This window comes from Zalophus californianus, chromosome 10 (genome assembly GCF_009762305.2).
Source record: "Zalophus californianus isolate mZalCal1 chromosome 10, mZalCal1.pri.v2, whole genome shotgun sequence".
In the NCBI taxonomy this organism is placed as follows: domain Eukaryota; kingdom Metazoa; phylum Chordata; class Mammalia; order Carnivora; family Otariidae; genus Zalophus; species Zalophus californianus.
In genome coordinates, this window is record NC_045604.1 from 91,142,313 (window position 1) to 91,719,028 (window position 576,716).

The 576,716-nt window shown below is 39.0% G+C and overlaps 5 protein-coding genes, 1 long non-coding RNA gene and 2 pseudogenes across 13 annotated transcripts; 2 read left to right on the forward strand and 6 right to left on the reverse strand.

Moving 5' to 3' along the window:
• Positions 1 to 5,817: 5,817 nt before the first annotated feature.
• Positions 5,818 to 6,208, reverse strand: LOC113933130 (60S ribosomal protein L35a-like). The gene has a single exon (XM_035722438.1). It carries the CDS (start codon positions 6,191 to 6,193, stop codon positions 5,861 to 5,863), a length of 333 nt encoding a protein of 110 aa, XP_035578331.1. The 5' UTR covers positions 6,194 to 6,208; the 3' UTR covers positions 5,818 to 5,860.
• A 7,576-nt stretch (positions 6,209 to 13,784) lies between these two features.
• LOC113932540 (ATP-binding cassette sub-family A member 3-like) lies at positions 13,785 to 270,324 on the reverse strand. The gene is given in 29 exon segments (XM_035722222.1): positions 13,785 to 13,925; positions 14,299 to 14,372; positions 45,263 to 45,453; positions 45,854 to 46,024; positions 46,530 to 46,717; positions 81,360 to 81,554; positions 81,803 to 81,928; positions 89,029 to 89,216; positions 106,266 to 106,430; positions 123,441 to 123,660; positions 124,786 to 124,990; positions 125,135 to 125,381; positions 135,184 to 135,478; positions 136,202 to 136,373; positions 159,524 to 159,622; positions 180,766 to 180,923; positions 208,476 to 208,587; positions 208,589 to 208,620; positions 216,639 to 216,773; positions 220,804 to 220,985; positions 223,247 to 223,420; positions 234,135 to 234,252; positions 235,366 to 235,476; positions 238,061 to 238,320; positions 242,372 to 242,513; positions 250,482 to 250,609; positions 255,524 to 255,776; positions 256,136 to 256,198; positions 270,204 to 270,324. Coding segments are annotated over 28 exon segments (4,542 nt in total). The 5' UTR covers positions 256,196 to 256,198; positions 270,204 to 270,324.
• On the reverse strand, positions 98,746 to 99,063 carry LOC113932696 (gamma-aminobutyric acid receptor-associated protein-like). The gene has a single exon (XM_035722330.1). The coding sequence runs from the start codon at positions 99,061 to 99,063 to the stop codon at positions 98,746 to 98,748; it is 318 nt and encodes a 105-aa protein (XP_035578223.1).
• LOC113932695 lies at positions 152,997 to 153,334 on the forward strand (annotated as a pseudogene).
• LOC113932694 lies at positions 191,924 to 192,795 on the reverse strand (annotated as a pseudogene).
• Positions 270,325 to 271,592: 1,268 nt separating the features above from the next.
• LOC113932549 (ATP-binding cassette sub-family A member 3-like) lies at positions 271,593 to 444,260 on the reverse strand. Of its 8 annotated transcripts, none has more exons than XM_035722352.1 (32): positions 444,136 to 444,260; positions 435,069 to 435,137; positions 434,450 to 434,711; positions 430,067 to 430,194; positions 428,180 to 428,327; positions 424,744 to 425,003; positions 409,682 to 409,798; positions 409,220 to 409,337; positions 404,904 to 405,077; positions 404,022 to 404,062; positions 403,095 to 403,229; positions 392,904 to 393,033; positions 381,666 to 381,820; positions 381,271 to 381,426; positions 380,711 to 380,921; positions 371,262 to 371,412; positions 363,969 to 364,067; positions 362,913 to 363,069; positions 361,623 to 361,923; positions 348,357 to 348,606; positions 347,096 to 347,300; positions 330,251 to 330,467; positions 326,128 to 326,298; positions 321,687 to 321,865; positions 299,452 to 299,577; positions 299,031 to 299,225; positions 280,260 to 280,447; positions 279,035 to 279,205; positions 278,462 to 278,652; positions 273,036 to 273,109; positions 272,519 to 272,633; positions 271,593 to 271,846 (listed from the first exon to the last, which is right to left on the reverse strand). In XM_035722352.1, the coding sequence occupies exons 2-32, from the start codon at positions 435,126 to 435,128 to the stop codon at positions 271,827 to 271,829; spliced, it is 4,905 nt and encodes a 1,634-aa protein (XP_035578245.1). In that variant the 5' UTR covers positions 435,129 to 435,137; positions 444,136 to 444,260; the 3' UTR covers positions 271,593 to 271,826. The 8 variants fall into 8 exon arrangements, with proteins under 8 accessions (XP_035578245.1, XP_035578247.1, XP_035578244.1 ...); XM_035722354.1 differs by lacking the exon at positions 361,623 to 361,923 and adding an exon at positions 349,073 to 349,106 and having other exon boundaries at positions 404,022 to 404,200; XM_035722351.1 differs by having other exon boundaries at positions 404,022 to 404,200.
• A 1,263-nt stretch (positions 444,261 to 445,523) lies between these two features.
• On the reverse strand, positions 445,524 to 447,049 carry LOC113931860. Its single transcript, XR_003522896.1, has 3 exons — positions 446,969 to 447,049; positions 446,452 to 446,566; positions 445,524 to 445,777 (listed from the first exon to the last, which is right to left on the reverse strand). It is a non-coding gene; the product is annotated as an uncharacterized LOC113931860 (long non-coding RNA).
• Positions 447,050 to 461,433: 14,384 nt separating this feature from the next.
• LOC113932537 (thyroid receptor-interacting protein 11-like) lies at positions 461,434 to 465,570 on the forward strand. Its single transcript, XM_035722223.1, is given in 3 exon segments — positions 461,434 to 464,215; positions 464,218 to 464,570; positions 464,572 to 465,570. Coding segments are annotated over 3 exon segments (4,134 nt in total).
• Positions 465,571 to 576,716: the final 111,146 nt, after the last annotated feature.

Here is a 576,716-nt window from a genome sequence, read left to right on the forward strand (position 1 = left end):
ACGGGGTTCAACAGAAGCTTAATTGAGAGCGTCATGCTTAACCTTTAGTACCTGGAAAGGTTGTTTCAATGAGTATCTTCAGCTTTTGCACCTCTTTTGCCTGCTTATCCATCTTGATTTTGGCCTGTAGAATGTATGCACTTCCACACTTATTCTTTGGATCCTTGCCTGGATTGCCAAGGCATTTGCACTTCCCATTTATTATAATGGCCAGTCTTGAACACAGAGCCTCACATTCTTCTATCCTGGAAAAATAAGGAACCACTGGGAGGTAGAGCTGGAGAGGCTCACCATGGCATGAAGGCTAGAATCCTCAAAGAATCAGGGAAGTTCTTGGTAAGACTGGTGTTTAGGACCCATGTAAGATTTGGGGGACCTCTATTGACTACATTCTCTTATAGTTGAAATAAAAATGGAAACCAAGAGGCAGATGCTTAAACCTGCAGTAAGGGCTCCAATTTGTTTCTACTTTTTCATTTTTTGGATAGAATGTTCCAAAGAGTTCATCTAAGAACTGTAGGGTATTTCTTCTGGCAGGAATCACAGACTGTAATTCTTCCAAGGACATTAATAGGCCCTGGCAAGGTCATTACTGACCTATGTTCTTAGACACAATCACATGCCCATGGCACCAAGTGTAACTCCCCTCTTCCCCATCCCTCAATCAAGATACAAGCCACACCTATGGGTGATTATGACAATGATCTTGCCAGACTCACGGGTCCATGAGACTGTGTCCCAGAGGAAGTGTTGGGCCACAGGATCCATGCCAGAAGATGGCTTATCGAGGAAGATGATGTCAGGCCCTCCTAACAGGGCAATAACTGTACTTAGCTTATGCTTGGTGCCATCACTACATAGGGAAGGGTTTAAGGAGGAAAGGAAGCAAGGAAGAGAGAAGGTTATAAATTATGGTAATTCCTACTTACACCCAAGATTCAGAAAAGCATATAAATACAGTTAAAAATGGGGTGCCTGGGTGGCTCAGTCATTAAGTGTCTGCCTTCGGCTCAGGTCATGATCCCAGGGTCCTGGGATCGAGTCTCACATTGGGCTCCCCACTCCGCGGGAAGCCTGCTTCTCCTTCTCCCACTCCTGCTGCTTGTGTTCCTGCTCTCACTGTCTCTCTCTCTCTCTGTCAAATAAATAAATAAAATCTTTTTAAAAAAATACAGTGAAATGTCCCCTATCCTAGGCCCCAACACATACACACACGTATGTGTATATATATTTAACATGTAGACAAGCAATCTCGTGTGTCTCTATTGTTGACAAACGAGTAAATGAGTCCTGGAAGCATCTTAGTGTGTTACATTTTTTATCCATTCTGCATGAGAATTTGACCTTTGGTTGACTCTTTTTATGTTATCCTGGCAACCAGATAAAGACATTACCTGTGTTACTAGGCAATACTGCTTATGGTAAAAATGATCCCCGACGGACAAATTACACCCGGACAAGGAGAACTATAAACACCTGACAAAGAAACTAGACTTTGGGCTTTTTTGAGGGCAGTGATCCTTATCACTTATAATTGGGCCTCTTGTGGGGATTCTGGAAGCTCTGCCTTTGGAATTGCTCCTATGGAGCTTCTAAGCCAGGGAGGTTCCCACACCTATGCGATGTGGGTTTTGTCCTCTTGCATCTGAGTTGCTGCAAGGACTCACACAAGAGCAGTACCTTGTGCTGCCCTGCTGCCATTTCCTGTCCCACTGAATAGACTGGTACCAAGCATGGCTTATGATAATCCTGTGAGTTGAATATTCATTGACCCTAAGGCCAAGCCGGTGGGCTTGCAGAGGATCTCAGAGCTATAGAAAAATACAAATGGGTGATGGTTATAGAAGGGACAGGTCAGGTTGGGGTAGTTCTCATAGATGGGAATCTGGTTTGAATGGACAACCAGGGCCTCTTTTGCTGAGAAACATTCTCCTTGCTTGGAACAAGCTTTCCTTCAAATAAGAATGGTTGAGGGAGAAGCTGCACTGGCAAGGCAGTCCTACCTGAAGTTCCCCATACTTATCCTATACTGAGATTCTTGAATATATAAATTGTTTTTCATCAAATTTGCAAAGTTTTAACCCATTATTTCTTTGAATATTTGTTCTGTCCTTTTCTCTCTCTCTTTTCCTGGAACTCCCATTACATGTGTGCTGGTGTGCTGAATGGTATCTTACAGGGCTCTGAAGCTCTGTTCATTTTTCTTCATTCTTTTTGTTTTCTGTTTTTTCTTTAAATTTTTACTTAAATTCTAGTTAGTAAACATATAGTGTAATATTGGTTTCAGGAGTAGAATTTAGTGATTCATCACTTACATATAAAATCCAGTGCTCATCACAAGTGCCCTCCTTAATACGCATCACCAATTTAGCCTGTCCCCCACCCACCTCCCTCCATCAACCCTGTTCTCTATTGTTAGAAGTCTCTTATGGTTTGCTCCCTCTCTCCGCCCCCTTACTATACCTTCATCTGTTTTGTTTTTTAAATTCCACATATGAGGGAAATCATATGGTATTTGTCTTTCTCCGACTTATTTTGCTTAGCATAATACACTCTAGTTCCATCCATGTTGTTGCAAATGGGAAGACTTCATTCTTTTTGATGGCTGAGAGTCCATTGTATATATATGGTATGCCACATTTTCTTTATGCATTCATCAGTTGATGGATATTAGGACTCTCTCCATAGTTTGGCTATTGTTGATAATGCTGCTATAAACTTCAGGGTGCATGTACCCTTTTGAATCTGTATTTTTGTATCCTTTGGGTAAATACCTAGTAGTGCAATTGCTGGATCATAAGGTAGTTCTATTTTTAGCTTTTTGAGGAATCTCCATACTGTTTTCCAAAGTGGCTGCACCAGTTCACACTCCCACCAACAGTGCAAGGGGGTTCCCCTTTCTCCACATCCTCACCAACATCTGTTTTTTCCTATGCTGTTAATTTTAGCCATTCTGACAGGTGTGAGGTGGTATCTCATTGCGGTTTTCCCTGACGATAAGTGATCTTGAGCACTTTTTCATGTGTCTGTTAGCCATCTGGATGTCTTCTTTGGAAAAGTGTCTTTTCATGTCTTCTGCCCATTTCTTAACTGGATTATGTTTTTTTTTGGGTGTCGAGTTTGATAAGTTCTCTATAGATTTTAGATACTAGACCTTTATCAGATATGCCATTTGCAAATATCATCTCCCATTCTGTAGGCTGGCTTTTAGTTTTGTTGCTTGTTTCCTTTGCTGTGCAGAAACTTTTTATCTTGATAAGGTCCCAGTAGTTCACTTTTGCTCCAATCAGCTCTTCCCCTTAAGATGCTTTCTGTTGACCAAAAAGGAACTATTTGGAAACAACTTTATAGTGGCAGAAGGTTGTTCATTATCAAACTTTCTGGTGGTGGTATGTTGTGTCTGTTCTTTAGCCCATTTTGCCCAGCTATTCCAATTTCTGTGGAAGCTGGATCCTGTCTCATTAGACTTCTCTTTGGTTTGCATTCTCATTCAGTATTTGTGTCCTCCTGAAACCCATATGCCTGTCACATGTGATCAAATGTTCACCTCGACTTCCTCTTATCAGTGATATTCTTACTTCCTCTTCTGACCTTTAACCAATGTAGATTTCTGGACTTCCAAATATATATGCCAATCATCCGCCTTCTTAAGGAACATACTGACAGCTCCCTAACTCTAGCGTGTAATTGATTTTTGATGTTCCAAATGCTCATTCTGAATCTATGATCCTGGAATAGAGAGTATCAGTTACCATAACATATTTACTCATTGGGCATTAGCTCCCCCCTTATTTTTTCAGATGAATACACTCACTTTTAAAGCAAAATTCTTCCAAAGAAGAAGTGTAATCTGCCTAAACACCACTACCATTCTTCTATTTAAGAGGCGATTCACCACTGGTAAAGACTAAAGAGGAGAAATACAGAATATTCAACGAAATGTTACCTGGGATCAAATATCAGAAATCCCATACTATTTTTATATCACTCTTTTGTACACATATTACTTCATGCATATATAAATATATATATAGAATATAGATGATATATATTTATCCATAGAATATAGATAACATGTATTTATATATATTCATATATAATAGAATATATATAAAAAAATAAAAATAGTTTAAAAAGTTCACTGTGTCATTGTTTCTCATTCCCCATCTCCAAGAGTAGAAAAATATCTGGCACACGGTTTATTGAATAATTCTCCTGCCTGAAAACAGCCACCACCACCACCACCACCAAACCCTCTTTTTATATTCATACCTCTGGGTATCTTTCTTATAAAACCTGTACAACAAAATCTGATCTATTCTTATGAAAAGCAGCATCATAAGAAATGGCCATCTTCACAAATATTACAGGAAATTAACTGGGTATGCACTAAAGAGAAATTAGAAAATTTCCAGTGATTCTATGGGCTTGAGTTATAATCCTAGTTAATCCTATAAACTAGTTACCAGGGACTATTTACCTCTGCAACAGAAGCTACAAATATTTTGAGGGATGGTATGTTTGCAGTGCCTATGGTAGGACCACCTCAAACTTGGATCTGCTTTAGAGTCCAAGACTGGCCTAATCTTAGTTACTTCCTCTTATCACCTTATTTCTTTTATGGCATTTATCAATCTCTAAGTATCTTGTTTATTACCTTTGTGACTAAAATGTAAGCCAGGAAAGGGACACTTCTTCTGTGGAGTTCTTTACTCCGTGTTCAGTGTTTAGTAGTACCTGGCAGAGAGTATGTGCTCAGTATTTTGAAAAAAATGAGTGAATGAATCCCTTTCTGACACACATGTCCACATCATTTTTTCTGCTATGGGCTTTGCAATGTTGGTATCTTTTCTATCTATTTGTGCTTTTTCTCAGTTATGGGAAGTAGACTGTAAACTTTAGGCAGGGAGGAAATGTCTTTTTTTAATTTTTTAATTTTAATTTTAATTTTTTAAAGATTTTATTTATTTATTAGAGAGTGAGAGAGAGAGAAACGGCATGCGAGGGGAGAGGGCCAGAGGGAGAAGCAGGCTCCCTGCTGAGCCGGGAGCCCGATGTGGGACTCAATCCCAGGACTCCGGGATCATGACCTGAGCCGAAGGCAGTCGCTTAACCAACTGAGGCACCCAGGCACCCTGATCTGTCTTTTTTTTAAGTCTCAGTATATCTAACATCAAGAAAAGTACCCAAAGAGGGTGCTTACTCAATAAAACTTTGTTGGGTTGGCTAAGGTAAAGATTTGATCATACCCACCATTCAGACTGGTTCTGGTGATGGTGGAAGGGTAGCACCCTGTGTAGCTGCAGTGACTTCTGTAGCCTGGATTCCCCAGGGTAGCCCTGGTCTCTGTAGCTCTTGCTTTGACATTTAACAATGTAGTTGGACTGACATTTAGAGGCTTACTAACAAAACCATGGGCCATGAAAAAGCTGTAAAGGCACAAGATTTTGCTGATAAATCTTTCCAAATTCACTTTCCTTAACTTCCTTAACTCTCTTAATGGTTCAAATTCAGATCCATGTGGCTGTTCTTTAATCATTTATTCCCCACAGACTGCCACTAGGTTGTTGTTTTTTTTTTTTTAAAGATTTTATTTATTTGGCAAAGAGAGACAGCGAGAGCACAAGCAGGGGAGCAGCAGGCAGAGGGAGAAGCAGGCTTCCCGCTGAGCGGGGAGCCCGACGCGGGGCTCAATACCAGGACCCTGGGATCATGACCTGAGCCGAAGGCAGACGCTTAACCGACTGAGCCACCCAGGCGCCCCATGACTGCCACTAGGTTTTGCCACTTGTTCTTCTTTTTTTTTTTTAACAAAAATACAAGAGAACAAATCTACACCTTTATTTACTTTTCATTAAATTTAAATCCTTGAGGGGTACAGCATCACACGGATTCTGTGGCCAATGGCTTTAGCAGGAAGGTTGCTTCGGAATTTGGCACGAACCACGCCACTGTTTCCATGAGCACGAGTTACTTTTCCCCAGATTACTCTGGTTTTGTTTGGTTTGCCACCAGGAGTCACTGTGTTGTTCTTTGCTTTGTACACATAAGCACATCTCTTGCCTAGATAGAATTCCGTTTCATCTCGAGCATAAACACCTTCGATTTTAAGAAGAGCTGTGTGCTCCCTCTGGTTCCGGAGACCCCGCTTATAGCCAGCAAAAAGGGCCTTGGACCACAGCCTTCCAGACATTATTTGGCGTTACAGGAGTCCTGTTCCCAGCAGGCGGGCAAAGTGCATCTATTACTCCGCTAAGGCCCACGAAGCAACCGATTATGGGAGCGCCGGTTCTCCGGGCGTGCGGGGATCAGCACAATCAGTCCCACATCTCCTCAATCCTGTCCTCCCTGTTGCTGGAACATAGAAATCACTGGCTGGCAGAGCCTCCCAGCCGCACCAGTGCCCTGCCAAGGTATACGGTTGAGCTCACCGCACTTATTTGCACCTAAATTCCTCCACTTGTTCTTTAAAAATGATTTCTTACATTTATGCTACCCTCTCCATTACTACTATTTCACCTTCATGTATAACGATATCCTGAAAATATTATGTGTGCAATTATACAATGGTTACATAATAGGCTGTGCTAGATATAGTCTTCCAAAATATATTTTATTCTTGACAATCATTATTTTTCCCTGGGAAAGTTTTTCAAATATGTGGGTTTTTTTTTTTTTGATACCACACACCACCATATCGTACCTTTCTCTTAATTTTTTAGTGAAAGACTCTGAGTACTGCATGCAGGTTGTGTAAAATCCTATTCTTTCATTCCCCTTCTTGGCTCTTCATCCAGGCATATTTTAACCTCTCTCCACTTTTTAATGTTTCACCATGACCTGTCTACAAAAACAGATACAAAACCCCAGCAAACTTCTCTCCTGGCAAGGGAGTTAAATTTCACATAAGGGCTGGGATAACAATGATCCGACTGAACTAACTTATGGATGGCTTAACCTTTCCAAATTGTGTTTCTAAAAAAGATGACTTAACTTAATGAATCTCTAGTAAAGTAAAAACACCAAAAGATAACCTTAGGAACTAATAAAAAGCTACCCAATTATGCTGCTGGAGAACCATAATTTGGGAAGTATCCAGGCATCTTCTTAAAAGAGTGCCAGTTTTTACACAGTTTCATTCTGTCTTCATAGTTGCTGGGGGTCTCTAAAGGAAGGAGTAAGTAGGTAGAGGATCAAGCTGCTTTGTACAAAAGAGTGGTTGTAAGTTACCTATGCTTATTTAACTAACTTGGGAGGAAGGCAGAAGGAAGCCAGAAAACTAATGGACAAACTGTGTCATCAGAACACTGGTTTTAAGTAGAAGAGAGGTTGGAAGAATCAATTACTTTTGTTTTAATTTAAAATTCTCCTACAGATGAAAATGTGTATATTTTAATATACACAAAATATATTTAATATAATATACACATCCTCCCCACCTTGCACATCATCTGACCCTCCTGAGAATTGCTTCAGTAGTGAGATGGGAAAAAAGGGGTAAACATTTCAGTGAAAGCTTGTGTAACTTTAGAACACTCCACAGGAAATTCAAATACCCACCAGGATAACGAAGATCAACATCTGGAATTTTTTTTTTAAGATTTTATTTATTTATTTGACAGAGAGAGAGAGAGAGAGAGCACAAGCAGGCAGGCAGGCAGGCAGAGGCAGAGGGAGAAGCAGGCTCCCCGCCGAGCAGGGAGCCCGATGTGGGGCTCGATCCCAGGACCCTGGGATCATGACCCGAGCCGAAGGTAGACGCCCAACCGACTGAGCCACCCAGGCGCCCCTGGAATTTTTTTTTTTAAAGATTTTATTTATTTATTTGAGAGAGAGAGAATGAGAGACAGAGAGCATGAGAGCGAAGAGGGTCAGAGGGAGAAGCAGACTCCCTGCTGAGCAGGGAGCCCGATGCGGGACTCGATCCAGGGACTCCAGGATCATGACCTGAGCTGAAGGCAGTCGCTTAACCAACTGAGCCACCCAGGTACCCCAACATCTGGAATGTTAAAAAAAAAAAAGGCACCTGGTCATCTCAAAGCCCTTTTTCCCTTATGACTGGTTTTCTCAATCTGGACACTACTGGAATTTGGGCCAGATAATTCTTCGCTGTGATGGGCTATATGTATATTGCAGAATGTTCAGCAGCATCCCTGGCATCTATCCTTTAGATGCCAGTGACACCCACATTCCCAGCTGTGACAACCAAAAATGTCTCTAGGTATTGCCAAATATCTTCGCAGGACAGAACTGGACCTGGTTGAGAACTACAGCCTTACTGGAACAGCAATTCCTTTATTTTGAGAAGCAGTATGCCATTAATTCCTACAAGAATTAAAGAGACTAGCTCTGAAGCCAAATAAATTGACTTTAAATCCCAGTACACCACTTTTTTAATCTGAGTAATTGTGGATAAGTTACATAACCTATCTGCCTCTGTTTTGTCGTCTGTAAAATGGGTATACACAATACCTATTTAACTCGTTATTAACTGAGTTTATACTCATATAGTGCTTAGTACAGTGCTTACATTTTAAGTGCTCAATATTAATGAGTATTATTAGGGAATTATGGTTCTGCCGGTGTATATGACACATGCAAATTAGAAAAAAGGCACTCCATGCCACATTTATTTATGTGGTGGCCCTTGGAGAACTGATCTTCTTTCACTTTAGACATGAGATCTAAATGGAAGTTGAGATCTTTTTTTGTGCGTCAGAATGATTGGTATACGTAATCTCAGTAAGCTCAATCGGAATCCTTCTGCTCATTTTCTAATTTGAGTGGGGTAAAGCTTTCTCTGATGGTAAAATGTAATGAGGTAAGTCTGTAAACCAGAAGCAGCAACATCCCACTCTGGGAGTAAAGACTAATATAGTAGAGGAAATTAAACTAACATGCAGAGAGAAAGAATGGCCATGATTTAGTGCACAAAATCCTCACAGCTAGCCTAGTTCTTGAAGCTTGGTTGTACAATTCTGGTGGTACATCCTTGAGATCCGTTTCTTTGAGATGGATCCTTTATTTGGCTGTGCATAAAAATCACCTGGCTGGTTAAAATACAGATTCTGAAATCCCACTGCAGATCTCATGAAAGAGAAGCTCTTCCGGTGGGATTCGGTCAGGTGTATTCAAAGATAACCGTCTAGGCAAGCCTGTCTACTAAAGGTTCTAGAGATAATTTATTTTTATTTTTTTAAAGATTTTATTTATTTATTTGAGAGGGAGAGAGAATGAGAGATAGAAAGCACGAGAGGGAAGAGGGTCAGAGGGAGAAACAGACTCCCTGCTGATCAGGAAGCCCGATGCGGGGACTCCAGGATCATGACCTGAGCCGAAGGCAGTCGCTTAACCAACTGAGCCACCCAGGCGCCCCGAGATAATTTTTTTTTAAAGATTTTATTTATTTATTGAGAGAGAGCGAGAGAGAAACAGCATGAGAGGGGGAGAGGGTCACAGGGAGAAGCAGGCTCCCTGCCGAGCCAGGAGCCCGATGTGGGACCTGATCCCAGGAGTCCGGGATCATGACCTGAGCCGAAGGCAGTCGCCCAACCAACTGAGCCACTCCAGGTTCTAAAGATGTGTGAAGATCATATAGTGGGCATAATGGGTTTAAATGGCTTTATATAACATGTCTGTCCATTTAAAAATAGCATTCCCCCATTCTGCAAATATTTGTTAAATGTCTACAATGTGCCAGACACAATGCTAGGTCCTAGAGGTACAATGAGGTCTCTCAGATAGATGTTTTATTCTCTAGTTCACAGTTAAGAAGATGTTCTGTTCAGAAACTATTAAAACTTTATGTCCCCAAACACAAAATTATGTCATCTGTCAAAACTGTTGGTTTTCAAAAACCATCTAAAAAAACTAGAAAAAACTAAAGGCTGCCAGATTCCTTAAAGTCTTAAAGCATTTTAAAATTCCGTTTTAAATACAAGTTTTTAGAAATAAATTTACTTATTTTCTAGTTACTGCACGCACACACTGTATTTTAACACTGAAAATACATACAGAGGACAATTTCAAGTAGAAATCAAATTAGATGACACGGAGTGACTGCAGTCCTGTACCCGGTAAAAGGGAAAAAAGTCATTTTAAATTTTCCTCGGCATTTCAGGAATCAACCTAAATTTTCCAGAACTTTAACAAAGCTAGGGCACACTTTTGCACACCACTCTGGCCTTCGGGCCTTCAGCAAGGTAAAAGGACGGGATGGACAGGTGGGAAGGAGCTACAGGCAAGGAGCCTGCGGGCACTCACCCAACAGCTCCAAAACCCCGCGGCGGCGACCACCAATGCGGCCTCACCCCGAGAACTGGGCGAGACGCTCGCTCCTCCCTTGGTCCCACAGCCGTCACCACCTCCACCCCGGAGCGGCACGCTACGCTCTCGGCCCCCAGCGCCCCAGACACCACGCTCCCTCCTCGGCTCCGGCCACTCAAAACTGAGCGCACGTCTCGGTTTCCCCAACTGGCTATGCTTCGGACGTACCCAGTGACGCCCCTGCGCGTGCGCCCAACTCCCTCAGCCCCAGCGTGGGTGTCCCACTCCCTCGGCCCCGGCGCGTGCGCCCCGCTCCCCAGCCCCGTCGCGGGTATCCCAGTCCCTAGCCCCTCTGAGCGTGCGCCCTGCTCTCTCAGCCCCAGCGCAGGTATCCCAGTCCCTAGCCCGCCTGAGCCTGCGCCCTGCTCTCTCAGCCCCAGCGCAGGTATCCCATTCCTTTGCCCCCCTGCGCGTGCGCCCCGCTCCCCAGCCCCAGCGCGGGTATCCCACGCCCTAGCCCCTCTGCGCGTGCGCCCTGCTCCCTCAGCCCCAGAGCGTGCACTCCACCCCCTGATCCGCCGGCGCTTGCGGCCCGCCTCTTCAGGCCGCGGTGGTGGCGTCCGGTCCCCTTCACCTTCCCGCAGTGCGCCCCGCCCCCCTCAGCCCCTGCCGGAGCCCCCGGACTTCTCAGCCTTTATCCAACATACCCCCACCTCCTTCCGCTTTCCCTTAGCAAGTCCTATCCCTGCCCATGCACCCTACACCTTTGGTCTCCCACCGTTTTTGTCCGCCTTTCTGCTTACCTGTTCTCTATATCCTGCAACAGGTCCTCTTCTTGTGAGGCCCTGCTGCGCCATGCCCTCTTTATCCATTTACACCGGTTAACACTACCCATCCTTGATTAATGTATTGTCTACGTATGCTTCGGAGATTGAATTCGTTTGTGTGTGTGTGTATTTTCTTCTTCAGTTTAAATTTTTAGTTTTTTTTTTATTTTCTTAAGATTTTATTTATTTGAGAGCGAGAATGAGAGAGAGAGAGTACATGAGAGGGGGGAAGGTCAGAGGGAGAAGCAGACTCCCTGCCGAGCAGGGAGCCCGATGTGGGACTCGATCCCGGGACTCCAGGATCACGACCCGAGCCGAAGGCAGTCGCTTAACCAACTGAGCCACCCAGGCGCCCTAAATTTTTAGTTTTTAGATGCTGGAGGACATGGTGTTTCTCTTCCCTAAAATGAATGGAATGAAAATAAACCTCTAACAAAAGAGAAAAAAGGCAAGGGTCATGAGTGGATTAATAATATGAAAGATTTGAAGTTGTAAACACAACGGAAGTGTGTTGACAAATGAAAACAAGAGAAATCAGGGGCACCTGAGTGGCTCAGTCGTTAGGCATCTGCCTTAGGCTCAGGTCATGATCCCAGAGTCCTGGGATCGAGCCCCGCATCGGGCTCCCTGCTCGGTGGGAAGCCTGCTTCTCCCTCTCCCACTCCCCTGCTTGTGTTCCCTCTCTCAATGTGTCTCTCTCTGTCAAATAAATAAAATCTTAAAAAAAAAGAAAGAAAAGAAAACAAGAGAAATCAACTGTCACCATGCAAGTAAGAGGGGATACACTAGATCTGGGTGCAGATTTTCTCAGTGGAGTCCTGGAGAGGCCCAGGGCTTGGAGTTGGCATGTGATTTGGAGATCTTAAAAATATAGGGGGGGGGGAATATATTAATTATATATATAAAATACATATGTGTATATATATAAATACATACATATATGTAATTTAAAAGTATCTAGAATAGTTGTGCCAGTCAGGTAGGGTACAGTACCCAGATGACTCCAAGTGTAGAATCCTCAGACATTAGAAAAGCCTGCAATGCTTAAAGCCAGAGGATGCTTTTTTAAAAAGGAGCCATTAGTGGGGCAAGAACACTTTGAAATGAAAAATACCATTTCTTAAAAGAAACAGTTAAGGGCTGGAAGACAATATGGAGGCACTATCTAAGAATATAGAAAAAATAAAAAAATATGGGAGAAAACAAATTACTAATGTAGGAGATCTCACATTTGAATAATAGTAAATACAGGAGAGAACAGGAGAATATAGAGGGGAGCAGTTATTAAACAAATAATTGGGTTGGGTAACAGGATGAATACAAGTCTTACACCAAGACTCCTCCTCATGAAATGTATGAACCCCACGCATATAAAAGGAAAAATTCTTGAGGGGAGGAGAGAGCTGGGTGTGTTCATGTTTGGAGTGGAAACTACCTACAAAGGAATGCTAATCAGCAACGCTGGATGTTAGGAGACAGTGGAATAATACACTATTTAGAGTGGAATTCTATAGGCAGACAGTCCCTTCAGTGTGAAGTAAAAAGAAACACTTTGAGCCAAGAATTACTCAGAAACTTTACTCCCCCACTCTTGCCTAGAAAGTTGGTTTCACTCTAGCAAAAAGAGGACAACAACCAAGAAATAGGAAGATACAGTATACCAGAAAAAGTAGAACACAGGCATGTCATAAAATGAAATATCAGGATTATGTTGTACAGAATATTTAGAAAGCTATCTGCCCAAATCTATGTTTATAGAATGAAAACAGTTTTCTTGAATTATGCTTATCCAGTGTTGGTATCAAGTTTATACGATTGTTTATATGATTGTTAGTATCAAGGTTATATGATCTCATAAAATGAGTTTGACAAATTTTGTAGTTTTTGTATTTTCAGGAAAAATTTATAAAATACAGATTCCTTGAAAGTAGTTAAAACTCATCTAGGACTTTTTTTTTGTAGCATCAGATGGGATGAGTTTTGATTAACATTACCATTTAAAAATAGTTATTAATCGTAGGTCTCTTGCATTTTTGCATGACTTGCAAACAGAAGCACTAACTGCCTTTTTGTTTTGGACTATTTTTACAAGGCTGATTGTAGAGCAAACAGCCTCGAAGAGCGATCATATCTCCCTCTGGACCAAAGGAAACATTTACTTCATTTTTAGTGTAATGAGAATGTTTCCTTCCAGAGCAAAGGTAGGGCTGGTTTATTTATGGCCCATTATAAGAGATTTGGCTTCCATAAACCCAGGGTTTCTCTCCTGTAACACAGTCCACTGAATGTACAGGAATTACCTGGCTCCCTTTGTGTTGCCTTGTGAGAATTAGGGATTAAAGGACTGGCACAAATATAATCTCTGACTACTGCTATTGCTGTAACAAATTCCTGTGACTTTGACCCAGGATTCCAGGGTCTTCTGCCAGTACTCGTGAAACTGTGGTAGGGCCAACTTGATAACTTTCAAGTAGGGTAAAATCTCAGATCCTTTACAGTTCAGTTCTTCACAACAGGTCATTTATCTTAATCTCCAAAGATTACAAATTTTCTTCTTTGGGGGTTCAATTTGTATATACACATGTGCACACACACAGAAAAATACAGAGGGAGAGGGAGAAGTCCCTCTGTGTATCTAATTGCAGGCAGCAATCTAGACAAGACATAATGGTCACTGGTTGGAACTGAATCTCATAGCACTTTTATTTCTTGAATATTTTCTGTTTTATCAATATTAACAATGGTCAGGAAGACTTGCTCCAGTGTTATCTGACTGACAGAATAGTCTTCTAGATTGAATAGCACTTTAGCTTCCTCCAAAATACTAAACACCTTTAACAGAAAAAAAAAAAAGATGGTATTACCATTGTAATTTCCCCAGTGTTCTTTTCCCCCACCCAGTCATTCCCCAACTCCTGCCAGGCGTATGCTTAGGGACAGAAAGACACAGAAGGGGGAAGCTAGAAAGTAGAAGGAAAAGATGGCTGAAAATAGAGAGGAGGCAGTTTGCCATCCTCATTCTTTTGATAGTATGGAATAATAGAATTTAGGGTCATAAGTCTCAAACTATAGGGGCCTTTGGAAAATAACAAAGGTTCTCCTCTTCCAATGTCAGGCTTCCATTCCATATGCTTGAATCTCAATGCCTCCTTCTATCAGTCTTCTATTACACATAATGCTAGAAGAGTCTGATTTCTAAAATCACCTTTCCCCAGCAGATTTCCTTTTTGGGAATGTAGTAGCTAATAATTCCTTGATGTTCCTGGTGTATGATGTTACCTAAGAAAGGAAAGTAACAGAAAGGGCCCTGTATGTGATAAGAGTTTTACAAAATTCCCAAATAAATACCATTCCAATTGTCCATACTTATGGAAGGGAGAATATATGTTAATACCCTGTATTAACAGGGACAACGTAATCCCAAAGTCCATTCTCTTTTAGTATATTGTCACTTTGTTAAATATTTCAATAGATTTACTTCCACATGAAGTATGGTCTTTTTTTTTTTTTAAATGAAGTATGGTCTTAATACCTATAGTTTGTAAAAATTACAGAGGGTCAGATAATCACAGCAAGCTCATACACTTACTTTGCCAAACCTGACTTATATGAATCCTAATGTTCCATTGTCCTGAAACTGCTCATAAAATTTGGGTGTGGTTTCTTTCTCCAGGTGTGTGTGCATGGGTGTGGGGGTGTGTGTGTGTGTGTGTGTGTGTGTGTGTTTAGGGTAGGATGTCTATACTATTCTTATGACTAGGCAGTCTTCATCCTAAAGGAAAGAAAAAAATCATAAAAATAAAACACAAATGTGAAGGTATTCACCAGGGAAATGGGATATTACAGCTTCTGAAAATACAGTAGTAATACTGTAGCCATTCCTAATTGACAGGATGCATTTATATGTATTATCACACAATTGAAGATAACTGCAAATGGAATTAATTGGAATTAAAATATTTTTTTTAAAGTACATATCAATAATACTGATTTTATCTTGTCATAAGTCCCTAAATATCTTCCATGGAGGTAAAATGTAAAACTTTTCAAATTGGGAAATACATCAAACATAAACTATGTAATATGTATGGAGGAACATAAGTGTACAGCTCAGTGAATTATAATAAAGTTAACAAACATGTAACTGAAACCCAGCATTCAAGAAGTCAGCTATATGCCACTAGCGACTCACTTCCTCTCTATGGTAAGCATTTATTTTCCTGTTCTTTATGGTCTTATTACCTAAGTATGGAATCCTAAATACTATAATTTGATTTTGCCTTTTTTGTACTTCATATGAGTGCAACAATACAGTCTGTATTATTTTTATCTGGCTTCTGTCACTCAGTATATTTTTAAGATTCATCGGTGTTCCTGTGTATAACTGTACTTCATTTGTGTTCATTGCTATATAGTTGCCAGTGTATGACTACACCTCTGTTGGTGGATATATGGTATGGTATCCAGCCTCCTAAATGGCCCCAAATGATCCCTACCTCCTAGTTATCACAAAATTATCTAGTCCTGGGAGGAAGGAAAGATGGTGGAGGAGTAGGGGACCCTATTTCAACTGGTCCCCGGAATTGAGCTGGATATCTACCAGACCACTCTGAGCACCCACAAAACCAGCCTGAGATGTAAGAAGATCTGGATCTCTACAAACAGAATATCGCAGGCGGTTGGTTTCGAGGTACGAAGCGGGGAGCCATGATTCTGGGGCAGATATTGGAGGATAAACGGCAGTGAGAGGGAGCCTGGCCGTGGGGATCCTACACTGCCGGTGAGTGACAGCCTCGCGGGCTGAGGAGGGGGCAAAGACTCACAGACCAGTAGCGTTGGGGAAAGGACTTTAGGGCAGCCCCGGGGCGGAAACCCAGATTGGCGGGGTTGCCCGTGCGAACTGGGAGTGGCTGGCGGTTTTAGAAGCACAAAGGGCAGAGACGTGCCCTGACCTGGAGGCAGGACTGGGGGCATTGCGGAGGGGCACACAACCCAGGATGCTGCAGTTTATAGCAGCCCAGACAGAAACAGAGATGGTGTGGCCTGGAGAGCTCACTGAAGAGCAGACTGTGGTCTCTCTGCTCTGAGGCAGAGGGTTGGAACCGGTCTCTTCTGCTCTGACTCATGGAAGAGATGCAGAAAGCCGCCAGGGAAAGCCGCCAGAGAACAAAAGCCCCCAAAACTGATTCCCGCTGAGCCCATCCCCCGCCACAGGGGGGCAGGGCAACTCCACCCAAATGGGGTTGCATGAGTAACAGTGCAGCAAGCCCCTCCCCCAGAAGACAGGCTGGGAAAACAAGAGGCCAGCAACCCTAAGGTCCCAAGAAAACAGGTGCATCTTGCTTGGGTTCTGGTCAATAATTTGGACTCTATGCATTCCCTCAAACACCCATCAACAGCATGACTAGGAGAGGAGCCCCCAAAATAGAAAAGACTCCGAGATTATGACTTATGCCACAGATTTGCAAATAGATGCAGATATAACCAAGATGTCGGAGATGGAATTCAGGCTAGCAATTGCGAAGACAATGGCTAGAATGGAGAAATCAATTAATGGCAACATAGAGTCTCTAAGGGCAGAAATGAAAGCTGAATTGGCAGAACTTAAAAATGCTATCACTGAGATCCAATCCAATCTAGATAATCTAACAGCTAGGGTAACTGAGGCAGAAGAACAAATAAGTGACCTGGAAGACAATATAATAGATAAAAAGGAAAAAGAGGAGGCCAGGGAAAAACAACTCAGAATCCATGAAAATAGAATCAGAAAAATAAGTGACATCATGAAGCGTTCCAATGTCAGAATAATTGGAATCCCAGAAGGAGTGGAGAGAGAGAGAGGACTAGAAGATGTATTTGAGTAAATCATAGGTGAGAACTTCCCTAATCTGGGGAATGAAACAAACATTCGCATCCTAGAGGCAGAGAGGACCCCTCCCTAGATCAAGGAAAACAGGCCAACACCCTGGCTTGTAATAGTAAAACCTGCAAATCTTAGAACCAAGGAAACCATCTTAGGGGCAGTTAGGGGAAAGAGATTCCTTACGTACAGAGGGAGGAACATCAGAATAATGTCAGACCTATCCACAGTGAGCTGGCAAGCCAGAAAGGCCTGGCAAGACATATTCAGGGTACTAAACGAGAAGACCATGCAGCCAAGAATACTTTATCTGGCAAGGCTGTCATTTAGAATGGATGGAGAGATGCAGAGCTTCCACGACTGGCAGAAACTGAAAGAATATGTGACCACTAAGCTGGCCCTGCAAGAAATATTAAGGGGGGTTCTATAAAAGGAGAAAGATCCCAAGAGTGATATACAACAGAAATTTACAGGGACAATCTATAAAAACAACGTCTTGGGGCACCTGGGTGGCTCAGTTGGTTAAGCGACTGCCTTCGGCTCAGGTCATGATCCTGAGTCCCGGGATCGAGTCCCACATCGGGCTCCCTGCTCAGCGGGGAGTCTGCTTCTCCCTCTGACCCTTTTCCCTCTCATGCTCACTATCTCTCATTCTCTCTCTCTCTCGAATAAATAAATAAAATCTTAAAAAAAAGTCTTCACAGGCAACATGATGACAATAAATTCATATCTTTCAATAATCACTCTCAACGTGAACAGCCTAAATGCTCCCATAAAACAGCACAGTGTGGCAGATTGGATAAAAAGACAGGACCCAACCATATGCTGTCTACAAGAGACTCATTTTGAACCTAAAGATACATCCAGACTGAAAGTGAAGGGATAGAGATCCATCTTCCATGCCAGCGGACCTCAAAAGAAAGCTGGGGTAGCAATTCTTATATCAGACAAATTAGATTTTAAACTAAAGTCTGTAATTAGAGACACAGAAGGACATTATATAATTCTTAAAGGATCTATCCAACAAGAAGATGTAACAATTATAAATATCTATGCCCCCAACATGGGAGCAGCCATCTACATAAGCCAACTGTTAACCAAAATAAAGAGTCATATTGATAACAATATGCTAATTGTAGGAGACCTCAATACTCCACTCTGAGCAATGGACAGATCATCTAAGCAGAAAATCAACAAGGAAACAAGAGCTTTGAATGATACACTTCACCAGATGGACCTCATAGATATTTACAGAACATTCCACCGTAAAACAACAGAATACTCATTCTTCTCGAGCGCTCATGGAACTTTCTCCAGAATAGACCACATACTGGGTCACAAATCAGGTCTCAACAGATACCAAAAGATTGAGATTATTCCCTGCATATTCTCAGACCACAATGTTTTAAAGCTGGAACTCATTCACAAGAAAAAATTTGGCAGAAATTCAAACACTTGGAAGCTAAAGACCACTCAGCTCAAGAATGTTTGGGTCAACCAGGAAATCAAAGAAGAACTTAAACAATTCATGGAAATCGATGAGAACAAAAACACATTGGTCCAAAACCTATGGGATACTGCAAAGGCGGTCCTAAGGGGGAAATACATAGCCATCCAAGCCTCACTCAAAAAAATAGAAAAATCCCAAATTCACCAACTCTGCACCTTAAAGAACTAGAGAAAAAGCAACAAATGATGCCTAAGCCACACATTAGAAGAGAAATAATTAAAATTAAAGCAGAGAACAATGAATTAGAAACCAGAAACACAGTAGATCAGATCAACGAAACTAGAAGTTGGTTCTTTGAATGAATTAATAAGATCAATAAACCACTGGCCAGACTTATCCAAAAGAAAAGAGAAAGGACCCAAATTAATAAAATTATGAATGAAAGGGGAGAGATCATAACTAACACCAAGGAAATAGAAACAATTATTAGAAATTATTATCAACAGCTATATGCCAATAAACTGAGCAATCTGGATGAAGTGGAGGCCTTCCTGGAAATCTATTAGCTGCCAAGACTGAAACAGGAAGAAATTGACAACCTGAATAGGCCAATAACCAGGAACAAGATAGAAGCACTGATCAAAAACCTCCCAAAAAACAAGAGTCCAGGGCCTGATGGATTCCCTGGGGAATTCTACCAAACATTCAGACAAGAAATAATACTTATTCTACTGAAGCTGTTTCAAAACATAGAAACAGAAGGAAAACTTCCAAACTCATTCTATGAGGCCAGCATTACCTTCATCCCCAAAACAGGCAAAGACCCCATCAAAAAGGAGAATTTCAGACCGATATCCCTGATGAATATGGATTCCAAAATCTTCAACAAAATCCTAGCTAATAGGATCCAACAATACATTAAAAGGATCATCCACCATGACCAAGTGGGATTTATCTCCGGGATGCAAGGGTGGTTCAACATTCGCAAATCAATCAGTGTGATAGAACACATTAATAAGAGGAGGGAGAAGGACCATATGGTCCTCTCAATTGATGCAGAAAAAAGCATTTGACAAAATACAACATCCTTTCCTGATTAAAACTCTTCAGAGTATAGGGATAGAGGGAACATTCCTCAAGTTCATAAAATCCGTCTATGAAAAACCCACAGTGAATATCATCCTCAATGGGGAAAAGCTGAGAGCCTTTCCCTTAAGATCAGGAACACATCAAGGATGCCCACTCTCCCCACTATTGTTCAACATAGTACTAGAAGTCTTAGCAACAGCAATCAGACAACAAAAAGAAATACATGTATTCAAATTGGCAAAGAAGAAGTCAAACTCTCTCTTTTTGCAGACGACATGGTACTTTATGTGGAAAACCCAAAAGACTCCACCCCCAAATTACTAGAGCCCATACAGCAATTCAGTAATGTGGCAGGATACAAAATCAATGCACAGAAATCAGTTGCTTTCTTATACACTAACAACGCAACTGTAGAAAGAGATTAGAGAAACGATTCCATTTAAAATAGCACCAAAAACCATAAGATACCTCGGAATAAACCTAACGAAAGAGGTAAAGGATCTATACTCTAGGAACTACAGAACACTCATGAACGAAATTGAAGAAGACACAAAAAGATGGAAAAATATTCCATGCTCATGGATCGGAAGAATAAACATTGTTAAAATGTCTATGCTACCCAGAGCAAACTATACCTTCAATGCCATCCCAATCAAAATTCCAATGACATTTTTCAAAGTGCTGGGACAAACAATCCTAAAATTTGTATGGAATCAGAAAAGACCCTGAATCGCCAAGGAAATGTTGAAAAAGAAAAACAAAGCTGGGGGCATCACGTTGTCCAATTTCAAGCTATATTACAAAGCTGTGATAACCAAGACAGCATGGTACTGGCACAAAAACCGACATATAGACCCATGGAACAGAATAGAGAGCCCAGATATGGACCCTCAACTCTATGGTCAAATAATCTTTCACAAAGCAGGAAAAACTATGCAATGGAAAAAAGACAGTCTCTTCAATAAATGATGCCGGGCAAACTGGACAGCTACATGTAGAAGAATGAAACTCGACCATTCTCTAACACCATTCACAAAAATAAACTCAAAGTGGATGAAAAACCTCAATGTGAGACAGGAATCCATCAAAATCCTAGAGGAGAAAATAGGCAGTAACTTCTTGGACATCGGCCACAGCAACTTCTTTCAAGATACATCTCCAAAAGCTAGTGAAACAAAAGCAAAAATGAACTTTGGGGACTTCATCAAGATAAAAAGCTTCTGCACAGCAAAGGAAACAGTCAACAAAACAAAGAGGTAACCCACAGAATGGGAGAAGATATTTGCAAATGACACTACAGATAAAGGGCTGGTATCCAAGATCTATAAAGAACTTCTCAAACTCAACACCCAAAAACAAATAATCAAGTCAAAAAGTGGGTAGAAGATATGAACAGACACTTCTCTGAAGAAGACAAACAAATGGCTAACAGATGCATGAAAAAATGTTCATCATCATTAGCCATCAGGGAAATTCAAACCAAAACCACATTGAGATACCACCTTACAACCAGTTAGAATGGCAAAAATGGACAGGGAAAGAAACAACAAATGTTGGAGAGGTTGTGGAGAAAGGGGAACCCTCTTACACTGTTGGTGGGAATGCAGGTTGGTACAGCCACTTTGGAAAACAGTGTGGAGGTGCCTCAAAAATTTAAAAATAGAGCTACCCTATGACCCAGCAATTGCACTCCTGGGCATTTACCCCAAAGACACAGATGTAGTGAAAAAAGGGCCATATGCACCCCAATGTTCATCGCAGGAATGTCCACAATAGCCAAACTGTGGAAAGAGCCGAGATGCCCTTCAACAGATGAATGGATAAAGAAGATGTGGTCCATATATACAATGGAATATTACTCAGCCATCAGAAAGGATGAATACCCAACTTTTACATCAACATGGATGGGACTGGAGGAGATGATGTTAAGTGAAATAAGTCAAGCAGAGAAAGTCAATTATGATATGGTTTCACTTATTTGTGGCACATAAGGAATAGCATGGAGGATATTAGGAGAAGGAAGGGAAAAAATGAGTGGGGGGAATTGGAGGGAGAGATGAACCATGAGAGACTATGGACTCTGGGAAACAAACAGGGTTGGGGGGGGAAAGGGGAGATTGGTTAGCCCGGTGGTGGGTATTAAGGAGGGCACGTATTGCATGGTGCACTGGGTGTTATACGAAAACAATGGATCGTGGATCACCACAGCAAAAACTAATGATATATTGTATGGTGACTAACATAATAAAATTAAAAAAAAATGGTCTAGTCCCCTTCCCAATGAATAGGGCTGACCGATTAACTACAGAAATAAGAGTGTGACTTCTGAGGCTAATTCATAAAAGACATTGTGGTTTCTATCTTGCTCTCTCTCTCTCTTTTTTCTATCTTGCTCTCTTTTGGATCATTTGATGTAGGGGAAGCCAGACACTATGTTGTAAGGAGGACATTCAAGAAGTCCTGTGGAGAGAAGCATGTGATGAGGAACTGTCAACAGCCATATGATTGAGTCATCTTAGAAGATCCTCCAGGGGCCCCTGGGTAGGTCAGTCGTTAAGCATCTGCCTTTGGCTCAGGTCATGATCCCAGGGTCCTGGGATCAAGCCCCGCATTGGGGGGGGGGGGTCCCTGCTCAGCGGGAGGCCTTCTTCTACCTCTCCCACTCCCCTTGCTTGTGTTCCCACTCTTGCTGTGTCTCTCTCTGTCAAATAAATAAGTAAAATCTTAAAGAAAAAAAGAAGAAGATCCTCTAGCTCCAGTGAGCTTTCAGATGACTGAAACAGTTAACAGCTTTACTCCAATTTCATGAAAGACCCTGAGCCAGAACTACCCAGCTAAGCCTCTCCTAAATTTCTAACTCACAGAAACTCTGGGTATGTGTTTATTTTTGTTTTGGACCACAAGTTTTTTGTTAATTTGTTATACAGCAAGATATAACTAATATAGCTTAGAGTTTGAGTCTATTACATACAATTAAAAAAATTACTCTCTACCTACCTCTTGGTGCTTATATGAAATCATTTTCCTAGGAATGGAACTGTTGGGGCAGAGGTTTGAGATTCACTAATATTAGTAGATACTACCAAAATTTTTCAAGTATTTTTTTTATTCCAACTAGCCATGTATGAAAGTCCTCTTTATCCACATCTGTACCAACTCCTGATATGGTCAATTTTTAAATTTTAGCCATTCTTATGGGTGTTCAATGGTATCTCATTGCAAGTTTAAATTTGTATTTTCCGGATGACTAATGATGCTGAGCACCTTTCTGTATGTTTGCTGTCTGTTTTGGTTATTTTTTTGAAATAGAAAATTGCTCTCCAAACCCAGCAGATCTCAGGAAACAAACTGAGGGTTGCTGGAATGTTGGGGGGGTGGGAGGGATGGGGTGGCTGGGTGATAGACATTGGGGAGGGTATGTGCTATGGTGAGCGCTGTGAATTGTGCAAGACTGTTGAATCACAGATCTGTACCTCTGAAACAAATAATACAATATATGTTAAGAAAAAAAAAGAGGAAGAAGATAGCAGGAGGGGAAGAATGAAGGGGAATAAATTGGAGGGGGAGACGAACCATGAGAGACGATGGACTCTGAAAAACAAACTGAGGGTTCTAGAGGGGAGGGGGGTGGGGGGATGGGTTACCCTGGTGATGGGTATTGAAGAGGGCACGTTCTGCATGGAGTACTGGGTGTTATGCACAAACAATGAATCGTGGAACACTACATCAAAAACTAATGATGTAATGTATTACATTAACATAACAATACAAAATTTAAAGAAAAAAAAAGAAAATTGCTCTCTCCAAAACTTAACAATTTCTAGAGTCCCTAGCTGTTGAGAATATCAAAACTACGCTTTCTCTTCCCTTCACTATGTCCAGCATAACTGCCAATTTTATATGAGTCTTGTTGCTGTGGTTTTGGCCTACCTGTTTGTATTTCAGGGTTCTTGGGAGATACTGCATCACCTAATTTTTGTTATAGGTATTTACCATGGATTTTCACTTTTGCCATTCTATTTGTTCCATTCTAATTAATGCTGTGTGTGTGTGTGTGTGTGTGTGTCTAAATATATATTTACAGTAGCCAAGATATAGAAGGAACTTAAGTGTCTACTGGTAGATTAATGGATAAAGAAGATGAGATAGACATATATCTCTGTCTATACACACAATGGAATATTACACAGCCATAAAAATGATGAGATCTTGCCATTTGCAACAACGTGGCTAAACCTAGAGGGTATTATGATAAGTGAAATAAGGCAGACAGAGAAAGACAAATACCATATGATTTCACTTAAATGTGTAATCTAAAAAACAAAACAAATGAACAAGCAAACAAAAAGCAGACTCAGACGTATAAATATGGAAAACAAACTGATGGCTGCCAGAGGGAAGGGGGTGGTGGGGTGCGCAAAATGGGTAAAGGGGAGTGGTAGATACAGGCTTCCAGTTACGGAATGAATAAGTCACAGGGATAAAGTGTACAGCATAGGGACTATAGTCAATGATATTGTAAGAGCACAGTATGATGACAATGGTAGCTATGCTTGTAGTAAGGTACAGCGATGCTGAATCACTATGTTGTACACCTAATATTAATGTAACATTGTGTGTAAAATGTACTCAAGTAAGAAAATTAGACACCCATGCAGGAAAGTGAATAATGATGAAAATACTGCACATAAAAACTTTTGGAATGCAGCTAAAACTATCTAAGAGGAAACTTTATGCTTTATATTATAAAAGAGGAAAGGTTAAAAATAAGTAAGTTAATTATTTAATTAAGAAGTTAGAAAGGGAATAATAGAATAAATCCAAATAAGGGTTCTAGAGGGGAGGAGGGTAGGGGGATGGGTTAGCCTGGTGATGGGTATTAAAGAGGGCACATTCTGCATGGAGCACTGGGTGTTATGCACAAACAATGAATCATGGAACACTACATCAAAACCTAATGATGTAATATATGGTGATTAACATAACAATAAAAATTAAAAAAAGAATAAATCCAAATAAAATAGAAGGAAGGAAATAATAAAGTTAAGAGGAGTTAAAAACACTAATATCAACGAATAATAGTGCTTTTTAATAAACAACCTTGTACATATTTTTTGTGAACATATGTACTCATTCCTACTATGTATCTCAGGAATAGAGTACACTTCACAATTCATTTTATAGGACCCGCATAACTTTGATCCTAAAATTAGACACTATAAATTATAAGGGAAAATTACAGAATTATATATCTTATGAGCATAGGTGAAAATATATTTGTTAAGGAGCACCTGGGTGGTTCAGTCATTTAAGTGTCTGCCTTTGGCTCAGGTCATGATCCCGGGGTCCTGGGATCGAGGCCCTTGTTGGGGCCCCTGCTCAGTGGGGAGTCTGCTTCTCCCTCTCCCTCTGTGTGCTATCTAAAATAAATAAAATCTTTTTTAAAAAAGAAAATATATTTATCAAATACTAGCATATTAAATCTAGCAGTATATAAAAAGGAGAATACATTAGAACTAAGTGAGATTTATTCTGGGAATACAAGGTTGGCATACATCAAAAAATACAAAGAAAAACCTCAATAGTTAGAAGGCAAATAACCCAACTAAAAATGGGCAAAAGATTTATTTACTTATTTTAGATTTTATTTATTTGAGGGGGGGGGAGAGAGAGAGCATAAGCCAGGGGGAGTGGCAGAGAAAGAAGGAGAAGCAGGCTCCCTGCTGAGCAAGGAGCCTGATGTGGGGCTTGATTCCAGGACCCTGGGATCATGACCTGGGCTGAAGGCAGACAGTTAACTGACTGAGCCACCCAGGTGCTCCAAATGGGCAAAAGATTTAAACAGATACCTCACCAAAAAAATATGTACAGATGACAAATAAGCCTATGAAAGATGCTCAAAATCATTTGTCATTAGGGAATTAAATTAAACAATTAAAATAACAATGAGACATCACTACACACCCATTAGAATAGCTAAAATCCAAAACACTGATAACAAGAATACTGGCAAGGATGTGGACCAACGGGAACTCTCATTCGTTATGATGGGAATGCAAAATTGTACAGCTATTTTATTTTTTATTAATATTAGTTTTCATTTTTTTAAAAAAAGTTTTAATTTTAATTCCATGAACAGCCATTTCAAAAGACATTATGGCAGTTCCTTCCTTCCTTCCTTCCTTCCTTCCTTCCTTCCTTCCTTCCTTCCTTCCTTCCTTCCTTTTTAAAGATTTTATTTATTTATTTGACAGAGAGACACAGCACAGGCAGGGGGAGCAGCAGAGGCAGAGGGAGAAGCAGGCTCCCCGCCAAGCAGGGAGAACGATATGGGGCCTGATCCCAGGACCCTGAGATCATGACCTGAGCTGAAGGCAGACGTTCAACCAAATGAGCCACCCAGGCGCCCCTCTTTCTTTTTCTCTTTCTTTCTCTCTCTCTCTTTCTTCTTTCTTTCTTTCTTTCTTTCTTTCTTTCTTTCTTTCTTTCTTTCTTTCTTTCTTTCTTTCTTTCTTTCTTTCTTTCTTACTTTCTTCTTTCTTTCTTTTCTTCTTTCTTTCTTTTCTCTTTTCTTCTTTCTTTTTTTCTTTCTTCTTTCTTTTCTTTTTCTTTCTTTCTTCTTTCTTTCTTTCTTTCTTTCTTTCTTTCTTTCTTTCTTTCTTTCTTTCTTTCTTTCTTTCTTTCTTTCTTTCTTTCTTTCCTTCCTTCCTTCCTTTCCTTCCTTCTTTCTTTTCTTTCTTTCTTTTTCTTTCTTTCTTCTTCCTTCCTTTCTTTCTTTTCCTTCTTTCCTTCTTTTTTTTTCCCTTCCTTTCTTCTTTCTTTCTTTCTTATTTCTTTCTTTCCTTTCCTTCCTTCCTTCTTTCTTTTCTTTCTCTCTCTTTTTTAAAGATTTTACTTCTTTATTTGAGAGAGAGAAAAGCAAGAGTCGGGGGAGGGGCAGAGAGTGAGAGGGAGAAGCAGACTTTCCACTGAGCAGGGAGCCTGCCACAGGGCTCCATCCCATATTTTGTCCCTTTTCTTGGTAGGAGCTTTATAGCTTTATAGTTTTACATTTAGGTCAGTAATACATTTTGAGTTAATTTTTGTGAAGGGTGTTGGATATGTGTCTAGGTTCATTTTTTTGCATGCGGATATCCAGTTCTAGTATCATTTGTTGAAGAGACTATCTTTGCTCCATTGAATAGCTTTTACTCCTTTTTCAAAGATCACTTGGCTTTATATTTCTGTACTCTTTATTCTGTTCTATTAATCTGCCTATTCTTTTCCCCAAAACTACACTGCCTTGATTGAATTTCCTTTGTATTAAGTATTGAAGTCAGGTACTGTCAGTCTTACAACTTCTTCTTTTTCAATATCATCTTGGCTATTTTGGAACTTTTGTCTCTATCATATAAACTTTAGAATCAGCTTATTGATATCCACAAAATTACTTATCCTATCTATGAATATCTCTACATTTATTTAGTTCTTCATCAATTTTCTTCATCAGAGTTTTGTAGTTTTCCTTATATAGATCTTCTATATGTTTTGTTAGATTTACACCTATGTATATCATTTTGGGAGGGGTGCTAATGTATATGGTACTGTATTTTCAAATTAAAACTCTACTTGTTCATTGGTGGTATATAGGAAAGTCATTGACTTTTATATATTAAGCTTGTATTCTGCAGCCTTGCTTTAACTACTTATTAATTCCCAGAGTTTTTGGTCCATTGTTTCAGATTTTCTAATGTGTCAGTCTTGTCATCAGTGGAAAGAAAACACATTCCTTCCTTCTTAATCTGTATGTCTTTTATTCCTTTTCTTGTCTTATTGCATTAGCTGAGTTCTCAAGTACAATGTTGAAGAGCAGTGGTTAGATGGGCATCCTTGCCTTATTCCTGACCCTAGTAGAAAAGCTTCAAGTTTCTCACACTTAAGTATGTTGATAGCTGTAGGTTTTTGTAGACATTCTTTATCACATTAAGGACATTCCTTTCTGTTACTAGTATACGGCAATTTTTTAAAAAACCATAAGTGGGTGTTGGAAAATGCTTTTTCTACATCTATTGATATAATCATGTAATTTTTCTTCTTTAGCCTATTGATGTATTGGATTTTATTAGTTCTCTTTCGAATGCTAAATCAGCCTTTTATCTATGGGATAAATCACACTTGAGTGTGACATATTTGTCTTTTTTTTCTTTCTTCCTTTTTTTTTTTTTTTTTTAAGTAGGCTCCCCAGAGTGGAGCTCAAAGCTGGGCTTGAACTCTTGACCCCAAGATCAAGACCTCAGCTGAGATCAATTTGGCTGCTTAACTGACTGAGCCACCCAGGCACCCCTCTCTGGTTTTGGTATTAAGAAATGCTGAGGGGTGCTGGGTGGCTCAGTTGGTTAAGTGTTTGCCTTCAGCTTAGGTTATGATCTTGGGATCCTGGGATTGAGCCCTGTATTGGGCTCCCTGCTCAGTGGGTAGTCTGCTTCTCCCTCTCTCTTTGCCCTCACACCACTTGTGCACTCTCTCTTTCTCAAATAAATAAATAAAATCTTAAAAAGAGACAATGCTGAAAAATTTAGGACATATTCCCTTACCTTGTATACATTGAAGGTTACTGTAGACAATTGGTATAATTTTTCCCTTAAATGTTTGGTAGAATTCACCAGTAAATCCATCTGGGCCTGGTGCTTTCTATTTGGGAAGTTCAATTGTTGAGACAATTTCTTTAATAGATAAAGTCCTATTCAGATTATTTCTTTTTGTGTGAGTTTTGGCATATTGTGTCTTTCAAGGAATTGGTCCATTTCATTTAGATTATCAAATTTGTGGACAAAGAATAGTCCATAGTATTCCTTGATTATCCTTTTAAAGTCTATGGCATCTGTAGTGAAATACCCCATTTCATTTCTGATATCAGTAATTCGTGTCTTTTCTCTTTCTTTGTTATCCTGGCTAGACATTTATGGACTTTATTTGTATTTTCAAAGAATCAGTTGTTGCAAACAGAGAAAATTTTTCTTCTTACTTTCTAATTTGGATGACTTTTATTTCTTTTTCTTGCCTAATTTATCTAATTTTTAAAAAAGATTTTATTATTTATTTATTTATTTATTTATTTATTTATTTATTTATTTGCCAGAGAGAGACAGAGTGCACAAAGCTGGGGGAGTGGGAGAAGGAGAAGCAGGCTCCCCACTGAGCAGGGGGCCCAATGTGGGACTCGATCACAGGACCCTGGGATTATGACCTGAGTCGAACGCAGACGCTTAACCGAATGAGCCACCCAGGCGTCCCATTGCCTAATTTATCTAGCTAGGACTTCTGGTATTATGTTGAATGGGAGTGATGGGAGTGGACATCCTTGTCTTAATCATGATCATAAAGGAAAAGCTTTGACCTTTCATTGTTGAGTATGATATTAGTTTTGAGGTTATTACATATGGCCTTTATTATGTGAGGTACATTCTTACTACATTCAATTTGTTGAATGTTTTTGTCATAAATGGATGTTGAATTTTGTCATGTCTTCTTTTTTTGGGCATTGATTGAGATGATCCTATGATCTTATATTTCATTCTATGAATATGGTCCATATGCTATCCTTACATCCCAGGAGTAAGTCCCACTTGATCATGATGTATGCTCCTTTTGATATGCTGTTTAATTCTGTTTGCTAGTATATATTTTTGTTTTTCTTTAAATTCCAGTTAGTTAACATACAGTGTAATATTATTTTCAGGTACACAATATAGTGATTCAACACTTCCATAGAACACCCAGTGCTCATCACAAGTGTACTCCTTAATCTTCATCATCTATTTAACCCAGCTCCCCACTTACCTCCCTTCTGGTAATCATCAATTTGTTCTCTATAGTTGGGAATCTTTCTCTTGGTTTGCCTTTTTTTTTTCTCCTTTGCTCATTTGTTTTGTTTCTTAAATTCTTCATCTGAGTGAAATCATACGGCATTTGTCTTTCTCTGACTGACTTATTTTGCTTACCATAATACTCTCTAGCTCCATCCATGTTGCAAATGACAAGATTTCATTCTTTTTTATGGCTGAGTAATATTCATATATAATATATATATATTCTTTTATATATATATAAAAGAATAGCCAAACTATGGAAACAGCCCAAGTGTCCATCAAATGGTGAATGGATAAAGAAGATGTGGAATATATATATTCCACATATGTTTATATATATATATATAAAATCTTGATATATATATATATGGCATTTCATTCTTTTTTAACCCCTTTGACAATGGCCATGGAAATCTCTTTCTAGATAAGTCTCCTGAGGCAAGGGAAACAAAAGCAAAAACAAACTACTGGGACTTCACCAAAATAAAAAGCTTCTGCACAGCAAAGGAAACAATCAACAAAACTAAAAGGCAACCTATGGAATGGGAGAATGTTATTTGTAAATGACATATCTGATAAAGGCTTAGTATCCAAACTATATAAAGAATTTATCAAACTCAACACCCCCCAAGACGAATAATCCAATAAAAAAATAGATGCGAATAGACATTTTCCCAAAGAAGATACAGATGGCCAACAGACACATGAAAAGGTGCTCAATATCAATTATCATCAGGGAAATACAAATCAAAAGTATAATGAGATATCACCTCACACCTGTCAGAATGGATAAAATCAACAACCCAAGAAACAATAGGTGTTGGTGAGGATATGGAAAAAGGGAACCCTCTTGCACTGTTGGTGGAAATGCAAACTGGTGCAGCCACTCTGGATAACAGCATGGAGGCTCTCCAAAAAGTTAAAAATAGAACTACCCTATGATCCAGCAATTGCACTACTAGGTATTTGCCCAAAGGGTACATAAATACAAATGAAAAGAGACACATGCACCTCAATGTTTGCTGGTATTTTGTTGAGAATTTTTGCATCCATATTCATCAAAGGTATTGGCCTGTAATTTTCTTTTCTTGTAGTGTCCTTCGTTAGCTTTAGTATCAGGATAATGCTGGCCTTGTAAAATGAATTTGGGAGTGTTCCTTCCTCTTTAAATTTTTGTGGAAGTTTGAGAAGGATTGGGGTTAATTCTTTTTTTTAATAGTTATGTTAATCACCATACATTACATCATTAGTTTTGGATGTAGTGTTCCATGATTCATTGTTTGTGCATAACACCCAGTGCTCCATGCAGAACGTGCCCTCTTTAATACCCATCACCAGGTTAACCCATCCGCCCACCTCCCTCCCCTCTAGAACCTTCAGTTTGTTTTTCAGAGTCCATCGTCTCTCATGGTTGGTCTCCCCCTCTGATTTCCCCCTCTTCATTCTTCCCCTCCTGCTATCTTCTTCTTCTTCTTCTTCTTTTTTTAAATTTTTTATTGTTATGTTAATCACCATATATTACATCATTTGTTTTGGTGTAGTGTTCCATGATTCATTGTTTGTTCATAACACCCAGTGCTCCACGCAGAATGTGCCCTCTTTAAAACCCATCACCAGGCTAACCCATCCCCCTACCCACCTCCCCTCTAGAAACCTCAGTTTGTTTTTCAGAGTCCATCGTCTCTCCTGGTTCGTCTCCCCCTCTGACTTACTCCCCTTCATTCTTCCTCTCCTGCTATCTTCTTCTTTTTCTTTTTTCTTAAAATATGTTGCGTTATTTGTTTCAGAAGTACAGGTCTGTGATTCAACAGTCTTACACAATTCACAGCACTCGCCACAGCACATACCCTCCCCAATGTCTATCATCCAGCCACCCCATCCCTCCCACCCCCCACCAATCCAGCAACCCTCAGTTTGTTTCCTGAGATTAGGAATTCCTCATATCAGTGAGGTCATATGATACATGTCTTTCTCTGATTGACTTATTTCACTCAGCCTAACACCCTCCAGTTCCAACCACGTCATTGCAAATGGCAAGATCTCATTCCTTTTGATGGCTGCATAATATTCCATTGTGTATATATACCACTTCTTCTTTATCCATTCATCTGTCGATGGACATCTTGGCGCTTTCCACAGTTTGGCTATTGTGGACATTGCTGCTATAAACATCGGGGTGCACGTACCCCTTCGGATCCCTACATTTGTATCTTTGGGGTAAATACCCAGTAGTGCAATGGCTGGATTGTATGGTAGCTCTATTTTCTACAGTTTGAGGAACCTCCATACTGTTTTCCAGAGTGGTTGCACCAACTTGCATTCCCAGTGGCAGTGTAGGAGGGTTCCCCTTTCTCTGCATCCCCGCCAACATCTCTCGTTTCCTGACTTGTTAATTTTAGCCATTCTGACTGGTGTGAGGTGGTATCTCATGGAGGTTTTGATTTGGATTTCCCTGATGCCGAGCGATGTTGAGCACTTTTTCATGTGTCTCTTGGCCATTTGGATGTCTTCTTTGGAAAAATGTCTGTTCATGTCTTCTGCCCATTTCTTGATTGGATTATGTGTTCTTTGGGTGTTGAGTTTGATAAGTTCTTTATAGATTTTGGATACTAGCCCTTTATCTGATATGTCATTTGCAAATATTTTCTCCCATTCTGTCAGTTGTCTTTTGGTTTTGTGGACTGTTTCTTTTGCTGTGCAAAAGCTTTTTATCTTGATGAAATCCCAATAGTTCATTTTTGCCCTGGCTTCCCTTGCCTTTGGCGATGTTTCTAGGAAGAAGTTGCTGCGGCTGAGGTCGAAGAGGTTGCTGCCTGTGTTCTCCTTGAGGATTTCGATGGACTCCTGTCTCACGTTTAGGTCTTTCAACCATTTGGAGTCTATTTTTGTGTGTGGTGTAAGGAAATGGTCCAGTTTCATTCTTCTGCATGTGGCTGTCCAATTTTCCCAACACCATTTGTTGAAGAGACTGTCTTTTTGCCATTGGACATTCTTTCCTGCTTTGTCAAAGATGAGTTGACCATAGAGTTGAGGGTCCATTTCTGGGCTCTCGATTCTGTTCCACTGATCTATGTGTCTGTTTTTGTGCCAGTACCATACTGTCTTGATGATGACAGCTTTGTAATAGAGCTGGAAGTCCGGAATTGTGATGCCACCAGCTTTGCTTTTCTTTTTCAACATTCCTCTGGCTATTCTGGGTCTCTTCTGGTTCCATACAAATTTTAGGATTATTTGTTCCATTTCTTTGAAAAAAGTGGATGGTATTTTGATGGGGATTGCATTGAATGTGTAGATTGCTCTAGGTAGCATTGACATCTTCACAATCTTTGTTCTTCAAATCCACGAGCATGGAATGTTTTTCCATTTCTGTGTGTCTTCCTCAATTTCTTTCATGAGTATTTTATAGTTTTCTGAGTACAGATCCTTTGCCTCTTTGGTTAGATTTATTCCTCGGTATCTTATGGTTTTGGGTGCAATTGTAAATGGGATCGACTCTTTAATTTGTCTCTCTTCTGTCTTGTTGTTGGTGTATAGGAATGCCAATGATTTCTGTGCATTGATTTTATAGCCTGCTACTTGACTGAATTCCTGTATGAGTTCTAGCAGTTTTGGGGTGGAGTCTTTGTGTTTTCCATATAAAGTATCATATCATCTGCAAAGAGTGAGAGTTTGACTTCCTCTTTGCTGATTTGGATGCCTTTTATTTATTTATTTATTTATTTTTTGTTGTCTGATTGCTGTGGCTAGGACTTCTAATACTATGTTGAATAGCAGTGGTGAGAGGGGACAACCCTGCCGCGTTCCTGACCTTAGGGGAAAAGCTCTCAGCTTTTCCCCATTGAGAATGATATTCGCATGTAGGTTTTTCATAGATGGCTTTTGTGATATTGAGGTAGGTACCCTCTATCCCTATACTCTGAAGAGTTTTGATCAAGAAAGGATGCTGTACTTTGTCAAATGCTTTCTCTGCATCTATCGGGAGGATCATATGATTCTTGTTCTTTCTTTTGTTAATATATTATATCACGTTGATTGATTTGTGGATGTTGAACCAACCTTGCAGCCCAGGGATAAATCCCACTTGGTCGTGGTGAATAATCCTTTTAATGTACTGTTGGAGCCTATTGGCTAGTATTTTGGTGAGAATTTTTGCATCCATGTTCATCAAGGATATTGGTCTGTAATTCTCCTTTTTGATGGGGTCTTTGTCTGGTTTGGGGATCAAGGTCATGGTGGCCTGATAAAATAAGTTTGGAACTTTTCCTTCCATTTCTATTTTCTGGAACAGTTTCAGGCGAATAGGTATTAATTCTTCTTTAAATGTTTGGGAGAATTCCCCTGGGAAGCCATCTGGCCCTGGGCTTTTGTTTCTGGGGAGATTTTTGATGACTGCTTCAATTTCCTTAGTGGTTATAGGTCTGTTCAGGTTTTCTATTTCTCCGTGGTTCAATTTTGGTAGTTGATACATCTCTAGGAATGCACCCATTTCTTCCAGGTTATCTAATTTGGTGGCATAGAGTTGCTCATAATATGTTCTTATACTTGTTTGTATTTCTTTGGTGTTGGTTGTGATCTCTCCTCTTTCATTCATGATTTTGTTGATTTGGGTCATTTCTCTTTTCTTTTTGATCAGTCTGGCCAGGGGTTTATCAATCTTGTTAATTCTTTCAAAGAACCAGCTCCTAGTTTCGTTGATCTGTTCTACTGTTCTTTTGGTTTCTAGTTCATTGATTTCTGCTCTGATCTTTATGATTTCTCTTCTCCTGCTGGGTTTAGGCTTTCTTTGCTGTTCTTTCTCCGGCTCCTTTAGGTGTAGGGTTAGGTTATGTATTTGAGACCTTTCTTGTTTCTTGAGAAAGGCTTGTATTGCTATCTACTTTCCTCTCAGGACTGCCTTTGCTGTATCCCAAAGATTTTGAACAGTTGTGTTTTCATTTTCATTGGTTTCCATGAATTTTTTAAATTCTTCTTTAATATCCTGGTTGACCCATTCATTCTTTAGTAGGATGCTCTTTAGCCTCCATGTATTTGAGTTCTTTCTGACTTTCCTCTTGTGATTGAGTTCTAGTTTCAAAGCATTGTGGCCTGAAAATATGCAGGGAATAATCCCAATCTTTTGGTACCGGTTGAGACGTGATTTGTGACCTAGGATGTGATCAATTCTGGAGAATGTTCCATGGGCACTAGAGAAGAATGTGTATTCCGTTGCTTTGGGATGGAATGTTCTGAATATATCTGTGAAGTCCATTTGGTCCAGTGTGTCATTTAATGTCTTTATTTCCTTGTTGATCTGTCCATTTCAGTTAGGGGGGTGTTAAAGTCCCCCACTATTATTGTATTGTTGTCAATGTGTTTCTTTGCTTTTGTTATTAATTGCCTTATATAATTGGCTGCTCCCATGTTAAGGGCATAGCTATTTACAATTGTTAGATCTTCTTGGTGTATAGACCCTTTACGTAGGATATAGTGGCCTTCCTCATCTCTTATTACAGTCTTTGTGTTAAAATCTAATTTGTCTGACATAAGGATTGCCACCCCAGCTTTCTTTTGGTGTCCATTAGCATGGTAAATGGTTTTCCACCCCCTCACTTTCAATCTGAGGGTGTCTTTGAGTCTAAAATGAGTCTCTTGCAGACAGCATATTGATGGGTCTTGTTTTTTATTCCATTCTGATAGCCTGTGTCTTTTGATTGGGGCATTCAGCCCATTTACATTCAGGGTAACTATTGAAAGGTATGAATTTAGTGCTATTGTATTGCTTGTAAGGTGACTGTTACTGTATATCGTCTGTGTTCCTTTCTGGTCTATGCTGCTTTTAGGCTCTCTGCTTAGAGGATCCCTTTCAATATTTCTTGGAGGGCTGGTTTCGTGTTTGCAAATTCCTTTATTTTTTGTTTATCCTGGAAGGTTTTTATCTCTCCTTCAATTTTCAATGACAGCCTAGCAGGATATAGTATTCTTGGCTGCATATTTTTCTCGTGTAGTGCTCTGAAGATATCATGCCAGTCCTTTCTGGCTTGCCAGGTCTCTGTGGATAGGTCTGTTGCCAATCTAATGTTTCTACCATTGTAGGTTACAGATCTTTTCTCCCGAGCTGCTTTCAAGATTTTCTCTTTGTCTCTGAGACTCGTAAATTTTACTATTAGATGTCGGGGTGTTGACCTATTTTTATTGATTTTGAGAGGGGTTCTCTGTGCCTCCTGGATTTTGATGCCTGTTTCCTTCCCCCCATTAGGGAAGTTCTCTGCTATAATTTGCTCCAATATTCCTTCTGCCCCTCTCTCTCTTTCTTCTTCTTCTGGGATCCCAATTATTCTAATGTTGTTTCATCTTATCGTATCACTTATCTCTCGAAATCTGCCTTCGTGATCCAGTAGTTGTTTCTCTCTCTTTTTCTCAGCTTCTTTATTTTCCATCATTTGGTCTTCTATATCGCTGATTCTCTCTTCTGCCTCATTTATCCTAGCAGTTAGTACCCCCATTTTTGATTGCACTTCATTAATAGCCTTTTTGATTTTGAGTTGGTTAGATTTTAGTTCTTTTATTTCTCCAGAAAGGGTTTCTCTAATAACTTCCATGCTTTTTTCAAGCCCAGCTAGTGTCTTTAAAGTCATGATTCTGAACTCTAGGTCTGACATCGTACTAATGTCCGTATTGAGTAGGTCCCTGGCAGACGGTACTACCTCTTGTTCTTTTTGCTGAGGTGATTTTTTTTCGTCTTTTCATTTTGTCCAGAGGAGAACAGATGAATGAGAGAACAAAATGCCCCCAGGTTAACAACGTCTCCAGCAAATATACTCTAAAGAAATCAGAAAAGACCTGAAACCAGGGGAAAAGAAAGGGAAAGAAAGAAAGAGAAAAAAAAAGAAAAAGATAAAATAAAACAAAAACAGAACAAAACAAAACAAAAGACAGAATATGATCAAATATGATCAGGCTAGTGCATAGATCAGTGCCACACAGTAGATTTTGGATGTATTTTGGTCTGTTAGAAGAAAATGCCTCATACATTTTAAAGAAAGACTTATATATGTACAATATAAGGGTTGATACAATGAAGGCATGGAAGATGACTGTAAAGATGAAAATTATAAAAGATTTTATAAAAGGATTTGATAAGAAGTTGTTTGAAAAAAGAAAGATTTTTTAAAAAAAAAAAGATAAAAAAAGGGGGAGAATGTGATCAGGGAGGAGACTAGAACAAAGCCATACACTAGTGATTTAGGGTATATTTTGATCTGTTAGACGAAACTGTATCTCAAAATTTTAAGGAGAGAGCAACTTATATATATATGCCAAAAATAAGGGTATCTACTATGAAGGGATAGAATATGACCCTAAAAATGAAAAATAAAAAAAAATTTTTTTCAAAAAGGGATTGATAAGATCTTGGTTGAAAAAGGGAAAAAGAAAAATTAAAAGAAAAAGTTAAAAAAATTAACTTTGAAAAACTAATGAATAATGGTAAAAAAGCCATGAATTCTATGTGCAGTATTCCCCCAGCGCTGGAGTTCTCCCGTTCTCCTTGATCAGTAAACTTGGTCTTGGCTGGCTGTTCATGCTGAGCTTCTTGGAGAGGGGCCTGTTACTGTGATTCCCAAATGTCTTTGCTGGAGGCGGAATTGCCCCACCCTTGCTGGTCCGGGATAAGCAATCTGCTTGGGTTTGCTCTCGGGAGCTTTTGTTCCCTGCAAGCTTTCCGTACAGCTTTGGAGGACAAGAGTGAAAATGGTGGCCTCCCAATCTCCGCCCGGAGGAGCCATGAACTTGGGGCCCCACTCCTCAGTGCGCCCCCAGAGAAAAGCAGTCACTCCCGTGTTCCCAGTCTCCGGCTGCACTCTGTGCTCACCCGGCCTGTGACCGAGCGTTTCTATCTCTGGCACCCAACCCCGTGTGGAGTCTCCAAACCCAGAAGATCCCTGTGGTGCGCTTCGCCGCCGCTCCTCCTGGGGGAGGAAGGGGAGTCTCCCCGGATCTGCCACTTGTTGGGTCCCTGCTGGAGGAGCAGTGGCCCGATTGGGCCGCGGATCACAGTTTATGGCAACCCCGAGCTGAGAGCCCGCACCTTGGCTCCGTCTCTACAGCCGGCTTCCCCGCTCCGATACCTGGGAGCTGTGCTGCACTCAGGCACCCCCGGTCTTTCTGTGACCCCCGAGGGTCCTGAGACCACACTGTCCCACGAGGGTTCCACCCCCCGCTTAGCCACTGGAGCGACGTCCCTCAGCGGAGCTGACTTCTAAAAGTTCCGATTTTGTGCTCCGGCTCTAGCATTTGCCAGAAGCAGCCGATGGACGCCCCCTCCCCCGCCATCTATCCTCCCGAATATCGCCTTGGATCCACTTCTCCACACGTCCTACCTTCCAGAAAGTGGTCGCTTTTCTGTTCAGAGAGTTGTTGCTATTCTTCTCTTGGATCTCCTGTTGAGTTCGTAGGTGTTCAGAATGGTTTGATCCCTATTCAGCTGAATTCCTGAGACCAGATGAAATCCAGGTTTCCTACTCCTCCGCCATCTTGCTCCGCCTATCGGATTGGGGTTAATTCTTTAAAGAAGTGGTACAATTCATGTGTGAAACCATCTGGAGCTGGGCTTTTCTTTGTTGGGAGGGTTTTTATTTCTGCTTCATTCTCCTTACTCATTTTTGGTTTGTTCAGGTTTTCTGTTTCTGTTTTTGTTTTTTTTGTTGATTCAGTCTTTGTAGGCTGTATGTTTCTAAGGATGTATCCATCTAGTTTTTTATTTATTAAATTTTATTTTATTATGTTATGTTAATCACACATACATATCTTTGTGTATGGTGTTAGAGAATGGTAGAATTTCATTCTTCTGCTTGTGGCTGTCCAATTTTCCCAGCACCATTTATTGAAGAGACTGTCTTTTTTCCATTGCATGTTTTTTCCTGCTTTGTCAAAGATGATTTGACCATAGAGTTGAGGGTCCATATCTGGGTTCTCTATTCTGTTCCATGGGTCTATATGTCTGTTTTTGTGCCAATACCATGCTGTCTTGGTGATCACTGCTTTGTAATATAGCTTGAAATCAGGCAACGTGATGCCCCCAGCTTTTTCTTTTTCAACATTTCCTTGGTGATTCGGGGTCTTTTCTGATTCTGTACAAATTTTAGGATTGTTTGTTCCAGCACTTTGAAATTGTCATTGGAATTTTGATCAGGATGGCTTTGAAGGTATAGATTGCTCTGGGTAGCATAGATATTTTAACAATGCTTATTCTTATTACCCATGAGCATGAAATGTTCTTCCATCTTTTTGTGTCTTCTTCAATTTCTTTCATGAGTGTTCTGTAGTAGCTCCCAGTCCTCGCCTCCAGGTTGGGGCACGTCTCTGCCCTTTGTGCTTCTAAAACCGCCACCTGCCCCCAGTTTGCATGCGTGGCTCCACTGCTCCAGGTTTCTGTCTGGGGGGCTGCCCTAAAGTCCTTTCCCCGCCACTACCGGTCTGCGAGTCTGTGCCCGGTCCCCAGTGTGGGAGGCTATCCCTCACCTGCGGTGTAGGATCCCCATGGCCAGGCTCCCTCCCACTGCCATTTATCCTCTGATATCTGCCCACAGAATCATGGTTCCCCACTTTGTACCTCGAAACCACCCACCTCTGATATTCTGTTTGTGGAGATCCAGATCTATCTTCTTACATCTCAGGCTGATTTTGTGGGTGTTCAGAGTGGTCTGGTAGATATCCAGCTTAATTCCCGGGACTGGTTGGAATAGGGTCCCCTATACCTCCGTCATCTTTTCCCCAACCCTGTTTTTTTTTTTTTAAAGATTTTATTTATTTATTTGACACAGAGAGAGACAGCAAGAGAGGGAACACAAGCGGGGGGAGTGGGAGAGGGAGAAGCAGGTCTCCTCCTGAGCAGAGAGCCTGATGCAGGGCTCGATTCCAGGACCCTAGGATCATGACCTGAGCTGAAGGCAGATGCTTAATGACTGAGCCACCCAGACGCCCCATGTATCCATCTAATTATCCAATTTGTTCACATATAATTGTTTCTAGTAGTCATGATCCTTCATGTTTCTGTGGTATCAGTTGTAATGTTTCCTCTCCTCTTTCATTTCTGATTTTTGAGTCTTTTCTCTCTTTTTTTAGTCTACGTACATGCTTTTCAATTTTGTTTATTTTTTCAAAAAAGCAGATCTTAGTTTCATGCATCTTTCTGCTGTGTTTCTGGTTTCCATAATTTGTTTCTTCTCTGATCTTTGTTATTTCCCTCCTTCTGGTAATTTTGTGTTTACCTTTTTCTTCTTTTTCTAGTTCCTTGAAATGTAAAGTTAGGTTGTTCATTTGAAGTTTTAATTTTTTTCTTAATGTAGGCATTTTTAGCTGTATACTTCCCTCTTAGAGCTGTTTTGCTGAATCCTGTAAGTTTTGATATGCTCTGTTTCAATTTTCATTTGGTGCCAGATATTTTTAAGTTTCCCTTTTTATTTCTCCTTTGACCCACTGGTTGTTCAGGAGTGTATTATTTAATTTCTGCATATTTGTAAATTTTCCACTATTTCTCATGTTATTGATTTCCTGTTTCATACCATTGTTGTTGCTAAGGCTTGTTTGAGACCTCATAGAAGATATAGCCTAGAGAATGTTCCATGTGTGTTTGAGAAGAATGTGTGTTAGGTTGTTTTAGGTTTGTTTGGTCTATTGTGTCATTCAAGTCTGCTGTTTTCTTATTGATTTTATGTCTGGATGATCTATCCATTGTTCATAGTATGGTATTGAAGTCTCTTACTATTATATTGTTGCCTATTTCTCCCTGCAGATTTGTTAGTATTTGCTTAATATATTTAAGTACCCTGATGTTGGGTGTGTATATATTTATAATTGTTATATCATCTTGATAAAATTGACTCCTTTGTCATTATATAAACTTCTTTGTCATTTGATACAGTTTTTGACTTAAAATTGATATGAATATAGCAATCCTGATCTCTTTTGGTTCTATTTGCATGGAGTATCTTTATTCATCCCTTCACTTTGAGCCTGAGTCTTTACATCTGAAGTAGCAGTCACCTCCTCCAGTCTTTTCTGACTGCTTTCAGGAAGAAAATACCTTTTTTCAACCAGTTAGGGATTCTGAGGCTTTCTCAGACCCTTTCAATGGGTATGCTTGCTTCATACTACTTGTTCCCTCTTGGAAGTGAATTATTAAGACTTTGACTTCTGTCAATCCTGCTATGCTAGGCTAGGTGATGAGAGTATACTATTTGCTTTCCATAGCGTGATGCTGAATGCTCAAATTTGTGTACCTTCTTCCAATCCCATAGATTTGGACCAGCTTTCTCTGTGTGCACACAAGTCATCTGCAAAGGCTCACTCTTGACACCCTTGGAGTTGCACATAGGGAGCCAGCCACAGGATATGGATTTTGTGTGGGTGACTTGCATGGAGTATCATTGGTGTTTGTGGACCAGTTAGGGGGAACTATAGTCAAGGTGTTAACAGCAGCTCATTGGCAGGCTTTTTGATGGGATCTTCAAAGTGATTTGTAGGATCTGCATCCCTTTGATGACCTCTGAGAGTCTTGGCTGCTGCTGTTCCCCTAGCTTGTTCCTGCCCCAGTCATGCAATGCATCTCAGTATTCTGGATGGAGCAAGAAAAAAGTGGATCTCTTTGCCAGTGTCCCTCACAACTTGGGAAGCCAGATACTTACTCATTCACTCTTAATTTCCCTGATGGGGGAATTATAGGCAAAGAAGATTTCTCTAGGCACTGAGATGTGCCACGTTGTGGTCAGGGTGACACTGGTAAAATGAAATTGTTTCTCTTACCCTCATCAGTATGACCAATCTTGGATTTTCTGCTTACCGATGTGCTGGAACTTCTCTACTTGACTCTCTAACTTCCACAAAGGGGCTTTTGCATGTGGGTGACTGTCAAAATTGATGTTCTTTGTGGAGAAGACAGTAGAAAACTCCTATTTGGTCTTTTTGATTACATCACTCTATTATTGCTTTGAACAAATTTTTATCTTTTAGGTCAAATAAGAATTAGAAAAATTAAAGTTTTCATTTTTATCTTCACTTATTCCTTCTCTGATGCTCTTCCTTTGTTTTTGTAGATCTGAGTTTCTGACCTGTATCATTTTCCTTCTCCCTAAAGAACTTCTTTTAACATATCTTGCAAGGCCGGTCCACTGGCAAAAAATTCTCTCAATTTTTTTTCTTTTCTTATCTGGCAAAGTCTTTATTTCTCCTTCACAACAAAGGGTAATTTCTCTAGGTACAGAATTCTATGTTGGTAGTTTTATTTCTCTCAACACTTTAAATATTTCACTTCACTCTTTGTTTGCATTTTTTTAAACGATTTTATTTGAGAGAGAGAGAGAGAGAGAGAGAGTGCATCAATGGGGAAGGGGCAAAGGGAGAGGGAGAAGCAGACTCCTCACTCCTAGGACCCTGAGATAATGACCTGAGCCAAAGGTAGACGCTTAACTGACTGAGCTACCCAGGCTCCCCTGCTTGCATGGTTTTTGAGGAGAAGTTGGATGTGACTGTTATCTTTGTTCCTCTATAGATAAGGTGTCTTTCTCCTCTGGTTTCTTTCAAGATTTTTTCTGTTTCTGTGATTTTCTGTAGTTGAAAAATGATATGCCTGGGTGTGATTTTTTTGTTTGTTTTGCACTTATCCTGTTGATGTTCTCTGAGCTTCCTTGATCTGTGGTTTGGGGTTGACATTAATTTGGGGGAGATTCTCAGTCATTATGGTTTCAAATATTTTTTCTGTTTCTCTTTTTCTTCTGGTATTCACATTATACATATGTTACACATTTTGTAGTTGTCCTACAGTCTGCATATTTTGTTCTGTTTTTTTTTGTTTTCATTTTGTTTGTTTGTTTGTTTTTGTTTCTTTTGCTTTTTGTTTTTTCGTGATTCTATTGACACACCCTTCAGCTCAGAGATTCTTTCCTCAGCCAGGTCCAGTCTACTAATAAGTCCATCAAATGCATTCTTCATTTCTATTATAGTGTTTTTGATCTCCAGCATTACTTTTTCGTTCTTTCTCAGGATTCCCATCTATCTGCTTATATTGCCCATCTGTTCTTACATGCTGTCTACTGTACCCATTATAGCCCTGGGCATATTAATCATAGTCGTTTTCAGTTACTGGTCTGATAATTCCAACACCCCTGCCGTGTCTGGTTCTAATGCTTGTTCTGTCTCTTCAAATTGTGTTTTTTGCCTTTTTGTATGCTTTGTAATTTTTTCTTGATAGCCAGACTTCTTGGGAAAAAGGAAATGCTGTAGTTAGGTCATTAGTAATCTGGTGGTGTGGTGTTCTGGAGGGGAAGTGTTCTTTTTTTTTTTTTTATTGTTATGTTAATCCCCATATATTACATCATTAGTTTTTGGTGCAGTGTTCCATGATTCATTGTTTGTTCATAACACCCAGTGCTCCATGCAGAACGTGCCCTCCTCAATACCCATCACCAGGCTAACCCATCCCCCTACCCCCCTCCCCTCTAGAACCCTCAGTTTGTTTTTCAGAGTCCATCATCTCTCATGGTTCGTCTCCCCCTCCTGGAGGGGAAGTGTTCTATAGCCTATGTAACTCTCACTCTTTTATGGAGCCTATGCCTCCGGATTGTAAGAGTTTCCCAGCTTTTTTCTCCTCCCTTATGTGGAAAAAGATGGCTGAAGTTGGGTATTTACCTTCTTCAAGGTCAGTTAGGCTCTGATAATACTCCATCCAGTTGGGTTAAGTTTAACTAGTTTCCTCCTGAGGGCAGGCCTTGTTACAAAGAAAAGAGCTGTCTGGTATATTTCAAAATGATTCCTCTTCCCTTCTCCCTATGAGAAGTATGCAGGGTTTTTCTCTGATACTTACTGTGGTAATCTGGTTGTAGAAATCCCCCATGATTGCCTTCCCTGGAGTTTTTACCTCTCAGAATTATCCACACAGCACACCTAGCAATTCAGTTATAGGTCAGGGTTTCCTATCCTGGTCTGGTTACCACTGTGGTTTCTGCTTGTAAGTCTCCACTCTGGTAAGCCAGGACTCCCTGTATTTGCCTTTCTCTTTGATCTTGGCTGCAGCGGTTTGCCCTGTTTCATCATCTCTCTTTTAGATTCTAGAAGAGTTTGTTGATTTTCCAGTTTGTTCAGCTTTTTAGTTGTTAGGACAGAGTGGCAATTTCCAAACTTCTTACATGCTGGGCTGGAAACCAGAGCATCTGTTCATTTTTGAAAGTCCTTGCTTATTATGGGAATCCTAGGTTAAGCTGCCCAATATTGCTGTGAGTCCAAAGTTTCACCTCCTATCTCAGTACTCGTATTGGAATTTGCTTCAGGCAAATCTACTTTTGCATTTTAAAATTTTTACTATCAAGTTTCAACTTGATGATTTTTTTCTGTTCTGTTTTGTTTTTTTGAATTGTTCTCATTTTCTTTATGAGTCTAAGCAAATCATTAAAAAGCAATTTTACTTTATGTTTCCTGTATGTATTTTTATTTAATAGAAGAAACTTTCTGAGAGTATAATCTGCCATGCTATAGAAAGAGCAACTATTTTCTTTCTTTTCTCCTTTTCTGGATAATGTACATAAATCCAGAAAAGGAGAAAAGAAATAAATACAACATTTGAAAGACAGCATATATGATACTGTGTGGTTAATTCAATAACTTCAGCACTGCATGCAATACACTCCATAAATCTTTATCATATGAATGAATGACTAAATGAATATTCAGCTGCCCAAGAGACATATTTATCTGGATATCTAGGTATAATTGATATAGTTAATACCGAATTAATGATATTTCCCACATAGTGGTTCTTTCCCTTTGAGCATGCACACGTGTGTATGTGTATCCATTTCCTGTCATATCCTCCTCTCTATTCTTACTATGATTTCCTTGGTGCAGTCCAATACCATTTACTGCTTTATCATTGTTATAGCCTTCATGTATTTAATCTTGTATCCTGACCATCTGGGCACCACACTATTGATAGAGTGATCACTCAAGCTGGAGACTAAGGAAGTAAAAATTCTTAAAAATCTTAACATGTCTCTGCTTAATGATTCGAATAAAGTAGTGGGAATGGAAGTAAATAGAGCTGGCTGTAAGTGACTCTGTACCATGACCACAGAGAAGCACTTACTGAATTTAGCCACAAAAGCAGAATGATTGTTACACATTATGTGTTACACATCCAGATTATCTCCTTGAAAGGAGTAAAGGAAGTTTATTGTTCTAGTTTGCATTTCATAACCATTGCTTGTCTCAGGGACCAAGGAAAGGCAGAAGATACATGGTCAAGAGGAAACCTTAAAGAATTATCAAGGGAGGGCACCTGAATGGCTCAGTTGGTTAAGTGTTTGCATTTGGCTCAGGTCACAGTCCCAGGGTCTTGGGACTGAGTCCTGCATCAGGATCCCTGCTTGGCAGGGAGTTTGCTTCTCCCTCTCCCTCTATCACTGCCCCCTGCTCGTGCTCTCTCTCTCTCTTTCATGCTCTTTCTCTCAAATAAATAATAAATAAATCAAACAATCAATAAATAAAGCCTTAAAAAAAGAATTATCAAGGGTAAAAAAAGGCTTAATCTCAATAATTTAATTCTGGAGGAATACATATGAACAGGTTTGTCGTACTCGTTGATTCCCATAATAGATTGGTGAGAGCCTCTACTATTTTGAGAAAGTATACACTAAGAAATCATGGAGATCATTGGAGAAATGGAGATATCTCCATGGAGATCACGGAGAAATCATAGAGAAATTATTTCAAAAGCTCAGTATATATATATTATATATATATATTTAACATATATATATTTGCCAAATGCAAATATATATATATACTCAAAAGTCAGTAAAAAATAACTTACAGGAAAGGTTAATTATTGAGGTTATGAAGCAGAACAATGTAAAAGCTTAACACAGTCATCACAAGGAAGCCCTGCCTACATTACCTGGGAAAGTTGCTGCCATGAATTCTTTGAACTCCTCTAGTTTATCTTCATTGTTTCCAAACTTAATCTTTCCTGTCAGAGTGTATGCATTACCAAACTTGTTCTTGAGGTGCTGAGGGCTGCCCAGGCACTTGAACCTCCCCTTTACCATAATGGCCAGTCTGGTACAGAAGGCCTCGCATTCTTCCATGCTAGGGACACAAAGGAGATACGGTTGAAGAGATGGCCTTTCAGCAGGCAAATTCCATATCTCCAAGCAGAGCTAAGATTATAAAGTAACAGTTGCAGTAGGAAAGCTTGGTAATGCAGATAATCACCACTGAGACCATATTTGGGAAGAGAAGATCTAAAGATTCAAAGCAGTTGATTCCTATATAACAATAGGAACAGTTCCTTAACTTCCTATTTTCTGTCATTTCTGCACTACTGAATTCAACTGAGAATTCTTGGCATCAGTCAAGAATCAGCTTCTACCTACAGTCCATCCTATGTAGCTCATATACTTAAGCATTCACTGCCTTTATTTCTGGCTCCACCTAATGCCCTCCTATACTTTTTTAACTTTCAACCAAGCTTCCCAAAGGGTCATACCTGTGAGAAGTTATAACGATAGCTTTGTCTCTTCTACACATCCATGTAATTGTGTCCCACAGCAGACGCCTGGCTACTGGGTCTAAGCCAGTAGATGGCTCATCCAGGAAGACAACTGAGGACTTTCCCATTAGGGCAATAGCAGTATTTAGTCTACATCTGTTTCCTTCACTTTATTGTCAAAGGAGAAAGTAGAGGAGAAAGAAGATAAGGGTACACATGTCATTAATCCATAGGAATTAGCTCATGTATACAGAATGCTGATTTGATATGACTCACAAACCCAGTCCCACCAGCAGTGCACAGGGACTCAGCAAGCCCAAGTCCAGACGTGTATATCAATTCATTTTCACTGAAATGACTTTTTCCTTGGTAATTTATTTCAGCATCATTATTGGTAAAATAATTTTGTTTTGGGGAAAGAAAAAACAATAAAGAGGTAAGGATGAAGGTACTTTTTTATGAAATGCAAAGTCTACAGCTCATGTCTGCAAAAGGTTAAATTCATATAAATGGGATCCGCCTCATTCCTGACATCTGAATCCTGACAGGACATTAGGCTATTTCACAGTCATGGCCCCTGTGTGACAGATAGATCAGGTTAAATTTGCAGGCATTCATTCTAAACAGTAGAAACACAAGTAGGTAGCTTAATTGCAAAAGCATTATGTCTGACCTGTATATGTGGACAAACTCATCAGCATTTGTTTCCAGGTGCATTGCATACAAAAAGTTTTCCACATACTTGCAAATGTCTGGCTCAGGGACCCCTCGAAGCCTGGCATACATCATCAGCATTTCCTGACCTGTCATGTGGTGGAGCATGGGGTCATCTTGAGGACAGTAGCCAATTCTTGACCTAATCTGAATCAAGAGAGTAATCATAAGAGTAGACCCAAGTCAATTATTCCACTGAGCATATAGTTAAATGGATGAGATAGAAAACCTGGTTTTCTAGCCCATGTTGCTAAGAAGGTTTGATACCCAAAGAGCTCCCAACAAGGATTATTTCTTTTCTAGATGGAACCCACTGTAGTAAGATGGAATACTAACATCTCTAACTGGAATTTTCAACACATATCCAGTGTGCACCCCTATGTACCCAAGACAGAATTTTGTTAGAGGAAGTTGCCTATTTAGATATCATTAGGAAAGAACTCTTCTATTAAATCAATTAAAATAATATATAGGATTTTATTTCCAGTAATGGCCAAGTAATTTCCATTAGGCCAACACTCTCATGGATAAGAATTATATGATATATATCATACATGTGTCTTTATATACATAAAAAATACAAAAATAAACAAGTCAGACAACATCAAACTAAAAAGCTTCTGAACAGCAATGGAAACCATGAATAAAATGAAAGGGTAATCTACTGAATGGGAAAAAATATTTGCAAATGATATATCTGATAAGGGGTTAATATCCAAAATACATAAAAAACTTATACAACTCAATAGCAAACAATCTGATTAAAAAATGGATCTGAACAGATATTTTTTTAAGAAGACATCCAGATGACCAACAGGTACAGGAAAAGGTGCTCAGTATCACTAAAAATGAGTGAAATACAAACACCTCACACCTATTAGAATGGCTATTATAAAAAAGACAAGAGATAAAAAGTGTTGGTGAGGATGTGGAGAAAAGGGAAACCTGTGCACTGCTGGTGGGACTGTATATTGGTACAGCCAGTAGGGAAAACAGTTTGGGGGTTCCTCAAAAGATTAAACATAGAACTACCATATGATCCACTAATTCCATTTCTGGGTATTTATCTGAAGGAAACACAAACACTAACTCAAAAAGATATCTGCACTAACTAAAAAAGGTATCTGCTGTTCATTGCAGCATTATTTACAATAGCCAAGACATGGAAACATGAGTCCGATGATGATTGAATGGATAAAGAAAATATGGTATATCTATATAATGAAATATTATTCAGCCATAAAAAATATAGAAATTCTGACATTTGTGACAACATGGATGGACCTTAAGGGCATTATGCTACATGAAATAAGTCAGACAGAGAAAGACACAGTATGATCTCACTTATATGTAAACTTTATTTTTAAGTATATTTTTATTTTATTTTGTTCAGTTTTAATTTTTCTAGGATCTGAACATTTAAATAGCATTGTTCTTATCTGCTCTTTATTTTTTAAAAAAGATTTTATTTATTTATTTGAAAGAGAGCAAGAGCACAAGCAGGGGGAGGGGCAGAGGGAGAGAGAGAAGCAGGCTCTCCCCGGAGCAGGGAGCCCAATGAGGGACTCGATCCCAGGACCCTGGGATCATGACCTGAGCTGAAGGCAGACACTTAACCAACTGAGCCACCCAGGGTTATCTGCTCTTTTAAAAGCTTATGGAACACCCTCTATGAAGCCATCTGGGACTTTTCTTATTTCATCGAAGAGTGAATCTTTGACAAGTTTATTTCTATAAAAATTGTGAAAGTTTCAGTTTTCTATTTTCTATTTCTTCTGACATCAGTTTTAATATTTTTTTTGTAGTTAGAAAGTTATGAGTTCCATTAAAAATTTAAGTATTTTGGGGGCACCTGGGTGGCTCAGTTGGTTGAGTGTCTGATTCTTGGCTTTGGTTTGGGTCATGATCTTAGGGTCACGGGGTCAAGCCCCACATCAGGCTCTATGCTCATTGTGGAGTCTATTTGTTCCTCTCCCTCTGCTCCTCCACATGCTCTCTCTCTCTCAAATAAAAATTAAATAAAATCTTATAAAAATTTAAATTTTATTTGCATGGAATTCAAGTGCTTTTTCTTTTTTTTATACTTTGTGTTTCTTATTTATTTTTTAAAAAGTTTTTATTTAAATTCCAGTTAGCAGGGTGCCTAGGTGGCTCAGTCATTAAGCATCTGCCTTTGGCTCAGGTCATGGTCCTAGGGTCCTGGGATCAAGCCTTGCATCGGGCACCCTGCTCAGCAGAAAGCCTGCTTCTCCCTCTCCCACTCCCCCTGCTTGTGTTTCTCACTGTGTCTCTCTCTGTCAAATAAATAAAATCTTAAAAAAAATAAATTCCAGTTAGTTAACATACAGTGTAATATTAGTTTCAAGTATACAATATAATGATTCAACACTTCCATATAATAACCAGTCCTCATCACAACAGTACACTCCTTAATCCCCATCACCCATTCTCCCACCCACCTCTCCTCTGGTAACCATCAATTTGTTCTCTATAAGTAAGAGTCTGTCTCTTGGTTTGCCTCTCTCTTTTTTTCCCCTTTGTTCATTTGTTTTGTTTCTTAAAATCCACATACGAGTGAAATTGTATGGTATTTGTCTTTCTCTGACTGATTTGTTTTGGTTAGCATAATATGCTCTAGCTCCATCCATGTTGTTGCAAATGGCAAGATTTCATTTTTTATGGCTGAGTAATATTCCATTGTGCACGCTCACACACACACACACACACACACACACACACACACACCTTTATCCATTCACCATTTGATGGACACTTGGGCTGTTTCCATAATTTGGCAATTGTAGATAATGTTGCTATGACATCACTGATCCTCAGAGAAATACAAATCAAAACTACAATGAGATATCACCTCACACCTGTCTGAATGGCTAAAATCAACAACACAGGAAACAACAGGTGTTGGTGAAGATGTAGAGAAAGGGGGACCCTTGCACTTCTGGTGGGAATACAAACAGGCGCAGCAACTCTGGAAAACAGTACAGAAGTTGCTCAAAAATTTAAAAATATGGTCCAGCAATTGTGCTACTAGGTATTTACCAAAAGAAAGGAAAATACTATTTCAGAGGGATACATGCACTCCAATGTTTATAGCAGCATTAACTTATCATTTCTTTGAATGTATTTATATCTCCTTTTTTTGCGGGGCAGGTTTACCCATTTCTTTATTTTTATGAAGTTCTAGTTGTCTTGACTTAATTGTTGGTTAGCTGGCTTTATATTTTTAGTTATTAATTTATGTACTTGTGTACATTTTTATATATTTTCCTTCCATTAATTTTTTTAATGAGTCATGTGTTTCAGTTGTTTCTTTTTCTTTTTTTTTTTAAGATTTCATTTATTTATATGATAGAGAGAAAGAGCACAAGCAGGCGGACAGAGAGGGAGAAGCAGGCTCCCTGCCAAGCAGGAAGCCCAACTCTGGGCTCAATCTCAGGATGCTGAGTTCATGACCTGAGCCAAAGGCAGATGCTTAACTGACTGAGACAACCAGGCACCCCTTTTTTTTCTTTCTTACTGAAATGAGTGTATAATGTATATACACATTATTCTCCCAGTAGTTGTTTATTGCATCTCATAGTTTCTGATATATAATATTTTCATTATTTTCTAGAAAATTTGTAATTCTTGATTGAAAGCAAGTATCACCTAAAATGATTTTTTAAATTTCAAAAGGGGTAGGGGGTGCCTGGCTGGCTCAGTTGGTGGCGTGTGACTCTTGATCTCAGGGTAGTGAGTTTAAGACCCATGTTGGGTGTAGAGATTAATTATAAAGAAAAAAATAATCTTTAAGAAATTTCAAAAGGGAGGGTATTTTCATATTCTGATTTTGTTTTTTCTTGTTTTGTTCAGTTACAACCAGAGAATATATATGTATTTTTAAATGTATGCAAAAATGGTCATATTCATAAATGAATTATTTTTGAAGGATATAGAATTAGACAGATATTGATCATGTTCACCAAATTGACTTTATCACTTAGGTATTCTTTGTCCATATTTATTCTCTACTGACATAATCTATCTTGGACTAAAAGAAAAGAATTAAACATCTCATGTATTATATGGTTTTTTTCCCTCATATCTCCTATAATTTATGCCTTACAGAGGTTGTCTGTCATTTAGTACAAAAATATTCATAACTTTTCTATCTTGATTATAAATATTACATTTTAGTATTAATGCCTTTTTTTGGGTAACTTTTGATGCTCTTAGGTTTGAATTCCACTTTGTTTTATATTAAGGCTGAGACTCCTAATTTCATACCCTTCCCATTTTATTTTCAATATTTCTGAATCATTGCATAAGGAGTGTCTTGAGGTTAGCATGAATTTGGCTTTTATTTGGAATTGCAATTTTAAAATCTTTTTTTTACAATGGGTGGTTTAGATCTACTTATATTTATTGATATGACTGGGGTTTATTCCCTTTTTTTCCTTACAGTATTTACAAAGGTTTGTATTGTTCTAATGGTATCTTTTATAAATAACAATTTATATATCTTTTTATATCTTTGAAATTTATTGAGACTTGCCTTAACATATGATCAGTTCTTCTAAATAAATATTCCTGTGCATATGAAAGAATAGCATCATTCTTTAGTTGTTGGGTATACAATACTTTGTATATTTCTTTAGATTTAGTCTACTAATTGTTTTATTCAAACATTTTACAGGTTTAATGATTTTTAATGTCCTTTTTCTATCACAATGAGAGAGAAATATGTTAAAATTATCTACTGTGACCATGAATGTCTATTTCTTGAATTCCTTCTCCTTTTTATGCTTCATATATTTTGAGACTATATTCTTAGACACCTAATATTTTTAACTGGCTTTTTGATAAAAATTATGTAGTTACACTTTTCTAATGCTAGTAATGATTTCTGCTATAAAATTTTACCCTATATTAATATAGCTATCCCTGCTCTTTTGATTAGTATGAGCACAGCATATCTTTTTCTCTTCATTTACTTTCAAACTTTCCTTATGTTTTAAAATATGCCCATTGTGATAGTCAAACTGTGGAAAGAGCCAAGATGTCCATCGACAGATGAATGGATAAAGAAGAGGTGGTATATATACACAATGGAATACTATGCAGCCATCAAAAGGAATGAGATCTTGCCATTTGCAACGACATGGATGGAACTGGAGGGTGTTAATGCTGAGTGAAATAACTCAGTCAGAGAAAGACATGTATCATATGACATCACTGATATGAGCAATTCTTAATCTCAGGAAACAAACTGAGGGTTGCTGGAGTGGTGAGGGGTGGGAGGGATGGGGTGGCTGGGTGATAGACATTGGGGAGGGTATGTGCTATGGTGAGCGCTGTGAATTGTGCAAGACTGTTGAATCACAGATCTGTACTTCTGAAACAAATAATGCAACATATGTTAAGAAAAAAGAAAAAGAAGAAGATAGCAGGAGGGGAAGAATGAAGGGGAGTAAGTCGGAGGGGGAGATGAACCATGAGAGACGATGGACTCTGAAAAACAAACTGAGGGTTCTAGAGGGGAGGAGGGTAGGGGAATGGGTTAGCCTGGTGATGGGTATTAAAGAGGGCACATTCTGCATGGAGCACTGGGTGTTATGAACAAACAATGAATCATGGAACACTACATCAAAAACTAATGATGTAATATATGGTGATTAACATAACAATAAAAAATTAAAAAAAATAAAAAAAATATGCCCATTGTGAGACGGGAGTGACTGCTTTTCTCTGGGGGCACACTGAGGAGCGGGGCCCCGAGTTCTCAGCTCCTCCGGGCGGAGATTGGGAGGCCACCATTTTCACCCTGGTCCTCCAAACCTATACCGAGAGCTTGCAGGGAACAAAATCTCCTGAGAGCAAACCGGAGCAGCCTGCTTAGCCTGGACTCACAAGGGCAGGGCAATTCCGCCTCCGGCAAAGACATTTGGGAACCATGGCAACAGGCCCCTCCGCCAGAAGATCAGCACGAACAGCCAGCAAGCCAAGACCAAGTTTACCGATCAAGGAGAACGGGAGAACTGCAGCACTAGGGGAATACTGCACATAGAATTCATGGCTTTTTTACCATAATTCATTAGTTTTTCAAAGTTAATTTTTTTAACTTTTTTTTTGAATTTTTCTTTTTCCCTTTTTCAACCAACATCTTATCAATCCCTTTTTTTAAAAAAAACCATTTTTTATTTTTCATTTTCAGAGTCATATTTTTATCCCTTCAGAGTAGATACCCTTATTTTTGGCATATATATATAAGTTGTTCTCTCTTTAAAATTTTGCGATACAATTTGTTCTAACAGATCAAAATATACCCTAAATCACTAGTGTATGGCTTTGTTCTAGTCTCCTGCCTGATCACATTCTCTCCTTTTTTTTCTTTTTTCTTTTTCTTTTTAAATCTTCTTCTTTCTTTTTAAAAACAACTTCTTATCTTATCAATTCCTTTTATAAAATCTTTTATAATTTTCATTTTTACAGTCATCTGCCATCCAATCATTGTATCAACCCTTATTTTGTACATATATAAGTCCTTCTTCCTTTAAAATTTTAGCAGGCACTTTCTTCTAACAGACCAAAATATGCCCAAAAGCTAGTGTGTGGCACTGATCTATGCACTAGCCTGATCATATTTGATCATATTCTGTTTCTTTTGTTCTGTTTTTGTTTGTTTTTATCTTTTTCTTTTTCCTTTTTTTCTCTCCTTTTTTTCCCTTTCTTGTCCCCTGGTTTCAGGTCTTTTCTGATTTCTTTAGAGTATATTTGCTGGAGACGTTGTTAACCTGTTAGCATTCTGTTCCCTCATTCCTCTGTTCTCCTCTGGACAAAATGACAGGACGAAAAAAAATCACCTCAGCAAAAAGAACAAGAGGTAGTACCGTCTGCCAGGGACCTACTCAATACTGACATTAGTACGATGTCGGACTTAGAGTTCAGAATCATGACTTTAAAGATACTAGCTGGGGTTGAAAAAAGTGTGGAAGTTATTATAGAAACCCTTTCTGGAGAAATAAAAGAACTAAAATCTAACCAAGTCAAAATCAAAAAGGCTATTGATGAGGTGCAATCAAAAATGGGGGCACTAACTGCTAGGATAAATGAGGCAGAAGAGAGAATCAGCTATATAGAAGACCAAATGATGGAAAATAAAGAGGCTGAGAAAAAGAGAGAGAAACAACTACAGGATCACGAGGACAGAATTCGAGAGATAAACGATACGATAAGACGAAACAACATTAGAATAATTGGGATCCCAGATGGAGAAGAAAGAGAGAGAGGGGCAGAAGGAATATTGGAGCAAATTATAGCAGAGAACTTCCCTAATGTGGGGAAGGAAACAGGCATCAAAATCCAGGAGGCACAGAGAACCCCTCTCAAAATCAATAAAAATAGGTCAACACCCCTACATCTAATAGTAAAACTTATGAGTCTCAGAGACAAAGAGAAAATCTTGAAAGCAGCTCAGGAGAAGAGATATGTAACCTACAATGGTAGAAACATTAGATTGGCAACAGACCTATCCACAGAGACCTGGCAGGCCAGAAAGGACTGGCATGATATCTTCAGAGCACTACACGAGAAAAATATGCAGCCAAGAATACTATATCCAGCTAGGCTGTCATTGAAAATAGAAGGAGAGATAAAAAGCTTCCAGAACAAACAAAAACTAAAGGAATTTGCAAACACGAAACCAGCCCTCCAAGAAATATTGAAAGGGGTCCTCTAAGCAAAAAGAGAGCCTAAAAGCAGCATAGATCAGAAAGGAACACAGACAATATACAGTAACAGTCACCTTACAGGCAATACAATGGCACTAAATTCATACCTTTCAATAGTTACCCTGAATGTAAATGGGCTAAATGCCCCAATCAAGGACATAGGCTATCAGATTGGATTAAAAAACAAGACCCATCAATATGCTGTCAGCAGAAGACTCATTTTAGACCCAAAGACACCCCCAGATTGAAAGTGAGGGGGTGGTAAACCATTTACCATGCTAATGGACACCAAAAGAAAGCTGGGGTGGCAATCCTTATATCATACAAATTAGATTTTAAAACAAAGACTGTAATAAGAGATGAAAAAGGACACTATATCCTACTTAAAGGCTCTATCCAACAAGAAGATCTAACAATTGTAAATATCTATGCCCCTAACGTGGGAGCAGCCAATTATATAAGGCAATTAATAACAAAAGCAAAGAAACACATTGACAACAATACAATAATAGTGGGGGACTTTAACACCCCCCTAACTGAAATGGACAGATCATCTAAGCAAAAGATCAACAAGGAAATAAAGACTTTAAATGAAACACTGGACCAAATGGACTTTACAGACATATTCAGAACATTCCATCCCAAAGCAACGGAATACACATTCTTCTCTAGTGCCCATGGAACATTCTCCAGAATTGATCACATCCTAGGTCACAAATCACGTCTCAACCGGTACCAAAAGATTGGGATTATTCCCTGCATATTTTCAGACGCTAATGCTTTGAAACTAGATCTCAGTCACAAGAGGAAAGTCAGAAAGAACTCAAATACATGGAGGCTAAAGAGCATCCTACTAAAGAATGAATGGGTCAACCAGGAAATTAAAGAAGAATTTAAAAAATTCATGGAAACCAATGAAAATGAAAACACAACTGTTCAAAATCTTTGGGATACAGCAAAGGCAGTCCTGAGAGTAAAGTATGTGGCAATACAAGCCTTTCTCAAGAAACAAGAAAGGTCTCAAATACACAACCTAACCCTACACCTAAAGGAGCTGGAGAAAGAACAGCAAAGAAAGCCTAAACCCAGCAGGAGAAGAGAAATCATAAAGATCAGAGCAGAAATCAATGAACTAGAAACCAAAAGAACAGTAGAACAGATCAACGAAACTAGGAGCTGGTTCTTGGAAAGAATTAACAAGACTGATAAACCCCTGGCCAGACTGATCAAAAAGAAAAGAGAAATGACCCAAATCAACAAAATCATGAATGAAAGAGGAGAGATCACAACCAACACCAAAGAAAAACAAACAAATATAAGAACATATTATGAGCAACTCTATGCCAGCAAATTAGATAACCTGGAAGAAATGGGTGCATTCCTAGAGATGTATCAACTACCAAAATTGAACCAGGAAGAAATAGAAAACCTGAACAGACCTATAACCACGAAGGAAAATGAAGCAGTCATCAAAAATCTCCCAAGAAACAAAAGCCCAGGGCCAGATGGCTTCCCAGGGGAATTCTATCAGACATTTAAAGAAGAATTAATACCTATTCGCCTGAAACTGTTCCAAAAAATAGAAATGGAAGGAAAAGTTCCAAACACATTTTATGAGGCCACCATGACCTTGATCCCCAAACCAGACAAAGACCCCATCAAAAAGGAGAATTACAGACCAATATCCTTGATGAACATGGATGCAAAGATTCTCACCAAAATACTAGCCAATAAGATCCAACAGTACATTAAAAGAATTATTCACCATGACCAAGTGGGATTTATCCCTGGGCTTCAAGGCTGGTTCAACACCTGCAAATCAATCAACGTGATACAATACATTAACAAAAGAAAGAAGAAGAATCATATGATCCTCCCAATAGATGCAAAAAAAGCATTTGACAACGTACAGCATCCTTTCTTGATCAAAACTCTTCAGACAATAGGGATAGAGGGTACATACCTCAATATCACCAAAGCCATCTATGAAAAACCTACAGCGAATATCATTCTCAATGGGGAAAAGCTGAGAGCTTTTCCCCTAAGGTCAGGAACGCGGCAGGGATGTCCACTCTCACCACTGCTATTCAACATAGTATTAGAAGTCCTAGCCACAGCAATCAGACAACAAAAAGAAATCAAAGGCATCCAAATCGGCAAAGAGGAAGTCAAACTCTCACTCTTTGCAGATGATATGATACTGTATGTGGAAAACCCAAAAGACTCCACCCCAAAACTGCTAGAACTCATTCAGGAATTCAGGAAAGTAGCAGGCTATAAAATCAATGCACAGAAATCAGTGGCATTCCTATACACCAACAACAAGACAGAAGAGAGACAAATCAAGGAGTCGATCCCATTTACAATTGCACCCAAAACCATAAGATACCTAGGAATAAATTTAATCAAAGAGGCAAAAGATCTGTACTCAGAAAACTATAAAATACTCATGAAAGAAATTGAGGAAGACACAAAGAAATGGAAAAACGTTCCATGCTCATGGATTGGAAGAACAAACATTGTGAAGATATCAGTGATACCTAGAGCAATCTACACATTCAATGCAATCCCCATCAAAATACCATCCACCTTTTTCAAAGAAATGGAACAAATAATCCTAAAATTTGTATGGAACCAGAAGAGACCCCGAATAGCCAGAAGAATATTGAAAAAGAAAAGCAAAGCTGGCGGCATCACAATTCCGGACTTCCAGCTCTATTACAAAGCTGTCATCATCAAGACAGTATGGCACTGGCACAAAAACAGACACATAGATCGATGGAACAGAATTGAGAGCCCAGAAATGGACCCTCAACTCTATGGTCAACTCATCTTTGACAAAGCAGGAAAGAATGTCCAATGGCAAAAAGACAGTCTCTTCAACAAATGGTGTTGGAAAAATTGGACAGCCACATGCAGAAGAATGAAACTGGACCATTTCCTTACACCACACACAAAAATAGACTCCAAATGGTTGAAAGACCTAAACGTGAGACAGGAGTCCATCAAAATCCTAAAGGAGAACACAGGCAGCAACCTCTTCGACCTCAGCCGCAGCAACTTCTTCCTAGAAACATCGCCAAAGGCAAGGGAAGCCAGGGCAAAAATGAACTATTGGGATTTCATCAAGATAAAAAGCTTTTGCACAGCAAAAGAAACAGTCCACAAAACCAAAAGACAACTGACAGAATGGGAGAAAATATTTGCAAATGACATATCAGATAAAGGGCTAGTATCCAAAATCTATAAAGAACTTATCAAACTCAACACCCAAAGAACACATAATCCAATCAAGAAATGGGCAGATGACATGAACAGACATTTTTCCAAAGAAGACATCCAAATGGCCAAGAGACACATGAAAAGTGCTCAACATCGCTCGGCATCAGGGAAATCCAAATCAAAACCTCCATGAGATACCACCTCACATCCGTCAGAATGGCTAAAATTAACAAGTCAGGAAACGACAGATGTTGGCGGGGATATGGAGAAAGGGAACCCTCCTAAACTGTTGGTGGGAATGCACGCTGGTGCCACCACTCTGGAAAACAGTATGGAGGTTCCTCAAACAGTTGAAAATAGAGCTACCATACGATCCAGCCATTGCACTACTGGGTATTTACGCCAAAGATACAAATGTAGGGATCTGAAGGGATACGTGCACCCCCATGTTTATAGCAGCAATGTCCACAATAGCCAAACTGTGGAAAGAGCCAAGATGTCCCTCGACAGAGGAATGGATAAAGAAGAAGTGGTATATATACACAATGGAATATTATGCAGCCATCAAAAGGAATGAGATCTTGCCATTTGCAACGACATGGATGGAACTGGAGGGTGTTAATGCTGAGTGAAATAACTCAGTCAGAGAAAGACATGTATCATATGACATCACTGATATGAGCAATTCTTAATCTCAGGAAACAAACTGAGGGTTGCTGGAGTGGTGAGGGGTGGGAGGGATGGGGTGGCTGGGTGATAGACATTGGGGAGGGTATGTGCTATGGTGAGCGCTGTGAATTGTGCAAGACTGTTGAATCACAGATCTGTACTTCTGAAACAAATAATGCAACATATGTTAAGAAAAAAGAAAAAGAAGAAGATAGCAGGAGGGGAAGAATGAAGGGGAGTAAGTCGGAGGGGGAGATGAACCATGAGAGACGATGGACTCTGAAAAACAAACTGAGGGTTCTAGAGGGGAGGAGGGTAGGGGGATGGGTTAGCCTGGTGATGGGTATTAAAGAGGGCACATTCTGCATGGAGCACTGGGTGTTATGAACAAACAATGAATCATGGAACACTACATCAAAAACTAATGATGTAATATATGGTGATTAACATAACAATAAAAAATTAAAAAAAATAAAAAAAATATGCCCATTGTGAGACGGGAGTGACTGCTTTTCTCTGGGGGCACACTGAGGAGCGGGGCCCCGAGTTCTCAGCTCCTCCGGGCGGAGATTGGGAGGCCACCATTTTCACCCTGGTCCTCCAAACCTATACCGAGAGCTTGCAGGGAACAAAATCTCCTGAGAGCAAACCGGAGCAGCCTGCTTAGCCTGGACTCACAAGGGCAGGGCAATTCCGCCTCCGGCAAAGACATTTGGGAACCATGGCAACAGGCCCCTCCGCCAGAAGATCAGCACGAACAGCCAGCAAGCCAAGACCAAGTTTACCGATCAAGGAGAACGGGAGAACTGCAGCACTAGGGGAATACTGCACATAGAATTCATGGCTTTTTTACCATAATTCATTAGTTTTTCAAAGTTAATTTTTTTAACTTTTTTTTTGAATTTTTCTTTTTCCCTTTTTCAACCAACATCTTATCAATCCCTTTTTTTAAAAAAAACCATTTTTTATTTTTCATTTTCAGAGTCATATTTTTATCCCTTCAGAGTAGATACCCTTATTTTTGGCATATATATATAAGTTGTTCTCTCTTTAAAATTTTGCGATACAATTTGTTCTAACAGATCAAAATATACCCTAAATCACTAGTGTATGGCTTTGTTCTAGTCTCCTGCCTGATCACATTCTCTCCTTTTTTTTCTTTTTTCTTTCTCTTTTTAAATCTTCTTCTTTCTTTTTAAAAACAACTTCTTATCTTATCAATTCCTTTTATAAAATCTTTTATAATTTTCATTTTTACAGTCATCTGCCATCCAATCATTGTATCAACCCTTATTTTGTACATATATAAGTCTTTCTTCCTTTAAAATTTTAGCAGGCACTTTCTTCTTTTTTTTTTTTTTTTTTTTAATTTTTTTATTGTTATGTTAATCACCATATATTACATCATTAGTTTTTGGTGCAGTGTTCCATGATTCATTGTTTGTTCATAACACCCAGTGCTCCATGCAGAACGTGCCCTCCTCAATGCCCATCACCAGGCTAACCCATCCCCCTACCCCCCTCCCCTCTAGAACCCTCAGTTTGTTTTTCAGAGTCCATCATCTCTCATGGTTCGTCTCCCCCTCTGACATACTCCCCTTTTCTTCCTCTCCTGTTATCTTCTTCTTTTTCTTTTTTCTCAAAATATGTTGCATTATTTGTTTCAGAAGTACAGATCTGTGATTCAACAGTCTTGCACAATTCACAGCGCTCACCGTAGCACATACCCTCCCCAATATCTATCACCCAGCCACCCCATCCCTCCCACCCCCAACCACTCCAGTAACACTCAGTTTCTTTCCTGAAATTAAGAATTCCTCATATCAGTGAGGTCATGTGATACATGTCTTTCTCTGATTGACTTATTTCACTCAGCATAACACCCTCCAGTTCCATCCACGTCGTTGCAAATGGCAAGATCTCATTCCTTTTGATGGCTGCATAATATTCCCTTGTGTATATATACCACATCTTCTTTATCCATTCGTCTGTCGATGGGCATCTTGGCTCTTTCCACAGTTTGGCTATTGTGGCCATTGCTGCTATAAACATTGGGGTACACGTACCCCTTCGGGTCCCTACATTTGTATCTTTGTGGTAAATACCCAGTTGTGCAATTGCTGGATCGAACGGTAGCTCTAATTTCAACTGTTTGAGGAACCTCCATACTGTTTTCCAGAGGGGTTGCACCAGCTTGCATTCCCACCAACAGTGGAGGAGGGTTCCCCTTTCTCCACATCCCCGCCAACATCTGTCGTTCCCTGACTTGTTAATTTTAGCCATTCTGACGGGTGTGAGGTGGTATCTCATTGAGGTTTTGATTTGGATTTCCCTGATGCCAAGCGATGTTGAGCACTTTTTCATGTGCCTGTTGGCCATTTGGATATCTTCCTTGGAGAAATGTCTGTTCATGTCTTCTGCCCATTTCTTGATTGGATTATTTGTTCTTTGGGTGTTGAGTTTGATAAGTTCTTTATAGATTTTGGATACTAGCCCTTTATCTGATATGTCATTTGCAAATATTTTCTCCCATTCTGTCGGTTGTCTTTTGGTTTTGTGGACTGTTTCTTTTGCTGTGCAGAAGCTTTTTATCTTGATGAAATCCCAATAGTTCATTTTTGCCCTGGCTTCCCGTGCCTTTGGCGATGTTTCTAGGAAGAAGTTGCTGCGGCTAAGGTCGAAAAGGTTGCTACCTGTGTTCTCCTTTAGGATTTGGATGGACTCCTGTCTCACGTTTAGGTCTTTCAACCATTTGGAGTCTATTTTTGTGTGTGGTGTAAGGAAATGGTCCAGTTTCATTCTTCTGCATGTGGCTGTCCAATTTTCCCAACACCATTTGTTGAAGAGACTGTCTTTTTGCCATTGGACATTCTTTCCTGCTTTGTCAAAAATAAGTTGACCATAGAGTTGAGGGTCCATTTCTGGGCTCTCAATTCTGTTCCATTGATCTATGTGTCTGTTTTTGTGCCAGTACCATACTGTCTTGATGATGACAGCTTTGTAATAGAGCTGGAAGTCCGGAATTGTGATGCCGCCAGCTTTGCTTTTCTTTTTCAGTATTCCTCTGGCTATTCTGGGTCTCTTCTGGTTCCATACAAATTTTAGGATTATTTGTTCCATTTCTTTGAAAAAAGTGGATGGTATTTTGATGGGGATTGCATTGAATGTGTAGATTGCTCTAGGTAGCATTGACATCTTCACAATGTTGATTCTCCCAATCCATGAGCATGGAACGTTTTTCCATTTCTTTGTGTCTTCTTCAATTTCTTTCCTGAGTATTTTATAGTTTTCTGAGTACAGATCCTTTGCCTCTTTGGTTAGATTTATTCCTAGGTATCTAATGGTTTTGGGTGCAATTGTAAATGGGATCGACTCCTTGATTTGTCTCTCTTCTGTCTTGTTGTTGGTGTATAGGAATGCCACTGATTTCTGTGCATTGATTTTATATCCTGCTACTTTACTGAATTCCTGTATGAGTTCTAGCAGTTTTGGGGTGGAGTCTTTTGGGTTTTCCACATACAGTATCATATCATCTGCAAAGAGTGAGAGTTTGACTTCCTCTTTGCCGATTTGGATGCCTTTGATTTCTTTTTGTTGTCTGATTGCTGTGGCTAGGACTTCTAATACTATGTTGAATAGCAGTGGTGAGAGTGGACATCCCTGCCGCGTTCCTGACCTTAGGGGAATAGCTCTCAGCCTTTCCCCATTGAGAATGATATTCGCTGTAGGTTTTTCGTAGATGGCTTTTATGATATTGAGGTATGTACCCTCTATCCCTATACTCTGAAGAGTTTTGATCAAGAAAGGATGTTGTACTTTGTCAAATGCTTTTTCTGCATCTATTGAGAGGATCATATGATTCTTGTTCTTTCTTTTGTTAATGTATTGTATCACGTTGATTGATTTGCGGATGTTGAACCAGCCTTGAAGCCCAGGGATAAATCCCACTTGGTCGTGGTGAATAATCCTTTTAATGTACTGTTGGATCCTATTGGCTAGTATTTTGGTGAGAATTTTTGCATCCATGTTCATCAAGGATATTGGTCTGTAATTCTCTTTTTTGATGGGGTCTTTGTCTGGTTTTGGGATCAAGGTAATGCTGGCCTCATAAAATGAGTTTGGAAGTTTCCCTTCCATTTCTATTTTTTGGAACAGTTTCAGGAGAATAGGTATTAATTCTTCTTGAAATGTCTGATAGAATTCCCCTGGGAAGCCATCTGGCCCTGGGCTTTTGTTTCTTGGGAGATTTTTGATGACTGTTTCAATTTCCTTAGTGGTTATAGGTCTGTTCAGGTTTTCTATTTCTTCCTGGTTCAATTTTGGTAGTTGATACATCTCTAGGAATGCACCCATTTCTTCCAGGTTATCTAATTTGCTGGCATAGAGTTGCTCATAATATGTTCTTATAATTGTTTGTATTTCTTTGGTGTTGGTTGTGATCTCTCCTCTTTCATTCATGATTTTGTTGATTTGGGTCATTTCTCTTTTCTTTTTGATCAGTCTGGCCAGGGGTTTATCAATCTTGTTAATTCTTTCAAAGAACCAGCTCCTAGTTTCGTTGATCTGTTCTACTGTTCTTTTGGTTTCTAGTTCGTTGATTTCTGCTCTGATCTTTATGATTTCTCTTCTCCTGCTGGGTTTAGGCTTTCTTTGCTGTTCTTTCTCCAGCTCCTTTAGGTGTAGGGTTAGGTTGTGTATTTGAGACCTTTCTTGTTTCTTGAGAAAGGCTTGTATTGCTATATACTTTCCTCTCAGGACAGCAGGCACTTTCTTCTAACAGACCAAAATATGCCCAAAAGCTAGTGTGTGGCACTGATCTATGCACTAGCCTGATCATATTTGATCATATTCTGTTTCTTTTGTTCTGTTTTTGTTTGTTTTTATCTTTTTCTTTTTCCTTTTTTTCTCTCCTTTTTTTCCCTTTCTTGTCCCCTGGTTTCAGGTCTTTTCTGATTTCTTTAGAGTATATTTGCTGGAGACGTTGTTAACCTGTTAGCATTCTGTTCCCTCATTCCTCTGTTCTCCTCTGGACAAAATGACAGGACGAAAAAAAATCACCTCAGCAAAAAGAACAAGAGGTAGTACCGTCTGCCAGGGACCTACTCAATACTGACATTAGTACGATGTCGGACTTAGAGTTCAGAATCATGACTTTAAAGATACTAGCTGGGGTTGAAAAAAGTGTGGAAGTTATTATAGAAACCCTTTCTGGAGAAATAAAAGAACTAAAATCTAACCAAGTCAAAATCAAAAAGGCTATTGATGAGGTGCAATCAAAAATGGGGGCACTAACTGCTAGGATAAATGAGGCAGAAGAGAGAATCAGCTATATAGAAGACCAAATGATGGAAAATAAAGAGGCTGAGAAAAAGAGAGAGAAACAACTACAGGATCACGAGGACAGAATTCGAGAGATAAACGATACGATAAGACGAAACAACATTAGAATAATTGGGATCCCAGATGGAGAAGAAAGAGAGAGAGGGGCAGAAGGAATATTGGAGCAAATTATAGCAGAGAACTTCCCTAATGTGGGGAAGGAAACAGGCATCAAAATCCAGGAGGCACAGAGAACCCCTCTCAAAATCAATAAAAATAGGTCAACACCCCTACATCTAATAGTAAAACTTATGAGTCTCAGAGACAAAGAGAAAATCTTGAAAGCAGCTCAGGAGAAGAGATATGTAACCTACAATGGTAGAAACATTAGATTGGCAACAGACCTATCCACAGAGACCTGGCAGGCCAGAAAGGACTGGCATGATATCTTCAGAGCACTACACGAGAAAAATATGCAGCCAAGAATACTATATCCAGCTAGGCTGTCATTGAAAATAGAAGGAGAGATAAAAAGCTTCCAGAACAAACAAAAACTAAAGGAATTTGCAAACACGAAACCAGCCCTCCAAGAAATATTGAAAGGGGTCCTCTAAGCAAAAAGAGAGCCTAAAAGCAGCATAGATCAGAAAGGAACACAGACAATATACAGTAACAGTCACCTTACAGGCAATACAATGGCACTAAATTCATACCTTTCAATAGTTACCCTGAATGTAAATGGGCTAAATGCCCCAATCAAGGACATAGGCTATCAGATTGGATTAAAAAACAAGACCCATCAATATGCTGTCAGCAGAAGACTCATTTTAGACCCAAAGACACCCCCAGATTGAAAGTGAGGGGGTGGTAAACCATTTACCATGCTAATGGACACCAAAAGAAAGCTGGGGTGGCAATCCTTATATCATACAAATTAGATTTTAAAACAAAGACTGTAATAAGAGATGAAAAAGGACACTATATCCTACTTAAAGGGTCTATCCAACAAGAAGATCTAACAATTGTAAATATCTATGCCCCTAACGTGGGAGCAGCCAATTATATAAGGCAATTAATAACAAAAGCAAAGAAACACATTGACAACAATACAATAATAGTGGGGGACTTTAACACCCCCCTAACTGAAATGGACAGATCATCTAAGCAAAAGATCAACAAGGAAATAAAGACTTTAAATGAAACACTGGACCAAATGGACTTTACAGACATATTCAGAACATTCCATCCCAAAGCAACGGAATACACATTCTTCTCTAGTGCCCATGGAACATTCTCCAGAATTGATCACATCCTAGGTCACAAATCACGTCTCAACCGGTACCAAAAGATTGGGATTATTCCCTGCATATTTTCAGACGCTAATGCTTTGAAACTAGATCTCAGTCACAAGAGGAAAGTCAGAAAGAACTCAAATACATGGAGGCTAAAGAGCATCCTACTAAAGAATGAATGGGTCAACCAGGAAATTAAAGAAGAATTTAAAAAATTCATGGAAACCAATGAAAATGAAAACACAACTGTTCAAAATCTTTGGGATACAGCAAAGGCAGTCCTGAGAGTAAAGTATGTGGCAATACAAGCCTTTCTCAAGAAACAAGAAAGGTCTCAAATACACAACCTAACCCTACACCTAAAGGAGCTGGAGAAAGAACAGCAAAGAAAGCCTAAACCCAGCAGGAGAAGAGAAATCATAAAGATCAGAGCAGAAATCAATGAACTAGAAACCAAAAGAACAGTAGAACAGATCAACGAAACTAGGAGCTGGTTCTTGGAAAGAATTAACAAGACTGATAAACCCCTGGCCAGACTGATCAAAAAGAAAAGAGAAATGACCCAAATCAACAAAATCATGAATGAAAGAGGAGAGATCACAACCAACACCAAAGAAAAACAAACAAATATAAGAACATATTATGAGCAACTCTATGCCAGCAAATTAGATAACCTGGAAGAAATGGGTGCATTCCTAGAGATGTATCAACTACCAAAATTGAACCAGGAAGAAATAGAAAACCTGAACAGACCTATAACCACGAAGGAAAATGAAGCAGTCATCAAAAATCTCCCAAGAAACAAAAGCCCAGGGCCAGATGGCTTCCCAGGGGAATTCTATCAGACATTTAAAGAAGAATTAATACCTATTCGCCTGAAACTGTTCCAAAAAATAGAAATGGAAGGAAAAGTTCCAAACACATTTTATGAGGCCACCATGACCTTGATCCCCAAACCAGACAAAGACCCCATCAAAAAGGAGAATTACAGACCAATATCCTTGATGAACATGGATGCAAAGATTCTCACCAAAATACTAGCCAATAAGATCCAACAGTACATTAAAAGAATTATTCACCATGACCAAGTGGGATTTATCCCTGGGCTTCAAGGCTGGTTCAACACCTGCAAATCAATCAACGTGATACAATACATTAACAAAAGAAAGAAGAAGAATCATATGATCCTCCCAATAGATGCAAAAAAAGCATTTGACAACGTACAGCATCCTTTCTTGATCAAAACTCTTCAGACAATAGGGATAGAGGGTACATACCTCAATATCACCAAAGCCATCTATGAAAAACCTACAGCGAATATCATTCTCAATGGGGAAAAGCTGAGAGCTTTTCCCCTAAGGTCAGGAACGCGGCAGGGATGTCCACTCTCACCACTGCTATTCAACATAGTATTAGAAGTCCTAGCCACAGCAATCAGACAACAAAAAGAAATCAAAGGCATCCAAATCGGCAAAGAGGAAGTCAAACTCTCACTCTTTGCAGATGATATGATACTGTATGTGGAAAACCCAAAAGACTCCACCCCAAAACTGCTAGAACTCATTCAGGAATTCAGGAAAGTAGCAGGCTATAAAATCAATGCACAGAAATCAGTGGCATTCCTATACACCAACAACAAGACAGAAGAGAGACAAATCAAGGAGTCGATCCCATTTACAATTGCACCCAAAACCATAAGATACCTAGGAATAAATTTAATCAAAGAGGCAAAAGATCTGTACTCAGAAAACTATAAAATACTCATGAAAGAAATTGAGGAAGACACAAAGAAATGGAAAAACGTTCCATGCTCATGGATTGGAAGAACAAACATTGTGAAGATATCAGTGATACCTAGAGCAATCTACACATTCAATGCAATCCCCATCAAAATACCATCCACCTTTTTCAAAGAAATGGAACAAATAATCCTAAAATTTGTATGGAACCAGAAGAGACCCCGAATAGCCAGAAGAATATTGAAAAAGAAAAGCAAAGCTGGCGGCATCACAATTCCGGACTTCCAGCTCTATTACAAAGCTGTCATCATCAAGACAGTATGGTACTGGCACAAAAACAGACACATAGATCGATGGAACAGAATTGAGAGCCCAGAAATGGACCCTCAACTCTATGGTCAACTCATCTTTGACAAAGCAGGAAAGAATGTCCAATGGCAAAAAGACAGTCTCTTCAACAAATGGTGTTGGAAAAATTGGACAGCCACATGCAGAGGAATGAAACTGGACCATTTCCTTACACCACACACAAAAATAGACTCCAAATGGTTGAAAGACCTAAACGTGAGACAGGAGTCCATCAAAATCCTAAAGGAGAACACAGGCAGCAACCTCTTCGACCTCAGCCGCAGCAACTTCTTCCTAGAAACATCGCCAAAGGCAAGGGAAGCCAGGGCAAAAATGAACTATTGGGATTTCATCAAGATAAAAAGCTTTTGCACAGCAAAAGAAACAGTCCACAAAACCAAAAGACAACTGACAGAATGGGAGAAAATATTTGCAAATGACATATCAGATAAAGGGCTAGTATCCAAAATCTATAAAGAACTTATCAAACTCAACACCCAAAGAACACATAATCCAATCAAGAAATGGGCAGATGACATGAACAGACATTTTTCCAAAGAAGACATCCAAATGGCCAAGAGACACATGAAAAGTGCTCAACATCGCTCGGCATCAGGGAAATCCAAATCAAAACCTCCATGAGATACCACCTCACATCCGTCAGAATGGCTAAAATTAACAAGCCAGGAAACGACAGATGTTGGCGGGGATATGGAGAAAGGGAACCCTCCTAAACTGTTGGTGGGAATGCACGCTGGTGCCACCACTCTGGAAAACAGTATGGAGGTTCCTCAAACAGTTGAAAATAGAGCTACCATACGATCCAGCCATTGCACTACTGGGTATTTACGCCAAAGATACAAATGTAGGGATCTGAAGGGATACGTGCACCCCCATGTTTATAGCAGCAATGTCCACAATAGCCAAACTGTGGAAAGAGCCAAGATGTCCCTCGACAGAGGAATGGATAAAGAAGAAGTGGTATATATACACAATGGAATATTATGCAGCCATCAAAAGGAATGAGATCTTGCCATTTGCAACAACGTGGATGGAACTGGAGGGTGTTATGCTGAGCAAAATAAGTCAATCAGAGAAAGACATGTATCATATGACATCACTGATATGAGCAATTCTTAATCTCAGGAAACAAACTGAGGGTTGCTGGAGTGGTTGGGGGTGGGAGGGATGGGGTGGCTGGGTGATAGACATTGGGGAGGGTATGTGCTATGGTGAGCACTGTGAATTGTACAGGACTGATGAATCACGGATCTGTACTTCTGAAACAAATAATGCAATATATGTTAAGAAAAAAAAGAAGAAGAAGATCGCAGGAGGGGAAGAATGAAGGGGAATAAGTCGGAGGGGGAGACGAACCATGAGAGACGATGGACTCTGAAAAACAAACTGAGGGTTCTAGAGGGGAGGGGGTGGGGGGATGGGCTAGCCTGGTGTTGGGTATTAAAGAGGGCACATTCTGCGTGGAGCACTGGATGTTATGCACAAACAATGAATCATAGAACACTACATCAAAAACTAATGATGTAATGTATGGTGATTAAAATAACAATAAAAAATTATTAAAAAAATAAATAAAATATGCCCATTGTAAGGAGGATATAGTTTAACTTTTCTTTCTTTACTTTTATCCCACTGTCCATCTTTGCCCTTTTACTATAACATTGAATTCTCTTATTCTGAAAATCATCACTTTTATATGTGAATTTATTTATTTATTTATTTATTTATTTAGTGTGTGAATTTATTTTTTCTTTTTATTTTAGGAGAGGGAGAGAAAGAGGATTCGAAGCAGGCTTCATGCTCAGTGCAGAGCCCAACATGGGGCTCAATCTCACGACCCTAAGATCATGACCTGAGCTGAAATCAAGAGTTGGACCAAATGACTGAGCCACCCAGTTCCCCCAAAACTACCTTTACTTTTAAAGGATAGTTTTGCTGGATATAAAAGTCTGATCTCACTTCTGAATACTGATGTAAACTCCTAAAAAAATAACTATAGAAATTCAGCAGCCTCCTGAAACATAATGTCTTAGGAACAACTGGAATTTATTTCAGGGTGCAATGATGGATTAATATCACAAAATATACATAAGTTTATCCTATTAACAGATACAAGGAAAAAATAGTATAACTTTCTTCGTAGATGGTGAAAATGTATTTGACATAATTTAATACTCAAAAGCACTGAAAAATGAAAATAAATGGTTACTTTCTTAACATGATTCATCTAACAGGAAATCTATCTTGGACACATATGGTATCCTAGGCAAGACATAAACAATTCTTATAGATGAGGAACCATAATTAAACAAGGCACCTCCTTAACTGTGGTGGAACAAGATTGAAATATGACCACTCCATTACTTTGTCTGGAATGAGACAGAAACAAGGATATTCTCCAATCACAAAAATAACTAAGCAACTCTCTCCTCTAACATACGTGATTGCTGCTTTTATTTTTCTAATGACATCTCTAACCTTGCTTTAATCTTTCTGCCTCTGGCTGGAAATACCAATAATCACTAAATTTCCCATACTTCTTGACAGCTTCCAATCTCTGATTCTTTCTAATTCCCAGCACAAAACCAAATCCTCTTACTGAGACCCCTCTGGTTCCTCTGTTATTCATTTCCCTTTGCTGCAGTTAGGTAAATAAACAATATTTTTGACTACAGGTAAGTTTTTTTTTTAATTTTTTATTGTTATGTTAATCACCATATATTACATAATTTGTTTTGGTGTACTGTTCCATGATTCATTGTTTGTTCATAACACCCAGTGCTCCACGCAGAATGTGCCCTCCTCAATACCCATCACCAGGCTAACCCATCCCCCCACCCTCCTCCCCTCCAGAAACCTCAGTTTGTTTTTCAGAGTCCATCATCTCTCCTGGTTCGTCTCCCCCTCTGACTTACTCCCCTTCATTCTTCCTCTCCTGTTATCTTCTTCTTTTTCTTTTTTCTTAAAATATGTTGCGTTATTTGTTTCAGAAGTACAGATCTGTGATTCAACAGTCACAGGTAAGTTTTTTTTTAAGATTTTATTTATTTGAGAGAGCAAGAGAGTGAGCATGAGCAGGGGGAGAGGCTGAGGGAGAGAGAAAGGGAGAAACAGACCCCCTACTGAGCAGGGAGCCCAACTTGGGGCTCTACCCCAGGACCCTGGGATCATGACCTGAGCCGAAGGCAGATGCTTAACCGACTGAGCCACCCAGGTGCCCTTACAGGTGTGTTTCTAGTGATCTTTGGCTAATGAGTTTTACTCCAACAATGACTTGGAATCAAGTGGCTATAAGAGAGAAAGAGTGATATATTTACTTAACTAAACATTTTTGCAGGACAAAAACAGTATGAGCCAAGTCAAGAAGCAATCACAAAATATATTTGAAACTCATATTGCAGACAATGATAATATATGAAGAACTCAAAGAAATAAAGAAAAATGTCAATAATTTAAAGATGTATAAAGGATGTAAATAGACTATTCATAGGAAAGGAAATGCAAAAGACTTTTAAACATATAAGAAGCTGGGATGATGTCAACAAGATGGTGGAACAGGAAGCTCCTCACTTTCCCTCTCCATGGATGCACCAAATAAACAGATGCAGATGGTTCAAATACTTCTGAGAGAAATACAGAAAAAAATTAAGACACTCCTACATATTGGGTGACAGAAAATACCCACATCAAAATGGGTAGGGAAAACTGAGACACACTCGTTCCATAAATCCTACAGTTAGGAGGGAATCCCAACTTCTAGCTTCTCCCTGAGGAGTGAAAGCTTTGGGTCACACATCTTTTTTTTTTTTTTAACTAAAACCTGAAGAATGGAGGGAAGTTAGCCAACTAAGACAGAGGGGAAGTCATTGTGACCTTAGTAAGTGCGGTTGCTAAGTTGGAAGTCACCCTATAAGAAGTAAACATTTTTGTTTGTTTTAAGTTTACTTTTGGGTAATCTGTCCACCCAATGTGGGGCTTAAACTCACAACTTAGAGAGAAGAGTCACACGCTCCACCACCTGAGCTAGGTAGGCGCCCAGGGCCACGTATCTAATTCCTCAACTTCTATGCCTGCCACCTAAGGGACTGGATCCCAAATTACCCAGCTCTGAGAGCTGGCATGGCTTGACATTTATTTGTCTCCAGGACCACAGAAAGCAGAGATGTTTTTTATCTTATTTTTAAAATTTATTTTATTTTAGTTTTTATTTTAATTCCAGTTAAAATACAGTGTTATATTAGTTTCAGGTGTACAGTATAGTAATTCAATAGTTCCATATATCACCCGGTGCTCATCAGGACAAGGGTACACCTTAATCTCCATCACCTATTTGAACCACTTCCCCACCCCCAACTCCCCTTTGGTAACCATCAGATTGTTCTCTATAATTAAGAGTCAAGGAGGTGATTTTAAATAAGCATGTAATCATTTGCTGTGGCTATACACTCAGGCTCAGTGCAGAGGGAAAGGGGAAAAACACCCTGTTCCCATAGTCTCCCTCTAATGGGTTAGACTGAAAATTTCCCAACTGCTGCCTGAGAGTTGTGCCTCCACTTAGTCTGCATTTGGGAGCTTGGAGGACAGGTAATTAGTAGTCTTTCAGGAGCCTGAATGAGCATGCAGGCATTTCCTGTGCCTTCTCTCTATGGCTTCCTCTAATGATAAAATCAAGTTTCTAGCTTCTCTGTGAAAGGAGTTTGTCCACATATCTAGCACCCCAACTTTTACAGCTGCCACCTGCAGAACTGGCTTCTAAGTCGCCTAGCTCTGGGAGCATTTGCTAGTCCCCCAGGACCACAGAGAACAAAGAGGTGGCTTTAAATAGGCACACAAGCACTCCCAGCAGCTATTCCCCCTGGCTAGGGACAGAGAGAGCAGGCAAAAGCACCCAGTTATTTGTTTCTCCCTAAAAGGAGCTAGACTGTGTATCTAACATTCCAACTTTCCCAGTTGCTGCCTGAAGGTTAGGATTCTAATTATCTTGCATCGAGGAGCGGATGGGGCAGGCACTTTGTAGTACTCCAAAAGCCTGAATAGGGGTGTGCACCTTTCCCCTGCCTTCAGAGCACTGATGACACTTGGCATAACCTAATCTCCCAGGAGCCACTAAGAACAAAGACGGCAGTTTGGACAAGGACAAAGGTTGGAAAGGCACCCATATCTCTAGCTGGCCTGATTGGCAAGGGTTATCTCCTACTAGCTTCCACAAGCCCAGTCTGTTGAGACTAGGAGAGATAACTGTTTTATGTAATGTGTAGAAAACAATTCAAAGAGCCAAGGAAAATGAAGAACAAGAAATAAAAGGACAAAAAAGGAACAAGATAAATCTCCAGAAACTGACCATACTGGGATGGAGATAAATGATTTACCTGACAGAGAATTCAAAATAATGGTCATAAAGATGCTCACTGAGGTCAGGAGAGCAGTACATGAACAAAGTGAGAATTTCAACAAAGAGATAAAATATTAAAAATATAAACATAAACCACAGAGGTGAAGAATCTGATAACTGAACTGAAAATTCAACAGCAGGGATCAACATCAGACCAAATGATGTACAAGAAAGGATCAGTGAACTCAAAGACAAGCCAGTGGGAATCATCCAGAGAAGAAAAAAGAATGAAAAAGAGGGATGATAATTTAAGGGATTTATTAGATACCACCAAGTGTACCAATATTTGCACTATGGGAGTCCCAGAAAACAGAGAGAGACAGAGAAGGGGCAGAAAGTATATTCAAAGAAATAATGGCCAGCTTTTCCATGCAAGCCAGAGAGGAGATACTGTCATAATTTAAAGGAAAACTTATATCATATAGGAAAACATATATCATAATGTCTGGAGCCCTTGATGTCCTGCAAATGAAGAAGGAGGATGTGGCACCAACTTTGACTTCTAAATGGAGCAGAACATCTACAAAAGGAAAAGTGATAGCATCTATATCATAAATCTTAAGAGAACCTGAGAAGTTCCTGCTGACAGCTCTGCCAATGCTACCACTGAAAACCTGGCTGATGTCAGTGTCTTACCCTCTAGGAATACTGGCCAGCAAGCTGTGCTGAAGTTTGTTCCTGCCACTGAGAAATTTTCCCCTAAGGTCAGGAACACAGGGCGCCTGGGTGGCTCAGTTGGTTAAGCGACTGCCTTCGGCTCAGGTCATGATCCTGGAGTCCCGGGATCGAGTCCCACATCGGGCTCCCTGCTCGGCAGGGAGTCTGCTTCTCCCTCTGACCCTCTTCCCTCTTGTGCTCTCTATCTCTCATTCTCTCTCTCTCAAATAAATAAATAAAATCTTTAAAAAAAAAAAAAGGTCAGGAACACAACAGGGATGTCCACTCTCACCACTTTTGTTTAACATAGTACTAGAAGTCCTAGCCTCATCAACCAGAGAACAAAAAGCTATCAAAGGCATCCAAATTGGCAAAGAAGAAGGCAAACTCTCACTCTTCGATGAAGGCATGATACTCCATGTGGAAGACCCAAAAGACTCCACTCAAAAATTGCTAGATCTCATACAGGAATTCACAGTGTGTCAGGATACAAAATCAATGCACAGAAATTAGGTGCATGTCTATACACTAACAACATAACTGAAGAAAGAGAAATTAAGGAATTGATCCCATTTACAATAGCACCAAAACCATAAGATACCTAGGAATAAACCTAACCAAAGAAGTAAAGGATCTGTACTCTGAAAACTATAGAACACTTATGAAAGAAATTGAGGAAAACACAAAGAAAAGGAAAGACATTCCACGCTCATGGATTGGAAGAACAAATATTGTGAAAATGTCTATGTTGCCCAAAGCAATCTATACATTCAACGCAATTTCTATCAAAATACCATCAACATTTTTCACAGAGCTGGAACAAACAACCCTAAAATTCATATGGAGGCAGAAAAGACCCAGAATAGCCAAAGGAATGTTGAAAAAGAAAACCAAAGCTGGAGGCATTACAATTTTGGACTTCAAGCGTTATTACAAAGCTGTAATCATCAAGACAGTATGGTAATGGCATAAAAACAGACACACAGATCAATGGAACAGAATAGAGAACCCAGAAATGGACCCTCAGCTCTCTGGTTAACTAATCTTTGACAAAGCAGGAAAAAATATCCAATGGAAAAAAGACAGCCTCTTCAATAAATGTTGCTGGGAAAATTGGACAGCCACATGTAGAAGAATGAAACTGGACCACTTTCTTATACATACACTAAAATAAACTCAAAATGGATGAAAGACCTCAATGTGAGACAGGAATCCATCAAAATCCTAGAGGAAGAACACAGGCAGCAACCTCTTTGACCTCAGCCACAGCAAGTTCTTGCTAGACACGTCTTCAAAGGCAAGGGAAACAAAAGCAAAAATGAACTATTTGCACCTCATCAAGATATAAAGCTTTTGCACAGCAAAAGAAACAATCAACAAAACTAAAAGGCAACCTACAGAATGGGAGAAGGTATTTTCAAATGTCTTATCAGATAAAGGGCTAGTACCCAAAATCTATAAAGAACTTATCAAACTCAACACCCCAAAACCCAAAAAATCCAGTCAAGAAATGAGCAGAAGTCACGAATAGACATTTTTCCAAAGAAAACATACAAATGGCCAACAGACAGATGAAAAAATGCTCCACATCACAACAGGGAAATACAAATCAAAACTACAATGAAATACCACCTCACACCAGTCAGGATGGCTAAAATTAACAAGTCAGGAAACAACAGATGTTGGCAAAGATGTGGAAAAAGGGGAACTGTCTTACATGGTTGGTGGAAATGAGGCTGGTGCAGCCAGTCTGGAAAACAGAATGGAGCTTCCTCAAAAAAGTTAAAAAAAAGAGCTACCCTATGACCCAGCAATTGCACTACTAGGTATTTATCTAAAGGATACAAACATAGTGATTTGAAGGGGCACATGTACCCCAATGTTTATAGCAGCATTGTCCACAATAACTATGATGGAAAGAGCCCAGATGTCCATTGACAGATGAATGGATAAAGAAGATACACACATACATACAATGGAATATTACTCAGCCATCAAAGAGAACGAACTCTTGTCATTTGCAATGACGTGGATGGAACTAGAGGGTATTATGCTAAGTGAAATAAGTCAGTCAGAGAAAGACAAATATGATATGATTTCACTCATATGTGGACTTTAAGAAACAAAATGGATGAACATAGGGGAAGGGAAGGAAAAATAAAAAAGATGAAAGTAGAGAGGGAGACAAAACATAAGAGGCTCTTAACTATAGGAAACGGTTGCTGGAGGGGGTGGGTGGGGAGATGGGGTAACTGGGTGATAGGCATTAAGCAGGACACTTGATGGAATGAGCAAGTGATGAATCACTAAATTTTATGTCTCAAACTAATAGTACACTATATGTTAATTAAACTGAATTTAAATAAGAAAAAGAGTTAATAGTTCTTTTTTAAAAAGATTTATTTATTTATGTGTGTGTGTGTGAGACAGAGAGATATGGAGAGAATGTGGGGGGGAGGGTCAGAGGGAGAGAATCTCCAAGCATACTCCCCGTTGACTGGGGAGCCACACACAGGACTCCATCTCATAATCCATGAGATCATGACCCATGCTGAAACCAAGAATTAGATGCTCAACTGACTGAACCACCCAGGCACCCTGAAATTTAAGAGTTCTTGTGCAATTTGTCACAAGGTATTATAAGCTTAAAATAAACATAAGATATTTTATGTAAACCCCTTGGTAAACACAAAGAAAATAGCAATAGAAGTTATACACATAAAGAGAAAGGAAACCTATCAATACAAAACAACAACAACAACAAAACATAAGGGAAAACAGCAAGAGAGAAAAAGAGGGACAAAATAACTACAAAACTGACAGATAAGTTTACAAAGTGGCAATAGTAAATCCTCTATCAATAATCATTTTAAATGTAAATGGACTAAGTCCCCAATAAAAAGACACAGAGTAGCTGAATGCATAAATAACCAGAATCCAACTGTTGTTATCCACAATAAACTCATATCAGATTCAAAGACACACATAGGCTGGATGTGAAGGGATGGAAAGAGATATTCCATGCAAATGGTAACCAAAATATAGCAGGAAGGGTAATACTAATCAGACAAAGTAAACTCTAAAGCTAAAGCACTGGGTGTTATATGCAACTAATGAATTATTGAACACTACATCAAAAACTAATGATGTACTATATGTTGGCTAACTGAATATGATAAAAAAAGAGAATAGTTTCAGGAAAAAATACAAAATCTTTAAAAAAATAAAGCAAAAATTATCTCTAGAGACATGGAAGGTCATTACATAATGGTAAAAGCGTCAAATCAACAGGAATATGTAACATTTGTAAATATATATGCACCCAACATCAGAATACCTAAGTATATAAAGCTAATATTAACAGTTCCAAAGGAGGAATTAACAGCAATAGAATAATAGTAAGAGATTTCAATACCCCACCTTTAATATTGGATAGAACTTCTATATAGCAAATCAACAAAAAACAGTAGACTTGAACAACACTATAGACCAAATGGACCTAACAGACACATACAGAACTTTCCACCCAACAGCAGAAGAACATACATTCTTGTCATGTGCACAGAGAACATTCTCCAGGATAGATCCACATATTAGGTCACCAAAAAAGTCTTAATAAATTTGAGAACATTGAAATCATACCATGTATCTTTTCTGACCATAGTGGAATGAAACTAGAAATCTGTAACAACAACAAAACAGGAAAATTCACAAATATGTGGAAACTAAAAAACACACTCTTGAATAATCACTGGGTGAAAGATAAAATGAAAAGGGAATTTAAAATATATCTTTTTTTTAAAAAAAGATTTTATTTATTTGACACAGAGAGACATAGCGAGAGAGGGAACACAAGCAGGGGGAGTGGGAGAGGGAGAAGCAGGCTTCCCGCGGAGCAGGGAGCCCGATGCGGGGCTCGATCCCAGGGCGCTGGGATCATGACCCGAGCCGAAGGCAGACGCTTAACGACTGAGCCACCCAGGCACCCCAGGAATTTAAGATATATCTTGAGACTAAGGAAAATTAAAAACAACTCACCAAAACTTATAGGATACAGCAAAGCAATACTAAGAAAAACATTTAAGTAATGAACACATGTATTTAAAAAGAAAAGAGATCTCAAATAAACACCCTAACTTTATACTCCAAGGAACCAGAAGAAGTGAAATCTAAGTTTAGCAGAAGTAAAAATAATAAAGATCTGGAGAAATGAAAAAGAATAGAAAAAAATCAATGAAACTAAAAGTTACTTTTGAAACAAACAAAATTAGTAAGACTAAGAAAAAAGAGAAAAGACATAAATAAAATCAGAAATGAAAGCAGAGATATTACAAAGGGTATTTCAGATATAACAATGATTATAAAGGACTATCAGGACCAAATATATATGAACATATTGTATAACCTAGAAAAATAGATAAATTCCTAGAAAAATACACTTGCCAAGACTGAATTAAGAAGAAATTGAAAGCCCAAAGAGACCTAATAAATAAGGAGATTAAAATAGTAATCAAAATCTTCCCAATGAAGAAAAGCCCAGGACCAGATGGCTTCATGGCTGAATTCTACCAAACATTCGAAGAGTTAGTAATAATCATTCCTAAATTTCTCTAAAAAATTCAAGAGGAAGGAACACTTCCAAACTCATTTTATGAGGCCAGCCTCACCCTGAGACCAAAGCCACAAAAAGACACTAAAAGAAAAACAAAACAAACAAACAAAAAAACTATAGGCCAATCAAAAGGAATGAGATCTTACCATTTGCAACGACGTGGATGGAACTGGAGGGTGTTATGCTGAGTGAAATAAGTCAATCAGAGAAAGACATGTATCATATGACCTCACTGATATGAGGAATTCTTAATCTCAGGAACAAACTGAGGGTTGCTGGAGTGGTCGGGGGTGGGAGGGATGGGGTGGCTGGGTGATAGACATTGGGGAAGATATGTGCTACGGTGAGGGCTGTGAATTGTGTAAGACTGTTGAATCACAGATCTGTACTTCTGAAACAAATAACGCAACATATTTTAAGAAAAAAGAAAAAGAAGAAGATAGCAGGAGAGGAAGAATGAAGGGGAGTAAGTCAGAGGGGGAGATGAACCAGGAGAGATGATGGACTCTGGAAAACAAACTGAGGTTTCTAGAGGGGAGGAGGGTAGGGGGATGGGTTAGCCTGGTGATGGGTATTAAAGAGGGCACATTCTGCATGGAGCACTGGGTGTTATGAACAAACAATGAATCATGGAACACTACACCAAAACAAATTATGTAATATATGGTGATTAACATAACAATAAAAAAAGTTAAAAAAAAACTATAGGCCAATATCTCTGATGAACATAGATGCAAAATCCTCAATAAAATACTAGCAAACCAAGTTGAACAACACATCAAAAAGATGATATATTTTGAGCAAATGAGATTTATTGCTGGTATGCAAAGTTGATTAATTTTTTATTTTTTAAAAACATTTTTAAAATTTAAATTCAATTAATTAAAATATAATGTATTAGTTTCAGAGGTACAGGTCCATGATTCATCAGTCTTATATAATACCCAATGCTCATTACATCACATGTCCTCCTTAATGTCCATCACCCAGTTACCCCATCCCTTCATCCCCCTCCCCTCCAGCAACCCTCAGTGTGTTTCCTATGATTAAGAGTCTCTGTCAAATAAATAGATAAAATCTTTAAAAAAAATTAAAAAAGAGTCTCTTATGGTTTTTCTCCCTCTCTTCCCCTATGGTCCTCTGTTTTGTTCCTTAAATTCCACATATCAGTGAGATCATTTGATAACTGTCTTTCTTTGATTGACTAATTTCTCTTAGCATAATACCCTCTAGTTCCAACCACGTTGTTGCAAATGGCAAGATTTAATTTTTTTGGATAGCTGTGTAATATTTCATTGTATATATTTATATATACCACATCTTCTTTATCCATTCATTTGCTAGGAGAGTAGCTTTCAGGTACTGTCATTACATTAAAAAAAAAAGTTAGGTGAGGAGAAGACGTGTTGATTAGCTTGTCTAAAGTAACTATTATATATATATATGCCATCATGATGTACACCTTTATTATATAAAATTTTTCTTTAAAATGTTATGCAGGGGCCCCTGGGTGGCTCAGTCATTAAGCGTCTGCCTTCGGCTCAGGTCAGGATCCCAGGGCCCTGGGATCAAGCCCCGCATAGGGCTCCCTGCTCAGCTGGAAGCCTGCTTCTTCTTCTCCCACTCCCCCTGCTTGTGTTCCCTCTCTCACTCTCTCTCTCTCTCTCTGTCAAATAAATAAAATAAATAAAAATCTTAAAAAAATAAAAAGTTATGCAACCTCACTTATAATAAGAGAAAAATTAAAACTATAGCAAAGATGAAAAAAATCTACCAGACTGGCAAAAATCCAAGAGTTGATCATATACTCTGTTGTGGTTGGTTTATGGAAATAGGCATTTGCAAAAATTGCTTGTATAAACATATATGGATTTGTATAATTTGTATAAACATATATGGAAAGCACTTCAGCAAGATCCAGAAGATTGTGTGTAATATGTTCCATTTTGTGTAGTAAAATGGAAGATAGATCATTATATTTTATTGAGTATGCATAAAGTATATGTACTGCGATAAAAGTTGTTTTTTTTTTTCCTGTGGGAAAGGATGAGGGAAAGGTGGGTAGGAGAGGAAATTAGACTCACTTGTATACCTTTTTATATTGTTTTGATTTATGGTTCATTTGAATGAATACCCTCTTTTCTCAGAGAGCTCCTGTTGCTATATATTTTAAACTTCTTATTGCTTCCCACCCATTTATATAAACATGACCTAGTTACTAGTTATTAGAAATTATGATTCTGTCTTTGTTATTTCCTAAAACTCTGGGTGTCACTCTTTTTCCTCTTTTGTTTGACAGCTGCCTTTCTTCTATGTTTTGTCCACATTCATTATTTCCCCATCCTCACCTGTCTGTATGTCAACCCACTGCTTCAGGTTTCAGTGATGTCCAGTGTACACTACTCAGGTCTATCTTGCCTGACATTTCTGTTTCATTTCCTTTTTGACATTTTCTCTTCAAGTGAATTGTGCAATAAAACTTTATCCAGATTTTCCTCCTATCTCACTAATCCTCCCCATTTTTTTGTCAGTTATTCTCTCTGTCTTAGAAATGTTGATAGTCCTCAGGATTCAGCCCCTATCTCTCTTCTCATTATTATACATACTCTCAATAGATTATCTTATCTATCCAGTTTAAATTTCACTTGTACTTTGATGAATCCCAAATTTATATCTCTAAATCAATTCATGGATTCCAACTGCCTGTTGGCTGTTCTCCCATTTGGATGTGTCACAGGTATCTTACACTCAACATATCCTCTTTCAAACACACTCATCCCTGTGTTACTATATTGGTAAGTGGAACTTTCACCTATTCACTGGCTCATGATAGAAATCTGGACCATATCTTAAGATCATCTGTTTTCCTTATAAGCCACACCCAAATGGACTCCAAACCCTGTCAATTCAACTTTCTTTCTTTTTTTTTTTGCTCTTCACTTTCTTATTTATTTATTTATTTATTTTTATGTTATGTTAATCACCATACATTACATCATTAGTTTTTGATGTAGTGTTCCATGATTCATTATTTGCATATAACACCCAGTGCTCCATGCAGAACGTGCCCTCCTAATACCCATAACCAGGCCAACACATCCTCCCACCCCCTCCCCTTTAGAACCTTTAGTTTGTTTTTCAGAGTCCATTGTCTCTCATGGTTCATCTCCCCCTCCAATTTCCCCCCTTCATTCTTCCCCTCCTGCTATCATCATCATCATCATCATCTTCTTCTTCTTAACATATAACGTATTATTTGTTTCAGAGGTACAGATCTGTGATTCAACAGTCTTGCACAATTCACAGCGCTCACCGTAGCACATACCCTCCCCAATGTCCTATCACCCCAGCTGCCCATCCCTCCCACCCCCACCACTCCAGCAACCCTCAGTTTGTTTCCTGAGATTAAGAATTCCTCATATCAATGAGGTCATACAATACATGTCTTTCTCTTCAATTTGACTTTCTTAATATCATTCACAACTACTTTCTCTAATAATTGTTTCATACCAAACTCTTAACTGTGTCATAGCAGTTTAAGTGAAATAACTGCTCTTCCTGTTTCTAGTTTGGCCCATTAAAGATACTCAGACTTTGTTTCAAACAGAAAGAATATTTGCCTTTTCCCAAACTCAATATGTTATCATGACTATTGCTGTCCCTGGATTCTGTTACTTTTGAGGAAAGAATATATATATTAGTGCTTCCAGCTTCCCTTTCATGTCCCCCACCCACTTGCCCAGTTGCCTTCTCCTTTAGGGTACCAACTCAGTGATTAGTAAGAGAAATACCTTTCTGATATTTTTGGTAATGTTAAAGCCATCAATCAACACAGCTCCTGATGTTGTGGTATCCTCTCCAGTCAATATTTTGAATGTAGTGGTTTTCCCAGCTCCATTTAATCCAAGTAATCCAAAGCACTCAGATTTCTGGACTACAAGGGAGATATGTCTTACAGCCTTTACAACTGGACACTTATAATAAACCTGAGGAAATAAGAAAAAAAAAACCGCACAGTGTACTGGAGCACTGATTATGGGCCAACTACAACCATAACCTGAAACTCCTGTAGACTGGTACCTGTGACTGTTTCACCCTTCCACTCTCAGCCTTCTATTTTACCAGATATACACAGGTCCCATAGAACTCCAATAGTTAGTTGTACTACCAATAAATTCTTGCCAGGAATTGTGGGCTACAGTTCAGGGCAATGTTGATTATTGAATGATGTTACCTTTGTAAGTTCTTTCAGAACAAGTGGGGTATTCCTTAACTTGGGAGGCAGTGTCAGGGCTCTATTTTCTTCATTTTTTATATCTTCATCCTCATAATCCTTGACGGTTTGACAGGACACTGTAGACTATTTTTAAGACAAGAATCACAAGTAAGAATATACTTTAGATATCTGGTTTAAACTGAGTGACCTTCTGAATGCTGACCCAAGGAAGTAATATCAAAGATGTCAGAAAATGTTTGCATGATTTCCAAGAGCCTTCCTACTAATTTCCTGAACTCTCATGCACAAGTTTATTCTTGACTTGCTTAGATTTGGAAATCATAGTCAAGAGCAAGTTTTTCCACAGCTGTGAGTAAGCAGTATGTTCTTGCCAATAACATGGGCACTTCATGGAAAACAAAAGCCACACTGGTACTATTAATTGCTGTCTAGTGTGATTTGTTACAAATAAAATATGTTGAAGGCACCATGAGATCCAAGTTAAAAAGAAAGAATGAATTCTTTCTTTTTTTGAAGGAAATACCCTTGATAGGCAAAGTCAGAGCTTGAAGAATAAATAAGGATTTATTGAAAGAGTGAAGGTAGGGTGGGGAAGGAAGAAAGCTGCCATCAGCAGTGGGAGCTGATTGAGAGATAAGTAGGAATGAACCAACAGGACATGTTTTGTGAATAGTAATTTGTAGTGTTTGAGCACAACTTTGTTATTTTGAATTGTCTATTTTTGCAACAAGTACTCATTTAACAGTACTTCATTAAGGAGGAATGGAGCAGGAGAATATATTTAGCTCAGTAAACATGCTAGTCAGAAGAGTGAGAAGAGAGCTGCTTTAAGTGTTTTTTTCTTTTCCAGTCTAAATAAATTGGATGTATAGTAAGAGTGAACATCCTTGCCCTGCTTTCGATCTTAGGGGGAAAACATTCACTCTTTCATCATTATGTTTGCTGTAGACTATATAAGTGGATGCCACTTATCAGGTTGAAGTGTTTCCTTTCTTTTCTTGGTTAGCAGTTTTTTGAAAAAATCACAAATGGATGTTGAATGCTGTCAAGTGCTTTTTCTGCAATAATTGGTATGAACATGTGGTTTTTCTTCTTGATATTATTAACATTGTGGGTAATATTAATTTTCAAATATTAAACTAGCTTTACATTCATGGAATAAACCCCACTTGTTCATGGTGTATTATTCCTCCCATATATTCTTGGGTTCTATTATGAATATTTTGTTAAGAATTTGTGTGTCTGTGTTCTTGAGGGGTATTGGTTTCTTATAAATTTCTCCATTTTTGTATTAGGGTAATGATGGTTTCACAAAATGAATTGGAAAATTTTCTCACTTCTACTTTCTGGAAGAAATAATGCAGAATTGATGCTATTTCTTCTTTAATTTTCTGGTAGAATTCATAAATGAAATTATACAGGCTTAGCATTTTCTTTTTTGGAGGTTTTATACTATGCATATGATGTCTTTAATTGAAATAAAACTATTTAGTTTATTCTTGAGTGAGTTTTGGTAGTTTGTGTCTTTCTAGGAATTGTTCTATTTCATCTAAGGTTATAAACTTGTGAGATAGATTGGATTTTAATTTCTGTGGTATCCATACTGATAATCCTTCATTTGTCCTCATATTGGTGATATGTTTCTATTTCATGATTACTCTGGCTATAGGCTTATCAATTATAATCTTTTTTTAAAATTAGTTTTTGGTTGCATTCATTTTTCTCAACTGCTTTTCTGTTTTCAATTTTATTTCCTTTATTTTTATTTACTTCTGCCTGCTCTGAGTGTATTTTGCTTCTTTTCCTTATCGAGGTGGAAGTTTCAATTATTAACCTGGGACTTTTTCTTTTTCTTTTTTTTTAGTTTCAGAGGTAGAATTTAGTGATTCATCAGTTGCATATAATACCTGGTGCTCATTACATCTAGTGCCCTCCTTAATGCCCATCACCCAATTATCCCTTCCCCCCCAACCACCTCCCCTCCAGCAATCCTCAGTTTACTTCCTAGAGTTCAGCATCTCTTACGGTTTGCCTCCCTCTCAGAATGGCTAAAATTAACAACTCAGGAAACAACAGATGTTGGCAAGGATGCGGAGAAAGGGGAACACTCTTACACTTTTGGGGGGAATGCAAACTGTTGCAGCCAGTCTGGAAGACAGTATGGAGGTTCCTCCAAAACTTAAAAATAGAGCTATCCTATGAGCCAGCAATTGCACTACTAGGTATTTATCCAAAGGATACAAACAGTGATTTGAAGGGGCAATCGCACTCCAATGTTTATAGCAACAATGTCCACAATAGCCAAAATATGAAAGGAGACCATATGTCCATCAACAGAAGAATGGATAAAGATGTGGCATATATATATACAATGAAATATCACTCAGCCATCAAAAAGAATGAAATCTTGCCATTTGCGACGATGTAGATGGAACTAGAGGGTATTATGCTAAGTGAAATAAGTCAGTCAGGAAGACAAATACCATATGATTTCATTTGTATGTGGAATTTAAGAAACAAAACAGATGAACATAGGGGAACGGAAGGAAAAATAAAATAAGATGGGACCTTTTTTCATTAATAATATAAGCATTTAATACTTTAAATTTCCGTTAAAACATCGCTTTAGTCACATCCCACAAATTTTGATATGTTGTTTCATTTTCATTCATTCAAATATTTCCTAATTTCCTCTGCAATTTTCTCTTTGATGAATGGGTTCCAGAGATGTGTGTAGCTTAATTTCCCAATGTCTACAGAGGTTTTCCCATTATATTTCTGTTATTCATTCATAGTCGAATTTCATGATGATCAGAAAACACTGCATTATTTCAATTCTTTTAAAATTGTGAATGGTGTATTTTGGGTGACGGTTCCATGTGCACTATTCTTATTATGGGGAGTGTTCTATAAATAACTAGATCTAGTTGGTAGATAGTGTCTTACAGTTCTTCAATGATTTTCTGTCTTTGTGTTCTACTGATTAGTGAGGGAGTATTTGGTAGATTATGAAAGCTGTGAATGAGCACATGCTGTTTGCAGGGGATGGGACCTCTATATTTTCTTCACCTTCACCTTCACCTTCACAAGCGAAGGGAGTGTGGATTCTTTATAGAGAGGAGTGTGCCACTTCTTTAGACTCTGAGGGTTCAGGGGAATCTGGGAATTTAAGATTTTTGGGTCATTAACTCAGATGTCCCTATTCCATGTATCGGAGTCCCATTCTTTTCTAATAAGAGCTGTGATCTTGGCATAGCAGATCTGCCCTGGTTGAGAATTTGACCTTCCTGGAGCTCATAAAATCTGAAAATTGGACCTTGCTCCAGTACTCACTTTTCTCAGCCCTTCACTGAAGGAAACAAGAGCCTCCATTATATGGGACCAAGGAAGTCCTTTCACTTTCACACTTGGCTTTCAGTCTCCTGCTAATAACTCTTGGCCTTTTATTTTATAAAGCAATGAGCTTAGCAACAGTTTCACAATTCCATTGTTCTAATGGGTGCTATTTTCCCCATATTTCCTGATTCTTTGATATACCCATCAATCAGTGCAGTCTCTTGATATATCATCCCAATTCAGCACTGGTGAAAATTTTACAACTAGACTACTGCTTTGTGTCAGAGGAAATATGTGTTTCCTTTGCTACCAGTAACATGGACCTCGTTGACAGCTGAGTGGGGAATGATCTAGTCCTAAAACCCCATCTTATTATATACTTTCTTAGACTCTCTTGGAACTAACTTGCACGTAGAGTTCCCTTGGGACCAAAACCTGTGTAAAGGAGAGGAGGAATCAGGAGTAGGCAGAGGGAGAAGTTAAGCTGTGATGAAGGTCAAATGATATCTTCATTCGACCCCATGGGGCCTTGAAGTTGTTTGAGAGGCATTGAGAACACCAAACATTTTACTCTTGTATCTGTAAGTGATTGGATGCTGGCCATCTGGTAAGAAGTGTCACCTTGGGAGACAAGAATTTTTGTAGATGAAGCAATCCATAAAGATAATGACAACCAAAGGTTGTCTGAAGATAGTACTCCCAAAAGCTAGAGGCAACAACTTCTTCATTGCAGGGGTATCTGGGCTAAGAACCATATGATCATTTCACTAGATTCAGAAAAAGCACTGACAAAGTACAACATTCATTCATAATAAAAACTCTCAACAAAGTAGAGTTATAGGGAACATACCTCAACACAATAAAGGTCATCTATGAAAAACCCACAGGTAATATCATCCTCAATGGGGGTAAAACTGAGAGCTTTCCCTGTATGGTCAAGAACAAGACAGGGATGTCCACTCTCATCACTGTTATTTAATATAGTACTGGAAGTCCTAGCTATGGCAATCAGACGACAACAACAACAACAACAACAAAAATAAGAGGTATCCAAATCAGCAAGGAAGAAGTCAAACTTCATTTCAGACAACATGATCCTCAATATAGAAAACAATGTAGAAAGACTCCACCAAAAAAAAAATTACTAGAATTGATACATGAATTTATTAAAGTTGCAGGATACAAAGTCAACATACAGAAATCTGTTATATTTTTATACACTAATAATGAAGCAGTAGAAAGAGAAATTAAGGAATCAATTTCATACAATTGCACAAAAAAACCAAGATGTTTAGGAATAAACCTAACCAAAGAAGTAAAAGATCTGTACTCTGAAAACTATAAAACACTGATGAAAGAAATTGAAGATGACATAAAGAAATGGAAAGACATTCCATGCTTATGGATTAGAAGAACAAATATTGTTAAAATGTCCATTATTACCCAAAGCAAGATACACATTCAGTGTAATCCCTAGCTAAATGCTAACAGCATTTTTTGCAGAGCTAAAATTTGTATGGAACCACAAAAGACCCTGAATAGCCAAAGCAGCCTTGAAAAAGCAAAGCAAAGCTGGAGGCATCAAAATGCCATACTTCAAGTTATATTACAAAGCTGTAGTGATCCAAACAGTATGGTACTAGCACAAAAATAGATAGATCAATGGAACAGAATAGAAAATCCAGAAATGAACCCACAACTATATAGTAGTTAATGTTTGACAAAGCAGGAAGGAATATCCAATGGGGAAAAGACAGTCTCTTCAACAAATGGTGTTGGGAAAACTGGACAGCAACATGCAAAAGAATGAAACTGGACCACTTTCTTACACAACACACAAAAATAAATTCAAAATGGATCAAAGGTCTAAATGTGAGACATTTAGAAATGTCTAGGAAACCATAAAAATCCTAGGGGAGAATACAGGCAGTAATCTCCTTGACACTGGCTGTAGCAACTTCCTTCTAGATATGTCTCCTGAGGCAAGGAAAACAAAAGCAAAAACAAACTATTAGGACCTCATCAGAATAAAAAGTTTCTGCACAGTGAAGGAAACAATCAACAAAACTAAAAGGCAACCTATGGAATGGGAGAAGATATGAAATGAAATTAAAATGACATTTTTTTAAAGAGAGAGTGTGTGTGAGGAGGGGAGGGGCAGAGAGAGAGAGAGAATCTTTTAAATTTTATTTACTTATTTTAGAGAGAGAGTGTGAGCAGGGAGAGGAATAAAGGGGAAGGGAGAGGGAGGGGGAAGGAATCCCAAGCTGACTCCACACTGAGTGCGAGCCCAATGCAGGGCTTGATTCCCATGACCTGAGATCATGCCCCAAGCCAAAACCAAGAGTCAGACATTCAACCAACTGAGCCATCCAAATACCCCTGGAGAGAGAGAACCTTAAGCAATCTCCATGCTGTGCATGGAGCCCGACACAGGGCTTGATCTCAGACCTTGAGCCCAAATCAAGAGTTGGATGCTTAACTGACTGAGCCACCCAGGTGCCCCAGAAATGACATATCTGATAAGGGGTTAGTATCCCAAATATATAAGGAACTTAGAAAACTCAACACCCAAAAAATGAATGATCCAATTAAAAAAATGGACAGAAAACATGAATAGACATTTTTCCAAAGAAGATATCTGGATGGCCAACAGACACGTGAAAGGATGCTCAATATCACTGATTATCAGGGAAACACAAATCAAAACTACAATGAGATGTTATCACACGTCAGAATGGCTAAAATCAACAACACAAGAAACAACAGGTGTTGGCGAGGATGTGGAGAAAGGTGAACCCTCTTGCACTGTTGGTGGGAATGCAAACTGGTGCAGCCACTTTGGAAAACAGTATCTTTTAATTCTCATAGATAATTGTGACTTTTTCTCATCCTAATCAAAATTCCAGGTAGTGGAAGAGGCCATATGGTCTCAAAATATTCTTCTTTGTGAAATAGTAAAGATCTGCAGGCTCAGAGAAACTTATGGCCAAGATCTAGAGCCACCCCAGAATAGCACCCAGGGACAGAATTGGGATGAATGAAACTACAAAGAGAAAGTTATAGTGGTTTCCTGCCTCAAGAAGTTCAAGTACAGACTGGAAGGGAATTCAGTAACTGAATGGAGATGTACCATTAAAATAATTTTTAAAATCCTAAGCAAAACTCTGAGATTATGTGAAATCCTGAGAGTTAACTAAAGCAATAATTAATAATCTGACTGGTAGAAGCCATGAGGCCCTACAATACTACATTATTTTTTGTTTGTTTTCTTTTTAAATATTTATTTGAGGGAGAGAGAGCAAGTGGGGAAGGGGCAGAGGGAGAGGAGAGAGAGAGAATCTCAAGCAGACTCCCTGCTGAGTGTGGAGCCTGACGTGGGGCTCGATTCCACAACCATGAGATCATGACCTGAGCTGAAATCAAGCCAGAAACTTAACCAGCCTAGCCACCGAGGCACTCCACTACATAGTTCTTATTTTTAGTTATGTATTTTTATTTTTCATTACATTCAGTTAGCCATCATATAGTATATTGTAAGTTTTTGTTGTAGTGTTCAATGATTCATTAGTTGCATATATCAACCAGTGCTCATCCCAACACATGCCCTCCTTAATACCCATCACTACATAGTTTTTAAAAAGTCAATTCCATAATTACAACCAGATACATCTCAAAGACAGTATGTGCATAAGGCAGTGCTTTCTATCATAGTCAATCCAACTAAAATGAGACTTATGATACAAATTAGTTTCAGTTAGATCTTGACATAATTGTGTGGTATTTTCTTTATAAAGTAATAGAGGTAGGAATATGTAGATTCATACATTTTGGCCTAATAGTGAGCTTTCTTTGAGTTGTATCTAAAGTCTATGTTAGTTACTTACCTTCCTGCCTTTTATGAGTAGGTTGTGGACATTAGATAAAATTTTATGAGAGAGAAAGTTCTGCAGGCTCCAGGATGTAGTCTCCAGACACAAAAGGAAAAGGAGATAAAATAAGCCCAAGACAGCCAATGCAATAAAAAATTTTGCAATCCCATGTGTTCCAAAATTATAGACACTGTTCTCAACAGCTGAGGATGATAAAAGAGAGATAGCCTTACTTTAAAAACTGATACATAGTCTAAGATGACACCAAGGTAAGAAACACAGGGTCAAATGAATTTTAAATTAGATTTTACAAAGTATAGAATATGGAAAATAATTATCTTAATATTTTATTAATTTATTTTATCTTTTTATAAAAGTTCTTCTGCCAGTGATTTTTTCCTCTAGTTTTTCCTCCAGTTTTTCCCAGGACAATATTACCACATACTCAATGAATTTTAAAGGCTGAGCCTCCATGACACAATGTTTAGTAATTCAAGAAAGCAAACAAAATGAAGGTATTTGTGGCATTATCTAACCATTATCGTAGGCCATGTCAAATAATTGAAGTCCTTTAAAGTGAGAAAAACCTTTAATCTATAAATAGGTAAAAGTTTTAAGTAGGAGAAGAATAAATGACAATAATCTTAAGGAAGAAAACAACAAATAGTTTAAATGTAAATGGACAATAGCTTATAGTTTTTGGCCTTACTACAGAGAAAATTAGCTAATACAAACAGCTAAATTCTAGATATGCAAATAGCAGACATCTCTGAGATGTGAGATAAATCACTCTCTTTTTATTCTGATAAAATAGAATTGTGTTTTCTGATTTGTGCCAATATGCAGAAATGCAGTTTGTTTTATTGTAACAAAATGCACATAAAATTTACCTTTTTAAAGTGTACAATTCAATGACACTTAATACATTCACAATGTTGTGCAACAATTACCACTACCTAGATCCATAACATTTTCATTACCCCAAGAGAAAACCCAGTATCTATGAACCAGTTATTATTAAGCCCCTCCCCCTAGCCACTGGTAACCACTAATCTATGGTCTCTATGGATTTGCCTATTTTGGACATTTTATATAAATGGAATCATACAGTAAGTGGTCTTTTGTGTCTGGCTCCTTTCACTTAGCATAATGTTTTGAAGGCTCATCCGTGTTGTGACATGTGTCTGTAATTCATTTCTCTTTATTGTTGAGTATTATTCCATTGTATGGATATACCAATTTTGTTATCCACTTATCAGAGGATGAACATCTGGATTGCTTCCACTTTTTATGGGAAAAAACTATGATGAATAATGCTGCTATGAGCATTTGTGTGCAAGTTTTTGTTTAAATATTTATTTTCGGGAGGAGTAGGAGACCTAGATTTCGTCTGGTCTCAGGAATTCAGCTGAATAGGGATCAAACCATTCTGAACACCTATGAACTCAACAGGAGATTGAAGAGGAGAGTAGCAACAACTCTCTGAACAGAGAAGCGACCACTTTCTGGAAGGTAGGGCGTGCGGAGAAGTGAATCCGAGACGATATTCGGGAGGATAGACGGTGGGGGAGGGGCCTCCGCCGGCCGCTTCTGGCAAGTGATAGAGCTGCCGAGCACAAAATCGGAACTGTTAGAAGTCGGCTCCGCTGAGGGACGTCGCTGCAGTGGCTAAGCAGGGGGTGCAATCCTCCCGGGACAGTGTGGTCTCAGGACCCTTGGGGTCACAGAAAGACGGGGGGTGCCTGAGTGTGCCAGAGCTCCCAGGTATCGGAGCGGGGAAGCCGGCTGCAGAGATGGAGCGGAGGCGCGGGCTCTCAGCTTGGGGTTGCCATAAACTGTGATCTGTGCCCCAGTCGGGCCACTGCTCCTCCAACAGGGACCCAACAAGCGGCAGAGCCGGGGAGACTCCCCTCCCTCCCCTGGGAGGAGCTGCGCGGGAGCACACCGCAGGGATCTGCTGGGTTTGGAGACTCCACCCAGGGTTGGGTGCCAGAGATAGCAACTGCTCGGTCACAGGCCGGGTGAGCGCGGAGTGTGGACGGAGACCGGGGACAAGGGAGTGGCTGCTTTTCTCTGTGGGCGCACTGAGGAGTGGGGCCCCGAGTTCTCAGCTCCTCCGGGTGGAGATTGAGAGGCCACCATTTTTGCCCTGGTCCTCCAAGTCTGTACCGAGAGCTTGCAGGGAACAGAAGCTCCTGAGATCAAACCCGAGCAGCTTGCTTAGCCCAGACCTACAAGTGCGGGGCAATTCAGCCTCCGGCAAAGACATTTGGAAACCACAGCAACAGGCCCCTCCCCCAGAAGATCAGCACGAACAGCCAGCAAGCCAAGACCAAGTTTACCGATCAAGGAGAACGGGAGAACTCCAGCGCTAGGGGAATACTGCACATAGAATTCATGGCTTTTTTTTGCCATGATTCATTAGTTCATCAAAGTTAATTTTTGTTAACTGTTTTCTTTATTTTTCTTTTTCCCTTTTTCAACCAACATCTTATCAATCTTTTTAAAAAAAAAACATTTTTTATTTTTCATTTTTAGAGTCATATTTTATCCCTTCATAGTAGTTACCCTTATTTTTGGCATATATATATAAGTTGTTTTCTCTTTAAAATTTTGAGATACAGTTTCTTCTAACAGATCAAAATATACCCTAAATCACTAGTGTATGGCTCTGTTCTAGTCTCCTGCCTGATCACATTCTCTCCCTTTTTTCTTTTTTTTCTTAAATCTTCTTCTTTCTTTTTTCAAACAACTTCTTATCTTATCAAGTCCTTTTATAAAATCTTTATAATTTTCATCTTTACAGTCATCTTCCATCCCTTCATTGTATCAACCCTTATTTTGTACATATATGTCTTTCTTCCTTTAAAATTTTAGGAGGCACTTTTTTCTAACAGACCAAAATATGCCCAAAATCCAGTATGTGGCACTGATCTATGCACTAGCCTGATGATATTTGATCATATTCTGCTTTTTTGTATTGTTCTGTTTTGATTTTATCTTTTTTTTCTTTTTTTTTCTCTTTATTTTTCTTTCTTTCCCTTTCTTTTCCTCTGGTTTCAGGTCTTTTCTGATTTGTATACAGTATATTTGCTGGGGACATTGTAAACCTGTTAGCATTCTGTTCTCTCATTCATCTATTCTCCTCTGGACAAAATGACAAGACGAAAGAAATCACCTCAGCAAAAAGAACAAGAGGTAGTACCGTCAGCCAGGGACCTACTCAATACGGACATTAGTACGATGTCGGACCTAGAGTTCAGAATCATGACTTTAAAGATACTAGCTGGGCTTGAAAAAAGCGTGGCAGTTATTAGAGAAACCCTTTCTGGAGAAATAAAAGAACTAAAATCTAAACAAGTCGAAATCAAAAAGGCTATTGATGAGGTGCAATCAAAAATGGGGGCACTAATTGCTAGGATAAATGAGGCAGAAGAGAGAATCAGTGATATAGAAGACCAAATGATGGAAAATAAAGAGGCTGAGAAAAAGAGAGAGAAACAACTACAGGATCACGAGGGCAGAATTTGAGAGATAAGCGATATGATAAGACGAAACAACATTAGAATAATTGGGATCCCAGAAGAAGAAGAAAGAGAGAGAGGGGCAGAAGGTATATTGGAGCAAATTATAGCAGAGAACTTCCCTAATGTGAGGAAGGAAACAGGCATCAAAATCCAGCAGGCACAGAGAACCCCTCTCAAAATCAATAAAAATAGGTCAACACCCCGACATCTAAAAGTAAAACTTACGAGTCTCAGAGACAAAGAGAAAATCCTGAAAGCAGCTCAGGAGAAGAGATATGTAACCTACAATGGTAGAAACATTAGATTGGCAACAGACCTATCCACAGAGACCTGGCAGGCCAGAAAGGATTGGGAAGATATCGTCAGAGCACTACACGAGAAAAATATGCAGCCAAGAATACTATATCCAGCTAGGCTGTCATTGAAAATAGAAGGAGAGATAAAAAGCTTCCAGAACAAACAAAAACTAAAGGAATTTGCAAACACGAAACCAGCTCTCCAAGAAATATTGAAAGGGGTCCTCTAAGCAAAGAGAGAACCTAAAAGCAGCAAAGATCAGAAAGGAACACAGACAACACACAGTAACAGTCACCTTACAGATAATTCAATGGCACTAAATTCATAACTTTCAATAGTTACCCTGAATGTAAATGGGCTAAATGCCCCAATCAAAAGACACAGGCTATCAGATTGGATTAAAAAACAAGACCCATCCATATGCTGTCTGCAAGAGACTCATTTTACACCCAAAGACACCCCCAGATTGAAAGTGAGGGGGTGGAAAACAATTTACCATGCTAATGGACACCAAAAGAAAGCTGGGTGGCAAGCCTTATATCAGACAAACTAGATTTTAAAACAAAGACTGTAATAAAGAGAGGAAGGACACTATATCCTACTTAAAGGGTCTATCCAACAAGAAGATCTAACAATTGTAAATATCTATGCCCTGAACATGGGAGCAGCCAATTATATAAGGCAATTAATAACAAAAGCAAAGAAACACATTGGCAACAATACAATAATAGTGGGGGACGTTAACACCCCCCTGACTGAAATGGACAGATCATCTAAGCAAAAGATCAACAAGGAAATAAAGACTTTCAATGACACACTGGACCAAATGGACTTCACAGACATATTCAGAACATTCCATCCCAAAGCAACGGAATACACATTCTTCTCTAGTGCCCATGGAACATTCTCCAGAATTGATCACATCCTAGGTCACAAATCACATCTCAACTGGTACCAAAAGATTGGGATCATTCCCTGCATATTTTCAGACCACAATGCTTTGAAACTAGTTCTCAAACACAAGAAGAAAATCGGAAAGAACTCAAATACATGGAGGCTAAGGAGCATCCTACTAAAGAATGAATGGGTCAACCAGGAAATTAAAGAAGAATTAAAAAAATTCATGGAAACCAATGAAAATGAAAACACAACTGTCCAAAATCTCTGGGATACAGCAAAGGCAGTCCTGAGAGGAAAGTATATAGCAATACAAGCCTTTCTCAAGAAACAAGAAAGGTCTCAAATACACAACCTAACCCTACACCTAAAGGAGCTGGAGAAAGAACAGCAAAGAAAGCCTAAACCCAGCAGGAGAAGAGAAATCATAAAGATCAGAGCAGAAATCAATGAACTAGAAACCAAAAGAACAGTAGAACAGATCAACGAAACTAGGAGCTGGTTCTTTGAAAGAATTAACAAGACTGATAAACCCCTGGCCAGACTGATCAAAAAGAAAAGAGAAATGACCCAAATCAATAAAATCATGAACGAAAGAGGAGAGATCACAACCAACACCAAAGAAAAACAAACAAGTATAAGAACATATTATGAGCAACTCTATGCCAGCAAATTAGATAACCTGGAAGAAATGGGTGCATTCCTAGAGATGTATCAACTACCAAAATTGAACCAGGAAGAAAACCTGAACAGACCTATAACCACGAAGGAAAATGAAGCAGTCATCAAAAATCTCCCAAGAAACAAAAGCCCAGGGCCAGATGGCTTCCCAGGGGAATTCTATCAGACATTTAAAGAAGAATTAATACCTATTCTCCTGAAACTGTTCCAAAAAATAGAAATGGAAGGAAAACTTCCAAACTCCTTTTATGAGGCTACCATGACCTTGATCCCCAAACCAGACAAAGACCCCATCAAAAAGGAGAATTACAGACCAATATCCTTGATGAACATGGATGCAAAAATTCTCACCAAAATACTAGCCAATAGGATCCAACAGTACATTAAAAGGATTATTCACCACGACCAAGTGGGATTTATCCCTGGGCTGTAAGCCTGCTTCAACATCTGCAAATCAATCAACGTGATACAATACATTAACAAAAGAAAGAACAAGAATCATATGATCCTCTCAATAGATGCAGAGAAAGCATTTGACAAAGTACAGCATCCTTTCTTGATCAAAACTCTTCAGACAATAGGGATAGAGGGTACATACCTCAATATCATAAAAGCCATCTATGAAAAACCTACAGCGAATATCATTCTCAATGGGGAAAAGTTTTTCCCCTAAGGTCAGGAACGCGGCAGGGATGTCCACTCTCACCACTGCTATTCAACATAGTATTAGAAGTCCTAGCCACAGCAATCAGACAACAAAAAGAAATCAAAGGCATCCAAATCGGCAAAGAGGAAGTCAAACTCTCACTCTTTGCAGATGATATGATACTGTATGTGGAAAACCCAAAAGACTCCACCCCAAAACTGCTAGAACTCATTCAGGAATTCAGGAAAGTAGCAGGCTATAAAATCAATGCACAGAAACCAGTGGCATTCCTATACACCAACAACAAGACAGAAGAGAGACAAATCAAGGAGTCGATCCCATTTACAATTGCACCCAAAACCATAAGATACCTAGGAATAAATTTAATCAAAGAGGCAAAAGATCTGTACTCAGAAAACTATAAATACTCATGAAAGAAATTGAGGAAGACACAAAGAAATGGAAAAACGTTCCATGCTCATGGATTGGAAGAACAAACATTGTGAAGATATCAGTGATACCTAGAGCAATCTACACATTCAATGCAATCCCCATCAAAATACCATCCACCTTTTTCAAAGAAATGGAACAAATAATCCTAAAATTTGTATGGAACCAGAAGAGACCCCGAATAGCCAGAAGAATATTGAAAAAGAAAAGCAAAGCTGGCGGCATCACAATTCCGGACTTCCAGCTCTATTACAAAGCTGTCATCATCAAGACAGTATGGCACTGGCACAAAAACAGACACATAGATCGATGGAACAGAATCGAGAGCCCAGAAATGGACCCTCAACTCTATGGTCAACTTATCTTTGACAAAGCAGGAAAGAATATCCAATGGCAAAAAGACAGTCTCTTCAACAAATGGTGTTGGGAAAATTGGACAGCCACATGCAGAAGAATGAAACTGTACCATTTCCTTACACCACACACAAAAATAGATTCCAAATGGTTGAAAGACCTAAACGTGAAACAGGAGTCCATCAAAATCCTAAAGGAGAATGCAGGTAGCAACCTCTTCAACCTCAGCCGCAGCAACTTCTTCATAGACACATCGCCAAAGGCACGGGAAGCCAGGGCAAAAATGAACTATTGGTATTTCATCAAGATAAAAAGCTTTTGCACAGCAAAAGAAACAGTCCACAAAACCAAAAGACAACCGACAGAATGGGAGAAAATATTTGCAAATGACATATCAGATAAAGGGCTAGTATCCAAAATCTATAAAGAACTCATCAAACTCAACACCCAAAGAACAAATAATCCAATCAAGAAATGGGCAGAAGACATGAACAGACATTTTTCCAAAGAAGACATCCAAATGGCCAACAGGCACATGAAAAAGTGCTCAACATCTCTCGGCATCAGGGAAATCCAAATCAAAACCTCAATGAGATACCACCTCACATCCGTCAGAATGGCTAAAATTAACAAGTCAGGGAACGACAGATGTTGGTGGGGATGTGGAGAAAGGGGAACCCTCCTACACTTTTGGCGGGAATGCAAGCTGGTGCAACCCCTCTGGAAAGCAGTATGGAGGTTCCTCAAACAGTTGAAATTAGAGCTACCGTTCGATCCAGTAATTGCACTACTGGGTATTTACCCCAAAGATACAAATGTAGGGACCCGCAGGGGTACGTGCACCCCCATGTTTATAGCAGCAATGTCCACAATAGCCAAACTGTGGAAAGAGCCAAGATGTCCATCAACAGAGAATGGATAAAGAAGAAGTGGTATATATACACAATGGAATATTATGCAGCCATGAAAAGGAATGAGATCTTGACATTTGCAACGACGTGGATGGAACTGGAGGGTGTTATGCTGAGTGAAATAAGTCAATCAGAGAAAGACATGTATCATATGACCTCACTGATATGAGGAATTCTTAATCTCAGGAACAAACTGAGGTTTACTGGAGTGGTTGGGGTGGGAGGGATGGGGTGGCTGGGTGATAGACATTTGGAGGGTATGTCCTACGGTGAGCGCTGTGAATTGTGCAAGACTGTTGAATCACAGATCTGTAGTTCTGAAACAAATAATTGAACATATTTTAAGAAAAAAAAGAAAAAGAAGAAGATAGCAGGAGAGGAAGAATGAAGGGGAGTAAGTCAGAGGGGGAGATGAACCATGAGAGATGATGGACTCTGAAAAACAAACTGAGGGTTCTAGAGGGGGGGTGGTTAGTGGGATGGGTTAGCCTGGTGATGGGTATTGAGGAGGGCACGTTCTGCATGGAGCACTGGGTGTTATGAACAAACAATGAATCATGGAACACTACATCAAAACAAATGATGTAATATATGGTGATTAACATAACAATAAAAAATTAAAAAAAATAAAATTTATTTTCAATTCTTTTGGATATATATTCAGGAATGGAATTGTTGTGTCATGTGGTAATTCTATGTTTAACTTTCTGTGGAACCACCAAAGTGTTTTCCACAGCAGCTGCAACATTTTACATTCATACCAGCAATATACGAGAGTAAGAATTTCTCCACATTCTCACCAAATCTTTGATACTTTTCATTTTCTGATTATTGCCATCAAAGTGGGTATGAAGTGATGTCTCATTGTGCATTTCTTATTGAATATATTTGACATGTAACATTGTGTAAGTTTAAGGTGTATAGCATGTTACTTTAAAAAATTTATATATTGCAATGTGATTGCTGATGTAGTGATATTGATCACATTACATAATTATAGTACAATATTATTATCTGTATTCATTATATTGTACATTAGAGCTCTATGGCTTATTTAGTATTCATTACAAGTTTGTAACCTTAAACACCATTCCTCTTAGCAACTGTTCTCCATTCCCAGGTAACCAACATTTTACCCTGTGTTTTTTACAGGTTTAAGTTTTTTAGATTCTACATATAAGTGATACCATAAAGTACTTGTTTCGGTCTGACTAATCTTGCTTAGCATAATGTGCTTGTTTCACTCATGTTGTCTCAAATGGAAGAATATCTTCTGTTTCCATGGCTGAATAACATTCCATTGTGTTTATGTACTGTATCTTTTTCTACCCCTTCATTCACTGATGGGCATTTGGGTTGTTTTCATATCTTGGCTATTGTGAATAATGCTGGATATATGCATGGAAGTGGATATATCTTGTCAAAATCCTGATTTCATTTCCTTTGGGCATCTACCTAGAATTGGAATTGCTAGATCATATGGTAGATCTATTTTTAGCTTTTTTTTTCTTCAGCTTGGTGGTTTCCTCTTTATTGATGTGCCTCCTACCTTCCCCCCACAATTTCAGTCCCTTCCATCTACCCCCAAAAAGAAGGTAGTGAAAGGAAGGGAATGTTGGGGTTCTGAGCCCCTTGGGCAGTTAGAAAGGGAACAGAAACCAAAACAATCACCGGATGTGACAGACCGACACTTGAGAAGTCAAAAGCAGGGTGGGAAACGTGGTAAGAGAAAGGGGCGAAAGGAGAGGTCCAAGAGGTCACCTCCCCCATGAGCCCTCCTGCTAAGAGGGGCTGGAAGAGAGCCTCAAACATTAGGAAGTGCAGGTCCTGAAGAAGGGAGGTGGTGGTTGAGCCCGGAGGAGGAGTAGGTCAAGGAAGGGGGGGCCACCTCTCTCTTTGTAGAACGGGACCCCCTACCTCAGGGGGAGCAGCTTCACAGACCGTAGACATTTTCATCACTGTAGGCGATTTATAGAAAGAAGTCTTCTTCATGGTGTTCCTGGTATAGCTGACCCATTGTGGCACTGGTGGGTGGAATGACATTGTTGACAAAGAAAAACAAGGCATCCTCAGCTCGGAGATGAATTTGCTTCTGGATCAAGAAGTAGAACTGATCAACTGTGAGATCAGAAGGCACCAGATATTTCTTTTTGTCCAGGTCTCCTATCCAAGCTTTGGGATCCTTTTCTACTACCACCGGAACCCGGTCCGGGTATTTCTTTCGGATCTTCTTGCCCTCAGAGGGGCGTTTCTTGAAGGGATGCTCCTCTTTATACACGAACTTCATCCTCCCAGGAACCGGGCTGGACCTGGCTGGGCTGAGGGAACCGGGGAGGGGAGCCCGGGAGACGGCGGCGGCGCGCGGGGCTCTATTTTCAGCTTTTTGAGGAACCTCCATATTGTTTTCCATAGTGGTTGGGCTGATTTAAATTTCCACCAACAAGGTATAAATGTTCTCTTTTCACCACATCCTCATCAGCACCTGTCTTCGCCTGTCTTCTTGATAACAGCCATTCTAATAGGTATTAGATATCTAGATATGTATCAGATATTCTAATAGGTATAGATATATTTTTTAAAGATTTTATTTATTTATTTGACAGGGAGAGACACAGCGAGAGCAGGAACACAAACAGGGGAAGTGGGAGAGGGAGAAGCAGGCTTCCCGCTGAGCAGGGAGCCCGATGCGGGACTTATCCCAGGACCCTGGGATCATGACCTGAACCCAAGGCAGACGCTTAACGACTGAGCCACCCAGGCGCCCCTAGGTATAGATATCTAATAGGAAGTGATATCTCATTGTGATTTTGATTTGCATTTCTCTGATGATTACTGATGTTGAGCAACTACTCATGTGCCTGTTGGCCATTTTGATGTCCTTTTTACAAAGATGTCTACTTAGTTCTTCTGCCCATTTTTATTTTTTATTAGTTTTTCTTTTTTTATTATGTTCAATTAGCCAACATATAGTACATCATTAGTTTTTGATGTAGTGTTCAGCGATTCATTAGCTGTGCACAACACCCAGTGCTCATCACAACACGTGCCCTCCTTAATACCCAACACTTAATTACCCCCCCAACCCTCAGTTTGTTTCCCAGAGTACAGAGTCTCTCATAGTTTGTTTTCTTCTCTGATTTCTTCCCATTCAGTTTTCCCTTCCTCCCCCTATGGTTCTCTGCCTATTTTTAAATTGGATCATTTTTATTAAGTTGACTGAATTCCTTATATATTTTGAATATTGACCTCTTATCTGATATATGGTTTGGGAACATTTTCTCCCATTTTCTGGGTTGTCTTTTCATTTTGTAATGTAGTTTTATAGTATAACTGCCAAATACTGTGGCCATATGCAATAACACTAAGTAAAGCAAAGGCAGGAGGAAATTATACAAAGAATATCTGAAATGAACAAAAGAGAAATTTTAAAACTTAAACTAAAATGTTAAATTACATATAAAGAACCAATAGATGTATACCTTTGTCAAGACTTTATTCTAAAAAGAAAAAGGAGAGGTAAATATTCGCTTAGAAATTTGAAAGAGGACAAGAAAGTTAAAAATGCTGCAATTAACAAAATAGAAATTTAAAAAGAGTTAAAAGGAAGAATAAAAACAAAGGCTGATTCCTGAAAATGATGTATATTATATAAGCCTTTGGTAAGCAAGAGTAAGAAAAAATAAGGGAACCCCTCCCCCCCAAGTATACTATATTAGGAAGGAGAAAGTAGATAGGATAAAATAACTATATTAGCTTTATGTCAGTGACTGGAAATCAGAATATTTTTTTTCAAAATTATATTTCATAGCAACTTTTTAAAAAGAAAATATAGGTTAAAAAATTCCAGTTAGTTATCATGTAATATCAGTGTAATATTAGTTTCAGGTCTACAATATAGTGATTCAACACTTCCATACAACACCCGGTGTTCATCACAACTGCACTCCTTAATCTCCAGCACCTATTTCACCCATTTCCCCATCACCTCCCCTCTGGTAATGATCACTTTGTCTTCTATAGTTAATAGTCTGTTTCTTCATTTGCCTCCGTCTTTTTTCCCCCCATGCTCTTTCGTTTCTTAAATTCCACATATGTGTGAAATCATGTGGTATTTGCCTTTCTCTGGCTGACTTATTTTGCTTACATTAATACTCTTTAGCTCCATCCATGTCACTGCAAATGGCAAGATTTCATTCTTTTTGAAATATATATATATAACTCAGCCAAATATATATATACCATGTCTTCTTTATCCACTCATCAGTTGATGGACATTTGGGCTCTTTCCATAGTTTGGCTATTGTAGATAATGCTGCTATAAACACTGGGATGCATGTATCCCATCAAATCAGCATTTTCGTATTCTTTGGGTAAATATATAGTAGTGCCATTGCTGGATCATAAGGTAGTTCCATTTAACTTTTTGAAGAACCTCCATACTGTTCTCAAGAGTGGCTGCACCAGTTTGCATTCCCACCAACAGCGCAAGAGGGTTCCCCTTTCTCCACATCCTTGCCAACACCTGTTGATTCTTGTGTGGTTGATTTTAGCCATTCTGACAGGTGTGAGGTGATATCTCACTGTGATTTTGATTTGTGTTTCCCTGATAATCAGTGATGTTGAGTATCTTTTCATGTCTGTGGGCCATATGGATGTCCTCTTTGGAAAAATGTCTATTCATGTTTCTGTTCATTTTTTAACTGGATCATTTGGTTTTTTGGGTGTTGAGTTTTATAAATTCTTTATATATTTGGGATACTAACACTTTATCAGATTTGTCATTTGCAACTGTCTTCTCCCACTCCGTAAGTTGCCTTTTAGTTTTGTTGATTGTTTCCTTCACTATGCAGAAGCTTTTTCTCTCTCTTTTTAAAAACAGTAGGTTTAAATGTAGGGCTTGCACTTATGACCCTGAGATCAGGATCTGAGCTAAGATCAAAGTTGGATGCTTAACTGACATAGCCACCCAGGTACCCCTGTGCAGAAGTTTTTATTTTAATGAAGTCCCAATAGTTTATTTTTGCTTTTGTTTCCCTTGCTTAGAGGAGAACATAGGCAGTAACCTCTTCAACATTGGCCACAGCAACTTCTTTCAAGACACATCTCCAAAGGTAAGGGAAACAAAACAAAAATGAACTATTTGGACATCATCAAGATAAAAAGCATCTGCAAAGCAAAGGAAACAGTCAACAAAACTAAGAGGTAACTCACGGAATGGGAGAAGATATTTGCAAATGACATTACAGATAAAGGGCTGGTATCCAAGATCTGTAAAGACCTTCTCAAACTCAACACCAAAAAAACAATCCAGTCAAAAAATGGACAGAAGACATGAACAGACATTTCTTCAAAGACATACAAATGGCTAACAGGCACATGAAAAATGTTCAACATCATTAGCCATCAGGGAAATACAAATCAAAACCACAATGAGATACCACCTTACACCAGTTAGAATGGCAAAAATTAACAAGGCAGGAAACAACAAATGTTGGAGCGGGTGTGGAGAAAGGGGAACCCTCTTACACTGTCGGTGGGAATATAAGCTGGTACAGCCACTTTGGAAAACAGTATGGAGGTTCCTCAAGAAGTTAAAAATAGAGCTACCCTATAACCCAGCAATTGCACTACTGGGTATTTACCCCAAAGATACAGCTGTAGTGAAAAAAAGGGGCATATGCACCCCAATGTTCATAACAACAATGTCCACAATAGCCAAACTGTGGAAGGAGCTGAGATGCCCTTCTACAGATGAATGGATAAAGAAGATGTGGTACATATATACAATGGAATATTACTCAGCCATCAGAAAGGATGAATACCCACCATTTGCATCGACATGGATGGAACTGGAGGGGATTATGCTAATTAAAATAAGTCAAGCAGAGAAAGACAATCATCATATGGCTTCATTTATATGTGGAACATAAGGAATAGCATGGAGGATATTCGGAGAAGGGAGGGAAAACTGAAGGGGGAGAAATCAGAGGGGGCGAAAACCATGAGAGCCTGTGGACTCCGGGAAACAATCTGAGGTTTCAGAGGGGAGGGGAGTGGGGGAATGGGGCAGCCTGGTGATGGGTATTAAGGAGGGCATGTGTTATAATGAGCACTGGGTGTTATACATAAATAGTGAATCATGGAACACTACATCAAAAACTAATGATGTAATATATGGTGATTAACATAACAATAAAAAACCTAATGATGTACTTTATGGCGACTAATATAACATAATAAAAAAATAAAGGAAATCTTGATTTTGGAAGGAAGAAGTAAGGGTATTCACAAACAACATAATCCTCCATATGGAAAAATCTTAAGGAATCCACAAGAAACTACTAGAACTAGTAAGTGAGTTAATTCACTATACAGGATATAAGACCAAAAAGTCATAGTATTTTAAGTATATACAAAAATCATTTGGATTTCCATATACTAGCAGTGAGTAGCACAAAATAAAATTGAGCAAACAATGTCAAGGTTGCTTTGGCTATTTGGGATCTTCTGTGGTTCCATACAAATTTTAGGATTATTTGTTCTAGTTTTGTGAAACCTGCTGGTGGTATTTTGATAGGGATTGCATTAAATTTGGAGATTGCTTTGGTAGTATGGACATTTAAACAATATTTGTTCTTATAGTCCATGAGTATGGAATGTCTTTCTGTTTCTTTGTGTCATCTTCAATTTCTTTAATCAGTGTTTTACAGCTTTCAGAGTACAGGTCTTTCACTTCTTTTATTAGGTTTATTCCTAGGTATCTTACTGTTTTTTGTGCAATTATAAATGGGACTGATTCCTTAATTTCTCTTTCTGCTACTTCATTATTGGTCTATAGAAATGCAACAGATTTCTGTACATTGATTTTGTATCCTGCAACTTTTCTGAATTCATGTATCAGTTCTAGCAGTTTTTTGGTGGAGTTTTTTGATTTTCTATATACAGTGCCATGTCATCTGCAAATAGTGAAAGCCTGACTTCTTCCTTGCCAATTTGGAAGCCTTTTATTTCTTTTTGTTGTCTGATTGCTGTGGCTAGGACTTCCAGTACTATGTTGAATAAGAGTGGACATCCTTTATAAAAATACTGATTCAAAGGGGCACATGCAACCAAAAGTTTATAGCAGCACTATCAACAATAGCCAAATTATGGAAAGAGCTTAAATGTCCATCAATTTGTGAATGGATAAAGAAGATGTGGTATATATAGAGAATGGAATATTACTCAGTCATCATAAAGAATGAAATCTTGCCATTTGCAACAACATGAATGGAACCAGTGTATTATGCTAAATGAAATAAGCCAGCCAGAGAAAGACAAATACCACATGATTTCACTCATATATGGAATGTAAGAAAAAACAGATGAACATAGGGAAAGGGAAAGAAAAATAAAAAAAAAACAAAGAGGCAGGCAAACAGAGACTCTTAATTAGAGAACAAACTGAGAGTTGCTGGAGCAGAAGTGTGTGGGAGCATGAGCTAAATGAGTGATGGGCATTAAGGAAGGCACATGTTGTGATGAGCACTGGATATTATACGTAAGTGATGAATCACTAAATTCTACTCCTGAAACAAATACTACACTATTTAAATAAAATCTTGGAAGGAAAAAAAAAGAGTGGAATTCTTGTCTTCTTCCTAACCATAGAGGAAACGTTCTCAGTTTTTCCTCATTGAGGATGATATTACCTGTGGGTTTTTCATATATGACCTTTGTTATGTTGAGGTATGTTCCCTGTACCTTACTTTGTTAAGGGTTTTTATCAAGAATGGATGTTGTATTTTGTTAAATGCTTTTTCTGCATCTAGTGAAATGATCATATGGTTCTTTTCCTTTCTTTTATTAACATAGTGTATCACATTGATTTGCAAATATTGAACCACCCTTGCAACCCAGGAATAAATCCCACTTGATTGTGGTGAATGATTCCCCCCCCCCCAGTTTTGTTTAAATTTAAATTTAGTTAACATAGAGTGCAATTGTACTACTAGGTATTTACCCAAAGGAAACAAAAATAGTGATTCAAAGGGATACATGCACCTGATGTACTTATACATGTAACTGATTCTATTTATATGAAATATACAGAAATATCAAACCTACAGAGGCAGAGGATGTCTGGGCTGGATGTGGTGATGAAAATTAACTGTAAACAGGCCCGAGGGATATTTTTCAGATGATGGAAATATTCTAACATTGGTTTGTGGTAATGGTTGTCCTAAAAATGTGTTATAGGAGTCCTAAAATAATATGTAAAATTAATTAAAACTGGTGACTGTGGTTTGTAAATAATAACTGAACAGAGCTATTTTTAAAAAGCAGAGAGAGGAATTTACGGTCAAAATATGATGCAAACTAAAATGTGATACAGTTTTTCTTATTCAGGGATTGCAAGAGAATATAATCCATTTTTAAAAAGATTTTATTTTTTAGCTGAGAGAGATATAGCAAGAGAGAGAGCATGAGCAGGGGGAGAAGGAAAAGCAGACTTCTCGCTGAGCAGGGAGCCCAATGTGGGGCTCAATCCTAGGACCCTGGGATCATGACCTGAGTCAAAGCAGATGCTTAACTGACTGAGGCACCCAGGCACCCTGAAAATATAATCCATTTGATATTTCCATATTATTTAAAAATTTTTTTATTATGTTATGTTAATCACCATACATTACATCATTAGTTTTTGATGTAGTGTTCCATGATTCATTGTTTGTGTATAGCACTCAGTGCTCCATGCAGAACGTGCCCTCCTTAATACCATCACCAGGCTAAACCCATCCCCCTACCCCGCTCCTCTCTAGAACTTATATATTGTACTTATTTAGGCAAACATGATTATATTTTTCTTTCTGTGGCAACATATAAATTATTTGGTTCCAGAATGAATCACACACACACAGACACACACACACACACACACACACACACACACAGTAAATATGCTTGCTATTTCTCAATTTAAAAAATCAATTTGAAGTATGAAATATGGAAAATTTAATAGAATGCCTTTATTTTTTTTCCTGACTTTGATATGGCTGTGAATTTACCTTTCTTTGTCTGTGTGACACTTAAAGCTTAGTGGACCAGAGAACTCATTTAATGTTCAGTTTAGTAAGAAGTTCAGTTTCCTCATTTATAAAACTGAGATAATAATGGCTAGCTTGTAGAGTGTTGTAAGGGCTTTAAAATAATGTATGTAAAGCTATTTTCACATAGTATGTGAGGTACTAGTAGTAACTTATCCTAAATCTGGTGGTGACTTCATGAAATTTATCTTAGATTTTATTTTGAGGCTTCCTTTTTGCCCCACAGTCTGTGAAAATAATTGTGGTAAAGAAAAACTTTGGTACAGAAAAGCACTCAAAACAGCAAGCCTGACTATCTCCACTGGAGGAAGGACAGGTTTATCTTCCACAATATAATGTTAAATGTGAACACCTGGAAAGGAATAGATTATTTTTAAGGACCTACAGAGCCCAAGATACTCACATGTTTTATTGCAGTTCACAGATATACTTGGAAATTGTCTGGCACACAGCTTTTTCACCTCATAGTTTTCAGAGAATTTGCTGATACACATTGCAAAGTTGTAACTAGGAAGCATCACTAAGATACTATCTATAAGGGTTCTGGTGTAGTGAGGAAAATCAAGGCCTGTGATTAAAAAGATGATAGATTAACTTTAATTATAGGAAAATAATGAACTTCCCATAACAACAAACTTCCCCAAGATGACTAAACCTTTCATCTGGCAAACCAGATAGTTACCAATCTAACAGATTATCCTTGAGAAAACACTAGTTGTTAAGTCACTAAACTTGTTCACCTTCACAGCTTGTGGCCTGGTTTTGTCAATTACAGAGTTAAAGAGGAGATTTTGCTAATGGTGTTTTCCTAGGATCTGTTTTCTTTCCTCTTTATGTGTGGGTCTGCTATTAAAATCCCCACCTCTTGGCTCTAGGTCTTTCTACTCTTCTCTGTTCCCCATACAGGCTACAAAATGGAAAATCATGGGATTCTGAATTCCACTTTATTGCTATCCTCTGCATTCTGAAATTTCTTGCTAGATGAATGAAGTATTTGAAATGTTTAAATAATTTTTAATCCCCAATGTTTATAGCAGCATTATCAACAATAGCCAAATTATAGAAAGAGCTCAAATGTCCATCAGCTGATGATGGATAAAGAAGATATGATAATATTCCATATATACATTCCATATATATGTATGTGGTAATATGGATATTGCCACAAAAAAGAATGAAATCTTTTTTAAAAATTTTTTATTGTTATGTTAATCACCATATATTACATCATTAGTTTTTGATGTAGTGTTCCATGAAAAAGAATGAAATCTTAACATTTGCAACAACTTGGATGGAGCTACAGAGTATTATGTTAAGCGATGCTTAGCATATGCTAAGCATATGCTATGCTATGCTATGCTAAGTCAGAGAAAGACAAATACCATGTGATTTTACTCATGTGGAATTTAAGAAATGAGACAGATGAACATAGCGGGAAAAAGAGAGAGGCAAACCATAAAACAGACTCTTAACTATATATATAGAACAAACTGAGAGTTGCTGGAGGGGAGGTGGGCAGGGGGATGGGCTAAATGGGTGATGGGTATTAAGGAGGGCACTGGGTGTTGTATGAAAGTGATGAATCACTAAATTCTACAACTAAAACAAACAAAAAGATAGAAATTTTTGCCAAAAAACCCCCCAAAACTCAATTTTTAATCCAATGTATATTGTTGTTTTAAGTGGGAGGGCAATTCACAATTTTCATTCCTTCATCCTTCTGAACATGGAAGTCTACACTGAATTTCTCATTGCCAAATCCAATAGCCTCTGTGTCAAATTTCTTCTATTTGTCCCTTCAAACCAATACTCCACCCTTCTCCATTACATTTCCTGCCCTGGGAAGATTATCTATGTAAACTGAGTCAAGGGACTTCTTTGCTCCCTGGCTTCTGGTTGGTCTAGAACCATGGGAAACCATGGCTGGGAAGAGGGATGTTTCACTACTATGCTCACTCTGTGAAAATTTTTCAGGTTGTGCATTTATGGTCTCTGCACTTTACTTTATGCAAGTTATACTTCAGTAAAAGGTAAAAATAAATATTCTTGAAGAGCTCTGTGTTGATTGTCTTCTGTAGGGTGAAGACGATGGTAAGGTATGTTGCAATGGAATTTGGTTCCTTGATATCAGTGGGAATAATGGGATCCTAGAAAAGGAGAAGCCAGGTGGCAGAACTTAACTATTAGAAACAAGATAGGAAACATTACCACAATAAACAACAAGGATAGAATGGTAATCAGATTTTTTTTCCAACTACAGGAATGGAATTGATTTTCTAAACTCAGTATCTCTTGCAGACAGCTTTTATTTTATTTTATTTTATTTTTTTAAATTTTTTATTGTTATGTTAATCACCATATATTACATCATTAGTTTTTGGTGCAGTATTCCATGATTCATTGTTTGTTCATAACACCCAGTGCTCCATGCAGAACGTGCCCTCCACAATACCCATCACCAGGCTAACCCATCCCCCTACCCCCTCCCCTCTAGAACCCTCAGTTTGTTTTTCAGAGTCCATCATCTCTCATGATTCGTCTCCTGCTCTGACATACTCCCCTTTTCTTCCTCTCCTGTTATCTTCTTCTTTTTCTTTTTCCTTAAAATATGTTGCGTTATTTGTTTCAGAACTACAGATCTGTGATTCAACAGTCTTGCACAATTCACAGCGCTCACCGTAGCACATACCCTCCCCAATGTCTATCACCCAGCCACCCCATCCCTCCCACCCCCAACCTCTCCAGTAACACTCAGTTTGTTTCCTGAGATTAAGAATTCCTCATATCAGTGAGGTCATGTGATACATGTCTTTCTCTGATTGACTTATTTCACTCAGCATAACACCCTCCAGTTCCATCCATGTCCTTGCAAATGGCAAGATCTCATTCCTTTTGATGGCTGCATAATATTCCATTGTGTATATATACCACCTCTTCTTTATCCATTCATCTGTTGATGGGCATCTTGGCTCTTTCCACAGTTTGGCTATTGTGAACATTGCTGCTATAAACATTGGGGTACACGTGCCCCTTCGGGTCCCTACATTTGTATCTTTGTGGTAAATACCCAGTAGTGCAATTGCTGGATCAAACGGTAGCTCTAATTTCAACTGTTTGAGGAACCTCCATACTGTTTTCCAGAGGGGTTGCACCAGCTTGCATTCCCACCAACAGTGTAGGAGGGTTCCCCTTTCTCCACATCCCCGCCAACATCTGTCGTTCCCTGACTTGTTAATTTTAGCCATTCTGACGGATGTGAGGTGGTATCTCATTGAGGTTTTGATTTGGATTTCCCTGATGCCGAGCGATGTTGAGCACTTTTTCATGTGCCTGTTGGCCATTTGGATGTCTTCTTTGGAGAAATGTCTGTTCATGTCTTCTGCCCATTTCTTGATTGGATTATTTGTTCTTTGGGTGTTGAGTTGGATAAGTTCTTTATAGATTTTGGATACTAGCCCTTTATCTGATATGTCGTTTGCAAATATTTTCTCCCATTCTGTCGGTTGTCTTTTGGTTTTGTGGACTGTTTCTTTTGCTGTGCAGAAGCTTTTTATCTTGATGAAATCCCAATAGTTCATTTTTGCCCTGGCTTCCAGTGCCTTTGGCGATGTTTCTAGGAAGAAGTTGCTGTGGCTAAGGTCGAAAAGGTTGCTACCTGTGTTCTCCTTTAGGATTTGGATGGACTCCTGTCTCACGTTTAGGTCTTTCAACCATTTGGAGTCTATTTTTGTGTGTGGTGTAAGGAAATGGTCCAGTTTCATTCTTCTGCATGTGGCTGTCCAATTTTCCCAACACCATTTGTTGAAGAGACTGTCTTTTTGCCATTGGACATTCTTTCCTGCTTTGTCAAAAATAAGTTGACCATAGAGTTGAGGGTCCATTTCTGGGCTCTCGATTCTGTTCCATCGATCTATGTGTCTGTTTTTGTGCCAGTACCATACTGTCTTGATGATGACAGCTTTGTAATAGAGCTGGAAATCCGGAATTGTGATGCCGCCAGCTTTGCTTTTCTTTTTCAGTATTCCTCTGGCTATTCTGGGTCTCTTCTGGTTCCATACAAATTTTAGGATTATTTGTTCCATTTCTTTGAAAAAAGTAGATGGTATTTTGATGGGGATTGCATTGAATGTGTAGATTGCTCTAGGTAGCATTGACATCTTCACAATGTTGATTCTCCCAATCCATGAGCATGGAACGTTTTTCCATTTCTTTGTGTCTTCTTCAATTTCTTTCATGAGTATTTTATAGTTTTCTGAGTACAGATCCGTTGCCTCTTTGGTTAGATTTATTCCTAGGTATCTAATGGTTTTGGGTGCAATTGTAAATGGGATAGACTCCTTGATTTGTCTCTCTTCTGTCTTGTTGTTGGTGTATAGGAATGCCACTGGTTTCTGTGCATTGATTTTATAGCCTGCTACTTTCCTGAATTCCTGAATGAGTTCTAGCAGTTTTGGGGTGGAGTCTTTTGGGTTTTCCACATACAGTATCATATCATCTGCAAAGAGTGAGAGTTTGACTTCCTCTTTGCCGATTTGGATGCCTTTGATTTCTTTTTGTTGTCTGATTGCTGTGGCTAGGACTTCTAATACTATGTTGAATAGCAGTGGTGAGAGTGGACATCCCTGCCGCGTTCCTGACCTTAGGGGAAAAGCTCTCAGCCTTTCCCCATTGAGAATGATATTCGCTGTAGGTTTTTCATAGATGGCTTTTATGATATTGAGGTATGTACCCTCTATCCCTATACTCTGAAGAGTTTTGATCAAGAAAGGATGTTGTACTTTGTCAAATGCTTTTTCTGCATCTATTGAGAGGATCCTATGATTCTTGCTCTTTCTTTTGTTAATGTATTGTATCACGTTGATTGATTTGCGGATGTTGAACCAGCCTTGCAGCCCAGGAATAAATCCCACTTGGTCCTGGTGAATAATCCTTTTAATGTACTGTTGGATCCTATTGGCTAGTATTTTGGTGAGAATTTTTGCATCCATGTTCATCAAGGATATTAGTCTGTAATTCTCTTTTTTGATGGGGTCTTTGTCTGGTTTTGGGATCAAGGTAATGGTGGCCTCATAAAATGAGTTTGGAAGTTTCCCTTCCATTTCTATTTTTTGGAACAGTTTCAGGAGAATAGGTATTAATTCTTCTTGAAATGTCTGATAGAATTCCCCTGGGAAGCCATCTGGCCCTGGGCTTTTGTTTCTGGGGAGATTTTTGATGATAGATATTTAGTATCTTTAGTACATAGTATATATTATATACTATACTATATTATACTATATACTATACTATATACATAGTATATATAGTATATATATATATAGTATATATATATTTAGTATATTTAGTACATAGATATTTACAATTGTTAGATCTTCTTGTTTGATAGACCATTTAAGTAGGATATAGTGTCCTTCCTCATCTCTTATTACAGTCTTTGTTTTAAAATCTAGTTTGTCTGATATAAGGATTGCCACCCCAGCTTTCTTTTGGTTTCCATTAGCATGGTAAATGGTTTTCCACCCCCTCACTTTCAATCTGGGGGTGTCTTTGGGTCTAAAATGAGTCTCTTGCAGACAGCATATTGATGGGTCTTGTTTTTTAATCCAATCTGATAGCCTGTGTCTTTTAATTGGGGCATTTAGCCCATTTACATTCAGGGTAACTATTGAAAGGTATGAATTTAGTGCCATTGTATTACCTGTAAGGTGACTGTTAACTGTCTGTTGTCTGTATTTGTTTCTGCTCTTTGCTGCTTTTAGGTTCTCTCTTTGCTTAGAGGACCCCTTTCAATATTTCTTGGAGAGCTGGTTTCGTGTTTGCAAATTCCTTTAGTTTTTGTTTGTTCTGGAAGCTTTTTATCTCTCCTTCTATTTTCAGTGATAGCCTGGCTGGATATAGTATTCTTGGCTGCATATTTTTCTCGTTTAGTGCTCTGAAGATATCTTGCCAGTCCTTTCTGGCCTGTCAGGTCTCTGTGGATAGGTCTGTTGCCAATCTAATGTTTTTACCATGGTAGGTTACATATCTCTTCTCCCGAGCTGCTTTCAGGATTTTCTCTTTGTCTCTGAGACTCGTAAGTTTTACTATTAGATGTCGGGGTGTTGACCTATTATTATTGATTTTGAGAGGGGTTCTCTGTGCCTCCTGGATTTTAATGCCTGTTTCCTTCCCCACATTAGGGAAGTTCTCTGCTATAATTTGCTCCAATATACCTTCTGCCCCTCTCTCTCTCTCTTCTTCTTCTGGGATCCCAATTATTCTAATGTTTCATCTTATCATATCACTTATCTCTCGAATTCTGTCCTCGTGATCCTGTAGTTGTTTCTCTCTCTTTTTCTCAGCCTCTTTATTTTCCATCATTTGGTCTTCTATATCGCTGATTCTCTCTTCTGCCTCATTTATCCTAGCATTTAGTGCCCCCATTTTTGATTGCACCTCATCAATAGCCTTTTTGATTTCGATTTGGTTAGATTTTAGTTCTTTTATTTCTCCAGAAAGAGTTTCTCTAATAACTTCCACGCTTTTTTCAAGCCCAGCTAGTATCTTTAAAGTCATGATTCTGAACTCTAGGTCCGACATCGTACTAATGTCCGTATTGAGTAGGTCCCTGGCTGACGGTACTACCTCTTGTTCTTTTTGCTGAGGTGATTTCTTTCGTCTTGTCATTTTGTCCAGAGGAGAATAGATGAATGAGAGAACAAAATGTTAACAGGTTTACAACGTCCCCAGCAAATATACTCTATACAAATCAGAAAAGACCTGAAACCAGGGGAAAAGAAAGGGAAAGAAAGGAAAAAGAAAGAGAAAAAAAAAAAAGAAAAACAAAAGAAAAACAAAAACAAAACAATACAAAAAAAGCAGAATATGATCAAATATGATCAGGCTAGTGCATAAATCAGTGCCACACACTAGATTTTGGGCGTATTTTGGTCTGTTAGAAAAAAGTGCCTCCTAAAGTTTTAAAGGAAGAAAGACATATATGTACAAAATAAGGGTTGATACAATGAAGGGATGGAAGATGACTGTAAAGATGAAAATTATAAAAGATTTTATAAAAGGACTTGGTAAGATAAGTTGTTTGAAAAAAGAAAGAAGATTTAAGAAAAGAGAAAAAAAAAAAGGAAAAAGGGAGAGAATGTGATCAGGCAGGAGACTAGAACAAAGCCATACACTAGTGATTTAGGGTATATTTTGATCTGTTAGAAGAAACTGTACCTCAAAATTTTAAAGAGAGAACAACTTATATATATATGCCAAAAATAAGGGTAACTACTATGAAGGGATAAAATATGACTCTAAAAATGAAAAATAAAAAATGTTTTTTTTTTTTAAAAAGGGATTGATAAGATGTTGGTTGAAAAAGGGAAAAATAAAAATAAAAAAAAACAGTCAACAAAAATTAACTTTGATGAAATAATGAATCATGGTAAAAAAAAAAAAAAAAAGCCATGAATCTATGTGCAGTATTCCCCTAGCGCTGGAGTTCTCCCATTCTCCTTGATCGATCAACTTGGTCTTGGCTTGCTGGCTGTTTGTGCTGATCTTCTGGGGGAGGGGCCTGTTGCTGTGGTTTCCAAACGTCTTTGCCGGAGGCGGAATTGCCCCGCCCTTGTCGGTCCGGGCTAAGGAAGCTGCTCCGGTTTGCTCTCAGGAGCTTTTGTTCCCTGCAAGCTCTCGGTACAGCTTTGGAGGACCAGGGTGAAAATGGTGGCCTCCCAATCTCCACCTGGAGGAGCTGAGATCTCGGGGCCCCACTCCTCAGTGCGCCCCCAGAGAAAAGCAGTCACTCCCTTGTCCCTGGTCTCCCGCCGCACTCCGTGCTCACCCGGGCTGTGACCGAGCGTTTGTATCTGTGGCACCCGACCCCGTGTGGAGTCTCCAAACCCAGCAGATCCCTGCAGTGCGTTCCCGCACCGCTCCTCCCCGGGAAGGAAGGGGCGTCTCCCCGGATCTGCTGCTTGTTGGGTCCCTGCTGGGGGAGCCGTGCCCCGACTGGGCCGCAGATCACAGTTTATGGCAACCCCGAGCTGAGAGCCCGCGACTCTGCTCCGTATCTGCAGCCGGCTTCCCCGCTCCGATACCTGGGAGCTCTGGCGCACTCAGGCACCCCCGGTCTCTCTGTGACCCCAAGGGTCCTGAGACCACACTGTCCCGGGAGGATTCCACCCCCCGCTTAGCCACTGCAGCGACGTCCCTCTGCCGAGCCAACTTCTAAAAGGTCCGATTTTGTGCTCCGGGGCTCTATCACTTGCCAGAAGCGGCCGGCGGAGGCCCCTCCCCCGCCGTCTATCCTCCCGAATATCGCCTCGGATTCACTTCTCCGCACGCCCTACCTTGCAGTAAGTGGTCGCTTCTCTGTTCAGAGAGTTGTTGCTACTCTCCTCTTCGATCTCCTGTTGAGTTCGTAGGTGTTCAGAATGGTTTGATCCCTATTCAGCTGAATTCCTGAGAACAGACGAAATCTAGGTCTCCTACTCCTCCGCCATCTTGCTCCGCCCCCCCATTTTATTTTTTTTAAAGATTTTGTTTTTAGGGGGAGGCAAAATGGCAGAAGTATAGGGGACCTCATTTCATCTGGTCCCTTGAATTGAACAGCATAACTACTAAACCATTCTGAACACCCATGAATCCAGCCTGAGATATAAGAAAATATACCTGCAACTCTACAAGTAGAAAAGTGACTGCTTTTTGCAAGGTAGGAGGTGCAGATACATGAATCTGAGGGGAGATATTAGAAGATAAACGGAGGGGGGAAGGAGCCTCTGTAAGCTGGCTACCAGAAAGTGATACAGCCCCAGAAGGCAAAATAAGAACCCTTAGAAATCTGCTCCAGTGAGAGACAACCCTGACTGAAAGGGCCTCAGGAGATGAAAAGGGCAGAATTCTAGGTGGGTCCGTGTGGTCTCAGGATTCCAGGAGTCACAGAACTAATGGGGGAGCCTGAGCTGATAGAGTGCCCAAGCAGTGGAGTGGGGAAACTGGTTATGGTCAGTGAGCAAGGAGGGGACTCTCAGCTTGGGTCGCCATAAATCATGAGCTCAGGCTCTCTGCCTGAGCACCATGAAAATGATTGGTATGCACAGACCATCTGCCATCCCCTGGGAGGGGCAAACATGTACACTCACGACTGGGCAACAGCTCTCAGGGCGGTGGCCCTGTAAAGGACAGTAGGGCGACACTCAGCCATTCCCAGGGAGCTGTGGAGCAGGTATGCGCAGGAGCCCACAACCGCTCTCAGCCCCAGGGCACACAAAGGGCAGCAACGTGGGTCCCTCGGGTTCCCCCCAGGAGGACTGCTGTGGACATGCACCGCAGGAGTCTGTGGAGTTTGGCACACACAAAAGTGAAGACTGTTTGTCCCAGAGGGTTTACTCAAGAGTGGGGACCATGATCTTTCAGCTCTGGGGCTGGAGATTGGGGCATGGCCATTTTTATTCTGATCCTCTAAAGAGGCACAGAAAGCTTTCATGGGACAAAAGCCACACAGAGGATCAGCTTACACTGAGCCCAGCCCCCTGGCAAGGGGTGGTACAACTCCACCCAGGCAAAGACCCCTGAGAAGGAGCACAGCAGGTCCCTCCCCAAGAAGACGAGCTGGAAGAGCAGGTGCACAACTATTTTATGGATCCCACAAGACTGTAAAACTCCAGCGCTTTGGGAAAAAAGTATATAGAACTCGAGGTTTTTTTCTCATGATTCATTCATCTTTCAGTCTAAAATTTTCCATTTCTTTTTTTTCTTTTTTCCCGTTTAAACTAGTTTCTTATTTTATCAACTCTTTGTTTTTAAGTCGCTTTTCAACTTTCATTTTTTACATTTACATCTACCTATTTTATAGGTATATGCTTCATTTTTGGCCTTTTCCTACTCTATTCAATTTTATTTTTGTAAATATATAAGTTTTGCTTTCTTTGCAATTTTGGGATTTAGTGTCTTCTAACACACAGACCAAAATTCACTCAGGAACAAGTGGATCACCCTGCTTTGTCCACCTTGTGAAATTATATTCTCTCTCCTCCCTCCCTTTTTTCTCTTTTTTGTTTTGTTTGCTTTTCTGTTTTGGTTTCTGACCACTTTGGATTTGTCTAGTGTGTATTTTGCTTGGGTCGTGGTTGATATTTTTGATTCTGCTCATTTGCTAACCCATTGTTCTCCGGGCAAAATGACTAGAAGGAGGAATTTACAACAAAAGAAAGAACCAGAGGTAATGTTCTCTGCTACAGATCTAATTGATATGGATATAAGTAAAATGTCAGAGATGGAATTCAGAATAACAATTATGAAGTCAATAGCCGGGCTTGAAAAAAAGCATAAAAGACAGTAGAGAATCTCTTAGTGCAGAAATGAGATCTAATCAGGCCAAACTTAAAAATGCTATAACTGAGATGCAGTCTAAATTGGATGCTCCAACAGCTAGGGTGAATGAGGCAGAGGAGAGAGTAAGTGATCTAGAAGACAGACTGATCGAAAGGAAGGAAGTAGAGGGAAAGAGAAAAACAACTAATAGGCCATGAGCTTTGAGAAATTAATGAAATGTATCAATGTCAGAATTATTGGGGTGCCTGGGGGGGGCAAAAGGTATATTTGAGCAAATCATAGCTGAGATCTTCCCTAATCTGGGGAAGGAAACAGGCATTCATATCCAAGAAGTGGAGAGGACCCCTCCCAAAATCAATAAAAATGATCAACACCCTGACATATAATAGTAAAGCTTACAAATTTTAGAGAAAAAGAGAGAATCCTGAGAGCAGCTCAAGACAAGAGTCTCCTTACCTACAGAGGGAGGAACATCAGACTAACATCAGACCTATCCACAGAAACCTGGCAGGCCAGAAAGGGCTGGCATGATATATATTCAGGGTATTAAAAGAGAAGAAAATGCAGCCAAGAATACTTTATCCAGCAAGGCTGTCATTCAGAATGGAAGAAGAGATAAAGAGCTTCCAAGACAGACAGAAACTGAAAGAATATGTGACCACCAAGCCAGCCCTGCAAGAAATATTAAGGGGGATCCTGTAAGTGAAGAGAGACCCAAAGAGTAACATAGACCAGAAAGAAACAGAGACAATCTCCAGAAACAAGGACTTTACAGACAATACAATGGCACTAATCTTTCAATAGTTACTCTGAATGTGAATGGACTAAATGCTCCAATCAAAAGACTCATGGTATCAGATTGGATAAAAAAGTAAGACCCATCAATATGCTCTCTGCAAGAGACTCATTTTAGGCCTGAAGACATCTCCAGACTGAAAGTGAGGGGGTGGAGAACAACGCACCACACTAATGGACCTCAAAAGAAAGCTGGGGTAGCAATCCTCATATCAGACAAATTAGATTTTAAACCAAAGACTGTAATAAGAGATGAAGAGGGACAATATGTCACACTTAAAGGGTCTATCCAACAAGAAGACCTAACAATTGTAAGTATTTTTGCTCCCAACATGGGAGCAGCCAAGTATATAAACCAATTAATAACCAAAGTAAAGAAACACATTGATAATAATACATTAATAGTAGGGGACTTCAACACCCCACTCATGGCAATGGACAGATCATCTAAGCAGAAGATCAAGAAGCAAACAAGGGCTTTGAATGACACTCTGGACCAGATGGACTTCACGGATATATACAGAACATTCCATCCTAAAAAAACACAATACTCATTCTTTTCGCGTGCACATGGAACTTTCTTCAGAATACATCACATATTGGGTCACAAATCAGTTTTTTTTTAAGATTTTATTTTATTTAATTGACAGAGAGAGAGACACACAATGAGAGAGGGAACACAAGCAGGAGGAGTGGGAGAGGGAGAAGCAGGCTTCGCGCTGAGCAGGGAGCCCAGATGTGGGGCTTGATCCCAGGACCCTGGGATCCTGACCTGAGCCAAAGGCAGATGCTTAATGACTGAACCACCCAGGTGCCCCCACAAATCAGGTTTTAACTGATACCAAAAGAATGGGATTATTACCTGAGTATTTTCAGACCACAATGCTTTGAAACTGGAACTCATTCACAAGAGGAAATTTGGAAAGAACTCAAATACATGGAGGCTAAAGAGCATCCTACTAAAGAATGAATGGGTCAACCCAGAAATTAAAGAAGAATTTAAAAAATTCATGGAAACTAATGACAATGAAAATACATCTGTTCAAAACCTTTTGGATACAGCAAAGGCAGTCCTAAGAGGGAAGTACATTGCAATACAAGCCCCTCAAAAATTAGAAAAATCCCAAATACACAAGCTAACCTTACACCTAAAGTAGCTGGAGAAAGAACAACAAATAAGACCTAAACCAAGCAGGAGAAGAGAAATAATAAAGATTGGAGCAGAAACCAATGAACTAGAAACCAGAAGAACAGAACAGATAAACGAAACTAGAAGCTGGTCCTTTGAAAGAATTAATAAGATTGATACACCTCTAGCCAGATTTATCCAAAAGAAAAGAGAAAAGACCCAAATTAATAAAATTATGAATGAAAGGGGAGAGATCATGACTAACACCAAGGAAATGCAGACAATTTTAATTACATATCATGAGCAAGTTATGCCAACAAATTAGGTAATCTGGAAGAAATGGATGCATTTCTGGAGATTTATAAACTACCAAAACTGAAACAGGAAGAAATAGAAAATCTGAACAGACCAATAACCAGCAAGGAAATTGAATCAGTAATCAAAAACCTCCCAAAAAACGAGTCCAGGGCCAGATTGCTTCCCAGGGGATTTCTACCAAACATTTGAAGGAGAAATAATACCTATTCTACTGAAACTGTTTCAAAAAATAGAAATGGAAGGAAAACTTCCAAACTCTTTCTATGAGGCCAGCATTATCTTGATCTCAAAACAAGACAAAGACCCCATCAAAAAGGAAAATTGCAGGGGTGCCTGGGTGGTTCAGTCAGTTAAGCATCTGCCTTTGGCTCAGGCCATGAACCCAGGATCCTGGGATCGAGCCCTGCATCGAGCTCCCTGCTCAGCGGGGGGCTCGCTTCTCCCTCTCCCTCTGCCTGTCTGTCTGCCTGCTTGTGATCTCTCTCTGTCAAATAAATAAATAAATAAATAAATAAATAAATAATCTTTTAAAAAAATAAAAAAAGGAAAACTACAGACTAATATCCCTGATGAACATGGATGCCAAAATTCGCACCAAGATACTAGCCAATAGAATCCAATGCTACATTAAAAGGATTATTTTTAAAAAATAGTTAAAAAATAATAAAAAGATTATTCACCATGGCCAAGTGGCGTTTATTCCTGGGATGCAAGGGTGGTTCAACATTCTCAAATCAATGAACCTGATAGATCACATTAATAAAAGAAAAGACAAGAACCATATGATCCTTTCAACAGATGCAGAAAAAGCATTTGACAAAATACAGCATTCTTTCTTGATTAAAACTCTTCAGAGTGTAGGGATAGAGGGAACATTCCTCAATATCATAAAAACCATCTATGAAAAGCCTACAACGAATATCATTCTCAGTGGGGAAAAACTGAGAGCTTTTCCTTTAAGGTCAGGAACATGACAGGGATACCCACTCTTACCACTGCTGTTCAACATAATACCAGAAGTCCTAGCATCAGTAATCAGACAACAAAAAGAAAGAAAAGGCACTCAAATTAGTAAAGAAGAAGGCAAACTCTCTTCGCAGATGACATGATACCCCATGTGGAAAACCCAAAAGGCTCCACCCCCAAATTACTAGAATTCATATAGCAATTCAACAAGGTGGCAGGATACAAAATCAAAGCACAGAAATCAGTTGGTTTTCTATACACTAACAATGTGACTGTAGAAAGGGAAATGAAGGAATCAATTCCATTTACAATAGCACCAAAATCCATAAGATACCTAGGAATAAACCTAATCAAAGAGGTAAAGGATCTATATTCTAGAAACTACAGAACACTTGTGAAAGAAATGGAGGAAGACACAAAGAGATGGAATATTAGAGATGGAAAAACATTCCATTCTCATGGATTGGAAGAATAAACATTGTAAAAATGTCTATGCTGCCCAGAGCAATCTAAACTTTCAATGCCATCCTTATCAAAATACCACTGGCATTTTTCACAGAGCTGGAACAAACAATCCTAAAATTTGTAGGGAACCAGAAAAGATACCAAATAGCCAGGGGAATGTTGAAAAAGACAAAGAAAGCTCGGGGCATCACAGGACACCTGGGTGGCTCAGCGGTTAAGTGTCTGCCTTTGGCTCAGGTCATGATCCCAGGGTCTTGGGATCGAGTGCCGCATCAGGCTCCTTGCTCAGCGGGAAGCCTGCTTCTCCCTCTCCCACTCCCCCTGCTTGTGTTCCCTCTCTCGCTGTCTGTCTCTCTGTCAAATAAATAAATAAATAAAATCTTAAAAAAACAAACAAAAAAACAAAGCTGGGGCTATCACAATGCCTGACTTCATGCTATATTACAAAGTTGTGATCACCAAGACAGCATGGTATTGACACAAAAACAGACATACAGACCAATGGAACAGAATAGAGAGCCCAGATATGGTCAACTCAATGGTCAACTTATCTTCGACAAATCAGGAAGAAATATCCAATGGAAAAAAGACCGTCTCTTCAATAAATGGTGCTGGGAAAATTGGACAGCAACATACAGAAGAATGAAACTGGACCATTCTCTTACACCATACACAAAGATAAATTCAAAATGGATGAAAGACCTCAATGTGAGACAGGAACCCATCAAAATCCTAGAGGAGAACATAGGCAGTAACCTCTTTGACATTGGCCACAACAACTTCTTTCAGGACACGTCTCCAAAGGCAAGGGAAACAAAAGCAAAAATGAACTATTTGGACTTCATCAAGATAAAAAGCTTCTGCACAGCAAAGGAAACAGTCAACAAAGCTAAAAGGCAACCTATGGAATGGGAGAAGATATTTGCAAATGACATAACAGATAAAGGGCTGGTATCCAAGACCTACAAAGACCTTCTCAAACTCAACACCCAAAAGACCAATAATCCAGTCAAAAAAGGGCAGAAGACAGGAGCAGACACTTCTCCAAAGAAGACATACAAATGGGTAACAGACACATGAAAAAATGCTCCACATCATTTGTCATCAGGGAAATACAAATCAAAACCACAACGAGATACCACATTAGGCCAGTTAGAATGGCTGAAATTAATAACACAGAGAACAACAAATGTTGGTGAGGATATGGAGAAAGGGGAATGCTCTTACACTGTTGGTGGGAATGCAAGCTGGTACAGCCACTCTGGAAAACAATATGGAGGTTCCTTAAGAAGTTAAAATAGAGCTACCCTATGACCCAGCAATTGTATTCCTGGGTATTTACCCCAAAGATATAGATGAAGTGAAAAGAAGGGGCACATGCACCCCAATGTTCATAGCAGCAATGTCCACAATAGCCAAACTGTGGAAGGAGTCAAGATGTCCTTCAAGAGATGAATGGATAAAGAAGATGTGGCTTATATATACAATGGAATATTACTCAGCCATCAGAGAGGATGAATACCTAACATTTACTTCAACATGGATGGAACTGGAGGGTGTTATGCTAAATGAAAGAAGTCAATCAGAGAATGACAATTATCATATGGTTTCACTCATATGTGGAACATAAGAAATAGGGCAGAGGATCATAGGAGAAGGGAGGGAAAAGTGAATGGGAAGAAATCAGAGAGGGAGATAAACCATGAGAGACTCTCAACTCTGGGAAACAAACAGGGTTTGTGGAAGGGGCGGTGGATGGGGGGTGGGGTTATTTGGGTGATGGGCATTAAGGAGAGCACAAGATGTGATGAGCACTGGGTGTTATACACACTACATCTGAAACTAATGATGTACTATATTTGGCTAATTGAATTTAAATTAAAAAAATAAAAAATTTAAAAAGTAAAAAAAGTTATTTTTATTTCATTATTTGAGGGGGAGAGAAAGAGAGAGAGAGCACGCGAGTGTGAACACGAGCTGGGGGAGAGACAGAGGGACAAGCAGATTCTAGGCTGAGCTGGGAGCCTGATACAGGGCTTGATCCCAGGACTCTGGGATCATGACCTGAACTGAAGGCATAGGCTTAACCAACTGAGCCACCCAGACACCCTGACAAATTTTATTTTAATCCAAGAAGTAAACCAACATGTCCATGAAAGCACACTTGAAGAGAAGAGTCTTCATAATTAGATACTGGAATTCAGAAAACCCATAGTATCTGGGTTTTAGATAAAGCAAAATCAGTACCTCTTGTGCTCCAGGTGGTAGGAAATACTGATTATTCTGAATTAAGATACTACACTATGGCCAGACAATAAAGTCTCAGAAATGAATATAATGATGAAGATTAACATTACTACTCCACTCTTACTTTCTGTTAGGAAAATCTGAGGATTTATAGTCTGGCAGTCTATAGGGAAGAGGATTCACTGAGGGAGAAGGGATGGACAACCTGCTATGAGAAACGACCTTCGGTTCCACCTGGTGTCAGGGCAAATAAGTCAATGTTGTGCAAGAGTCCAAAGGTTTAAGTTACTAGTAGAGGAAAAAATTAGAAAAGAAATACATGCAAGACAGAATGGGTAACAGGTCAATTAATAGGGCAGACCACTGGAAGAACCTATAGGTAGAATAAAAGTGATTGACAATAGTATCATTTCAGAGAATGAGCATGAATGTATAACTTCTACTTGAGTTTTAGCCTACGATTCAGGGGCTCAAGGCTTCCCTACGTGGCATAATACTACTCTTTGGAGAGGTGTGCAAAAGAATAAAAAAGTTATTTCTGGTTCACAAACTAAATTTCATTTTGTGGAAGTCCAAGGCATAAAGGTAGGGAATGAGTCTGGAAGCCTCTTTTGGTGGGGTTCTGCCAGTTAAGGCAGAGTTGACTAGATGAATACAGTTCAAAATTCATGTTTACAAGAAATTAAAAACGGAATGTTCTAAAAACAAACAAATTCTATTTGTGATAATCACCAGCAGGGTCCACCTTTCTTTAAATTTCATAATCAGAGAAGGAAGATGGGGAAAACCTACTCCTGGAATCCTGCTGAAACCAGGCCTGAAAGGCATAAAATGGTTAATGATGACTACATTTGTTGCATATTTTATTATTTTCTTCTGAAGAAAATTCTCCTTAGGAAGTTCAAGATTATGTGCTTCATTAAATTAGGGAAGAGTCATACCAGAAGACCTTCCACTCTCCGGTCTCCCCACCTTGGTCCAAAGTGCTAAAGATGGTAAAAACTGAAGAATCATGTCTCAAGGTGGAGGTGGGGGGGATCTGCATACTCATAATCTCTTACTCTTCTAACTCTTTCTTTCATGAGGCTAGAGTGATACGGAGTCCAGATCCTTTAAATGACTTAAATTCTTTTTCTTTCTTCCTTTCTCTTCTCTATTTCCTCCCTCCCTTCTCTCATTCAAACTCTATCTCTCACATACCCACTTGATAAATATTTGCTGATTTCCAAAAAGCACAGGAAAGTAAGTACTTAGCAATTAATATTTTTATCCTCAAGCTCTTTCATCCTCATTTATTCAATGTATTTCCTTGAGAAAGGGAAAATTGTATGAAGTCCTTACCATACTGTTGTCTTATGATGTAAATGCTGATACTGAAAATAGTTGAAAAGTAATTAAAGAGGGTGAGCTTGATGTAGGCAGCAGTACTACTAGAAAACAGGAAGCTTCCAAGATACATGAGAGGTACAGCAGACCAACCATACAGCATAAAGATCATCATTGTGTCCAGAAAGTTGTAATCTGCAACAAATGCATCCAATCTGCAGTATTGGAACACTCCCTGAGACACAGAGTGCTGAGGTAAGTGCAAGGTGAAGGACACTGTGCAATAAGAAGTCAAGCCAGAATACTTAGAAAACAGCAAGCCCTGCCTTCATTAGAAGATAGAACTATTCATTACTTCAATCACTTTACCCATTAAAAAAAAGAAAAGCCTTAGCTTATGAGCCTAAACTATTTCTTCCCCAGTACCTCTTGTACAGAAAGAAATTTTACCTGTTTTTTTTTTAAAGTGTTATTTGTTTGAGAGAGAAAGAGAGTGCACACACAAATGGGGGTGTGGGTGTGGAGGGGCAGTGGGAGAGGGAGAAGTAGGCTCCCCACTGAGCAGGGAGCCCAATGCGGGGCTCCATCCCAGGACCTGGGATCATGACCTGAGCTGAAGGCAGATGTTTAACTGACTGAGCTACCCAGGCGCCCCAGAACTTTACCTCTTTTATCCATGTGCTCACCCCTTGAAACTATATAGCTTTACCTCTCCCTCACCCTCAAATATGCATCTAAAACAAAAGAAGTTGCAAAGTTCACCAATGAGCAAAATCATTACATTCAAAGATGTTATACCATCCTTGCTTGCTCTTTATAGCACATCCTCAGTGTCTAGAATTGGCTGTCCAAGTAAAAACTAGTTCTGTTTTGCAGACCCAGCCAACTTGGATTTGGGGTATGAACGTGGTGGAATGGGAGTGGGGTTTGTGTGTGCTGGTGGTGAATAGTAACAGGAAATCTGACTTAAGACACAATTCTAAACTCTGTGCTGCTGTCCAATTTACCAGAGGGCTCAGCATTGGGAATTAGTGAGCAGTGGCTTATCTATATGAGTAGTGAGGGAAAAGTGACAAGTGATAGTCCTTATTTCTTTAGTTTTTGGGACAAGGCATAATGCTGAGCAATTACATGGGAAGACAACTAAAAAGAGACTTTTCAAAGAAATATGTTTTCTCCAATTGAAAAATATGAGGAAGAACATTTCCATAATGAGGTTTCCACAATATATTCTCTGGCATAATAAGCCAAAGTAATTTCAAATTTCTTTACAAGTTTTATTTTAGGATACAAATTACTGAATAGGAATTTCCTGTGGTTGACATAGAATAAGCCTTCATGCAGCGTCAGTAACACTCACCAGTAGTAAGCAGCAGAGAATGGAGAAGTAGATGAGATCCCACAGAAAAGCAGACAGCCAGTAAGTAAGTACAGAGACCCCACTCACAAACTGGATGTGCTTTGTCCTAGTGGTTCTCTCAGTCACTGTCTGAAGGCAAAAGCTACCGACCACAACAGCCATGCCAAAAGCCAAATTTACTACTATTTGTAATCCATTTGTAGGCCTACAGAGGATGAAATAAATGATGAAAGAAATTATGAAATATAAGTAGAAAATGATGATTTAATAGCTATTTTTAAATGCATATGGCCAGATAGCAAGGGATATATTTAGGATCAATTCCAGTAAAGTGGAAAATCATACATACATTATGTTATGATCATAAAGAGGGAGAGGTTGAGGCTTGTTGGAGACTTTGATGGAAGCATTGGGGCCAGAAAGTGACATAAAAAGAACGTTGTCTAACACTGCCAGTGATGTTGCCGCTGAATGGTATGCCTCATTATTGAACAAAACAGTAAATACTGTTTTGTTATTCTCAACCTCAATGGAGAGTGCAGTAATGGAGAAGTCATGAAACTCTTTGTTTTCCATTATATGTTTTGTTACCTTACCTAGGATAAAGAAAGAAATTGATCAGTGAGTCAACGTGTAATAAATCACCTATTACTTAAGTTGGAGAGGAAAGAAAAATATTTTTCTTTTTGTCTCTTCCCTTTCCAGCTTCCCACAATGGCTATTTCAAATCTTTGTTTCTCCTCAAGAATTCCACTCCATCACTAATCCCTACAATAATCTCACCACATAGTCTTTAACTTTGAAAAAACAAATTATTAAGAATGTCTTGCGCTATTCTTGTCTAAAACAAACATGGCTTATTTTCTCAAAGTTATTTTGGTTATTCTAGGTCATTTGCATTTTCATATACATTTTAAAATTGGCTTGCCATTTCTGCAAAAATTCTTCTGGTATTTTGATAAGAATTGCATTGAATCTATAGGATCACTTTGGAGAGAACTGCTATCCTAACAATATTCAGTCTTATTATTATTATTTTTTAATATTTTATTTATTTGAGAGAGAGAGAGAAAGAGAGAATGAGTGGGGGGGAGGGGCAGAGGAGGAAGGAGAGTCAGAGGGAGAAGGAGAAGCAGGCTCCCTGCTGAACAAGGAGCCCGACAATGGTCCCAATCCCAGAACCCCGGGTCATGACCTGAGCCGAAGGCAGATGCTTAACCAACTGAGCCACCCAGGAGCTCCCAGTCTTACTCTTTTTGATGCTATTATGATTTGTGGTAACTTGTGTTTTTCCCCCATAGGATTGTGTCCATTTCACCTAAGTTGGATTTAAAAAATTCCAGTTTAAAAAGTTCTGCCTTTTTATTGGAGTGTTTACTCCATTTACATTTAATGTAATTACTGATATGCTAAGATTTATATCTGCCATTTTGCTATTTCTTTTGTTTTTTTGCACTTTATTTATTTTTATTTTTATTATGTTTAATTAGCCAATATATTGCTATTTATCTTCTATGTCCTATCTCCTTTTTGTTCCTATTTTCCTACTACTGTAATTTTATGTTAAACATATTTTGTACTGTACCAGTTAAGTTCCTTTGTTGTTGTTGTTTTACTTTTTTTTTTAAGTTTATTTTCTCAGTGGTTGCTCTGGGGATTACAATATAAACCCTAACTTAAGTAGCTCAGATAGACACCAATGTACTTCTGATACTGTACAGAAATTTTGCTCCAATACAGTTCCCTTCCCTCCTCCCTCCTTTGTGCTATTATCATAATATAAATTACACTTTTATATATTATAAGCCCATTAACACAGTTTCTTAACTACTATTTTATGCAATTGTCTTTTTTTTTAAAGATATTATTTATTTATTTGACAGAGACAGCGAGAGAGGGAACACAAGCAGGGGAGTGGGAGAGGAAAGCAGGCTTCCCGCCAAGTAGGGAGCCTGATGTGGGGCTTGATCCCAGGACCCTGGGATCATGACCTGAGCTGAAGGCAGACACTTAACGACTGAGCCACCCAGGCACCCCTATGCAATTGTCTTTTAAAGAATTTAGAAAAAAGTAGTTAATATATATGTCTATACTTCTTTCATATTTATCTATGTAATTATCTTTGCCAGTGCTCTTATTTCTTTGTATGGGTTGAAGTTACTGTCTAGTGTCATTTTATTTCAGTCTTAAGAAATCCCTTTAGTATTTCTTAGAGGGAAGGTCTAACGGTGATTAATTCTCTTGGTCTTTGTTTATCTGGGAATGTCCATATTTCTTCATTTTGAGGGAGAAATGTGCTGGATATAATATTCTTGGCTGACAATTCTTTCTTTCAGCACTTTTTTGTCATCCCACTGTCTTCTGGCCTTCTGGCCATCCCACTGATTTCTGACAAAAAGTCAGCCGTTAATATTATTGATAATTCCCTAATAAATCATCTCTCTTCTGCTTTTAAGATTTTCTCTTTCTTTCATTTTCACTACTTTGATTATAATGTGTCTAAGTGTAGATATCTTTGAGTTCATCATACTTAGAACTTATTGAGCTTCTTGTATGTAAAGATTAACGTTTTTTCTCAAATTTGAGAAGTTTTCAGCCATTTTTTCCTTAAATTATTATTATTACTTTTTGCCCCTTTATCATTCTCCTCGCCTTCTGGCACTCCCATTATGTATATATTGGCATGCTTGCTATTGTTCCATATTTCCCCTCCCCCACTTTTTTCTTCTTTCTGTTCCACAGAAAGATAATCTTTACTGACCTTTACTGACCTACCTTCAATATAGCTGGTTCATTTTTTGACAATTCAAGTCTGTTGTTGAACCCCTCTGGTGAACTTTTAATTTCAGTCATGCTTTTCTTTTTGTTTTTCTAATTGTTTTTCTTTTTAAGAGTTTTTATTTTTAACTCCAGTTAGTTAGCATACAGTGTAATATTAGTTTCAAATGTACAAATAGTAATTCAACACTTCCATACCCCACCCAGTGCTCATCATGTTAAGTGGATTCCTTAATCACCATCACCTATTTAACCTATCCCCCATACCCCACCCCTCTTGGGTGAACGAACAATTTGTTCTCTGTAATTAAGAGTCTGTTTCTTGATTTCTTTCTTATTTTTTTCCCTTTGCTTGTTTGTTTTGTTTCTTAAATTCCACATATGAGTGAAATCATATGGTATTTTTCTTTTATTTCTTTTCATTGTTTGACTGCTGAGGCTAGGACTTCCAGTACTATGTTGCATAAAAATGGTGAGAGTGGACATCTTTGTTCCTGATCTTAGGAGAAAAGCTCTCAGTTTTGCCCCACTGAGCATGATGTTAGATGTGCATTTTTCATATATGGCCTTTATTTATGTTGAGGTAATTTCCCTCTAAACTTAGTTTCTTGAGGTTTTTATCATGAATGGATGCTGTACTTTGTCAAATGCTTTTCCTGCATGTATTGAAATGATCATATGGTTCTTATCTTTTCTCCTATTGATGTGATGTATCACATTAATTGATTTGTGAATGTTAAACCACCCTTGCAACCCAGGAACAGATCCCACTTTATTGTGGTGAATGATTTTTTTTTTTTACTGTATTGTTGGATTCAGTTTGCTAGTACTTTGTTGAGGATTTTTGCATCTGTGTTAATCAGTGATATTGGCCTGTACTCTTTTTTAGTGGTGCCTTTAGTGGTTTTGGTATCAGGGTAATGCTGGAGTCATATAATGAATTGGAAGTTTTCCTTCTTTTTCTACTTATTAACTCTTTGTGTGTGTGTGTGTGTGTGTGTGTGTGTGTGTGTATTGCTGTGGGACTTTTACTGGGAAAGATAAAAGTACTTAGAAAGGTGGGCCAAACAATTGGGCCAAACATCCCTCCTTCCCAAACATGTTTGTTGTCCAAAAATTAAAATAATGACCTATGGAGAGAAGAGTTGAGATAATGATTGAATGTTATAGGGAGGAAACACAGAACATGTGTCAGTGAATAGACTAGGCCTGCACTGAGAGGGCCACGAAAACAGTGGTTGCACAAAGAATGTGAGAACACATCTCTGAATTGTCCATGGATGAATGTGTATACATATATACATTTAAATTTTTTCTCTTTTTCATCTCTCCCTTTTTCCTCCATTCTGCTCACCATAGTCCCACTTCCTTTTTCCATAGGAGGGGAAAGAAAAGGGAGCTAAACAAACCATCACCAAATTGTAACCAGACTCACATTTATCAGGTTTTCAATTTTCTGAGCTAATAAATGATCCTTTTAAGTGTTCACTGAGTGCCTAGGAGAATTCTCCATTTGTTTTAAGATGTACCATATGACTGGGTTATTCTTTACACTTCAGGTCAACTATGTTCTTTCACTTCACAGCCTTAAGTCTGTCATGTCAATTAAATCAGATCATCATATGGCAATGATAACCACCTGCTACTTTAACAAATCTGGAGCCTTCTGTTAGACATCACTGGTTTTTGTGTTATCCCTCATGAAAACTTCTAGGTCAGCTGCTTTCAAAGTATAATCCTTGGTGAGGTTTGTTCTAGCTGGATATATTTCTCCTAGACCTTGAACTCCCAGCTGTACACTTTCTATGTGGTTGTTGTAGAGTTTGAGTTTGCCATTCTGTAGATGCCATCTGGCTACTTTTGCAATAAGCCTTGCATGGTTTGGACATAGTTCCTTTTCTGAAAACATTCATTGTCTTTGTTCTTCTTTTCCAAAAGGAGGTGTTTATATAGGCCAACTGATTTACTCCTTCCAGAGTTTATCTGACTCTTGACAGTTCTTGGGTACAGTTGGGGTTTAGTGATTTAGGTGACCAGAAACCTTTTAATTTTCTATGTTCAGCAAACTTAATGCATAGTATTTTGCCAACAATCCAGGTATCCAGTGACAGCTGTCAATTGTTGACTAGACTTGAGAAGTTTACAGCTGAAGATTTCTCTCACTGAACAGATGATTGCCTCATAAGTTCAAGGTCATACAAGGCTTATTTGATTTTTTAAAGTTTTATTTAAGTTGCAGTTAATTAACATACAGTGTAATACTAGTTTTAGGTGTATAATTTAGTGATTTAACACTTGATACAATAGTTGGTGCTCATCACAACAAGAGCACTCAATTTCCAACACCTATTTAGACCATAGCCCTATCCACATCCCCTCTGATAACCACCAGTTTGTTTTCTATAGTTAAGAGTCTGCTTCTTAGAGAAAGTCAATTATCATATGGTTTCACTTATTTGTGGAACATAAGGAATAGCATGGAGGACATTAGGAGAAGGAAGGAAAAAATGAAAGGGGGGAATCAGAAGGGGAGATGAACCATGAGAGACTATGGACTCTGAGAAACAAACTGAGGGTTTTAGTGTGGAGGGGGGTGGGGGGATGGGTTAGCCCAGTGATGGGTATTAAGGAGGGCACGTACTGCATGGAGCACTGGGTGTTATACGAAAACAATGAACCGTGGATCACTACATCAGAAACTAATGATGTATTGTGTGGTGACTAACATAATAACAATAATAATTATAAAAAAAGAGTCTGCTTCTTGAGAGCCCAGATGTCCATCGACAGATGAAAGGATAAAGAAGATGTGGAATATTACTTAGCCATCAAAAGAATGAAATCTTGCCATTTACAACAAAGTGGATGGAACTAGAGGGTATTATGCTAAATGAAATAAGGCGGTCAGAGAAAGACAAATATATGATTGCACTCATATGTAGAACTTAAGAAACAAAATGGATCAACACAGGATAAGGGAGGGAAAAATAAGACAAAAACAGAGAGTGAGACAAACCCTAGGAGATTCCAACTATAGGAAACAAACTGAGGGTTGCTGGAGGGGAGGAGAGTAGAGGTATAGGGTAACTGGGTGATGGGCATTAAGGACGGCACTTGATGGAATGAGCACTGGGTGTTATATGCAACTGATGAATCACTAAATTCTATCTCTGAAACTAATGGTATACTATATGTTAATTAAATTGAATTTTTAAAAAAGAGTCTGTTTCTTGGTTTGCCTCTTTTTCCCTAAGCTCATTCGTTTTCTTAAATTCCATATATGAGTGAAATCACATGGTATTTGTTTTCCTCTGAATTATTTCACTTAGCATTATACACTAGCTTCATCCATGTTATTGCAAATGTCAAGATTTCATTATATTCTATTCCACTCTTTTCTCAAGTCCAGTGAGTATCTTTATGATCATTGCTTTAAATTCTCTATGAGGCATGATATGTATGTTTGTTTTGCTTATATATCTGTCTGTGGCCTTGTCCTGTTCTTTCATTTGGGATAAATTTCTCTATCTCTTCATTTTGTCTGCTTCTGTCTCTTTCTTTGTGTTAAGAAAGTCAGCTGTATCTTCTGCTCCTGAGAATAGTCACTTTATGAAGAAGCAGTCCTGGAGTGCCTTGCAGTGCAGTGTCCTCTGTTCGCCAGAAACTAGCACTTCAAAAGAGTATCTATGTATGTTGCTTAGACCCTATTGTTGTGTTTGAGTCACTTTTCCTTTCAGTGTAGTCATCTGCACTGACTCTCTGTCTGCTATGGGCTGTACTTATTCTCTGGGGTGTTAGTGGGATCCAAGGAGGCTGGCTCTGAGGGGGGTGTGCCAGCTGGGGAATTGGGAGAAAAGTGACAGTATTTGGAAAATTTGTGCTGGGCCACTAGTCCTATGCTGGATCTCCTGAAGCACTGTGGCAGCTGGGGGCTGCATACCAGGGCTGCTGGGGCTGAGGCTGGGCTAGACTGGGCCTGGCCGTGCTGGCAGCTGCATGTGGCATGTGTCTGTGGCTGGAGGCACATGGCTGGGCACTGTTACACATGTGTGTGGCATGCTGCAACAGCAGTGTACCCAGCAGCTGGTCGGAGTGCACACATGGTTTTAATACAATTTGCCTTGACCCCAGAGCCTAGGCTAGGAAGTCTTCAGGAGAACTCAGGGTGTGGTGCACTGCTAGCCCGTAAGGTAGCAAATGTCTGTGCAGCCCCCTGACTCTCTCAGGTGGCTCTTTGTTCATGCTGGGGGGCAAGGGAGAAAACAGAGCCTGTCAGTTCCCTCATTTTTGAAGTTCTCCAACACACTCCAAAATCAGTATGAACAGATCTGTCTCCTGTTTGCCCCCAGTGCTGTGTAAACTGACATTTTTATGTTGCCCCTCTGTGTAGGTTGCTGTCTCTTTAAGGGTGACGACCAAGGTATGACTCATCCTTCTAGCTCACCCAGTGTTTAGTCAACAGACTTTTAAAGTACCACTGCAAGTACCACTGTTTTCATAAACTCATGGAATTCAGCCCCTCTGGTTTTTAAAGCCAAATGTTATGGGAGTAGTCTTCCCCATGTGAGTACCCCGGTGTGAGGGTTCTGTGCCCTCTCTGCCCTTACAGTTCCCTCCCTGTTGCAGGCAGCCTTCCTCTGCCTTTCTGACCTTTCTAACCCTTCAGTTGTAGCTTCTCTATATTTAGTTGTGCAGTTTGTTCTGCCAGTCTTTGGATCACTCTCTGGTTTGTTGACTTGGATGTGGACAATATCTAGCTAAAAATGTGGGATGGCATCCTCCTACTCCACCATCTTTCTTCCACTTTTTTTTTCCTCTCAGTCATGCTTTTCAACTACAAAATCTGTTTATTTTTTAAAAAAATTATTTGTTTATTCATATTCTCTTTGTGGAGACATAGTTAATATACTTTCCTTTAATTCTTTAAACATATTTCCTTTGGTATTTTAAAAGTATTTGTAGTAGCTGATTTAAAGTCTTTGTCTATTAAGTTCAACATCTGGCCTCCCTCAAGGACATCTACTGGCTTCAGTCCCCAGCCCCCCTCATGTTTGGGTCATATGGTTTTCTTTCTGTAGTTTTCTTTCTTTCTTTTTTTTTTTTTTAAAGATTTTATTTATTTATTTGAGAGAGAGAGAGAATGATAGATAGAGAGCATGAGAGGGAAGAGGGTCAGAGGGAGAAGCAGACTCCCTGCCGAGCAGGGAGCCCGATGTGGGACTCGATACCGGGGCTCCAGGATCATGACCTGAGCCAAAGGCAGTCGCCCAACCAACTGAGCCACCCAGGCACTCCTTTCTGTAGTTTTCTGGGACTGGCATAAGAAAGTACCACAGAATGAGTGGCATAAATAACAGAAATTTATTTGCCCTGAGTTCTAGAGGCTAGAAGTTCAAGTCAAGGTGTCAGCAAGGTTGGTTTCTTCTGAAGGCCTTTCTCCTTGGTTTGTAGATGGCTGTCTTCTCCTATGTCTTCACATGGTCTTTCTTCTGAGTATGCATGTCTTTGTCCTAATCTCCTTTCGTTAAAAGGATACCAGTCATATTGGATTAGGGCCCACCCTAGTGACCTAAGTAAGTCTTATACTTAATTACTTTTGACAGAAACTATATCCAAATATAGTCACATTCTAAGGTACTGGGGGGTAGGACTTCATTTTATGAATTTTGAGGGGACAGAATTCAGCCCATAATTCTTTCCTTTCTCTGTTATTGTTGTTGTGGAAACTAGACATTTAAGATAAGTAGTTTAACAACTTTGGTATCTGAACTCCCCTCCCCATCTCTCTCTCTCTCTCTCTTTTTAAAGATTTTATTTATTTATTTGAGAGAGAGAATGAGAGACAGAGAGCACAAGAGGGAAGAGGGTCAGAGGGAGAAGCAGATGCCCTGCTGAGCAGGGAGCCTGATGTGGGACTTGATCCCGGGACCCCAGGATCATAACCTGAGCTGAAGGCAGTCGCTTAAACAACTGAGCCACCCAGGCACCCTCCCCTCCCCATCTCTTGTTTCCTGTTACTGCCTTTTCATTTTTTTTCAACTTGTTGCTGCTCATTTGGTTAGTGACTTATGTGGACTAATTCTGTAGATTCTGCATCCTCTACAGTGTGCAGCCCCTTATTTCTCTGACAGGCTTAAAAAATTCTGGCTTTTATTTTTTTAAAACCAGTTCCTAGGAGTCATCCCTGGGTCAGTATAATTTAGTAATCAGCTAAAAGATTTCTTTAAATACCTAGAACCAGTAAGTCTTCCATTATTTGCCAAGGGAATCTGTGTTCAGCTTCAACTTTTACTTCTTGTTTGACCAGGTCTCAACATCAACTAGAGCTTTCTGACTGGTGTCTTCTTTCCTAGGTCATTTCTGGTCATACACACTACCATTCTGAGCCTTCTATATCCTCAGGAACATCAGAACTTTTCAAAGTTCATTTTGGTTATCTAGCTCTCCAGGTATGCCTTCAAAATTAATTTGTGGCCAGGCTCTTGTTTGGCTCAACTGAAATCACAGCCTTAGCCAACTGTGATGATGTTACCAGCAGATTGCTACTGTTTTGATTAATGCCCTGTTGATAGAGCTTTTTCCGAAAAAGCTGAGCCCTGATTCAAATCCAATAGGAACAATCCCCTGGGAATGGAGTTTTTCAAGGACCTATTATTTTAGTTAAATTATTGACAGTGCTCTAGAGATGGGGCTTTTAACACAGCTCTAAATAGATCAGTTCTTTCAATCAACTTCAAGGCTTTTCATGGCTACCATTTCACTGAGCTGAGGAGGGAGAGTGATAGGAATAGTTCTAAGTTAAAATGCCACAGACATTACTCTTTTTATAGAGGTTTGGTAGTTTGGAATAGACACCTGTTAGTTTGTTCTGTACTTTTGGTTAATTTCCAGTGTTCTTAATTGGCTGATTCATAAAACTGTTTTCCAAGTATCTTTGCTGCTTTTGTGAGAGAAGGAGTTCATTCCATCATACCAAAAAATTCAAATTTTCCATTCACTAGGTTTTAGGGTAATTTGCTACAAAGGAATAGATAACAAATAAGCTACATAAAAGGGTTGCTTTTATCATTAAGAAAGATAATGCAGAGGAAGTGTTTAGTATGGTTTTTACCAAAGGTAAGCATTGAACAAATTAAATATAACTATTAATACTACTTTCTAAAAATTAGTTCTGAGGAGTCAATCTATTAAGTCTTCTGCCACTTGTTTTTTAAAAGATGAACATAGAAGACTGAAGGGCAAACTTCAGCTCTTGGAATCAACATTTCACCTTGAGAGCTAGAGAAACATTTCTGTATCTTGATCAGAATAAAAATTTTGTGCTAAATTTCACAGCAATATAGTATTTGGGCTCTTTAACTCATCCTCCAAAAGGTGATGTGATTAGCTGAAAGACAACTTACAGCCAAATGTCTCCATTAGTTATTAACTTTTGTGGCCAGTTGTCTTGAAGTATACTTTTTGTTTTTTGCCTCTGATTTAGCTGTCTCTAAGATACTGGTAATTAGTAGGAAAAGAAAGAAATGGGTAGCTAAATAGCATAATTAAGTCCCTTCTTTTTAAGTAATACAAATGGGTCTTCATATAGCAGCAGTCTCTTTTATTCCTTATGGGTCTTACCTTGCACTTCCCAAAGTTCTTGATTCTTACGTTTTAGAAAAATCTTAAGATTATTTATGAAATTCAGAGCCAAATCAGAATTCCCTGAAATTGAGTAAGGCACAATTGTTTGACCATATTGACTCAAGTCCAGTTCTCTCATGGGTAGGTCAAGATGTGAGTGTGCAGTTCTTAAAAGATACAAAGTGAAAACCAAAATTACTGATATCTGTAGCAACATCAACTTCCAATTGCGCCAAGTGAATAGTGCTCTCTTTATAAACATGGAATGAAATTGCTGGCAGTAGAGTGAAAACTAAAAAGAGGAGAGAAACACAGCATTACAATGGGTGGTGACCCAAGTAGGAAATTCATAGTGAAACCCGTTAATATAAATGCTCCAAATTTCTATCACACTAGATATACACATGCAATACAAATATATCCTTGAGGCCAAGAAAATAAGTAGGATGGAATAAAATTTTATTTGTGTAAGGTATTAAGGGAAAGGATTAATATCTATTTCTGATCTAACTACATTGAAAATCTTATCAAGATTATTTTATTCATTAATATACTTGTAGTCTTTCTGATCAGAAAAACAAAATTATATTTATTTCTTTTATTTAATACTAAACCATAATCTATTTGTCAATTTTGAAGGGAACTATCCCCATAAAATTTGTATATAATTATTATGGTTTGTTAAGTTTTGATATACAAACTATGGTTCATCATGAGAAAATGCCCCTAATCTGGTCAGCCAATATCTTCTAACAGTCATAATTTTGGGTCTTGTCATATAAGAAAATAAATGAGAACTTTTCAAAGTGATTCTGAGAATTAATGGCGAAAGCAGCAGCTGTGATCTTTATCCAGAACCCATTTCTCCTGCATCAGGAAATTAATGGGGTCCATATCTGGCTGGCTCTTCTATGTCTAAACTCCAAACATCTTTTAAGTTAAAATATTAAACAAAGTATACATATTGTATCCAAGCCAAAGATACTAGGTTTATATTCTTAGTGAATTTGCTCACCCCAGTATTAAATTTAATAGTAGCAATTTCATTCAATCTAGAAAAAACAGCTCTCTCATGATATCTGGGCACATTCATATTCCACCTCATGTCTCGTCTTATTTTTTGGCCCTTCAAGGAAAGAGAGTGGGTATCCTGAATATCCATTTGGGAATCTGCCAGGTTATTGACCCTACAAACACACATAAACAACAAAAAGCACAACACATTTCATTTTGACTATAGACTCTATTTTATTTAGGGAAAGTCAAACAAGGTTCCAAATTTGGAAGACTCCTTGATCTTTCTCATTGATTGTAAGCTGTACTATATAGAGGCAGCATGATAATAGTGCTCCCAATAAACCAGAGGGCTGCTGAAAATCCATAGCAAAGTTTATACCATTCTGAGACATCATGAGAAAAGCAATTACAATATATTGTATGTTACATAAGCTGAACTTATTTAACTTAAAACTTACCTCTAGCCAAAGATAATTACTCTCCTTTGGGGGTTAAAATGTTCTTTGTTTTGTGAAATGATGCGGATATTTATATAATAGTTTTTTTTTTTTTAAGTCCTAACATTTCCTACTACTGCCTATGTCTAAAACTGGCTCTTTGTGTGTGGATACTTGAAAGAGGAGAAGAGATATAGAGGGATAATTATAATCTAAGGAAAAAAATTATAAGAAAAGTGGGAGAAACCATATATCCCAGTATATTGAGAAATAAGAAAAATTAATTACATTGGTCAAAGTGGTAAAACCCTTAGTAGAAAATATATGATTTGAAAGGTGTATTTTTTCTTTTCTTTTTTTTTAAAAGATTTTTATTTACTTATTTGTGAGAGAGACAGAGAGACAGTGTGAATGCGCAAGCAGGGGGAGGGGCAGAGGGAGAAGCAGGCTCCCGGCCGAGCAAGGATCCTGATGTGGGACTCGATCCCAGGACCGCAGGATCATGATCTGAGCTGAAGGCAGACGCTTAACTGACTGAGCCACCCAGGTGCTCCAGGTGTATTTTTTCTACACCACAGAATTATCAAAATCTTCTTAATACCTTCCTGTTAGCATTTGCATGAAAAAGAATATTGATAAATTCTGAACTATGACAATCAAAAGCAATGAGTAGATTGATAAGACTTCTCTACCTTAAAAAACCCATACATTAAATACATTAAAAAATCTGCCTTAAGATATTCTTGTGCATGTTTTTTGTTTGATACTAAAAGTCTGAGGACTATTGTGCTTTTAAAATATAATCAAATATTTTTCTCTTTCATTTTTCTTAAGTTCTTTTTTATCTTCATATTTTGTTTATTGGTAATAAATTTCCATTAGGAAAACATTAGAGAATATAAATAAGTACAAGGCAAAATATTCCTACTACCTAGAGATAGTACTGATATTTTCCACATACCTTTATAAAAAGGCACAAACATACATACACTCTCTTAAAAGTGTCAAAGGAATTATATTGTCCATTTGTTTTCCTTTTATCTTCTTATTTTCCAGCTTCCCCCCAGCTTTTTGAAATATGATTGACAAAAATTATATGTTTAAGGTATAGAACATGATGTTTTGATATATGTATATATTATAAAATGATTACCAAAATCAAGCAAATTAACATATCCATCACTTCACATACTTTTTTGTGATAAGAACACTTGAGATTTACTCTCTTGTCAGATTTCAAATTTACAATATATTATTAAATATAGTCACCATGCAGTATTTGTGGCGACCAGTAGGTCTCCAAAACTTACTTATAACTGAAAGTTTGTACTCTTTGACCAACATTTCTCACTTTTCCCACCTCCTTGCACCTGGTAACCACCATTCTATTCTTTGGTACTATGAGTTCAACTTTTTAAAGACTCTACATAAAAGTGAGATCATGCAGTTTTCATCTTTCTCTGTCTGGTTTATTTCACTTAGCATAATGTCCTCCAGAGAGCCCAGAAATAAAAACACACTTATCTGGTTAATTAACCCACAATAAAGGAGGCAGGGATATACAATATATTCTGTCTTTTCAATAAACGGTGTTGGGAAATCCGGACAGCTACATACAAAAGAATGCAACTGGACCACTTTCTTATGCCATACACAAAAATAAACTAAAAATGGATTAAAGACGTAAATTTGAGACGTGAAACCATAAAATTCCTAAAATAAAACAGGAGTCATCACTCAGACATTGGTCTTAGCAACACATTTGTGGATATATCTCCTGAGGCCAGGAAAACAAAAGCGAAAATAAATTATTGGGACTAAACCAAAATAAAAAGCTTCTGCACAGCAATACAACAAAAAGACAAATTAGTGAATGGGAGAGGATATTTGCAAATGACAAATCGAATTAAGTGTTTAATATTGAAAATACATAAAGAACTTACATAACTCAACATGTGCACACACATGCAACACACACACAATCAGATTAAAAAATAAACAGATGAGAGAAGAGGCAAGATGGTGGAAGAGTAGGGGACTTTGTTTCAATTGGTCCCCTGAATTTAGCTGGCTATCTACCAAACCATTCTGAACACCCATGAAATCAGCCTGAGAAGTAAGAATATATATTTGGATCTTTACAAGCAGAAAAACACCACCTGTCTTGAGGTAGGAAGGGGTGAGTCATGAATCTGCAGAGAGATATTGGAAGATAAACAGAAGGGGGATGGAGCCTCCATAAGTTGGCACCTGAAAAGTGATATAACACTGGAGAGCAAAAGCGTCCTGTGCCTGGAATGGGCAAAAACTCACAGAGCGGTAGTGTCAGGGAAAAGGCTTTAGAGCAGCCCCCAGACAGGATCCAGGACCTGTGGGTGCACACTTGCAAGCCCCTGTGAGCCTGCAACTACTCACAGTTTTAGAAGCACAAAAGGCAGGGACACACACCAGTCCCTGGGTCGACCTGTGAGAGAGTCCCTGTAGGCATGCACTGTGGGTGGCTGTGGTTTTCAGAGGCTCATACGGAAACAGAGATTGTGTTCTGGAGGGTTTAGTGAAGAGAACAGACTGTGATTTCTCTGCTCTGGGACAGAGATCTGGGGGTGGCCATTTTTGCTTTGACCCTCGGAAGAGGCACGGAAAGCTGCCAGAAAACAAAAGCTCAAAAAACCGGTTTCTAAGGAGCCGAGCCCCCAGACAGGGTGCAGGGCAACTCTGCCCAGGCAAGATTGCCTGAGAAACAGTGCAGCAGGGCCCTCCTGCTTCCTCTATGTTTTTTCTTTGTACCTTTTTCTCATTTCAACTAGATGTTTAATGTATTTCATAGTAGCTTTTTAACTTGTACTTTTTCACACCTATTTTTTTTATAGATATATGCTTCAATGCAGTCCTTCTTTCCTTATTCAATATTACCTTTACAAGTTTTACTTTCCCTGTAATTTTGGGAAGTAGTGTCATCTAACAAACAGAACAAAATACACCCAGGAACAACTGAAACACTCTATTTTCTCCACACTGAGAGACTGTAGCCCTGCTTCCCCTCACCCCACTCTTTTTTCCCCCAAAGATTATATTTATTTACTTGACAGAGAAAGAGAGAGAGAGCACAAGTAGGCAGAGCCTCAGGCAGAGGGAGAGGGAGAAACAGGCTCTCCTCTGAGCAGGGAGCCCGATGTGGGGCTCCATCCCAGGACGCTGGGATCATGACCTGAGCTGAAGGCAGATGCTTAACCGACTGAGGCACCCAGGCGCCCCTCACCCCACCCTTAAAAATTTTTTTCTAATGTAATGTATGGTGATTAACATAACAATAAAAAATAAAAAATTTTTTTCCAAATTTTAAAAAAATTCTATAAATTTTATTCTTGTGTTTCATTTTGGCTTTATCTTTTCAGCGGTGCCTTCCAACTGCTCTGGATTTTCCTATGGTGCATCTTGCTTGGGTCATGGTATTTTGGATTCAGTACATTCCCTCAACCATCCCTCAACAGAATGACTAGGAGGAGGAACTCCCAACAAAGGAAAGAACCAGAGAAAATGGCCTCTGCCACAGACCTAATGGATATGGATATAAGCAAGATGTCAGAGAAAGACTTCAGGGTAGCAATTATGAAGTCAGTAGCTAGGCTTGAGAAAACCATTAGTGACAATATAGAATCTCTGAGGCAGAAATGAGATCTAATCAGGCCAAACTTAAAATGCTATGAATGAGATACAGTCCAAATTGGATACTCTTACAGCCGGGGTAAATGAGGCAGAAGAATGAATTAGTGATCTAGAAGATAAGCTGACAGAAAGGAAGGAAGCTGAGGAGGATACGGATAAATAGCTACAAGCCCATGAGATCAGACTTAGAGATCAAGGGCACCATGAAATGTTCCAATATCAGAGTTATTGGGATCCCTGAAGGGGTGGAGAGAGAGGACTAGAAGGCATATTTGAGCAAATCATAGCTGAGAACTTCCCTTATCTGGGGAAGGAAACAAGCATTCGTGTCTAAGAGGCAGAGAGGACCCCTCTCAAGATCAATGAGAACAGACCAATGCCCCAGCATATAGTAGTAAAACCTGCAGATCTTAGAACCAAGGAAGCCATCCCGAGAGCAGCTAGGGGGAAGAGATTTCTTATGTATGGAGGGAGGAACATCAGAATAACGTCACACCTATCCACAGAGACCTGGCAAGCCAGAAAGGGCTGGCAAGACATATTCAGGGTACTAAATGAGAATAACATGCAGCCAAGGATCCTTTATCCAGCAAGGTGGTCAATCAGAATGGATGGAGAGACAAAGAGCTTCCAGGACCAGCAGAAATTGAAAGAATATGTGATCATCAAATCAGCCCTGCAAGAAATTTTAAGGGGGTTCTATAAAAGAAGAAAGACCTCAAGAGTAACATAAACCAGAAATTTACAGAGAAAACCTATAGAACAGGGACTTACAGGCAATATGGTGGCACTAAATTCATATCTTTCAATAGTTACCCTCAATGTGAATGGCCTAAATGCTCCCATGAAATGGCACAGGGTTACAGATTGATAAAAAGACATGGCCCATCCATATGCTGTTTACAAGAGACTCATTTTGAACCTAAAGATACCTCTAGATTGAGAGTGAGGGGATGGAGAATCATTTATCATGCCAATGGACCTCAAAAGAAAGTGGAGGTAGCAATTCTCATATCAAATTAGATTTTAAACCAAAGACTGTAGTAAGAGATGTAGAGGGACACTATATCATACTTAAAGGGTCTATCCAATAAGAAAACCTTTCAGTTGTAAATATCTATGCCACCAACATGGGAGCAGCCAACTACATAAGCCAACTGCTAACCAAAATAAAGAATCATATTGATAATAACACATTAATACTAGGAGACCTCAATATGCCACTCTCAACAATGGACAGATCATCTAACCAGAAGATCAACAAAGAAACAAGAACTTTGAAGGACACATTAGACCATATGGACTTCATAGATATATACAGAACATTCCACCCTAAAACAACAGAATACCCATTCTTCTCGAGTGCACATGAAACTTTCTCCAGAATAGATCACATCCTGGGTCACAAATCAGGTCTCAACCAATACCAAAAGATTGAGATTATTCCCTGCTTGTTATCAGACCACAATGCTTCGAACTGGAACTCAATCACAAGAGAAAATTTGGAAGGAATTCAAACACTTGGAAGTTAAAGAGCATCCTGCTAAAGAATGATTGGGTCAACTAGAAAATTAAAGAAGAATTTAAACAATCCATGGAAACCAATGATAATGAAAACACATTGGTCCAAAACTTATGGGATACTGCAAAGGCAATTGTAAGGGGGGAAATACATAGCCATCCAAGCCTCTCTCAAAAAAGTAGAAAAATCCTAAATGCACAAGCTAACCTTACACCTAAAGGAGCTGGAGAAAGAGCAGCAAATAAAACCTAAAACAAGCAGGAGAAGAGAAATAATAAAGAGCAGAGATCAATGAAATAGAAAAACCAGAAAAACAGTAGAGCAGACCATCGAAACTAGAAGCTGGTTCTTTGAAAGAATTAATAAGATCAATAAACCTCTGGCCAGACTTATCCAAAAGAAATGAGAAAGCACCCAAATTAATAAAATCATGAATGAAAGGGGATAGATCATTACTAACACCAAAGAAATAGAAACAATCATTAGAAATTATTAATAGCAACTTTATGCCAACAAACTAAGCAACCTGGATGAAGTGGTTGCCTTCCTGGAAACTTACAAACTACCAAGACTGGAACAGGAAGATAGACAATCTGAGTAGACCAATAAGCAGTAAGGAAATTGAAGCAGTAATCAAAAACCTCCCAAAAAACAAAAGTCCAGGGCCAGATGGCTTCCCAGGGGAATTCTAACAAACATTTAAAGAAGAAATAATACCTATTCTACTGAAGCTGTTTCAAAAAGATAGAAACAGAAGGAAAACTTCTAAACTCTTTCTATGAGGCCAGCATTACCTCGATCCCAAAACCAGACAAAGACCCCAACAAAAAGGAGAATTACAGACCAATATCTTTGATGAACATGGATGCCAAAATACTCAATAAGATCCTAGCCAATAGGATACAACAGTACATTAAAAGCATTATCCATCACAACCAGGTAGGATTTATTCCTGGGATGCAAGGGTGGTTCAACTTTTGTAAACCAATGAACGTGATCGAGCACATTAATAAAAGAAAAAGACAAGAACCATATGATCCTTTCAACAGATGCAGAAAAACGTTTGACAAAATACAGCATCCTTTCTTGATTAAAACTCTTCAGAGTGTAGGGATAGAGGGAATGTTCCTCAATATCATAAAAGCCCACAGCGAATATCATTCTCAATGGGGAAAAACAGAGCTTTCCCTTAAGGTCAGGAACATGACAGGGATGCCCACTCTCACCACTGCTGTTCAACATAGTACTAGAACTCCTAGCATCAGTAATCAGACAACAAAAAGAAAGAAAAGGCATTCAAATTGGCAAAGAAGAAGGCAAACTCTCACTCTTCGCAGATGACATGATACTCCATGTGGAAAACCCAAAGATTCCACTCAAAAATTGGTAGAACAGCAAGGTGGCAGGATACAAAATCAATGCACAGAAATCAGTTGGTTTTCTATACACTAACAATGTGACTGTAGAAAGGGAAATGAAGGAATCGATTCCATTTACAATAGCACCAAAACCCATAAGGTACCTAGGAATAAACCTAACCAAAGAGGTAAAGGATCTATACTCTAGAAACTACAGAACGCTTACAAAAGAAATGGAGGAAGACACAAAGAGATGGAAAAACATTCCATGTTCATGGATTGGAAGAATAAACATTGTGAAAATGTCTATGCTGCCCAGAGCAATCTACACTTTCAACGTCATCCTTATCAAAATACCATTGGCATTTTTCACAGAGCAGGAACAAACAATCCTAAAATTTGTAGGGAACCAGAAGAGATACCAAATAGCCAGGGGAATGCTGAAAAAGACAAACAAAGCTGGGGGCATCACAATGCCTGATTTCATGCTATATTACAAAGCTGTGGTCACCAAGACACCATGGTATTGACACAAAAACAGACACAGAGATCAATGGAACAGAAAAGAGATCTCAGTTATGGACCCTCAACTCTATGGTCAACTAATCTTCAACAAATCAGGAAGAAATATCCAATGGAAAAGACAGTCTCTTCAATAAATGGTGCTGGGAAAATTGGACAGCCACATGCAGAAGAATGAAACTGGACCATTTCCTTACACCACACACAAAAATAGACTCAAAATGGTTGAAAGACCTAGATGTGAGACAGGAGTCCATCAACATCCTAAAGGAGAACACAGGTAGCAACCTCTTCGACCTCAGCCGCAGCAACTTCTTCCTAGAAATATCGCCAAAGGCACGGGAAGCCAGGGCAAAAATGAACTATTGGGATTTCATCAAGATAAAAAGCTTTTGCAAAGCAAAAGAAACAGTCCACAAAACCGAAAGACAACCGACAGAATGGGAGAAAATATTTGCAAATGACATATCAGATAAAGGGCTAGTATCCAAAATCTATAAAGAACTCATCAAACTCAACACCCAAAGAACAAATAATCCAATCAAGAAATGGGCAGAAGACATGAACAGACATTTTTCCAAAGAAGACATCCAAATGGCCAACAGGCACATGAAAAAGTGCTCAACATCGCTCGCATCAGGGAAATCCAAATCAAAACCTCAATGAGATACCACCTCACACCCGTCAGAATGGCTAAAATTAACAAGTCAGGGAACGACAGATGTTGGCGGGGATGTGGAGAAAGGGGAACCCTCCTACACTGTTGGTGGGAATGCAAGTTGGTGCAACCACTCTGGAAAAAGGTATGGAAGTTCCCCAGACAGTTGAAATTAGAGCTTCCATTCGATCCAGCAATTGCACTACTGGGTAATTACCCCAAAGATACAAATGTAGGGACCTGAAGGGGTACGTGCACCCCAATGTTTATAGCAGCAATGTCCACAATAGCGAAACTGTGGAAAGAGCCAAGATGTCCATCGACAGATGAATGGATAAAGAAGAAGTGGTATATATACACAATGGAATATTATGCAGCCATCAAAAGGAATGAGATCTTGCCATTTGCAATGACGTGGATGGAACTGGAGGGCGTTATGTTGAGTGAAATAAGTCAATCAGAGAAAGACATGTGTCGCATGACCTCACTGATATGAGGAATTCTTAATCTCAGGAAAGAAACTGAGTGTTACTAGAGTGGTTGGGGGTGGGAGGGATGGGGTGACCGGGTGATAGACATTGGGGAGGGTATATGCTACGGTTTGCGCTGTGAATTGTGCAAGACTGTTGAATCACAGATCTGTATTTCTGAAACAAATAATGCAACATATTTTAAGAAAAAAGAAAAAGAAGAAGATAGCAGGAAAGGAAGGACGAAGGGGAGTAAGTCAGAGGGGGAGACGAACCATGAGAGATGATGGACTCTGAAAAACAAACTGAGGGTTCTAGAGGGGAGGCGGGTAGGGGGATCGGTTAGCCTGGTGATGGGTATTGAGGAGGGCACGTTCTGCATGGAGCACTGGGTGTTATGAACAAACAATCAATCATGGAACACTGCATCAAAAACCAATGATGTAATATATGGTGATTAACATAACAATAAAAAATTAAAAAAAGATGTTATATATGAATGTAATGGCAATGGTGACTACAAATCAAAAACCTATAATAGATACACAAAAAATAAAGAGAGTGGCATCCAAACATAATGCTAAAGAAAGCCATGAAACCATAAGGGTAGAGAACAAGAGGAAAGAAGAGAACTACAAAAACAACTAAAAAAACAATGAATAAAATGGCAATAAATACATACTTATCAGCAATTACTTTAAATGGACTAAATGCTCCAATCAAAAGACAAAGGGAGAGGGGAGGAGCAAGATGGCAGAGGAGTAGGAGACCTAAATTTCATCTGGTCCTAGAAATTCAGCTAGATAGGGATTAAACCATTCCAAACACCTACAAACTCAACAGGAGATCGGAGAATAGCAGCAACTCTCTGAACAGAAAATGACTACTTTCTGGAAGTTAGGACATGCAGAGAAGTGAATCCGAGGTGATATTCGGAAGATAGATGGTGGGGGAGGGGGCCTCCATCAGCGGCTACCAAAAAGTGATAGAGCAGTGGAGCACAAAATCGGAAATTTTATAAGTTGGCTCTGCTGAGGGACGTCGCTCTAGTGGCTAACTGGGACAGTGTCGTCTGAGGACCTTCGGGGTCACAGAAAGACCAGGGATGCCTGAGGGCGGCAGAGCTCCCAGGTATCGGAGCAGGGAAGCCAGCTGCAGAGATGGAGCCGAGGGCAGGCTCTCAGCTTGGGGTTGCCCTAAGCTGTGATCCACGGCACAGTCGGGCCATTGCTCTTCCAGCAGGGATCCAACAAGTGGCAGATCCGGGGAGACTCCCCTTCCTCCCCCGGGGGGAGGAGCGGCGCGGGAGTGCATTGCAGGGATCTGCTGGGCTTGGAGACTCCAAACAGGGCCATGTGCCAGAGATAGAAATGCTCAGTCACAGGCCGGGTGAGCACAGAGTGCAGCTGGAGACTGGGGAGACGGGAGTGAGTGACTGCTTTTCTCTGGGGGCACACTGAGGAGCAGGGCCCTGAGTTCTCAGCTCCTCCGGGGCGGAGATTGGGAGGCTGCCATTTTCACTCTCATCCTCCAAAGCTGCACGGAAAGCTTGCAGGGAACAAAATCTCCTGAGAGCAAAGCCGAGCAGATTCCTTACCTCAGACCCGGGAAGGGCGAGGCAATTCCGCCTCTGGCAAAGACATCTGAGAACCACTGCAACAGGCCCCTCCCCCAGAAGATCATCAAGAACAGTCAGTGAAGACCAAGTTTACCAATCATGGAGAACGGCAGAACTCTAGCACTAGGGGAATACTGCACATAGAATTCATGGCTTTTTCCCCATGATTCGTTAGTTTTTTAAGTTAATTTTTAAAATTTTCTTTTTTCTGTTTTTTGAATTTTTCTTTTTCCCTTTTTCAACCAACATCTTATCAATCCCCTTTTTAAAAAAATCTTTTTTATTTTTCATTTTTAGAGTCATATTCTATCCCTTCATAGTAGTTAACCATATATATATTGTTCTCTCTTTAAAATTTTGGGATACAGTTTCTTCTAACAGACCAAAATATACCCTAAATCTGTAGTGTATGGCTTTATTCTAGTCTCCTGCCTGATCACATTCTCTCCCCCGCTTTTTTAATCCTCTTCTTTCTTTTTTCAACCAACTTCTTATCTTATCTTTTATAAAATCTTTTATAATTTTCACCTTACAGTCATATTCCATTCCTTCATTGTATTTACCCTTATTTTTGTCCATATATAAGCTTTTCTTTCTTTAAAATTTTGGGAGGCACTCTCTTCTAACAGACCAAAATAAGCCCAAAATCTAGTGTGTGGCACTGATCTATGCACCAGCATGATCATATTTGATCATATTCTGTTTTTTTTTTTTTTTCCTTTTCTTTCCTCCCGGTTTCAGGTCTCTTCTGATTTGTTTAGTGTATATTTTTCTGGGGTCATTGTTACCCTGTTAGCATTTTGTTCTCTCATTCCTCTATTCTCCTCTGGACAAAATGACAAGACAGAAAAAAATCACCTCAAAAAAAAAAAAAAAGAAAAAGAGGCGGTACCAACTGCCAGGGACCTAATCAATATGGACATTAGTAAGATGTTGGAACTAGAGTTCAGAATGACAATTTTAAGGATACTAGCTGGGCTTGAAAAAAGCATGGAAGATATCAGAGAAACCCTTTCTGGAGAAATAAAAGAACTAAAATCTAACTAAGTCGAAATCAAAAAGGCTATTAATGAGGTGCAATAAAAAATGGAGGCTCTCACTGCTAGGATAAATGAGGCAGAAGAGCAAATTAATGATATAGAAGACCAAATGATGGAAAATAAAGAAGCTGAGAAAAAGAGAGATAAAGAACTACTGATCATGAAGGCAGAATTCGAGAGATAAGTGATACCATAAGAGAAAACAATATTAGAATAATTGGGATCCCAGAAGAAGAAGAAAGAGAAAGAGGGGCAGAAGGTATATTGGAGCAAATTATAGCAGAGAACTTCCCTAATTTGGGGAAGGAAACAGGCATCAAAATCCAGGAGGTACAGAAAACTCCCCTAAAAATAGGTCAACACCCTCACATCTAATAGTAAAACTTACGAGTCTCAGAGACAAAGAGAAAATCCCGAAAGCACCTTGGGATAAGAGATCTGTAACCTACAATGGTAGAAACATTAGATTGGCAACAGACCTATCCGCAGAGGCCTGGCAGGCCAGAAAGGACTGGCATGATATATTCAGAGCGCTAAAAGAGAAAAATATGCAGCCAAGAATACTCTATCCAGCTAGGCTGTCATTGAAAATAGAAGGAGAGATAAAAAGCTTCCAGGACAAACAAAAACTAAAGGAATTTGCAAACACTAAATCAGCCCTACAACAAATATTGAAAGGGGTCCTCTAAGCAAAGACAGAGCCTAAAAGTAACATACACCAGAAAGGAACACAGACAATATATAGTAACAGTCACCTTACAGGCAATACAATGGCACTAAATTCATATCTTTCAATAGTTACCCTGAATGTAAATGCCTAAATGCCCCAAAGGACACAGGCTCTCAGATTGGATAAAAAAACAAGACCCATCGATATGCTGTCTGCAAGAGACTCATTTTAGACCCAAAGACACCCCCAGATTGAAAGTGAGGGGGTGGAAAAAATTTACCATGCTAATGGACACCAAAAGAAAGCTGGGGTGGCAATCCTTATATTATACAAATTAGATTTTAAAACAAACACTATAATAAGAGATGAGGAAGGACACTATATACTACTTAAAGGGTCTATCCAACAAGAAGATCTAACAATGGTAAATATCTATGCCTCTAACATGGGAGCAGCCAATTATATAAGTCAATTAATAACAAAAGCAAAGAAACACATTGACAACAATACAATAATAGTGGGGGATTTTAACACCCCCCTGACTGAAATGGACAGATCATCTAAGCAAAAGATCAACAAGGAAATAAAGACTTTCAATGACACACTGGACCAGATGTACTTCACAGATATATTCAGAACATTCCATCCCAAAGCAATGGAATACATATTCTTCTCTAGTGTACATGGAACATTCTCCAGAATAGATCACATCCTAGGTCACAAATCAGGTCTCAACCGGTACCAAAAGATTGGGATCATTCCCTGCATATTTTCAGACGACATTGCTTTTTTTTTAAGACCTTATTTATTTATTCATGAGAGACAAAGAGAGAGAGAGGCAGAGGGAGAAGCAGGCTCCCAAGAAGCAGGGATCCTGATGCGGGACTGGATCCCAGGACCCCAGGATCATGACCTGAGCCAAAGGCAGACGCTTAACCATCTGAGCCACCCAGGCGCCCCAGACCACAATGCGTTGAAACAAGAACTTAATCACAAGAGGAAAGTCAGAAAGAACTCAATTACATGGAGGCTAAAGAGCAACATAGTAAAGAATGAATGGGTCAACCAGGAAATTAAAGAAGAATTAAAAAAATTCATGGAAACCAATGAAAATGAAAACACAACTGTTCAAAATCTTTGGGATACAGCAAAGGCAGTCCTAAGAGGAAAGTATATAGCAATACAAGCCTTTCTCAAGAAACAAGAAAGGTCTCAAATACACAACCTAACCCTACACCTAAAGGAGCTGGAGAAAGAACAGCAAAGAAAGCCTAAACCCAGCAGGAGAAGAGAAATCATAAAGATCAGAGCAGAAATCAATGAACTAGAAACCAAAAGAACAGTAGAACAGATCAATGAAACTAGGAGCTGGTTCTTTGAAAGAATTAACAAGATTGATAAACCCCTGGCCAGACTTATCAAAAGGAAAAGAGAAATGACCCAGATAAAATCATGAATGAAAGAGATCACAACCAACACCAAAGAAATACAAACAATTATAAGAACATATTATGAGCAACTCTATGCCAGCAAATTAGATAATCTGGAAGAAATGGAAGCATTCCTAGAGAAGTAAAAACTACCAAAACTGAACCAGGAAGAAATAGAAAACCTGAACAGACTTATAAAGGAAATATAAAGGAAATTGACCTATAAAGGAAATATAAAGGAAATTGAAGCAGTCATCAAAAATCTCCCAACAAACAAAAGCCCAGGGCCAGATGGCTTCCCAGGGGAATTCTACCAAACATTTAAAGAAGAATTAATACCTATTCTTCTGAAACTGTTCCAAAAAATAAAAGTGGAAGGAAAACTTCCAAAATCCTTTTATGAGGCCACCATGACCTTGATCCCCAAACCAGACAAAGACCCCATCAAAAAGGAGAATTACAGACCAATATCCTTGATGCACATGGATGCAAAAATTCTCACCAAAATACTAGCCAATAGGATCCAACAGTACATTAAAATATTATTCACCATGAACAAGTGGGATTTATCCCTGGGCTGCAAGGTTGGTTCAACATCTGCCAATCAATCAATGTGATAGAATACATTAATAAAAGAAAGAACAAGAACCATACGATCTTCTCAATAGATGCAGAGAAAGCGTTTGACAAAGTACAGCATTCTTTCTTGATCAAAACTGTTCAGAGTACAGGGACAGAGGGCACATACCTCAATATCATAAAAGCCATCTATGAAAAACCTACAGCGAATATAATGGGGAAAAACTGAGAGCTTTTCCCCTAAGGTCAGGAACACAGCAGGGATGTTCACTCTCACCACTGCTATTCAACATAGTATTAGAAGTCCTAGCCACAGCAATCAGACAACAAAAAGAAATCAAAGGCATCTAAATCAGCAAAGAAGAAGTCAAACTTTGCAGATGATATGATACTTTATGTGGAAAATCCAAAAGACTCCACCCTAAAACTGCTAGAACTCATACAGGAATTCAGTAATGTAGCAGGATATAAAATCAATGCACAGAAATCAGTGGCATTCCTATACACCAACAACAAGACAGAAGAAAGAGAAATTAAGGAGTCGATCCCATTTACAATTGCACCCAAAACCATGAAATACCTAGGAATAAATGTAACCAAAGAGGCAAAGAATCTGTACTCAGAAAACTATAAAATACTCATGAAAGAAATTGAGGAAGACACAAAGAAATGGAAAAACATTCCATGCTCATGGATTGGAAGAACAAACATTGTGAAGATGTCAATGTTACCTAGAGCAATCTGCACATTTAATGCAATCCCTATCAAAATACCATCCACTTTATTCAAAGAAATGGAAAAAATAATCCTAAAATTTGTATGGAACCAGAATAGACCCCGAATAGCCAGAGGAATGTTGAAAAAGAAAAGCAAAGCTGGCAGCATCACAATTCCGGACTTCCAGCTCTACTACAAAGCTGTCATCATCAAGACAGTATGGTACTGGCACAAAAACAGACACATAGATCAGTGGAAGAGAATACAGAGCCCAGAAATGGACCCTCAACTGTATGGTCAACTTATCTTTGACAAAGCAGGAAAGAATGTCCAATGGAAAAAAGACAGTCTCTTCAACAAATGGTGTTGGGAAAATTGGACAGCCACATGCAGAAGAATGAAACTGGACCATTTCCTTACACCACAGAAAAAATTGGCTCAAAATGGTTGAAAGTCCTAAATGTGAGACAGGAGTCCATCAAAATCCTAAAGGAGATCAAGGGAGCAACCTCTTCGAACTCAGCTGCAAAAACTTCCTAGAAACATCACCAAAGGCAAGGGAAGCAAGGGTAAAAATGAACTATTGGGACTTCATCAAGATAAAATCTTTTGCACAGCAAAGGAAACAGTCAACAAAACCAAAAGACAATCGACAGAATGGGAGAAGATATTTGCAAATGACATATCAGATAAAGGGCTAGTATCCAAAATCTATAAAGAACTTCTTAAAACTCAACACCCTAAGAACAAATGATCCAATCAAGAAATGGGCAGAAGAAATGAACAGAGATTTTTCCAAAGAAGACATCCAAATTGCCAACAGACACTTGAAAAACTGCCCAACATCGCTTGGCATCAGGGAATTCCAAATCAAAACCTCAATGAGATACCACCTCACACCAGTCAGAATGGCTAAAATTAACAAGTCAGGAAACAACAGATGTTGGCGGGGATGCGGAGAAAGGGGAATCCTCCTACACTGTTGGTGGGAATGCAAGCTGGAGCAGCCACTCTGGAAAATAGTATGGAGGTTCCTCAAAAATTGGAAAATAGAGCTACCTTATCATCCAGCAATTGCACTACTGGGTATTTACCCCAAAGATATGAATGTAGTGATCCAAAGGGGTACGTGCACCCCAATGTTTAGAGCAGCAATGTCCACAGTAGCCAAACTATGGAAAGAGCCAAGATGTCCATCGACAGATGAACGGATAAAGAAGAAGTGGTATATATATACAATGGAATATTATGCAGCCATCAAAATGAATGAGATCTTGCCATTTGCAATGACGTGGATGGAATTGGAGGGTATTATGTTGAGTGAAATAAGTTAATCAGAGAAAGACATGTATCATATGATCTTACTGATATGAGGACTTCTTAATCTCAGGAAACAAACTGAGGGTTGCTGGACTGGTGGGAGGGATGCGGTAGCTGTGTGATAGACTTTGGGGAGGGTATGTGCTATGGTGAGAATTGTGAATTGTGTAAGACCGTTGAATCACGGACCTGTACCTCTGAAACAAATAATACATTATATGTTAAAAAAAAAAAAGAAGATAGCAGGAAAGGAAAAATGAAGGACGGGGGAATTGGAGGGGTAAACGAATCATGAGACACTATGGACTCTGAGAAACAAACTGAGGGTTCTAGAGGGGTGGGGGGTGGGGGGATGAGTTAGCCTCGTGATGGGTAGTAAAGAGGGCATGTACTGAATGGAGCACTGGGTGTTATACACAAACAATGAATCATGGAACACTACATCAAAAACTAATGATGTAATGTATGGTGATTAACATAACATAAAAAAAGACAAAGGGTGATTGAATAGATAAATAAACCTAAACCCATCTATATGCTGCCACAAGAGACTCTCTTCAGACCTAAAGACATGTAGAGACTGAAAGTGAAGGCCTAGAAAAACATATAGCATGCAAGTAGAAGAAAAAATAAACCAGAATGGCAGTACTTATATCAGACATCATCGATTTTGAAACAGACTGTAGCAAAAGACAAAGAAGAGGACTACATGATGACAAAGGGAAGCATCTGACAAGAGAATATAACAATTATAAATGTTTATGCACCCAGCAGTGTCGGGTCAAAATGGTGAGCAGACCTGCTGTAGTGGCATCAAGCTGGTGGCTAGAGGGTATTAAAAAATGGTATTAGAATGCTGCATGGTTCAATAAACTGGGGTTAATGTAAGATGATACAATACATGAGAATGATGATGTGAAAGAGGCCTTAAGAAGGCTTCCTGAGAACCTTTATAATGACAGGATGTTTCACATTAAGAGAGTACTGGACCTGACCATGAAGCAGCAGATCTTGCCTAAAGAGCAGTGGAAAAAAAATATGAAGAGGATACAGTCTACCTTGACCCATATCTGAAAGAAGTTGTTTGGGAAAGAAAAGAGAGAGAAGAATGGGCAAAGAAATAATCATGGAGTTGAAATCTGCAGTTGCAGCTGTCCTCAAATATTTTTAATAAGTTGGATAAACCTGAAATGCACAATTTGGAACTCTTTGAGCTACAAATGTATTACTTTAAATAAATGTCTATTGTGATTAAAAATATTTACACACCCATCATAGAAGCACCTAAATACATAAAGCAATTATTAATAGATATAAAGGGAGAAATCGACAGTAATACATAATACTAGAGAACTTTAATATCCCACTCACATCAATGGATAGATAGATCATCTAGGCAGAAAATTAGCAAGGAAATGGTGGCTTTGAATGACACATTAGATCAGATGCACCTAACAGATATATACAGAATATTCCATCCCCAAACAGTAGAATACACATTCTCTTTAAATTCACATGGAATAGTCTCCAGAACAGATCACACATTAGGCCATAAATCAAGTCTCAAAAAATTTAAGAAATTGAAATCATATCAATGTAATGGCATGTAATTAGAAATCAATCTGGAAAGAACACAAATAAAAGGAAGCTAAACAGCATGCTACTAAATGATGAATCAGCCAACCAGGAAATCAAAGAGAAAATTTAAACAAATATGGAGACAAACAAAAATTAAAACACAACAGTTCAAAATCTTTGGTACAGAGCAAAAGCAGTTCTAAGAAGGAAGTTTATAGCATTACACGTCTACCTAAAGAAAGAAGAAAATCTCAAATAAACTACCTACTGTTGTACCTAAGAAAGCTATAAAAATAAGATTAAAGTGCAAAGCTAAAGAGCAGAATAAGTGAAATAGAGACTAAAAGAAGTGGAAAAGATTAATGAAACCAGGAGCTGATTCTTTGAAAAGCAATAAACCTTTACCTAGACTCATTGAGATAAAAATGAATGAAATCAGAAACAAAGTAAGAGAAATAACAACCATAGAAATACAAAGGACATGAGAATACCATGAAAACTGTATGCCAATAAACTGTACAACCTAGAAGAATTTCTAGATAAATTCCTAAAAACATATAATCTTCTAACACTGAATCAGGAAGAAATAAAAATTCGAACTGAGAGATTACTAGTAATGAAATTGAATCAGTTATCAAAAAACTCTCAATAAGCAAAAGTCCAGGGACAGATGGCTTTACAGGAGAATTATGCCAGTCCTGCTGAGCCCTGCTGGTGTATCACCACTAGGGCAAATCCACCAGAGAATTGGAGCAGCAGGCCCCTCTCCAAGAAGTCTAGCACAAACCTTTTGCATGCAACAAGTCTATTGATCATAGAGTGCAGCAAAACTTCAGTTTTGTGGGAAACAGGATCTAGCTTCTTTTGGGTTTTTTTGTTTTCTGTTTTTTTTGGGGGGGAATACAGAAAAAGTAATTTTTAAATTTTATTTTATTGTATTATTGTATTATTTTTAAAATTTTTTTTTCTTTTTTCTCTCAAGATTGTTTAAACAAGCAGACCAAAACATACCTAGCTTTTTTCATTTATTCTTTTAATTGAAAAAAATTTTCTTTTTCTTTTCTTTCTTCTGACCTCCAAAATTACAAGATGGAGGAATTCACCCCTAAAGAAAGACCAGGAAGAAATGATGGCTAGAGAATTAATCAATACAGATATAAGTAAGATGTCTTAAATAGAATTTAAAACAACAGTTATAAGGATATTAGCTGGACTTTCAAAAAGCATAGAAGACACCAGAGGATCCCTTTCTCCAGAGATAAAAGAGCTAAAAGCTAGTCAAGTGTAAATTAAAATTACAAACCCAAATGGACGCCATAACAACAAGGATGGATGAATTAGAGGAATGAAGAAGTCATTTAAAAGATAAACTGAAAAAGTATAGCTGAAAAGAAGTGGGAAACAAAGGTAATGTATCATGAGGGTAGACTTAAGGAACTTAGTGACTTATTAAAATGGAATAACATTTATATCATAGGTGTCTCAGAAGATGAAAAGAGAAAAAAGGGGCAGAAGGTTAATTTGAGAAAATTATAGCTGAAAACTTCCCTAATCTGGGGAAGGACACAGACATCAAAATCCAAGAAGCACAGAGAACTCCCATTCAATTCAACAAAAGATGGCCATCACCAAGGCATATCATAGTCAAATTCACAAATACACAGACAAGGAAAGAATCCTGAAAGCAGCAAGGGAAAAAAAGTCCTTGACCTATAAAGGAAGACAGATCAGGTTTGCAGCAGGGCTGGTTCAATATTCGCAAATCAATCAACCTGATACAACACAATAATAAAAGAAAGGATAAGAACCAAATGATCTTCTCAATAGATGCAGAAAAAGCATTTGACAAAATACAGTATCCATTCTTTTTTTTAGATATTTAATTTGTTTGATAGAAAGAGACATAGTAAGAGAGGGAACACAAGCAGGAGGAGTGGGAGAGGGAGAAGCAGGCTTCCCGCTGAGCAGGGAGCCCAATGCAGGACTCAATTCCAGGACACTGGGACCATGACCTGAGCCAAGGCAGACTCTTAACGACTGAGCCACCCATGCACCTTACATTATCCATTCTTGATAAAATCCCTCAACAAAGTAGGGATAGAAAGAACGTACCACAACATCATACAGGCCATATATGGAAGACCCACAGCTAATGTCATTGTAATGTCATCCTCAATGGGAAAAAATTGAGAGGCTTTTCTCTATGGTCAGGAACAAGACAAGGAGGTCCACTCTCACCATTATTATTTAACATACTACTGGAAGTCTTAGCCTCAGCAATTAGACAACAAAAAGAAATAAAAGGCATGCAAATTGGCAAGGAAGAAGTCAAACTTTCACCATTTGCAGATGGCATGATACTTTACGTAGAAAACCTGAAAGACTCCACCAAAAAATTGCTAGAGCTAATACACGAATTCAGCAAAGTCGCAGGATATAAAGTCAACATATGGAAATCTTTTGCATTTCTATACACCAATAATGAGGCAGCAAAAAAGAAATCAAGGAATCGATCCTGTTTACAATTGCACCAAAATGAATAAGATACCTAGGAATAAGCCTAGCCAAAGAAGTAAAAGATCTATACTCTGAAAACTATAGCACACTTATGAAAGAAACTGAAGAGGACACAAAGAATTGGAAAAGCATTCCATACTCATGGACTGAAAGAACAAACACTGTTAAAACATCTATACTACCCAAAGCAATCTACACATTTAAAACAATCCCTATCAAAATACCACCAGCATTTCTCACAAAGCTAGGACAAACAATCCTGAAATTTGTATGGAAACAGAAAAGAGCCTGAATAGCTAAAGTGATTGTGGGAAAAGAAAAACAAAACTGGAGGCATCATGATTCCAGAATTCAAGCTATATTACAAAGCTGTAGTCATCAACACAGTATGATATTGGCACAAAAACAGACACACGGACCAATGGAACAGAACAGAAAAGCCAGAAATGGACCAGAACTATATGGTCAACCAATCTTTGACAAAGTTGGAAAGAATATCCAGTGGAAAAAAGACAGTCTCTTCAACAAATGGTAATGGGAAAACTGGACAGCCATATGCATAAGTAAACTGGACCATTTTCTTACACCACACACAAAAACAAGTTCAAAATGGATGAAAGACCTAAATGTGAGACAGGAAACCATCAAAATACTAGAGGAGAACATAGGCAGCAACCTCTTTGACCTTGGCTGTAGCTGAGAAACGGAAACAAAAGCAAAAGTGAACTACTGGGACTTCATCAAGGTAAAAAGCTTCTTTACAGCAAAGGAAACAATCAACAAAACTAATAGGCAGCCTACAGAATGGGAGAAGATATTTGCAAATGACATATCTGATAAAGGTTTAGTATCCAAAATATATAAAGAACATACCAAACTCACCACCCCAGAAACAAATAATCCATTTAAGAAATGGGCAGAAAACATGAATAGACACTTTTCCAAAAAAGACATCCAGATGGCTGACACATGAAAAAATGCTCAATATCACTCATCATCAGGAAAATACAAATCAAAGTCATGATGAGATACCACCTCACTCCTGTTGGAATGGCTAAAATTAACAACACAGGAAACAATAGATGTTGGTGAGGTTGTGGAGAAACAGGAACTCTCTTGCTCTGTAGGTGGGAATGAAAATTGGTGCGGCCACTCTGGACAACAGTATGGATGTTCCTTAAAAAATTAAAAACGGAACTACTCTATGATCCAGCTATTGCGCTACTAGGTATTTACCCCAAAGATACAAAAATACAGATTCAGAGGGGCACATGAACCCCAATGTTTATAGCAGCATTATCAACAATAGCCAAACTATGGAAAGAGCCCAAATGTCCATCGGTTGATGAATGGATAAAGAAGATGTGGTATATATATACAATGGGATATTACTCAGCCATCAAAAAGAATGAAACCTTGCCATTTGCAACAACGTGGTTGGAGCTACAGTGTATTATGCTAAGCAAAGTCAGTCAGTCAGAGAAAGACAAATACCATATGATTTCCTTCATATGTGGAATTTAAGAAACAAAACAGATGAACATATGGGAGGGGGAAGGGAAAGGAAAAAGAGAGAGGGAAACAAACCATAAGAGATTCTTAAGGATAGAGAACAAACTGGAACTGATAGAGGGAGGTGGGTGGGGGACGGACTAGATGGGTGATGGGTTTTATTTTTTATTTTTTTGAAAAATATTTTATTTGACAGAGAAAGACAAAGCAAGAGAGGGAACACAAGCAGGGGGAGTGGGAAAGGGAGAAGCAGGCTCCCCGCCAAGCAGGGAGCCCGATGCAGAGCTCGATTCCAGGACCCTGGGATCATGACCTGAGCCAAAGGTAGACTCTTAATGACTGAGACACACAGGCGCCCCAGGGTGATGGATTTTAAAGAGGGCACTTGTCATAAGCACTTGGGTGTTATGTAAGTGATGAACAACTGAATTCTATTCCAGAAACTAATATTGCAGTGTATGTTAACTAACTAAAATTTAAATACAGATTTGAAAGAAAAAAGGGTAGAGGCCCTGAATGGAAAGACAACCCAGATACCATCGTGTTGGTCTAAGGTTTTATTTTTTTTAAGATTTTATTTATTTATTTGATAGAGACAGAGAGAGTGAGAGCAGGAACACAAGCAGCGGGAGTGGGAGAGGGAGAAGCAGGCCTCCCGCTGAGCAGGGAGCCCAATGTGGGACTCAATCCCAGGACCCTGGGATCATGACCTGAGCTGAAGGCAGACACTTAGATGACTGAGCCACCCAGGCACCCTAAGGTTTTAAACTATAATTCCCAATGGCAGGTAAAGCAACTATTGTGCAGATAATGGCTTTAAATAGTATCCATTCATTTATTCATCTGAGAACTTTTTTGAGTATCTATTATGTGACACTGTCTGTGGCCCCAAGTATAGTCAGTGAACAAAACAGATTTGGTCTCTGCCCTTACAGAGCTTGTTCTAGTTGTATTCACAAAGGAAGTTTCTCATTATAATTTTACTCCCTATGTAGCTTGCCTAGAGACAGACAAAAGAACATTTGATTGAATAGCCAAGAAGCAATTTCTTATTATAAATTATGCTTATTATAATTTATTCATCATAAATTAAGTGGCATTTTAATTTATATATATATGTCTTCTGCAAACCTAATTCATGTGAATAATTACACCAAGTCAACTATGTGACACTGATAATATTAAAACACTGAGTCTGAGAGAATGAAGTTTAGATCTAGTTCTGTCATAACCTTACCAGAAAAAGGACATTTTGTGAAATCTTTTGAAAGAGAATCAGCTTATTTTGCCTAGTGACAGCCTGAATTCCCTGGACATTTTCATTTTGAACTTTTTTACAGTGCAAGAAACAAAACAAACCATGCATCAATTAAACAAATTATGAAAACATGGTTAGGTTAAAAATTTTAAGTAATTTCTAGTATAGACTTCAAGTTAGAACTAGAACTTTTCCTGATAACATAGATATTAATTCTTTCTTTTTCTTGACTAACAAACTACAAAGACACATGTATCAAGGCCCACACCCAAAATCTTTACAACTCTCAGCTGAATATATGGAAATGCATTAGCATAAAATATTAACATATTTGAAAAAAACTCCATAACTGTGATTACTTCATTCCAATACAAAGAGGGTGGGGTTTGCTCTCCAATTGACATTTTAGGGGTGGAAGTTTTTTTTTTTTTAAGTCATTATTACTCACTTAATGAAGACTTCTTCCATGGTGGTGATTGAAACACCAAAGCTGGCAATGCCCAGCTCTTTTTGTTTATTTTCCAGGTCATTAATCAGAGGTTCAAACCTGAAAGGAGAGGAAGAGGAGAAGAATGAACTAACACTAGTCTAGATGCATTTTCTTTTTTGTTGTTGTTCATTTTATTTTCTAGTAAATTGAATTTTTAAAATATGTGAACACTTTCATTTAATACTTAATTTTATTTCCAATTGTATTCTTACCTATTGTTTTCTTAAAAACTTTTTTATTGTGGTAAAATATAAGAAACATTACATTTATTATTTCATCAATTCAAGCAGCATTAAGCACATTCACAACCATCACCACCATCCATTTCCAGACTATCTTAAGATCCTAAACTAAATTTCTGCACCTATTAAACAGTAATTCTCTATTCCTTCCTTATTTTAGCTTCACTTTTACTTTCTGTCAATATGAGTTTTCCTACTGTATGTGCCTCGTATAAAATGGAATCCTTTTGTGTCTGGCTTATTTCACTTAGCATGATTCTTTCTAGATTCAACCATGTTTTAGCATGTATAAGAATTCATTCCTTTTTAAGGCTGAATAAAGTCACTGTATGGATAACGCAACATGTGGCTTCCATTTATCTGTGGGACATTTGGGTTGTTTTTATCTTTTGGATTTTGTGAATAATGCTGTTATGAGCATTGGTGTAACAAACACCTGTTTGAGTTCCTACTTTCAACTATTGTGGGTATATACCTAGAAGTGGAATTGCTGAATCCTATGGTAATCTATGTTTAACTTTTTTTAAAAAAAATTTTTACTGTTATGTTAATCACCATACATCATTAGTTTTTGATGTAGTGTTCCATGATTCATTGTTTGTGCATAACATCCAGTGCTCCACGCAGAACGTGCCCTCCCCAATACCCATCACCAGGCTAACCCATCCCCCCACCCCCCTCCCCTCTAGAACCCTCAGTTTGTTTTTCAGAGTCCATCGTCTCTCATGGTTCATCACCCCTCCGATTTCCCCCCCTTCATTCTTCCACTCCTGCTATCTTCTTTTTTTTTCTTAACATATATTGCATTATTTGTTTCAGAGGTACAGATCTGTGATTCAACAGTCTTGCACAATTCACAGCGCTCACCATAGCACATACCCTCCCCAGTGTCTATCACCCAGCCACCCCATCTCCCCCCACTCCAGCAACCCTGTTTGTTTCCTGAGATTAAGAATTCCTCATATCAGTGAGGTCATATGGTACATGTCTTTCTCTGATTGACTTATTTCGCTCAGCATAACACCCTCCAGTTCCATCCACATCATTGCAAATGGCAAGATCTCATTCCTTTTGATGGCTGCATAATATTCCTGTGTGTGTGTGTGTGTGTGTGTGTGTGTGTGTGTGTATACCACTTCTTCTTTATCCATTCATCTGTCGATGGACATCTTGGCTCTTTCCACAGTTTGGCTATTGTGGACATTGCTGCTATAAACATCTGGGTGCACGTACCCCTTCGGATCCCTACATTTGTATCTTTGGGGTAAATACCCAGTAGTGCAATTGCTGGATCGTACGGTAGCTCTATTTTCAACTTTTTGAGGAACTTCCATACTGTTTTCCAGAGTGGTTGCACCAGCTTGCATTCCCACCAGCAGTGTAAGAGTGCTCCCCTTTCTCCGCATCCCCATCAACATCTGTCATTTCCTGACTTGTTAATTTTAGCCATTCTGACGGGTGTGAGGTGTTATCTCATTGAGGTTTTGATTTGGATTTCCCTGATGCCGAGTGATGTTGAACACTTTTTCATGTGTCTGTTGGCCATTTGGATGTCTTCTTTGGAAAAATGTCTGTTCATGTCTTCTGCCCTTTTCTTGATTGGATTATTTGTTGGGTGTTGAGTTTGATAAGTTCTTTATAGATTTTGGATACTAGCCCTTTATCTGATGTCATTTGCAAATATTTTCTCCCATTCTGTCGGTTGTCTTTTGGTTTTGTGGACTGTTTCTTTTGCTGGGCAAAAGCTTTTTATCTTGATGAAGTCCCAATAGTTCATTTTTGCCCTTGCTTCCCTTGCCCTTGGTGATGTTTCTAGGAAGAAGTTGCTGGGCTGAGGTCGAAGAGGTTGCTACCTGTGTTCTCCTTTAGGATATTGATGGACTCCTGTCTCACATCTAGGTCTTTCAACCATTTTGAGTCTATTTTTGTGTGTGGTGTAAGGAAATGGTCCAGTTTCATTCTTCTGCATGAGGTTGTCCAATTGTCCCAACACCATTTGTTGAAGAGACTGTCTTTTTTCCATTGGACATTCTTTCCTGCTTTGTCAAGGATAAGTTGACCATAGAGTTGAGGGTCCATTTCTGGGCTCTCGATTCTGTTCCATTGATCTATGTGTCTGTTTTTATGCCAGTAGCATACTGTCTTGATGATGACAGTTTTGTAATAGAGCTGGAAGTCCAGAATTGTGATGCCGCCAGCTTTGCTTTTCTTTTTCAACATTCCTCTGGCTATTCGGGGTCTATTCTGGTTCCATACAAATTTTAGGATTATTTGTTTCATTTCTTTGAAAAAGGTGGATGGTATTTTGATGGGGATTGCATTGAATGTGTAGATTGCTCTAGGTAGCATTGACATCTTCACAATATTTGTTCTTGCAATCCATGAGCATGGAACATTTTTCCATCTCTTTGTGTCTTCCTCAATTTCTTTCATGAGTATTTTATAGTTTTCTGAGTACAGATTCTTTGCCTCTTTGGTTAGATTTATTCCTAGGTATCTCATGGTTTTGGGTGCAATTGTAAATGGGATAGACTCCTTAATTTCTCTTTCTTCTGTCTTGTTGGTGTATAGGAATGCCACTGATTTCTGTGCATTTGTTTAACTTTTTAAAAAAGATTTATTGAGAGAGAGAGAAGAGTGGGGTTGAAGGGGCAAAGGGAGAGGGAGAGAAGCAGACTCCCTGCTAACCCGGGAGCCCTATGCAGGGCTCATCCCAGGACCCTGTGATCATGACTTGAGCTGAAATGAAGAGTCAGCCACTTATCCAACTGAGCCACAAAGGCGTCCCTGTATGTTTAACTTTTTAAGGAACTGTCATAGTGTTTTCCATAGCAGATGCCTCATTTTACATTCCTAAGAGTGGTGTACAGTGTTGCAATTTCTTCACATTCTTTCCAGCATTTGTTAATTCTTGTGCTTTTTATTTGGATTTTCCTAATGACTAGGGATGTTGAGCATCTTTTCATGTGCTTGTTGGCTATTTGTACATCTTCTTTGGTGAAATATCTATTCAACTCCTTTGTCCATTTTTGAATTAGGTTGTTTGGGATTTTTGTTAGATATATTTTTTTAATACTGTTGGTTCCATAATAACTCTGGTTAGTCATGGGAAAAATGTTTAGTAGATCATTCTTCACTGTAATATGTATAGTGAAACAAACAGAAATAAGAAGAGATATTTACTTTAGCAAATTTGTCCCCACTGTAACTTGATCTTTGATATACAGTCTTTTGTCCAAGAAAAATACCAATTTACTTTTTGCAAGTATTAAGGACTATTGTTAGTTGATAAAAGTTAATTTGTTCACATATTCCTATATCAAATGGAAAATTCCTATATCAAGTTATAGTAGTTATAAGTCACAAAATAACAAAAAATGGCTTTAGTGAAGTAAAAAGCTGGACACTGAGAAAGGTTTACCAGCTAGGGAGTTTTACAAAGTTTTGCTAATTGTGGTGTAATTACATCATGGATTCTAACAAATACTTTTAGAAGGATGAATTAATATTGTTTTAGGTTCCAAAGATCTCCAAAAACCCATTTATTTCTTTAAAAAACTTCTATAATTCACAATGAGGACTATCAAAAGCCTATGTGTGATTACCCTCAGAGATGGTAAACTCAAAACTCTCCATCTTCCAAATTTTCTCCATATTTTAGGCTGAATCCATTCCAATGGAATTCTAACTTTACCTAATGTTGATTGTTTCTTCTACTTTTACCAATCAGTTCAATCTGACCCCTTTTCCTATGACAACTCTTCCCATACTTTAAGGTCATTTTCACTCTCCTTTTTGAATGTTCTCAATATGATCCCTTGTGTTAAAAATTATTGTATAATAAGATTATTTTTATGTATTTGACTGATTTTGGTAATAGGGTAATACTGGTCTTATAAAACAAATTGGGGAATATTTCTTTTTCTCATATTTTCCAAAAAAAGTTTGTGTAGAATCGGTACTCCCCCCACCCCAACTAAACATTAGGCAGAATTAATCAGTGAAGCCATCTGGCCCTGGATTTTTCTCTGTAGGAATGTTTTAAAGTACAAATTCAACTTCTTTAATAAAGACCTTTTCACGTCATATATTCCTTCTTTTCTCTAATTTATTTACTTATTTTTAAAGATTTTATTTATTTGACAGAGAGATAGCAAGAGCAGGAACACAAGCAGGGGGCGTTGGAGAGGGAGAAGCAGGTTTCCCGCTGAACAGGGAGCCCAATACAGGGCTCGATCCCAGGACCCTGGGATCATGACCCGAGCTGAAGGCAGACAATGATTGAGCCACCCAGGCACTCCTCTAATTTATTTTTTAAAATACAACGATAATTAACATACAGTTTTATATTAGTTTCAGGTGTGCCATATAATGATTCAACAATTCTATACATGACTCAGTGCTCATCAGGATAAGTGTGTTCTAATCCCTTTACCTATTTCACCCATCCCTCTACCCATTTCCCCTCCATCAACCCTCAGTTTCTTCTCTATCATTAAGAGTCTCTTATGGTTTTTTCCCTCCTTCCCCACTCCCCGCTTCCCATATGTTCATCTGTTTTCTTTCTTAAATTCCACATGAGTGAAATCATATGGTATTTGTCTTTCTCTATTTCACTTAGCATTATACCTTCAAGGTTCATCTATGTTGTTGCAAATCTGTCTTCTAACTGTGCTGAATTAATGTTCATATAATGAATGTACAGTTGTAGTTTCTTTCATTTCCTTTACTCTCCCTCATGACTAGTTAGCATGACTAACTGTTCCATGCTCCTGCTTCTCAAGAAGGTTCAGATTTACTTTCTGAATAAATATAGCTCCCACAGAGCATTTCCTCTTTCATTCCTGTTCTGGGATACAATTGTTTATTTTTGTGTCTTTTCATTAATTAGAATCTGGGTTGCCTGAAGCCTTGTGTTTTAATTCCTTCATTCTACCCAAGAGCTCTACATCAGATGGGAATGTAGAACAATGTCCTATAAGCTGTCATCTCTCTTGTGAAGAGCAGCCACCCTGCATATATGGAAGATTTAGGTTGTAATAACTTCAGACAAAAAGATGAAAATGGCACACTCCGTCAAGGTCACTGATGAGTAATCTTAGTTTCCATTTCTCTTACCTGGGATGGGAATCCCAGGTAGAATTATCATCTCTGTGTTTCCCTTCTATAATTAATTTGGCTAATTATTGAGATCAAACTCCCTGATTTCTGTGTCTTTTTCACCCTTTTTCCAAGAGTTGCTGTTTAAGCTACTTTTAGCTTTCACCATCTTAATATTTCTCTGGACCTTACTTACCATGCCATGGCCACTAGATTGTACAACTCCCTCAAAAAAAAAAAAAATCAGGAGCAGGAAGATGGTAATGGAGTAGGATGCTTGGCTTGCCTCACCCCATGAATACAACTAGATAACAATTGAATCATTCTAAATACCCCAGAAATTTACCTGAAGACTGACAGAATAAATACCACAACTAAAGGTAGAGAAGAGGCCACATTGAAGAAGGCAGGATGTTCAGAAACATGGTTTAGGGGAAAAAGGGATTGTGGCTGCTGCAAAAGGGAGGGAGCTGTGGTGACAGAGAAGGGTGAGAGAGAGAGGAGCACATGGTAATGCACAAGGAGAATGTTTCCTCAAAGCCATTGGCTTGGAAAATGAAAGGGGCTGAATTTTGTGAGTCCTTGCAACTAGTGGAACTTAAAGCCTGGAGTTTTAAAGGACAGTGGGCTTGCCTGGGATAGAGCTCGAAGGGCACTCTACTGCTCCTGGAGTGAAGGCAGGCAAACAACCTGGGGGCATATATTGTGGAAACAGTGATCTGAAGAGTGCCTGGGGCACATGGTGAGGAGATTTTTTGCTCCTCTTGGAGTGTGTCCTTGAGAGGAAACATTTATAGAGACATCTCTCTGGGGACAAAGGAGCTGGCTGGCGCCATTTCCTTCCCCCCATTCCTCAGCATAAAATCAGAGCAACCTATGGGAAGCAGCGCAGCATGGACACTGGCTGCCACAAATGTGCTTACACCAACCCCCCCTCCCCATGCTTTGGTGGAAATGCCCTTCTCAGTCACACTTGCCTCAGTCCTACTCCGTGGGCCCCTCCCCAGAAGATCAGAACAAACCCCTGCCCACACCACATCTCCTGACCAGAGAGTTCTGCAGCGTCTCAGTTCTGGTAGAGGTGATGACAGGCCTCCTTTCACAAGCAGGCAAGGGCACACCTAGTTAAAACTCAATACATTCAGGCCAGCAACCAAACACTGCCCACAGCAGGCAAGGAGAGCCTCTGCAGATGACTGGCCTGAAGGATAGAGAAGATAGAGCAGCCAGAATATCACAACAGAGTGCATGCAGCACACACTAGAGACACTCCCTGAAGTACCAGACCCTGGGAACTACATGACCTCTTCTTCATAAGGCCAAGTAGGAGACATAAGTGGCTTTTCTAACACACAGGAAAAGGCAGAGACTTAAAGGCAAAGACAGAAAAATTGATCCCAAATGAAAGAACAAGATAAGGCCACAGCCAGAGATCCAAGCAAAAACAGATATGAATAACATGCTTGATGGAGAATTTAAAGCAACAATCATAAGGATACACACTGGGCTTGAGAAAATAATAGAAGACATAAGTGAGACCACAGAATCTCTTACCACAGAGATAAATGAGTTAAAAAAGAATCAATCAGAGACGAAGAGTGCAATCCACAAGATTAGAAACACACTTGATGCAATGAACAGCAGGCTGGAAGAAGCTGAGGAATGAATTATTGACCTAGAGGACAAAGTAATGGAAAGCAATGAAGCTGAACAAAGGAGAGAAATAAGAATTATGTAAAATAAGAATAGACTTAAGTAATTCAGTGACTGCATCAAATGTAATAGCATCCACATTATAGGAGTCCCAAAAGAAACAGAGAGAGAAAAGGGGGCAGAAAATTTATTTCAAGAAATAATAGCTGAGGGGTGCCTGGGAGGCTCAGATGGTTAAGTGACTGCCTTCAGCTCAGGTCATGATCCTGGAATCCTGGGACTGAGCCCCACATTCAGGCTCCCTGCTCAGCAGGGAGTCTGCTTCTCCCCCTGCCGCTCACCCCACTCTCATGATCTCTCTCTCTCTCTCTCAAATAAATAAAATCTTAAAAAAAAGATATAATTGCCAAAAACTTCCCTAATCTGGGGATGGAAACAGACATCCAGATCCAGGAGGCATAGAGAACTCCCTTTAAAATCAACAAAAGGAGGCCAACACCAAAACATACTGTAATTAAATTTACAAAATATAAAGAAAAAAAATCTTAAAAGCAGCAAGACAAAAGAAGCCATTAACTTACAAGGAAAAACCCATAAAGCCAGCTGGAGATTTCTCAACAGAAACATGATATATTCAAAGTGCTGAATGGGAAAAATCTGCAGCCAAGGATACTCTATCCAGCAAGGCTATCATTCAGAATAGGAGAGATAAAGAGTTTCACAAACAAAAACTAAAGGAGTTTGTGATCACTAAACCAGCCCTGCAAGAAATATTCAAGGTGACTCTGAGTGAAAAGGGGAGACCAAAAGTGACAAACCAGGAACTGGTTCAATGAAAAAATTAATAAAACTGATATACCTCTAGCCACACTTAACAAAAATAAAAAAGAAAGGACTCAAATGAATAAAATCACAAATGAGAGAGGAGAAATAACCATCAATACCACAAAAATACAATATTTTTTTCATTAATCTATACATTTTGTTCATTCTTCAAATTCTTATTTATATTCCACTTAGTTAACATACAGTGTAACATTAGTTTAATGTGTAGGATTTAGTGATTCATCACTTACATACAACACCTAGTATTCATCACAAGTACACTCCTTAAATCACCAATTTAACCCATCCTCCCACCCACCTCTCCTCCAGTAATCCTCAGTTTGTTCTCTATAGCTGAGTGTGTTTCTTGGTTTACCCCTTTTTTGTTTTCCCCCTATGTTCATCTGTTTTGTTTCTTAAAATTCACAAATGAGTGAAATCATATGGTATTTGTCTTTCCCTGACTTATTTTGCTTAGCATAATAACCTCTAGTTCCATCCTCCTCATTGGAAATGGCAAGATTTCATCCTTTTTGATGGTTGAGTAGTATTCCATTACACACACACCCCCCCCCCGACAAACACACACACACCACACACACACCTCTTCTTTTTTTAAATAATTTTTTATTGTTATGTTAATCACCATACATTACATCATTAGTTTTTGAGGTAGTGTTCCATGATTCATTGTTTGTGCATAACATCCAGTGCTCCACGCAGAATGTGCCCTCTTTAATACCCATCACCAGGCTAACCCATCCCCCCCTTCCCTCTAGAACCCTCAGTTTGTTTTTCAGAGTCCATCGTCTCTAATGGTTCGTCTCCCCCTCCGACTTACTCCCCTTCATTCTTCCCCTCCTGCTATCTTCTTCTTCTTCTTTTTTCTTAACATATATTGCATTATTTGTTTCAGAAGTACAGATCCGTGATTAATCAGTATTGTACAATTCACAGTGCTCACCATAGCACATACCCTCCCCAATGTCTAACACCCAGCCACCCAATCCCTCGCACCCCCCACCACTCCAGCAACCCTCAGTTTGTTTCCTGAGATTAAGAATTCCGCATATCAGTGAGGTCATATGATACATGTCTTTCTCTGATTGACTTATTTCACTCAGCATAACACCCTCCAGTTCTATCCACGTCGTTGCAAATGGCAAGATCTCATTCCTTTTGATGGCTGCATAATATTCCATTGTGTATATATACCACCTCTTCTTTATCCATTCATCTGTCGATGGACATCTTGGCTCTTTCCACAGTTTGGCTATTGTGGACATTGCTGCTATAAACATTGGGGTGCACGTACCCCTTCGGGTCCCTACATTTGTATCTTTGGGGTAAATACCCAGTAGTGCAATTGCTGGATCGAACGGTAGCTCTAATTTCAACTGTTTGAGGAACCTCCATACTGTTTTCCAGAGTGGCTGCACCAGCTTGCATTCCCACCAACAGTGTAGGAGGGTTCCCCTTTCTCCACATCCCCGCCAACATCTGTCGTTCCCTGACTTGTAAATTTTAGCCATTCTGACTGGTGTGAGGTGGTATCTCATTGAGGTTTTGATTTGGATTTCCCTGATGCCGAGCGATGTTGAGCACTTTTTCATGTGCCTGTTGGCCATTTGGATGTCTTCTTTGGAAAAATGTCTGTTCATGTCTTCTGCCCATTTCTTGATTGGATTATTTGTTCTTTGGGTGTTGAGTTTGATAAGTTCTTTATAGATTTTGGATACTAGCCCTTTATCTGATATGTCATTTGCAAATATTTTCTCCCATTCTGTCGGTTGTCTTTTGGTTTTGTGGACTGTTTCTTTTGCTGTGCAAAAGCTTTTTATCTTGATGAAATCCCAGTAGTTCATTTTTGCCCTGGCTTCCTATGCCTTTGGTGATGTTTCTAGGAAGAAGTTGCTGCGGCTGAGGTCGAAGAGGTTGCTACCTGTGTTCTCCTTTAGGATTTGGAAGGACTCCTGTCTCACGTTTAGGTCTTTCAACCATTTGGAGTCTATTTTTGTGTGTGGTGTAAGGAAATGGTCCAGTTTCATTCTTCTGCATGTGGCTGTCCAATTTTCCCAACACCATTTGTTGAAGAGACTGTCTTTTTGCCATTGGACATTCTTTCCTGCTTTGTCAAAAATAAGTTGACCATAGAGTTGAGTGTCCATTTCTGGGCTCTCGATTCTGTTCCATTGATCTATGTGTCTGTTTTTGTGCCATCAAGACATAGTGTCTTGATGATGACAGCTTTGTAATAGAGCTGGAAGTCCGGAATTGTGATGCCGCCAGCTTTGCTTTTCTTTTTCAACATTCCTCTGGCTATTCGGGGTCTCTTCTGGTTCCATACAAATTTTAGGATTATTTGTTCCATTTCTTTGAAAAAAGTGGATGGTATTTTGATGGGGATTGCATTGAATGTGTAGATTGCTCTAGGTAGCATTGACATCTTCACAATGTTTGTTCTTCCAATCCATGAGCATGGAACGTTTTTCCATTTCTTTGTGTCTTCTTCAATTTCTTTCCTGAGTATTTTATAGTTTTCTGAGTACAGATCCTTTGCCTCTTTGGTTAAATTTATTCCTAGGTATCTTATGGTTTTGGGTGCAATTGTGAATGGGATCGACTCCTTGATTTGTCTCTCTTCTGTCTTGTTGTTGGTGTATAGGAATGCCACTGATTTCTGTGCATTGATTTTATAGCCTGCTACTTTACTGAATTCCTGTATGAGTTCTAGCGGTTTTGGGGTGGAGTCTTTTGGGTTTTCCACATACAGTATCCTATCATCTGCAAAGACTGAGAGTTTGACTTCCTCTTTGCCGATTTGGATGCCTTTGATTTCTTTTTGTTGTCTGATTGCTGTGGCTAGGACTTCTAATACTATGTTGAATAGCAGTGGTGAGAGTGGACATCCCTGCCGCGTTCCTGACCTTAGGGGAAAAGCTCTCAGCTTTTCCCCATTGAGAATGATATTCGCTGTAGGTTTTTCGTAGATGGCTTTTATGATATTGAGGTATGTACCCTCTATCCCTATACTCTGAAGAGTTTTGATCAAGAAAGGATGCTGTACTTTGTCAAATGCTTTTCTGCATCTATTGAGAGGATCATATGATTCTTGTTCTTTCTTTTGTTAATGTATTGTATCACGTTGATTGACTTGCGGATGTTGAACCAGCCTTGCAGCCCAGGGATAAATCCCACTTGGTCGTGGTGAATAATCCTTTTAATGTACTGTTGGATCCTATTGGCTAGTATTTTGGTGAGAATTTTTGCATCCATGTTCATCAAGGATATTGGTCTGTAATTCTCCTTTTTGATGGGATCTTTTTCTGCTTTTGGGATCAAGGTAATGGTGGCCTCATAAAATGAATTTGGAAGTTTTCCTTCCATTTTTATTTTTTGGAACAGTTTCAGGAGAATAGGTATTAATTCTTCTTTAAATGTCTGATAGAATTCCCCTGGGAAGCCATCTGGCCCTGGGCTTTTGTTTCTGGGGAGATTTTTGATGACTGTTTCAATTTCCTTAGTGGTTATAGGTCTGTTCAGGTTTTCTATTTCTTCCTGGTTCAGTTTTGGTAGTTGATACATCTCTAGGAATGCACCCATTTCTTCCAGGTTATCTAATTTGCTGGCATAGAGTTGCTCATAATATGTTCTTATCATTGTTTGTATTTCTTTGGTGTTGGTTGTGATCTTTCCTCTTTCATTCATGATTTTGTTGATTTGGGTCATTTCTCTTTTTTTTTTGATCAGTCTGGCCAGGGGTTTATCAATCTTGTTAATTCTTTCAAAGAACCACCTCCTAGTTTCGTTGATCTGTTCTACTGTTCTTTTGGTTTCTATTTCATTGATTTCTGCTCTGATCTTTATGATTTCTCTTCTCCTGCTGGGTTTAGGCTTTCTTTGCTGTTCTTTCTCCAGCTTCTTTAGGTGTAGGGTTAGATAGTGTATTTGAGACCTTTCTTGTTTCTTGAGAAAGGCTTGTATTGCTATATACTTTCCTCTCAGGACTGCCTTTGCTGCATCCCAAAGATTTTGAACAGTTGTATTTTCATTTTCATTGGTTTCCATGAATTTTTTTAATTCTTCTTTAATTTCCTGGTTGACCCATTCATTCTTTAGTAGGATGCTCTTTAGCCTCCATGTATTTGAGTTCTTTCTGACTTTCTTCTTGTGATTGAGTTCTAGTTTCAAAGCATTGTGGTCTGAAAATATGCAGGGAATGATCCCAATCTTTTGGTACCGGTTGAGACCTGATTTGTGACCTAGGATGTGATCAATTCTGGAGAATGTTCCATGGGCACTAGAGAAGAATGTGTATTCCGTTACTTTGGGATGGAATGTTCTGAATATGTCTGTGAAGTCCATTTGGTCCAGTGTGTCATTTAAAGTCTTTATTTCCTTGTTGATCTTTTGCTTAGATGATCTGTCCATTTCAGTCAGGGGGTGTTAAAGTCCCCCACTATTATTGTATTGTTGTCAATGTGTTTCTTTGCTTTTATTATTAATTGCCTTATATAATTGGCTGCTCCCATGTTCGGGGCATAGATATTTACAATTGTTAGATCTTCTTGTTGGATAGACCCTTTAAGTAGGATATAGTGTCCTTCCTCATCTCTTATTACAGTCTTTGTTTTAAAATCTAGTTTGTCTGATATAAGGATTGCCACCCCAGCTTTCTTTTGGTGTCCATTAGCATGGTAAATGGTTTTCCACCCCTCACTTTCAATCTGGGGGTGTCTTTGGGTCTAAAACGAGTCTCTTGCAGACAGCATATGGATGGGTCTTGTTTTTTAATCCAATCTGATAGCCTGTGTCTTTTGATTGGGGCATTTAGCCCATTTACATTCAGGGTAACTATTGAAAGGTATGAATTTAGTGCCATTGTATTGCCTGTAAGGTGACTGTTACTGTATGTTGTCTGTGTTCCTTTCTGATCTTTGCTGCTTTTAGGCTCTCTCTTTGCTTAGAGGGCCCCTTTCAATATTTCTTGGAGGGCTGGTTTCATGTTTGCAAATTCCTTTAGTTTTTGTTTGTTCTGGAAGCTTTTTATCTCTCCTTCTATTTTCAATGACAGCCTAGCTGGATATAGTATTCTTGGCTGCATATTTTTCTCGTTTAGTGCTCTGAAGATATCTTGCCAGTCCTTTCTGGCCTGCCAGGTCCCTGTGGATAGGTCTGTTGCCAATCTAATATTTTTACCATTGTAGGTTACATATCTCTTCTCCCGAGCTGCTTTCAGGATTTTCTCTTTGTCTCTGAGACTCGTAAGTTTTACTATTAGATGTCGGGGTGTTGACCTATTTTTATTGATTTTGAGAGGGGTTCTCTGTGCCTCCTGGATTTTGATGTCTGTTTCCTTCCTCACATTAGGGAAGTTCTCTGCTATTATTTGCTCCAATATACCTTCTGCCCCTCTCTCTCTTTCTTCTTCTTCTGGGATCCCAATTATTCTAATGTTGTTTCGTCTTATCGTATCGCTTATCTCTCGAATTCTGCCCTCGTGATCCTGTAGTTGTTTCTCTCTCTTTTTCTCAGCCTCTTTATTTTCCATCATTTGGTCTTCTATATCACTGATTCTCTCTTCTGCCTCATTTATCCTAGCATTTAGTGCCCCCATTTTTGATTGCACCTCATCAATAGCCTTTTTGATTTTGACTTGTTTAGATTTTAGTTCTTTTATTTCTCCAGAAAGGGTTTCTCTAATAACTGCCATGCTTTTTTCAAGCCCAGCTAGTATCTTTAAAGTCATGATTCTGAACTCTAGGTTCGACATCGTACTAATGTCCGTATTGAGTAGGTCCCTGGCTGACGGTACTACCTCTTGTTCTTTTTGCTGAGGTGATTTTTTTCGTCTTGTCATTTTGTCCAGAGGAGAATAGATGAATGAGAGAACAAAATGCTAACAGGTTTATAACGTCCCCAGCAAATATACTGTATACAAATCAGAAAAGACCTGAAACCAGGGGAAAAGAAAGGGAAAGAAAGAAAAAGAAAGAGAAAAAAAAGAAAAAAAAGATAAGAACAAAAACAGAACAATACAAAAAAAGCAGAATATGATCAAATATGATCAGGGTAGTGCATAGATCAGCGCCACACACTAGATTTTGGGCGTATTTTGGTCTGTTAGAAAAAAGTGCCTCCTAAAATTTTAAAGGAAGAAAGACATATATGTACAAAATAAGGGTTGATACAATGAAGGGATGGAAGATGACTGTAGGGATGAAAATTATAAAAGATTTTATAAAAGGACTTGATAAGATAAGAAGTTGTTTGAAAAAAGAAAGAAGAAGATTTAAGAAAAAAAAAAGGAAAAAGGGAGAGAATGTGATCAGGCAGTAGACTAGAACAGAGCCATACACTAGTGATTTAGGGTATATTTTGATCTATTAGAAGAAACTGTATCTCAAAATTTTAAAGAGAGAACAACTTATATATATATGCCAAAAATAAGGGTAACTACTATGAAGGGATAAAATATGACTCTAAAAATGAAAAATAAAAAATGTGTTTTTTTTTTAAAAAGAGATTGATAAGATGTTGGTTGAAAAAGGGAAAAGGAAAAATAAAAAGAAACAGTTAACAAAAATTAACTTTGATGAACTAATGAATCATGGTAAAAAAAAGCCATGAATTCTATGTGCAGTATTCCCCTAGCACTGGAGTTCTCCCGTTCTCCTTGATCGGTAAACTTGGTCTTGGTTTGCTGGCTGTTCATGCTGATGTTCTGGGGGAGGGGCCTGTTGCCGTGGTTTCCAAATGTCTTTGCTGGAGGCTGAATTGCCCCACCCTTGTCGGTCCGGGCTAAGCAAGCTGCTTGGGTTTGCTCTCAGGAGCTTTTGTTCCCTGTAAGCTCTCGGTACAGCCTTGGACGACCAGGGCAAAAATGGTGGCCTCCCAATCTCCACCCAGGGGAGCTCAGAACTCGGGGCCCCGCTCCTCAGTGCGCCCCCAGAGAAAAGCAGTCACTCCCATGTCCCCGGTCTCTGGCCGCACTCCGTGCTCACCCGGCCTGTGACCTAGTGTTGCTATCTCTGGCACCCGACCCTGTGTGGAGTCTCCAAACCCAGCAGATCCCTGCGGTGTGTTCCCGCGCCACTCCTCCCCGGGAAGGAAGGGGAGTCTCTCCGGCTCTCCGCTTGTTGGGTCCCTGCTGGAGGAGCAGTGGCCCGACTGGGCCGCGGATCACAGTTTATGGCAACCCCGAGCTGAGAGCCCACGCCTCGGCTCTGTCTCTGCAGCCGGCTTTCCCGCTCCGATACCTGGGAGCTCTGGCGCACTCAGGCACCCCCGGTCTTTCTGTGACCCCAAGGGTCCTGAGACCACACTGTCCCGGGAGGATACCACTCCCTGCTTAGCCACTGCAGTGACGTCCCTCAGCGGAGCCGACTTCTAAAAGGTCCGATTTTGTGCTCCGCGGCTCTATCACTTGCCAGAAGCGGCCAGCGGAGGCCCCTCCCCCGCCGTCTATCCTCCCGAATATCGCCTCGGATTCACTTCTCCGCACATCCTACCTTCCAGTAAGTGGTCGCTTCTCTGTTCAGAGAGTTGTTGCTACTCTCCTCTTTGATCTCCTGTTGAGTTCGTAGGTGTTCAGAATGGTTTGATTCCTATTCAGCTGAATTCCTGAGACCAGATGAAATCTAGGTCTCTTACTCCTCTGCCATCTTGCTCCGCCCCCCCAAACCATCCACTTTTTAAAAAATTTTTTATTGTTATGTTAATCACCATATATTACATAATTTGTTTTGGAAAACATCCACTTTTTAAAAACAAAAATAATTTGGCACACAAAGAGTCACAAAAATCTCAATTCACTTAGGAAAAGGCAATCAGATATCAATGTTAGGATGGCACAGATGCTGGAATTAAAGTAGGGAGTACATCAAAATAAAGAAAAAGAAATTAATGGAAATCTTAAAACTAAAAAATTCAATAACCAAAATAAAAGGCTCATTAGATATACTCAATAGTAGTAGAATAAAAATTATAAAGAGTCAGTGAACTTGAAAGTAGGTCAATAAAAATTATCCAATATGAAGAGAGAAATAAATGATTTAAAAAAATGAACAGCTATATGAAAGTGTTGAATCACTAAATTGTACACCTGAAACTAATATGATATTGTATGTTAACTAACTGGAATTTAAATAAAATCTTAAAAAAAACAATGCCCAAGGGACATTTGGGACAATAACAAAATGTCTAATATTCATGTCACTGAAGTTCCAGAAGGAGAGAAGGAAGAATATATGACTAAAATAATATTTGAAGAAATAATGACTGAAAACTTCCTAGGTTTGGAAAAAAACAGAAACCTACAGATTGAAGAAGGTGGCTAAACTCCATCAGATAAACTCAAAGAAATCTGCACCAAACAAATCCTAACCAAATTGCTGAAAGACAAAAAAATTTTGAGAGCACCCGGAGAAAAATGACATATTATCTATAGGAGAATAATTCAGATGACTTTGTATGTCTCATCAGAAACCATGGTGTCCAGAAAGCAGTGGAGCAACATTTTTAAAAAAATTTTTTATTGTTATGTTAATCACCATACATTACATCATTAGTTTTTGATGTAGGGTTCCATGATTCATTGTTTGTGCATAACACCCAGTGCTCCACGCAGAATGTGCCCTCTTTAATACCTATCACCTGGCTAACCCATCCCCCCACGCTCCTCCCCTCTAGAACCCTCAGTTTGTTTTTCAGAGTCCATCGTCTTTCATGGTTCATCTCCCCCTCGGACTTACTCCCCTTCAGTGGAGCAACATTTTTAACTGCTGAAGGAAAAGAACTGTTAACCTGGATTTCTATGTCAAGCAAAAATATTCTTGAAAAATGGTAATATATTAAAGGTACTTTCAAATGAAGGAAAACTAAGAGAAACAGTAACCAGGAGTACTGGTCTAAAAGAACTGATAAAGAGTATTTTTCAAACTGAAAAGAAATAATATATAAAACCCAAAACATTATGAATCATAAAGAAACAGTAAGTAAAATAACTATTATTTTCTTATGATTCTTTAAACATACTAGGTAGTTTTAAATGAAAAATATAGCATTGTCTGATGTTTTCAATATTTATATATGTAATATCTGACAACTATAGCATAAAAGGAGGAGGATAAAGAACCTACAAGTAAGTGGTAAGGTTTCTACATTCCAAACAAAGTCAGAAAATATTGATTCTAAATAACTGTGAAAAGCTTAAGGCTGTATTTTGCAATGTCTGCAGCAAACACTGTAAGTGTATACAAGAGATATAGTAAAAATCACAATTGACAAATTGAAACGGAATACTAAAAAAACAATAAATAACCCAAAATAAAACTGGAAAGGACCAAGAAAAAAAGTGAGAATAATAAAGGGATAGATTTAAATATAAATTTACTAGTAGTTACATTAAAACTAAATTATCTAAACAGATCAATTAAAAGACATTTTCAGATTGTATAGAAAACATGACTTTTTAATATAATGTCTGCAAGAAGCTCACTTAAATTTAGTGATATAGGTTAGTTTAAAGTAAAGTGTTTAAAGAAGATATACCATGAGAACACAGAATATTGGGTGTTATAGCAACTAATGAATCATTGAACACTACATCAAAAATTAGTTATGTACTATATGTTGGCTAATTGAACTTAATAAAAAAACACAAATCAAAAGAAAGCTGGAATGGTTATACTAATATCAGATAAAGTTGACTTCAGAACAACAACAACAAAAATTACCAGAGACAAAAGAGGGACATCACATGTTGATAAGAGAATAATGAGACATAATAATCTTTTTATTTTTTATTGTTATGTTAATCACCATATATTACATAATTTGTTTTGGTGTAGTGTTCCATGATTCATTGTTTGTTCATAACACCCAGTGCTCCATGCAGAATGTGCCCTCTTTAATACCCATCACCAGGCTAACCCATCCCCCTACCCTCCTCCCCTCTAGAAACCTCAGTTTGTTTTTCAGAGTCCATCATCTCTCCTGGTTCATCTCCCCCTCTGACTTACTCCCCTTCATTCTTCCTCTCTTGCTATCTTCTTCTTTTTCTTTTTTCTTAAAATATGTTGCGTTATTTGTTTCAGAAGTACAGATCTGTGATTCAACAGAGACATAATAATCTTAAACGTGCATACATCTAACAATAGAAGTTAAAACACAGGAAACAAAGAAGAATAGAATGGAAATGAAGAATAGAAAAATACATGACTATAATAGGATATTTCAGAAATACTCCTCACTAAGTAACAGAACAACTACCCAGAAATCAGCAAATATACAGGAGAACTAAACAAGATCAAGTTACTGAATCTAATTGATGTTTACAGAAAATTCCAACCAAACAGCAGAAAACATATTCTTCTCAAGTGCATATGGAATAGTTACCAAGATAGACCATATCCTCAGTCATAAAACCCTAGCAATTTTAAAACACTTAAAATTACACAATATGATCTCTGACCAAAATAGAATTAAACTAAGCTTAACAGAAAGAAAGCAGGGCAACTTTCCATCACTTGTACATTAAAGATCATACTTGTAAATGATGAGTCACAGAATAAGTCTCAAGGAATGTAGAAAATATTTTGAACTGTATAAAAATGAAAATATAAAAAATTGTATCAAAATTTATGGGGTGCAACAAAGGAGTGCTTAAGAGGAAAAATCATAGCAATAAATGCTTACATTAGAAAGAGAATGCAGATCATATTACAAGCCACATGAGCAGGGCATTAAATAATATTGAATGACATAAAGATCACACACACGTACACACACACACACACTGGAATATTACTCAGCAATAAAAAAGAATGGACTCTTGCCATTTGCAAAACCATGGATGGATCTAGAGGGTATAATGCCAAGTGAAATAAATCAGTCAGAGAAAGACAAATATGAAATGATTTCATTCATATGTGGAATTTAAGAAATGAAACAAATGACCAAAGAAAAAAGAGACAAACCAAAAAACAGACTCTTAAATAACTATAGAGAACAAACAGATGGTTACTAGAGTGGGGGTGGGTGGGCGGGGGATGGCTGAAACAGGTGAAGGAGATTAAGAGTACATTTATTGTGATGAGCACTACCTTAATATACAGAATTGTTGAATCACTATGTTGTACACCTGAAACTAATACAACACTGTATGTTAACTACACTAGAATTAAAATAAAGTTAAAAAAAAAAAACAAGGAAAGGAACTTCCTCACAGTGATAAAGGGTATCTGCAAAAAAATTTTTAATGGTGAAAAACATAATGCTATCCCCGGATATCAGAAACAAGTCAAGGATGCCCACAACGTTATGCTGTTCCTAGCCGGCGTGGCATGCAAAAAAAGAAATAAAAGGCAAACATATTGGCACAAAGAAACTATCCCTATTCTCCAATGATATGATTGTCTATGCACAAAACCAAGGAATCTACCAAAAACAAAAAAACAAAAACCCCTCCTAAACCCATTAAGTGAGCTTAGTAAGGTCAAAGAACAATAGGTTAACATAAAATATCAACCATTTTTCTATGTACAAGAAATGAACAACTGGAAATCAAAAACTTTTTAAGGCTCCAAATAATGAAAAGAATATATAGGACTTGTATAGTGAAAACTAAAAATGGTGATGATATCAAAGACTTAAGTTAATAGAGTTACCATGATCAAGGATTTGAAATCTCAACATGGTAACAATGTTAACTTTCTCCAAAGTGATATACAGGTTTAATGTAATACCAATCAAAATCACAGAATTTTTGTAGACACATAGGAGATAATACACAAATTTATCTAGAAGAGCCAAACAGCTATAATAGGTAAAACACTTTTGAAAAAGAATATAGTTGGATGTATAGCATCATCCCATATTAAGAATTACTATAAAGCTATACAAATCAGGGCAGTGTGGATCAATAACACATGAAAGAGAGTTGATAAGTAAGTCCACAGAAATATGACCATTTGATTTTTGACAATGCAAAAAGCAATTCAAAGATGAAAGAACAGTATTTTTGAAAAATGGTCTTAGAACTATTGATCAATATGCAAAACAATGAAACTAGATCTACATTTTACACCTTTAAGCAAAGACTAACCCAAAAATGGACCACAGATCTAAGTGTAATGTAAAAATAAAAAGATTTAGAAGAAAATACAGAATAAATCTTCATGTCTTGGGGTTAGGCACAGAGTTCTAGAAAAGACAACAAAGGTAGGATCCTTTAAGAAAAATGTGATAAATTGGATTTCAGTATTAAAAACTTTTGCTCTGTAAAAAGCATTGCCAAGAAAATGAAAAGAAAAACTACAGAAATAGGGAAAATATTTGCAAAGCATATTATCCAACAAAGGACATATATCCAGAATAAAGAACTCTCAAAAATTTAATAACAAAATGAACAACCCAGATTTTAAAAGTGGACAAAAGTTATGAACAAATATTTCATCAAAGAGGGTATAAAAATGGGAAATAAGCCCAAAAAGATAATCAACACCATTAGCCATTCATGAAATGCAAATTAAAACCAGGATGATATACACTACACATCTATTAGAATGGTTAAAATGTTAAGAAGTATAGGGGTGCCCTGGTGGCTCAGCTGGTTAAACATCTGACTCTTGATTTCAGCTCAGATCATGATCTCAGGGTCATGAGATTGAGCCCCACGTTGAGCTCTGCACTGAGTGTGGAGTCTGCATGAGATTCTCTCTCTCCCTCTCCTTCTGCCCCCCACTGCCACTTGTGCTCTCTCTCCCTTTCAAAAAAAATATGTTAAAAAATATTACAATACCAAATTCTGGAAAGGATATGGAGCAAATGGAATTTTCCTACACTGATAGTGGGGGTGCAAAATGGTATAGTCACTCTAGGAAGCAGTTTGGCAATTTCTTATAAAGTTAAAAATGTATAATATGATCTGGTAATCTCGTTCTGGGAGAAATGAAAAATTATGTTTACACACAAAAAACTTTATACATGAAATTCAGAACAGCTTTGTTCATACTCAAACTAAACAACCTAAATGTCCTTTAATTGGTGTACAGTATTACATCTAAACATGAAATACTACCCAGCAATTAAAAGAAACACACCAATGATCATACAAGTGTGGATGGATCTCGAAGGCATTATGCTCTAAGTAGCTAATCTTTTAAGGTTACATACTATATAATTCCATTTATATGGTATTCTCAATGAGACAAGACATTAGTGATTAAGGATCGACCAGTGATTACCAGGGTGGGATAGGGGTGACTACAAAGGAATAGCATAAGGGAGTGTTTTGGGATGAGGAAAATATTCTGTGGTGCTAGCTGAATGTGTTAAACTTTACATGTCTATATATCAAAAGAAAAAAGATAAATTTACTGTATAATTTTAAAACATTTCTGACTCACCACAGAGTAGAAAAAAAGGTGTTCTGAAAGTGTCAAGTCATTAAACAACATGTCATGTTGTGGGCAGAAGCCCAAGTTTTTTCGAATCTCAATTACGTTCTTTGAGATGTCAAATCCATGAATATAAACCTCTCCTCTGGTAGGAGGGTAACAACCTATGAGTAAGCAGAAGACATAAAAGAAGCTGAGCTTTGGTGAGAGAGCATTATAAGATATTTAAATTAGTATCTTAAATTCAGCCTGCTTGTGGATTACTCAAAAGAATTAGCACTATCTCCTACAGAATAGTTTAGGAAAATATCAATAATTAAATCTAGGTAGTAGGATTAGCTATCTTTTAATTTTTGTTCTTTTCTGCTTTTGTATACAAATTTTCTACAATGGGTATGGATTATATTGGTAATAAAAACATATAAATAATTTGCTATATTCTAATACATTCACATTACAATCAGACTGTTACTTTATTTGTGAGCCAGATTAGGTACTGTGTAGATGTTTTGAAAAACATAAGATTGGGGCGTCTGGGTGGCTCAGTCAGTTGAGCCTCTGAGTCTTGATTTTGGCTCAGGTCATGATCCTGGGGTCCTGAGCTTGCACTCATGTTGTTGGGCTCCCCACTCAGCAGGAAGTCTGCTTGCCTTGTCTCCCTTCTCCCCTCCCCCTGCATGTGTACTCTCTAAAATAAATAAATACATCTTTTTAAAAAAAAAAGATTAGGAATATTTAACTTTTGTCCTCAATAAATTTAAATACTAGTAACAAACAGTCCAGATTTGTGGGCAACTATTTGGTAACATGTAAAAAACAAACTATAAGACCATTTAAATCCTATAAATCATTTATCTTATTTAAAAATATATATTCTTTTTAAAACTTGAAATAGAGTTGACATAAAACATATTAGTTTCAGATGTATAACCTAATGGTTTGATATTTGCATATATCACAAATGATCACCACAATGTCTAGTTAGCATCTATCACCATACATAATTACAATATTTTTCTTGTGAAGACTTTTATGATCTACTCTTAGCAACTTTCAAATATATTAAACAGTAAAATTAATGATAGTCATCAGGCTGTACATTACATCCCATAACTTATTCATCTTATAAATGGAAATATGTACCTTTTGATTGCCTTCACTCATTTAGCCCAGTCCCCATCCATTGACTCCGGCAACCACCAATCTGTTCTTTATATCTATGAATTTGGGTTTATTTTTTGTAAATTCTACATATAAGTGAGACTATACAGTATTTGTCTTTCTTCAACTTATTTCACTTAGCATAATGCACTTAAGGTCCATCCATGTTTTCACAAACAAAAGTTCCTTCGTTCTTATGGCTGAATAATAGTCCCTTGTATATATACACATCTTCTTTATCTATTCATTAGTTGATGAGAACTTGCATTTCTAACACATTCCCAGGTGATGCTGATGCTGCTGCTAGTCAGAGGGCCAGACCTTGAGGACCACTGAGTTAGGGTAAAGGCTAACCTGTTATTATTAAAGAGGCCACAGAGAAGCTTTAAAAAGGCAGAAATTTCACATTCACATGATAATCCCAAGGCAAACAATCCAGATTGGTGGAAAGATCAACTCCACATTTGTTTTAAATCCATTAGTCCACCAAAGGACACTTAGGTTTCTTCCGTGCCAATGGATATATTCCGTGGATATATCTTTTTGAGTTTGTGTTTTCATTTCCTTTAAGTAAATACCCAGAAGTGAAACTGTGGAATCATATGGTAGTTTTAATTTTTTGAGAAACTTTAATACTGTTCTCCACAGTGGCTGCACCAATTTAATTTCCACAAACAGTGCACAAGTGTTCCCTCTTCTCCACATCCTCACCAACACTTGTTATTTCTTGGCATTTTGACAATAGTCATTCTAACAGGTGTGAGGTGATATCTCATTCTGGTTCTGATTTATATTTCCCTCATAAGTGATGTTGAGCCTCTTTTCATGTACTTGTTAGCCATCTATCTGCTGCTCTTGAAAAAATATTCAAATCCTTTGCTCATTTTTTAAATTGGATTTTTTTGCTATTGAGTTACATGAGTTCTTTATATATTTTGGATATTAACACCTTATCAGACATGATTTGCAAATATTTTCTCCTATTCAGCAGGTTACTTTTCATTTTGTTTATTGTTTCCTTTGCTGTGAAGCTTTTGTTTGATGTAGCCCCACCTATCTATCATTGCTTTTTGTTGACTTTGTTTTTGGTGTCAAATCCCCAAAATCATCTCCAAGATTGAGGTCAAGGAGCTTACTGCCTATATTTTCATCCAGGAGTTTTGTGGTTTCAGGTCTTATATATTCACGTCTTTAATCCATTTTGAGTTAATTTTAGTATACGGTGTAAGATAGTAATCCAGTTTTCCCAGCACTATTTATTGAAGGGACTATCCTTTCTCTATTGTGTATTCTCCTTTATTGTAAATTAACTGACCATATATGCATGGGTTTATTTTTAGGCTCTCTATACTGCTCCATTGATCTGTGTCTGTTTTTATGCCAATACCATACTGTTTTGGTGACTAGCTTTGTAACATAGTTTGAAATAAGGAAGCTTGATACCTACACCTTCTCAAGATTACTTTGGCTATTCAGGGACTACTGCAGTTCCATACAAATTTTAGGATTGTTTGTTCTATTTCTGTGAAAAATGCCATAGGAATTTTGATGGGAATTGCACTGAACTTGTGGTTTGCTTTGGGTAGTATGGACATTTTAACAATATTAATTCTTCCAGTCCACAGTATGGAATATTTTCCACTTATTTGTGTCTTATTCACTCCTTTTCATGAATGTCATATAGTTTTCAGTGTACAGGTGCTTCACCTCCTTGGTTAAATTTACTCCTAGGTATTTTATTCTTTTTGATGTAATTGTAAATGGTGTTTTCCTCTTAATTTCACTATTTTTTTTTTGAGAGAGACTACAAGCAGAGAGGGAGGGGCAGAGGGAGAGAGAGAATCTCCAAAAGACTCCATGCTCAGCATCAGCCCAATGCAGTGCTCAATATCATGATCCTGAGATCATGACCTGAGCTGAAATCAAGAGTCAGATGCTTAACTGATTGAGCCACCCAGGCACACCTTTTTCTGATAGTTTATTAGTGTATAGAAACACAACGATGTTGTAAATTGATTTTGTGTCCTGCAACTTTACTGAATTTATTAGTTCTAACAGTTTTTTAGGGGAGTCTTTATAGTTTTTTTTAATATATGTCATCTGTAAATATTGTTTTCTTTTTTCCTTTTTGATTTTGATGCTTTTTATTTCCTTTTCTTACCTAATTAATAATTGTGTTAAATAAAAGTGGCAAGAGTGGGCATCCTTGTATTATTCCTGACCTTAGAGGAAAAGCTTTTAGCTTTTTACTATTGAATATGATGTTAGCTGTGGGCTTGTCATATATGGCCTTTGTTATGTTAAAGTATGTTCCCTCTATGCCCAGTTTGTTGAGAGTCTTTATTATAAGTGGATGTTGAATTTTATCAAATGCTTTTCTGCATCTATTGAGATGATTAAAAAATGTATGGTCTTAAAATATATTTTTGAATATTATATTTAAAAACATATTCCATTTTTTTTACCATGATTCATTATTTCATCAAAGTTAATTTTTGTTGACTTTTTTTATTTCTCTTTTTCCCTTTTTCAACCAACATCTTATAAATCCCTTTTTTAAAAAAAAAAAAACATTTTTTATTTTTTTTCCATTTTTAGAGTCATATTTTATCCCTTCATAGTAGTTATCCTTGTTTTTGGCATATATATATAAGTTGTTCTCTCTTTAAAATTTTGAGGTACAGTTTCTTCTAACAGATCAAAATATACCCTAAACCACTAGTGTATGGCTTTGTTCTAGTCTCCTGCCTGATCACATTCTCTCCCTTTTTCCTTTTTTTTTTTTTCCTTAAATCTTCTTTCTTTTTTCAAACAACTTATCTTACCAAGTCCTTTTATAAAATCTTTTATAATTTTCATCTTTACAGTCATCTTCCATCCCTTCATTGTATCAACCCTTATTTTGTACATATATGTCTTTCTTCCTTTAAAATTTTAGGAGGCACTTTTTCTAACAGACCAAAATACGCCCAAAATCTAGTGTGTGGCACTGATCTATGCACTAGCCTGATCATATTTGATCATATTCTGCCTTTTTTGAATTGTTTTGTTTTTGTTTTTATCTTTTTTTCTTTTTTTTTTTCTTTTTCTCTTTCTTTTTTCTTTCTTTCCCTTTCTTTTCCCCTGGTTTCAGGTCTTTTCTAATTTGTATACAGTATATTTGCTGGGGACGTTGTAAAACTGTTAGCCTTTTGTTCTCTCATTCATCTATTCTCCTCTGGACAAAATGACAAGACGAAAGAAATCACCTCAGCAAAAAGAACAAGAGGTAGTACCGTCAGCCAGGGACCTACTCAATACGGACATTAGTACGATGTCGGACCTAGAGTTCAGAATCATGACTTTAAAGATACTAGCTGGGCTTGAAAAAAGCGTGGAAGTTATTAGAGAAACCCTTTCTGGAGAAATAAAAGAACTAAAATCTAACCAAATCGAAATCAAAAAGGCTATTGATGAGGTGCAATCAAAAATGGGGGCACTAAATGCTAGGATAAATGAGGCAGAAGAGAGAATCAGCGATATAGAAGACCAAATGATGGAAAATAAAGAGGCTGAGAAAAAGAGAGAGAAACAACTACAGGATCACGAGGGCAGAATTCGAGAGATAAGTGATACGATAAGACGAAACAACATTAGAATAATTGGGATCCCAGAAGAAGAAGAGAGAGAAAGAGGGGCAGAAGGTATATTGGAGCAAATTATAGCAGAGAACTTCCCTAATGTGAGGAAGGAAACAGGCATTGAAATCCAGGAGGCACAGAGAACCCCTCTCAAAATCAATAAAAATAGGTCAACACCCCGACATCTAATAGTAAAACTTACGAGTCTCAGAGACAAAGAGAAAATCCTGAAAGCAGCTCGGGAGAAGAGATATGTAACCTACAATGGTAGAAACATTAGATTGGCAACAGACCTATCCACAGAGACCTGGCAGGCCAGAAAGGACTGGCAAGATATCTTCAGAGCACTAAACGAGAAAAATATGCAGCCAAGAATACTATATCCAGCTAGGCTATCATTGAAAATAGAAGGAGAGATAAAAAGCTTCCAGAACAAACAAAAACTAAAGGAATTTGCAAACACGAAACCAGCCCTCCAAGAAATATTGAGAGGGGTCCTCTAAGCAAAGAGAGAACCTAAAAGCAGCAAAGAGCAGAAACGAACACAGACAACAGACAGTTAACAGTCACCTTACAGGTAATACAATGGCACTAAATTCATACCTTTCAATAGTTATCCTGAATGTAAATGGGCTAAATGCCCCAATCAAAAGACACAGGCTATCAGATTGGATTAAAAAACAAGACCCATCCATATGCTGTCTGCAAGAGACTCATTTTACACCCAAAGACACCCCCAGATTGAAAGTGAGGGGGTGGAAAACCATTTACCATGCTAATGGACACCAAAAGAAAGCTGGGGTGGCAATCCTTATATCAGACAAACTAGATTTTAAAACAAAGACTGTAATAAGAGATGAGGAAGGACACTATATCCTACTGAAAGGGTCTATCCAACAAGAAGATCTAACAATTGTAAATATCTATGCCCCGAACATGGGAGCAGCCAATTATATAAGGCAATTAATAACAAAAGCAAAGAAACACATTGACAACAATACAATAATAGTGGGGGACTTTAACACCCCCCTGACTGAAATGGACAGATCATCTAAGCAAAAGATCAACAAGGAAATAAAGACTTTAAATGACACACTGGACCAAATGGACTTCACAGACATATTCAGAACATTCCATCCCAAAGCAACGGAATACACATTCTTCTCTAGTGCCCATGGAACATTCTCCAGAATTGATCACATCCTAGGTCACAAATCAGGTCTCAATCGGTACCAAAAGATTGGGATCATTCCCTGCATATTTTCAGACCACAATGCTTTGAAACTAGAACTCAACCACAAGAGGAAAGTCGGAAAGAACTCAAATACATGGAGGCTAAAGAGCATCCTACTAAAGAATGAATGGGTCAACCAAGAAATTAAAGAAGAATTAAAAAAATTCATGGAAACCAATGAAAATGAAAACACAACTGTTCAAAATCTTTGGGATACAGCAAAGGCAGTCCTGAGAGGAAAGTATATAGCAATACAAGCCTTTCTCAAGAAACAAGAAAGGTCTCAAATACACAACCTAACCCTACACCTAAAGGAGCTGGAGAAAGAACAGCAAAGAAAGCCTAAACCCAGCAGGAGAAGAGAAATCATAAAGATCAGAGCAGAAATCAATGAACTAGAAACCAAAAGAACAGTAGAACAGATCAACGAAACTAGGAGCTGGTTCTTTGAAAGAATTAACAAGATTGATAAACCCCTGGCCAGACTGATCAAAAAGAAAAGAGAAACGACCCAAATCAACAAAATCATGAATGAAAGAGGAGAGATCACAAGCAACACCAAAGAAATACAAACAATTATAAGAACATATTATGAGCAACTCTATGCCAGCAAATTAGATAACCTGGAAGAAATGGGTGCATTCCTAGAGATGTATCAACTACCAAAATTGAACCAGGAAGAAATAGAAAACCTGAACAGACCTATAACCACTAAGGAAATTGAAACAGTCATCAAAAATCTCCCAAGAAACAAAAGCCCAGGGCCAGATGGCTTCCCAGGGGAATTCTATCAGACATTTCAAGAAGAATTAATACCTATTCTCCTGAAACTGTTCCAAAAAATAGAAATGGAAGGGAAACTTCCAAACTCATTTTATGAGGCCAGCATTACCTTGATCCCAAAACCAGACAAAGACCCCATCAAAAAAGAGAATTACAGACCAATATCCTTGATGAACATGGATGCAAAAATTCTCACCAAAATACTAGCCAATAGGATCCAACAGTACATTAAAAGGATTATTCACCACGACCAAGTGGGATTTATTCCTGGGCTGCAAGGCTGGTTCAACATCCGCAAATCAATCAACGTGATACAATACATTAACAAAAGAAAGAACAAGAATCATATGATCCTCTCAATAGATGCAGAAAAAGCATTTGACAAAGTACAACATCCTTTCTTGATCAAAACTCTTCAGAGTATAGGGATAGAGGGTACATACCTCAATATCATAAAAGCCATCTATGAAAAACCTACAGCGAATATCATTCTCAATGGGGAAAGGCTGAGAGCTTTTCCCCTAAGGTCAGGAATGCGGCAGGGATGTCCACTCTCACCACTGCTATTCAACATAGTATTAGAAGTCCTAGCCACAGCAATCAGACAACAAAAAGAAATCAAAGGCATCCAAATCGGCAAAGAGGAAGTCAAACTCTCACTCTTTGCAGATGATATGATACTGTATGTGGAAAACCCAAAAGACTCCACCCCAAAACCGCTAGAACTCATACAGGAATTCAGTAAAGTAGCAGGCTATAAAATCAATGCACAGAAATCAGTGGCATTCCTATACACCAACAACAAGACAGAAGAGAGACAAATCAAGGAGTCGATCCCATTTACAATTGCACCCAAAACCATTAGATACCTAGGAATAAATCTAACCAAAGAGGCAAAGGATCTGTACACAGAAAACTATAAAATACTCAGGAAAGAAATTGAAGAAGACACAAAGAAATGGAAAAACGTTCCATGCTCATGGATTGGGAGAATCAACATTGTGAAGATGTCAATGCTACCTAGAGCAATCTACACATTCAATGCAATCCCCATCAAAATACCATCCACTTTTTTCAAAGAAATGGAACAAATAATCCTAAAATTTGTATGGAACCAGAAGAGACCCAGAATAGCCAGAGGAATACTGAAAAAGAAAAGCAAAGCTGGCGGCATCACAATTCCGGACCTCAAGCTCTATTACAAAGCTGTCATCATCAAGACAGTATGGTACTGGCACAAAAACAGACACATAGATCAATGGAACAGAATCGAGAGCCCAGAAATGGATCCTCAACTCTATGGTCAACTTATTTTTGACAAAGCAGGAAAGAATGTCCAATGGCAGAAAGACAGTCTCTTCAACAAATGGTGTTGGGAAAATTGGACAGCCACATGCAGAAGAATGAAACTGGACCATTTCCTTACACCACACACAAAAATAGACTCCAAATGGTTGAAAGACCTAAACGTGAGACAGGAGTCCATCCAAATCCTAAAGGAGAACACAGGTAGCAACCTTTTCGACCTTAGCCGCAGCAACTTCTTCCTAGAAACATCGCCAAAGGCACGGGAAGCCAGGGCAAAAATGAACTATTGGGATTTCATCAAGATAAAAAGCTTCTGCACAGCAAAAGAAACAGTCCACAAAACCAAAAGACAACCGACAGAATGGGAGAAAATATTCGCAAATGACATATCAGATAAAGGGCTAATATCCAAAATCTATAAAGAACTTATCAAACTCAACACCCAAAGAACAAATAATCCAATCAAGAAATGGGCAGAAGACATGAACAGACATTTCTCCAAAGAAGACATCCAAATGGCCAACAGGCACATGAAAAAGTGCTCAACATCGCTTGGCATCAGGGAAATCCAAATCAAAACCTCAATGAGATACCACCTCACACCCGTCAGAATGGCTAAAATTAACAAGTCAGGGAACGACAGATGTTGGCGGGGATGTGGAGAAAGGGGAACCCTCCTACACTGTTGGTGGGAATGCAAGCTGGTGCAACCCCTCTGGAAAACAGTATGGAGGTTCCTCAAACAGTTGAAATTAGAGCTACCGTTCGATCCAGCAATTGCACTACTGGGTATTTACCACAAAGATACAAATGTAGGGACCCGAAGGGGTACGTGTACCCCAATGTTTATAGCAGCAATGTCCACCATAGCCAAACTGTGGAAAGAGCCAAGATGCCCATCGACAGATGAATGGATAAAGAAGAAGTGGTATATATACACAATGGAATATTATGCAGCCATCAAAAGGAATGAGATCTTGCCATTTGCAACGACGTGGATGGAACTGGAGGGTGTTATGCTGAGTGAAATAAGTCAATCAGAGAAAGACATGTATCATATGACCTCACTGATATGAGGAATTCTTAATCTCAGGAAAGAAACTGAGTGTTACTGGAGTGGTTGGGGGTGGGAGGGATGGGGTGGCTGGGTGATAGACATTGGGGAGGGTATGTGCTACGGTGAGCGCTGTGAATTGTGCAACACTGTTGAATCACAGATCTGTACTTCTGAAACAAATAACGCAACATATTTTAAGAAAAAAGAAAAAGAAGATAACAGGAGAGGAAGAAAAGGGGAGTATGTCAGAGGGGGAGACGAACCATGAGAGATGATGGACTCTGAAAAACAAACTGAGGGTTCTAGAGGGGAGGGGGGTAGGGGGATGGGTTAGCCTGGTGATGGGTATTGAGGAGGGCACGTTCTGCATGGAGCACTGGGTGTTATGAACAAACAATGAATCATGGAACACTGCACCAAAAACTAATGATGTAATATATGGTGATTAACATAACAATAAAAAAATTAATAATAAAAAAAAATAAAAACATATTCCAAAGTGGAAAAGTGTTTCAAAGACATCTAAATAGGGTTACTTATTTAGCATTGAAGGTAAATGCTAAAAAAAAATTAAAAAGAAAATGACAAGTTAACTACAGCATATTAATTTAAAACACTACTATATGGCTATTAAAAAGAATACTATGTAACTACTAGAAATACCATGTGGCCTTGGAAATAATATATATATAGACTATATCCACATAAGGAAATTTCAATATAAAATTATGTTCTTTAAAAGCTGAACATGAAATATCATGTTATATAGTAATAACATTAATAAAATATTTTATAAACAATTAGAAAAGACTTATTGAAAATGTGTGAATTCAGAATTTTACTTTCATTAGATTCCTTCCTTCTCATATCATTACTCAAATTCTTTCATTTTAAGATGTTTTAAATGACAGTAATAGTGGAAGATCAGGGAAGTCAAAGCACTTGTTTTTCTACAGGAAGACCAAAAAAAAAAAGGCAAAAACTACCAGAATCAACTTGTTAAACTCAGAAAAATATTCAAATATTCAAAGGTTTACAGTAACTCAATACTTAAATTTTATATTTATTTATTTATTTATTTATTTATTTATTTATTATTTGACAGAGAGAGAGACACACAGCAAGAGAGGGAACACAAGCAGGGGGAGTGGGAGAGGGAGAAGCAGGCCTCCTGTGGAGCAGGGAGCTTGATGCGGAGCTCGATCCCAGGACCCTGGGATCATGACCTGAGCCGAAGGCAGACACTTAACAACTGAGCCACCCAGGCTCCCCAACCCAATACCTAATCAAGAAAAAGATGATGAGTACATTTACCTTGATGAGCACTGAGTAATATATGAAACTGTTGAGCCACTATATTGTACAGTCCAAACTAATATAACACTGTATGTTAACTACACTGGAATTAAGATTAAAAAACAGAGTACACTTATTGTGATGAACACTGAGTGATGTAGAGAATTGTTGAATCATTATTACCTAGCAAAACCGTCTTTCAAAAATGAAGAAGCAATTAAGACTTTACCAGACAAACAAAAGTTGAGAGTTCATTACTAGGAGAACTCCATGTTAGAGTTATTCAAGATGAAACATAAGGATGCTAAATGGTAATATGAAAGCATATTAAAATATAAAACTCATTGGTAAAGGTAAATATATAGACAAATACAGAATACTATAATACTATGGTGAGTATATAATACACATACTAATGGTGAGTAAATCACTCTTATTTTTAGTATAAAAGTTAAAAGACAAAAAATATTTAAATATTATACAAATAAAAATGTTGATCAACATACAACATAAAAAGATGTAAATTGTGACATTAACATAAAGCATATTTATGTGGAAGAAATAAAATTACTGAGTTCTGTTTGTGATTAAAGGTCAGTTGTTATTAGTTTAAATAGATAACTATAATAACTATAAAATATATATATATATTTTTAACAAGTTTTAGTTCACTTCATTTTTCTTGTATAAAACTAGGTGGTGGCCACAGCTGGAGCCTGGGTCCTCTGCACGGAGACTCTGGTGTGGGTCTTCACAAGATGGTCAGTGAATTCCTGATATGGAGACTTGGTGAACACCGTCTCCTTCCAGAGGTCAGGGGTGAGAAAGCTGTAAGTCTTGGAGATGGCATCAAAAGTAGCCTTAGCGAAGTTCCCCAGGGTGGCAGTGCAGCCTCTGGTCGAGGTGTAGCAGTCGTTGATACAGACCATCATCAGTAGCTCTTGGGCACAGGGGCTGAAACAATGCCAGTGCCTCTGGGGGCGGGGATGAGACACACCAGCACAGAGCCACAGCGGCCAGTCACCTTGCATGGGACAGTGTGGGGCTTGCCGATCTTGTTCCCCCAGTAGCCTCGCCTCATGGGGACGATGGAAACCTTGGCTAGGATGATGGCCCCACGATGGCAGTGGTGACCTCCTTGGAGCATTTGACACCCAGGCTGACGTGTCCGTTGTAATCTCCCATGGCAACAAACGCCTTGAACCGGGTCCGCTGGCCAGCACAGGTCTGCTTTTGCACAGGCATGATCTTCAGAACCTCGTCCTTGAGGGATGCTCCCAGGAAGAAATCAATGATCTCAGATTCCTTGATAGGCAGAGAGAAGAGATAGATCTCCTCTAGGGACTTGATCTTCATGTCCTTGACCAGGCGGCCCAGCTTGGTGATGGGGATCCACTCCTTGTCCTTGGCCTTGCCTCCGCGAGCTCCGTGGCCTTGACCCCGGGCCCGACCGTGACCGCGACCATGGGGATGCCGCTGCCGAAGCCTCTGTGGAAGCCGCCGCGGCCTCCCATTCCGAGGCCCTACTGCAGCACCGGCGTCATCCGCCATTTGGTGTTCTCTCGGAGAAGAAGCTAATAACTATAAAATATTTTATATAAGTTCCAATGTAACCATAAAGGATATACTTACAAATAAACACAAAAGACAAACAGAAATGAATCAAAGTCTGTAATATATATATGTATATATATAAAAATTAAAATAAAAATATATATATTTATGAAAGAAAAAAGTAGAGGGCAAAAGAACTGTAGGAAAGACAGACAGTTTTAAAAAGGGCAACGGTGAGCCCTTCCCCATCAATAATTACTTTAAGTTTAAATGAAAAGACCCAAAAAGATATAGAGTGCCTGAATGGATAAACTAACAATACCTAACTATACGCTCTCTACAAGGAACTTTTATTTTTTATTTATTTTATTTAAATTCAATTAGCCAAGGTATAGCACATCATTAGTTTTTGATATAACGTTCAATGATTCATTAGTTGAGTATATCACCCAGTGCTCATCAATCATATCACCGGCCCTCTTTAATGCTCATCACCCAGTTACCCCACCCCTCCACCCACCTCCCTTTCCCCAACCTTCAATTTGTTTCCTGGAGTCAAGAGTCTCATATGGTTTGTCTCCCTCTCTGATTTCTTCCCAGTTTCCCCTCCCCCACCCCTTTTGTCCTCTGCACTATTCTTTATGTTCCACATACGAGTGAAACCATATGATAACTGTCTTTCTCTGATTGACTTATTTTACTTAGTATAATCCCCTCCAGTTCCATCCATGTTGATGCAAGTGGTAGATATTCATCTTTTCTGACGTCTGAGTAATATTCCACTGTATATATGAACCACATCTTCTTTATCCATTCATCTGCTGAAGGGCACCTCGGCTCCTTCCACAGTTTGGCTATTGTGGACATTGCTGCTATGAGCCTTGGGGTGCATGTGCCCCTTTTCACTATCTGTATCTTTGGGGGTAAATACCCACTAGTGCAATTGCTGGGGCTTAGGGTAGCTCTACTTTTAACTTTTTGAGGAACCTCTATTCTGTTTCCCAGAGTGGCTGTACCAACTTGCATTCCCACCAACAGTGTAAGAGGGTTCCCCTTTCTCAACATCCTCACCCATACTTGTTATTCTACAAGGAACTTTAGATTTAAGGACACGTACAGGCAGAAAGTGAAGGCATGAAAAAAGACATTCAATGTAAATGGTAACCAAAGAGAGCAGGGGTGGCTATACTTCTATCAGACAAAATAGACTTTAAGCAAAATATGTCACGAGAGAGAGAACAGTATAATAGTTATATCATATAATAAAAAATTAAAGTTACAGAAAGATATAACAATTATAAATATGTGCCCAACATTAAAGCACTTACATATATAAAGCAAACATTGGCAGAACTACAGGGAAGAATACATAGCAATATTATATTACATGGAGACTTTAATATCACACTTTCAATAATGGATAAAACATCTAGACAGATGATCAACAACGAAACAGCAGAAGTGAACAACACTAAAGACCAAATGGACCTAATAAGCATTCCACCTAACAGCAGAAAATATACATTCTTTTCAAATGCACATAAAACATTCTCCAGGATATATCATATATTAGGTCACAAAGTAAGTCATATACAATTTTAAGTCATAACAAATTTAAGACTGAAGTCATACCAAGTATCTTTCAAACCACAATGGGACTAAACTAGGAAGCAAAAGAATAAAAACTGAAAAATTTGTAAGTGTGGAAATTAAACATCACATTCCTGAAAAATCAATGGTTCAAAGAAGGAAGAAAAAGGGAAGTTAGAAAATATTTTGAGACAAATAAAAATGAAAATACAAAATATTAAAACCCACGGAATGCACCAAAAGCAGCACTAAAAAAAAAAATACTGATAAATGCCCACATCAAAAAAAAAAGATAAAAAATATACAATCTAACTTTACACCTCAAAACACTAGAAAAATAACAAACTAATTGCAAAGTTTGCAGAACGAAGGAAATAACAAAGGTTACAGAAAAAACGACCAAAGTAGAGACAAGAAAAAGAATAGGAAAAAAAAATCATTGAAAGTAAGGTTGGTTTTTGGAAAGATAAACATAATTGACAAACCTACTAGACTAAAAAAAAGCGAGAAGACTCAAAATCAGAAAAGACATTACAACTGACATCACAAAAATAAAAAAGTTCATAAGAAATTACTCTGAACAATTACATGCTAACAAACTGGATAACCTAGAAGAAATGGATAAATTCCTAGAAACATAAAATTTACCAAGAATTAATCATGAAGAAACAGAAAATCTAAACAGAACTATAATAAGTAATGAGATTGAAACAGTAATCAAAAACCTCCTGACAAAGGCCCAGAGACAGATGGCTTCACTGGTGAATTCTATCAAACTTTTAAAGAAGAATTAACGCCAGTCCTTCTCAAACTCTTCCAAAAACTGAAAATGAGGGTATACTTCCAAATTCATTTTACGAGGCAAGCATTACCCTAACACCAAAGCCAGAAAGACACTATAAGACAAATAACTCTGATAAAAATAGATGCAAAAGTTCTCAACAAAATACTAGCAAACTGAATTGAACAACACACTAAAAGGATCATACACCATGTCCAAGTGGGATTTATCCATGAGATGTAAGGATGACTCAATATTCAAAAATCAATTGATGTGATACACCATATTAACAGAATGATGGATTTAAAAAATCACATGATCATCTCGATAGACACAGAGAAAACATGTGGCAAAATTGAACTCTCTTTCATGCTAATGTATAAGACATTTTTCTCAACAAATTAGAAATAGAAGCAAGTTTCCTCAACATAAAAAGGCCATATATGAAAAGCCCACAGCTAACATAATTATGGTGAAAAACTAAAAGCTTTTCCCATAAGACTGGAAACAAAGTAAGGGTTCCTCCTGTCACCACTTCTATTCATAGTAATGGAGGGCCTAGCCAAAGCAATTAGGTAAGAAATAAAAGATATCCAAGCTGGATAAGAAGTAAAATTACCTGTGTTTGCAATGACATGATCTTACATGTATAAAAGCTTAACAACTCCACACACATGTGCTTTGTGATAGAATATATAAATTCAGTAAAGTTGCTATATACAAAATCAACATTCAAAAAATCAATTTCTGCATCATTGATATGATCATGTGGCTTTTGTCCTCGATTCTGTTCATGATGTATTACATTGATTTTGCATGTCGAACCATCCTTACATTCCAGGAATACATCCCACTTAGTCATGGTATATGACCCATTTATGTATTGTTGAATTTAGCTTTGCAGGTTTTTTTTTTTTTTTGAGTTTTATATCTATGTTGATCAGGGACATCGGTCTATAGTTTTCTCATCTTGTAGTGTCCTAGTCTGACTTTGGTATCAGGGTGATATAGGCCTTATAGAATGATGTAATAAGTGTACCCTCCTCTTCAATCTTTTCAAAGAATTTGAAGAGGACTGGTGTTAATGTTTCTTTAAATGTTTGGTAGAACTCTCCAGTGAAATCATCTGGTCCTGAGCTTTTCTTTTGAGAGGTTTTTCATTACTGTTCAATTTCCTTAGTAGTTGTAGGTGTGTTCAGATTTTCTATTTCTTTATGATTCAGTCTTGGTAGGTTGCATGTTTCTAGGAATTTATCCATTTCTTCTAGGTTATGAAGTTTTCTAATATACAGTTATTCATAATGTTTTCTTATGATCCATTTTATTTCTGTGGCATAGGCTGTAATATCCCACATCTCATTTTTATTTTAGTTATTTGAATTTTTTCAATTTTGTTGATTTTTTTAAAAAACAATTTTTTAAAAAGCTTTTGTTTATTTATTTGACAGAGAGAGACACAGCAAGAGAGGGAACACAAACAGGGGGAGTGGGAGAGGGAGAAGCAGGCTTCCCGTGGAGCAGGGAGCCTGATGCGGGACTCCATCCCAGGACCCTGGGATCATGACCTGAGCCGAAGGCAGATGCTTAATGACTGAGCCACCCAGGCGCCCCAAAACACCAATTCTTAAGTTTTATTTTTCCTATTATTTTCCCATTCTTTATCTCCACAGTGATCTTTATTATATTCTTCCTTCTACTATCTTTGGGTTTAGTTTGTTATGCTTTTTCTAGTTCCTTAAAGTAAGCAATTAGGTTGTTAATATCAGATTTTTCTTTTTTTAATATAAGGGTTCACAATGATAGAATTCCATTTTTGCACTGTTTTTGATGCATTCTGTAACTTTTGTATGTTGTGTTTTCGTTTTAAATTTTCTCAAGATACTTTCTACTTTGCAATTCCTCCTTTGATCCATTAGTTGTTGGATTTTCCAATTTTCCTTCTCCTAATGATTTGTAGTTTCATTCTATTGTGATTGGAAAAGATACTTTGTATAATTTATTTTAAAATTTGTTAAGATTTGTTTTGTAAATAAACACGTGATCTCTGCTGGAGAATGTACCATGTCTTATTGAGAATAGTGTATATTCTGCTGCTGTTGGGTTGAGTGTTTAGTACAGGACTGTTGGGTCTATAGAGTTTTTGTTAAGTTGTATACATTATTGAAAGTGGAGTATTAAGGTCTCCTACTATTATTGTGCTACTGTCTATTTCTCTCTTTATTTCTCCAATATTTGCTTCATTTTTTAAGAACTCTGATGTTTGGTAAATATATAATTGTTATATTTTCCTGTTGAGTTGATACCTTTTTTCCCCTTTGCAATGGTGTTTGATTTGGTATCATCACCTCTACTCTGATCATTTGCATATATTTTTCATCTATTTCCTTGATTATGTGTGTCCTTAAGATTTCAAGTGATTCTCTTGAAGATAGCATATATTTGTATCCTTTAAAAAATCTAGTCAATCTATATCCTTTGATTGGTTTTTATTTATTTATTTTTTTTAAAATTTTTTTATTGTTATGTTAATCACCATATATTACATCATTAGTTTTTGGTGCAGTGTTCCATGATTCATTGTTTGTTCATAACACCCAGTGCTCCATGCAGAACGTGCCCTCCTCAATACCCATCACCAGGCTAACCCATCCCCCTACCCCCCTCCCCTCTAGAACCCTCAGTTTGTTTTTCAGAGTCCATCATCTCTCATGGTTCGTCTCCCCCTCTGACATACTCCCCTTTTCTTCCTCTCCTGTTATCTTCTTCTTTTTCTTTTTTCTTAAAATATGTTGCATTATTTGTTTCAGAAGTACAGATCTGTGATTCAACAGTTTTGCACAATTCACAGCGCTCACTGCAGCACATACCCTCCCCAATATCTATCACCCAGCCACCCCATCCCTCCCACCCCCAACCACTCCAGTAACACTCAGTTTCTTTCCTGAGATTAAGAATTCCTCATATCAGTGAGGTCATGTGATACATGTCTTTCTCTGATTGACTTATTTCACTCAGCATAACACCCTCCAGTTCCATCCACGTCGTTGCAAATGGCAAGATCTCATTCCTTTTGATGGCTGCATAATATTCCATTGTGTATATATGCCACATCTTCTTTATCCATTCATCTGTCGATGGGCATCTTGGCTCTTTCCACAGTTTGGCTATGGTGGACATTGCTGCTATAAACATTGGGGTACACGTACCCCTTCGGGTCCCTACATTTGTATCTTTGTGGTAAATACCCAGTAGTGCAATTGCTGGATCGAACGGTAGCTCTAATTTCAACTGTTTGAGGAACCTCCATACTGTTTTCCAGAGGGGTTGCACCAGCTTGCATTCCCACCAACAGTGTAGGAGGGTTCCCCTTTCTCCACATCCCCGCCAACATCTGTCGTTCCCTGACTTGTTAATTTTAGCCATTCTGACGGGTGTGAGGTGGTATCTCATTGAGGTTTTGATTTGGATTTCCCTGATGCCAAGCGATGGTGAGCACTTTTTCATGTGCCTGTTGGCCATTTGGATGTCTTCTTTGGAGAAATGTCTGTTCATGTCTTCTGCCCATTTCTTGATTGGATTATTTGTTCTTTGGGTGTTGAGTTTGATAAGTTCTTTATAGATTTTGGATACTAGCCCTTTATCTGATATGTCATTTGCAAATATTTTCTCCCATTCTGTCGGTTGTCTTTTGGTTTTGTGGACTGTTTCTTTTGCTGTGCAGAAGCTTTTTATCTTGATGAAATCCCAATAGTTCATTTTTGCCCTGGCTTCCCGTGCCTTTGGCGATGTTTCTAGGAAGAAGTTGCTGCGGCTAAGGTCGAAAAGGTTGCTACCTGTGTTCTCCTTTAGGATTTGGATGGACTCCTGTCTCACGTTTAGGTCTTTCAACCATTTGGAGTCTATTTTTGTGTGTGGTGTAAGGAAATGGTCCAGTTTCATTCTTCTGCATGTGGCTGTACAATTTTCCCAACACCATTTGTTGAAGAGACTGTCTTTTTGCCATTGGACATTCTTTCCTGCTTTGTCAAAAATAAGTTGACCATAGAGTTGAGGATCCATTTCTGGGCTCTCAATTCTGTTCCATTGATCTATGTGTCTGTTTTTGTGCCAGTACCATACTGTCTTGATGATGACAGCTTTGTAATAGAGCTGGAAGTCCGGAATTGTGATGCCGCCAGCTTTGCTTTTCTTTTTCAGTATTCCTCTGGCTATTCTGGGTCTCTTCTGGTTCCATACAAATTTTAGGATTATTTGTTCCATTTCTTTGAAAAAAGTGGATGGTATTTTGATGGGGATTGCATTGAATGTGTAGATTGCTCTAGGTAGCATTGACATCTTCACAATGTTGATTCTCCCAATCCATGAGCATGGAACGTTTTTTCCATTTCTTTGTGTCTTCTTCAATTTCTTTCCTGAGTATTTTATAGTTTTCTGAGTACAGATCCTTTGCCTCTTTGGTTAGATTTATTCCTAGGTATCTAATGGTTTTGGGTGCAATTGTAAATGGGATCGACTCCTTGATTTGTCTCTCTTCTGTCTTGTTGTTGGTGTATAGGAATGCCACTGATTTCTGTGCATTGATTTTATAGCCTGCTACTTTACTGAATTCCTGTATGAGTTCTAGCAGTTTTGGGGTGGAGTCTTTTGGGTTTTCCACATACAGTATCATATCATCTGCAAAGAGTGAGAGTTTGACTTCCTCTTTGCTGATTTGGATGCCTTTGATTTCTTTTTGTTGTCTGATTGCTGTGGCTAGGACTTCTAATACTATGTTGAATAGCAGTGGTGAGAGTGGACATCCCTGCCGTGTTCCTGACCTTAGGGGAAAAGCTCTCAGCCTTTCCCCATTGAGAATGATATTCGCTGTAGGTTTTTCATAGATGGCTTTTATGATATTGAGGTATGTACCCTCTATCCCTATACTCTGAAGAGTTTTGATCAAGAAAGGATGTTGTACTTTGTCAAATGCTTTTTCTGCATCTATTGAGAGGATCATATGATTCTTGTTCTTTCTTTTGTTAATGTATTGTATCACGTTGATTGATTTGCGGATGTTGAACCAGCCTTGCAGTCCAGGAATAAATCCCACTTGGTCGTGGTGAATAATCCTTTTAATGTACTGTTGGAGCCTATTGGCTAGTATTTTGGTGAGAATTTTTGCATCCATGTTCATCAAGGATATTGGTCTGTAATTCTCTTTTTTGATGGGGTCTTTGTCTGGTTTTGGGATCAAGGTAATGCTGGCCTCATAAAATGAGTTTGGAAGTTTCCCTTCCATTTCTATTTTTTGGAACAGTTTCAGGAGAATAGGTATTAATTCTTCTTGAAATGTCTGATAGAATTCCCCTGGGAAGCCATCTGGCCCTGGGCTTTTGTTTCTTGGGAGATTTTTGATGACTGTTTCAATTTCCTTAGTGGTTATAGGTCTGTTCAGGTTTTCTATTTCTTCCTGGTTCAATTTTGGTAGTTGATACATCTCTAGGAATGCACCCATTTCTTCCAGGTTATCTAATTTGCTGGCATAGAGTTGCTCATAATATGTTCTTATACTTGTTTGTATTTCTTTGGTGTTGGTTGTGATCTCTCCTCTTTCATTCATGATTTTGTTGATTTGGGTCATTTCTCTTTTCTTTTTGATCAGTCTGGCCAGGGGTTTATCAATCTTGTGAATTCTTTCAAAGAACCAGCTCCTAGTTTCGTTGATCTGTTCTACTGTTCTTTTGGTTTCTAGTTCATTGATTTCTGCTCTGATCTTTATGATTTCTCTTCTCCTGCTGGGTTTAGGCTTTCTTTGCTGTTCTTTCTCCAGCTCCTTTAGGTGTAGGGTTAGGTTGTGTATTTGAGACCTTTCTTGTTTCTTGAGAAAGGCTTGTATTGCTATATACTTTCCTCTCAGGACTGCCTTTGCTGTATCCCAAAGATTTTGAACAGTTGTGTTTTCATTTTCATTGGTTTCCATGAATTTTTTTAATTCTTCTTTAATTTCTTGGTTGACCCATTCATTCTTTAGTAGGATGCTCTTTAGCCTCCATGTATTTGAGTTCTTTCCGACTTTCCTCTTGTGGTTGAGTTCTAGTTTCAAAGCATTGTGGTCTGAAAATATGCAGGGAATGATCCCAATCTTTTGGTACCGATTGAGACCTGATTTGTGACCTAGGATGTGATCAATTCTGGAGAATGTTCCATGGGCACTAGAGAAGAATGTGTATTCCGTTGCTTTGGGATGGAATGTTCTGAATATGTCTGTGAAGTCCATTTGGTCCAGTGTGTCATTTAAAGTCTTTATTTCCTTGTTGATCTTTTGCTTAGATGATCTGTCCATTTCAGTCAGGGGGGTGTTAAAGTCCCCCACTATTATTGTATTGTTGTCAATGTGTTTCTTTGCTTTTGTTATTAATTGCCTTATATAATTGGCTGCTCCCATGTTCGGGGCATAGATATTTACAATTGTTAGATCTTCTTGTTGGATAGACCCTTTAAGTAGGATATAGTGTCCTTCCTCATCTCTTATTACAGTCTTTGTTTTAAAATCTAGTTTGTCTGATATAAGGATTGCCACCCCAGCTTTCTTTTGGTGTCCATTAGCATGGTAAATGGTTTTCCACCCCCTCACTTTCAATCTGGGGGTGTCTTTGGGTGTAAAATGAGTCTCTTGCAGACAGCATATTGATGGGTCTTGTTTTTTAATCCAATCTGATAGCCTGTGTCTTTTGATTGGGGCATTTAGCCCATTTACATTCAGGGTAACTATTGAAAGGTATGAATTTAGTGCCATTGTATTACCTGTAAGGTGACTGTTAACTGTCTGTTGTCTGTGTTCGTTTCTGCTCTTTGCTGCTTTTAGGTTCTCTCTTTGCTTAGAGGACCCCTCTCAATATTTCTTGGAGGGCTGGTTTCGTGTTTGCAAATTCCTTTAGTTTTTGTTTGTTCTGGAAGCTTTTTATCTCTCCTTCTATTTTCAATGATAGCCTAGCTGGATATAGTATTCTTGGCTGCATATTTTTCTCGTTTAGTGCTCTGAAGATATCTTGCCAGTCCTTTCTGGCCTGCCAGGTCTCTGTGGATAGGTCTGTTGCCAATCTAATGTTTCTACCATTGTAGGTTACATATCTCTTCTCCCGAGCTGCTTTCAGGATTTTCTCTTTGTCTCTGAGACTCGTAAGTTTTACTATTAGATGTCGGGGTGTTGACCTATTTTTATTGATTTTGAGAGGGGTTCTCTGTGCCTCCTGGATTTTAATGCCTGTTTCCTTCCTCACATTAGGGAAGTTCTCTGCTATAATTTGCTCCAATATACCTTCTGCCCCCCTCTCTCTCTCTTCTTCTTCTGGGATCCCAATTATTCTAATGTTGTTTCGTCTTATCGTATCACTTATCTCTCGAATTCTGCCCTCGTGATCCTGTAGTTGTTTCTCTCTCTTTTTCTCAGCCTCTTTATTTTCCATCATTTGGTCTTCTATATCGCTGATTCTCTCTTCTGCCTCATTTATCCTAGCAATTAGTGCCCCCATTTTTGATTGCACCTCATCAATAGCCTTTTTGATTTCGATTTGGTTAGATTTTAGTTCTTTTATTTCTCCAGAAAGGGTTTCTCTAATAACTTCCACGCTTTTTTCAAGCCCAGCTAGTATCTTTAAAGTCATGATTCTGAACTCTAGGTCCGACATCGTACTAATGTCCGTATTGAGTAGGTCCCTGGCTGACGGTACTACCTCTTGTTCTTTTTGCTGAGGTGATTTCTTTCGTCTTGTCATTTTGTCCAGAGGAGAATAGATGAATGAGAGAACAAAAGGCTAACAGGTTTACAACGTCCCCAGCAAATATACTCTATACAAATCAGAAAAGACCTGAAACCAGGGGAAAAGAAAGGGAAAGAAAGAAAAAAGAAAGAGAAAAAGAAAGAGAAAAAGAAAAAAAAAAAAGAAAAAAAAAGATAAAAACAAAAACAAAACAATTCAAAAAAGGCAGAATATGATCAAATATGATCAGGCTAGTGCATAGATCAGTGCCACACACTAGATTTTGGGCGTATTTTGGTCTGTTAGAAAAAAGTGCCTCCTAAAATTTTAAAGGAAGAAAGACATATATGTACAAAATAAGGGTTGATACAATGAAGGGATGGAAGATGACTGTAAAGATGAAAATTATAAAAGATTTTATAACAGGACTTGGTAAGATAAGTTGTTTGAAAAAAGAAAGAAGATTTAGGAAAAAAAAAAAAAGGAAAAAGGGAGAGAATGTGATCAGGCAGGAGACTAGAACAAAGCCATACACTAGTGTTTTAGGGTATATTTTGATCTGTTAGAAGAAACTGTACCTCAAAATTTTAAAGAGAGAACAACTTATATATATATGCCAAAAACAAGGATAACTACTATGAAGGGATAAAATATGACTCTAAAAATGAAAAAAAAATAAAAAATGTTTTTTTTTTTTTTAAAAAGGGATTTATAAGATGTTGGTTGAAAAAGGGAAAAAGAAAAATAAAAAAAAGTCAACAAAAATTAACTTTGATGAAATAATGAATCATGGTAAAAAAAAAAAAAAAAAGAAGCCATGAATCTATGTGCAGTATTCCCCTAGCGCTGGAGTTCTCCTATTCTCCTTGATCGATCAACTTGGTCTTGGCTTGCTGGCTGTTTGTGTTGATCTTCTGGGGGAGGGGCCTGTTGCTGTGGTTTCCAAATGTCTTTGCCGGAGGCGGAATTGCCCCGCCCTTGTCGGTCCGGGCTAAGGAAGCTGCTGCAGTTTGCTCTCAGGAGCTTTTGTTCCCTGCAAGCTCTCGGTACAGCTTTGGAGGACCAGGGCGAAAATGGCGGCCTCCCAGTCTCCGCCCGGAGGAGCCGAGAACTCGGGGCCCCACTCCTCAGTGCGCCCCCAGAGAAAAGCAGTCACTCCCGTGTCCCCGGTCTCCGGCCGCACTCCGTGCTCACCCGGCCTGTGATCGAGCGTTGCTATCTCTGGCACCCGACCCCGCTCGGAGTCTCCAAACCCAGCAGATCCCTGCAGTGCGTTCCCGCACCGCTCCTCCCCGGGAAGGAAGGGGAGTCTCCCCGGATCTGCTGCTTGTTGGGTCCTTGCTGGAGGAGCCGTGCCCCGTCTGGGCCGCAGATCACAGTTTATGGCAACCCCGAGCTGAGAGCCCGCGACTCTGCTCCGTATCTGCAGCCGGCTTCCCCGCCCCGACACCTGGGAGCTCTACCGCACTCAGGCACCCCCGGTCTCTCTGTGACCCCAAGGGTCCTGAGACCACACTGTCCCGGGAGGATTCCACCCCCCGCTTAGCCACTGCAGCGGCGTCCCTCTGCTGAGCCAACTTTTAAAAGGTCCGATTTTGTGCTCCGCGGCTCTAGCACTTGCCAGAAGCGGCCGGCGGAGGCCCCTCCCCCGCCGTCTATCCTCCCGAATATCGCCTCGGATTCACTTCTCCGGACGTCCTACCTTCCAGTAAGTGGTCGCTTCTCTGTTCAGAGAGTTGTTGCTACTCTCCCGTTCGATCTCCTGTTGAGTTCGTAGGTGTTCAGAATGGTTTGATCCCTATTCAGCTGAATTCCTGAGACCAGACAAAATCTAGGTCTCCTACTCCTCCGCCATCTTGCTCCGCCCCCCCGGTTTTTATTTATTTATTGTCAAAGATTTTATTTATTTGAGAGAGAGAGTGCAAGAGAGCACAAGCAGGGAGAGGGGCAGAGGGAGAGGAAAAAGCAGGCTCCCCGCTGAACCGGGAGGCTGATGTGGGGCTCAATCCCAGGACTCTGGAATCATGACCTGAGACAAAGGTAGATGCTTAACCAACTGAGCCACCCAGGTGCCCCTGATTGGGTAATTTAATCCATTTACTTTAAAAGTAATTACTGATAGGGAAGGACTTACTATTGCCATTTTATTAATTACTTTCTGTCTGTAGCATTTTGCTTCTCACTATTGCTTTTACTGCCTTCGTGTTTCATTTTTTTAAAAAATACTGCCATGCTTTGATTCCTTCCCTGTTTCCTTTCTATAGATATTCTTTGTGGCTACCATAGGGATTAATGTAAATATCTTAAAATTATAAGGATCAATTTAAACTGACAATAACTTTATTCATAGGCTTGCCCTTCCACTTTATGTTTCTGATGTCACAAATTACATCTTTATATACTATGTACTCATTAACATAGATTTATAATTATTTTTGTGCTTTTAAGTTCTATATGAGTTAAAAGTGAATTTATGCACCAAAATGTAATTACAAAATTACAATTTATGCACCAAAATTACAAATTATATTTGTTCACATATTTACCTTTATTAGAGAAGTTTATATTTTTATATGGTTTTGTATCTGTCTAGTGTCCTGAATTTCAACTTGAATGCTTCTCTTTATAATTTCTTATAGGAGAGGTCTGATGGTAATTCTTTCAGCTTTTACTTAACTAGGAAAATCTGAATTTTCCCTTCACTTTTCAAAGTTTTGACAGATATAGTTTTCTTGGTTGTAGGTGTTTTTTCTTTCAGCACTTTGAATATAACATCCTACTACTTTCTGACCTTCGAGGTTTCCACTGAAAAATCTTCTGAAAATCTTGAAGAACATCAACTGCAATTGAAGAGCCACTTTTCTCTTGCTTCTTTCAGAATTTTCGTTCCTTGAATTTTTAGTTTGATTATAATGTGTCTCATTTATGGGTTTCTTTCACAGTTTATTCTACTTGTAAATTGCTGACCTTCTGGAATTTGTATGTCCATTTTTTCCCCTCAAATTTGGCAAGTTTTCAGTCATTATTTTTTCAAATAAATACTCTGTCCCTTTCTCTTGTTTATTTTCTGGGACTTTCATAGCACATAGAGTGGCCCACTTGATGATATCCCATAAGTCATTTAGGCTCTCTTCACTTTTCTTCATTCTTTTTTCTTTTCACTCCTCTGACTTGATAATTGCAAATAACCTATCTTCAAGTTTGCTAATTAATTTTCCTGTCTCATCAACTCTGCTGTTGAAACCCTCTAATAAAAAGTTATTATATTTTTCATATCCAGGATTTGTTTAGGTTTTTAAAAAATTACTTCTACCCTTGTTAGTATTTTAATTGTTCACGCATCATTTTCCTCATTTTTGTTGTCTGTGTTCTTTTAGATCATTGAACATCTTAAAATGACTTTTTGCCAGGTAATTCAGAGATTTGTGTTTCTTAAGGGTTATGTTCTGTGGCTTTATTTTTTTACTTTGGGGCAGGTTTCCTTGTTTTTTGTTTTGTTTTGTTTTTGGTATGCCTTATGTTTTGTTGAGATTTGAACACTTAAAAAACAGACATCTCTCACAGTCTTTATGGACTGGCTTCAGGCATGGGAAGTCCTTCACCCATCATCCCAGCTAGAGGTTTTAGGACCTTAAAACATTTTCTGGGGATGGGTCTTTGGGGTCGTGCATATGCTTTCATTCTACTATATATGGCTGCTTCAAACTGTCTTAATTTCCTTAAGCAGCTTGGAGATTATGTTTCTTTTGTAGTTCTCTGCCTGTATTCTGTTGCTTCCTTGGCACCTGAATGGGGAATTGCAGATTTCCTGCTGCTTTAAAATACTTTAAAGTGCTGCAGCATTTGCCTCTGTTTTTCTGTGACTTCCAACATTGCCACTCCCATTAGTTCTCCATTAGGCAAGACAGAAACCAGTCCCTTGGGCAGCACCTAGACAAGCCAGTACATTGGATACAAGTTCTAGTTTTTTCTTTCTGTCCCAAGGGAGGAGCCTGGAATTGGAACATTTCCTCCTGATTGTGCCATGCCATACTGGAGGGGTTGGGGTGAGAGAATGCCATAAACTTCCTGCCCTTTTTGGTATTGGCCACGCATACATTTGCATGCTGCAGCATCCAAACTGGTTTCTGGAGTTTTTAAAAGATATGTTTGTCTGTATATTGCTGTTAACTTAGTGTCTCTATGGGGATGAGGGCCTGGAGCTTCCCAGTTCACCATATTTCTGATGTCACTCTCATCTCCTGCTTCCAAGTTGCCTCTATCTTCATTTAGTCTTGTTAAATTGCTGTAAGTCTTTGCCTATTTTCAGAGTTCTGGCAAAATTAGTTCTAACATTTTGTGCTTGTTTATCTATCTTGTCTATGAAGGGACTAGAACCTGGAGCTACCATCTCTGACAATTTGCTCCCAATGGTTGCTTCTGAACTCCATCTTGGTGTATGAATAGGATTTCAATAGGTGAACAGGTGGTTCAGACACTCCCATTGAGAGAAAGGGCATGAGCACATACAAATGGAAAAGTGCATTTTATGTGTTCTGAGATTACATGTAGGACATGGAGTGTATTCCAAGATAACTTATGTAAAGCATATCAACTATATAAAATGCATATATTATCATGAAGTTAATGATAATTCAAATCAACCTTGTAATACTACCTAGGTAGTCATGGTGTTAAGAAGAGGTTTAACTGAGACTTAGAGGAAATCAGTTCAAATATATAAAATAGCAGAGAATGTAGGTAGTGTCCGCCCTACCTGAGCTAGTTTTGGCATCATTTTAGTTTCAAAAGAGAGGCTATTATATCTCAACTACTAGGCTCAGCCCCATTCCAGCCTCCGGAACTTATGCTAACCTCACGCACAACATGGGATTCACGATTCTAATTGTCCCTAGTATTTCTTATCCATTCTTCCTTTCTGGTGAATGTAGTGCATCTAACATATAAAATATGTTATAAAATATATATAAAATATATATAAAATATTTATATAAAATATTCTTCCATGGCTTCTCACTGCGGTCAGCATAAATTCAAATCTTCTCCCAAACCTTTCACGATTTGACCCTAGCTTTATCTTTTGCTATTATTCAAATTCTATCTCTGATTTAGTCAGTTTCCTGCTTTCAAGTCTCCTAATCTTTGCTTATGTCTATAATATTCTTTGGTTCCATTTGCAGAGCTTTATACATCCTATTTGTCTCAGATTTGATGACACTTCCCTTTTTCTCACCCCCCAAACAGGTAATGTGTCATTCTATTAGATGAACAACAACCCACATATAACATCTCCTTTCATACTTATGATGTTAAGTTTCAAGTTTCTTTCCTATATTTCCACCAGTGTACAAAATTGAGTGTAACAACCCTGTAATCACCACTGTATTACCAATTCCTATGAAAATAATAGGCATATAAATATTTTCACTGAATAAATGAACTTATTACATTACCAAAAGCATCTTGGTTGTAAATAATTAAAGTGTAATAAAAACTGCAACACTGAAATGACAATATACTCAATACTACAAGCTCTGATTGGTTTGAAGCCTTAGAAGGAGCCTGACTTCTGCTCTAAACAGAGCTGAATACATACCTATGAGAAGAGACAAGGCTGTAGTTTTTCCTGCCCCATTTTGTCCTAGAAGAATAGTGATTTGCCCCTTATATAAATTCAGACATGTTGTTTACTACTACTTTGTCACCAAATTCCTGTGAGATAAAAGAAAGGATAACGTTATCTGCCACTATCACTTATGATAAAAGACAAAACACTATACTCTATCCTTAGAAGAAACAACATTATAAAACAGGTGAAGGTAGGAGGTACAGTTTCCAGTTATGCAATAACAAGTCACGGGCATAAAAGGTACAGCACACAGAATATGGTCAATGGTACTATAATAGCATTGTAGGGTGACAGATGGTAGCTATGTGGGTGCTGAGCACAGCATAACATACAGACTTGTCAAATAACTATATTGTCCACCTGAAACTAATGTAACACTATGTGTCAACTATACTTCAACAAAGAAAAAAAAAGAGAGAAGCAATATTATACTATCAAACTTGTGAAAAAAAGATAATGTGAACAATGAACATTTGTAGGTGCACTGAGTTTGTATATTAGGCAAAATAGATGTGAAGGCATATCCACATTTGGTAAGGAAAATGGAGGCCTCTCTATATTCTATGTATAATATAGTGTACTATAGTAATTATGGGCTTATTCAATTGTAGTAAGAGCTAGAAAACTTCATAGAAGTTGCCACTAATGAGAAAAACATGCCATGATTTCAGCCAGAAGTTTGGTGATTCACAAGAGCATTCTCCTTTTTGTTGGGGTCTTTGGTTTTGGGATCAAGGTGATGCTGGCCTCATAAAATGAGTTTGGAAGTTTTCCTTCCATTTCTATTTTTTGGAACAGTTTCAGGAGAATAGGTATTAATTCTTCTTTAAATGTTTGGGAGAATTCCCCTGGGAAGCCATCTGGCCCTGGGCTTTTGTTTCTGGGGAGATTTTTGATGACTGCTTCAATTTCCTTAGTGGTTATAGGTCCAGTCAGGTTTTCTATTTCTTCCTGGTTCAATTTTGGTTGAATACATCTCTAGGAATGCATCCATTTCTTCCAGGTTATCTAATTTGCTGGCATAGAGTTGCTCATAATATGTTCTTATACTTGTTTGTATTTCTTTGGTGTTGGTTGTAATCTCTCCTCTTTCATTCATGATTTTGTTGATTTGGGTCATTTCTCTTTTCTTTTTCATCAGTCTGGCCAGGGGTTTATCAATCATATTAATTCTTTCAAAGAATCAGCTCCTAGTTTCATTAACCTGTTCTACTGATCTTTTGGTTTCTATTTCATTGATTTCTGCTCTGATTGTTATTATTTCTCATCTCCTCTTTATTTCCTCCAGTTCCTTTAGGTGTAGGATTAGGTTGTCTATTTGAGACCTTTCTTGTTTCTTGAGAAAGGCTTGTATTGCTATTTATTTTCCTCTTAGGACTGCCTTTGCTGCATCCCAAAGATTTTGAACAGTTGTGTTTTCATTTTCATTTGTTTCCATGAATTTTTTTTTAATTCTGCTTTAATTTCCTGGTTGACCCATTCATTCTTTAGTAGGATGCTCTTTAGCCTCCAGGTATTTGAGTTCTTTCCAACTTTCCTCTTGTGATTGAGTTCTAGTTTCAAAGCACTGTGGTCTGAAAATATGCAGGGAATGATCCCAATGTTTTGGTACCAGTTGAGACCTGATTTGTGTCCCAGGATGTGATCTATTCTGGAGAATGTTCCATGTACACTAGAGAAGAATGTGTATTCTGTTGCTTTGGGATGGAATGTTCTGAATATATCTGTGAAGTCCATCTGGTCTAGTGTGTCATTTAAAGCCTTTATTTCTCTGTTGATCTTTTTCTTAGATGATCTGTCCATTTCAGTGAGGGGGGTGTTAAAATCCCCTACTATTATTGTATTGTTGTCAATGTGTTTCTTTGCTTTTGTTATTAATTGGCTTATATAAGTGGCTGCTCCCATGTTAGGGGCATAGATATTTAAAATTGTTAGATGTTCTTGTAGGATAGACCCTTTAAGTATGATATAGTGTCCTTCCTCATCTCTTATTATTGTCCTTGGTTTAAAACCTAATTTGTCTTATGTAAGGATTGCCACCCCAGCTTTTTTTGATGTCCATTAGCATGGTAAATGGTTTTCCATCCCCTTACTTTAAATCTGGAAGTGTCTTTGGGTCTAAAATGAGACTCTTGCAGACAGCATATCGATGGGTCTTGTTTTTTTATCCATTCTGATACCCTGTGTCTTTTGTTTGGGGCATTTAGCCCACTTACATTCAGGGTAACTATTGAAAGATATGAATTTAGTGCCATTGTATTGCCTGTAAAGTAACTGTTACTATATATTGTCTCTGTTCCTTTCTGGTCTATGTTACTTTTAGGCTCTTTCTTTGCTTAGAGGACCCCTTTCAATATTTCTTGTAGGACTGGTTTGGTGTTTGAAAATACTTTTAGTTTTTGTTTGTCCTGGAAGCTTTTTATCTCTCCTCTATTTTCAATGACAGCCTAGCTGGACTGGCTGCATATTTTTCTCGTTTAGTGCTCTGAATATATCATGCCAGTCCTTTCTGGTTTGCCAGGTCTCTGTGGATATGTCTGTTGCCAATCTAATGTTTCTACCATTGTAGGTTACAGACCACCTTTCCCAAGCTGCTTTTAGGATTTTCTCTTTGTCTCTGAGACTCGTAAGTTTTACTATTAGATGTTGGGGTGTTGACCTATTTTTATTGATTTTTGAGGGGTTTTCTCTGTGACTCCTGCATTTTGATGCCCGTTTCCCTCCCCAAATTAGGGAAGTTCTCCACTATAATTTGCTCCAATATACTTTCTGCTCCTCCCTTTCTTTCTTCTCCTTCTGAGATCCCAATTATTCTAATATTGTTTCGTCTTATGGTATCACTTATCTCTCAAATTCTGCCCTCGTGATCCAGTAGTTGTTTCTCTTTTTCTCAGCTTCTTTATTCTCCATCATTTGGTCTTCTATATCATTAATTCTCTCTTCTGCCTCATTTATCCTAGCAGTTAGAGCCTCCATTTTTTATTGTACCTCATTAATAGCCTTTTTCATTTCGACTTGGCTAGATTTTAGTTCTTTTATTTCTCCAGAAAGGAATTCTCTAGTATCTTCTATGCTTTTTTCAAGCCTAGCTAGTATCTTTATAATCATCATTCTGAACGCTAGGTCTGACATCTTACTAATGTCCATATTGATTAGGTCCCTGGCAGTTGGTACTGCCTCTTGTTTTTTTTTTTTTCCCCCTGAGGTTAGTTTTTCCATTTTGTAATTTTGTCTAGAGAAGAATAGATGAGAGAAAAAAATGCCAAAAGGATAACAACAACCCCAGGAAAAAATACACTAAACAAATCAGAAGAGACCTGAAACTGGGGGAAAAGAAAGGAAAAAAAAAAAAAAGAATATATTCAGGCTGGTGAATAGAACAGAGGCACACATTAGATTTTGGATGTATTTTGGTCCGTTAGAAGAAACTGCCTTTCAAAATTTTAAAGAAAGAAAAAAATATGTATATATACACACAAAAATAAGGGTAAATACAATGAGGGGATGGAATATGACTGTAAAGATGAAATTTAAAAAGATTTAAAAAAAGAATTGATAAGTTGGTTGGAAAAAGAAAGAAAAAAATTAAAAAAAAATAGAGGAGAGAATGTGATCAGGCAGGAGACTAGAATAAAGCCATACATTAGATTTAGGGTATATTTTGGTCTGTTAGAAGAAACTGTATCCCAAAATTTTAAAGAAAGAAAAACTTATTTATATACAAAAAATAAGAAGTACAATGAAGGGGTAGAATATGACTATAAAAATGAAAATCAAAAAAGATTTTAAAAAAGGAATTGCTAAGATGTTGGTGGAAAAAGGAAAGAAGAAAAATTAAAATAGAAAAAAAAAAATAAAGTTAAAAAAATTAACTTTGAAAGACTAAAGAATCATGGGGAAAAAGCCATGAATTCTCTGTGCTGTATTCCCCTAGTGCTGGAATTTTGAAATTCTCATTGATCAGTAAACTTGGTCTTGGCTGGATGTTCTTGCTGGTCTCCTAGGGGAGGGGCCTGTTGCAGTGATTCTCAGGTGTCTTTACCCAAGGTGGAACTGCACCGCCCTTGCCAGCAGCCAGGCTAAGTAATCTGCTTGGGTTTGCTCTCAGTAGCTTTTGTTCCCCGAATGCTTTCTGTACAGCTTTGGAGGACAAGAATGAAAATGGCGGCCTCCCAATCTCTGGTCCCGAGGAGCCAAGAACTTGGGGCCCCATTCCTCAATGAGCCCTCAGAGCAAAGCAGTCAATCACTCCTGTCTCCCTGGTCTCTGGCTGCACTCTGTGCTCACCCGGCCTGTGATCAAGAATTTCCGTTTCTGGTACATGACCCCATTTGGAGTCTCCAAACCTAGCAGATTCTGGTGGTACGCTCCCGTGCCGCTCCTACTGAGGGAGGAAGGGGAGTCCCTGGATCTGCCGCTTGTTGGGTCCCTGCTCGAAGAACAGTGGCCTGACTGTGCCACGGATCACAGTTTATGGCAACCCCGAGCTGAGAGCCTGAAGTTTGGAATTGTGTAATCTCTGATATTTGAGTTATTGTGTATCATGGTGTGGACCTTCTTGAGTTCATCTTGTTTGGAATTCTCTGTTTCCTGAACTTGGATGTATGTTTTCTTCCCCTGGTTAGGAAAGTTTTCAGTTATTATCTCTTCAAGTAACTTTTCTGTCTCTTTGTTTCTCTCTTCTCCTTCTGGAATGCCTGCGATGTTGAATGTTTGTTCACTTGATATTGTCCAAGAGATAACTTAACCTATCTTCATTTTTTAAAAAAATCCTTTTTGCTGTTTAGCTTGGGTGCTTTCCATTACCCTGTCTTCCCAATCACTGATTCATTCTTCTGCGTGTGTTAATCTACTGTTGATTCTCTCTAGCGTAGTTTTCATTGCAGTTATTCTAGTCTCCAACCCTGAGTGGCTCTTTTTTACATTTTCTATCTCAGCTACTTCTCCTAAACTTAAAGGAGTGGTGTTTATCTTGTTTGTCATTCTCTATGTGTTCTCCCTTTTGTTTGCAGAAGCTGTTCAGTCAGTCTTCAGTTCTTCTTCAGGAGGAAATGCTGCATAAATAGGCATAGATTTGTTGTGTTTGTGGAGAAGATGAATTCAGGGTCTTCCTACGTCACCATCTTGGACTGGAACTCAGCATTTTGTATGCTAATCAAACTTCAATAGAGTAGTTTAAAAAACATGCATATTGCCTAGTTGATACTGCTTTTTTCAAATATGATAAACTATGGAAACATCCAGAAAAATGTTTGAATTTACTATTTGCATTGGAATAAAACTGATACCTTAAAAGTCTTAATGTTTTACATTAAAATAGAATTCAATAACAAGAAAAAAGATAAGTGGTGTGGCCATAGCAACATTAGACAAAGTACATTTAAGAGAATACTGCCAAGGATAAAGTGTATCATTTTATAATGATAAAGGGATCAACTTTTCAAGAAGACATAATTCTCCTAAACGTTTATGCACCCAATAACAGATTCAAAAATATGTTGCCAAAAGCTAGAGAGAAAAATAGAAAAAAATGCAGTTATTTTTAAAGACTTCAATATTTTTCTCTCAATAATTGTTAGAATATTTAGAATCATTAAGGATATAGAATATTTGATAAACCACCAACTAACTTAATTAACATTTATGTATCACACCAGGAACCAACAGCAGATTACACATTATTTTCAAGTCTGCATGTAACATGTAGTTAGACAGATGACTGATTGAGCCATAAAACAAGAATCAATAAATTTAAAAGGATTTGTCATACAAAGTATCTTCTCTTACCAGAATCAGAATTAAATTAGAAATTAGTAACAAAAAGATCTCTGGAAAATCCCCAAATAATTGCAAACTAAATAATACAAATTATACAAAAGCTCTTCTGGAAAAGTAAAGAGGAAATACTTCCCAACTCACTCTACGAGGCTAGTATTATCCTGATACCAGAACTAGAAACATGACTTACAAAAAAATGAAAGCAACAGACCAATATCCATCATTAACCTAAGTAAAAAATTCTAAACCAAATTTAAGAAAAGTCATTACATAAAAATGGATGATACAGAGTTTCACTTCTGGGAAATCAGCATGAAAAGTGGGTCCACAGACCTACTTCCCAGTGAAACAAGAAAAGCTGTGAAAATTAAAAAACAAAACAACAAAAAATCACGTATAATCTTCAGGAATTGTCCTAAGAGAATACAGCAAATGAAGAAACATTTATTCAAGGAAATCTACTACAACTTGGTAAATAACAGACTTGCTGTTTTTAACATCCTAGTCTAGTTTGTCATTCTAGGAATTATTCTAGTTTACTCCTCTTCCTTCAATGTCCACCCATCCCCAGTATTCTCAGTTCTGTTGGAAATCTCTTGGATCTGTCCATTTCTCTTTATATATACTTCCACAACCCTTATCCAATTCTTATTTCTTAAAAAAGTTCCATCCAGGGTGTTATGCTGAGTGAAATAAGTCAATCAGAGAAAGACATGTATCATGGTGAGTGCTGTGAATTGTGCAAGACTGTTGAATCACAGATCTGTACTTACTCTCAGGAAACAAACTGAGGGTTGCTGGAGTGGCTGGGGGTGGGAGGGATGGGGTGGCTGGGTGATAGACATTGGGGAAGGTATGTGCTATGGTGAGTGCTGTGAATTGTGCAAGACTGTTGAATCACAGATCTGTACTTCTGAAACAAATAAATGCAACATATGTTAAGAAAAAAGAAAAAGAAGACAGCAGGAGGGGAAGAATGAAGGGGAGTAAGTCGGAGGGGGAGATGAACCATGAAAGACGATGGACTCTGAAAAACAAACTGAGGGTTCTAGAGGGGAGGAGAGTGGGGGGATGGGTTAGTCTGGTGATGGGTATTAAAGAGGGCACATTCTGCGTGGAGCACTGGGTGTTATGCACAAACAATGAATCATGGAACACTACATCAAGAACTAATGATGTAATGTATGGTGATTAACATAACAATGAAAAAATAAAAAAAAAAGTACCATCTAGTCTTCTTTTTCCCACTCTTCTCCTTCTCAACTCCCCACCCTCCAATACCTTGTTTTCCATACTGTAGCCAAAATGATCTTTTTTTTTAAAGATTTTATTTATTTATTCATGAAAGACAGAGAGAGAGAGAGAGAGAGAGAGGCAGAGGGAGAAGCAGGCTCCCAAGGAGCAGGGAGCCCGACGCGGGACTCGATCCCAGGACCCTGGGACCATGACCTGAGCCTAAGGTAGACGCTCAACCATCTGAGCCACCCAGGCGCCCAGCAAAAATGATCTTAAAACACATATATTATATTCCTCTAGTGCTTTGAACCAATCAATGGCTTCCCAATGAAGCCATTTACTATCATTCTTTTGCCTCCAAATATACTGGTCTTTTTGTTCCTCAAACACATGAAGATCTTTCTCACCTCAGGTTCGTTGAATTTGCTATTTGCCTACTGTGGGTATTCTTCTCTTACTCAGCTTTTCAAAAAATTAGCTCTACTCATTCTTCAGATCTCAGCTCAAAGATCATCTCCTCAGAGAGATTTCCCTTTAACTACATTTAGTGTCATCCTCTCCACTTACACTCAGATGTTACTACTGTATCATTTATTTTCTTCACAGAATTTATTATAAAATTCAAATATCACTTGTTGCCAAGCCTATCAGAGGAGATTAGAAGCATAATGAATGAAGTATATACTATATTGTAAAGATATATCTATACATTTTTTGAATGTCACTTAAATTAGAATTATACTGATTATGACACATTCATTATTAAGCATCTTATTTGTTTTCTAAAAAATGGCCAGTTACATGGGGCGCCTGGGTGGCTCAGTTGGTTAAGCGACTGCCTTTGGCTCGGGTCATGATCCTGGAGTCCTGGGATCGAGTCCCGCATCAGGCTCCCTGCTCAGGAGGGAGTCTGCTTCTCCCTCTGACCCTCCCCCCTTTCATGTGCTCTCTCTCTCCATCTCTCATTCTCACTCTCTCAAATAAATAAATAAATAAAATCTTTAAAAAAAAATGGCCAGTTACAAACCCAGGGCACAGTATATGGCTTTCAGTCTTTGCAGGAAAAAGAGACCTTTGAAACAAATACCTTGTGCAAATGTTTGATCTGGATATCTGCCACCAAACTAGTAGGTTCAGCCTCAAAATACTTGTTTAGAGTTTCCCCACAGCTTTTCATTTCTTCTTTTTCCCTAATTTTTGGTTCACCAAACCAGTATGAGTGCTACAAAGAAAGCCAAAATGTAATTACCAAGATGAGCTTTCAGAAATGAAGCATTCCATCTGAACAGATCTAAAATGAATAAAGTGACTGACTTAGTAATCAAAACCTGCCTACAAAGAAAAGTGCAGGACGAGGTATCTTCACTGGTACCAAACATTTAAACAAGAATTAACAAAAATTGTTCTCCAAGCCTTCCAAAAAGTCTAAGAGAAAGGAACACTTCCTAACTCATTCTATGAGCTCAGCATTATTTGAAAGGCAAATGCCAAAGTCAAAGACATCACAAGGAAAATAAACTACAGACCAATATCCTTTACTAATATATATTTAAAAATCTTCAAAAAATACTTGTAAACTAAATCTAATAGCATATCAAAAGGAATATTCATCATGGCAAAGTGGGATTTATCCTAGGAATGCAGGGTGGTTTAACCTACAAAAACCAATCAATGAAATATATTACATTAATAGAACAAATGGGACATGATCATTTCAACTGACGCAAATAAAGCCTCTGACAAGGTGTTTCATGATAAAAACACTTGGAAAACTAGGAACAGTTTCTTGAAATTCATTAGGGAATTTTTTTAAAAGATTTTATTTATTTATTTGACAGAGAGAGACACAGCGAGAGAGGGAACACAAGCAGGGGGAGTGGGAGAGGGAGAAGCAGGCTTCCCGCCGAGCAGGGAGCTCGATGCAGGGCTTGATTCCAGGACCCCGGGATCATGACCTGAGCCAAAGGCAGATGCTTAATGACTGAGCCACCTAGGCACCCCGAAATTCATTAGGGAATTTATGAAAAAACCCACAGCTAACATCATACTCAATAGTGAAAGACTTAAGCTTTTCCTCTAATCAGGAATAAGACAAGGATACCTGCCTTCATCCTTGCTATTCCCAGAAATAAAAGATATCCAAACTGGAAAGAAAGAAGTAAAACTATATTTGAAGATAACATGATTCTACATATTGAAGTGCCTAGAGAACCCTCCCCTACATATACTACTAGAGCTAATAAACACATTCAGCAAAGATGCAGGGTACAAGATCAACATGTATACAACAGTTGTGTTTGTATATACCAGCTATGAACAATACAAAAAGAAAATTCAATTCTAACAATTCTATTTACAATAGCATCCAAAAGAGTAAAGTACTTAGGAACAAAGTTAACCAGAGAGGTGAATGACTCACACGCTGAAACTATAAAACCTCAATGAAAGAATTTAGACTATATAAATAGAAAGTTAAAAAAGAAAAATAAAGTTCATGGACTGAAAGACATTTTTTTTTGGGGGGGGATGATTCTGAGATCATCACTGTGTGCTCTGCTTTGATTCCCAGAGTTCCCTGCATCACTGGGCTCCAGGGGCCCACAGTGCTGACATGCTCTTTTCTGGCTGCTTTCCTTTCCTGCCTCATTTTCCCTCTCTCTGACCCTTCCAAATAAATTCCAAACCCTGTGAAAGACAATATTTTTAATACAGCAATACTACTTAAAGCAATCAACAGATTCATTGTAATTCCTGTAAATATTCTAATGGTTACTTTTACAGATATAGAAAAGCTGATTCTCAAGTTCTTATGGAACTTCCAGGACCCCCTAATAGCCAAAAAAATCTTGAAAAAGAAGAGAAAAAGCTGGATGACTCACACTTTCAGATTTCAAAACTTACTATAAAACTATAGCAATCAAACAGTGTGGTATTGGCATAAGAATAGACATATAGGCCAATGGAGTAAAACTGAGGATCCAAAGATGAAACCATATGTTTATGTCCAACTGATTTTCAACAAGGGTGCTAAGACCATTCAATGGGGAAAGAATAGTCTTTTCAAAGAATGGTATTGGGACAAAAGATATCCACATCCAAAAGAGTGAAGTTGAATCCCTACCTCATATAAAATCAACTATATAAACCTATATACTATACTATATAGTATATATACTATATACTATACTATACTATTACTATAAAACCTATATAAAAATCAACTCAAAATTGATCAGTGATCTAAATTTAACAGATAAAACCATCAAATTCTTTTTTAAAAATCATCAAATTCTTAGAAGAAAACACAGGGGTAAATTTTGATGACTTTGGATTTGACAATAACTTCTTAGATATGACATAAAATTCACAACCAACAAAAATTTTTTTAATTGGTTTTAATCAAAGTTAAAAATTATTGTGCATGAAAGAGTACTATGAAGAGGATGAAAAGATAGCCCAGAGAATGGGATAAAATATTTGTAAATCATGTATCTGATAAGGCTCTACTGTCCAGAATATATATATTAAAAAAAAGTCACAGAGCTTGAATAGACATTCCTGTACAATGGCCAACAAACAAGCTCATGAAAATATCTCAACATGATTAGTCATTAGGGAAATGCATATCAAAACCATGAGACCACTTTATACCCATGAGGATGGCTATAATAAAGGGAAAAGAATAACAAGGGTTTCGAGGCTGTGGAGAAACTGGAACCCTGGTACATTGCTTGTGGGGATGTACAAATGGTGCAGTCACTGCAGAAAACAGTAGAGTGGTTCCTGAAAACATGAAACAGAACTATCCTAAGTACTAGCAATTCTACTCCTAGGTATATTCCCAAACGAATTGAAACAGGTACTCAAGCAAATACTTATAAACAAATATTCATAGGAACACTATTCAAACAGCCCAAAGATGTCCCACATTTCTAACTACAGGTTGATAAAGAATTGTCCTATATACATACAATGGAATATTATTCAGTAATCAAAAGAATGAAGTGCTGATACATATTAATGGATAAACTTTAAAAACATTATGTTAAGTGAAAGAAGCCATATAGTCACATATTTTATGATTCTATTTATATGAAACATCCAGAATAGTAAGTCCATAAAAAAAGAAAGCTGATTAGTGGTTGCTAGGGGCTTGGGATAGGGAAAAATGGGATGTGACTTCTTAATGGGTATAAGGTTTTATTTTTGGGTAATAAATATTTTGGAACTAGATATGTGCAAGTACATTGTAAATGTATTAAATTCCACTTTTCCCCCCACTTCAAATGGTTAATTTTAACATGAATTTCATTGGAATTAAAAATTTTAATCTGAAAATAGAAATGAAGTACTATAAGAACCTGAAAACACTTTGGCTTGGTTTACTCTGTGGCTATTGCATACTTTAAGGGATTGAACTTTGCAGCAAAATTATGTATCATTTATATCTCTAGGATTTAGAAGCAAAAATCATTTTGAAATGTTAGTGTTCAGGAAGTAGGGACAAAACGGAATTACTCAACAATGAAGTCACAGCCAATGCATTTTATCACACTCAGAATACTTTCTTTTTTTTTAAATTTTTTTATTGTTATGTTAATCACCATATATTACATCATTAGTTTTTGGTGCAGTGTTCCATGATTCATTGTTTGTTCATAACACCCAGTGCTCCATGCAGAACGTGCCCTCCTCAATACCCATCACCAGGCTAACCCATCCCCCTACCCCCCTCCCCTCTAGAACCCTCAGTTTGTTTTTCAGAGTCCATCATCTCTCATGGTTCGTCTCAGAATACTTTCTTTGTACTATATAGCAGAAGCTCTTCCACTCTAAGTAAACTGGTCTAGTCCTTGAAAGTAAACAGGTGGTGAGAACAGAGATATGGGAAATACCCAATCCTCTACTCACTAGGATCTAAGAAATCATCACATATTATTGAGCTGGGAACAACTTCTGCAGACTTTCAAGTTTATCCTCTAATCTAATCCACTATGTACCATGTGGCTGAAGAAGAGTTCTATTACGCACAGTTTTTAAATGTATGGGGTTTCAGTGTCTTATCCACAGATATTGTGCATTTGTGTATATGGAAGGCTTTAAGAGATCAAGAAATGGCTAGTATTTTCATATGGCTGGTATGCACAGGAAAATGATTCTGCATCTGACCTTTTGATTTGAATATAAATATTATATGAAATAGGCTCATAAGGACTATGGCTTTTTGCAATAACAGCAGCATTAGTACTCACCATAAGAAAAAAGTACCATGGTTGGGGCACGCCATACCGCCCTGGAAAGACAGTTTCTATATACCAGGTCACAAGGCCATACAAGAAAGCATCAAGTAAAAGCATTAACAGAATATAGCCAAACATGAGATTATCCTCAAGGTTGACTGGTGTCCAAATGTTATCCCATTTAATACCAATTTCTGAAATAAAAAGAAGATACCTTAGATGACAGCTCTGTGAAACAGCAAGGAAAAAAGATTTGATACTCTAAATCCTGTCGCTGTGAATTATCTATATGTTAATACCCTTATTATTTAAGTCATCTAAGAAAATGATGGAATATGTATCTGACCTCCCTTCAGAATCTACAAAAATAAATAGGAATGACTGAGACAAGGTCAATGAATGAAAAATAACAAAAAAGGCAAGAAAAAAGCAAGCTTAGTAGATCCATTTTTCTCTCCCTTCATACTAAATTCACATTTAAACTACCATCATGGTACAGAAATCTGGAAAAATATTCAACAGCACTAGAGATGGATGCTGACTATAGAGCAGAAGAAAAAGAGGTCTTGCTTAAATGTAGTTCTGGGGCACCTGAGTAGCTCAGTTGGTTAAGTGTCAAACTCTTGATTTTGGCTCAGGTCTCAGGGTCATGAGATCGAGCCCCGCATTGGCCTCCGTGCTGGGTGTGGAGCCTGCTTGAGATTCTCTCTCTCCCTCTCCCTCTGCTCTTCTTCCCCTGCTCACACACATGCATGCACACACACACACACAGACACTCTCTCTCTCAAATAAATAAATAAATAAATAAATAAAATAACTAAAGTACTGATAGAAAGGAAAAAGAAAGTCATCCATGATAAGTTATCCTTTGTTCTATTTCTTCTATTTCTGGACAGAGTGTAACACAACTGAAAAAGCATGGGGGCTTGCGGTGAACTCATAATTCAAAGAAGACATTTTGCGAATATGGGTAATGAAACTTGCCCTTTCTTCAGCTTCAGCCTCCCTTTCCTATAGATGAGCACCATGAGAATATTTATCAACACTGTGACTTTGAAAAAGCTATAAAAAAGTGAAGTTTAAGAAAAAGTCTTTAGAATTAAAAATTATCAAAATGAAAGCCATTTTGAGAGGCAGTGAACAGCAAATTAGAAACAAAAACAACAACAATAAAGGTAGAATGCAAATTTTAGGAAGTCTGCTGTATCTTGAGAAATCCTCCCACCCAGAACACAACAGGAGTTCATGAAAGAGAAAATAATATGGAAAACAATAACTAAATAAAATAAACTAACCCAATAAAAAATAATTCAATTAGAAAACCAAAAATTATACATCCTGTTGCAGACTAAGCCAATGAAAATCCCACATCTAGATAAATTCCAGTGAATTTTAATGTTTCATGTATAAAGAAAGAACAATGTAAGTATTCATACAGAAATCATATGTATATTCTTCTGACTGGCTATTCATTAGGAGTAGGTTTTTGTTCACCTTAATCATCTTCATTAATGAATAAATGTAATGAAAGTCCCACTAAATCCTGTAAGATTTTTCACAGATTTTGATAAAGTGATCCTAAAGTTCTAGTGGAAAGCAAAGTGACAAGAATAAAGAACAAGTTCTGGGGATAAGAGTAACATATTAAGACTTGTTATAAAGCTATGAGCAAAATCATTGTAGTACTGAAACAAAAATAGAATAAAAGAGATCAAAAGAATGGAAAAAATCACCAAAAACAGATGAATGCATATATGGAAACTTGACATAAAACAAAGGTAGAATTTGAAATCAGTAGAGATCAACAAACTATCCAATAAATGATAGTGAAAGCTTGATTTTCATATGGAAAATAAATAAAATTAGGTTCTTAGCTCAAAACCAACAGAAGTATCTACTCTGTGCTTACTGAGTTATCACAATAGCAATAGCAATCAAAACTAAGCTATGAATATCTTTTAAGATAGTATTTTTATATTGAAAAAATCATTTACATTAGTATGCATACTGTTTGAGCAAATATATGTGTACTATTATGGTGATAGCAAAAAATTGGAAACCACTTAAATATACATTGCTAGAGAACTAATGAATTATAGTACCTCTTCAAAATGGAATATTAAACAACTGTGTAAATAATTAGCATTTCTCTATGTGAGAAGAGGTCTAACAAATTATTAAGTAAATAAAGCAAGTAGTAGAATAGGTTTAAAACTACTTTATTTGAGAGTATAACTGTAAGCTTATTGTGAAGCAATGGGGAACTTTTAATTTTTCACAACTCAGATTTTTTTTAGTTCACATAACTGCCTTTACAATAAATAAACAAATCTAGGGATAAATAATTTGTATGAGATTTTCTTACTTCCTTACCCACTGTTCCACCCACGCTGTCTCAATTCCACCTTTCAAGGAATCAAACAGCAAAGGCAAAATTTGCAGGGCAAACACTTACGTCTTAATTCCAACTTGAGCAGACGTCTAATTCCCAGTGCCAATGCAACATTTGAGCTGAGACAGGCAGCCACCTTCTTGGTGAGGGTCATCTGCCCGTAGAATTGAGTAATGGTATTAAATGGAAAGAAACTGGCAAAATATAGGAGACTTCCAGCAGAAGCAGCTAAATGGGCTGAAAATAAGGAAATTATAAGGTCACTCACTCTAAAGCAATATGCAAAATAATGAAAAACTTTTTCTACTACAGTATAGGGTATAGAATGTAAGCTCTATGAGGGAAGAGTATGTGTCTTTCTTTTTCATCGTTGTATCACCAATGTCTGGCACACAGTATGTGCTCCCTGAATATGTGTTAAATAAATGAATTAATTAACAGTTAATGTATAGGATATTTACAATCATTTAAACAAAGATTTATTCATGAGCACTTGGCTTGAGAAATTATAAATGCACACCATCATTATTAAAATTATTAATAATTATTAGGGTTTCTAGAGTTTGAAGCATTGGGTAGAATAAAAACTCTTTATGAGGTTTTATTTATTTTTTTTTAATTTTTTTTTTTAATTTTTATTGTTATGTTAATCACCATATATTACATCATTAGTTTTTGGTGCAGTGTTCCATGATTCATTGTTTGTTCATAACACCCAGTGCTCCATGCAGAACGTGCCCTCCTCAATACCCATCACCAGGCTAACCCATCCCCCTACCCCCCTCCCCTCTAGAACCCTCAGTTTCTTTTTCAGAGTCCATCATCTCTCATGGTTCGTCTCCCCCTCTGACATACTCCCCTTTTCTTCCTCTTCTGTTATCTTCTTCTTTTTCTTTTTTTTTTAAATATGTTGCGTTATTTGTTTCAGAAGTACAGATCTGTGATTCAACAGTCTTGCACAATTCACAGCGCTCACCGTAGCACATACCCTCCCCAATATCTATCACCCAGCCACCCCATCCCTCCCACCCCCGACCACTCCAGTAACACTCAGTTTGTTTCCTGAGATTAAGAATTCCTCATATCAGTGAGGTCATGTGATACATGTCTTTCTCTGATTGACTTATTTCACTCAGCATAACACCCTCCAGTTCCATCCACGTCGTTGCAAATGGCAAGATCTCATTCCTTTTGATGGCTGCATAATATTCCATTGTGTATATATACCACATCTTCTTTATCCATTCATCTGTCGATGGGCATCTTGGCTCTTTCCACAGTTTGGCTATGGTGGACATTGCTGCTATAAACATTGGGGTACACGTACCCCTTCGGGTCCCTACATTTGTATCTTTGTGGTAAATACCCAGTAGTGCTATTGCTGGATCGAACGGTAGCTCTAATTTCAACTGTTTGAGGAACCTCCATACTGTTTTCCAGAGGGGTCGCACCAGCTTGCATTCCCACCAACAGTGTAGGAGGGTTCCCCTTTCTCCACATCCCCGCCAACATCTGTCGTTCCCTGACTTGTTAATTTTAGCCATTCTGACGGGTGTGAGGTGGTATCTCATGGAGGTTTTGATTTGGATTTCCCTGATGCCAAGCGATGGTGAGCACTTTTTCATGTGCCTGTTGGCCATTTGGATGTCTTCTTTGGAGAAATGTCTGTTCATGTCTTCTGCCCATTTCTTGATTGGATTATTTGTTCTTTGGGTGTTGAGTTTGATAAGTTCTTTATAGATTTTGGATACTAGCCCTTTATCTGATATGTCATTTGCAAATATTTTCTCCCATTCTGTCGGTTGTCTTTTGGTTTTGTGGACTGTTTCTTTTGCTGTGCAGAAGCTTTTTATCTTGATGAAATCCCAATAGTTCATTTTTGCCCTGGCTTCCCGTGCCTTTGGCGATGTTTCTAGGAAGAAGTTGCTGCGGCTAAGGTCGAAAAGGTTGCTACCTGTGTTCTCCTTTAGGATTTGGATGGACTCCTGTCTCACGTTTAGGTCTTTCAACCATTTGGAGTCTATTTTTGTGTGTGGTGTAAGGAAATGGTCCAGTTTCATTCTTCTGCATGTGGCTGTCCAATTTTCCCAACACCATTTGTTGAAGAGACTGTCTTTTTGCCATTGGACATTCTTTCCTGCTTTGTCAAAAATAAGTTGACCATAGAGTTGAGGGTCCATTTCTGGGCTCTCAATTCTGTTCCATTGATCTATGTGTCTGTTTTTGTGCCAGTACCATACTGTCTTGATGATGACAGCTTTGTAATAGAGCTGGAAGTCCGGAATTGTGATGCCGCCAGCTTTGCTTTTCTTTTTCAGTATTCCTCTGGCTATTCTGGGTCTCTTCTGGTTCCATACAAATTTTAGGATTATTTGTTCCATTTCTTTGAAAAAAGTGGATGGTATTTTGATGGGGATTGCATTGAATGTGTAGATTGCTCTAGGTAGCATTGACATCTTCACAATGTTGATTCTCCCAATCCATGAGCATGGAACGTTTTTCCATTTCTTTGTGTCTTCTTCAATTTCTTTCCTGAGTATTTTATAGTTTTCTGAGTACAGATCCTTTGCCTCTTTGGTTAGATTTATTCCTAGGTATCTAATGGTTTTGGGTGCAATTGTAAATGGGATCGACTCCTTGATTTGTCTCTCTTCTGTCTTGTTGTTGGTGTATAGGAATGCCACTGATTTCTGTGCATTGATTTTATATCCTGCTACTTTACTGAATTCCTGTATGAGTTCTAGCAGTTTTGGGGTGGAGTCTTTTGGGTTTTCCACATACAGTATCATATCATCTGCAAAGAGTGAGAGTTTGACTTCCTCTTTGCCGATTTGGATGCCTTTGATTTCTTTTTGTTGTCTGATTGCTGTGGCTAGGACTTCTAATACTATGTTGAATAGCAGTGGTGAGAGTGGACATCCCTGCCGCGTTCCTGACCTTAGGGGAAAAGCTCTCAGCCTTTCCCCATTGAGAATGATATTCGCTGTAGGTTTTTCGTAGATGGCTTTTATGATATTGAGGTATGTACCCTCTATCCCTATACTCTGAAGAGTTTTGATCAAGAAAGGATGTTGTACTTTGTCAAATGCTTTTTCTGCATCTATTGAGAGGATCATATGATTCTTGTTCTTTCTTTTGTTAATGTATTGTATCACGTTGATTGATTTGCGGATGTTGAACCAGCCTTGCAGCCCAGGGATAAATCCCACTTGGTCGTGGTGAATAATCCTTTTAATGTACTGTTGGATCCTATTGGCTAGTATTTTGGTGAGAATTTTTGCATCCATGTTCATCAAGGATATTGGTCTGTAATTCTCTTTTTTGATGGGGTCTTTGTCTGGTTTTGGGATCAAGGTAATGCTGGCCTCATAAAATGAGTTTGGAAGTTTCCCTTCCATTTCTATTTTTTGGAACAGTTTCAGGAGAATAGGTATTAATTCTTCTTGAAATGTCTGATAGAATTCCCCTGGGAAGCCATCTGGCCCTGGGCTTTTGTTTCTTGGGAGATTTTTGATGACTGTTTCAATTTCCTTAGTGGTTATAGGTCTGTTCAGGTTTTCTATTTCTTCCTGGTTCAATTTTGGTAGTTGATACATCTCTAGGAATGCACCCATTTCTTCCAGGTTATCTAATTTGCTGGCATAGAGTTGCTCATAATATGTTCTTATAATTGTTTGTATTTCTTTGGTGTTGCTTGTGATCTCTCCTCTTTCATTCATGATTTTGTTGATTTGGGTCATTTCTCTTTTCTTTTTGATCAGTCTGGCCAGGGGTTTATCAATCTTGTTAATTCTTTCAAAGAACCAGCTCCTAGTTTCGTTGATCTGTTCTACTGTTCTTTTGGTTTCTAGTTCATTGATTTCTGCTCTGATCTTTATGATTTCTCTTCTCCTGCTGGGTTTAGGCTTTCTTTGTTGTTCTTTCTCCAGCTCCTTTAGGTGTAGGGTTAGGTTGTGTATTTGAGACCTTTCTTGTTTCTTGAGAAAGGCTTGTATTGCTACATACTTTCCTCTCAGGACTGCCTTTGCTGTATCCCAAAGATTTTGAACAGTTGTGTTTTCATTTTCATTGGTTTCCATGAATTTTTTTAATTCTTCTTTAATTTCTTGGTTGACCCATTCATTCTTTAGTAGGATGCTCTTTAGCCTCCATGTATTTGAGTTCTTTCCGACTTTCCTCTTGTGGTTGAGTTCTAGTTTCAAAGCATTGTGGTCTGAAAATATGCAGGGAATGATCCCAATCTTTTGGTACCGATTGAGACCTGATTTGTGACCTAGGATGTGATCAATTCTGGAGAATGTTCCATGGGCACTAGAGAAGAATGTGTATTCCGTTGCTTTGGGATGGAATGTTCTGAATATGTCTGTGAAGTCCATTTGGTCCAGTGTGTCATTTAAAGTCTTTATTTCCTTGTTGATCTTTTGCTTAGATGATCTGTCCATTTCAGTCAGGGGGGTGTTAAAGTCCCCCACTATTATTGTATTGTTGTCAATGTGTTTCTTTGCTTTTGTTATTAATTGCCTTATATAATTGGCTGCTCCCATGTTAGGGGCATAGATATTTACAATTGTTAGATCTTCTTGTTGGATAGACCCTTTCAGTAGGATATAGTGTCCTTCCTCATCTCTTATTACAGTCTTTGTTTTAAAATCTAGTTTGTCTGATATAAGGATTGCCACCCCAGCTTTCTTTTGGTGTCCATTAGCATGGTAAATGGTTTTCCACCCCCTCACTTTCAATCTGGGGGTGTCTTTGGGTGTAAAATGAGTCTCTTGCAGACAGCATATGGATGGGTCTTGTTTTTTAATCCAATCTGATAGCCTGTGTCTTTTGATTGGGGCATTGAGCCCATTTACATTCAGGGTAACTATTGAAAGGTATGAATTTAGTGCCATTGTATTACCTGTAAGGTGACTGTTAACTGTCTGTTGTCTGTGTTCGTTTCTGCTCTTTGCTGCTTTTAGGTTCTCTCTTTGCTTAGAGGACCCCTCTCAATATTTCTTGGAGGGCTGGTTTCGTGTTTGCAAATTCCTTTAGTTTTTGTTTGTTCTGGAAGCTTTTGATCTCTCCTTCTATTTTCAATGATAGCCTAGCTGGATATAGTATTCTTGGCTGCATATTTTTCTCGTTTAGTGCTCTGTAGATATCTTGCCAGTCCTTTCTGGCCTGCCAGGTCTCTGTGGATAGGTCTGTTGCCAATCTAATGTTTCTACCATTGTAGGTTACATATCTCTTCTCCCGAGCTGCTTTCAGGATTTTCTCTTTGTCTCTGAGACTCGTAAGTTTTACTATTAGATGTCGGGGTGTTGACCTATTTTTATTGATTTTGAGAGGGGTTCTCTGTGCCTCCTGGATTTTGATGCCTGTTTCCTTCCCCACATTAGGGAAGTTCTCTGCTATAATTTGCTCCAATATACCTTCTGCCCCTCTCTCTCTCTCTTCTTCTTCTGGGATCCCAATTATTCTAATGTTGTTTCGTCTTATCGTATCACTTATCTCTCGAATTCTGCCCTCGTGATCCTGTAGTTGTTTCTCTCTCTTTTTCTCAGCCTCTTTATTTTCCATCATTTGGTCTTCTATATCGCTGATTCTCTCTTCTGCCTCATTTATCCTAGCATTCAGTGCCCCCATTTTTGATTGCACCTCATCAATAGCCTTTTTGATTTCGATTTGGTTAGATTTTAGTTCTTTTATTTCTCCAGAAAGGGTTTCTCTAATAACTTCCACGCTTTTTTCAAGCCCAGCTAGTATCTTTAAAGTCATGATTCTGAACTCTAGGTCTGACATCGTACTAATGTCCGTATTGAGTAGGTCCCTGGCAGACGGTACTACCTCTTGTTCTTTTTGCTGAGGTGATTTCTTTCGTCTTGTCATTTTGTCCAGAGGAGAATAGATGAATGAGAGAACAAAAGGCTAACAGGTTTACAACGTCCCCAGCAAATATACTGTATACAAATCAGAAAAGACCTGAAACCAGGGGAAAGGAAAGGGAAAGAAAGAAAAAAGAAAGAGAAAAAGAAAAAAAAAGAAAAAAAGATAAAAACAAAAACAAAACAATTCAAAAAAGGCAGAATATGATCAAATATGATCAGGCTAGTGCATAGATCAGTGCCACACACTAGATTTTGGGCGTATTTTGGTCTGTTAGAAAAAAGTGCCTCCTAAAATTTTAAAGGAAGAAAGACATATATGTACAAAATAAGGGTTGATACAATGAAGGGATGGAAGATGACTGTAAAGATGAAAATTATAAAAGATTTTATAAAAGGACTTGGTAAGATAAGTTGTTTGAAAAAAGAAAGAAGATTTAAGGAAAAGAAAAAAAAGGAAAAAGGGAGAGAATGTGATCAGGCAGGAGACTAGAACAAAGCCATACACTAGTGGTTTAGGGTATATTTTGATCTGTTAGAAGAAACTGTACCTCAAAATTTTAAAGAGAGAACAACTTATATATATATGCCAAAAACAAGGATAACTACTATGAAGGGATAAAATATGACTCTAAAAATGAAAAAAAAATAAAAAATGTTTTTTTTTTTTTAAAAAAAGGGATTTATAAGATGTTGGTTGAAAAAGGGAAAAAGAAAAATAAAAAAAGTCAACAAAAATTAACTTTGATGAAATAATGAATCATGGTAAAAAAAAAAAAAAAAAAAAAAAGAAGCCATGAACCTATGTGCAGTATTCCCCTAGCGCTGGAGTTCTCCTATTCTCCTTGATCGATCAACTTGGTCTTGGCTTGCTGGCTGTTTGTGCTGATCTTCTGGGGGAGGGGCCTGTTGCTGTGGTTTCCAAATGTCTTTGCCGGAGGCGGAATTGCCCCGCCCTTGTCGGTCCGGGCTAAGGAAGCTGCTCCAGTTTGCTCTCAGGAGCTTTTGTTCCCTGCAAGCTCTCGGTACAGCTTTGGAGGACCAGGGCGAAAATGGCGGCCTCCCAGTCTCCGCCCGGAGGAGCCGAGAACTCGGGGCCCCACTCCTCAGTGCGCCCCCAGAGAAAAGCAGTCACTCCCGTGTCCCCGGTCTCTGGCCGCACTCCGTGCTCACCCGGCCTGTGATCAAGCGTTGCTATCTCTGGCACCCGACCACGCTCGGAGTCTCCAAACCCAGCAGATCCCTGCAGTGCGTTCCCGCACCGCTCCTCCCCGGGAAGGAAGGGGAGTCTCCCCGGATCTGCTGCTTGTTGGGTCCCTGCTGGGGGAGCCGTGCCCCGACTGGGCCGCAGATCACAGTTTGTGGCAACCCAGAGCTGAGAGCCCGCGACTCTGCTCCGTCTCTGCAGCTGGCTTCCCCGCTCCGATACCTGGGAGCTCTGCCGCACTCAGGCACCCCCGGTCTCTCTGTGACCCCAAGGGTCCTGAGACCACACTGTCCCGGGAGGATTCCACCCCCCGCTTAGCCACTGCAGCGACGTCCCTCCGCCGAGCCAACTTTTAAAAGGTCCGATTTTGTGCTCCGCGGCTCTAGCACTTGCCAGAAGCGGCCGGCGGAGGCCCCTCCCCCGCCGTCTATCCTCCCGAATATCGCCTCGGATTCACTTCTCCGCACGCCCTACCTTCCAGTAAGTGGTCGCTTCTCTGTTCAGAGAGTTGTTGCTACTCTCCTGTTCGATCTCCTGTTGAGTTCGTAGATGTTCAGAATGGTTTGATCCCTATTCAGCTGAATTCCTGAGACTAGACAAAATCTAGGTCTCCTACTCCTCCGCCATCTTGCTCCGCCTCTTTATGAGGTTTTAAACATATGCTTCCAATCTAAATCATGATGCCCAAAATAAAGAACAGTTGAATAAATTGCTAACTACTGAGAGTTGGATGTGGTTAGGTCCATAGGCATGGGATTCTATAGGCTAGAAAAAGAATTCTTGTTAAGATTATCACTGAGATGACATAAAATCAGCATTGATGAAGAAAGTAAAAACACTCAAATCATGGTCAACTAATCTACGACAAAGCAGGAAAGACTATCCAATGGAAAAGAGACACTCTCTTCAACAAATGGTGTTGGGAAAACTGGACAGCCACATGCAGAAGAATGAAACTGGACCACTTTCTCAAACCATATACAAAAATAAATTCAAAATGGATGAAAGACCTCAATGTGAGACAGGAAACCATTGAAATCCTAGAGGAGAACGCAGGCAGTAACCTCTCTGACCTGGGCCACAGCAACTTCTTGCTAGACAATTCGCCGGAGACAAGGGAAACAAAAGCAAAAATGAACCATTAGGACTTCATCAAGATAAAAGGCTTCTGCATGTTGAAGGAAACAAAACTAAAAGGCAACCTATGGAATGGGAGAAGATATTTGTAAACAACATATCTGATAAAGGATTAGTATCTAAAATCTATAAAGAACTTACCAAATTCAACATCCAAAAAACAAATAATCCAGTTAAGAAATGGGCAGAAGACATGAATAGACATTTTTACAAAGAAGATATCCAGATGGCTAACAGACACATGAAAAGATGCTCAACATCACTCAGCATCAGGGAAATACAAATCAAAACCATGATGAGAAACCACCTCACACCTGTCAGAATGGTTAAAATTAATGGCACAGCAAACAACAACAGATGTTGGCAAGGATATGGAGAAAGGGAAACCCTCTCACACTGTCTATGGGAATGAAAACTGGTGCAGTCTCTCCAGACAACAGTATGGAGGTTCCTCAAAAAGTTAAAAATAGAACTATCCTACAACCCAGCAATTGTACTATTAGGTATTTACCCAAAGGATACAAAAATACAGATTCAGAGAAATACATGAACTTTTCATAGCTGCATTATCAACAATAGGCAAACTATGGAAAGAGCCCAAATATCTACTGACTGATGAATGGATAAAGAAGATGTGGTGTGTACACACACACACACACACAAACACACAAACAGTGGCATATTACTTATTAATCAAAAAGAATGAAATCTTGGGGCGCCTGCGTGGCTCAGTCGTTGAGTGTCTGCCTTCGGCTCAGGTCATGATCCTGGGGTCCTGGGATCGAGCTCCATGTTGGGCTCCCTGCTCGGTGGGGGGCCTGCTTCTCCCTCTCCCACTCCCCCTGCTTATGTTTCCACTCTCACTGTGTCTCTCTCCGTCAAATAGATAAAATCTTTAGAAAAAAAAAGAATGAAATCTTGCCCTATGCAATGATGTGGATGGAACTACTAAATGAAACAAGTCAGAGAAAGCCAATACCATATGACTTCACTCATATGTGGACTTAAGAAACAAAACATGAACACAGGGGAAGGGGGAAAGAAAAAGAGAGGGAGGCAAACCATCATAAGAGACTCAACTATAGAGAACAAACTGAGGGTTGATGGAGGGAGGTGGGTTGTGGATGGGCTAAATGGGTGATCGGTATTAAGAAGGGCACTTGCTGTGATGAGCAGGGGCTGTTACACGTAAGTGATGAATCACCAAATTCTACTTCTGAAACCAATATTACACTATATGTTAACTAACTAGAATTTAAAAACTTGAAACAAAAAAATAAAGTTAATAAGGCAAACATAAAAAACACTCAAATTACAATGATATAAACTGTCTTTTTCTTTCTTTAAATCACTTTATTGAGGTATAACTGACATACAAAGAGCTGTACATACTTGATGAGTCTTGAGGTAGGTGTATACCTCTGAATACTTGTGAATACCTCAATCTATGCTATAAACATATCTATCACCTCCCAAAGTTTCCCTCTGCCCTGTTTTTTTCCCCGTCTGCCCTCTTTACTTATTATTACTTTTTTGGTGATATGAATACTTAACATAAAATGTACCTCTTGGCAAGTTTTTTAAGTGTACAGTATAGTACTGTTAACTATAGGCACTATGTTGTATAGTAGATCTCTAAGATACTTCTTCATCTTGCATAATGAAACTCTGTACCCTTTGACTAATACCTCCCTGCTTCCCTTTCCCTCAATTCCCTGGCAACCACCATTCTATACCGTCTATAAAGTATGACTACTTTAGATTCCTTATATAAATGGCATCATGTAGTATTTGTTTTTCTGTCTTCCTTGTTGCACAACATAATGTCCTCTAGGGTCTCTGGTTTTACAAATGGAAGAATTTCCTTCATTTATAAGGCAGAAAAATATCCTTTTGAATGTATATACTGCATTTTCTTTAGCCATTCACCCACTGAAGGACATTTAGGTTGCTTTCATGGTTTGGCTATTGTGAATAATGCTATAATGAATATGGCAGTGCATATATTTCACTTATTTTTTATATTTTTATCTTTTTAATTTATTTTTTTATTTTGTTTTTTTCCCATCACAATATATGTATTCCTTAATCCCAATCTCCTATTTCTCCTATCCCCCTATTCACATCCCCTTTGGTAACCATCGGTCTGTTCTTCATAATCAAGAGTCTGTTTCTTGGTTTATCTTTCTCTTTTTTCCCTTTGCTCATTTGTTTTGTTTCTTAAATTCACATATGAGTGAAATTATATGGCATGTGTCTTTCTCTGACTCACTTTGCTTAGCATTATACTCTCTAGCTCCATCCATGTTATTGCAAATGGCAAGACTTCATTTTTTATGGCTGACTAATATTCCACTGTATATATATATACCACATCTTCTTTATTCGTTCATCAACTGATGGACACCTGGGCTGCTTCCACATCTTGGCTATTGTAAATAATGCTGCTAGACATAGGGGTGCGTGTATCCATTTGAATCAGTGTTTTTGTATTTTAGGATAGATACCCTGTAGTGTGATTACTGAATCATAGGGTAGTTTTATTTTTAACTTTTGAAGGGATGGGTGAAACAGGTGAAGGGGATTAAGAGCACACTTATCATGATATGCACTGAGTAATGTACATAATTATTGAATTACTATATTGTATATCTGAAACCAATATAACACTGTACATTATAGTGGAATTTAATACAAATACCCCCCAAATCTGTTATAGAATGAGTCTTAGGCTTACCTTTATTGAAGAATGTGCTAACCATAAAGGCAAAGAATATTGAAGCAATGGCATAACACATAAGAAAGACGAAGATGAAACTACCGTCATTGAAGCGGAAGATTGGCTCACTAAAAATCTACAAAAAAACAATTATGACGTCATGTAAGGTACACCATAAATACTGTCGCATAAACACAAGAGGGAGAAAATGATAGTGCTAATGAGGTAGATCACTGCTCAGTGACTGAAACTCAATGAGATGAAAGTTAAGTAACTTATTTCTTACAGAAGGGTTTATGTTTTTCTCAGAGATACAGCAGCCTCTGGGTTTCCACAGCAGAAATAAATAAAATCTATATTTCATCCTCCTGGCACCTGAGACCAACCTGTTCACACTATAATTACCTTCTGCCTCCCAAAGGATAGCTAGGGCAGGTTGTAATCAACTAGAACTAAGATGTCTAACACAGAAGCCATTAAACACATGTAGCTAATGAGCACTTAAAATGTAGCTAGTGTGACTGAGGAAATAGATTTTTATTTTCATTTAATTTTAGTTATCTTTATTTAAATTGAAAAATGAAGGCAGTGTCTAATATAGATCAAATATTTTCGATGAAAATATAGCATATGAATTCAGATGTGCTGTAAATATAAAACACACACAGGAGTAGGAAGATGGTACAAAAAAATTTAGGGGCGCCTGTGTGGCTCAGTCTTTAAGTGTCTGCCTTCGGCTCAGGTCATGATCCTGGGGTCCTGGGATCGAGCCCCACATCGGGCTCCCTGCTCAGCGGGAAGCCTGCTTCTCCCTCTCCCACTCCCCCTGCTTGTGTTCCTGCTCTTGCTATCTCTCTCTGCCAAATAAATAAAACCTTAAAAAAAAAAAAAGAATCTGCCTTCAGCTCAGGTCATGATCCCGGGGTCTTGGGATACAGCCCCGCGTCAGCCTCCCTGCTCAGTGGTGAGTCTCCCTCTGCCCTGCCCCACGCTCATGTTCTCTTTCTCTCGCTCTCTCAAATAAATAAAATGTAAAAAAAAGAATGTAAAAAAAACTCTTAAATTTTAAATTGGTTGCATATTCAAATAATATTTTGTACATATTAGGTTAAATTTAAAATATCATTAACATAATTTCACCTGTTCTTTATGGTTTTAAAAATTTCTACTGGCTACTGAAAAACCAGTATTACATATGTTACTCATGGTATTTCTACTGGATAGCATGAAATTAGACACTTGCCTTGGCAGAGAATAAAACACATATCATAGAGATAATAATGATATAAAAAAAGAAGAATGTGAAGAAATAGGCAGCCCAGATGATCCAGTTTTTAAGTCCAATTATAAGCTGGTACTCCTGTAGGAAAGTCAACACAAGTCAAATATTACATGTATCAGCAATTCATACCATTTACATACATTTTTCTATTTAAATTTCCACAAAAAACTATGTAAATGGTTAATATCATCTCCATGTTATGAATAAGAAAAATCAAGCCTCAGAAAGTGTGCTGTTCAAAATTATGCAGTCAGTTAGGGCAGTGCTGGCATTAAAATATACGTCTCCTGAGTTCAGAGATCTTTCTTCATTACTACACTTAGTAATGGACAGAAAGGGAAAAATCTAAAATTAAACTTTGAAATATTAAGCTCTCTTTTCTATTATACTCTACTTCCTGGAGTATAAGAGAAATGCATTTTTTTTTTTTTTTAAATCCAGTTGTATGTTAGAGCTTGTTCCTTGCAGGCAATGTGTCTTCATCCCCACTTTGATTGCTTTCAAGATTTTCTTTTTGGTCTTTAATTTTCAACAGTTTGAATGTACTCTGTGTGTGTGTTTGTGTGTGCATGGTATTTTTCCAGCTTTGTGTTCTCTGAGCTTATTAGACCTGTGATTTGATGTCTATCTTAATTTTGGAAAATTCTCTGCCATTATTTCTTTGGCTCTATTCTGTTATCTCCTTTTTTGGGATTTGAATTATGTATATGTTATATCATTTATATTGTCCTACACTTTTTGAATGCTTTATTCTGGGATTTTACATTTTGTATTGTCTTTGCATTTCAGTTTGTATACTTTCAACTGTCATATGCAAGTCTATGATTCTTTCCTCAAGTCTAGTGATGAGTCCATCAAAAGCATTCTTCATTTTTGTTAGCATGTTTTTTATGTCTAGAAATTCTATTTGACTCCTTATAGTCTTATTCTGTCTGATAACATTACCTATCTGATCTTGCATGTTACCTACTGGGCAGAAAAGAGTTAACAAAGGAGGCCCGAGACTACTATTCCTAGAAAGGCATGTAATGAGCACTGGGTGTTATATGCAACTGATGAATCACTAAACTCTACCTCTGAAACTAATAATACACTACATGGGGGCGCCTGGGTGGCTCAGTCGTTAAGTGTCTGCCTTCGGCTCTGGTCATGATCCCAGGGTCCTGGGATCGAGCCCCACATCAGGCTCCCTGCTAGGCGGGAAGCCTGCTTCTCCCCCTCCCACTCCCCCTGCTTGTGTTCCTGCTCTCGTTATCTCTCTGTCAAATAAATAAATAAAATCTTTAAAAAAATAATACCCTGTATGTTAATTAATTGAATTTAAATAAAAAATAAATTAATCAAAAAAGGCATATCTATAAGTTGGCACTTGGCTGGTATATGGGAACTTGGCTGGTAAACTGTTCCCTACATTGATACAAAACTTACCCTAAATGATAAGGGTAGGTGACTGTGCCAAAACTGTTGGTACAAACACTATGGTTTATGCTGAATACCTGCTTTCTAGGACTGTGGAATTTTGGTACATGCTAGGCAAGGGTGTCTATATGACCAGCCCCCATCAAAACCTTGGATGCTAAATCTCTAGTGGACTTCCCTGGACACAAACATCAAAAACATACTGCTGGATTTTCATTGCTGAGCAAGAGTGTGCTCTGTGTGACCTCTTGTGGGGTTAACTGAAGAACCCTGCAGGTGAATTCCTCCAAGCTTTGCCTGTGTCATATCCTCTTCTGAGCCAGCTATGTTTACTTACTACACCACTATAATAATTCCTGGCTGTTAGCATTAACTATATGCCGAGTCCCACTAGTCCTTCTAGAAAATTTCAGAAATTAGAAGGCCTTCTTGAGGATCCTGGACATATCTACCTTTCCCTTAGAGCCTTTAAATTATTATAGTAATTTAAAATTCCTTGTCTGATATTTCCAACATCTGTGTTTTCTCTGTGTCTGGTTCTGATGACTGATTTGCCTCTTTGGACTATATTTTTTTTCTTAATTTTTGCTGTGCCTAATGATTTTTTTGTTGAGAACCAGCCATATTATCTAGGGTAATAGATATCAAGGTGAAGGCCTAAGATGTGGGGTTTTATGTTAATTTAGCCAGGAGCTGTTCACTGTTACTTTAGTTATTAGAGATTTTAAATTCCTCCAGTGATCCTTTTTGTCTCCCTGCATGCCTTCAGGTTTTCTCTTCCTGTTGCTCCCAAGAGACAAGTTTCTCTCTGCAATTGTGCCAGCTTGAAAAACCCATAAGTGGCATCAGTATTCACTTTTCTTGTTTTATATTTCCTGCTACTGTGATGTAACAACTACCCACCAATGATAAATATGTAAAAACAATCCAACTCTCCATACAAAAGAGCCCTAGAGGCCTAAAAACATTTTTACAGAAACAGATGAACATAGAGGTGAAAAAAGAGAGGCAAACCATAAAACAGACTCTTAACTATAGAGGATAAACTGAGGGCTGCTGGAGGGGAGGTGGGTGGGGGGAAGGGTTAAATGGGTGATGGGGATTAAAGAAGGCACTTGTGATGAGCACCAGGTGTTGTACATAATTGATGAATCTCTAAATTCTACTCCTGAAGCTAATATTACATTATATGTTAACTAACTGGAATTTAAATAAAAATTTGAAACAAAGAAATTGGGATTACCTTCAATCTTTTTTCCCTTTCCCAGACAATGGATCGCATGATGGAAAGTACAGTTGGAGAGAACATGAGTATGAACATCAAAGGGAGGAAGGAACTAGTGATCCAAATTAATCCATCATGAGAATAAGCTGGGTATGGAAATCTCTGTGTAAAGATACTGATACCATCGAACAGTTTCTGCCTAGCACTGCTCTCATGATATAGCATGATGGCCTTATCTAAGGCATGCTGTACAGCCAGGAACCCTTCTCTGATGTACCCTGCATGATAAAACAAACACTGTCAAATAAAACAGACTAAGGAACTGCTCAGACACATAAATAACATGGCAATTCAAGTAAGTCATGTCACCTACAGAACCCAAATTTACAGCTGTATCAAGGCTAAATGCTCATAATTACCCTGAGAACATATCATAGTTTTGACATAGAAGTAAGGGGTCCTTCTTCAGCTGAATCTAATTCACATCTTCCCAAAATTAAATGTACTTAATGACAGTGGTAGGCTTGCTAATGTAACCTATATTTACAAAAGAATGCAGATTTAATTAAATATTAGATGAAGACTTGGAAATGTAAATACAGAAATGAGGCTCAGAATCACAGATAAATTCTACAGAGTAATGCGGAATGGCCTTCAAGAAAAATTGTTCCACTGAAACCAAGTCAACCATACAACTAAAAGGAAACTTAGGGTTTAATCTGTTTTTATTGATTTTTCAAAATTGGAACGCTGATCATTAATTTTGTACTTCTCCATTTTTCTAATATGAACATTTAAAAGTACAAGCTTCTTTCTAAGCATGGCTTTAGCTATATTCCTCCGGTTTTGCTCCCAAATCTTAACATGTCAGGTTTTCTTATTATTTAATTTAAAATATTTTCTGATTTGTGACTTGACTCATGGATTATTCAGAAATGGTTGTTTAATGTCCAAATATTTTTCTACTTATCTAATGTTTCCAATTATCTCATTGTTATTGGCCCCTAATTCCATTGTCATCAGAGAACACACTCTATATGATTTCAGTCTTTTTAATTTCAACGAGATTTATTTTACAACTCAACATAAGAGTTATCCTGGTGAAAATGCCATGTGCACTTAAAAAAATGTGTATTCTCCTACTGTTGAGTAATTGCTCTGCGAATGTCAATCAATTCAGGGAAACTGAAGAAGTTCTTCATATCATCTACCTCTTTACAATTTTCTTTTTTTAAAAAAAGACTTATTTATTTATTTATTTGACAGAGAGACAGCAAGAGACAGAACACAAGCAGAGGGAGTGGGAGAGGGAGAAGCAGACTTTCCGCCGAGCAGGGAGCCCGATGTGGGGCTCGATCCCAGGACCCTGGGACCATGACCTGAGCCAAAGGCAGACATTTAATGACTGAGCCACCCAGGCGCCCCTACAATTTTTTTTGTTTAGATGTTCTGTCAACAGCTGAGAGAAGGATAGTATCTCCATCGACAACTGTGGTATTGCCCAATTCTCCCTTTAATTCTGTCACTTTTCGCTTCATGTATTTTGAAGCTGTTATTAGATGCATACATATTTATAATTGTTATATCCTCCTGACCAATTGATCCTTTGTCTTGAAATCTGTTTTATCAGATATGTGTATATCTGCTCCAGCCACTTAATGGTTATTGTCTTTAATCACATTTAAGACTCTTAAAGCGATTTTTGTACACAATCTTTTTCTGCTCTCTTCTCTTTTACCCATCAGGGACTCTAATTACACATATGTTAGAACTTTTGGTATTGCTCCACATTTCAATGAAACTCAATTTTTTTGTTTTTCAAACTGAATACATTTTATTGTTCCAAGTTCATTTACTCTTTCTTCTGTTATCTTCACTATTAAATCTGTCTTGTATTTTCCAATTCTAGACTTTGTGTTTTATTCCTTTTTTATGGTTTCTAATTCTCTGATGAGACTTATCACTTCTTTCATTGTGCAATTATTTTAATTCAGTGACTGAGAATAATTATACTAGCCACCTTACAACAAGTTCTTATCTGCTAGTTCCATAATCTGAGTTTTTTTGGAGTCTCGGTTGATATTAAGATGCAGTACACAAAACCACTATAAGAGTAGAAAGATTAGGGGCACCTGGGTGGCTTAGTTGGTTAAGCGTCTGCCTTTGGCTCAGGTCACAATCCCAGGGTTCTGGAATCAAGCCCTACATTGGGCTCCCTGCTTGGTGGGGAGTCTGCTTTTCCTTCTCCTCCCTGCTTGTGCTCTCTCTCGCTATCTCTGTTGCGGTCTATCTCTCTCAAATAAATAAAAAACTAAAAAAAATAGACTAGTAGGAAAAAAAAGAATTTTAGAATACTATTTTAAGCAGTTTTGGGAAAACTGTTTTCCTCTCTGTGGTAAAAAAACAATACTGAATCCCTAACCCAAACTACATATGAATGTGAATTCCTTCCTCATGGATTAACAACCAAATCATAGAAGGAAAAACCATAAAGAGGAAATAGAAGAAATTTTTGAACTTAGAAGTAGGATGGACTTCTTAAACAAAAGCCCAGAAGAATACCATGTGGCCAAAAAATGCTAAATTACACCAAATTAAAGATTTCTGCTATTTCAATAAAGGACAGCATAGATAAAATCAAAAGCTGGAAAAAGATACTCTCAAAATTTGGCACCAACAACATATCTGAAAATACATGGAACTCCTGAATAAATATAAATCTTTAAATAGATATTTAAATAAAACGTGTGTTACATTACTTGAAACTATTTTCTGTGGAGGGATTATTGTTTCAAGTTTTAAAATATCACAAAGGTCATTTGTGGTACTATAACTGAAAAATTAAGCAAGTTTTCCATTCCTCCCTTGATTCATGTAATAGATTATCTTAATTTTCTACTCATTTCCCTGCCAATCCTTCTTAGTCTTTGTACATTTGTCCTCCATGGTTTACCTAGCATTCAGTCCTTCATCCTTCCTTCTCTAACATTTCCCCCCAAATAGCATGATATTAATGAAATCTAAGGGTATATATTGCTTGTTCTCACATAATGTGCTACTTGAAGTTGAGAAGTGAAATGACAAAATAAAATCCCAGCATCTGAAAAAAGTCATTCTCTGAAATATCTTGATCACTTATATTATTATATAAATTGTGAAACATAAGCTACAGTCTTATTTGTTCAGCAAGAGTATACAACAAAAATCAAAGATAAACTATGAGTGTTATCACTTGGGAGATATGTATCCACTACCACATGAAATCATTTTTCCTATTCATGCTAAATATTGCTATGGCCTGTGTCTCTCATAACTTCCAGGAGAAATTTCATACTCCTTCACCTACACGCCAGGTATTTAATGACCTTTTTGCCTCCTAGCCTCATTTCTAACAGCCTTACATGCACCCTCTATTCTAGCTATATAAATAAAGAAAGTAAACAAACAAAAGGCCATGTAGTTCCCTGAACATGGCATCCTGTCCTGTATGTGTTCATGATTTTACTTCCACTACCTGGAATAATCCCCACACATCTCCAACTAACTAATCAAATACATGTAGGTATAGATTCTGCTTAATCCTTAAGCTTAAATTCCTTCTTAGTAGACTTTGTAAAGATTATTTTTAATGACTGTCCAATAGGTTCATCTATTCTTTTACTGCTTTTATGTTGTTTCCAACTTTTGTTCCTTCTGCTAGAATGTGCATAGCTTTTTACTTTTTTTTATTTTTAAAAAAGATTTTATTTATTTATTTGAGAGAGAAAGACAGAGCTAGTGAAAGAGAGCACAAGCAGAGAGGGAGAAGCAGGCTCCCTGTTGAGCAGGGAGCCCAACGCGGGGCTTGATCCCAGGACCCTGGGATCATGACCCGAGCTGAAGGCAGACGCTTAACCAACTGAGCCACCCAGGTGCCCCTGGGTTTTTTCTTCTATTAAATATTTGCTAAAGATAAAAATCTCAAGATAGTTGGTAAATCCAAATCCCACATTAAGGGTTTTTCATGTAAGATAATTTTCAAAATAAAAATATGAATTAAAAATTACCATCACAATTTTAAAACTTCTAGATTAAATCAATAAAATTATATATAGACACAAATAGGCAAGCGATGCCAACAAATGAAGGTGTTTGTATTTGGAAAGCAAAACACTAAACCACAACTAATGTGTAGTATTGAAAGTGGTTTTGATAAAATAGAAATTCAATTTAAAAAATTACAAGAACATATATACAAGTATATACATGTATAAAACATACATCTAACCATATGTATAGGTTAATATGCAACTGAGATAATAAAATAAGGATGTGTAACGATTTGCTCACCAGGACTTCCTCCATCATTAAAATCTGTGTTCCTGGGTCCTACAGAGGGATAAATAGGAAAGAGTAAGGATGTCATCCAGCCCAGACTGTCTGGCCACATCAAAGATCTCTGTATCTTAACAAAACGCAGATGATATTTTACCTAGAAGTAGCAATAGGAAAGAAATCATGCTTAAAACATATAAAACGGAAATGCACATATTAAAAAAAAAGAAAAGTTAAGTCCAAATGGGAAAACACACAGTTTGAAAGATGAGACTAATCTGATGTCACAGTGATTCTGAACACTTGGAAAGGACAGTGACTGAAAGTACAACAATAAGTCCTCCAATCATAAGAACATCTAAAGTCCTTTCAGAATATAGACAGTTCACAAAAAGACACACAAATGGCCCATAAATATATGAAAAGCTTCTCAATGTCATACAATGAAATAAGTACAAATTAAAATTACAGAGATATGTCTTATGCATCACACTGGAAAAATCAAAAGCTTAACAACATGCTCCATCAGTGAAGCTGTAGACAAACAGGCACTTTAATACGTTGTGGGATGCAAAATGGCACAACTATAATGGAGAATCTGGCAATGTTTAATAAAACTACACATGCATTTATGGTTTGATTCAGCAATCGTACTTTCAGGAACAGACTTGGAATATACACCTCCAACAGCATAAAGGAAACATGCACAAGTTTGTTGTAACATTATTTGTGGTAGAAATATATGGGAATCAACCTAATTGCTCAAAGGAGATGGCACAAAAGGTGGAACCTGTACACAACAGACAGCTATGTATCTGTTCAAGCTACAGTCAGAAAACAGAAATCATATTGATACTAGATAACCTGAAAAGGTAAATGCTTTTTCTACACCTTCTGAGGATCATATGGTTCTTATTCTTTCATTTAATGTGGTATATCATGTTCATTGATTTGTAAGTACTGAACCATCCCTGCAGCCCAGGAATAAATCCCACTTGATCGTGGTGAATAATTCTTTTAATGGACGGTTGGATCCTATTGGCTAGTATCTTGGTGAGAATTTTGGCATCCATGTTCACCAGAGATATTGGCTTGTAATTTTCCTTTTTAGTGTGGTCTTTGGTTTTGCAATCAAGGTAATGGTGGCTTTGTAGAATGAGTTTACAAATTTTCCTTCCATTTCTATTTTTTGGAAGTTTGAGGAAAATAGGTATTAACTCTTCTTTAAATGTCTGGTAGAATTCCCCTGGGAGCCCATCTGGCCCTGGACTTTGGTTTCTTGGGAGATATCTGATGACTGATTCAATTTCTTTGCCGGTTATGGGTCTGTTCAAATTTTCTATTTCTTCCTGTTTCAGTTTTGGTTGTTTGTAGGTTTCTAGGAATTTGTCTATTTCTTCCAGGTTGCCCAGTTTGATGGCATATAATTTTTCATAGTAGTCTCTGATAATTCTTTGTATTTCTCTGGTTTTGGTTGTGATCTTTCATTCATGATTTTATCTATTTGGGTCCTTTCTCTCTTTTTTTTTTAAGATTTGAGAGAGAGAGAGAGAGAGCACAAGCAGGCAGAGCAGGAGGCAGAGGGAGAGAGAGAAGCAGGCTCCCTGCTGAGCAGGGACTCAATCCCAGGACCCTGGGATCATGACCTGAGCTGAAGGCAGACACTTAACTGACTGAGCCACCCAGGCGCCCCATCTCTTTTCTTCTTGGTAAGTCTGGCTAGGGGTTTATCAATTTTATTAATTCTTTTGAAGCAGAAGCTAATTAGTTTCATTAATCCACTGTTTTGTGGTTGTTGTTGTTTGTATATCATTTGTTTCTGCTCTAATCTTTACTATTTTCATTCTTCTGCTGACTTTAGGCTTTATTTGCTATTCCTTTTCTAGCTCTTTTAGGTGTAAGGTTAGGTTGTGTATTTCAGACTTTTCTTGCTTCTTGAGGTAGACCTGTATTGCAATATACTTCCTTCTTAGAACTGCCTTTGCTGCATCCCAAAGGTTTTGAACTGCTGTGTTTTCATTTTCATTTGCTTCCATGTATTTTTGAAATTCTTAATTTCCTGGGTAACCCATTCCTTCTTTAGTAGGATGTTCTTTAGCCTCCATGTATGTGTGGTCTTTCCAAATTTTTCTGTTGTTGACTTCCAGTTTCATAGTGCTGTGGTCTCCATCTTTTTGTACCAGTTGAGGGCTGAACTGTGACCCAGTATGTGATCTATTCTGTAGAATGTTCCATGTGCACTTGAAAAGAAGTGTATTCTGCTGCTTTAGGATGAAATGTTCTGAGTATATCTGTTAAGTCCATCTGGTCCAGTGTGTCATTCAAAGCCATTGTTTCCTTGTTGATTTTCTGCTTTGATGATCTGTCCATTGCTGTGAGTGGGGTGTTAAAGTCCCCTACAATTATTGTATTATAAATGAGTTTTTTATGTTTATTATTAAGACATATATTTGGATGCTCCCAAGTTGGGGGCATATTTACAATTGTTAGATCTTCCTGATGAATAGACCCTTTAATTATGATATAATGCCCTTCTTCATGTCTTCTTACAATCTTTGGTTTAAAATCTAGTTTTTCTGATATAAGTATGGCTATTCTTGCTTTCTTTTGACATCCATTAGTATGATAGATGGTTTTCCATCCCCTCACTTTCAATATGCAGGTGTCTTTAGGTCTAAAATGAGTCTCTTGTATGCAGCATATAGATGTATCTTGTTTTTAAATCCATTTTGATACCCCATGCCTTTTGATTGGATCATTTAGTCCATCTACATTCAGAGTGATTATTGAAAGATATGAACGTAGTGCCATTGTGTTACCTGTAGAGTTGGTGTTTCTGGTGATGTTCTCTAATCCTTTCTAGTCTTTGTTGCTTTTGTTCTTTTTTTTTTCCTTCACTCAAAGAGTCCCCCTTAAAATTTCTTACAGGGTTGGTTTAGTGGTCATGAACTCCTTTAGTTTTTGTTTAGTAAACTCTTTCTTTCTCCTTCTGTTCTGAATGACAGCCTTGATGGATAAAGTATTCCTGGCTGCAGGTTTTTCCCATTCAGTATGTTGAATATTTCTACTCTTTTCTGGCCTGCCAAGTTTCTGTGGACAGATCTGCTGTGAACCTAATATGCCTTCCCTTGTTGGTTAAGGGCTTTTTTTCCCCTTGCTCCTTTCAGGATCCTTTTCTTGTCTGTGTATTTTGTGAATTTGAATATGATATGCTTTGGCAATGGTTAGCTTTTGTTGAATTGAATGGGAGGTCTCTGTGCTTCCTGGATTTGATGTCTGTGTCCTTCCCCAGATTAGAAAAGTTTTCAGCTATAACTTGTTTAAATAAACCTTCTGTCCCCCTTTCTCTCTCTTCATCCTCTGGGACTACTATGATACGAATCTTACTACATTTTAAGAAGTCAATGAGTTCCCTAAGTCTACCTTTGTGGTCCATTACCTTTCTTTTCCTCTTCTTTTCAGCTTCATTTTTTTTTTCTATAATTATATCTTCCATATCACTGATTCACTTCTCTACTTCATCTATCCTCATTTTTATGGTCTCCACTTGGGATTGCATCTTGTTTGTAGCATTTTTAATTTTGACCTGAATAGATTTTAGTTCTTTTATCTCTGCAGTAAGGGATTCCCTAGTGTCTTCTATGCTTTTTTTTTTTCAAGCCGAGCTAATATATTATACTTGTTTTAAATTCTAGTTCAGACATCTTACTTATATCTGTAGTGATTAAATTCCTGGCTGTGAGTACTACCTCCTGTTCTTTCTTTTGGGGTGAATTTCTCTGTCTCATCATTTTGCCCAGAAAATAAAAGAAGAAAAAGAAAACAAACAAACAACAACAACAAAAAACTAGATCCTGGGCATGTGTTCATTCTTCTTGTTATAAGACTCTAGATTCTAAAATAAGAAAGTAAAATAAAATATGATGAAAGTAAACAAAAAATAAAAATACATATATAAAAATAAAAATAGAAAAAAACTTGAAAAAAATGAGAAAATAAATGAAATAATAATAAAAAAGAATAGAAGTACAAAGGAGGCTAGATACTATTTTCCCCTAGAGCTGAAGCTTTGCAGCCCTCTCTGCAGTGAACTTTGTGTGAGCTAATTGTTTGTGCTGGTCTTCTGGGGGAGGGGCCCGTTGCACTGATGCTCAGGTGGACTTACCCTAGCAGAAATGTGCCTCCAGGGCACAGGGCAGCAGGGGTTGGTGTAAGTGGGTTTGGACTCCACTAGGTGGTGCTGTTTTTCTCCCTGGAGGCTTTCCGCACTCATGAGTGGGATAAATATGGCAGAGGCGCCCCCCTAGCCCCAGAGTTGGAAGTTTGCACCCTCCACTCTTCAGTGAGCCCTCAGAGAAGAGTAACCAATCACTCTTATCTCCCTAGTTTGTGTCAGAACCCTGCCTTCACCCTGCCTGTGTCCCAGCTTTTTTATTTCAGGTGTGTGACTGAGTTTCAAACACCAAATTTTAGGGACTCCTGTGGCGTGGATCCATAATGTTCCTCCTAGGGAGAACTCACCACACTTCTGCCATTTGCTGGCCTGTCCCAGGAAAGTGGTCGCAGGACCACAACTGCACAGTGGTTCACAGTTTATGGCAACACAGAGCAGAAAGCTGGCACCTAGATTCACTGTTATACTGGGAAGAGTATAGCACTTAGTTGCCACCCATTCTTGTGACCCACGGGATCCTCAGACCAGGGTGTCACACCTGGAATTCCACCCTGCTTCACCACCTGAGCACCTTTAAGCTAGGCACATCCCCCCTCTGATTTTGCATTTCACTACGTAAGCAGGCTCCTTCCCCACCACTGTATCCACACCTCTCTCTCCCCAAATTCAAGTATCTGTACCTCCTTCCTACCAAAAGGTGGTGGCTTTTCTACTTGTAGACTTGTAGTTTTTGTTCTCCCAGATCTCCGATTGATTTCTTGGGTGTTCAGAGTGATTTGATAACTAACTAGCTGTATTCAAGGGACAAGCTGAGGGTGCCCCTAATTCTCCATCATCTTAACTCCACCCCCCACAAAGATTTATACATGTGCACTTCTGAGAGTTTTGTTTTTAGCTCCTATGTTTAGATCATTAGTCCATTTTGAGTTGATTTTTGTATATAGTGTGAAGTAGAGGTCCACTCTTAGTCTTTTGTATGTGGAAAATCAGTTGTCCTAGCATCATTTGTTAAAGAAATTGTTCTTTCCCAATGAATGGACTTCTCACCATTTTCACAAATTGACTGGCTATAAATATGTGGGCTTATTTCTGGACTCTCAATTTTATATCATTGGTCTATTCCTGTTCTTATGCCAGTGCCACACTGTTTTGATTATGGTAGCATTGTAGTAAGTTTGCAATTGGGTAATATGAATCCTCTGACTTTGCTCTTTTTTAAAACTGTTTTTACTAGTTGGGTCTCCTGCAATTCTATATGAATTTGAAAATTTGAAGACTGGCTTTTCTCTTTCTGCATAAAAAGCTGTTGGAATTTTGATAGCGACTGTGATGGATCAGTAGGTTAACTATGGGTAGTACTGACATCTTTGTTTTTTAAGTAGGCTCCATGCCCAGTGTGGAGCCCAATGCAGGGCTCGAACTCACAACCCTGAGATCAAGACCTGAGCTGAGATCAAGAGTCAGACACTTACCTGACTGAGCCACCATGTGCCCCCAAAGACATCTTAATAATATTAGGTCTTCCTACCCAGGAACTTGGGCTGTCTTCACATTTATTTAAGTCTTCTTTAATTTCTTTCAACAGTGCATTGTAGTTTTCAGTGCATACCCCTTGAACCTTTTTGGCTAAATTTATTCTTCAGTATTATATCCTCTGCTCTGTCCATTCTACTATTAAGCCATTCAGCTAGTTTTTTATATGTCATTGTATTTTTAAGTTTATAAATTGTTTATAATTTCTGTGTCTTTGCTAAGATTTCCTATTTTTCATTTCAAGACAATTTTAATTTGTTGTTTAAACATTTTTTATGGTGTCTGCTTTGAAATCTTTGTTAGATAATTCCAATCTCTGATTCATCTCTGTGTTTGTGTCAGTTGATTGTTTTTACTCATTCAAATTGTAGTTTTCTTCAAAACAAACAAGGAAAGGGAAAAATTAAGAGACAGAGAGAGAAATCAAGAAACAGAGTCTTAATTATAGAGAACAAATTTATGTTACCAGAGGGGAGGTGGGGAGGAGAATGAATGAAATAGGTGATGAGGATTAAAGAGTGCACTTGTTGTGAAGAGCACTGAGTAATGTATAGAATTACTGAATCACTATATTGTACACCTGATAGTAATATAGCATTGTATGTTAACTAATTGGAATTAAAACAAAACCTTTTAAAAAAGAATATAGAAAAAGAATTTTAGTATATGTGCTGCCGAAGCGAGCACGAATATAGAAAAAGAATTAAAGACCTGGCTCCTTTAAAATATAATAATCTAATCATCAAAAGAAAATCTGATCATGACAAAAAAACTGAAAGAAAAGCCACAAACTGGAAAAACATACTTGTAATATACATGAGAGACAAGGGATCCCTATGTAGGATAGACAAAGAAATTGGTCAATTAATATGTAAAATGGATTTTTCCATAGAAAATTGGGGGAAAAGACCAAATATATACCTCACTAAAGAATAATTCATCACTTAAAACATGGACATATGTAAATCTCATTAGGAACCAAGGAAATGGAAATTAAAGCCAAAGTTGCATACCACTTCACACCTATGGAATTAGCTAATTCATATCTGTGGAATTAGTGAATGTAAACATCTGAAAATATTAAGTTTAATAATGAGAACTTTCAGACACTGTTGCTGGGAGTCTGAATTGGTATCATCACTTCAGAAAACAATTTGGCATTATGTAATAAATTTTAAGATGTGACCATGCCCCAGAAATTCTACGTCCAGGCATATATCCAGAGTATCTAATGTTCACAGTAGCACTGTTTCACTAGCAAAAAAGAAAAAAAAAAGCTGTAAACATCCCAAGTGTCCGGTAGCAGAATTGATAAGTAAATTGTGATCTCTTTATATAATGTAATATTATTCTGTAAATAAATGAATCAGAACCCCCCCAAAATTGTGGTTTTCTTGGATCTTTGTGTGATAATTTTCTATTTTATCCTGTTCATTTTGTCAATTATGTTGGGAGACAGATCCTATTTAAATCTTTCATTACATCAAGCAGTGAGCCTATTTCAGTTTAGCAGACAGGTAGTGGCTGGAATTTAGTACAAATATTTGAGGGCACAAGCACAGTCAATTAGTAATTATAACAAAACTTGAAATGGCACTTAACACACTTTGAGCCAATGCATACTGTTGAGCCTAAATCCATTATCAGCATATGGATAATTCTGACTTAGTAAATGGAAGGAAGTTGGTACAGAAGCATGGAGTCATGGAAGGATGGGACATACAGAAAGAATATATATTATCCTACCAGGGGTCTTATTAATTTTGCCTTCTGCTAACATGCGTCTGCATTATAAACATAGAACTTGGCTCCATGTCTAGATATTATAGATTGATCATTTATTTCTATCACCACCAGGATAGAATGCCTAAAAAGATCTGCTAAGGAGACACCAAGTTCAAGGCACTGTCTTTCTTTCTCCTTCCCATGGGCTGTGCTATAATCAGATCCTTTCTCAGTGCTTATGGATGTCCTCATTCTGAATCAATGTGGCTGAGCCCTAGAGTTTTTTCTAGTCATTTATGAAAGGACTTAAATTCTGTGTTTCATTCAAAGAAGAAGGATTTTTTTTTACATACTTGGTTCCTTGTTAGTGAAAATGCATCTCCTCTGTAGCTTGTTTCTCCTGTCTTTGTAGAACTAGAAGCAATGCCTGAGTAGTCAAAGTTTCCTATGGGTCTAAGGCCTTGTGTGTGCAGTTCTTTCCTTATCATAATGCAACAATTAACAGCACAGTAATTACTCAGATCTGGATTTACATTCTTGCTCTATTGTATACTAGTAGTTTGATTTTGGGAAAATTGGTTGCCTCATCCATAAAATTGGGTTTGTAATAGCAAATCATTAAAATCCTAGAAACTGGAAGTGCAACTACTAGAAAACTATGTATTTAGAAAACTCCAAATAAAACATTCTCACCTGAAGTGGCAGAGGGTCACTGCTGCTTTTGAAGTTACAGTCAAAAATGATGGCAGCCAGTACTTTACGCGATCCATAGTCATACTTAATGTACGTCTCAAGCTCCATTTCTGAAGCAAACCCTCGAACTGTAGAGAGGATAAATTGTTCACTATAATGGGAATATCTGATAATTCCTCCTGAGGGGAGATACATGGATAAAAGCTTATCCCAATATTGTAAACTTAAAAACACTGTTTTTCAAATATTGGTATCACAACTACTTAATGGATATTGGGGGTTCAAAACAATTTTAGGCATAAAACTTTACTCCAATTTTAAATAACAATCATTATAAAATATACATAAAGACAAGTCATTAGTCATAAGGGAAATGCAAATCAAAATCACAATGAGATACCAATTCACAACCACTGAGATAGTTATAATCAAAAAGAGAGATGATAACAAGTGCTTGTGAGAATACGGAAAAACTGGAACCTTCATACAATGCTGATCAGAGTATAAAATAGTAAAACAACTTTAGATAGCAACTTTTGGTAGCCCCTCAAAAAGTTAAACATAGTTACAACATGACATATTCATTCCACTCTTAGGTATATACCCAAAAGAAATGAAAACATATGTCTACATAAAACTTAGAGATGAATGTTCATAGCATTTGGTTTATAACAGCTAAAGGTGGAAACAACCCAAATGTCCATCAACTGATGAAGGATATACCAAGTGAATGCAGGAAATCCATACAATGCGCTATTACCTGACTATGAAAAGGAATGAAGTATTGATACAAACTACAACATAGATGAACCTTGAAAACATTATGCTAAGTGAAAAAAGCCAGTCACAAAAGACCACATCTTCCATGCATATAAAATTTAAACGACAGGTTTATATATAAGCCATCTACATAAAAGATAGGCAAATCTATAGAGACAGATAGTAGTTTAGTGTTTTCCTAATCTTGGTGGGACTGGAAATTATAGAGTCATGGCTAAGGGTTACAGGGTTTATTTTTGGTGATGAAAATGCCCTAAAATTGATTATGGTAATGGATACACAACTCTGTGAATATACTAAAAGCCACTGAATTGTATGCTTTAAATGGGTGAATATACGGTATGTGCCTTAGATCTCAAAAAGCTGTTTTATAGTTTTTTACAGTTTTTTTTTTCAAGCAGGCCCAATATGGGGCTTGAACTCACAACCCTGAGAGCAAGAGTCACAGGCTCTACCAACTGAGCCAGACAGGCGCCCACAAAAAGCTGTCTCAAAACAAGATAAATCAGGAGGTAGAGATCACTTCAAACTGTACTTTTAAGAAAACCAACACATCTGATGGCTCAATAGCTGTATAGAGATAACAGAGGAAGGAGTCAGTGAAGACAGATTAGTAGACATTACCTAATCTGAACAAGAGAGGGAAAAAATGGGAAAAAAACTCAAATAGATCCTTAATGACTTACGGGACAATACAACTTTGAGAAATAATGGTTAAAAACTCCTCAATTTGGTGAAAGATAGAAACTTACAGATTCAAAATGCTCAGTAAACCCCTAACAGAATAAACCAAAGGAAATCCACACTAGGACATAACATAATCATAATTTTGACAAGAACAGAAAATATCTTGAAAGCAGCTAGAGAGAAATGATGCAATACCTATAAAGAAAACAAGGATTCTTTTCAAACACCAAAGAGGTCAGAAGAAACTGACAAATAGTCTTTAAATGTAGAGAAGACTGTCAACCCAAAATTTTACACCAAATGAAAATAATCGACAGGAATGAAGATGAATTAAAGACATTCTTAGATGAAGGAAAACAAAGAGAACTCATTGCCAGTAGACCTGCTCTAAAAAATTGTTAAAGTTCTTCAGAGAGAAGGAAAATTTCTCTTTCTACAGTTGCATCATTATTATATAAGAAAGCAACTGATTTCTGTGCATTGATTTTTGTATCCTGCCACATTACTGAATTGCTGGATGAGTTCCAGTAATTTGGGGGTGGAGCCTTTTGGGTTTTCCACATAAAGTATCAACTGTAGAAAGAGAAATTAGAGAAATGATTCCACTTACAATAGCACCAAAAACCATAAGATACCTCGGAATGAACCTAACCAAAGAGGTAAAGGATCTATAGGAACTACAGAACACTCATGAAAGAAATTGAAGAAGACACAAAAAGATGGAAAAATATTCCATGCTCATGGGTCGGAAGAATAAACATTGTTAAAATGTCTATGCTACCCAGAGCAATCTATACCTTCAATGCCATCCCAATCAAAATTCCAATGATATTTTTCAAAGTGCTGGAACAAACAATTCTAAAATTTGTATGGAATCAGAAAAGACCCCAAATTGCCAAGAAAATGTTGAAAAAGGAAAACAAAGCTGGGGGCATCATGTTGCCCGATTTCAAGCTATATTACAAAGCAGTGATCACCAAGACAGCATGGTACTGGCACAAAAACAGACATATAGACCCATGGAACAGAACAGAGAGCCGAGATATGGACCCTCAACTCTATGGTCAACTAATCTTCGACAAAGCAGGAAAAAATATCCAATGGAAATAGTGTCTTCAATAAATGGTGCTGGGAAAATTGGACAGCTACATACAGAAGAATGAAACTGAACCATTTTCTTACACCACACATAAAGATAAACTCAAAATGGATGAAAGACCTCAATGTGAGACAGGAATCCATCAAAATCCTAGAGGAGAACATAGGTGGTAACCTCTTTGACATTGGCCACAGCAACTTCTTTCAAGACATGTCTCTAAAGGCAAGGGAAGCAAAAGCAAAAATGAACTTTTGGGACTTCATCAAGATAAAAAGCTTCTGCACAGCAAAGGAAACAGTCAACAAAACTAAGAGGCAACCCATGGAATGGGAGAAGATATTTGCAAATGACACTACAGATAAAGGGCTGGTATCCAAGACCTAGAAAGAACTTCTCAAACTCAACACCCAAAAAACCAATAATCAAGTCAAAAAATGGGCAGAAGACATGAACAGACACGTCTCAAAAGAGGACATACAAATGGCTAACAGACACATGAAAAAATGTTCAACATCACTAGCCATCAGGGAAATTTAAATCAAAACCACACTGAGATACCACCTTACACCAATTAGAATGGCAAAAATTAACAAGACAGGAAACAACAAGTGTTGGCAAGGATGTGGAGAAAACGGAACCCTCTTACACTGTTGGTGGGAATGCAAGTTGGTACAGCCACTTTGGAAAACAGTATGGAGGTTCCTCAAGACATTAAAAATAGAACTACCCTATGACCTAGCAATTGCACTACTGGGTATTTACCCCAAAGACACAGATGTAGTGAAAAGAAGGGGCACATGCATCCCAATGTTCATAGCAGCAATGTCCACAAAAGTCAAACTGTGCAAAGAGCCAAGATGCCCATCGACAGATGAATGGATAAAGAAGATGTGGTTCATATATACAATGGAATATTACTCAGCCATCAGAAAGGATGAATACCGACCATTTGCACTGATATGGCTGGAACTGGAGGGGATTATGCTAAGTGAAATAAGTCAAGCAGAGAAAGACAATTATCACATGGTTTCACTCATATGTGGGACATAAGGAATAGCACGGAGGACTACAGGGGAAGGGAGGGAAAACTGAAGGGGGAGAAATCAGAGAGGGTGTCAAACCATGAGAGACTATGGACTCTGGGAAACAAACTGAGGGTTGCAGAGGGAAAGGGGTTGAGGGATGGGGTGGCGGGGTGATGGGTATTAAGGAGGGCACGTGTTGTAATGAGCACTGGGTGTTATATGCAACTGATGAATCACTGAACACCACATCAAAAACTAATGATGTAGTATATGGTGGCTAAAAAAAAAAAGAATGAAGTTACAAGCCAGAGCTATGGTAAATATCTGAATAGTTTTCTTAAGTTCTTTAAAATATGTGCATAAATTATAACACTTTCTGGTATAGTTTTCAACTTATGTAGATGTGAAAATAAAGTAGTAAAATGTTCTAAGTTGATTGTAAAAAATTATGCACGCATATTTTAACCCCAAGAGCAAACAATAATAAATATTATATATCAGGAGTCCAATTTTTCATTTTTTTCTTTCATGAATGGTATCTAAGAATTCTTTAACTCTTTATAAAGTTACAAAGATTTTCTTCTATGTTCTCTCCTAAATGTTTTATCATTTTACTTTTAGATCCATGATCCATTTTGATGTATTTTTTTCTGCCTAAGATGTGATGTTTCATTGTTTTGGCTACTGACGTCCAATTGTTTAGCACTATTTTTTGAAAAGCTTATCCTTCCACTATTGTAAATAATATTTTGGCATATTTGTATAGTTCTATCTCTCTATTCTCCACAGGTATAATTTGTTTTATTGCACTTTGCAGATACTGTGTTTTTTAAAAATTGAAGGTTTTTGGCAAGCCTGAGTCAAGTAAGTCTACTGATAACATTTTTCCAACAGCACTTGCTCATTTCATCTATATGCCACATTTTGGTAATTCTTGCAATATTTCAAACCTTTTCCTCATTATTATATTTGTATGGTGCTATGTGATCAGTGATTATGACTCGCTGAAAGCTCAGATGATGGTTAGCATTTTTTAGCAATAAAGTATTTTTAGGTATGAATTGCTAAATATGAAATTAAGGTATGAATTGCTTTTTTAGACATAATGCTACTGCATACTTAACAGACTACAGTATAGTGTAAACATAACTTTTATATGCACTGGGAAACGAAAAAATTCATCTGACTAGCTTTACTGTGATATTTGTTTTACTGCAGTGGTCTGAAACTGAACCTGCAATATCTCCCTGTGGTATGCCTGTATTGTTTCTCTGATCTATGTGTCTATCCCTCTACCAATACCACACTGTCTTAAGAGTTACATTGCAAGTTTAAAAATTGGGAAATTAAAATTTAAAATTGTGACTCCTTTAATTTTGTTCTTTTTTAAAACACTGCTTTACCTCCATTGAAAAGCATTGCAAGTGTTACAGAAAACCTTAATTTCTAACCTTTTACATTGATGTTCAGATACCTCTTCACATTCTCAGTGATCTCCTGTACCACATCAATGTCAGAAGGCACATAAATCAATTCCTACTCTTCAGGATTTTTGATGAAAGAAGGCAAACTATTGACGGGCTGAGAAGTATAATTGTAAGGTCCAACAACCTTTATAGCAATATGTGTACAGAATAGCAAAATCATCACCGGAAACACCAGTGCTGTTAAGACTTCCAATGTTAAAGTAAAGAACTGCCTCCTCTAGAAGAGAAACAAAAAGATGGTGTTAATTAATTTAAGGACATACATTCAATGCAAATGGGTAGTTCTATGATGTTAAACTTCTGCATTTTTACTCTGGAACAGCTAAGTGCTTCCCAGACTGTCTTGTTCCAGCTTTTCACCCACCCCTCCCAACTTTCTTATAGGTCATACTATTCTACTGATTAACTCAGTTTTATACATTTGGAAGAGCTACCTACAGGTCTGGAATTGACTTTTTCAAAAGTATGTACACACACACACACACACACACACACACACACACACACACACACACATAACCCTGAACTGCAACAAATGGCCATTTATGAACATTTTACATGTATGCCTTTACCCACCTTTAAGGTAAAATTTTTCCAGAGGAGCACTGCAAATTGGTTGAATGTCAACAAATCCATTCTCTAGGGGTAGAGGAAAGGTTTTATAATATTACGTTACCCAATAATGTGAACATCAAATAACAGAATTACTTCTTTCTCCTAATTTTCTTCTTAATCAGCCTCAAATATCGATAGCAAGAATGATTACATATTTTAAATAAAGAAAATCATATTGTTTCCATTTTTATATTAGTTTACCTAATATCTAATGAGGTTCTAATATGTTTAACATATAAGTAAGATGTGGTTCCATTTCTCCAAATGGTTATATGCCTATGGGTATGAGGGCTGAATCCCAATTCTTTCACAGAATCATGGTGAGAATGGTTTCACAATGATTTAGCCAAGTAAAACACATATGTATATGCAATAAGGAAAATATCCATGAATACACTTACAGTAACTATTTGTAATACAAAAAACCTAAAAACAACCCAAAAGTCAACAATGTAATGGAAACTGCAGTGTATTCATACAACAGAATATTGAAAATCAATGATAGGGATGAACTACAATTACACACAGTGTAAATAAACATCCCAATATAGTATTGACCAATGAAAGTCAAGTCCAAGAAGAATATGTTCATTAAGTTCTCATTTAGCTAAAGTTCAAAAGGTAAAACTTCAGCACATAGTGATTAAGAATACATTTACAGGTGGCACCTTGGTGGCTCAATCAGTTGAGCGTCTAACTCTTGGTTTCGGCTCAGGTCATGATCTCAGGATCTTGGGATTGAGCCCTGAATTGGGCCCCATGCTCAGCGGGGAGTCTGCCTGAGATCCTCTCTCTCCCTCTCCCTCTGCCCCTCCCCTCGTTCATTTGCTCTAATAAATAAATCAATCTTAAAATAAAAGAATATATTCATAGGAAGTACACTGGAACAAGGAAAGGATTACCCTAAATATCAGAATACCTATAGACTGGAGAGAGGCTTGTAAGTGGCTTTAAATCTGGAAATGGGAGGAAGAAAAGATGGCGGAGTAGGGAACCCTATTTCAACTGGTCCCCGGAATTGAGCTAGATATCTACCAGACCTCTCTGAGCACCCACGAAATCAGCCTGAGATGTAAGAAGATCTGGATCTCTACAAACAGAACATCACGGGTGGTTGGTTTCGAGGTAAGAAACAGGGAGCCATGATTCTGTGGGCAGATATTGAGGATAAATGGCCTCAATGAGGCCTCAATATCCTCAATGAGGATAAATTGAGGAGGGAGCCTGGCCCTGGGGATCCTACACTGTCGGTGAACAACAGCCTCGCTCCCTGGGGATGGGGCACAGACTCGCAGACCAGTAGCGGCCGGGAAAGGACTTTAGGGCAGCCCCCGGGGCGGAAACATGGAGCAGTGGGGTCACGCGTGGGAACTGGGAGCGGCTGGCGGTTTTAGAAGCACAAAGGGCAGAGACATGCTCCAACCTGGAGGCAGGACTGGGAGCGACGCATAGGGGCGCACAACCCAGGACTCTGCAGTTTATAGCAGCACGGACAGAAACCAAGACAGTGTGGCCTGGAGAGCTCACTGAAGAACAGACTGCGATCTCTCTGCTCTGAGGCAGAGGTTGGAAATGGTCTCTTCTGCTCTCTCGGAAGAGACGCGGAAAGCCACCAGGGAAAGCCTCCAGAGAACAAAAGCCCCTAAAACTGATTCCCACTGAGCCCATCCTCCGCCACAGGGGGGGGCATGGCAACTCCACCCAAACAGGGTTGCCTGAGTAACAGCACGGCAGGCCACCCCCCAGAAGACAGGCTGGGAAAACAAGAGCCCAGCAACCCTAAGGTCCCTAGAAAACAGGTGCATCTTGCTTGGGTCTGGTCAATAATTTGGACTCTATACATTCCCTCAACCACCCATCAATGGAATGACTAGGAGAAGTAGCCCCCAAAATAGAAAAGACTCAGAGATTATGACTTATGCCACAGATTTACAAATGGATGCAGATATAACCAAGATGTCGGAGATGGAATTCAGGCTAGCAATTGTGAAGACAATGGCTAGAATGGAGAAATCAATTACTGGCAACACAGAGTCTCTAAGGGCAGAAATGAAAGCTGAATTGGCAGAACTTAAAAATGCTATCAGTGAGATCCAATCTAAACTAGATAATCTAACAGCTAGGGTAAGTGAGGCAGAAGAACGAATAAGTGACCTGGAAAACAATTTAATAGATAAAAAGGGAAAAGAGGAGGCCAGGGAAAAACAACTCAGAATCCATAAAAATAGAATCAGAGAAATAAGTGACACCATGAAGCATTCCAATGTCAGAATAATTGGAATCCCAGAGGGAGTGGAGTGAGAGAGAGGACTAGAAGATGTATTTGATCAAATCGTAGCTGAGAACTTCCCTAATCTGGGGAATGAAACAAACATTCATGTCCTAGAGGCAGAGAGGACCCAAGATCAAGGAAAACAGGCCAACACCCCAGCATGTAATAGTAAAACTCACAAATCTTAGAACCAAGGAAATCTTAAGGGCAGTTAGGGGGAAGAGATTCTTTATGTACAGAGGGGAGGAACATCAGAATAATGTCAGACCTATCCACAGAGAGCTGGCAAGCCAGAAAGGCCTGGCAAGACATATTCAGGGTACTAAACGAGAAGACCATGCAGCCAAGAATACTTTATCCAGTGAAGCTGTCATTTAGAATGGATGGAGAGATGCAGAGCTTCCAAGACCGGCAGAAACTGAAAGAAAACGTGACCATGAAGCTGGCCCTGCAAGAAATATTAAGGGGGGTTCTATAAAAGGAGAAAGACCCCAAGAGTGATATACAACAGAAATTTACAGGAACAATCTATAAAAACAACGTCTTCACAGGCAACATGATGACAATTCATATCTTTCAATAATCACTCTCAACGTGAACAGCCTAAATGCTCCCATAAAACAGCACAGGGTGGCAGATTGGATAAAAAGACAGGACCCAACCATATGCTGTCTACAAGAGACTCATTTTGAACCTAAAGATACATCCAGACTGAAAGTGAAGGGATGGAGATCCATCTTCCATGCCAGCAGACCTCAAAAGAAAGCTGGGGTAGCAATTCTTATATCAGACAAATTAGATTTTAAACTAAAGTCTGTAGTTAGAGATGCAGAAGAACACTATATCATTCTTAAAGGGTCTATCCAACAAGAAGATGTAACAATTGTAAATATCTATGCCCCCAACATGGGAGCAGCCATCTACATAAGCCAACTGTTAACCAAAATAAAGAGTCATATTGATAACAATATGTTAATTGTAGGAGACCTCAATACTCCACTCTCAGCAATGGACAGATCATTTAAGCAGAAAATCAACAAGGAAACAAGAGCTTTGAATGATACACTGCACCAGATGGACCTCATAGATATTTACAGAACATTCCACCGTAAAACAACAGAATACTCATTCTTCTTGAGCGCTCATGGAACTTTCTCCAGAATAGACCACATACTGGGTCACAAATCAGGTCTCAACTGATACCAAAAGACTGAGATTATTCCCTGCATATTCTCAGACCACAATGCTTTAAAACTGGAACCCAGCACGCTTAGGTGGCTCAGTTGGTTAAGCGACTGCCTTTGGCTCGGGCCATGATCCTGGAGTCCTGCGATTGAGTCCCGCATCGGGCTCCCTGCTCAGCAGGGAGTCTGCTTCTCCCTCTGACCCTCCCCCCCTCATGTGCTCTCTCTCTCTCAAATAAATAAATAAATAAATCTTTAAAAAAAAACTGGAATTCAATCGTAAGAAAAAATTTGGCAGAAATTCAAACACTTGGAAGCTAAAGACCACTCTGCTCAAGAATGTTTGGGTCAACCAGGAAATAAAAGAAGAACTTAAACAATCCATGGAAATCAATGAGAAAGAAAACACATCCGTCCAAAACCTATGGGATACTGCAAAGGTGGTCCTAAGGGGGCAATACATAGCGAGCCAAGCCTCACTCAAAAAAATAGAAAAAAATGAATTCACCAACTAACTCTACACCTTAAAGAACTAGAGCAAAAGCAACAAACGATGCCAAAGCCATGCATTAGAAGAGAAATAATTAAGATTAGAGCAAAGATCAATGAATTAGAAACCAGAAACACAGCAGATCAGATCAACGAAACTAGAAGTTGGTTCTTTGAGAGGATTAATAAGATCGATAAACCACTGGCCAGACTTATCCAAAAGAAAAGAGAAAAGGACCCAAATTAATAAAACTATGAATGAAAGGGGAGAGATCACGGCTAACACCGAGGAAATAGAAACAATTATTAGAAATTATTATCAACAACTATATGCCAATAAACTGAGCAATATGGATGAAATGGAGGCCTTCCTGGAAACCTATTAGCTGCCAAGACTGAAACAGGAAAAAATTGACAACCTGAATAGGCCAATAACCAGTAATGAGATTGAAGCAGTGATCAAAACCCCCCTCAAAAAACAAGAGTCCAGGGCCTGATGGATTCCCTGGGGAATTCTACCAACCATTCAAACAAGAAATAATACTTATTCCACTGAAGCTGTTTCAAAAAATAGAAACAGAAGGAAAACTTCCAAACTCATTCTATGAGGCCAGCATTACCTTAATCCCCAAACCAGGCAAAGACCCCATCAAAAAGGAGAATTCCAGACCGATATCCATGATGAATATGGATTCCAAAATCCTCATCAAAATCCTAGGTAATAGGATCCAACAATACATTAAAAGGATCATGACCAAGTGGGATTTATTCCCGGGATGCAAGGGGTGGTTCAACATTCGCAAATCAATCAATGTGATAGAACACATTAATAAGAGGAGGGAGAAGAACCACATAGTCCTCTCAATTGATGCAGAAAAAGCATTTGACAAAATACAGTATCTTTCCTGATTAAAACTCTTCAGAGTATAGGGATAGAGGGAACATTCCTCAAGTTCATAAAATCCATCTACGAAAAACCCACAGTGAATATCATCCTCAATGGGGAAAAGCTGAGAGCCTTTCCCTTAAGATCAGGAACATGTCAAGGATGCCCACTCTCGCCACTATTGTTCAACATAGTACTAGGAGTCCTAGCAATAGCAATCAGACAACAAAAAGAAATAAAAGGTATTCAAATTGGCAAAGAAGAAGTCAAACTCTCTCTTTTTGCAGATGACATGATACTTTATGGGGAAAACCCAAAAGACTCCACCCCCAAATTACTAGAACTCATACAGCAATTCAGTAATGTGGCAGGATACAAAATCAATGCACAGAAATCAGTTGCTTTCTTATACACTAACAACGCAACCATAGAAAGAGAAATTAGAGAAACGATTCCATTTACAATAGCACCAAAAACCATAAGATACCTCGGAATAAACCTAACCAAAGAGGTGAAGGATCTGTACTCTAGGAACTACAGAACACTCATGAACGAAATTGAAGAAGACACAAAAAGATGGAAAAATATTCCATGCTCATGGATCGGAAGAATAAACATTGTTAAAATGTCTGTGCTGCCCAGAGCAATCTATACCTTCAATGTCATCCCGATCAAAATTCCAATGACATTTTTCAAAGTGCTGGAACAAACTCTGGACTGGCTAACTGGTGAAGGGCTTTGCCTGACAAAGCCAGTCTGTAAAGACTGGAAGATGTACCTACTTCTTGAAGTGCCAGACACAGACACAAGGCCACAAGGATTATGAATAATCAAGGAAACATGACACCACCAAAGGAAAAAAAAAATCTCCAATGACTAACCCTAAAAAAAGGAGGTGTACGAAGTGTCTGACAAAGAATTCAAAATTACGCTGTTAAAGAAATTCAGTGAACCACAAGAAACACACATATACAACTAAATAAAATTAGGAAAATAATACATGAACAAAATGAGAAGTTACATAAAAAAGTAAAAACCCACTACCCCACATCCCACCTCCAAAATCCCAGAGTTGAAGAATATAATGACTGAACTCAAGAATTCAATAGTAAACTTCAACAGCAGACTGAATCAAAAAGAAGGAAGAGTTAGTGTAGAAGAAGTCAGGTCACCGGACTGTCAGAACAGAGAAGGCCCAAGATGACAGTGTAGGAAGATTCTGAATTCACCTCCTTCCACAGACATACCAATCTATAGCTATATATGGATAATTTCTCTCCGAAAAAACCCTGGAAACTAGATGAACTGCTTTTCACAACAGGATGAAAGGACCACATTGAAAGGGGTAAAAGAGGCAGAGATAAGGACTCACAAAAAAAAACCTCCACTCTGGCATGGCAATATACACTGGGGAAGGATCTCACCAGACAGGCTCTTCTCTCAGAGGAACAAGGGCTTTGTACCCCATGTTGGGCACCCTGGCCTCTGGGATCTGCACTGAAGAGATGAGCTCTCAGGATGTCTGGCTTGGAAAACCAAGGGACTGACATCCAGGGGTCCCAAAGTGCTGTAAGAAACAGATTCCCTCTGGAGGACTTGTATATGGTCTCACTGGCCCTGAGACCCAGTGAAAGAATAGCAGTATGAAAAATACCTCGACTACATATGGAGATTCATTTGTATATCAAGGGGCATCAGCTGGAGGGGCAGGGGAGAGTTGAGATGCACCCCAGAGATAGAGGCATTGGCAGATGCCATTGCTGCACTCTCCACATAGCCTGCTAACACAGGCAGGTGAGCTTGGACACAGCACTCCCAACCACCCTGCTGGGACAGGTGCGCATGAGCAGTCACGGCACTTGCCGAGGCCAGATAGTACAAGCAAGTGCAGCACTCCTCCATTCCATGGGTGGTGCAGGCAAGCACAAACGGTCACACAGTTCTCTTGCTCCCTAGCTAAAGTCTGCAAGCAGGGCAGCTGCAACATTCCCTTGCCCTCTGGCTGGGGCTGGTGAGTGTGAACAGTTATGGTATTGTTCCACTCCCAACTTAAAGCCAGCAGGCATACAAAGACAAGGCACTCTTCTGTTGCACTACTGAAGCCCATGGGCTCATGTAGCCAACACATTTTCCTGCTGCCTTTCTGAAGCCAACAAACATGTCCTACCCCAGATGATCTCCAGCTGCCATGCTAAAGTCAGCTGGAGCATGAAATCCACACAGGAGACATCCCTCAGTTGACAAGCCCTGGTGGCCAAGAGGGCTGGTGTTCCATGCGACTGTAACAAGAGGAAAGACAGTTCCTGGCAGACCACCAATGCCAGGGCACTGCACAGACAGCAGACTGAAACACAACTTCAGTTTTCCTGTGAAACAGGCCTATTTACTTAGACTGGAGTTTCAACCTGAGGGACAGACTTCAGGTTTCATACACTTAGAGGCTAAGTAGGTGGTCCCAGGGAATGTAAGCAGGGAGACCACCATTCTTGTGCACTCACTTGTCCTTGCCAGAGCTCAATGAGATCTCCCAGAAAGAAGCTTATACACTCATTTGGAACCTCAATTTTTACAACAGTGGCTCAGGGGATCCTCCAGATCTCCTGGTCTGAAGGCCAGCAGGGATTATTATTGTGGCCCCACAGAATTGTACATTTTTGTATACTTTAAAAGTTGTTACCTGGCGTGGCTTCCAATTAGCCTGAAAGTAGGTGCTAAATGAGATTTCTTCTCTTGGATCATAGACAGGTCCTGGCACACCCTCATCAAGGGCATATAAAGAATAAATCAGGTGGTTTAGACAATCACAAACATTTAAGAGATCTAGGTCAAAGTTGAAGGATGAGGATCATTACCTAAACAAGGCCACTCCTTCAGTAGCTGTTTTGCCTAATACATAGATACAAACACAGAGAGCCAAGGAAAACGAGGAAACAGAGATATATGTTCCAAACAGAACAATACAAGACAAAATGTCAGAAAAAAACCTTAATGATAGGTACATAAGTAATCTACCTGATAAATAATTCAAATACTCACAAATATGCTCACCAAACTCAGGAGAAGAATGGATGAATGCAGCGAGAACTTGGCAACAAAGAGAAAGAAAACATAAGTATCAAATAGAAGTCAAAGAGCTTAGGCATATAATAATGAAAAATACACTAGAAGGGTTTAACAATAGACTAAATAAAGTAGAAGAATGGATCAGCAAGCTGGAAGATAAAGCAATGGAACTCACCCAGACAGAAAAGCGAAAGTAAAAAAGAATTTAAATAATGAAGGTAACTTAAGGAACTAGGACAACATCAAGCTGAATAACATTCACATTATTGGAGTCCAAGGAGAAGAGAGAGAGAAAAGGGAAGAAAACTTACTTGAAGAAATAACTGCTGAATATTTCTCTAACCTAGGGAAGGAAACAGACATCCAGGTGCAGAAAGCCTGGAGAGTTCCAAAGAAGATAAACACAAAGAAAGCCACACCAAGAAACATGATAATTAAAATGCCAAAAGTTAAATAGAGAATCTTAAAAGCAGCAAGAGAAAAACAAATTGTTACATAGAAAGGAATCCCATAGAAGTAACAACAAATTTCTACACAGAAACTTTGCAAGCCAGATGGGACTGGCATGACATATTCAAAGTGCTTAAGAGAAGAAAACACGCAACCAAGAATACTCTATCTAACAAGGCTGTCATTCGTATTTGAGGGAGAGATGAAAAGTTTTCAAAACAAACAAATGATAAAGAGGTTCATCACTACTAAACCAGCTTTTCAAGAAATATTAAAGGGACTTCAAAACTGAAAAGAAATGGCAATAATTAATTAGAAAACATACAAAAGTAAAAATTTCACTGGAAAAGGTAATTATAAAGTTAGTGGACGCATCACTTATAAAGCTATTAAGAAGTTTAAAAGGCAAATGTAGTAAAATTAATGAAAACTACAAGAGTTAGGGATACATATATAAAAAGATGTAAAGAGTAACAAAAACATAAAATGAGAAAAGAGTAAAAAATGTAGAGTTTTGGAATGTGTTCAAATTTAAGTTGCTACCAAATTAAAATAGATTGTTATACAGAGGATGACATATGTGATCCATTAACCACAAAACCTTAGAGTAAGAAAATGAAAAAGGAATCTAAACACTAAAGAAAGTCATTGAACTATAAGAGATAAAGAAAAGAAGAAAGGAACAGAGAGAAACCCAGAAAACAATTAACAAAATGGCAACAAGTACATACCTATCAAGAATTACTTTAAAATACATGGACAAAATTCTTCAATCAAAAGTCACAGAATGGCTGACTGGATTAAAAACAATGAGACACACCTATATAACGGTTAATGAGGTGAAGTTTAGCTCTACCAGATGTTAAAACATATTATAAAGTCTCTATACTTAAAAATGGGTGGTAGGGGCACCTGGGTAGCTCAGTTGGTTAAGCATCTGATGCTGGATCTCAGCTCAGGTCTTGATCTCAAGGTCGTGAGGTGAAGCCCTGCGCTGGGCTCCATACTGTGTGTGGAGCCTACTTAAAAAAAAAAAAAGTGGTACTCGTACATTAATTGAAAGCCAGGCAAATGGAACAAAATAGAAAGTCCGGAAATAAACCAAAGTACATACAGAAATTCAGGATATGCGTAGGTAACATTGAATTCACTGGGCAAAAGGTGTATTTTTAAAAAAATGTTGCTGGAACAAATGAGTAGTCATTTGGAAAAAGATAAAATGTGGGAGTGGGAAAAGTCTCCATGAATCAAAATCCACTAGCAATACAAGTTTCATAAAATAACATATATAAAAAAAGTAAGTGTTGTGTGGTAAATATTAACATGAACAAAGTCAAAAGACCAATGACAAACTGAGAAAACTAGCAACTTATATTGTTGGCAAACGGCTAATCTCTCTAAAATATAGAGTTCTTCAAATGGAAGGGGGAAATAAGCACCACAAAAATAGAAACAAAAAATAGTGTGGTATTGGTGAAGAGACAGAAACATAGATCAACGACACAGAATAGGGTCCAGAAATACAGTCCCAATTACAGTCCTATTACAGGACTGTAATTATAATTAATACACAATTACAGTCACAGTCCTATTTTCCACAAATTACCAAGGGAATTCGACGGGTAAAGAAAAGACTTTTCAAAAAACGATGCTGGGACAACTGGATATGTGTATGGAAAAAAAACGAGCACTGACCTTACCTCATACCATACATAAAAAGGAACCCAAAATATATCACAGATCTAAATTAAAAGTCTAAAAATATAAAGCTTTCAAAAGAAAACAGGAGAAAACCCTCATCACCTGGTATGTGAAGATTTCTTATTTAGGACACAAAAAAATTAATAAACTGGGAATAAGTAATATAAAAAAACTTTTACTCTTCAAAAGACACTGCTAAGAAAACCAAAAGGCAAGCCAGAAAAAGAAAATATTCACAATACATGTTATCTGATAAAGATCTTCTATCTAGAATACATAAAGAAGCCATATAAAATTAGAGAGACATAAAACAGATCAGTACTCTAGGTATGGATGTGACATAGGGGTATAAGGGGAAAGAGCCAGGCACAAAACGTACATCCCACATGACTGCATTCATGTGAAATACCCAGAACAGGCAAAATCCTATCAAGGGTTAGGGTGTGCAGGATGAGTGGTGGGTGAAAACAAAGGGGCAGGAGGATATTCTCTGTTGTGATACAAATGGTCTGTGTCTTCACAGAGGTATATATTTTTCAGAATGGATCAAACTGTCACTCAAAACCTGGGCATTCCATTTTATGTAAATTATACTTCAAGTGAAAAATTTTAAAAATCATTATAGCTCCTATATACTGAACACAGAGGCTAAAAAACAATCTTTAGCTTTAAGAATGTGACAAGATATCTTCGACAGCCCTGTAGTGGGGATAGTGTCATTTTCCTTTGTGTCTCAAACAACATGGAGCCTACTGCATTGCGCATTATTTATTTAAAGACCACAATCCTGAAAACCTCAATTCATACAAGACTAACCTCATTCAAAATGGCATGGCAGGTGTTTTGTTTATATGGCAATGGCGTAACATCAACTTACAATTCAGACAGCCTTCTATCTGTGCAATTATACCATTCTTGAACTTTTCATTAGAAGGTAGGGCTTCACATCAGGGTAAATATTATCCCTCACTGGTTGATAAAAGACACTCAATAGGTGTCTGCTACATTAACAATAAAGGAGTTTATGCCGATCAAAGTCTTAAAAGAGAAAAACAAAACAAAACCAGAAACAAAGTTCCTAAAGCAAAACCAGAGCAAAACAAAGATTCATACAGAAAGATGATCATTCACCAGAACATTGGAAATAGGAAGATAAAATGTAAACAGAATGATGCTATAAATAATGGCAATCCCTTCAGTGAAATCCTATTCATCTGTTTCAAAGAGGAAGATAAAAATGTACTTTCATGGGAGGATAATATATCATGAGGGTGGAAAAGATGCAAAACATTCTATGTGATATACTTTTTTGTAAAAATATACATATATAAGTTAGTTTATGAAGAAGAGAAGAAAAATGGTAGAATGTACTCTAGTGTGTTGACAGTATTTGTCTCTCAAGAGTGAAATACAGGAGATTTACACATTCTACAGTTTGTTATGCCTGTAAGACTTGAATTCTATACAAGGCAATCGTACCGTTTTTCTAATTGCTTCTTCAGATGTTAGGGGTTATAAATCTGTGAAGAACTACCTGTTGTACTGACTGACCCAAAAACTTTTTTCTCTTGCTCTTATAGTGGGTAATATTTTGAAATATTAACTAAAAGTTTGCACCTCAATACAATCTTAGTGTCCCATCCCCCATTCAATCTTTTTTTTTTTTTTGGTCTCAAAGAAGAGAGAGGAACACCTAAGCCTAAAAGGACAAAGTCTAGTTCTTTCCATTCGTCCTTTCTAGGATAACACAAATGATTTGAAATTATGCACAAAGAGGAAAAGCAAACCTTCTTAATATCCTGTCACCCCACCTTCTTCACTATCTCTGAAACAGATCTGGGAGAATCTTCGGGCAGAAGAGGTCTGACTCCACAAGAGCCAGGCCAGGAACCAGTTCATCTACAATAATCTGGCCTTAGATACTAAATGCACTGCCACTCCTGTCCTTCCCAAACTTGGATGCAACACTGAGGTGGGAGGGAAAGGAGGAGGAAGTTGAAGGGACATGAACCTGGTGTGTCTAAAAAACTTTAGGGCAACCCATTGATGTGTGGGCTCTCAAAAAACAATTAAATGGAGTTACTGAAAATTAAGCCATTACATTGCTTACAGTCCTAAATTCTTAGAATGAGACTTATACTCACTACAATTTATTTCCTCTTCTGAAAAGCACTGAGCTGTTCTGAATGAAACACAGCAGCTTTCTTCTCCTTAAACAGAGGTTATCTTTCCTTTTAAATCTTCTGCCTACTTTACATAAAATGAGGGGACCAAGATGGCTTGAATGTTCCTCTGGGCTGGACTAATACTATACATATGGCTCTCCCTGGTTCTAGGTCCTGACCACCCTTTTCTCTGGGCATCTGCTTTAGAAAACCTTTAATTAAATATCCCTTCTCTGTTTAAAACATATATAACTCTTTTTACAAGCCTCTTTTCCGTTTTACAACCCCAAACTCTCTTTCTGAAGGGCTTGGGAGCCATCCTTTGAAATGTAATCCTCAAGGAAGATAGCACCCCTATTCCCAGTCTCTGTGGGAGGGTAGGAGCTAGCTTCTAACAGGCACCAACAGCAAACACACATGGCCTAATCACAGAGAACCACAGAGCAAACTTCAGGAAGTTACTCAATGTGTTCTCCTGGTCAACCTCCCCTCTACAGTCCTCCAGCACATTCCCACTGTCTCACTCAGCCCTCAAACACCCTCCCATCCCTTGTCTGAGCAGAACTGAGCTCAGACTGAGTTCTGGCCTGTGTTCCCAGTTCCTAGAGCCGTGCATAAAGTCTTCCTTGCCTGTTTAACGTAGTTCAGTGCAATTTCCGCTTTGGCAGAGGAGAACAAAGACACTTGAGCTTCCTGCAACACTTAACTTCCATACCCCTTCCTCTATTTCTTGAACGTTTACTACCTCCTGTCAGTTGAAATATTCTAATGGGTACAAATAGTATCCAGCTTCTTTTACAGGAGGATACTGAGGCTTAGTGAAATCAAGCAATTTACATTAGGTCATTGCGATAATCTGAATGTCTGTGTCCTCCTCTTCTCCCCAGATTCGTATGTTGAAATCCTAACCCCAGTGTGATGGTATCACCATGAGGGACACGCAGCATGTGACGAGCTCATGAGGATGGAGCCCTGATGAATGGGATTAGTGCCCTTATGACACAGCCCCCAGAGAGCTCCCTTGCTCCCTCCACCATGTGAAGGACACGTTGAGAAGATGCCTGTCTGTGAATCAGAAATCAGGCTCTCACCACACACTGAATCTGCATGGAGCTTTGACGGAAGACTTCCCAGCCTCCAGAACTGTGAGAAATACATTGGTTGTTTTAAGTCACCCAGCCTACAGTATTCTGTTAGGGCAGCCCCAGCTGACTGGGACAGTCACACAGCAAATAAATTCTGGACTCCGCAGGCCTAGACCCACAACACGTGCCTCCAGAGCCCTGGCTTTCAAATACTTGGTACAGCCCAAATAAAATTTTGTTGAATTTGTTCTCGTTAGCTTCTGTGTGTGTTTCGGGGTCCAGAGAAGTGTCTTTTACTTCCTGTGTTTGTTTTGGTGTTTTTGAGGGGGAGGGCACTTTCTCCTCCCTGGGAAGCCCTGGATGCATTCCCCAGAGCAGGGGGACCCGGAGAGAAAAAGGATGGGAGTGAGGTCCAGCGAGGGACACGCAAAACAGGAGGGAGGGTCAACACTGGGTGTGGCGGCCCCTGACAGTCGACAGTGAGGTACAGGTAATATTATATGTGTATCACTTCCAAGGGGGTTTGGGTATCGTTTTGGGGGGAGCTGAGATGGCTGTGGTGGGTTCCAGTGTATTTGGGGGCTTGGGGGTCTTGTGTGGGGTTCGCACTTTCGGGCTCTGCGCTCAGAGTGCGGCCGGCGGGTCGGCCTCCCGGGGGCACTCCAGGGAGCACCCTCCGCCGCCCCGGGGGAATCTGGGGAGAAGACACCAGGGCGGGGACGTCCCACACTCACCGCTCAGGCCTCGTAACCGCCACGGCCACACCTCCACCTCCACCTGTGAGGGACAAGCGTCACCCGCGGCGCGGTGCCTCCTGCCAACGCCTTCCCCAACCGCCCAGCCACCGCGGGCCCCTTCCTCGCGCATGCGCACACGCGCCCAGGCCCCACCCGCCCCTCGCTCCCCGCAGCCCTCGCGCGCTCAGGCTTCACCACCTTCCCAGCACGCATCTCACTATCCCCCCCGCGTCACTATCCGCGGTCCCCCCCCCAACCCCGGGCGCACTGGACCCTCCCGGGACACCCCAGAGCGTGAGGCCTCACTAAACTCTTCCCTCGCGTACTGCCCTGGGGCCCCACCACCCTGAGGGCCCTACCTCGGGCCCGTTCGCTTGCTCCCAGGCTCTTTGCCTCTGCACCCCACTGGACGACCCGACCATCCTCCATCTGTCGCTGGCTCCCCTCTCCCTCATGTGTCATGGTCACCCTCAGCGGGCCAGTAGCTGGTGGCAGGAAGTGGGAGGAGATTCAGTGGTCGCCGCCCTCCACGGTCTGTGGGGGTCAACAGATAACTTGCAGAGGCGCAGGCACAGGGGCCCGCAACCCTGCTCCGGGGGCCACTCAAAGCCCCAGACGCGCGGCGACCCGGCCTAGGGCGCGCCGTCCACGCGCCTCGCCCCGGTGGCATGCGCCGCCTCTGCCCGTGGGCGCTCAGCGCGTGGAGACCCCCACTGCGTCCTCTGCACGCGCTGCCCTGACCCGCCAGCCACTCAGTGGGCCTCACCCCCGGACCTCTCTCATGCTGCTGCAATTCACTGATGGTCGCTTCTCTTGGCGGACCCCCGCCCCAGCCAATACGCACCTCCAGTGTAGCTTAATGGTTGGAAGCCCAGGTTCTGGATTCTGTCAGAGGGCAAATCTCTTCCCTACTGGACCAGGTATCGGGTTCGGGCCTCTCAGGGCTAAATGGAGCTGGGCTCTTGAACTGTTAGGTTAAGCTTTGTCAGGAAAGCGTGCTGGATGGACCCTGCAGGACCAAGGGCTGCTGGTCCAGGTTCGGGTGTTTTCTCTTGATTTTTCTTACTTACACCTGCATGTAAATTGCTTAGTAGAGGAACTGACATATAATTTTTTGTTTCTTTCTCGAAGATAAGAGGTGGATTGGAAGATAGGGAGGAACAGTGAAAGAGACTACCACATTAAAGTAATTTTAAAAAGAGTCATTAATGATGCCAACTGTGAGACTAGATACAAGTAATAGCTTAATCAAATGAGTTCCCTCTCCTCTTTTAAAGGTGGCGAGCCTTGTTTTACTGAAATCAGTGGTGATGTATGGCATGTGTGGGAGTGGGACCCATAGAAAGTTGTACCCCAAAACAATAAAACACAGAATAGCTTCTGGGTATCATTTTATTACTCACAAAACCCAACTGAGGCTATAAAAACCTTGAACAAACCATCTCAAAATAGAGTAGCTTCATGGACGCTTTCTGTCTTGCAAGTGGACAACAGTCATCCCTACTTGTCTGCTCATCTGCCCATGAATCTTGAGAGTGATTAGATTTCTCATGTGGCTTATGGTGTACTCCATGTGCCCAGACAAGATCTGAGGAAGAGCTCTCTGTCTCCCTCTCCACTTCATTTCTTCTTCTTTCTCTCTTAATCAGAAGTAGGGTGAGAATAGGAAAGAAAACACACTATTTTTAAAGAAGTGTTTTACCTTCTGTTCTTGGAGTCTAAATGTCTTGGTACAAAGATTCTCTTACAAATGAAGAATCTTGGTTTGAGTTTTGGAAATAATCCAACTTACTCCTACCCCTTAAGCTTTGGTATTGATTTTAATTACATCCTTTTTGGTATAAACCTGTGTGTGTGTACTCATGCAAAAGATGATTTGATACAGGCTTACTGCTCCTCTTAACCATAACTCAATACTGAAAAATAATCCTCTTGCTTTTCAAGCTATCCCATTTGACAGCACCACCATTTCTGGATGTTTCTGTTTAAACATTCAGGATGCTCACGAATAGGTCCTTTTCCTACCCTGATTAATGGCGCTCTTTTATATTTCTAGGAAAATGAACGGGAATTTCTCCAAATGTCTTTAGATTTGCACATGCTGTATACATGAGCCACTCATGTAAATCTACAAAGGAGTGACATATGTTCTTCTTTGGGGCACTCTTTATTATGTAAATATATTTATACCAAGATAGGCACACACGTAGTAGTGCCCCTCTGTGTGTCCATGCATAGACAGAGTAGTCTAAGGAAGACATAAAGTTCACTGGTTGGGAGTGAATCTCAGGGTACCTTTTCTTTATAATCACCTTCTGTGTTCTCTGGGTTAGCAAAGGCCAGGAAGATTTGTTCCAGCGTTATCTGACTGATGGAATAGTCTTCTAAATTGAATTGCTCTTTAGCATCTTCCAAAATACCAAACACCTTTAGCAACAACAGCAATAAAAAAGTGCAGTTACCATTTTTATAGTCCTCCCCTCCAGTGCCCAACCCAGATAAGCCTCTCCTGCACTTCCTCCAAGTCCTGTCAAGTTAATATTGGTGGACAAAAGGGGGAGATGAGAAAACGATAGAAAACATAATTGAGAATCTGCAAGGAAGCAGTTCTCTGTCCCCCTTCTCTTGATGGACAGAGATTAATAATGGGATTTAAGGAATAAGTCAATTAAATTCTAGGGACTTTTGGAAAATATCATACTTTAGGTTACCTTTCTGCTCCTTATACAATGTCAGGCTCCCATTACACATGCCTGGATATCAAATACTCCCCCTATCATTAGTGCTTTCTTAATATAAAATGTTAGAAGGTCATGGTTTCTACATTACCTTTCCCCAGGTGTTGTCCTTGCTGGGAATGTAGTAGGTAAGGATCCCTTGATTCTCCTGCTTTAACACACTACCTAAGAAATGAAAGACAGGATAGATGAATAATCTTGCAGATATCATTTTAAATTTCCAAAATATTGCTACATCAACTTAATTATTCACAATAGAGGGGTGAATAGACATTGTTAATACAAAAAGGGACATGGTCAGATAACCTGCTCTCTTTGATATATATGACATGGTTAATTCCTTTTGGATTTATTTCTGATGAAATATTCTTATTATATGAATTTCATAACAGTTATTGAGGGCAGGCTTTCAGGCACAGTAAAATTATCAGCTCACATACCCCATGGAAAAACTCTGAGCCTTCTAAAATTCTGTTACAAGACTTTATTCCTGAACATAGTGTTGAGAATATGAGCTGGCCGGATTTTCACTCCGGTTGTGTGGATATGTATGCATGTGCTGTGTGCTCGGTGGGGAGGAGAGCAGGACAAGGCCCCCTTGCTTTTTCATTATTACATGTCCTGTGAAAGAGGAAATCATACATATAAATCACCAAAGTCAGGCTGTGTGCTCTGGTTTTGTTCACTGGTGAATAAGAACCCACTGGTGGAACGAAAGGGAAGAGGGTTAGTATCCACTTCTAATTGGAACAAACGTGTTTACTCTCATCAGTGCACATTTGTAGGTTGTTGCAAATTGGATTAACTGGGGTCAAAATGTTTTAAAGTAAAAAATACATGTTTATAAGGGTGAGTGGATTTTCTTATGTGAATTTTAATGCGTGTATTGTTTCCATGATGCCATAAAGCTCTTTTTTGTGTGTGAAAAATTTGAAACATGGAGTTTAATGAATTATTCAAAGCAAACACTGGTGAAATCACCCCATTTAGGCCAAGTAATAGTAACGAAGAGACTTCCATGTCCCACTCCTCAGCCTCTATCCCACATAAAAAATGACCAATACCTTCATTGTTATTGTGGACATTTCCTTTTCAAAGTAGTTTTTACCAATGCATATACCTCTAAAAATTGAGGTAGAGTTTTCCTACCTTTGACCTTTATGTGAATAGAATCATCTGGTATGTTTTCTTTCTTCTCCTTTTACTCAATGTTTGTGAGATTCATTCATGCGGTTGCATATAGCTATAATTCGTTTTCTTCTCTAAATAGTAATCTGGCATATGAATATTCTGCAATTTATCAATTAGGCTACTGATAGACATAGAAGTTGTCTGACTATTGTGAATATTACTGACTTAAATATTTTACTTATCTCCTTTTACAGGTGGATGCAAGTATCTAAAATATAGCTTTAGGTAGAATCATTGGGCCATTGCTTTTTTAAAAATTGGTCCAGTTTCACCTGTGAAATATAGTGAGTTGAAGAGTGTCACTCCCACTGTTACTACAAGAAAGCTGGACAAATTGCAAATTAATGCATTTCTTGAACCCATCAGTTTTCTGACAGGGCAAACTCAGGGCAAATAACTAACCCATATGTGGGTAGAGTCAGGCATCTACAGAGAAGATTGGGACCATAGCATTTGCTTGTACAAGGCAGACACTACCAGATGACATAAGCTGCAATAAAAAATGTAATAAGTTGCTAAAGATCAAGTGTGGGATAGCAAGAGAATTATGAAGCCCATTTTCAAAATTTTTAATCTCTCTGATTTAGGTTTTTTAGTGGTGCTTACTTCTTATACACATTAGAGAACTGAATTTTGCTTGTGAGCCAAGCTGAAATTTTTTTTCATTTAATGCAGGAGTTAAGTCTATTTACATATATTGAAAGGAACAATATATTTAATTATAGTCCTCCTATATAATTTTTAAAGTTATATATGCATATATACTGGATAAATGCATATATATCAATACAAATGTAAATATACAAAATATGTCTGTGTTTGTATGTGTTTCACTTTGTGGCTGGTTCTTATTCTTACTGTTATATTTGTGATACAGTAAAGAATATATATATATTTTTTTTTAATCTTTTTTTTAAAGATTTTATTTATTTATTTGAGAGAGAGAGAGGTAGAGAGCATGAGAAGGAAGAGGGTCAGAGGAAGAAGCAGACTCCCTGCTGAGCAGGGAGCCCGATATGGGACTCGATCCCAGGACCCTTGGGATCATGACCTGAGCCGAAGGCAGTCGCTGAACCAACTGAGCCACCCAGGCGCCCAGTAAAGAATATATTTTTGTTCTAATGGTTAACTTCATTCTAACATCTTTTCCTAATACCATAAATTGTCCCTTCTTTTTAAGATACTGGTATAAATATTCAGTGCTCACCAATAGTACTTATGCAGAAACTTCTCCAGTCATTCCTCAGTCAACGGGAAATTTTTGTCTGTGTAGTCTTCAGGGAGAGCCATCAGGAATAATATCCCCTGAATACCTATTTGTTTATAACTCTTTTGAATTTTAATCTTGATCATTTTGACTATATATGAGAACTATGGCTTACATTTTTCTTAGCATAAAATGTTTTGTCACAAAGCCCAAAATCAATCTAATTTTCTTCCCTTATAAATTTTCTTTCTTCCCCTTGTTTTTTTTTTTATCTGGCATCCAAAGGTCATCCCACTTTATTATTAAAATACAATTGTTATATTGGAATATTCCTTGGTATTGATGATACTGGGTCAATTTTTCAGGTTGTCCTTTCAGTAAGCAGGCTTGTCTCATCTTAGGAAATTTTCTTGAATGATAGTTTTTAGTATTTGTTCTAATCTATGGCTTTGCTTTTCTCCTTTTGGACTAATTTCATAGTTGTGTTGGATTGTCCTTGCCTTACCTCTCACTCACTTTTTTTTGAAAGCTTACCTGTGTTTCCATTTGATGGTTTTCTGTTTTTCTCCTTTCCAATCTCCATTTCCCTCCTGCTTTCTATGTGGTTTGTTTGCTCTTGATAGTTAAGTATTTCTGAAATATTTAACTTAAAATACTGTCTCCAATGTGGTCAGCTGTCTGCATATCACCCTGTTGGCTAGCCATTTAATCTCTTTGTCCTTTCAATTGGAATTTAGGATTTTCTTACATACCATTCATCCTTTTCTTAATTCTTTAGGCTCATGTTGAAATATTAGATAATAGTTTCAACTGTTTTGTGGCCTTATAGCTCTGCTGTTCTTTCAGTGTCTGTAGGTATTTTCTTTTATCCTCTTTTACTTATGATATTTTTCTGTGGGATTCAATGATAATCTTTTCAGTCACTTATCTTTGAGATTAATTTTCTTAAAGCTTTAGAAGGAGTTTCCTATATAGAAGGTGAGGTGGGACAGAATATCTTTCTTAGCTTTAGAGTCCTCTCCTGTAGGGTTCCTTCTGAGAGGCTTCTGGGATGTATCAAGTGATATGGCCTCCCAGTGTAGACCTTCCTCTGGTACTTTCTCATATCTGCCTCTTGTGAGTCTCTCCCCACTCCAAGCTTAAATTTCAGATCCTTTCCTCCAGAGAGGATCTCTGCTTGCTCCTGCTTGGAATCAGAAATGCTCCTGATCGCCCACTTGAGGGTCCCCCTTTACAAGGCAGTCTCAGCATGAGCTTCCCAACCCTGAAGAGGGTCCAGAACTTCATCAGTGATCCCAGTGCTACAATGGCATTTGCTTCCACAATTAGCATTTTCTAACTGCTCACTGTTTCCTTTCTTTTGTTTGGTTTCTTCTTCTTCTTCTTCTTTTTTTTTTTTCTTGTTTTCTGGTTAAATTGTTTTTCTCTCTTTTGTTTGTAAGCCAACTATTGTATTAAAGATGCATTTGTTTTAATTTTGATCAATTTCTAGTTTTGTTTTACCAGCAGTACTTTTCAGAATATATAATCTTCCATGTTGTAGAAATAGAATCATCTTTGCATTTTTTTTAGATTTTATTGTATTTATTTGAGAGAGAGAGAGAGTAAAAGAGAGAGCACAAGAAGGGGTAGGGTCAGAGGGAGAAGCAGACTCCCTGCTGAGCAGGGAGCCCGATGCACGACTTGATCCTGGGACTCCGGGATTATGACCTGAGCTGAAGGCAGTCGCTTAACCAACTGAGCCACCCAGGCGCCCCCATCTTTGCATTTTAAAAAGAGAACACACGTCACTTAAATTTCCTTGGGCTTGTGTAGAATCATTTATCCCAAATATCTGATTATTGTGGTAAATCCTCTTTATATACATTCTGGATAACTTTTGCTTGCAATATTTATTTCTTCTTTTTAAAAATCAACATTTAGGTGTAGGTTCCATGTCAATTCCTTTTTGATTCTGTCATATTTGAATAAGTATTTGCTCTAGAATGATGTAGGGAAGAACGGGGCAGCAACCACGTTACAGTAGACAATGTGCCTTGAACCCACATTCTCATTAAACCTCTTGTGTCCACATCCTCAAGGTCTTAGGTCAGTGTTTAGTGTCCCTCCTTCAAGCAAAGCTAGGACAGCACACAGTAAGTGAGGTTTTTTGGTCACAGCTTCTCTTTGTGGTAATTTAGACACCACATGAAATGGAAGTCTGATAGAATAAATACTCAAAAATATGTGCTCAATAAATGCGTTAAGTGAGTATTGAACTTCTTAATGGACACATCCATTTGCAGGTGTCATAGGCAGATCACAATCACTATGACTAACACTGGTGTAATTATTTTCCCATACATCCCTTCTCCACATCTGCTCTTCCATTCATTTCTTATCTATTTTGTGATCTCTGTTCCTACACTGCAATCAATCATGCTATTTTCCATTGCCTGGAAGATAAACTTACAACTCTTCAGCCTGACACAGAATGGGAACTTCTGTGATATTTTGCTCAACCCTAACAAAGTGGAAAGTAAGATAAAAAACCAGCATTATTAAAATCTTTGCCATGCTTCTGCTTTATGTTTAGGAAAGAGAGGTAAAGGACAGAAAAAAATAGTTGCTATCTCTGGTATTATACCATGTAGGCAGAGGGGTGCTTGTTGAATTTAGCAGCAGAAGCAGAACTAGTTTTGAGAGAAGAGAAAAGCTTAGTGGTTCTTGTTTGCATTTCTGTACCACAGCCTGGCTGAGACATCAAAAGACTAGGGATACATGCTTAGTTGGAGGAAAAAGCCTTTAAACTTTGCATGGGTAATATGTGAAAATAATTGAGAATTGTACTCAAAAATATGACTTTAGTGATATAATTTATATTGACAGCTTGAATCTGAAGCCGCCTTATTAAAATGATACAAGAGCTGAGTGAGAACCTTTGTATGTGTGGAAAACATATGCCTTATTATGCTAAGAAACTACAGGAAGAAGGATTCCCAAAAGGAATTTACTATGGAAGATCAATAAATATCAATAACCCATAGGAAAGTTATTGAAGACATAAAACATATGGATGGTGAAACAAAAAACCCCATGATTTAACACATCTCTATAAAAGTTAGTTCAACCTAATTTACCTGGGAATGTCAGTGTGATGAAATACTTTAAACGATCCAGTTTATCCTCCTGTGCATCGATCTTAACCTTGACCTTCAGGATGTAAATGTTGCCAAACTTGTTTTTGAGGTGCTGAGGGCTACCCAGGCACAGGAACTTTCCCTGCACCATGATGGCCAGCCTGGTACAGAAGGCATCACATTCCTCCATTCTAGCAAAACATGATAGCATAGAAAGTTCTGGTTTGGAGGACATTCTGTAGTTCAAACGGAGCCAGGATTTTGTGACTCTGTTTTCAGTGTGAAATGGAATTTGCTAATCATAAAGATCATAGTTGGAAAGTGAAAAGCTTTCAAACAATTAGTAGTAGAGTACTAATCCCCAGACACAACAGCTCCTGAACGTCTTGCTCTTTCCCCATTCTTAATTATTTAACTCAACAAAGATTTGTGGTCATTCCATTCATTAGTACTAAGGTGGAAATCACATACCTATGCAAATTTACTGTCAATATTCCTAACCCCAAATAATTCTTGCATATAAGCCACTATCATACTTGCCAACCCTCATTCAAGCATCCAAATGAGTCACACCTATGGGAAGTTATAATGATGGCTTTGCCACTTTCACGTGTCCATGTCACAGCATCCCAGAGAAGGTGTCGGGCTACAGGGTCCATGCCAGTTGATGGCTCGTCCAGCAAAATGAGTGAGGTCTTTCCCATTAGGGCAATAGCAGTACTCAGCCTACGTTTGGTTCCTCCACTTTATGGTCATAGAAGGAGAGAAAATTTAGGGGAAAGGGAAGTTATATAAATTAGTAACTTATAGGACAGAGCACAAACATATCCACAAACATGTAATATAGAATTCCACAATGCTGATTAGTTGTACTTCAATAAGTTAGCAAACCCAGTACAGGTGTATATACCAATTAATTTTCTTTCTTTTTTAAATTTAATTTAATTTTATTATGTTATGTTAGTCACCATACAGTACATCATTAGTTTTTGATGTAGTGATCCACGATTCATTGTTTTCATATAACACCCAGTGCTGCATGCAGTACATGCCCTCCTTAATACCCATCACTGGGCTAACCCACCCCCCACCCCCCTCCCCTCTAAAACCCTCAGTTTGTTTCTCAGAGTCCATTTCATTTGAAATGTAGATGAGTGACTTTTTTTTAAAAAAATCATTTGAGACACAGAGATACAGAGAGAGAGAGAGAGAGCACGAGCAGGGGGAGAAGCAGAGGGAGAGGGAGAAGCAAGCTCCCTGCTGAGCCAGGAGCCCGATGGGGGCTTGATCCCAGGACCCTGGGATCACGACCTGAGCCAAAGGCAGACACTTAACCATCTGAGCCACTCAGGTGCCCCTGTAGATGAATGATTTTATGTAACTGATTTTAGGTACACTATCAGGGGCATTTGTTTACTTGTGCTTAGGGTACCATGATTTCCCAAGTATAAAAATCTACCATAATTCAAGGGACCTAGATTCCTTCTTTCTTGGGAGACAACCATATGGACACTCGGAAGAATAATATAATCTCTTTTGAGATTTAGAGGCTACAGTTCAAATAGAACTGGGATATTTAGTTCCATCTCTGCAAAGGAAAGACATGGAACTACATTGATTTGTCTTATTACTATTACCTGAAACCTAGCAACTTGTGAGATAGTTTTACAATTAGATAATTGTGTGACAGAGGGACCTGGGTGGAGCTGTGCTCATTTATTTCAAACATCAGAAACATAGGGAAGCATGTCAACATTAATGGCAGCAACAAAAAGATCATCATAATGAAATGACTCACCTGTAGGTTCTGATAAGCTTGTCAGCATGGGGTTCCAGTTGCACTGAACTCAACCATCTATTCACATACAGCTGAATTTGGGGCTCAGAGACTCCCCATAATCTGGCACACATGATCATTATTTCCCGACCAGTCATGTATTCCAGCAATGCATCAGATTGAGGACAATAGCCAACTCTTGACTTCACCTGATTATGAGAATTGTCTTAATAAGGACCCAAGTCATCTATCCCGCTGAGCATCCCTGGATGAGATAGAAGACCACAGTCCTCCAGGCCATGTCTCTAAGAATCTTACCAAGAATTTTTCTTTTCTAAAGCCTACACAGCGATGGCTGCTGGATCTATTGTAATAAGTTGGAATAACAGGTTCCTCAATTCACTTTTAATGATCTTAGGAATGAAAAAGTTAAAATCCCGGAGCCCACTGAATTTGGAGTAGTATTAGAATATGAGATTCTCTCCTCATTAATAAGAAACTCTAAAGGACATGGCCACCATGGAAGTTTTTTGCACTGGGTACAACTTACACATTTGTAGATCTTGTTTCACAGTAAGGCTGAACCAGAAGCAAAGCCTTTCCCCACTCCCACAAACAGGAGAATGCAATGAGTGTTGTTTTCCCAATAACCAACCCTTTAATGGATTTGCATTCAGAGGCACACAGACAAGAGAAAAAGATAACATCATTTTATTAAAATTAATTAAAGTTAAAAATAGTTAAAATTATTCTAAATACTTAAAATTCATACCTTTTCCTCTGAGATTTTATTAATTAATTTACAGTAATCCCAGGTTGTTTACACCCCTAATCTCTTGCCAGAAATCAAAATAAACCCTTTCTTCTATTCTAGGTATAAAATTATTCTCCCATCTAATTTTGAAAGTAAATGAGCTTCATACAACCATAACTCAATGAACAAAGAAAAAGATAACCATGAATGCCATCAGTAGAAACAATACTCACGAGAAACATATTTGAAATGACTTCAGATATTGGGATTATCAGATCAAATGTGCAAATGATTGTGCAAATGATACATTTTTAAAACTTAAAAATATATTAATAAAAAAATGAAGCTGGAGGTATCACAATTCCAGATTTCAAGTTGTACTACATCTTGTAGTAGTAATCAAAACACTGTGATACTGGCACAAAAACAGACACATAGATAAATGGAACAGGATAGAAGCCCAGAAACAAACCCATGATTATATGGTCAATTAATCTTTGACAAAAGAGACAAGAATATACAATGGGACAAAAACAGTCTCCAGCCTCTTCAACAAATGGTGTTGGGAAAACTGGACAGCTACATGCAAAAGAATGAAAATGGACTACTTTCTTTCACCACACACAAAAATAAACTCAAAATGGATTAAAGACCTAAATGTGAGACCCAAAACCATAAAATTCTTAGAAGAGAACACAGGCAATAATTTCTTTGACATTGGCCACAGCAAGATTTTTCTAGATATGTCTCCTGAGACAAGGGAAATAAAAGCAAAAATATAATATTGGGACCACATTAAAATAGAAAGCTTCTGCACAGTGAAGGAAACAACAAAACTAAAAGACAACCTACTGAATGCGAGAAGATATTTGCAAATGACATATACAATAAAGGGTTAGTATCCAAAATATGTAAAAAAGAACAAAATATGTAAAGAACTTATACAACTCAACACCCAGAAACCAAATAATCCAATAAAAAATGGGCAGAAGACATGAACAGACATTTCTCCAAAGAAAACATCCAGATGGCCAACAGGCACATGAAAAGATGCTTAACATCACTCATCATCAACGAAATGCAAATCAAAACCACAGTGAGGTATCATCTCACAGCTGTCAGAATGGTTAAAATAAACCACACAAGAAACAACAGGTGCTGAAGAGGGTGTGGAGAAAGGAAAACCCTCCTGCACTGTTGGTGAGAATGGAAACTGGTACAGCCACTGTGGAAAACAGTATGGAGTTTCCTCAAAAAATTAAAAATAGAACTACCCTATGATTGATCCAGTAATTCCACCACTGGGTATTTACCCCAAAGAGAGAAAAACACAATTCAAATGGATAAATGCACCCCAATGTTTATTGTAGCATTATTTACAATAGCCAAATTATGGACGCAGCCCAACTGTCCATTGACTGATGAATGGATAAAGAAGTGGTATATACATATATATACAATGGAATATTACTCAGTCATTTCAAAGAATTTCAAAGAATGAAATCTTGCCATTTGCAACAACATGGATGGATCTAGAGAGTATAATGCTAAGTGAAACAAGTCAGAGAAAGACAAATACCATATGATTTCATTTCATATGCAGAACTTAAGAAACAAAAAACAAAAGGGAAAAGAGGGAGAGAAACAAACCAAGAAACAGACTCTTAACTATAGAGGACAAATTGATGGTTATCAGAGGGGAGGTAGGTGGGGGATGGGTGAAATAGATGATGGCAATGAAAAGTACACTTATCATGATGAGCATTGAATTATGTATGGAATTGCTGCATCACTATATTGTCCACCTGAAACTGATATTATACTGTATGCTAACCATACTAGAATTAAAATTAAAAACTTTATAAAATTTAAAAAATCTTTATGAAAAAGAAAAGGATAAAGTCACTCGGATATTTTAGGAATGAACCATATATAACACCTAAAAACTAAAAATAAATAATAAATAAAGCATGTTACAAACTTTGTGAATGCATTTGACAGCAATTTAATGACAATGGAAGAAATTAACTTAACCTGGAGATTAGGTAATAAGAAAGCACCTAGGATGCAGCACAAAAATTAACAAAAATGGGGAATCATGAAAGTGAGAGATACATTGGAAATATCTGGATAGCTGAACTTGCAGAAGGAGAGAAAGAAAGGAACAGGAGAAATAGTTGAGGAAATCGTAAGTGAAAATGATCCAGAACCAATTAAAGATACCAATTGATAAATTGAAGAATGTCAACACATTCCAAGCAGGACAAAATTTTAAAAGATTCATATCTAAATATTTCATGTTGAAGCTTATGTAAAACAAAGAAAATATAAAAGGCAGCTACAGAGAAAAGAAAGATTATCTAAAAGGAATATCAGACTGAGCTAATTTCTCAAAAGTAGATGGAAACTATGGATGGTGAAATAACAGCTCAATTTGCTAAAGAAAAATAATGGCAAACCTCAAATTCTATAAACAATGAAAATATCTTTTGTCAATGAGGGTAAATAAGAGGTATTTACAGGTAAAAACAAAACATGAATAAGAAAATTTGCCTGTGAGTTTCAGATTGAGAATCTGCAACTGCCATTTCTATTCCATGCTGAGGAGAGGTTCTAGCCATTGTAATAAGGTAAGAAAAAAAAAGCATAGGGTTGGAAAGGAAAATAAACCTTTGTTATCTGGAGCAGTCAATGATTTATAAGTAAACATTCCAATATAATTTATAGATAAATATTAGAATTAAGAGAATTTAGTAATTTTGTTCAATACAAGTTCAATATTTAAAAATCAGTTGCACTCAGGGTGCCTGGCTGGCTCAGTTGGTTAAGCATTAGGTTCTTGATTTCAGCTCAAGTGATGATCTCAGGGTCCTGGGATCCAGCCCCACGTTGGGCTCTGTGCTCAGTGGGGAGTCTGCTTCTCTCCCTCTCTCTCTGCCTCTCCCCTTGCTCACAGACACACTCTAAAATAAACAAATAAATCTTTAAAAAAAATCAGTTACACTCAATAGACCACCAGCACATAAAAAATATAAAATCATTTAAATATTAAAACATAATATATATAGAAATAAATTGCACACAGTATTATTGCTTCTTGATCTTATATCCAAAGAAGCTGAATTCTCTGTTTAGTGTAAAATTCCTATACAACTTTAAAACCATTATTCTGAGACATTTAATGAGATCCAACACATGGAAAGATATGTTCACTACAAGTATGTCAATCTTCTGGAATCCCACTTAAAATCCCAGGATTTTTATGCAAAGATAAGCTAATTCCTCAATTCATCTATAATTTAATTTTTGTTTAATTTTTTAAAAAAGATTTATTTATTTTTTTGAGAGAGATCACGAGCAAGGGGAGGGGAAGAGATAGAGGGAGAGAGAAAATCCTCAAGCAGACTCCCCACTGAGCTTGGACCCCCAATCCGGGGCTTCATCCCAGGACCAAGAGATCATGGTCTTAGCCAAAATCAAGAGTTGGATGCTTAACTGACTGAGCCACCCAGGAGCTCCTCAGTAGAAATTTTTTTTTAAATTTTTTTATTGTTATGTTAATCACCATATATTACATCATTAGTTTTTAGTGCAGTGTTCCATGATTCATTGTTTGTTCATAACACCCAGTGCTCCATGCAGAACGTGCCCTCCTCAATACCCATCCCCAGGCTAACCCATCCCCCTACCCCCCTCCCCTCTAGAACCCTCAGTTTGTTTTTCAGAGTCCATCATCTCTCATGGTTCGTCTCCCCCTCTGACATACTCCCCTTCTCTTCCTCTCCTGTTATCTTCTTCTTTTTCTTTTTTCTTAAAATATGTTGCGTTATTTGTTTCAGAAGTACAGATCTGTGATTCAACAGTCTTGCACAATTCACAGCGCTCACCGTAGCACATACCCTCCCCAATGTCTATCACCCAGCCACCCCATCCCTCCCACCCCCAACCACTCCAGTAACACTCAGTTTCTTTCCTGAGATTAAGAATTCCTCATATCAGTGAGGTCATGTGATACATGTCTTTCTCTGATTGACTTATTTCACTCAGCATAACACCCTCCAGTTCCATCCACGTCGTTGCAAATGGCAAGATCTCATTCCTTTTGATGGCTGCATAATATTCCATTGTGTATATATACCACCTCTTCTTTATCCATTCATCTGTCGATGGGCATCTTGGCTCTTTCCACAGTTTGGCTATGGTGGACATTGCTGCTATAAACATTGGGGTACACGTACCCCTTCGGGTCCCTACATTTGTCTCTTTGGGGTAAATACCCAGTAGTGCAATTGCTGGATCGAACGGTAGCTCTAATTTCAACTGTTTGAGGAACCTCCATACTGTTTTCCAGAGTGGTTGCACCAGCTTGCATTCCCACCAACAGTGTAGGAGGGTTCCCCTTTCTCCACATCCCCGCCAACATCTGTCGTTCCCTGACTTGTTAATTTTAGCCATTCTGACGGGTGTGAGGTGGTATCTCATTGAGGTTTTGATTTGGATTTCCCTGATGCCGAGCGATGTTGAGCACTTTTTCATGTGCCTGTTGGCCATTTGGATGTCTTCTTTGGAGAAATGTCTGTTCATGTCTTCTGCCCATTTCTTGATTGGATTATTTGTTCTTTGGGTGTTGAGTTTGATAAGTTCTTTATAGATTTTGGATACTAGCCCTTTATCTGATATGTCATTTGCAAATATTTTCTCCCATTCTGTCAGTTGTCTTTTGGTTTTGTGGACTGTTTCTTTTGCTGTGCAAAAGCTTTTTATCTTGATGAAATCCCAATAGTTCATTTTTGCCCTGGCTTCCCGTGCCTTTGGCGATGTTTCTAGGAAGAAGTTGCTGTGGCTAAGGTCGAAAAGGTTGCTACCTGTGTTCTCCTTTAGGATTTGGATGGACTCCTGTCTCACGTTTAGGTCTTTCAACCATTTGGAGTCTATTTTTGTGTGTGGTGTAAGGAAATGGTCCAGTTTCATTCTTCTGCATGTGGCTGTCCAATTTTCCCAACACCATTTGTTGAAGAGACTGTCTTTTTGCCATTGGACATTCTTTCCTGCTTTGTCAAAGATAAGTTGACCATAGAGTTGAGGGTCCATTTCTGGGCTCTCGATTCTGTTCCATTGATCTATGTGTCTGTTTTTGTGCCAGTACCATACTGTCTTGATGATGACAGCTTTGTAATAGAGCTGGAAGTCCGGAATTGTGATGCCGCCAGCTTTGCTTTTCTTTTTCAGTATTCCTCTGGCTATTCTGGGTCTCTTCTGGTTCCATACAAATTTTAGGATTATTTGTTCCATTTCTTTGAAAAAAGTGGATGGTATTTTGATGGGGATTGCATTGAATGTGTAGATTGCTCTAGGTAGCATTGACATCTTCACAATGTTGCTTCTCCCAATCCATGAGCATGGAACGTTTTTCCATTTCTTTGTGTCTTCTTCCATTTCTTTCCTGAGTATTTTATAGTTTTCTGAGTACAGATCCTTTGCCTCTTTGGTTAGATTTATTCCTAGGTATCTAATGGTTTTGGGTGCAATTGTAAATGGGATCGACTCCTTGATTTGTCTCTCTTCTGTCTTGTTGTTGGTGTATAGGAATGCCACTGATTTCTGTGCATTGATTTTATAGCCTGCTACTTGACTGAATTCCTGTATGAGTTCTAGCAGTTTTGGGGTGGAGTCTTTTGGGTTTTCCACATACAGTATCATATCATCTGCAAAGAGTGAGAGTTTGACTTCCTCTTTGCCGATTTGGATGCCTTTGATTTCTTTTTGTTGTCTGATTGCTGTGGCTAGGACTTCTAATACTATGTTGAATAGCAGTGGTGAGAGTGGACATCCCTGCCGCGTTCCTGACCTTAGGGGAAAAGCTCTCAGCCTTTCCCCATTGAGAATGATATTCGCTGTAGGTTTTTCATAGATGGTTTTTATGATATTGAGGTATGTACCCTCTATCCCTATACTCTGAAGAGTTTTGATCAAGAAACGATGTTGTACTTTGTCAAATGCTTTTTCTGCATCTATTGAGAGGATCATATGATTCTTGTTCTTTCTTTTGTTAATGTATTGTATCACGTTGATTGATTTGCGGATGTTGAACCAGCCTTGCAGCCCAGGAATAAATCCCACTTGGTCGTGGTGAATAATCCTTTTAATGTACTGTTGTATCCTAGTGGCTAGTATTTTGGTGAGAATTTTTGCATCCATGTTCATCAAGGATATTGGTCTGTAATTCTCTTTTTTGATAGGGTCTTTGTCTGGTTTTGGGATCAAGGTAATGCTGGCCTCATAAAATGAGTTTGGAAGTTTCCCTTCCATTTCTATTTTTTGGAACAGTTTCAGGAGAATAGGTATTAATTCTTGAAATGTCTGATAGAATTCCCCTGGGAAGCCATCTGGCCCTGGGCTTTTGTTTCTTGGGAGATTTTTGATGACTGTTTCAATTTCCTTAGTGGTTATAGGTCTGTTCAGGTTTTCTATTTCTTCCTGGTTCAGTTTTGGTAGTTGATACATCTCTAGGAATGCACCCATTTCTTCCAGGTTATCTAATTTGCTGGCATAGAGTTGCTCATAATATGTTCTTATAATTGTTTGTATTTCTTTGGTGTTGCTTGTGATCTCTCCTCTTTCATTCATGATTTTGTTGATTTGGGTCATTTCTCTTTTCTTTTTGATCAGTCTGGCCAGGGGTTTATCAATCTTGTGAATTCTTTCAAAGAACCAGCTCCTAGTTTCGTTGATCTGTTCTACTGTTCTTTTGGTTTCTAGTTCATTGATTTCTGCTCTGATCTTTATGATTTCTCTTCTCCTGCTGGGTTTAGGCTTTCTTTGCTGTTCTTTCTCCAGCTCCTTTAGGTGTAGGGTTAGGTTGTGTATTTGAGACCTTTCTTGTTTCTTGAGAAAGGCTTGTATTGCTATATACTTTCCTCTCAGGACTGCCTTTGCTGTATCCCAAAGATTTTGAACAGTTGTGTTTTCATTTTCATTGGTTTCCATGAATTTTTTTAATTCTTCTTTAATTTCTTGGTTGACCCATTCATTCTTTAGTAGGATGCTCTTTAGCCTCCATGTATTTGAGTTCTTTCTGACTTTCCTCTTGTGGTTGAATTCTAGTTTCAAAGCATTGTGGTCTGAAAATATGCAGGGAATGATCCCAATCTTTTGGTACTGATTGAGACCTGATTTGTGACCTAGGATGTGATCAATTCTGGAGAATGTTCCATGGGCACTAGAGAAGAATGTGTATTCCTTTGCTTTGGGATGGAATGTTCTGAATATGTCTGTGAAGTCCATTTGGTCCAGTGTGTCATTTAAAGTCTTTATTTCCTTGTTGATCTTTTGCTTAGAGGATCTGTCCATTTCAGTCAGGGGGGTGTTAAAGTCCCCCACTATTATTGTATTGTTGTCAATGTGTTTCTTTGCTTTTGTTATTAATTGCCTTATATAATTGGCTGCTCCCATGTTCGGGGCATAGATATTTACAATTGTTAGATCTTCTTGTTGGATAGACCCTTTAAGTAGGATATAGTGTCCTTCCTCATCTCTTATTACCGTTTTTGTTTTAAAATCTAGTTTGTCTGATATAAGGATTGCCACCCCAGCTTTCTTTTGGTGTCCATTAGCATGGTAAATGGTTTTCCACCCCCTCACTTTCAATCTGGGGGTGTCTTTGGGTCTAAAATGAGTCTCTTGCAGACAGCATATTGATGGGTCTTGTTTTTTAATCCAATCTGATAGCCTGTGTCTTTTGATTGGGGCATTTAGCCCATTTACATTCAGGGTAACTATTGAAAGGTATGAATTTAGTGCCATTGTATTACCTGTAAGGTGACTGTTAACTGTCTGTTGTCTGTGTTCGTTTCTGCTCTTTGCTGCTTTTAGGTTCTCTCTTTGCTTAGAGGACCCCTCTCAATATTTCTTGGAGGGCTGGTTTCGTGTTTGCAAATTCCTTTAGTTTTTGTTTGTTCTGGAAGCTTTTTATCTCTCCTTCTATTTTCAATGATAGCCTAGCTGGATATAGTATTCTTGGCTGCATATTTTTCTCGTTTAGTGCTCTGAAGATATCTTGCCAGTCCTTTCTGGCCTGCCAGGTCTCTGTGGATAGGTCTGTTGCCAATCTAATGTTTCTACCATTGTAGGTTACATATGTCTTCTCCCGAGCTGCTTTCAGGATTTTCTCTTTGTCTCTGAGACTCGTAAGTTTTACTATTAGATGTCGGGGTGTTGACCTATTATTATTGATTTTGAGAGGGGTTCTCTGTGCCTCCTGGATTTTAATGCCTGTTTCCTTCCTCACATTAGGGAAGTTCTCTGCTATAATTTGCTCCAATATACCTTCTGCCCCTCTCTCTCTCTCTTCTTCTTCTGGGATCCCAATTATTCTAATGTTGTTTCATCTTATCGTATCACTTATCTCTCGAATTCTGCCCTCGTGATCCTGTAGTTGTTTCTCTCTCTTTTTCTCAGCCTCTTTATTTTCCATCATTTGGTCTTCTATATCGCTGATTCTCTCTTCTGCCTCATTTATCCTAGCATTTAGTGCCCCCATTTTTGATTGCACCTCATCAATAGCCTTTTTGATTTCGATTTGGTTAGATTTTAGTTCTTTTATTTCTCCAGAAAGGGTTTCTCTAATAACTTCCACGCTTTTTTCAAGCCCAGCTAGTATCTTTAAAGTCATGATTCTGAACTCTAGGTCCGACATCGTACTAATGTCCGTATTGAGTAGGTCCCTGGCTGACGGTACTACCTCTTGTTCTTTTTGCTGAGGTGATTTCTTTCGTCTTGTCATTTTGTCCAGAGGAGAATAGATGAATGAGAGCACAAAAGGCTAACAGGTTTACAACGTCCCCAGCAAATATACTGTATACAAATCAGAAAAGACCTGAAACCAGGGGAAAAGAAAGGGAAAGAAAGAAAAAAGAAAGAGAAAAAGAAAAAAAAAAAGAAAAGATAAAAACAAAAACAAAACAATTCAAAAAAGGCAGAATATGATCAAATATGATCAGGCTAGTGCATAGATCAGTGCCACACACTAGATTTTGGGCGTATTTTGGTCTGTTAGAAAAAAGTGCCTCCTAAAATTTTAAAGGAAGAAAGAGATATATGTACAAAATAAGGGTTGATACAATGAAGGGATGGAAGATGACTGTAAAGATGAAAATTATAAAAGATTTTATAAAAGGACTTGGTAAGATAAGTTGTTTGAAAAAAGAAAGAAGATTTAAGGAAAAAAAAAGGAAAAAGGGAGAGAATGTGATCAGGCGGGAGACTAGAACAAAGCCATACACTAGTGATTTAGGGTATATTTTGATCTGTTAGAAGAAACTGTACCTCAAAATTTTAAAGAGAGAACTACTTATATATATATGCCAAAAACAAGGGTAACTACTACGAAGGGATAAAATATGACTCTAAAAATGAAAAAAAAAATAAAAAATGTTTTTTTTTTTTAAAAAAAGGGATTGATAAGATGTTGGTTGAAAAAGGGAAAAAGAAAAATAAAAAAAAGTCAACAAAAATTAACTTTGATGAAATAATGAATCATGGTAAAAAAAAGAAAAAAAGCCATGAATCTATTATGTGCAGTATTCCCCTAGCGCTGGAGTTCTCCTATTCTCCTTGATCGGTAAACTTGGTCTTGGCTTGCTGGCTGTTCCTGCTGATCTTCTGGGGGAGGGGCCTGTTGCTGTGGTTTCCAAATGTCTTTGCCGGAGGCAGAATTGCCCCGCCCTTGTCGGTCCGGGCTAAGGAAGCTGCTCCGGTTTGCTCTCAGGAGCTTTTGTTCCCTGCAAGCTCTCGGTACAGCTTTGGAGGACCAGGGCAGAAATGGTGGCCTCCCAATCTCCACTCGGAGGAGCTGAGAACTCGGGGCTCTGCTCCTCAGTGTGCCCCCAGAGAAAAGCAGTCACTTCCGTGTCCCCGGTCTCCGGCCGCACTCCGTGCTCACCCGGCCTGTGATCCAGCGTTGCTATCTCTGGCACCCGACCCCGCGGGGAGTCTCCAAACCCAGCAGATCCCTGCAGTGCGTTCCCGCACCGCTCCTCCCCGGGAAGGAAGGGGAGTCTCCCCGGATCTGCCGCCTGCTGGATCCCTGCTGGAGGAGCCGTGCCCCGACTGGGCCGCAGATCACAGTTTATGGCAACACCGAGCTGAGAGCCCGCGACTCTGCTTCGTCTCTGCAGCCGGCTTCCCCGCTCTGATACCTGGGAGCTCTGCCGCACTCAGGCACCCCCGGTCTCTCTGTGACCCCAAGGGTCCTGAGACCACACTGTCCCGGGAGGATTCCACCCCCCGCTTAGCCACTGCAGCGGCGTCCCTCTGCCGAGCCAACTTTTAAAAGGTCCGATTTTGTGCTCCGCGGCTCTAGCACTTGCCAGAAGCGGCCGGCGGAGGCCCCTCCCCCGCCGTCTATCCTCCCGAATATCGCCTCGGATTCACTTCTCCGGACGTCCTACCTTCCAGTAAGTGGTCGCTTCTCTGTTCAGAGAGTTGTTGCTACTCTCCCGTTCGATCTCCTGTTGAGTTCGTAGGTGTTCAGAATGGTTTGATCCCTATTCAGCTGAATTCCTGAGACCAGACAAAATCTAGGTCTCCTACTCCTCCCTCAGTAGAAATTTTTGAGGCTAGAATGTAGTGGAATGATATATTTAAAGTGAGAAAAAAACATCTATACCAACGAAACTGTCCTTCAAAAATAAGGAGAAAATAAGAAATTCCCTAATAAACGAAAGATGAGGGAGTTCATTACCATCAGATCTACCCTACAATAAATGCTAAAAACACTCTTTTACATTGAAATTAATGGACACTAGACAGTAAATTAAAGCCATATGAAGAGATAAAGATCTCTGGTAAAGCTAAATACACTAGCTCCTATGAAAACCAGAATTGTTATAATTTTGATTTATGATTCAAATATTTATTTCATACAGTATTTGAAAGGTAAATGCATAAAATAATATTTAATGGTACACAAAGTATAAAGATGTATTTTTTGATAACAATGACAAAGTGTGGACATGGGAACAGAGGTGTATAGGAGTAGAGTTTTTTGTGTGATTGAATTTCAGTTGGTATCAATTCAAAAGAGATGGTTACAACTTTAGAATGTTAGATGAAATCCCAATGGTAATCACAAAGAAAATATCTGTATATATACACAAAAGGAAATGTAACTACAAAAAAATCAGCTAAATACAATATAAGGCAGTAATGGAGGAAATTAGGGGCAAAAAAATCTAAATAAGAGATACAGAAAACAAGAAATGGCAAAAGTAAGTCCTTCTCTATTAGCAATTTTTTTTTAAAGATGTTATTTATTTGAGAGAATGAGAGACCACAAGTAGTGGGGAGGAGCAGGAGAGGGAGAGGAAGACTCCCAGGTGATCAGAGAGCCTAAAGCAGGACTGGATCCCAGGACCCAGGATCATGACCTGAGCCAAAGGCAGACATGTAACCAGTTGAGTCACCCAGGTGCCCCTCTATCAGTAATTACTTTAAATGTAAATGGATTTAATTCCCCACTCAAAAGGCATAGAGTGGCAAAATGAATTTAAGAAAACAAACATGATCCAAATATCCACTATCTAGTCAGATTCACTTATGTTTAAGGACACAAATAGGTTGAGGGGCGCCTGGGGGGCTCAGTTGTTAAGCGTCTGCCTTCGGCTCAGGTCATGATCCTTTGGCCTTGGGATCGAGCCCCGCATTGGGCTCCCTGCTCCGCGGGAGGCCTGCTTCTCCCTCTCCCACTCCCCCTGCTTGTGTTCCTTCTCTCTCTCTCTCTCTCTCTCTGTCAAATAAATAAATAAATAAAATCTAAAAAAAAAAAGAGAGAAAAAGAAAGGACACAAATAGGTTGAGAGTAAAAGGACAGGAAAAAAATTTCATGCAGATAATGCCCAAAAGAGCTGGGTGGCTGTACTATTATTAGAAAAAATAGACCTGAAGTCAATAACTATGACAAGGACAAATACAGTATTATATATTGATGAAAGGATCAATTTACCATGAATATAGAACAGTTATACATATATATGCACCAAATATCAGAGCTCCAAAGTATATGAAGAAAGCAATAATAGATTTGAAGGGAAAAGTAAGCAGCTGAAAAATATCAGTTGGAGACTTCAATACCCCACTTTTACTTATTTTCTTTAAATTTTATTATGGAAGTATAGTTGGCATACTATGTTATATTAGTTTCAGATGTACCACATTGTAATTCAATTCTATACATTATGCAATGCTCACCATGATAAGGGTAGTTACCATCTGTCACTAAACAATGTTATTATAATATTACTGACTATATCCCCTATACTGTATTTATCATCCCCATGACTTATTTATTTTATAACTGGAAGTTTGTACCTCTTAATCCCCTTCACCTATTTTGTCTATCCCCATCCCCTCCCTCTTGGAAACTCCCAGTTTGTTCTCTGTATCTAGAGTCTGTTTCTGTTTTTGTTTGTTCATTTGGTTTTTTTTTAATTTTTTAAAATTTTGATTTAAAAATATTTTTAATGTTCAATTAGCCAAATATAATACATCATTAGTTTTTGATGTAGTGTTCAACAACTCATTAGTTGCGTATAACACCCAGTGCTCATCAAAACACGTGCCCTCCTTAATCCCATCACCCTGTTAACCCCTCCCTTCTGTAACCCTCAGTTTGTTTCCCAGAGTCCAGAGTTCTTCATGGTTTGTCTCCCTCTCTGATTTCTTCCCACTCAGTTTTCCCTCCCTTCCCCTGTGGTCCTCTGCACTATTCCTTATGTTCCATATATGAGTGAAACCATACAATAATTGTCTTTCTCTGCTTCACTTATTTGACTTAGTATAATCCCCTTCAGTTCCAGCCATGTCAATGTGAATGGTGGATATTCATCCTTTCTGATGGCTGAGTAATATTCCATTGTATATATGAACCACAGCTTCCTTATCCATTCATCTGTTGAAGGACATCTTGGCTCCTTCCACAATTTCCCTATTGTGGACATCGCTGCTATAAGCATTGGGGTACATGTGCTCCTTTTTTCACTATGTCTGTATCTTTGGGGTACATACCTAGTAGTGCAGTTGCTGGGTTGTAGGGTAGCTCTATTCTTAACATCTTGAGGAACCTCCATACTGTTTTCCAGAGCGGCTGTACCACCTTGAATTCCCACCAACAGTGTAAGAGGTTTCACCTTTCTCCACATCCTTGCCAACACTTGTTGTTTCCTGTCTTGTTAACTTGTGCCATTCTAACTGGTGTAAGGTGGTATCTCATTGTGGTTTTGATTTGTATTTCCCTGATGGCTAGTGATGTTGAACATTTTTTCATGTGTCTGTTAGCCATTTGTATGTCTTCTTTTGAAGAAGTGTCTGTTCATGTCTTCTGCCCATTTATTAAGATTATTGGTCTTTTGGGTGTTGAGTTTGAGAAGTTCTTTATAGATCTTGGATACCAGCCCTTTCTTTATCTGTTAAGTCATTTGCAAATATCTTCTCCCATTCCGTGGGTTGCCTTTTAGTTTGCTGACTGTTTCCCTTTGCTGTGCAAACTTTTATCTTGATGAATTCCCAAAAGTTCATTTTTGCTTTTGTTTCCCTTGCCTTTAGAGACATGTCTTGAAAGAAGTCATGTCGCTGTGGCCAATTACTGCTTATATTCTCCTGTAGGATTTTGATGGATTCCTGTCTCACATTGAGGTCTTGCACCCATTTTGAGTTTATCTTTGTGTATGGTGTAAGAGAGTGGTCCAGTTTCATTCTTCTGCATGTGGCCGTCCAATTTTCCCAGCACCATTTATTGAAGAGACTGTCTTTTTTCCATTAGATCAATTCTTTCCTGCTTTGTCAAAGATTATTTGACCATAGAATTGAGGGTCCATATCTGGGCTCTCTATTCTGTTCCATTGATCTATGTGTCTGTTTTTGTGCCAGTACCATGCTGTTTTGATGATCTCAGCTTTGTAATATAACTTGAAGTCAAGCATTGTGATGTCCCCAGGTTTGGTTTTCTTTTTCAACAATCCCCTGGCGACTCAGAGTCTTGTCTGGTTCCATACAAATTTTAGATTGTTTGTCCCAGCTCTGTGAAAAATGTCTATGGTGTTTTGATAGGGATTGCATTGAATGTGTAGATTGTTCTGGGCAGCATAGATATTTTCACAATGCTTATTCTTCCAATCCATGAGCATGTAATGTTTTTCCATCTCTTTGTGTCTTCCTCCATTTCTTTCATAAGTGTTCAGTAGCTTCTAGAGTATAGATCCTTTACCTCTTTGGTTAGGTTTATTCCGAGGTATCTTACGGGTCTTTGTGCAATTGTAAATGGGATCAATTCCTTCATTTCTCTTTCTTCAGTCACATTGTTAGTGTATAGAAATACAGCTGATTTCTGTGCATTGATTTTTTGATCCTGCTACGTTGGTGAATTGCTGTATAAGTTCTACTAATTTGGGGGTGGAGTCTTTTGGGTTTTCCACATGGAGTATCATGCCATCTTTGAAGAGTGAGAGTTTGACTTTTTCTTTGCCAATTTGAATGACATTTATTTATTTGTTTGTTTATTTATTTATTTGTCTGATTGCTGAAGCTAGGACTTCTAGTACTATGTTGAATGGCAGTGGTGAGAGTGGGCATCCCTGTCGTGTTCCTGACCTTAAGGGAAAAGTTCTCAGTTTTTCCCCATTGAGAATGATAGTCACTGTGGGCTATTCATAGATGGCTTTTATGACATTGAGGTATGTTCCCTCTATCCCTATATTTTGAAGACCTTTAATCAAGAAACGATGCTGTATTTTGTCAAATGCTTTTTCTGCATCAATTGAAAGGATCATATGGTTCCTGTCTCTTCTTTATTAATGTGATCTATCACATTGATTGATTTGCAAATGTGGAACCACCCTGGCATCACAGGAATAAATCCCACCTGGTCCTGGTGAATAATCTTTTCAATGTAGTGTTGGATCCTATCACCTAATATCTTGGTGAGAATTTTGGCATCCATGTTCATCAAGGATATTGCTCTGTAATTCTCCTTTTTGATGGGGTCTTTGTCTGGTTTGGGGATCAAGGTAATGCTGGCCTCATAGAAAGAGTTTGGAAATTTTCCTTCCGTTTCTATTTTTTAGAATAGCTTCAGTATAATAGGTATGATTTCTTCTTTAAATATTTGGTCGAATTCCCCTGGGGAGCCATCTGGCCCTGGACTCTTGTTTTTTGGGGAGGTTTTTGATTACTGTTTCAATTTCCTTCCTGGCTATTGGTCTATTCAGATTGTCTATTTCTTCCTGTTTCAGTCTTGGTAGTTTATCAGTGTCCAGGAATGCATCCATTTCTTCTAGTTTGCCTAGTTTGTTAGCCTATAGCTGCTGGTAATAAATTCTAATAATTGCCTCTATTTCCTTGGTATTGGTCATGATTCCTCCCCTTTCATTCATATCTTTCAATAGTTAACTCTCAGCGTGAACAGGCTGAATGCTCCCATCAAATGGCAGAGGGTTTCAGATTGGATAAAAAAGCAGAATCCATCCATATGCTGTCTACAAGAGACTCATTTTGAACCTAAAGACACCTCCAGACTGAAAGTGAGGGGATGGAGAATGATTTATCATGCCAATGGACCTCAAAAGAAAGCTGGGGTAGCAATTCTCATATCAGACAAATTAGATTTTAAACCAAAGACTGTAGTAAAGATGTAGAAGGACACTATATCATACTTAAAAGGTCTATCCAACAAGAAAATCTAACAATTGTAAATATCTCTGCCCCCAACATGGGAGCACCCAACTATTAACCAAAATAAAGAATCATATTGATAATAATACATTAATAGTAGACTTCAGCAATAGACAGATCATCTAAGCAGAATATCAACAAAGAAACAAGAGCTTTGAAGGACACATTGGACCAGATGGACTTTGTAGGTACATACAGAACATTCCATCCTAAAACAACAGAATACTCATTCTTCTTGGGTGCACACAGAACTTGCTCCTGAATAGACTACATACTGGGTCACAAATCAGGTCTCAACCAATACCAAAAGATTGAGATTTTCCCTGCATATATTCAGACTACAGTGCATTGAAACTGGAACTCAACCGCAGGGAAAAATTTCGAAGGAACGCAACCCTTGGAGGTTAAAAAGCATCCTGCTAAAGGATGAATGGGTCAACCAGGAAATTAAAGAGGAACTTGAACAGTTCATGCAAACCAAAGAATATGCAAACACATTGGTTCAGAACCTATGGCATACTGTAAAGGTGGTCCTTACAAGGAAATATATAGTCAACCAGGAAATTAAAGAGGAACTTGAACAGTTCATGCAAACCAAAGAATATGAAAACACATTGGTTCAGAACCTATGGCATACTGCAAAGGTGGTCCTTACAAGGAAATATATAGCCATCCAAGCCTCTCTCAAAAAATTAGAAAAATCCCAAATGACAAGCCGCCCTTACATCTAAAGGATCTGGAGAAAGAGCAGCAAATAAAGCCTTAACCCAGCAGGAGAAGAGACATAATAAGTAGAAATCAATGAAATAGAAACTAGAACAGTAGAACAGATAAATGAAACTACGATCTGGTTCTTTGAAAGAACTAATAAGATTGGTAAACCTCTGGCCAGACTTATCCAAAAGAAAAGAGAAAGGACCCAAATTCATAAAATCATTTGCTTTTTAGATTCCACATATAAGTAAAGTCACATGGTATTTGTCTTTCTCTGTCTGACTTATTTCACTTAGCATAATACCATCTAGATCTATCCATGTTGTTGCAAATGGCAAGGTATCATTCTTTATTATGGCTAAGTGATATTCCATTGTATATACCACATCTTCTTTATCCCTTCACCTATCAATGGACACTTAGGTTGCTTCCATATCTTGGCTACTGTAAATAATTCTGCAATGAACATTGGGGTGCATATATCTTTTTGAATTAGTGTTTTTGTTTTCTTTGGGTAAATACGCAGTAGTGAAATTTCCAGATCGTATGGTATTTCTATTTTTAAATTTTTTGAGGAACCTCCATAGTGCCTGCTGGGAATTTTGGAATCTCTGACTCCAAGAACCATCTGGAAGAACCCATTCACCTCTTTTCATCATACAACACTTCTTCCTCTATTTCAATTTTTTCCCTTCTAGTATAAATGTGGTCAAGTTGTTTAATGTATAAAATATCCCCTGTCTCATTCTCACAACTTTGGGTCAATTCTAATGTTCCCCTTTGCTTCAAAGCTAACTTTCTTCAGAGTATAGCCCAAATTCTTAGCTTCACCTCCATTACGAGAATACTGTTCATCCTAGAGTATGCAGGCTCCCACAACCCCATCTTCCTGATGTCATAATGACAATGTGCCATGAACTAAAGAGGAAAGAAATGCACCACTTAGGCTCCCATTACTACCACTCAACTAACCGTAGTACAATAGTTCTTGCTAACTGCATCAGTGAAGTTTTAGTTGCTAAATCCAATACACTCTATTCAGGCTTTACATTGCCTGAGATTTCCTGGAATCTGACACCACTGACCATTTTCTTCTTGAATTTTTGTTCCCACTTAGCTTTCCCCAAGTTAATGCACTCTCCCCTGGATGGAATGTGCACCCAATGGCTGACTGATTCAGAGATACAAAAGACAGCTACCTTGCCTTGATTTGGGACCATTCTGAAAGGCCATGATGTTCTGGAGCTCTAAGGTGTATGAAGACCTCAGTTACAAGCGAACTGCACTTATAACTGAACTACATCTTCTGCCCAGTCTTTCCTTCCTTACAGTACCTTGTCTTGCATATATGTTAGATGTACCATTGAGAGAACTTGACTTTTACTCTTGCAGTTTCAAAGAACACAAAAGATAATCCTGTCTTAGATTCTATTCTTGTTGTCTCTCTCTACTCAAAAATTTCTTTCTCCAGAATCTACTGGGTCAACAGTATCAATATCAATGTCTACCATGACTGCTGTCTGTTATCTTCAATGCCTGCCTGTTTCCTGTACCCCCAAGACATCAAGCTTCTCATATCTTAGACTGTAATTGTGTCTTACCTTTTGGAGACTTTTAGTGATGCTAAAGTGCTCAATGAACACATCCCCAGAGGTAACAGTTTCTTCTCCAGTCAAAATTTTGAAGGTAGTAGTTTTTCCAGCTCCATTGAATCCAAGCAATCCAAAGCACTCCCCCCTTTGGATTGTAACAGATATATTTTTCACAGCTAGAATGACTGGATACTTAAAATATATCTGAAAAAAATCCAGAAAACACTACTTAGTAAAGAGTATTTGAAGACCAAATAAATAAATACCTCAGACCCTATGGACCACAACTTCAGACAGTTTTACAAGAACTCTCCTATTACGCTGGAAAAATACACATAGATTCTGAAGAACCACAGTGTGCCCTGGACACCAGTGACATGCTCTTGGGGATAATTGAAGCTGGTGTATATTGGCCAGTGAATGATGTTACCTTTGTGAGTTCCTTAATAAGCACTGTGGAGTCCAGCAACCCCTGAGGCTGCCCCAGGATTCTCTGTCTTTCATTTTGTACATCTTCATCATCAGATTCTCCAGATAGTTCTTTTGACACTTTCCCCTATATTTTCAAAACAAGAATCATAAAAGTGAATGCTGTTTAGGTGTCTGGTCTAGAGTGGGTGGTTTCATGAAAGCTAAACTGGGGGATAATCTCAAAGACATTAAAAAAGAAGATTTTAGTCATTCCATGAAGTATCTGAATATCACCTCAGCATCATGTACAACTTGACTAAGTTTTGACTAATAAATGGTTCATCTGAAGAATGATGGTGGAGTCAAGAGGAGAAGAAAAAGTCATTCAACATAATAGAAAGAGTGTGAATTAACATGGTACAATGTGTACTTTAAATTTATTTATTTATTTATTTAAGTTTGTATTTAAATTCCTGTTAGTTAACGTACAGTGTAATATTAGTTTCAGGTGTATAAGATAGTGATTCAGTACTTCCATTCAACATCTGGTGCTCATCACAAGTGCACTCCTTAATCCCTACCACCTATTTCACCCATCCCCTCACCTACCTCCCCTCTGATAACCATCAGTTTGTTCTCTATAGTTCAGAGTCTGTTTCTTGGTTTGCCTCTTTCTATCTCCCCCGCCCCTCGTTCATTCATGTTATTTTTTAAATTCCACATATGAGTGAAATCATGCTATTTGTTTAAAAGACAGAATATAAAGCATTCATAGAAATGGATTTTATCACTTGGATCTTTAAGAAGGAAATCATCCCAGGAGGGTAGGAAAACTCGAAAAAATAGTCATGAATACTTAATAATAACTTTTTTTCCAGGATAAATCAGGAATAGAAGTCAAGAAAATCATCAAGGTTTAACTAGATTTTTCCCAAGAAACTCATTGGCCTATATTTTAAAGATAAATATTACAAGATAATAATGCTTTTTATTACTCTTGACTAGACCAAGTAGCTTCAGGAAACTGATCTCTAGATGGTAGAACAGAAATTTGGCATAATTTTGAAGACTGTTTTGTCCAATCAGTTCAGAACAGATTGATTTTTATTTCCACAAATTAAAAAATTAGGATTACATAATGTGTTGTTTTTCCAGAAATGGACACCTCAGGAAACACTACAGCCACAACTGAGATCAATCAAGTGTGACTTATTACAATTACAGTATGTTAAACACTGAAAGACCAAAGAATAAACTTTCTTTTATAAAAGAAACTGTCTTTATTTGAAATAGTATAGGGAAATTCAAGTCTAAAGATCCTCTCAAAACAATGGAAGTTTTTGTGTAAAGCAATTAAGAAATGAATGGTAGCTTCATTAGAAATATAAATTAACCATAGGATAGCTACTTTACTAGAAAGAACCAGGGAAAGAGACAGCTATGAAGAGCCCTCCTGTAATGAAACTAATCTTTAACACTGACCTCAAACTATTTCTGCAGAGAAGCTCAAATTGAATGGTTCCCTCAATGAAGCAATTTATGTATTATGGCATTAATTAAAGAAATACAAAAATCAGGGGCGCCTGGGTGGCTCAGTTGGTTATGCATCTGCCTTCGGCTCAGGTCATGATCCCAGGGTTCTGGGATCGAGCCCCGCATCGGGCTCCCTGCTCAGCGGGAGGCCTGCCTCTCCCTTTCCCACTCCCCCTGCTTGCGTTCCCTCTCTCGCTGTGTCTCTCTCTGTTAAATAAATAAATAAAATCTTAAAAAAAAAGAAATACAAAAATCAGCCAGCAGTTAGTGGAGCTTAACAGTTGGGTGTGGACATGGAAAGAGACAAAGAGAGACCTTCAAACCACTGTCATTCCAGGGTTACTGCACCCATGCCCAGGTCTGCATCCTCTGAAGAACAATACCAGAGGCTTTACACCACAAGGAAAATAGACTTCACAGAAACATCCTAGCCAGTTACTTAAACAAACTAGCAAACAACAAAACTTCCTTGGGAAAGGGCAATACCCAGAGAACCAATACATATTTTAAATATCCAGAGTTCAGGAAAAAAATGATATAAAAGAAACAGGAAACTGTGTCCCATACACAGGAAAAAAAGCAAGCAACAGTAACTATCTGTGATTAAATGACCAGATGTCAGATTTAATAGACAAAGACTTCAAAGTAGTCATTATATCTATTTTCAAAATAAAGGAAACCATGCCTGAAGGAATAAAGGGAGGTATGATGACAATGTTTTATCAAATAAAGATTACTAATAACAGGATAGAAATTATAAAGAAAGAATTCAATGGAAGTTCTGGAGTTGAAAAGTATAATAACTAAAATGAAAAACTCACTAGAAGCGTTCAATAACAAACTTGAACTGGCATAAAAAAAGAATTAGAAAACTTAAATAGATACAAAGGGAGTGTGAAACCCGAAGAATGGAGAGAAAATCAAGAAAAATGAACAAATCTTCAGAGAAATGTGGGATACCACTTAGTGCATCAATATATGCATAATGATGGGAAAGTCAAATGGAAAAGAGAGAAGTATGCAGAAAAATATCTAAAGAAATAGCTGGAACTTCCCAAATTTCATGAAAAACATTAATCTGCACATCCATAGCTTAGTGAATATCAAGTATGATAAATACAAATAGATCTGTACAGACAGAAAAAAAGCTGAATGCCAAAGGCAAGGATAAAATCTTGCAATAAGGGAGAGATAAATACTTATCGCTTATAAGAGATTCCCAACAAGAGTAACACCTGACTTTTTTTTTTTACATCATTAGTTTTTAATATGGTGTTCCATGGTTCATTGTGCATAATACCCAGTGCTCCACGCAGAATGTGCCCTCTTTAATACCCATCACCAGGCTAACCCATCCCCACACCCCCTCCCCTCTAGAACCCTCAGTTTGTTTTTCAGAGTCCATCTTCTCTCATGGTTCGTCTCCCCCTCGGATTCCCCCCCTCATTCTTCCACTCCTGCTATCTTCTTCTTTTTTTTTCTTAACATATATTGCATTAATTGTTTCAGAGGTACAGATCTGTGATTCAACAGTCTTGCACAATTCACAGCGCTCACCATAGCACATACCCTCTCCAATGTCTATCACCCAGCCACCCCTCCATCCCACCCCCACCACTCCAGCAACCCTCAGTTTGTTTCCTGAGATTAAGAATTCCTCATATCAGTGAGGTCATATGATACATGTCTTTCTCTGATTGACTTATTTCACTCAGCATAACACCCTCCAGTTCCATCCACGTTGCTGCAAATGGCAAGATCTCATTCCTTTTGATGGCTGCATAATATTCCATTGTGTATATATACCGCCTCTTTTTTATCCATTCATCTGTCAATGGACATCTTGGCTCTTTCCACAGTTTGGGTATTGTGGACATTGCTGCTATAAACATCGGGGTGCACGTAACCCTTCGGATCCCTACATTTGTTTCTTTGTGGTAAATACCCGGTAGTGCAATTGCTGGATCATGTGGTAGCTCTATTTTCAACTGTTTGAGGAACCTGCATACTGTTTTCCAGAGTGGTTGCACCAGCTTGCATTCCCACCAACAGTGTAGGAGGGTTCCCCTTTCTCCACATCCCCGCCAACATCTGTCATTTCCTGACTTGTTAATTTTAGCCATTCTGACTGGTGTGAGGTGGTATCTCATTGAGGTTTTGATTTGGATTTCCCTGATGCTGAGCGATGTTGAGCACTTTTTCATGTGTTTGTTGGCCATTTGGATGTCTTCTTTGGAAAAATGTCTGCTCATGTCTTCTGCCCATTTCTTTTTTTTTAATTTTTTATTGTTATGTTAATCACCATACATTACATCATTAGTTTGTGAACTGCCCATTTCTTGATTGGACTATTTGTTCTTTTGGTGTTGAGTTTGATAAGTTCTTTATAAATTTTGGATACTAGCCCTTTATCTGATATGTCATTTGCAAATATTTTCTCCCATTCTGTCGGTTGTCTTTTGGTTTTGTGGACTGTTTCTTTTGCTGTGCAAAAGCTTTTTCTCTTGATGAAATCCCAATAGTTCATTTTTGCCCTGGCTTCCCTTGCCTTTGGCGATGTTTCTAGGAAGAAGTTGCTGCGGCTGAGGTCGAAGAGGTTGCTGCCTGTGTTCTCCTTTAGGATTTGGATGGACTCCTGTCTCACGTTTAGGTCTTTCAACAATTTGGAGTCTATTTTTGTGTGTGGTGTAAGGAAATGGTCCAGTTTCATTCTTCTGCATGTGGCTGTCCAATTTTCCCAACACCATTTGTTGAAGAGACTGTCTTTTTTCCATTGGACATTCTTTCCTGCTTTGTCAAAGATAAGTTGACCATAGAGTTGAGGGTCCATTTCTGGGCTCTTGATTCTGTTCCATTGATCTATGTGTCTGTTTTTGTGCCAGTACCATACTGTCTTTATGATGACAGCTTTGTAATAGAGCTGGAAGTCCGGAATTGTGATGCTGCCAGCTTTGCTTTTCTTTTTCAACATTCCTCTGGATATTCGGGTTTTTTTCTGGTTCCATACAAATTTTAGGATTATTTGTTCCATTTCTTTGAAAAAAGTGGATGGTATTTTGATGGGGATTGCATTGAATGTGCAGCCTGCTCTAGGTAACATGGACATCTTCACAATGTTTGTTCTTCCAATCCATGAGCATGGAACGTTTTTCCATTTCTTTGTGTCTTCCTCAATTTCTTTCGTGAGTATTTTATAGTTTTCTGAGTACAGATCCTTTGCCTCTTTGGTTAGATTTATTCCTAGGTATCTTATGGTTTTGGGTGCAAGTGGAAATGGGATCGACTCCTTAATTTCTCTCTCTTCTGTCTTGTTGTTGGTGTTAGGAATGCCACTGATATCTGTGCGTTGATTTTATATACTGCCACTTGACCGAATTCCTGTTTGAGTTCTAGCAGTTTTGGGGTGGAGTCTTTTGGGTTTTCCACATAAAGTATCATATCATCTGCAAAGAGTGAGAGTTTGACTTCCTCCTTGCCGATTTGGATGCCTTTGATTTCTTTTTGTTGTCTGATTGCTGTGGCTACGACTTCTAATACTATGTTGAATAGCGGTGGTGATAGTGGACATCCCTGCCACGTCCCTGACCTTAGGGGGAAAGCTCTCAGTTTTTCCCCATGGAGAATGATACTCACTGTAGGTTTTTCATAGATGGTTTTTATGATATTGAGGTATGTACCCTCTATCCCTATACTCTGAAGAGTTTTGATCAAGAAAGGATGCATTTGGAAGTTTTCCTTCCATTTCTATTTTTTGGAACAGTTTCAGGAGAATAGGTATTAATTCTTCTTGAAATGTCTGATAGAATTCCCCTGGGAAGCCGTCTGGCCCTGGGCTTTTGTTTCTTGGGAGATTTCTGATGACTGCCTCAATTTCCTTAGTGGTTATAGGTCTGTTCAGGTTTTCTATTTCTTCCTGGTTCAAATTTGGTAGTTGATACATCTCTAGGAATGCAGCCATTTCTTCCAGGTTATCTAATTTGCCGGCATAGAGTTGCTCATAATATGTTCTTATAATTGTTTATATTTCTGTGGTGTTCATTGTGATCTCTCCTCTTTCATTCATGATTTTGTTGATTTGGGTCATTTCTCTTTTCTTTTTGATCAGTCTGGCCAGCGGTTTATCAATCTTGTTAATTCTTTCAAAGAACCAGCTCCTAGTTTCGTTGATCTGTTCTACTGTTCTTCGGGTTTCTATTTCATTGATTTCTGCTCTGATCTTTATTATTTCTCTTCTCCTGCTGGGATTAGGCTTTATTTGCTGTTTTTTCTCTAGCTCCTTTAGGTGTAGGGTTAGGTTGTGTATGAGACCTTTCTTGTTTCTTGAGAAAGGCTTGTATTGCTATATACTTTCCTCTCAGGACTGCCTTTGCTGCATCCCAGAGATTTTGAACAGTTGTGTTTTCATTTTCATTGGTTTCCATGAATTTTTTTAATTCTTCATTCATTTCCTGGTTGACCAATTCATTCTTTAGTAAGATGCTCTTTAGCCTCCATGTATTTGAGTTCTTTCCGACTTTTCTCTTGTGATTAAGTTCTAGTTTCAAAGCACTGTGGCCTGAAAATATGCAGGGAATAATCCCAATCTTTTGGTACCGGTTGAGACCTGATTTGTGACCTAGGGTGTGATCTATTGTGGAGAATGTTCCATGGGCACCAGAGAAGAATGTGTATTCCGTTGCTTTGGGATGGAATGTTCTGAATATGTCTGTGAAATCCATTTGGTCCAGTGTGTCATTTGAAGTCTTTATTTCCTTGTTGATCTGTTGCTTAGATGATCTGTCCACTTCCGTGAGGAGGGTGTTAAAGTCGCCACTATTATTGTATTGTTGTTAATGTGTTTCTTTGCTTTTGTTATTAATTGCCTTATATAATTGGCTGCTTCCATGTTAGGGGCATAGATATTTACAATTGTTAGATCTTCTTCGTGTATAGACCCTTTACGTAGGATATAGTGGCCTTCCTCATCTCTTATTACACTCTTCGTTTTAAAATCTAATTTGTCTGACATAAGGATTGCCACCCCAGCTTTCTTTTGGTGTCCATTAGCATGGTAAATGGTTTTCCACCCCTTCACTTTCAATATGGGGGTGTCTTTGGGTCAAAATGAGTCTCTTGCAGACAGCATATGGATGGGTCTTGTTTTTTAATCCAATCTGATAGCCTGTGTCTTTTGATTGGGGCATTTAGCCCATTTACATTCAGGGTAACTATTGAAAGATATGAATTTAGTGCCATTGTATTGCCTGTAAAGTGACTGTGACTGTATATTGTCTGTATTCCTTTCTGATCCATGCTGCTTTTAGTCTCTCTCTTTGCTTAGAGGACCCCTTTCAATATTTCTTGTATGGCTGGTTTTGTATTTGCAAATTCTAAAACTAAAGAGTTTTTGTTTGTCCTGGAAGCTTTTTATCTCTCCTTCAATTTTCAATGATAGCCTAGCTGTATATAGTATTCTCGGCTGCGTATTTTTCTCATGTAGTGCTCTGAAGATATCATGCCATTCCTTTCTGGCCTGCCAGGTCTCTGTGGATAGGTCTGTTGCAATCTAATGTTTCTACCATTATAGGTTACATATCTCTTCCCCCGAGCTGCCTTCAAGATTTTCTCTTTGTCTCTGAGACTTGTAAGTTTTACTATTAGATGTCGGGGTGTTGACCTATTTTTATTGATTTTGAGAGGGGTTCTTTGTGCCTCCTGGATTTTGATGCCTGTTTCCTTCCCCACATTAGGGAAGTTCTCTGCTATAATTTGCTCCAGTATACCTTCTGCCCCTCTCTCTCTTTCTTTTTCTTCTGGGATTCCAATTATTCTAATGTTGTTTTGTCTTATCATATCACTTATCTCTCGAAATCTGCCCTCGTGATCCAGTAGTTGTTTATCTCTCTTTTTCTCAGCTTCTTTATTTTCCATCATTTGGTCTTCTATATCGCTGATTCTCTCTTCTGCCTCATTTATCCTAGCAGTTAGTGCTCCCATTTTTGATTGCACCTCATTAATAGCCTTTTTGATTTCAACTTGGTTAGATTTTAGTTCTTTTATTTCTCCAGAAAGGGTTTCTCTAATAACTTCCATGCTTTTTTCAAGCCCAGCTAGTATCTTTAAAGTCATGATTCTGAACTCTAGGTCTGACATCACACTAATGTCAGTATTGAGTATGTCCCTGGCAGACGGTACTACCTCTTGTTCTTTTTGTTGAGATGATTTTTTTCATCTTGTCATTTTGTCCAGAGAAGAATAGATGAATGAGAGAACAAAATAGAAAAAAGAAAGAAAGAAGAAAAAAGAAAAAGAGAAAGATAAAAACAAAAACAGAGCAAAACAAAAAAAACAGAATATGATCAAATATGATCAGGCTAGTGCATAGATCAGTGCCACACACTAGATTTTGGGTGTATTTTAGTCTTTTAGAAGAAAGTGCCTCCTAAAATTTTAATGAAAGAAAGACATATATGTACAAAATAAGGGTTGATACGATGAAGGGATGGAATATGAATGTAAAGATGAAAATTATAAAAAATTTTAAAAAACGAATTGATAAGAAGATGTTTGAAAAAAGAAAAAAGAGGATTAAAAAAAGGAAGGAAAGAAAGAAAAAAAGGGGGGAGAGAATGTGATCAAGCAGGAGCCTAGAACAAAGCCATACAGTAGAGATTTAGGGTATATTTTGATATGTTAGAAGAAACTTTATCTCAAAATTTTAAAGGGAGAACAACTTATATATATATCTGCCAAAAATAAGGGTAACTACTATGAAGGGATAGAATATGACTCTAAGAATGAAAAATAAAAATGTTTTTTTAAAAAAAGTGATTGATAAGATGTTGGTTGAAAAAGGGAGAAAAAAATAAAAAAAACAGTTTAAAAAATTAACTTTGAAAGACTAATGAATCATGGTAAAAAAGCCATGAATTCAATGTGCAGCGTTCCCCTAGCGCTGGAGTTCTGCCCTTCTCATTGATCAGTAAACTTGGTTTTGTCTGGGTGTTTGTGCTGATCTTCTTGGGGAGGGGCCTGTTGCCGTGGTTCCCAAATGTCTTTGCCGAGGCGGAATTGCCCCGCTCTTGCCTGTCCGGGCTAAGCAATCTGCTTGGGTTTGCTCTCAGGAGCTTGTGTTCCCTGCAAGCTTTCCGTATAGCTTTGGAGGAGGACAGTGAAAATGGCGGCCTCCCATTCTCCACCCCAGAGGAGCCGAGAACTCAGGGCCTCGCTCCTTAGTGCGCCCCTAGAGAAAAGCAGTCAGTCACTCCCGTCTCCCCGGTCTCTGCCACACTCTGTGCTCACCCGGCCTGTGACCGAGCGTTTCTATATCTGGCACCCGACCCCGTGTGGAGTCTCCAAACCCAGCAGATCCCTGCGGTGCACTCCCATGCCTCTCCTCCCCGGGGAGGAAGGGGATTCTCCCCAGCTCTGCCGCTTGTTGGGTCCCTGCTGGAGGAGCGGTGGCCCGACTGGGCCGCGGATCACAGTTTATGGCCACCCCGAGCTGAGAGCCCACGCCTTGGCTCCCTCTCTGCAGCTGGTTTCCCCGCTCCAATACCTGGGAGCTCTGCCGCACTCAGGCACCCCCAGTCTTTCTGTGACCCTGAGGGTCCTGAGACCACACTGTCCCGCGAGGGTTCCACCCCCAGCTTAGCCACTGTAGCGACGTCCCTCAGCGGAGCTGACTTCTAAAAGTTCTGATTTTGTGCTTCATGGCTCTATCATTTGCCAGAAGCAGCCGACAGAGGCTCCCTCCCCCGCCGTCTATCCTCCCGAATATCGCCTCAGATTCACTTCTCCGCACATCCTACCTTCCAGAAAGTGGTCGCTTTTCTGTTCAGAGAGTTGTTGCTATTCTTTTCTTTGATCTCCTGTTGAGTTTGTAGGTGTTCAGAATGGTTTGATCCCTATTCAGCTGAATTCCTGAGACCAGATGAAATCCAGGTCTCTTACTTCTCTGCCATCTTGTTCCGCCCCCCAACACCCGAGTTTTTACAAAAAACAATGGAGAGTGATATCAGCATGCTGGTGGATTAGGAGAGCCCAGTGCTTGCTGGCCCCCTCCAAATCAATGATTTAACAAATACCAAAGAGAAAATAACCCTGGGAGAGCTCTGGAGAACATCTAAAGAGTCTGCAGCAACCTGGTGGAGGAGAAAATCCAGGGATGGCCAAATAGAAAAGTAGATGATGCATTTTACCCACATCAACCCATTCCTCAACTTCACACAGCTTGGTACCAAGAAGAATCTCTGTGTTCACAATCTCTCTTCTTGAGAGAAAAGTAGAGCAAGAAGATCCCAGAAGCCATTGTCATTAAGGACACCAGCAGCCCTCACTGCTGCTAGAGACACTAAAGCCTTTACTGCCAAAGACCCTTGCAACCTTCAATAATGCTAAACTCAGCTGATAGAATAGCCCATAGTTTATTCCACTGTTCACCCCAACACCTGAGCCAGAGAAGCTGCTGTACTCCACTGAAACCAGAGCCAGAGATGCCACACTCAACCCTCCTGGTGCCTTCACACCCACATGTAGGTAAAGGTCTTTCCCCACCGAAGCCTGTCTATAAAGTCTGGAAGAGGTGAGTGTTCCTACAAATGCACAGACATATATAAAGGCTACAAGGAACACACAAAAAAATCAAGAAGGAACCAAAATTTTTTTTTAACACAAAACATGATACCACTAAAGAAACACAATGAATTTCATGTAACTTATCCCAAAGAATTGTAGATTTTAAAATTACCTGACAAAATAATTCAAGATAATTATTTTAAGGAAGTTCAGTGAGCTATAAGAGAACACAAATCGACAATTTAATGAAATTTAGGAAAACAATATGTGAACAAAAGAGAAATTCAAAAGATGATAAAATCATAAGAAAGAGAATTAATGAATTTAGTGAGGTTGCAGTTTACAAAATCAATGTACAAAAATCTGTTGCATTTCTGTACACTAATATGATCTATCAGAAAGAGAAATTAAAAAAATAATCCCATTTACAACTGCATTAGAAAGAATAAAATACCTAGGAATAAATTTAATCATGTAGGTGAAATTCCTGTACACGGAGAACTACAAAACAATGAAAGAAATTTTAAAAGACACAAAGGAAAAGATATTCTGTGCACATGGATTGGAAGCGTTTATATTGTTACAAACAAGAGGCTCAGCTAATCAATTAGTAGTGGAGATGCAAATGAATCACAAAAATACTGCTAATCCAAAAGAAGACACAAAGGGGTGCCTGGGTTCCTCAGTCATTAAGCATCTGCCTTTGGCTCAGGTCATGATCCCAGGGTGCTGGGATCGAGCCCCGCATCGGGCTCCCCGCTCTGCGGGAAGCCTGCTTCTCCCTCTCCCACTACCCCCCACTTGTGTTCCCTCTCTCACTGTGTCTCTCTCTGTCAAATAAATAAATAAATTAAAAAAAGAAGCTTTTAAAAAAAAGAAGACATGAAAAGAGAAAAATAAAATATAGATGTGAAAGAAAATAAAAAGCAGATGATAAATTTAAGCCCAACCATATAAACAATTACATTAGGAATAGTCTAAATTCTATTAAAATGTAGAGATTATCAGATTGAATAAAAAGAAAGTAAACTAGGGATGCCTGGGTGGCTCAGTCTTTAAGCATCTGCCTTCGGCTCAGGTCATGATCCCAGGGTCCTGGTATGGGGCCCCACATCGAGCCCCGCATCAGGCTCCCTGCTCAGTGGGAAGTCTGCTTCTCTTTCTCCCACTCCCCCTGCTTGCGTTCCCTTTCTTGTTGTCTCCCTCTCTGTCAAATAAATAAATAATCTTTAAAACAAAGTAAGATATGCTGTCTATAAGATAATATACGCAGGTTAAAGGTCAAATGATAAAAAAGATACATCATGCAAAATGTATACATGAAAAAATTGGCAGAGTAACGTCAGGCAGAGTATATTATAGAACAAGGAATATCACCAGAGATTTTTTAAAAAAGCAATTACATAATGATAAAGGGTCAATTCATCAAGAGGATATAAAAATCCTAAGTGTATGTGCACCTAATATTTTAGACTCTAAAATATTAGATAAGACCTAAACCAAGAAATGAGAAAGAAAGAAAGAAAGAAAGAAAGAAAGAAAGAAAAAAGGAAAGAAGAAAGAGAAATAGGCAAATCCACTGCCATGCTTAGAGTCTTTAACACTAATCTCTTGACGGTTGGTACAACATGTTGGTGAAAAAAACAGAATACAGAAAAATTGAACAACATTATTAAACAACTTTATCTAGTTAACAGTTAAAGAACACTGCACCAATAAAAGCAGAATATGCCTTTTTTCAAGTACACAAGGAACATTCGCCAAGATAGGGCATATTTTGGGCCATGAAACAACTTCATAAATTTATGAAGACAGAAGAATATGTACTCCAGCAATAATAAGAAAATTAGAGATCAGCAGAACAATATCTATAAAATTCTGAAATTTAGAAATTAAACAACACTCTTTACAAATAACTCATGCATCAAAAAAGGAATCATGAAAGATATTAGAATATGTTTTGAAGAGAATGAAATGAAAACACGATCTTTCAAAATTTGTGAGATGCAGCTAAAGCAGTGATTAGAGAGATTTATATCATTAAATATTTATATTAAAAAGAATAAAGTTTTGAAAAAAGAATAAAGTCTCAGTGGTCCAAACTTCTACCAGAAGAAACTAGAAATAAAATTCAAATAATACAAGTAAATCCCTAATAAGCAGAAAGATATAATAATGACAAGAGTGAACTCAGTGATATCGGAAATACAAATCATAGAAGAAAAAAACTCAATGAAACCAAAAGTGGGTTATTTAAAATATCTACAAAATTCAATAACCTTTAGTTGAACTGATCAGTAAAAAAAAAAACAAATTACCAACATAAAGAATGAATAATGGGACATTACCACAGATACTCTGAATCTCAGAAGAATACTGAGTGAACCTAAGAGCTCCTTGCAAAGGAAAATTTCTGATATGAGGGAAATATTCTATATTTCGATTATGATGAGACTGTAATTGTTTCGCACCTATAAATATTTGTAAAAATTCAAAGATGGTAAAATTTAGATGACTAACTTTGAAATTAAAGAAATCACGTCCCAAGAAAAAGAATACTGAAATACATCCTATGATATATGTTGGTGAAGTTACAAAAATTTATGGGCAAAGGAGAAAAAAAAAACCCCATATCGCCATCCAGACAAGAAAAAAATAAGTTCTGAAGAGAGAAGGAGTTGAGAGGTTTCTGAGACTCTGACAGTCTGTGTAAGACACCCCAAGGTAGGATTCATCTTTACCACTTTTAATTTTATTAAAATTAAAATAAAAAATTACCTCTTAGTTAAAAATTCTCAATTTTAAAATATGACTGGAGTTATTCCTTTGTTTTCACCAACTCATAAAGAGTGCCAAATGCTAACACAAGGTTAGGGTATGGGTCAAAATATAATCTTTTTTTAAAAAGATTTTATTTATTTATTTTAGAGAGAGAGGGAGACTAGGAGGAGGAACAAAGAGAGAGGGACAAGCAGACTCTGCACTGAGTGCAGAGCCCAACGCAGGGCTTGATCCCATGACATTGGGACCATGACCTGAGCCAAAATCAAGAGTTGGATGCTTAACTAACTGAGCCACCAAGGCACCCCTAAAATATAATCTTTATTGGTAAACAGAAATTGGAAAAAACACCAATGCTATTTAACTGCAACTCTAAGAATTATAAATGTTATAAGAATTGAATCATGGGAGATCTGTACTCTGAAAACTATAAAACACTGATGAAAAAATTAAAGATGACACAAAAAGGAAGACATTCTATGCTCATTAATTGGAAGGACAAATATTGTTAAACTGTCTATTGTACCCAAAGCAATCTACACATTTAATGCAATCCCTATTAAATTACCAACAGTTTTTAACAGAGAACTAGAACAAATAATCCCAATATTTGTAAGTAACTGCAAAGACTCTAAGTAGTCAAAAGAATCTTAAAAATGAAATGAAACAAGACAGGATATCACAATTCCAGACTTCAAGTTATATACAAAGCTGTACTAATCAAAACAATATGGTACTGGAACAATAACAGACACATAGATCAATAGAACAGAATAGAAAACTCAGAAATGAAGCCACAGTTATATGGTCAATGAATCTTCAACAAAGGAGGCAAGAATATACAATGGGAAAAAGACAGTCTCTTCAACAAATGGTGTAGGGAAAACTGCAGAGCAAACGTGCAAAAGAACGAAACTGGACCACTTTCTTATACCATACACAAAAATAAATATAAAATGGATTACAGATCTAAATGTGAGACCTAAACCATAAAATTCCTAGAAGAGAACATAGGCAATAATTTCTTTGACATTGGCTACAGCAAGATTTTTCTAGATATGTCTCCTGAGACAAGGGAAATAAAAGTAAAAATATTTAACTCTTGGGACTAAATCAAAACAAACTTCTGTACAGTGAAGGAAACAATCAACAAAACTAAAAGGCAACCTATGAAATGGGAGAAGATATTTGCAAATGACATATTCAATAAAGGGTTAGTATCCAAAATATATAAGGAACTTATACAACTCAATACCCAAAAAACAAATAATCCAATTACAAAATGAGCAGAAGACATGAACAGACATTTTTTGAAAGAAGACATCCAGATGGCCAACAGACACATGAGAAGATGCTCAACATCACTCATCATCAGGGAAATGCAAATCAAAACTACAATGACATATCACCTCACACCTATCAGGATGGCTAAAATCAACAACACAAGAAACAGTGAGTGTTGGTGAGGATGTGAAGAAAAAGGAATCCTGGTGCACTGTTGGTGGGAATGGAAACCTGTGCAGCTACTCTGGAAATCAGTATGGAGTTTCCTCAAAAATTTAAAAATACAACTACACTATATCCAGCAATTTCACTACTGGTATATAATCCCCAAATGCAAAACACTAATTCAAAGGCATACATGCACCCCTATGTTTATAGCAGCATTATTACAATAGCCAAGTTATGGAAGCAGCCCAAGTGTCCATTAATAGATGATTAATGGATAAAGAAGTGGTATAGGACAGAGCTTGGGAAGATGGTGGAGTAGGAGGACCCTGAGCTCTCCCCATCCCATGTTTATAACTAGGTATCATCCACATCCAAGTAAATAAACGGAGAGCAATCTGAAGATTGGCAGAACAAACTCCACAGCTAAATGGAGAGAAGAAGCTGCATCTGAAAGGTTACAAAGGTCAGAAAGGTAGAGGGAGGCTGCCCATAAGAGGGAGGGAGCTAGGCATGAGCAGAGAAACAGGCCCTTGCACCAGGGAGCTTAAACAAGGAAGACTAATCCCCATAATATTTGGCTTTAAAAACCAGAGGGGCTGAATTCCATGAGTTTTTAAAAGAGGCAGATCTATGCATACTGATTTCAGAGTGTGTTGGAGGACTTCTCTGAAAACAAGGGAGCTGGCACATTCCATTTTCCTCCCCCAGCCCCCAGCATAAACACAAAGCTATTTGCAGGAGGTGGTGCTGAACAGACATTTGCTACCTAATGGGCTGGCACTGCACTAAGTCCATGAGTTCTCCTGAGGACTCACCGACTCGGAGTCTGCTAGCCTTGGCTCTGGGCTCAGGGCAGATTTTGTTAACACGTGTGCCCCTACACAGCTGCCTGGTGCACAAGTGCGGCACTGCACTGTGCACATCCAACTTGGCACTGAGCTATACTCCCTGAGCCACCTTCAGGCACTAGACCCAACTGTGTCCAGCCATTGCTGGCTCAGCCTCCCCCACCAGCTGCCATGGTCTAGAGCCCTCAGCTGTCACAGTGCTTTAGGGGATCTGGTATAGGACTAGTAGCCCAGCTCAAATTTTGCTAACACCCCTGCCTCACTCCCACATTCCCTGGCAGGCACGCCCCCTTAGAGCTGGCCTGCCTGGATCCCACTAATACCACAGAGAGTGAGCACAGCCCACAACAGGCAGTGAGTGCAGATGACTGCAGTGAAATGATAAGTGACTCAGAGATGACAGCAGGGTAAAAGCAACACACATAGGATACCCTCCTAAAGTGTCAGGTTCTGCTGAGCAGGGGACATTGCACTGCAGGGCAGTACAGGACCTCTTCTTCATAAAGTCACCACTTTTAAGAGCAGAAGAAAGAGCTGACTTTGAAATTTATCCCCAATGAAAGAACAGGACAAGGCCAGAGATCTAAAAGAAACAGATATAAGTAACATGCCTAATACAGAATTTAAAGCAGTGATCATAAGGATACTCACTGGACTTAAGAAAAGAGTGGAAGATATGAGTGAGACCCTTATCATAGAGATAAGAAATAACATAGCATAGATAAAGGGCTCAATAAACAAAATGAGAAGCGTGCTTGATGGAATGAAAGGCAGGATGGAAGAAGAAGAGGAACGAATTAATGACCTAGAAGACAGTAATGGAAAGTAATCAAACTGAACAAAAGAGAGATAAAAGAATGATACAAAATGAGAACAGACTTAGGGAACTCAGTGACTCCATCAAATGTAATAACATTCATATTATAGCAGTTCCAGAAGAAAAAGAGAGAAAAGGGGGCAGAAAATTTATTTGAAGAAATAATAGCTAAAAACATCCCTATCTGAGGAAGGAAAAAGATATCCAGATGCAGGAGGCACAGAGAAGCAGACCCATAGCAAGACATACTATAATTAAATTGGCAAAATATAGTGAAAACAAAAAAATGTAAAATCAGGACGACAAAAGGAAACCATAACTTGCAAGGGAAAACCCACAAGGCTAGCACAAGATTATTTATTTGACAGAGAGAGACACAGCGAGAGAGGGAACACAAGCAGGGGGAGTGGGAGAGGGAGAAGCAGGCCTCCTGTGGAGCAGGGAGCCCGATGCAGTGCTCAATCCCAGGACCCTGGGATCATGACCTGAGCCAAAAGCAGACGCCTAACAACTGAGCCACCCAGGCGCCCCGAGCATGAGATTTTTAAGCAGAAACTTTGCAAGCCAGAAGAGAGTGGCATGATATATTCAAAGTGCTGATTGGGAAAAATCTGTAGCCAAGAATACTTCTAGCCAGCAAGGCCATCATTCAGAATAGAAGGAGAGGTAAAGAGATTCCCAGACACACAAAAAAACTAAAGAAGTTCATGATCGCTAAACCAACCCTGCAAGAAATATTAAAGGGGACTTTAGAGTAGAAAGACCAAAAATGACAGTATAAAGGTGGGAAACACAAAAGCAGTAAAAATTCAGTCAAGGAATTAATGAAATAAAAGGAAATGAAATATGGCACCACATATATATAATGTGGGGAGGAGAGGGGAAAATAATGGGTTTAAACTTAAACAACCATAAACTTAATATAGATTGCTATGTGCAAAAGAAATTATGTAAAAACCTAATGGTAACCACAAATCAAAAACCACTAATAAATATGTAAAGAATGAAGAGAAATAAGTCCAAATACATCACTAAAGAAAATCAGCAAAACATGAAAGAGAGAAAGACAAGAAAGGATCAGAAAAACTTCAGAAATAACCACAAAGCAAGTAATAAAATGGTAATAAATACATATCTTTCAATAATTACTTTGAATGTAAATGGACTAAATGCTCCAATAAAAAAACACAGGGTGACAGAGTGGATAAAAACAAAAACAAAAACAATACCCACCTATATGCTGCCTAAAACCAACACCACAGAAACACAATCATAAGAGAACATTATGAAAAACTGTATGCCAACAAACTGGTAACCTAGAAGAAATAGATAAATTCCTAGAAACATACAAACTACCAAAGCTGAAACAAGAAGAAATAGAAAACTTGAACAGGCTGATAGCCAGCAATGAAATTGGAGTCAGTAATCACAAACTCCCAACAAACAAAAGTCCAGGACCAGATGGCTTCACAGGCAAATTCTACCAAACATTTATTATTTTTTTAAAGATTTTATTTATTTGACAGAGAAAGAGAGAGATATAGCGAGAGAGGGAACACAAGCAGGGGGAGCAGGAGAGGGAGAAGCAGGCTTCCCGCTGAGCAGGGAGCCCGATGTGGGGCTCGATCCCAGGACCCTGAGCCAAAGGCAGATGCTTAATGACTGAGCCACCCAGGTGTCCCTCTACCAAACATTTAAGAAGAGTTAAAACATATTCTTCTCAAACTTTTTCAGAAAATAGAAAAAGAAGAAAAAGTTCCAAATTCATTTTATGAGAGCAGCATTATCCTGATATCAAAACCAGATAAAGATGCCACTAAAAAAAGACAACTACAGGCAAGGATGTCCACTCTCACCACTTTTATTCAACATAGTGCTGGAAGTCCTAGCTACAGTAATCAGACAACAAGAATCAATAAAAGGCATTCAAGTTGGTTAGGAAGAAATTTTCACTATTTGCAGATGACATGATACTATATAGAAAACCCGAAAGACTCCACCAAAAAACTGCTAGAACTGATACATGAGTTCATAAGGTTGCAGGATACAAAATCAACCCACAGTTATATGGTCAATTAATCTTTGACAAAGCAGGAAAGAATATCGAATGGGAAAAGGACAGTCTCTTCAACAAATGGTGTTGGGAAAACTGGAAAGCAATATGCAAAAGAAAGAAACTGGGCCACTTCTTTTCACTGTACACACAAAAATAAATTTGAAATGGATTAAAGACCTAAATGTGAGACCTGAAACCGTTAAAACTCTAAAAGAGAACACAGTAGTGACCTCTTTGATATCAGCCATAGCAACTTTTCTCGAGATACGTTTTCTGAGGCAAGAGAAACAAAAGCAAAAATAAACTATTGGGACTACATCAAAATAAAAAGCTTCCACATAGTGAAGGAAACAATCAAAACTAAAAGACAACCTACTGAATGGGAGAAGATATTTGCAAATGAGATATACAATAAAGGGTTAGTATCCAAAATATGTAAAGAACTTATACAACTCAACATCCAAAAAACAAATAATCCAATTACAAAATGGGCAGAAGACATCGAACAGACATTTTTCTAAAGAACACATCCAGATGGCTAACAGACACATGAAGAGATGCTCAACATCACTCATCATCAGGGAAATGCAAATCAAAACTACAATGAGATATCACCTCACAGCTGTCAGAATGGCTAAAATCAACAGCGCAAGAAACAACAGCTGTTGGCTAGCATGTGGAGAAAAAGGACCACTGTATGGGGGGGAATGGAAACTGGCACAGCCACTGTGGAAAACAGTATGGAGGTTCCTCAAAATGCTAAAAATAGCAATTGCACTTCAGCTATTTGCCCAAAGAATACAAAAACATTGCTTCAAAGGGACACATGCACCACTGTGTTTATTGTAGCATTATCTACAATAGCCAAATTATAGAAGTAGTCCAAATGTCGATTGAATGGATAAAGAAGAAATGATACATATATATATATAGGAGAATATTACTCAGCCATAAAAATGGAATCTTGCCGTTTGCAACAATATGGATGGAGCTAGAGAGAATAATGCTAAGTATAATAAGTCAGAGAATGATAAATACCATATGATTTCACTCATGTGTGGAATTTAAGAAACAAGACAAAGAAAAAAGAGAAAGAGACAAACCAAGAAGCTGACTCTAAACTATAGAGAACAAACTGGTGGTTACCAGAAAGGAGGTGGATGGGGGGGTAAGTGAAGTCGGTGAAGGGGATTAAGAGTACACTTATCATGATGAGCACTCAGTAAGGCATATAATTTTGGAATCACTATATTGTATACCTGAAACTAATATAACACTATATGTTAATTCTACTGGAATTAAAATTAAAAACTTAGTAAGAAATAAATAAGATATAAACATATGTACAGGAAAAATGCAGTAAAATGAATTACTAGATATTCATTATTTTATCAAACACAGCAATATAATGAACAATTATTAAAAAAAAGAATAAAATTATGGGAAATGACAATGCCATTCCCTGATCTATCCTAAGTAAACAACTGTGGCTTGATTTATGTTGGATAATATTCTTTTTAGTGGCATTATACACAGCTGCTAGTACAGTTTGGAGTGGTTAAGTTAAGGAGACAGATGCACTGCTATAAGACTGCGGCTAATAAGCCTGCTTCAGTTCTGCCTTCCAAATCTCATGTGCACTTCTTTCCTTACCAACTCTAAATTGGAATAATACAGGGAAGAAGATTCTGGCAGATAAGGTTCTGGCTTAGCCAAGTTGGCATCATGCCTTGGTACATCATAGTCAGACTGATGGAAACCAAAGATAACGATAAACTCAAAGACAGCCAAAGAAAAGCAATGCATTACATACAAAAGAAAACAATTTGACTGGCATCTTCGCATATGAATTAAAAGAAGCCAGAAGATAGTGAAATGACATCATAGAGGGCCAAGAAAAAACCCAACTATCAACCTAGGCTTCTAAAGAAAGCAAAAATACACTCCAAGAATGAAGGTAAATAAAGATATTCTCAGATAAAAGAAGACTAACATAGTTCTTCTCTAGTTCTTAACTAAAATAAATCCTTAAATAAGTTTTCAGTGTAAAGGAAAACCACAGCAGAAGGAAACTCATCTATTCAGGAAAGAATGAATAGCACCAGAGATGCTAAATATCTAGGTAAATACAAAATCATTTTCCTATTGGTTACTTTGAAATACATAGTGTATTAAAGCAAAATATATTATTTTTCATGGTTAATAACATAATGTCATATATAGATGTTAGACATATGCCAACTACAGCATTAAAAACAATGAGGGATAGAGATGGACGTTTATAGTTTCACATTTACTACATTTTACAATATTAACTATAAAGAGACTATGAAAAATTAACTATGTATTTTGTAAACCCTGCATTGACAGCTAAAGATAAATATAAAAGTATTGCTAGAGTGATTTGAAAAATTAAAATGGAATTCCAGTATGTTCAATTAATCCAAGTTAAGGCAGAAATGTGAAAAGAGTGAAACAAAAAACTGAAAGGACAAACAGAAGACAAATAATATATGTGGGAGATGGAAATACAAATTTATCAATGAAGGACTAAATGCTCAAATTGAAAAGTCAGAGATGATCAGAATGGATAAAAAGTTAGGACCCAATTACATGGTGTTTACAGCGAGCCACTTTAAATGTAAAGACAGAAGTTTGAAAATAAATGTATATAAAATGGCATACCATGAGAAACTATGTACAAGAGTGAAGGTGCCACACTAATGTCACAGGAAATAGACTTTAAGGCAAAGAATATTACCAGAGATATATGTCATTACCAGTGATACTCTATAATTCATTAATCAGAAAAACATATAATAGTAAATGTTTATTGGCTTAATGATTCAAAATATATTTTTAAAAATGACAAAATTAAAGGGAGAAATAAACCTATAACTAGGATTGGAGATTTTACACTATTTTCTCAGCAACTGAAAGATAAATCTAACAAAAATATCAGTTAGAGACTGGGTGATGTAAGCAACCCTTAATCAACCATCATAACCTAATTGATATTTAGAGAACATTACAACTAACAAGATACCAAATACACATTTATTTCACATGCACATGGCATATCACCAAGATAGGTCATATGCTGAGCCATATAGCAATTATCAATTAATTTAAAAGGATTGACCATAGAGTATGTTTTTTGACCACAAAGGAATGAAAGTAGAAATCAGTAACAATTAATATATCTAGAAACTTCCCAAATATTTTTTAAATTTATTTACAGACTTTTAAGTAATCCATATATCAAAAGAAGAAATCAGAGGAAATTTAAAAAATACTTAAACATTTGAATGATAATGAAAATAGAAGAAATCAAATTTTTTCAGGGTACAGCTAGAGGACTGTTTTGCTTTAAATGTTTATATTATTACAGAAGAAAGCCCTAAAGCCTGTAGTTTCAGTCTTTCCATAAAGAAGCTAGGAGGGAAGTAACCCAAAAGCAAGCAGCAGGAAGAAAAAATTTTAAAGACCAAAAATATCAGTGAAAAAGAAAACAGTCAACAATAAAGGAAATTAGTAAACACAAAATTTGGTTCTTTGAAATAATCAATAAAAACAAATGCAGTTTTTTGTAGGTAAATTACCTCAATAGATTATATTTAAGAAAATACATTTCTGGGGCACCTGGGTGGCTCAGTTAAGCAGCCACTCTTGGTTTCAGCTCAGGTCATGATCTCAGGCTCCTGGGATGGAGCCAGCCCCTTGCTGGGCTTGTGCTCTGTGCTCAGCAGGGATTGTGCTTCAGGATTCTCTCTCTCTCTCTGCCCCCATCCCCCCAGCTCACTCTCTCTCCCTCCCTAAAATAAATAAATAAATCTTTAAAAAAAGAAAATATATTTCCGTGAACACAGATTTTTTTTTTTTACCAGTAACTGTGATAGTCATGTACAGATACATGATTTTTAGGCATTTGCCTGGACTTATTTTTCTTAAGATTTTATTTATTTATTTGAGAGACCGTGAGCAAGAGAGTGTGCGAGCACAAGCCGGGAGAGGCAGAGGGAGACGGGGAGGTAGACACAGACTCTCTGCTAGCAGGAAGCCCAATAAGGGGCTTGATCCCAGGACTCTGAGATCATGACCTAAGCCAAGGCAGGGGCTTAACCAACTGAGCCACCCAGGCACCACTCCCACCTTTTTTTTTTTTTTTTTAAGATTTTGCTTGGAGTTAAGGCTCATGCTTAATTACTCACCTTCTTGAGTGTCTTATAGACACCAAAGTAAATATATTGATTGAAAAATGTTCTTAGCTTCCACAAAGTAGTGTCCAAAAAGAAAATGAAGAGAAGGCAAATAAAGCCTGTGATACTCATTATAATCATGTACTTTCCAATCATTTTCTCTTCCAAAGAATAAACATTCTTTGCAGTATCTGAGAATGACAGAGAGAGAGAGAGATAGAGAGAGATCGTAATAGAGAACACTGACACCATGAACAAGACTAAGAAAACAATAAATAAGAAATATAGGATGAAATGAAGTATTAGGCTAAATTGAGACAAGTAAACTATTTGGAATGTAAAAAGTGATTATCCTGCTACACAAATATCTTGTCAACAATGAATTTTGAAGACTAATTTCATGAATATAATATATACTAATCAAGTAAGCATATGAATATTAATTTACATTAATAAATATGAATAATATTTACTGATATGCCTATTAATTATTGCATGCCATGAAAAATATGCCCCAAATCCTTTCAGAAGTGTGAAATCTTAAATTGATAATTAGAAGAAAGTATTAAAGTGCAAATACTCTTACAAAACATAACACTTTGCTTTAAAAAGGTAAAAATGACCATTAGTGATACTTCTTGAGCTTTCTTGAGAAGAAAGTTGAATAAAAAGTATAGAATTTCTCTTATAAGAAAATTATATACTCTCCTTCCTTTTAAAAAAAGTTTATCTTTTAGAATGGTTTTAGATTTACAGAAAAATTACAAAGACAGTATGGAAAATTCCATATACTCTGCACACGCTTTCCTTAATTATTAACAACATACATTAGTATGGTACATGTTACAATAATGAATAAATATTATCACTAACAAATATCAAATATATCCTTAACTAAATTTCCTGATTTATTCAGGTTTCCTTTTTTTTAATGTAGTTTTCTTCCTTCCTTCCTTCCTTCCTTCCTTCCTTCCTTCCTTCCTTCCTTCCTTCCTTCCTTCCTTCCTTCCTTCCTTCCTTCCTTCCTTCCTTTTCCTTTTTTGTTCTGCGAACCAGTCCAGAATCCTGTATTACATTTTGTAGTTGTGTTTCCTGAAGTTCCTCTTAGCTGTGACAATTTCTCAGGTTTTCCTTATTTTTTATGACATTGACAGTTTTGAGGAGTACTGGTCAGGTATTTTGTAGGACTTCCCTCAGCAGGGATCTATTTGATTTTTTCTTTTTTTTCTTCTTTATGATTAGAATGGAATTATGGGGTTTTGGGAGGAAGATCACAGAGATAAAGTGACATTTTTATTGCAACAACAACAAAAGGCACACACTACCAGGGTGACCTCGATCACTTGGTTGATCTTGTGTTTGTCAGGTGTCTCTGCTGTAAAGTTACTCCCTTCCCTCTCTGTCCATACTCTATAATATTCTCTGGAAGGAAGTCAAAATGTACATCCCACTTTATATGTGGGAGAGTGAAGTTACCCTCTACCTCCTTGAGGTTGGAATAGCTACATAAATTGATCGGAACTCTATTGGAGACTTTTCTCTTATCCATCATTTTTTATTTGGTCATTTGTTTATATCAAAATAGATTCATATGATCAATTTATACTTTCAGTTACAAATCCAATATTACCTTCTTTTGTTGCTGAAATTGTTCTAGCTATGCCATTGGACTTTGTCATTTTTAAGAATAATATTTTACAAGTGTTTGCAGTTTATGTATAGAAATGCAATCGAATGTTTTGCTTGCATTTATTTCACATTAATCAACCCCAAGATATTCTTAAAAAGCTTAATATTTTATCAGAGGATCCTTTGAGATTCCTGGGTAGACCACCAAATCTAGTATTATTTCAACTTTTCCATTCCTCATATTTTAGAATTATATTATAGTTTTAAAATACTTGACTCATACAGAATATATGCTACATATGTATAGATTTAAAGCATTGTATCATAATGGAATCTATGACCTAGGCTCCAAATTAAGAGTTTACAAATAATTTTAAAATACAATACTTATATGCTCCTTCACTTCTCCACCCTCCAGAGGTAACTGCGATGATGAAATGTATTCTGCATTCCTATTTTAATTACAAGTGGACCATATAAATATAAATATATATATGAAATATATGTGTTATATATAAGTAAATAATATTTTGTTTAATTTTTAAATTTGAATGTTATAGAAATAGTATCATGCTCTATATAGTCTACAGGAGCCTGTTTCCCTCCATGTTATCATTTAAATTTTTTTCAAATATAAAGTAAAATTGAAATAATAGTAAAATAAAGACCATCTCCTCCACCTAGTATCAACTACGTTAATGTTTAGTCATATTTGCTCCCCACATGTTGCCCACTATGTGTCTATTTCTAATTAAGTTAACTCTGTGGTTTTTAAAAGATTATTTTCTTGTATGTGTTATTTTTATTTTTGTCTCCTTGCCATACTAACTTTGTATGAACGTTGGCTATCTCTGTTGTGAATTGTGAATTTTCATGAACCATCAAAACAACAATTTTATGGAGTGGTGATGAAAAGTTTCGGCTGATTACTTGGTTGCTTAGCTTATGAAAGAATTTCTGTTGGCAAAGTGAAATATAATTTCTTTAATAAATGTCCTTCTGGGATGCCTGGGTGGCTCAGTTGATTAAGCATCTGCTTTTGGCTCAGGTCATTATCCCAGAGTTTGGCATTGGGCTCCCTGCTCAGCAGGGAGCCTGCTTCTCCCTTTGCCTGCTGCTGGCGGGGGCGGGGGGGGATAGACATTTCTAGGAAGATATACAAATGGACAACAGGTACATGAAAAGATGCTCAACATCACTGGTAACATTAGAGAAATGCAAATTGAAACAATAATGTGATACAACATCATACTTACTAGAAAGGCTATATAATTTTAAAAAAATGGAAAATAACAATTGTTGGAGCGGATATAGAGAAACTGGAACCCTTCTACATTGCCATACAAAATATTCCCTGTTTCTATGGAGACTCAATATCTAATTTTCCATGTCACTATATTTTACCTGAAATGTTTCTCTTCCATTTTTTTCTACCTCAGCTCATCCCCTAAAATTTATTGTCATAGAGTTTATAGTTCTGAACACTGAGCTTCCCTCTGAGGTCATCGACTACAGTTCTAGGTCAGATCTGGCTTACTAAGTATTCCTTCTCACTCTGCCCACTCTCACCAAAGTAAGATATTTTCAAAATTACCTAATAAGTGATACAGTGCCACTATGAGGATTTCTAAAGTTAAAATGAATGTTTACTTCTTTCAACAAAACTACAGTACTGGGTGCCTTTCTCTTACTTTCCTTTCTGGCTCTTTTCTCTATTGTATGGCTCTTTAACACCCAAATCACCATATCCTGACCATTACTTAATTATCTAAAACAAAACAAAACAAAACGCACAGAACAGTTGAGTTCCTCTGTATGCAGATACTACATTAAATGCTGGAGGATGGATTTCACCCATTCCTTCAAAAATGTCGTGGGCAGGTGAGTTTGGGTGATTATGAGTGGTGAAGGTGGTGGGAGATAACAAAACTAAATATCATACAACTTCTTCCCCTGGAGGTTCTTTTCCAAAGATGAAATGCGTTATGCAACGAGGGAACATAAGCTGTGAATCCCAGTTCTGGACCATAAAAGCGGTGTGTCATAGGGCACAGAGTCATCTTCCTCGAAATGAGTATAAAAACTGAGAACTTGAGGTTGTGAAAATTTAAAATAATGTAAGTAGTTACTAGGTGGTTGATTATTAGTAGCTCTTATTTTTATATCTGATGACTACTTTAAAGTTACCTTGGCTTTGTTTTTGAGGTTTTATTATATTTACAAAGGTTTTCCCCCAGTCTTACAAAATGATGTATGTACTGAACATGTGTCCTGACTCTCTCTTTTGAAATAAGGGCTGATTCCCCACACGTCTCATGGGCTAAGCCCGAAACTAATTTCTTAGGCTTAGGGACCCCAAGAATACTGTGAAAATTAATAAAGGGAAGCCTCACTAAAGTGGAGTCAGGAGGCCAGCAGGGGGAACTCTCACACCCTACCAGTTGTCAGTGACAAGAATTGTCAATTATAGATCCAAAAAAAGAATCCTCAACAGGAAAGAATCATGATTACAGACCCCAACAACAACAACAAAAATGTACATTGCATCTCCTATAAGAAATTGACTACCCCTGCACCTCAGCCAATGGGAAACAGTCATCACCCCGAACTTTTGCTTCTCTCTAATGGAGTTTTGTTCAAACAGTCCCTCTCATCTTCCTCCCTCCTCCTAAATAATGTTCCTCTCTAAAATAATATTTGTGAGATTTGCCTAGTTTGCTGTAACTTGCTTGTTCTGCATTGCAATTATCTGTCATTCCCCAATTAATCCATTTTTGCTGGAAAAATTACTGGCAGTTTTATGTTTAAGGTTAATAATACTTACTTTCTTTACTACAATTTAGGTAGATAGGAGGCTTATTTCCAGAGCACCATTTCTTTATCTGGTAGAAAGTAAAATAGTCACTGATACACTTTGCAAGGTTGTAATTGGGAAAGAACAGTAATGAGTTAAGTATGAAGGCTCTGGTGGTTTTTGACATCTTATGTTGAACTTCTAAAAAAGATGATAAGATTAGATTTCATTATAGGAAATGAACTATCTCCAGGACAACAAATCCCCCAAGGATGGTCAAACCAAGTTCAGAGAATTATTTAAAATAATAATTAAAATTATTATATTTGAAGAACACTAATTATTTCCCAATAAGTTTGTTCCAATTGACATCCAGTGACACACTTTGTGTTGATAATTGCAGAGTTCTGAAAAGTCTCTCTGGTGAAGTGGGTGTCCATGGGATAAGACTTCCTGGCACCTGATATGGATAGGAAACCACTACTATTTTTTTTATTTCTAATCTTAATTGATCAAGTAAGGGAGTAAAGTAGAGGTTGGAGATATAGCCTAGAATTGAAAAGTAGGGAACAGATAGGGAAATTATGACATGTTTGAGAGTAGAAAAATCTTCAAGGGAACCAGCTGATAGCTACTCTCTCTCAAGAATGCATTAAATATGAACAGTCATTAGAGACTAAATTCCTGGAGATATAAACATGCTTAATTTATGAAATTGACATTATAGAATTCTGATCATGAATTCAGTTTTTTAGAAAGAAGATAAAAGGCTAGTCTAAACAGAAATTTCATATAAGACACTTTGGGCAAAGAGAGATGGCCAAGAAATGAAACTTCAAGTGTCCAAGCCATGGTGATTCTGTCCAGTGTAGATTTTAAACTGATAAAGAGACAAGTAATTGATCCAGATTGAAAAATTCAGGCTATTGGCCAAATGAACAGATGCCAAAAAGGGCACAATATACACCAGCACTATCTTTTTATGAATATGGAATAGCTCTATAGCTGCACCAGGTACACACATCTGACTGCTGAGCACTTGAAATGTGGCTAGTGTGGCTGTGGAACTAAATTTTAAATTGCATTTAATTTCACAAAAAAGGCATAAAATATAATAATATATACCTAAAACCTGGGGAGGAGAGGAGAAAAGAAGGAGTTCAAACTTAAATGACCAACAACTTAATATAGACTGCTATATGCAGGACAGGTTATATACAAACCTAATGGTAACCACAAATTGAAAACCACTAATAAATATGTAAAGAATGGAAAGAAAGAACTCTAAATATATCACTAAAGAAAATCAGCAAAACATGAAAGACAAGAAAAGATCAGAAAAAACTTCGGAAACAACAATAAAGCAAGTAATAAAATGGCAACAAATACATATCTTTCAATAATTACTTTGAATGTAAATGGGCCAAATGCTCCAATCAAAAAACACAGGGTGATGGAATGAATTAAAAACAATGCCCATCGTTCTAGAGGGGAGGGTGGTGGGGGGATGGGTTAATCTGGTGATGGGTCTTAAAGAGGGCACATTCTGCGTGGAGCACTGGGTGTTATGCACAAACAATGAATCATGCAACACTACATCAAAAACTAATGATGTAATGTATGGTGATTAACATAATAATAAAAAAGAAAAAAAACAATGCCCATCTATACGGTGATACTTCTATGTATATTGAGTTCTTAATTTAAATTATTACTAAATCTTAACATTTCTCAGGATTCTATTTGGATCTTTTTCAAATCTACTTGTTCTCTCTCTGTCTATATATATTATGCATATATATACATACATGTACATATATGTAGCATATGCATATATGTTCTATTATTTATTATATATTCTATTATATATATTCCATTATTTGCTTATGTTCCTGAGACACTCTATTACAATTTAAATATATTAAACATACATATTTATGCATATTAAATGCACATTATATATATTAATAATTTAAACATATATTTATATTGTATGCATATATATAACATACATGGACACATGTTCTATTATTTATATTCTATTATTTGCTCATATTCCTAAGACTCTGTTACAATTTAAATATTTTAAACATACATATTTTATATCCTTCTAAAAATCCCCAAATCTTAATTTTGCAGGTCTGATTCTGATTCTACAATTTGTGGTTTCTGCTAGCACTTGCTCTTAAGACCTTGTTTTTTTCCTCTTTTTTCTTTCTTTGTTCTTTTATTTGATTTCAAGTTCTCTAGCAAATTTAACTATGGGAATACTTTGAAGTAGAGGAATTATGTATCCCTTTGCCACTCACCTGAGAGCACAACCGAGATTATTTAAAATAAATTATCAAGTTATGTTTTTTAGCTTACATACTATGTTCTATGATTGCAGGACACAAGCCAGTATGAACAGGTACATGTGTTTACAAATTCCAAAGGGAAATTATTATCCCTCATTTCAGTGCCAAATTCAACCCTTACAAGTTTCCTTTCTGTGTCCTATTGTGGCACTCGTTTTGTTCACCCTTATAATGAAGACATAACCCTTTGAACTTCTAATTTTAAAGAGGAAGATATTAAACCTTTGTTGTACCTTTATGCTTTTTATTTTGACCTCTATGTTCCTCACAACTTATAAAATGGAAAATTAAGGTCAACAGATGCTGTCAATAACCTCAAATCAAAGCTACCTTTAATGCTTGCTTATCTTAAAGGACACTTGCTTTCACTTTATTGTTGGCCTCTGCCAATTCTATACCTTCTCCTCAGTTCATTATTTTTGGCACAGTATCATAGTGTTTGTTCTGCTGCTCAAAAGTGGAAGTCTCCTTTGATTTTCTAATTGCCAAGTCTTTGGCTTCCTTTTTGTTCTCATCCTATTCTGCATTACTCTTTGCAACATAGTCCTTCTAAAGAAGTCTTTCAAAAACTTTCTAAAACAGTAATTTATTCCTATTCTTACTCTGAAACAACTATTTCTCTCTAGTCCCTTAAATGATCATTTCCTTTTAGATTAGGGCTCACAGACTCAAATGCTTACAGGTGAGTCTTCCTCACATCACAAACTAGTACTTTTCGGACAAATGTGCAAAAATATACAAACATTTGCTTTCCATAATTTGGGTATCCCTTTGTGAGAATGAGTGCTAAGACATATCTGTTTCACAAGATTTTTCACCTGCTGTGCATAAGCTTAAGTCTTATGCATGTGAAATTACGAACTATTCTTTTGTGACCAGGGAAGGGCAAAGGGAACAAGGCAGAAGCCAGCGTTTATGGAGCAACAACAGAAAGGGAGGATGTGGGAAAGGGCTGAGGCCAACTGAAATGCACATTAGAGGGTGAATCGACAACTCCATTTACAACAGTGGCCATTTCAGTGATGATCGTCCCAAGTCTCAAAATCAAAGAAGGAAAAGGAGGAAATACAAATTCAAGAATACTGTAGAAACTGGTCCTGGAAGGGAGGAAAACTGGCTTAATTATATGTATGCCAGATGCATATAGAGATTTTCTTCCTGGAAAATCTTGTTAGGGTGCTCATGATCTTGTGCCTTTTCATTGAATTAGGGAAGAAAAGCCACACCATAAAACCTTCCTTGAACAAAACTGTCAGCCTCTCCCAAGAACTCAAGATTCTCCTCCACTCTTCCCTCTCTTCACCTCACTACAAACTGCCATAACATCAAGGGGGAACACTTTTAAAGATAATAATGACCTCATATAGTTGAGATAGAATTTATTCTAACTTTCTGAGGCCGGCCCTTCTAAAAAGAAAGCTCCTTTTTTGTATTCTCTCTCTCTCTTTGACAAATGAGTCTCAGGACAGATGTTCCTAAAATTTCCCATATCTGTTGCAAAACAGATTCCTTAGTCATGTGATGGAGTTACTGGAGGTGGGGATAGAGCAGAAGAAACTTGTCAAAGGACTTGTAGGTCACGTCCAGCCCCATCAGTTCAGCATGAGGATCCCAGGTCTAACACAGCACCCAGAATATCATAGCACTCAAAAATAATTTTATGAACTTACATCAAGTACAGGATTTTCCCAAAACCTAGAACTTTATTGTCTACTAATGTCGTTAGTCCATTCCTACTTATTTATTTACTGCTGCCTTCTGAGTAAAGAGAAACTTTGTGAAGCCCTTACTCTTACCGAATTGAAGTGTGGCATCTATGAGGAGACTGAAAATGCCTGAAAGGTAGTTGAATAGGACAAGTTTGATGTAGGCAGAAGTACTTCTAGTAAACAAGAAGCTCAGCAGGTACATGAGGGGAATGGCAGACCAGCCATATAGCACGAAGATCAGCATTGTGTCCAGAAAATGGTAATCTGTGATGTAAATATCCAACTGGCAGAATTTGAATGCTCCCTGAAACACAGAGGGCATAGAGATAAAGGCAAAGTGAAGGGCAAGTCGAAAATAACGCAAGCCAAAATGTGTAGAGGAGACAGCAAGTCCTATCGCTATGTAGCATGGAAGTATTCATTAATTAAATCAGTTAGCCTCTATAAAATACTTCAACCTAGGAGCATGAAGTAAGGTACTTCTACATCTACTTAACCAGAGGTTAGTCCAATGAGCAGAACCGCCATAAATCCCTTTATTTTTTTTTCCTACCTGGAATGGTTTTTTATTTTTTTTTAATTTTTTTGAAGACTTTATTTATTTATTTGACAGAGAGAGACAGATAATGGCAGAGATAGCGAGAGAGAGCACAAGCAGGGGGAGAAGCAAAGGGAGAGGGAGAAGCAGGCTCCCCGTGGAGCAAGGAACCCAACCTGGGGCTCGATCCCAGGTCTGTGGGATCATGACCCAAGCTGAAGGCAGACGCTCAACCGACCGAGCCACCCAGATGCCCATGGAATGGTTTTTTAATGAACAAAGTCAGTATATTTTCCCCCAATAAGGCTAACTCTCACCTTTCCCAGAAAGATTACTTCTCTAGAGAGCCTCTTTCTCTGAAGATTTTTATCTCTGGTTATAGCTTTGAACCAGGTCTCCTACTCCCTATTCTACTCCCCCCCACGGCCATCGCACCCACCCAAGCAACTCTGGGGCTTAATTATCAATAGATACGTGTTTATTGCTATTTTATTATTTGTTCTGTTGTTTCTGGAGATTTTCTCTAGTCCTTTCTTGGCTTTGTCATTCTTGGTCTTTTCTTTCCACTCAAAGAATCCTCTTTAATATTTCTTGCAGGGCTGATTTAGTGGTCACAAACTTCTTCAGTTTTTGCTTGTTTGGGAAACTCTTTTATCTTTCCTTCTATTCTGAATGATAGCCTTGCTGGACAGATTATTCTTGGCTGCAGGTTTTTCCCATTCAGCATGTTGAATTTATCATGCCACTTCCTTCTGGCTTGCCATGATTCGATCCGCTAGCCTTATGGGTTTTCCCTTGTATGTTAAGGATTTCTTTTGTCTTGCTGTTTTAAAGATTTTTTCTTATCACTCTATTTTGCAAATTTAATTACAATACATCTTATTGGCCTGCTTTTGTTGATCTTGATGGGAGTTCTCTGTGCTTCCTGGATTTGGATGTCTGTTTCCTTCTCTAGGTAAGGGAAATTTTCAGCTATTATTTCCTCATATAAATTTTCTGCCCCCTTTTCTCTCTTATTCTTCTTCTGGGACTCCTAAAACAAATGTTATAACATTTGATGGAGTCACTGAGTTACCTAAGTCTATTTTTATGTTCCATAATTCTTTTTCCTCTCTTTTGTTCAGCTTATTTTCCATTATTTTGTCTTCTATATCAGTAATTCATTCCTCTGCTTCTTCCCGCTTACTGTTCATTGCATCAAACCTGTTTCCAATCTCAGTTATTGCATTCTTCATTTCTGATGGATTCTTTTTTAACTCTTTTATTTTAGTGGTAAGGGTCTCCCTGATGTCTTCCATTCTTTACACAAGCCCAGTGAATATCTTTATGATTGTTGCTTTTTTTTATGGTATTAGTAATTTTTAAAAAATTTTTTTAAAATTTTATTTTTTTAGTGATCTTTTTTTATTTAAAGCACAAACTCTTTGTCTTGTTCTTTAACTTAAAAAAAAGTTTAACAGAGGGAGTCTGGGTGGTGCAGTCAGTTAAGCATCTGCCTTCGGCTCAGGTCATGATTCTGGGGGCCTAGGATGGAGCCCCGCATCAGGCTCCCTGCTCGGTGGAGAGCCTGCTTCTCCCTCTCCCTCTGTCTCTCCCCCTACTTGTGCTCTCTCTCTCAATCTCTCAAATAAATAAGTAAAATCTTTTAATAAAAAAATAAAAATAAAAAATAAATTTTCACTCGCATGGATTCTTTAGCTAATGGATAGTTGCATATTCACAATATATATTACAATACTGTCAGTTACACAGATATGTCATTTAATAATATGCACTCATAGTGTGGGTCTCCATGTTTTATTATTTATTTATTTTTATTTTAATTTAAATTCAATTAATATGTAATCTATTATTTGTTTCAGGGATACAGGACTGTGATTCATCAGTCTTACATAATACCCAGTGCTCATTACAACACATACCTTCCCCAGTTGTCCATCACCCAGTTACCCCATCCCCCCACCCTTCTCCCATCCAGCAACCCTCAGTTTGTTTCCTAAGATTAGAGTATTTTATGGTTTGTCTCCCTCTCTGGTTTTGTCTTGTTTCATTTTTTCCTCTTCCCCTATGATCCTCTGCCTTGTTTCTTAAATTCCACATATCAGTGAGATCTCATGATAATTTTCTCTGACTGACTTATTTTGCTTAGCATAATACCCTCTTAGTTCCATCCACGTTGCTGCAAATGGCAAGATTTCATTTTTTGATGGCTGCATAATATTCCATTGTGTGTGTGTGTGTGTGTGTGTGTGTGTGTGTGTGTATACATCTTATATCCATTCATCTGTTTTTTGTGTGTGTGTGTGTGTCTTTTTTTTAAAATTTTTTATTGTTATGTTAATCACCATATATTACATCATTTGTTTTGGTGTAGTGTTCCATGATTCATTGTTTGTTCATAACACCCAGTGCTCCATGCAGAATGTGCCCTCTTTAATACCCATCACCAGGCCAACCCATCCCCCTACCCTCCTCCCCTCTAGAACCCTCAGTTTGTTTTTCAGAGTCCATCATCTCTCCTGGTTCGTCTCCCCCTCTGACTTACTCCCCTTCATTCTTCCTCTCCTGCTATCTTCTTCTTTTTCTTTTTTCTTAAAATATGTTGCATTATTTGTTTCAGAAGTACAGATCTGTGATTCAACAGTCTTACACAATTCACAGCGCTCACCGTAGCACATACCCTCCCCAATGTCTATCACCCAGCCACCCCCATCCCTCCCACCCCCGACCACTCCAGCAACCCTCAGTTTGTTCCTGAGATTAAGAATTCCTCATATCAGTGAGGTCATATGATACATGTCTTTCTCTGATTGACTTATTTCACTCAGCATAACACCCTCCAGTTCCATCCACGTCGTTGCAAATGGCAAGATCTCATTCCTTTTGTATCCATTCATCTGTTGATGGACATCTAGGCTCTTTCCATAGTTTGGCTATTGTAGACATTGCTGCTATAAACATTGGGGTGCAGGTGCCCCTTTGGATCACTACAATTGTATCTTAGGGGTAAATACCCAGTAGTGCAATTCCTGGATCGTAGGGTAGCTCTATTTTCAACTTTTTGAGGAACATCCTTACTGTTTTCCAGAGTGGCTGCACCAGCTTGCACTCCCACAACAGTGTAAGAGGGTTTCTCTTTCTCCACATCCTCGCCAACATTTGTTGTTTCCTGTCTTGTTAATTTTTACCATTCTAACTGGTGTAAGGTGGTATCTCATTGTGGTTTTGATTTGTATTTCCCTGATGGCTAGTGATGTTGAGCACTTTTTCATGTGTCTGTTGGCCATATAGATGTCTTTTTTGCAGAAATGTTTGTTCATGTCTTCCTTCCATTTCTTGATTGGATTATTTGTTCTTTGGGTGTTGAGTTTGGTTAGTTCTTTATAGGTTTTGGATACTAGCCCTTTATCTGATATGTCTTTGGCAAATATCTTCTCCCATTCTGTCAATTGTCTTGGTTTTGTCAACTGTTTCCTTTGCTGTGCAAAAGCTTTTTATCTTGATGAAGTCCCAATAGTTCATTTTGCCTTTTTTTCCCCTTGCCCTTGGAGACAGGTCTTTCATCCATTTTGAGTCTATTTTTGTGTACAGTGTAAGGAAATGGTCATTTTATTCTTCTGCATGTGGCTGTCCAATTTTCCCAACACCATTTGTTGAAGAGACTGTTCTTTTTCCATTGGATATTCTTTCCTGCTTTGTCAAAGATTAGTTGACTATAGAGTTGAGGGTCCATTTCTGGGTTCTCTATTCTGTTCCATAGATCTATATGTCTGTTTTTATGCCAGTACCATACTCTCTTGATGATTACAGCTTTGTCATAGAGCTTGAAATCCAGGATTGTGATACCACCAGCTTTGGTTTACTTTTTCAACATTCCTTTGGCTATTCAGGGTCTTTTCTGGTTCCATACAAATTTTAGGATTGCTTGCTCCAGTTCTGTGGAAAAACTTCATGGTATTTTGATAGGGATTGCATTGAATGTGTAGATTGCTCTAAGTAGCATAGACATTTTCACAATATTTGTTCTTCCAATCCATGAACGTGGAATGTTTTTCTATTTCTTTGTGTCTTCCTCAATTTCTTTCATGATTGCTCTATAGTTTTCTGAGTACAGATCCTTTGCCTCTTTGATTAGATTTATTCCTAGGTAGCTTATGGTTTGGGGTGTAATTGTAAATGGGGTTGGCTCCTTATTTTCTCTTTCTTCTGTCTCATTGTTGGTGTGTAGAAATGCAACTGATTTATGTGGATTGACTCTATAACTTGCCACTTTACCAAATTCCATATGAGTTCTAGCAATTTTGGGGTGGAGTCTTTAGGGTTTTCCATATAGAGTATCATGTCATCTGCAAAGAGTGAGAGTTTGAGTTTTTCTTTGCTGATTCAGATGCTTTTTATTTCTTTTTGTTGTCTGATTGTTGATGCTAGAACTTCTAGTACTATGTTGAATAGCACTGCTGACAGTGAACATCCCTGCCATGTTCCTGACCTTAGGGGAAAAGCTCTCAGCTTTTCCCCATTGAGAATGATATTCTCTGTGGGTTTTTCATAGATGAATTTTATGATATTGAGTATGTACCCTCTGTCCCTACACTGTGAGGAGTTTTAATCAAGAAAGGATGTGGGGGGGGCGGAGCAAGATGGCGGAGGAGTAGGAGACCTAGATTTCGTCTGGTCTCAGGAATTCAGCTGAATAGGGATCAAACCATTCTGAACACCTACGAACTCAACAGGAGATCGAACAGGAGAGTAGCAACAACTCTCTGAACAGAGAAGCGACCACTTACTGGAAGGTAGGGCTTGCGGAGAAGTGAATCCGAGGCGATATTCGGGAGGATAGACGGCGGGGGAGGGGCCTCTGCCGGCCGCTTCTGGCAAGTGATAGAACCGCGGAGCACAAAATCGGACCTTTTAGAAGTTGGCTCGGCGGAGGGACGTCGCTGCAGTGGCTAAGCGGGGGGTGGAATCCTCCCGGGACAGTGTGGTCTCAGGACCCTTGGGGTCACAGAGAGACCGGGGTGCCTGAGTGCAGCAGAGCTCCCAGGTATCAGAGCAGGGAAGCCGGCTGCAGATACGGAGCAGAGTCGCGGGCTCTCAGCTCGGGGTTGCCATAAACTGTGATCTGCGGCCCAGTCGGGGCACGGCTCCCCCAGCAGGGACCCAACAAGCAGCAGATCCGGGGAGACTCCCCTTCCTTCCCGGGGAGGAGCGGTGCGGGAACGCACTGCAGGGATCTGCTGGGTTTGGAGACTCCGCGCGGGGTCGGGTGCCAGAGATAACAACGCTCGATCACAGGCCGGGTGAGCACGGAGTGCGGCCGGAGACCGGGGACACGGAAGTGACTGCTTTTCTCTGGGGGCACACTGAGGAGCGGGGCCCCGAGTTCTCAGCTCCTCCAAGTGGAGATTGGGAGGCCACCATTTCTGCCCTGGGCCTCCAAAGCTGTACCGAGAGCTTGCAGGGAACAAAAGCTCCTGAGAGCAAACCGGAACAGCTTCCTTAGCCCGGACCGACAAGGGCGGGGCAATTCCGCCTCCGGCAAAGACGTTTGGAAACCACAGCAACAGGCCCCTCTCCCAGAAGATCAGCACAAACAGCCAGCAAGCCAAGACCAAGTTGATCGATCAAGGAGAATAGGAGAACTCCAGCGCTAGGGGAATACTGCACATAGATTCATGGCTTTTTTTTTTTTTTTTTACCATGATTCATTATTTCATCAAAGTTAATTTTTGTTGACTGTTTTTTTTTTATTTTTCTTTTTCCCTTTTTCACCCAACATCTTATAAATCCCTTTTTTAAAAAAAAACAAACATTTTTTATTTTTCATTTTTAGAGTCATATTTTATCCCTTCATAGTAGTTACCCTTATTTTTGGCATATATATATAAGTTGTTCTCTCTTTAAAATTTTGAGGTACAGTTTCTTCTAACAGATCAAAATATACACTAAATCACTAGTGTATGGCTTTGTTCTAGTCTCCTGCCTGATCACATTCTCTCCCTTTTTCCTTGTTTTTTTCTTAAATCTTCTTTCTTTTTTCAAACAACTTATCTTACCAAGTCCTTTTATAAAATCTTTTATAATTTTCATCTTTACAGTCATCTTCCATCCCTTCATTGTATCAACCCTTATTTTGTACATATATGTCTTTCTTCCTTTAAAATTTTAGGAGGCACTTTTTTCTAACAGACCAAAATACGCCCAAAATCTAGTGTGTGGCACTGATCTATGCACTAGCCTGATCATATTTGATCATATTCTGCCTTTATTGTATTGTTTTGTTTTTGTTTTTATCTTTTTTTTTTCTTTTTTTTTTTTTCTTTTTCTCTTTCTTTTTTCTTTCTTTCCCTTTCTTTTCCCCTGGTGTCAGGTCTTTTCTGATTTGTATACAGTATATTTGCTGGGGACGTTGTAAACCTGTTAGCATTTTGTTCTCTCATTCATCTATTCTCCTCTGGACAAAATGACAAGACGAAAGAAATCACCTCAGCAAAAAGAACAAGAGGTAGTACCGTCAGCCAGGGACCTACTCAATACGGACATTAGTACGATGTCGGACCTAGAGTTCAGAATCATGACTTTAAAGATACTAGCTGGGCTTGAAAAAAGCGTGGAAGTTATTAGAGAAACCCTTTCTGGAGAAATAAAAGAACTAAAATCTAACCAAATCGAAATCAAAAAGGCTATTGATGAGGTGCAATCAAAAATGGGGGCACTAAATGCTAGGATAAATGAGGCAGAAGAGAGAATCAGCGATATAGAAGACCAAATGATGGAAAATAAAGAGGCTGAGAAAAAGAGAGAGAAACAACTACAGGATCACGAGGGCAGAATTCGAGAGATAAGTGATACGATAAGACGAAACAACATTAGAATAATTGGGATCCCAGAAGAAGAAGAGAGAGAGAGGGGGGCAGAAGGTATATTGGAGCAAATTATAGCAGAGAACTTCCCTAATGTGAGGAAGGAAACAGGCATCAAAATCCAGGAGGCACAGAGAACCCCTCTCAAAATCAATAATAATAGGTCAACACCCCGACATCTAATAGTAAAACTTACGAGTCTCAGAGACAAAGAGAAAATCTTGAAAGCAGCTCGGGAGAAGAGATATGTAACCTACAATGGTAGAAACATTAGATTGGCAACAGACCTATCCACAGAGACCTGGCAGGCCAGAAAGGACTGGCAAGATATCTTCAGAGCACTAAACGAGAAAAATATGCAGCCAAGAATACTATATCCAGCTAGGCTATCATTGAAAATAGAAGGAGAGATAAAAAGCTTCCAGAACAAACAAAAACTAAAGGAATTTGGAAACACGAAACCAGCCCTCCAAGAAATATTGAGAGGGGTCCTCTAAGCAAAGAGAGAACCTAAAAGCAGCAAAGAGCAGAAACGAACACAGACAACAGACAGTTAACAGTCACCTTACAGGTAATACAATGACACTAAATTCATACCTTTCAATAGTTACCCTGAATGTAAATGGGCTAAATGCCCCAATCAAAAGACACAGGCTATCAGATTGGATTAAAAAACAAGACCCATCAATATGCTGTCTGCAAGAGACTCATTTTAGACCCAAAGACACCCCCAGATTGAAAGTGAGGGGGTGGAAAACCATTTACCATGCTAATGGACACCAAAAAAAAGCTGGGGTGGCAATCCTTATATCAGACAAACTAGATTTTAAAACAAAGACTGTAATAAGAGATGAGGAAGGACACTATATCCTACTTAAAGGGTCTATCCAACAAGAAGATCTAACAATTGTAAATATCTATGCCCCGAACATGGGAGCAGCCAATTATATAAGGCAATTAATAACAAAAGCAAAGAAACACATTGACAACAATGCAATAATAGTGGGGGACTTTAACACCCCCCTGACTGAAATGGACAGATCCTCTAAGCAAAAGATCAACAAGGAAATAAAGACTTTAAATGACACATTGGACCAAATGGATTTCACAGACATATTCAGAACATTCCATCCCAAAACAAAGGAATACACATTCTTCTCTAGTGCCCATGGAACATTCTCCAGAATTGATCACATCCTAGGTCACAAATCAGGTCTCAATCGGTACCAAAAGATTGGGATCATTCCCTGCATATTTTCAGACCACAATGCTTTGAAACTAGAACTCAACCACAAGAGGAAAGTCGGAAAGAACTCAAATACATGGAGGCTAAAGAGCATCCTACTAAAGAACGAATGGGTCAACCAAGAAATCAAAGAAGAATTAAAAAAGTTCCTGGAAACCAATGAAAATGAAAACACAACTGTTCAAAATCTTTGGGATACAGCAAAGGCAGTCCTGAGAGGAAAGTATATAGCAATACAAGCCTTTCTCAAGAAACAAGAAAGGTCTCAAATACACAACCTAACCCTACACCTAAAGGAGCTGGAGAAAGAACAGCAAAGAAAGCCTAAACCCAGCAGGAGAAGAGAAATCATAAAGATCAGAGCAGAAATCAATGAACTAGAAACCAAAAGAACAGTAGAACAGATCAACGAAACTAGGAGCTGGTTCTTTGAAAGAATTAACAAGATTGATAAACCCCTGGCCAGACTGATCAAAAAGAAAAGAGAAATGACCCAAATCAACAAAATCATGAATGAAAGAGGAGAGATCACAAGCAACACCAAAGAAATACAAACAATTATAAGAACATATTATGAGCAACTCTATGCCAACAAATTAGATAACCTGGAAGAAATGGGTGCATTCCTAGAGATGTATCAACTACCAAAATTGAACCAGGAAGAAATAGAAAACCTGAACAGACCTATAACCACTAAGGAAATTGAAACAGTCATCAAAAATCTCCCAAGAAACAAAAGCCCAGGGCCAGACGGCTTCCCAGGGGAATTCTATCAGACATTTCAAGAAGAATTAATACCTATTCTCCTGAAACTGTTCCAAAAAATAGAAATGGAAGGGAAACTTCCAAACTCATTATATGAGGCCACCATTACCTTGATACCAAAACCAGAAAAAGACCCCATCAAAAAGGAGAATTACAGACCAATATCCTTGATGAACATGGATGCAAAAATTCTCACCAAAATACTAGCCAATAGGATCCAACAGTACATTAAAAGGATTATTCACCATGACCAAGTGGGATTTATTCCTGGGCTGCAAGGCTGGTTCAACATCTGCAAATCAATCAATGTGATATAATACATTAACAAAAGAAAGAGCAAGAATCATATGATCCTCTCAATAGATGCAGAAAAAGCATTTGACAAAGTACAACATCCTTTCTTGATCAAAACTCTTCAGAGTATAGGGATAGAGGGTACATACCTCAATATCATAAAAGCCATCTATGAAAAACCTACAGCGAATATCATTCTCAATGGGGAAAGGCTGAGAGCTTTTCCCCTAAGGTCAGGAATGCGGCAGGATGTCCACTATCACCACTGCTATTCAACATAGTATTAGAAGTCCTAGCCACAGCAATCAGACAACAAAAAGAAATCAAAGGCATCCAAATCGGCAAAGAGGAAGTCAAACTCTCACTCTTTGCAGATGATAGGATACTGTATGTGGACAACCCAAAAGACTCCACCCCAAAACTGCTAGAACTCATACAGGAATTCAGTCAAGTAGCAGGCTATAAAATCAATGCACAGAAATCAGTGGCATTCCTATACACCAACAACAAGACAGAAGAGAGACAAATCAAGGAGTCGATCCCATTTACAATTGCACCCAAAACCATTAGATACCTAGGAATAAATCTAACCAAAGAGGCAATGGATCTGTACTCAGAAAACTATAAAATACTCAGGAAAGAAATGGAAGAAGACACAAAGAAATGGAAAACCGTTCCATGCTCATGGATTGGGAGAATCAACATTGTGAAGATGTCAATGCTACCCAGAGCAATCTACACATTCAATGCAATCCCCATCAAAATACCATCCACTTTTTTCAAAGAAATGGAACAAATAATCCTAAAATTTGTATGGAACCAGAAGAGACCCAGAATAGCCAGAGGAATACTGAAAAAGAAAAGCAAAGCTGGCAGCATCACAATTCCGGACTTCCAGCTCTATTACAAAGCTGTCATCATCAAGACAGTATGGTACTGGCACAAAAACAGACACATAGATCAATGGAACAGAATCGAGAGCCCAGAAATGGACCCTCAACTCTATGGTCAACTTATCTTTGACAAAGCAGGAAAAAATGTCCAATGGCAAAAAGACAGTCTCTTCAACAAATGGTGTTGGGAAAATTGGACAGCCACATGCAGAAGAATGAAACTGGACCATTTCCTTACACCACACACAAAAATAGACTCCAAATGGTTGAAAGACCTAAATGTGAGACAGGAGTCCATCCAAATCCTAAAGGAGAACACAGGTAGCAACCTTTTCGACCTTAGCCGCAGCAACTTCTTCCTAGAAACATCGCCAAAACACGGGAAGCCAGGGCAAAAATGAACTATTGGGATTTCATCAACATAAAAAGCTTTTGCACAGCAAAAGAAACAGTCCACAAAACCAAAAGACAACCGACAGAATGGGAGAAAATATTTGCAAATGACATATCAGATAAAGGGCTAGTATCCAAAATCTATAAAGAACTTATCAAACTCAACACCCAAAGAACAAATAATCCAATCAAGAAATGGGCAGAAGACATGAACAGACATTTTTCCAAAGAAGACATCCAAATGGCCAACAGGCACATGAAAAAGTGCTCAACATCGCTCGGCATCAGGGAAATCCAAATCCAAACCTCAATGAGATACCACCTCACACCCGTTAGAATGGCTAAAATTAACATGTCAGGGAACGACAGATGTTGGCGGGGATGTGGAGAAAGGGGAACCCTCCTACACTGTTGGTGGGAATGCAAGCTGGTGCAACCACTGTGGAAAACAGTATGGAGGTTCCTCAAACAGTTGAAATTAGAGCTACCGTTCGATCCAGCAATTGCACTACTGGGTATTTACCACAAAGACACAAATGTAGGGACCCGAAGGGATACGTGTACCCCAATGTTTATAGCGGCAATGTCCACCATAGCCAAACTGTGGAAAGAGCCAAGATGCCCATCGACAGATGAATGGATAAAGAAGAGGTGGTATATATACACAATGGAATATTATGCAGCCATCAAAAGGAAAGAGATCTTGCCATTTGCAACGACGTGGATGGAATTGGAGGGTGTTATGCTGAGTGAAATAAGTCAATCAGAGAAAGACATGTATCACATGACCTCACTGATATGAGGAATTCTTAATCTCAGGAAACAAACTGAGTGTTACTGGAGTGGTTGGGGGTGGGAGGGATGGGGTGGCTGGGTGATAGACATTGGGGAGGGTATGTGCTATGGTGAGTGCTGTGAATTGTGCAAGACTGTTGAATCACAGTCCTGTACTTCTGAAAGAAATAACGCAACATATTTTAAGAAAAAAGAAAAAGAAGAAGATAACAGGAGAGGAAGAAAAGGGGAGTATGTCAGAGGGGGAGACGAGCCATGAGAGATGATGGACTCTGAAAAACAAACTGAGGGTTCTAGAGGGGAGGGGGGTAGGGGGATGGGTTAGCCTGGTGATGGGTATTGAGGAGGGCACGTACTGCATGGAGCACTGGGTGTTAAGAACAAACAATGAATCATGGAACACTGCACCAAAAACTAATGATGGAATATATGGTGATTAACATAACAATAAAAAAAAGAAAAAAAAAGAAAAAAAAAAGGACGTGGTACTTTGTCAAATGATTTTTCTGCATCATATGGTTCTTGTCCTTCCTTTTATTTATCACGTTAACTGATTTGCGGATATTCAACCACCCTGGAAGCCCAGGAATAAATACCACTTGGTCGTAGTGAATAATCCTCTTAATGCAGTGTTGGATCCTATTGGCTAGTATCTTGGTGAGAATTTTGGTATCCATGTTCATCAGGGATATTGCTCTGTAATTCTCCTTTTTTGGTCTGGTCTTTATTTGGTTTTGGGATCAAGGTAATGCTGGCTTCAGAAAAAGAGTTTGGAAGATTTCCTTCCATTTCTATTTTTTTGAAACAGCTTCAGAAGAGCTTTGATTAATTCTTCTTTAACTGTTTTGTAGAATTCCCCTGGGAAGCCATCTGGCCCTGACTTCTTGTTTGTTGGGAGATTTTTGATTACTGCTTCAACTTTCTAGCTGGTTATGGGTCTGTTCAGGTTTTCTATTTCTTCCTGGTTCAGTTTTGGTAGTTTATATGTCTCTAGGAATGCATCCATTTCTTCCAGATTGTCTCATTTGTTGGCATATAGTTGCTCATAATATGTTCTCATAATTGTTTGTATTTCTTTGGTTTTGGTTGTGACCTCTCCTTTTTCATTCATGATTTTATTTATTTGGTCCTTTCTCTTTTCTTTTTGATAAGTCTGGCTTATCGATCTTATTAATTCTTTCAAAGAACCCGGTCCTGGTTTCGTTGATCTGTTCTACTGCTCTTTAGGTTTCTATTTCATTGATTTCTTCTCTAATCTTTATTATTTCTCTTCTCCTGCTGGGTTTAGGCTTTATTTGTTGTTCTTTCTCCGTCTCCTTTGGGTGTAGGGTTAGGTTGTGTATTTGAGACCTTTCTTCTTTCTTCAGAATGGCTTGTAGTGGTATATACTTCCCTCTTAGGACCACTTTTGCTGTATCCCAAAGGTTTTGAACAGTTGTGTTTTCATTTTCATTTGTCTCCATGAATTTTTTAAAATTCTTCTTTAATTTCCTGGTTGACCCATTCATTCTTTAGTAGGATGCTCTTTAGCCTCCAACTATTTGAGTTCTTTCCAACTTTCCTCTTGTGATTGAGTTCCAGTTTGAAAGCATTGTCATCTGAAAATATGGAGGGGATGATCCCAGTCTTTTGGTACCAGTTGAGACCTGATTTGTGACCCAGGATCTGATCTATTCTGGAGAATGTTCCATGTGCACTAGAGAAGAATGTGTAATCTGTTGCTTTGGGATGGAATGTTCTGAATATATCTGTGAAGTCCATCTGGTCCAGTGTGTCATTTACAGTCTTTATTTCCTTGTTGATCTTCTGTTTAGATGATCTGTCCATTGCAGTGAGGGGGGTGTTAAAGTCCCCTACTGTTATTGTATTATTATCGTTGTGTTTCTTTGATTTTATTACTAATGGTTTATATAATTGGCTGCTCCCATGTTAGGGGCATAGATATTTACAATTTTTAGATCTACTTGTTTGGTTGACCATTTAATTATGATATAGTGTCCTTCCTCATCTCTTATTACAGTCTTCGTTTTAAGATCTAATTTGTCTGATAGAAGGATTGCCACCCCAGCTTTCTTATGATGTCCATTAATATGATAAATGGTTTTCCATTCCCTCACTTTAAATCTGGAGGTGTCTTTGGGTCTAAAATGAGTCTCTTGCAGACAGCATATTGATGGGTCTTGCTTTTTTATCCAATCTGATACCCTGTGTCTTTTGATTAGGGGCAGAGCTCCCAGATATTGGATCAGGGAAGCCGGCTGCAACAAGTGAGCCCAGGAGTGGGCTCTCAGCTTGGGGTTGCCATAAACCATGATCTGTGGCACAGTTGGGCCCCTGCTCCAAGATGAGACTAATTGAGCTGCAGTAAGAATCTGGCCGAGTTCAGCCAAGAAACTTCAGAGGAGGCCCAGTGTTCTGGGCACTCCTCCTTTGCTTTTCAAATTAGTCTCATCCAGGTAGGCATATCTAAGTCAGGTTTTATCTATCCAGGCACTGTGAATTTCCACAGGGCCAGAGATTTGGAGGCCACCATTTTCATTCTCATCCTCTAAAGCTGTGCGGAAAGCCTTCAGAAAACAAAAGCCACATAGAGCAAACCGGAGTAGATTACTTAGCCTGGTCCCCTGGCAAGGGTGGTGCAATTCCGCCTGATGCAAAAACATTTGAGAATCAATGCAATAGGCCCCTCCCCGCAGAAGATCAGCAAACACATCCAGCCAAGACCAAGTTCACCCATCAAAGGGAACTGCAAAACTCCAGCAGTAGGGGAATACACACACAGAACTCATGTCTTTTTTCCCATGATTCTTTAGTCTTTCAACTTTTTTTCATTTTAGTTTTTTAAAAATTTTCTTCTTTCCTTTTTCAATCAACTTATTTTATCAACTCTTTTTAAAATCTTTTTTTAATTTTCATTTTTATAGTCACATTCTATCCCTTCATTATATTTAATGTTATTTTTGTATATACCTAAGTTTTTCTTTCTTTAAAATTTTGGGATACAATTTCTTCTACCAGACCAAAATACACCCAAAATCTAGTGTATGGCTCTGTTCTGTTCACCCACCTGATCATATTCTCTTTTTTTTGTTTTGTTTTGTTAAAGTCTTTTTTAATTTTCATCTTCACAGTTACATTCTATCCTTTCATTGCATTTAATTTTATTTTTGTACATATGTAAGTTTTTCTTTCTTTACAATTTTGAGATGTAGTTTCCTCTAACAAACTGACCAAAATACACTCAGGAGATAGTGTATTGCTCTATTCGCTCACCGTCTGATTATATTCTCTCTCTCTCACACCCTCCCCCCCCGGTTTCAGATCTCTTCTGATTTGTTTAGTGTATATTTCTTTGGGATTGTTGTTGTCATTTTAGTATTTTGCTCTCTCCTTCATCTATTACTATGGACAGAATGACAAGATGGAAAAACTCACCTCAAAAGAGAGAACGAGAGGCAATACTGACTGTCAGGGACCTAATCAGTATGGACATTAGTAAGATGTTGGAACTAGAGTTCAGAATAATGATTTATAAAGCTATTAGCTGGGTTTGAAAAAAATCATAGAAGACACTAAAGAATCCCTTTCTGGAGAAATAAAAGAACTAAAATCTAACCAAGTTGATTGTTGCTTTAAATCCTCCATCAGGCATGTTACTTATATCTGTTTTACTTAGATATCTGACTGTGATCTCTTATCTTGTTCTTTCATTTGGGATGAATTCCTCCATCTTGGCCTTTTGTCTAAGTCATTGCCTTTTTCTTTGTGTTAGAAAAGCCAGTTATGTATCCTGCTCCAGAGAGTAAATGGTTTTATGAAGAAGAAGTCATGTAGTGTCCAGAACCTGGTACTTCAATGTCTCTGGTGTGTGCTCTGTGTGTTCTGCTATTGTATTTTGCTGGCTCTATCCTTCAGGCCAGTTGTCTGCAGAAGCTCTCCTTGTCTGCAGTGGGTAGTATTTGGTCCTTGGCCAGAAGGTGGATATTTTTAACTAGGTGTGCTTTAGTCTGCTTATTAAATGCAACCTGATATTACTTCCACTAGAACTGAAGCCCAGCAGAATTCTTTGGTTGGGAGATGTAGTGTGGTCAGGGGTTTTTGCTAGTCTTCTGGGCAAAGGGCCCACTGCCCTGGGACTGAGACATGCTTGACTGAGAAAGGCAGTCCCACCACAGCACAGGGGTGTGGGACTTATTGTAAGCAAGTTAGGCACCCTGTGTAGGTGCTGCACTGCTTCCTGAAGGTGGTTGTGTATTTTTGATGAGGGGCAGGGGGGTGAAATAATAGCAGCCAGCTCGTTTGTCTCCCAGAGAGGTGTCTCTGTGAATGCTGTCTTTCAGGGAAGCACTCTGAGAAGAACAAATAATCTGCTCCCTGTGTGTCCCAGGTGTTTTTCAGATCACGGTTTCCATGCTGTCTGCCTCTGGATTGTTTGCCCATCTTCTTTCCAGGAGCAGCATAGTACCTCCACAGCTCTATCTTAGCCAAACCTGCTGACCTTTAAAACTCCAGGCTTTAGGCCCTAATGGTTGTAGGAACTCAAAAAATCATACCCTCTCATTTTCCCAGCAGTGGCTTTGGGGAAATGCTCCCCTTGTGCATTCCCTTATCCTCTACTCTCTCACCCTTCTCTGTGACCACAACTCCCTCCCCTCCACTGCATTAGTGGTCTGTTTCTGCCCTAAACCACTTCTCTCCCTTTAGTTGTGGAGTTTGTTCTGTCAGTCTTCAGGTTGATTTCTGGAGTATTTAGAATTATTTGGTAGTTATCTAGTTGTGTTCTTGGGAGGTGATGAGCCTAGCATCCTCCTACCCTGCTACCATCTTCTCTTAGGGTTGGTTTTTCTAAGGTCTCTCTCCTTGGCTTGCAAATGTCCACCTTTTGGCTGTGTCCTTGCATGGTCTTTACCATGTGTATGCATACTCCTTGTATCTTTTTGTACGTTCAAATATCCTCTTCTTAAAAGGCATACCAGTCAGAATGGATTCGGGCCTACCCTAACTACCTCATTTTAACTTAACCACCTCTTTCAAGGCCCTATTTCCAAGTACAGTTATATTTTGAGTTACATAATAAGAAAATAGGAGTTTTCCAGGGGATACAGAAGGAAAATGAGCCCTCAACAAACTGTATCTAACACTTACGAGTAGTAAGCAGCAGGTAATGAAGAAGATGATGAAATCCCACAGTAGAGCAGAAAGCCAGTACACAGGGACAAAAACTCCACTCAGAAATTGGATGTGCTTTGCTTTAGTGACTCGTTCAGTCACCGTCAGGAGACAAAAACCACTGATTAAAAAAGCCATGCCAAAATGTATATATAAGGCCACCTGGAATCCATCCGATAATCTACAGAAGAAGTAACAAAAGTAGATATATCAGGAAATCAATACAGCAGAAAACATAAATTTCTATCAATAGCTATTTTTAATCATGTAAATATAATCATATAGGATAGGAGAGATGCATTTAAAATATAAAATTTTAGGGGTACCTAGGTGGTTCAGTTGGGTTAAGCATCTGCTCAGGTCATGATCCTGGGGTCCTGGGATCTAGCCCTGAGGCAGGGAGTCTGCTTCTCCCTCTCCCCTGACCCTCCCCCTTGCTTCTGTTCTTGCTCTCTCTCTCTCTCAAATAAATCTTTAAAAAATGTCAAATTTTATAAAAAGTCAGGAAACGACAGATGTTGGCGAGGATGAGAACCCTCCTACACTGTTGGTGGGAATGTAAGCTGATGCAGCCACTCTGGAAAACAGTATGGAGGTTCCTCAAAAAGTTGAAAACAGAGGTACCTTATGATCCAGCAATTGCACTACTTGACATTTATCTCAAAGATACAAATGTAGTGATCCAAAGGGGCACATGCACCCCAATGTTTATAGCAGCAGTGTCCACAATAGCCAAACTATGGAAAGCTAGATATCCATCAACAGATGAATGGATAAAGAAGATGTGGTATATATATACAATGGAATATTATGTAGCCATCAAAAAAAGAAATCTTGCCATTTGCAACAACGTGGATGGAACTAGAGGGTATTATGCTAAGCGAAATAATTCAGCCAGAGAAAGACAAGTATCATATGATCTCACTGATATGAGGAGTTTGAGAAAGAAGACAGAGGATCATAGGGGAAGGGAGGGAAAAATGGAACAAGAAGAAACCAGAGAGGGAGAAAAATCATAAGAGACTCTTAAATTCAGGAAACAAACTGAGGGTTGCTGGAGGGGAGGGGGGCGGGAGGGATGGGGTGAGGATGGGATGGACATTGGGGACGGTAGGTACTATGGTGAGTGCTGTGAATTGTGTAAGACTGAATCACAGACCAGTACCCCTGAAACAAATAATACATATGTTAATTAAAAAATAAAAAAAATCAAATTTTAATTAAAAGAATAACATACGTTCCACTTTGTTTTTTATACTTAGAGTGTGGCTGAGGTTTATTGAAGACTGTTATGGAAGCATTAGAGCCAGCAATTGTCCTGAGAAGAATGTTGTCTAATATTGCCAGGGTCAGAGATGGTGAATGATAGGCTTGATCATTGAAAAGACCAGTAAGAATTATTCTATTTGTCTTCACCTCAATAGAAAAGGCAACAATGCATAAGTGAATACAATCTTCATTTTCCATTAAGTATTTCAGTAGGTCACCTAGGATGAGGAAATAGCTTTGGTCAGTTTATCCACAAAAGAAATCATCTACAACATATATTGGGAAAAGGAACAAATAATTTTACTTGGTTCTCATCCCTTTCAAGTTTCTTATAATGATTATTTCAAACATTTGTCATTCTCTTTAAGCACTCTATTCTATCATTCAATTCCAAGCTCTCTCACTTCAGAGTCTGTGACATAGATTCGTACTTCACTGAGAAAACAAAGGCAACATAGTATAGATTTTCTTATCTTTCTTTTGTTTTTAAAGATTTTAATTATTTATTTGAGAGAGAGAGAAAGAGATAGCAAGAGAAAGCATGAATGGGGAGGAGAGGGAGAAGCAGTCTCCTTGCCCAGGACCCTGGGATCATGACCTCAGCCAAAGGCAGATGCTTAACCGACTGAGCCACCGAGCTACCCCTAATCTATCTTAAAGAGATCCATAAATATTTCCACTTACATATTTTATTGCTTAAAGCAGAAAAAACCTTCCTCTGTGAAAATAAAAAAAAACTGGATTAAATAAATAAGAAATCACCTCTTTGAAGGTATTAGATATCTAAAAAAGCAACCAACATTTGTGGGATAAGCCCCTAGAAGGATGGAAATGCACTGAATTGAACCAAACATTCCATACCCCTTTTCCCTTTAAGGCATTTTAGATTTATAAGTTATGGAATGCATTGGTAAATCCTCAAGCTTTCAGTGGGGCTCCTGAAGGGCTATACCCTAAGAGTAACAGGAAGGTATAGATCAGTTCTTATAAAAATTTCAACCCAGTCTTAAATCACTTAAATCCCTGATTGGATTTAGATCTTCTCTTAATCTCACTGCCTTTCAGAAATTAAATTAAGCCTCCTCTGGAGAAGATAATCTCAAGTAGAGTCTATGTAATTTTCATACACAATATCTGGCATTCAATTAAAAAATTACTAGGTATACCAAAAAACAGAACAAAAAAAAGCAGAGATAATAGAAATACATCCACATATAAACTAGACATTAGAGACAGAATATTTATGAGAGAACTGAAGTCCATAGGAAATATCAAATATTGATTTTAGAGTTAAAAAATAATCAACTACAATTAATAAATAGTAGGTTGGACACAAATGAAGAGTAGACAGGAAACTGGAAGACAGGTTGATTAGAAAATACTCAAAGCACAGTGAGAAAGAGAATGGGAAACAAAAATAAAACATAAATTACCAATATTAGAAATGACATAGGGGAAATCACTACAGATCCTGTAGACATCAAAAGGGTAATAAAGGAATACTGTGAACAACTCTACACATATAATTTGACATTTTAGATGAAATAGAACCCTTCCTCAAAACACACAAACTACAACAGTTCTTCCAATATGATATAGGTAATTTGAATAATTATAATTTTTAAGGAAATTTAACTCATAAATTAAAAATTCCTCCCAAAAGAAATCTCTAGGTCTAGATGTTTTCACTTGATCTTAGCCAAAAGGCCAAGAAGCGATTGGGTCTAGATGTTTTCACTGGAAAATTCTACAAAATATTTAAGGAAGAGTCAACACTAATTATACACAATATCTTTCAGAAAATACAGGAGGAGGGAACATTTCTGAATTCATTTTATCAACTTAGTATTACCCTGATAGAAAAATCATAAAAGACAGTAACAAGAAAAAGGAAAATTACAGACCAATATCTTTCACAAATACAATGTAACACCCCTTAACAAAATACTAGCAAATAAAATTCATCAATATATAAAAAGAATTACAACTATGGTCAAATGGGGTCTATTCCAGGGATTCAAGGCTGGTTCAATATTTAAAACTCAACCAGTGTTATTCACCATATTTTAGGCTGAAGTAGAAAAACCATTAATAATCATATCAAATTATGCAGAAAAAATTTTGACAAAACTCAGTAATCATTCATGAGAAAACTGAAAAAAAGGTTATAGAGCTAAACTTCCTCACCTTTATATAGAACATCTAAAAAATCTCTACAGCTAAGATTATATTTTTGATGAAAGACTGCATACTTTCCTCCTAAAACTGGGAACAAGAATGCCCATTCTCACCACCCTGATTTAGCACTGTGCTAGAGGTTCTACCCAGTGCAGTAAAGCATAAATAGGGAATAATAGGCATACAGATAATAAAAGAAGAAATGAAACTGCTTTTATTTGCAGGTGACATGACTGTCTATGTAGAAAATCCAAAGGAATTCACAAAACTTTTTTTAAACTAATACATGAGTTCAAGGTTGCAAGTTACAAAATAAACATACAAAAATCAATTATTTTCTATGCACTAGAATAACCATATGGACACCAAAATTAAGACTACAATACCATTTACATTTACTCAAAAAAGAAATACTTAGGTGTAAATTTAACAAAACATGTAGAGGACATGTGTGATGAAAAGTACTCAACACTGATGAAACAAAAAAGTTCTTAATAAGTGGAATTCTAAATAAATCAGTTGTGTTCATGGATCAGAATATATAACACAGTAAAGATGTCACTTCTCCCCAGATTGATATACAGATTTAATAAGATCTTATCAAAATTCCAACAAAAAGTTTTTGTATTTATAGACAAGCTTATTCTAAAATTTAAATGGAAAGCAAAGGAAATAAGCAACTTTAGAAAACAAGAAAAGAGTGGGAGGAATTGGTCTACCAGATTTCAAGCATGATATTGGTGATGGAACAGATACACAGATTAATGGAGTATAAAAAGGAATCCCAAAACTGACTCACACACACCCAGCTGATTTTTGATAAAGGAGCAAAAAACTTTTAATGGATATCATAATTTAACAAATGCTGCTGGAGCAATTGGACAGCCACAAGCACAAAATTTAACTTGACCCACAACTCACATTTATTATTAAGATTAATGCCATATGGATCATGAATTTAGATGTTAAGTACAAAGCTAAAACTTTTAGAAAACTATAAACATTTAAGATAAAATGTTCAGGATCTAGGGTTAGGTAATGAGTTTTAGACTTGACACCAAATACACAATCCATAAAAAAATGGATATATTGGACTTTATCCAAATAAAAAATTTTTATCCTACAAATCCCATTAAGACAATGAAAAGATAATAAACATTATGAGAGAAACTATATAAAGAACTCTCAAGACTCAAGAGTAAAAAAAAAAAAACACCATCCACTTAGAAAATGACTGAAACAGAGGGGCGGAGCAAGATGGCGGAGGAGTAGGAGACCTAGATTTCGTCTGGTCTCAGGAATTCAGCTGAATAGGGATCAAACCATTCTGAACACCTACAAACTCAACAGGAGATCAAAGAGGAGAGTAGCAACAACTATCTGAACAGAGAAGTGACCACTTTCTGGAAGGTAGGACGTGCAGAGAAGTGAATCCGAGGCGATATTTGGGAGGACGGACGGCGGGGAAGGGGGCCTCCGCCAGCCGCTTCTGGCAACTGATAGAGCCGCGGAGCACAAAATCGGACCTTTTAGAAGTCGGCTCCGCTGAGGGACGTCACTCCAGTGGCTAAGCGGGGGTGGAACCCTCGCGGGACAGTGGGGTCTCAGGACCCTTGGGGTCACAGAAAGACCGGGGGAGCCTGAGTGCACCAGAGCTCCCAGGTATCGGAGCGGGGAAGCCAGCTGTAGAGATGGAGCTGAGGCGCGGGCTCTCAGCTCGGGGTTGCCATAAACTGTGATCCGCGGCCCAGTCGGGCCACTGCTCCTGCAGCAGGGACCCAACAAGTGGCAGATCCGGGGAGACTCCCCTTCCTTCCCGGGGAGGAGCAACACGGGAACACACCGCAGGGATCTGCTGGGTTTGGAGACTCCACACGGGGTCGGGTGCCACAGATACAAACGCTCGGTCACAGCCCGGGTGAGCACGGAGTGCGGCCGGAGACCAGGGACAAGGGAGTGACTGCTTTTCTCTGGGGGCGCACTGAGGAGCGGGGCCCTGAGTTCTCAGCTCCTCCGGGTGGAGATTGGGAGGCCACCATTTTTGCCCTGGTACTCCAAGGCTGTACGGAGAGCTTGCAGGGAACAAAAGCTCCTGAGATCAAACCCAAGAAGCTTTGCTTAGCCCGGACCGACAAGGGCGGGGCAATTCAGCCTCCGGCAAAGACATTTGGAAACCACAGCAACAGGCCCTTCCCCCAGAAGATCAGCACGAACAGCCAGCAAGCCAAGACCAAGTTTACCGATCAAGGAGAACTGGAGAACTCCAGCGCTAGGGGAATACTGCACATAGAATTCATGGCTTTTTTTTACCATGATTCATTAGTTCATCAAAGTTAATTTTTGTTAACTGTTTTTTTTTCTTTTTCTTTTTCCCTTTTTCAACCAACATCTTATCAATCTCTTTTAAAAAAAAAAAAACATTTTTTATTTTTTTTTCATTTTTAGAGTCATATTTTATCCCTTCATAGTAGTTACCCTTATTTTTGGCATATATATATAAGTTGTTCTCTCTTTAAAATTTTGAGATACAGTTTCTTCTAACAGATAAAAATATACCCTAAATCACTAGTGTATGGCTCTGTTTTAGTCTCCTGCCTGATCACATTCTCTCCCTTTTTTCTTTTTTTTTTTTAAATCTTCTTTCTTTTTTCAAACAACTTCTTATCTTATCAAGTCCTTTTATGAAATCTTTTATAATTTTCATCTTTACAGTCATCTTCTATGCCTTCATTGTATCAACCCTTATTTTGTACATATATGTCTTTCTTCCTTTAAAATTTTCTGAGGCACTTTTTTCTAACAGACCAAAATACGCCCAAAATCTAGTGTGTGGCACTGATCTATGCACTAGCCTGATCATATTTGATCACATTCTGCTTTTTTTGTATTGTTCTGTTTTTGTTTTTATCTTTTTTCTTTTTTTTTTTCTTTTCTCTTTCTTTTTTCTTTCTTTCCCTCTCTTTTCTCCTGGTTTCAAGTCTTTTCGGATTTGTATACAGTATATTTGCTGGGGACGTTGTAAACCTGTTAGCATTTTGTTCTCTCATTCATCTATTCTCCTCTGGACAAAATGACAAGACGAAAAAAATCACCTCAGCAAAAAGAACAAGAGGTAGTACCATCAGCCAGGGACCTACTCAATACGGACATTAGTACGATGTCGAACCTAGAGTTCAGAACCATGACTTTAAAGATACTAGCTGGGCTTGAAAAAAGCGTGGAAGTTATTAGAGAAACCCTTTCTGGAGAAATAAAAGAACTAAGATCTAACCAAGTCGAAATCAAAAAGGCTATTGATGAGGTGCAATCAAAAATGGGGGCACTAACTGCTAGGATAAATGAGACAGAAGAGAGAATCAGTGATATAGAAGACCAAATGATGGAAAGTAAAGAGGCTGAGAAAAAGAGGGAGAAACAACTACAGGATCACGAGGGCAGAATTCGAGAGATAAATGATTCGATAAGACGAAACAACATTAGAATAATTGGGATCCCAGAAGAAGAAGAGAGAGAGAGGGGGGCAGAAGGTATATTGGAGCAAATAATAGCAGAGAACTTCCCTAATGTGAGGAAGGAGACAGGCATCAAAATCCAGGAGGCACAGAGAACCCCTCTCAAAATCAATAATAATAGGTCAACACCCCGACATCTAATAGTAAAACTTACGAGTCTCAGAGACAAAGAGAAAATCTTGAAAGCAGCTCGGGAGAAGAGATATGTAACCTACAATGGTTAAAATATTAGATCGGCAACAGACCTATCCACAGAGACCTGGCAGGCCAGAAAGGACTGGCAAGATATCTTCAGAGCACTAAACGAGAAAAATATGCAGCCAAGAATACTATATCCAGCTAGGCTGTCATTGAAAATAGAAGGAGAGATAAAAAGCTTCTGGAACAAACAAAAACGAAAGGAATTTGCAAACATGAAACCAGCCCTCCAAGAAATATTGAAAGGGGTCCTCTAAGCAAAGAGAGAGCCTAAAAGCAGCAAAGATCAGAAACGAACACAGACAACATACAGTAACAGTCACCTTACAGGCAATACAATGGCACTAAATTCATACCTTTCAATAGTTACCCTGAATGTAAATGGGCTAAATGCCCCAATCAAAAGACACAGGCTATCAGATTGGATTAAAAAACAAGACCCATCCATATGCTGTCTGCAAGAGACTCATTTTAGACCCAAAGACACCCCCAGATTGAAAGTGAGGGGGTGGAAAACCATTTATCATGCTAATGGACACCAAAAGAAAGCTGGGGTGGCAATCCTTATATCAGACAAACTAGATTTTAAAACAAAGACTGTAATAAGAGATGAGGAAGGACACTATATCCTACTTAAAGGGTCTATTCAACAAGAAGATCTAACGATTGTAAATATCTATGCCCCAAACATGGGAACAGCCAATTATATAAGGCAATTAATAACAAAAGCAAAGAAACACATTGACAACAATGCAATAATAGTGGGGGACTTTAACACACCCCTGACTGAAATGGACAGATCATCTAAGCAAAAGATCAACAAGGAAATAAAGACTTTAAATGACACACTGGACCAAATGGACTTCACAGACATATTCAGAACATTCCATCCCAAAGCAACGGAATACACATTCTTCTCTAGTGCCCATGGAACATTCTCCAGAATTGATCACATCCTAGGTCACAAATCAGGTCTCAACCAGTACCAAAAGATTGGGATCATTCCCTGCATATTTTCAGACCACAATGCTTTGAAACTAGAACTCAATCACAAGAGGAAAGTCGGAAAGAACTCAAATACATGGAGGCTAAAGAGCATCCTACTAAAGAACGAATGGGTCAACCAGTAAATTAAAGAAGAATTAAAAAATTCATGGAAACCAATGAAAATGAAAACACAACTGTCCAAAATCTTTGGTATACAGCAAAGGCAGTCCTGAGAGGAAAGGATATAGCAATACAAGCCTTTCTCAAGAAACAAGAAAGGTCTCAAATACACAATCTAACCCTACACCTAAAGGAGCTGGAGAAAGAACAGCAAAGAAAGCCTAGACCCAGCAGGAGAAGAGAAATCATAAAGATCAGAGCAGAAATCAATGAACTAGAAACCAAAAGAACAGTAGAACAGATCAACGAAACTAGGAGCTGGTTCTTTGAAAGAATTCACAAGATTGATAAACCCCTGGCCAGACTGATCAAAAAGAAAAGAGAAATGACCCAAATCAACAAAATCATGAATGAAAGAGGAGAGATCACAACCAACACCAAAGAAATACAAACAAGTATAAGAACATATTATGAGCAACTCTATGCCAGCAAATTAGATAACCTGGAAGAAATGGGTGCATTCCTAGAGATGTATCAACTACCAAAATTGAACCAGGAAGAACTAGAAAACCTGAACAGACCTATAACCACGAAGGATATTGAAGCAGTCATCAAAAATCTCCCAACAAACGAAAGCCCAGGGCCAGATGGCTTCCCAGGGGAATTCTATCAGACATTTCAAGAAGAATTAATACCTATTCTCCTGAAACTGTTCCAAAAAATAGAAATGGAAGGAATACTTCCAAATTCATTTTATGAGGCCACCATTACCTTGATCCCAAAACCAGACAAAGACCCCATCCAAAAGGAGAATTACAGACCAATATCGTTGATGAACATGGATGCAAAAATTCTCACCAAAATACTAGCCAATAGGATCCAACAGTACATTAAAAGGATTATTCACCACGACCAAGTGGGATTTATCCCTGGGCTGCAAGGCTGGTTCAACATCCGCAAATCAATCAACGTGATACAATACATTAACAAAAGAAAGAACAAGAATCATATGATCCTCTCAATAGATGCAGAAAAAGCATTTGACAAAGTACAACATCCTTTCTTGATCAAAACTCTTCAGAGTATAGGGATAGAGGGTACATACCTCAATATCATAAAAGCCATCTACGAAAAACCTACAGCGAAAATCATTCTCAATGGGGAAAAGCTGAGAGCTTTTCCCCTAAGGTCAGGAACGCGGCAGGGATGTCCACTATCACCACTGCTATTCAACATAGTATTAGAAGTCCTAGCCACAGCAATCAGACAACAAAAAGAAATCAAAGGCATCCAAATCGGCAAAGAGGAAGTCAAACTCTCACTCTTTGCAGATGATAGGATACTGTATGTGGAAAACCCAAAAGACTCCACCCCAAAACTGCTAGAACTCATACAGGAATTCAGTCAAGTAGCAGGCTATAAAATCAATGCACAGAAATCAGTGGCATTCCTATACACCAACAGCAAGACAGAAGAGAGACAAATCAAGGAGTCGATCCCATTCACAATTGCACCCAAAACCATAAGATACCTAGGAATAAATCTAACCAAAGAGGCAAAGGATCTGTACTCAGAAAACTATGAAATACTCAGGAAAGAAATGGAAGAAGACACAAAGAAATGGAAAAACATTCCATGCTCATGGATTGGAAGAACCAACATTGTGAAGATGTCAATGCTACCTAGAGCAATCTACACATTCAATGCAATCCCCATCAAAATACCATCCACTTTTTTCAAAGAAATGGAACAAATAATCCTAAAATTTGTATGGAACCAGAAGAGACCCCGAATAGCCAGAGGAATACTGAAAAAGAAAAGCAAAGCTGGCGGCATCACAATTCCGGACTTCCAGCTCTATTACAAAGCTGTCATCATCAAGACAGTATGGTACTGGCACAAAAACAGAGACATCGATCAATGGAACAGAATCGAGAGCCCAGAAATGGACCCTCAACTCTATGGTCAACTTATCTTTGACAAAGCAGGAAAAAATGTCCAATGGCAAAAAGACAGTCTCTTCAACAAATGGTGTTGCGAAAATTGGACAGCCACATGCAGAAGAATGAAACTGGACCATTTCCTTACACCACACACAAAAATAGACTCCAAATGGTTGAAAGACCTAAACGTGAGACAGGAGTCCATCCAAATCCTAAAGGAGAACACAGGTAGCAACGTCTTCGACCTCAGCCTCAGCAACTTCTTCCTAGAAACATCACCAAAGGCACAGGAAGCCAGGGCAAAAATGAACTATTGGGATTTCATCAAGATAAAAAGCTTTTGCACAGCCAAAGAAACAGTCCACAAAACCAAAAGACAACCGACAGAATGGGAGAAAATATTTGCAAATGACATATCAGATAAAGGGCTAGTATCCAAAATCTATAAAGAACTTATCCAACTCAACACCCAAAGAACAAATAATCCAATCAAGAAATGGGCAGAAGACATGAACAGACATTTTTCCAAAGAAGACATCCAAATGGCCAACAGACACAGGAAAAAGTGCTCAACATCGCTCGGCATCAGGGAAATCGAAATCAAAACCTCAATGAGATACGACCTCACACCCGTCAGAATGGCTAAAATTAACAAGTCAGGGAACGACAGATGTTGGCGGGGATGTGGAGAAAGGGGAACCCTCCTCCACTGTTGGTGGGAATGCAAGCTGGTGTAACCCCTCTGGAAAACAGTATGGAGGTTCCTCAAACAGTTGAAATTAGAGCTACCATTCGATCCAGCAATTGCACTTCTGGGTATTTACCCCAAAGATACAAATGTAGGGACCCGAAGGGGTACGTGCACCCCAATGTTTAGAGCAGCAATGTCCACAATAGCCAAACTGTGGAAAGAGCCAAGATGTCCATCGACAGATGAATGGATAAAGAAGAAGTGGTATATATACACAATGGAATATTATGCAGCCATCAAAAGGAATGAGATCTTGCCATTTGCAACGACGTGGATGGAACTGGAGGGTGTTATGCTGAGTGAAATAAGTCAGAGAAAGACATGTATCATATGACCTCACTGATATGAGGAATTCTTAATCTCAGGAACAAACTGAGGGTTGCTGGAGTGGTCGGGGGTGGGAGGGATGGGGTGGCTGGGTGATGGACATTGGGGAAGATATGTGCTACGGTGAGCGCTGTGAATTGTGTAAGACTGTTGAATCACAGATCTGTACTTCTGAAAGAAATAACGCAACATATTTTAAGAAAAAAGAAAAAGAAGAAGCTAACAGGAGAGGAAGAATGAAGGGGAGTAAGTCAGAGGGGGAGACGAACCATGAGAGATGATGGACTCTGAAGAACAAACTGAGGTTTCTGGAGGGGAGGAGGGTGGGGGGATGGGTTAGCCTGGTGTTGGGTATTGAGGAGGGCACATTCTGCATGGAGCACTGGGTGTTATGAACAAACAATGAATCATGGAACAGTACACCAAAACAAATTATGTAATATATGGTGATTAACATAACAATAAAAAATAAAAAAAATGAAACACATGAATACACATTTCAGTGAAGATAATACACAGATGTCAATAAGCACAAAAAAGGATGTCAAAGGCAAATGAAAACAACAATGAAATATCACTACATACCTATCAGAATGAAAAATAAACATAAAAATAGTGACAACACAAATGCTGGGGAAGATGCTGAGGAACTGGATCACTCATTCGTTGTTGGTGGGAATGTAAAAGGGTACAGTCACTCTGTTTTATAATTTCTTCAAAAAATCAAACATGCAACTACCATATGGGTCAACAGTTAAAATTACAATCCCAGGCATTTATCCCATAGAACTGAAGATATAGATTCACACAAAAACCTGTACATGAAATTTCATAACAGCTTTATTCATAAAGACAAAACCTGGGAGAGGGGGGAAATGAGGTATCCTTTGATGGTGAATGGTTAAACAAACTGTGGTACAACCCCATGATGGAATGGCTCATAGCATATGATGGAATGAATGATAGAACACCAGAGAATTATGTTGAGTGAAATGCCAATCCCAGAAGTGTACATATATGATTATTCCATTTTTTTGTCATTCCAAAATGATTAAACTATACAAATGGAGAACAGATTAGTGATTGCCGGAGTAGAGAGGGGATGAAGAGAGCAACAGTAGTGATCCTTGTGGTTAAGCAAATGTTCTGTATTAATGTCAAAATCCTGGTGGGGATATTGTAGTATAGTTTTGCAAGATGTTACCATTGGTACACAAGATCTCTCAGTATTATTTTTCACAACAGTAAATTGACAATTATCTCACAAAATAAAAAGCTAAAGTATCAAATTCAGTGTTAATGGTTCTTCTCTCCTCCACTTCTAAAGAGAAAACAAAATCTACTTTAGTGCTCTTCAGATATCTTTCAAATCTATCTTTCTTTCCTTCTTTCACAGCCTTAATCTCTCTTGCCTCGATTATCACAATTACATCCCAGCTGACTTCATTGACATTGGATCTGTCCCCTTTTGAATCATTTCCTCACATTTAATTCAATTTGATAAGACTATTTCAATTTTACACTCATTGTGTGCCAGGAATTGGGTTAGGTTCTAGAGATATAAAAGAAGTTGTGGCCTCTCCATAATTAGTTTGAGAGAAGCATGAAAAATGTTCTACTGTAATTCAGTGAGATAAATTCCAAAAAAGAGGCATTCATCTAAATTGTGGATGGAGAGGAAATGTAAACTTTTGTTTGGGAGGGCAGGTGACATTTTTCAGTTATTATAAGCTCATATCCTTTCTAAAGCACATACCCACTTATTTTATGGCTCTGCTTAAAAAGTTAGCAGTGATTTCCCCAGTGTTAATGCATGTATTATTTGAGAAGAAAGCTACAGATGAGAAATTATCTAGAAATCTATTTCCTCATTAATAAACATTCTTTTTTAAAGATTTATTTGAGAGAGAGAGTGTGTGTGTGCACGAGTGAGAGGGGCAGAGGGAGAGGGAAAGAGCTCAAGCAGACTCCACACTGAGTTTGGAACCCCACACAACCGTGAGATCACAATCTGAGCCAAAACCAAGTGTGGATGCTCAACCCACTGTGCCACACCGGTGCCCCCCAAAACATTTTCTTGTAGTTTAGGGAAAAGAGAGAGCAAGTTACAAAGGATTTCTTGCTCTATCTTTATACTAAAAAATTCAGTTAGAAAAGGCATGCAGGTTGGAAGAGAAACCATATAGAATTAGTAGAATTCACTTATACAAGGTTCTGTGGCTAAGAGAATGAGAGCACAACTTAGAAAAGTACATGTAAGTTTCTTAAAACAAAGTGGGACTGGTTAAGCCTAAATATTATCTCTCTATGCCTAGATAATTTCTAGCTAATGAATAAAACAATAACAATTGAAACTGGATATCAGTGGGGCTACTGTATTATTCTATTGTATTTAGTCTCATTATCAATATAACAAGTATATTCAGTTAATCATTTTACTTTTTTAACATAAGCAGTATACTGTAATTTTTAAAAAGATAATTATTTTATCCTTCACCCTCTGTCCTCATGTGTGACCTTGGTTAACAAATGCTTACTTACTACTTATAGCGGAGGAATAATAGGCACAATTATTTGTAGTCAGCCAATCTATTACTTGTAGGTTGTAGAATCCGTATTATAAGGAACAATCATCTCCGAAATGTATTTTCACAACAGAACCTCAATGAGAGAAATAAAAGAACCACACAGGTTTGCCAATACTGCAGGCTGTTTGCTAACTCAGAAGAACACTGTTCATCAGGTGGCAGTTAAAAAAAAATATAGTATCTGGGAGGAACTGATGACTTGAAAGATAATAAACTTTATGATCAGAGAAGTAATGTCATGTAGTGAGTGGTTTGCAGACATCAGGTAGGACAGGTTAAATTCACGTCTCTGTATTTTTACTACATGTCTGATTTGGTGCAAATTACTGGACTTCCTTAAATGTCAGTGCTCCTCATTTAACTGATATCAGTAATAAAAATATCTACTAAATCGGGGTGATTGCTCATTTTAAATGATACACAGGTAAGATACTTAGCTGTGTTCTTGCCAAAAATAAGTGCTCAGCAAATGCAAATTTTTATTATTACTATCTTAAAAATAAATGTATTCAGAGGAGCTAGCACATTAAGTCTTTAGTTATACTGTAGCCAAATATATAGTTGACCTTCTTTGCAAATCACACAACCAGATCTTCATCTAAGAGCAGTCTTTTTTACCTAGAGTCTTACCTTGCACTTCCTTCAGTGTGTGTTTGTGAGACTCTAGCATACTCCTAAGATGTTTTAGGAAAATCAGGGTCAAATTAGAATTCCCAGAAATAGATAAAGGCACAATTGTTTGACCATATTGATCCAAATCCATTTGTCTGGCCTTTTCATCTTTAGTATGTAAAAACTTATTAGCCTCTGAGAGAAAAGTAAAGGAAACTAGAAGTGCCAGTATCTGTAGCAAAATCAGTTTCCAATTCCGCCAACTGAACATCGCCCTCTTTATGAACAAGGCACAGAACTGCTGATGATAGAGGGAATACTAAAGAAGGAAAAAAGAAACATAATATTACAATATTCATGGACCCAAACAGATCATTCCTGATGAAATTCATTAAGATGAATGAACACTCTGGAATTTTAGGGTAGAAGACACATAAAATTTATCTAAATAAATACTGAGAATAGAATCGAAGCACAGTATGATACTACATAAGAGAATAATCAGTCTTTTCTTCATAAGGCAGGAGTCAACAAATTATGATCTGTGTTGTAAATCAAGTTTTCCTGGAACACAGCTACATCCGTTCATTTCTGTGTTGTCTATGGTTGTGTTTGTGCTACAAGGACAGGATGGGACGACTGCAAGAGAGACCATGTGGCCAACCCCGCCTTACATATCGATTATTTCCTTGTGTAAGTTTGCTGATCTCTATTGTAAGGTGTTAAATACAGTGTTTAAGGTCTGAATTTTCATATAACACACTTGAAATCTCAACAGGATGATTTTCCCCAGAGTCTTTTAACAGTCAAGAAAACCAGGCTTCTTTATAGGAGGAAGAGATAATTAGAAGGAGAAGGAAAGAAATGCTGGGCAACTCACAAGGACTTCCCATACTGAGAACTGCACCAATTAGGGAAACATCCCTTATGCATTATCAATTCCCATTGCAAAAACTTACAATATTGGGCATGTTTGGTTACTAAAAATCATGCTCTTTCCAGTGTACTCCAGCTTCAGTGAACTACCAAATTTCTGGGTTAGCAATTTGAAAAAAAAAAAAAAGAATTCTAAGACATAAAAAAGAACTGAGGAATAGCAATGGTGTGAGTGAGAGCTGTGATTTTTACCTAGACCTTTTTGCTTCTGCATTAGGAAATTAATTAGATTGTGGTACAGACTGCTCCCTGTCTGGTAGGATGCAGTGGTTAAGAACTCCACACTACCTTCGTTCAAATAGGAAACAAAAATGTACCTCTTGTACCCTAATCAAATAAATATACATCAGGTTTCTTAGCAAAGGTGCTTACCCCAGTATTAAACATAATAGCAGGGCTTTCGTTCATGGTAGAACAATTGCTTGACATATTCCTATTCTGGTTCTTAACTGATACTTCATTCATCACAGCGGGAGGTGGAGTTTGGATAGCTTGGATATCTGTTTGTGAATCTTCCAGATTACTGACTCTACATAAAAAAAAAAAAAGTAACAAAGCATTCAACTCTACCCCATATCTTGTTTGGAGAATGTGAGTTACAACATTCAACTCAGAAGGCTCCTGGGTGGGGCGCCTGGGTGGCTCAGTCTGTAAGCATCTGCTTTGGCTCAGGTCATGATCCCAGAGTCCTGGGATCGAGTCCCGCATCGGGCTCCCCGCTCTGCGGGAAGCCAGCCTCTCCCTCTCCCCCTGCTTATGTTCCCTCTCTCGCTGTGTTTCTCTCTTTCAAATAAACAAATAAAATCTTTAAAAAATTTTAAATTAAAAAAAAAAAAGAAGGCTCCTGGGTTTGCTTACTGACTTGGCAGGGGCATTATATGGAAGCAACAGGGTAAACTCTGGTAGAAGAGTAGTTCCCAAACCCCAGTCACAGGACTGCTGGCAGACCATAGTAAGGCTAGGAAAATTAGGGCAAGGTATTGAGTGTTGCATTAAATTGAACCCATTCAAGTTAAAAATTAACATCTAATTCATACTTTGGATGAATCAAAATATCTGCTCTTTTTAAAAATGATAGTGGTGTGAGGGGAGGGGGTGGGGGGATGGGTTAGCCCGGTGATGGGTATTAAGGAGGGCAGTATTGAATGGAGCACTGGGTGTTATATGCAAACAATGAATCATGGAACACTACATCAAAAACGAATCGATGTGATGTATGCTGATTAACGTAACATAATAAAAAAATTGATAGTGGTGTTTTTTGGGGGTTATTACCGTAAAAAAAAATCATGTCTGTTCTCTCCTCTCCTCATCTCTTTACTTTCTAATGTGTGACTCTGAGTTTGGTGAGTTTACAAAAGGGACCAACATGTGGTTCTTCCTCCCCGATGGTTTTTGTTTTTATTTTCCTTATGCATCCTCGCTCACCTAAAAAAGACTTCTTCCATGGTAGTAATAGAGGCACCGAAGCTAGCAATCCCTAACTCGTATCGTCTCTTTTCCAGAGCAGTAAATAGAGCTTCAAAGCTAGGATATGAATTAGGAAAAAAATAGGAAGGGGAAGGAAAAGGGGGAAGGGAAGGGAGGAATAAAAGTTAGTACCAAATCAGAAGATTTTCATATTTATATATTTTTATTCTGAACTGATTTCCCTTCAGCAGTGGGGAAAATGTAGCTCATTCTTCACTTCAGTACTTATAATAGAAACTAGTAAACTGCTCTAGCACATTGTTTCCCACTCTACTTAATTCTTGAAAACACATAATTTTGGTCTTCTAATAAACTACCATGAGACTCTATAAATTCTAGTAACTCTAGCTAGTTCACATGAATTAACTTATCACACACATATAAATGCTATGGTTCTTATTATTCAGTAAGTTTTTTAAAAAAATTATTCAAATTAACAGGAGAAAAAAGCCACTCACATAGATAATGGAGTAGGTGCAATAGAAATAGGAGACATGGACAGAACCAAGTGATTCAATAGTCAAGAAAAGCCATGGAATTTGAACCAGATGCAATGTAGAGACATCAAGACTTTCAAAGAATAGTTTTCCTGCGAAGATTTTATAGTACTTCACATTTATAAGATGATCTTTTCCAAAAACCTCTAGGTCTCAAAACCATCAAATGTATTTTCAATGAGGAGCATTATATGCATACTCTCAGTGTTGGAGGAACTCAAAATTCCCTCTTTTGGAAGATCTATCAAAATTTCCTCCATATTCAAACTTAAATTATTTTCCATTTAATTCTATTTAGTTTTGCACATTGGTTCTAAATTTACACCATTAATTATATAGAACAGGTCTAATCTACCCACATGACAGCCCTTCACATGTTTTAAGTCCATTTCCTCTGGTGCTTCTTCATTCCCAATGCTTGGCTTTTCAACCAGGATTCACATTTTCTTCTTTTTCTTTGATTTTAGGTAAGAAATTAATGTGTGCATCATATAAAATTTAGAAAGGAATGTACAAAAATATAAATATCACAATATCATGCCCCATAGATATCCACTGTTAATACACTAATATTTTGGCATATTATTTATTTTTGTTTCCTTTGGCTTTATACCATATATGACAAAATTAAACTGTATGAGGCTTTAAAATGTACAAATAGAGCACTAAGTAGAGATAAATATTCCTTAACAGCTTAATGAATACATTCTGGTATGATATTATGAAAGAATAAGATCTAAGTAAAGTGTAGATTTCTCCTTGGTTATCTTAAAAATGGGAAGTCTTAAAAGTCCTACCATAAACAGTTGACCAAAAATGCAGGTAAGTAAACAAAACAGGATTCAGAACATTATTATGATAGGATTTCATTTCTGTTAAATCATAAAACTAATTATTATTGTATCCATATCAATGTATGTATGTGATGTACAACATATTATACTCATGTCAGTATAGGCATTTAATGATCCTGAGAAATATACACAGAAAATTTCCCAGTGATTATTCCCATAGGAAGTGATTATGGGAGACTTTCACTTTCTAATTCATATACTCCAGAACTAAATAAGTTTCTTGATTTGGTCATAATGCAATCACATGTTGATTAGCACACCCTAGGCTCCTTAGTGATATTCAGTAAAGAAAAAAGATAGTAATAGATAAATAAATTAAAAAATTCTATGAGCCAATCATTATGCAAAAAACATATTTTTCTAATATGTTTTTTATATATAATATAAAAATATATATTTAACAAATATAAATATTGTATACATTATATATATTATACTTGAGAGGAACACAAAAAATATTAAAAAGAAAAAATTTGACCACCTTGAGTATAGCTGTTTTTCCCATTATGTTTTATTTGTTTTATATATATAATACATATATATTTAATATATAGATGTTATAAAGACAATATATTGTCTACTTAAGATGAGAATACAGAAAAATATAAAAACAAAAAAAATGTGACCACCTAAAGTATACCACTGTTAACATTTGATGTACTTACTTCTATCCATTACAAAGTTTTTTCCATTACATATATTTTTAAATATTTATTTTTTTTTACTGAGGCATAACAAAGTATACTACTTGTAAATGAATTTTCACATAAGTACATATAGTACATACATGGATAACCATCCAGATAAGATAGAGAACATTTCCAGAATCCCACAGGGAGATTCTAACAGGTCCTTTCTTAGTCCCTGACTTCTTTCCCAGTGTCCATACACGCACATGCGCGCGTGCATACACACACCACGCACACGCACACACACACACACACACACACACACACACACACACCCCTACCTATGCATCTTATGGTAATTTTTATTGTTTTTAAAAAAGATTTTAAGTAATCTCTATACCTAATGTGGGGCTCAAACTCACAACCCCGAGATCAAGAGTCCCATGCTCTACTGACTGAGCCAGCCAGACACCCCTGTTATAGAGGTAATTTTAATTTTAGAATTACATAAAGATTTTTTCTTTTCTTGAACTTCATATAAATGGAATCCTACAGCTTGTACTTTTTTTATCCAATGTTTCAATGTTTGTGAGATTCATTCATGCCATATATACCATTAGTTTATTCTTTTTTATTGCTATATTCTTCCATTTTCCTGTTGATGGACATTTTGGTGGCTTTGGTTTGGAGCTATTACGAATAGTGTCTACAAATATAAACACTCTCTTACATCTGTTCTGATGGACATTTGTCTTTAAGGTATATACTAGGAATAATTGCAGGGTCATAGGATAAGCACATATTTAGCTTAGTAAAAATGGCCACTCATTTTCCAAAGCAGTTTTACCATTTTATACTTCTGTTAGCAAAGAGATCCATTTATCATATTCATATGCTATAGTCTGTCTTTTTAATTTTAGCCATTCTTGTGGGTGTGTAGTGGTAATGTACTGGTTGGTCTCTTTATTTTTTGCAGGTTTCCTCATAGTTCTGGGAAGAATTCTTTTTTTTCTATTCATCAGATTCCTTTACTTATTCATATTTTTTAATGTTTTACTAAACTTTATTTTGTGAGGTAGGGCTGATAGGTTTGCAGCAAGACCTTCCTAAAGCAAGGTGACTGATTTTTTTTTAGTTAAGTTTTAAAATCTGGAAGAAGAAAAACAAGAGAATCTTAAAAATTCTGTAGGTTTTTTTTTTTTTTTACAAAACATTGGTACTCAAAGAAATACATCTCTTTGAATTTTGAGCTAAGTGAGAGTTTGGGGAAAAGAATACTTCCATAGGCCCATTCTCTGGTGTTGACATGACATGCAGAAACATTGAGTGAACTCCATCTCTGAAGATCACAAAGTACCTGGCCTCTTAATTCTGGGAAGAATTCTTGACATGGTGTTCTCTTTCAGTAGTTCTCTTTTCTGCCATAAGTATTGGTCAGATCTTTATTAATCAATCAGGATTTCACATCATTTTATCTCATTTTCTCTCCTCCAAACTGCTCTAGATTCACAGTGTCCTCTTTAATTTGATTGAGACTATAAAGCAGAGAATTTCTGAAGTTTCCCATTTTTGGAAATTATTTTCAAAGTAGGCATTTCTTATGATTTCTTAAATTGGTGCTTTTATTTCAAAATTCAGTATCCTTTCTACAGCCCATTCTTTTTCCCTTTCATTCTTATGAAATGATTGATATTTATCCAGGACTGACTTATAATCATATAAAACATGTGGAGGAAATTCTGTCCAAGACTAAGATGAGTTTTTGCATGATTTAGTTGTTTCTTAGTTATCATTCTAGGTTTTGGTGTGTGTGTATGTGTTTTGCTTTGAATCAACCATGGGATCATTGGTGTCAATTTTTGAAGTTTAAAATTAGAATGAGATTGGCACATCTCCAGTTTTCTAACACTGTGGGTGTTGATGGGAGAACATAAGCCTTTGTAGATAAACTGGCTTGCATTTTAATCCAACTGTATCACCATTACTATTTGATTTAATCTCTCTTGATTTACTATTGATTTAATCTTACTATTTGGTATAATCTTTCTCAACTTAAGAGTCATTTTGTAAAAAGAGTCACTTGGAAAGAGGTAAAATTAAGTACACTTTATTTTCTTCCCTTATTTGTTGCAAAGTTATTTCACTTGAACTAACATTTATTCCTCTGCAATCACTTCATAGTGATGTGAGTGTCTCATAGGCACTTCATTACAGCTTGGAGACTTGAACTTATTTATAGCTCTGAGAAATACACTGAAAATTTTTACCTTTTTGTTTGTTCTTGTATTTTAAACTAAAAGATCATTCTCTTTGATTGAAAGATGGAATCAAAACAGGATTTGAAAAATTTCCTTTCCTTGATGCCAGCACCGAAGCTTCTTTTCCTTGACATTCTTGGTGACAATATTTTAGTCTTTTCTTTTTCTCATTTCCAGATCCCAACCTCAAAATCTCATGCCTTTAATACAAGTCAAGGCCAGACTAGAGGAAGGTTATCAGGATACTTCCAGAGAGGCCTTGCATAACAATTATCTGGATCTATCATGTACACATTTAATTTCCCTTCTTTTTCTTCCTGGCTAATCTGCTGGACCTTATCTCAAATATTAGCTCTCCTTCTCTACAAAATAGGTTCTTGTAACCCTCATACATCTTTCCAACTTTGCTGCTTAGGAGCTAAACCTGCTCAAGACACCCCAAATTAATATTAAATGAACTACTTTTTAAACTTCCTTAGAACAACAGATTGGGGTGATAAAATTCCTGATGATATTCTGTATCAGCTCTATTATTTATCCTTGTTTATTGAATTTTAGCTGTCATTCTATTTTTTCATCTTTTGGATCTGTTGTCAGAATTTCATTTTTGAAACTTCCAAACAATCTTGAGGTTATGTTACAGAAATTTGCTTTTCTATATATCTTATATATATTCTATATAATGTTGGCCTGTGTCTAAATCTACCAAGATCCTTTCTTCTTTCCTGCCATGAAGTTCCCCATGATGTGGTAAATTTCCCATAAAATATCTGACTTTTTTTTCCCTTCAACCAACATTTTCTTGATTATCAGATTTAGGTTTACAGTATTAGTTTGTTTTAATTTCCCCCATCTTTTTCCCCCTCTCCCCGACCCCCCGTCTTTCTAAAAGGTAATTGTTGGCAACAAACCTCAGAGACCCATCAGGATACCTGCTTTCAGGTAAATGAAATATTTGTTGCATGTCTATACTTGAATTACTCTCTTTACCGTGTTATCTTGCTTAAACTTTGTACCAGGAATAACACATTTCCTCCTTTTAATTTGTAGGAGTTTCACAAAATGATATTTGTTTCTTTCTTCTATTGTCACCCACTGGTTTCCCTTTATATTTACAGCCTCTTATTTATGAATTTTAAGCATATAAATATTTCCTGATATGTAGCACTATTCTGGTAACTCTTTTATGTCTCTGCATATCACTTCCATTCACTCCACTCGCCATGCAACATTCTAAACTAAAGCTTCATTCCAACAAGTCTCAGCATTGTTTTACAGCAAGTTACATTACTGTTTTAAAATTTCAAGAGTACTTTCCTTGTGAGATACATTCAATGAATCAGAATACAGGTATATGTAATTAAAATAATTCTTTTCTGCCTCATTATTTATTCAGATTTGTAAATAAATCCATATGAGAACAATATCTTGCAAAAAGTCAGTGTTCAATTCCTAGTAGTTATGAAAATCTTAGCTGGAATGAAGATCACTAAGAATGCAACCATCATTTCATTTTTTTCATATTATATTCTGAAAAAAAAATAGATCCATAGCTATTTCTTTTTCTTAAAATTGTTTTTTCCATTTCTTAGTTTAAAATATCTCCCTATTGGGGTACCTGGGTGGCTCAGTCAGTTAAGTATCCAACTCTTAATCTCAGCTCAGGTCTTGATCTCAGGGTTGTGAGTTCAAACCCTGTGTTGGGCTCCATGCTGTGGAGCCTACTTAAAAAAAAAAAAAACCCAACTTTTTTTTTAAATAAAACCTCTCCCTGTTAGAAAAAAAACATTCTTCCCTCATTTCATGACTTTCAAGTTTATTCTGTAGTCTGTGCATCATTATATGGCCCAGTAATCTACAATTAGTTGTTCACCTCTTGGATCTTCTTCTTTTTTCTGTTCTCTAAGCCCAAGGGATTAGTAAGAATATATGGTAAACATCTTCTGCTTCCAAATATGAAAACATGATAAAATATGAAGATACTATAACTATGAAGATATGATAAAAGATGTCATCTGCTTCAGAATACTTTCATTTCTTGTTTTAGACATTATTTGAGAATGTCATTTGTGTCCATATGAATGAGGATAGGCAGATAGTGTGATAAGTTTAAGCAAGTGCTTTACCTTTATGTCTCCTTCAGAGAGACTCTGCAGCTTCACGTCAATCACAACTATCACAATGGGCCAAAGCACCCATCTGGTTCCCCACTTTTCTGAATGAGTCAACCACCATGGATCTCTGAGGATACATATCTAGAATTTTATTTCTAATTCTCCATGATATTTAATTCTCTCATTCCAGCTTATGGCTAGAATCTTGGTTCCATTCTGTTGCCTGATCACACTATTCCATGCTGCTACTTCTCAAGAACTTTCAGATTTACTAAATAAACAATGTTGTCATGATGCAGTTCCTTTTCCTCCTTTTTCTCCTTTTGACACATCCCTCTTTTTCCTAGAAAAGGGGGCATTAAAGTCCTTCATATTCTTCTGGAATATGACAACTGGCTTGACTTTAGGAAATGGTACAGCAACTACTTACTTATATATTAGAAGAAGATAAAAATATCATACTCTGAAAGTCACTGATGACTACACTTAGTTTCCATTTCCCTTTATTAGGATGATTATCTCAGGTAGAGTTATTATTCTTCATGACTGCCTTTGAGGAAAAACTTGGCTAGTGAGTGCAGTCAAACTGCCTATTTACTCTGAGTTCCTGTCACCTTGGCTTCAAGAGACACCACTAACGTCATTTTCATCTCATTATATTTCCATTTACTCCACTCACCAATTCTGACTCTACCAAAACATACCACCAGTTATAACCAATTAAAACCAGGAAGCTATAGCCAAGTGTGGCATCCTTCTTTTCAGTGCAAGTGACAGCAAAGACTGGAATTTTGGCTTGTTAAATAAACTCTATTTGCTAAGCCTGAAGAAACCAGGAAAAGCAATAATTACATCTGGTTATCTAAACATCAATCATTTTACATTCTCTGGACTCATACCTGTGTGTGTACTCTTTGGGTAGAATAAAAGATACTTCATTATTAACATTCTTCTCCAAAGTGGCTGTTGGTATATGATACTGAAGCAATTTGCAGATTTCTTCAACATTACAGTGAGCTTCCTTCACCATGACAATGTGGTATCCCACACCTGAGAAAATCCATTTAGAAGAACAAATAAAACAAGTTTGTATTTCCAATATTCTTGGGAGACCATAGTTGGCTTTCCATAGTTTGGGTGAACTAGAAGATAAGGCATGTTAATCATATGACTATAAGTCTAAGAAGTCTACTAAATACTTCTTTTGTAATTTTATTCATTTTCTTAGGGACTGATAGAACAGAGATGGAAATAAAAGCTCTCTTATATGGCCTCTTGTTCTATTGACACTGAAATCTGAGAAGACAAAGTTAATGTTCATTAAACAGATATATATTTGGTCCTTATTATAGGTAAGGCAGTAAATTAATCAGATAAAAGTCCTTTCCTTCAGAGATCTGAGAAATCTTTCCAAAGTGCTCTCCACCTCCATCAGCTGCACTATACTAGTCTTGCAAAGCTGGAGGAAAGGGTAGGGAGGAGAAAAAAAATGCCTCTAGGGCACTATAGAACTTTGTGGAAAACATTGCAGTGGTACTCTGATAGCTCTGGGCAGGACAAAAGAGCTGAGAGAAACACTTCTGGGGTACATCAGTCCTTCACTGCAATGGCCCTTTGAAGGTTAGAGAGAAGGCAGCAGGGTAGACAGAAAAACTTTAAGGTGAAGAAAATAGTGCAGAAATGGAAATCAAAGAGCATTTGTCAGATACAAAAAGCTGGGAACTGGACTAAAGCTTAAAGAGATCTCCATGGTCTCATTCATGTACAGATTCCAACCTCCGCTAAGACTAAAATTCTGATTCTATTACTAAAACATTTGAAGACAGTGATGGGGAGAATCTAAACAAAGGCGTAATACATCCCAGTATTTGCTCAAATATAGTTTATAGACTTAGTCTTCCATAACAGTGGCCTAAGAGACCAGGGTATACCATTTTCTGGGGATAATATCAACTACTTTAGACTCCACTATTATTTTATTCATAAATTTAATCATAAAAAATAACATAAAGAATAACAAAACATGCAAGGAAACTAGAAAATATAATGCTAAGTGTGATGGAAACAATTGAGAAGCAGACACAGAAATGTTTTCCAAACAAAGGAAAAGTATATCTCCAGAATATGACTCTATTAAATGGAGATCTACATACTTTACCTGACAGAATTTAAAATAACATCATAAAGATGCTCACCAAGGTCAGGATACCAACACATTAACAAAGTTAGAATTTCAACAAAGAAACAAAGTTTAAGAAGTACCAAAAAGAAGTTGCAGAGCTGAAGAATACAATAACTAAAATGAAAAATTCATTAGAGGGGTTCAAAAGTGGACTACATAAAGTGGACAAAAGGATAAGGTGACCTCAGAGTCAAGTCACTGGAAATTATTCACTCAGAAGAACAAAAAGAAAAAAATGAAAAAGAGTAAATAAAGCCCAAGAGACTTATGGTATCACTAAGTAGAGCAATATATACAACATGGGAGTCCCATAAGGGAGAGAGAGAGATGGAGAGAGAGAGAAGGGGAAGGAGGAAGAGGAGGAGGAGGAGGAACTAGAAAGTTTATTCAAAGAAATAATGGCTGAAAACTTCCCAACCAAGGAAAGGAAATGGACATTCAGAGTCACAAATACAAAGGATCTAAACAAGATGAATCCAAAGATATCTACAATAAGGCACATTAGAATCAAATAGTAAAAAGTCAAAGACAAAGAGAAGATTTTGAAAGCAGCTGAGAAAAGCAAGTTGTTACATACATGGGAATACTCACCAGACAACTAGCTGATTTTTCAGCAGAAACCTTGAAGGCTAGAGGAAATAATGAGATATATTCAAAGTGCTGAAGGAAAAAGTTACCAACCAAGAATACTCTACCTGGCAAAACTATCCTTGAAAAATGAAGGAGAAAAACATTCCATCCCATAGCAATGGAATACACATTCTTCTCTAGTGCCCATGGAACATTCTCCAGAATTGATCACATCCTAGGTCACAAATTAGGTCTCAACTGGTACCAAAAGATTGGGATCATTCCCTGCATATTTTCAGACCACAATGCTTTGAAACTAGAACTCAATCACAAGAGGAAAGTCGGAAAGAACTCAAATACGTGGAGGCTAAAGAGCATCCTACTAAAGAATGAATGGGTCAACCAGGAAATTAAAGAAGAATTAAAAAAATTCATGGAAACCAATGAAAATGAAAACACAACTGCCCCAAATCTTTGGGATACAGCAAAGGCAGTCCTGAGAGGAAAGGATATAGCAATACAAGCCTTTCTCAAGAAACAAGAAAGGTCTCAAATACACAACCTAACCCTACACCTAAAGGAGCTGGAGAAAGAACAGCAAAGAAAGCCTAAACCCAGCAGGAGAAGAGAAATCATAAAGATCAGAGCAGAAATCAATGAACTAGAAACCAAAAGAACAGTAGAACAGATCAACGAAACTAGGAGCTTGTTCTTTGAAAGAATTAACAAGATTGATAAACCCCTGGCCAGACTGATCAAAAAGAAAAGAGAAATGACCCAAATCAACAAAATCATGAATGAAAGAGGAGAGATCACAACCAACACCAAAGAAATACAAACAATTATAAGAACATATTATGAGCAACTCTATGCCAACAAATTAGATAACCTGGAAGAAATGGGTGCATTCCTAGAGATGTATCAACTACCAAAATTGAACCAGGAAGAAATAGAAAACCTGAACAGACCTATAACCACTAAGGAAATTGAAACAGTCATCAAAAATCTCCCAAGAAACAAAAGCCCAGGGCCAGACGGCTTCCCAGGGGAATTCTATCAGACATTTCAAGAAGAATTAATACCTATTCTCCTGAAACTGTTCCAAAAAATAGAAATGGAAGGGAAACTTCCAAACTCATTATATGAGGCCACCATTACCTTGATACCAAAACCAGAAAAAGACCCCATCAAAAAGGAGAATTACAGACCAATATCCTTGATGAACATGGATGCAAAAATTCTCACCAAAATACTAGCCAATAGGATCCAACAGTACATTAAAAGGATTATTCACCATGACCAAGTGGGATTTATCCCTGGGCTGCAAGGCTGGTTCAACATCCGCAAATCAATCAACGTGATACAATACATTAACAAAAGAAAGAACAAGAATCATATGATCCTCTCAATAGATGCAGAAAAAGCATTTGACAAAGTACAGCATCCTTTCTTGATCAAAACTCTTCAGAGTATAGGGATAGAGGGTACATACCTCAATATCATAAAAGCCATCTACGAAAAACCTACAGCGAAAATCATTCTCAATGGGGAAAAGCTGAGAGCTTTTCCCCTAAGGTCAGGAACGCGGCAGGGATGTCCACTATCACCACTGCTATTCAACATAGTATTAGAAGTCCTAGCCACAGCAATCAGACAACAAAAAGAAATCAAAGGCATCCAAATCGGCAAAGAGGAAGTCAAACTCTCACTCTTTGCAGATGATATGATACTGTATGTGGAAAACCCAAAAGACTCCACCCCAAAACTGCTAGAACTCATACAGGAATTCAGTCAAGTAGCAGGCTATAAAATCAATGCACAGAAATCAGTGGCATTCCTATACACCAACAACAAGACAGAAGAGAGACAAATCAAGGAGTCGATCCCATTCACAATTGCACCCAAAACCATTAGATACCTAGGAATAAATCTAACCAAAGAGGCAAAGGATCTGTACTCAGAAAACTATGAAATACTCAGGAAAGAAATTGAAGAAGACACAAAGAAATGGAAAAACGTTCCATGCTCATGGATTGGAAGAACCAACATTGTGAAGCTGTCAATGCTACCTAGAGCAATCTACACATTCAATGCAATCCCCATCAAAATACCATCCACTTTTTTCAAAGAAATGGAACAAATAATCCTAAAATTTGTATGGAACCAGAAGAGACCCCGAATAGCCAGAGGAATACTGAAAAAGAAAAGCAAAGCTGGCGGCATCACAATTCCGGACTTCCAGCTCTATTACAAAGCTGTCATCATCAAGACAGTATGGTACTGGCACAAAAACAGAGACATCGATCAATGGAACAGAATCGAGAGCCCAGAAATGGACCCTCAACTCTATGGTCAACTTATCTTTGACAAAGCAGGAAAGAATGTCCAGTGGAAAAAAGACAGTCTCTTCAACAAATGGTGTTGGGAAAATTGGACAGCCACATGCAGAAGAATGAAACTGGACCATTTCCTTACACCACACACAAAAATAGACTCCAAATGGTTGAAAGACCTAAACGTGAGACAGGAGTCCATCCAAATCCTAAAGGAGAACACAGGTAGCAACGTCTTCGACCTCAGCCGCAGCAACTTCTTCCTAGAAACATCACCAAAGGCACAGGAAGCCAGGGCAAAAATGAACTATTGGGATTTCATCAAGATAAAAAGCTTTTGCACAGCCAAAGAAACAGTCCACAAAACCAAAAGACAACCGACAGAATAGGAGAAAATATTTGCAAATGACATATCAGATAAAGGGCTAGTATCCAAAATCTATAAAGAACTTATCCAACTCAACACCCAAAGAACAAATAATCCAATCAAGAAATGGGCAGAAGACATGAACAGACATTTTTCCAAAGAAGACATCCAAATGGCCAACAGACACAGGAAAAAGTGCTCAACATCGCTCGGCATCAGGGAAATCGAAATCAAAACCTCAATGAGATACCACCTCACACCCGTCAGAATGGTAAAATTAACAAGTCAGGGAACGACAGATGTTGGCGGGGTGTGGAGAAAGGGGAACCCTCCTACACTGTTGGTGGGAATGCAAGCTGGTGCAACCCCTCTGGAAAACAGTATGGAGGTTCCTCAAACAGTTGAAATTAGAGCTACCATTCGATCCAGCAATTGCACTTCTGGGTATTTACCCCAAAGATACAAATGTAGGGACCTGAAGGGGTACGTGAACCCCAATGTTTATAGCAGCAATGTCCACAATAGCCAAACTGTGGAAAGAGCCAAGATGTCCATCGACAGATGAATGGATAAAGAAGAGGTGGTATATGTACACAATGGAATATTATGCAGCCATCAAAAGGAATGAGATCTTGCCATTTGCAACGACTTGGATGGAACTGGAGGGTGTTATGCTGAGTGAAATAAGTCCATCAGAGAAAGACATGTATCATATGACCTCACTGATATGAGGAATTCTTAATCTCAGGAACAAACTGAGTGTTACTGGAGTGGTTGGGGGTGGGAGGGATGGGCTGGCTGGGTGATAGACATTGGGGAGGTTATGTGCTACGGTGAGCGCTGTGAATTGTGCAAGACTGTTGAATCACAGATCTGTACTTCTGAAATAAATAACGCAACATATTTTAAGAAAAAAGAAAAAGAAGAAGATAGCAGGAGAGGAAGAATGAAGGGGAGTAAGTCAGAGGGGGAGACGAACCATGAGAGATGATGGACTCTGAAAAACAAACTGAGGGTTCTAGAGGGGAGGAGGGTGGGGGGATGGGTTAGCCTACTGATGGGTATTGAGGAGGGCACATTCTGCATGGAGCACTGGGTGTTATGAACAAACAATGAATCATGGAACACTACATCAAAAACAAATGATGTAATATATGGTAATTAACATAATAAAAAAATTTAAAAAAAATGAAGGAGAAAGACTTTCCTAGATAAACAAAAGCTGAGAAAATTCATTACTACTAGATCTGCATTCTAAGAAATGCCAAAGGGAGTTCTTCAAATTGGAAAGTATGGTTAAAAAGAAAAAAGGATGCTAACTGGTAATATAAAATCATATGAAAGTATAAATCTCACAGAAATTGGTAAATACACAAATACAGAATAATGTATATTGTAATGATGGTGGGTAAGCTTTTAATCCTACTATAAAAGTTAAAAGAATTAAAAAAATATATACAATATCTAAAATATATACAAATATAAAAGTATTAAAAAATAACTAAAATGTGTTATATTATTACTAAAACATGCAACTAAAAATAAAGATAAATAAACAATACAAATATACCTAAATGTGGCATCAATAACTAAAGTGTTGTGGGGTAAAGAGAACAGTGTTTTGTATACAATGGAGTTTATAAGCTTATAATATAGTTATATTTTATGTGAGTCCCATGACAACCACAAAGAAAATGTCTAGAAATTACACAAAAGAAAGAAATCAAAGCATATCAATACAAAAATCAGTAAAAAGGAAATGAAGATAGCAAGACAGGAAAAGAGGGACACAAGAAGTATAAGACAAACAGAACACGAGTAACAAAGTAGTACTTCCCTATCAAAATCTATATTAAATATAAACAAACTCTTCAATCAAAAGACAGAACTGAATAGATGAAAAAAAAAGTAAGATCCACTCTTATAAGAAAACACTGGGTAAAAGCTTCTTGATATGATGTTTTTTGGATATGAAACCAATACACAGTAAAGAAAATAAAAAATAGACAAGTGTGGTAATTAACATAACAATAAAAAATTAAAAAAAATAGACAAGTGTGACCACAACAAACTAAAAAGATTCTGGGGGCGCCTGGGTGGCTTAGTTAGTTAAGCATCCAACTCTTGGTTTCGGCTTAGGTCAGGAGCTCATGGTCGTGGGACTGAGCCCTGAGTCAGGCTCTGTGCTCAGTGGAGAGTCTGTTTGAAGATTCTCTCCCTCTGCACCTCCCTCCATTCACTAGCTCTCTCTCTCACTCTTTAAAATAAATCAATAAATCTTTTTGGATCACTACATCAAAAACTAATGATGTATTGTATGGTGACCAACATAACATAATAAAATAAAATAAAACTAAAAAAAAAGAAATTAAAAAATAAAAATATTCTGTATGGCAAAGGAAACAATCAACAAAATGGAAAGGCAACCTACAGAATAAAAGAAAATGCTTGCGAACCAAAAATTCCTAGGAGAAAACACAGGAAGTAATCTCTTTGACATTGACTATAGAAACATTTTTCTAGATAGGTCTCCTGGCAAGGGAAACAAAAGCAAAATTAAACTATTGAGACTACATCAATACTAGCTTTTGCGCAGTGAAGGAAATGTCAACAAAACAAAAAGCACCATGAGTGGGAGAAGATATTTGCAAATGATATCCAATAAAGGGTTAATATCCACAATATACAAATAAATTATACAACTCAACACCAAAAAACAAATAATCAATTTAAAAATGGGCAGAAGACTTGAAAAGACATTTCTCCAAAGACATATAGATGGCTAATTGACACATGAAAAGATGCTCAACATTACTCATTATCAGGGAAATAGAAATCAAAACCACAAGGAGATATCACCTCACACCTGTCAGAACGGCTAAAACCACATCTTCTTTATCCATTCAACTGTTGAAGGGCACCTCGGCTCCTTCCACAGTTTGGCTATTTTGGACATTGCTGCTATGAACACTGGGGTGCATGTGCCCCTTCTTTTCACTACATCTGTATCTTTGAGGTAAATACCTGGTAGTGTAATTGCTGGGTCATGGGGTAGCTCTATTTTTAACTTCTTGAGGAATCTACATACTGTTTTCCAGAGTGATGGTATCAGCTTACATTCCCACCCACAGTGTAAGAGGGTTTCCCTTTCTCCACATCCTTGCCAACATTCGTTTTTTCCTGTCTTGTTAATTTTTGTCATTCTAACTGGTGTAAGGTGGTATCTCATTGTGGTTTTGATTTGAATTTCCCTGATGGCTAGTGATGTTGAACACTTTTTCACGTGTCTGTTAGCCATTTGTATGTCTTCTCTGGAGAAGTGTCTGTTTGTGTCTTCTGCCCATGTATTGACTGGGTTGTTTGTTTTTCATGTTGAGTTTGAGAAGTTCTTTATAGATCTTGGATACCAGCCCTTTATCTGTAATGTCATTTACAAATATCTTCTCTCATTTCGTAGGTTGCCTCTTAATTTTGTTGACTAGTTCCTCTGCAGTACGTATATACAATGGAATATTATTCAGCCATCAGAAAGGATGAATATCCACCATTTGCTTCAACATGGATGGAACTGGAGGGGATTATGCTAAGTGAAAGAAGTCAAGCAGAAAAAGACAATTATCATATGGTTTCACTCATATATGGAACATAAGCAATAGCACAGAGGACCATAGGTGAAGGGAGGGAAATCAGAGAGGGAGATGAACCATGAGAGACCATGGAACCTGGGAAAAAAAACTGAGGGTTTCAAAGGAGAGGAGGTGTGGGGGGAGTAACAGGGTGATGCGTATTAATGAGGGCACGTTTTGTGATGAGCACTGGGTTATATGTAACTAATGAATCATTGAACACTAACATCAAAAACTAATGATGTACTATACAGTGGCTAACTGAACATAACAATAATAAAAAAAAAAGAATGGCTAAAACCAGTAATACAAGAAACAACAGGTGATGGTGAGGATATGGAGAAAAAAGAACCCTCTTGCACTGTTGGTAGAAATGGAAACTGATGCTACCACTGTGGAAAGCAGTGTGGAGGTTCCTCAAAAAATTAAAAATAGAACTACAGTAATTCTGCTACTGGGCATTTACTCAAAGAACACAACCATGCCAATTCAAAAAGATATGCACCCCTATGTCTATTGCAGCATTATTTACCAGAGCCAAGTTATGGAAGCAACCTAAGTGTCCACCCACTGATGTACAAATAAAGACGATGTGGTAAATATATACAATGGAATATTACTTAGCCATAAAAAATGAAATCTTGCCATTTGTAACAACATGGATGGACCTAGAGGGTGTCATGCTAAGTGAAATAAATCAGACAAAGACAAATACCAAATAATTTCACTTACATGTAGAATCTAAAAAACAAAAAAAGTAGACAAAACAGACTCAAAGATACAAGGAACAAACTGTCAGTTACCAGAAACAGAAGGGGTTGGAAGTCAAGCAAAGGGGCAAAGGGGATTAAGAGGAATAAACTTCTGGTTACAAAATAAATAAGCAATGAGGATATAATATGCAGCATGGGGAATACAGTCAATAATATTGTAATAACTTTGTATGGTTACAGATGGTACCGAGACTTATCATGGGGATCATTTTGTAATGTATAAAATACTGAATCACTAGGATGTACACCTGAAAATAATAGGACAGTGTATGTCAATTACACTTCCATATTAAAAATAAACTATGACCATTACTTCAAAGGGCTCATAGCTGAGCCCCAAATAAAAGGATAGAGGAAATCACAGAAGTTTTGGGGAGATAGACAAAAAATTATGGAAATTATATTAGAATAATATTCCTAAGACGTCAATATCCATGAAGATTATGTTTGAAGAATATTAAGATATCAATATCCAAAAAATAATCAAAGGGAGAGACCATATATTTTTTTCAGGAAAACTGAAGAGCCACAGCACCGCAGGGATCCGTTGACCATGATGGCTATGCGGTCACCCAGGAAGTCAGCTTCATCCATGTAGTGGGTGGTCAATAAGATGGTACGATCCTGTTTATACTGCTGAAGGACATCCCAGGTGGCCCTCCTTGAGGCTGGGTCCATGCCAGATGTTGGTTCATCAAGTATCACCACCTAAAGACCAGAAGAACAATTTTATAACCATTAAGCATTATGTACTAGTGTCACTAAGGTCACTAAGTGTCACTTATGGGGCTTATTCTGGTTTTGCTTTTTCAGTCACTTGTTCAGTTAAGCTAACAAGTTTAGCCTAAAACTGAATTAGGAATGCTAGAATAATTCCAAACCTTGACAAATTTATTACAATAATTTGATAATGTGAATTCCATATGGGATTAATTTGTAAGGTTCTTTTTACAGTGTTAGATTCTTATCAGCTCTCAGGTTTCTGTTGGCTGATCTTTTTAGACCAGCTTTGGTGGGGATCCATTTTTAGTGTTCCCCCCCCTTTTTTTTTTTTTACCTTGGAGCCCCCTATAAGTGCTATGATCATGGAGAGTCTGCGCTTCATTCCTCCACTCAGTGAACATGAAAATTCATTACGCTTATCTAGCAGGTTAAAAGCAGCCAGCATATGATCAGTTTCCATAAGACGTGTCTTTTGAGGTACTCCTTTTACCTAGAAAGAGAAACCAGTTTACATAGTGCTTCCAGCTTTTTCCTTAGAAACACTTTAAACAAGCCTTTTCTTATATGTTTTCTATATTGTCTTCTTCCCTTAGCCTGTCTTTACATTTAAAGGAGAATTCATCAAAAATCAGTTTTTGAACTTTCTAAGAATAAGGATATTGATATTTGGTAATCTACCTGAAGTACATCAATAGAGTGGGAAAAAGGAACATATCTTTTTTGGCTTACCACACAATAGAAATAAAGGTGTTCTGACACGGTCAAGTAATTAAACAACAAATTTTGTTGGGGACACAAGCCCAAGCTTTTCCTGATCTGGACCATCTGCTGTGAGATGTCATATCCATTAATATAGGCCTCACCACTGGTAGCAGGATAGAGACCTAGGGATCAAGCAGAAGATGTAACAATACCTTAGCTTTCATGAGGGAACATGACAACAAACTTTTCATTAAAACCTTAAATTTGAAATCTATATATGGATTATTCATTAGAATTAGCAATATCTCTCAGAAGAAAATTCCAAAAAATACCAATTGTTATATTTTGAGGTGATGAGATTAAAAATAATTTTTTATTTGATTAACTGCATGTTCTAATATTCAATGAGTATGAATGAGTACAAATCACTCAGCTATATAAAAACACTAAAGAGTTTGTTATATTGGAACTTAACAGCATTGCCATCAGCCACTTGACAACATTTATGAATTATGTTATTTTTTCAAAAAAGTTTATTTTATTTTATTTTATTATGTTATGTTAGTCACCATACAGTACATCATTAGTTTTTGATGTAGTGCTCCATGATTGTTTTCGTGTAACACCCAGTGCTCCATGCAATACGTGCCCTCTTTAATACCCATCACTGGGCTAACCCATCCCCCCACCCCGCAAAAAACCTTCAGTTTGTTTCTCAGAGTCCATAGTCTCTCATGGTTCATCTCCCCCTTCATTTTGTCCTTCCTCCTCCTAATGTCCTCCATGCTATTCCATATGTTCCACAAATAAGTGAAACCATATGATAATTGACTTTCTCTGCTTGACTTATTTCACTTAGCATAATCCCTTCCAGTCCCATCCATGTTGATGTAAAAGTTGGGTATTCATCCTTTCTGATGGCTGAGTAATATTGCATTATTTATATATGAATTATGTTATGAATTGTACACTGACCTAGACTGTGGTAAACTTTTAATTAAAACTTGAAAACCCAGATAATAAATCTGTCATCCTTGAAGAATTTAAATTCTAGTCAGGGGAGGTAACACATAGTAACCTAAAATAGTTTCAAAATATTTATATAATTTTTATCCATAGCTCTCATAATTATTGGTTAAGTTTAAAGAAGAAAGTATCATTTAAATCCAGTAACTCATTAATCCTACTTTACACTTGCTGTGGTAAGAATTAAGTATTGTATAGAATTGCAAAATCCCTATGTTGTACACCTGAAACTAATATAACATTGTATGTCAGGTATACTTCAATATTATAAAAAAAGAAAACATGACCAAGAGGATAAGTGTGTTCACAAATATCCAACATGTTTCAAATTATCCCTGTTGTGCTGCAGTCCCCTCCATCATGATGTTTATTCCAGAGGTTTTCATTTATAACAATGTAATCTAATTTAAATGCATTGAAATGAGACTGTTTAGCTGATCACCCCCTTTGACTTATTTCTGTAGTGGACCTTTCCTTTCTGATTTTAGGGATTTGAATCTTCTCTCTCTCTTTTTTTTTTCTTGGTCAGTATAGCTAAAGGTTTGTCACTTTCATTGATCTTTTCAAAGAACTAACGTTTGGTTTCATTAATTCCCTTATTTCCTTCTTTCTTTGGATTTAGCTGGCTGTCTTAAGTAGACAGATTGTTTATTTGAGAACTTTTTAATGTAGGAATTTACAGCTATAAATTTCCCTCTAAGCACTGCTTTAGCTGCATCTCATTAGTTTTGTGTGTTATGTCATTTTCATTCATGTCAAATATTTCCTAATTTTCTTTGTGATTTTTTCTTTCACCATTAGTATTTAGAAGTATGTTGTTTAATTTCCACAAATATGTGAATTTCTCATTTCTTCCTGTTGTAAATTTATAATTTCACTCCATTGTATTCAGAAACTACACTGTGTAATTTCAATCTTTTAAATTCATTCAGGCTTTTTTTGTGGCCTAATGTATACTCTGTCATACAGAGTATTCTACATGTGGTTGAGAAAAACATAGATTTTGCTATTAGATGAAATGTGTATAGATACTTATGAGATCTATTGTGTGTAATATTTTTCAAGTCATCTATTTATCTGTTGATATTCTGCCTACTTGCTATATCTTTCATTGAAAGTGGGATACCGAAATCTACAATTATTATTTTTCCATTGTCTATTTCTGCCTTAAATTCTGACAGTTTTTGCTTCACATATGCGGGAACTTTGTTGTTAGGTGCATATATATTTATAATTGTTACAACTTCATACTAAATTGACCCCTTTATCATTATAAAATATCCTTCTCTATTTCTAGCAACACTTTGTTTTAAAGTCTATTTTGTCTGATATTTGCATAGCTACTGCAGCTTTAATTTGGTTGCATTTTGTGTATTCTTTACATCGTTTTACTTTCCAACTATTTGTATCTTTGAATCTAAAATGTGTCTCCTGTACAGAGCATAGAGCTGGATATCTTATTTTAAAACATCTGACAATCTGCCTTTTATATGGATTGTTTAATCCACTAACAATATTATTATCAATATAGCCGGGTTTATGTTTGCCATTTTGATTTTTTGTTGATGCCTCATGTAATTTTTGTTACTCTATTTATTGTTTCTTTTGCATTGACTATTTTCTAGTGTAACATTTAAATTCCTTTAATGATTTTTTCACTATATATATTTTTGACTTATTTTCTTAGTAGTTGCTCTGAGCCTTACTATACACAATTTAATTACCAGGTCAACTTCAGATTTATATTAACTTAATTCTAGAGAGCTGATATAGTTTTGTTCCCTCTTCTCTATTTTTGTGCTACTATTGTTATACACATTTTATCTACATGTGTTATGATTCCAAAAATACACTGTTATAATTAATACTTATATAATTTTACACCTATTACAGAAGTGGATAAAGGAGAGCAAGCATGTAATTATAGTTTGTTAAACTTACTTCTTATTTAGCATTTTTGGTCCTCTTCATTTGTTCCTATGGATTTGCATTCCCATCTAGTATCATTTCTTACTCTATTACAACTTTGTTCCCATCCACTTCCTTTATGCTATTATTGTCAGATTTATTACTTTTCTGTATTACAGGCCTAACATTGTAATTATATAAATAGTTTTATACAATTTCTTTTGAAATTAGTTAAAAGAAAAAGTGATATGTATTGATACTGTCTTTTATAATTACATAATTAACTTAAAAAATTTTTTATTAACATACAATGTATTATTTGTTTCAGGGGTACAGGTCTGTGATTCATCAGTCTTACACAATTCACAGAGCTCACCATAGTACATACCCTCCCCAATGTCCATCACCTAGCCACCCCATCCCTCCCGCCCCCCTCCCCTCCAGCAACCCTCAAATTGTCTCCTGAGATTAAGAGTCTCTTATGGTTTGTCTCCCTCTCTGGTTTCGTCTTGTTTCATTTTTCCCACCCTTCCCCTATGATCCTCTGTTTTGTTTCTCAAATCCTCGTATCAGTGAGATCATATGATACTTATCTTCCTCTGATTGACTTATTTCACTCAGCATAATACCCTCTAGTTCCACCACGTCATTGCAAATGGCAAGATTTCATTTTTTGATGGCTGCATAATATTCCATTGTATATATATATATGTACCACATCTTCTCATATCCATTCGTCTATTGATGGACATCTAGGCTCTTTCCATAGTTTGGCTATTGTGGACATTGCTGCTATAAACATTGGGGTGCACATACCCCTTTGGATCACTACATTTGTATCTTTGGGGTATATAACCAGTAGTGCAATTGCTGGGTGGTAGGGTAGCTCTATTTTCAGCTTTTTGAAGAACCTCCATACTGTTTTCTAGAGTGGCTTCACCAGCTTGCATTCCCACCAACAGTGTAGGAGGGTTCCCCTTTCTCTGCGTCCTCACCAACATCTGTCGTTTTCTGATTTGTTAATTTTAGCCATTCTGACTGGTGTGAGGTGGTGTCTCATTGAGGTTTTGATTTGGATTTCCCTGGTGCCGAGTGATGTTGAGCACTTTTTCATGTGTCTTTTAGCCATTTGGATGTCTTCTTTGCAGAAATGTCTGTTCATGTCTTCTGCCCATTTCTCGATTGGATTATTTGTTCTTTTGGTGTTGAGTTTGATAAGTTCTTTATAGATCTTGGATATCAGCCCTTTATCTGTAGTGTCACTTGCAAATATCTTCTCCCATTCTGTTGGTTGTCTTTTGGTTTTGTTGACTGTTTCCTTTGCTGTGCAAAAGCTTTTTATCTTGATGATGTCCCAAGAGTTCATTTTTGCCCTGGCTTCCCTTGCCTTTGGCGATGTGTCTAGAAAGAAGTTGCTGTGGCTGAGGTCGAAGAGGTTGCTGCCTGTGTTCTCCTCTAGGATGTTGATGGACTCCTGTCTCACATTTAGGTCTTTCAACCATTTGGAGTCTATTTTTGTGTGTGGTGTAAGGAAATGGTCCAGTTTCATTCTTCTGCATGTGGCTGTCCAATTTTCCCAACACCATTTGTTGAAGAGACTTTTTTCCATTGGACATTCTTTCCTGCTTTGTCGAAGATTAGTTTGACCATAGTGTTGAGGGTCCATTTCTGGGCTCTCTGTTCTGTTCCATTGATCTATGTGTCTGTTTTTGTGCCAGTACCATACTGTCTTGATGATTACAGCTTTGTAATAGAGCTTGCAGTCTGGAATTGTGATGCCACAAGCTTTACTTTTCTTTTTCAACATTCCTCTGGTTATTCAGGGTCTTTTCTGGTTCCATACAAATTTTAGGATTATTTCTTCCATTTCTTTGAAAAAAGTGGATGGTGTTTTGATAGGGATTGCATTAAATGTGTAGATTGCTCTAGGTAGCATTGACATTTTAACAATATTTGTTCTTCCAATCCATGAGCATGGAAAGTTTTTCCATTTCTTTGTGTCTTCCTCAATTTCTTTCATGAGTTTTCTGAGTACAGATTCTTTGCCTCTTTGGTTAGATTTATTCCTAGGTATCTTATGGTTTTGGGTGCAATTGTAAATGGGATCAACTCCTTAATTTCTCTTTCTTCTGTCTTGTTGTTGGTATATACAAATACCACTGATTTCTGTGGACCAATTTTATATCCTGCCACTTTACTGAATTCCTGTATGAGTTCTAGCAGTTTTGGGGTGGAGTCTTTTGGGTTTTCCACATAAAGTATCATATCATCTGCAAAGAGTGAGAGTTTGACTTCTTTGCCGATTCGGATGCCTTTGATTTCTTTTTGTTGCCTGATTGCTGAGGCTAGGACTTCTAGTACTATGTTAAATAGCAGTGGTGATAGTAGGCATCCCTGCCGTGTTCCTGGGGAAACACGGAAAATCTCTCAGTTTTTCTGCATTGAGAATGACATTTGCTGTGGGTTTTTCATAGATGGCTTTTATGATATTGAGGTATGTACCCTCTATCCCTATACTCTGAAGAGTTTTGATCAAGAAAGGATGCTGTACTTTGTCAAATGATTTTTCTGCATCTATTGAGAGGATCATACGGTTCTTGTCCTTTCTTTTATTAATGTATTGTATCACACTGATTTGTGGATGTTGAACCAACCTTGCAGCCCAGGAATAAATCCCACTTGGTCGTGGTGAACATAATTAACTTTGATATGTCATCTGTGTTATAGGTGTATCTGTGTGTGTGCATGCATGCATGTGTTCAGATTTCCATCTCAGCTTACTGCTTTTAGCCCAAAGAACTTTTTAAAGGTAGGTCTGTTAGGAATGAATTCTGTCAGGTTGGTTTATCTGGGAATGTGTTATTTCATGTTAATTTCTGATACCTAGAGATGAGACTCTCAGCTGACAGTTTTTTCTTTCAGCACTTCGTTCTTTAAAAAAAAATTTTTTTTTGTAACTGGAAGTTAGTACCTGTTAATCCCCATCACTGATTTTGCCCATCTCCCCCGCCACCTACCTTCCCCCTGGCAACCACCATTTTGTTCTCTGTACTTAGAGTGTTTCTTTGTTTTTGTTTCTTCAAGTCAACATATAAGTGAAATCATAAAGTATTTGCTTTTCTCTGTCTATTTCACTTAGCACAATACCCTCTAGTTATATCCATGTTGTTGCAAATGACAACACAATACACACACACCCCACATATATATACACATTATATACACCACATACATACATACAACACATATATATATACCACATACATATATATGCACTATATATACATATATCACATCTTATCCATTCATGTGTTGATGGACACTAGGGTTGCTTCTATTTCTTAGTTGTTGTTAATAATGCTGCAGTAAATGTAGAGGTACATGTATCTTTTAGAATTACTGTTTTCATTTTCTTTGGGTAAATTCCCAGTAGTGAAATTACTGGATCATATGGTATTTCTGTTTTTAATTTTTTGAGGAAATTCCATACGATTTTCCACAGTGGCTGCACCAATTTACATTCCCACCAATAGTGCATGAGGGTTCCCTTTACCCACATTCTCCCTAACATGTGTTATTTCTTGTCCTTTTGACACTAACCATTCTGACTGGTGTGCAGTGATATCTCATTGTGGTTTTGATTTGCATTTACCTGATAATGACTGATGTTGAGCATCTTTTTTTTTTTTAAGATTTTATTTATTTTAGAGAGAGAGAGAGCATGAGAGTGGGATGAGGAGCAATGGGAGAAGCAGACTCCCTGCTAAGCAGGGAATCCAACATAGGGCTCAATCCCAGGACCCTGGGATCATGACCTGAGCCGAAGGCAGATGCTTAGCTGACTGAGCCACCCAGGTGTCCCTTGAGCATCTTTTCATATGTCTATTGGCCATCTATATGTCTTTGGAAAAATATATATTTAGGTCCTCTGCCCATTTTTTAATCAGATTGTTTCCTTTTTTTGGTGTTGAGTTGTAGGAGTTCTTTTCATATTTTGGATATTAACCCCTTATTGGATATATCATTTGCAAATATACTCTCCCATTCAGTCTGTCTCTCTTTTGTGTTTGCTGATTTTTTCAGTGATATACATATGGATTTCTTTCTCTTTATTCTTTGCACATTTATGAGTGGTTTTTGATATATGGTTACCATTAGGCTTGTATATAACCACTTCTGATATAGCAGTTTATATTAAGTTGATGACTGTCCAAATTTGAACCCATTCTTTTTTCCTCTCCTCCCCATGTTTTAGGCATATGTTGTTATATTCTATATTATTTTATTTTGTGAGTTCCTTGACTGGTTTATTATAGAAATATTCATTTTTATTGCTTTTGTGTTTCCTACCTTCATACTGTCATTTTTGGTCTTTCCTTTCCACTTTTTAAAGTCCCCTTTAATATTTCTTGCTGGGTTGGTTTAGTGGTCATGAACTTCTTTAGTTTTTTGTGTGTCTGGGAATCTTTTTCTCTCTCCTTCTATTCTGAATGATAGCCTTGCTGGATAGAAGTATTCTTGGCTGCAGATTTTTCCCAGTCAGCATTCTTCTAGTTTGCAAAATTTGTGCTGAAAAATCTCCTGCTAGTCTTATGGGTTTTCCCTTGTAAGTTACAGTTTCCTTTTGTCTTGCTTCTTTAAAATTTTTTTCTTTATTATTATATTTTGCCAATTTTAATTAATATCTTAGTGTGGATCTGCTTTTGTTGATTTTGATGGGGGTTCTATGTGCCTCCTGGATTTGGATATGTTTCCTTCCCCAGATAGGGATGTTTTTAGCTATTATTTCTTCAAATAAATTATCTGTCCCCTTTTCTCTCTCTTCTTCCGGGACTCCTATAATATGAATGTTATTACATTTGATGGAGTCGGAGTTCCCTAAGTTTATTCTCATTTTGCATAATTCTTTATTCTCTCTTTTGTTCAGCTTGATTACTTTCCACTACTCTGCCTTCTAGGTCAGTAATTCATTCTTCTACTTCTCCCATCTTGCAATTCACTCCATCAGTCATGTTTCTCATTTTGTTTATTGAACGCTTTATCTCTGTTATGTTGTTCCTTACTTCTGTGTTAAGGGTCTCACTCATGTCTTCCATTCTTTTCTCTATTCCACTGAGTATCCTTATGATCACTACTTTAAATTCTCTACCAGGCATGTTACTTTTATCTGTTTTGCTTAGATCTCTGGCTGTGGCCTTGTCCTGTTTTTACATTTGGGATAAATTTCTCTGTCTCCTCATTTTGTCTGCCTGTGTCTGTTTCTGTGTATTAGGAAAGTCAGCTATGTCTTCAGCTCTTGAAAGTAGTGACTTTATGAAGAAGAGGTCCTGGAGTGCCCTGCAGTGCAGCATCCCCTGTTCACCAGAAATTGGCACTTTAGAAATGTGTGTTGTTTATGCCCTGCTGTTGTGTCTGAGTCAAGTTTCCTCTCAGTGAAGTCATCTGCAGTGACTCTCCAACTTTTGTGGGAATGCTTGTTCTCTGTGGTGTTAGTGGGACCCAGGCAGGTCAGCTCTTTTTTTTTTTAAGATTTTATTTATTTGAGAGAGAGAGAAAGAAAGTGAGCAGGACAGAGGGAGAGGGAGCAAACTCCTCGCTGAGCAGGGAGCTCGACTTGGGGCTTGATCCCAGGACTCTGGGATCATGACCTGAGCAGAAGGCAGATGCTTAACTGAGCCACCCAGGTACCCCCAGACAGGACAGCTCTGAAGGGGTGTACCTGCTGGGGAACTTGGGAGTGTGGTGGCAGTGTTAGCAAATTTGCTCTGGGCCACTAGTCTTATGCTGGATCCCCTGAAGGGCTGCAGTGGCTGAGGGCCAGAGACTGGGCTTGGTGTACAAGGATGGCTGGGTGTAGCACATCAGACATGCAGGGCACACGATGGCAGGACGGGGTGCATGTGTGGCTTTAAGAAAATTTGTCCTGAGTCCAGGACTGAGGCTAGCAGGCTTAAAGTGGGTGAGTCCTCAGGAGAACTCATGGGCATTGTGCACTACTAGCAGGTTAGGTAGCAAGTGTATGTGCAGTCCTGCTGCCTGCAGATGGCCCTGTGTTTATGCTGGGACCAGGAAATTGGGGGGTGGGAGTGAGAAAGGGGGAAATGATGCCTGCCAGCTCCCTCAGTTTTGGAGAAGTCCCCAAACATGCTCTGAAATCACTATGAACAGATTTGTATCCCATTTGCCCCTGGCATTGTGTAAACTGCTGTTTTTATGTTACCTCTCTGTGCAGGCTGCTGTTTCTTCAAGGGCAGGGACCCAGCTATCACCAGCCTTCCCTGCTTGTCCAGTGCCGAATCAGCTGACTTTTAAAACTCCAGGCTCTAAGTTCTACTGGTTATACAAATTCACAGAATTGAGCTCCTCTGATTTTCAAAGCCAAAAATTATGGGGATCAGTCTTCCCCATGTGAGCTCCCTGGTGCAAAGATCTATTTCTCTGCCCTTTCTGTGTACAACTCCCTCCCTCCTGAAGGCAGCCTCCCTCTGCCTTTCTGACCTTCCTAATCTTTCAGATGCAGTTTCTTGTCTATATTTCATTGTAGAATTTATTCTGCTAGTCTTTGGATCACTCTCCAGTTTACTTATTTGGATATGGATGATATCTAGGTGTAAATATGGAATGGGATAAGCTCAGGGTCCTCCTACTCTGCCATCTTCCCAAACTACCCCTGCATATTAATTTTGTGTTCTACAACTTAATGGAATTAATTTATTAGTTCTAATAGTTTTTTGGTGGTTTCTTTAGAGTTTTCTACATATATCATGTCATCTGCAAATAGTGACAGTATTGTCTTCCTTACCAATTTAAATGCCTTTTATTTCTTTTTCTTGTCTGTTTGCTGTGACTAGGACTTCTACTATTATGATGAATGAAAGTAGTGGGAGTAAACATCTTTGTCTTGTTCCTGATCTTAGAAGAAAAGATTTCAGCTTTTCACCATTGAGTATGATTTTAGCTGTAGGTTTATCATATATGCCCTTAATTATATTGAAATATGTTCCCTCCAAACATACTTTCGGAGTTCCCTCCAAACATACTTTGAGAGTTTTTAATCAAGAATGGATGTTGTATTTTGTCAAATGTTTTTTTTTTCTGCATCTACCGAGATGATCATGTTTTTTTTTCCCTTCCTCTTGTTAATGTGATGTACCACATTGATTGATTTGCCAATATTGAACCACACTTGTATCTGTGGCATAAATCCAACATGGTCATGATGAATCCCTTTAATGTATTGTTGAATTTGTTTCGTTAACATTTTGTTGAGGAGATTTACATATATGCTCATCAGAAATATTGACCTGTAGTTTTACGCAGGGTGCTTGATTTGGTATCAGGGTAATGCTGACCTTGTAGAATGAATTTGGAAGTTTTCCTTCCTCTTCTCTTTTTTTGGAATACTTTGAGAAGAATGAGCTGTTCCTGGACTTTGGTCATTGGCACCTTTTTCATTACTGATGCAATTTCATTACTAGTAACTGATCATTTCAAATTTTCAATATTTTTTATTAAATATCATCCCGTTGCTTTCTGGCCCCCATTATTTCTAATTAGAAGTCAGCTTCTGGTCCTATTGGGGTGCAACTGAATGTGACAAAGTATTTTTGGCTTCCTGCTTTCAAGATTTTCTCCTTAATAATTTTTACTATAATATTTATGGGTGATGATCTCTTCTCATTTATCCTATTTGAAGTTTGTGGAGCTTCTTGAATGTGTAATGTTTTCAGTCATTATTTTGTAGAATACCTTTTTGGCTTTGTTCTCTTTCTCCTCTCCTACATTCCAATACATGTATCCTGGTGCATTTAAAGGTATCAAAAATTTTTATGAAACTTAATTTTCCTTCATTCTTTTTCCTTTGTTTTATTCACATTTTATAATCTCTATCAATCTATCTTCAAGTTCACCAGTGTTCTCTTGTGACAATTCACGAAATCTACTGTTGAGCCCCTTTAATGAATTTTTCACTTTGGTTATTGTACTTTTCAACTCCAGAATTCCCACCTAGTTCTTCTTTTTATAATTTCTATCTTTTCATTGATATTTTCTATTTGATACTGTTTTCATACATTCCATTACTTCTTTAATCATGGTTTCCTTTAGTTCTTTGAGAATATTTATAATGGTCACTTTGTAAAATCTTTGTAAAACCTGTTACCTGCTATCTCACACATGAAATTATTTACAATTTAAAAAGAAAGATTACTGAACAATTTTATGTATCACTGAACTGGCTAAATTGTAAATATCAAAAGAATACATAAAAGTCTTGTAGGCTTGATCTACAGTGTCTATGTGAGGATACTCTGGACAGATATATACACTTACCTGAGAGAATAGATAGAGTAGTGGATTTTCCTGCCCCATTGGGTCCTAGAAGAACAGTGATCTGCCCCACATATAAATTCAAAGACAAGTCTTTTACAGCTATCTTGGTAGTATTTGGCACTCGGAATTCCTATTGAGGAAAACCCACAAATATTAACTTTATCACTATTACTTTGGAAAGACAAGCACTCATATCAAGTGTCTATACAAGAAACCATACCACATAATCAATCTCATGAGGAAAAAAATCCAAAATTAAGAAGGATAAAAATGTGATTGGAAAAAAAATATCTGAAGGCATAACATGAGCTATAAAATTTCACAGTAAATCTATAAACATCCCCTCAGTAATATCCATTTATGCCTTGATTCAATTAACATCTTAAAGTTGATAATGCCATAATCTTCTTCAGTCCATGCATTTGTCCTGGTTTGGAGAACTGCCAATACAAAACCTGGATAGAACATCTAAAACGTAGATGTTTTATAGGCATCTCAAATTTCTTATGTGTAGTTTAGCAGTGCTCCTGCTTAAGATGCAAAAATATGGAGGGGTGCCTGAGTGGCTCAGTTGGTTAAGCATCCAACTCTTGGTTTCACCTCAGGTCATGATCTCCTGGTCATGAGCTCAAGCCCTGTGCATTGGGCGCAGAGTCTACTTCAGAGTCTCTCTCCCTCTTCTGCTCACACACTCTCTCAAATAAATAAATAAAATTCTTTTTACTCTAGAAAACAAGAAACTTGTTTAAATAATCTAAAAAATCGTAAATTTTCTTGAACTCGTCAGAGAAGTGACTTTTCCAGGCAACCAATTAGCCTTAAATTTAAGAAAAAATAGATGCCTTTAAGGAGAGATGATATATAAACATTTGCTTATCTGGAGGAGACACAGGCACTATGTAACTAATAAAAAGATTTTGGTTAAATTTTTAATGAAAATGAAGTAAAAATACTTTACAATATCTGAATAAAAAAGTTGGGATTAAGCCTATTTCATTCAGACTTTAAACATATATTCCTTCCAGTATAACCCACTGATGGTGAATAAAGCAAAACATCTTGTGGAACAAAAAAAGCTATTTTTCTTTTACTCCAAATGGCAATAAATGTTTTCTCCCTAGGTGTCCTCATCCTCTCTTTTCCCTAGACCAAAGCATCAGGCTCATGAACTGCTTATTTGAAATCTCTACTCAGATAAGTGTGTAAAGTTTTACATCCAAAATGAAGTTCTTAATTTCTCAAAGTTTCACTTTAAAACCAACTAATCAAGCAAACCTCAAATTCTCCCCCAATGTCTCCAATATCCATAAATTGCTCCACCAACCATCCATTGCTCAAGGCACAAAACGAACTACTTTAGTTTCCTCCTTTTCCTTCAATTTTACATCCAACCAGAGAGCAAATCTTTTCAGCTCTAACCCCAGATATATTCTGAATCTCTATACTTCTATCTCCATAAGACTAGTCCACACTGCCACATTTTAGCCAAGCTATTATAAAAGCCACCAATTTGTCTTCTTCCACTCATAATCCTCACAGCAGCTAGAGTGTTCTCATAGAAAAATAAATTAGATCATGTCTCTCTACTTAATAAAGGTCAATATTGGTTGATGTACATTTGGGTTCCTTCCATAATTTGGCTATAAACATTGGGGTGCATGTATCCCTTCAGATTAGTATTTTTATATTCTTTGGGTAAATACCTAGTCGTGCAATTGGTGTATTATAGGGTAGTTCTATTTTTAACTTTCTGAGGAACCTCTATATTGTCTTCCAGAGTGACTGCACCTGTTTGCATTCCCGTCAATGGTGTAAGAGGTCTCCTCTTTCTCCACATCCTCACCAACACCTGTTGCCTTTTTTTTAAAAGATATTTATTTGAGAGAGAGAGAATGAGAGAGAGAGCACATGAGAGGGGGAGGGTCAGAGGGAGAAGCAGACTCCCTGCCAAGCAGGGACCCCGATGCGGGACTCGATCCAGGGATCCCAGGATCATGACCTGAGTGGAAGGCAGTCGCTTAACCGACTGAGCCACCCAGGCGCCCAACACCTGTTGTCTTCTGTGTTAATTTTAGCCATTCTGAATTGTGTGAGGCAATGATGTGGATGGAGCTAGAGAGTGTAATGCTAAGGAAAGTGGCCAGATAAAGACATTTAGAATTTAAGAAACAAATGAATACAGGAGGGAAAAAGAGAAGCAAATAAGAAACAAACTATTTAAAAATGCAAATAGGCAGGCAAAAAGGCAAATATAAACAAACTATGGAGAACAAACATGGTCACAGGAGGGGAGGTAGGTGGGGGGATAGGTTAAATGGGTGATGGATATTCAGGAGGGCACTTGTTATGAGCACTGGGTGTTGTATGTTAAGTGATAAATCACTAAATTCTACACCTGAAACTAGTGTTACACTGTACGTTAACCAACTGGAATTTAAATAAAAACTTGGGAGAAAAAATAATAAAGGCCGATAATTATTTCCTAATATTAAAAAAATGGAATCCAAGCTTTATCATGGCCTTCAAGGCCCCCTGCATGGTTTATACTATGACTATACCACTAAATTCATTTTCATGTCATTCTTTCTCTTTGCTTTCTTCACTCCAACTTTAATCTCATCTGTGTTCCTCAACAAATGAAGCTCCTTTCCATCTCAGAGCTTTGAATTTTCTGTTTGAATTATCTGTACCTAGTTTTTCATCTATCGGTCCCATTCTCATCATTCCAGTCTCAGCTCTAATGTCATTGTTACAAGCCAGGTTCCAAGGAAGCAGTCTTGATTAGAAGATTAGAATGTAGTAAGTTTATTAAGGAGTGCTCTCAAGATCAAAACCTGTATAGGAGAGAGCTGGAATGGCAACTGCACAGAGGATGAAGACAAAATACAGTTCAGTATCTCTAAGGCCTCAGGTGATCCCATGAGGAGCTTTTAGGCTAGAAAGGCTATTTAAAGTTATCCCAAGTTGAGAGACAGGGTCCTTATATGTCCCCACATTGAATAGTCATTGGATTTGGGTTTCCCCAAGACAAGGAGCAAGAGCTTAGGTGAGGCGACCCTCTATCACCAAAGATATTCAAACAAGGTGACACTGAGAGCTGTTAGCTGAAGCTGTCAGTGACATGATGCTCTTTTCCACAGCTGGTAACAAGTCTTTCAGTCCAGAGGGTATCATCTGGGAGTGTAGTATATTATCCGGTCCACTCCTTGCATTGAATTCTCTTCCTTCACCAAGTTCTGGTAGCAGCTCCTCCAGGACTCCAGTGAAACTCTTTTCATCAGGGGAACTTATGTGCCCCCAACCTTAACACTGCAACTGATATTATCTTCATAATTTACTATCCATTCTAGATTACTCTCATCTTTGGCTAGCACTGCTCATGATCTAAGTTACTGTGTACTCCTCAGGCCATGACTGCTGTATTTCTTCATTTACTATCAAATTGGGTAGGAGAGTACAAAGACATACAAGTGGAACATGTGAGTACCAAATATATTCCTCCCTGTTCTATGTAATAGCTAACAACCCTACTTACTGGTGTTTAGAGTCAATCACCCTTTGCCAGAAATGTGATAAATGTGATCCTCTTCTTGTCTGTTGGTCTCTTGGCATAAAAGGTTTTAAGTGCCTTGGCAGTAACCAGTTCGTAGTTCAAAGGAACTCTTGGGGGGGGGGCACCTGGGTAGCTCAGTAGGTTAAGCATCTGCCTTCATCTCAGGTCATGATTCCAGGGTCCTGGGATCGAGTCCCACATCAGGCTCCCTCCTCAGCGGGGAGTCTGCTTCTCCCTCTCCCTCTCCCCCCGGCTTGTCCTCTCTCCCCCTCACACTCCCTCTCAAATAAATAAATAAAATCTTAAAAAACAAAACAAACAAAAACCAAAGGAACTCTCGGTGCATCTTCCTCTTGGGGATCAGAGGCCATGGTTGCGATGACAGGAAGCACCAACTGCTCAAGAGGATCACTAGAAGTTCTAGCAACTAGGACCACTCCTGCTTCTACCCCTCGGTTTCTAACCATGTCTCCCACCTCTGGGCAACATAGCACCACATAATGGTCTTTGCTATAGCGTGAATACTACATCTGGAAGGATGGCAACTCATTTCCACAAGTTACCATCTTTATACAGTTGCCTCAAATATGCCTTCAGCAGGCTATTTCATCATTCTTTTCAGATGGGGATTTCTGAATGTATATAATAGACCAGTGCATCCCACTGTTGTGAGCTCACTGCTGTACCTCCTTTGCTGGAAAGTGGGATTCTTTGATATGACAGCATGTAGAATCCCAGACTGGTGGACCAAACAATCAAGCTCTGGGATGTCATCTTGCCTGAGACTCTATAGGCAAAAACGTGCCTAGAGTAAGGGTTGATTCCTATAAGATGAAGCACCTTTCAGTGTGAAAGAGGTCCAATGTACTCATCTAGACAACTCATCTAGACACCAAGTAGATGTCTGATCTCCTTTTGGAATGGTCCTCAGAAGTGAGCTTTGTTGAGGAGATGCTAGAAATGTGGCAATACGAACAGCAAGGTTTGGGGCACCTGGGTGGCTCAGTCATTAAGCATCTGCCTTTAGCTCAGGTCATGATCCCAGGTTCTGGGATCAAGCCCCACATCGGGCTCCCTGCTCTGTGGGAAGCCTGCTTCTCCCTCTCCCACTCGCCCTGCTTATGTTCCCTCTCTCACTGTCTCTCTCTGTCAAATAAATTACTAAATAAAATCTTTAAAAAAAGAATAACAAGGTTAAGTTAGGGAGTGAGGGCCCATATTTCAGTTTTTCTTATACTCCTGCCACTGCAGATTTCTATTCCTGTACCCCTTGTATGATTACTGATGGCAGAGGCTGGCTAATGTCACCTGAATCAATTTGTCTACATGGTTATTTAGTAGTACTTCTGTGATATATGGTCTCTGGTGGATGTTAACGTGCATTACAAAGATCTTCCCACTTTCTCATTCCTATAGTTCCATCTATGTGCCTCTAACCTAGAATTTCTTGTGTAGTCTTTCTCACTGTAGGCCCTTAATTTGCCAGATCATTCACCACCGCCCAGTTCAGTGGTTTCGGGTCAATCCTGTGACACAAAGTGGAGGACCAGGAAAATAGCCTGAAGTTCTGTCCTTTAGGAGGATTTCTTTCCCCTTTTATCTTTCAAGATTATTCCTATTTGGGGCATCAGTGTAGCTCCCTTCACCCATGTACCAAGCTGAGCTACCTGTGAAGCAACCTCAGAACTTTTTCCTCCTGTGTGAGTTGGTTAATACATCTCAGAATGGCCACGTGTGTGAACAGAGGGAGAAGTACTGAAGTAATAGTCATGGGTGACATCAAGATTTAGATCCCCTGCTCACAAAGACTGCTGATGTCCACTGATTCTGCTCATGTTCAATCTTTGATATACCACTTCCATCTTATGATGGGTAGCTGTTGGTCTTGCCTCTCCCTACTGATATGATGGTTCAGCTCATGATGGAACCCAGCTCATGATGGCTATTGCTGGACACAGTTATTTGGTATCCCATGATCAGTTGCTTCATCTCTACCAAGGCTCAACAGCATGCCAGAACTGTTTTTTGAAAAATATAATTCTCTCTTTCAGTTGCTGATGGCATGGCCTTGATCCAGAACACTAGATGCCCACTGAGGCTTACCATAAAATCAACATGATATGCTTTCCCAGTATGACACCACAAATACCATAAAGTCTGCTGAGTTGGGATGACCAAGCAGCAGGAGTGCTTCTACTACATCCTGCTGCAGTGTCCTTTCCCGCTCCAGACTCCACTCAAAGTTGGCAGTTTTTGGTGTCATTTAGTATAGGAGTAAAAACAGTATTCTCGGGTACAGAATATATTGGCTTCAAAACCTGAAGTAGCCAGCAGGCACTATTTTCCTTTTTCATGGTGGGAGGTATAAAATACACTAAATTATTCTTTACTTTGGAAAGAATTACTGGCAGATACCAGATCACTAACTCCCAAAAATTTCACTAATGTAGTGAGCCTCTGAATCTTTATAGGCTTTATCTGTCCTCTCCTGAGAATACATGTCTGACCAAGGCCTCCAAGAAACTTGCCATTTCTTGCTTATCTGATCCAGTTATCAATATAGTGGGCCAGAATGATGCTCTGCAAAATGTATAGCTAATCCAGTTCCCTTCAGATGAGGACAGAGAGCTGAAGAGCCTATAGCCCTGGACAAATAAATATATACTGTAGCTGTCCATTCAAATGAATACAAAGATCTCTGATCCCCATTTTGATGGTACAGGAAAAATGAATTTGCGAGATCAGTGGCCCTATATCATGTTCTCAGGCTGTGTTAATTTACCACAAGTGAAAATTACCACACTTGACACAAAAGCGGCAAATAGGTGAACGATTTGAATTTGTGGTAGATCCACTGTCATTCTGCAGGTTTGCAAGGACCAGAGTGGAGAGTTAAATGGGGTTAAGGGGAATTGCTACCCATGCTGCTTGCATCTATGCCACTTTCCCAAGAATGTGATATTGCCTTTGATTTACCATCTTGGCCACCGGGAGGAGGAGGATTCAAAGGATTCCCCCTGGCTTTTCTAGTAGGACAGCTCGTCCCCAGAGGCCAAAGAGTCAAGATACGGGTTTTTACATCGTCAGGTATGTCATTTCTAATTATACATTTGGCAACTATAGAAATGTCCACTAGATGGTACTGTAGTCCCAGTGTGCCTACTGTAAATCATCAAAAGCCAAGATTACATTTATTACCTAGCCTGCACATAGCCTCGCTCTAACAACAGGATCGAGATGGTACTTCGGATCTCCAAGTATGGTTACCCAAGTAAATTGCTAGAAGTCCCTTTGTAGGACTTGGGTAATCGTTATTATGTACATTTGCTGTGATGTTGCAGAGCACTTCTACCTAGCCAATCCAGACCCTCCTTCAGTCAGTGAGTGTGAGCTCTGAACACTGGAAACTGTGGAGACCACCCTGAATTTATATATCGGGTGCTATCTTAGCTCCTGATGATACAACTTTTATTTCTTCTGGTAGGACAGGTTGGGCAATATCCTCACTAGGTATCCTCCCATCTTGCCTCAAGAGAGCTATGTTCTGTTAACCATCATTTGTGGACCAGGTGTCCCAGACTGCCACTCCATACTTGACACTTTATTAGAAAAATTGTTCCCACCTGTGTCACCACCGATCCTCTGTTATGTTGGACTCATGTTACCTCCACTGCTACTAGTGAGTCCATTTCTGTTAAGGTATCTCCTACTGCCAGCCCTTATTAGTGCGGCTGGTATTCCTCTCACTAGTATATTTATTGCTTTGACTGGGCCCACCTGCAAAAGCATGGTCATGTAGTAGATTAATTGGGCAAAACTAGTTCAGGGTCTTTCTGAGGCTGCAATCAAGTGACAACCTGGGCTAAGGTCATCTGAAGACCTGACCAAGATCAGGGTATCCACTTCCTAGCAGGCCTACTCAAGTTCATACTGATTGTCTGGGGAAGATTCAGTTCTTGCCATATGAGCAGCTTGAATGGCATGGTGCTATCTTCAGAGCAAGCAATTCACAACCAAGCCTAAAGCCATAATGACTTCTATGATCCAGCCTTGGAAGTCCCATACTTCACTTGCACAGTATTATACAGGTTACAACGTCAGCCTATTCACTGCAGAAGGGGACTGTACAAAAATGTGAATATCAGTGAGGATCCCCGGGGGCCATCATGAAGGCTGCCAGCAACCACAGTCCACCCTCTGCCTCCAATGACTCATTTTGTTCTCACATAAAAACACCTTCACCTGCTCTCAGTGCTACAAATGTCTCAACTATTTATAGCATCGGCTCAAAGTCCAGGTCTTGTCATCTAAATCAGGTCCAGGTGTCAACGAGCCTCTTGTGGTCTAGTTTCTAAAGATTACCTCTTAGAGTACAATTACTCTAGAACAGAAGACCTGTGATCCAAAGGGACTTGAAATCTACCATCTTCCACTCAGGATCCTCACAAACCTAACACAAAGTAGTGGGATATGCATAAATTAACCACTACACATACTCTCGGTGAAATAAGTGGAAGGCAAGAAGCATAAGGCAGTCAAATGAAATTCTGAAATCTACTATTTGATATTGTTGGCAGTTCTCTGATTAGGACTCAAGACCAGAGAATAATTCTCCAAGGTTCTTGACTCTACTTTCTATTCTCAACTCTGACTTCTCAATCATCCTTCCTTCACCATGAAAATCATCCCATGGCTGCAGCTGTTTTATTCTAGCCTGCTTTCTATTTGTAGGTGTTTGGCAGTTCAAAGGCCTCTATTCATTTCTTACTATTTCAGTCCTTTTAAAGAAGTTAGGGGTATTTCTTATAGCACAATTTTATTTAAATTTTGCTCAATCAGACCACAAAAACCACTCCTACAAATATATTTGAGACGATCCTTGTTTACCTTTGGCTTCTGTTGAGGTTCCTGACAAATAAGGCCCTAAGTTGTTACTGTCCCTACTGTTTGACTGAACGGCACCCTGAAGCACCACCTTAGATATTTGTCCATCTAAAACAAGGGTTTTACTCAATATTTTTAGTTTTGGTTATAGTTGACACACAATGTTACATTAGTTTCAGATGTACAACTTAGTTTATACATTATGCTATGTTCACAAGTATAGCTATCATCTGCTCCATTACATCACTATTATGACATCATTGACTATATTCCTTATGCTCTGCTTTTTATTCCCCTGACTTACTTATGCCATAACTGGAGGCTTGTATCTTTCTTTCATCTTCACCCATTTTCCTCAAACTCCCATCCTGCTGCCCTCTAGAACCATCAATTCTCTGTATTTACAGTTCTGGTTCTACTTTTTGTTTATTCACTTTTTAGCCTCCATTTATCAGTGGAATCACATGATATTTGTCTTAGTCTGACTTATTTCATGTAGCATAATACATTCTAGGCCCACCCATGTTGTGTCAAATGGCACAATCTCATCCTTTTTTATGACTGTGTAATATTCCATTACACACACACACACACACACACACACAATTTTCCTTATCCATTCATCTGCTGATGGGCACTTACGTTGCTTCCACATTTTGGCTATAGTAAATAACGTTGCAATAAACACTGAGGTACATATATCTTTTTCAGTTAGTGTGTTCATTTTCCCTGGGTAAATACCCAATAGTGGAATTATTGGATCATATGATAATTCTACTTTTAATTTTTTGAGGAACCTCCATACTGTTTTCCACAGTGGATGTACCAATTTACATTCCCACCAACAGTACATGAGGGTTCCTTTTTCTCCACATCCTTGCCAACACTGTTGTTTCTTGTGTTTTTTTATTTTAGCCATTCTGACATGTGTGAGGTGATATCTCATTGTGGTTTTGATTTGCATTTCCCTGATGATCAGTAACGTTGAGCATCTCTTCATGTGTCTGTTGGCCATCTTCTTTGGAAAAATGTCTATTCAGGTCCTCTGCCTATTTTTAAATCAGATTATTTCTTTTTTTGGTGTTGGGTTGTATGAGTTTTTTTTTTACATATTTTGGATATTAACCCCTTAGCAGATATATCATTTGCAAATATCTTCTCCTATTCAGTAGGCTGTTTTGTTTTGTTGATGGTTGTATACACATCTCCAAAATTAGCTCTATTTGCAGGCAGGGCTCTGGGTTTCCCAAGGCTTGGGGTTAGGAGCTCAAACCAAGCTTAGGTAGACTTTGAGAGGCAATGCCAGGCAACGTATAGGTTACCTGAATACAACATGCCTACAGTTGGTGCAGACAAATTAAGAGATTCAAAAGTCCTCCCTTGATGAATTCCTTGACAGAGAAGAGATTACATAACAGATAAATGCAAAACATTTGTGAACAGAAATTAATGTTCATACGTTCAAATTATTCATCTCCAGTAGACTCTACTTTTTAAAATGAGGGCATTTGTGGAAGACACCATATAGTTTATAGAAAACCTGAATGTATTCTGGAGGAAGGAGAAAGGTGTGACTTTTTATTACATACTGAAAAATTTTAATTTTGATCTTTCTCAAAGGAAGTAAACAAGATGGCCACGACTTTTTATTAGCATGTGATCTTTTTCTTGGTATTTCTAGTAATAATCATTTACAATGAACTATAAACTAAATTTCAGTTCCATCAAGAAGAAAAAAATTTGTGAAACAATACCTTGCACAAATGTTTGATTTGGATACCTGCCACCAAATTAGTAGGCTCTGCTTCAAAATACTTGCTTTCATTTGTTTCATAAAATTGCCTTGTTTCCTTTTTCCCCTCAGGTGTTTCCCCAAACCAGTGAGAGCGCTAAAAAGGCGGGGGGGGGGAGGGGAGAATAAAAGTGAAATCACTGCAATGGTATTGAAAAATGATGCAATAGAAAATACTTTAGCCTGTTACCTTTTGTACTGAGATGGATTGCTGAAAATTTCTTGGGATTAAATTTTGGAGCTAAGTGGCTTAATTCAAATCCCCAAAGCATGAAAGCAGACTATTCTATTAAAATCATAACTGTCCAAGAGAGACAAATGAAAACTGCTCCAAAATGAGGTCATAGCGAAAATGACTGTATCACTCCTTGTCATATCTTCTCTTACCAATACATAAGCCAATAAGAACAAGGGAAAAGACTGAGAAAGGAGGGCAAGATATACATGATTCCCATCACGCTATGGCTCTGACTCTAAGACATCTGTGCCAAACAAGGATATAAAACAGGTGGTGAGTGCCCAGATAGGGGACATAACTAAACCTCTTCTTTTACCACCCAAAGACCCATACTATATTAATTTCTTTATGCCCGAGTTTAATTGTTTATGAAATACTTGCCTGTAACTGTGATGGAATACTCAGAATTTTTAAAGTTTGGAGTTACAGGCCATCATCTACAGATTATTTATGGTTATATATACTGGGTGCTTTAAAATGTATTAGGAAAAGGCCAATGAATGGGCAGAGTCATTAAAATGATTCTTTCACCCGAACTATTGGATCATTTACAGACAGTGCAAAATTAGCTCATGGTGGCTTTTAAAGAAATTACAATATATGTTCATAAGGACTGTGGCCTCTCTCAGTAACAGAGGCATTAGAACTCACCAGCAAGAAAAAGTTCCACGGCTTGGGCACACCATACTCCCCTGGAAAGACAGCTTCTATATACCAGGCCACAAGGCCATATAAGAAAGCATCAAATAAAAACATTCCCAGTATGTGGGCAAAGTCAAAGTTCTCCATTTTGGGTGGTGAGAAGATGTTACTCCATTTAATTCCAATTTCTAAGAGATAACAGTTGACATTTAATTTAGGTGCCAACTGACACTAAAACAATTATCCATCTGCATCATAATTAAAGAGTGAAGAAAAAAGGTGTTAATATTCTATAGAGATTCCCGTTATAGTCAGTTACTTTCTTATACCATTAGAATTTAGGACTTCTGAGCAAGCAATCATGTAAGATGCCTTCTAGCATGCCAGAAACAATCAGTTATGAGTGAAACAAAAACAAAATATACTAAGTCAGGAATATAAACTTTAAGAAAAATAAGCAAACCTATGGGTTAAGACACTGACTCCTCCTTCTCTGCCCCTCCTCATGCTAAATGTTCACTGGAAAATATAATTTTAGAAAACCATAATCATTGAAAAGCAGGGATAAATGCTATCTATAGAAGAGAAGACTAGCAGAATTTTTGTGTAGATATTGCACTGATGAAAAAAGGAAGACTAAAAGTCACTAAAAGCAGACCTGTTTTGCTTCCAGTCCTAGCACTAAACAGCAGCCAGGAACTCCAAATGAGCAGGGAAAGCTACTAACAGACTTGAGTAAATTTATGGAGAGAATGTGGCAGCGCTCATGTACGACAGGTGGTGGTATGAAGTAGTATCATTTTTTTGAAGGACAGTTTAACAATATTAATCTATTTTAAAACTGTGAATATCTTATGAGAATATGGTCAAACTTATAAGGTAAATACTCACTCTCCATTTCTGCCTTGACTAGGAATTTAGTTCCCAGCCCCATTGCTATATTTGAGCTGAGACAGGAAGCCAGCTTCTGGGAGAATGTCATTTGTGCAAAGTTTGTAGAGACTGTAACAAGTGGAAAGTAGGTAGCAAAATAAATGAAACCTCCAACAGAAACAGCAAAATGTGCTGGAAATAAGAAGGAAATTATAAGGTCAATTCAAGCAACATGCAGAAACCTAAACTACAAATATCTGTGTTACTGGAAGAGTGTAATAAAATAAGCACAGTGAGAATAGAAATTTGTTTTGTTCACCATTTGCTTACCATTATACAATGCGTGGCACTTTATAGGTGCTCAAAAGTATTTTTTGAATGAATAAGAGGCTGAAATTAAACATTTCAGTAACAATTTTTTCTGGAATTTATCATTCTATAGTGTAGTAACTATAAATATTATAGCTCTTAATGGAAATTTACATATTTATTTTTCAGCATAAAAATTATAAATGCAAATACTATTATTGACATAATCAGAAAATATCTAGATTGCATTCCCAGATACTATGAGGTTCAGTCTATGTCATGATACTGGGGGAAAAGAAGGATACTTGAATAAACAGAAATACAAAGTTGGTCTCAAAAGCAGATATGGTTGGGAATATGAAAAGTTCCAAAAATGTGACTCTGATAAAACACTAAAAAGAAAATTCCTGTTAATAAACCAATTAACATCATCAGGAGTTAAAATTCAGCATCTAAATAAGAATGGTATATTATAAAGTACAACATATTATTCCACTATTAGGAATGATTCATCCTTTCCCTCTTTATCTCACTCTGCATTCCATATTCACCAACTAGAACACTTATGTTTTATACACTCATCAATGTGTATTCTTTTTTAAAATTAAAATTATAAAGAGAATGAGGGGACAAATAAGAGATAACAAAGACAATATATTAGATACACCTGATAAAATAGCATCAAAATATATAATGCAAAAAATAATAGAAGTTTTAAGAATATACAAATGTACGATCATAGTGGAAATTTTAACCAGCTTTCTCAGAATTAACAAACTTGGCCTAATGAAAATACATGTCAACTATCCCAAACAACCTCAAAATATACCTTCTTTTTTTTTTTTTAAAGATTTTTTAATTCATTTATTTGACAGAGAGATAGCGAGAGCAGGAACACAAGCAGGGGGAGTAGAAGAAGGAGAAGCAGGTTTCCCGCCAAGCTTGGAAAAGCCCGACACGGGGCTCGATCCCAGGACCCTGGAATCATGACCTGAGCCAAAGGCAGACGCCTAACCATCTGAGCCACCCAGGCACCCCAAAATATACATTTTTTTCAAACATATTTGGAATACTGATTTTTAAAAAACTGGACATTGACTAGGTCATAAAGTAAATCCTAACAAATTTCAAAGGAATTATATTAAACTGGCAATCAATAACCAGAAGATATCCATAAAAACCCAGTATGCTGAGAAATTTAAGACACACATCTTTGAATAATTACAGAAGAAAATTATAAGGAAAATTATAAAACATTTTAATGTAACAACAGGAAAAAGCTTATTTATCAAAATTTGTGTCATGCAGTCAAACCAGTATTAAAAAGGAAATTACTAGCCTTAAATTTATTTATTAAAAGAAATAAGACAAACGTACACTATCACAAGTTTTAAAAAATGGCAATAAATACAAAGTTTATGGAATGGTAAGAGGATCAACAAAGCCAAAAGCTTATTCTCTGTAGAGACTAATACTGCTAACTAACCTGTTGTGAAACTGATCAAGAAAAAAAAAAAGAGAAGGCACAAATTACTGGTATAAGGAGTAAAAGAGTATATATCATGAGTAAAAGAGTATATATCATGACAGCCATTAGCAAAGACATTAAAAACATAAGAAACCATATTAAATTAATGATACTGCACCAATAAATTTCAAAACTAAAATATAAGTTAAAGAAAATACAACTTACCAAAAATGAAAGAACTAGAAAACCTGAATGTCCTAAGGTCATAAAAGAAATTGAATCAATAATTAAAATCCTCCCCAGTGCTTTTTCAGCAACTTCTAGCAGATAGTCAAAGAAGAAATAATTAGAATACTGCACTGAAATTCCCAGAGAGATAGAGATACAGAAAAAGAGGACATCCAATCAGAGAAAGACATGTATCATATGACCTCACTGATATGAGGAATTCTTAATCTCGGGAAACAAACTGAGTGTTGCTGGAGTGGTGGGGGGTGGGAGGGATGGGGTGGCTGGGTAATAGACATTGGGGAGGGTATGTACTATGGTGTCTCCTCTTTAATTTCCTTCATCAATGTTTTATAGTTTTCAGAATGTAGGTCCTTCACCTCTGTGGTTAAATTTATTCCTAGGCATTTTATTATTTCTGGTGCAAGTGTAAACGGGGTTATTTTCCTAATTTCTCTTTCAGTGAAAGGACTGCCTCCAAAGAAATGCACACATGAATGGGAACTTGACATATAGCAGAGCAGGTATTGCAGAGTAGTGAGGAAAATGTGAACTGTTTATCACATGTTGCTAGGACAACTGTCTATGCACTTGGGAGAACAATCAATTCGCTACATCATACCACACACAAAAGAACACAGGAAGATAATTTTATGACTTTGGAGTAGAGAATTTTTTTCACTGAAATATTTAATATCACAAACTATGAAGGAAAAGGTTGGTAAAGGAAAAGATTGATCACATTAAAATTAGTAACTTAAAAGACAGCATAAATAAAAGCTGAGAGCTCCAAACTGGGACAAGTTTTGCAACACATTTGCAACTAACAAAAGGTAGGTAGCAGGAATATATAAATAAGTCCTGACAATAATCATAATGGATAAGAATGCACAGATTTTACAGAAAAGGAAACACATGACCCATATTAATATTAATAACTCTCAGCTTCATCAGTAAATGAGAAAATGCAGGTCTGAACTGCCATAAGACAGGATTTCATATCTCCAGTATGGCACAAATTAGAGTTTGATGTAGTAAATTTTGGCAGGGATATGGAATAATAGGAATTCTCATCTTCGTCCAGTAGGGCTGTAAGTGCACAGAACCACTCTGGAAGTGCTGGACACAGGTAGTTGGACATTTACAAACCCTATGACCCAGCAATTCCTTTTCTACATATGTACCATAGTGAAAGTCTAACACATATAAACTAAAGACATGTACAAAAATGTTCTAAATATCTAGTCTGCCATAATTCCAGAAACAGGAAATGACAGTATCTGTTTTCTAACTATCTCATTTTTCTCTTTGGTATATTATCACATTCTGCCTTACATTGACACACCACTTTTCTTTACCTCCTGGGTTGGTTGGTTTTATTTGTTTGTTTGTTTTGGCTGCTTATAGGTTGTACATGTGATCATGTGTCTTGTAAGGACCCATAACTAACAATATTCATGATAATGTACTGAGAAAAATAAAAATATAATGAATAGAGTTACTGGTCATGACTGCTATTGGCAAGTTAGCCCTCAAAAAGCAAGGAAACAATTTTTGCTTGCCTTTGTTTTATTATATACCGGGCCAGCTCAATGAATGACTTTTAGATACTTGCATCCATTGACTTGACTTCCCATTCCAATCTTCTAGTCTTTCAAAAATGTTTAAAAACTAACCTCTATAAGAAGCATTCATAGGTTTATCTCAATATGAAGTGGGATTATTTTAATCCTTTTTTCCTATGTATACTGATTCATAAATTTTCATTGCTCTCTGCATGTCCTATCAAATAATTTTTTTGTGCATATGATATGCATGTCCACAAGGTCAATGTCAGCTCTATGGGACAGACACTGTATTTCAAATACACAGCAAACACACAATAAATATCTATTAATGAAGTACCTGCACCCTTTCTTTCAGGCAAGCAATTTTGTTGTTTTCTTTCTCTTCACATACTGCAGATCATCATCAGATACTGACAGACTTTATTCCCTCCACTAGAATATACAGAAGCCATCTCAATCATTACCATTCCTGCTGGATGGTTAAATAGATACCATATGCATAGCAGCAGGTAAAGGTTAAAAAGAATCCTCAAATATGACTTTATTTTCATTTTTGTCCTTTTTTCACGTGTATACTATATATTAATTTTCACTGCTCCCTTCATTCCCTTTCTTATCATTTCATGTACTTACAATACTTGTCTTTTTATTTAGACTATAAAGAGAGGCTACAGACGAGATGGCAAATGAAGGTCACAGAAGCATCCAAATATAATCCCCATTGAGTCACTAATTATCTTTCCCAGGAGTTTTAGACTCACCTTTATCGAAGAACGTGCTAACCATAAAGCTGAAGAATATTGTGGCAATGGCAAAACACAGCAAAAAGACGAAGACAAGAGATGGGTCACTGTACTGGATGACTGGCACAGGTTCTATCTAATAAAATAATCAGGAAGCCAGTTGAGCCATACTCTAAATGGCATCACAGCAAAACAATAGAGGAGAAGTGAAACATCTTTAAATATTTTAATAGTCCTAGTGAAACTAATGACAAACCTCAGGGAGATGAGTAAACAATTCATTAACTACAAAAGGTCCCCACATCTAAACTTAAAGTTTAGTTTGCTGAGAGACTAAGCAGCCCCTGCATTTCCAGATTGTAGTCAACAATAGGCACGTGTTCACTTCCTGACAACTTGAATCCATTAGGCCCATACCATGTTATATGTTTTTCCTCTCAAAGTTTAGCTATAGCATACTACAGTGAAATAGACACTTGCCTTGGCAAAGAAAATCATGCACATCAAAAGGATGATAACTGAATACAAAGAGAGGAATGTGAAGAAATAGGCACCCCAGAACATCCAATTACTGAGTCCTATCATGAGCAGATACTCCTGTGGGAGAGTTAACACAAACCAAACATCTTGTAAAATAATATAATTATATAAAATGCGTTCATAAAGATTATCTAATTTATTTCTACCACAATCAAAATTGGTGAAATAAGAATTATCACGCCCGATTTATAGAAGAGGAGATCAATGATTTGATTAAAATTATTCAGCTAGTGTGTGGCAGTACTATGATGCTTATCAGCCTAGAGATGATCTCACCAATAATTTACCTGATATTGCTAAATAAAACGATAAACTGCTTAGATTAATATCCCCTTTCTTTTATTACACCCTCTTCTAGGAGATATTAAAGAATGTAAATATATTTTAATTAAATTACAAAAGATAGAAGCAAACACTAAAACTATGATAAAAAATAAGGGCGAAAATTCAGTTTTAGAATTTATGAAATATATTCTTTAAAGAAATATTTTATTTCGAGTGTTAACAAAAGAACATCAAAAAAGTTTAGCTAAGCATATAATGTAGAAAACCAATAAGATTCAAATGAGTGGTATGAGTCTTCACAGGCTATTTTAAATATTTCTATTGAATTTTACTGATGGACCAATATTAAATTCTGTAACTTTAAGTTCTTCTAGGGTAGAAGGCAGAGACCATGTTTGCCTCTCTGTATCTGCCTGGCCCATACAAAGAGTTTAATAAATGTTTGTTGAAAGGACAAATGAATGAATGTGAGGATTTTGGAATTCATACTTTCCAAAGTTCTTAAAAATGGGCACAGGTCCACTTTATTATGTGAAGGGGACAGAGATAGGGATAAATGGTTCCTAGCAATCAATGGTACAACCAGACTTTCTTAGCAAGTTTTAATAACCAACAAAAATGACAAAGTACTTTTAGCAAAAGAAGTGTAAGATTTCTGGGGGCCTGAGTGGTTTAGTCTGTTGGGCAGCCAACTCTTGGTTTCAACTCAGGTCATGATCTCGGGGCCCTTGGGGATTGTGCCCCACATCCAGCTCCCTGCTCAGTGGGGAGTCTGTTTCAGGATTCTTTATCTCCCCCTGCCCCTCCCACTGCTCTCTCTAAAATAAATACATAAATGTTTAAAAAAAAAAAGAAGTGTAAGATTTCTAAACTGAAAACTAAAACACTGTTGAAAGAAATTAAAGGAAACCTAAAGGAAAGACACCCCATTAATAACCCATTAATTCAACATACTATTGGAAGTTCTAGCCACAGCAATTGGGCAAGAAAGAAAGAATGGATGGAAATCAGAATTATTTGCATATGACATGATATTATACATAGGACACACTAACAATTCCACCAAAAAAGCTCTTAGAACTAATCAACAATGTCAGTAAAGCTGGAGGATACAAAACCAAAATACAAAAATCTGTTGCATTCCTATTCACTAATAAAAAACTATTAGAAAGAGAAATTAAAAAAAAACCAATCCATTTACAAATGCATCAAAAAGAGTAAGATACATGGGAAGAAATTTAACCAAGGAACTGAAAGACCTGTACACTGAAAATTCTAAGATACTGAAGAAAGAAACTGAAAACAACACAAATAAACAGATATACCATGCTTGTGGATTGGAAAAATTAATATTGGTAAAATGTCCATACTACCCAAAGCAATAGACAGATTCAATGCAATCCTCATCAAAATTCCAATGTCATTTTTCACAGAAATAGAACAATCCTAAAATTTATAAGGAACCACAAAAGACCCCAAACAGGCAAAGCAATCTTCAGAAAGAAGAAAAAAGCTGGAAGCATTCTACTTCCTGATTTCAAACTATATTACAAATCTATAGTAATCAAAAAAGTACAGTACTGTCATTAAAACAGACAAGAGAGCAATGCAACAGAATAGAGAGCACAGAGATAAACTCACACATACATGGCCAACTAATTTATGCCAAAAAAGTAAAAAATACACAATGGGAAAAGGACAATTTAGAAAAAATTATATATATATAAGGCATCCAAGCAGATGAGACAATCTTACATGCAAACCAGATTCCACACATAAAAAAGAATAAATGACTCATCAAAGTAGGAGAATACAAAGTCAACACACAAAAATCAGTTGAGCTTCTACACACTACCAATGAACAATCTAAAATGGAAATTAGGAAAACAATTCCACTTACAAGAGCATCAAAACGAGTAAAATATGGAGTGCCTGGGTGGCTCAGTCAGTTAAGTGTCTGCCTTTGGCTCAGGTCATGATCCAGGAGTCCCAGGATCAAGTGTCCAGGATCGAGTCCTGCATGGGGCTCCCTGCTCAGCAGGGAGTCTGCCTCTCCCTCTGCCCTCACCCTGCTCATGCGCGCTCTCTCTCTCAAATAAATAAAATCTTTAAAAAAAAAGAGTAAAATACTTAGGAGTCAACTTAACCAAGGAGGTAAAAGATTTGTACAATTAAAACAATGAAAAGTGAAAGATCTCTACGTTTTTGAGGCCAATATACTCCCATGCAATTAAAAAAAATTAGAAAATTAGATAAAGTTAGAAAATTTTGGTGAAATATAGAGCAAACAGAATTTTCATACATTGCTAACGGAAGTGAAAATTGGTAAAATTTTATTGGCAAACTTTGGCACTGTATAATAATGTTAAATATGTATAATCTAACATTCAGCAAAAAAAAATTATAAAATATTCATAGAAGAATTACTTATAATACCCAAACTCCAAACACTAAAGGAAAATAGATAAATTTTGATAGTCATACTATGGAATCATAAAACTCATATAACTCAATGATTATAAATGAACAACAGCTACATATTTAGCTGAAAGAACCACACAGACACAACATAATACAGTGCATGATTCCATTTACCAAGTTCAAGGCAGACAAAACTAGCTCATAATATTAGAAGTCAGGTTAGTGTATACTTTGGGGAAAATGTTTTGAGGGGTACACAAGCCATCTTCTAGAGTGTTGGCAGTGTTTTATTTCTTACAGGGGTCACAATAAAATGGGCATACTTTCTTCATGATAACCCATTCAACTCTACTACAATAATTTGAAAGTTAGTGTCTCCTCAAAATTCCTAAGTAGAAAACCTTGTCCCCAGTGTGACGGCAGTTTGAGGTGGGGCCCCTGAGAGATAAGTAGGTGATGAGGGCTAAGCACTCATGAATCAGATTAGTACCCTTATAAAGGACACCCCAGAGAGCTCACATTTCTTCTGTCATATGAGGAGACAGTGATGAATGAGGTGCCATCTATGAACCACAGAGGGCATTCTCATCAGACATTTCTGAATCTGCTGGCACCTTGCTCTTGGACTTCCCAGGTTGCAGAACTGAGAGAAATAAATTTCTCTTGCTTTATAAGCTATATAGTTTATGATATTTTTGTTACAGTAGCCTGGATGGATTAAAGCACATGCACTTTTCTGTGTGTATATATGTTATACTTCAACGAAAGTAATTTATTTTCTTTTTTTAATTTTTTTATTGTTATGTTAATCACCATATATTACATCATTAGTTTTTGGTGCAGTGTTCCATGATTCATTGTTTGTTCATAACACCCAGTGCTCCATGCAGAACGTGCCCTCCTCAATGCCCATCACCAGGCTAACCCATCCCCCCACACCCCCTCCCCTCTAGAACCCTCAGTTTGTTTTTCAGAGTCCATCATCTCTCATGGTTCGTCTCCCCCTCTGACATACTCCCCTTTTCTTCCTCTCCTGTTATCTTCTTCTTTTTCTTTTTTCTCAAAATATGTTGCATTATTTGTTTCAGAAGTACAGATCTGTGATTCAACAGTCTTGCACAATTCACAGCGCTCACCGTAGCACATACCCTCCCCAATATCTATCACCCAGCCACCCCATCCCTCCCACCCCCAACCACTCCAGTAACACTCAGTTTCTTTCCTGAGATTAAGAATTCCTCATATCAGTGAGGTCATATGATACATGTCTTTCTCTGATTGACTTATTTCACTCAGCATAACACCCTCCAGTTCCATCCACGTCGTTGCAAATGGCAAGATCTCATTCCTTTTGATGGCTGCATAATATTCCATTGTGTATATATACCACATCTTCTTTATCCATTCGTCTGTCGATGGGCATCTTGGCTCTTTCCACAGTTTGGCTATGGTGGACATTGCTGCTATAAACATTGGGGTACACGTACCCCTTCGGGTCCCTACATTTGTATCTTTGTGGTAAATACCCAGTAGTGCAATTGCTGGATCGAACGGTAGCTCTAATTTCAACTGTTTGAGGAACCTCCATACTGTTTTCCAGAGGGGTTGCACCAGCTTGCATTCCCACCAACAGTGTAGGAGGGTTCCCCTTTCTCCACATTGCCGCCAACATCTGTCATTCCCTGACTTGTTAATTTTAGCCATTCTGACGGGTGTGAGGTGGTATCTCATTGAGGTTTTGATTTGGATTTCCCTGATGCCAAGCGATGTTGAGCACTTTTTCATGTGCCTGTTGGCCATTTGGATGTCTTCTTTGGAGAAATGTCTGTTCATGTCTTCTGCCCATTTCTTGATTGGATTATTTGTTCTTTGGGTGTTGAGTTTGATAAGTTCTTTATAGATTTTGGATACTAGCCCTTTATCTGATATGTCATTTGCAAATATTTTCTCCCATTCTGTCGGTTGTCTTTTGGTTTTGTGGACTGTTTCTTTTGCTGTGCAGAAGCTTTTTATCTTGATGAAATCCCAATAGTTCATTTTTGCCCTGGCTTCCCGTGCCTTTGGCGATGTTTCTAGGAAGAAGTTGCTGCGGCTAAGGTCGAAAAGGTTGCTACCTGTGTTCTCCTTTAGGATTTGGATGGACTCCTGTCTCACGTTTAGGTCTTTCAACCATTTGGAGTCTATTTTTGTGTGTGGTGTAAGGAAATGGTCCAGTTTCATTCTTCTGCATGTGGCTGTCCAATTTTCCCAACACCATTTGTTGAAGAGACTGTCTTTTTGCCATTGGACATTCTTTCCTGCTTTGTCAAAGATGAGTTGACCATAGAGTTGAGGGTCCATTTCTAGGCTCTCGATTCTGTTCCATTGATCTATGTGTCTGTTTTTGTGCCAGTACCATACTGTCTTGATGATGACAGCTTTGTAATAGAGCTGGAAGTCCGGAATTGTGATGCCGCCAGCTTTGCTTTTCTTTTTCAGTATTCCTCTGGCTATTCTGGGTCTCTTCTGGTTCCATACAAATTTTAGGATTATTTGTCCCATTTCTTTGAAAAAAGTGGATGGTATTTTGATGGGGATTGCATTGAATGTGTAGATTGCTCTAGGTAGCATTGACATCTTCACAATGTTGATTCTCCCAATCCATGAGCATGGAACGTTTTTCCATTTCTTTGTGTCTTCTTCAATTTCTTTCCTGAGTATTTTATAGTTTTCTGAGTACAGATCCTTTGCCTCTTTGGTTAGATTTATTCCTAGGTATCTAATGGTTTTGGGTGCAATTGTAAATGGGATAGACTCCTTGATTTGTCTCTCTTCTGTCTTGTTGTTGGTGTATAGGAATGCCACTGATTTCTGTGCATTGATTTTATATCCTGCTACTTTACTGAATTCCTGTATGATTTCTAGCAGTTTTGGGGTGGAGTCTTTTGGGTTTTCCACATACAGTATCATATCATCTGCAAAGAGTGAGAGTTTGACTTCCTCTTTGCCGATTTGGATGCCTTTGATTTCTTTTTGTTGTCTGATTGCTGTGGCTAGGACTTCTAATACTATGTTGAATAGCAGTGGTGAGAGTGGACATCCCTGCCGCGTTCCTGACCTTAGGGGAAAAGCTCTCAGCCTTTCCCCATTGAGAATGATATTCGCTGTAGGTTTTTCGTAGATGGCTTTTATGATATTGAGGTATGTACCCTCTATCCCTATACTCTGAAGAGTTTTGATCAAGAAAGGATGTTGTACTTTGTCAAATGCTTTTTCTGCATCTATTGAGAGGATCATATGATTCTTGTTCTTTCTTATGTTAATGTGTTGTATCACGTTGATTGATTTGCGGATGTTGAACCAGCCTTGCAGCCCAGGGATAAATCCCACTTGGTCGTGGTAAATAATCCTTTTAATGTACTGTTGGATCCTATTGGCTAGTATTTTGGTAAGAATTTTTGCATCCATGTTCATCAAGGATATTGGTCTGTAATTCTCTTTTTTGATGGGGTCTTTGTCTGGTTTTGGGATCAAGGTAATGCTGGCCTCATAAAATGAGTTTGGAAGTTTCCCTTCCATTTCTATTTTTTGGAACAGTTTCAGGAGAATAGGTATTAATTCTTCTTGAAATGTCTGATAGAATTCCCCTGGGAAGCCATCTGGCCCTGGGCTTTTGTTTCTTGGGAGATTTTTGATGACTGCTTCAATTTCCTTAGTGGTTATAGGTCTGTTCAGGTTTTCTATTTCTTCCTGGTTCAATTTTGGTAGTTGATACATCTCTAGGAATGCACCCATTTCTTCCAGGTTATCTAATTTGCTGGCATAGAGTTGCTCATAATATGTTCTTATAATTGTTTGTATTTCTTTGGTGTTGGTTGTGATCTCTCCTCTTTCATTCATGATTTTGTTGATTTGGGTCATTTCTCTTTTCTTTTTGATCAGTCTGGCCAGGGGTTTATCAATCTTGTTAATTCTTTCAAAGAACCAGCTCCTAGTTTCGTTGATCTGTTCTACTGTTCTTTTGGTTTCTAGTTCATTGATTTCTGCTCTGATCTTTATGATTTCTCTTCTCCTGCTGGGTTTAGGCTTTCTTTGCTGTTCTTTCTCCAGCTCCTTTAGGTGTAGGGTTAGGTTGTGTATTTGAGACCTTTCTTGTTTCTTGAGAAAGGCTTGTATTGCTATATACTTTCCTCTCAGGACTGCCTTTGCTGTATCCCAAAGATTTTGAACAGTTGTGTTTTCATTTTCATTGGTTTCCAGGATTTTTTTAATTCTTCTTTAATTTCTTGGTTGACCCATTCATTCTTTAGTAGGATGCTCTTTAGCCTCCATGTATTTGAGTTCTTTCCGACTTTCCTCTTGTGGTTGAGTTCTAGTTTCAAAGCATTGTGGTCTGAAAATATGCAGGGAATGATCCCAATCTTTTGGTACCGATTGAGACCTGATTTGTGACCTAGGATGTGATCAATTCTGGAAAATGTTCCATGGGCACTAGAGAAGAATGTGTATTCCGTTGCTTTGGGATGGAATGTTCTGAATATGTCTGTGAAGTCCATTTGGTCCAGTGTGTCATTTAAAGTCTTTATTTCCTTGTTGATCTTTTGCTTAGATGATCTGTCCATTTCAGTCAGGGGGGTGTTAAAGTCCCCCACTATTATTGTATTGTTGTCAATGTGTTTCTTTGCTTTTGTTATTAATTGCCTTATATAATTGGCTGCTCCCATGTTCGGGGCATAGATATTTACAATTGTTAGATCTTCTTGTTGGATAGACCCTTTAAGTAGGATATAGTGTCCTTCCTCATCTCTTATTACAGTCCTTGTTTTAAAATCTAGTTTGTCTGATATAAGGATTGCCACCCCAGCTTTCTTTTGGTGTCCATTAGCATGGTAAATGGTTTTCCACCCCCTCACTTTCAATCTGGGGGTGTCTTTGGGTCTAAAATGAGTCTCTTGCAGACAGCATATTGATGGGTCTTGTTTTTTAATCCAATCTGATAGCCTGTGTCTTTTGATTGGGGCATTTAGCCCATTTACATTCAGGGTAACTATTGAAAGGTATGAATTTAGTGCCATTGTATTACCTGTAAGGTGACTGTTAACTGTCTGTTGTCTGTGTTCGTTTCTGCTCTTTGCTGCTTTTAGGTTCTCTCTTTGCTTAGAGGACCCCTCTCAATATTTCTTGGAGGGCTGGTTTCGTGTTTGCAAATTCCTTTAGTTTTTGTTTGTTCTGGAAGCTTTTTATCTCTCCTTCTATTTTCAATGATAGCCTAGCTGGATATAGTATTCTTGGCTGCATATTTTTCTCGTTTAGTGCTCTGAAGATATCTTGCCAGTCCTTTCTGGCCTGCCAGGTCTCTGTGGATAGGTCTGTTGCCAATCTAATGTTTCTACCATTGTAGGTTACATATCTCTTCTCCCGAGCTGCTTTCAGGATTTTCTCTTTGTCTCTGAGACTCGTAAGTTTTACTATTAGATGTCGGGGTGTTGACCTATTTTTATTGATTTTGAGAGGGGTTCTCTGTGCCTCCTGGATTTTAATGCCTGTTTCCTTCCTCACATTAGGGAAGTTCTCTGCTATAATTTGCTCCAATATACCTTCTGCCCCTCTCTCTCTCTCTTCTTCTTCTGGGATCCCAATTATTCTAATGTTGTTTCGTCTTATTGTATCACTTATCTCTCGAATTCTGCCCTCGTGATCCTGTAGTTGTTTCTCTCTCTTTTTCTCAGCCTCTTTATTTTCTATCATTTGGTCTCCTATATCGCTGATTCTCTCTTCTGCCTCATTTATCCTAGCATTTAGTGCCCCCATTTTTGATTGCACCTCATGAATAGCCTTTTTGATCTCGATTTGGTTAGATTTTAGTTCTTTTATTTCTCCAGAAAGGGTTTCTCTAATAACTTCCACGCTTTTTTCAAGCCCAGCTAGTATCTTTAAAGTCATGATTCTGAACTCTAGGTCCGACATCGTACTAATGTCCGTATTGAGTAGGTCCCTGGCTGATGGTACTACCTCTTGTTCTTTTTGCTGAGGTGATTTCTTTCGTCTTGTCATTTTGTCCAGAGGAGAATAGATGAATGAGAGAACAAAAGGCTAACAGGTTTACAACGTCCCCAGCAAATATACTGTATACAAATCAGAAAAGACCTGAAACCAGGGGAAAAGAAAGGGAAAGAAAGAAAAAAGAAAGAGAAAAAGAAAAAAAAAAAAAAGAAAAAAGATAAAAACAAAAACAAAACAATTCAAAAAAGGCAGAATATGATCAAATATGATCAGGCTACTGCATAGATCAGTGCCACACACTAGATTTTGGGCGTATTTTGGTCTGTTAGAAAAAAGTGCCTCCTAAAATTTTAAAGGAAGAAAGACATATATGTACAAAATAAGGGTTGATACAATGAAGGGATGGAAGATGACTGTAAAGATGAAAATTATAAAAGATTTTATAAAAGGACTTGGTAAGATAAGTTGTTTGAAAAAAGAAAGGAGATTCAAGGAAAAAAAAAAAAAGGAAAAAGGGAGAGAATGTGATCAGGCAGGAGACTAGAACAAAGCCATACACTAGTGGTTTAGGGTATATTTTGATCTGTTAGAAGAAACTGTATCTCAAAATTTTAAAGAGAGAACAACTTATATATATATGCCAAAAACAAGGATAACTACTATGAAGGGATAAAATATGACTCTAAAAATGAAAAAAAAATAAAAAAAAATTTTTTTTTTAAAAAAAGGGATTTATAAGATTTTGGTTGAAAAAGGGAAAAAGAAAAATAAAAAAAAGTCAACAAAAATTAACTTTGATGAAATAATGAATCATGGTTAAAAAAAAAAAAGAAGAAGCCATGAATCTATGTGCAGTATTCCCCTAGCGCTGGAGTTCTCCTATTCTCCTTGATCGACCAACTTGGTCTTGGCTTGCTGGCTGTTTGTGTTGATCTTCTGGGGGAGGGGCCTGTTGCTGTGGTTTCCAAATGTCTTTGCCGGAGGCAGAATTGCCCCGCCCTTGTCGGCCCAGGCTAAGGAAGCTGCTCCAGTTTGCTCTCAGGAGCTTTTGTTCCCTGCAAGCTCTCGGTACAGCTTTGGAGGAGCAGGGCGAAAATGGCGGCCTCCCAGTCTCCGCCCGGAGGAGCCGAGAACTCGGGGCCCCACTCCTCAGTGCGCCCCCAGAGAAAAGCAGTCACTCCCGTGTCCCCGGTCTCCGGCCGCACTCCGTGCTTACCCGGCCTGTGATCGAGCGTTGCTATCTCTGGCACCCGACCCCGCTCGGAGTCTCCAAATCCAGCAGATCCCTGAAGTGCGTTCCCGCACCGCTCCTCCCCGGGAAGGAAGGGGAGTCTCCCCGGATCTGCTGCTTGTTGGGTCCTTGCTGGGGGAGCCGTGCCCCGACTGGGCCGCAGATCACAGTTTATGGCAACCCCGAGCTGAGAGCCCGCGACTCTGCTCCGTATCTGCAGCCGGCTTCCCCGCCCCGACACCTGGGAGCTCTGCCGCACTCAGGCACCCCCGGTCTCTCTGTGACCCCAAGGGTCCTGAGACCACACTGTCCCGGGAGGATTCCACCCCCCGCTTAGCCACTGCAGCGACGTCCCTCCGCCGAGCCAACTTTTAAAAGGTCCGATTTTGTGCTCTGCGGCTCTAGCACTTGCCAGAAGCGGCCGGCGGAGGCCCCTCCCCCGCCGTCTATCCTCCCGAATATCGCCTCGGATTCACTTCTCCGCACGTCCTACCTTCCAGTAAGTGGTCGCTTCTCTGTTCAGAGAGTTGTTGCTACTCTCCTGTTCGATCTCCTGTTGAGTTCGTAGGTGTTCAGAATGGTTTGATCCCTATTCAGTTGAATTCCTGAGACCAGACAAAATCTAGGTCTCCTACTCCTCCGCCATCTTGCTCCGCCCCCCCTTCAACGAAAGTAATTTAAAAATGAAATATAAGGGGGGGGAAATCTGAGGGAGAGACAAACCATGAGAGACTCTGAGAAACAAACTGAGGATTTTAGAGGGGAGGGGGTGGGGGAATGGGTTAGCCTGCATGAAGCACTGGGTGTTATACACAAACAATGAATCGTGGAACACTACATCAAAAACTAATGATGTATTGTATGGTGACTAACATAATAAAATAAAATTAAAAAATAAGTGTTCTGTAGTTTCTAGAGTACAGATCCTTTACCTCCTTGGTTAGGTTTATTCCTAGGTATCTTACGGTTTTTGGTGCAATTGTAAATGGGATTGATTCCTTAATTTCTCTTTCTTCAGACACATTGTTAGTGTATAGAAATGCAACTGATTTCTGTGCATTCATTTTGTATCCTGCCATGTTGCTGAATAGATATTGTTAAAATGCCTATGCTGCCCAGAGCAATCTATATATTCAATGCAATCCCTATCAAAATAACGTTGACATTTTTCACAGAGTTGGAATAAACAATCCTAAAATTTGTATGGAACCAGAAAAGACCCCAAATTGCTGGGGGAATGTTGAAAAAGAAAACCAAAGCTGGAGGCATCACAATTCCGGACTTCAAGCTCAATTACAAAGCTGTAATCATCAAGACAGTACGGTTCTGGCACAAAAACAGACATATGGATCAATGGAACAGAATAGAGAGCCCAGAAATGGACCCTCAACTCTATGGTCAACTAATCTTTGACAAAGCAGGAAAGAACATCCAATAGAAAAAAGACAGTCTCTTCAATAAATGGTGCTGGGAAAACTGGACGGCCAAGTCCAGAAGAATGAAATTGGACAATTCTCTTACACCATACACAAAGATAAACTCAAAATGGATGAAAGACCTCAGTGTGAGACAGGAATCCATCAAAATCCTAGAGAACATAGGCAGCAACCTCTTGGACCTTGGCCACAGCAACTTCTTCCAAGACACATCTCTAAAGGCAAGGGAACCAAAAGAAAAAAATGAACTTTTGGCACTTCATCAAGAGAAAAAGGTTCTGCACAGCAAAGGAAACAGTCAATAAAACTAAAAGGCAACTTACAGAATGGGAGAAGATATTTGCAAATGACATAACAGATAAAGGGCTGATATCCAAGATCTATAAAGAACTTCTCAAACTCAACACCTAAAAAACAAATAACCCAGTCAAAAAATGGGCAGAAGACATGAACAGACACTTCTCCAAAGAAGACATACAAATGGCTAACAGACACATGAAAAATGCTCCACATTACTTGCTGTCAGGGAAGTGCAAATCAAAACCACAATAAGATACCACCTTACATCAGTTAGAATGGCAAAAATTAACAAGGCAGGAAACAAGTGTTGGAGAGGTTGTGGAGAAAGGGGAACCCTCTTACACTGTTGGTGGGAATGGAAGTTGGTACAGCCACTTTGGAAAACAGTATGGAGGTTCCTCAAGATGTTAAAAATAGAGCTACCCTATGACCCAGCAATTGCACTACTGGGTATTTACCCCAAAGATATCAGATGTAATGAAAAGAAGGGGCACATGCACCCCAATGTTCATAGTAGCAATGTCCACAATAGCCAAGCTGTGGAAGGAGTCGAGATGCCCTTCAACAAATGGATGGATAAAGAAGATGTGGTTCATATATACAATGGACATCAGCCATCAGAAAGGATGAATATCTACCATTTGCATCGACATGGATGGAACTGGAGGGGATTATGCTAAGTGAAATAAGTGAAGCAGAGAAAGACAATTATCATATGATTTCACTAACATGTGGAATATAAGGAATAGTGCAGAAGACCATAGGGGAAGGGAGGGGAAACTGAATGGGAAGTAATCAGAGAGGGAGACATACCATGAGAGACTCTGGACTCCGGGAAACAAATTGATGGTTGCAGAAGGGAGGGGGGTGGGGGATGGGATAACTGGGTGATGGGCATTAAGGAGGGCACGTGATCTGATGAGCACTGGTTGTTATACACTACTCATGAATCACTGAACATTACATCAAAAACTAATGATGTACTATATGTTGGCTAACTGAGCTTAATAAGAAAAAATATTTAAAAATAAATGAAATATAAATATAAGTCATAATGTTGATGTTTGTGTATCATGTTCTGGGGACTCAAAAAAAGTGTTAAATTATAATTGAGAATTAAAGAGAGATAATCAACAAGGAGATGGCAGCTACAACACCTGAGACAAGTAAGTTAACTGTGTGTTCGCCAATCAGAAAAGAGGAAAGCATTACAGTCAGAGGAAACATAAACATAAAGGAAGTTTCAAAAAAAGTCATTCATTTTGGCTGGAAGGAAAGGTATCTATGTTTTTTTCACTCTCAGTGAAACACAATTCTGGAGGGGACTACAGGAGGTCATTTAAAACTTTTTTTTCAGCAATCAGAAATTGGTTAAAAAATTACAATATGTTTTTTTTTTTTAGATTCTACATATAAGTGAAATCATATGGTATTTGTCTTTTCTCTGACTTATTTCACTTAGCATAATCCCTCTAGGTCCATCCATGCTGTTGCAAATGGTGAGATCTCATTTTTTATGGCTGAGTAATATTCCATTGTATCGATATACAACATCTTTATTCATTCATCTATAGATGGACAACAAATGAACAAAAACAAAGACATATCTATAAATACAGAGAACACACTGATAGTTGCCAGAGAAGGGAATGGGGGGATGGGCAAAAGGGTGCAGGGGAGTGGGAGGTACAGGCTTCCAGTTATGGAATGACTAAGTAATGGGGATGAGTGGTACAGCATAAGGAATATAGTCAGAGGTATTGTAATAGCGTTGCATATTGACAGACCGTAGTTCCCCCTGTGCTGAGCAGAGCATAATGGGCGAACTCGTCCAATCACTATGCTGTACAGCTGAAACTGATGTAATACTGTGTGTCAACAATACTTCCATAAAAATTCCTTCTTAAATCACAGAATCATAGAATCTTGGAATTGATTTGTATCTAAATTCATCTAGACACAACTCCACAAATCCAGTAGATTATTTCTTTGTAGCTCTCCTTATTCCAGAGATGTTGGAGGGCATTTGGCATTTAAATTATATCCCTAAACAACAACGATAACAAAATGAGGAGTAGGTAGGGGCCAAATATTAGAAAATGCTTAAGTGGAATTTATTCAGCAGAGAACAAAGACAAATACAACCTTAAAATTTATTTCTAGCCATCTGTGTTACAGGACAATTACCCTGGCAACAATGTGCAAGGTAGATTCAGAGGAGAGCTGAGGGGTGAGGAGATATGTGCGAAGTGCCCTGAGTGAGAAGAGGTGGGTAGTGAGAAACAACGTGAGGCTGATGTGTGAAGTGGTGTGGCCACTAAGGAAAGAGAGAAAAATGGCAGGATTCAAGATTACACAAGCATAAATGAAATGGAGAGACAGCTGATGTTAACAGCCACATCTAACAGCTATGGAGCACCCACTAGGTGCCTGACAATGTACCAAACACTCACCACCTGTTTCCTCCTTTACACCTCACAACAGCAGGTCCAGGTGATTTGACAGTGATAATTTTTCACATAATATCTAGCTTAATATCATGACAGCCTTCCAAGTTAGTTATTATTATTATACTCAATTTATATCTGAGAAAAAAGGCTAGAAAAGTTATATGACTATGTCAGAGTCAAATAGTAGAGATAGGATTCAAATCTATGATTTATCAGAAACAAATTAGGCAATAAATCAATTATATATATAATTATATAAATCATCTCTCCCTCTCTCTTTATAGGATATATTATAATATTATTGTATATTATATAATATATTATATGTTAAATACATAATAATTACATATTAATTATAATTATATATTATATATTAATAATTATATATGAATTATAAATTAATAATTGGTTAAATGACTATTTTTGAACTGCAAAGCCTCTGGCCATAACACAACATGGTCTCTACCGAGACATAGAAATTCTGAAGGGGACTATAAGTGGTCATTTAGGAAAAAAAACTCAGAAAAACTAATTATAGAATCATAGAATCTTGAAATTTACTTGTATTTAAATTCATCAAGACAGTTCCACAAGCCCAGATGATTAATTCTTTGCAACCCACCTATTCCAGGGAGATTTTAGAGCATTTGCCATTTAAATTCTATTTGTAATAATCTTGTGAAGTAGTCTTCTAGAAATAAAATTAAAGGATTCCAATGAAAACAAACTTCTAGAAAATTGCCAAGAGAAATAAGTGTTCACTTTCTGGTTGCTATTGAAACATGAGCATCTACCAGTGCTGAGTGGGTAGAAATAATCCAGCCTCCACAGAAATTTATGCTACAGACCCAAATTTTTCTATAGAAGCTCTATTTACCTCAAGAAAAGTAGAGTTACCTTCAATCGCTTTTCCTTTTCCCACATAATAGACTGAATGAGGGTAAGATGGTTCATAGAGAAGATAAATAAGATTACTAAAGGAATGAAAATACCAAAAAAGGTGAAGAAGTAATCACGAGAATATTCTGGATATGGAAATCTCTGAACAAAGACAGTGACATCTTGGAATAGCTTTTGTGTAGCTGTGTGGTTAAAATATTTCATGATGGCCTGATCCAAGGCATGCTGTATAACCAGGAACCCTTCAGTGATGTACCCTAAATGAGAAAACAAAGATTGCTAAGTACAACAGACAAGAAATAGCTGAAATGAACAAAGGAAAAGGTAACTAAAGGTATGTCAAAAACAACAAAGTTAATTATTGTAAAGAGGCTCTTGTTATAGTCTAAATTTCACAGCAATTATGGTTTCCCCACGCAAATACATAATAAATACTTTATTATTTAAATTTTTATTTACTTGAGTATGGTTGATGCACCAGGTTACATTAGTTTCAGGTGTACAATGTCGTGATCTATACATTATGCTGTGCTCACGAGTGTAGCCACCATCTGTCAGCATACAGTGCTATTACAGTATCATCAGCTATATTCCTTTGCTGTGCCTTTTATTCCCGTGACTTATTTATTCCTTAACTGGAAGCCTGTATCTCCCATTCCCCTTCACCCATTTTGCCCACCCCTCCCTCCTCTCTGGCAATCATCAGTTTGTTCTCTGTATTTGTAGATCTGATTCTGCCTTTTGTTTATTCATTTGTGGGCTTTTTTAGATTCTTTTTAAAAGGATCCTAATTCCCAGCTTCCCAGAAAGTAAAATATTGTGTAAAATTACAGAGCTGCTTTCTGCAATTTCAATCAACTGAATGAGAACTGAATAAACTACTGCATAGGTCAAGATTTTAATTCAGTACCCTTGATATTTGAGAAATTAAGGGAAGTTCATACTGAGTGAGTTATATGAACTGATGTCCACTAAAGCAGAGCTACTCAGTGTGTGGTCCTTGGATCTTGGCAATATGCAAATAGCTTCTTACTGTTAAATAAGTTTAGTATAAAAATGAGCAAACACTTAAAAACTTTTATTAAAATTTGGCAATGCCATGACATCTAAAAACTGAATTTTCTGTTCATCTATACAAGTTCTTTATAGATTTTCAATGTGAATCTGTGTCACATTTTCTCCCTTCTGGATCTCACCTTACTGTTTTAATAGGGTCTTTCACACAGGCTGGAATAATCAATTTTAATGAAGTTCAATTTGTCAATTTTTTTCTTTTATAATAATACCTTTTCTGTCTTAATGAATCACTGCTGGCCCCAAATTCATGAAGATATTCTCATAAATTTTGTTGTGGAAGCTTTATGATTTTAGTTTTTACATTTAGGTTTATGATCATCATGTTATTTAACTAATTATATGTAGATATGGATTAGTGATCAAGATTCATTCTTTCCATCCACATACCATGTTATTCCATCACAATTTGTTCAAAAGATTTCCTTTTCCCAGTGAATTATACTGGTGCCTTCATGGAAAAATTAAATGTATGTATATGAGTCTATTTCCAGACACCTCATTCTTTTTATATGTATTTGTTCATCCTTACACCTATATGGCAATGTCTTAATTATATAGATTTATAATAAGTCTTGAATGTTCTTTAACATTGACATTCCTTTTCAAGATTTTTTTAAAAATTAATCTAGACCCTTTGTATTTCCATATATTTTTTAGAATAAGCTTGGTATTTTTTTTCCAAAAAGACTGCTAGGATTCTGTCACTATATTGCTATTATAGATCAACTTAGGGAGAAGCTACATCCTAACAATTTTGAGTCACCCAAGCAATGAAATTTAGATATCTCATCATTTGTTTAAAGTTTTCTCTCAGGAATGTTTTATTGTCTTTGGTGTAGATTTATAATTTATTATCATATACTGTCTATCTTGGGTATTTGCTCAATTAATACATTATATGTAGTACTTTCCTGTGGATCTCTTCACAATCACCTACATAACATGATTCTGTCAACTTCACATAAAGATAATTTTACTCCTTCCTTTCCAAAATCTATACCTTTTATTTCATTGCCTTTTTCTGATACAAGCTAGGACTTCCAGTAAGCTTGAAAAGAACTGATGAGAGCAAACATCTTTACTTTGTTCCCGATTATTAGAGGAGAAATGTACAATATTTCACTAGGATGATACAAATTTCTTACACATGTACTTTATCAGATTCAGAAATTTCATTTTTTTCACTTTTTTTCTACTTTGGCTTGGAGAGTTTTTTAAAATATACTTTTTTATTTTGGAAAAAAATATAGTCTTACAGAAAGACTACATACCATGCATTCCTAAATACCATGCATTCTCAACAGAGTTATAGAGCTTCAAGCCATAGCACATAAAACAGATCTGTAGTATATCTGTGGTATTAAAATTTCACAAGGGGAACACACTTAGGGAAAATATGTCCAAAAGGATTCCCTAGAAGGGCAATAATGAAAAAAAAATTGAGAAATATTACTTATACCCTGCACCCAGCTTCCCGAATATGACATCTTACATTCCCATGGTACATTTGTCAAAACTAAGAAATTAATATTGGCACAAAACAATTTCTAATTTATATAAACTTGTTTGGATTTCACCAGTTTTTCCCCAGTGTCATTTTTTTTCTGTTCCCACCTAGGATACTACATTGCATTTAGTTGTCATGTCTCCATAGTCTCCTCTGATCTATGAAACTTTATTATTCTTTCTTGTTTTTCACGACCTTGAGAGTTTTTGAGAATACTGGGCATGTATTTTGGAATACATGGTTCTGTAGTTTGGATTTGCATGATGTTTTTTCACTAATAGCGTTAAAAGTTTTACAGAGGTAAAATGCCCTCTTCATCACATTATATCAGAGAATATTTGCTATCAACATGACATCAAAATACTCAAAATTGTTTTAAATTCCTTGCCAGCCAATTCCAGTATATAGCTTATCTGTCCACTTATATTGACTGTTTTTTTTTCTTTTAATTTTAGGTAACATTTTCCTGCTTGTTTGCATATCCTATAATTTTGGATCTTATGCCAGAAATTGTGGTGAAAGGAACAGTGGACACTAAAGTATATAATTGTTCTGTTTTCTTAAAGACGCTAGCTCCTTCCTTTGTCATACAGCTAAAGTGAGGAGCTGACCATTTAAATTCCAAGAGTTTAGTTGAGTTGAGCTGAACCTGGATAAAAATACATCGTTCCAACATACAGAAATTTTACACAAGTTTTTGGACATTGAAAATTTTAAAGAAATCACCAGCAGTACAAGTTAAAAATTAACAATTTCTATCATAAGATTGAAGAAATGTAGGTATAAACATGTGATAGCTCTTACTATATGACTTGATATTACAATAAGTATGACTAAAGATCTGCTCACCAGGAGGCCCCCCATTTGAGTTGCGTTCACTTCTGGGTCCCAAAGAAGGAAAAGGTGGAAAGAGAACACCTGTTTCCCAGCCTTCAGTTCGGAGAAAACCCACATACTTGTTCCTCTGAAAACTACTGAAACGCAGAAAATATTTTACCTATAAGGAGCAAAAAGAAACAATATCTGTAAATGAAAAAAATAATTAAGAATGAGAAACAAAAGGAAGTTAAAGAAAAACTGCACACGTGCGATTCTGAGGCAGAGTGTCAAGCACTAAGTAGATTCTGAACATCAGCCAATGGAGCGGACTTGTGTGGCTACTGTGGGTTTGTGGTAAGCAAACAGTGGCAACTTGCACACAATTGCCAATGTCTCTTTCCCAAAATAGACAGCTGGCATGCATACTGAAATGAAACATACCAAAAGGTGTTGCTAATTTCTCTTCCCATTATGTCAGCCAAGTGTTCCAAGAGGAAAATCTCTTCCTCCTCTAAAAGTGATTATAACCTAAGAATCCCACATGAAGACAGAGGAGAAATGTGAAAGTATAAATGTGGAATACTGCATAATTTCATTATTAAATGAAAAGATAATACTAATTCTAAAGAACTAAGTAAAAATTTCAAGGTAGATCATGCTGGGTCTAAGTAGCTTTACAAGACAGCAAATGGTCCAGCAGTTGCCTAAAGTCAGGGGTCAGACCAGAGAAATCAGTAACACCAGATGGGACAGACACATATCATAAACCTAGGTAAATATTAATATACTCAGTTATCAAGACAAAAGCTTTAGACACTTATTGCATGTTCAAGGATTAAGACATAGCACCTCTTCCTCAAGGAGCTCAAATTCTAGTTGAGACAACATATATATTTACATTATAGTAAATTCAGTGATAGTAATATGTACAGGGCATTTATGGGAGAATGAGGGAGGAAAGGGATGGGTGTGGTTAGGAGAGTCACTGTACTGTGAGTCACAGTAGCAATGCTAAGGGTAAGAGTGAGCCAAGTGGCCTGGGCAGTCGGGAGACCATACAAGGTGAAGTTTGAAACTGTACCAAAAACATTCTGACTGCACTCTATGTATCCACTGATGAGTCTACATCAGCATCACGTACACTGAATCAGCAACTTGAGGGAATTTTATACACATGAAAGGAATGAGGGAATGATGGGCAGAATGGAAGATACCTACAACTCTACTTACAACCCAGTGGTTTTCCTTACTTTTTCATTCCATTGACAGCCATCTGTATCTTAAATGTAGAATTATAGCTCCATGCATACATCTGTACCATACTTTGGTTATTTCCCTCAACACCAGGGACACCAAGTTCAAAGCACAGTCCTCGTCTCTCTTTCTTGAAAGTTGTTATCAGAATCTTTCTCAGAGTCTGCCTATGTCCTAATTCTGTTTCTGCTTAGCTAAGGCTTAACACTGTTTTCCAGATTTAGATTTTGGAGAAAAATGATGAGATTCAGTCAAAAGAAAGAGGAACATTTTCATGTTGTATTTTAACATGCTTTAACATCTCAGGTCTTGACCTGGGAAATGTGCATTTACTTCACCATCATGCACAGAACCGAAGGCAGCTGCCATAATCTGATACAGTGGTCAAGGTCGACATCTCCTATGATTCTGATTTATAAGGAGAAAACCTAATATGTGGTAAATTCAATTCTTCCCCCATCAACATAAAGTTCTGGCTAAATAAAGGCACAGACACAGAAATTAGATTTGGATTTAAATATTTGCTCTACTATGTACAAGCAGTATGATTTTGGGTAAGTTGCAGTCTCCCCACTTAATAAATGAAATAATTATGCCTCTACTTCATTAAGCCTCAGAAACTGGAAGTATACTTATGAGGTTTCTACATTAAAAATCTATTACCTTAAATGGCAGGGGATCATTGCTATTTTGGAACTCATGGTCAAAAATAATAGCAACCAACACTTTTTTAGAGTTACTCTCTTGCTTAACATACTCTTCAAAATCTCTTTCTGAAGAAAAGCCTTGAACTGTAGAGAGAAAAAAATCGAATATGTGAGTTGCCCACATAAAGGCAAACTATCTGACTGCTTTTTCTATCTGTAAGATGGGAAAATGCTTTACATGGATGAAAGACTATCAAAATATAAATTTCAAAACATTGCTGCTCAAACACTGGCATAACAAACTAATGGATATTAGGAGTGCATAAAATTTTTTAAGAGTCTTAGGAGTTTTGGGCACCTGGGTGGCTTAGTTGGTTAAGCGTCTGCCTTTGGCTCAGGGTCCTGGGATGGAGCCCCGCATCGGGCTCCCTGCTCAGTGGGGAGTCTGCTTTTCCCTCTCCCTCTGCCCCTCCCCCCACCTGTGCTCTCACTCTCTCTCAAATAAAATCTTTAAAAAAAAAAGAGTTTTAAAAGTTTTATCACAAGTTTAAAATATAATTAATCATTATAATAACTGTGTAGTGAAATAAGGTATGGAAGAGGGATATTTCCAATGTGTTTTGAAATTTCCACCTTGGAAGGAAATAACAAAATTGACTCATGCAATCTATTCAAAGTCCTAGAAGATGGGAATCTATAATATCTGATTAAAAAATAACTCAGAAGTTGAAGAATGAAACAACTTCACAATTTTAATACTTGAGGTGATTATGTGTCATAATCATTATTTTTTGTATAGTTGGGAAGTGCCAAGGATGCCACACTTTTCTCAGGCTAAGTACAGTTGGGATATAAATCCCAAAGCTGTAAGCAGGATCTCAGGGACCGGAATCAGATTTGCACCTACACAAGGTGACCAGAAGCAGGATGAAACAAAGTCCTCAGAGAATTCAAATGATTAAAGCTGGAAAAACAAAAGTCCACTAAGTTAAACAAAACAAAACAACATAGGAACACAGCTAGAAATAGAATCTAATATCGAAAGTCCACTGTGAACAAAGTGAAGTGTGTACAAGCGGGTAGTGAGGCACACTTTGGGGCACGTAGCCTCTACTTCTGCATCTGAGCCTAACCACTGTCATGCATCTCACCCAGGCATCCTTTATGTCCCGGGAACCTCCCCATCCCTTTGCCTTCACCACTGAGTAGCCACAATTCTTTCTAACTGCCTGGCCATGGTGCAAGGGCCTGAGGACAGGTCCACCAGTCCGTTTTCATTAATTTAACTGAGCTTCAAGGAAGGTATTACCTGCTCAAGCAGGAGTATAAGAAAGAACGGGAGGGAGAGAGAGCTTTGAGTACTTGATGAGGTTAAGACATGTCTTTGCCTCAATTTCTCAGAAAATAGAACTGGAGGGAAATTTATTTCTTATTTATTTTCATTTATTACCTCGGGTGGCTTTATTTTTCCCCCAGCTTTACTAAAAATTGTGTGTACTTACAGTGCAAAAGATGATGACAATGTATGTCTACACTGTGAAATGACTGCCACAATCAAGCTAATTAATATATCCATGACCACACAGTTACCCCTTATTTTATTTTTAAAATTTTCTGCCCAGAGTTATTGAGGTATTGCTGATAAATTAAAATTGTATATATATAGGTTATATAACGTTATTTTAAGGTACACAAAGTGATGTTTTAATATCTGCATACATTGTGAAATAATTACCAAAACCAGGTTAATTAACACACTTATTGCCTTACATAGTTACCATCCTTTTTTGTGAGGAGAACACTACAAGATCTACTCTCTGAATAAATTTCATATACACTATACAGTATTGTTAACTATAGTCACCATGTACATTAGATTGCCAGGACTTATTTATCTTTATAACTGAAAGTTCATAAGACTTGACCGACATCTCCCCATTTTCTCTACCTACCCTCACGTCCAGAAACCATGCAACCATGATTATTTTTTTCTGAAACCATGATTCTACTCTCTGCTTCTGTGAGCTCAACATTTTTAGATAACACACATATAAGTAAGATAATACCATATTTGTCTTTCTGTGTCCAGCTTATTTCACTAGCATAATGACCTCCAAACCAACATACTGTTACAAATGACAGGATTTCCTTCCTTTTTGTGGCTGAATAATTACATTTTCTCTATGCAGCCATCTGTTGATAGACATGTTGTTTGCTTCTATACCTTGTAAATAATGCTGCAATGAATAATTATGAACTTACATACCTTGAAAAAGGGAGATGCACAGGGTGAGGGCCATATTCACCCTGGTATTTTCCCTGAAAGCATTTGCAGAAAGCTGCAGACTTACTGAGCTGAAGAAAAGAGGTGAGAGTTGAGGCTGCCAAAATGGTTGAAACTTGAGAGACAAACTTGCAAAGAGAAGAAAATAGCAGAGAAGTGAAAAATCGGCTTGTAAATTCCCCTGAAGTCACCAGTCAACCCCTTAACTGAGGATGCCTAAGTTCAGACCATGAAACCAAGAAGATAACAGCAGGTGGCAGGCTACACTGCTGAGCAGGGATTTCAGCAGGTAGGCAATGTTGATGAACCAGAGAATAGAGTTCAAGCCCCACAAAGGTAGAGGAGCCTTCATAAATATTCCAGCTTCCAGATCACACCCTAGAAGAGCCATACCCTAGGACAAGGGATAAGCTGCAGGAGTAAAGACAAAACTGAAATAGAGCACTCCTTACAAAGCCCAAAACCAGATTTTGATGGGATCAAGTCACTCTGTCAGTATTTAAACAACCATCCAGAAGAAAACTTAACCCTCTTTGGATAAAAAAGTATCCTCAAGAGCTTCTAATATTTTTCATCCACAACATCTGCCATTCAATAAAAATATACAAAATATGCTATAAAAACAGAACTCAATGACTGAAGAGAAAAAAATATACACAAGTATCCTGATATCAGAACTTTCTGGCAGGAACTTTAAAGTAACTATGATTAATAGGGTTAATAAAGCTAGAACATTTCTCTAGAGACCTGAAATCTATTAAAAACAGGACAAATGGAAATTGCAGAACAGAGAAATACTTTTAAAAACAATTCAACAGAAAGATCAGATGACCTGTTTCAAAATATATAAAAAGAAATTTTAACATACATACATACACACACACACACACACACACACACATAACCTATTTAATACTAACAACACCTAACTGAAAATGTAGTCTCTCTCTCAGTAACTGAGAGAATAAGCAAATAAAAATAGTAAGAATACATATTTGAAAAGCACTATGATTCACCAACTTGACAACTTCACCTGGGTGGCATTTATACAACACTATAAGCAAAACCTACAGAATACACAGTCTTTACAAATGTACATGGTACATTTTTCAAAATATACCTTAACATGGGCATAAAATTTCTCAAAATTTCAAAGAACTGAAATCCTAGAGTATACTCTGATTCAAGGAAATTAAAATAGAAATGAAAAAAAAAACAAAAAGAGAACAACAAATTCCAACTGTGTTGAAGTAATATATTTCTAAGAATCCCACACATCAAATAAGATATCAGAATGGAAATTATGAAATATTTTAGGTAAACCAAAGTGGTCTCCAGGACTACATTTATTGGGATATTTGTGGTTATATACTTTAAAAATTATTGGGTATTTTGCAATCTTCTGCTTCGCTTTTTTTTAAATAAGTTATGTTTTGAGATGGCATCTACTCTCAAGGACCCTCAAATTCTTGAGAGACAACAAAAAGTTGAAAAAATAATATTACTGAGTACACGTATGTGTTTAAAGCAAGGGGCACTAGAGGGATGCTCACCAAACTTCTGATAGCGTTTCTCCCTGGGAATGTGAGGGGAAGCTCACTGGGGGGCTTTTAAGATAACTGTATGGAGCTTGAGTCTTCTCTAACGCATTCATATATGTCTTGTGTAACATTTTTACATGAAAAAAGTTTGAAATAACTGACCACTGAGCACGCATCTAGAATGAGGGCTCATGCTTATGCTGTGCCTCTGTGTTCCTCTGGCACACCGTCGTAGCCCTGGGGTCACACCTACCCAGCTTTAAGAAGCACAACCAGAAACAAGGAAGACGATATCACAGAATTGGAGAGTAACCTAAAATAATATAAACTGATTATCTAATTTTTAAATACTACTATTTGTTTTGGGCTCTAGGAGAAAATATTTTATATGAATTTAACTCTCAAGTATAACAAAGTGTGTACTATTATACCTAGGAGGTTACTATCTGGTTATGAGGATATATCCTACAATGTCTTACTTAGGAGATTAATGCCCAGTTAAAAGGTTATACAAGTGTCTTCACTGAAACCCAATTTAATAATACATTTTTTTCAAAAACTTTTAATTTCTAACCTGAGAAATTATAATGCAAATCCCTTTTCACGAGTTCAATGATGCCCTTTACCACAACACTTTTGGAAGGCACGAAAGCCAGTTCCCAATGACCAGAAGTGACGGCCATTCCAAGGAATGCAGGCAACTCATCAACAGGCTGAAGAGAGTAATTGAAAGGCCCAGACTTCTTTATAATCAAAAACTTGCGTGTTAACAAAAGTGTACTAGCAAATAGCACTGTTAGGATGAATTCCACAAATAACGCCACTAATCGCCGTCTCTAGGAGATAGAAAAAAAAGATTATGGTAAGTGTCGTATGAGTCCATTACCTCTGCAAATGCCTAAATGTTTTATATCAACAGACACTTATTAAAAGAAGATACATAGATGGCAAAAAATGAACAGCTTCACTCTATGATATAGCATTAGTTTCCTGGACCATTTTTTTCTCTCCTTTCTACATGTCATTCTGCTATTATTTCACTCTGTGAGGACTCTTCATATTTGGAAGAGATACCCCCAGCCCTAGAACTGAGAAAAATACAATATAAACTGAAATGCAGTGATCAGGCTGTAAGAATTTTCCCATTGTGGTCTCTTAGCTGTTGCAAAAATCCTATAGATACTCCAACTTACCTTTAAAATAAAATTCTTCCAGAGAAGACCCATAAATTTGTAAAACCATAAGAAATCCATTCTTCAAGTCTATAGAGGGAGTAAAGATTTTACAAAAAGAAATTAAGATTATATAACAAAATGTAAATTTTAGACAAATAAATTACTTAAATTTGAATTGCTTCATTTTCTAATCAAGCTTAAGGGGATGACAAAAAGAAACAATAAGCATTTGAAATATTTGAGAAGCTTTTTATCCCACATCCTTACTCAGTATCTTCTGAGTTTCTAATATTTATAAAACTTCAAGCACAAAACAAAGATCAGTAAGTTACTGACGCAAGTTTCCAGGTAAATTTGACCAGTACCTTTACCAAAATACTAATTAAGAAATAATACAAAAAAATCATCACCATCAGCAAAAAGACAAAATGGTATGTAAAATCACATCACAGCTATAACCCCCAAATGCCACTCAACAATTAGCAAGATTGAAAGTACCTCCATTAATAACATTGCTAATGGGAACAGATTCATTCTTATATTTCATGAATATTTGCTGAATATCTATTAAGTGATATGTTAAGTGTAGGTGTATAATGGGAAACAACAAATAAAACCCTTCCTTCATGGTGTGGGTGTCACGGCAGGCTATTAATAACCCAGGAGCTGAAGTTGAACCATCTAGGCTGATTCCCAGCTCTACCACTATCTGTGTGATCTTGAAAACTTGACTTAAATTCTTGCAGCTACCAGGGAGAGAGCTACAATTCAGGGCCTGGAAGGGGGGACCTTACCTTATAAATAATGATGACAGTGAAGGAGACTGGCCTTCCCAGGAACTGCAGGCCAATTTCAAATTTCAGTCTTTGATACCAGATGAAGGTATCCCATATTACAAATGCCTACAGGTGCCTAATATAAGAAAATAAATCCTCTCTGAAAAGAAATAATATCCTGGAGAGTTAGCTATTCCTCCAAACAATTTTTCTGCATGTAATATCTGGCACTCCTTACATCTGGGGTGGAGTTATCTGGACCAAAATTTAAAATAACTGCTTACCATTTTCAAGGCAAAAAACATAGAAGGTTTAGAAATTCCACAAAAGGACATTAGATTAGGATCTCAAAGGGTGAAGGAAGAAGGTCTCCTAGACCTAAGCATAAAAGCTAAACCATAAAATACAAGAAAATAGATAGGAGAATATCTTTGTGGTTTGGACAAACAGAAATTTCCTAAAGTGAATGAAAAAATTACAAGCCATAAAAAAGGGCTTCATCAAAATTTAAATTTCTGCTAATCAAAAAATACCATCGTGAAAATAAGAAGGAAAGCCGCAGAAGGGAATTAAACATTTCTAACACATTTACCTAGTAAAAGACATATCCAAAATATATAAAGCTTTGCCACAAGCCAATAATAAAAATATGACAACCCAAATTTTTAAAAATTGGCAAGACTTTAGAAAGACATTTAAAAAAATATGAGACATCAAGACAGTGACCTAAGTCATTCTCAAAATCATTCTTCCTTCAAGAAGACCAGCTAGTAACTATCCATAGATGAGACACCATTATGAAAACCCCAGAACCAGGCTGACCTGTGTGGGTGGCCCCATCTGGCCGGAGAGCCCAGTGGACAGTTCTGATTCGGATCCAAAGCTAATGAGCCCTACTGGCCATGGAGCCTATCCTACGACCCCATCCATGAAAGGAAGCAAACTGGTTCAGCCACTATGGAATGCAGTATGAAAATTTCTCAAATAATTAAAAATAGATCTACCATTGACACTACAATTCCATTTCTGGGTATTTATCCAAAGGAAATGAAATGACTATCTCAGAAACACATCTGTACTGCCATGTTCATAGCAACAATATTCACAAAAGCCATGGAAACAATCTAAGTGTCCATCAACAGATGAATGGATAAAGAAAATATGATATGTAAAAACACTCTATCTTCAAAAAAAGAAAATATGGTATGTATATGCAATGGAATATGATTCAGCCATAAAAAGGAAATACAATAATGATATCAACAATATGGATAACATTTGAGGGCATTAGGGTAACTAAAATATCTAAGAGACTGAAATACAAATACTGTATGATCTCACTTATATGTAGAATCTGAAAAAGTAGAATTTAGATTGGTGAGTGCTTAGACAAGGGATGGGAGTGAGGGAAATAGGTGAAAATGGTCAAAAAGTACAAACTTCCAGTTATGAAATGAGTAAATTCTGGGGATGGTGACTATAGTTCATAATATTGTATTATATATTTGAAAGTTGCTGACAGAATAAATCTAAAAGTTCTCACAACACACAAAAAAACTGTAACTATATGAGGTGATGTATGTGTTAACTAAGTTTATTGTGGTAATCATTTACAATATAAACATATGTCAAATCATCACACTGTATACCTTAAACTTACACAATGTTTTATGTCAATTATATATATTAAATCTGGAGAGGGGAAGATGTATATATTGCCAAAAAGCACAGAAAACTGATTTTAAAATGGACCAAAGTCCTTAACATACAGCTCACCATAGAAGGCATACAGATGACAAGCATATGAAGGGAGATGAACCATGAGAGACGATGGACTCTGAGAAACAAACTGAGGGTTTTAGAGGGGAGGGGGGTGGGGGATGGGTTAGCCCGGTGATGGGTATTAAGGAGGGCACCATACTGCATGGAGCACTGGGTGTTACACGAAAACAATGAATCATGGAACACTACATCAAAAACTAATGATGTACTGTACGGGGACTAACATAACATAATAAAATAAAATAAAAATTTTAAAAAAAGCATATGAGAAAAAGTTCCATATCATATATCATTCAGTAAATGTAAATTAAAATAACAATGAGATACCACTACACATCTATCAGAACCAAAATCCATAGCACTAATGATACCAAATATGAAAAGTATATAGAGCAAGAGAAACTCTCATTCATTGCTAGTGGGAATGTTAAATACGTAAGCACTTTGGAATGGAAGAGAATTTGGCAGTTTTCTACAAAACTCAACACACTCTTACCATATAGTCCGGAAATTACAGTCCTTGGTATTTACACAAAGGAGTTGAAAAACGTATGTCCATACAAAAACTTTCACAGAGATGCTTATAGCAGCTTTACTCATAATTTACAAAACTTATAAGCAACCAAGATATCTTTCAGTAGATGAATGGATAAATATACTGTAGTACACCCAGATAACAGAATATTATTCAGTGCTAAAAAGAAATGAGGTATCAAGCCATGAAAAGGCATGGAAAATCCTTAAATGCATAATGCTGAATGAAAGAAGCCAATCTGGAAAGGCTACATACTATATGATTCCAACTATATGACATTCAAGAAAAAGCAATACTATAGACACAGGATAAAAAGATCAGTGGTTCCTAGGGCTTGGGGGTGGAGGGAACAGGAATGAATAGATGGAGCCCAAAGAATTTTTAGGGAAGTGAAATTATTCTATATAGACACTATACCAGTGGATACATGTCATTATATACAATCCATAGAATGTATAACAGCAAAAGTGAACCCTAATGTAAACCATGGACTTTGGATGATAATGATGTGTAGGTGTAAAATTCATCAATTTTAACAAACATTACACCCTGGTGAGGGAGTGGTGTGAGGGAAGATACACATGCATGCGGGTTGTGGGTATATGGGAAATCGCTCCACCTTTCCTCAATTTCACTGTGAACCTAAAACTGCTCTTTAAAAAAGTAAAATTTTAACAAAAAAGCACAGGAAAAACTTCTCAACATCGTAAGTCATCAGTGAAGTACAAATAAAACCAAAATGAGATACTTCAACATACACACTAAAAAGACTGACAACACATAACATCTGAGAAGTTGGCTATGGCAAATAATGCTGCAGTAAACATGGGTGCATATATCTTTCCAAATTAATGTTTTCATTTTCTTTGAATAAATACCCAGTAGTGGAATTACTGGATCATTATGATAATTCCATTTTTATTTTTTTTTAAGTTTTAATTTAAATTCCAGTTAGTTAAGATACAGTGTAATATTAGCTTCAGGTGTACAATAGTGATTCAACAGTTGTATACAACACCCAGTGATCATCACAACAATTGCACTCCTTAATCCCCATCACCTATTTAACCCATCCCCCCGTCCACCTCCCCTCCAGTAACCCTCAGTTTGTTCTCTATAGTTAAGAGTCTGTTTCTTGGTTTGCCTCTCTTTTCCCCTTTGCTTATTTGTTTTTTCTTAAATTTCACATATGAGTGGGGGTGCCTGGGTGGCTCAGTCAGTTGAGCATCCAACTCTTGGTTTGGGCTCGAGTCATGATCTCAGGATCCTGAGAATTGAGCCCTGTGTTGGGCTCAGCATGGAGTCTACTTGTCCCTTTCCCTCTGCTCTTCACCCCCCACCCACACACTCTCTCTCTCTCTCTCCCTCTCAAAGAGATATGGTATTTGTTTTTCTCTGACTTATTTTACTTAGCATAATACTCTACCTCCAACCATATCATTGCAAATGGCTAGACTTCATTCTTTTTTATGGCTGAGTAATATACCAGTGTGTGTGTGTGTGTGTGTGTGTGTGTGTGTGTGTGTGTGTGTGTGTGTGTGTGTGTGTGTGTGTACACATACCACTTCTTTATCCATTCATCAGTTGATGAACATTTTGGCTCTGTCTAGAGTTTGGCTATTGTAGATAATGCTGTTGTAAACATCAGGGTGCATGTATCCCTTTGAATTAGTACTCTTGTGCCCTTTGGGTAAATACTTAGTAGTACAATTGATGGATCAAAGGACAGTTCTATTTTTGACTTTCTGAGTCACCTCCATACTGTTTCCAGTGTGGCTGCACCAGTTTACATTCCCACTAACAGTGCAAGAGGATTCCCCTTTCTCCACATCCTCACCAATACCTATTGTTTCTTGTGTGGTTGATTTTAGCCATTCCGACAGGTGTGAGGTGATATCTCATCGTAGTTTTGATTTGCATTTCCCTGATGATGAGTGATGTTGAGCATCTTTTCATATGTCTGTGGGCAAACTAGATGTCTTCTCTGGAGAAATGTCTGTTCATGTCTTCTGCCCATTTTTCAATCAGATTGTTTTTTGGGTGTCGAGTTGTATCAGTTCTTTATATATTTTGGATACTAACCCTTTATTGGATTTGATATTTGCAAATATGCTCTCCCATTCCATAAATTACCTTTTAGTTTTATTGTTTCCTTCACTGTGCAGAAGCTTTATATTTTGATGTAGTCCCAATAGTTTATTTTTGCTTTTATTTCCCTTGCCTTAGGAGACACCTATAAAAGTGTTGTTGGCAGCCAATGTTAGAGAACTTACTGTCTGTGCTCTCTTCTAGGATATTTATGGTTTCAGGTCTCACATTTAGGTCTTTATTCGATTTTGAATTTATTTTTGCGTGTGGTGAAAGACCATGTTCCAGTTTCATTCTTTTACATGTAGCTGACCAGTTTTTCCAACAACATTTGTTGAAGAGACTGTCTTTTTCTCATTGGATAGTCTTCCCTCCTTCTTCAAAGATTAACTCACCATATAGTGGTGGGTTTCTTTCTGGGCTCTCTATACTGTTCCATTGATCTATGTGTCTATTTTTGTGCCAGTACCATACTGTTTCATGATAGCTTTGCAATATAATTTGAAGTCTGGAATTGTGGTATCTCCAGCTTTGCTTTTTCTTTTTCAAAACAGCTTTGGCTGTTTGGGCTTTTTGGTCTAGTTGTGAAAGATCCTGTTGGTATTTTGATAGGGATTTTATTAAATCTGCAGATTGCTTTTGGTAGTATGGACATTTTAACAATAGTTGTTCTTCCAATCCACGAGCAGGGAATGTCTTTTCATTTCTTTGTGTTCTCTTCAATTCTTTCAATTAGTGTCTCACAATTTTCAGAGTGCAGGTCTTTCACCTCTTTGATTAGGTTTATTTCTAGGTATCTAGGTATCCATCTAGTTTAATTTGTCTACAAAATTGATAAACATCTAGCCAGACTTAACAATAAGACAAGAAAAAGGGCCCAAATAAATAAAATTAAAATGAGAAGGAACCAACACTACAAAAATACAAAGAATTATAAGAAAATATTAAGAAAAATTATATGTCAACAAACTGGACAACCTAAAAGAAAGGGATATACCTAAAAACATATAACCTCCCAAACTGAATTAAGAAAAAAACAGAACCAATTTGAACCAATTGCCAGCAATGAAAGTGAATCAGTAATCCAAAAACTCTCAACAATTTACAATTGCACCAAAGACAATAAAATACCTAATGGTCCAAGAACTTTTTTCTCTTGCTCCAAGGACTACAGAACAACACCTAAGCCTAAAAAGACAGAGGCCAGTTCTTTCCCTTTATCCTTTCTAGGGTAAAACAACAGATATGAAGTTATGCACAAAGAGGAAAAGCAGTTTCCCAGTGTCCTGTCAACCCACCTCCTTCACTATTCCCCAGATACATATGGAAGAATCTTAGGGCAGAAGAGGTCTGACACCAAAAGAGCCTAGTGAGGAAATCAACTTACCCTCAATATCCTGTCCCTTGTTAAAATGAAAAACAATCAGAGGCCAGCCTTAGAAATTCCCTGAGCAGACAAAAACAGTTTAAACATACAAAGCTTAATTTAGCTAGGCTAACTCAACCTCACTCATTTCTTGCTTATGCCTCTGGAAATCATAAGCAAAACTTAAAACTGTTTCCCAAAATTGTTATGAGATAACCACTAGCCATTCCCTATCATTTAAAATAATCTAATACCATAACAAATTACTATGAAGAATAAACAGTCAGTGCCTTCTCACACTATAAGCTGCTTTATGACAATAAATGCAATCATTCCATGTTTTGCTTTGAGTGCTCATAGTTCATGAACTGTCTTTTTGGTGTACGCACAAAACTTTAGTAATTACTGCTTAGGTGATTCATTGGTTTTACCTTTACTGTTTCTGAACTTTTAACACCCTAAATACTAAATGCACTGCCACTCCTGTCCTTCCCAAACTTGGATGCAACACTGAGGTGGGAGGGAAAGGAGGAGGAAGTTGAAGGGACATGAACCTGGTGTGTCTAAAAAACTTTAGGGCAACCCATTGATGTGTGGGCTCTCAAAAAACAATTAAATGGAGTTACTGAAAATTAAGCCATTACATTGCTTACAGTCCTAAATTCTTAGAATGAGACTTATACTCACTACAATTTATTTCCTCTTCTGAAAAGCACTGAGCTGTTCTGAATGAAACACAGCAGCTTTCTTCTCCTTAAACAGAGGTTATCTTTCCTTTTAAATCTTCTGCCTACCTTACATAAAATGAGGGGACCAAGATGGCTTGAATGTTCCTCTGGGCTGGACTAATACTATACATATGGCTCTCCCTGGTTCTAGGTCCTGACCACCCTTTTCTCTGGGCATCTGCTTTAGAAAACCTTTAATTAAACATCCCTTCTCTGTTTAAAACATATATAACTCTTTTTACAAGCCTCTTTTCCGTTTTACAACCCCAAACTCTCTTTCTGAAGGGCCTGGGAGCCATCCTTTGAAATGTAATCCTCAAGGAAGATAGCACCCCTATTCCCAGTCTCTGTGGGAGGGTAGGAGCTAGCTTCTAAGAGGCACCAACAGCAAACACACATGGCCTAATCACAGAGAACCACAGAGCAAACTTCAGGAAGTTACTCAATGTGTTCTCCTGGTCAACCTCCCTTCTACAGTCCTCCAGCACATTCCCAGTGTCTCACTCAGCCCTCAAACACCCTCCCATCCCTTGTCTGAGCAGAACTGAGCTCAGACTGAGTTCTGGCCTGTGTTCCCAGTTCCTAGAGCCGTGCATAAAGTCTTCCTTGCCTGTTTAACGTAGTTCAGTGCAATTTCCGCTTTGGCAGAGGAGAACAAAGACACTTGAGCTTCCTGCAACACTTAACTTCCATACCCCTTCCTCTATTTCTTGAACGTTTACTACCTCCTGTCAGTTGAAATATTCTAATCACCCGCAGAGATGGGTACAAATAGTATCCAGCTTCTTTTACAGGAGGATACTGAGGCTTAGTGAAATCAAACAATTTACATTAGGTCATCGCTATAATCTGAATGTCTGTCCTCCTCTTCTCCCCAGATTCGTATGTTGAAATCCTAACCCCAGTGTGATGGTATCACCATGAGGGACACGCAGCATGTGACGAGCTCATGAGGATGGAGCCCTGATGAATGGGATTAGTGCCCTTATGACACAGCCCCCAGAGAGCTCCCTTGCTCCCTCCACCATGTGAAGGACACGTTGAGAAGATGCCTGTCTGTGAATCAGAAATCAGGCTCTCACCACACACTGAATCTGCATGGAGCTTTGACGGAAGACTTCCCAGCCTCCAGAACTGTGAGAAATACATTGGTTGTTTTAAGTCACCCAGCCTACAGTATTCTGTTAGGGCAGCCCCAGCTGACTGGGACAGTCACACAGCAAATAAATTCTGGACTCCGCAGGCCTAGACCCACAACACGTGCCTCCAGAGCCCTGGCTTTCAAATACTTGGTACAGCCCAAATAAAATTTTGTTGAATTTGTTCTCGTTAGCTTCTGTGTGTGTTTCGGGGTCCAGAGAAGTGTCTTTTACTTCCTGTGTTTGTTTTGGTGTTTTTGAGGGGGAGGGCACTTTCTCCTCCCTGGGAAGCCCTGGATGCATTCCCCAGAGCAGGGGGACCCGGAGAGAAAAAGGATGGGAGTGAGGTCCAGCGAGAGACACGCAAAACAGGAGGGAGGGTCAACACTGGGTGTGGCGGCCCCTGACAGTCGACAGTGAGGTACAGGTAATATTATATGTGTATCACTTCCAAGGGGGTTTGGGTATCGTTTTGGGGGGAGCTGAGATGGCTGTGGTGGGTTCCAGTGTATTTGGGGGCTTGGGGGTCTTGTGTGGGGTTCGCACTTTCGGGCTCTGCGCTCAGAGTGCGGCCGGCGGGTCGGCCTCCCGGGGGCACTCCAGGGAGCACCCTCCGCCGCCCCGGGGGAATCTGGGGAGAAGACACCAGGGCGGGGACGTCCCACACTCACCGCTCAGGCCTCGTAACCGCCACGGCCACACCTCCACCTCCACCTGTGAGGGACAAGCGTCACCCGCGGCGCGGTGCCTCCTGCCAACGCCTTCCCCAACCGCCCAGCCACCGCGGGCCCCTTCCTCGCGCATGCGCACACGCGCCCAGGCCCCACCCGCCCCTCGCTCCCCGCAGCCCTCGCGCGCTCAGGCTTCACCACCTTCCCAGCACGCATCTCACTATCCCCCCCGCGTCACTATCCGCGGTCCCCCCCCAACCCCGGGCGCACTGGACCCTCCCGGGACACCCCAGAGCGTGAGGCCTCACTAAACTCTTCCCTCGCGTACTGCCCTGGGGCCCCACCACCCTGAGGGCCCTACCTCGGGCCCGTTCGCTTGCTCCCAGGCTCTTTGCCTCTGCACCCCACTGGACGACCCGACCATCCTCCATCTGTCGCTGGCTCCCCTCTCCCTCATGTGTCATGGTCACCCTCAGCGGGCCAGTAGCTGGTGGCAGGAAGTGGGAGGAGATTCAGTGGTCGCCGCCCTCCACGGTCTGTGGGGGTCAACAGATAACTTGCAGAGGCGCAGGCACAGGGGCCCGCAACCCTGCTCCGGGGGCCACTCAAAGCCCCAGACGCGCGGCGACCCGGCCTAGGGCGCGCCGTCCACGCGCCTCGCCCCGGTGGCATGCGCCGCCTCTGCCCGTGGGCGCTCAGCGCGTGGAGACCCCCACTGCGTCCTCTGCACGCGCTGCCCTGACCCGCCAGCCACTCAGTGGGCCTCACCCCCGGACCTCTCTCATGCTGCTGCAATTCACTGATGGTCGCTTCTCTTGGCGGACCCCCGCCCCAGCCAATACGCACCTCCAGTGTAGCTTAATGGTTGGAAGCCCAGGTTCTGGATTCTGTCAGAGGGCAAATCTCTTCCCTACTGGACCAGGTATCGGGTTCGGGCCTCTCAGGGCTAAATGGAGCTGGGCTCTTGAACTGTTAGGTTAAGCTTTGTCAGGAAAGCGTGCTGGATGGACCCTGCAGGACCAAGGGCTGCTGGTCCAGGTTCGGGTGTTTTCTCTTGATTTTTCTTACTTACACCTGCATGTAAATTGCTTAGTAGAGGAACTGACATATAATTTTTTGTTTCTTTCTCGAAGATAAGAGGTGGATTGGAAGATAGGGAGGAACAGTGAAAGAGACTACCACATTAAAGTAATTTTAAAAAGAGTCATTAATGATGCCAACTGTGAGACTAGATACAAGTAATAGCTTAATCAAATGAGTTCCCTCTCCTCTTTTAAAGGTGGCGAGCCTTGTTTTACTGAAATCAGTGGTGATGTATGGTATGTGTGGGAGTGGGACCCATAGAAAGTTGTACCCCAAAACAATAAAACACAGAATAGCTTCTGGGTATCATTTTATTACTCACAAAACCCAACTGAGGCTATAAAAACCTTGAACAAACCATCTCAAAATAGAGTAGCTTCATGGACGCTTTCTGTCTTGCAAGTGGACAACAGTCATCCCTACTTGTCTGCTCATCTGCCCATGAATCTTGAGAGTGATTAGATTTCTCATGTGGCTTATGGTGTACTCCATGTGCCCAGACAAGATCTGAGGAAGAGCTCTCTGTCTCCCTCTCCACTTCATTTCTTCTTCTTTCTCTCTTAATCAGAAGTAGGGTGAGAATAGGAAAGAAAACACACTATTTTTAAAGAAGTGTTTTACCTTCTGTTCTTGGAGTCTAAATGTCTTGGTACAAAGATTCTCTTACAAATGAAGAATCTTGGTTTGAGTTTTGGAAATAATCCAACTTACTCCTACCCCTTAAGCTTTGGTATTGATTTTAATTACATCCTTTTTGGTATAAACCTGTGTATGTGTGTACTCATGCAAAAGATGATTTGATACAGGCTTACTGCTCCTCTTAACCATAACTCAATACTGAAAAATAATCCTCTTGCTTTTCAAGCTATCCCATTTGACAGCACCACCATTTCTGGATGTTTCTGTTTAAACATTCAGGATGCTCACGAATAGGTCCTTTTCCTACCCTGATTAATGGCGCTCTTTTATATTTCTAGGAAAATGAACGGGAATTTCTCCAAATGTCTTTAGATTTGCACATGCTGTATACATGAGCCACTCATGTAAATCTACAAAGGAGTGACATATGTTCTTCTTTGGGGCACTCTTTATTATGTAAATATATTTATACCAAGATAGGCACACACGTAGTAGTGCCCCTCTGTGTGTCCATGCATAGACAGAGTAGTCTAAGGAAGACATAAAGTTCACTGGTTGGGAGTGAATCTCAGGGTACCTTTTCTTTATAATCACCTTCTGTGTTCTCTGGGTTAGCAAAGGCCAGGAAGATTTGTTCCAGCGTTATCTGACTGATGGAATAGTCTTCTAAATTGAATTGCTCTTTAGCATCTTCCAAAATACCAAACACCTTTAGCAACAACAGCAATAAAAAAGTGCAGTTACCATTTTTATAGTCCTCCCCTCCAGTGCCCAACCCAGATAAGCCTCTCCTGCACTTCCTCCAAGTCCTGTCAAGTTAATATTGGTGGACAAAAGGGGGAGATGAGAAAACGATAGAAAACATAATTGAGAATCTGCAAGGAAGCAGTTCTCTGTCCCCCTTCTCTTGATGGACAGAGATTAATAATGGGATTTAAGGAATAAGTCAATTAAATTCTAGGGACTTTTGGAAAATATCATACTTTAGGTTACCTTTCTGCTCCTTATACAATGTCAGGCTCCCATTACACATGCCTGGATATCAAATACTCCCCCTATCATTAGTGCTTTCTTAATATAAAATGTTAGAAGGTCATGGTTTCTACATTACCTTTCCCCAGGTGTTGTCCTTGCTGGGAATGTAGTAGGTAAGGATCCCTTGATTCTCCTGCTTTAACACACTACCTAAGAAATGAAAGACAGGATAGATGAATAATCTTGCAGATATCATTTTAAATTTCCAAAATATTGCTACATCAACTTAATTATTCACAATAGAGGGGTGAATAGACATTGTTAATACAAAAAGGGACATGGTCAGATAACCTGCTCTCTTTGATATATATGACATGGTTAATTCCTTTTGGATTTATTTCTGATGAAATATTCTTATTATATGAATTTCATAACAGTTATTGAGGGCAGGCTTTCAGGCACAGTAAAATTGTCAGCTCACATACCCCATGGAAAAACTCTGAACCTTCTAAAATTCTGTTACAAGACTTTATTCCTGAACATAGTGTTGAGAATATGAGCTGGCCGGATTTTCACTCCGGTTGTGTGGATATGTATGCATGTGCTGTGTGCTCGGTGGGGAGGAGAGCAGGACAAGGCCCCCTTGCTTTTTCATTATTACATGTCCTGTGAAAGAGGAAATCATACATATAAATCACCAAAGTCAGGCTGTGTGCTCTGGTTTTGTTCACTGGTGAATAAGAACCCACTGGTGGAACGAAAGGGAAGAGGGTAGTATCCACTTCTAATTGGAACAAACGTGTTTACTCTCATCAGTGCACATTTGTAGGTTGTTGCAAATTGGATTAACTGGGGTCAAAATGTTTTAAAGTAAAAAATACATGTTTATAAGGGTGAGTGGATTTTCTTATGTGAATTTTAATGCGTGTATTGTTTCCATGATGCCATAAAGCTCTTTTTTGTGTGTGAAAAATTTGAAACATGGAGTTTAATGAATTATTCAAAGCAAACACTGGTGAAATCACCCCATTTAGGCCAAGTAATAGTAACGAAGAGACTTCCATGTCCCACTCCTCAGCCTCTATCCCACATAAAAAATGACCAATACCTTCATTGTTATTGTGGACATTTCCTTTTCAAAGTAGTTTTTACCAATGCATATACCTCTAAAAATTGAGGTAGAGTTTTCCTACCTTTGACCTTTATGTGAATAGAATCATCTGGTATGTTTTCTTTCTTCTCCTTTTACTCAATGTTTGTGAGATTCATTCATGCGGTTGCATATAGCTATAATTCGTTTTCTTCTCTAAATAGTAATCTGGCATATGAATATTCTGCAATTTATCAATTAGGCTACTGATAGACATAGAAGTTGTCTGACTATTGTGAATATTACTGACTTAAATATTTTACTTATCTCCTTTTACAGGTGGATGCAAGTATCTAAAATATAGCTTTAGGTAGAATCATTGGGCCATTGCTTTTTTAAAAATTGGTCCAGTTTCACCTGTGAAATATAGTGAGTTGAAGAGTGTCACTCCCACTGTTACTACAAGAAAGCTGGACAAATTGCAAATTAATGCATTTCTTGAACCCATCAGTTTTCTGACAGGGCAAACTCAGGGCAAATGACTAACCCATATGTGGGTAGAGTCAGGCATCTACAGAGAAGATCGGGACCGTAGCATTTGCTTGTACAAGGCAGACACTACCAGATGACATAAGCTGCAATAAAAAATGTAATAAGTTGCTAAAGATCAAGTGTGGGATAGCAAGAGAATTATGAAGCCCATTTTCAAAATTTTTAATCTCTCTGATTTAGGTTTTTTAGTGGTGCTTACTTCTTATACACATTAGAGAACTGAATTTTGCTTGTGAGCCAAGCTGAAATTTTTTTTCATTTAATGCAGGAGTTAAGTCTATTTACATATATTGAAAGGAACAATATATTTAATTATAGTCCTCCTATATAATTTTTAAAGTTATATATGCATATATACTGGATAAATGCATATATATCAATACAAATGTAAATATACAAAATATGTCTGTGTTTGTATGTGTTTCACTTTGTGGCTGGTTCTTATTCTTACTGTTATATTTGTGATACAGTAAAGAATATATATATATTTTTTAAATCTTTTTTTTAAAGATTTTATTTATTTATTTGAGAGAGAGAGAGGTAGAGAGCATGAGAAGGAAGAGGGTCAGAGGAAGAAGCAGACTCCCTGCTGAGCAGGGAGCCCGATATGGGACTCGATCCCAGGACCCTTGGGATCATGACCTGAGCCGAAGGCAGTCGCTGAACCAACTGAGCCACCCAGGCGCCCAGTAAAGAATATATTTTTGTTCTAATGGTTAACTTCATTCTAACATCTTTTCCTAATACCATAAATTGTCCCTTCTTTTTAATATACTGGTATAAATATTCAGTGCTCACCAATAGTACTTATGCAGAAACTTCTCCAGTCATTCCTCAGTCAACGGGAAATTTTTGTCTGTGTAGTCTTCAGGGAGAGCCATCAGGAATAATATCCCCTGAATACCTATTTGTTTATAACTCTTTTGAATTTTAATCTTGATCATTTTGACTATATATGAGAACTATGGCTTACGTTTTTCTTAGCATAAAATGTTTTGTCACAAAGCCCAAAATCAATCTAATTTTCTTCCCTTATAAATTTTCTTTCTTCCCCTTGTTTTTTTTTTTTTATCTGGCATCCAAAGGTCATCCCACTTTATTATTAAAATACAATTGTTATATTGGAATATTCCTTGGTATTGATGATACTGGGTCAATTTTTCAGGTTGTCCTTTCAGTAAGCAGGCTTGTCTCATCTTAGGAAATTTTCTTGAATGATAGTTTTTAGTATTTGTTCTAATCTATGGCTTTGCTTTTCTCCTTTTGGACTAATTTCATAGTTGTGTTGGATTGTCCTTGCCTTACCTCTCACTCACTTTTTTTTGAAAGCTTACCTGTGTTTCCATTTGATGGTTTTCTGTTTTTCTCCTTTCCAATCTCCATTTCCCTCCTGCTTTCTATGTGGTTTGTTTGCTCTTGATAGTTAAGTATTTCTGAAATATTTAACTTAAAATACCGTCTCCAATGTGGTCAGCTGTCTGCATATCACCCTGTTGGCTAGCCATTTAATCTCTTTGTCCTTTCAATTGGAATTTAGGATTTTCTTACATACCATTCATCCCTTTCTTAATTCTTTAGGCTCATGTTGAAATATTAGATAATAGTTTCAACTGTTTTGTGGCCTTATAGCTCTGCTGTTCTTTCAGTGTCTGTAGGTATTTTCTTTTATCCTCTTTTACTTATGATATTTTTCTGTGGGATTCAATGATAATCTTTTCAGTCACTTATCTTTGAGATTAATTTTCTTAAAGCTTTAGAAGGAGTTTCCTATATAGAAGGTGAGGTGGGACAGAATATCTTTCTTAGCTTTAGAGTCCTCTCCTGTAGGGTTCCTTCTGAGAGGCTTCTGGGATGTATCAAGTGATATGGCCTCCCAGTGTAGACCTTCCTCTGGTACTTTCTCATATCTGCCTCTTGTGAGTCTCTCCCCACTCCAAGCTTAAATTTCAGATCCTTTCCTCCAGAGAGGATCTCTGCTTGCTCCTGCTTGGAATCAGAAATGCTCCTGATCGCCCACTTGAGGGTCCCCCTTTACAAGGCAGTCTCAGCATGAGCTTCCCAACCCTGAAGAGGGTCCAGAACTTCATCAGTGATCCCAGTGCTACAATGGCATTTGCTTCCACAATTAGCATTTTCTAACTGCTCACTGTTTCCTTTCTTTTGTTTGGTTTCTTCTTCTTCTTCTTTTTTTTTTTTTTTCTTGTTTTCTGGTTAAATTGTTTTTCTCTCTTTTGTTTGTAAGCCAACTATTGTATTAAAGATGCATTTGTTTTAATTTTGATCAATTTCTAGTTTTGTTTTACCAGCAGTACTTTTCAGAATATATAATCTTCCATGTTGTAGAAATAGAACCATCTTTGTATTTTTTTTTTTTAGATTTTATTGTATTTATTTGAGAGAGAGAGAGAGTAAAAGAGAGAGCACAAGAAGGGGTAGGATTAGAGGGAGAAGCAGACTCCCTGCTGAGCAGGGAGCCTGATGCGGGACTCGATCCTGGGACTCCGGGATCATGACCTGAACTGAAGGCAGTCGCTTAATCAACTGAGCCAGCCAGGCGCCCCCATCTTTGAACCTTAAAAAGAAATGACCTACAATAGTTTAATCATTGGAATTGTTCTGTGTCTTTTGTGTACTTGGATATCTCCAGGGCATAGAGAGGTGCCAGGCCCAGAGAAGATGCCAAGTAAATATTGTTTGTGCGAATGATGAGGAGGCTGAACTTAGTCATTTACTATACGTGAGATATTCCGGGGGCGACCATGAGGCCAGGTTTTAAAAAGTTTGCAGAGTTGTAGAGGATGAGTTTGTGAATCTCTGCTGGGACTTTTTGTAGCACCACATGAAATGCTTCAGTTGGATCATCATTCAGTGCTCAGAGCAGACTCGTAAATTCTGGGGGGGAAACCGAGGCTCAAAGCAGTGAATCGAATTTCCGTCAGGGCACCTGTGGATGAAGGGGTGGGGCTGAGATCTAAACCCTGGCCTCAGTTCAAGGTTTCTCAGTGGTTTTACTGTACTCCCTTCCCTCTTTTTAAATGAGTGATTTCAATAAAATGTCAAGTCTTACATTAAAAAAATTTTTAGTGAACCTAAAAGTTTCAGCTTGTCCCTCATAGATGTCTGATTCTCATCATCTGGAAATAATTTTCAAGTATGAGGTTGTTCTACTTAACCTATAAGAAGAAGGTTTTCACCCTTTCTAAATACAAGATTCTGTTACAGTAAATGTGCTTTTTAGTTGCCGTCTGGCATCTGAGGCTGTGCATCTGCAGAGGACATCCTAGCTTCTTGGAACCCCGAGTGAAATAAGAGTAAGTGGGCTCTCACTTAAGCCCAGAGGTGGCTTCTGGGCTGAAAAATGCATTGGCCTTTGTGTATGGTTGTTGTGATAGAGGATTTGGCTCTCTGAGGTCTGATTTTTTGCATATTGTGAAGGAGGGGACTCATCACATAAATGTTACTGACTTCAGGTCTGAATAGGAGTCCGTTTTTCAGTTAACTGTGAGCAATACGCACTGTGTTAAAAATTGTGTTGGAGAAGAGACAGGAGACTAGAGATGGCTCGGAAAACACTGCAACATTGGGAAAATTGTTGCTGACCTATCTTGGTCGAGTTCTGAGTCGTCAGTATTTGATGGTCAGATTGTGAGTGGACATCCGATATTGAGTGTCCTGCTTGGTGACCTCGCCTGAGCCCCGATCCACTGAATTGTGAGTGCGTGTGCTGACGGCCAGACGTCATGAAGCAGAAGGCCCTGTGCAGTGATGGCCCTTGCAGGATGTATTTGCTGTTTGCAGAAGGCCCTGTGCAGTGATGGCCCTTGCAGGATGTATTTGCCGTTTCTGGAGTGGGTGTTTGCAGTTTTGCTGAAACTGAGCTCCTGGACTCATTTCTCTCTCTTTCCCATCTTCCCACAGAGTCAAGCCTTTCTTATCACAACCATTATAGAATTACAGTCAGAGGGCCCACTTCAAATCGGCAAGTACCCTTATCCTATGTGGTACAGCATGGACTATAGAACTCTCTTTGCTTTTTTTCCCGTTTTCCTTTTAAATGGTGTGTGTATGTGTGTGTGTGTGCATCAGAATCTGTGTGTGCGCCCATGATGTCACACAGCGTGTACTTCTCCTGATACATTTACACTGCATCGTATTTACTGTGAAGCAATTTAGAGCAGATGTCCATAGGTCCCCGTTGTTAAATCTTTATAAGTGTGTTTCAGTGATTTGCAAATGGTGCAAAAATAGATTTTTTCCGGAATTTCTCGCTTTCCAGCTTTCTTTAGGAACATCCAGTCCGGCAACATCAGACCCTCCCTCCTACATGGCTGCTTCATGGAGGGGGGCAGTCACCCTCCAGTCTCATCCCCACTGCTCCCCGCTGTCTGTTCCTGACCTGCTCCACCTATTAGGTCACCTCCTTGGCCCCTGTGCTCAGGTTTTCCTCCTTCGCGTTTTAATTATGAGTGTTTCCAGCAACTCTCTGCTCAGTTCTAAGCCTTTTGAACCAAGGGAAGCCTCTTCCAGAATGTTCCATCATTTTCAGTCTGTGTCTGGCAGAGTAGTTCAAGGGACTTATTGATAATTCAGGTCAGAAGACCTGCCCAGAAGGATGGCCTTCTTGGATGGTGGACACAGATCACACAGGAAACATCGGACAACTAGACAGGCCTCTGTGCAACCACAGTGCCATAGTCATGCTCCTCGTGAAGAAACTCCTCCAGGTAGAACATCTCCCCCATCCTCTGTTTCCTCCTACAAATTATAAGTAGAACCTGTGCAGGCTTTGCCATGTGCTGGCCTAGCTGTTTTCTCCACGCTGTAGCTACCCTGGTTTTCTATATATTCGGTGAGTACTTGTGTCAGAATGATTACCTGTAATGAAAGAGCTAACACTTGGCATCACCTTTGATCCATCAGTACACAAATGTATGAAGTAGAAAGTAAAGACCCTCCACAATCTCTCCCCCCATCAAGATAACCAATGTTCAGAGTGTTTTCTCCTGTGAAGGAACAGTGCCCCTAGAGACGGATCAATATCACACATGAGAAAACACACACAAAAATAGAATCCAGTGCCTGGCACCTAGAAGGTTCGATAAATTTTTGTTGAAAGAATGTATATACACATTGAATAAATACATAGGTTGTAGTTAATATGTATCTGTTGAATGAGTGCATCTATAGTTCTCAAAATAAATTGATCTATGTGTAAATTTAATAAAGTGAATAATTTATACATCCTGTTTTGTAACTCGCTCTTTCTGCATCCTTAGTGACTCGTGGCTGTCTTTGTGTCATCATATATAGGTCTGCCTCATTATTTCTGATGGCTTTCTCATTCTGCTTGGCATGGAAATGCCATTTTATTTAATGTATTCAGTACTGATGGTCCTTTAGATAGCTGCGTTTTTTTATGGTTTTCTATTAAACAGTGTTGTAGAAAGCACAGGTACACATGCATATTTGCAGGAATTGCTGGTTCAAGGGATTGTCCCTTATGAATTCTAATAGCTACTGCCAAACTGTTTTTCGAGACCTTCTTCACTAATTTGTCTTTTCATGAGAGTAGATGAGGGTTCTTTTTCCCTACACCCTCACTAGCACTGGCTGTTACCATTTAAAAAAAATTTCTGCCAATCTGCCAAACCTATTAATCTAAAATTTTTAAATTAACTTTGAAACTGCTAATGTGATGGAGTATCTTCCTTCCTTTTTTGGCCTGTAGGATTTCTTTGTAAATGTCCATTGGAAATGTGTCAGTGGCAATGTTACATTTTCTCATCAATTGCTAGGAATCCTTTAGAAGATAAAGATACATTCTTCGATAAAAATCCCTTGTCAGCTTTTTTTGGGCAGATTTTTTCTTAGTCTTTCACTTGATTTTGAACTGTGTGTTTGTGTCTCATGTAGGCACATTTTCTGGTCCTGTGCTTTTAGTTTTTGAACTTGCGGGCATACCGAGAAAGGGGAATTCGAATCAAAACAAGGGCAATACAAAGGTGAGTGAAGACCTGAGAAAAGTGATAAGTGATCTTAAATCTGGCAAAATTCCATTGAAACATTGCCCTCCTTCGTGAAACCTATGAGGCTGTGAGTGTAAGATTCACCACTATTTTTTTATCATCAGGAAAGACCACTTGCTGGCAAATTAAGTGGTGTGTTCTTGACTGTTCGATGTGTCCTGATTTCAGGAATGTTAAAGTGGAAAAAAATATCCATCTTTTGAATTGATACTATTTAAAGCTGAACCATGCACGGGGTGTAAAATTCAAAGTATATAAATGGGCACACAGGCAAAAGTAAGTCAGAAGGAGTAAATTAGGTTCTCAGATATAAGCAATCGACCAAACAGAAGACCTCAATGCCCTGCAAGCAAACTGTAGATCTTTGGTTTTGACCATTCGCATATCGAGAATGTAAAAGGACTAGACCAGAGTTTCCCAACCACAACACTCTCGACATTTAGGACCAGATCATTCTGTGTGGTGAGGCGGTCCTGGGCATGGTAGGATGGTCAGCATTATCCCTGGCCTCTCTCAGCAGATGCTGGAGTACCCTGCCCTCCAACCCAAGTCCTACCAACAAACATGTCTCCGGACATAGCCACATGCCCCTGGGGGACCATCCCTGGTAGGAGCTACTAGACTAGAGCAACATCCAACTCTGAGCTTCCAGGATTTTATGAAAGCGTCCCACATAACTCCAAAATGGGGTTTCTCCAAGAAGAGTTGCCCACGTGACATCCAGACTTACAGCTGATTTGGAATCCCAGACCTGGTTTCTGGTTCATGACAGCTCTGCCATGAACTAGCCCGATGACCTCTTTTGAGTCCTCCCTTCCTCATCATTCAACCAGGAATAAATAACATCACCTCTGGGACTTGCTGTGGAGAAGGCAGTGAGATCATTGACGCAAAGCCTCTAGCCCAGCAGCTCAGCCAGCACCAAGGGCACTGAATCCACATTAACCCTTTCCTGGTGAATCAGGTGAAAAGGCAGCCGGCCAGGGTGTGTCCTCAGAAACACGTAGGATGCAAAGTCTGAAGCCCTGGCCCCGAGTCCTGCCTCGGCCACTGAGTAGCTGGGCATACTGGGCAAGCCATTTTTCCTTCCTCATAACCTAGACATGATAAGCACCAGTAGGCGAGAACCAAGCCAGGTGCTCTGGGACAGCACTTGGGAAACTAACCCACTAGAGAAGTACTGATGAGTATGACTATCAGATCTTTGAAAGATTTCTGAAAAGGACAGAACAAGCTCTTCCACAAATCCAAGAACCGAGAGTGCAGTCATATCAGGGTAAGGTACAGGAGAGAAAAGGAAAATTGTAACAGGAATCCTTCACCTCCCGATCCTTTTACACACGCAAGTGCCAACTGGTGACCCACACACAGACCAGGTCTGGCCACGGACAGATTCTGTTGAACCCCACATCATGTCATGGTGGTGGTTTAATTTGCCTTAAATGCCACCTGATTTTCATGAAAATCCAGATTTCAGGCCTTTTTCGAAAACTCCAAAGCTCAGGCCACACTGGGCCCATATCCCACATGCCCCTTGTTGAGACAAACACTGGCGAGGTCCCCCTTGGCCCTCAGCTGTTCTAAGTCACTCTGCTTTCACTAGCCTGGAGTCTGTAACCTTGACTTCTCTAAAGGCTACTATGTAGGAAAGCATTCGGACCTGCAGGGAGTAGTACTTCAACCTTGGCACAAACCGACACCCAAAGAGACACTCCCTTCCAGAGCCTCACCTAGGTCATCATCTCTCTTAGGTGGTGGCTCAGATTCTTTTGCTCCTTGACACTTCTGCCTCACAACTCAACGTTCCTGGGTTTCCTCACCTTGGTATACACCTTCCTCCACTGAGGCTATCACCTCCCCCAAAAGTACCACCGGCATCTGATGGATTATCTATCTGCACTGGGGATTTTCAAAATGCATCTTTCTTTTTAGAGCAGGACTACAAAAGACAGGGCGGCTACTTACCGTATCCTGACCAGCACTCCTTCTTCCCTCCTGCTGGTAACAGTACCCAGTGTTCTCTGGGGGCCAGCAGTCCCCCATTCCCAGTCCCTGTGGTTTGGGTGGGGCTGACTCCATTCCCATTTCCAGGGCAAGGCATGGGACCCAGCTGGACACATTCAGAGTCAACCCTGGGGCTCTGGCCACAGTGAAAATTAGTCTCTGTCCCTCTGGAACTTGAACAGAGGAGGAGGGAAAACTGGCTGGGGGTGGGGGTGTCCCCTTGGGACACAGCCTATGTAGAGAGTGGAACCCCTGGATCCAGCCCTGGCTGCAGCCATACTCCTTTTGGACTCTGTGGGTCACATATGAGCTAATGAAATTCCCATCTTGGCTTAAGGCAATTTGGGTTGGGTTCTCTTACAAGCAAAAGAGACCTAAACAATAGGAGAGAAAGTTGAAAGAAGTGCTTACAGTTGGGGGGAAAGGCTCTGCTCCAATTTTCTCCTGGTTTGCTGGTGTGGGTTTGGTACCTCTCTCCATGCACTGAGAGTGGAGTGTTGCTCACTGTATTAGCGATCCTTCTCTTAAGCACTTATCTCATGGTGTATAATTATTTCTTGTTTGTCTATCTCTTCCACAAATCTATTGAGCCCCTTCAGGGCAGAAACTGGGTTGTGTTCACTTTTGAATCTTTAATACCTTGATCAGTGCCACACAATGTGGGCTCAACAAGTGCCCCTTGATGAATCAATCAACCATCCTAATTCTCTTCTCTGGAACACCCCTGTCATGAGACCACCACATTAGCGTGGTGCCTGTGATACACAAAATGTCTGCTGAAACACACCCATCCTCCCATTGGAAATACATCACATCATGAGGACTCCCTCCTTCCAGCCATTCCTGATTCTCCCCCATGTTCGTCGCACGGAACCTCACTGTGGGGTTGCTCACAAGGTCCTCAATCTTGGGATGAGAACGTGGCCTTGCAATGCTCTATGAATGGATAACACACAGGATGGGAGTGCAGTTCACATACATGACTTCACTCGTGGGTGCAGGGGACCTTCTTTGCCCTCTAGGCTTCCTCTTGTGTTGAATGCACCCAGAATCCTGCTTCTGATGTCTACCAATAGCACGATAACACAAAATCACAATTCTAGGCTCTCTCCTGCCTCCACGTTCCCTCCCGAGGCTTTTATAATGACTTGAGTGGAAGAAATACAAATGTATCGAGGAAATCGACAGCACTGAACCAAAAGCTTCCCCAGAAAAAGTTTGATTTGGGAAGCATAACTGTCACACCCTTCACAGCTCTGGAATAGCCTCAGCTTCCATTGGCATTGAGCAAGAAAGATTTTCAAACAGAGTCAAAGGTCAGGGCCGGAATTACTGTCCCAGTATGAATCACCATTGACTCTATCCAGTTTTCATTTTCCCATACTTGGGCTCACACCGCCAGGGCCATCTGGGAAGAACTAGATTCACACTGGATGTGACAATCTTTGTGGAGTTTCTGCCCTATGCGAGGCACCACAGCAGACGCTGGGAAATGAAAGAGAAAGACAGCAAGGGCTCTCTCAAGGCATTTCGTTTACTGGAGAACAATAACAAGGAAAATGGCCACTGCATTGTAGAAAACGAGGTGCTGTGTGGACTTCTGAAAGTTCCCCGGGCTGGGGCCATCCAGTCTGTGTTGGAGCATCAGGGAAGGCCTCTTAGAGGCAGACACCTTTGCGTGGAGAGCTGAAGAATGAGTAGAAGGCAGCTACAGGCCTGGTGCAGTGAAAGGGGCTCCGGAGAACTGCAGGTAGAGGCTCACGGGTAAGAAGCCTCGGCCTGCCCTGGGAACTAAAAGTGGGGCACCTATGGCCGGAATCCAAGTGTGAAGAGAGAAGCTGCTACAGAGGAACTGGGGCCAAAGAGACCCTGCCAGGCTTGGTAGCTTGAAAAGGCTCAGAAGTTTGCACCAAAAGAGCAAACTCCCCTTTACTGACACAGTGTATAAACAGGCCAGAATGACACTGTGACAGATCTGTCTTGACACTCACTGAATATTGATTTCACAGGGAATGTTAGTAAGAAGGCAAAAGGGGGCGGGGGTAAGAAAACTCCCAAGGAATTACTTTGGATTCATTTACAGATTCTCCTTTGAAACATTGGCCCCCACTCCTGATTGATGAGGGAGCTGAAGACTAATTGAGGACAAAGCACAAGCTGACACCCTGCAATCCCCCACCCCCTACTCCTGGGTGGGATATGTGTGACATTCCTCCAGGAAACTTCCAACTGTCTTAATGTCAATGCCTTGCTAGAAGGGAAAACCACCTTACTTGACAATGACAAGGTCTCCAGGATCTTGTACGTTCTCTTTAGCATAGGAAAGTTCTTTTGAAACCCTGCCTTTTCCTTACATCCCCCAACTCCCAATTATATAATCAGATGCCCCCCACATCCCTGGTGCAGCAGCTCTTTCTACCCACGGTCCTGTCCTGGTGCTTTAATAAACCACCATTTTGCACCAAAGACGTCTCAAGAATTGTTTTTTCTTTGTCGGCTCCAGACCTCACCCCACTAAACCTCACCTACATTCCAAAACTACATCACTACTAGCCTACCTCCCTCTTGGCATTATTTCTATCATTTCCTGCAAATGACAGAAAAGTAGGCACCGCTAGGCTTTAGGGGACAGGCATCAACTCTGGAAACAGGATAAATGCACAGTAAGATAATAGGGTGGGGTAGCAACAAAATTAGACAACAAAACTAAGCCACTAAGCAAAACGTTATGGGGGGGGGGTGCTGAACCAAACGCTAAAAACCAAATTTAGACAACGGGAGGGGAAGTAAAAGCATTTTGGTACACACACAAAAAGAACTATCCCCTTGGGCTTTGGTCAAATCAAGCTCCCCTTTTGACCCAACTACTGGAAAAAAAGAAGCAAAAGCTGTGGAAAACTCACACTTTCATATCTCTCCCAGAATAAACAGTAGGTCCAGTAGAGCCAACTGACCTAAAAGACATTGAAAGATGTGCCCCAGATAACTGGGCACATGACAGTCACCTCCAGGAGCTCTCAAAACCACAAATGTTCCTGTTGCAACAGCTTAATGGTCTACAAATTCCGGTCTATTCTGTCATTTCAGAATCGATAATGTTTCCTGTCAAGCATTAAAGCAGTCCCAACGAAACCTGGAGAAGAATCGGCTTCCAAATCCACAGGGAGAAAGGGTTTTTTTTAAAAAACTATTAAAAAAAACAAACTAAAGGTCGTCCCAAGGGGTTTCCACAATTCTTTCCTCCCAGTTCCCAATTTCTCAATGTCAAGACCTTGGGCAGTCCGGTCCATAGGGGCCCGGGTTTGGAGACGGCGGCACCTGTACAGTCCCTGGATGGATGCCCGAACCTCCTAGGCGTATCCGATGGGCTCTGATAGCCCCTTACTCATTTAGTGCTCTCAGGCGCTGGGAGGTGGGAGGGTCTGCAGAGCGGGGTGACCCAGAAAGCCTGAGATCTTCGCCCGCAGAGCACAGCGTCTGTTTGGCCTGGGGCCCACTGGTTACCCGAGTTTTCGCCCAGGGAAAATCCCGGGGGGAGGGTAGGGAAGGCTCGGGTCCAATTCCCCCAGGGCGATGGTGGGCGGGGCCTGGACAGAGGGCGACGGGGTCAGGCGGTGACCAACCCCGCTGCTCCCCGGGGTCTCGGGCAGCGGCACCGAGCCAGGCTCCAGGTCCCCGCGTGGCGGAGCCCTGGGCCCGGACCCCGAGGCCTGATGCGGGGCGCTGTAAGGGACCGGAGCGCGTCACCAAGAGAGCAGCCGGCCCTCCCGCGCCCGACCCTGGTCCAGGCTCCTGCCGACCGGGATCGACGCACTCGCCTGCCCACGGTCTGGTTGGTCAGCTGCTTCATGCAGTTGGATCGCTTCTTTCTAGCGGCGGCGGCGGCCAGCAGGGCCAGGGCCGGGCAGCTGGAGGAATCGCCCGGGCCGGGGGGGGGGGGGGCGGGGGGGGGGAGGGCGACATCGCTTCACGTCCATCCGAGGCGGCAGTGGAAGCTGCTCTGGGGCCAGCGCCCCGCCCTCGCCGCCTCTCATCCAGTGGCGTGGCAGGTCGGGGCCTTAGGGGGGGGCCAGACCCGGGACGCGGTTCCCAGCCCCTCCTCCACCCGTGGCGGGAACCCCTGGGCCGCCTTGTGCAGGCCCGGATGTCCCCTCTCCAGCACTGCCATCGCCGCGCCCGCGACCCCCTGCGCGGTCTAGGCCGCACACCTGCGCTAGGCTGCGGAGGCGCCCAGCGCCCGGAGCCTCTGGTGAACCGTCAAACCCGGGTCTGTGACACACCGTCCCCGCAGGGGTGTCAGGGCACGGAGGGATAGAACACTTTGGAGGGATAGAACACTTTGGAGCCTCGGGAGGCTGGAAATGCCCAAAGTCTCCTGGAGGGCGGGCTTCTGCGCAGGTGTAGATATTTGTCAGATGCACCTCGGATCTGCTCTCCTAGGTGAATGGATGCATGTGACTGTGTACTATTCACCTCGATTAAAAAGATACTGTTGTGTGGAAAGCACAAGCTGCAGGAGTTTGTGTACCTTAAGGGGAAAGTCCAGGGCCAGATGCATTTTCTGTGGGCGGGCACCTGGGGGCAGTCAGGCAGGAGCACTCACTAGGGGCCCACACAGGATAGCCAGGAAGCAGGGGGAGAAGGGGAAGGGGCCCAGCCCTGGCTGGGAAGTCGTGGGGCTGAGCGGCTGGGACCGGGACCAGTGGCCATAGTCGGCCTTGGGAAGGCCCAAGGCCTTGGCATTTGCTAGCAACCTGGCCTGCACAGGGGAAGCGGGGCCCGGGCCTGCGCAGGTGTTGCCTAGAAACGCCCATTGTCTTCTGATTTATAGCCTGGCGCAGGCAGGGGTCCTGGGACACTTGGCGGGGTAGTCCGACTGCGCTGGACGCTTTTCCACAGAAGACCACGACAGTTGTATGACCCGTGAAGATGTGCTCCTGGGTTGGTGGCCTGGGCTATGGCCTAGGCCATTCCCAGCGGAGAGGGGATGGCAGTGAGACTTCCTTCACCGGCTACAACTCGGATCTCACGATGGACTTTGCTGATGTCATATCATCTCAGACACAAATCAATAGACTCCTCAATGAGATCGAAACACTGGAGGCTGAGCTTACACTTTGGAAACGTTTGTCCAAGGGACCAAATCGCTCAGACTCCAATGCCATCTGGAAACTGAGGAGCACCATCAGGGACCTAGAAGAGCAGCGGATGAGGGAGATTGAGGAACATCAACTCGGAGTTGCGACACTGCTCAGTGTCCATCAAGAAAAACTGGCCGACGTCAGGGACAGGCACCGCAAACAACTCCTCGAGTATGAAAAACGGATAGAAGACCTGCAAGATCAATACTCTGCTGGTCATGGGAAAGATGACTTACTTCAAGAAAGGGAAACTGAGCTTAGAAGGTTGAAGCAACAACTTGCAGAAATGGAGCGGCTGAATGACAATTTAAACAACGTTGTTTCTGATCTCAGAGCAGAAAACCAAAAGTTGGTTTTGGCGCTCCAGGATGTAAGACAACAGCTGGAAGAAACTATTCTCCGGAACAATGAGGATTCTCTGGAAAACAGCACTGCTGTGAGGGCTTTAAAAATAGAAAAAGGACAGTTAATAGCAAAATTGTCTCGGGCAGAAAAGAAGCTGTTGGAGGAAACGAACAAGTATGAGCAAACTATCAAAGAATGGTCGCCTTTAGAGCATGCGCATTTCATTCAACACAGTCAAGAGAAAGACCTGGAAATAGTACACTTCAAAAAGAGAATCGAGCAGATGGACGCCGACCATAAAGGAACGAAGGAAATGCTGTCCTCTGCTTTGGAGGAGCAGAAGCGATTGACACAACTCATTAAAGAGAAAGAGACGTATATTGAAGAACTTACAGGAATTCCAGAGCCTCAGGAGGAATTCGGTCAGTCTATCCAAACCTTCAGAGGCAATGACATTTTCCAGCCATCTGTGGAGGACAAAGACAGGTGTCTCCCATCCGTGACAGGCAAAAATCATCATCTGGGAGAAGAACTGGAGAGCCCAAGACAACAGAGTCGCTCTGTACCTGCGGTTGACCCTAAAATCCTAGACGAGATCATAGAACTAGAGTGTGAGGTGTTTCAACTCCAGGAGTTAAAAGGCGATCTCGAGGAGGAAATCAGAGAGCAACAGAAGATCATTTACAACCAACAGCAGGGGAAGATAGGACTGCTTCATTCTTCACAAGAGCAGAAGCAGAAAGTGGACCATCTCCAATACCGGCAGGAGCAGATGACTATTGAACACGCTCAGCTCCTTTGAGCAAAAGACGAGGAGATTCAGAATTTGCAGGACACGATAGAACAGATGAAAGCCCAGCTGCCTGACAAAAGCCAGCACATTCCAACAGAAGACTGTGATGATGTGGAAGTCACAAGAAGTCAGCCTCTTCCTAGAGAAAACGGAAGTGAAAAGCTTGATTCATCTGAAGCCGAAACTCAAAGATTCGTCCTAGGAATCAAAGAACACAAACTGGAGATGAAGTTTCTAACTGAACAGAACATCCGACTGACGGAACAGATCAATCGGCTCTCCAAAGAGGAGATTGGTAAACTAACTCAGATCATCCAGCAGAAAGATTTGGAGATTCAGGGTCTTTCCAGCAGGATCTCTGCGGCTTCTCACAGCCAGAATGGGGACGTGGAGCGACTTCAGCGGCAATTGCAAGAGTATGCTGGGAAAAGCGAACAGGTCTTGGCTGCCTTAAATGAGAAAACGAGGGAGAACAGCGATCTGAAGACAGAATATGACAAAATGGCAGATAGAATTACTGTCACAGGAGCAGACCTCCAGAGAATGCAAGAGGAAAATCAAAAACTGTCCACTAGAATTGAGAGTAGTGGTCAGGAGATATTTAGAGAAAGGATTCAGAATTTATCACACATTATTCGAGAAAAAGACCTCGAAGTGGATGCGTTAAGTCAGAAATGTCAGACTTTATTGACACTCCTGCAACCATCCAGCACTGGTAATGAGGTTCGAGGAACTAATATGGATCAGTTGAAGCAGCTTCTCCAGGAACGGGACACGTTAAAACAGCGAGTGAAGATCATGGAAGAGTGGAAACAGCAGGTGATGACCACAGTCCAAAATATGAAGCGTAAGTCACCCCAGCTTCAGAGAGATCTGGCACAACTCCAGGTGCGGGCTTTCACCAGCAGCGAGAAGGATTCTGAAGTCCAGACGACCTCTAGTGACCTGATCGAACCGTACAAAGGCAATGAAATACATTTACAACATTTAGAGAAGGAACTGGCACAAATGCAGCTCAGCAACGGGTAGCTTTGCAATGCCAAGGATCTCCTTCTAGGGAAACTGGATGTGATTTTCCTCCAGCCCTCCACTGACTCCTCGGAGTCAGCGGATTCTCTGGAGGCCATGAAATCTGACAGAGTGAGTGAGGCTTCTTAGTTGCTCCAAGAGGAGGTAGAAGAGCTACGAAAATCCATTCAAGGAAAAGATACAATGATTCGAACCCTCCAGGAAGATAAGCAGAGATGGATTGAGTCAGTGGCTGCCAGGAGGGAAGTAGAAGGCCAACATCAGGAACACAGGGATTCCGACATCGAGCAGCTGAAGGAGAAACAGGCTGTTCTACAAAACTTCCTTCAGGATCAGGAGCTCCGAATCCAAGTGAAAAGTGAGAAATTGCTTTCTTTACAGGAGAACTTCAGTAGCCAAGTGAGTGAAATGAACTTTTGAGGCAGACAGTCACCGATCTGAAGGAGAGAATAGCAGGGTTTGAAATGGATGTGTTTCAACTGAAAGAGGAAAATGCAAAAGTCGTGGAAACCTCTAGAGAAAAGGAAGTGGGAAATCAGGCATTGCAAGAGACACATAGGCTGGCTTGTGAGAGAGATGAAGTCCTGTTGGCCCTGAAACAGAAACAAATGGAAACCTGTGCCCTCCAGAAGGAGGTTCACCATTTACGTGAGAGCAAATTACGCCTAACCCAGGAGCTGGAGAGACAGCGACACCTGGCACTAGAAGCCGAAGATGCTCATCGCCACGAAGCTCTGGCCTCAGAAGACAAAGTGGCTCAATCAACTCAGGAAGGAAGTGACGGTCTTGCAGGGAAAACTCGTTGTGTCTTCCACTGCCATGGAAAATGCCAGCCGAGGAGCCAGTCTGCAGGTAGAGTCGCTGCAGGAGCAACTGCACGTGGTGACCCAGCAGAAGGAGGACACTGCGCTCCAGCTTGCTGCCTCCCAGAAAGAAGGAAAGCAGTATGGTCACATCCTAGCTGACCTCAAGTTGGAACTCGCCGAATGGGCAGACAGCCTGGAAGGAAAACTGAAGTCATTGCAGGGACAATTCCATAAAACAAATGCTGACTTGGAGCTGAAGGAAGTCCAACTCCAAGAATTCAAGAAACAGAATGAGGTCCAGCAGGAAATCCTGGAGGACACACAGAAGAAACTGATGAACTTAGTCAGTAAGTCCGAAGGAATGGTGGACAAAACCCTCCTATGAAGACTCTTCCTGGGATCTTTCCACTCACCTGATGCCGAATGGCAGGAAGCGTTAAGGTTGATGGGAAGCATGCTGGGGATCCGAGAAGACCAGATGTGGCAGCTCTTCAGTGAAGGGCCAGGTGGTGTTACCAGCTGGATGACTCGGGGGCCTGGACCCAAAAGTGCCCCCAACACATGTGTGAAGCCAGATCACGGACCTATGGCCAAGAATTCTTTTTCAGAACTTTTCATCCAGTTTCTAGAAGTGGAATCTCATTCAGGTTTGCCACCACCAAAACCCTCTGCTCATGACGGGAAGCCCCCAGATTCCAGAGGAAGCGGAAAACTGGCTATGAAACAAGGCCCACCACGTCTGAACACTACCCTAGGATCCACACCCTGGAAAAAAGATGTGAAGCCCCGCACCACAGCTGTGTCTCTTGTTACCCCACCTGGACCGGAAACAGATGGATCGGAGCACCTTCTTCTAAATGCCGTCACTGATGCTTTGCCCAAGTACATGCCCCAAATACTGTCACCTGCCAAGAAGGTTGGAATGGTGGCCAAAGGCCTCTCCAAGAAATAGAGGATCCTCAAGCCAGAGACGAGACAGCGCTCGGAAGACCCCAAGTCACTCTATGTGTTTACCTTATCCCAAAATGTCCTTTTGCAAAATGTACTATTTGAAGTTTTGCTTTCAGCTTAATAAAAATATTCTTTTATGCGTTAACAGAAAAAGCGTCTTTTGGTGACTGCAGAGGTATTCACCAAACTGAAAATGGTGCTTATTTCTTATGAGAGTAGACATTGGTGGGGTTGGAGGCTGTGGTCAATGGTACTTCCAGTATTGTCTGTAATCCTTTGATGTTTTCATAAGGAGCACGTATCTACATATACCTTCGGTAAGGAAAACATAAACTTTTCTTAATGTTCCAAACTTATCGAATACACGAGCACTCACGTCTTGTTTGAGAAACTAGGTTTATAGCATGAAAGTTTAAGATAAATACATTTTTTGAAAAAGTGCAAGTTTGATTTTCCCATCTATGTCCCATTTCTCTTTCTCCTTTTTTTAAATTTTTAATCATTTTATGTTGCCTGGGAATCCACTTCATGGGTAACCTGATTTCTCTCAGGCCTTTAGAAATATATGTTTATTTGTCTATTTGGGCATATAGTATTCTCTGACTTGCTTTTTTCCAAAAAAAATCACTCTGCCTTCGAGATCTTTATAAATGTGAATGAATTCCAATTTCTTCTTTAAAAGGAAATGTAGGCATTAATGGGTATACCCTAAATTACTTTTTTTATACCCTAAATTACTTAACTAGCTCCTATTGATCAGTATTTGATGGGCTTTTACTTCAAATGTCCATGGTCAACTCCCTTGTTCATTTCCTCAAAAGCCACTCCAAATCTTCATTTGCAGTTCCAGGCTAATTACACCACTGTACTCTGGAAACGATCCATTCAGACTTCTTTTCTTCTTCTTTTTTTAATTTTATTTATTTATTTGACAGAGAGAGCAGGAGAGCACAGGTAGGGGAGGGGGTGGCAGAGGGCGAGGGAGAAGCAGGCCCCCCTGTTGAGCAGGGAGCCTGATGTGGTGCTTAAATCCCGCGTTGCTGAGAGCATGACCTGAGCTGAAGGCAGATGCTAAACCGACTAAGCCACTCAGGTGCCCCCCCCAATTCAGACTTCTTTAAAGACCTCATTCCATTCTATTAATTTTCCATTCTGCTGTATCTTCAACCTGCCAAATATCTTAAATCCATCCTTCCCTTTCTGTTGCCAGTGTTCTGGTTCACCCATTCCTGTCTCTTGCACAGACTAGTGCAGTAGACTGCCTGCCGATCTTGCTGGTTCCACTCTCCGCCTCCCTTGCATCCATTCTCCACGCTGCTGTTAGGACAAAGTGAGATGAAAATCTGATGTTACTTCCCTGCTGTAATTATTTGAGGGTTCCCCATTGCCTGGAGTTCGACCTTTAAGAGACCATCCAAGCCCTTGCTTTTGCAGCCTTCCCTCCTGCTCATCATTCCCATACAGGCCACCCTTTAGACCCAGTGAATTCTTACAAGCCCCAAATAGATTATTATCCATATAAGTTCAAGTCCATGAGACTCATCATTGTGCTTTGACAAAGGTACAGAGCAGCAGAAGGATTTAATTTTTCTCCTCTTCACCCATTGGTGGGGGAGTGTTTCCCACCCTAATGTAATGGGATGCCCGGATGCTGAACAGATGAGCTCGACAGTAATTTATAACCCACGTGTACTTATGGCCCATACCGTGCAGGGCCAGGTTGCACCTGGGAGTAGAATGAACATGGGCTGTGGGGGGTCAGACCTTGGAGTAACAAGAGAGTGAAGGTGAGCCCTACTTCCTGCAGGAGGGCATGGCTGGCTTGCTGGATAATTCCACAGGCTGTCAGGGAACTGGACCTTACGACTTGAGGAGAAACTGTGCCTGGTCCCTGGGATAAGGAGGGCTGTTTGGCCAGGAGACCCGATCCGTGGGAGCAGAGGGTGAAGGGAACTGAGAGTAAGGCCATTGGAGGCCCTCTGATGTTCCCCGATGCCAAGACAACACTTCCTATGGAATCTTAATCTCACGCTCTCCATCCCAGTGGACTCTGGTATGTCCACATCATTTTCAGCCTGGGGCTGAGACTTTTAAGGACTAGGACAAGTGCTTCTCTAGGAAGTGTGGCTGGCACCTGACCAGGAAGGAGAGATGGCGTCAAAACCAAAATGTGTCAACTGCCATTGATGGTCACTCAGTTGATCCCAAGGGAATCCTGAAGTAGCCAAGGGACAGAAGGTAAGGCTGACGTCCCACACGCCGCGGAATCTGACAAGGACTGTGGACCCAAGCAGCCGCCCCCACCTGCAGGTTGGATATGCAGACTGGTTCAGTCTGTAGCAAGAAGGTCTTGGTAACTACATTAAGCTGGTGGGGTACCATGACCCGCGGAGTAACAGACAGCGGGTTATGTAGGCTCAGAGTCTGTGAGAGACTCTGTTTCCAGGAGAGCCCAGTGCACGGCCAACAATTGCTCCTTTCATGGTCTATAACCTAGGGCCAAGGAGGGCTGTTTCTTGCATCAGGAGCCCATGGACAATTCCAGGGATTCCAGGAAACTGGAGAGGTGCTTGCTAAAGCCTTTTCACTTAGGGAAATAATGGGTGATATTTTTTAAAAAGATTTTATTTATGTACTTGAGAGAGAGAGCTGGAACTGGAGGAGGGGGTCAAAGGCAGAGGGAAAAGCAGTCTCCCCACTGAGCAGGGAGCCCCACGCTGAGCTTCATTTCAGGACCCTGAGATCATGACCTGAGCCAAAGGCAGACGCTTCACTGATTGAGCCACCCAGTCACCCCCCAACAGGCGATTTTAACTTGGACAGATCCTAGAGCCTTTTGTTGAGGGGAGCCCCACCCAACCTGGGCTCATGGACCAGTAACAGCCTAAACGGGCTTATGTAAAATTTATAAACAAGGAATATGTACCTCCAGAACCGAAAAAATACTGAAAGACTTTGGACGTGTATGTCCTTTTTCTTTTAAAAGATTTTATTTAGTTAATTGAGAGAGAGCGCGAGAGTGAGAGCACAAGGGGCTGGTAGGGGCAGAGGGAGAGGGAGAAGCAGGCTTCCCACTGAGCAGGGATCTGAGGTAGGACTGGATCCCAGGACCCTGGGATCACACCCTGAGCCAAGGCAGATACTTAAGAGACAGAGCCACCCAGTCGCCCCCTGCAGTTGTATGTCCTTAACAAATGTGTCAAACAAATGTCCTCACAGTAGGATGTCATAAATGTGATGTCATACCTTTGTTCTTGGAGAAGGTTGGGTGCAATAAGATCCTGCCTGCAAAGATTGCATGTCATAGAGTGGTTTGTGTGCCCTGTGCATAACAAGGTAAAATGTGTCCCCTTCAAGGTCAAGGCACATGTGACTGAGAGGATGTTGAAATAGGCACTAAACAGAACATATTGGAAAAATCTATAATTGCAAAATATTCACCATGTTTAAATTAGTTGGGATTCCGGGTGGGCTTTTTTTATTTAAGGTTTTATTTATTTATTTATTTATTTATTGTAATGAGAGAAAAATAGCACAAGTGGGGGCAGGGGGAAGGAAGGGGCAGAGGGAGAGAGAATCTCAAGCCAACAGCACCCCGCACAAGGAGCCCAACAGGAGGCTTGACCCTTGATCCTGAGATCATGATCTCAGCCAAAAGCTTAACCAACTGAGCCACCCAGGCACCCCTAGGGGTCTCAGATGTTTGAAGGGGACCAAGAAAATATAGAAATAACTGTCGCAATGGAAGAAGTTTTGTAGACTCACAGATCCCAAGAAAGGAGGTCCTGAGAGCCATGGAGGGCCACCCAGGGAAGCACCCGGGTTGGTCAGCAGAAAGGGGGAGTGAAGGGAAAATGTGGGCAAGACCCTTTCTTGTGGTTTCCATGGGAAGGGACAGGTGAGGCAGGGTAAGCAGGCTTAAGACTGGCTAGTTTGAATAATTTCAGTGGGCTCCAGGCCATAGTGGTATCTGGAGTAGTCTGTCCCTGTCCCTCAGGCAATCAGAGCAGGGGATAGTGGCCTGAGTGTAAGAGCTTCTTAGAGGAGGTGCTTGGGGGTAAAGGTTCTGTATCAGTTGGTTTACATGTGAAAGGTGTGCTCACAGGCAAGCTGTTGACCAAGCCTGCCAGGGACAGTCCCTCCAAAGTGAGCAAGGCCTGAGATATCAAAGCATTAAATACAGAAGCTAGAAAATATGGTTATTTTACTAGGTATAACCATAATTTGAGCCCTCGTATTAAGTTTCTGAAGGTTAGCCACCTGGTGCATCTTAGCAGACATTAAAGTTAATTCAGAACCTATGTTGTAGAGGCACAAAAGCCAATCAGCCTCCTTTTATCTTTTGTTATATAAATTATTTAAGTAACTCTTGGTTTTCCAGTTGGGTCAAATTGTGAACCTATGGTCAACTAATTTGGGGGGGGGAGGGTTCCTCCTCTTGTATCCAGTTTCCTTTCTTCCATTCCTCCTTTTTTTTCGATTTGTTTGTTCCTGGATATACTTGTGGGGTGGAGGAGGGACTTTTTACCCTGCTTGTCTTTCTGTTTTTTTTTTTTTTTTTTTTTTCTGCCAGGAAGATCATTTTGTCCATGGCCGGAGTGGGAGCCTCAAGTGCCTGGATCCCGAGATGAGTCCCTGGACGTGCCGGAAGCAACAACACTAAGAGAAAGCAAGTGTGTAGAGGAGGGGTTTTGTACTGGGAGAGAAGTGGAGCACCAAACGGCCCTCCCTCCTCTTTTGTGTTTCTCATCAGCTCCTAAGCCCTGGTCTGCCATGGATGTGAGCCTGAAAACCCTGAGGGCTCCGGAGGACACACCGTAACAGGGAGAGGAGCGGCAGCTTGAGAGTCGGGCAAGGCCACTCCTGTTGCCTGAACCACAGTGACTCAGGAGGCAGCCAGGGAGCCATTTTTACATCTCCCTGGGGTCGTGACCTCCTTCCTTTCCACCCACAACACAGAGGGTCATTCCCAGGACGGTGTGTGGGGTGCGCTCTCCCCACCAGGATCTGTCTGTCTGCCCCAAGTACTGACCCAACACCCAGTCAGTGGAACTCAAGCACACCAGTCAGCAAGTCGTGTGGTTGTGGAACTCAGGGGGGGAGCCTTGGAGGCCGATCCAGGCCAGATGGAGGTCACACTGATGGCATCTCCCTCCTAGATGCAGTCAATTCACATCCATTCTCACCTTGTTGGCAAGGATGGGACATTAGTTTGGAAACGGATGGCGACCTCCATTTGAACTAACAGAATATGAGCTAACACACAAGGTGGCCAGGGTTTGCCAGTTCCCTCCCAGGTTGCGATTGTCACTTCTGAATCAAAGCTCAGCAAAGAACAGAGGTGTCCTTCACTTAGAAAATGACAGAGGTGGATCAGTATATCTGCCTCCACCTTCTTCCAGTTACCCTCAGCCTCACAATCCACACCTAGGGGGTTGACACCTTATACTACTAGCCCTTGACACTTATTACTGACTAACACCCATGGGATGTGTCCACTGTCAAGCTGGACAGTGCTAATTAGACTGTGCTAATTCAGTGGTTTGCATTACCCTCTTGGCAGAGGACCACTCAACGAAAGTGTTGTATTTGATCTCACCACTCCCGCTGGCAAGCCTCCCTCACCTCAGCCTTCCCCACTGTCATTTCTACTTTGGCTGTCAATGAGCTCTTGTCCCTCCATACAATACTAAGTATGCTTTTGATATCTGATCTTGCTCTAAGATATGTACACTGGCTTTTTATTGTTATTGTGCTTGTGTGTGATCCAAGCTTCTTAACGTTTGAGTAGATCCATTCAGTGCTCCAGGCAGAGAAATGGAACATAAAAATACACTTCTTTATTTTTCTAGAAAATGTTTTCTAAGAAGTGCAATACAAAATATATGTATAAGGAGCATCTTAAATATGCATAATAATGAAACACATGTGAACCACCCCAACTTGAGAAATGCTTGAGGTGCCTCTGCAATCCTTACCCTCCCCATTCCCTAAAGATCACAATGTGGTGCTTCTTGTTTCCCCCCCTCCATTCCTTTTCTCTACTGTATAGTATTTTATCATATATGTGCCTTTCTCTAAACATTCGTTTTGCTTGGTTTGAACTTTATAAAAATGTTCTATTCCCTTCTTTCACGGAATAGTATGTTTCTTAACTTAAGCCATTGATGCTTGTAACTGGCAGCTCTAGTTGGCTTTCACTACTACACAGTTTTGCATTGTACCCGTTTTCTGCACATTCCTTCCTCCACATTTGAAAGGCGATTATGTGCGCAAAGCCCTTACTTAGCACAACTCCTGGCGCAGAGTCAGCGCTCCATGAACATTTGCTCAGTGGTTGAGACTGAGCCCCGAGTAACTGTTAACACTAACAGTTGTTTCCTCCAGCTGGATTCTCTGCGCTTCACCCTGATGCTGAAGATCTTGTAGCTCTTCGTCTCCTTGAATGACCGTTGGAAAATATTCTGACCACAGGCACCTCTGCATAGAGAAGCATCTTCCCAAGAAGAAACCCGGTGCACTCCCCGCGCACCCATGACTACAATTCCCCGAATGCATTGCGGTGTGCCTTTGAGTCCATTCAGTTTACTTCAGCCACGACCCCCCCCCACCCGCAGCCTTCCAGGTATAGTGGGCAGGGCTACATTTTTTCTTTAAATTTTTTTATTGTTATGTTAATCACCGTACATTACATCATTAGTTTTTTTTTTTTGGTGGAACATCTGTAAAACTTTATTGAGAGAACTACAACAGTGAAGTACCCCACATAAGAGTAGTCTGCATGTTTCAGCTTGTCCTTGTTTAAATCTGGAGTAGTCCTTCACCTGCTTCTGGCATTTTAATGGGCTCTAAGAAGGGTAGACTTGGCCCCTTGAATCAGGGTCATCTTCAGTTATACCCCCAGCCTTTGCCTGAGGCAGCTCCTGGAGATCAGCTTCCAGGTCCCATCCTTGAGCCACAGGTCCTCCTTCAACTTCCTTCCCTTGATCAGGTAGAATATCCTGACTCTCAGGTGGTGCCTCCTTTTGTTTCGGTTGCTCATCGCTGGTTTGCTGCTCCTGCTGGTTAGACCCTGGATCATCTTTTCTTTGTTTGGATCTGGATCTGGATCTGACTCGGGCACTCATAGTTCACCCAGTTGAATTCAGCTAGCGAGAAAGCTCACGGCAGAGAGAACACCCCGCCTCAGTGGATCTCAGCTCGGCTCACAGCACATCGTTAGTTTTTGATGTAGTGTTCCATGATTCATTGTTTCATAATACCCAGTGCTACGCGCAGAACGTGCCCTCTTTAATACCCATCAACAGGCTAACCCATCCCCACACCCCCCTCCCCTCTAGAACCCTCAGTTTGTTTTTCAGAGTCCATCATCTCTCGTGGTTCATCTCCCCCTCCAATTTCTCCCCCTTCATTCTTCCCTTCCTGCTATCTTCTTCTTTTTTTTCTTAACATATATTGCATTATTTGCTTCAGAGGTACAGATCTGTGATTCAACAGTCTTGCACAATTCACAGCGCTTACCACAGCACATACCCTCCCCAGTGTCTATCACCCAGCCACACCATCCCTCCCACCACCCCCACCACTCCAGCAACCCTCAGTTTGTTTCCTGAGATGAAGAATTCCTCATATCAGTGAGGTCATATGATACATGTCTTTCTCTGATTGACTTATTTCACTCAGCATAACACCCTGCAGTTCCACCCACGTCGTTGCAAATGGCAAGATCTCATTCACTTTGATGGCTGCAGATTATTCCATTGTGTATATATACCGCATCTTTATCCATTCATCTGTCGATAGACATCTTCGCTCTTTCTGGGCTACATTTTTTATCTAGTGACCCCACCGCGGTGCCAGGGGACAGCGAAATTTTCCAGTGAGCGTCTGGGCAGAGGCACCAATGAGAAGGGAAAGTTGTTAGGGCAGCTGACGTGGGCGACGTCTCTGAGCGGCGCCAGCTGAGCGCAGTGGAACCAAGCCGTCCTTCCTTCTCGGAGGCTGGCTCGTTCCCCCGGCTCTTGTGTACCCTGTTTCGCTGTTCTTGGTGAGCGCAGTACACCAAGTACTGGTATCTCTACCAGTGTACTGCGCTCACCAAGAACAGCGAACAGCTCACCAGCCTGAGGATGCCCTCTTTCAGCTCCTCCTCTTCCTCCTCCACAGACATAGACGACGAGGGAGTGCCCGGCACTTGCGAAGATGCTTCTCTATGCAGAGGTGCCTGCGGGTCGCGGGGTCAGGGGCCAGCGTCCCTGGGGGGCTGGGGCCTGGGTGGGAGGTGGGCCTGTGTCTCCGGAACACGCTTGTTCGCCAAAAGTTAGTCGTTACCTCATGCGACCCTCGTTTGGCACCTGTGAAGTGCGCAGGGCGGGGCTTCATTCATGGAGGCGATAATTATCTCACTTGGGCTGTACACCAGGCCTGGGGACAGCGTGACTGGGAATCTGGCCTGAACCAGGCAGACGGGGTCTTGGCCTCCTTGGGGCTAAAGTCTTTATGGAAGACCAAGGAGAAGCAAGTAAGTCTAGTGTCGATAGGGGAGGAGGAGTTCAGGTTCTCCCTTTGAATAGGTTACATTCCATTGGGGATGTCAGGGTCCCCATTGTGCACCTGAGATCAGGTCAGTCAAGGTGTGTTTGAGGGGGGGTGGATGGCCTGCTCAGGACCACGTAGTACTGGTGTGCAGAGCCAGTACTTTCCAGAGCTCTTGCGTGTATGCCACAGGAGTCTACATTCTAGGGCTATGGTGGGGACAGCGTTGTAAGCACAGATACGTGTCCCATATCGGAAAGACCAAGGCTGGAGTGTACTTCATTCATTCGTTCATTCAACAGAAATTGTTGAGAGTGTACTTTGTGGTAGACCTTTCCTTTTGGGTGGGTGGTGGGTATTCAGCAATTGGGAACACATAAATAGGACAGATACGGTGTCTGACATATCACCACCTGGTTGGAAAAGACTGGAAGCAGATAATTACCCATGAAATACATAATTACAGTTTTGCTTTGAGTGCTGAGAAATGCAGGGAGCACTGGAGTTTGTAATTTAGGCAGTAGGGTTAACCTGAGAACAGAAGGCTAAGAACAAAACGGGGATGTGGGAGGGTGTTCACTTAGAGCAGGGAAGGAGTGTGAACTGGTAAAGGAATTGAGAGAATGCCCCTGGAAGCTAGGGCCACCTAGGGACGGGAGGGTGGGGAAAGCCAAGGTTTGGGGTTAAGACTTGCACTTTTTACAGGTTCCTGGAGACTAAGCATAGTGATTTAAAGCATGGAGTCCAGAGCCAAGCTGATCGTAGCTCTGCCCCTTATGAGCTGTGTTCCTAAACCATTCTGCATCTCAGTTTCCTGATTGAGAATTGGGGATGATAATAATCCCACTCTTCATTCCTTCTCCAGTTTTCAGGTGCTGCTGACCACATGTGTAACACTGTTGTATTAGAAATAATTTTTCTCATTATCGACTGCCATTTGCCAAGAGAATCTGAAGTGCCATTTAAATGATCAGATGGAAATAAATACGTTTCAGTACCGTATCATAATTAGGTGTATTTAAAATTTGTTGGTGATTTGGTTTATTTAATATTTGTTGGTAACATTTTGTGCAAACTTGCTTACTTAAAAGTAAATTGACTATAGAGTAATTCATACACAGAATAAGGACAGAGAAGTAGTATAAATAGAGCTTGCGTTTTCTTGAGTCTCTATTGGATAGTTTTTATAATTTCTCTGTTCTTCTCTGTCTCAGTTTCCAATGGCCCCCTGTATCTGCAGACATGTAAACAACATAGGGGAAGTTTGGGTTTGGAATTGCAGAGACTAAGGCGGCAGGAGCCAGCCAAAGTGGAAATCGGCAAAGCTTGAGGAGCTTTTTTAAAAAGATATTTGTTTGGGGCGCCTGGGTGGCTCAGTGGGTTAAGTGTCTGCCTTCGGCTCAGGTCATGATCCCAGGGTCCTGGGATTGAGCCCCGCATCAGGCTCCCCGCTCCGTGGGAGGCCTGCTTCTCCCTCTACCACTCCCCTTGCTTGTGTTCCTGCTCTCACTGTGTCTCTCTCTGTCAAATAAATAAATAAAATCTTTAAAAATAAAATAAAATAAAAAGATATTTGTTTGTTTGTTTGAGGGAGAGAGTGAGAGAGAGAACAGGAGCTCAGGGGGGCTGGGGGAAGGGCCAGAGGGAGAAACCAACTCCCTGCTGAGAGGGGAGCCTGATGCAGGGCTCATACCCTGGACTCCAGTATCATGACCTGAGGCTTTTTAAAGAAAACACAGATGCTGTATGGTGACTGATATAATATAATAAAATTATATTAAAAATTATTTGCAGTTAACTATACATTAAACTGTGTCTTGAATTCCTCAAAAAAATAAAATAGAAAAGAAAACACAGATGCTTACGTCCTACTCTAGACTGAGAATCTTCTGGGATAGGCCCCAGGTATAAGGACCAGGCATGTTTGCCAACTGGATGCATTTCATCAAAGCTTTTTTTTGCACTGGGCTTTCTGTCATCTGAAAAAACATGCAGCGAGATTGGGAGAATCCATAAATGAATGTTTGAAGACATTTAGCAGGGCTCTGTCCTTCAAGTTGTGTGATATAGTGATCTGCATCTTCGCTGTAATGTGTTAAACCCTTAAATCTTGTGAGAAAGTTTGGATTGTTTTTTGTTTTGTTTTGTTTCCCCAGATTTTATTTATTTATTTAACAGAGAGGGAGCCAGAGAGCACAAGTGCAGGGAACAGCAGAGGGAGCAGGAGAAGCAGGCTCCCCGCTGAGCAGGGAGCCCAACAAGAGCCTGGATCCCAGGACCCTGAGGTCATGACCTGAGCCAAAATTAAGAGTCAGACGCTTAACCAAACTGAGCCACCCAGGCACCCTTACAGGACCTGATGTCTTAGGGAAATAAATTGCAAGGGGTAAAAAGAGAAGAATGAAAGTGAGGCCTGTAATTAAAAGAGGCTTGTGAGACCTGTTAACCAGTTGGAAGGTATGGGTCTTATTTTCATTCAGTATTGAACAAATACATAGAGTGAAAATATTTATGAGACAATCATATGAATTTGAACTCTGACTTGACATGTCATGATATTATGAAATTATTTTTAAATGTTTAAAGTGTGATGATAGTTTTGTGGGTATATACGTGTGTGTGTGTGTGTGTGTGTGTGTGTGTGTGTGTGTGTGTGTCCATCAGGGGCAGTTTTGTTCCCTAGGAGACATTTGCAATGTCTAGGACGTATTTGGGGTCATAAGTAGGAGTGAGGAAGGCTACCCGCATGGAGTGTGGGGAGACCAGGGATGCTGCTAAGCATCGTAGTATGTTCAGGACAGCCCCCTCAGCAAAGAAGGACGTGGCCCAAGATGTCAGTAATGCCAAGGTTGTGAAACCCTGTCGTGGAGATACGTGTTGAAGTCGCTGTGGATAAAATGATAGGATGGAGATATTTGCTTCAGAATTTTATGGGGCATGTGGAGATGGGCCATGAGTTGAGAATTACTTAAGTTAGTGATGGGAGTTCCTCATACTGTTCTCTCTACTTGGTGTATGTGTATCTATTTATCTGTCTGTATGTGTATAGAGTATATATATATGTGCATGTGAGTATGTGTGTATATATATATATATAATGCAATTGTAAATTTCTGTAAGGAAAGCTCACAAGCTTGCTACAGGTGAGGTAGAGCGTGTGTTCTGGGAGCAGCGCGGCAGCAGTATGTGGCGCCCAGTGCCAGCAGGTGGGGAGAGTGGACAAGCTGAGATGGTGGGTTTGCAGGAGTGGCAGCAGTAGCATCCTTACCAGGCTCCGTCTGTAGTGTGAGGTTGGCCGTGTCTGCCTGGCTAGCCTCTCCTTATCCCTGGTTTGTGGTTTTATTGTTTTGTTGTTGTTGTTCTTTGGGCTTCCTACTATCCTTTCAATAAATGCTTTTTCTGTTTAATTCACTCAGATTCAGTCTCTGTGAAGACTTATACAAGAAAAGAATGAAGCAGATGCATAGAGAAAAGGTAATATGACAGACCATGGGAGGAGAGAGAGGAATTAGGAGAAATAGATATGTGAAAATATATATGTAATTTATATATATAACAAATAAAAGTTACATAGTATATATATATAATATATTTAAGAGAAAGGATCTCATGGTTTCTGTTTTCCTTGTTCTTAACTTCTATCCCTCTCGAGACCACAGTTTAATTCTTGTCCGGGGTATTATGAGACACCCCCGTATTTCTTTAGTATATATACTCTCCTTTCTACTTAAACAAATACAAGTGGTCTTCTGTCACCTACAACCCAAAGAAGCTCAGCATAGTTTGGGTGATGACGTGCTCACCTAACCACCTTTTTCCTATCCCTGCTTTTGCTCACCCCTGTGCAGATGTTCCACAAATATCTGTCTAATGGACCCATGATAGTCATTTGGCTCCAGACCAGGGACAAATGTGCTGTTCATGCCAGCAGAGGCATTCTGGTATTCTTGGCATTTCAAATAATCATTGTAAGTGGACACACTTACTGAGAGTTCATTCTGGTGTATGTGCCCATCTCTTGTGAGTTTTACCAGCATGCCTCAGTCTCTGTGAACACCACTGACTGTAGGGTCATCAGTTCTTGGGTTTGTGAGGCACAAGGAATGAACGAATCCAGTGGGGCCCGTTGAGAGACAGCTTGCCCGGTGGGTCCTATACTGCTGGACACAAACCACTCCAACTTTGTTGATGAAGGCAGCGCCTATAAGGTGGGAGAATGTACAGGCAGGGTAGTCTCGGTTTTCAGAGACAGGCTTTGAGTCACATAGCCTTAGGTTATAACCCTGAGTCCACCCGGGCTCCTGTTTCCTCAGGCAAGTTATTTAACTTCTCTATGCCTCAGTTTCCTCATCTGTAAAATGGACTATTTTAAGGATTCAATTAGAGCCCATCTCTTGCAGTGAAGCATGCAGATTAAAGGTGAATGTTTTTCCTTTGCTGTCTAAAGCAGCTTTCCCCCAGGATGCCACTGCATACTCATTGCTTTTAGGAAGAGGAGAACATGGAAAAATTAGTCCTCAATTTGATTTCAAAAAAGGGAAACTGAAAATCTGTTGCCTGCAGAATGGAACCAGGACATCTAGACTCTGCTGAAGAACTGATGATCTTGGGTGTATCATTTCCATAGGCCCCAGTTTCTTCTGAAAAATGGGGAGATGAAGTTAGATCAAGTGTCCCAATAGGTATACTGTTGACATCATGGGCTGGATTATTCTTTGTTGTGGAAGCTGTTCTTTGCATTGTGGAATGTCTAGAAGCATCCCTGGCCTCTACTCAGTAGATGCCAATAGTATTTCCCTAAGTGTGACGAACAGTGTCCCTAGACATTGCCAGATATCCTTTGGCCATAAAATCACCCCTGGTTGAGAACCACTGAATTAGATGATATGAGATAATAAGCCATTTACAAGTTCCAGGGCTGGAGCAAGAGTTGGGTCTCTGCCATCTCCTAGCACCTAGCCCTGTGTGTGGCATCATGGCAAGCACTCAGTACAAGCTGAATGAATGAGATGAAATACATAGTTCCTTCCAGCCAGATAACATCTCTGGCACCAAGAGAATCACATAGATGGTGAGATACTTGTTACAGATGTGACTGCCCCTATTTAAGAACTGTTCAACATTCCTGGATAGAAACGAACTAAAGATAGAGGCCAGCACTATGAAAAAAAAGAGGTCTGTCTTGCCTGGTTAGCAAGAAATAGTGAGTATAATATCAAGGAGGGTCCACTCAGTTCTGACAGCTACTTCAGATCATGTCCCCTGAAAGTTAACTCTGAATTTTTGAATATGACAAAAAGTTTAGTTGAGATGAATGAGTCCAGATCTTGGAATGAAAATTGTACACAGTTTATTGTTCAGGTAACAATGGATTATATGTAATGATTATGAATATTAATTTGCAGTTCTTAAATCGCTTATTGTCTTTTGCTCTGTGTGATTATGAAAGTAGCTTCTTTTTCAGTCCAGCCAGGACTTTCCTTCTCTTTCCTTCATCTCCACTTACCTACCTTTTGGCATTCCACAATGTCTGATAAGGATTGAACTGATTGGGATCAGTAGATCAGTTGGAAATGTGTTGCCTTTTGAACAATATTAGGTCTTTGGATCCAGGAACCTGGGATATCTTTCTGCTTATTTAGTTCTTCTTTCATTTCTTTCAACAATGGTTTATAGTTTGTACTTCCTTTGTTAAGTGTATTCCTAAGTAATATATTGATGCTATAGTATATGGAATAGTTTTCTGCATTTCATTTTTGGATTGTTTGCTAGAATGTTGAAATAGAATCAATTTTTGTGTATGAATCTCATATCCTGCAACCTTGCTGAACTCATCTATTCATGCTAATAGTTTTTTAGTGATTTCTTATATACAAGAAAGATTTTTTAGTGGTTCCTTTCCTGAATTTCTTTTCCTTTTTTTTAAAAAGATTTTATTTATTTATTTGACAGAGAGAGACACAGCGAGAGAGGGAACACAAGCAGGAGGAGTGGGGGAGGGAGAAGCAGGCTTCCTGCAGAGCAGGGAGCCCGATGCAGGGTTCGATCCCAGGACCCTGGGACCTTGACCTGAGCCAAAGGCAGACACTTAACAACTGAGCCACCCAGGCGCCCCTTCTGAATTTCTTTTTTTTTTTTTTTTTAAGATTTTATTTATTTGACAGAGAGAGACACAGCAAGAGAGGGAACACAAGCAGGGGGAGCGGGAGAGGGAAAAGCAGGCTTCCAGTGGAGCAGGGAGCCCGATGCGGGGCTCGATCCCAGGACCCTGGCATCATGACCTGAGCCGAAGGCAGACACTTAACGACTGAGCCACCCAGGCGCCCCCTGAATTTCTTATACACAAGATTTTTTATATGCAAGATCATGTCATCTGCAAATGGACATAATTTTACTTCTTCCTTTCCAATGTTGACACCTTTTATTTTACATTTCCTGCCTAATTTCCTTGGCTGGAGCCTCCAGTGCCATGCTGAATAGAAGGGGTAAGAGTGAACCTCCTTGTCTTGTTCCTGAACTTTGGCAGAAGAGATTCAGTCTTTCACTTTTAAGTGGGACCTTAGTGCTGATTTTTTTTTTTGTAAATGACCTTTATCAGTTTGAACCCTTCCTAGTTTTTAAAACTCATCAGATAAGGATGTTGAATTCTGTCAAATGGTTTTCTGTGTCTCTTCAGTTGATCATATGTTTTTTGCACATTTTTCTGTTTCTGTGGTGTATTCTAATACTTGATTTCCAGATATTAAACCAGCCTTGCATCCCTAGCATAGAGGCTACTTGTTCATGGTATATAATCCTTTTAATATACTGCTGTATTCAATTTGATAGTAATTTTTGAGGATTTCTGCATCTGTCTTCTGAAGAGATAATGGTCTGTAGATTTTGTTTCCTGTAATATCCTTGCTTGTTTTTTGTATCGAGTGATATGGGCCTCATAGAAGGAGTTAACAAGTGTTCATTCCTCCTTTATTTTCTGGAAGTGTTGTGAAGAAATAAATGGTATTCATTGTTCTTTAAATGTTTGGTGGAATTCACCAGTGTAGCTTTCTGGTCCTGACCTTTCCTTGGTGGGAAGTTTTGGTTTTGTTTTATTTTGTTTTTTGTTTGTTTGTTTTTTTAAAAAGATTTATTTGTCAGAGAGAGAGAGGTAGACAGAGAGCACAAGCAGAGGGAGAAGCAGGCTCCCCGCTGAGCAAGGAGCCCGATGCGGGGCTCAATCCCAGGACTCTGGGATCATGACCTAAGCCGAAAGCAGATGCTCAACCGACAGCCACCCAGGCACCCTGTTGGTGGGTCATTTTGAAAACATTTTTTTAATTACTAATTCCATTTCTTTACTTTTTATAGGGCTGTGAAGATTTTCTGTTTCTTCATGAGTCCAGCCATTTTTTATGTTTTTTTTAAAAATTTTTTATTGTTATTTTAATCACCATACATTACACCATTAGTTTTGAATGTAGTGTTCCATGTTTCATTGTTTGTGCATAACACCCAGTGCTCCACGCAGAACGTGCCCTCTTTAATACCCATCCCCAGGCGAACCCATCCCCCCACCCCCCTCCCCTCTAGAACCCTCAGTTTGTTTTTCAGAGTCCATCGTCTCTCATGGTTCGTCTCCCCCTCCGATTTCTCCCCCTTCTTTCTTCCCCTCCTGCTATCTTCTTCTTCTTTTTTTTCTTAACATGTATTGCACTATTTGTTTCAGAAGTACAGATCTGTGATTCAGCAGTCTTGCACAATTCACAGCACTCGCCATAGCACATACGCTCCCCAATGCCTATCACCCAGCCACCCCATCCCTCCCACCCCCCACCACTCCAGCAACACTCAGTTCGCTTCCTGAGTTGAAGAATTCCTCATATCAGTGAGGTCATATGATACATGTCTTTCTCCAATTGACTTATTTCACTCAGCATAACACCCTGCAGTTCCATCCACGTCATTGCAAATCCAGCCAGTTTTTTTTAAATGGGGTTTTACTGGAACACAACCATACTCCTTCATTGACAGATTGTTTATGGCTTTGATACAACAATGGCAAAGTGGAATACTTGGGACAGAGACTGTATAGCACATAAAGTCTAAAGTATTTACTATGTGGCCCCCTTATAGAAGAAGCTTACTGACCCCTCTTGTAGAACATGAGGCTTTTCAGGAATGCGTCTGTTGCGCAATAGTAAAAATGCTTATATTTAATGAGCATCTATTAGGTTGTACCATATTAAGTTGCCATTCACATAGGTCAAAAATGGTCAAATATTGGTATTCACATATATGGTCCACGTAACATAAATTTCCAAACACATGAAAATTAGTGGAGTATACTCTGTGCCCTTAAGAAGCTACTGGGACACAAACACACATGCACACGCCCACCGCTGATGTCAGTGAATATAGGAATTGCTATTATAGATGCAGAAACTCAGTATTGCAGGAGCACAGAGTAGCCTGTGAACAGTTCTTACCTGTCAGGGTGAGGGAAACGGACTAGAAGCTTGAGAGGCCTCCAGAGAAGTGGCTGTGTTTCTGGCTGCTGTGCATTTGAGCTGTACTTCATAGCACATGTAGGATTTTATCAGGTAAAAAGAAGCATTTTCCAGTTTTCCTCGGGGTGGAGGTGAGGTTGACATTAAGCCATAAGCAACGTGGTGCATTTCTTTCCTTCAAACAGAATGCAGTTCTTCCTGGAAAATAGTTGCTTAGAATTAGAGGATATTAAAAATCAAGTGAGCATGGTTCCCTAATTTTTAGGTGAAGGTTGAAGGCAAAGTGATTTGTTCAAGGTCACCCAGCTGTTGACAGAAGTAGAGCCTGTGTCTTCTCACCCCCAACTCAAGGCCATTTCCATTAGGCCACTTGGATGTACAAGACACCAGAGTCAGAAAAATCACCTACTAGGGACACTGGTAGCAGACTGGTCTGGGTTTGAGTTTTGGCTCTGTCACTTACTGTTACTCAGCACAGGGTTTAGGCACCGGAATTGCCTCCTACATGGACCCCCCGGGGAGAGGTTCAGAGTCAGAGTCTGAAACCAAACTCTCTGAGTTTCACCCCAGTACCACCACTACTTCCTAGCTGTGTGACCTTGGGCACATTATTTAACCTCTTTGGGCCAGTAATGTGAAGATAATAATACCTCACTGAGCTATAGGACTGAGAGAGTTTAGGATTAATGCATACATAAGGCATGCAGAAAAATGCCTGGGACATAAAAAGTACTGTATGCTAACATTATTAGATGAAAAACAGTGGATTGGGACAGCTGGGTGGCTCAGGCGGTTAAGTGTCTCCCTTCGGTTCAGGTCATGATCCCAGGGTCCTGGAATTGAGCCCCACATTGGGCTCCTGGCTCAGCAGGGAGCCTCCTTCTCCCTCTGCTACTGTTCCCCCTGCTTATGCTCTCTCAGTCTCTCTCTGACAAATAAATAAAATCTTAGAAAGAAAAAAAAGAAAAGAAAAACAGTGGATCATAGGACTGTTCTAAGAACCAAGGAGAGTAATTTAGGTGAAGCCTTGTTCCAAACTTGTAAAACAATGCAAATAGAATGTATTATTATTCTCTTTGTGAATTAAAAGACTGGCAACGTGGAGAATGAAGTTGATGACTGTCATTTCTTACAGCCTTTGATTTGCCAGGGACTTGACTTGTATTATATGAGCATCACAAGACCCAGAGATGGTTATTATTTTTGGCTGACAATAGTGACTGTGTAGCAGAGCATAGGAGGGGGGTACACAGACTCTGGGGCCAGGCTGCCTGGGTCTGAATCCTTGCCCATCCTCTTACTGGCTCTGTTAACACAGGTGCGCTGCTTACACCCTGTGCCTCCGTTTTCCAGTCTGTAAATGAGGATGATGAAAATAGTATCTGCTTCACAGTTGGTTCTGAGGAGTAAATGAGATAATTTTGTGAAGTGCTTAGGATAGTGTTTGATGTATAGTAAGTATTTGAGGAAGAATGAAAGCAGGAAGGGAAGGAGGAAGAAAAAGAGAAAAAAGGAAGCTAGAGTGGGATGGAGTAAGCAGGTTATTGACAACACATGACTCATACATGTTGGGAAGTGTAAGCAGGTCTGTGTGGGTCCTGTGCCCCTTCTGCTCAACCAGAGCAGAGCCATGAAGTGAATCCACTTCACATCCAGTCAGGGTCTCTGAGGCCACTACGTAGACAAATCCTTCCTCCACTGCATTCCCTGCCAAGGATTTGTGGTGCTGGAGCTCAAGACTGTATCTCTTCACTATTCATTTTGGCAATATCTGGGAGTTTAGGCAGGGGCTCAGGGCCCAGATCTGGAAATCGCAGACCATGGGCAAATGTTCAAATTCCTCCTTCCATGACATCTCGTTTTTCCAGGCTTAGCTGCTCTCTGTCAGCTGGCCAGTGTTCTGGCTGGGCAGTGTGTGGCTGGATCACCTCCTGAAGTCTTCATTTGTGTTTTGTTCTCCTTATCTCCATATCTCCTTATCTCTGTACCTTATTATTTCCTGGAATTGAAGATGCTATGTGTTGTAAGATGCACCGCTATTTTGTATCTCACTGAGAACAAAACCACACTACCAATTAAGCCATGACATACGCTTATCACTTAAAATTTTAGTTTGAATCTCATGAAAGGAGCTTGCTAGTCCCTTTGAGACATAGATTTCAACATGTATCACTCTTATGCACATATAAAAAAGAAAATGTGAGCAAAAAATTGTTGAGAGTAGTCCTCAAACCTCTTCACATTCAATATGTAATGCCTCTGAATCACTTTTCAACTCAGAGTTGTCTGTGGTCACCGGTGTCTTTTTTTTCCACACAGCGTCAGCCTCTGTGCTGTTCAGTGATGGTGATGTGGCATTTCCTAGAAGAGAGTTCCCAGCAGTGTCTCTGGGGTTTTCTTTTAAGAAAATTCTATAGGGCACTTGGGTGGCTCAGTCGTTTAAGCACCTTTGGCTAAGGTCATGATCTCAGTGTCCTGGGATGGAGTCCCACATCGGGTTCTCTGCTCAGCAGGGAGTCAGCTTCACCCTCTCACTCTCCCTCTTTGCTCTCCCTCTCTCTCTCTCTCTCTCTTTCTCTTTCTCTCTCACATAAATAAAATTTTTTTTTCAAAAAAGAACATTCTGTAAATTTTGATGTTGACATTTCCTTGATCTTATCAGGATGTTGCAGTGAAATGTTTTCAGGTAAGAAGCAACATGCATATTCCTCCCTTAAGTGATCGATCCTCCGTGGTTTGTTGACTAAAAGGTCAAAGAGGTGTAGGTGTCCAGTCACGCCACCTGGAGTAACAACCAAATTTGGACATGCAGGAAATGATCCCAATGTCTTGAGTGCCATTGACCAAAGCTATGGTAAGGTAACATCATTAATGAGATGCCTCATAATATCAGAGATGTTATAAGGAGGGAAAAGACGTACATCTTAGAATAGATGAAAGAAGGGTTGTTCCCAGAAGAAAGTATGTCTTTGCCTGGGAAGTGAGCCCCTTTCCTGGACTTTTTTGGGAGTTTATTGGTGAGAGAATACTAGATGGGTCCTAAACAAAGTGAGGATGGAGAGGGGCAAGTTCATACTCTGGGGGGGGGGCAGAAGTGAGAAGGGAAAAGAGAAGAGTAGAGGGAATCCCAACTCTAGGAAGGTGAGCAGGTTCTGTGAGACGTTGGGATGTGAGACTGGCTCCCTCGGAAACTTTGGGGTGTCCAGATCTCAGTGTGGACGGTCAAGGTGCACTCACAGAGGTGTTCTTAGACACTGGGCTTCCAGCATCCTCTGGGCCTCCTATGGCCAAGTAGGACCCATCACATTAGAGCCACCTAATTTCAGAAGGTGAAGTGGTTCCCAGAATATTCTGCTCTTTCTAACTTTGTAGGCCCTTTCCTAGTCTTGGAGAGTGAGAGGAAGCTCTGATAATGACCAGAATCGGGTATTCCTGCCTGGCCGATGGTATGAGGCTGGGATTCAAATTTGATTTAGAGAAGATAAATGTGACAGTTTTTTTGTACTTTATTTATCAAATAAATATATAATATAATATGTATATTAAATATAAATATAAAATGTAATATGTGTAGCTTGTCTCTTACAGATGTTAAATAATTTTTTTTAAATGAAAATCTGCTCTATGGAAATACCCCTCGAGCCTGGCCTCAGTTCCCCCAGACTGTCTCTGTGTGGCTTCATTGGGCTTTATATGGTATTTCTCAGTGGGTCACTAGAGGCATCTGGGACTGGAGAAATTGTGAACACTGCAGATGGTTTGTGCACTTGGCTCCTCCAGAAGTCAGTGGTGCTCCCTTGGTCACTATGAGATCCCCAGGTACTTCCCACATTTCCAAATGGCCCCTGTCAGGGAAGCACCCCTTCTGGTGGAGAACCACTAGGGTAATGGGCTACAGCCATGGCATTGCTGACTGCCGTGAGCCACTCATTTGAACTCTCTAGGCTTACATTTCACTCCTCATTGCTATTGTGATAATTCAAAGCTAAATTCTTTTTTTTCAAATGTTTACTGTTTTATTTTTTGTAAATATTATGTAAGAAAAAGGAAAACACTTGTGCCCAAGTTATATACAAAAATTTGATGAATGTCAGTGTAGCTTCTTTTGACATTGACAGTGACAGCTTTTGATTTGTTTACAGTAGAAGGGCCACCACCTAAAGAGACTGCTTACTTAATCAAAAAGCTAGGGGCAGGGGTGCCTGGGTGGCTCAGTCATTAGGCGTCTGCCTTCAGCTCAGGTCTGGTCCCAGGGTCCTGGGATCTAGCCCTGCATCAGGCTCCCTGTTCTGCGGGAAGGCTGCTTCTCCCTCTCCCACTCCCCCTGCTTGTGTTCCCTCTCTTGCTGTGTCTCTCTCTGTCAAATAAATAAAATCTTAAAAAAAAAAAGCTAGGGGCAAATAAATGTATCCTTATGACAAAGATCAAAGACTGAGAGCTGAAGGACTGAAGGAAGATGTGAGAATCAGATATATTTAATCTAGAAAAAAGCAGAGTAGTATTATACACACAAATGACATTTCTAAATCTAGAATGGTTGTTTTTTGCAATAAGATGTTAGGATAGAAATTTCAAAACTTTGAGAATATTAAGTTGCTTTGATGTGTTTTTGTATCTAAAAATCAGGGACTTTTTAAAAGCACATTTTATTTTTGAAATAATATTTTAGGAATTGTTTGGTCACTGCAGATGTAAACTATTTACTCCCATCTTATTTACTTAAGCTTCTTGATTAGCATTTTAAAAACAACTACATTCAGATTTTTTAAAAATATCATTCTTACTTTTATATCTCCTCTAAATAAAAGTGTCAATTTTATATTCTTGAAGTATGTATATAGCAATCTCTCACTTAAAAAAAACAGGCAGTCTTTTTCTTTCATAATGAATATCCCACTAATATGATATTTTGATATGGAGAGTAAAGAATACATTAACTTGATTTCAATAATCATTTGTTATGTATATTACCTTTGTTTTAAGGAAGTAAATTATAGCAACCAACCAATGTGTTTATAACCTTTACAACTTTTATATAAATTTTATACTCACATATGTATAATCTCTCCAGGTAGTGGATACATGTTAAGATTTTTATAACTTATGGTGATAAATGAATGAATGTTTTGTTTTTCTGGTTTTGTTATAATAGTCTTGATACATTGCATTGATTTTCAAATGGGAAGATGATTACTTTTTGGTTTTCCATAAAAATGATAAACCCTGAACCTTTTACTGTATACATTATTACTCTCTTTATGGGAACAAGTTTCCAAAGAAAATGCAAAGCAATGAAACCATACTAACTCAACTGATCTCCATATTAAACTTATTTGGAGTTCTTATTCACTTAATGCCAAGTCACAAACTAATTTAAAAATTTTTTAATTAAATACACTAGTTACCTATGTAAAGATAGGCCCCCTCTTCATTATACAAATGATTATAGATGACTGGTCTATATTTATTACTATTCCCACACCACAGTTCAGAATTCCATGTTCTGAAGGTTAGAAAAGAAGAAAGCAATAAATATCCCCAAGTAAGAAATACTTGAATCTATGAAATCATTTTGTCTCCATCTCTTATGATGCCTATAATTAAGAACCAACATACAAATTATAAGTGCTATCAAAACCTGCAGAGAAATTTTTAAAAAAGAACCCAGTAGTCAAATTAGACAAACAATAGCCTTTAAATATTGAGAAATATTTTTGCATGAAGATGAACCAGAAAGATTATTATGCTGTGACTTGTTACATAATATGCTATAGTAGTTTAAACTGATTGATAAAATTCATTTCAAAGATACAGCCAGGTTCCAAGGGGGGGGAGATGGATAAAGTCATTGAGACATCAACCAATTTTTTTTTTATGTTATGTCCTCAAACTCACTCCTCCTTCTTCTCTTCCTGCTTTTAGCAGCTGACCGCATCTAGCCCCTCTGTGTTCCCTGATACTCTCCTGAAGGAATGTCCTTCACTTCCCTAAATAGCACAATTTTCAGTGAAGTGAAGGTAACAGGAATTAGTAGCTGTCATCTCAGAAAGAGACATGCTACTGTATTTCCTGTATTCATCTGGAGGGCAGCAACATAGACAGGACAAAGAGAAATAACCATAAGAAAAATATTAGTGTAACTACAATGGTGTAAAAAAAAATTACTGACAACTACAATGTACATCTCCATGTAAAACCCTTCATTTTCATTAAAATTTAAAAATGACTCCGGTGGTTGGCTCCATAGCTCAGGGGTTAGAGCACTGGTCTTGTAAAAATGACTCCATAATCTGTTGCAAAGTAAAATATCAGGTCTTCTATAGTTTTGCTATGACTATAGAAAGTAAATGAATGAAGGAAACTGCAAGGCAATGATGCATAAAATTGCTACTATATATCATTTTCAAGGCAGAGCCATATCTATATATGGAACACAAGATATTTCAAAATGAATGCAACTTGTTGTCTTTATAATTTTACAGAATTAAAATTGAGAACATTTCAGCAAACCCTAGCAAAAGTACCATATATGCATACCCAGATGTTATATATGTGTATGTATGTAGAGGTATATATCATAGATAAATAATAATACTAAATTATTAACACTATAGAGAATATACCCCCACACCCCATTTCTAACACTACGAAAATAATCAACCTGCATGAACTGGAATCAGATTCATTTTCTTCTTCACTAGTGCCATCATCCACTTCTGGTCTATCCAGCCAATGTGCACCGCCAAAATCTTCTGCTGTAAACTCAAATGCAGGGACTTCAGAGGTGGATGCCATTGGCCAAGAAGGTGAATTCTGAAAATCCAGTTGGCTGGACCTTCGGTAACTGATTGAAGCCAAAGGCAATTGTAGGCTACATGGATCTAAAAACTTTCTCCCACCGTTTGCTCCAGTCTGTCCTCGATTCCAAAATTCTCCCTGCTGGCTGTCAACTGTAGAATTAGATGATGCTTGATGGCTAAACCACCTCCATCTGATTTTCAAAATCTGCTTCACATCAAACTCTTTACAAGAACCAGACATCCTCAGAGAAACCAAGTGATCGTCTAGGCAACGGGCAAAAAGCACTGCACACAGATTTGTGCATCCAACCAAGACGAGAGAAGTCTATGCCCTGCTGTACACAATAAAGAGATTGAAAGGAAATAAATCACATTCACATATATATCTACATTAACTTTTATACCAACATAGCAGATTATAAAGAACAAAGGAGAATGAATAGCGATGAAACACGGTGGCTCATTCCGTTCAATCAGAGCAAACTCTCATCTACCTATCCTGAAACAGCTAGACAAAGCTAAATTCTTAATAGGCACAGCAAGAGAGTATTCAAAACAAAGGAACCACAAAACAACTAACTGTATAGAAACATAATACTCTATGAGAGAAAGCGTAGGAGAAATCAAATATGCATTATTATTAGTGCTGCAACAGTAATTCTTAGAATTGCTAAAAATGCAAGAAATTCTAAACAAGTGCTATTTATCTGGGCTTCCAGAAGTTTGGGACACATTTCTTCCAGAAAGACATTTTTTCTTATATCATTTCTCTGTCAGGGAATTAGTTGAGTAGAAAAAAACACCAAACTGAGGAGAATGTGGATTCCTTTGGGAGACCTGGAGACTCTTTTGCCCCTCCAAACCCTCCCTGTCCCAGTTTCTTCTCAGGCCTCGGCTATATTCTTTCTGTCTCTGGGTCCCTGTTTTCCTGTGTGGGGAAAATTGGAGGAGAACTGATTTCATTCTCTCTCTCCCTCTGTGGTCAACCAGCAAGAAATCATGCACTTAAGAGAGACAAATTATTGGGAATGTTTCTGAACAAAAGGTGTATTGTAAATTTAAGATGTCATTGCTACTTATGAAAGGTTTCTGTTTGCAGATAGATATTTGGTCAGTTTTTTATTTTTATTTTTTTTAAAGATTTTTATTTATTTGAGAGAGAGAGAATGAGAGACAGCACAAGAGGGAAGAGGTTCAGAGGGAGAAGCAGACTCCCCGCTGAGCAGGGAGCCCGATGCGGGACTGGATCCCAGGACTCCAGGATCATGACCTGAGCCAAAGGCAGTCGCCCAACCAACTGAGCCACCCAGGCGCCCCTCGTCAGTTTTTTAGTCTTCCACATTCTGTTCTTCTGCAAAGACAATTCCTTTGTTAATTACAGATGATAATGAACTCTACAAATACCACACAATGGGAAGAGGTTTTGGGTTCTCAGCTTTCCTGAAAAGCATACTGATTAGAGTTCTTCCATGTGCCTTTAACGCACACAGAAAATTTAGGAACCAAGTGACTTATTAGCCCATAACCACAGGAACTACATGATTCATATCATTTCAAAATGAAAGGAATATTTGTACACAGTCATTTTTTATATCCATTTTCCATACTGCTGAAGGAGAATGGGGACAGACGTGTCTAGAATAACAAATAACCCCCACATCATCTGCAAAGTGGAAATTTAACTGGAAAATTCCCCACATTCCAAACAGAATGGAAACATTGGTATGACTGCACTCTTGTTTTTTCCCCATTTTGAAACACAAACTGGCAACTTGTGAAGTCAATGTAAGTAAAAAGACTTTATACACAGAAAAGGCAATTATATGAAAGGAATTGGGGTAATAGATTTCCAAGGTGTAAGAGACTTTGGGGGACACTTAGCCCAGCCCACTGCAATCCTGTACCGCAATCTCCATGGCTATGGCTCAGCTGTGGCTTGCACACCACAGGTACTTCAAAGGATTCTCTGTTCAACCGAACAATGAAAGCATAGTGCAGTAATAACCGTGATAGCAGTAAGCCTTGGGTGTCAGGGGAAAGGGAAAGCTAATATAATCTGTAGGGTCCAGGAATACGTCCTAGAAATGGCTGACACTGTTGGTTGCTCTATCAGTTAGAATGGTTTTAGCTACATGTAATACAATACTTAAATAATAATGGCTAAGTAAGAAAGATAATTAAGTGATATAACTAAAAACTTCAGAGAATAGCAATCACAGAACCACTTTAGTGGTTCATGGATGTCATTAAGGAGCCAGGTTCCTTTCATCATTCTACTCTACCTTTATCAGCTTATTAGTTTTTCATCCTTAGGCTTATTGTCCCATGGTTGCAAGATGGCTGCCAAAGCTCTGGGAATCATGTCCTCACACAATCAAGTGTAAAGACATGAATCAGAGAGGTAACCATGGAGGGAGGGAGGGAGAGAGCTATTTTCATGTCATTATACTTTTATCAAGGAGGACCAAGAAGAAGCCCCTTAGAGGACTTCCCCTTCCATACAAAAGTCTGGAAATAGATCACACGGCTCCCTAGCTGTAAGGGAAACTAGAAAGTGAGTCTCTTGCTGGTTTAGCCTTTATAATGGGAGATGGACAAAGGTAGAGTGTTGAAAATGACTGTTTGGTTAGCTATTTAAGTGTCTGACATAGTTACCAGCTGTGCCAGGTGTTATTCGTTCCTTCCTAGATTTGTTCAAGAATGGGATTTGCGGGGAGGATGGGTCCTCTCCAGTCCCAGGTGATGATTGGGTTAAGAAATTCAATTCCTCCTGGTGTTAGGAATAGGAAGGGGATAGCGTTCTGGTAATTGAGGTGTGAGAAGTTCTCTCCCAGAACTCTGAGGACCTTCTAGGAGACTTATCCTAGACAAGATGTCCTTACTTCTTCCCGGAGAGAAAATGTACAAGTCTGATTGGTCACAGAGTCCCCTTCAAGCTGGTAACCAGCTAAATTCTCTGACAAGTCTCAAGGCAGGAGAATTTGTAAAACTATGATCCCTGTTATTGCAGTTGGTCGTGAGCTCATAATTCACATTCCTCATATTCACCCGCCACTACCCTGCTAGATTTCTCCGACCCCTTGCCCTTATTGGACCATGGTTCCTGTAACTGCCAATTTTCTATTCACATGCGGCATGGGAGCACCAAAGGGTGCTTCAGTGACTTCTCCCTGCCCCCATTGTAGATTTGTGCCCCTGGTGCTTCATGTACTCAGAATCAAGGAAGGTCACTTGCCCTTGTCCCTCGTTTCTTTGTCTCCTTGCCCACTGGCATGAGGAACCCAATGCACTGAGAGGATGAGAATGGCACCTAGGAGGTACTGAATTCAATAGTAAATACCCTGATTTTTAAGGAACTTGGAGGTGACGGGTCTGCAGCAGCGACCTGGAAAGGCTGAGAATGCCTCCCCCAGAGCATAGTGCCCACCTGGCCTTGGGCACACCTTGGGGAGGTGAGGCATGCCCCAGGCGAAACAAAAAAACCAAACCAAACCAAACTAACAGAAAAAGAGAAGTGGGAGTGAAGAGTGAGGAAGGAGCTCCATTTATTGGGAAAATGGAGGCAGGGACTCCTCCCTGGGCCTGAAGTTGAAGAAAACTATAGCCAAGTTTCTCCATCTTGGGGAGAGGGGCTGATCACCTCCCCCCAAACTCCAACCTTTTGATCTTGGGAGAGCCCCACAGGGGTGGTGGGTTTGCAACGGTCCGTTCAGTCTGTCCTCATGAGTTTGGTTAGGAGAGGAGCTAGAGGAGGTAATGGGACCAGGGCCTGCAAGACAGGTCCCTTCCTGCAGTCTGAATTGGACAGAATCTTCAAAGCAGGAAATGTATTTTTGACATAGGTGCCATGGCTTAATTGATTACAACTCCACCTGGTAAACAGAGTCTGGGTTCAAATCTCGCTTGTGTCACATATTACTAAATGAGCTTGGTTCTTTCTTGTGTCCTGGGGGCTCTCCAATGCTTCTGTTGCCCTTGCCCATAGGGTAGGCAAATCATGGTTAGGAATCCCTTGCACAGTACCTCATTGATCTCCAATGCAATTGTGAGGTTGGAAAACTTGGTTCCTTAAGGGTTCGTGAGAGCCAGCCTTACTCTCTATCCTGAGCTAAATGTTCACCTTGAATGCCTCCAGGCCAACTTATTAGGCCAGGAGAAGGACCAGGTAACTAGCAAAGGAAGACCATTTTCTTGGATGTGGTTTTTCAGTTTTACATTGGATTTCCCTTCTTTGAGGTACCTGCTCCTTTTTGTCCTTTCAGATTTCTGGACCCATGAATCCTCAGTGTCCACTGTAGAAGCTCTAGCCCCAATCAGTCACAACAGTTCGGTAGTGGCCCCAACCAGTTTCTAAAATTGTTGACTAACCCAGTCCTGTCACTCATTTAAGGGTGGGGACTACCCTTAAAGGACTCTGTCCTTTAGATGCTCCTTCGAGGCTCTCATCTCTCAGCTGAGCTTAGAGTTCCCAGCCTTCGATTCAGTGATTCTGCTGGTAATGCTTCTACCACCCTAGCCTTTCATCTGAGTAAACCCCAATCCCTGGGTGAACCAAAACATCCATGTTTGCCTTGAATCCTGATGGTGGAAATCACACAGCAGGGCAGTTTGGAACAACTGTGAGTTCTTGCCAACCAGCCTCACGAGTGCCCTCACGGAGCTCCCTCATTCTGTGCTTCTTTGGCCAGCTCCCTTTCCCGTTCTCCAGAATCCTTCCAGCAGACATTTCCCACTCTCCTCAACCTCTGATTGACGCCACCCTCTTCCTTCATTCTCGACATAACGTGGGCGATGGGATGGGTATTGCCTGACATAGAAGATGGGAACCTTCAGAATGGAACTCCATGAACATCCCTCCAAGAAAGGGAATCATCCCTTCTTCCTGTGACAGTGGTCAGCGTCCTCCACAAAGGCCACTGGAAGCACACCTGTCGTTAAACATAGTGACTTTGTAATCAGAGAAAGACATGTATCATATGACCTCACTGATATGAGGAATTCTTAATCTCAGGAAACAAACTGAGTGTTACTGGAGTGGTTGGGGGTGGGAGGGATGGGGTGGCTGGGTGATAGACATTGGGGAGGGTATGTGCTACGGTGAGCACTGTGAATTGTGCAAGACTGTTGAATCACAGATCTGTACTTCTGAAACAAATAACACAACATATTTTAAGAAAAAAGAAAAAGAAGAAGATAACAGGAGAGGAAGGATGAAGGGGAGTAAGTCAGAGGGGAAGACGAACCATGAGAGATGATGGACTCTGAAAAACAAACTGAGGGTTCTAGAGGGGAGGAGGGTAGGGGGATGGGTTAGCCTGGTGATGGGTATTGAGGAGGGCACGTTCTGCATGGAGCACTGGGTGTTATGAACAAACAATGAATCATGGAACACTGCATCAAAAACTAATGATGTAATATGTGGTGATTAACATAACAATAAAAATTAAAAAAAAACAAAAACATAGTGACTTCGTTACTCATCCTGAGGGAGAACCCACATCATGGGGACTGTGGGGCTGATCCAGAAGGAAGAGGGTGTTAGAAAGAACTTACAGGATTTGGGCTTTTGGCGGGTTTTTGGGAGTGTTCAAGGAAGCAGGGGTGTGCTCTGGACTGGGTCCTGAGGTGAGGCGAGACAGTTCTGGGATCAGGTATCTCCATCTGTCTTTTCTAGAAGGAGGTGTGAGGAGAGTGGCCAACGGTGCCATTCAGAAGGAAGGCACTCCCTCGTATCAGCCGGAAGAGAGGATGATGTCGTACCCTATTTTGGGGCGGGTATGACTAGCTGGTTTTTGTCTGTTTGGACAAAAGAGGAAGTGGTCCTATTTTGTGTCCCTTCATCACCGGGGCCACGGCACCTCGAGCTGCTGTTCTGCGAGGTCGTTTGTGTCCAACAGGAGAACCACGTGACCTCTCCTTGAGCGCCAGGCCCACTGCAACCAGCCATGCAGCCTGGCTCATGGTGCCAGGCCGCCTCCTGGATGTGAGCACTGCTTTTCCTTCTTTCCCAGTGGAGGGGGGAAAGGCTTCAAAAGACAAATAGGTGTTTGTCAGAAGAAACTAGCCTGGCCATGGAAGCCCAGGGCTATGTCAGCGGCACCTGACATTGGGCCGGGGATCGGGGAGCAAGAGAGAATTCTGGAGAGGCTGTCAGAGAATGATACGTGGGAGGACTGAGGGGTTTCAGGTGGGGGAGCTGACGTGCTCCGGGTTTTCAGACAATCCCCAGCAGCCATGTGGAAATGACTTGGTAACAAAGAGCAGGTCTGTTCCCCTTTCCTTCCCTGGTGCCCCACCCCCGGCTCAGGTCCCTTCTCCTACCTGCTCTGTTGCAACACGTCCTTCTCGTTCTGCCTGCTTCTCATCCAGCTCCCTCTCCCATCCACGTGGTCCTTCTGTGGTCACGGTGATTTTTTTTGGAATCCCACATCTGCTACTGAGTCATCAAAAGCTTTTGATTCCCCGTCAGCCACGAGTTGAGAGTCTGCACTGCATGTGGTTACTGACTTTGCTTTTTGTGATCTTCTCACGGTTCCCTGGGTCTCCCACTGCCAACTGGAAATCTGTATTTCGATGTCTCAGAATTATCACAGATCCATTCTTTCCAAAACTGCTCAAGATCCCCTTCCTGTATTTTCCTCCTTGCCACCCCCCTAACTCAGTGAATCGGGCCACTGTGTCTTTCAGGTCCCATGTGCAAAAGGAAGGAGTCATCTTGGAACTCTGCTTTTACTTCCTTACCCCCTTATAGGATCATTCAGCCAGACCTGCGCTTTTATCTGTTAAATATTTCTGGAATCTACCTCCTTTTCTCCACATCTGCTTCTGCCCTCTCAGTCTTAGTTAAAGTCATTTGTGGTCTGAGCCCTGGTGCTAGTCTGCTTGCGGAGCTTCCAGGCGCTTCTACCTCCCCCAAATCCCTATCTCCCCCTGAAGCCAGAGGTTTGTGGAAGGCCTATTCGTTCATGCCACTGCCTAGTTTCCTGGCTTCTTGTTGCCGTTCGAGAATGTTCCTTCTGTGTGTGCACGGCTGCTCCGTCCTCCTTCTCCAGTCTTGCTTCCCGCTCGCCTTCCCTGCCCTACATGATCCGGTCAGTCCTTCCAATGTGCCCTGTGCCCACCGGCCTTGGGGCGGCTTGGCTGCTCCCTATGCCCAAGATGCTTTCCCCCCCCCCACCCCCGTTGCCTCATGAGCTCTCATCTTCCCTCAGATGACTGCAGTCACTCCACATTCTTTATTGAATGTCAACTCAGTTGCCAGAGGCTCGGTTCTTGTGCACTTCCAGATGTGACCCAAACAGACCATGGTGGAGCTGTTAGGGAGCCTTTCTTCCAGGGAGAGAAGCAGCCAGGAAACACAGAGCCAAGGAATCTGGCGTGTCAGGGGTGCTGGATGTGTAGGAGTGATGGAAGGGGTTGTCATCTGAGCTGGGATGGCCAGCGAAGGTCCCTTGAAGACAAGGTTGGGGAAAGCCTTGCAGGAGGTTGAGGGAGTGGGCCCTGTGCCTGTCTGTGGGAACAGTGTCCCAGGCAGAGAGAAGGGGGAGTAGGAAGGCCTCTGTGGAGAGAGCTGGACTTGTTCAAGGAATGAGAAGGCCAGAGTGAGGGAGAGGGGGAGCATAGCAGATAGGATATCAGGGACCTGGGCTGGTGACCACTGGGGGATTTTGAAGTGAAGAATGAGGTGACCTGACTTGGTTTTTTTTTTTAAATTTTTTATTCTTATGTTAATCATCATACATTACATCATTAGTTTTTTTTTATTTATTCATGAGAGACACACACACACACACAGAGAGAGAGAGAGAGAGAGAGGCAGAGGAGAAGCAGGCTCCCAAGGAGCAGGGACCGATGCGGGACTCAATCCCAGGACTCTGGGATCATGACCTGAGCCGAAGGCAGACGCCTAACCATCTGAGCCACCCAGGCGCCCTACATCATTAGTTTTTGATGTAGTGTTCCATGATTCATTGTTTGTGCATAACACCCAGTACTCCACACCGAATGTGCCCTCTTTAATACCCATCCCCAGGCTAACCCATCCCCCCGCCCCCCTCCCCTCTAGAACCCTCAGTTTGTTTTTCAGAGTCCATCGTCTCTCATGGTTCGTCTCCCCCTCCGATTTACTCCCCTTCATTCTTCCCCTCCTGCTATCTTCTTCTTTTTCTTTTTTCTTTTTTTTAAATTTTTTTATTATGTTAATCACCATATATTACATCATTAGTTTTTGATGTAGTGTTCCATGATTCATTGTTTGTGCATAACACCCAGTGCTCCATGCAGAACGTGCCCTCTTTAATACCCATCACCAGATTAACCCATCCCCCCACCCCCCTCCCCTCTAGAACCCTCAGTTTGTTTTTCAGAGTCCATCATCTCTCATGGTTCATCTCCCCCTCTGACTTAATCCCCTTCATTCTTCCCCTCCTGCTATCTTCTTCTTTTTCTTTTTTCTTAACATATGTTGCATTATTTGTTTCAGAAGTACAGATCTGTGATTCAACAGTCTTGCACAATTCACAGCACTCACCATAGCACATACCCTCCCCAATGTCTATCACCCAGCCACCCAATCCCTCCCACCCCCCACCACTCCAGCAACACTCAGTTTGTTTCCTGAGATTAAGAATTCCTCATATCAGTGAGGTCATATGATACATGTCTTTCTCTGATTGACTTATTTCACTCAGCATAACACCCTCCAGTTCTATCCACGTCATTGCAAATGGCAAGATCTCATTCCTTTTGATGGCTGCATAATGTTCCACTGTGTATATATACCACCTCTTCTTTATCCATTCATCTGTCGATGGACATCTTGGCTCTTTCCACAGTTTGGCTATTGTGGACATTGCTGCTATAAACATTGGGGTGCACGTACTCCTTCGGATCCCTACATTTGTATCTTTGTGGTAAATACCCAGTAGTGCAATGGCTGGATCATATGGTAGTTCTATTTTCAACTGTTCAGGAACCTCCATACTGTTTTCCAGAGTGGTTGCACCAGCTTGCATTCCCACCAACAGTGTAGGAGGGTTCCCCTTTCTCCGCATCCCTGCCAACATCTGTCGTTTCCTGACTTGTTAATTTTAGCCATTCTGACTGGTGTGAGGTGGTATCTCCTTGAGGTTTTGATTTGGATTTCCCTGATGCTGACTTGGGTTTTAATGGGATCACTTCAGCTTCTCTGTTGAGAACAGTGAGGATGGATGCAGGGAGATCAGTTAGTAGGCTACTGGAATATTCCAAGTCAGAGGTGCTGTCAGCTTGGGTCAGGATGGTCGGGGTGGAAGTACTGAGAATTGACCAGATTCTGAGTGCGTGTTGAAGGGAGAGCTGATGGGATGTACTGACAGATTGGATGTGTGTGAGGCCGATGAGTCAAAGAAGGTGCCCAGTCCTCTGGCGCACATCAGATGCGGCTCCCTCCAGAGGCCCCTGACACCAGCAGACAAGGTCCAGCCCATTATCTGTTCTATGTGCATCTCCTTTGTGGCAGTCAGTCCTGTTGCAATGCAGACATCTCATTTAATGTTTGTCTCCCCCGTGGGAATAATGGTGCTGAGAGGGACCATGTGTGTCTCAGTGCCACGTGCCTTGCAGACCCCTAGTAAGTATTTCTGAGCCGGCAGAGTGATGAGGAACTGAACGTAGGTGCTCAAAGGTTCTATTTCCTGATGAGATCTCCAAATTCCCATGTTCTGTTTCACTGGTTTTGAGTGGTCTGAGTATTTTAGAGACCAGGCCAGGGGCTGTAAGATGGAAATTCTATTGTGAGAATTCCAGAAGTTTTTCTATGTCAACCGCATCGAAAAACGTCCCCCTTGACATCCAAATGGGTCAGAGGGTCACCTCTTGGGAGATATAGCATTTTCTGGAGGGCCTAGGCCTTTCCTGTGCACTGATAGCATGTTCCCACCTCTGCACAGAGTGTAGGGCTGAGATTTTGATCTGAAATATTCTGAATGTGGGGGCTGCTGCTTTTCTTCTCAAGAGAAGTCATGTCACTTTAGAATGAGAATATTCTGGTGAGGATAAATTAGCTGCCAAACTTGCCCATCAAGACAGTCAAATAAATCATGGCTTTTCTAGATATTTGCCACCCCCCCAATTTTTCTCAAAGGGAACTAATTAAATTTTGGAAAATATCTGTGAAAAACAATGGTCTTGTATCTAGAATAGTAATTATTTTTCTTTTACAGTTCATTTTTTCAAAGATTTTATTTTTAAAAATCTCTGTACCCAACGTGGGGCTGGATGGCACAACCTGCAGATCAAGAGTCACGTGCTCTTCCAACTGAGCCAGCAAGGTGCCTCTTTAGGATTAACTTTTTAAATGACAAAATGAATATATTTCCCCCATTCAGTATCCTAATTTGAGTATACTGTGTATATAATTTTTTGCCTTGTGTTTTTTAATGGCTGGATGGTATTCCACAGTGTGGTTGTACTTTATGTGATTATTCCTGTGTTCGTCATTTGGGTGTCTGTGATTATGGTTAAGATACAGCTGTGGTGAACACCTTTGCACGCATGTTTGAGTTTTCCAGTGAGTTGGATTTCAGAGGAGAAATTTCTGCAAAATGGTCCTCAAAGTGGTTGTATCAGTTTCTCTTCTCACCCATTGTAAATGAGATTCTAGTCACAGAATACTCTCAGTCTCTTAAATTGTTTGTGAACTGGCAGGGGGGAAATAATGTCTCTTTTAAAAATGTAAAGATTTATTTATTTGTGAGAGAGCACGCGGGAGGGTCAGAGGGAAAGGGAGGGAGAGAATCTCAAGCTGACTTCCTGCGAGTGCTGAGCTCGAAGGGGGCAGGATCCCACAACCCTGAGACCATGACCTGAGCCAAAATCAAGAGCCAGATGCTTAACTGATTGAGCCACCCAGGTGCCCCTTAAATTTACGTTTGTATAATCACTAGTAAGACTGAGCATTTTTAGTTGGTCACTGTCACTGACAGTTTTTTACATGAACCCTCTCTCCTTATCATTTTCTACTGGGTTGTTGTCTTTTTCCTTGGTTATTTATAGTTTTATTATTGATTTGTAGGAACTTTTTTATGTAGGATAGTAGTCCTTTGCCTCTGTACTTGTTGAAGTATTTTCTCTCAAACTGTTGCGTGTCCCATACATTTCATGATATGCTTCATTCTGAATCTTATAGTGCCAAATCTGGGAGTCTAACTTCATGGCTTGTGGCTTTTAGATAATGCTTTAAATGACCTTTTTCAATCACTACATTTTCTTTTAGCACTTTTATGGTTTTGGCTTCATTGCTCAGACCGTTCATCTATCATTGTTATTTTTATGTTATAAGGTAACATTTTTTGTCTCTATACCATCTAGTGATGGTCTATATCCCCCACGGATTTGAAACATCACTTAGATACTCAATTCTTAAATATGCTATAACACAGCCATGGGTTTATCCTTCTTCACTACCAGCTGGATTTGCCTTTTTTTCATTTTGATGTCTAAACATTTTGACTTGGGATATAAGTTAGTTGTGAATTGATTGAGAGTTCCTATGGCTTCCTTCTTAGAGTAAGAATAGGTCTGTACCAGGGAATAGGACTCTTAGTTCATTTGAACAGCTCTACTCCAGGAAGGAAGAAGAGAAAGGGTCACTTAGAAAAGGCATGTGTCTGTGTTTGTGAAAGCAATAGCTTTTCAGGAAGCCCTACAATGTAGACTTCAACATACGTGTCACTGGCCAGAAGTAGGCACATGGCCCTACGCCTAGCTTCAGGAACATGTGGGAGGGGAGAATTTCTCACAGGGCAGATTGACACCTCGAACAAAATTGGGGTCCTCTTAGTAAGGAAGAAGGGGTAGGTGGATGTTGAAAGGGGAAATGGAGGGTCAGCTATATCTCATCTTTTTTTTTTTTCCTTTAGAATTTGCCCAGGTAGGGATGCCTGGGTGGCTTAGTTGGGTTGAGCATGTGAGACTTGATCTCAGCTCAGGTCTCAATCTCAGGGTTGTGAATTAAAGCACCAGGTTGGGCTCCATGCTGGGCGTGGAGCCTACTTAAGAAAAAGAAAACAAGAGGAATTTCTCCAGGTATTCCTAAGACACAGAGGGGGAGGGGAAGGAAGAGAATGGAGGTGGGAGGGCAGGGGAGAGAAGGAATAAAATGCTCAGGTCTTCAGTGTTCAGTTTGATGAGCATTAAGAAATGTTTACAGTGGAATCTTCAACAACATGGGTTTGAAATGCAGGGGTCCACTTGTATGTGGATTTTTTGATAAATATACTACAGCAATGCAAATGTATTTTCTTTATGATTTTATGACTATTTTCTTTTTTTTTAATTTTTTATTGTTATGTTAATCACCATATATTACATCATTAGTTTTTGATGCAGTGTTCCATGATTCATTATTTGTTCATAACACGCAGTGCTCCATGCAGAACGTGCCCTCCTCAATACCCATCACCAGGCTAACCCATCCCACCACCCCCCTCCCCTCTAGAACCCTCAGTTTGTTTTTCAGAGTCCATCATCTCTCATGGTTCGTCTCCTCCTCTGACATACTCCCCTTTTCTTCCTCTCCTGTTATCTTCTTCTTTTTCTTTTTTCTTAAAATATGTTGCATTATTTGTTTCAGAAGTACAGATCTATGATTCAACAGTCTTGCACAATTCACAGCGCTCACCGTAGCACATACCCTCCCCAATGTCTATCACCCAGCCACCCCATCCCTCCCACCCCCCACCACTCCAGTAACACTCAGTTTGTTTCCTGAGATTAAGAATTCCTCATATCAGTGAGGTCATGTGATACATGTCTTTCTCTGATTGACTTATTTCACTCAGCATAACACCCTCCAGTTCCATCCACGTCATTGCAAATGGCAAGATCTCATTCCTTTTGATGGCTGCATAATATTCCATTGTGTATATATACCACTTCTTCTTTATCCATTCATCTGTCGATGGACATCTTGGCTCTTTCCACAGTTTGGCTATTGTGGACATTGCTGCTATAAACATTGGGGTACACGTACCCCTTCGGGTCCCTACATTTGTATCTTTGTGGTAAATACCCAGTAGTGCAATTGCTGGATCGAACGGTAGCTCTAATTTCAACTGTTTGAGGAACCTCCATACTGTTTTCCAGAGGGGTTGCACCAGCTTGCATTCCCACCAACAGTGTAGGAGGGTTCCCCTTTCTCCACATCCCCGCCAACATCTGTCGTTCCCTGACTTGTTAATTTTAGCCATTCTGACGGGTGTGAGGTGGTATCTCATTGAGGTTTTGATTTGGATTTCCCTGATGCCGAGCAATGTTGAGCATTTTTCATGTGCCTGTTGGCCATTTGGATGTCTTCTTTGGAGAAATGTCTGTTCATGTCTTCTGCCCATTTCTTGATTGGATTATTTGTTCTTTGGGTGTTGAGTTTGATAAGTTCTTTATAGATTTTGGATACTAGCCCTTTATCTGATATGTCATTTGCAAATATTTTCTCCCATTCTGTCGGTTGTCTTTTGGTTTTGTGGACTGTTTCTTTTGCTGTGCAAAAGCTTTTTGTCTTGATGAAATCCCAATAGTTCATTTTTGCCCTGGCTTCCCATGCCTTTGACGATGTTTCTAGGAAGAAGTTGCTGCGGCTAAGGTCGAAAAGGTTGCTACCTGTGTTCTCCTTTAGGATTTGGATGGACTCCTGTCTCACGTTTAGGTCTTTCAACCATTTGGAGTCTATTTTTGTGTGTGGTGTAAGGAAATGGTCCAGTTTCATTCTTCTGCATGTGGCTGTCCAATTTTCCCAACACCATTTGTTGAAGAGACTGTCTTTTTTTCCACTGGACATTCTTTCCTGCTTTGTCAAAGATAAGTTGACCATAGAGTTGAGGTTCCATTTCTGGGCTCTCTATTCTGTTCCATTGATCTATGTGTCTGTTTTTGTGCCAGTACCATACTGTCTTTATGATGACAGCTTTGTAATAGAGCTGGAAGTCCGGAATTGTGATGTCGCCAGCTTTGCTTTTCTTTTTCAATATTCCTCTGGCTATTCGGGGTCTCTTCTGGTTCCATACAAATTTTAGGATTATTTGTTCCATTTCTTTGAAAAAAGTGGATGGTATTTTGATGGGGATTGCATTGAATGTGTAGATTGCTCTAGGTAGCATTGACATCTTCACAATGTTGATTCTCCCAATCCATGAGCATGGAACGTTTTTCCATTTCTTTGTGTCTTCTTCAATTTCTCTCATGAGTATTTTATAGTTTTCTGAGTACAGATCCTTTGCCTCTTTGGTTAGATTTATTCCTAGGTATCTAATGGTTTTGGGTGCAATTGTGAATGGGATCGACTCCTTGACTTGTCTCTCTTCTGTCTTGTTGTTGGTGTATAGGAATGCCACTGATTTCTGTGCATTGATTTTATAGCCTGCTACTTTACTGAATTCCTGTATGAGTTCTAGCAGTTTTGGGGTGGAGACTTTTGGGTTTTCCACATACAATATCATATCATCTGCAAAGAGTGAGAGTTTGACTTCCTCTTTGCCGATTTGGATGCCTTTGATTTCTTTTTGTTGTCTGATTGCTGTGGCTAGGACTTCTAATACTATGTTGAATAGCAGTGGTGAGAGTGGACATCCCTGCCGCGTTCCTGACCTTAGGGGAAAGGGTCTCAGCCTTTCCCCATTGAGAATGATATTCGCTGTAGGTTTTTCATAGATGGCTTTTATGATATTGAGGTATGTACCCTCTATCCCTATACTCTGAAGAGTTTTGATCAAGAAAGGATGTTGTAATTTGTCAAATGCTTTTTCTGCATCTATTGAGAGGATCATATGATTCTTGTTCTTTCTTTTGTTAATGTATTGTATCACGTTGATTGATTTGCGGATGTTGAACCAGCCTTGCAGCCCAGGTATAAATCCCACTTGGTCATGGTGAATAATCCTTTTAATGTACTGTTGGATCCTATTGGCTAGTATTTTGGTGAGAATTTTTGCATCCATGTTCATCAAGGATATTGGTCTATAATTCTCTTTTTTGATGGGATCTTTGTCTGGTTTTGGGATCAAGGTAATGCTAGCCTCATAAAATGAGTTTGGAAGTTTCCCTTCCATTTCTATTTTTTGGAACAGTTTCAGGAGAATAGGTATTAATTCTTCTTGAAATGTCTGATAGAATTCCCCTGGGAAGCCATCTGGCCCTGGGCTTTTGTTTCTTGGGAGATTTTTGATGACTGTTTGAATTTCCTTAGTGGTTATAAGTCTGTTCAGGTTTTCTATTTCTTCCTGGTTCAGTTTTGGTAGTTGATACATCTCTAGGAATGCACCCATTTCTTCCAGGTTATCTAATTTGCTGGCATAGAGTTGCTCATAATATGTTCTTATAATTGTTTGTATTTCTTTGGTGTTGGTTGTGATCTCTCCTCTTTCATTCATGATTTTGTTGATTTGGGTCATTTCTCTTTTCTTTTTGATCAGTCTGGCCAGGGGTTTATCAATCTTGTTGATTGAGTTCTAGTTTCAAAGCATTGTGGTCTGAAAATATGCAGGGAATGATCCCAATCTTTTGGTACTGGTTGAGACCTGATTTGTGACCTAGGATGTGATCAATTCTGGAGAATGTTCCATGGGCACTAGGGAAGAATGTGTATTCCGTTGCTTTGGGATGGAATGTTCTGAATATGTCTGTGAAGTCCATTTGGTCCAGTGTGTCATTTAAAGTCTTTATTTCCTTGTTGATCTTTTGCTTAGAGGATCTGTCCATTTCAGTCAGGGGGGTGTTAAAGTCCTCCACTATTATTGTATTGTTGTCGATGTGTTTCTTTGCTTTTGCTATTAATTGCCTTATGTAATTGGCTGCTCCCATGTTTGGGGCATAGATATTTACAATTGTTAGATCTTCTTGTTGGATAGACCCTTTCAGTAGGATATAGTGTCCTTCCTCATCTCTTATTACAGTTTTTGTTTTAAAATCTAGTTTGTCTGATATAAGGATTGCCACCCCAGCTTTCTTTTGGTGTCCATTAGCATGATAAATGGTTTTCCACCCCCTCACTTTCAATCTGGGGGTGTCTTTGGGTCTAAAATGAGTCTCTTGCAGACAGCATATGGATGGGTCTTGTTTTTTAATCCAATCTGATAGCCTGTGTCTTTTGATTGGGGCATTGAGCCCATTTACATTCAGGGTAACTATTGAAAGGTATGAATTTAGTGCCATTGTATTGCCTGTAAGGTGACTGTTACTGTATGTTGTCTGTGTTCCTTTCTGATCTTTGCTGCTTTTAGGCTCTCTCTTTGCTTAGAGGACCCCTTTCAATATTTCTTGGAGGGCTGGTTTCGTGTTTGCAAATTCCTTTAGTTTTTGTTTGTTCTGGAAGCTTTTTATCTCTCCTTCTATTTTCAATGATAGCCTAGCTGGATATAGTATTCTTGGCTGCATATTTTTCTCGTTTAGTGCTCTGAAGATATCTTGCCAGTCCTTTCTGGCCTGCCAGGTCTCTGTGGATAGGTCTGTTACCAATCTAATGTTTCTACCATTGTAGGTTACATATCTCTTCTCCCGAGCTGCTTTCAGGATTTTCTCTTTGTCTCTGAGACTCGTAAGTTTTACTATTAGATGTCGGGGTGTTGACCTATTATTATTGATTTTGAGAGGGGTTCTCTGTGCCTCCTGGATTTTGATGCCTGTTTCCTTCCTCACATTAGGGAAGTTCTCTGCTATAATTTGCTCCAATATACCTTCTGCCCCCCTCTCTCTCTCTTCTTCTTCTGGGATCCCAATTATTCTAATGTTGTTTCGTCTTATCGAATCACTTATCTCTCGAATTCTGCCCTCGTGATCCTGTAGTTGTTTCTCCCTCTTTTTCTCAGCCTCTTTATTTTCCATCATTTGGTCTTCTATATCGCTGATTCTCTCTTCTGCCTCATTTATCCTAGCATTTAGTGCCCCCATTTTTGATTGCACCTCATCAATAGCCTTTTTGATTTCGATTTGGTTAGATTTTAGTTCTTTTATTTCTCCAGAAAGGGTTTCTCTAATAACTTCCACGCTTTTTTCAAGCCCAGCTAGTATCTTTAAAGTTATGATTCTGAACTCTAGGTCCGACATCGTACTAATGTCCGTATTGAGTAGGTCCCTGGCTGACGGTACTACCTCTTGTTCTTTCTGCTGAGGTGATTTTTTTCGTCTTGTCATTTTGTCCAGAGGAGAATAGATGAATGAGAGAACAAAATGCTAACAGGTTTACAACGTCCCCAGCAAATATACTGTATACAAATCAGAAAAGACCTGAAACCAGGGGAAAAGAAAGGGAAAGAAAGAAAAAAGAAAGAGAAAAAAAAAAGATAAAAACAGAAACAATACAATACAAAAAAAGCAGAATATGATCAAATATGATCAGGCTAGTGCATAGATCAGTGCCACACACTAGATTTTGGGTGTATTTTGGTCTGTTAGAAAAAAGTGCCTCCTAAAATTTTAAAGGAAGAAAGACATATATGTACAAATAAGGGTTGATACAATGAAGGGATGGAAGATGACTGTAAAGATGAAAATTATAAAAGATTTTATAAAAGGACTTGGTAAGGGTAGTTGTTTGAAAAAAGAAAGAAGATTTAAGAAAAAGAAAAAAAAAAGGAAAAAGGGAGAGAATGTGATCAGGCAGGAGACTAGAACAGAGCCATACACTAGTGATTTAGGGTATATTTTTATCTGTTAGAAGAAACTGTACCTCAAAATTTTAAAGAGAGAACAACTTATATATATATGCCAAAAATAAGGGTAGCTACTATGAAGGGATAAAATATGACTCTAAAAATGAAAAATAAAAAATGTTTTTTTTTTTTTTTTAAAAAGGGATTGAGAAGATGTTGGTTGAAAAAGGGAAAAAGAAAAATAAAAAAAAACAGGCAACAAAAATTAACTTTGATGAAATAACGAATCATGGTAAAAAAAAAAAAAAAAAGCCATGAATATGTGTGCAGTATTCCCCTAGCGCTGGAGTTCTCCCATTCCCCTTGATCGATCAACTTGGTCTTGGCTTGCTGGCTGTTTGTGCTGATCTTCTGGGGGAGGGGCCTGTTGCTGTGGTTTCCAAATGTCTTTGCCGGAGGCAGAATTGCCCCGCCCTTGTCGGTCCGGGCTAAGGAAGCTGCTCCGGTTTGCTCTCAGGAGCTTTTGTTCCCTGCAAGCTCTCCGTACAGCCTTGGAGGACCAGGGCAGAAATGGTGGCCTCCCAATCTCCACCCAGAGGAGCTGAGAACTCGGGGCCCCGCTCCTCAGTGTGCTCCCAGAGAAAAGCAGTCACTTCCGTGTCCCCGGTCTCCGGCCGCACTCTGTGCTCACCCGGCCTGTGATTGAGCGTTGCTATCTCTGGCACCCGACCCCGCGCGGAGTCTCCAAACCCAGCAGATCCCTGCAGTGCGTTCCCGCACCGCTCCTCCCTGGGAAGGAAGGGGAGTCTCCCCGGATCTGCCGCCTGCTGGGTCCCTGCTGGAGGAGCCGTGCCCCGACTGGGCCGCAGATCACAGTTTATGGCAACCCCGAGCTGAGAGCCCGCGACTCTGCTTCGTCTCTGCAGCCGGCTTCCCCGCTCTGATACCTGGGAGCTCTGCCGCACTCAGGCACCCCCGGTCTCTCTGTGACCCCAAGGGTCCTGAGACCACACTGTCCCGGGAAGATTCCACCCCCCACTTAGCCACTGCAGCGACGTCCCTCCACCGAGCCAACTTCTAAAAGGTCCGATTTTGTGTTCCGCGGCTCTAGCACTTGCCAGAAGCGGCCGGCGGAGGCCCCTCCCCTGCCGTCTATCCTCCCGAATATCGCCTCAGATTCACTTCTCCGCACGCCCTACCTTCCAGTAAGTGGTCGCTTCTCTGTTCAGAGAGTTGTTGCTACTCTCCTGTTCGATCTCCTGTTGAATTCGTAGGTGTTCAGAATGGTTTGATCCCTATTCAGCTGAATTCCTGAGACCAGACGAAATCTAGGTCTCCTATTCCTCCGCCATCTTGCTCCGCCCCCTTATGACTATTTTCTTTAGCTCACTTTATTGAAGGAATATATAATACATCTAACATACAAAATATGTGTTAATTGACTGTTTATGTTCTCAGTAAGGCTTCTGGTCAACAGTAGGCAATCAGTAATGAAATTTTGGGGGAGTTGAAAGTTACATGGAAAGTTTTGACTGCACAGGAGTCGGAACCCCTAACCCCTGCTTGAAACTTGTTCAAGTTTCAGCTGTATGTCTGTGTACCACCACCAAAAACAAGACATAAAATCGCAGACTCCAGAAGTTTCCCTTGTATCTCTTTCTAGTCAGTCTTCTTACCCCCACTGGTCATTTTCTGATTTCAGACTCTGTGTAGATTATATTTGCCTGTTCTTGATGTCATTTGATGGAATCATGCAGTATGTATTCCTTTGTCTTCTTTCACTCAGTGTGTTCTTTATTTATCCATGTTGTGAGTACTTATCAAAGATAAACAAAGCCAGATCTTAGTTAAAGTGGTGAGGACAGTTTTTAATCAGTAATAACTATTGCAATCAGAAAAGAGTCCAGCACGAATGAAACTCAACCTCGATTTGTACAGAGGGCTTTTTAAGAAAAGAATGAGGTAGTAAGGCCGGGGCCGAATAAAGTCAGGGAAGTAAAAGATTACAAAAAGTGGAATAGGTGTTGGTCCATTGTAGAACCACCTGGATTTGCTCACTGGGAGACAGGGGCCTGATTTTTCAGTGTTGGCTGAACAAACAGTAGCTACCTTGAGTTTTCTCAGGCAGGCACTAAGGGACTGGCATCATCCTAGGTGAGGGGCCTTGAGCTGTTAGAAACTACGTTAGTGTTTGGTCAACTCCATGTTGAGGCCTCAAGGTTGAGGCCTAGTTGAGAAGACTGCTCAGAGGACGCTGGCTAGTGTTTGGTCAAGAAGAGAGTCTTTATCAGTGTAAAGTAGTTTGCTCCTTTGTATGTAGTGTGCATATATCACAATTTGTTCATCTGTTCATCTGATGATTAGACATTTCTTTGTATCCAAGGTTTTGGTCATTGTGAATAAGTTACAATAAATATTCTTACAGAAGTCCTAAATTTCTCCTGAAATTGCTTAGTGAAATTGCTTAGCCACAGGGTGGGGATATACTGAACTGCTAGACTAATTTCCAAAGTGGTTTATCAGTTTACACTTCCCACCAGCAATATAGTAACACTCCAGTTGCTCAACATCCTCGTTAACATTCTCTGTTGTCAGTGAGGGTGAAATAGCATCTCATTATGGTTTCACACTGCATTTCCCTGGTGAGGAAATATAGTTAGGCATACTTCATGTGTTTATTGGGCATTCCTACATCTTTTGTGAACTGTTCATGTCTTTTGCCCATTTTTGTTGTTAATGTTTTTAGTTTAAACTTATGGGAGTTTATTATATATTCTGCTTAGGAATTCTTTGTCAGATAGATGCATGATAAATATACATGGATAGGGAAATGAAAATTTAAAATATTTACAATAGCATCAAAAACAAACTGGTTGAGGGGACTGAGTAGCTCAGTTGATGAATCATGTGACTTTTGATCTCAGTTCAGGTCTTGATCTCAGGGTTGTTAGTTCAAGCCCTGCATTGGGCTCCATGCTGGGTGTGGAGCCTACTTACAAAACAAAAACAACAAAAAAGCAAACTGGCTAGGAATAAATATCATGGAAGACATGAAACACCTTTATACAGAAAAGTGTAAAACATTGTTGAGAGGAATTCAAGATATGCTTTGTTCATGCATCGGAAGACTTGATGTCATCAAGATTTCTATTCTCCATGACTTGATTCATGGAAACAATGCAATCCCAGTCAAAATCCTAGCCATCTTTTTAAAATTGTATTTTATTTTTATTATTATTATTTTCTTCTTTTTCTGGGTTCTTCTTTTTTTTTTATTATGTTAGTCACCATACAATACATAATTACTTTTTCATGTAGTGGTCCATGCTTCATTGTTTTATTTTTTAAAGATTTTATTTATTTGAGAGAGAGAGAAAGACTGAGATAGCAACAGAGAGCACAAGTGGGAGGTGAGGGAGAAGTAGGTTCTCCCCCATCCCCCAACAGGGAGCCCCATGTGGAGCTTGATCCCAGGACCTGAGGATCATAACCAAGCCGAAGGCAGATGCTTAACTCACTTAGCCACCCAGGTGCCCCTACCGATCTTTTTTTTTCTAGAAGAAATGAACAAGTTGATTCTAAAATGTATATGGAAATGTAAAGGGTCTAGAATAGCCAAAAAAGTCTTCAAAAGAAGAACACAGTTGAAGAACTTACACTGTTTATTCCCACTTAATTTTAAGACTTATAGTAAAGCCACAGTAATCAAAGTCTTTGCTATAAAGACAGATCAGTGAACTGGAATAGAGAGTCCAAAAAATAGAGCAATCACAAGTACTGTCAGTTGATTTTTGTGCAGTGTCAAGTCAGTTCAGTGTGGAAACAGAAGTCTTTTTAGTGAATAATCCTTGGTGAACTGGATATTCAAGCAGAACCAAAATGGACCTCGACCCTGACCTCATTCTGTACACACACATTAATTCGGGATGGATCATAAACCTAAATATAAAACTGCACCAGGGACACCTCATTGGCTATGTCCCTTATGAGTCCGACTCTTAATTTTGGCTCAATCACGATCTCAGGATTATGAGATCAGTCCGGTGTGGAGTCAAGGAGTCAAGCACTGTGTCAGGCTTCATGCTCAGTGGGGAGTCTGCTTGAGATTATTCCCTCTGCCCCTCCCCGTGCACTCTCTCTCTAAAATAAATATCTAAAAAAAAAAAAAGCTAGAACCATAAAACATTTGTATGAAAACTTGGGAAAATAACCTGACAAACTTGGGGTAGGCAAATGATTTGTAGAACACAAAAAGCTCTAATTAGAAAGGAAAAACAAATACACTAAGAAAATGAACAGGAAAGACAGACTGGGAGAAAATATTCAGAATACATGTTCTTAAATGTTTTATTTTTTTCCAAAAATAATTTACTATTATTTAGATCCCTGGCATCCTATTATTCTATTCTGTACTAACTGTTTTTTTATTGTTTAAGTCAGATATGAGACATTGTACCACAGGAACTTTCTGTTTGGCTTCTCCTCCTTATTCACCCTCTGGTGAAAGTTGGTTCCTTTTCCATTAATGTCTTGCCCAGTGTTCAGGGACTACCTGCAATAGAGACAGTAGATTTCAGATTTTCTTAATCCTTGTGAAGTAACTGGCAGTTAGATGAAGCCAGAAGGCAATACCAGTAACTTCCTTTGAGAAGGAACGATAGCCTATGAGTCTTAGTTAATTGAGGCTCATTGTTGTTTTTTGTTTTTAGAAAATATTTTATTTGTTATTTATTTATTTGAGGCAAGAGAGAGAGATCGGGGTTGGGGGGGGCGCAGAGGGAAAGGAAGAAACAGAGTCTGCATTGAGCGTGGAGCCTAAACACGGTGTTTGATCTCACGACCCTGGGATCATAACCTAAGCCGAAATCAAGAGTTGGACACTTAAACCAACAGAGCCACACAGTCGCCCCTGTTTTTCATGGGGTGTTCTTTTTGTTTGTTTTAGATAACTAAACACTTAAGGCCTTGCAGATCTGCTGAGGAAAGCAACAGAACTCACAAGAAGGGAAACAAACTCAAAGTCTGTGTAGGTACAAAGTCTGTTGCCCTTAAGACTTTGCTTCTTGCCTTCCATTTATAACCAAGAATAAAACCATTAGAACATAGAAACCAAAAAATTGAGACTAAAGGATGCAAAAACACAATGATAAAATTAAAAATGAGAGGTAGAGCATATCTTAAAGGCCAGTATGCAGCACGCAGTTAAAATTCCCAACTTGAAAACTGATGCTAAGAGTATTGGATTGACTTTTGTAATTGCAGATATAAACATTGTAGGTACCTATATATGTACATACAGTGCACTGTATATACCTACAGATGCAGACACACATGCACACAGACACCATGTCAGCAACTGAAGTGTTGGGGGAGGGATGGAAGTCCAAGTGGGTAAGTAGGTTTGAAAAGCAATAGAATTAAGTTTCCTCCGAGGTTGCACAGCTTGAGGAAACAAACTTGACCTCTGTCTGTAAAGCGGTGCCTTCCACAGAGAGTGTTTCCGAAGGCTGTACATGTTCCTGTTTGTCCAGTGTGTGGAATAATGCCTGGCATTGTAGCCAGCACTCATGAGTGTTAATTAGAAGTGAAATGAAGCAGCCTCAGCCTCCACTCTCACTGGCTGGGAGAGCGGGGAGGGCCCCTTCCCATGCCCTCTGATGGAGAAATACCTGGTGGAGGGCATTTCTGCTGAAGGGGCCAAGTCAGTCAGTGCTTCTTGAATGAACAGGTGGCTGGAACAGATCAGTGTTTCCCACGGGAAGAATGTGAGATGACTTGAGGTGGCACCCAGATAGAAGTTTTACATTTCAATAGGTATTTACTACAGGGTGTGTTAGAAGAAAATATTAGGTAGCACGTCAGACCTGAGTACTAAAAAGAAGTGAGTTGATTTAAAGGAATATTAAGGGGCGTCTGGGTGGCTCAGTTGGTTGAGCATCTGCCTTTGGCTTGGGTCATGATCTCGGGGTCCCTGCTCAGCAGGGAGCCTGATTCTCCCTTTTTGTCACCCCCTGCCATTCCCTCTGCTTGGGCTCTCTCCCTTGCTTTCTCTCTCTCTCTCAAATAAATACATAAAATATTTAAAAAATATCTAAAGGAATATTAAATGGAGCAGGTGGTATGTGAACGTCATAAAAATTTAAGAGCAATAGTGGATTGAATGAACACTGAGAAAAGGTCTTTCTAAATATGGGATCTTTCATTCTTTGGGTTTTATTTGATTATTTAACTTTTTGAGAGTGAGAACACGTGTGAACAGTGGTAGGGAGGGGAGGGGAGAGAGAAAGATCCCAAGCAGGCTTCACGCCCAGTGCAGAGCCAGACGTGGGGCTCCATCTCAAGACTCTGAGATCACAACCTGAGCCTCAGCCAGGAGTCGGTTGCCCAACAGACTGCGCCACCCAGGTGCCCGTGATTCATTCTTGATGTGTCCTGCAGTCACTGTGCGTCACGTTAGAGTTGTCCTTATCTGTGCACATGGACGTGCTCGGTCTTCCTCGTGGCGTGGCTGGACCATTGCACCCGCAGCCCCTGGCTGCTTCAGGCCACGTACCATTTAAGGGCCGTTTGAATAAGGAGCACAAATCCTGATTGCTCTTCCAGAACCATCCATTGATACCTTCTGACGAGATCAAGAAAGACTCAGGAACACAGCCTACACCTGGAGGGTCGGGAGCTTGGAAAGAAATCTCAGAGCCGATGATGGCGATCTCTTCAGAAACTCAGCCTCGCCAGTGCCCTTGGCGGCTCGAAGGTCAATGTTGTGTGGAAACTCACAGATCTCTTGAATGGGAATACTTAACCAACTCATGTCACTCATCCTTTCCCTTTCGTTCTGTTCAAATTTTCTTAAAGGGCTTTTTCATAAACATAAAATTAGAATTCTAAGCAATAAGAAAAACATGGACTAACTGGCAGTGTTTCTTCTTTCCTTTTTCAGTCTTAAAATTGATGGTGTCTTAGAATGAAATATGGCATATGGTTAGTGTAGAAAATTTTAAAACAGAGAAATTAAAACACACCCCCCCCCGAAATCTCTGAGGTTTCTCCTGTTTCTCTGCTGTCCGTCAGCCTCCCTGCCTACCTTCTGCTACTGGAACATTCCAAGGCGCTTCCTGCCCCCATGCTGTTGTCCTTCATCTGGCATAAGCTCTTACTTTTCTTTGTCTCTGTCCCTGTGTCTTCCCGGGTTCCCCACTGTATCCCCAATGCCTGGCACTTAGCAGACACTCAACAAGTTTCGCTTGACTGGATCAAGAGTGTTAAACTGAGGGCGCATACAGAAGCTGCTCCTTGTCATCCAGGAGAGAGCAGTAGGAAGTACGGGGAGGAGCTCCTAGAGGAAGGCAGCTTGGTCAGCTATTCAGCAGGTAGAGCTGCTCAGTGGGGAAGCGAGTGTTTTCTTTGTGCCGCGTGCTCGGGCAGTGGCTCGGTGTTGTTGAAGGGTGCTTGCCCTGGATGTCAGGGTTGACCAGGTCATTTGGAAGACCCTTCCGACCAGACATCCATGTTTGCGGACTCGTGTCACTGGTCTGTGGTTGTTACTCAACTGCAGATATCGCTTTTACCACTAGGTGGCAATAGATGATGGCTTTGAGGACAGTGCTCGCCAAACCAACAGTGGGAACACAATTTTCTCTTTTAATTATTGAAATATAGTTGATCTGCACAATGTTATGTCATTTTCAGGTGTGCAACATAGTGATTCGACAAGTCTATGCATTACTCAACGCTGACCAGGATTAAGTACAGTCACCCTCTGTCATGGTACAGTCGTTATTACGATATTATTGACTATGTTCCAACGTCTACTTTTGTTTTTGTGAGTTATTTATATAAGTGAAAGTTTGTACCTCTTAATCCCCTTTATCAGTTTCGCCCATCCTCCCCCTCTTTTCCTCTGGCACCATTGGTTCTGTTTTGTTTGGAGAAGATTTTTCATGACACTTATACCCCAAACACATGCTTCAACAAAAGCTTAACAAAACAGTGTGAATTCTTACTGTATGTAATGCATATTGATATGTTCTTTTTTTCTTGAGTTCTTAAACGAGCAGGACTTAAAACTTGGCATTTTTAAAAATTTTTTATTGTTATGTTAATCACCATACATTACATCATTAGTTTTTGAGGTAGTGTTCCATGATTCATTGTTTGTGCATAACACCCAGTGCTCCACGCAGAATGTGCCCTCTTTAATACCCATCAACAGGCTAATCTATCCCCCCACCCCCTTCCCCTCTAGAACCCTCAGTTTGTTTTTCAGAGTCCATCGTCTCTCATGGTTTGTCTCACCCTCCGACTTACTCTCCTTCATTCTTCCCCTCCTGCTATCTTCTTCTTCTTTTTTTCCTTAACATATATTGCATTATTTGTTTCAGAAGTACAGATCTGTGATCCAACAGTCTTCCACAATTCACAGCGCTCACCATACCACATACCCTCCCCAATGTCTATCACCCAGCCACCCCATCCCTCCCACCCCCCACCACTCCAGCAACACTCAGTTTGTTTCCTGAGATTAAGAATTCCTCATATCAGTGAGGTCATATGATACATGTCTTTCTTTGATTGACTTATTTCACTCAGCATAACACCTTCCAGTTCCATCCACGTTGCTGCAAATAGCAAGATCTCATTCCTTTTGATGGTTGCATAATATTCCATTGTGTATATATACCACCTCTTCTTTATCCATTCATCTGTCGATGGACATCTTGGCTCTTTCCACAGTTTGACTATTGTGGACATTGCTACTATAAACATTGGGGTGCATGTACCCCTTCGGATCCCTACATTTGTATCTTTGTGGTAAATACCCAGTAGTGCAAGAGCAGAATTGTATGGTAGCTCTATTTTCAACCGTTTGAGGAACCTCCATACTGTTTTGTTTTTTTTTTTAATTTTTTTATTATGTTAATCACCATATATTACATAATTTGTTTTGGTGTACTGTTCCATGATTCATTGTTTGTTCATAACACCCAGTGCTCCATGCAGAACGTGCCCTCCTCAATACCCAACACCAGGCTAACCCATCCCCCACCCTCGCCCCTCCAGAAACCTCAGTTTGTTTTTCAGAGTCCATCATCTCTCCTGGTTCGTCTCCCCCTCTGACTTACTCCCCTTCATTCTGCCTCTCCTGCTATCTTCTTCTTTTTCTTTTTTCTTAAAATATGTTGCGTTATTTGTTTCCGAAGTACAGATCTGTGATTCAACAGTCTTGCAAAATTCACAGCGCTCACCGTAGCACATATCTTCCCCAATGTCCATCACCCAGCCACCCCATCCCTCCCACCCCCGACCACTCCAGCAACCCTCAGTTTGTTCCTGAGATTAAGAATTCCTCATATCAGTGAGGTCATATGATACATGTCTTTCTCTGATTGACTTATTTCACTCAGCATAACACCCTCCAGTTCCATCCACGTCGTTGCAAATGGCAAGATCTCATTCCTTTTGATGGCTGCATAATATTCCATTGTGTATATATACCACTTCTTCTTTATCCATTCATCTGTCGATGGACATCTTGGCTCTTTCCACAGTTTGGCTATTGTGGACATTGCTGCTATAAACATTGGGGTGCACGTACCCCTTCGGGTCCCTACATTTGTATCTTTGGGGTAAATACCCAGTAGTGCAATTGCTGGATCAAAGGGTAGCTCTATTTTCAACTGTTTGAGGAACCTCCATACTGTTTTCCAGAGGGGTTGCACCACCTTGCATTCCCACCAACAGTGTAGGAGGGTTCCCCTTTCTCCACATCCCCGCCAACATCTATCGTTTCCTGACTTGTTAATTTTAGCCATTCTGACGGGTGTGAGGTGGTATCTCATTGAGGTTTTGATTTGGATTTCCCTGATGCCAAGCGATGTTGAGCACTTTTAATGTGCCTGTTGGCCATTTGGATGTCTTCTTTGGAGAAATGTCTGTTCATGTCTTCTGCCCATTTCTTGATTGGATTATTTGTTCTTTGGGTGTTGAGTTTGATAAGTTCTTTATAGATTTTGGATACTAGCCCTTTATCTGATAGGTCATTTGCAAATATTTTCTCCCATTCTGTCGGTTGTCTTTTGGTTTTGTGGACTGTTTCTTTTGCTGTGCAAAAGCTTTTTGTCTTGATGAAGTCCCAATAGTTCATTTTTGCCCTGGCTTCCTGTGCCTTTGGTGATGTTTCTAGGAAGAAGTTGCTGCGGCTGAGGTCGAAGAGGTTGCTACCTGTGTTCTCCTTTAGGATTTGGATGTACCCCTGTCTCACGTTTAGGTCTTTCAACCATTTGGAGTCTATTTTTGTGTGTGGTGTAAGGAAATGGTCCAGTTTCATTCTTCTGCATGTGGCTGTCCAATTTTCCCAACACCATTTGTTGAAGAGACTATCGTTTTTCCACTGGACATTCTTTCCTTCTTTGTCAAAGATGAGTTGACCATAGAGTTGGGGGTCCATTTCTGGGCTCTCGATTCTGTTCCATTGATCTATGTGTCTGTTTTTGTGCCAGTACCATACTGTCTTGATGATGACAGCTTTGTAATAGAGCTGGAAGTCCGGAATTGTGGTGCCGCCAGCTTTACTTTTCTTTTTCAATATTCCTCTGGCTATTCGGGGTCTCTTCTGGTTCCATACAAATTTTAGGATTATTTGTTCCATTTCTTTGAAAAAAGTGGATGGTATTTTGATGGGGATTGCATTGAATGTGTAGATTGCTCTAGGTAGCATTGACATCTTCACAATGTTGGTTCTTCCAATCCATGAGTATGGAAAGTTTTTCCATTTCTTTGTGTCTTCTTCAATTTCTTTCCTGAGTATTTTATAGTTTTCTGAGTACAGATCCTTTGCCTCTTTGGTTAAATTTATTCCTAGGTATCTTATGGTTTTGGGTGCAATTGTGAATGGGATCGACTCCTTGATTTGTCTCTCTTCTGTCTTGTTGTTGGTGTATAGGAATGCCACTGATTTCTGTGCATTGATTTTATAGCCTGCTACTTGACTGAATTCCTGTATGAGTTCTAGCAGTTTTGGGGTGGAGTCTTTTGGGTTTTCCACATACAGTATCCTATCATCTGCAAAGAGTGAGAGTTTGACTTCCTCTTTGCCGATTTGGATGCCTTTGATTTCTTTTTGTTGTCTGATTGCTGTGGCTAGGACTTCTAATACTATGTTGAATAGCAGTGGTGAGAGTGGACATCCCTGCCTCGTTCCTGACCTTAGAGGAAAAGCTCTCAGCTTTTCCCCATTGAGAATGATATTCGCTGTAGGTTTTTCATAGATGGCTTTATGATATTGAGGTGTGTACCCTCTATCCCTACACTCTGAAGAGTTTTGATCAAGAAAGGATGCTGTACTTTGTCAAATGCTTTTTCTGCATCTATTGAGAGGATCATATGATTCTTGTTCTTTCTTTTGTTAATGTATTGTATCACGTTGATTGATTTGTGGATGTTGAACCAGCCTTGCAGCCCAGGGATAAATCCCACTTGGTCGTGTTGAATAATCCTTTTAATGTACTGTTGGATCCTATTGGCTAGTATTTTGGTGAGAATTTTTGCATCCATGTTCATCAAGGATATTGGTCTGTAATTCTCCTTTTTGATGGGATCTTTGTCTGGTTTTGGGATCAAGGTAATGGTGGCCTCATAAAATGAATTTGGAAGTACTCCTTCCATTTCTATTTTTTGGAACAGTTTCAGGAGAATAGGTATTAATTCTTCTTTAAATGTCTGATAGAATTCCCCTGGGAAGCCATCTGGCACTGGGCTTTTGATTCTTGGGAGATTTTTGATGACTGCTTCAATTTCCTTAGTGGTTATAGGTCTGTTCAGGTTTTCTATTTCTTCCTGGTTCAGTTTTGGTAGTTGATACATCTCTAGGAATGCACCCATTTCTTCCAGGTTATCTAATTTGCTGGCATAGAGTTGCTCATAATATGTTCTTATGGTTTGTATTTCTTTGGTGTTGGTTGTGATCTCTCCTCTTTCATTCATGATTTTGTTGATTTGGGTCATTTCTCTTTTCTTTTTGATCAGTCTGGCCAGGGGTTTATCAATCTTGTTAATTCTTTCAAAGAACCAGCTCCTAGTTTCGTTGATCTGTTCTACTGTTCTTTTGGTTTCTATTTCATTGATTTCTGCTCTAATCATTATTATTTCTCCTCTCCTGCTGGGTTTAGGCTTTATTTGCTGTTCTTTCTCCAGCTCCTTTAGGTGTACGGTTAGATTCTGTATTTGAGACCTTTCTTGTTTCTTGAGAAAGGCTTGTATTGCTATATACTTTCCTCTCAGGACTGCCTTTACTGTATCCAAAAGATTTTGGACAGTTGTGTTTTCATTTTCATTGGTTTCCATGAATTTTTTTAATTCTTCTTTAATTTCCTGGTTGACCCATTCATTCTTTAGTAGGATGCTCTTTAGCCTCCATGTATTTGAGTTCTTTCCGACTTTCCTCTTGTGGTTGAGTTCTAGTTTCAAAGCATTGTGGTCTGAAAATATGCAGGGAATGATCCCAATTTTTTGGTACCGGTTGAGACCTGATTTGTGACCTAGGATGTGATCAATTCTGGAGAATGTTCCATGGGCACTAGGGAAGAATGTGTATTCCGTTGCTTTGGGATGGAATGTTCTGAATATGTCTGTGAAGTCCATTTGGTCCAGTGTGTCATTGAAAGTCTTTATTTCCTTGTTGATCTTTTGCTTGGAGGATCTGTCCATTTCAGTCAGGGGGGTGTTAAAGTCCCCCACTATTATTGTATTGTTGTTAATGTGTTTCTTTGCTTTTGTTATTAATTGCCTTATATAATTGGCTGCTCCCATGTTCGGGGCATAGATATTTACAATTGTTAGATCTTCTTGTTGGATAGACACTTTCAGTAGGATATAGTGTCCTTCCTCATCTCTTATTACAGTCTTTGTTTTAAAATCTAGTTTGTCTGATATAAGGATTGCCACCCCAGCTTTCTTTTGGTGTCCATTAGCATGGTAAATGGTTTTCCACCCCCTCACTTTCAATCTGGGGGTGTCTTTGGGTCTAAAATGAGTCTCTTGCAGACAGCATATTGATGAGTCTTGTTTTTTAATCCAATCTGATAGCCTGTGTCTTTTGATTGGGGCATTTAGCCCATTTACATTCAGGGTAACTATTGAAAGGTATGAATTTAGTGCCATTGTATTGCCTGTAAGGTGACTGTTACTGTATGTTGTCTGTGTTCCTTTCTGATCTTTGCTGCTCTTAGGCTCTCTCTTTGCTTAGAGGACCCCTTTCAATATTTCTTGGAGGGCTGGTTTCATGTTTGCAAATTCCTTTAGTTTTTGTTTGTTCTGGAAGCTTTTTATCTCTCCTTCTATTTTCAATGATAGCCTAGCTGGATATAGTATTCTTGGCTGCATATTTTTCTCGTTTAGTGCTCTGAAGATATCTTGCCAGTCCTTTCTGGCCTGCCAGGTCTCTGTGGATAGGTCTGTTGCCAATCTAATATTTTTACCATTGTAGGTTACATATCTCTTCTCCTGAGCTGCTTTCAGGATTTTCTCTTTGTCTCTGAGACTCGTAAGTTTTACTATTAGATATCGGGGTGTTGACCTATTATTATTGATTTTGAGAGGGGTTCTCTGTGCCTCCTGGATTTTGATGCCTGTTTCCTTCCTCACATTAGGGAAGTTCTCTGTTATTATTTGCTCCAATATACCTTCTGCCCTTCTCTCTCTTTCTTCTTCTTCTGGGATCCCAATTATTCTAATGTTGTTTCATCTTATCGAATCACTTATCTCTCGAATTCTGCCCTCGTGATCCTGTAGTTGTTTCTCCCTCTTTTTCTCAGCCTCTTTACTTTCCATCATTTGGTCTTCTATATCACTGATTCTCTTTTCTGCCTCATTTATCCTAGCATTTAGTGCCCCCATTTTTGATTGCACCTCATCAATAGCCTTTTTGATTTCGACTTGGTTAGATTTTAGTTCTTTTATTTCTCCAGAAAGCGTTTCTCTAATAACTTCCACGCTTTTTTCAAGCCCAGCTAGTATCTTTAAAGTCATAATTCTGAACTCTAGGTCCGACATCGTACTAATGTCTGTATTGAGTAGGTCCCTGGCTGACGGTACTACCTCTTGTTCTTTCTGCTGAGGTGATTTTTTTCGTCTTGTCATTTTGTCCAGAGGAGAATAGATGAATGAGAGAACAAAATGCTAACAGCTTTACAATGTCCCCAGCAAATATACTGTATACAAATCAGAAAAGACCTGAAACCAGGGGAAAAGAAAGGGAAAGAAAGAAAAAAGAAAGAGAAAAAAAAAAAGAAAAGATAAAAACAAAAACAGAACAATACAAAAAAAGCAGAATGTGATCAAATATGATCAGGTTATTGCATAGATCAGTGCCACACACTAGATTTTGGGCGTATTTTGGTCTGTTAGAAAAAAGTGCCTCCTAAAATTTTAAAGGAAGAAAGACATATATGTACAAAATAAGGGTTGATACAATGAAGGGATAGAAGATGACTGTAAAGATGAAAATTATAAAAGATTTCATAAAAGGACTTGATAAGATAAGAAGTTGTTTGAAAAAAGAAAGAAGATTTAAAAAAAATAAATAAAAAAGGGAGAGAATGTGATCAGGCAGGAGACTAGAACAGAGCCATACACTAGTGATTTAGGGTATATTTTTATCTGTTAGAAGAAACTGTATCTCAAAATTTTAAAGAGAGAACAACTTATATATATATGCCAAAAATAAGGGTAACTACTATGAAGGGATAAAATATGACTCTAAAAATGAAAAATAAAAATTTTTTTTTTAAAAAAAAGAGATTGATAAGATGTTGGTTGAAAAAGGGAAAAAGAAAAAGAAAAAAAAACAGTTAACAAAAATTAACTTTGGTGAACTAATGAATCATAGTAAAAAAAAGCCATGAATTCTATGTGCAGTATTCCCCTAGCGCTGGAGTTCTCCCGTTCTCCTTGATCGGTAAACTTGGTCTTGGCTTGCTGGCTGTTCGTGCTGATCTTCTGGGGGAGGGGCCTGTTGCTGTGGTTTCCAAATGTCTTTGCCGGAGGCTGAATTAGCCCGCCCTTGTCGGTCCGGGCTAAGCAAGCTGCTCGGGTTTGATCTCAGGAGCTTTTGTTCCCTGCAAGCTCTCCGTACAGCCTTGGAGGACCAGGGCAAAAATGGTGGCCTCCCAATCTCCACCCGGAGGAGCTGAGAACTCGGGGCCCCGCTCCTCAGTGCGCCCCCAGAGAAAAGCAGTCACTCCCTTGTCCCTGGTCTCCGGCCGCACTCCGTGCTCACCCGGCCTGTGACCGAGCGTTTGTATCTCTGGCACCCGACCCCGTGTGGAGTCTCCAAACCCAGCAGATCCCTGTGGTGCGTTCCCGCACCGCTCCTCCCCGGGAAGGAAGGGGAGTCTCCCCGGATCTGCCGCCTGTTGGGTCCCTGCTGCAGGAGCAGTGGCCCGACTGGGCTGCGGATCACAGTTTATGGCAACCCCAAGCTGAGAGCCCGCGCCTCAGCTCCGTCTCTGCAGCTGGCTTCCCCGCTCCGATACCTGGGAGCTCTGGTGCACTCAGGCTGCCCCGGTCTTTCTGTGACCCCAAGGGTCCTGAGACCCCACTGTCCCGCGAGGGTTCCACCCCCGCTTAGCCACTGCAGCGACGTCCCTCAGCGGAGCCGACTTCTAAAAGGTCCGATTTTGTGCTTCGCGGCTCTAGCACTTGCCAGAAGCGGTCGGTGGAGGCCCCTCCCCCACCGTCTATCCTCCCGAATATCGCCTCGGATTCACTTCTCCACACGTCCTACCTTCCAGTAAGTGGTCGCTTCTCTGTTCAGAGAGTTGTTGCTACTCTCCTCTTTGATCTCCTGTTGAGTTCGTAGGTGTTCAGAAAGGTTTGATCCCTATTCAGCTGAATTCCTGAGAACAGACGAAATCTAGGTCTCCTACTCCTCCACCATCTTGCTCCGCCCCCCTCCATACTGTTTTCCAAAGTGGTTGCACCAGCTTGCATTCCCACCAACACTGTAGGAGGGTTCCCCTTCCTCGGCATCCCCGCCAACATCTGTCGTTCCCTGACTTGTTAATTTTAGCCATTCTGACTGGTGTGAGGTGGTATCTCATTGAGGTTTTGATTTGGATTTCCCTGATGCCGAGTGATGTTGAGCACTTTTTCCTGTGTCTGTTGGCCATTTGGATGTCTTCTTTGGAAAAATGTCTGTTCATGTCTTCTGCCCATTTCTTGATTGGATTATTTGTTCTTTGGGTGTTGAGTTTGATAAGTTCTTTATAGATTTTGGATACTAGTCCTTTATCTGATATGTCATTTGCAAATATCTTCTTCCATTCTATCGGTTGTCTTTTGGTTTTGTGGACTGTTTCTGTTGCTGTGCAAAAGCTTTTTATCTTGATGAAGTCCCAATAGTTCATTTTTGCCCTGGCTTCCCTTGCCTTTGGTGATGTTTCTAAGAAGAAGTTGCTGTGGCTGAGGTCGAAGAGGTTGCTACCTGTGTTCTCCTTTAGGATTTTGATGTACCCCTGTCTCACGTTTAGGTCTTTCAACCATCTGGAGTCTATTTTTGTGTGTGGTGTAAGGAAATGGTCCAGTTTCATTCTTCTGCATGTGGCTGTCTAATTTTCCCAACACCATTTGTGGAAGAGACTGTCTTTTTGCCATTGGACATTCTTTCCTGCTTTGTCAAAGATGAGTTGACCATTGAGTTGAGGGTCCATCTCTGGGCTCTCGATTCTGTTCCATTGGTCTATGTGTCTGGTTTTGTGCCAGTACCATACTGTCTTGATGATGACAGCTTTGTAATAGAGCTGGAAGTCCGGAATTGTGATGCCGCCAGCTTTGCTTTTCTTTTTCAACATTCCTCTGGCTATGCGGGGTCTCTTCTGGTTCCATACAAATTTTAGGATTATTTGTTTCATTTCTTTGAAAAAAGTGGATGGTATTTTGATGGGGATTGCATTGAATGTGTAGATTGCTCTAGGTAGCATTGACATCTTCCCAATGTTTGTTCTTCCAATCCATGAGCATGGAAAGTTTTTCCATTTCTTTGTGTCTTCTTCAATTTCTTTCCTGAGTATTTTATAGTTTTCTGAGTACAGATCCTTTGCCTCTTTGGTTAAATTTATTCCTCGGTATCTTACGGTTTTGGGTGCAGTTGTAAATGGGATCGACTTCTTGATTTGTCTGTCTTCTGTCTTGTTGTTGGTGTATAGGAATGCCACTGATTTCTGTGCATTGATTTTTATCCTGCTACTTTCCTGAATTCCGGAATGAGTTCTAAGAGTTTTGGGGGTGGAGTCTTTTGGGTTTTCCACATACAGTATCATATCATCGGCAAAGAGTGAGAATTTGACTTCCTCTTTGTCGATTTGGATGCCTTTGATTTCTTTTTGTTGTCTGATTGCTGTGGCTAGGACTTCTAATACTATGTTGAATAGCAGTGGTGATAGTGGACATCCCTGCTGTGTTCCTGACCTTAGCTTTTCCCCATTGAGAATGATATTCGCTGTAGGTTTTTCATAGATGGTTTTTATGATATTGAGGTATGTACCCTCTATCCCTATGCTCTGAAGAGTTTTGATCAAGAAAGAATGCTGTACTTTGTCAAATGCTTTTCTGCATCTATTGAGAGGATCGTATGATTCTTGTTCTTTCTTTTGTTAATGTATTGTATCACGTTGATTGATTTGCAGATGTTGAACCAGCCTTGCAGCCCAGGGATAAATCTCACTTTGTAATGGTGAATAATCCTCTTAATGTACTGTTGGATCCCTTTGGCGAGTATTTTGGTGAGAATTTTTGCATCATGTTCATCGAGGATATTGGTCTGTAATTCCCCTTTTTGATGGGGTCTTTGTCTGGCTTTGGGATCAAGGTAATGGTGGCCTCATAAAATGAGTTTGGAAGTTCTCCTTCCATTTGTATTTTTTGGAACAATTTCAGGAGAATAGGTATTAATTCTTCTTTAAACGTTTGGTAGAATTCCCCTGGGAAGGCATTTGGCCCTGGGCTTTTGTTTTTTGGGAGATTTTTGATGACTGCTTCAATTTCCTTAGTGGTTATAGGTCTGTTCAGGTTTTCTATTTCTTCCTGGTTCAGTTTTGGTAGTTGATACATCTCTAGGAATGCACCCATTTCTTCCAGGTTATCTAATTTGCTGGCATAGAGTTGCTCATAATATGTTCTTATACTTGTTTGTATTTCTTGGGTGTTGGTTGTGATCTCTCCTCTTTCATTCATGATTTGTTGATTTGGGTCATTTCTCTGTTCTTTTCGATAAGTCTGGCCAGGGGTTTATCAATCTTGTTAATTCTTTCAAAGAACCAGCTCCTAGTTCTGTTGATCCATTCTACTGTTCTTTGGGTTTCTATTTCATTCATTTCTGCTCTGATCTTTATTATTTCTCTTCCTCTGCTGGGTTTAGGCTTTATTTGCTGTTTTTTTCTCTAGCTCCTTTAGGTGTAGGGTTAGGTTGTGTATTTGAGACCTTTCTTGTTTCTTGAGAAAGGCTTGTATCGCTATTCACTTTCCTCTTAGGACTGACTTTGCTGTATCCCAAAGATTTTGGACAGTTGTGTTTTCATTTTCATTGGTTTCCATGAATTTTTTTAATTCTTCTTTAATTTCCTGATTGACCCATTCATTCTTTAGTAGGATGTTCTTTAGCCTCTATGTATTTGAGTTCTTTCTGACTTTCCTCTTGTGATTGAGTTGTAGTTTTAAAGCAATATGGTCTGAAAATATGCAGGGAATAATCCCAATCTTTTGGTAGCAGTTGAGACCTGATTTGTGACCTAGGATGTGATCAATTCTGGAGAATGTCCCATGGGCACTAGAGAAGAATATGTATTCCGTTGCTTTGGGATGGAATGTTCTGAATATGTCTGTGAAGTCCATTTGGTCCAGTGTGTCATTTAAAGTCTTTATTTCCTTGTTGATCTTTTGCTTAGAGGATCTGTCCATTTCAGTCAGGGGGGTGTTAAAGTCCCCCACTATTATTGTATTGTTGTCAATGTATTTCTTTGCTTTTGTTATTAATTGCCTTATATAATTGGCTGCTCCCATGTTTGGGGCATAGATATTTACAATTGTTAGATCTTCTTGTTGGATAGACCCTTTCAGTAGGATATAGTGTCCTTCTTCATCTCTTATTACAGTCTTTGTTTTAAAATCTAATTTGTTTGATATGAGGATTGCCAGCCGAGCTTTCTTTTGATGTCCATTTCCACCCCCTCACTTTCAATCTGGGGGTGTCTTTAGGTCTAAAATGAGTCTCTTGCAGGTAGCATATTTATGGGTCTTGTTTTTTAATCCAATCTGATAGCCTGTGTCTTTTGATTGGGGCACTTAGCCCATTTACATTCAGGGTAACTATTGAAAGGTATGAATTTAGTGCCATTGTATTGCCTGTAAGGTGACTGTTACTGTATATTGTCTGTGTTCCTTTCTGATCCATGCTGCTTTTAGGCTCTCTCTTTGCTTAGAGAACCCCTTTCAATATTTCCTGGAGGGCTGGTTTTGTGTTTGCAAATTCCTTTAGTTTTTGTTTGTCCTGGTACCTTTTTATCTCTCCTTCAACTTTCAATGAGAACCTAGCTGGATATAGTATTCTTGGCTGCATATTTTTCTCATTTAGTGCTCTGAAGATCTCATTCCCGTCCTTTCTGGCCTGCCAGATCTCTGTGGATAGATCTTTTGCCAATCTAATATTTCTACCATTGTAGGTTACATATCTCTTCTCCCGAGCTGCTTTCAGGATTTTCTCTTTGTCTCTGAGACTCGTAAGCTTTAATATTAGATGTCGGGGTGTTGACCTATTTTTATTGATTTTGAAAGGGGTTTTCTGTGCCTCCTGGATTTTGATGCCTGTTTCTTTCCTCACATTAGGGAAGTTCTCTGCTATAATTTGCTCCAATATACCTTCTGCCCCTCTCTCTCTTTTTTCTTCTTCTGGGATCCCAATTACTCTAACGTTGTTTCGTCTTATCGTATCACTTGTCTCTCGAATTCTGCCCTCGTGATCCTGTAGTTGTTTCTCTCTCTTTTTCTCAGCCTCTTTATTTTCCATCATTTGGTCTTCTATATCGCTGATTCTCTCTTCTGTCTCATTTTTTCCTAGCAGTTAGTGCCCCCATTTTTGATTGCACCTCATTAATAGCCTTTTCGATTTCGACTTGGTTAGATTTTAGTTCTTTTATTTCTCCAGAAAGGGTTTCTCTAATAACTTCCACGCTTTTTTCAAGGCCAGCTAGTATCTTTAAATCATGATCCTGAACTCTAGGTCCGACATCGTACTAATGTCCGTATTGAGTAGGTCCCTGGCTGACGGTACTACCTCTTGTTCTTTTTGCTGAGGTGATTTTTTTCGTCCTGTCATTTTGTCCAGAGGAGAATAGATGAATGAGAGAACAAAATGCTTTCAGGTTAACAACGTCCCCAGAAAATGTACTCTACACAAATCAGAAAAGACCTGAGACCAGGGGAAATGAAAAGGAAAGAAATAAAAAAGAAAGAGAAAAAAAAAACACAGAAAAAACCCAAAAAGAAAAAGATAAAAAAAAAAACAGAACAATACAAAAAAAAACCAGAATATGATCATATATGATCAGGGTAGTGCATAGATCAGTGGCACACACTAGATTTTGGGCGTATTTTGGTCTGTTAGAAGAAAGTGCCTCCTAAAATTTTAAAGGAAGAAAGAATTTATATGTACAAAATAAGGGTTGTTACAATGAAGGGATGGAAAATGACTGTAAGGATGAAAAGTATAAAAGATTTTATAAGAGGAATTGATATGATAACAAGTTGTTTGTAAAAAGAAAGAAGAAGATTTTTAAAAAAATGGAAAAATAAAGGGAGAGAATGTGATCAGGCAGGAGACTAGAACAAAGCCATACACTAGTGATTTAGGGTATATTTTGATCCATTAGAAGAAAGTGTATCTCAAAATTTTAAAGAGAGAACAACTTTTATATATATATATATGTGTGTGTGTGTGTGTGTGTGTGTGTGTGTGTGTGTGTATATGCCAAAAATAAGGGTAACTACTATGAAGGGAGAAAATATGACTCTAAAAATGAAAAATAAGAAATGTTTTTTAAAAAAAGAGATTGATAAGATGTTGGTTGAAAAAGGGAAAAAGAAAAATTAAAAAAAGAACAGTTAAAAAAATTAACTTTGAAAAACTAATGAATCATGGTAAAAAAAAAAAAAGCCATGAATTCTATGTGCAATATTTCCCTAGTGCTGGAGTTCTCCTGTTCTCCTTGATCGGTAAATTTGGTCTTGGCTTGCTGATTGTTCGTGCTGATCTTCTGGGGGAGGGGCCTGTTGCCATGGTTCCCAAATGTCTTTGCGGGAGGCGGAATTGCCCCGACCTTGTCGTTCTGGGTTAAGCAAGCTGCTCGAGTGTGCTCTCAGGAGCTCTTGTTCCCTGCAAACTCTGGTACAACTTTGGAGGACCAGGGTGAAAATGGTGGCTTCCCAATCTCCATGCGGAGGAGCTGAGAACTCGGGGCTCCGCTCCTCAGTTCGCCCCCAGAGAAAAGCAGTCACTCCCGTCTCCCTGGTCTCTGGCCACACTCCGTGCTCACCCGGGCTAGGACACTAATTTCATCACAGGAGCTCCTCTCTCATGACCTGATCTAAAGCTAATTACCTTTCCAAGGCCCCACCTCCAAATGCCATCACATTGGGAGTTATGGCTTCAACATATAGAGTTGGGGGGGGGACACAAACATTCAGTCCATCTGTTCTTACCATTCCCTCTGCATGGCGTGCTCCTCCTCAGATAGCTTTTTGTGGACTTCTCTCCTCCTTTTAACCATATCTCACCCTCTTGGGTAGGACATACACTGACCACCATCTTTAACTCTGTAAACTGCACCACCCACTTCTCCATCTTCCCCGATTCCCTTACTTGGTTCTACTTTTTCTTTTTTTCTATCAGCTTAGAATTTATCTATTATGTTAATTATTTATTATATGTTTCCCCTATTATAATATAGGATCTAGAAAAGCAAGGATCTTTGTTTTATTCCCTGATGCATCCCAAGTGCACAGGTCAATGTCTGGCACATAAATTGTGCACATAATATGTGCACAATAAATATATATTGAAAGAATCCACCTATCCATGTCTAAATGAATCACTGGAAAACGAAATAGAATTACCCTGATAGGTGTAGTCAAGTAATTCTCAAAGTATAGCTCCCACACCAGCAGCTTTACCATTACCTTGGAACTGGTGAGAAATATACATTCTTGTGTCCCACTCCAGACCTACTGGATCAGAACATCTGGGTTTGAGGCCCAACAATTTGTGTGTGTGTATGTTTAAGATGTATGCTATGTATGTTTGTATTTATTTATTTATTTTAGAGGCTGGGAGCAGAGGGAGAGAGAATCTCAAGCAGACTCCGTGCTGAGTGTGGAGCCTGACTTGGGACTTGATCCCAGGAGCCCGAGATCATGACCTGAGCCAAAACCAAGAGTCAGTGGCTGAACTGACTGTGCCACCCAGGCGCCCCCAACTGTTTATGTTATAACAAGCTATTTGTGCTGATTCTGATTTAGATTCAAATTTCAAAACCACTAGTTTTCTTTTTTTTAATTAATTAATTTATTTTTTAAAGATTTTATCCATTTGAGACACAGAAAGAGAGAGACAGCATGAGCAGGGGGAGAGGGAGAGGGAGAAGCAGGCTTCCCACTGAGCAGGGAGCCTGATGCGGGGCTCGATCCCAGGACCCCGGGATCATGATCTGAGCCAAAGGCAGACGCTCAATGGACTGAGCCACCCAGGCACCCCAAAACCACTGGTTTTCAGAACCACCAACCCCTAACAGCTATCTGAACCATATCAGGGGCAGGTGGGTAGGCAACAACAATGTGTGCCACAGGCCTTTCCATGTTTTTAAATTTGTAGCTAATAAGTAGGTTCTTGAAAAATGAAAAAGTCATGCTGTGTGAAATACAGCCGGACTGCAAAGGAACACCTTCAGGGTTGTGGCGGTGGGGAGAAATCTTGCTTTGCCGTGGGAGGGCGGCTGGTGCTAATACTGGCCTATGCTTCTCTCTCCTCCTTCCCCAGCGTGTCCTGTGCTACAGGAGGCCTAACTTCTGTCCCTCCCTCTTGGAGAGAGGGGCCACTGTGGCCCTGAGTCAGTCACTTCATATCTCTGTGCCCATGTTCTCATATGTTAAATGGAAGGGTTGGGTTAGGTGATCTTCCAAGTTTCTTTGCATTAGTCATAGATTGTACCTTTTTATTACTTGGCAGGGGGGCAACTTGGAGGGGGACACATAAGAAAACACCCCATTTTATTATTAATTAATTAATTAATTAATTTTTAGATTTTATTTATTTGAGAGAAAGAGACAGAGATAGTGAGAGAGAGCACAAGTGGGGAGGAGAGGGAGAAGCAGGCTCCCCACTAAGCAAGGAGCCTGATGTGAGGCTCGATCCCAGGACCCTGGGAGCCATGACCTGAGCCGAAGGCAGACGCTTAACTGACTAAGCCACCCAGGCGCCAGAAAACACCCCATTTTAACTCAACTCCAGATTTAATTGGAGACAGGAGGATACCACCCAGGCTCTCTTTTGGAATCAAGCTAGGTTATTATTAATTTGTTTAAATATTTTTTTGCTAATACAACAACTATTTCTTGAAATCCCACCTTGTCACTCATTTTGCTTTTTGAAGTCACTAGAAAGCAAAGAAACAGTCCCCTTTCCTGAAGGACACCTAGTCTAGTAGAAAACACACGAGTAAACCAACGTGCGGTAAGGGAGTAAAATACTAGCAGAAGGGACAAGGCAAGCATGAACTGTCCTTGTATTACCAGCACTTAAAGGCAGAGAAGAGTCTATCATTCAAATGTTATTTACTAAGGAGTATCAATAATCATATAAAGGCTTGACATTTAAACAAAGTTAGAGAAAATTCAGTGAAGGCAGAAAAGTGTTACACTTGCTTCTAAAATCAGAATGACTTTGAGTGGTGTAGTAATTGACTTTCCTATTACTCTTTTTGCTCTTTCTGTTGCCCCAATTAATTTATTTAAAAGGTGTCTGCTATTTTCCTTATTCTCTTAATAGGAACAGAGTAATGTTGGTACATGGACTTTAGTTCAATTGACAACCTCAGTCACCATGGTGGTGTGTTCACCATGGAAAATTCTAAGGGCAGGAGGCTCAGAACAGGACAGCATCAGGCATATGTCTCTCTTGTTCTCCACGTACAATGTTAGCAGAGTGTAAGTTTAGGGGAGATCCACAGAAGGTTGTCAGGCTGCATCCTGAGGCATGGCAAATTACACATGATTATCACATTTGTAAAAAGATTTTATGTATTTATTTGAGAGAGCGAGAGAGAGCCTGAGAGAGACAGAGAGAGAGAGAGAGAGCAAAAGAAAGCACGTGCTGGGGGGAAGGGCAGAGGGAGAGGGACAAGCAGATTCCTGGGTGAGCAGGGAGCCCAATGTGGGGCTCAATCCCAGGACCCTGGGATCATGACCTGAGCCAAAGGCAGACACTTAACTGAGCTACCCAGGCACCCCTGATTATCACATTTTAAAGTATACTTTGATGAAACAGGTATTTTTCTTGCTCTAAATTATCCAGGGATACCAAGAAGCCATAGCTACCAAGAAAAAGAGTAGTGGGTATAATTCTAATTTATGCTAATTAATCACTCATTAATCCTCCTTATTTTAGGTATTTTTGGTGTGTCAGAAAATTCATAGACATTATTTTAACTGTATTAAAGTTGTACAACTAAGTAAAATACCTAGTTCATTTGATTTGAGATGACAGTATATCAGTTTGTTCTGGTAGCATTCACGATGAGAAAAAATCTGACTGCCTCTATGGAATATCTTACTCTCCACCCCCTTAGAATAAGATTCTCATTCCTTTGTGAAAATTTCTCCCATGATTCTGACTCTGGCTTATGCAAAGCTGGTCTGGTGGGAGGCTCTGGGGAGTCGGGTCAGCAGGCTGGTGTTTCTCAGGTGACTGAAGTTGGAAGAACTGCCTGGGAATATACAGGATGTTACCTCTTCCCATTTTGGTCTATTGTCTGAACCCACTGGAAGCCTTTCTTTACTCTTTCTCTCTTCCTCTTTACAATTCTGTGTAATCTGAATTGCACCAGGATCTAGACAGATTTTGTAACAAAATATCCTGTGCCATTTCTCCATGGCAGAAAGAAGTGTGTTCTGGAAAAAATTTTGACATGCACATGCAAATGCCTGCACACACACACACACACACACATACCCCTCCCAAGGAACATTCCTTACAAATGTGCATGCACTTGTTTGTCCTTATTGATCATGTGCACAACGTTTAATCAACATTCTGTCAGTGACAGGCAAGGCATTGATGGCATCACCAAGGGACAGAAAGTAAGTTCACATCACTTAGTAATTCCTTCCGAAGAATCGGGCTGCAGTAACCATGAAGCAGTTTATTAACACAGCAAATCTGAGAATACATTTTGAGTTCCAATTGTAATGATATTTTGTCTAGATGACATTGATTTTGTTTCACCATGCTGCTTCTGTAAATGGAAGGGAAACAAAATTATGATTCAGATTACTTACATTAATGAAAAATCATTTCATTCCTTTTTATTACTTGGACTGGCACCTGAGGAGGAGCTCTGTCAAGAGAGGAAGGTAAATCTGCATTAGCCATCTGTCAAGTGCTTAAAATTATAAAGTCATGGGGGGTAAAATTGAATATTACTCACCATGCAGGACCTACTTTTTAAAAATTTTTTTATTAACATATACTGTACTATTTGTTTCAGAGGTACAGGTCTGTGATTCATCAGTCTTACACAATGCTCACCATAGCACATACCCTCCCCAGTGTCCATCACCCAGCCACCGCATCCCTCCCACTCCCTCCACTCCAGCAACCCTCAGTTTGTTTCCTGAGATTAAGAGTTTGTCTCCCTCTCTGGTTTCTGTGTGTTTCTTTTTTCCCTCCCTTCCCCTATAATCCTCTGTCTTGTTTCTTGTTTCTCAAATTCCTCATATCAGTGAGATCAGATGATACTTACCTTTCTCTGATTGACTTATTTCACTTAGCATAATATCCTCTAGTTCCATTCATGTCACTGCAAATGGCAAGATTTCATTTTTTTTTTTTTTTTTTTTGTTGGCTGCTGGACCTACTTTAGCTGAGATAAATAACAGATTTTTAAACATGGAGAAGAACTGTGAATGTCTTATTGAAAGGGCTTTTGGAAGACTTATAGTTATAGGTAGTTCAAAACTGTTGACAAGTGAGGTTAGCACAGCTGAACATTTGGGACCTGTCAGCGCTAACAGATTCAGAGCATGACACACCGGACTGAAGGGAGGTGAAATGTATTCAGTGAATGCTCTTTTTTCTATCGGTTGACTGAGCTTTGCACAGGGTGAAAATAAGTATTCTGTGTGCTGTCTGTCACAGTTTGATGCCCTCACATTGGATGTGATCTGGGTATTACATTTCAAACTTTCCCACTGACTCCTTTTATTTTCTATCATAAGTATGCTGGATATAGATATAAGACCTTAGAGATCTAACCTGAGTTTCTAAATCCAAATTCTCCCCTCCAGGGAAGACCTTTTGGATTTATCAGTCAGAATTCTGACAGGAGGCCCAGGACCCATGGGACCATGGAGAAATGGCTGTCTACAAAGTCCTTTAGTCCCATAGATGCAGCCACCTCCAGAACCAGATGTCAGGATAGGGAAAGACCTGGGGAAGAAACACCCAGAACTCAGTCTGCTGCCACTAGTTAGTCTTCTGGTGCATCCCATTGGCAGAACTTAATAGGAAGTGAGAGGGCAAGGTAGCCTGGGGTGGGGGTGAAGTCATCGCCGTGTCCCTAAGAACACAATGCAGAGAATGCGAAAGAGTGAGGTGTAAAATGAGACTAACAAGTGCAGTGAATAAGACTGGATGGAAGGGGACACCTGGGTTGTTCAGTAGGTTAAGTGTCTGACTCTTGATTTCCATTCAGGTCATGATCTCAGGGTCATCAGATGGAGCCCAGTGTCAGGCTCCAAGCTGGGCAGGTAGTCTGCTTGAGATTCTCCCACTCCCTCTTCTCCTCCCCCTGCTCACATACACATACTCTCTCTCTCTTTCAAATAAATAAATAAATAAATCTTCGGGGGGGAAAAAAGAGCATCATGAGTAATTCAGCCTCATTTTGCACATTGTTCTGAAGAGATAAGCTTATCTGGTCAGGACACAATACATGTCAGTTGAAGCCCTCCTCTTTGGCTTTACATGAAGATATTATTTTCACTTTAAAGTGTATGGAGTCAACAGAAGGGTCGTTGAGAAGAATGAGACCCACATGACTGAAAGGACTATAAGAACTAGGGACAGCAGTTTATCTACCTTTCCATCCACCTATTTCCTTTCAATCACAAACAAACAAACAAAAAGTTGAATCTAGGAAGTTGGGGCAAGTATCCAGTTGTTGTGGGACCTAGAAATGCTTTTTAAAAAATTCAGTCATTGGCAGGGGTGGGGAAAATGTGGAGACCCTTGACTGTGCATGGAAGCCCAAGGCTCATCCTTAGTAATTCAAGTACCAGCTGTTGGCAGAATAACTCAGACTCTTCTACATGGTGAACCTAATGTTGCCTGAACCACTTCCCGCCCTGGTCAGGATTGGCTTAGCACAGGGAGGAGATTAAGTCCGGAGGCACAAGTCACCGGTTACCACAGCCAGAAGTGGGGGAGGTGCACAACCATCAACACTCTACAGATGCTTAAGCAGCTACAATGGTTCTTTTTATGCAAGATATGTGCTATCTGCTGGCTTTGCAGTAAGTTAGTCCTGTGACATTCTCAATTGAACACATTCAAATTTCTTAAACATAGTGAGAAATTTTTCTTACTCTGACCTCTGAGGATAAAATAAAAAAATAGTTTTTAATACACCTCAATGACCATGGCATACAATTGTTGATCTAGACATTACATTTTTAGTGTTTTCATAATTTATTTTTGAAGAGTCAAGATACCATTGTTTTAATTTTTAAATTGTATTCCATATTAGAATATTTTTAAGTTAGAAGGTGTGCATTCAGAAAAGTCCACGATACTATCGTTTGATTAAAACATTTGGTTCCTTATTTAACAAAGTATGACAAATGTAACAAAAATTAATTCTGCCAACAATGAGATACTACTGAATGGGAGTTCTGTCTTCCTGTACTCTAAATTAGTTCAGACTGAAAAAAAATAACCCATTTTGTAAAGAAAAAGATGTAAATTGACCTAGTTAAAAAAATGTACGGCATGTTTAACACTGTACATTTTTTAGTTTGTTGTAATTAGTCCAGGTATACTATAAAAATAAATTTAAGGCTTTCAGTAACATATTTTTCAAGACACACATCCAATGATTGGATTGTTTTGTCAATGTTCATTTGTTTAGAATCATTACACATGTTTATGCTATTTTATATATCATTCATACATTATATAGTTTACTAAATCTATATTTTATCTAGTTCCTTTACCTACCTTAGGATTCCTATAGATATCTCTATATTATCACCAGTATTCATGAACTGTAAACACTTTAACATTTTCAAAGGTGTGTTTGCTACTCATCCTCCCTGAGAATAGGAGATTAAAATAAATGACATGTTTTCCTGATTCTAAGAAGGTTGTAAATTGCACAATGAAGCAAATGCTTTGGCTGTAGAATGAATGTACCAATTAGAAAAAAACATTTTGGTTTTCATTTGTAAAATGGTGCAGCCACTGTGGAAACAGATTGACAATTTCTCAAAAAGTTAAACATGGAGCTACCATATTGACCCAGTAATAAACTCTGAGTTATATACCCCCAAAAAATTGAACAGGGGCTTGAACAAATACCTGTACGGCTATATTCATTGCAACAATATTCACAATAGTCAAAAGACGAAAAAATCCCTAATGTCCGTGAACAGTTGAGGAGATAAAGGAAATGCAGTATACATGGAACATATAACACTATTCAGTCATGGAAAACAATGACATTTTGATATATGCTACAATATGGATGAACCTTGAAAACATTGTGGTAAATGAGATCAGCCAGACACAGAGACAGATGTTACATGATTTCACTTACTTGAGGTATGTAGAATAGGAAAATTCATAGAGACAGAAAGCAGAATTAAGTTACCAGGGGCTACATAGAGAGAAAGTGGAGTAATTATTTAATGAGTACAGGGTTTATGGATGTTAGGGATGAAGATTTGTAAATAATGGTGATAGGAACACAGCATTGAGGATGTAATTAATGCCGCTGAACTGTGCACTTTTAAATGGATATATATATATATATGTATATGTATATATATATAACCAAAATAAAAATAAATTTTAAATATTCTGTTCAGCTTACTCTAACAAATATGTGCTCATGAAAACCATGCATGGCCCTGTCATTTCCCTCTAGACATTTACATTCTAATATGATGGATGACAAAGAGTTACAAGAAATTTAAAGAAGGATTGGTATTGGTTTGGGGAGAACTGGGTAATGGAGAAAAGACCTGGTGGATGATTATATGGGGTGTGAAGGATATCTTAAATGCTAACGACAGACATAGCCATGCAAGCAGAAGGAACATAATGAGAAGGAACATTGAGGCAGGAAATTGTTATTCTTTAAAGAAGCACGGGGTGCTTGGAAAGAAGTAAGAAAGAAGGCCGCAAGTGAGAGGCATTTTGAGAAACTGAAATTATGGAGCTCTACTGCTGATAGTCTAGAGCTTTTGACATTGGACCAATTTCACTTGTTACCTTCCACTCAATTCTACGGGAGATCAGTCATGGTATTTGTACTATGGAACAAAATTGAAATATAAATTTCCTAGCTTAGCACCATGAATATCCAGATGCTTCTATAATATTTTGTGATTTGCTCCTCTTGAGCTTAGGTTTCTTACAAATTAGTAACTGCAGTGGGCAACACAATGCCCCCAGCCCCAAAGGTGTCCATATGCCATAATCTGCAGAATAGGAATATGGATATGGGTGAAATTACTGGACAAGAGCAAATTAATTTAGCATATGGAATTGAAACTCAGCTGACTTTAAAATAAGATTATACTGGGTTTTCTCGGTGGGCCCACTATAATCACAAGGGTCCACAGGGTGAAAGAGGGAGGTAGAAGGGTCAGAACCACAGAGAACATCATGGAAACAATCTGACCAGTCATTGCTGGCCTTGAAGATGAAAAAGGGCCCTGGTCAAGGACTGTGGGCAGCCTCCAGAGCAAGGAAATGGATTTTTCCCAGAAGTCTCCAGAAGGAATGCTGTTCTGTAACTACTTTGAATGTAGCCCAGTGATACTCATTTTGGATTTCTGACCTCCCAGACTATAAGAAATAAGCTTATGTTTTTTCAACCACTAAATTGTGGTAATTTGCTATGGTAACAATAGGAAATTGATTCACTAACTCATACAAAATAAAACAACAGAGACCTTCACTCTCTCTCTTCCTTTACTCCTTAAGGCTCTTCTCCTAGTAGGGATTTAGAAGTGCCCCAAGGATCAATTATACTAGAATTTTTCAACCTCTGCATTAGCAGCACTTTTGGCATTTTGGCTAGTTCTTTGTTGTGGGGAAGCTGTCCTATGCATTGTATGTGGTTTAGCAGCATCCTTGGTCTCTACCCACTAGATGCCAGTAGGTTTCCTCCCGAAATTGTGACAACCACAAATGTCCCCCAATATTGCTAAATGTTCCATAGTGGAGCAAATTAGAGCCCAGTTGAAAACCACTAAAGTAGACCCTTCCTTAGGGATATGAGTTATCACTAGTGTCCTTGATTTTTTTAAAGTAAAATTTTATTTTTTTAGAGAAGTTTTAGGTTCACAGCAAAATTAAGGGAAAGGTACAGAGACTTCCTATACATCCCCCACCCCCACACATGCATAGCCTCCCTATTATCAACACCCCCACTCATGAAAGTGATACATTTGCATGAGTCTTGATATTTTTACTTTCAACTCAATGTTGCATGAAACCTTTAGATTGTAGAGAGATTAAGACTATAGAGATTTCCCCCAAAAGCAAATATTTTCACCATAATCCTAAGACTAAATAGGCAGGCCTACTAAGTAAAAAGGATGAGGGAAGAACCCTGAGCCCTGTGTGTAAATCAGATGCCTCTCCACCTTCGTGTGCTACAAAGATCCCGAAGAGGCAGAACAGAGATAGATTTCTGTGACAAAAGAGGAATTCTCTTCAATTGCGGCAGGATTTGGGAATTAAGGAATGGATTTTGTGCAAGGATGTGGCATGAAATACTCCAGACAAGACTGTTTCAGGGGACACAACATTTACTTCAGGGGAGTGATGTCATCAAGATGGTGCCATTGGTATTCCCAACTTCAGCCTTCCTCTAGAAGATCAACTAAACGCTATCCATAGACAAGACACCATTGTGAAAATCCCAGAACCTGGGGTGCACAACCCCTCCCCCAGGCCAGCATAGTCCCACATTGAGAGTTTTTCCAAATGGAAAAAGAAAACCCAAGGTGGACATAGAGCTTCCCCAGAATTGTGGGATGCTTTCTGGGAGGCTTACTCAGGTCTCACCTCATGGGGATCACTGGAGAACCCACTGGGGCTGACCACTGGGCATCTGATAGTGATGAAAAATACTTCATTGGGAAAATAGAATCTCTTCAATAAATGATGCAGGGAAAACTGGAAAGCTATATGCAAAAGAATGGAACTGGACCTCTACATTATACCCATTACAAAAATTAACTTGAATTGGATTAAAGGTTTACATGTAAAACTTGAAACCATAAAACTCCTAGAAGAAAACAAAAGGAAAAAAAGTTCCTTGACATGAGTCTTAGCAATGATTTTCTGGCTATGACACTAAAAGCATAACCGACAAAAGCAATAATGAGCAACTGGGACTACAACTAAAAGCTTCTGCACAGCAAAAGAAATGATCAACAAAATGAAAAAACAACCTACAGAATAGGAAAATATAATCACAAATCATACATCTGATAAGGAGTCAATATCCAGTATATAAGCAACCAATATCACTCATATATGGAATTTAAGAAAGAAAAGAAGCAAAGGGAAAAAAAGAGAGAGACAAATCAAGAAACAGACTCAACTACAGAGAACAAACAGTTGGTTACCAGAGGGCAGGTGGGTAGGGGATGGGTGAAATAGGTGATGGGGATTAAGGAGCGCACCTGTCATGATGAGCACCACGTGTTGTTAGGCAAGTGTTGAATCACTAAATTGTGTACCTGAAATTAATATTACACTGTATGTTAACTAACTAGAATTTAAATAAAAACTTTCAAGAAACACCAAATATAAGGAACTCCTACAACTCAGTAGCAAAAAATATACATCACTAATCATCAGTGAAATTCACATCAAAACCACAATGAGATATTACCACACACCTGTTAGAATGGCTCTTATCAAAAACAAAGAAACTGAGTGTTACTGGAGTGGTTGGGGGTGGGAGGGATGGGGTGGCTGGGTGATAGACATTGGGGAGGGTATGTGCTACGGTGAGCGCTGTGAATTCTGCAAGACTGTTGAATCACAGATCTGTACTTCTGAAACAAATAACGCAACATATTTTAAGAAAAAAGAAAAAGAAGAAGATAACAGGAGAGGAAGAAAAGGGGAGTATGTCAGAGGGGGAGACGAACCATGAGAGATGATGGAGTCTGAAAAACAAACTGAGGGTTCTAGAGGGGAGGGGGTGGGGGGATGGGTTAGCCTGGTGATGGGTATTGAGGAGGGCACGTTCTGCATGGAGCACTGGGTGTTATGAACAAACAATGAATCATGGAACATTGCACCAAAAACTAATGATGTAATATATGGTGATTAACATAACAATAAAAAAATAAAAAAAAAGAAAAAAAAAGACAAGAGATAACAAATGCCAGTGAGGATGTGGAGAAAAGGGAACGTTTCTGTATTGTTGGTGGGAATGTGAATTGATACAACCACTATGGAAAACAGTATGGAGGGTCCTGAAAAATTTTAAAGCAGAACTATGATACAGTCCAGCAATCCCACTTCTGGGTATATATCTGAAGGAACTGAAATCACTATCTTGAAGAGATATCCACATTCCTGTATTCATTACAACATTATTTACAATAGTCAAGTCCAGAAATGACCCAAATGTCTATCAACAGATGAATGGATTAGATGTATATATATTTGTATATGTATATGTATATGTATATGTATATGTATATGTATATGTATATACACACAATGCAATATTGTTTAGTCATAAAAAAAGGATATCCTGCCATTTATGACAACATGGACTTTAAGGGCATTTTGCTAAGTGAAATAAGTCAGAAAAAGACAAATATTGAATGATCTAACTTATATATAGAATCTAAAAAAGAAACCTGAACTCAGAGAAACAGAGAGTAGATTGTTGGTTGGTTGCCAGGGGCAGGAGGTGAGGGATATGGATGAAGGTGGTTAAGGGGTACAAATTCTCACTTATAAGATGAATACATCTGGGATTTAATGCACAGTGCAGTGACTGTATTGAACCATACTGTATTATATACTTGAAAGTTGCTATGAGAGTAAATTTTAAAAGTTCTCACCACACCCACTAAAAAATCCAGCTATGTGAGGTGACGACCATGTTAACTTACCTTCTTATGGGAATCACTTTGCTATATATACATATGTCACATCATCAGGTTGTACATCTAAAATTACACAATATGTGTCAGTTATATCTCAGTAAAGCTGAAAAAAATAGAACATTTTGTTAAGAGGGTAGATCTTATGGTAAGTGCTTCTTACCACATAAGAACCACAGAAGGAAACTTTTGGAGGTGATAAATATATTTATCACCCCGATAGTGGGGATGGTTTCACCCACGTATGCCTATATCCAAACTCATCAAATGGTGTCCATTATATACGGTTTTTATATATCAATTATGTCTAGTGAAGCTGTGAAACCATGTTTATTTTCATCTGCTTCCTTGGGCTATGTCTGTACTGTTCTGGTTTTCTGATTGTAGCTAGGTTGTGACAGTGCTGGACAGCGTGACAGTATATCTCATGATATAAATGCATGTCCTACTGGTGACTATACCCACAATGAAAACCAGCACATCCACAGGGCTTCCAGGAGAGCTTTTCTGCTTTAGGTATTGTTCACAACCTCCACCGTATAGTCTCTCTGGAGCCTGCTGTTAGCAGTAGAACCAAGCCAGTGAGGCAGACTGTGTGGGAATGTGTGCATTTGTGAGTGTGTGGGCTCCTGTGTGCCCAGCTGAAGGCAGCTTTCTCATCACAGTTCGAGGTCAAGTAGAAAAGTTTTAGGATTTTCTATTGTTTATGTTGTTCCCTCTACGGGTGCAGAAAATGGAGGACACATGGTTAAGGACTGATTCAATTATGTGTGTGTGTGTGAGTGTGAGTGTGAGTGTGAGTGTGTGTGTGTGTGTGTGTGTGTGTGTGTGTTGTAGATGCAGCAAAGCAGAGGTTACAGCACATTTTATCAACTGAGTGGTTGGACCCATCTGTGTGTGGTGGGAAAATCCTCTCCAGCTGACCCAGCCTCAGAATGACATAATTTGGATGTTAGGATACCAAGATTCCAATGGGCAGAGAGGGGTGACAGGCTTATTACTGTGTGATCAGCCTCCATGCCTCTTCCCTGTACCCTGGTCGTATTCAGGTGACATTCTGTGGAAATGCACCCGATTCAGCTTGCCTTTGCCTGTTGGGGTTTCTGTACCTTGTTCTCTAAAGTGAACCCCAAGACCTGCTAGTGCCCTGCTTTCTAACACCAAGACCTAGAAACCTCTTAACTGGAGAAACAGACCCCATGATGGTCTTTGTGACTAATACTTTTTATTGGTTAAAGCAATTTGTTAAAGCTGCTAAATTCAGAGATTATCAACTGTGGTGAAGTGGAGAAAGTGTAGGAGGTAGACTTGGCCATGGCAAGGACTTTGCTCATTGTATAAGCTTGGGCACAGAGCTGCAATCTTGAAACACTGCATCGAATGACTAAGACTACAAAAGCAGCCCGCTGGGTAAGTCTCCAGTTTCAGATTTCTAGTAAGGTCTATAGCAAGGGCTTTCCCTCTTCGTAACAAATGGGTCATAGAACCTTTGGGAAATTTGTTTTTTTAACCAAACTCAGACTATAGGAAACTGGCTGGCCTCTTGCACACCCAGTCACTGAATTTCTGAGAATCCATTTTTCCCCTTAAGTAATTTATTTATTTATTTATTTTTAAAGATTTTTTATTTTTTTAAAGATTTTATTTATTTATTTGAGAGAGAGAGAATGAGAGATAGAGAGAACGAGAGGGAAGAGGGTCAGAGGGAGAAGCAGACTCCCCGCCGAGCAGGGAGCCCGATGTGGGACTCGATCCCGGGACTCCAGGATCATGACCTGAGCCGAAGGCAGTCGCTTAACCAACTGACCCACCCAGGCGCCCTCCCTTAAGTAATTTAATCCTTTTGGAGGTGAAACTGTTGAATGAAGCCCATTTGCCTTTCCCCAGATTCAACGTATTAACTCTCTCCGAAAGGCCTTCCTCTTCAAAAGTAATTCCAGGATTTGAAGGGTGCACTCACAAGCTGCAGTGGAGCCAAAAGGTAGGTCCTCTTTCATCATTGCCATGTTGCTGAATTTAATCCATGAAATTTAAATGTTAATCGTTTTATTTCATTTGCTATGCTCCCATGTGCCAAAGGGTCAAACTTAGCCCTGAGACAACCAGAGATTAAATACAACTCTGAATTGTTGGAGCCGTTTAATTTTGAGAGAGACTCTCACTGCGTTTAAAGCTCAATTTAGAATTTCCATCTCTGCAGACCAACGGCCAGTCAGCAGAGCAGACCCTGAATGGAAGGCTGATGTTTCCTGTAATTCCTCTGCTCTCGAAATATCTAAGCATTTTGCAAATAAGCAATTTGGTGCTGGATTTACGATTTCTGTCTGGGAGTGAAGGGGAATGGGGATTGGCCCTCAGCAAAACTACTGGGCAGAAAATGGTATCTAACTCTCCCCTTACTTGAAGCACTGAATTTTCATTTCTGTGTTCCCTCCTCTCAAGGCTCTGGTCTTTGCCCATTGGGAGGGAAGAGATCTGACACACATTTGACAGCACTTTATTTTTCCCATGAAAGCAATAAAAATGCCTTCGACAGTATAGCATTTTAGAGAAGCAAGAGACTTTCACTTGCATTGTCTCACTGGTTTCTCTCAACAATCCCCTGGGCACACGGCACGTGTGCCAGGCCACACGTGCATGTGAAACAGCAGAAGCTGTTCTGGCATAGGGCTCCCAACCCAGGGGTGTTTTCTTCCTCTTCAGCCACTTCTCAGCTTTTGGCTTTGGGCAGTCGGTCCTGTCTGGGCCTCGATTCTCTAGTGTGACCTGGGATGCCTGACAGCAGTGTGGGTGTGGTGGTGCACCAGATCATCTGTGAGTCCCAGCCCAGCTATCATGTCTGATTATAAATGGCCAAAGAGGGACCAGAATCCAGCTCTTCTGATTCCATTACCTGTGGTAGGCAGAATAATGGCCTCTCAAAGATATCCACATCCTAATCCCCAGAACCTATAGATGTGTTACTTACAAAGTAAAAGGTGCCTGCAAAGGGGTTTTGCAGATGTGGTTAAGTGATGGATCTTGAGATGGGAAAGATTACCCTGGATGATCAAGGGCATCAATCTAACACCAGGGTCCTTATAAGGGAGAGGCAGGAGGGCAGAGTCAGAGGGAGAAGATATACGTATGGAAGCAGGGATCAGAAAGAAGAGAAGATGCTGGTTTTAAAGGTGGAGGGAGAATGGGAATGGGAATGCAGGTGTCCTCTAGAAGCTAGAAAAGGCAAGGAGACAGATTCTCCCCTAGAGCTTCCCACAGGAATGCAGCCTAGCGAAACTTGATCTTAGCCAAGTGAAATTGATTTTGGATTTCTGACTTTTGTGTATGTAAGGTAATAGGTCCCTGTTGTTTTGAGGCACAAAATTTGTTGCAATTTGTTATAGAAGCAATAGGTACTAGATACACTACCCTGGCCTTCAAAGCAACTCAGATATTTTAGGCTAGTGCTATTACTTACATTACTTCATGATTTTACATATCTCTATCTATATATATTCTCTATATTAGCTACTACAAGAATTAACATCTATTTATTTTAAGATTTTATTTATTTATTTGACAGAGAGAGAGAGAGAGATATCAAGAGCAGGAACAGAAGCAGGGGGAGTGGGAGAGGGAGAAGCAGGCTTTCCGCCAAGCAGGGACCCTGATGTGGGGCTCAATCCCAGGACCCCAGGACCATGAGCTGAGTCGAAGGCAGATGCTTAACAACTGAGCCACCCAGGTGCCCCAAGAATTAACATCTTTAAATAGCTTCATTTATTCATTTTCTACTTTCCCTTCAGCAATTCCACGTGGAGGCTAAGAAGGACCCTAGTGGTCTCAGTTAATGAGATTTACTTGATTTATTCAATTCATAAAACATAGAGGGTAATGATGAATAAAGATAATCATAGATGTGGAAGACAGACAGGAAAAACCATATTGAAATCTTGGCTCTTTCAAGGCAGCGCATCTGCTAGGAGATAACATAAGAACTAGAGGAAACTAATTTGACAGTGGGATTGTTTTCCTTGTGAATTGTTTACACAGGTGGCAATTCAGGTCATAATGCCAAGTTTCACTTTGGTGAACTTTGCTCACCCCAAATCACTGAAATTGTCACATTTACTGAAAGATGCTTGACAGAAGACATGCAGGTGATCTCACGGCACCCTGATTTTAGAGTTAATTCCCAAGAAACAAAATCATTCTAGAGCAAGTCATTTTACATTAAAATTTACATAACAGAGTTAATTGCTTCAAAGCAGTGAAAGGGTGGACAGAGTAAGAGACTGAAGTGTATTTTGATTAAAAAGTAAGCCCACGTAGATTAAATATAGCTTCTTTTTTTAAAAAAGGAACTTTATAAGCAGTTTCTCTCCTTGAAATTTTAGAGGAACTTGCCGGGAGAACAAGATAGGAAGATAAGAATGGTATCAGCATTTTTTGGTGTGCATTTTAATGATTTTTTTCAAGGTTAAAGTTTCATTTATTTTGTGGAAATGCCCGTGGAAGCACAGTTTCTCCTGCATGCTCCTGCTTCCCTCAGCCCCTTCTCCAGCCTCAGAGGAGCGACACAATGAAGAAATCAGTGCTGGGCACTTTATGCAGATGCCCTCAATAGAGAGGAGTGGATAGTAGAGCTTTCAGACACCAATGGTTCTTGAGTCAGGTGTATGGGGTTCAATCTCACACTCCATACAGCTTTCTACTAGTTCAGCTTTAGGCAAGTCCCTTGACCTCGGGGAACCATCCTTTCCTCCTATTTAACAGGAGGACATTAAAATTAATGCCTACTTCCTAGGTTTATAGTGGAGATTACATATGATGATATATGTAACTTGCTTAGGGCACGTGGTCAGCATTCTATAAGCTGCTGTTGTTATTCCCCAGGAAGGTTCCATCAGGAAATCGCTTCTGAGCACTTCATAATAGAATTTTAAATGCTGTGGAACTCAAAGAAGGTTCCTTGTCAACCAACAAGCTATTAGGTTATCTTGGGAGGCTAGATATATGGTAGGCTAAATAGCAAGAAAGAGCACAGTGGTATTGGGATACTGAAAATGGGGAAGTAAGTGAGCAGATAGGATGCCTCGTTTCAAGAGAAAAAGTCTTTGGTAGATATTTCAAACTTGTTGCATCAGTTCCTCTCCCTGTGATTCCCTTGTAGCCCCATAGTGTTATTTCCAGCAACAAAGGCCATTGTCCCATGCTCTGCCTTCTCTTGACCTATTATTAAGCCCACCTGATGTTATTGTCTTTAATCTTAAAATATTTTATAATGGCCTTTTCTCATCAGTGTAATTAGATGAAGTCTGGATTCTTTACCTTAATTCTAGGACACACTTGAGTTTATTTGTTCATTTGTTTTAATGTGTCATGAATTAGGATGATGTCTTACAAACAACACTTTAAATTTGTGAACCCAAATCTCAAATAGGGTTTTGCCATTACCTAGTGGGTCTACTCAACTCCTCCAGCACATTCACCTTCTCATTCACCAAAAGGACAAATTTATGCTTGTGCTCCTCCTCAAACATCCAATACCAACTCATCTTTCCCTCCTCTTTGATGAACTCGCTTCATTTTTCAATAATGCAAATTTAGAGGCTATCCCCATCTGCCCTTTATGAAGCCTGCTGACCCATATGTGTCCCAAGACATGCTCTCTGTCTTGTATCCTTTGAATATTTACTAAGGGAGGCTGAGATCTACGTGAAAGAGCACCAGCATCTCAGTGGCTTCCCCTGTGATGTGTTGCTTATCTCACATGAAATCCAGTCCAGTGGAGCTCTTGTGTGGCCTTCTGGGCAGCTTTACTTCAAACAATGCTTTAGAAGTTCAGATCACTTTCCTGTCATGAGGCCACCTTCAACACCCGGCCTCTGTGGTCACTGTAGAGGCAAAGAGTGATGGTAGACGAGGCTTAATGGCTCTAGCTTGGAAGTGACACTTCATTTATTTCTGTGTTCCTTTTGTTGCAACCAATCACATGGCCCTCTCCAGATGTAAGACACATGGAAAGTATAGTTGTATGATCAGAAAGAGGAAGTATCATAGTGCATGGTTGGCTACATTGCAGATGAAATATTCTTGCTCTTATAAAATGCAAACCCCTTCAATTGAGCTCTGTGTCATATTCTTGGTCAACTTATCAGGAGGTTTACTTCTGAAATTATTGCTTCTCTCTCCTGAGCAATGTTTCTTCTTTCATTAGTTCATTGCCATTAGTATACAAATATGCTCTAATACCTCCTATCATAAAAACCAAAGCATTAACAAACTATAATCCCTTGGTTCTTTCTTCCTTTCCAACTACCACCCAAGTTTCTAATAGCATTCAGACTTCTCCAAAGAGAATCCCATGTCAGTGTGCCTTCTGTTTCCTGGGAGGACGCTAACTGATGAAGCCCCTGCTCGGCCTTCTATGGAAGGCAGAACTTGGGTGTGGAAGCTCACATTTAAAACTACGGCACTCTAGTTATATTTGTCACAATGGTGATAGAGAATGAAAACAGTTGGAAAAATTTCAGAACTACAAATTCTGAAATCTGAAATTTAGTATGGATGTGTTAGCTTAAAGAATAACTACTTCATGCTAGGCAAAGCCAGTCCTACAATTATTACCTGTTCTCTCGCATCAGCAAATTCTACCTGCTCTACTGGATCATCACCATCAGTGCTTTCTATCTTAAAAACAAACAAACAAAGAAAAAAAAAAACCAAAAGCAATAACACAGAACTTTTCCTTGACCATGCATTTCTATTTAACTATCACTCCATCCTTGAATGCCAATTAAAACTTGTTGAAGGAGTTTATACTCTTTGCTTCCTCATTGTTACTTTCTTGTTTCTGTCCCATTCAACACAACTTCCATCACTACTTCTCCACAGACATTGCCAAAGATCTGAAATGGCAACAAATTCATTGGTGACTTCTCTTTTACTTTGTAAGCAATTATTCCCTAACTCCTGGAGTACCTGAGAGCTTTGTAGTGATTGGAGCTTCTCTAACTACACTCCCTTCCTAGGTGATCTTATCCAAATACAAGGCTTTAAGTGCTTTTGATATACAGATATCTCTTCAACCTGTAGTGCCAGCCAAGACCACTTCCTAGACTCAAGACTCATATGTCAATTGCTAACACTTGATGTATTTATTTACCGTCTAATATGCATCTCTAACTTACCATGGCCAAAGAGGACTTTCTGAGATATCCCCAGAGATCCCCCTCCTCCTGGGGTCGTCTTCATGCCAGTAATTAGTACTACTGCCCACTAACATGGCCAGTCAAGATGAATTAACCTCAATTTATCTCATTTCCTCACTTCTACATTCAATCTATCAGCAAGTCATGCTAAGTTCTGTTACATGTAGCTTAAAAACATATTCTAAATCCACTGCTTCTCTCAATATCCACGACTATCATTCCAGGGAAGAGCAGTGTGGTTAATATGCTAGATTATCCCAGAAGTGCCCTAACTGATCTTCCTCCTTCCACTTTTGCAGCACTGATAATTAACCAGTTATTGTGTATAAATATGTCAGACCATATTACTCCCCAGTTTCTCTTATCATATATAGAATAGTACCTGATTTTCTTAATCTGCTAAGAGACGCCCACATGTGATGGAGCCTCTTTTTCTCTCTAGACTCAATTCTGTCTCCTTTGTCTGTCACCCACCACACTCTAGAAACATTGGTTTTATATTTGTTCCTTATATATGACAATCTCATTCTATCTGCAGGCCCTTGGCTATAGCTGCTCCCTCTACTGAAGCTTCTTTTTTTTGCCTCGCTGGCTCCTTCTTGTTATTTAGACTCCAGGTTATGTCACCTAGGCAAAGAGTTATTCACTAATTATTAATTACTGACTAATATTAATAACCAATATTAATTAATTTCTAATAATGCTACTAATGCTACTACTTAGCAATAACTAATTACTAAACTTTTAGTGTAATGTAACTATCCAGTCATTCACTAATCTATCATCTTATTTTAATTTGATGCATGCCCCTGTCACAATTAATTAGCTTACTCACTTATTGTATATTTCACCCAATAAAAAACAAGCTGTCTGTTAGTAAAAATCTTGTTTTTGTTATCTACTGATTTCTCCAGTGCTTAGGAAATTCCTAGAATATTGCAGGTATTCAGTAAATTTTTGTTGAGAGGCTAAAATGAAATTGTGTTTAATACAGTATTAATATTTTATCCTCCAAGAAGTCATTACGTTGGAGGTGCTTTGTCTTTGTTGGATTTTTGGGAAACAGAAAGTGAGATTTAGATTGGCTGTTTTAGGAAGTAGTTGACATTAGTAATTAATGCTAGCCTGGTTTTGTGGGTGAATTGTGCCCTACCCCCAAATTCATATATTCTGAGCCCTAGTACCTCCGAATGTGACCTTATTTGGAAATAGGGACATACAGATAGAGTTAGTTAAGATGAGGTCAAAGGATAAGGTGGATCCCTGATTCTGATTCAATATGACTGGTATCTTTATAAAGGGATTTAGACACAGACATCACATAACAAGAAAGCCATGTACAGATGAAGGCAGAGGTCAGTTGATGCAGCCAAAACCAAAGAACACCAAAGATTTCCAGCCAACCAAAGAAGCACAGAACAGATTCTTCCCTAGAAAATTCAGAAAGAAATATCCCTGCCAACCCCTTGATCTCAGGCCTGTGAGACAATATGTTTCTATTGTTATGTAACCCAGTTTGTGGTAGGTTGTGAGGGCAGCCCTAGCAAACTTATATAGATGATCACTCAGAGTTGTTTCAGTTGAGGCCACAGGGTCAGGCTCTTATACCCCCACATTGACCAGTCATTGGATGCAGTTTGTCAGTGGAAAGGGGTAAAACCTGGAGTCAGGCACCTTTCTGTGGCTGAAAGCAAGTGGTAGAGAGATTGTGAGTAGCCTGCAAGCGGTACTCCCAGCAGCTGAGAAAATACACCTCTCAGTCCTGACAGGGAATCTGGGTGGCACACACAGATCTGTTTGGTGCTGGGCCGCTTGAATCTATTTGCTCTATACAATTAGTTGATAGGCCTTGCGGAAGACTGGCTGGTTTCTCTGGGGAGCTTACTGAAGGGAAACCAGAAGGATGGGCTGTAGCCCTCACTGCAACAGCCGCTCTTGAGAACATAGTTGCTGCTCTTTGTCTTCTACGACCTACTCGAGATCCTTTTACCCTTGCCTAACAACACTGCTGGCCCAGGGACTACTGAGAAAGTCCCCAGGGCGTTCCTTAGGTGCCAAACCAACTCTTTCCTGTTCCCCCATCAGCCCTACCTCCTTCTGCTGATCAGTGTCAATACTCAGCCAGTTGAGTTCCACCTTCCATCACCTGAGGAAACTGAAATTGATCAGAGAGCAGCCACACTGTCAAGTCCAGTGGGATTCTTAGTGTATTCCCTGTAAAATCATTCCTTCTGTGGGAACGACTGGAACTTTGTGATCATGGGAATGTCCTTTAAGTCTACACTCTCCATACGCTACCAAGCACTTAAATGTGGCTGATGTACCCAAACAAATGAATTTTTAATTGATTTTATTTTAATTAATTTAAATTTAAATAACCACAGGTAGGTAGCAATGGGTAATGCTGTTCTGGCCATGCAATGTCCTGTCACTTTTCTCATTATGCCCAGGGCTTGATCCACTTTTCCTGCTCTCCAGCTACAGGAGGTGAGATTCTCTGCATATGCTGCCAAGGAGGCTTGCAGGCCTCCCTTCACAAACATGCAATGCGGATCAATCACCCTCAGCCTTTCCTTGTCTTTCCCCAACAACTTGACCTTCCATGGCACTGATCTGGTTTTCCTGTCCTCACAGTGACCTTCAAATGCCTGAGATGAGGTATCTGCTGGTGTTTCTTATCTTTGCTTTTAGAAGAAAATACCAGATTCCAATGAGACCTCTGGTATGCTCTTCCCTGTTTCCATTTCATTTCCCCTTCTCATGTCCAGAGAAAACTAATCTCATGAAATCAATGTCACTATTTCCTTGTAGAATATTATCTATTATATTTAACAATTTATATAAAGGTATCCTTTTGTGATTTACTTTTTGAACTCATTATTATGTTTTTGAGATAGTTATTTGAATAATATGATATTACAAAGCATTTATCTGCTCCATATTTGATGGACAATTTAATTTACAATATTGCAATGAACAGTCTTATCAACATCTTTGAATATATATACACACACACATATATATATTGAATATATAAATTCCTCTAGTCTAGAGTATGAAATGAGAAACAGAATCACTTCTTCAATGCAATACAAATTTACAGGATTTGGCAGATTTATTGCTAAATGTGATGCACAGGCTCACAATCCTATCAGTGTGAGTGTAAGAAATAATGTTTAGAATCTTTATCTACAATTAATATTATCAGACTTCAATATTTTTTCTATTCCAACAGGTTAAGTGTATCAATTATTTAAATTTGTTCTTCTCTGATTTTTAGTGAGATTGAATACCTTACCGTTTGAATATTAGGCATGTGTTAAATTGCCTATTCATAACCTTTGTACATTTCCCTATTTTTTGTCTTTATTAATTTATAGGAGTTATTTTTTATGTATAGAATACCAAACTGCTGTCATTTACATGGACAGCAAATATATTTTCCTTGTCTGAAGTTGTTTATCCACTTTACTAATTGTGCCTTTTTTTTTTTACACCATTGTAAAATAGTCACATTTATTACTGCACCATTATTATCATTATCATGGGGTTACTCTTTGTACTTTTGGTGTCCTGCTGAACAAATTTTTCCTTCAGAGTCATAAAAATACCCACTTATCATCTCTCCTGGGCATTTAAAAGTGAAGGTTGTAAGTTTTGTTTTTTTGTTTGTTTGTGGCTTAATTGCTTCATTTACTTTTATGTACACGTAAATAAAAATGATTAGATATACAACCTACTTGAAATTGATTTTGTTGTCTAGAGAGTGTAGTAGGGCTCAGATTCCCTGTGGATAAATAGTTATCCAAACATCATCTATTTCATTGCTTTTTTTTCCCCACACACCTGCAATTCTCTTGCTACCATAGATTTCATTTCCATAGAAGCATGGATCTGGGCTCAGCGATATTCCAATAATGTATTTTTTCTAAATCTGTAGCAAAATCACAGAGAGTGGGGGAAGTGGAAAGGTTCTTCCCATTTCTTTAAAATGGGAAACATCAGGATACACGCATATATTGTCAATTTCACGTATAATTATAAAACCTTCCATTCAGGGTACATGTTGGGGATGCCAAAAATTTGGCTAGAAATAGAATGTTTACAGAGACAATAACACCCTCTGAAGATATCTCCTACACTTACCCCTCTGATTTACACATTTCCCTCTTTAAAACTTTCTTCTCATCCCATTGCCACTCAAATACAGTGGGTTTGTAAAAGATTTCAGATGAGTATATGATATTTTTTTTTTAGTGCAGCTTAGGATGGAATAGGATGAAATCTTATTTTTAGAGAAATGGAATTTTAAAATATTATATCTAAATCAAGAATATATAATATAGGGGCAGAGCAAGATGGTGGAGGAGTAGGAGACCTGGATTTCGTCTGGTCTCAGGAATTCAGCTGAATAGGGATCAAACCATTCTGAACACCTATGAACTCAACAGGAGATCGAAGAAAAGAATAGCAACAACTCTGAACAGAAAAACGACCACTCTCTGGAAGGTAGGATGTGCAGAGAAGTGAATCTGAGGCGATATTTGGGAGGATAGACAGCGGGGGGAGGGGGACTCCTTTGGCCGCTTCTGGCAAGTGATAGAGCCACGGAGCACAAAATCAGAATTTTAGAAGTCGGCTCTGCTGAGGGACATCACTCCAGTGGCTAAACGGGGGGTGGAAACCTCGTGGGACAGTGTGGTCTCAGGACCCTCAGGGTTACAGAAAGACCGGGGGTGCTTGAGTGCGGCAGAGCTCCCAGGTGTCAGAGCAGGGAAGCCAGCTGCAAAGTCGGAGCTGAGGCGGGGGTTCTCAGTTCAGGGTTGCCATAAACTGTGATCCGCAGCCCAGTCGGGCCACTGCTCCTCCAGCAGGGACCGAACAAGAGGGAGAGCAGGGGAGACTCCCCTTCCTCCTCTGGGAGGAGCAGCGCGGGTGTGCACTGCAGGGATCTGCTGGGTTTGTTTACTCCACACGGGGTTGGGTGCCAGAGATAGAAACGCTTGGTCACAGGCCAGATGAGCATGGAGTGCGGCGGGAGACTGGGGAGATGGGAGTGACTGACTGCTTTTCTCTGGGGGCGCATGAGGAGCGGGGCCCCGAGTTCTTGACTCCTCTGGGCAGAGATTGGGAGGCCACCATTTTCACTCTCGTCCTCCAAAGCTGTACCGAGGGCTTGCAGGGAACAAAAGCTCCCGAGAGCAAACCCGAGCAAATTGCTTAGCCCGGACTGACAAGGGCGGGGCAATTCTGCCTCTGGCAAAGACATTTGGGAACCATAGCAACAGGCCCCTCCCCAGAAGAGCAGCATGAACAGCCAGCCAAGACCAAATTTACCGATCAAGGAGAACGGGAGAACTCCAGCGCTAAGGGAATACTGCACATGGAATTCATGGCTTTTTTTTTTTACCATGATTCATTAGTTTTTCAAAGTTAATTTTTTAACTGTTTTTTTTATTTTTTATTCCCTTTTTCAACCAACATCTTATCAATCCCTTTTTTAAAAAAATTATTTTTCATTTTTAGAGTCATATTCTCTCTCTTCATAGTTGTTACCCTTATTTTTGGCATATATATATATAAGTTGTTCTCTCCTTAAAATTTTGAGTTACAGTTTCTTCTAACAGATCAAAATATACCCTAAATCACTAGTCTGTGGCTTTGTTCTAGTCTCCTGCCTGATCACATTCTCTCCTTTTTTTTTCTTTTTTTTTTAAATCCTCTTCTTTCTTTTTTCAAACAACTTCTTATCTTATCAATTCCTTTTATAAAATCTTTTAAAATTTTCATCTTTACAGTCATCTTCCATCCCTTCAGTGTATCAAACCTTATTTTGTACATATATAAGCCCTTCTTTCTTTAAAATTTTAGGAGGCACTTTCTTCTTTTTTTTTTTTTTTTTTTTTTTTTAATTTTTTATTGTTATGTTAATCACCATATATTACATCATTAGTTTTTGGTGCAGTGTTCCATGATTCATTGTTTGTTCATAACACCCAGTGCTCCATGCAGAACGTGCCCTCCTCAATACCCATCACCAGGCTAACCCATCCCCCTACCCCCCTCCCCTCTAGAACCCTCAGTTTGTTTTTCAGAGTCCATCATCTCTCATGGTTCGTCTCCCCCTCTGACATACTCCCCTTTTCTTCCTCTCCTGTTATCTTCTTCTTTTTCTTTTTTCTTAAAATATGTTGCATTATTTGTTTCAGAAGTACAGATCTGTGATTCAACAGTCTTGCACAATTCACAGTGCTCACCGTAGCACATACCCTCCCCAATATCTATCACCCAGCCACCCCATCCCTCCCACCCCCAACCACTCCAGTAACACTCAGTTGTTTCCTGAGATTAAGAATTCCTCATATCAGTGAGGTCATGTGATACATGTCTTTCTCTGATTGACTTATTTCACTCAGCATAACACCCTCCAGTTCCATCCACGTCGTTGCAAATGGCAAGATCTCATTCCTTTTGATGGCTGCATAATATTCCATTGTAGGAGGCACTTTCTTCTAACAGACCAAAATACACCCAAAATCTATTGTGTGGCACTAACCTGATCATATTTGATCATATTCTGTTTTTTTTGTTTTGTTCTGTTTTTGTTTGTTTTTATCTTTATTCTATCTTTTCTTTTCTCTTTCTTTTTTCTTTCTTTCCCTTTCTTTTCCCCTGGTTTCAGGTCTTTTCTTACTTTTTTAGGGTATATTTGCTGGGGATGTTGTTAACCTGTTAGCATTTTGTTCTCTCATTCATCTGTTCTCCTCTGGACAAAATGACAAGACGAAAAAAATCACCTCAGCAAAAAGAACAAGAGGTAGTACCGTCTGCCAGGGACCTACTCAATACAGACATTAGTACGATGTCGGACCTAGAGTTCAGAATCATGATTTTAAAGACACTAGCTGGGCTTGAAAAAAGCATGGAAGTTATTAGAGACACCCTTCCTGGAGAAATAAAAGAACTAAAATCTAACCAAGTCAAAATCAAAAGTCTATTAATGAGGTGCAATTAAAAATGGGGGCACTAACTGCTAGGATAAAGGAGGCAGAAGAGAGAATCAGCGATATAGAAGACCAAATGATGGAAAATAAAGAAGCTGAGAAAAAGAGAAAGAAACAACTACAGGATCACGAGGGCAGAATTCGAGAGATAAGCGATACGATAAGATGAAACAACATTAGAATAATTGGGATCCCTGAAGAAGAAGAAAGAGAGAGAGAGGGGCAGAAGGTATATTGGAGCAAATTATAGCAGAGAACTTCCCTAATGTGGGGAAGGAAACAGGCATCAAAATCCAGGAGGCACAGAGAACCCCTTTCAAAATCAATTAAAATAGGTCAACACCCCGACATCTAATAGTAAAACACACTTGTAAGTAAGTCTCTCAGAGACAAGGAGAGAATCTTGAAAGCAGCACGGGAGAAGAGATAGGTAACCTATAATGGTAGAAAGATTAGATTGGCAACAGACCTATCCAGAGGGCTGGCAGGCCAGAAAGGACAGGCATGATATCATCAGAGCACTAAATGAGAAAAATATGCAGCCAAGAATACTATATCCAGCTAGACTGTCATTGAAAATAGAAGGAGAGATAAAAATCTCCCAGGACAAACAAAAACTAAAGGAATTTGCAAGCATGAAACCAGCCCTCCAAGAAATATTGAAAGGGGTCCTCTAAGCAAAGAGAGAGCCTAAAAGCAGCATAGACCAGAAAGGAACACAGACAATATACAGTCACAGTCACCTTACAGGCAATACAATGGCACTAAATTCATATCTTTCAATAGTTACCCTGAATGTAAATGGGCTAAATGCCCCAATCAAAAGACACAGGCTATCAGATTGGATTAAAAAACAAGACCCATCAATATGCCGTCTGCAAGAGACTCATTTTAGACCCAAAGACACCCACATTGAAGGTGAGGGGGTGGAAAACCATTTACCATGCTAATGGAAGCCAAAAGAAAGCTGGGGTGGCAATCCTTATATCAGACAAATTAGAGTTTAAAACAAAGACTGTAATAAGAGATGAGGAAACACACTATATCTTACTTAAAGGGTCTATCCAACAAGAAGATCTAACAATTGTGAATATCTATGTCCCTAACATGGGAGCAGCTAATTATATAAGGCAATTAATAACAAAAGCAAAGAAACACATTAACAACAATACAGTAATAGTGGGGGATTTTAACACCCCCCTTACTGAAATGGACAGATCATCTAAGCAAAAGATCAACAAGGAAATAAAGACTTTCAATGACACACTGGACCAAAGGCACTTCACAGACATATTCAGAGCATTCCATCCCAAAACAACAGAATACACATTCTTCACTAGTGCCCATGGAACATTCTCCAGAATTGATCACATCCTAGGTCACAAATCAGGTCTCAACCGCTACCAAAAGATTGGGATCATTCCCTGCAATTTTCAGACTACAATGCTTTGAAACTAGAACTCAATCACAAGAGGAAAGTCAGAAAGAACTCAAATATATGGAGGCTAAAGAACACCTTACTAAAGAATGAATGGGTCAACCAGGTAATTAAAGAAGAATTTAAAGAATTCATGGAAACCAATGAAAATGAAAACACAACTGTTCAAAACCTTTGGGACAGAGCAAAGTCAGTCCTGAGAGGAAAGTATATAGCAATACAAGCCTTTCTCAAGAAATAAGAAAGGTCTCAAATACACAACCTAACTCTACACCTAAAGGAGCTGGAGAAAGAACAGCAAATAAAGCCCAAACCCAGCAGGAGAAGAGAAATAATAAAGATCAGAGCAGAAATCAATGAAATAGAAACCCAAAGAACAGTAGAACAATTCAATGAAACTAGGAGCTGGTTCTTTGAAAGAATTAACAAGATTGATAAACCCCTGGCCAGACTTATCGAAAAGAAAAGAGAAATGACTCAAATCAACAAAATCATGAATGAAAGAGGAGAGATCACAACCAACACCCAAGAAATACAAACAATGATAAGAACATATTATGAGCAACTCTATGCCAGCAAATTAGATAACCTGGAAGAAATGGCTGCATTCCTAGAGATGTATCAACTACCAAAATTGAACCAGGAAGAAATAGAAAACCTGAACAGACCTATAACCACTAGGAAAATTGAAGCAGTCATCAAAAATCTCCCAAAAAACAAAAGCCAGGGCCAGATGGCTTCCAGGGGAATTCTAACAAACATTTGAAGAAGAATTAATACCTATTGTCCTGAAACTATTCTAAAAAATAGAAATGGAGGGAAAACATCCAAACTCATTTTATGAGGCCACCATTACCTTGATCCCCAAACCAGACAAAGACCCCATCAAAAAGGAGAATTACAGACCAATATCCTTGATGAACATGAATGCAAAAATTCTCACCAAAATACTAGCCAATAGGATACAACAGTACAGTAAAAGGATTATTCACCATGACCAAGTGGGATTTATCCCTGGGCTGCAAGGTTGGTTCAACATCCGCAAATCAATCAACGTGATACAATACATTAACAAAAGAAAGAACAAGAATCATATGATCCTCTCAATAGATGCAGAAAAAGCATTTGACAAAGTACAGCATCCTTTCGTGATCAAAACTCTTCAGAGTGTAGGGATAGAGGGTACACACCTCAATATCATAAAGCCATCTATGAAAAACCTACAGCGAATCTCATTCTCAATGGGGAAAAGCTGAGAGCTTTCCCCCTAATATCAAGAACGCGGCAGGGATGTCCACTGTCACCACTGCTATTCAACATAGTGTTAGACGTCCTACCCATAGCAATCAGACAACAAAAAGAAATCAAAGACATCCAAATCGACAAAGAGGAAGTCAAACTCTCACTCTTTGCAGGTGATAGGATACTGTATGTGGAAAACCCAAAAGACTCCACCCTAAAACTGTTAGAACTCATACAGGAATTCAGTCAAGTGGGAGGATATAAAATCAATGCACAGAAATCAGTGGCATTCCTATACACCAACAACAAGACAGAAGAGAGACTACTTAAGGAGTTGATCCCATTTACAATTGCACCCAAAACCATAAGATACCTAGGAATAAATCTAACCAAAGAGGCAAAGGATCTGTACTCAGAAAACTATAAAATACTCAGGAAAGAAATTGAAGAAGGCACAAAGAAATGGAAAAACGTTCCATGCTCATGGATTAGAAGAACAAACATTGTGAAGATGTCAATGCTACCTAGAGCAATCTACACATTCAATGCAATCCCCATCAAAGTACCATCCACTTTTTTCAAAGAAATGGAACAAATAATCCTAAAATTTGTATGGAACCAGAAGAGACCCCGAATAGCCAGAGGAACATTGAAAATGAAAAGCAAAGCTGGCAGCATCACAATTCCGGACTTCTAACTCTATTACAAAGCTGTCATCATCAAGACAGTATGGTACTGGCACAGAAACAGACACATAGATCAAAGGAACAGAATAGGGAGCCCAGAAATGGACCTTCAACTCTATGGTCAACTAATTTTTGACAAAGCAGGAAAGAATGTCCAATGGAAAAAAGACAGTTTCTTCAACAAACGGTGTTGGGAAAATCGGACAACCATATGCAGAAGAATGAAACTGGACCATTTCCTTACACCACACACAAAAATAGACTCCAAATGGTTGAAAGACCAAACGTGAGACAGGAGTCCTTCAAAATCCTAAAGAAGAACACAGGTAGCAACCCCTTCGACCTCAGCCACAGCAAACTTCTTCCTAGAAACATCGCCAAAGGCAAGGAAAGCAAAGGCAAAAAATTTCTGTAAAGAGAATCCTGAGTCTTTGACCAATTTTTTTATAGACCTTTTTCTGAGCAAGGCTATATTAGTTTTTGTAATAACAATAATGATACATATTTTGGGCACCTTGGTGGCTCAGTTGGTTAAGCGACTGCCTTCGGCTCGGTTTATGATCCCAGGCTCCTGGGATCGAGTCCTGCAATGGGCTCCCTGCTCGGCGGGGAGTCTGCTTCTCCCTCTGACCCTACCCCCTTTCATACTCTCTCTATCTCATTCTCTCTCTGAAATAAATAAATAAAATCCTAAAAAAAGATACATATTTTAGTGCGGTTTTTTTACTGTTATTAGTGTAAGCAGTTCTAATCAGTGATAAATCAGTCATTAATAAAACTTTTGGGTTTGCCTGATTCCAGTTAGAAACATTTGCTTGAAATAATCTGACATGCTTGCTTGGTGTAAGGGTAAAGAGTCTGGAAATCTTAAGAATATACATCTTGGGTGATGTCTGAGACTAGATTTTAAGGGCCTACATGCCACCACACGACCTATCTCTGGAAAGAAACTTATATGCAAGGCAGTGGCCCATGTTTCTAAAGAATTTTGTTGGGCTCACAGGTCTGGTTTCTACCGCCTGCCTAATAAGTGACTATGCCTGATAGATTTGGTCTGAGATTTGCTGTCATGAAACCTGGGAGCAAAATTATGATGAACTAACTAGCGGTCACCCACCTGGAACAGCATCTTCACATCTCTCACAGGCCCCATGATCTCACCCCTACCCTGCAGCTGCTTCTAACTTCTTTTTAACAGAGACTTATAACACCTGTCATGTTATGATTAACCTTTTAAGGAATGCTGACAGACACTACTTTTAGGGGATGTACTGAGAGAAAGAAGGGTTTCCCCTCCTCCCCGCATCTTTCCCCAAATTTCAGCTCCAAGACACAGTTCAAACTGCCTGGGCTGATCTCTGCTGCTTCTTTCCGAATCCTGTTAGAATAGTTATATAAGGTATGTTGTATAAATTAAGGAAAGAGCACTTGAATGTGCTAATCGGAAATGCAGTCCCAGAGGGCTGCAATTCGAATAATTTCAATATTGGTATCTAAAGCTGAACCTGAGTTTATTAGCATAAGCAATGTTAGAAATAAATAATTTACAAATAAAAAAAGAATATATAATATATATAAATAATGAAAAGATACAACACATGTATGAAAACTAAATATGTGTTTATCAAATAAATTTATACAATATAATAGCCTGATATTAACACAGTCTTCAAACCTTGCTAAAAAAGTTTGCTGGCTTTTTTTTTTTTTTTGAGTGTTGTTGACATACAATGTTAACATTAATTTCAGGTGTGCAACATAGTGATTCAATATCTTTATATATCTGTCACTATACAACACCATTATAGCACCATCACTATATTCCCTATGCTGTGCTTTTTATTCCTGTGACTTATTCATTCCGTAACTGGAAGACTGTATCTCCCAGTCCCCTTCACCCATTTTGCCCACTCGCCCACCCTCCCTTCTCTCTGGCAATCATCAGTTTGTTCTCTGTATTTGTAGGTCTGATTCTGCTTTTTGTTCATTTACTCATTTGTTTTGTTTCTTAAATTCCACATATAAGTTAAATCACATGTTATTTGTCTTTCTCTGTCTGACTTATTTCACTTAGCATAATATCCTCTAGGTCCATCTGTATTGTTAACGAATGGCAAGACTTCATTCTTTTTTATGGATGAGTAATATTCCATTGTATATATATGCCACATCTTCTTTATCCCTTCATCTATTGATGGACACTTGGGTGGCTTTTATATTGGCTATTGTAAATATGGGGGTGCATATATATATATTTTTTTTTGAATTAGTGTTTTGATATTCTTTTAATAAATACTCAGTAGTGGAACTGCTGGATCATATGGGAGTTCTATTTTTAAAAAAGTGTTTGAGGAACCTCCATACAGTTTTCCACAGTGACTGTACCAATTAGATTCCCATGCACAATAGAGGAGGGTTCCTTTTTCTCCACATCTTTGCCAGCACTTGTTATTTCTTGTCTTTTTGATTCTGGCTGTTCTGGCAGGTGTGAGGTGATATCTCATTGTGGTTTTGACTTGCATTTCCCTGAGGATGAGTGATGTTGAGAAACTTTTCATGTGTTTGTTGGCTATCTGTATATCTTCTTTGGAAAAATGTCTATTTAAGTCCTCTACCCACTTTAATCAGATTATTTGGGTTTTTTTCAAGTTGAGTTGTAGAAGTTCTTTATGTATTTTGATATTAATCTTTTATAAGATACATCATTTGAAAATATCTTCTCCCATTCAGTAGATTGCCTTTTTGTTATGTGATACAAATCTTTTATATGAGTAGTCAAATAAAGTAGGGTGATTGATGGATGCAGTAATTCACTTAAAGTTCAAATATATTAAGGCTTCAAAGTACTGTTAATTATTAGTTGTTTTATAAGAAAGTGGCATAGCATCAGGAAAAACCAGTGTCAGACAAGACCATTACAAATAACCTTCCGTTTTAGTCCAACATGTTGCTTCAGCATATCTAAATCAGTTTTCAAAATCATTCACATTTATTATTTTTATTTAGTATGCTCCCAACTATGTGATTTTAGGAAAAGGCCCTAATATTATTTCCTATTTACCAATGGAAAAAAATAGTTATGATTGGAAAGACTACAAGATGTGGTTTGGTAGAAGTCAGCATTTAATTTTTTCCTCTTGCTCTTGCTTATTTTAGAACTTATGTTTTTGTCATTTTGCCTCTGGTACTAATCATATTTTCCTTACCTATAAAAATGAATGAATATCTACTGCTTGCCTGAACAATAAAATTATACCTTTTTAAAAAAATATTTTATTTATTTATATGACAGAGAAACAGTGAGAGAGGGAACACAAGCAGGGGGAGTGGGAGAGGGAGAAAGAGGCATCCTGCGGAGCAGGGAGCCCCATGCAGGGCTTGATCCCAGGACCCTGGGATCATGACCTGAGATGAGGCAGACACTTAACGACTGAGCCACCCAGGCACCCCAAAATTATACCTTTCAATAGCTAAGAAAATAAGGTATTTTCACAGTAATCCTTCAGTATTTCTACCAGAATGAATGTTCCATTTATTCATTTTCATTTAAACAAATCAAATAAAGTAAAACAAATAAATGGCTAATTTATTTCTCTCCAAGCTGACTTTGGTGTGTGCATATCCCCCTGGACCCTTTGCTCATTTCTTCTATTTCCCCATTGGTCAACATGTTGCCCTTTTGCACTTCCAATAAGTGACATATTGAGGAAGGAAATGCAGTAATTATTTGATTCTCGTTGCTAAGGCTAATAAAATTCACTCTAGTAGAATGTTGATGCATTTATCTAAAATGGGGTTTTTGTGGGTTTTTTTTGAATTACCAGTGAATTTCATTTATCATAGTATCCCTGTCCTCCATTACCATGAGTAACAGAGTTAACACTCATTTAATTATCTCTTTCAAATATGCAGGTCATTCCAGAACTAAACTCCTGTAAGTAAGAGAAATGGATATTGCTGTAATTGAATAGCTAAATTGGCAGAAAGCATAGTATACAGGATAAATTAGGAAGCAATTGACAGTAAGTACTATTTTTTTTCCCCTGACACCAGAAACACAGCATGAAGAAAGCCAATTAAATTGAACATCTCAACCTATTAACAAGGATACAATTACACTTCAGGGTTTATTTTTCCAACAATTGATTTAAAACAGTGTTAGGGAAGTGATATATATATCCATATTTTGACTTGACAGCTTGTATCTATAGCCTGTTACTACTTAGCTTGGGGATTTAAAACAAATTAAGTCAGACCATAGAAAGACGTCTGATACACTAGATAAGAATGTACATATTATAGACCATCCCAGAATCAAAACCATAGAAGGTAATACTTGAGCTGAGATTTTAAGGATCAATAGGTTTTGAATAGCTAAAGTTAGATGTTTCAATGAATAGGCATTGATGGGCTAAGCTAAGAATGTGGATCTTTATCATTAAAGTAATAGGAATAATTGCTGAGTTTTAACAGAGATGATAGTAGGGTTTATAATTTTATTTTCCAAAAGAACACTGTGACCAAAATGTGGAGAATAAACCAGAGTATCTGTAGCTAGGCTGACTAGGATGCTTTGGTTTTAGTTGAGGTCAGAGAGGACTGCTGCTTGGATGCTGGTGGATATGGTCGAAGTGAGGATTTAGAAGATACAATTTACAGGATTTTGTGGTGGAGGGAAAAATGAAAGGGTTAGTGATAGGGAAGGGTCAAGAGTGACATCTGGTCTCTGACTTTTTCAACGGAAGATTTTGCTTTTATTCTTCAAGATGGGGAGTGCTAGAATGGTACCAGGATTTTCTTGGAGGGAGGTTGAGCCCAAACTTGCATTCTTTTGAACATGTTTAAACATATTCTCAAAGATCTCAGTCTAATGAGGAACACAGACAAATAAACATACATTAAAAATAAATGCCATAGATGCTACAATGGATGTGTGCCAGAGTGTTACGGATAATAGATCAGGAATGACAATTTTATCCTTAAGGCTTGGAGAAGTCCTCCTAGTGAAGGTACCACCTGACCCAGGATTGAAGGGTAAATTGGAGCTTGCTGAATGGTTAAATAAAAAAGGGGTTAAATGTGGGAAAGAAACATGCGGACAGTAGAAACACTGGACACAGTGCATGGAAAAGAATAAAGGCATGGAAGTACCCAGTGTGTTCAGAAATTATGAAATATTCCATGTGTCTGAAGGGCTTTTGAAGGAATAGCAGAATAGGAGTCTGGAAAGGTAGGTTGGGTAAAATATCAAAATCCTTAAGTTTATGTGGAGACCCTGTGATTTACTTTCTAAACTGGCATAATTTCCAGAGTGAGGGGGAAGCTATCAGTAATTATGACAAGGCAGTTGGTATAAAGGGGACTGGGCTGTAAGCCACTCTGTACTCTCTCAGGGGCCTGACTCTTATATACCACAGGGAGTTGTCCGAGGTCTTTGAAGGGGGGCAGGGAAATAATAAGATGAAGATTTTGGAAAGGTTGGTATGGCATCTTGTGGAGGTGGATATGGAATTTGCCTGGTCTTTCTGAGATCTAGTTATTATTTTATGTATAAGTCTTATTTATCCTTTGGCTATTAAATAGTTTTCTAAGTTCTGTTTATTTTAATGAAACAAAATTTAACTTTCATTTAAAGTGGCAGGATTATTTATTGAAGTTTTAACTATAGAAGAAAAGATGTATATGGAAATTTGCTTGGATCTCCAGATATCTGGATAAGACATTATTTTAACCTGCTTTAGGTATATATATATTAATTTATTTATTTATCATAGAGAGAGAAAGAAAAGCAGAGACAGCCTGTGGGGTGGTGGGGGGACGAAGGGCAGAGGCAGAGGGTGAGAGAGAATCTCAAGCAGACTCCCCACTGAGCAGAGCCCAACTCATGGCTCAATCCCATGACCCTGAGATCAGGACCTGAGCCAAAATCAAGAGTTGGACACTTAACCAACTGAGCCACCCAGGCACCCCAAGGTATCTATATTCTTTTACCATTCCCCATTTAGCCCCACACTAATCTATTTTTTCCATTCATTTTTTTTAATTGAGTAGGCGCCAGCATGGGGCTTGAACTCATGCCCTGAGATCAAGAGTCGAATGTTCTACTGACTGAGCCCAGCAAGCCAGGCACCCTTCCACTAACTCTTCAAAACCACCTTTTTGCCCATCTTTAGAGCAAGGCTCCATATTTCTTGAATACCTTTGCTCTTTATTCACTGTTGCACTCTATAATCTATCTTCTGCCATCCTTCCAAGATATTGTAGCATCACACAGATGTTTTGCTCTGTGTGTCTGGGAGAAACCAGAGTCAGGGCCAGATAATCCAGGGAGAGTGAGTAGCAAACAAAGTTAAACAGCAAAGTTAAGACGTATTAATGAATGAACTTTTGAGAAATGTATATACCTTAAGCCCAGAGAAAGAGCTGAGATCAGAAGCTGGGGATTTCAGGTGGCTTTGAAGGCCAGAGTTGGATTGGCATTTGTGTTTCAGTTAGAGTATTTGCAGAAAATTGGCAGTTCCTCAAATTCTTCAATTTCAGTAACTTTCATTTCTGTTCCCTCAGCATCCCTCATTCATGGTGCCACAGGAGACCTTGTCCACCTTCATGATTTCTCCATGAAAGCTTTGCTCCTCTTACTTTGTCTCTTCTTCCTCCTCCTGACTCTGCTCTGTATGCCTGCCTCTCCCCTCTCCCTCCCTGTTTCTCCAGTCTGTCAGCTCCCATGTGTGTACCTAATCTCAGGTAAACAGCTCTTCTGATAGATGGTCCTTTTGTACATCGTTCTGCAGCACGTCTAGGCCAGGCCTGTAATGGCTACTTGATTCTGTTTTTCATCGCCCTCAAAGGTCCAATCGCGTTTTCCAAGATGGCCTTCCTTCCTACACCCAGGAGAAGAGAAAGAAGCAATTTGATTTCAATTTTTAAAAGTTTTTCCTCTTCCACCTCAAAATCCCCCGCTGTCATTACTACCAATTACTCTACCTTCCTAGTCAAACTGCCCACTTTCTTACAATATAATATGATTGCTCTCTTCACATCTTCCACTTTTCAGCACATCAAGTAATAGTCCTTCCTTTTAGCATTTTACTGCTTTGAGCTGCACTTTCTTATTATATCAGCAAATAACGTGGTTCACATCTTTGCCACATTTCCAGAAAAGCTTTGGCTTCTCTCCCAACTGAAGTGAGAATTATCATGATAAAATATATGACAACAGGTTCTGTTCAAGTTCAAGGGAAAGGAAACATATGGGTGGTTGACAACATGCATATATTACATAAACCAGGACCTCCCTGGAGGAGCCAATTCTCTCAACCACGGACATTGGTTTTATAAAAGATAAAGCCAGTTCTCTTTTAAGTCAGTGTAGGTAAATGGATAATTTGAGCAAATATATTTATTCTCGGTACAAAGGTGTTTTCAACAGACAGTTTTGTTCCTCAAATAATTTTTGATTACTCTTTAGACAAAGCAGCATCATTAGGAGGTATTTTAACATCTGCTCTGCCCATGGAACTGACATACAGGTGTTTGGAGCACAGTGTGATAGTTTGCTAAGTGAGGCAAATGTCAAGGGAAGTGTCTATGGCAGGATCTGAACCTGGAGGGGGTGGGTGGATGTGGACAGAGTAAAGAAGGCAGAGTAGAGCAGAAATAACACCCAAATGGTTGGGATGAGTCCCAGGTCTCCTGACTTATTCCCTCAGATTCTTAGTCTTATTCTCTCTACCCTAGCTGTCTCTCTCTCTCTCCTCTTCACTGCCCCTCCCACTAAGGAACACTTCCCATTACTTGCAGTAAAGGATTTTGAAGATACCATTAAGAAAATTCATTATTGCTTCAAAAAGTTTATGATACCAAGATAGTTAGACTCTTAGAGATATGTTGATTTTTAACTCTATTCACTGAAGTTTACCCTAAGAGTTGGAAATATTTTCTTGGTGAAAAAATACAGTTCACTTCTCTCATACAGGTAATAGACTTGGCATTTTATGAAAGCTTTATAGAGTTCATTTAATACATTCCAACTGCTTTTTTTTTCCTAGAAGGATATCATAATGTTAGCCTTTGTGTTTAGTATGTGAAACCCCTTTCATGATTCCTGCTGTGTACAGGTTTTGTGTAGGGGAGACTTGAGTAAACCCATTTCCTGCAGACAGTCCCTACTCTCTGCTCTTTCCTCTACAGTCTCACATTTGGAGAAATCACCCACACTTCTAGGTTCACATTCCATGGTTACACACATAGAAGATCTCAGCCTTCACATCACAGGAAATGTCCACTCGTAGGTCTCAGAGTACACATTCAACATTTACACTTTTATGTAACCCTTTCTTCATAAATCAGTATACATAAAATTAGTCCCCATGCTCTATTAGTGGGTTCTACAAAATTATAAATTGTATTCCATGATGAAAATGCTGACACACAGGTATTTATTTAAAAACATTTACTCAGATAATAAATGATACCATTTGTTTCATCCAGACAGCTGGAAGATCTGAGGCAAGTTACTGCTGAGGTTTGGCTATGTAGTTCCCCACAGTCTTCCAGACCCTGAAGCCAAACTGGGTCTACATCCTGCTGAGCGCACTCTGTGTGAAGTGAGTTTGTTAGGCCTGAGGAGTAGCCTCCTGATACCAAGCCAACTTTTGTGATCAAATGTTCTTGATATTGGATAGAGAGCCTACTTAGAAGCTTAGTGCTTTTTCCCTCCAAAGTTACTTCTCTATTAAAAAAAAAAAAAAGCCTCTTGCACATTTGCACCAGATTGAAAGTTAATAGAAAGTTCTTCCTCTAGATATCTCTTTAGGTGAATCTGCCTTATATGCTCCAAATTAGATTCTCTCCTCAATTTCCTTGTCTCTTCTAAGGATATTACCATTTTTCCAATTACTTTCACTCAAAACCTTGGAGTTCTCTCTGACAGATCTCTCCTTTTCTCAGTTTGTCAAAAAATTAAAAAAATCTTGCTGTTCCCCCTGACACCTTCTAAATCTGGGTCTACGGTGATTCATTTTCATTCTGCTCAGCAAACTATTTGACTGGGTTTCAAGAATCTTGTCCCCACACCAAAACTCATCTCTAATTATGACACTAAAAAATATCTCTCAAGCAACATGTCACTCCTCTGCTGAAAAATCTAAATTGTGCCTCTATAACATTTAAAATCAAGACTGTCCTTACAAAGTCTCTACACTATTTGCCCTGTTTTCCATCTTATTTCCCAGTCTTATCCAGTATGAAGCCTCCACTCTGATAGGGCCAGTATCTTTATTCTCCCTAAATCCAGTGTTTTGGTTTTTTTTCCTTTTCTTTAAATTCTTTTCATTTTTCAGTGCCCTGGTTCTGTCCTATCTCAAATTTGAAACTTAAACAATATATTTTCAACAGGCTATCAACATCTCTCATCTCCTACATTAACCCCAGCCCTACTCTAAATAGGCACTAATTATGTCCTAAACAGGGTGTTATTGTTACACAGTGAAAAGCTGCCTGAGCACGTAAAGTTTACCCTGGAATCTGTTGGATCTTGGAGGCCTTGGGTCTTGATACGTTACTCCTGGTGACCTGCCTCTCCAGCCTTATCCTCGGTTTCTGAGCCACAGGCTCTTCTCTCCTTTTACAAAATCTGACCACATATAAAAATGAAATTCCTTATGGTTCTCCCTTTTGGTCTCTCTGTCTGATTCTAATCTAGAAACACAGTCCTACCCTAAAACTGCACCTACCATTGATTCTCTTGTTCCTCCTTCAATCTGGCTATTGAGAGTCTCAGACTAAAATTATAAGCTTAAATTTTGGTAGAATTCCTTTAACATGATTGTACATTGGTAAACTTTTTGAAGGCAAGAACCAGCCTTTTTTTTTTTTCCTGTGTCTTCACAATCCCTGGCACAAAGCATAATACTCTTTAATTATTTTATATTTTTATTTTAATTATGTAAGACAGGGTTTGGCAGTAGGCAGCCAATAGACAAAATCTGAGTCACTGCCTGTTTTTTGTAAATAAAGTTTTATTGGCACACAACCATGACCAATAACTTACATACTATTGTTTGTATCTTGTCTGTGGCTGCATTTTCCCAAGGACTGTAGTTGAGTAGTGGTGACAGAGACCATATGGCTGCAAAGTCTGAACTCATTCATTTATCCAAGCTCATTCATTCAGATTGTTGGCCAGATTCCGTTCCCTGTGGTTGTGGAACTGAGGACCTCGTTTCCTTGCAGACTGTCAGCTGAGAGGCTCTCTCAATTCCTTACAGACACCTGTGCTCCTAGTAATGCAGAAACCCCCAACCGCAGACCCACCCAGCTTCAAATCAGCAATGGCTCCATGGAATCTTTCATGTTCCTATAAATTGGCAAGTTTTTGTAAATTTTATTCACTTGTCAATTTCTATATTCATTTAATTATCTGGCTTTTTAGAGAAAAGTTTGTCTTGCCCAGTTATAAGAAGACACCATGGCAAAAAGCCCTCTATACTGATCCCTTCTGACACTGAAATGGTATGTATCACAAGACAACAATTTTGAGTTTGCAAATGAAAAATGAACAACAGTGCAAATAATCACTTAGGAACCAAAGCAAATTTATCCTCTTCTGTAAGGTTGTCCCTACTCTTTCAGCAAAGTTAATCGTCCCCTCCTTTGTGTTAGAAAATACCATTATAGCAAAGACACGTTCATGTTGTTTCAGTGTTTGGCTTTCTAAATATGATCTTTACCAGCAGAAGGAGTCATTCTGATACTTACAAATAGAACTAAGTAAATGCTAGGTGCTCAATAATTGTTGGTTCAGGAAAAAGTGAGGGATGGTTTCCAACATTTTTCTTCATTTTATTCCTTCAGAATTTTGGGAAATATTCTCAGTAAATAGGCTAACCTGGCCCGGGGAAATGATGACACAATCGTATTTGTAAATATTACCTGAATACATGACAAATGTTGAAATTACTAATAGTTTCATTATAAAACAGATATTAAAAGATTAATAGATAAACTCAATTAATTGAACATATTATACCAGTGGGATAATCACTGTCCTATTTTAAAAATACCAGTGTTATCTTTGTCAAGCAGGTATGCTGCAAATATCAAAGATAGGCAGGGATTAGGAAAGAGTATTGTTTTATCTTGATACAAGAAACCTAATATTCCCATGAAGTGGGTCATTTGGCAAGTTTCAGTAACTTTTATTCACTTGTTAATCTTTATATTTATTTAACTATCATTATCTGATCACTGATCAGGGACTGGATTATGTGCATTTACTTTTTTTTTTCCTTTTAGTTCTTTTTTTTTAAATTTTTTATTGTTATGTTAATCACCATATATTACATCATTAGTTTTTGGTGCAGTGTTCCATGATTCATTGTTTGTTCATAACACCCAGTGCTCCATGCAGAACGTGCCCTCCTCAATACCCATCACCAGGCTAACCCATCCCCCTACCCCCTCCCCTCTAGAACCCTCAGTTTGTTTTTCAGACTCCATCATCTCTCATGGTTCGTCTCCCCTCTGACATACTCCCCTTTTCTTCCTCTCCTGTTATCTTCTTCTTTTTCTTTTTTCTTAAAATATGTTGCGTTATTTGTTTCAGAAGTACAGAACTGTGATTCAACAGTCTTGCACAATTCACAGCGCTCACCGTAGCACATACCCTCCCCAATGTCTATCACCCAGCCACCCCATCCCTCCCACCCCCAACCACTCCAGTAACACTCAGTTTCTTTCCTGAGATTAAGAATTCCTCATATCAGTGAGGTCATGTGATACATGTCTTTCTCTGATTGACTTATTTCACTCAGCATACCACCCTCCAGTTCCATCCACGTCGTTGCAAATGGCAAGATCTCATTCCTTTTGATGGCTGCATAATATTCCATTGTGTATATATACCACCTCTTCTTTATTTTTTATTTTTTATTTATTTTTTTAATTTTTTTATTGTTATGTTAATCACCATATATTACATCATTAGTTTTTGGTGCAGTGTTCCATGATTCACTGTTTGTTCATAACACCCAGTGCTCCATGCAGAACGTGCCCTCCTCAATGCCCATCACCAGGCTAACCCATCCCCCCACACCCCTCCCCTCTAGAACCCTCAGTTTGTTTTTCAGAGTCCATCATCTCTCATGGTTCGTCTCCCCCTCTGACATACTCCCCTTTTCTTCCTCTCCTGTTATCTTCTTCTTTTTCTTTTTTCTCAAAATATGTTGCATTATTTGTTTCAGAAGTACAGATCTGTGATTCAACAGTCTTGCACAATTCACAGCGCTCACCGTAGCACATACCCTCCCCAATATCTATCACCCAGCCACCCCATCCCTCCCACCCCCAACCACTCCAGTAAAACTCAGTTTCTTTCCTGAAATTAAGAATTCCTCATATCAGTGAGGTCATGTGATACATGTCTTTCTCTGATTGACTTATTTCACTCAGCATAACACCCTCCAGTTCCATCCACGTCGTTGCAAATGGCAAGATCTCATTCCTTTTGATGGCTGCATAATATTCCATTGTGTATATATACCACATCTTCTTTATCCATTCGTCTGTCGATGGGCATCTTGGCTCTTTCCACAGTTTGGCTATGGTGGACATTGCTGCTATAAACATTGGGGTACACGTACCCCTTCGGGTCCCTACATTTGTATCTTTGTGGTAAATACCCAGTAGTGCAATTGCTGGATCGAACGGTAGCTCTAATTTCAACTGTTTGAGGAACTTCCATACTGTTTTCCAGAGGGGTTGCACCAGCTTGCATTCCCACCAACAGTGTAGGAGGGTTCCCCTTTCTCCACATCCCCGCCAACATCTGTCGTTCCCTGACTTGTTAATTTTAGCCATTCTGACGGGTGTGAGGTGGTATCTCATTGAGGTTTTGATTTGGATTTCCCTGATGCCGAGCGATGTTGAGCACTTTTTCATGTGCCTGTTGGCCATTTGGATGTCTTCTTTGGAGAAATGTCTGTTCATGTCTTCTGCCCATTTCTTGATTGGATTATTTGTTCTTTGGGTGTTGAGTTTGATAAGTTCTTTATAGATTTTGGATACTAGCCCTTTATCTGATATGTCATTTGCAAATATTTTCTCCCATTCTGTCGGTTGTCTTTTGGTTTTGTGGATTGTTTCTTTTGCTGTGCAGAAGCTTTTTATCTTGATGAAATCCCAATAGATCATTTTTGCCCTGGCTTCCCGTGCCTTTGGCGATGTTTCTAGGAAGAAGTTGCTGCGGCTAAGGTCGAAAAGGTTGCTACCTGCGTTCTCCTTTAGGATTTGGATGGACTCCTGTCTCACGTTTAGGTCTTTCAACCATTTGGAGTCTATTTCTGTGTGTGGTGTAAGGAAATGGTCCAGTTTCATTCTTCTGCACGTGGCTGTCCAATTTTCCCAACACCATTTGTTGAAGAGACTGTCTTTTTGCCATTGGACATTCTTTCCTGCTTTGTCAAAAATAAGTTGACCATAGAGTTGAGGGTCCATTTCTGGGCTCTCAATTCTGTTCCATTCATCTATGTGTCTGTTTTTGTGCCAGTACCATACTGTCTTGATGATGACAGCTTTGTAATAGAGCTGGAAGTCCGGAATTGTGATGCCGCCAGCTTTGCTTTTCTTTTTCAGTATTCCTCTGGCTATTCTGGGTCTCTTCTGGTTCCATACAAATTTTAGGATTATTTGTTCCATTTCTTTGAAAAAAGTGGATGGTATTTTGATGGGGATTGCATTGAATGTGTAGATTGCTCTAGGTAGCATTGATATCTTCACAATGTTGATTCTCCCAATCCATGAGCATGGAACGTTTTTCCATTTCTTTGTGTCTTCTTCAATTTCTTTCCTGAGTATTTTATAGTTTTCTGAGTACAGATCCTTTGCCTCTTTGGTTAGATTTATTCCTAGGTATCTAATGGTTTTGGGTGCAATTGTAAATGGGATAGACTCCTTGATTTGTCTCTCTTCTGTCTTGTTGTTGGTGTATAGGAATGCCACTGATTTCTGTGCATTGATTTTATATCCTGCTACTTTACTGAATTCCTGTATGAGTTCTAGCAGTTTTGGGGTGGAGTCTTTTGGGTTTTCCACATACAGTATCCTATCATCTGCAAAGAGTGAGAGTTTGACTTCCTCTTTGCCGATTTGGATGCCTTTGATTTCTTTTTGTTGTCTGATTGCTGTGGCTAGGACTTCTAATACTATGTTGAATAGCAGTGTTGAGAGTGGACATCCCTGCCGCGTTCCTGACCTTAGGGGAAAAGCTCTCAGCCTTTCCCCAGAGAATGATATTTGCTGTAGGTTTTTCATAGATGGCTTTTATGATATTGAGGTATGTACCCTCTATCCCTATACTCTGAAGAGTTTTGATCAAGAAAGGATGTTGTACTTTGTCAAATGCTTTTTCTGCATCTATTGAGAGGATGATATGATTCTTGTTCTTTCTTTTGTTAATGTATTGTATCACGTTGATTGATTTGCGGATATTGAACCAGCCTTGCAGCCCAGGAATAAATCCCACTTGGTCGTGGTGAATAATCCTTTTAATGTACTGTTGGATCCTATTGGCTAGTATTTTGGTGAGAATTTTTGCATCCATGTTCATCAAGGATATTGGTCTGTAATTCTCTTTTTTGATGGGGTCTTTGTCTGGTTTTGGGATCAAGGTAATGCTGGCCTCATAAAATGAGTTTGGAAGTTTCCCTTCCATTTCTATTTTTTGGAACAGTTTCAGGAGAATAGGTATTAATTCTTCTTGAAAGGTCTGATAGAATTCCCCTGGGAAGCCATCTGGCCCTGGGCTTTTGTTTCTTGGGAGATTTTTGATGACTGTTTCAATTTCCTTAGTGGTTATAGGTCTGTTCAGGTTTTCTATTTCTTCCTGGTTCAATTTTGGTAGTTGATACATCTCTAGGAATGCACCCATTTCTTCCAGGTTATCTAATTTGCTGGCATAGAGTTGCTCATAATATGTTCTTATACTTGTTTGTATTTCTTTGGTGTTGCTTGTGATCTCTCCTCTTTCATTCATGATTTTGTTGATTTGGGTTATTTCTCTTTTTTTTTTTGATAAGTCTGGCCAGGGGTTTATCAATCTTGTTAATTCTTTCAAAGAACCAGCTCCTAGTTTCGTTGATCTGTTCTACTGTTCTTTTGGTTTCTAGTTCATTGATTTCTGCTCTGATCTTTATGATTTCTCTTCTCCTGCTGGGTTTAGGTTTTCTTTGCTGTTCTTTCTCCAGCTCCTTTAGGTGTAGGGTTAGGTTGTGTATTTGAGACCTTTCTTGTTTCTTGAGAAAGGCTTGTATTGCTATATACTTTCCTCTCAGGACTGCCTTTGCTGTATCCCAAAGATTTTGAACAGTTGTGTTTTCATTTTCATTGGTTTCCATGAATTTTTTAAATTCTTCTTTAATTTCTTGGTTGACCCATTCATTCTTTAGTAGGATGCTCTTTAGCCTCCATGTATTTGAGTTCTTTCCGACTTTCCTCTTGTGGTTGAGTTCTAGTTTCAAAGCATTGTGGTCTGAAAATATGCAGGGAATGATGCCAATCTTTTGGTACCGATTGAGACCTGATTTGTGACCTAGGATGTGATCAATTCTGGAGAATGTTTCATGGGCACTAGAGAAGAATGTGTATTCCGTTGCTTTGGGATGGAATGTTCTGAATTTGTCTGTGAAGTGCATTTGGTCCAGTGTGTCATTTAAAGTCTTTATTTCCTTGTTGATCTTTTGCTTAGATGATCTGTCCATTTCAGTCAGGGGGGTGTTAAAGTCCCCCACTATTATTGTATTGTTGTCAATGTGTTTCTTTGCTTTTGTTATTAATTGCCTTATATAATTGGCTGCTCCCATGTTCGGGGCATAGATATTTACAATTGTTAGATCTTCTTGTTGGATAGACCCTTTAAGTAGGATATAGTGTCCTTCCTCATCTCTTATTACAGTCTTTGTTTTAAAATCTAGTTTGTCTGATATAAGGATTGCCACCCCAGCTTTCTTTTGGTGTCCATTAGCATGGTAAATGGTTTTCCACCCCCTCACTTTCAATCTGGGGGTGTCTTTGGGTCTAAAATGAGTCTCTTGCAGACAGCATATTGATGGGTCTTGTTTTTTAATCCAATCTGATAGCCTGTGTCTTTTGATTGGGGCATTTAGCCCATTTACATTCAGGGTAACTATTGAAAGTTATGAATTTAGTGCCATTGTATTACCTGTAAGGTGACTGTTAACTGTCTGTTGTCTGTGTTCGTTTCTGCTCTTTGCTGCTTTTAGGTTCTTTCTTTGCTTAGAGGACCCCTCTCAATATTTCTTGGAGGGCTGGTTTCGTGTTTGCAAATTCCTTTAGTTTTTGTTTGTTCTGGAAGCTTTTTATCTCTCCTTCTATTTTCAATGATAGCCTAGCTGGATATAGTATTCTTGGCTGCATATTTTTCTCGTTTAGTGCTCTGAAGATATCTTGCCAGTCCTTTCTGGCCTGCCAGGTCTTTGTGGATAGGTCTGTTGCCAATCTAATGTTTCTACCATTGTAGGTTACATATCTCTTCTCCCGAGCTGCTTTCAGGATTTTCTCTTTGTCTCTGAGACTCGTAAGTTTTACTATTAGATATCGGGGTGTTGACCTATTTTTATTGATTTTGAGAGGGGTTCTCTGTGCCTCCTGGATTTTAATGCCTGTTTCCTTCCTCACATTAGGGAAGTTCTCTGCTATTATTTGCTCCAATATACCTTCTGCCCCTCTCTCTCTCTCTTCTTCTTCTGGGATCCCAATTATTCTAATGCTGTTTTGTCTTATCGTATCACTTATCTCTCGAATTCTGCCCTCGTGATCCTGTAGTTGTTTCTCTTTTTCTCAGCCTCTTTATTTTCCATCATTTGGTCTTCTATATCGCTGATTCTCTCTTCTGCCTCATTTATCCTAGGATTTAGTGCCCCCATTTTTGATTGCACCTCATCAATAGCCTTTTTGATTTCGATTTGGTTAGATTTTAGTTCTTTTATTTCTCCAGAAAGGGTTTCTCTAATAACTTCCACGCTTTTTTCAAGCCCAGCTAGTATCTTTAAAGTCATGATTCTGAACTCTAGGTCCGACATCGTACTAATGTCCGTATTGAGTAGGTCCCTGGCTGATGGTACTACCTCTTGTTCTTTTTGCTGAGGTGATTTCTTTCGTCTTGTCATTTTGTCCAGAGGAGAATAGATGAATGAGAGAACAAAAGGCTAACAGGTTTACAACGTCCCCAGCAAATATACTGTATACAAATCAGAAAAGACCTGAAGCCAGGGGAAAAGAAAGGGAAAGAAAGAAAAAAGAAAGAGAAAAAGAAAAATAAAGAAAAAAAAGATAAAAACAAAAACAAAACAATTCAAAAAAGGCAGAATATGATCAAATATGATCAGGCTAGTGCATAGATCAGTGCCACACACAAGATTTTGGGCGTATTTTGGTCTGTTAGAAAAAAGTGCCTCCTAAAATTTTAAAGGAAGAAAGACATATATGTACAAAATAAGGGTTGATACAATGAAGGGATGGAAGATGACTGTAAAGATGAAAATTATAAAAGATTTTATAAAAGGACTTGGTAAGATAAGTTGTTTGAAAAAAGAAAGAAGATTTAAGGAAAAAAAAAAAAGGAAAAAGGGAGAGAATGTGATCAGGCAGGAGACTAGAACAAAGCCATACACTAGTGATTTAGGGTATATTTTGATCTGTTAGAAGAAACTGTACCTCAAAATTTTAAAGAGAGAACAACTTATATATATGCCAAAAACAAGGATAACTACTATGAAGGGATAAAATATGACTCTAAAAATGAAGAAAAAATAAAAAATGTTTTTTTTTTTAAAAAAAGGGATTTATAAGATGTTGGTTGAAAAAGGGAAAAAGAAAAATAAAAAAAACTCAACAAAAATTAACTTTGATGAAATAATGAATCATGGTAAAAAAAAAAAAAAAAAAAAAAAGCCATGAATCTATGTGCAGTATTCCCCTAGCGCTGGAGTTCTATTCTCCTTGATCGATCAACTTGGTCTTGGCTTGCTGGCTGTTTGTGCTGATCTTCTGGGGGAGGGGCCTGTTGCTGTGGTTTCCAAATGTCTTTGCCGGAGGCGGAATTGCCCCGCCCTTGTCGGTCCGGGCTAAGGAAGCTGCTCCGGTTTGCTCTCAGGAGCTTTTGTTCCCTGCAAGCTCTCGGTACAGCTTTGGAGGACCAGGGCGAAAATGGCGGCCTCCCAGTCTCCGCCCGGAGGAGCCGAGAACTCGGGGCCCCACTCCTCAGTGCGCCCCCAGAGAAAAGCAGTCACTCCCGTGTCCCCGGTCTCTGGCCGCACTCCGTGCTCACCCGGTCTGTGATCGAGCGTTGCTATCTCTGGCACCCGACCCCGCTCGGAGTCTCCAAACCCAGCAAATCCCTGCAGTGCGTTCCCGCACCGCTCCTCCCTGGGCAGGAAGGGGAG

Bases quoted from the DNA above. Each gene is read 5' to 3' on its own strand.
- LOC113933130 (XM_035722438.1), bottom strand. From the start codon at position 6,193: ATGTCTGGAAGGCTGTGGTCCAAGGCCCTTTTTGCTGGCTATAAGCGG.
- LOC113932696 (XM_035722330.1), bottom strand. From the start codon at position 99,063: ATGAAGTTCGTGTATAAAGAGGAGCATCCCTTCAAGAAACGCCCCTCT.
- LOC113932549 (XM_035722351.1), bottom strand. From the start codon at position 435,128: ATGGATTTCTTATGGTTTTACAAATTTATGGGTCTTCTCTGGAAGAAT. The intron at 403,230-404,021 runs GTGAGTTCTAAT...CCGCCTTTTTAG, and splicing joins CGTGGAACTTTTTCTTGCTG to CGCTCTCACTGGTTTGGGGA. The intron at 330,468-347,095 runs GTAAGTGTTAGA...TCTGTGTTTCAG, and splicing joins TTACCTGCTGCTTACTACTC to GGAGCATTCAAATTCTGCCA.